This window comes from Phyllopteryx taeniolatus, chromosome 4 (assembly GCF_024500385.1).
Source record: "Phyllopteryx taeniolatus isolate TA_2022b chromosome 4, UOR_Ptae_1.2, whole genome shotgun sequence".
NCBI lineage: Eukaryota > Metazoa > Chordata > Actinopteri > Syngnathiformes > Syngnathidae > Phyllopteryx > Phyllopteryx taeniolatus.
Genome location: NC_084505.1, coordinates 2865460 through 3393182, shown reverse-complemented (window position 1 = coordinate 3393182; position 527723 = coordinate 2865460). Strand labels below are relative to the sequence as shown.

At 42.0% G+C, this 527723-nt stretch overlaps 3 protein-coding genes and 2 long non-coding RNA genes across 15 annotated transcripts in view; 4 read left to right on the top strand and 1 right to left on the bottom strand.

Moving 5' to 3' along the window:
* Positions 1-2148, top strand: part of cep44 (centrosomal protein 44) — a 35142-nt gene extending 32994 nt beyond the window's left edge. For 3 of the 5 annotated variants that reach the window (XM_061772058.1, XM_061772061.1, XM_061772057.1), the window contains exons 10-11: position 1; positions 136-585. The exon at position 1 is cut by the window's left edge and continues 37 nt beyond it. In XM_061772058.1, the coding sequence (XP_061628042.1) occupies position 1; positions 136-184 (50 nt within the window). In that variant the 3' untranslated portion in view covers positions 185-585. Of the gene's footprint in view, positions 2-135; positions 586-614 lie in introns of those variants that run through there. The other 2 variants (XM_061772060.1, XM_061772059.1) reach the window with 2 other exon arrangements.
* Positions 2149-8613: 6465 nt separating this feature from the next.
* Positions 8614-29619, top strand: dctd (dCMP deaminase). Its single transcript, XM_061772056.1, is given in 7 exon segments — positions 8614-8890; positions 9074-9173; positions 10454-10589; positions 16139-16255; positions 20057-20153; positions 28118-28172; positions 28174-29619. Coding segments are annotated over 7 exon segments (579 nt in total). The 5' UTR covers positions 8614-8849; the 3' UTR covers positions 28207-29619.
* Positions 29620-45213: 15594 nt separating this feature from the next.
* On the bottom strand, positions 45214-443810 carry tenm3 (teneurin transmembrane protein 3). Of its 6 annotated transcripts, XM_061772049.1 has the most exons (56): positions 443261-443810; positions 443116-443144; positions 350405-350600; positions 350077-350188; positions 337938-338008; positions 333805-334092; positions 221981-222248; positions 210625-210798; positions 206287-206351; positions 194470-194589; positions 193472-193552; positions 193237-193361; positions 191897-192152; positions 191351-191452; positions 186025-186219; positions 180924-181124; positions 179169-179354; positions 177420-177446; positions 158064-158210; positions 157131-157261; positions 156912-157000; positions 154731-154850; positions 152587-152719; positions 152044-152172; positions 144445-144576; positions 144241-144376; positions 142484-142627; positions 124615-124686; positions 120616-120793; positions 117474-117494; positions 113059-113183; positions 112848-112955; positions 112185-112339; positions 111302-111403; positions 111001-111174; positions 106158-106217; positions 105739-105901; positions 105416-105554; positions 105219-105324; positions 104942-105084; positions 104543-104721; positions 98776-98880; positions 95518-95648; positions 91473-91642; positions 83927-84053; positions 74380-74577; positions 72348-72407; positions 71659-72003; positions 70072-70316; positions 69806-69987; positions 58833-59035; positions 53425-53535; positions 52776-52918; positions 52545-52669; positions 50920-51050; positions 45214-47633 (listed from the first exon to the last, which is right to left on the bottom strand). In XM_061772049.1, the coding sequence occupies exons 3-56, from the start codon at positions 350505-350507 to the stop codon at positions 46878-46880; spliced, it is 8292 nt and encodes a 2763-aa protein (XP_061628033.1). In that variant the 5' UTR covers positions 350508-350600; positions 443116-443144; positions 443261-443810; the 3' UTR covers positions 45214-46877. The 6 variants fall into 6 exon arrangements, with proteins under 6 accessions (XP_061628033.1, XP_061628034.1, XP_061628035.1 ...); XM_061772050.1 differs by lacking the exon at positions 117474-117494; XM_061772051.1 differs by lacking the exon at positions 177420-177446.
* Positions 247609-252811, top strand: LOC133477389 (uncharacterized). The gene is made up of 3 exons (XR_009788339.1): positions 247609-247682; positions 248390-248450; positions 252679-252811. It is a non-coding gene; the product is annotated as an uncharacterized LOC133477389 (long non-coding RNA).
* On the top strand, positions 405540-416997 carry LOC133476231 (uncharacterized). 2 transcript variants are annotated; one of them, XR_009787991.1, is made up of 4 exons: positions 405540-405624; positions 406651-406880; positions 407025-407206; positions 416543-416997. It is a non-coding gene; the product is annotated as an uncharacterized LOC133476231 (long non-coding RNA). The 2 variants fall into 2 exon arrangements; XR_009787990.1 differs by lacking the exon at positions 416543-416997 and having other exon boundaries at positions 407025-407655.
* Positions 443811-527723: the final 83913 nt, after the last annotated feature.

The following is a 527723-nucleotide window of genomic DNA, read 5'->3' as shown; positions in this document are numbered from 1 at the left end:
TGTAAGTAATGTGTTCACTAAAGCATCTTCATATCATGATCTTTACAGTGGAACCTTGAGTCACCAACTCAATTCATTCCGATACTTTAGTCACGAACCGCAGGATTTTTTCCAAATAGAATTTATCCATTCCAGCCCAAGCACGAAGTCGACTTTGTGCGCAGCCGGTGCTGACACCTGGTAAGAAGTGGACAGTGGGGCCCCTGGCCAAAGCGCTGCCCAGGTGCAGATGATCGTGTCACGTTGAGATACTGAGCCAGGGACCCTTCCACCAAGCCGCTGGAGGCACAGTAGGGTGGCATATGCCCAGCCCCGCCAGCAAAATCTCACCGGACACTGCTGCAACCGCAACACTTTCCATGGGTAAAATACGACAAGATTCATTTCTGTTTGTGAAATAAGCGGCTCACGAAGTGAACAACGTTCTCGCTGTGTGAAAGAGTGCAACTGGGAGGGGATTCTGTGACTTCGCGTATCGAACCATATCGTAGTAGTTTGTGAACCGAAGCAATATTTGTTGAAAAATTTTGTTCATCAACTGCCGTGTTTGTGAACCAAGGTTCCACTGTATAAATATTTCACTGTTCTTGACTGTGTTTGTGTATTATTTATAGGTTGAGGAGTACTTCTACTCAAATGAAGAGTACAGAATGATCGACAGTACCCTATAAATGTCCAGCCATCCATCCATTTTCTCCACCGCTTATCCTCACTAGGGTCGCTCGCGGGTATGCTGGAGCCTATCTCAGCTAACTGTTGGCTAGAGGCGGGGTACACCCTGAACTGGTTGCCAGCCAATTGCAGGGCACATTTAAACAAACAACCTTTGACACTCACATTCACACCTACGGGCAATTTAGTCTTCTCACCCTACAAATAGACTGATTTGCTCTTTAAGTCAGAGTAACATTAAATTATTCACTTTAGCCCCTCCGTTCATCAAATCTAGCTTCTAGCTTTAGTGGTTTGCCTTTGGTAATAATGGAAGCATGTCTTTTTTTGAGGGCCAAAACTGAAGTTGGGTCATATTTTTGTTCAGCAGAATTCCAAAATTCCATAAACTATCAGCGGCATGGTAGCCGACTGGTGATTAAATCCGCCTCACAGTTCAGTGGATGTGGGTTCGTAGCCGGGTAGTAACCTTTCTGTGTGGAGTTTGCGTGGGTTTTCTCTGGGTACTCCGGTTTCCTCCCACATTCCAAAAAACATGCATGTTAGGTTAATAGAAGACTAAATTGTCCTAAGGTGTGAATGGTTGTTTGTTTTTGTGCTCTGCGATTGGCAGGCAACCAGTCCAGGCTGTACCCCGCCTCTCGCCCGAACTCAGCTGGGATAGGCTCCAGCACAACCCACAACCCTAATTGAGGATAAGCGGTATAGAAAATGGATGGATGGATGGATGATCGATGCTGTTCAGCTGTCACTACATTTACTGTTGTGCTCAATTAACTCACATCACAATATGTTTAACAAGCACAAATGGACCCTGAACACAGCTCAAAGCAGTAGAGTGCGAGTGGATGTCCTGCACCTGGAGAAAATGAGTTTGACATTATGAAATGGTACCACTTTAGTTTTTTTTTTTTTGGGGTTAGGGTTAGTTTTGATTTGTTAATAATTTTACATATTTATTATTTATATTTAAATGTGTGTGTATATTTCAGAAATTGTGTAAATTGTGTAATATAATATTGTGTCATTTGTTGTATGTTCAGTTCAGTTTCTTTGATTTCTTGATCAATTTTCTTTTTTTTTTTTGACAGTCTCCTTTTTTTTTTTTTCAATTATGCCACAACATCACCATGTCTTTTTTTTAAACTACCCATGACTCAGTCAGAATGTCTGTTGAACATAAAACAGGCCATGCAATTTAACATGAGAATATCTATTTATTTATTCATAAATATTAGTATGAATAATAAATGAAGGGTAGTTCATAGATTTTATTTACGTCTCAAACTCAATACTGTACATTGATAGCTTTTTTAAAATACCGAATAAAATGATCTACATTAAAAATAAATCTAGTGGTGATGCATTTAGAAGTCATATTTATTTTTACATACCACACTTGTTTTGTTTGTTAAAATAGAGAAAACCGGCGGCACGGTGGGCGACTGGTTAGAGCGTCAGCCTCACAGTTCTGAGGACCCGGGTTCAATCCCCGGCCCCGCCTGTGTGGAGTTTGCATGTTCTCCCCGTGCCTGCGTGGGTTTTCTCCGGACACTCCGGTTTCCTCCCACATCCCAAAAACATGCATTCATTGGAGACTAAAATTGCCCGTAGGTGTGACTGTGAGTGCAAATGGCTGTTTGTTTGTATGTGCCCTGCGATTGGCTGGCAACCAGTTCAGGGTGTACCCCGCCTCCTGCCCGATGACAGCTGGGATAGGCTCCAGCACGCCCGCGACCCTAGTGAGGAGAAGCGGCTCAGAAAATGGATGGGTGGAAAATGGAGAAAACCGTACATAAGAATTTAACTGGTTAGAGTGGTAATGTACCCTGCAGTTGTGTGCGTGTCTCTCTCTCTCTCTCTCCCGCAATCCTGACCTGCTCGCCCACGCACCTGTTCCCAATCAGTACTCATCACCGCGTGTATTTAAGCATGCCTTATCCAGCGCCAGAGTATTCCCACTCGTTCGTGGTACACAGGCTGAGTCTCCTCCTCCTGTTTGTACAACCCCAATTCCAATGAAGTTGGGACGTTGTGTTAAACATAAATAAAAACAGAATACCATGATTTGCAAATCATGTTCAACCTATATTTAATTGAATACACTACAAAGACAAAATATTTAATGTTCAAACTGAAACTATTGTTTTTAGCAAATAATCATTAACTTAGAATTTTATGGCTGTAACACGTTCCAAAAAAGCTGTACAATACTGTATAGATCCTTTTATCCTTCTTTTTGTCCAACCTGGCATACATGTCATCATATAGCTCTTGTTTGGCCTTTGCCACATCTACCTTTGGCCTATGTCGCATCTCAATGTATTCCTTTCGCCTCTCTTCGGTCCTCTCAGTGTCCCACTTCTTCTTAGCTAACCTTTTTCCTTGTATGATTTCCCGTACTGTGAGGTTCCACCATCAGGTCTCCTTCTCTCCATTCCTGCTAGAAGATACACCAAGTACTCTCCTGCCTGCCTCTCTGATCACCTTGGCTGCGGTGGTCCAGTCTTCCGGAAGCTCCTCCTGTCCACCGAGAGCCTGTGTCACCTTTTCCCGAAAAGCTGCACAACACTCGTCCTGTCTCAGCTTCCACCACATGGTTCTCTGCTCTGCCTTTGTCTTCCTAATCTTCCTCCCCACCACCAGAGTCATCTTACACACCACCATCCTATGCTGTCTAGCCACACTCTCCCCTACCACTACCTTACAGTCGGTAACTTCCTTCAGATTACATCGTCTGCACAAGGTGTAATCCACCTGCGTGCTTCTACCTCCGCTCTTGTAGGTCACCCTATGTTCCTGCCTCTTTTGGAAAAAAGTGTTCACTACAGCCATTTGCATCCTTTTTGCAAAGTCTACCACCATCTGTCCCTCCAAGTTCCTTTCCTGGATGCCGTACTTACCCATCACTTCTTCATCACCCCTATTTCCTTCACCAACGTAGTCCATTACAATCTGCACCAATCACGACTCTCTCTGTCTGTGATGCTCAGAACTTCTTCGTCTAGCTCCTTCCAGAATTTCTCTTTCACCTCTAGGTCACGTCCTACCTGTGGGGCATAGCCGCTAATCACATCATACATAACACCCTCAATTCCAAGTTTCAGCCTCATCACTCAATCTGATACTCTTCACCTCCAAGACATTCTTAGCCAACTCTTCTTTTAAAAATAACCCTGACTCCATTTCTCTTCCCATCTACACCATGGTAAAATAATTTAAACCCTGCCCCTAAACATCTAACCTTACTGCCTTTCCACCTGGTCTCCTGGACACACAATATATCAACCTTTCTCCTAATCATCATGTCAACCAACTCCCGAGATTTTCCTATGATAGTCCCAACATTCAAAGTCCCCACATTCAGTTCTAGGCTCTGTGCTTTCCTCTTCTCTTTCTGCCGAAGAACCCGCTTTCCAATATACTCACGCTCTCTCCTCTGGATGTGTCCAAACTATCGATGTCTGCTCTCTCTAACTTTGTCTCCAAAACATCTACCATTGGCTGTCCCTCTGATGAGCTCTTTTCAAATAAACGTATTCATTTCCACCACCTCCAGCTCTGCTTCCTGTTGTCTCTTCAGTTGCACTGTCTCTAATCCGTACATCATGGCTGGCCTCATCACTGTCATAAACTTTGCCTTTCATCCTAGCAGAGACCCTTCTGTCACATAACACACCTGACACCTTCCTCCACCCGTTGCAACCTCCTTGGACCAGTTTCTTCACTTCCTTACTGCACTCACCATTGCTCTGGACTGTTGACCCCCCTCAAGTATTGAAATTCCTCCACCCTCACCATCTCTTCTCCCTGTAGCCTCACTCTTCCCCCTCCACCTCTCTCTTTCATGCACATATATTCTGTGTTACTTTGACTAATCTTAGTTCCTCTCCTTTCCAGGGCATGCCTCTACCTTTCTAACTGTTCCTCCACCTGCTCCCTGCTTTCACTGCAGATCACAATGTCATCCGCGAACATCATAGTCCATGGGGATTCCAGTCTAACCTCACCTGTCAGCCTATCCATCACCACTGCAAAGAGGAAGAAGGGGCTCAAGGCTGATCCCTGATGCAGTCCCAACTCCACCTTAAATTCCTGTGTCACACCTACAGCACACCTCACCACTGTTCTGCTACCTTCATACATGTCCTGTACTATTCTAACACTTCTCTGCCCCTCCAGACTTCCGCATGCAGTACCATAGTTCCTCACTGGATATTATGTCATAGGCTTTCTCTCAATCTACAAAGACACAATGTAGCTCCTTCTGACCTTCTCTGCATGTCTCCATCAACACCCTCAAGGCAAATGCATCTGTGGTACTTTTTCTCGGCATGAAACGTATGGGGGGCACAAGCCAGTGCAAACTGTAGGCCGGTCCCAAGCCCAGATAAAGGCAGAGGGTTGCGCCAGGAAGGGAATCCAGCTTAAAACTTTGGTAAACAAATATGAGCGTTCACCTAGCCTAAACTAAACCGGTTAAACCATCCTTAATCACTAAAAGGAGGCAGAGGGCCACTTAACAAGATTTAAAATCTAGGTCAGTGCGACTGAGTGCACAGCCAGCAGAGAAGGCCTTGCTGGCCCTGACAGTTCACAGCTGTCCAGAGGAAACCTGTAGTAGCAAGGTGATTGCTCACACATTATGATGGGTCTACTATTTCAAACCCAAATCAATAAAGTCTTCACAACATAAAAATGCAAAGGCATGGAAGATTTGTTCAACTGGTCTGGCGGCAACCCCAGGCCCACTGCTCACTATTATAAAATAGGAAACGATGTACAGGGTTTGTGGCAATCGTTTTTCTAACATTGCAGTTGGGTTTAAGACTTCATGTAGTACTTGGTTTGCAATGTAAGGATCTTGGTATCCATCCGTGTTTAACATATCTATGCTAATATTTGTTTTTATGTTTGACTATTTCTTCCCTGTAAAATATCCATTTTAGATGTATATTTAGCATATTCCGTATTTGTTCATACTGTTAGTTGAAAAACTTTTAACAGTAAGCCATTATATTAGCCACTAGATGGCAATGTTAGAACGTATCATGGTGAAGAATGGCCAAGTATTTTATCCCCCTATTTAGACTGTCAGGTACTGTTGTATGGCGAAAAGGTGTTAGATGCAAATTCACATGTATTTTACACTTCTGACTGTCTTATATACTGTAGGTTTGGGGTTGTAGATTAAATCTTGGACACACAAAATAGGCTTAAAAATTTTAGCAGAAGGCTCCGATTAATTTTTTTTCCCTGTAAATAGGGATGAGGAAACCGAGGCTTTCTGAAGCAAGGAATCACTTTGAGACAATTGGCCTAAAATGATTCACTGCCCTCCAGTTTCCTCCCACATCCCAAAAACATGCATGATAGGTTAATTGAAGATTCTAAATTCCTCAAAAAAAGACATGCTTCCATTATTGCCAAAGGCAAACCAATAAAGCTAGAAGCTAGACTTGATGAACGGAGGGGCTAAAGTGAATAAATCATTTCATCAGTCTGCGGCACGGTGGCCGACTGGTTAGAGCGTCAGCCTCACAGTTCTGAGGACCCGGGTTCAATCCCCGGCCCCGCCTGTGTGGAGTTTGCATGTTCTCCCCGTGCCTGCATGGGTTTTCTCCGGGCACTCCGGTTTCCTCCCACATCCCAAAAACATGCATTAATTGGAGACTCTAAATTGCCCGTAGGCATGACTGTGAGCGCGAATGGTTGTTTGTTTCTGTGTGCCCTGCGATTGGCTGGCAACCAGTTCAGGGTGTACCCCGCCTCCTGCCCGATGACAGCTGGGATAGGCTCCAGCACCCCCGCGACCCTAGTGAGGAGAAGCGGCTCAGAAAATGGATGGATGGATTTCATCAGTCTATTGGTAGGGTGAGAAGACTAAATTGCCCCTCGGGGTGAATGTGAGTGTCAAAGGTTGTTTGTTTAAATGTGCCCTGCAATTGGTGTACCCCGCCTCCTGCCCTTAGTTAGCTGGGATAGGCTCATGCACGCCCCTGACCCTGTATAAGCGCTACAGAAAATGGATGAAATATTGATTGATGGATAATTCACTGCTTCAAAGTAGTGATGGGCATGGCAGTTCTTTTGAGTGTACTGAATCATTCGAATCAGTTCATTAAAAAGATTTGTTCAAAAGATTAATTCACCAAATCGTTCAGTTCTTTTTCACAAAGTCATTCATGTGCTTCCTCATTCAGTTAATGATCCCCCCGAGGTTCACGGTCACTCACCACGTTCACCGAAGGACTATGCGTTGTTGTTGTTATGTATTGTAAACTAGGAAAGGTGGGGATATTATTTAAAAATAAAACTTCGGCTAAATTATCACCTACCTATCTCTCTCTCTCTCTCTCTCTCAGCAAGGTCTTGAACACCCGACTTCGGTTGTGAGTCCCCTTCCGCGTGCCCTGATGTCCAGCTAGGCTCTCGCCGGCCGGCGTGACTTTTCTGCATCCCACTGCGGTGGAACATCACTGACACCAGCCCCCGACAGCTGGGCTTTCTGCTCACTCACCATACTGTTATTGTCATCTGATTAGTGGAAAGCGTCTTGAGGAGCGCTATATAAGTTTAATGTATTATTATCCATCCATCAATTTTCTGAGCCGCTTCTCCTCACGCAGGTCGCGGGCGTGCTGGAGCCTATCCCAGCTATCATCAGGCAGGAGGCGGGGTACACCCTGAACTGGTTGCCAGCCAATCGCAGGGCACAAACAAACAAACAACCATTCGCACTCACAGTCACACCTACAGGAAATTTAGAGTCTCCAATTAATGCATGTTTTTGGGATGTGGGAGGAAACCGGAGTCCCCGGAGAAAACTCCACACAGGCGGGGCCAGGGATTGAACCCGGGTCCTCAGAACTGTGAGGCTGCCGCTCTAACCAGTCACCCGCCGTGTATTATTATTATTATTAAATAAAAAGCTTTAATAATCACATTAGAGACAGAGGGAATGATATGGATGTGTACATATATACATTTATTATTAATTTACATTTATTTTAAGTATGTGTGCTTGACTGACTCAAAAATTAGACGTTAGCTTGAAGCTGCTAGAAAAAGCTATCCCCGTGAGGATGTCAGGACTTGCGGTTAAAATCACTCATGAGTACGTTCACTGCATAGCATGTCGTTCCTTGCGCAAACGAATTACTCATCGTACAAGTACATCGCTCCTTGGCGGATCACAAACGAAGAAGTTCAATGAACAAATCACTCGTGTATAACGCATCGCGAACGATAAGTTCAACGAACGAATTACTCTTCAGTTCGTCAGTACAACAGTTCACTGAACGAATCACTGAGTTCACTTAAGTCCCTCCCCTGAACGAATCACTCTTCAGTACACCAGTTCACTGAACGAATCACTCTTCAGTTCCTCAGTACACCAGTTCACTGAATGAATCACTGTTCACTTAAGTCCCTCCCCCGCCTGCACGGCGCTGCCTGATGCTGGATGCTCATTGGTCATTCGCCAAAGTGAGTGACAACGCTGGAGAATCACAAATCACATGGCAGTACGTTTAATGAAGTCCCGTCCCCGACTGCACGCTGGCTGCTCATTGGTCATTCGCCGAAGATTCAGCAGTGAGTGACAGAACGCTTCGACAGTTCAGTTTCCAGCCGACTCGCAAGAACGAATCAGCGTTCTTCGGCAGATAAATGCTAAGGTGACATCTCATAACACAGTAGGTGCCTACAGATTGGGAGGTAAATCTGCATTTAATTTTTTTAGAGTAAATTATATCAACATCAGATTTATTTATGTAGCACTTTTATGCATATACTTTTATTTAGCACTTGTTTCCACTTTTATGCCCTCCCTGGTTTGTTTGTTGAAAATGATAGTAATGTACTGTAACAATAACGTTATAAATCTATCCCAAAAGTTCCATTTGACGAGAGATTTTTGACCCATTTACAATCGTTTGAATGAGCCGAATTGTTCGAGACGCCCACACAGCTGGAGACTGCTGTGACGTTCGAGGCCAGTGATCATGTGATTTTGGTCGGCAAGTTTGAACCAAGTTCCTGGAAAACAAAACTCGGGGAAAAAAAATTAACACGCAGCGCGGGAAATGTCTTCCGGTTAATGTTCAATTGGCTGGGGATGTCAAAGAACTGGCAGAAAAAGCGAAATTCGGGGTTGCGCACCTGATTGAACAACTATGGACGGCGTTCAGCTGCAGAAGTCTGACATTTGCAATGGGTAAGATGTGTTTCTTCTGACGAGAGGCAACAATTTATTCATAGCAAAGGGGGTCGCTCCACAGCAGCCTGTTGACAAAATAGTTATTTCTGCATAAATGAACACCACCTGTTCGCCACGTTCTTTGTTGCAGTCAAAATTAAGACGCTCGCAAAGCTTGAAAGCCCGCTCTTATCTGTGCAGCTGCATAACCAAGAAGAGGGACGACTACCTGGAATGGCCGGAGTACTTTATGGCAGTGGCCTTTTTGTCAGCTCAGAGGAGTAAAGACCCGAGTTCACAGGTGTGTATTTGGATGTTCCCAAGGAGCTTGTCGTTGAAACTCGCCAAAAGCTCGATCCAGCAGATGCTTCGGAGCGTACTATTACTTTAGCCTCAGCAATTTAAAGTTGTTCAGAGGTTTTGAAGCAGAATATTATGATGCGCTGCAATTTGGAAGTTGCTACGGGTAAAGCCCTCTGTATATGCCGCACAGGGAGTCTTTTAACGTAAAGGTTTGCAGAGTCGCTGCGTATGCTTCCGGGTTTGGTCATGTGAGTTACGCAACAATCCCGGGGAAATTAGCGTCACGCCAATTCCCAAACCCGGAAGCATACACAGGGAGGCTAAAAGCCTGTTAGAAGCAGACTGCTGTGTATGATGCGGTTTCTGACATTATATTGTGATTCTGTTTGAGTCTTATTCCACAAATTAAATGTTAATGGAAATACTTTGTTTTGATTAGTTGTGGCACATGCAACTAAAAAAAAAAAAGTGCGTTTCCTTCCCCTTTGATGAAGAGAGTTGACTTCATGGATTGAGTAACTGTTCTAATTACATTAAAATAAAATAGTCAAAGCTACAAATTGTTGGGTTAAAATTTAAATGTGTCCACAATGTATCTAGAAATATATCATGACTTGTGCGGGATCGTCCATTACAGTCACTTAATGGTATTTTGTAGGTACTGCTGGACGTAATAAGACTTTGTATGTCTGTTGGCAAGTTGTTGTGGTTGCTCGTCAGTTGTAGGGATTTGTGGATCACCCATCGGGGCTCGTCACATAATGTGTTGTTAAAATCAATTTGATGCCGAACATTATTGTTGAAAGAAAATTCAACACAAAAAAATATGGCATTTGTGAGATTATCTGTTCCTTTTCACGAACCATTATGCTTTTGGCTACATACAATTCACATTAGCGTCTGCTTGAGTTTAAAAAAAAAAAGAAAAGAAACAATAACAATCCAGTAGATAATGAATTGTATTTGTCTTTTACTGAGTGGAGGGGGCAACGACTGCATTCCTTCATCACAGTAAGTTCTGTTTTCATGATATATTTCCTCTTTGCCATCAGTGGCATCACCAAAAAAACTGAAAATGTAAAACATGCTTGGGTTTTCTTTTTAGATGGTCACTAAACTCAAGTCTCAAGGGATTTGATGAAGTTACACATGATATTCTGACATCTCGTGATGTTGCAAGTGTTTTGAACCTTTTGGAGCATATTTTTTGTTTGAATTGTTGGTTGAAGTCTGACTTGATTGGTTTTAAACTAATTAAAGGTATTTTGCTGATTGCAGGTGGGGGCCTGTATAGTGAACCAGGAGAATAAGATTGTTGGTATTGGCTACAACGGAATGCCTAATGGTTGTGGTGATGACCAATTACCTTGGGCTCGGTCAGCAGATGACCCTCTGGAGACTAAATATCTTTACGGTGAGAATGTGTTTCTTGAAGAAAAAATATCTACCGTATTTTCACGACCATAAGGCGCACTTAAAAGTCTTACGTTTTCTCCGAAATGGACGGGGTGCCTTATAATGCGGCGCGCCTTATATGTGCACTGAGTTCCAAAATCTAAAAATGTTGTGTGTGATGAGCTTGACTGACTGGGAGCATTTCCATCCGACGCTGCTTGTACAGAGGAAAAGCGGACGTGGCTGAAGACAGCATGCGGCCGTTAAACGGGGAAAGGTGCGCGTGAAGGAGGACGCTAAAGGGACGCCCCCAGTAGGTATATATGTGCATTGTGCAAAACATCGGTTTGGCTAAGGACCCCCGAAAATGGCACCTACGAAGAGACATGCTTACGAAGCACAGTTTAAACTGCAAGCTCTCAGTTACGCGGAGGAATATGGGAATCGAGCAGCCGCGAGAGAATTCAAGATAAACGAATCCATGGTGCGCAAGTGGAGGAAGCAGGAAAACGAGCTTCGCCAAGTCAAGAAGACGAAGCTGAGTTTCCGCGGAAACAAGGCGAAGTGGACCGAGTTGGAAGACCAGCTCAAGCAATGGATTAATGAGCAAAGAACAGCCTGGAGAAGCATCACTGCAGTCACCATTCGACTGAGGGAAATAACTCCGAGCTTGCCATCATTCCAGGAGGTTTGATGAAGGAACTCCAACCGCTGGACATCGGTGTACACAGGGCGTTCAAAGTGAAGTTGTGAGCGGCGTGAGAGCGATGGATGACAGATGGCGAACACAGCTTTACTAAGACTAGGAGGCAGCGCCGGGCGAGTTACGCCACAATTTGTGAATGGGTTGTGGATGCTTGGGCTAACGTGTCTGCTTGCACTGTTGTTCGAGCTTTCGTAAAAGCTGTCATAATTTCTGAGGAGCTGCACTGCAACGAGACTGACTCCGACAATGACGAGAGGGAACCTGGCGTGTTTGATGGCGAACTTGCCCAGCTGTTCATTTCGGATACAGAACATGAGGACTTTGATGGATTTGTGGATGAGGATTGATCAAAAAATAGCGTGAGTACATTGTTAAATACTTCAATAAAGTACAACCGAATTCAGTTTTGCTCCTGTTGCCTTTTTAAAAACCTTGTTTTAGCGTGCATGCATGCTACCGTATGTTTTAAGCTTGCGTATGTTTTACCATGCCTGCGCCCAATAATACGGTGCGCCTTATGTATGTGTTAAATGCAGAAATAGACTGCACCTTTTAATACGGTGCGCCTTATGGTCGTGAAAATACGGTAAGTATATATATTAAAATATGTTATTACTTTGTTGTTAAAATAACAAAGGACTCAACCTTAAAGTGTAGGACTTGACTTGGGACTTGAGGGTGAAGATATGCCATTTACTTGGCATTCCTCAGGCACAAGGACCTGAACGTCAGATTTTACATCAGGTGTTTAAAGGTCCTTGAATCGACCAGTACATTTCCAAGGACGTCCACTTTTATGCCTTAGTTGTGGCGGGCGTTCGAGCACGTGGTGACGCCGGAGGACAAAGGAAAAGGAAGGCGGGGGGGCTTCCCGCCTTTTATGCTGTTCGGGCTTCAAATCAAGCCAAACAATTCTCAGTCTCGCAGGTGTACCTGTAAAGTTGACACACTGACACAGATATATACTTGCATTTCGTTGTCGATCTTGGTCTTCTCGAAGAGAGGATTCCCACCCCCGCCCCCCCCAACCTTTTGGCTGCTGTCAGTTCAATGATGAAAAATTAAACAGAAGCACACGTGCTAGGTAGGATGATCCCAGGGAGGCTGTAATGCTGTGGCACAAGGACTGTGTCAGGAAAAGGGAGGTCAGACTTTATGGATATTAAATAACTTTTTTTTTTCTTATTGCTGCTGTTTAATGTTGCTGTGGCTTCTTCTCTCAGTTTGCATCCAACATACCGTGTTATAGAAATGTTTAAAATTAGGGCTGTACACACATTGCACGTTGCCATTGGACTTTACACCGATGTTATCGGGCTGATCGGAATCGACGGATATTTAGCATTTTATGCTGATCGGCTTTGTCTTAATTCGCTGATCCGCTCCGCAAAAGACATTTACTCCGTGTAGCCGCGTGCACAGTATATTTGAATACAAAAGCTACTTTATTTTTAGCCTTGTCGTGTGTCTTTTGACGTAGTATTGGAAATATCTGACAGCCAATAAAGTTATTTAAAAAAAATAAACAACCAAAAACATGTCGGCGGTGTGGAACAGACAACACGTCTCAGACAGACAACAGGTAATGCCATCAAACCATAAGACAAATTTGCTCTTTCACGATTGCACTGTCAGACTACTGCAATAAAATCTTGTATTCCGATACCACCGCTTCCCGTTTTTTACGATCATCAGAATCATCTTTATTTGCCAAGTATGTCCAAAACACACAAGGTATTTGTCTCCGGTAGTTGGAGCCGCTCTAGTACAACAGACAGTCAATTTACAGAACACTTTGGAGACATAAAGACATTGACAAAAAACAATTGTGCAAAAAGATGCAGAGTCCTCTAGCACTTAGAGCAGTTCGAATGACTAATATTGCAATAGTCCGGTGCAATGACCATTGTGCAAAGGGCGCTGAGACTTCAAGGATTGTATGCGGTTTAAAGTGACGAGTAGTGCGATAATCTGGGACAATGTTGGTTGTGCAAATGTTACAGATACTCCTCAGTGTGCAAATGGAGCAGATACTACTCTGACATGAGTGGCCAGTATATGCAAATAGTGCAGCATGGCGAGACAACTACAGTGAGTGCACGAGTAATACATAATTGGCCCCACAGAAATGTGACAACGAACTCAAGTCAAAAAATTGCCAGCTTGTTGTAATGGAATTATAGGTTAGGTGTTTAAGAAGTTGATCGCAAGAGGGAAGAAGCTGTTGGAATGTCTACTAGTTCTAGTTTGCGTTGATCGGTAGCGCCTACCTGAGGGAAGGAGCTGGAAGAGCTGGTGACCGGGGTGCGGAGGGTCCGAGAGGATTTTGCACGCCCTTGTCTTAGTTCTGGCAGCGTGCAAGTCCTCAATGGTGGGTAGGGGGGTACAGACAATCCTATCAGCAGTTTTGATTGTCCGTTGCAGTCGGAGTTTGTCCTTTTTTGTAGCAGCACCAAACCAGACTGTGATGGAAGATCACAGGACTGATTCGATGACCGCTGTGTAGAACTGTCTCAGCAGCTCCGGTGGCTGGCCATGCTTTCTCAGAAGCTGCAGGAAGTACATCCTCTGCTGGGCCTTTTTGAGGACGGAGTTGATGTTGGTCGCCCACTTCAGGTCCTGAGAGATTGTAAACTTGAACTTGAAGGTCTCGACGGTTGACACAATGCAGCTGGACAACGTGAGGGGCAGCTGTGGCGAAGGATGCCTCCTGAAGTCCACGATCATCTCTACAGTCTTGAGCGTGTTCAGCTCCAGGTTGTCGGCCGCACCACATCTCCAGCCGCTCCGCTTCCTGTCGATATACAGACTGGTCACCGTCCTTTATGAGGCCGATGACAGTGGTGTCATCTGCAAACTTCAGGAGTTTGACAGTCTGGTTCGCTGAGGTGCAGTCGTTCGTGTAGAGAGAGAAGAGCAGCGGAGAGAGGACACAACCTTGGGGCGCCCCAGTGCTGATGCTGCGTGTGGATGAGGTGGCCTCCCCCAGCCTGACCTGCTGTGTCCTGCCTGTCAGAAAGCTGTAAATCCACTGGCAGATGGCAGGTGAGACGCTGAGCTGGAGAAGCTTGGATGAAAGGAGTTCAGGGATGATGGTGTTGAACGCTGAGCTGAAGTCCACGAACAGGATCCTCGTGTAGGTCCCTGCACTGTCGAGGTGTTCTAGGATGAAGTGCAGTCCCATGTTGACTGCATCATTCGCAGACCTGTTCGCTTGGTAGGCAAACTGCAGGGGGTCCAGCAGGGGACCTGTGATCATTGGGGTTTATCTTGTCAACTCAAATTTGACCGGATACACTTGTTACCGTGGCGACGAAAACAAGAGTGGAGCGCGCCGACTGTATTATTAAAAACAAAACGTGTGTTGATGGTCACTGGTGCTCAGGACAGGAGAGGACGTTCGTTTAAGGCTTGCTTGAGGTATGTTCACGTACTTTTAATACGATATGGCTCGCAAGCAGGCAATAAAACGTTATGTAGCCTAGCAAGCTACTGCTAGCACTGATGGTTGTACGTAAACATGCCGCCGTTCTGTCGAATCATGCTCTAAAGTTTCGGTGTGGGTGAAGTAATTTACTTAAAAATAAAGTAATTTAATTACAGTAAGTTAGCACCCATTATTTCTGTCATGTAATGTTGGTTTGACCTGACTGATTTGAATCCACGATCTGACGAGAGCAGTGATTTCCAACCTTTATGGAGCCAAGGAATATATTTTACAATTGAAAAATCTCACGGCACACCAACAAACAAAAATGTCACAAAAAGTGGATACATTAATTACTGTATTTACATCCTGTCATCTAATAGAAGACCATTCATTTGTGTCTGTCACTATGCCTCACTGACATAAATAGATGAACAAAGATATACATTATTTAATGTAAATATTTTTTTTTGAGCAATTAAGTACACAAGTATATACAGTAAATGAACAGGTCATTTAAATAGACAGATTCATGTGATCAGATCGTTGATCGGTTATCGTTTTTTTAAAAATTTTTTTAAACTTGCTGGTTGGTGATCGGCCCCAAAAATCCTGATCGTGTAAAGCTTAGTTGCCATTATCGCGCTTATATTGTTTTGATGTATTGTGCAACCCTATGTAAAATGATTTAATAATTTGGTTGGTAAAAAATATTCCTGGCCGGTTGATTTTATTTGTATTTTTTTTTCTTCAACTTGGCCGGTGAGTCAAAAAGTTAATTTTGGCCACTGCTTCCAGTCTCTCTGTATCTGTGTTGCAACGTGTTGATGACACTGTGACTCTCTAAGCTCAGTCGCTTCCATTTCGCTCTGAGAACATCCTGTTAAAAACGTTACAATGGAGAATTACTGTTGATCAGTTGTTAGGTGTCCACTTGGTCTCTTGATTCAAAATGTGAACACCATGATAAATACGATTGTTTAAATTCTAATTGAACCAGGAAATGTGTTGGTCGCTTCATGGATCTAATGCCTGCCTCAGCTCCTTGTGCAAGCTGTGCAAAAAGTACTTACGAAAATGTAAAAGTTGGACATGTGCATTCAAAAGTTTAGAGAAGGCCAAATTTAGTTCACCTGTAGAACTTATAGTCCATTTCGGGTTCATCCTGAAATTTCACCCGAAACCTGGATATCACTCACTTTTTTGTGAGTAGTGATTCTGATGTCTGAAACATCCATTTGACATTTTGTTGTCATTGTTTTATTAAGAGGTGATCCTTTTATTATATATTTTTAATGACCTTCAGATTCATTCAGCACACGTGCAACACTGACAAAAAACTTACAGTTAAAAATACTTCTTGACAATCAACTAGGAGTTCACATACGGTACACCCACAGGTGGAATGTATTAATCACCTGGTTCTGTCCCGCAGTGTGCCATGCAGAGCTGAACGCCATTATGAACAAGAACAGTGCTGATGTGAAGGGCTGCACCATGTATGTAGCACTGTTCCCCTGTAACGAGTGTGCTAAGCTCATCATCCAAGCAGGTTGGATTGGCGACACAATTGCACATACAGTACACACTCTCTGAATTCTATTGTAATTAGTATTGGTTGGCTGATGTACCTAGATCCTATTCATTTATGTTATAGATTGAAGTAATTACAAAGTTGAAATGCTGAAAACAAATCTGAATTTATTTTCTGGTTAAACTAACAATAATTAACATTTACTAGTTAGTGATTTTATGGAACTGCACTGAATACTATTTTTACTCTCATAGCTAAAGAAGTTAACCGCAGTATTTAGAACAGCTGTGTGTGATGTTTGTACGACAGATATATTTTCAAATTAATGTGCATCAGATCATATCAATTAGGGCTGGGCATTGTTAACCTCATGATTTGATTCAATATCGATTCTTTAGGTTGCAATTCGGTTTGCTGTTGATTTAAATGCTCTGACGGTTCTTTAAGAAGGAGTAATGCACAAATAAGAGTACATTTAAAAATATTTATCTTTGATGCTATGTAAAAATGTCACGTCACATTTCTTAGGGAATAAAACATCGGAAAATGCACATTTGCACGTAACTTATTTGTGCACATGGAGTCCCAAAGTTAAAAAAACAAAACAAAAATTATATATAAACACTGAAAAGGTTAAGTGCATGTAAACTTCAATGTTTATTTCCTCTTGGAAATTGTAATAAAAAATTGCACGATAACTTATTTGTGCACATGAGTACAAAAGTAAACACATTATGACAGCTCTGTATTGAAAAATTAAAGTGGGTACTCTAAGCAATATTTAACTTTATTATGGTTAGTGTTACTATTATTATTTGCAGGGTTTTTAAGTAATACCTACCTAATACCATGTACCGTAATTTCTTGTGTATAATGTGCACCCATGTATAATACGCACCCCCAAAGTTGACCTCATAATTCTGGAAAACCCTTCTACCTATGTAGAATGCATATTTACAATGCATGATTTTGCTTCTACCCATATGATCAAAACATGAAGTATTATCTGTATTTTATTTTTTTCAAATCATTATTCTGAAGTTAAGCACTTTATTTGAATGTGTAATACTTTCTATTTACTTGCTCTTATTTTGAAATTCACAGCCCTACTTTGATTTAGTAAATGAGAAAGCACACAATTGTTCTCGTTTGATTTACCCAGGCAGAATTTGTAAGATGTGTACAGTTCTTTAAAGAAAACATGGACCAGGCGAAACATATTTAATTTTAATGGGATTCAAATTAAACTATGAAGCATTTCACAAAAGCATTATCATTAAACAAAACATAACCATAAAGAAATTAATAATGGTTGTTGTTCAGTCATCAGTTGTATTTATAATTAAAAAAAATAATAATAATTGTTCACATTCTGCCTGCATATGTAAACTTATGAGCACAACTGTACATATATGCAGTCATATGTACCCGTCATATTGGAATGAAAGTGTAGGCTACGCCTTTTTCATAACCTCTTGGTGGCAGTGGTATATTGGAATTAAAGTGTACAGCTTTTTCATAACTTCTAGATGGTGGCATAAACTTATAAAATATGAATTTTTTTTCCATTTCCCCCTATACCTATGTATAATGCACACAAAAATGCGCATTATACATGAGAAATTACGGTAAGTGCCACTCTTTCCGCAGACTTAAACGACTGCAAAACGATTGTATTAACTCTGTGTACGGCTTCAGGACAGGGACTTCTAATGTGTTTGTTGGTATTGCGTATCGTTGATTGAGTGGTTTTTTTTGTTTTTTTTTTTGGTCCGTTACCTGTAGTCCGGGTAATGCAAAATAAGCCGAAATGTAAGATTTAAAAGTTAGTGACTTGCCTTACACTGCCACTACCATGATCACAGATATAAATGGGTAGATACGGCACACCCCTCTTGAAAGCAGACACATGGGTTTCATCATCATGGTCTCCAAATCAATCAGAGATACTGAAGAACGAGGACCCTCCTTCAGATTGTCTGTGTCGGTCTGCACGCATGCGTGTGTTTGAAATGCATTCGCTCGCGTACATGAAGCTACGTTTTCTGACGGCAAGCGGGGAGCTGCAGAACTCATGCGAGAACCTGCGAACTGCAAGTGACTCTTTGCGGACTCACTAATGGCAGATTACTGCTGGGCCGGGATTGTGGTACATACGCCGGCGAAGCCGATTCCGACGCCTCAGTTGCACACCATGCGGGTCCAGTATTTTCATCAGTCTCCTGATCGTCTCTTCAGTCACCACGTAGCCAGCCTGAATGCATTTTAAATGCATCATCTTGTATCCATGGAGCATACCATATCTGTCCAACTGATTCTGGACAAACATTGCTGTATCTAGCAGATCTGAATGGGCTTTCCTCCTGAACAAACACAAAGTCCGCAAGTGCCTGCGTAATGTCGACAAACTAATAACAATACCATCTATGTTACTCAAAGAAAGGAGTATCTCCCAGCGTCTTAAACCCATATCAAAATAAAACTTGATCAAACTAAATAAGCCGGTCATGTTGCTTAATACGGATTCCGCAGAGAGTCACTTGCAGTTCGCAGGTTCTCGCGTGAGTTTGATGCGTCCTGATAACTAAATAAAAAAATTAGTCAGAAAAACGGAAAAAAATTAGTCAGAAAAACAGGTGGGGAAAAAATTAGTCCAAAAAACTGAAAAAAAAAGTCAGAAAAACAGGTGGAAAAAACAAATTGCCAGAAAAACAGAAAAAAATTATCAGAAAAACAGAAAAAAAATTATTCAAAAAAACAAAGCCCTCAAAAAAATTACTCAGAAAAACTGTATTTTTTTTTAATCCAAGTGAATTTAATACGCCTCCGTAAAAATTATGATTATTTTAATGAATATTTGTAATATAAGAAACTTTATTAGTCCCACAATGGGTAAATTAGCATCGTTTCAGAAGCAATTGTGGATTTAGGAAACATATGTGACGATCTAATATAAACAACATGCAAGAGAAGGCATGTACAAGAAGTACATTGCACAAAATCGAAACCAAAACTATTGTCCATATCCATTTTCTGAGCCTCTTCTCCTCACTATGGTCGCGGGCGTGCTGGAGCCTATCCCAGCTGTCATCGGGCAGGAGGCGGGGTACACCCTGAACTGGTTGCCAGCCAATCGCAGAGCACATACAAACAAACAACCATTCACACTCGTAGTCACACCTACGGGCAATTTAGAGTCTCCAATTTATGCATGTTTTTGGGATGTGGGAGGAAACCGGAGTGCCCGGAGAAAACCCACGCAGGCACGGGGAGAACATGCAAACTCCACACAGTCGGGGCCGGGGATTGAACCCGGGTCCTCAGAACTGTGAGGCTGACGCTCTAACCAGTCAGCCCACTGTGCCGCCTTATCCATACATAAACTGTCCAATTCAATCTATCAGCAATGTTATTTGTTTGCAAAATAGTCCTGAGGTTTAATTTTGTTTGAGATCTGATTTAATAAACTTGCTTTTTTTGAAAATAGAAGGGGCAAAGGAAAGTTAATCCATAGACAGATATTTTTGATGAAAAATTTCATACACTGGTATTTTGATTCAGGCTGCAAATGTGTCTGCCGTTACAAGGTTTATGTTATAAAAATATTAAAATGACAAAAATTGAAGCCATAATTGTTGACGATGACTGTCACATGATAATGTTCTTGACAACATTTTGAAAATATGGAAATTCAGACAAATTGTTCTGGAAGTGAATTTTTATAGGTTGGCACCTCTGCTGTACTAAGAAGGTATGCAATTCATTAGTCTGAAATGTCTTTATTGTATTATTTCTTTATTGCGCTCGTCCTCTGTTCAGGAATTAAGGAGGTGGTCTATCTTTCTGATAAATACCATGACACACCAGAGATGACTGCCTCAAGAAGACTACTCAACATGGCAGGAATACAGTTCAAGTGAGTAACTTTTTTTGCGCGTATGACTTCATATTGCCTTTCCCAATTCGAGCTTTGGTGGTCCCAACTTTCTTCCTCTGAAGCGCTTTGTTTTTCCCCACATGTACGGTTGACCTGTTCAGCTGGTCTTTACAGTAATACATTAAATATACTCTGAAATGCGAGTGCGTTTTCTCTGCCCCACATGCCATCCAACCACGTTTATTTAGGGCACCTCTGCAAGTGGGTGTTTGTGCGGCAGTCAGCATAAGTCCAGTGAAGCAAGTTCAGGGTAAAGTAAAAAGAAGTGTTGGGAATTTTTTTTTTTAAATCTGTTTAGTTAAAGTATTTAAGCAAATGTATCTTATCAATTAAACATACTTCTGGATGTGCTGTACAAAAGCATTTTTTTATTTTTTTTTTTACTTGAACTGAGCATTATAAACTTACTTCATAAAATATAATTTATATCAATGTTGATTAAACGCCCGTCTGCTATGACAAAATATTTGACAGAATTATATTGCATGCCATACACGCATTATGATATTCTAGACCTTTGTTTTAAGACCTTTTCCAGGGATGGGCCCTTTTAGAATTATGGCATCTTCATAAAGGCTCTTCTAGGTTGGAGTCAGCACAATGGAGACAAAAAAAGAACATTCTAGCAAAATTACATTATTTTTAGTTTTCTCGTAATGAAATGCAAGGATTTTCATTTACTCGAGCTACATGCATCAGACTTAAGCTGAAAGCTGGAGGCAAGGTATTGATTACGGTTATCTATATGGCATCCTTTTGCCCGAGTAAGTATAACAAGTCTACCAACAATGCCAAGAAAATGTATTGTCCCTTCCTCGCTGCCTGCACATGGTGTGGAGCAATTGGACAATTCAAATAAAAAACAGATTTTAAAGACCTTTTCACACTGCATTTAACCGAGCGCAGTGCACCGTCGACCAACCCATGTATTGTGTATATGATGTGACACCAATACGTTGTGCTGCAGAGCACAAGGTGGCTGTCTGCTGTCGTGGCACGGCAGGTGGTGGTGGTGGAGTGATGATATGAATGATAACAGCAAGAAATTTTGGTGGTTGTACAGTAAACAACTTAGAGAAAATTGATGAAATGATAAATGTGCTGTCCCAGGCTTTAGGACACAAGACAAATGACCTACCATGACCTGGTCAACATGTGGTCAGTGGCCGGAGATGTCTACCACGTTGAATATACCAGCTTGGTTGAAAGTGGTAGAAATATGTGATTTTAGCATTATCCATCCATCCATTTTCTGAGCCGCTTCTCCTCACTAGGGTCGCGGGCGTGCTGGAGCCTATCCCAGCTGTCATCGGGCAGGAGGCGGGGTACACCCTGAACTGGTTACCAGCCAATCGCAGGGCAGATTTTAGCATTATTAGCAAAATAATTGTTAGCTTAAAATTAATGTTGCACTGAAGTCACCCAAAAAATGTCTTGTCAATTTGACATACCACAGAGAAAAGTATTGTTAACAAGCTGTAAGGGGTCCTATGCAAGTATGGAAAAGTATGTAATTTGATGCAATAAATTTCCAGGTCTGGAAAAGTATGGAATGGTTTCCAAGACTTTTACAACAGCTATTTTCTAAAACCAAAAATTATGAATATCTAAAAAAAATATATAGATCGATTCATGTTTTTTCAAGACTCTTAGGTCAGCTACAATGTTTGTGTGCGAGCACACAGTATTATACCATGGTCTTGGTGAATATTCAATTCTCATTGGCTCAGAAAATTACATCGGTGTACATTATAATGTACACCCTTTGAATCTCTCAAGTAGTTTTCTGATAAACGAGGTACTCCGAGGACAGAAATGAGCAAATTTAAAATAAACATCAGTGATATAATCATTTGCTTGATTTGGTGATTACAACCGCATCGATGACTGAGATGATGCTGAGGAATTGAGGGGGAAAATGAAGAGACGGAAGCTGCACAAATAGTTAACTCCAAGATTTCAGTCAATTTGGAGACAAGAAGGATTAAATCTACGTTTAAAAAAAAAAACAAAAACAAAAAACAACACAATTGGTGATTAAAATGCCGAGACACTTCCTGGCACAAAAACTGACAAATACGAACTGAACACTTCACCATTGATGTTTTTAATGTTACCCTGCGACAATTTTATGCCGCCGTCCAATCAATGAAGACCGAAAGAGAGTACAGTGTTACCAGCCTCAGAGCTTGCATCAACCGTTACATACAGCGGCTGAAAAGAGTATTTCACACGTCACCATTTTTCTCACTACATATATTTCCAAAGGTGCTATTGACAAAAATTTCACCAGATGTTGGGAACAACCCAAGTAATCCATACATACAAAGAAAGTAGAAAAATAAGCTCAGAAATTAAGTTGTGTGTAATAATGTGCAATGACACAGGGAAAAAGTATTGAAGACGCCAACTGGTATTTAATACTTTGTACAAAAGCCTTTGTTTGCAATGACAGCTTCAAGACGCCTCCTGTATGGAGAAACTAGTCGCATGCATTGCTCTGGTGTGATTTTGGCCCATTCCTCCACACAAGCAGTTTTCAAATCTTGAAGGTTCCGTGGCCTGCTTTTATGGACCTTGAGTTTCAGTTCCTTCCATAGATTTTTGATTAGATTCAAGTCAGGTGATTGGCTGGGCCATTCTAGCTGCTTAATTTTTTTCTATGAAACCAGTTGAGTTTCCTTGACAGTATGTTCTGGATCATTATTCTTCTCAAATGTCCACCCTCGATTCATTTTCATTATCCTCATAGATGGACTTATGTCAAGAACGTCTCTGTACATTTGCCCATTCATCCTTCCTCCCTTCAATAATGTGAAGTTTACCAGTACCATTTGCTGAAAATAACATAAATATAAGCAAACTTGCAACAGAGCGCAGTTGTCCCTGCAAAAGCCGAAAGTCTGGACACACTCTTTGAGTTCAATGCTTTGCATTGGTTAAATCACGTGGTTTACGGACGCCATGTTGTTTCTATTCCCAGCATTGCCTTGCGGTAGACTCAGACAGTTTTGAGCCTCTTTAAATGGAGTTTTAACTTTTTTTTTGGCGAAATGGTTGAGTGGCTGTTAGCTGTTCCACTCATCCCAAGTAGATGCATTGTTTCCCGAAAACCCCCAAAAGACGACGCCCGTGGGAGTTAAACCCTCTATTAATCAAATATTAAACAAAATCTAGCATCATCACATAAAAACAAGGAATAATTACTTTATTTTGTGTCAAAAATATTTTGTTTAAAACAGTGTTGGTCGCCAACGCACGCCCCTCTTATTTCTGATGGCCTTGGGAAAAATGTATGTCGTCTTAATAATGAGAGCCTACCGTAATTACTCATGTATAATGCACTCGATTATAACACGCACCTCCAAAGTTCACCCCAAAAATCAAATCAAATCTACCCATCTCCAATATGCCTCCATGATTTTCTATCCATTCATATGTTTATATGCTATAAAAGTTAGTGGTGATCCACGTTTAATTTGTATTTCTAGTCAATTCTAATCAGTTATTAATATTGAGATGTACTTGGTCTTTAATAATGCGATTAATACTGTGGCCAGCCTAGTGTTTAGTTTTGACGTTGCCGCTTTATTGCGGTATTTTCCCCTCCCACATGCACATTGTCACGTCAGCCGACTTGCAGAATGTAGTGAAAACTAGAAGGTTCATAGTAAAATAGTTTTGGATTTTCCATTATACAGTAGTTTTTATTTTGTTTTGACTTTTTCCCCCCAAATTCAGTTTACATTAGCTTTTAGAGCAGGTTTGTTTGTTTTTATTTTTTCAAAAATGCTTCGTTTTGGATTTGTTTTTGTTTCAGTATTATTTTTTTATACAATGCATTTTTATTTTGTCAAGTGTGAGATATATAAAAAAAATAAAATACCATTAAAAAAAAATAAAATAAATAAATAAATAAATAAATAAAATATTGACTTTTATACATAGATGAACAACCACTCACAACTCCAGAAAATTTGAAGTGCAATAAGTGCAGTGCATAATATTGCTTATAAGGTTAAGAGTAGATGCATCATAACATTGTTAAAACCATGCATTACACATGCTGTAGTATGTGTACTTTCAGGCTGTGTCCAAAATCGTTCCCTCACTCCCGACTCCCCATGTAGTGTTGCACTATATAGTGAGCTCATTCATAACAGCTTTCAGACACTACACGGTGCTCTGTTAATGATGTCACAGCTGTCACACATTAACAACGTAGGTTGTTGCGGTGGGTTAAAAAAAAAATTGCACATCATTAAAATGAGATTTTACTGTACATTGCTATAAAAATGCCAACAATTGAAGCTTTGTTGTAAAATTACTTTCATTTATAAGAAAAATTCACTCCCTCAAGTCCCGCCGTTCTTTTTCTGAAGACGCAATGCAGTATCTCACGACTCGATGCAATGCCATCCACTTTCCGTACCGTTTATCCTCACTAGGGTTGCAGGCGTGCTGGAGCCTATCCCAGCTAACTTCGGGGAAGAGGCAGGGTACACCCTGAAGTGGTCGCTTTCCAATCGCAGGACACACACAGTATAATAAAACCATCATTCACATTCACACCTACAGGCAATTTTAGAGTCTTCAATTAACCTACCGTGCATTTTTTTGGAATGTGGGAGGAAACGGGAGTACCCGGAGAAAACCCACACAGGCATGGGGAGAACATGCAAATTCCACACAGGCGAGGCTGGATTCCAACCCAGGTCCTCAGAACTATGAGATAGATGTGCTAACCCGTTGTCCACCGTGCTGCCTCGGTGCAATGCTTTGTGGGAAATTTTGAGTGCACTATATAGGGCACTAAATTTGATCACTAAGCATTCGGACACCACTACAAAAGGGCGTAACCACTATATCGTTGTTAGGGAGTGATTTCGGACACAGCCCTAGATTTGTGGCTGTTATTTTTTCCATTGAGAATATTCCACACATCGCCCCCTTCCACTACAAGCCTTTTGTTTGCATCTGTGACAGTCATAGTCAAAATATTACACAGATAGATTGATGAAAAATGCTTGTGGTTTATTTAGATAAAAACTTGAGCCCAGTGGTACTACGTACTATTTGTTCACATATGAACCAAAAAAGACGAGCACTTATATATTACCAAGTGTCGCATTCCGGGCTGATTTGAGTGACACATAAAGGGGAGGGAGCCATATAAAATCGGTCAACCGACCAGCGGCGAGCGCTGGACAATGTCAGCGCCATGTTTTAACGATGGCGTCATAGTCAAAACATGGCGGTTTTCTATCAGATGATGTCCTAGCATGCCCACCGTCATTGTCAATAGTCAGTTAGTCCCCTAATCCCTTAAATAGTTGTAATATGAATGTTAATAGACCTTTTAATAGACCTGTGTTTATCACCCCACTGCATCTTGTTGTTGTCGTCTTAACTTTATTTTTATGTTGCACCAGGAGTGAAAGTTGCCTCTAGACACATGACCTATCTAGTTTTCACTATGTTGTGCTACTATGTGTATTTTTGAAGATTTTTGGAAAGAATTGCACATTATAAACGAGAAATTATAGTATTTCTTTTATAGTTCACGAACTGGCCATCAGTGATGCTGGTAACGTGTTACTTTGTAAGTAGCTTTCAGACACTACTTTATAACGTGTTAAGGCCCCTCTATACTCACGCGGCCGACAATGCCTGCATTGCATCACGTGACCGACGAATTGGCCCGCGCGGCCCCGCTGCGTCGCTTGACGCGCACACGGCAAAAATTGTTGCTGCGCGTAGAATGCCGTGGAGGTCATCTCTCGCGATTGGTCCGTTTTAGTCTCATGCTGTGATGTAATCAGCGTTCCACATAGCACCTACGCCGCCGCCTTCTCGATCGATTTTGCAGCATAATGAAACGTATCACCTGGTTATCTAGGTCCATTTGTTCTAGCAGACTCTGTTCCACGGTCGCCATTGTTGTTGCTTTGTTCCTTGTTACGGAAAGGAAAGTAAAAACGGCTACCGGAAATGGCCAAAAAAATGCATAGGGAACTCCACCCAGTTGCGTCCTAGCCAATACCAGCCGTAGCGACACCCCTGACTTGGAGGAGAACTGCAGCACACTTTCAAAACAGCACGCGTGGGTTGCGCTCGAGTATAAAGGCAAACTGCGTGCGGGATAGCCGTAGCGACGTCAGCGCTGTCGCCGTCCGCGCAAGTTTAAAGAAGCCTTTACTCCAAAATGCTGCCATTTTGAGTAACGAGCAAAGTAACTCGTTACTTTTCCTGGGAAAGTCGTCAGACTTCAGTTAGTTCTTCAGAACAACAACAGTCACTTTGCGTCATCGATGTTTCTCGCCAAGGTCCAATTTATGGCTGGGTCTCGTGCAAAGAGCAGTCAATTATCATACCGATCACGCAGACCGCTCGTTACTCAGTTAATACAACAAAGCGATTGGGAGGTGATTGTTTATTATACAATGCACAGTGACTAGAGTTACCATAAAAGTGCAAAGAAATGCACGATTTCCCTGTCGCCACGCTTTTTATTTCCCTGAGTAAAAAGTGTATTTGATTTATTTTATTTACACATTAAGAATACAGTTTTACTGGCGTTTTAAGCGTGCAATGCCTTGTGGGTTAATTATTCATACCAAAGTGGTAGTGAAGGTCATAATTCGTCATACAATAAGGACTGATTCACTGAAAGACTTACAATACTTAGTTTAAATAATATTTACAATAACAAGTGAAAACTTTCTTCATTGTAGTCCGTCCGGACTGTGAGCTGGTTTAACGCGCTGCACGGCTGACGTCACGTAAGTAAGTGCTTCTTCCCCCGTCAATCACCCACAGCTTTGCTAGTTAAACAGTTGCGTAATCTCGTCACCTTTTCTCGCTTTTCGCATCAAAATGGCGATAGGAGAAATGGTGTGTGCGTGTGTGTGTGCGCGCGCGCCCAGTATACCAATATGCACAAACGCACGCACGCAGTTGTTGCCTTCATCGACCACAATTGGTATCTATCTATCTATCTATCTATCAGTTAAGAGTCTTTGGAGAAGTGTACTGAGAATGGTGTGCTTGTTTACATGTTTATGTACTGACTGTATTTGGCATGTCAAGTCTGCACTAAGTTGCTCATTTAATGTGGCTTCAACTCCACTAATATTAAATTATTGGTTCATGTTGATGACATCATTCTGTAGCTTGTGTGGCGTATATTACCAAGTAATGGGTTCAGTTAAGATCATGCTAGTTTGTACTGTGGATAAGTGATATTCCTGCTACTTGGCAGCTGCTGAAAGTACCTAAACGTTACTTTTTTCTAACCAAGTTACTTTTGAAATCAAGTAATCAATAAAGTAACAAAGTTACTTTTTCAAGGTAACTGTGGCACCACTGCTGGCCACGATGCTAATCTCAGATTAATGCCTATGTGACTGTCCAGACTTTGTTTTCTATGGCTTTGGTCCCCGCACTCTGCCTCGCGGTAGACAAGTGCAGTTGGAGAAGGCCTTAACCCAACGCTCTCAACCTTTTGTGCCAAAAGAAACTTCTTGAGATACTCACACTGTTCTTTACAATTTATTTTAGCAAACAATCTTTTCTGAGGATGGTAAACATAAAAACCAAGAAAATTAACAGACTTTCTTCCGAAAATGATGACAGTGGCACTTGACAAGGTGAATGGCAAATGCAAGTCACGTTCATGTGCAGTACATTTTCACTGAATTATGGATTTCACACCCAAAAAACATTTTGTTGGTTGTGTTCTTCGAACTGCAACTGAGGCACGGTTCATTTTGTTCACTAATAAAATATATACCAGTTTTGAATATTAAATTTTTCCAAAGAAGGGTTAGGTAAATGCAGGTATGAGTACTTCCAACAAGGTTAAGAACCACTGTATCTACTAGGCGTTTGTTTTGTGCGCATGGGTATGTATATTCTTTCATTTCCTTGTCTTCTTTTCTTAGGGAATTCAAGCCGAAAAGGACAGAGATTGTCATTGATTTTAATTCCATAAACCACCCACCCAACAGCGCTGGACAACTCGACAAAGTGACCATGTAAATTTCTGATCTTGGGCAGCCAAAAAGATGTAACATGAAAGAGAGACGGTGTGGCTTTTTTTTTTTTTTTAAATGTTTTTAATGATTATGATTATTTTTTTACATTTTGAGCCCCGCATCTTCACTGTTTTGTTTGACAAGGTATGAATTCCTTGCTATTTCACACTGGTTGGCCTGGAAGAAATAGCTGTTTTCTTCACATTTTTCCTTGAAAATGAAATTGACAGGGACCTACAAGTCCAGAGGTTTTAAGTTTAAAGATCCTTTAAATTGCACATGCTATTTTTTAAGATATTTGTCTTTCTTTTAGTTAAAAAAAAATTCCCAGGCAAAGGAAAAGTTTTGTTCCTTGACTTTTCCGTTTTTTGTCATGGAAGCTGACATCAAATTGTCTGATTTTATAGCCAGGAGCCACTCTCAATCAATTTTGAACTCTCATGCTGTCCTGTCAGTATTGTGAAGACCCTTTGTCCATAGTAAAAAAAAAAAAATTATGTCAGTATGTTTTTTTTCTTGACACTACAAGACACTCAAGGATTTGTTTTGCCAAATGAATCATTGACATTTTGATTCCACTGAAATTTTGACCCATACGGCTCCTTTACTACTGTTACAGCTTTAGGACCGGTTTCTAGAATGAGCTCTTGTATTTTCAGCTATCCCTTAGAAGCCTTTTTTCATGTTTAGTTCCTGCATTATTATTATTTACATAGATATTATTATAATGATGATGACATACTTAGATATAGTACTGAAAAACATGCTAGGCACCAAAAATAGTGAGTTGAATTACTTAGTGGCACTAAGCAGGCCCAAAAAATGGCATGTAAATTTGACACCGCACAGAGAAGAGTGACGTTAGCAAGCCTGCCAAATTTGAATGATTTTTTAAAATTAAATGTGTCCTTATATAGTGGTGGAGGGAACTTGCGCTAGAAAGTATACGTGTTTTTGCCCCGCCCACAAAATCAGGAAAATTAAAATGGTAAAAAACATGCTTAAGCTACTGTATATCTCAACAATTCAGCACCATATTATGTCTATATTTAATATATTTAGAAACCAAACATATCTCATTGGATCCCCTTTAAAGCTTGGTTTAAACTGTGCTGTCATGTTCTTAGTGTTTTCTTTTATGTGGTGCTCTGAGCGGTGGTTTTGCATGGTTAGTGCAAAATTTGTTTTATGGTGTCAAGTACAATATTTAAAAATGTTACCGGGTGATTTATTACTAGTACATTGTCTTGTACTAGTACTTGTTAAAGCTGTTTCTCCAACCTTACATGTTTTGACAATTGCCTAACAGCAGATGGTATTGTTTGAATGTCTCTCTGTGTGCATTAGTGCCTTTCTTTCTAAAGGTGTCTGCTGTTTTGTGCAGTTCAATAAAACTAAAAGTACTCGTCCCTCTTGTTGTCATTATTAAATTGAATTGGATGAATGTGCTTTGTTCAAAATGATAGGACCCCAAATTGTTGGTGTTAATATCCAACTTTATGGCCTTCAAGTGATTGTCATATATTCATGAGTCGGTGGCTTTCCCCATACTAAGGAATAATTTTGTTAATCATAAAAGTTGAACGTTTAATATTTAAGATTTAATAGGGTCGTTTCCAAATTTACTCAACACACCTCAGACCGCAGGACAATTTTAGAGATAATCTTCTAAAACGAGATAATCTGGCATGTGTCGTTTTAGATCGGGGAGGGGCAAAATAGAGACGAAAACAGCCAGATTATGTTTGTGTGTACCAGGTCGTAGTGTGGAAGACTAGATGTCATGAATAATGGATTATGCCTCCAGTTTTGGCCCCTTTTTTGGGCCAGCACCTTCACAGACTTTGAAAACAACAAAACAAATGACAAGTCTTGAGGTTTACATGAGAATGATGGGATTTCTTTGACTGTGGAAACAGCCATCAATGTGGGCAGAAGTTCAACGCACACACTTAAAAACTTTTGTCTATGCGGCAGGTAAGACATTTGATCATGCAGAAAATAACCTCGGCCCAGACAATTGTAATCAACAAATGGTAAATGGACTGCGCTTATATAGCGCTTTATCTACACCGTATGGTGCCCAAAGTGCTTTACGGAGTGTCACATTCACCCATTAATGCACACATTCATACAAGACACTGCCAGCCCCACCGGGAGCAAATTAAGGTTCATTGTCTTACCAAGGAAACTTGGACAACAGACAGTTGGAGCCAGATTCGATCAGGTGACCCTTCGGTCACTGGATGACCCCCTCTACCAAATGGCAACCAGCAGAGTGTACCCCACCTCGGGATAAGCTCCACCACACCCGGGACCTGCGTGAGGATAAACTGTACAGATAGAGAATGAATGATGAAGCTCATTCTCACTGTCAAAACACTTAAGGCACTCAGGTACACGGATGAAGACAATTGGGCTGTTTTTGTCCTGATTTTCTGATAAGCAGAGCATCGATAAACCTATCCACGACCACCATTTTGTCTTGTCATTGCGTTGATCCAGCGGTTTCAGGTCAGTACACACCGAAAGCCCTAGCCTACTACGATCCTTGGCCTACCTCTTTTTCTGACATAATGAGTAAAGAACCAGTCTTTGTGGGTTTTTATGACAAGAAAGGGAGAGATCTTTACAATGAGAGGAAAAGGTAGAAGTGATGACTTCTACCTTTTGGTGTTACTCATTACTGAAGCGCAAGTCAAGAATCACTTTCATTATACAGAAGTGAGAAAGATGGAGAAGAAAAGGAAAAAAGAAGAAATACACCCCTCTCATTCCCACAACATTCTCTCAAAATTACGTAGCTTTGTCCAGCTGCACTCAAACTTATCTTTATGGGACTGGGTGATTGAGAGGATGAGAAAGGAAGAGAAAAACGGAGTCGTCAAAACAGTCCTGAGCACATTTGCAACGACACACAGAAGTACTGTGCCAAGAGCTATAGAACAATAAAACATGCAAAGGTTATATAAAACTAAAATGTGATATACGGCTCATTCCACTGAGGCGGAACATCATTTGTGACGTAAAAAAATTTTAAGAAACTTGAATCATTTTGTTGAAAATATGTTATTAAAATTTCTTTGCAGTATACCAGTTACATTTAGGGATTCATGGGATAAAAACATACATAGTTTACTTAATATGACCATTATTTGACCAGTGGTCGCTTGTAACACTGACTCTAGATATGAACATGGAAAGCTGTTTATTGTATGAAAACCTTGGGAATTTTTCAAACAAATACTAGGGTTAGAGTAGGTTCACAAACCAATTTATGTTCAACTTGTTAATGCACCGCAAAGTATCAAGTAAAAAAATGTACTTTGGGCAAATATAGATGTGTGTAACATTGACTAAAAATACAACATGGAAAATGAAGGACCTGAATTCTAACGGGTATAAGTGAATGAATTCAGTGGATATCAGAACTTAGTAGGACTAGTGAATTTTTCAATATCAGTTTCCTTACTTGGTATGATACCCTTCACAGTTAGACCATCAACTTGAAGCTTGACAGGAGGCCTTTATAATCGGAACCGAATCCAAGTTTAATAATAAGGATTAACGTATGCGCGTAGTCATGGCCACATCCTCAACACTGCTGTGACTCGTCACAATTACCAGTGAGTCAGCAGTGCAGTCAGGAGAGAAAACCTAGTTAGAAAACGGTCGAAATTCACCAATCATTTCTCCTTCAACAAATCAAACAAGAAACCATCTAATTCTATACAAACTCGCTTTTCATCATTGCTAGTAACTTGACCTTTTGCGATTGAAGCTTGTAACATTTTGACATAATTTTCTTGAAAACACTTACCAGGTTCTACCGGCCCCTCCACGTTCCCATCAAGCTCAAATGCTGCCGTATACTGGTCGTATATAAGGCGAAAATGGTTCCGGGTGATCGATGTCGCAAAATAGTCGACCGTTTTTGTTATTTTGTCCAAGTCGCTCGAACGAAAATATGACCGACACTTAAAAATGTAAGTCAATATTGTCTCCTACTCCTTCTGAAGCAATTGATTGATCCTTCTATGATTTTTTGGGAGATTATTGCATCAATTCCAAATAGCTGTAGTAAAATGGTCGTTGTTTGTTCACAGTTATGAAATTGAGTGGCCGCTTGGTCGTAACACGTTTTGACCGACAAAGTTACGAGCTTCTCATAAGTGCCTCTAAGAAATCTCGCCGTGGAATGTCATTAGCTTCTGTTGAGTGGTAGGCGCACCCTTTTAGCAGACATTGGCGAAGTGGTTGCATGATTTTGTCGATATTTTCCACACTGTGCCTATTTCCGTTGATGACTGCTAAAATGTCACACTTCGGCACTGGTCAAAAACCACAAAAAATGCGTTTAACATGGTTTATTGCAAAATAATTGGAGGTGGAAAATTCTTGATACAATATTATTTTATATCTACATGTTGATACCTGATTACTGACGATACTGTTGTGTGTTAATGTCAGGTTCAAACAACCTAGAACACTTAATAAATAAGGAAGGAAGACAAGAGATGGTTTATATGCTCGCGAGGAGAACGCTAAGAGTTGTTCGCAGTTTACAAACTCCTACCGCTCTGAACACAGTCTGTCGATCCCTCTCTTTTTATTTTCTTAGGGCGGTTCCTAGTTACACAGCTGTTATAAAGTTGGGGGAGCACATAGCAGCAACATGTAAACAGACTCACAGACAACTTCAATACACATGATACAATCAGCATTATACTGCTAAATGCATGCTTTGAAATAGGATTAGAGTAAACATGAGATAATTTATATTCTGACATTTCCCTCCTGTTTATCACATATTTGCTCAAATTCTCACATCACCTTACATCAGTCACTTCAATTAGATTTTCGACTGTAGGATCACTTTTATGAAAACACATACTTTTACACTCAGAGGCAATGTTAATCTTTATTAATAGCCACCTGGATCTAGAAATAAATCAGACAGGTCATAATACACGTCATTATCTTCATTACTGTCATTATCTTCAGGATCAGGACCAAGTAAATGATACATTTGAGCCATCTGGTACTCCATGGGTGAGATTACTGTTGTTATCAATCGATTAATGAGAGAACGCAGACAAGGAATACAACATCATCCACACAAGGTCTAAATTGCTGTAAAAACAGCGATTGATACCAAAATTGAGGACACCACGGCTTTGTATTTTCCAAAGGCATTCATCCAGGAGTTCCACATGGAGGTGTCAACACCAGAGTGTTCCTTCATTTTACCATTAAGGGTTCGGAGTCCCTCTATGGCCTCGGTGAGACTGCCATCCGTAGCTGTGTTGTTGGGAATGAATGTGCAGCATTGTTCTCCTGAACATAGCACATACTCCTCCTCTCAGCCAACAACATGTCAACAGCTACCCTGTTTTGGAATGCCATAAGTGATGTGACTGATAGCTATTCATGTACAGATTCAAACCCACTCAGCGTCCAATTGCCCAATATTTTCACATTGTAATGGATGTAGTTGATTCTGTCTACATTTTTGTTGGTTGTACACCACCAACAGATCGAGGACTCAAATCCTGCAGCTATTTGATACTCGAATTTGTACTCACTTGAAACACCATGGGGAACACCAACGGCATCAATGTATGTTGGATCATTTTGGCCCTGCCAATCTGCTACTCTTTTCTCTGACGTCGCCAATGTTCTGGCATGACAGTGGATAAACTAGCTGTTAATTCTTGTACAGACATAGGATGTGCCGATACCGGTAACAACAAGGTCACTAGAGCACAGACCTGTTACATTCTTTTGCAATTTATCAAATAGTCTAGCATTTCCACACCACCAGCAGATGTCCCCTCTTGGCTACGGATTGAAGTTAATTTCTACCACTATTGATACTGTACGAACCTGAATTTTATAATCACCTATTAATCTCGAGGTTCCATGCGTGTTCGTTTTCGTGAAAGAGCTACAATTATTACGACGTGTTAAAAGTCAACCAATTTATACCTGACAGAGGAGTCTATACATTTTACAGAGCTCTGGGTCAGCAGCTACGCTTATCCTTGCCTCAGCAAAGACAGCGCAGACTGATCAAAGCTATATGTTCTTGCCCCAGACTTATACAATGTTTCAAAGAGGAAGTATAGAATCGTCGTCATCTGATTGGTCCAGGTCCCATCTGACGTCCTCATTGTCCTGTAGAATGATGACCATTTGCTGCTAGCTCCAGGCGCGGTCTTGCATCTTATGTCCACAGTGGCTCCTCGCAGCCACCTCCTCTCTGTTCTCCGTGGCCTCCACATGCACCCTGGTGGGATCTTTCCTGCAATAAACTCCTACACCCTTATCTGATTTACACTTTATACTATACTGCAATAAACACCCTTGTTTACTCCCAGACCTTTTGTGGAAAACATAGGTTTGTGCTTATCAACTCTAGTCACAGGAAACACGCTGTCCCAACTCATACATGTAATTCCAACTCAAATCTAATACATGTCCTGTAAGGTACCACCAAAACGTCTCATAACCTTTTCCAGTTATCTGTTTGGTGTTTGCAAATCCCTTTAAATTAGTAATTTGGAGCCTCAATTTAGTCGTTGTGTTTGGTGCTATAGTTACCCTAATTCAATTATTATATGCCCATGAGACTATCCAGGGAATGACAGGAATTGGTGTTCCTCACTGTCCGCTACTATGTCTAACCCCGTGTAAGAGTGGTTTAGTGGTTACTTTATGGTCCGTTTGTTTAACCTTGGGTGGTTCCCACAAATACCATACTAACATAAAAATCAAAATAACAGATAGCGTTGACATCCAACACCCAATAGCTGATTTTAAACACTTAGGGGTCATTCTGGTTAAAATATCCCCTCTACTTTAGTTTGGTGTCTTATAAAATCTTCACTGACTTTCAGGTCTTCCCAGATTCTAAACGTCTGAGACCACCCTATTATCAGACTTTTGCTCACCTCCCTTGTCAGACTTTTAAACCACAATGACCTTTTTACAATGTGTCAAATGAATCCAAGTTGACCTTTCTGCTATTTTTACAGCTGTGGGGGTTGTCAACAATACTTGAAATGGGCCTTGCCACTTAGCTGTGTACCACTGTTTCTTCTTCACACTTCTTACAAGAACCCAGTCTCCCGGCTCCACTAGTTTGGCATCCTGCTGGGAGACAAAAGGATCTTCACCACCTTGTTTTTGTGCTTGTTGTTTTTCTAACATTTTACGCATGTAGTCAGCTAAATTAGCTTCATCATTTGTTTCCCATTGGTTCTTAAATTGAGGTAGTTTATAAGGCCTTCCAAACAATGTTTCACAGTTGTCATTCTTACTCTGTATTCCTCAAAAGGCTCATCATCCTTTTGTTTTACTCTTGCTATTTCAGTGTAATTTGCTCTCTGTCTGAAATGCTGGGTTGCTCTGTTAATTAATCCTTGCACCCGTTGTCCCAATTTGCGACTATCATGGGCCAAAATCCCATTTGCATGTCTTGGATTCCATGGTCCTCTAATATTATGCCAATCTGGACCCATGGCCGTCATCCACACTTGTTGGACTTTTGCATCATTTAAGTTATATGATTGCCTTAAATTTTCCATTTCCTCAACAAACTGGTTTATGTCTGCTTTATGTGGTGTCAGTCCTTCTAATGTGGAGGCGGTGGTAATTTAGGATAAAGGGGGGCAGTTACACCTCCCCCGTTTTCACTTATTTCAACAATTCTTCATTCTTCTTTCTATGGAACATTAATTGTTCTTTTTCCTTCTCTACACATTCTCTGTCTTTCTTTTCACATTCTTTTCCTTTCTTATGTTGTCTACATTCTCTTTCCGTTCTCTCTCTCAAATTCTCATCCAGTATTCTGTTTCCTCAAAACCATTTTCCTTCATTTTTTTAAGGTTTTTCTTTTTTTCTTTTTTTTTTCTTTTTATGATTGATTCCTGCAACGCGGCTATCTTTTGTGTATTTAACTAACCATTAAAGCCGTGTTCAGTTATCCATGTGTCTAAATATTGAATTTTATCAGGATCGTTTTTTTCTTTTTTTTTTAAATGAACTTCCAATCTTTACACTGCAGTGTATCCCTGGGTTTTATTTTACTACTTTCATTCCCCATTTTAGAGAATTTGCTCCAGTTTGTCAACACCTACGATGTTCTAAAAACTGGTTTCTTATCAGTAGGACAGCAACTAAAATTTTTCTGTTGTGGTAATTCTCACTTCAACCAATTCAGGTGGCGAATTCTTGCCTTTGCATCCACCCCAGTCTGCTGTTTACAATCCCACTGTTTTATATGAGATAAATACCTAGTGTTATTTTATCTCCATTCATTCACTTCTCAGTCACACAAGCGCTTTATTATTTATTATATACTCGCGAGGAGAACGCTAAGAGTTGTTTGCAGTTTACAAACTCCTACCGCTCTGAACACACTCTGTCGATCCCTCTCTTTTTATTTTCTTAGGGCGGTTCCTAGTTACACAGCTGTTGCTGCTATAAAGTTGGGGGAGCGCATAGCAGCAACATGTAAACAGACTCACAGACAACTTCAATACACACGATACAATCAAAATTATACTCAATCAACATTATACTGCTAAATGCATGCTTTGAAATAGAATTAGAGTAAACATCCATCCATCCATTTTCTGAGCCGCTTCTCCTCACTAGGGTCGCAGGCATGCTGGAGCCTATCCCAGCTATCATCGGGCAGGAGGCGGGGTACACCCTGAACTGGTTGCCAGCCAATCGCAGGGCACATAGGAACAAACAACCATTCGCACTCACAGTCATGCCTACGGGCAATTTAGAGTCCCCAATTAATGCATGTTTTTGGGATGTGGGAGGAAACCGGAGTGCCCGGAGAAAACCCACGCAGGCACGGGGAGAACATGCAAACTCCACACAGGCGGGACCGGGGATTGAACCCCGCTCCTCAGAACTGTGAGGCTGACGCTCTAACCAGTCGGCCACCGTGCCTAGAGTAAACATGAGATAACTTATTAACTTTTATTCTGACATTTAATATGTGATGCCTTTTAATGTACAACCCCAATTCCAATGAAGTTGGGACGTTGTCCATCCATCCATCCATTTTCTGAGCCGCTTCTCCTCACTAGGGTCACGGGCGTGCTGGAGCTCATCCCAGCCATCATCGGACAGGAGGCGGGGTACACCCTGAACTGGTTGCCAGCCAATCGCAGGGCACATAGAAACAAACAACCATTCGCACTCACAGTCATGCCTGCGGGCAATTTAGAGTCTCCGATTAATGCATGTTTTTGGGATGTGGGAGGAAACCGGAGTGCCCGGAGAAAACCCACGCAGGCACGGGGAGAACATGCAAACATTTGAACTTTGCGTCCATAACAATCCGGATGGTTCTTTTCCTCTTTGGCCCGGAGGACACGACGTCCACAATTTCCAAAAACAATTTGTAATGTGGACTCGTCGGATCACAGAACACTTTCCACTTTGCATCAGTCCATCTTAGATGAGCTCCGGCCCAGAGAAGCCGGCGGTGTTTCTGGGTGTTGTTGATAAATCGCTTTTGCTTTGCATAGCAGAGTTTCAAGTTGCACTTACGGATGTAGCGCCGAACTGTATTTACTGACATTGGTTTTCTGAAGTGTTCCTGAGCCCATGTGGCATATCTTTTACACATTGATGTCGGTTTTTGACACAGTGCCGCCTGAGGGATCGAAGGTCACGGCCATTCAATGTTGGTTTTCGGCCTTGCCGCTTACATGCAGTGATTGCTCCAGATTCTCTGAAACTTATGATGATATTTGGGACCGTAGATGATGAAATCCCTAAATTCCTTGCAATTGTACGTTGAGGAACATTGTCCTTAAACTGTTCGACGATTTTCTCATGCACTTGTTCACAAAGAGGTGAACCTCGCCCCTTCTTTGCTTGTGAATGACTGAGCAACTTCCCAACTTCATTGGAATTGGGGCTGTATATCACCAGTTAAGCGTCGCTCTGTGTTTGGGGCTGCCAGGAGTCAGCCAGAGGTCGGACGAACTGGGTCCCCTACCATAAATTGCCACTATGAGTGCAAAAGCCCTTTTTTTTTTACTTCAGAAGGTCTCTGGTCCAATGTCTATCCAGTGTCCCTTCTTTCCACAATGGAACCATCTTCTACCCCTCTGCGTCCCTTCCTGTGTGCAGTATCCTCGGCCTCCTCAAATGCTTTGCTGTCATTGAGTGTCTTCCGCAAGGCCAAGGCGGTGTGGGAGGAAGGCGCCTGCTCTTGTGAGATACTGCAGCAGGCTGTGTGAGGAGGGGACCACAGAAGTGCTGTGTGTGAAGGGCCGTACTGTGGGTCACAGGAGACGGTTGTGTTATTGGTCTTCCAAATTGCATTCTCTATGGTCTTTGTCATAGGGTAGTTGATTTGATTGATTTGTGGAGGCCACTGAGGAACCCAGCTCACAACCACAACCTAACATCCTCCCCGAGGCCAACTTGGATAGATTAGACAATACTTATATATAATATAATTAGTTAATACACAGTTATCAGTAACTTGCCCAACAGGTAGTTCTTTTGAGAAAGCTTCTGTTACTATTCACATCTAAATCTAACATGTCAACCACATTTGACATTTTTCTCAATTTCTGCTAAATCCTTAACCCTTCATTTTTTTTGCTCTTACTCAAACAACCCAGGGGACGTATACATCGGTAATTCTTTTTTCCTCTTCCCACTTCCCATTTCCAGTACTTGTTAGAAGCGCTGTTTTACAATATTCAAACATCTTCGAAATTGTCGGGGACTCGAACCCCTCATTGACGGGGTCTCGAACCCCTGACCCCTGGCCTCGAACCAGGGGACTTTATAACCTGGCCTTTAATCCGGACTTTAAGGACCCGAACCTTACAGTGGAATGTGGGGAGAGTAATTACCTGTACCACTTAATACAAAGACAAGATTGTTTCAAATACAGTATGCCAATGAAATGGTCCAATTTTCAAGGAATTAAAATTTTCCTTTCTGTAATTCTTTGTTTGGAGGACAACAGGTCCGTTTGGGTCCTGAGGTGACAGCCGACATCCAGAGCCCTGCCAGCCCCCACTCCGTCTTTAATTCTTTGGGTGGAGGCAGGACTCGTGTGTTGATCCTGGATGATCAATCACTCCCAGGGTCCCCTGGAATTGCGATCAATCCTAGGATCCCACTTCTGACACCAACTGTTTTGGCAAATCTTTTTCTGAGAGAATGAGCAAGGAGGGAAACCTGTCTTTGTGGGGTTTTATTACAAGAAAGAAAGAAAAAGAAAGAATGAAAGAGAGAAAAAGGTACAAGTCATCATGAGTTGTTACCCCTTACTGAAGCACAAGCCAAGAATCACCTTCGTTATACAGATGTGAAAGAGACAGAGAAGAAAAGAAAAAAGAAAAGAAATACACCCCTCTCATTCCCACAACATTCTCACACAATTAGCTTTGTCCAGCTGCACTCAAACTTATCTTTATGGGAATGGGTGCATGGAGAGGGTGAATATATATGATCTATATCAAACGTAAACTTTCCAAATCACTACAAAGTGATGGCATTTCACACAAGCACAGGCTGCCACAGGAGCGTCTCCACCATCGCTCGAACTCTTGGACTTTGCTGTCCTGTCAAAGGTTTGTTTTACACCGCACTACAATGCGACATTAATTCTTCATCATCATCAGAATCGTTGACGTGGAAGTACAGGTAAGTTTATGTCAGACCAGACTTTGTCTGCTACTGGTAACACTGTAACCTAGTACTATCTGCCACATGGACAGGTGGGTGGTGTATAAACCGGCATTACACTGGTGAAGTGGGTGTCATGTCACCTTGCAGGACAAAACACAAGACCTGTCAAGGGCTGGCTCCTACACAGCCAATGGCCAACATGTACTCGATTGGTGGATGGAGCTCGTCAGCCTAGGTCGATCATTCATCAAGGGCAAGGACAAGTCTGATGTAACACCCATCGCTTCTTTGCAGGGGAAGAAAGCCTACGGCCTTGTGACAAGAGCACAACAACTTCATAGGAAGTGGTGGATGAAGTGACAGTCGAGAACTTCTCTTTACTGGAGAAAGAAAAAAAATACATTTCTCTGAATGTAGGTTTGTTAAAGAACCCGGTTACGTGCTTTGTCAAAGTATTACTGCCTCTGTACACTGTGTAAATTCCAATTCATGTCACAGCTTTTAAGATGAGACTGAAGACTTTCCCAGTTTTTATTAAATTGAGTGGTGTGCTGAGATACATTTAATCAATCATATTGTGTGGGTGGCATGTTGGGTGACTGGTTGGCACATCTGCCTCACAGTTCTGGGGTCACTGTGCCTGCGTGGGAGAGTTTTCACACAGGTACACATTCCAAAAAACACTCATGGATTTGAAGACCCTAAATCGGGGTTGTCAAATGTGTGGGCCAGAACCGGACTGTTTTTGGGGTCCAATCTGGCCCACGGGGATGGAGGGAACACGTTTGCTTCTGTTTTTCCAATCAAAAGGAACTGTTGTTGCTAATATTGTCCACTCGGGGGCGGCCTGACAACAACTAAATGACTGATATACTTGTGAAGGCTAAACGATGGCTTTTCAGGAGCACACCAATATAAAATGCTGTGCCACCGTTTCACTACCGTTCTGTAAAAATAAATACCTCCTGTGGGAAATATTTGAAGACATTGAATTTTGCAAAAAAAAAAATTTAAATTCACTCAAAAGCTTCACTTCAAAAGAGGTTGGTTTGATATTTATTTTGGGTATGTATTTTTATGTAGACATTTACAAAATATGGATAACTGAGGCTTACAAATTAATGATAATCTTGAAATAGCAACCGTATTTGTTAAAAATTTCAGATTGCTCATATAATTTGCAGCAAGATAATGATCAATAAATGTGAATATTTTCTGAATGTACTTGTAATTATTGAAACCAAAACAATGGCGAAAAGTTTTGCATTGTTGCAAAGCAACAAATGTACTACTCTGGCCCACTTGAGATCAAATTGGGGTGAATGTGGCCCGCAGACAAAGGAGTTTGACACCCCTGCTGAGTCTAAATTGACTGTAGCTGCGAATGTGAGTGTGAATTGCAAATGTTAAGTCAGAACTTAAACATACTTGTGTATAAATCAAAAGGATGATGATGAAGAATTACTTGGAAACATTGAGGAAAGAATGTTTACGATTTGATCAAACACATTCCAGGAAAATTTTAGTATACAATGGTTCACCGATTCAATGGTTCTCAGATGTGCTCTGTTGTGTAATGTCACGTTAACATTTTAAAATCAGCAACTATCCTGTCTTCTCCCTCCAGGCTACTACAGTCCTTGGTGCAGGCAGAACATTCGTGTGCGAGTTCAGTTTTTTCATTATCTAATGTGAATCAAATCCCAACTGAAAGAATATCCTGGTTGACGTAACCTAATTGACCAGTCAGTGTGAGGTAGCTCCGTTTAAGGCTACTGCTGCAAAAGAGAAAGAACTTAAGTTGCTTCTCTGCTAAAGGATGGGGAGAAGTTAGAATGAATTATATAATAAAGTTATCAGATAATCTATTTTATGTTGCAGGGTTCTTCAGAGTCAGTTAGCTATTAAAGCTTTTTAGAAGGTACTTGAAGGTCTTCTGATAATTTTTTCTGTCCATTGTTGTCTATTTTCATTGCAAACACAACAACATATATACTGTAGCGACAGATGACTGGATCTTGATAGGTACCCCCAAGAGTCATTTTCATTGTGAAAGATGATATGATATGATATAGCCTGGCATTTTGACTGGCCATTTTCTTTCTCACATCTGTGCAACTGTGATGCCATTTACTCATGATTCAACATTTGGAATCACAGCCAAACTACTTGCAGGCGGTCGGCAACTAATGAAAACTAGTTGAGTTGCGTTCGGTCATGTCGCTTGGTACGCGGCTGGTTTTATGTGCACACATTAATTGGATTATTGAGTTTTTTCTCTCCACTTTTTCACACTTCTCTTTCAAGTCACAGTTTCCATGCACTGCGTGCAATTCGATCTTTGGCTTAATGGCCGCCTCCACTACTTCGAAGTGGCCATGATGCTTCGTGGACGACTGGTTAGCACATCTGCCTCACAGTTCTGAGCACCGGGGTTCAAATCCTGGCCCCGCCTGTGTGGAGTTTGCATGTTTTCCCCGTGCCTGCGTGGATTTTCTTCGGGTACTCCGGTTTCCTCCCACATCCCAAAAACGTGTGGTAAGTTGATTGATGACTCTAAATTGCCTGTAGGTCTGAATGTGAGTGGAAATGGTTGTTTGTTTGTATGTGCCCTGCGATTGGCTGGCAACCAGTTCAGGGTGTACCCCGCCTCCTGCCCGATGACAGCTGGGATAGGCTCCAGCACGCCCGCGACCCTAGTGGGGAGAAGCGGCTCAGAAAATGGATGGATGGATGCTGTTCACAGTTTGACATCAGGGGACCAAGACAATACCAATTGATCAGCAGTCCCTTGCCATTGCAAGGCTTCAAACAAGATGTTCTCAAAGGGAAGTGCCCACTGAGCTTAGCGTGTCAGTGTCATCAGCAGGTTGCAAAAGAGAGTGACAGAGACCGAAGAATCACAGTAGAGCTTAGAAGTTGACGACGACCTTCGAAAGGTTGTTTGTTTGTTTGTGCCCTGCGATTGGCTGGCGACCGGTTCAGTGTGTACCCCGCCTCTCGCCCGAAGATAGCTGGGATAGGCTGCAGCACGCCCGCGACCCTACTGAGGATAAGCGGTACAGAAAATTGATGGTCAAATCATCAGTCAATAAAACTTTGTTCCAAAACGTTTGTGGCTCATCTCTATACTTCTTTGCAAAATCCAATCTGGCCTTCCGATTCTTTTTGCTGATGAGTGGTTTGTATTTTGTGGTATGGCCTGTATATTTCTTCTCTCAGTCTTCTTCAAAGAGTGGATTGTGATGCCTTCACCCCTGCCCTGTGGAGGTTGGAAGTGATGTCACTGACTGTTGTCTTTGGGTGTTTCTTCACAGCTCTCACAATGTTTCTGTCATCAACTGTTGTGTTTGATGTCTGTTGCTCAGTACACCAGTAGTTTCTTTCTTTTTCAGCACATTCCAAATTGTTGTATTGGCTTTGCCCAATGTTTGTACAAGAGCTCTGATCGATTTTCCCTCTTCTCTCAGCTTCACAATGGTTTGCTTCTCTCCCACAGAAAGCTTTCTGGTCTTCATGTTTGCTTAACAGCAAATGCAGTTTTCACAGGTGAAACCCAAAGCCAAAAACAAGCACTATCTAATGTTTAAGCAATCAATCTAAAAGGCAACACCTGAACAACTAGAAAGACTCATCAGTCACATGTTCCTATACTTTTGCTCACTTGAAAAGTGGGTGACTTCAAACAAAAGGTGCTTTGTCCTGAGTTGTTTAACTCATCTAGATGTAAATACCATGAAATAAAAGCCGGAATTCTCATCTTTTGTCTCATAGTCATCTTTTGAGCTGAAACCCAAAGGTCTTCAGTATACAACAAAAACAAAGGAATTGGCCTTGCTATTCCAATATTTTTAGAGGGGAATGTACATAGATAACAAAACAAAGTTGAATTAAACAGATATACTACAAAACTGTACTTGTGGATGGTCTTCATACTCACTTCCAATATTTATAATTGCTGAGGTGATTTATTGCATGTTTCAGCTGATTTTTTTTCTAGTCTGTCTCCATCACTTAATTTAGAATTAAAAAATTTGCCTGTGGATACGCACATTTGTAGAGTAACCATATCACAGATTAAACTGATGTTTAATAGATGTTCGACCACTGTTTATATTTTTCTTCCATCCTTTATAAATTTATTTCCTTCTATGTCCAAATGAGGCCGGCACGGTGGACGACTGGTTGGCACATCTGCCTCACAGTTCTGGGGACCGGGGTTCAAATCCCAGCCCCGCCTTTGTGGAATTTGCATGTTCTCCCCGTGCCTGGGTGGGTTTTCTCCCACATCCCAAAAACATGCGTGGTAGGTTGATTGAGGACTCTAAATTGCCCGTAGGTTTGAATGTGAGTGTGAATGGTTGTTTGTAGGCTCCAGCAGCCTGCGACCCTAGTGTGGATAAGCGGTAAAGTAAATAGATGGATGGATGTCCAAATGACCCCATGCGTCTTCGTCTTGGTTTGTAAATTACATTTTATGGGTAGCTATAGAGACTGAAGCAAATGCACAAGTCCTCCGACTCAATCAATGGAAGTTTATACCTGCAAGAGTAGCAGCGTGTCTCGTTTTTTTTTTTTTTACTATTTTCCAAACAGTCGAGAAGCTCAGGGTTCGTATATTGCCCTGTGTGGAGTTTGCATGTTCTACCTGTGCTTGCGTGGGTTTTCTCCAGGTAGTATGTGTTATGCCCACATTAAAAAAAAAAAAGGTTCACTGAAGACTATATTTTTCCATAAATTTGATTATTTTGCTATGTACCCTAGGATAGGCACTAGCTTAGCCACTACTCAATGAGGACAAGCGGTACAGAAAATAAATGGATGGCTATTGTATTTAATTCACAAAAAGGAACTGTTTTAATATGGGGGCAGGTCGAGAACCACACTCCAAAACCAACAGAATCCCACATGAGCGAGCACTTTGTTGACGTTGGTAAGAGAAAGTTCCTTCTTAGGACAAAACCTTTAGCAGAACAGAGTTTTAGAGGTAGTGGCATTAGACGGAACCACCCCATCAAATCAGATTGCTTTTAAGAGGATACAATATGCTTTAATTCTTGAAGTATTTTGAGCAAAGCTGGTCATGGACAATTTAGCAAAATACCTTTTAATTAATTAATTAACTTTTAAATTGTAAAAAAAAAAAAAAATCATACTAAAGTCAAATCTTCGTCATTGTAGTGACACTGGCAGCATTGGCAGCATGGTACTCCGGTGGATGGAAAAACCATGATGTTGGGTTGCAGCATTTTCATAAATGACAATCAGTATGACAAACAAAGACGAGCTGAAAATAAACAAAATCAACAACAAAGAAATGAGTTTCAAAGATTTTATTGTTTACTGTAGAAACACTGTACATAAATTATTTTCAGAGACTAGTATTGTTGTACAGATAAGTGGAATTTCTCAACCTTCAACAAAAAGATGAACCTGTTACACTTCAACTTGTCAATTGTTTGTGGAAAACAAAAACAATAGTGGCATATGTTCCCTGTAAATGCTCTAAGTTTATGCTCCTTAAAATGATTCAGATTCAGATCCTACCCTTAAAAACAAACACACAAGGAAAACTCCCTAAGAGAACAAAGACCGACACAGTCATGGAAAAACATACACACCAATTCTTGATTTATTACTATTAGTCAATGATGGCGATACACTCTCCTCTTAAAGAGACAAGCAAAAATGTTGAGAGAAGCAACAATAGTTCCTACTCACAGCAATACTCCCCCTGCCCCCAAAAGCCAAGACAACATATTTCTATTGCAAGCAATACTACAAACTTTGACCGATAAAAGCACAAGTTGTACGCATTATATGACTGAGTCACATTTTGCAGAATTGTAGGACTCTTGGACTTATAAGGGGATCAGTGTTGTACAGAACCACTGAACAAACTGGACTCACACATGGTCCATCCAAAGAGAACCATAAACTGCCATGGCACTATCCCATCTTCTGAAAGGATCTGTTGATTTAGAGGGGATGCGGAGGAGTTCATGTAAACTGACCAAACAGATCATAGATATCAATAACAAAGAAAAAAAAGAATTAAAAATGTCCCATTTTGTTGGGTTAAGATCATAGTCCGTTCCTGTGGTGTAAGTTGGAGTAATAGTCGTAGTGGTATCTGTAATAGTATGTAAACACTTTTCATTTTTATGTACCCCTTGTTTTCCAAAGCAAATGCAATACAATGTTTCAATATAATACAAACCAAAATATTCAGACTATCCTTTATTGTCCGTCGTACAAATCAGTCCTTTTATGTGCCATTCTCTCGGAGAAAGTCTACAACAGTTCCGTTCGATTGCTCCAGCCATGAAATAACAAAAGCTCCTTCTAGACCATGGGGGTCAAAAACCAACAGTGAAAGTTACATCTGGCTCCATGGTTAAATGATACTGGCAACATCTGCTAGGGATCCACAGACATTTATGTTTACTGCTCAGACAGTTCAGAACTGTTGAAATGCTTAGCGACTGATGTAGCCGTGATAGAAGTTGAAATGCTCAGTTGGCTATCCTAAACTAGTTTTTACTTCCCACTGTAATCACAGCTTTGACAGCATGACATAAAGCATTCAGGATAGCCCCACCCCGCCTTCCAGAGAGACCGAGTGAGAGGGTGGGCCAATGCATGCATATGCTGTTCAAAGGCAATTCAAAGAAAGAAAGAATGAATGAAAGAAAAAGGCATTGGTCAATATACTGAAGGTTTTCTTGGTTTTCTTGTTTCTTATAATTTAAATCAGATTTTTCTTTGTTTCATATCAGTTATATTGACCTGATTGTTTGATCATCTTCGTAACGCCTGAGTTGTCCTCAGAGAAAAATATATTTGCAAACATGGACCTCTTCAGATGTCAATCTTTGACTCTGAAGACAGTTCAGTCTGTGACATCCATTTTTGCTAAAATTGAATTTATTTTTCATCTTTTTGGAGTCTCCGACAGCCCTCGGTGTACAAATACACCCTGTTACCTCCTCCCTATCTCGCTCTGTCGTAAGAACTGGATGTTGTTAGCACTGTCAGCTAGCTCCGGGTACTGCTCTACGGACAATACGTAATAACCGTCGTAACCCAAAACCTTCCCACTGCTCAGTAGTTGCCTTTTCTCTCCCTCTGTCCACAGCCGAACTCCCTCCTCGCCATCTCTCACGCGCTGCTGTTCGCGGGTCCAGGCACTTGTCAACGCCCTCTGCCTCGCATGCTCCAGGACTCGTGCCTTCTCCTCATCCAGCGTTGTCCCATAACGCACGTGGAGTGCCAGAGCGCCATACTGCAGCTCCACATCAGCGAAGCGCCGTGTTCGGCCATTCATCACTGTTGTAGACTGTGACACCGTCACATTCACACCATTTTCCAATGATTTATGTCCCGAGGTGAGCCGCAGTGCACTGAGATCGTTCTCGGGCAGGCTAGTCTTGATGAAATAATGGGTGTCCCGTCCTTCCACTGTAAAATGCAGATCCTCTAGATAAAATGCATTGTTTAGGACTGCAGCCACTTTGATGCAGTCCTCATTGGCAATGTTGAGAGCACTGGTCACCACGCGGCCTTGGATAACAGCAAGCATCACTCCTTTCCCAATTAGAGACTTGACTGTCGCAAACCAGAGCCATGGTTTTGCATGGTCTGTATGTCGTCGGCTTAGCTGGATTTCTGGCATTCGCTCGAAAGACAGGAAGGCCCGAGACTGCCGAGTCACCTCCTGCTGGACACCTGAGATAGACTGTGATAGATAAAAAATAGGAAGTTAAGTTTGATTTTACTTGAAACACTTACATGCACATGAATAAAACACTGTAGCTTCATAGAATGGGTTAGGGGATGAGTTGTTGCATTGACAAAACATTAAACTGTATTGTACACTAACTTCACACACTAACACTAACAATTTAAAACTTTCGGTTGAAATTGAAGAATTAACGTGAAATGCACTATGCCCTTTCCAGGTGAACTTTATTTTGACTTTCTCTAAGCTTTCGAAAGAAAATGCCAACTGTTGAATGTTTCAGTACTTTTTGCACATCTTGCTGTTCTCAAACTAAGGGGGCAGACCTTGCAAAATTCACAGGTATTTGATTGATGAAAATTTCTAAGGCCGTCGTCGACTTCTAAGCTCTACTGTGATTATTCGCGTCTCTGTCACTCTCTTTTGCAACCTGCTGATGACACTGACACGCTAAGCTCAGTGGGCACTTCCCTTTGAGAACATCTTGTTTGAAGCCTCGCAATGGCAAGGGACTGCTGATCAATTGGTATTGTCTTGGTCCCCTGATGTCAAACTGTGAACAGCATCCATCCATCCAGCCATCCATTTTCTGAGCCGCTTCTCCTCACTAGGGTCGCGGGCGTGCTGGAGCCTATCCCAGCTATCATCGGGCAGGAGTTGGGGTACACCCTGAACTGGTAGCCAGCCAATCGCAGGGCACATACAAACAAACAACCATTCTCACTCACATTCACACTTACGGCCAATTTAGAGTTGTCAATTAACCTACCATGCATGTTTTTGGGATGTGGGAGGAAATCGGAGAGCCCGGAGAAAACCCACGCCTGTGAACAGCATGACTAACTAATTTAGTTCCTAACACGTATTAAACCAATCTATCGGGTGCCAAACACGTAATAATACGTAGTTTCTCTTTCTTCAGGGGAAGTGGTAGTGGACACTTTGAAGTACCTCGCCACAAAGTTTCAACAGCCAACTAATCGCAAAACCGCCAGCAGAGGGCAGTGATGCACTATCATTTGACACACATCCCGCTAGAGCACTGGTGTCAAAATCAAGGCCCGGGGGCCAGATCCGGCCCGGCACATCATTTTATGTGAAATGCGAAAGCAAATCATGTGTCAACTTCCATGATTCTTGCTAAAATCTGTTCCAAAGTTTTGTTTAATATTCATATGTAATAAATAGTAATGAACTATTGTAAGCATGTTTTGCCTCCAAACCCCTTTTACAGTTACTTGAACAATAGTTGAACAAACCATTATCCTTGACTTCTAATTTCTAAACTAGTTATCCATCAATTTGTTGTCTATGTGTAATAATATGATGAGGTGATTAAACATTGATATGGTTTTACAGTCATAATGGCCCGCAACAAAAATTAGTTTGACACCCCTGCTGTAGAGCCTGACATGCACTGTTGAGCGGCGTGGACAGGCTGGAAGTCAGACGAGCTGAAGCATTTTCACCCTCAGAGACAAAAGTATATGTAAAGCATTTGCAGAATATGTATTGTGGTAGTTAGCACAATTGTGTGTTTGTGTCAGAAATGTGTTATAACTGAGATGACGAGGATACCTTTCGCCATGTCAACAGCCAGGAAACAACATGAAGCGTCATGACTGACATGATATCCGGTGAGTTTGCGTCACCCACAGCGCATTATATAGTTAAATACATGATTATTTTGCAATCAAAAGCCATTCCTAAATGTTGTTTTAGCTGGATTATGCAATGAAAACACGGAGCAAAAACATATACAAGCATCGAAGTTACGGTTGCATAAATGCTGCTTTTCACAAAAAGGTAATATCTCCATAATCTGAGACGCGACCAAAAATTCGTAAAACTCACCTGTTTCACTGCACATAACTAAAGAATGGAAAATGGCAGGATCTAGCTTTATTTTATTTTTTTATTTTTTTGCTGCTGAAAGAAGAGAGTTCATCCTTTAATTTGGTATGAATATAATCATCGAACAAAATATTCTGTAAGCCTTTAAAAGTCGTTCAAAAGTCTCAAAAATCGCCGGCACCCGGGGGGTTTTATTTTTTGAAAATGGCTGGCACTAAATGAGTTAAGAGGTTGTTTTGAATACCAAATTGAATTGTACCAGGAAATGTATTGATTCATATAGATGTATGGAAATATTGTTAGTACATATAACAATATTGCTATATATTGTACAGTTAGACATATGCATTCAAAAGTTTAGAAAAAGTCAAATTAAGTTTACCTGTAAAGGTTATTGTGCATTTTAGATTGATCCTGAAATTTCATCCGAATGTCGTGAGTGTATTAAAAGTATAATTCCCTGTAGCACTGTAGAGCTGGGGGGAAAAAAAATCAACTGTAGAACATCATGGTAGTGTACCATATACTATCAGTGTTAAGCCTCAAATAACTTGAGATATGTAACATTTGTTACTCTCCAAGACAAGGTCTGTGAGAGTCTGGTAACCTTAAGAGAGTGTGTGAATTACTGTGGTCTTCAAAGCAGCACAAATGAATCCAGTGAATTTATCCTTGAAAAACCTTCCAATAAGTACACAGCTCCCTGTCATTCTTTCCTTAATAAAAATTTAATGTGTGCTGATCTTTTCTCCACCTTTGTTTTTTTTCTTCTAATTTGTAATTGATCTCGCGTTCAAAATGGAATTGAAATTGAGACCCTCTCATTAATTACTGTCGTTCAGGCTGTGTGTAAGTGAAATTTTCCATCTACAAACAGCCCCAGTGTAAGGAGGAGGACAAAACAAAAAATGTGAGGGGAAGAATGACTGGTCTTTCCGGGTGCCTCATCCCACCTCGTTTCCTCTCTCATTATGCCAACTCCACAGTCCACTTTAGCGCATTTCCCCACATTTCAATTGTCTCTTGATTTCATTGTGTATTTACATTCACTTGGTTTCAGACACTAGCTAATACCTCTGCTCTTGCCTGTTATTGTCTCTGTATTACAGTAAATATTCACCAAGCTGATATTATACATTAAGTATTGTCTTTGTCTGAATTGGATGCATTTTTTGAAATGAGAAACAATTTTTCCATCCCATCTGTTGACTGTTCAGATTGCAATTGAGTGTTCGAATTAAATTCAGCTGAATACTTGTCCATGAACAGTCATGATAATTCTAATTTTATAAAACGTCACAATTTGAATTAACAGTGAAACAATGTTCTAAACAGCTGTGAAATGTTGATTTCTGTGTATATGCTATGGGTATGATGTGTAGTTTGGATAAGACAATAATTGTTATGAAGGCATGTGAATGTGACTCACAGGCAGGTCATCCCACAGTTGACTTTTTTTCATCTCCAGCGATGGCTGTGTCAAATCAAATTTTGGAATTGGGAATCCTGGAATTGCGTTGTGTAGATGGAATCCAAACGTGACCAACCAGATGTTGACATCTCAAGAGACAGAGCAGATAAAAACACACACACACACACACACACACACACACAAGGTTAAAATCTTCCTGTATTATTTTTTACAGTACCACTGTGAAGCCCTAGCTGTACATACCAAATAGTTATCATCGTTAGTTCTGCTCCTCTTGTTATAATCTAAGACAATATTTTTTCTCACTTGTCCAACAACACTGCAATATCACAGCAATCATACAAGACACAACACAACCGCAGAATTATTTCATTCATACAGCTTGCTTTCTGTGGCTCGAATCAATTGATGGGTTTGTTAACTCTGATACGACATTTTATAATGGTTGGTTGGACGGTAAAATATAACTGCTTATTACGTCATATTCATTAGCTGCCTCAATGTTGGCATCGACATATTTTATTGTTTCACACTCTCCCACATGACAGAGTTGACTTCACTGAAGTTCAACGCGGTGTAGGCTGAAGCTCGGAGCGGGAGGGAGCGTGTCAGACTTCTATACATCGCGAAAACCTCCTTTGCACAATATAATCTTATTCCAAGTGTTGCACTGAGGCAACTGGTCATTTATTTTAACAAAGTTAAGGCACACTTGTTCGCCGTCCGTCATTGGACACATGCATGTCTTCGTAGGTTTTTGCCACCTGCTTCTTTCGGGTCAGAGGACTGGAGGCATCGCCCTGGGAACCGGAAATTTTAAATTTGAACGATTCCGGCAGAAGTCCCAATTCCAATCGGTTCTTGATTCTCGATGCCCAACCCTACCGGTTGTCATATAATAATTAAAATTAAATTAAAGGCATATTTGTTTTTTGGAAAAACATCGTTTTAATAACAGTTTTAGCATATATGACAACAGTTGTTTTTTGTTTGTCTGTTTTGTTTGTTTTTTTAACACCAAACAATCTTTCAAGGTCTGTTTACAATTTTCTGAAAAGGCTTGCTTCTACAGTATTTAAAGTTCCTGTTTAGTGCATAATCAATGGTTACAGATTAGATTATTGTTTAGTCATTTTTTAGAAGTTCATATCAAGAGTATCATTAAAGCTTTACCAACAATTTGCAAGCCATTACAAAAACGCTAAAATGAGTGTTTCGTCACTCTATATACAGTTCTGTAAATAAATATTGTCAAGAAATCGTTAGCATAAAATTCCAATATTAAAGTTCTTTCTACTAGTAGTGGGATTAGATTTTTTTTCCAAGGTTGTATGGTTGTTAAATATTTCTCAACACAAACACAAAAATGTGTCCTAAATCACTAAAACTCTAGCGTAATGCGTCTATGTAAGCCCTTGCAGCATATAACCCATTTTAAGTTACATAATCACGGTCTGGAAAACCCATGAAGCAATTATAGCAATAAACGTTTAGTGCGTTTCTGTAAAACTGACTGGCTGCAAAATGACTGAGAACATTTTTCATATCCTAGTTTCTATCCACTATATGTGCAAATCAAATTTCCATTTTAGGCTTAACTGTACTGTATATTTCAGTGTTACCTGTCACATATTCTTTGACTTGATGTATTTTGCTGATGGGGTTGTTGCCTTGGAACATGTACAGATTAAAAGGCTGAGGGTCTTTCCCAACCCTGGTCCATGTGCTGATGTCAGGGGTTGTCCACCTTCATGACAACACATCAGGGTTAGACAAATCACTGACAAAGTGGTTATGTAAAGTAGAATCACATCTCGTTCTCAGAACAAAGTGAAGAAGAGTGAACAACTTACCTCCCGGCGGGGATGTCATAGTCTCTATCTCCAAAATGTAGTAATCGTGTCAGACGATCATACAAGCCTCCATGGAAACCAATAACCAGCACAAAATCTGGGTTTGAATCAAAATAAATCTCGCCATACGCCGTGTACTGCACCTGCACATAGGCCTTGTGTCATTTTTAATATTAGCAGCGATATACTGCACACAAACATGTTTTTTAAAATTTATTCATTATGTCCCAAGCAAATACAAGCTGCTTTCACACTCAATTCTTTGCAAATTGGCGCATCAGAGGCATAAGAGGAGAGCCGGGATTTATTTGCCTGTCCCTTTCAGACAAGTCCCACCAAAGCGGCTTATTGCCAGGACGTGTGTGCTTTGGACATAGTTGACGTTTGTTGGCCCATTTACATAATTAGATGCCTTGCAAAGTCAGCGTGACACCAACAATTGCTTTCAACACAAAGGGCAGAGAGTCTCGGGTGTGAAACATCACATGGTGGTTGTGGCTGTGGTTACGCCTCTGATATTACGTTGGATGCTGACAAGTTCCTAGGTCGAATTCAACCCCCACTTATTTACTACACACAGGACAGGGAGCAGGGAAAAAGCTGGGGAAGTAGTGGCTCAGATGGCCAGTGTGTAAGAGACTGCGCATACCTGCTTAAGTAAGAGTCCATTGTTGCTGAAGACAGCCAACGGGGTCCCAGTGTTATCACATGCAATATAAAACTCTTCTCCACTGCTGATTTCCATCGCAAAAACGTGGCCCTGTGCAATAAACATTTTGTATGAACAATTTCAAATGTTTATAGCCAAGATGTGGCCTTGTGCAATAAATATTTTTATTATACGTACTGTTACAATGCATACAATTTAAAAAAAATGCTATGGTTAATCACAATTGAACGACTTAAAAGTGAAGTTTTGAGATGTAATGCCGACCTAATTGATTGTAGTTCTCCTGATGCTACAGCAATTACAGTACACTTAGACAGCATCTATTTTAACAATGTATTAATTTGATTCTCCCCCCAAAAAACATCTCCTACCTTGCTTTCTAATACATATTCTGTATGGTCATTATATCTATTTATTGTTACTGGAGGGGAGCTGGCTAAATCCAAAAACAATAAGCCAAGCAGTAAGCACTGACTAGAAAAAGTAACATTCTAATGAAACGTTATACATTTCTTTTCCGATTTTTTTCCCCTCTGAAAAGCACCCAAAACATGTTGCAATCATACGGTAACACATGAGCACATACTGTACATTTTATGGATGAAACTATGGAGTGAAAAAAAAAAGGTTCCCATTTTAAAGGAATAACTATAAAATAATAAGATTTTGTTATTTGTATGCAGTATGTGGGAGATTTTACACAATCCATCCAAGAACCTTTGTGAAGTCAGATGTCACTCTTGTTGGAGGAGAGGGCATTGGCTCACAACCTCCATTCTAGTTACAGGTCAACATGTTTGATGGGGCTGAGGAGAGTTCACACTGTAATGTTTTGGCGGACAAGTGATGCAACTGGTGATACAATAGTTTAAAATTGGTTAGCACGTCTGCCTCACAGTTCTGAGGACCGGGGTTCAAATCCCGGCCCCGCCTGTGTGGAGTTTGCATGTTCTCCCCGTGCCTGCGTGGGTTTTCTCCGGACACTCCGGTTTCCTCCCACGTCCCAATAACATGCATGGTAGGTTGATTGAAGACTCTAAATTGCACTTAGGTGTGAATGTGTGCGCGAATGGTTGTTTGTTTGTATGTGCCCTGCGATTGGCTGGTGACCAGTTCATGGTGTACCGCGCCTCTCGTCCGAAGATAGCTTGGATAGGCTCCAGCACGCCTGCGACCCTTGTGAGGATAAAGCGGTACAGAAAATGGATGGATGGATGTTTTAAGTGCTGAAAACGTGCAAAGACTGAGAGCAATTTAGTATTGAATAAACTCGATAGTACGGCGTTGGCTCGTCCAAGAAGTCGCCACCTCACTTGGTTTTGTGTTGTGTGCGCCTCCACAGAACAGTGACACATCAGGGAAAGTTAAATGTTTAATAGACACAGTGACAGTCAGCTTGTGGGAGGCTGGAGCCACACAGAGCACAGACGCATAGGTGATTGAAGGCTGAAGGTCCGCACTCTGCAGACACGCCCACACAGCCCTGCGGCTGGAGGGCGGGATTTATTTTTCATGATTTTGGAACCTTATTTTATATACTTGCAGTATATTATATTTTATATACTTTTATTCATTCAAATTTGGCATTCAAATTTGGCAGACTTGTTAAAACTTTTCTCTGTGGTGTGTCAAATTTACAATATTTTTTTTGGGTTAATTTACTGAGTCTTGAAACAAGTCTGTGTAGGTATTAAAAATTCAATGTTCCAAATAAGAGACTCCCACTGAAGCATCTATTTTGAAGGTGATACTTAAATTGTTTCTTTTTTAATATTCATGTACCTATCTGTGCAATACGGTGGCCTGGAAGTGTAAAACAATATCACAAGTTGTGAAAGACTTTCACATTTCAGAAAACAAATTAAAACCCAAAACACTTACATTTCAGAAAACAAATTAACAAAAGGCAAAACAATTTTACATATCAGAAAATACATTAACAAAAGACGAAACAAATTACAATTGAGACAACCCAGAAAGGGAACGTCCAACATTATTAGGAATCCAGCGCATTTTCCTGGAAGGACACGCCCTGCTCCAATTATACTGGCTGCAGGACATGTGCCGCTGCAATATGATTGGCTGCTGCATCCCTGTACAACAGGCGTCACCAACCTTTTTGAGGCTGAGGGCTACTTCGTGAGCACCGATAGTATGAAGGGCTACATGAGCTGTTCGCGGCAAACTTCCGACATGACATAAAACTGCACAGATCACTATTTAGTAGTAATCATAATAAAAAGAATAGGAGTAGTAGTAACACTATGTGAAGAGACTGCTCACATATCAATGGTAAATATTTTCTACAATAATGGTAAGAAAAACATGTTTAAACAAGAAACTTTTATTTATGTTTATGTTCGCAAATATTTGAAAGTCAGGGGGAACACCTGCTGTCCTTGTAGTGCAAATGATCATTTGTAACATTTTTAGGACAAAGACATCATCCATCTTCTTTTCACAAGCTATAAAGTCCATTCTGAACAGGTTTTAACATTTTGTGCAATATTTTTAATGCAATATTGATATGATGTTTTCAAAACAAATATTGTCTCTGTGATTTGTCTACTCATTTATGTTGGTGGGAGGGAGGCCTGGCACTGCATTCTGCTCACCAGTGTGTTGTAATCTGGTGTGTAATTTGACACTGCAACTCTGAGTGAGTCTTGTAAATGTGCATCAGTCAGGCGTGTTGTGTGTTTGTTCTTGATAAAGTTCATGTTGGAAAAGTCTGAAAAAAAGCAGGCAATTTTCATAGCTGCTGTGCATACAACCTGTACTTTTCTTTGTCCACAAGTCTTTGTCTTTAAATTCCTGTCCTAGTCTGTTTATGATTTGGGAGTACTTGTTTACTACTTTATCCAAAGCTGCAGGTGCAGAAGCATTGCCATCTAACACTGACCGCACAGAGGGAAAGTGCAGCATTTTTTTGCTCTGTAAATGCACCGAAAAAATGTTCATCTTTGCTTTAAATGCATTTACTGCACTTATCATGTGAGCAGGACAACTCCTCCAATAGCACACGAAACATCCTGTGCTGTTTGGGTTTGGAGCGGATGCCATTTATTATCTTCACGACAGGGGTCGTCAAATGATCAAAGCCGGTCACTTTTGCGCATATCGCCTGCTGCTGAATGATGCAGTGGTAGTGTAGAAATTTCGGGAAGTCTGGATCACCTTTGCATTGCGAAATAAAGCCGGCATGCCGGCCTGTCATGGCTGTTGTCACCGACACCAGCTTCTCTAATGGCACCTTTTTCTCCACGAAGAAGCTTTTCACCAAGCAATTCCCATTGTTGTTGTCTCCAGTGGCAGGAGTTCTTCTTTTGCAGAATAATCATCAAACACCATTCGGATAAATATCATTAGCTGAGCTGTGCTGGCGCTGTCCACCGACTCGTCACACTGAATGCTAAACCACCTGCACGTAGCGAGATCCTGGTCCAGTTGCTCTGTTAAGTTCTCCGACATAGATGACACTCGTCTAGCCATCGTACTTGCTCCAAGTTGGACATTGGTGAGAGCAGAGATGACATCGGGACCATGCTTCTCATCTTTGAACATTGTGTTAGCAACAATCATCATAGCTTCTTTGAAAACCTACCCATCCGAAAATACTTTCTTATTTTTTATCAAAAAATGTGAAGCTCTGAACGAGGCTTCGGTTGCATTCTGTGATTTTTTTTCACACCGTTGTTTGTCATAAGCTGCCTTTAACAAACGAGCCTTTTCTGTCCTTAATGCGCTGCCGGGTGGGTAGTTCGCATTGAAGTTTTCGTGACAAGTTATGAAGTGTCTCTCCACATTGTGCTGCTTTGGTATTGCAACAGTCGTCCCGCAAATAAGACACAAACATTTTTCTTTAAAAGACGTAAAGAAGAACTCTTCCTCCCAATCACTGTGAAAATTGTAAGTACTTTTTTGCTTTTCTGCCATGTTTTTTTGGGGGCTAAAGCACAAGTAAGATAACACCGCTGCACTGTATCAGGAAAGCGGTGAGGTGACCGCACGCACACATGAACTTTGACTTGAGGTCAGAGTTCGTTATATATAAAATATTTTTGTTTTAATGTTTTTATATTTGTCAACGTTATTTGAAAAATTACATTATTGTAATCAATTCTGATTCAAAATTTAAAGCACAAAAGAAAACCTAATAATTTGTGACCAGTGCTATTCTTAGAACATGTCTCGCGTGTGCCTTAAGTTGTCCTCGCGTTGGTGACCCCTGCTGTGGAACATGCTCTATTGCTTCCAGACGGTAAAAGAAGTATGTGACTTATTAAGTGTGGCGGCGTTAATATAAATGCCATTAACCCTAAAGCCTGTCGAACACCGTGCAACATGGTCGAACCAAACTGGACCGAACAATCGCATAAAAATAAGAGTTGCCGACCTACTCCCACACATTGAGCGATTGTATACGTGGACGCTCTGAACAGCGAGCCTGTATAGGCTTTTGATGCTGTTTATACAATATATTGTACTTGATCACATTTCTTAAACCATAAAAAGATTGATTCAGAGTTAAGGAAGATGTATGTTGTGAGAGAGAGGATGCTGGGAAAGTGTGGATATTCATTCATTTGAACGTACATTCTGGTCACAAACTTCGCTTTTTCATGCACAGGCACATTATACATTATGAATATAGGTTAGTATTGATTTAAAACACCATTTGATGCTTTAGATGCTATTTATATGGCTTGAGCCGAGGCAACGCAGCAGCACGGCTCGCAAACCCGCGAATGTATTTTCACCGTAGGGGAAAGCTTTTTTGCATTATGATTGAATGTAAACTGGGACGTTAAGATGCCTTGCAACGAAGATTAGAATTTTGAATTGCGTCAAAACCAGTGGCCGACCAATCGGCCACTCAAGGAAACAGTTTCCAAACCACACACACTGCGCCATAGTTCAGTCGGGTTCGGCGGCGGTGCTTGGTGTGCGCCAGCCTTAACCACCATAATCCTAACCTTAACTCATCCTAAACTGTCCTAACCCCTACCCTAGTCCTAAACCTAACCATAATAAACTTCTCTGTTTTTTTTTTTTTATTATATTTGGGATGGACATCTCTGCGTAGCCTACCCTTCCTGCGATGCAGGAGCCAATCATGTTAAAGCGAGGCAGGTCTTGCAAAATGGGACGTTCCCTCTCCGGGTTGTCTCAATTGTAATTTGTTTCGTGTTTTATAAAAGTGTTTCTAATTTTGTTTGTCATTTCTTAAATGTAAAAGTGTTACGGTTTTTATTCATTTGTTTTCTGAAATGTAAAAGTGTTTTGGCTTTTGTTAATTTGTTTTGCACTTCCAGGCCACCATAGTGCAAGCACATTTTAGAAAAAAGATTACAAAATAAATAAAATTAAAAATCAAAAGTTGTTACCTGCAAGTCATAGTAAAAGGAGGTGATTTCGGAGCTAGAGTGGTTGTAAACATGTGTAATCCTGGTGGGGTAGTTCAGGTCAGCAAAGAAGAACTGCAGATGTTGTCCTTGACTGTTCCTGGCTGCCACTCGTCTACCCAGACCGTCGTAACGGTACTGGATGGTCCAACTGGCAGCTTTACTGTAGACCCGAATGAGAAGACCTAGCGTAGTCACAGGCAAAATAAAATCATGAGGTCAAAAGTGAAAGATGCCATGTGTAAATTGAGCAGCATCACATTATGGCAGGCGGTCTAAAATGTAATATTCACTCACTGTGAACATCATGGTAAAATTGGATGATTGGTAGTTGGACTTCAAGTTATTTTTATGATGTAAAATAACTACACAATATGGATCATAGATTTAAAAAACAACAATATTTTTTTGCTAAAGTCTTAATGTTTCATTTCTTTAAAAACAAAGTTAAAAAAAAAAATTAAAAAAAAATTAACATTTTAATCCAAACAAGCATCTCAGTATTTATCTGAGAAATGCCTTTGTAGTCTAAACCTGCAGCACACTGAGTGACGCAGCCGAATGCGACTGAAACGGACAAATGCAAAAAAAGTCGAAGACACAGCTGCACACCAGGCCATTGACCCTCGCACATCCTGTATAACCAACTCCCTGCAATGGAAAACCTGTGACCCCTGGTGTTCTTATCGGAAAAGAACGGTTTGAGCCTCCACATATACTACTCTATATTATTTTTTTATTGAACCAAAAACAACATGGCCTAACTGTCTGTCAAGGATGAAGTGAATTACCCTGGCTGCTGTAACTATATTATGATAAAAAATGCGCGAGAAATACAGGACATAGTGTGGATATTTCAGGTTGTTGGCAACGATCGCCCCATTCATTCATTTTTTAGCCACAGGTACACTGTTACAAATTAGAATTTTAGTAAAATATTATTGTAATATATATATATATATGCACACACACACATAGGTGTGAAAAAGGATTCGCCCCTTCTCAAATTCTTATATATTTCCCCACTTTAATGTCTGAGGTCATTAAACAAATGTAAATAGACAAATATAACCCAAGTGAAGTTAAAATGCTGTTTTAAAATATTGTTTTCATTTATTAAAGGGGAAAAAATGCAGTTACCTGTCTCTGTGTGAAAAAGTAATTACCCCCCTTGTTAAATCATGAATTGTGGCTAATCACAATTTTTAGTTAATTTCACTGATCACAGCCAAGCTTTATTAACTCCAGACCTCTTAAATAAAGAATCTGTCCCCCTCAGTGACGGTGTGAATGTGAGTCTGAATAGTTGTCTGTCTCTGTATGTGCCCTGCGGCTAGCTGGCGACCAGTTCAAGGTGTAGTCTGCCTTTCACACAAAGTAAGCTGGGCTAGGCTCCAGCGCCCTGCGACCCTGAATAGGATAAGCGGTGTAGAGAATGGATGGATGGACAATATGCAAAGAGTTACAAAAGCCATTTCTAAAGCTTTAGGATTCAAGCGAACTATAGGGAGAGCCATTATCCTCAAATGGAGAAAACATGGAGTCTCAGTGCCCTTTGCACAATGGTCATTGCACCGGACTATTGCGATATTAGCCATTCGAACTGCTCTAAGTGCTAGAGGACTCTCCATCTTTTTGCACAATTGTTTTTTGTCAATGTCTTTATGTCTCCAAAGTGTTCTGTAAATTGACTGTCTGTTGTACTAGAGCGGCTCCAACTACCGGAGACAAATTCCTTGTGTGTTTTGGACATACTTGGCAAATAAAGATGATTCTGATTCTGATTCTGATTCTGAACCTTCCCAGGGGTGGCTGGCTGACAAAGATTACCCCAAGGGAACAGCAATGACTCATCCAGGAGACCACAAAGCAACTCAGGACAACTTCTAAAGAACTGCAGACCTCCCTTGGCTCAGTTAAGGTCAGTGTTCATGACACAACAATAAGGAAGAGACTGGGGAAAATTGGCATCCGAGCCAAAAAGCCCTGCTGACCAAAAATAACAAAGCCTCATCTTACTTTTCCAAAAAACAAAAACAACAAATGATTCCGAAGACATTTGGGATAATATTATGTGGACCTGGACAACTTGATGGAACACCCTGAACTGGTTGCCAGCCAATCGCAGGGCACATAGAAACAAACAACCATTCACACTCACATTCACACCTACGGGCAATTTAGAGTCTTCAATTAATGCATGTTTTTGGCATGTGGGAGGAAACCCACGCAGGCACGGGGGAGAACATGCAAACTCCACACAGGCGGATTGAACCCCAGACCTCATGTTAAATATATTCTAGAAGTTATCATTTATTTGCTTAGCTTGCATTAGTATTATGGACGATTTTAGATGTCTCGCCTTCGAAAAGATGACTCAGCATCATCCGATGGAAGGGCGCCTGGACCAAGGACGTGATCGGATGTGGTCGGGGACGTGACAGGTGTTGGTCCAATGTTTTGTGTTGTGTCTTATTGTTTAGAACATTATGTCTGGGAAAAACCCTCCTATTTTCAAATAAATGCAGGAGCGACGGGAGGGATTGTTTAGAGCGTGTTGAGAGGCTGTGATCTGAACAATCTCCCATACGCCCTCCTCATGAGAAAAAGAAACCAGCGTCTTCATTCCTTTTGTGTCTATTTTTTATAATGTTGGGTAAGATAAATCCAACATTAAATTGGTCCTTCGAGCCGGATGTCAACACACCCGAGGATTCCAGTTGTGGAGCCGACTTCCAGTTAAGAGACCGTGGCCACGGCAAGTAAGACCCTTTACGGGACTGGTCTTCGTTCTCCTCAACTGGGATCTGAAGGTTGACGACAATCCACAGGATTGAAGACGACTGGTGAGTTAAATTTAAATTTTTTTTTTAGGAAAAAGGACGCCGGAGTCCAGAAATTCCGCGAGGACGGCGGAGTCCTGTACGTACTTAAATTCCGTGTTTAATAAACCCTGTGATACTAGTCAATGGCGGGTAGAATAAAGAAACTAGGAAAGTTCGTGGCGTCGTAGTTAAATTCCGTATAGGATGGCGGAGTCCTCTAATGAGCTGTTGACAGACGTAGTTAAATTCCGTATGGGACGGCGGAGTCCTCTGACGAGCCAGTGTGAATGAAAACTGTTTGAATGAGAGTGTAAATGGGAAATGGGAAACCACTAGGTTTTTCATTCCATACCAAAACAGTGGGAAAGTAAACGGTGGACTTTTGTGGATGCAAAGGCAAGAATTCTCCACTCGAAAGAGTTGAAGTGAGAATTACCACAGAAAGTAAATTTGAATCACCGTCCTACTGAAAAGAAACAGTGTTCTAGACTACCCTAGGTAGTATTACACTGAACCAAATTCTTTCAAATGGGGAAAGGAAGTAGTAAAATAAAAAACAGGAATACACTGCAGTGTAACGGTTGGAGGTTCATTAAATTAAATTTAAAAGAAAAAAAGAAACAGGATCCTGATAAAATTTTATATTTAGAGACAGGGATAACCGAACACGGCTTTAATGGTTGGTTAAATACACAAAAAATAGCCGCGTTGCAGGAATCAAATTATATAAAAAATAAAAGACAAGCCACCGTTAAACGTGGGAAAGGCTGTTGTCTGCAGCCTTGGAGCTTATCACAAAAATAGAAGATAAAAAAGAATGTGATGAGCTGCAGTAATACAGAGCATGCGTACCAAACCCACGCACATTGTTAAATTCATTAAGACCAGACGCTACTGTGTTTACAGTAGTGGACATTAATGCATTAATGCATTAATGCATTCTTTTCAGTACCAATAGAAAATAACAGTCAATTTTGGTTTGCATTCACATTTGAGAAAAAAAAAATATATATATATACATTTACTAGATTACCGCAAGGTTACTGTGAAAGTCTAACTAATTATTCACAAGTTATGACAACACGCATGTCTTCTGGCATCTACAGATGAAGACACATGCAATAGCTTATTTTTCAACTAGAGAGCAGTTCACCCTAAAGGTCCCACATACAGTGTCTGCTCTCCTATTGCAAATCACCTGCAAGACATTTATCTTGCATTGCCATCTTGCTATCAGAACCACATTTGACTGTTGAGCGATGCACAACCTTAAATCCAGCCACACTAATACCCTTACTTGATGAAGGCACGCAGCATGATTGACAGGAATTGGCTGAACAAGCTGCTGAATTAGTAGCATTAATCGAGGCATGCAAACTAATGATAAATAAAGATGGTACAATCTATACTGATAGCCAATATGAGTATTCCACAACAAGAACGCAATTATTGGGAAAAACAAAGTGCAAAACTACAAAATGAAATTTACATTAGCACAGGAAAAAAAAAAAAAAAACCTATTCAAATGGGCTGCTATATTGAGACATGCTGTGTCACGTCTCAACCGGAGGGATGGTGGCACAGATAGATTGACACTTTACAGCCCTAAAAAATAGCAGAAAGAAACACGTGGGTTCATTTAACACACTGTAAGAGTCATTTCAGCTGAGTACTCAAATTGGGAAGGTGAGCAAAAGTCTGATAACAGAGCGGGAGCAGATGTGTAGATTCTGAAAACGCTTGCTGGTCAGTGAAGAAAAAAGACACCAACCCTTTTAGTGAGAACTCAGCAGAAAGGCACACCCACGTTGGTTATGAGATTCGATAAGTTGTTACGTAGCAACTTTGGCTACTATGATGTTGGTTTTGTTTTTGTGGTACATGGGACGTCCCACCCTCAATGATAAAACCCATTTTTTAGATAGAAAATCACCTACCAACTGGACCAATATGACAAACCCAATAATAATAATAAAAACAATTTTTTTGAATCATTAACTCGTATCAAAAGGAGTACAGCTGATGATCAAAATTGTGGGCATGGCCTCCAAATGCGGCAAAACGGTTTAATATTTTGTGCCCCCAAAATCAAGCTGCTTTAATCATAATTCCATATGCGGCTCTCACCAATGATGCTCAAGAGAATGGGCAGAATTGGGGATTTAGATATGACTGGTATGCAACTATAGGTTTTGAATGGAAACACCTTATTGGTGAAACAGGTTATGATTGGTCCAGTTGGTCAAAAAGAACAGCAAAAGAACAAAGAAAGAAGTTTAACATAAGCAAAACGGCCCATAGTTTAATATTGAAATACAAGTCACCCAATGTGTTTGATAGTGAGCTTGTGGGCCTATTCTGGTGGAAAAGATCCCCACTTCCAAGTAGTATTGTGTTATAGGAACCGTGTTAAACCAAAAATGCCATTGAAAACTTCAAAGAAAGGTAGACAAATTTTAATGGTTAACAACATAACTACTGATGATTGGTTCCTTGTTGTCACAGGAGTTTCAGGACAAAATAACAATTGGTTACTATTGATGGAACAAGCAGCAAATGTAGCGAGAAAAGATTGTGTTGTTTGCATGGGTCCCAGGCCTTTGTTGCGCATAGTTCCGGCATAATTATCACAAGATTGTATTATTCCATTTGCACACTGACTGAGGAGCATCTGCAACATTTGCACAACCATTGTCCCAGATTATCGCACTACTCGTCACTTTAAACCGCATCCACTCCTTGAAGTCTCAGCGCCCTTTGCACAATGATCTTTGCACCGGACTATTGCGATATTAGTCATTCAAACTGCTGCTAGAGGACTGCATCTTTTTGCACAATTATTTTTGTCAATGTCTTTATGTCTCCAAAGTGTTCTGTAAATTGACTGTCTGTTGTACTAGAGCGGCTCCAACTACCGGAGACAAATTCCTTGTGTGTTTTGGACATACTTGACAAAAAAGAGATTTATCCTGGCAGAGGCAAAATTATCCAACATAAAACATACATGGTGTTCCTCGTGGGGTTCCTAATCAATACAAATTAGCTGACCAAGTTGCAGGAGGATTTGAATACTTCATATGCTGTTGGTGTACGATTAATAAAAATGTTGATGGGATAAACTATATCCACTTCAATGTACAGAGATTAGGAAATTGGACTCAGAGTGGGTTGGAAGCTGTGCACGAGCAGCTCAAGGACGTTCCAAAGACCGCATAGCTGTCGACATGCTCCTCGCAAGAGAGGGAGGTGTTTGCGGTATGTTTGGAGAACAAACAATACTGCTTCAGATGGCAGCTTGACCAGAGCCATCGATGGTCTACGGACCCTCAATCAACACTCCTTGTGAAACAGCTGAATGGACGTTTTTGGTAAATATAAAACCCTAATTTCACCAATATTGATATCAATTGCTGTTTTTGCAGCCATTCTGACATTGTGTGGATGTTGTTGTATCCCATGCATTCGGGCATTAATCAGTAAATTAATCACCACAGCCATAACCCACATGGAACCGTATGGAGCAGATTTATCCTTTATTGGAGGTTGATAATAATGACGATGATGATGATGATGTTGTTTTACCTGATTTGTTTCCTGATCCAGGTGATTACGATGTTTAAACTACAACATTCATGTATGACAAGTTTACTCTGAGTGAAAATGTATTTGTTTCATAAAAATGATTCTACAATTAAAAATCGAAATGAAGTGACTGTAAGATGATATGAGAATTTGTGCAAATACATGATAAACAGGAGGGAAATGTTAAATATATTCTAGAAGTTATCATTTATTTGCTTAGCTTGCATTAGTATTATGGACGATTTTAGATGTCTCGCCTTCGAAAAGATGACTCAGCATCATCCGATGGAAGGGCGCCTGGACCAAGGACGTGATCGGATGTGGTCGGGGACGTGACAGGTGTTGGTCCAATGTTTTGTGTTGTGTCTTATTGTTTAGAACATTATGTCTGGGAAAAACCCTCCTATTTTCAAATAAATGCAGGAGCGACGGGAGGGATTGTTTAGAGCGTGTTGAGAGGCTGTGATCTGAACAATCTCCCATACGCCCTCCTCATGAGAAAAAGAAACCAGCGTCTTCATTCCTTTTGTGTCTATTTTTTATAATGTTGGGTAAGATAAATCCAACACCTCAGAACTGTGAGGCAGTCGCTCTAACTAGTCGGCCACCGTGCCTACACTTCTGGGTTATCGTAATTTTAAATTACAGCGTTAAAATCAAGATCTTTGATAGATATGGGGGGCACCACGTCATATTTTTACAAGTTTAACTTGAGGCGAAATGACGACAAACCTTTATAATCAGTCTCTTAACGGAAGGTGGCTACATTTCAGGAATTTTGAGTTCTAGACTTTCTAGAGGTTTAGTTCCGAACCCAACAACACATATAATCAATGCAAGTGGTGGATTTTATAGAAAATGTAATAATAAAAAGGGCTTTTGTACAGGATAAAACACAGACAAACACAAAACAAACAACATATCTACGCATATTGGCAAAGGAAGGGATTTGTGACGTGAGATGAGCAGAATGGGCGTGTAGTGAATGCATATAGTTGAGGACTCCTGGTCTCGTTAATATAAACCCAAATATGCACTAATCCGTACTTTTAGTAGACCGCAATGTTGGACTTACGTGTCTGGAACACGTTTGAAGAAGGCGAGTCAGGCTCCCAAGTGTTCGGCTGGCCCGGTCTGCACCGGTAACAGGTGGATTTGACGGGAGGGAGGAATGGAAAAACAGGAGCAGCAGGAGGCCAACGGGTTCTCAGGCAGGACGTCTCGGGTGACGTTCGTAGCGGGCGCGCTGCGTCCGCTCCGAACGTCTCAGATTGAGTTCGAGCCCCCAAGCAGGGTGGCTCGAAGCGCTTGCAGGAAGCGGCAGCCGGGGATCGTCCGATGTGTGCTTCCACCTCGGCTGAGGTGGGCGTCCTGCCTGGCGCGGTCGTCGGCGAGTTGTCGGAGTGACCAAAAAGACCTCTGCACTAAGACTCAAAAAAAGTTCTCTACTTCTCCCAGCTCCGGCCCCTTTTATGGCCAGAGTGGGTCCCCCCTCCTTTTCTACCACCTTTGCGAACACAGAGGGGCTGGACTGCCTTTTGGCGTTATTTTTCCATTCTAGGATAATTTTGTGGTTTCAAACCAGTGGAATAAAATATTAATTATTGGGTTTAAGATAACGAGACCATTTTCCTCACCTTGCATTGGTCCACGCTTATCCTCTTTCATACCTGTAATGAATGTTTCAAATGTTATGTGGTGTGGAGAACATCACTATTTTCATGTGACATTTGTGGCGTGGGGTGAGACATTTCATCTGGTTCAGTTAACAACAGATTTGACATTAGACATTCAAGTTTGCAGCAATACAGTCACTAGTGGCGTTCATGTAAAGTTCTTAAAATATTGACTCCTAGTCGAGTCACTGACTTTCTTATGAACCCTGTCTGTAGTGTCGTTCCCTCGCCCGTGGGGGTCGCTGTTGCCTGTTCCAACTCCCAAGTGGCAGCTCTCAGCAGGGTGGAGGCGTCGCTGCGGGTCCAATCCTTCGACTGGCGGGGAGTTAATTAATTTAGCGTTCGGGGGCGAACCCAGCATCCGTGGGTCTCCCCTTTGAAGTCTCAGGCAGACGTGATTCACTTAGCATCGGCATGGCAAAGCAAATGTCTGTGTCTTGTTGAAGTTTATTGTGTTAATCCATTTAGAGTCTGCGTGTGACTCTGGAGTTACAGTCTACCTTGGCGGGGAGCGGCGGTAGAGCGAGCCTGGGGTGCCGGGTGGCATCTTTTGCTTGGCATGTCCGCTACATACATACAAGTATTCGCTACTTACATTTTTTACTTTTTGTTATATTGCAGCCATTTGCTAAAATCATTTAAGTAAATTTGTTCCCTCAATGTACACACAGCACCCCATATTGACAGAAAAAAACAGTTGTTTAAATTTTTGCAGATTTATTAAAAAAGAAAAACTGAAATATCACACAGCCGTAAGTATTCAAACCCTTTGCTGTGACACTCATATTTAACTGCTGCTGCTGTGCTGTCCATATCTTCTGATCATCCTTGAGATGGTTCTACACCTTCATTGGAGTCCAGCTGTATTTGATTATACTGATTGGACTTGATGAGGAAAGCCACACACCTGTTTATATAAGACCTTACAGCTCACAGTGCATGTCAGAGCAAATGAGAATCACTTGGTCAAAGGAACTGCCTGAAGAGCTCAGAGACAGAATTGTGGCAAGGCACAGATCTGGCCAAGGTTACAAAAAAAAAAAATCTGCTGCACTTAAGGTTCCTAAGAGCATAGTGGCCTCCATAATCCTTAAATGGAAGATGTTTGGAACGACCAGAACCCTTCCTAGAGCTGGCCGTCCGGCCAAACTGAGCAATCGGGGGAGAAGAGCCTTGGTAAGCGAGATAAAGAAGAACCCAAACATCACTGTGGCTGAGCTCCAGAGATGCAGTTGGGAGATGGGAGAAAGTTCAAGAAAGTCAACTGTCACTGCAGCCCTCCACCAGTCGGGGCTTTATGGCAGAGTGGCCCGACGGAAGCCTCTCCTCAGTGCAAAACATGAAAGCCTGCATGGAGTTTGCTAAAAAAAAACATCTGAAGGACTCCCAAGATGGTGTGAAATCAGATTCTCTGGTCTGATGAGACCAAGATTGTTGTTGTTGTTGGCAGTTGTTGGCCTTAATTCTTAGTGGCATGTGTGGAGAAAACCAGGCACTGCTCATCACCTGTCCAATACAGTCCCAACAGTGAAGCATGGTGGTGGCAGCATCCTGCTGTGGGGGTGTTTTTCAGCTGCAGGGACAGGACGACTGGTTGCAATCGCAGGAAAGATGAATGCGGCCAAGTACAGGGATATTCTGGACGAAAACCTTTCTTCAGAGTGCTCAGGACCTCAGACTGGGCCAAAGGTTCACCTTCCAACATGACAATGACCCTAAGCACACACTAAAATAATGAAGGAGTGGCCTCAGAACAACTCTGTGACTGTTCTTGAATGGCACAGCCAGAGCCCTGACTTAAACCCAATGGAGCATCTCTAGAGAGACCTGAAAATGGCTGTCCACCAACGTTCATCATCCAACCTGACAGAAATGGAGAGGATCTGCAAGGAGGAATGGCAGAGGATCCCCAAATCCAAGTGTGAAAAACTTGTTCCATCATTCCCAAAAAGACTCATGGCTGTATTAGCTCAAAAGGGTGCTTCTACTAAATACTGAGCAAAGGGTCTGAATACTTATGGCTGTGTGATATTTAAGTTTTTCTTTTTTAACAAATCTGCAAAAATTTCAACAATTCCGTTTTTTTCTGTCAATATGGGGTGCTGTGTGTACATTAATGAGGAAAAAAAATAACTTAAATTATTTTAGCAAATGGCTCCAATATAACAAAGTGAAAAATTTAAGGGGGTCTGAATACTTTCCGTACCCACTGTGTGTGTGTGCGTGTGCATTTGTGCGCAGCTTGACGGCAGCCAGCTGGATCTCACGTCATGCCTGTTTTATTTTTTTGGTGAAAGCTCATTTGATACGGCACATTTTTGAATGGTTGGTATATCTGTGACATTGCAACACCGTTCACCTGTGATTCAAATTTCGATTTGTACCAAAATTGGTGGCCGTCAATCTGACAGCCATGAAAACTAATGGCAGAACCCCGCACACTGCCAGACAATTATGTGGCGTTAGGCCTCGCCGCTCGGTGTGCGGCAGGCCTAAGGCTGCTGGTAGAGCAACTAGTTCGTTGCACAAAACAGAATAATGAAGAAAGTGGATTACCTCAGAAGTAATCCATACCACTGAAACATCAGAACGCCGGTTGAAACTTGAAAGAATGGCTAACGGTAAGATTTTTAATCATCTTTTATTAGTCTGAACCTTCAAATCTAAGGTAAAGTAGTCAAACTCAACCCCACAAAAAGAATTTCAAAGAAACTGTCAAAGCCAATGTTGACGTGATAGTCATCTCCCCATGATGAATGTTTGTAAATCTCTGTACTGCATCATCAACAAAATCAGCATTACATAAGGGGTAAATGGCGCCAATTACATATATTTTTAAAATAAGCCATTATTCAAAAGTGTTTTTTCCTACCTTTGGAGTTGTATTCAAATATCTCAGCCCCTCTCTGTCTTAGAAAACCATCTTCATCCAATTTGTACTGAACATCTCCAAGACGAGTGATTCGGTCTCTGAGGTCGTAACGAAGTGGTGTCAATCGACCACTGTTTCCCGGATTCAGCAAATGTAAGTTTCCATTCAGGTCATAATTATATCTGCAAATCCAGTTTATGATACTATTAACACCAGTAATCATCAAAATAATATTTTTTTTAAAAATCCTTAAATGTTGACCTTACCTCCACATCATTTTTTCATTGAGGGAGACTGTCTGCAACTGTCCATCAACATCATATTCATAGCCATATTTCGTCGTGTTGGCAAATGGTCCTATCTTGATCTCACGCTTGGTGACTCTGCCCATGTTGTCATACTGAATGGTGATCCAGTACATCAGAGACCTGAAGATCTCATACTGGATCTCCTTGATGCGACCATGCTGGTCGAAATGCTTGGTGTAGGTCATAACTGCTGTGGAGATTATCTGCATGTGTGTAGACAAGTGAAGTGAATCAGTTGTTTGAAATCCTGATAGTGCTCATAAGACAATATTTCAACCTCTCTCTGCAGACACACATCATGTGCATAGCCTTAAAATACCAGATAATCTAACTTTTTTACTTTTTCTTAAAAGGTCTGATGCCATTAATTCTTTTTATTTTTTATAATCTATGATGTCCTTTTATCAGGTTTGTAAAATAACTTGGGTTGGAAATACCCAGGAGGCTCTTTTTCAAGCTATTCTAGTTGGTCTTCATCACCTGGAAGAAAAAAAACAATTGGATTTCTCAATATTCAATATGTAAATCTTTCCTCGATTGGATCACTGTTCTCTTTAATTTAAATATGGAAAACAGCTTTGCTCTGATTGGTCCCTAGCGATATCTCAGCGACCATCTTATGGTGGCAAAGCGTTCATAGCGACTTTACGTTTGGAACCTTCGATGTTGGGTTTTTCTATCATTTCTTAAGCAGAATTCATCAAGCGTTGGATTGCTCGCCCACTAATAGGGAACATGAATTGAAATGACAGTTGAGCGATTTGATTTTGGGCGACCTGAACGGCGATCCTGAATGTACAGTATAGGCTTTTAGTCTGCACATACAGTATATTGTTATCACGTTGATTAAACCATAGAGAAGAAATCAAGGAAGATGCCAGTTGCTATAGCGAGAGGACGTGGGTGAGAATAAAAAGTGTTGGGATATTTTGAGACGCTCAGTTCGCCCTCATTCACTTGAATGTACCCTTTGTATTGTATTGTTGTGCAACAATACAGTATATATGTATAATTTATATACTGTACTGGTATGGATTGGTGCCGACCAGCTGTGTCTTGCTCACTTAAAATCGGGAAATGTATTTGTAATGTGTGAAAGCTTAAAAAAACGTTAAAGTCATCCTGGGTGAAATGTGCCAGAACACTGCACAATTTTAGTACCCAAATGCTTAGGACAGTTTATTCCTCAACTCCTCTGAGGTTGACAGGAGATGTAAAGTTTAACCTTTGCACAAGACGCAGTTGAATTGTCCCTCAGCCATTTTTCCTGAGATGAGTGGGCGTGTACCAACGACGAAGTGGGCAGGTACTTGAATAATGAGTGGCGTATCAATGTCACAATGATGCCAAAATCTGATCCGGTAGTTTTAGAAACCTTATGCCTTTTATCAACTATTTCAGTCATTCATTCATTTGACAAACCGCATAGATATGAAAATTAAACCAGGTCACAGACTCATTTTGACCTATCTTATGCATAAAACAGTGGTAAAAAATTGGATTTTGATGGCATGTGATCCTTTAAATTAACTGGTGCTGTCTTACCTGGTTAATGTCATAATAGATGACTCCAAACTTCCCAAATTGCTCAACCTTTCCTGATATGTCATCAAATTGATAGAGATCGATTGGCAGTGGAGTCTCATTGATCACGGCCTGCATGCTGGTGACTCTGAAGCTGTTGTCATAGGTGTAGTCAAAACGTGCGTTCACCATCCCATCCTCACTGAAGCGAAATATCTGCCGGTCAACCAGTGGGCCAATTTGGCGGTACCGTATGGAACAGATAAATCCTTCAGTCTGCAAGTTGACAGTCTTCAGCACACCGGCCGTCTCATCATATGTGAAACTGACCCGAGTTGAATCATACAGAATCTCTGCCAGCTTGTTCTGAGGAGAAAGATAAAGTTCTGTATTGGTTTACCACACCAGATACTGTTCATGTTCTATCAGCTTCAGTGTAGTTCATACAAGCTGTCAAACATCCCCGTTCATTCACTACTGCAGTATCTACGAAGGAATATCAGACCTCCATCAGCCTGGGGACACCTGATATTGTTAGTGTGCTTCCTGATTTGATCTCAGTCTGCTGTCAAGAACCAAACAAAACATAACCTTGACACAAACATCCATCTTTGAATCCTCCATTCTCTATCCCATTGAGAATGTACTCAATCAGCACTCTAATACTGTATGTAAACACTCCTTTAAAATATGAAATGAAATGCACATACCTGTCTGCGATATTTGTACAATATATGGCGTCCAGTTCCAAGATGGGCAACTCTAAGGAGCTGAAAGGAGAGAGAAAAAGTAATTTTAAGATATTATAATATCTTAATGGACATGGACAATGTCCATCACTTAAAAGCACACACATATTTATTCACAATTTTTAAAAAAGTTCCTAGGTGTCTAAATAAAATTAAACAGTTGACTAATTTCTTAGTGACAGTTTCTCAATTTGCATATATCTGTAGTGCCATAATTATTTCTTCATTCATTCATTTATTTATTTATCAAAGGTGTCCATCAAGGGTCAAATTCAGCTCCCACACCGATGAATACTTTGTGTTGCACACCACACATAGGGCCAGATCACAGACATTCAAGCATGCAAGGAGCGGTTCAATGTAAAAGAGGTACGCAAAGAGTGCTGCACCACTTGAGCAGGCGTGGTGGGGACAATGCCTTGCTCACAGAGTGAGCCCCATTATTATTGCAATCATTATTATATAACATCATTGTTGCTCCATCACTCTGCATTTGCACATTTGTTGTTGATCAGTATTAGCACACTAATGGACACTTTATATTGCCTAAAAACTCTCTGTACTTTGTACATTTGTGTTTATGTCCTAATTGTATATTTGTGGCATTCTTGCTCTAGTTCTACAGTGGCTCCAACAACCCAAGAAAAATTCCTTGTGTAGTTTAACATACTTCTGACGGTAGCAGTTGCTAGCACAGCCATCACAATCATAAAACCCCATATGAACTTCCACAGATCTGCACAGTAATTGAGTGTGTGTCATTATGGTATGATGGATTTAAAATATTGACTGCTTAAAACAGAGATGATGAGCATAATGTAAATTCTTGACCCTTCGGATATTTTGACCAAATCATTTAACATACATTTATTAAGAATAGTGAAGCACCGAAATTAAAATTCTTGACCAAAACCGAAACTGAAGCCCAAGGCCGAAATACCGATCAACCAAACTTTATTTTTAAGTGCTTTTCATTCCCCCAAAAATGCAACACAAGACGCTTTACATTAATTAAAATATAAAAATAAATAAGTCAATTATTAATGATAAAACTATGCCAATTATTAGTAAAATTGCATTTATGGCTATGACTACACAGCTGCCAAACTATAAAAATTCACTTTCAGAACTATTTGTCTGAATTGCCATATTTTTTAAATTATGTCAAGAACCTTACCGCAGGACAGTTATTGCAGTATATTTCATTTCATTTTATTGGCTCTCCATTAGCTTTGGCTAATGCCATTGCTATTCCTTCCTGGAGCTTCCTTATTGCATCAACTTTATAATGCCAAAAGTATTTGGGGACAAATGTCTATCCTGAATCCAGTATTGCTGCTGAAATGATGCAAATTTCCCCAATGTGGGACTAATAAAGATTATACTGTGGAACCTCGATAAAACGCTGTGGGACAATGCATTCAATTCCAAAAGACGTGCCTTCCGTGCCTACGTGGCGGCCATGTTGAATGTTCCACATTGATGTGGGAGCCATGTCATGATGTTTTTTTTCTATTATCTATTGTACGTAGAGCACTGGCAGAGAGAGAGCGCTATGGCAGCAGTGTTAACTCTAAGGAATACAAAACAAGTCTCTGGAGTCTGGAACATGCTATTTTTAGGATAGCAGATTTTTTTGCTGTCAAGTCGTTTGCCTTTGGCAACGGATTTGGAACTAGGAACCACACTAATTCCTCGCGGCTCATGAAAGCGACACGTGACATGTTATGGATGTGACGTTATTTCGTTAGTTTTATTTTGGTGAAAAAGGTATTTTGGTCCAAAACCGAAAATTTACTTTTGGGGTATTTTTGGCCGAAATATTTTGACAGCCGAACTGTTGGTGTATCACTAATTAAGACATTGTTTTACTTTCAAGCACAATATTCTCTGGTGAGTAGCTGCTTTCAGGAGAAAAGGGAAAATCTTTTGTACTACTGTACAGTATCCAATCTAAAATTATAATAGCAAATTATGTAAAACTAATACACACCTGTCCATCTTCAGAATAGTCCACAGTAACTGAGGCGTTGCTCTCAGGTGGTATGTAGATATTTCTGTAGTAGCCGACGGATCTGATGGTCTGCATGGTGTGTCGAGCGACGCTTGGCATGGTAACAGCTGACAGCCGGTCCCCTGAGTCATAATCGAAAATGTACTGGTGCTGGCTGTGCAGCAGTAAGACCATGGACTGTTAAGAGAGGGGAAGAGACAGGAACAGAATGTAACACATATATATACACACACACACACATATATATATATATATATATATATATATATATATATATACACACATACATACATACATACATATACATACATACATACATACCGACATAATTCATTCTTAAAAATCATTTAAGTTCATGTAATTGTTGAAATTTTTGCTGATTTATTAAAAAAGAAAAACTGAAATACCACAGCCATTAGTATTCAGACCCTTTATTGTGACACTCATATATTTAACTCGGGTGCTGTCCATTTCTTCTGATCATCCTTAAGATGGTTCAACACCTTCATTGGAGTCCAGCTGTGTTTGATTATACTAATTGGACTTGATGAGGAAAGCCACACCCCTGTCTATATAAGACCTTACAGCTCACAGTGCATGTCAGCGCAAATGAGAATCATGAGGTCAAAGGAACTGCCAAGAGCTCAGAGAAAGAATTGTGGCAAGGCACAGATCTGGCCAAGGTTACAAAAAAAATTCTGCTGCACTTAAGGTTCCTAAGAGCACAGTGGCCTCCATAATCCTGAAATTGAAGACGTTTGGCACGATCAAAACCCTTCCAAAAGATGGCCGTCCAGCCAAACTGAGCAATTGTGGGAGAAGAGCCTTGGTGAGAGAGGTAAAGAAGAACCCAAAGATCACTGTGGCTGAGCTCCAGAGATGCAGTCTGGAGATGGGCGAAAGTTCTAGAAAGTCAACCATCACTGCAGCCGTCCATCAGCCGGGGCTTTATGACAGAGTAGCTCGATGGAAGCCTCTTCCAGACCATGAAATAAATTTTTGGCCTTAATTCTAAGTGGCATGTGTGGAGAAAACCAGGCACTGCTCATCGCCTGTCCAATACAGTCCCAACAGTGAAGCATAGTGGTGGCAGCATCATGCAGTGGATGTGTATTTCAGCTGCAAGGACAGGGAGACTGGTTCCAATTGAAGAAAAGATGAATGGGGCCAGGTACAGGGATATCCTGGACAAAAACCTTCTCCAGAGTGCTCAGAACCTCAGACTGGGCCAAAGGTTCACCTTCAAAAAAGACAATGACCCTAAACACACAGCTAAAATACCGAAGGAGTAGCTTCAGAACAACTCCGTGACTGTTTTTGAATGGCCCAGACAGAGCCCCGACTTATACCCAATTGAGCATCTCTGGAAAGACCTGAAAATGGCTGCCCACCAACGTTCCCCATCCAACGTGACAGAACTGGGGAGGAATGGAAGAGGATCCCCAAATCCAGGTGTGAAAAACTTGTTGCATCATTCCCAAAAAGGCTCATGGCTGTATTAGCTCAAAAGGGTGCTTGTACTAAATACTGAGCAAAGGGTCTGAATACTCATGGCTGTGATATTTCAGTTTTTCTTTTTTAATAAATCTGCAAAAATTTCAACAATTCTGTTTTTTTTCTGTCAATATGGGGTGCTGTGTCTACATTGAGGAAAAAATGAACTTAAATGATTTTAACAAATGGCTGCAATATAACAAAGAGTGAAAATTTAAGGGGGTCTGAAAACTTTCCGTACCCACTGTGTGTGTGCGTATGTATGTATATATATATATATATATATATATATATATATATATATATATATATACATACATCCACACATATACTGTATATATACACACACACATACACACAAATATATACACACACACACACACACACTATTATATAGTACTGCGCAGACTTTCATTAGATTAGTTTTTGCAATGCAACAGTTCTAGAAATCTACAATGCCACTATGTACTGTAGATCACACACCTCCACCAGGTCTGAACTGTTTAGAAAAGTTAAAAGAATAAATAAAATAAAATAAAAAAAATAAAAATAAAAATCATATTGCTCTGAGGTTTGCTTGTCCATCTCTTCTTTGGTTGCAGGCTACTTCCTGGTTCATTAAGGACGACAAACAAACAAGGTGCCATTATGAGTCTGAGGATTGGTCAATACTATTGATAGCCAAGTGACTCAATTGTGAAAAAATATACATTCTTGTATCCGCATCATTATCCAGAGTCTCACCAAACTTTCTTCATGGTACTGTCATGCACGACCCGTTTACAGTGCTTCTACAAGGTTTTGTGGAAATTGGTTTTGTCGTATTTGCTTCACCATGCAAAATGTACAGTATTTGTCCTATTACGTACTAGTTTACAATGACAAAATGTGAAAAAGATTATATAAAAAAAAAAAAAAAACAGTGGCGACTTGAGACTTTTGCACACTACTTTTTCCTATATCCATTACACACACACACAATATATATTCGCTATAAATGCTATGTACACACTATATACTGTATTTTAATATGTGTGTGTGTATATATTGTAAATGTGTGTGTTAGCTATATAGTAGTTTCTAATTAAAAGGATAAAAAATTAAACATCAATAATGGTGAACTTCAAGAACCCTATACCATCTGTAATTACATGTGGAATGTTAATATTACATTAGTCAACCAGCAGGTCTTCTATATCTTGCTATTTGTTGCCCTGTTGGAGCTGCCCCCCCTCACCATGCAAAAAACCTTGCTGCATTGTCTGTGCTTGCATCACTGTTGATTGTAACTCTTTGGGACATTACTAGGCAGCTGACATTAGTTATTTAGCTCAGGCAAATGCATGTTTGTACTTAATATCCATCAACTTGACAAATGTGCTATCCTTTGTTCATTTTACTGGTTGTTTTAAAATGGGAAAACTGGTGTAATGGACATTTAAGTAGATATTTTTACTAGTCAGTTTCCACGCAGATCTCGTTATGCGGAACATACAATAGTATAGTTCAAGCAGAGCACTGGCAGTATTTCATGCATCTTACCAACATTAGATTATATCTTGACCCATCTGTCTCAGATACTTTCAAAATTTGCTGAGGAATTGCCAGTCAAAGAGCCAAGCTTTTTATATTATAGCTTTTACATATTTGTTTCACACACATTTAATTTAATGAAAAATACATATGCGTAAAATTGCTTAAAAGAGCTATGGGGTCTTCATGGTCCATATTTCACCGACAAGTTACATATTTTTTTTGCTGCAGAAAATGAAACTGTCAGTCATTTCAAAGAATATCAAGCATTTTTAGACCAATTGTTTAATAACAAATTACATTTTGAACACCCCTTTTTCATCTCCAAAATCACAAGATGAATATACAATCTAGAAGAAGAGACAATTGCTACAGAGCGCCACAAAGTTCAACAAGACTAAAAAATACAAATGTCTGAATGGCTCATTACACAGGGACTCCTCACCCACACTTTAACAAGACTACAGTAATTCTACTACATTTAGTTATAACCACAAATGGTCTGGATTTGGGTCAGTAAGAAAAGACAGGACAGCATGATGGTGCATTTGGTTAGCATGTCTGCCTCACAGTCAACGGTTATGGGCTCACATTGTCTCCATTTGTCCTATGATTGACTGCCGACCAGTCAAGAATGTACCTGGCCTCTTGCCCAAAGTAAGCTGGGATAGGCTCCAACTTACCCATGGAATACCCCGTGGCACACCATGTCGGCACAATGACAATGGAGGCCCGGAGCAAGCATGTCCATTGCTAAGCGATGGAACAGGCAAGTAGCCTGGTGCCTTTAACCGCTCGTTTGGACGTAAAGTAGTTACAATGGAAAGCCCAGGCTTATCTTATAATGAGGAGGAGATGTGATATGAGCGAAGCATGTGTGGATATACTATATTTTATTTTAAAGACACTATAAAGCGAATTCAGACATTAAAAAAAATAAATACAACATACAAGTATGAAGATATTAATTGCTAAATATGTGCAGACCCCTATTTCCCTATAAAAGGACATCTAACTATATCAGCTAATGTGGAGGGTTAGCCCAACCCCCCCCCCCACACTAGAGATGGCTGATCCACAACTTTATTAACTTTCTTTATCTTTATCCTATATGGAAAACATTGGTATCATCAGAAAGCTTGCTAAACACAGAAATGGACAACATATTAGTCAACTGTTAATCATTTGTAATTGATTCGCAAGTTAAATTAGAGAATGTGGCACAAAACAACCTATACAAAAAAGATTTTAGAGCCGAGAATGAGCAAACACTGCATACATTAATATACAGCGCATAGTAAGGAATCAATATAGCAGAGCGAAGAGGCATTTGTAGTTAATAAATTCATAAAATTAGCAGAATCAAAAAGAAAAGATACGAGCTATATGCTGACCGTAGTCAATCACAATTCAACCACGCCAGCAGCAGTGCGTGCATACTGTAAATTAATCAATTCCCATCACATTTTAACATGCAGACTCACAGAAAAATATAAAAATCAGGTTATCATAGGGATTAGAAAGAATACTGAAACCTTGAAAAAACTAGGACATGCGAGCGGTTTGATTGAACTTCCTCGTTAAGTGTCAACGTTGGCCACGCACGCAGACGTCGGGCGAGCCGGACACATAAAATGCACATATCCTACTGTAAAAGGCAGCGCTTGAACGGTATGAGGGTAAAAGTGATGAAAAGTCTCTTTTTCACTGTTATTTAGGACCATCAACCCTTTAGCAAATTTCTGGTTTGAGTTACAGCCAAAGTTATTGTTTTTATGAATAACTGTTGTACCAATACGTTTGTGCATCTTGGATAAAAGGAAAAGCTGTGTGAAACTATGCAGAAATATAAGAATTTGAGGAAGGGGCCAATACTTTTTTGCTGCACTGTATATGAGATTTTGACATTCCATCAAAAATATCTAATGGATTAATTCACCTTTGCCAATTCTGTTTTCAACCCTGGTAACAAAGCAAAAGAAAACAAAAACCAAGTTTATTAAAGCAGATTTAATCAGATCTCAAATGTCAAAATTTAAACTCAGCATTGATTTTGCAAACAAACAAAACAGATTGATAGTTTTAGTTTCTATTTTGTGCAATGTACTTGTATTAAGTCTTATCCATCCATCCATTTTCTTTACCGCTTATCCTCACTAGGGTTGCGGGCTGCTGGAGCCTATCCCAGCTATCTTCGGGCGGGAGGCGGGGTATACCCTGAACTGGTCGCCAGCCAATCGCAGGGCACGTAGAAACAAACAACCATTCGCACTCACATTCACACCTACGGGCAATTTAGAGTCTTCAATCAAGCTACCACACGTTTTGGGGATGTGGGAAGAAACCAGAGTGCCCGGAGAAAACCCACCCAAGCACAGGAAGAACATGCAAACTCCACACGGGCGGGGCTGGGATTAGAACCCCGGTCCACAGAACTGTGAGGCAGATGTTCCTGTGTGTCGTCTTCTGTCATCTTATCTTGCCATTTATATTACATATTTATATTTCCTTTATCCACAATTGCTCATGAAACGGTGCGAATGTCCCCATTGAGGGACTCATAAAGATGATCTCTTATCTTACAAATATTTATTAATAATACCGTAATAATATACTTTCAACCTGCCCGCGTTCTGAAGTGACGTACAAATTCATTTACGGTTCTCTAAACATTAATTGGCTTTTTATTTTGTTGTTGAAAGTTGGTTACTCTCCGCGAAAACGCGGTTCCAGAAAGACCTACAGTATGTAAGTGTTTGTTTAATCAAATCACTTATTTTGATGTTTCACGACTGCTTGTAAAGATAGCTTAGCAATTAGCATGGCTTAGACATCAACTCCAGGCTAGAATTTACACACATAAAACAGTAGACAGAGACGCCTCAAACATTCTTAGACATGATTTTATTGACTGATGAGACAAAAATTAAGCAATACCAAAGTGATGAAAAGACTTTGGCCTGTGATCCAAAGAAATACTGCGCTAGCTCATCTCAGTGGAGGTCATGTGTTCCTTAGGCTTGCATGGAGTCTTCTGGGATGGTTTTATTAATCATTAAGGTAACACGGAGGCAGAAGCAAAATGAATGCTCAAAAATGTCTTCCAAGCTCAAATACTGTCATTCTGTAGAAGTCTAAAATCATTCCAACCCTTCGGTCTTGTTTCTGCTGAAGTGGCTGTCTTAGCAGTTTCCGTTAAATTCTACTTATCATTCTTTCTCAATACCCCTTGTCATTCTATTCTTTTGCCCACCACAGATAAGACCTATCCATGTTTTGTGTCAGGCTCTGCGAGCATGCCACTGTCTCCTTTTGATTTACATACACACTCACACACAAAACATCTGTTTCAGTCTCTCCTCGTCATTCTACAATTTTTTTCAGGAAAGGTCTTGAAGGACAGGGAATATCCTTTTTTGCACACCTCTCTTCCTTTCACCTCTTTCCATCAATGTTCTCTCTTCTTTGAATGAGACAAAAGGCTGTTGTTTTTATGAGTGCACTTTTATTATATGACTTCAGCAACTGAAGGCAGGGACCTTGGCAGTCCAATCTGTGACTAAAGATCTATCTCTAGGGACAAGGAATATCACCGCTCTCGCAGGGCGGAAGCCTGAGCCGGTGTGCGAGGTCGAGAGGTTCTTACTAGATATAGTTGGGCTCGCCTAAAAACAGTTTGGGCTCCAGTACCAGTTCTCTTGAAAGTGGTTCAACTTTTTTCCACTTTGGAGTTTCCCTCAGTGAGAGCGCCAAGTAGGTGTGGGCACACCTATTACCCGCCGGCTTGGTGCCTATATGTTGGGGTTCACCCTGGTTCATGAGGGTAGCCTCCCCCTGCCTTCAGGCGGGGGCACAGGTCCTGTTTTTTTGTGCCTCTGCAGTAAACAACAGCTCAGTGTACCCACCCATTTTGGAGTACTTAGTCATGTGGGCAATGACAGTAAGGCCTGGAAGGGCATGATTGGGAGGAATTCGTCCCTTTTAAAGGTTACATTATCAATCATAAGAGGATGTCTGTGGTGACGATTTCCTGAACAGTGAAGCAACGCAACACCCCACCCCCCCAAGAGCGGAATCTCGGGACTGACAAACCGTCGATGCAAAATTAAGCTCATGTTTTGGTGTGTTTTTCTTATATTGCAGATGATCAAATGTGATTTTATTATCGATGTCTGTTAAGTTGTGCTACTTGTACCCTGGTATTGCTTCTCTCATGAACAATATACAGAAGAATAGTAATAGGATGGCGATGAATATGACAAGTTTGAAATTACACAGCAAGTCATGTTTAGATTCAAATGAACGATAATTCACAAAGTTATAGTCCATACTTCAAGACTAGGTAAAAATGAGCCACACGTGAGCTACGAGAGAGTTTAGTCACCCCAAATTATTTTTCATGTAAATCAGCACAAAAAGAAACTTTCACACCCATCATAAACTCGGGTGGGTTCACACCTCCCCTTCTTGTTTGTCTCCTGGGAAGTTTAAAAGGAGAAGCTCTCGGCCAGCTTCTGGAGTAGAGAAAGAAAGAAGCTTTTGGTTCTGCTCTGGTTGCTAAACTCTCGGGGTGCTAGATTTTGACCTTGCCAGCTCCTCCTGGAGCTGGCGCAGCCTCAGGTTTTCTTTCCATTTTAGAAAAGAGATTTTTGGCAAAGCTGAACTTTCTTCTTTTAAATTGGCGCTCATGGCAAACTTCCTCCTCATGGCACGCAGCATCCTTGGCCGCCGCTTCAAACCGTGAGTCAAAGTTTGCTATTTACCGAATTAAGTACAAATTGGTGCATCACATATTGGGATTAAGATTACGAGTGGGGAAAGCCTCAAGAATCTCACCTTTGGCCCATGAAAGTACGGTTCAAGTTAAAAGGCAGGTACATTCACCCTGTGTAATATCTTGCTATCCGCCTCACCTTTTTTGAAGTAGAATACAGATTTTCCTCCCTTTTCTCTTTGATTGCATTTTACTCTGTACTTGTAGAATTAGCAATTAAACCTTACAAAATACGTGGACATCTTGAATCAAAGATTAGAACCTCCAATGTTGGAGAACTACCCAAATTACATTAGTGGAGAAACCCTTCAGAAGTAACTGATTTATCAAAGTTATCATTGCTAGGACCTTTTCATAAACAAAGCAACGCGATCCCCATTTTAACGATAAATATTGTATGCTAGGTAATGCCAACACTTAGTTTCACTTTATCTGACTTGTGGGCGTGGGAGGTACTGCTGGCAGTCCCTTTCCTGCTCTTACAACAAATTTAGTCCAGTTATTAAATAACCGATGCATGCTACAGGATCCTGGGCCTTTGGAGGCATACTACTACTACTAGATTGTTATACATTTAGATCAGCAAGATGTAAGTCGTTGGTTCACTGGCGAAGTGGAATGCTGCTTTAGGACTTTGTTATATGACTAACATTGGTCCTACATATGGTGCCATGTGGTGTAGCTGTGTTTCAAAAAATTAGTGGGACAAAACTAAAGGAACTGGTTCTCTCGCCATAGAACTGTTTCACGGTTAGATTTTACAAAAATGACAATCGGGTACAGTATTTCTGTTTGATGCCTCATGGTTCCAGAGTGACATTTGTAATGATCTATTTTGTGTTAAAGAGAACACTATGGTAGTACTGCTTTCTGTGAGAGTTCAAAGATTTTTCTTTCCTTGTATAGTACTACTCTTATTAGTTTCAAGTTAACTATGACACTGTTAGTAGTGAGAAGAGACTTTCACACAGTTTGTTTCCCTTGCTAACTTTGAGAAAGAACACTTTCCACATGGGGACAAGCTTCAGTTAATGTTGCTTCCTTTGTTTGGTCGCAAATTTACAGTGATAACCTTGCTTTGTGTATGGAATGAACAGAGGATAAACCTTTAGGTTAGTATGCTTTTTAGTGTGTATATGCCTTCGACTTATCTTTTTATCATGTCTATGGAGACACTTCTATCTCTGTTCATCAGTAAGAAAGATGAATATCGGCTTCTGTTTCCCTTTGAGAATGGAAGGCTTGATGTGCATGGATGGATATGCAGTCAGAGATCATTTTAATATAATACAATGGTGTCCATGCGGCATAGTGTCCGACTGGTTATCACATCTGCCTCACAGTTCTGAGGACCCGGATTCATATCCGGCCCTGCCAATGTGGCGTTTGCATGTTCTCCCGTTGCCTGCATAGGTTTTCTCCGGGTACTCCGGTTTCCTCCCCCATTTCCCAAAAATGCATGGTTGGTTAATTGAAAATTGTGTGCAAGTGCGAATGGTTGTTTGTTTATATGTGCCCTGCGATTGGCTGGTAACCAGTTCAGGGTGTACCCCGCTTCTTGTCCACAGTCTGCTGGGATAGGCTCCAGCTCATCTGTGACTCTAGTGAGGATAAGCGGAATGGAAAAATGGATGGACAATGCTGTCTAAGCAATCAGTCAAAGACAGGGATAAATGTGACAATCCTTTCGATAGTAACTATATACAATCTGTAGTATTCCTTTACCTTATCTAAATAAGTGTAGCTCCATGTCTTTCCATCAGCAAATACTCTGGAAATGATTCTTCCTTGACTGTCATACTCCCACTTCTCTGTGGTTGGACCCCTTTGCAGTCCAATTACCTGTCCTGTACTGGATGCACACAGAAAAACACACCAGTTAAATTATTATGAATGTTTGAAAATTGCACTTCAAAAACTCAACTCAAATGGACATTAGGTACTACATTTAGTCAGTGTTTCCCAACCTGTATTTTTTTATTAGAACAATTTCACTGTATACCACCAAACAAAATTTCACAGAAAATGTTACGTTTCAGGTCTAACGGAAGCCCAGTACATAACCTGATCTGATTCTTCCTGTCCTCACACTCCCAAGTAAGGCCAGGGCCACTAAGTCACACAGTTTACAATGTTTATTAAATCTTCAGAGGGCGGAAATACACCAACATAACAAACAAAACAGAACTAAACAACCCTCTGTCTGTTCTCAAAACAAAGATGAAAACTAAAAGACACTCTTACCTTACTCCTAACCCAAAACAGTTGAAAAAAGAATGAACAAAACAGGCTTCTCCCTCCTACCAATAGACAATGAAACCGACAGTTACAAAACCAATGGCTGGCCAAGTTGGAAGGGGAAGATCAGGAACACCGTACTGCAACCATCTGCTGGTTCAAAAACACTTCTGGTCCCTCCTCTGGCCAATCCCCTGGTGTCAATCAAGTCAACGCAGCCAATCAGCAGGTCCCACCTGTTCACAATCAGGACACACAACCCTGCCCCCACATTCACTCCACCAAATGGGAACAATCTCCCAAAAAAGAACAGTCATGAGCAATACAACATAAAACAACCAAACATGGTCATAACAACTCCCCACCTAAAAATCAAAACATATATCCCCCAATACATGTTTGATTCAATGAGAGAGGCATAGTGCATCAGCCATGACATTGTCTAATCCTTTTCAGTCAAGAACACATGCGGGTTGTGGTCAGAAAAAAACGGAACTAGAACAGGTGTACTTCGAAATGTTGCAACGCTACTACGAGATTTTTTATTTTATTTTATTTTTTATACAGAATGCTCTGTAATAACCAGCCATCCCTAAGAATCGAAGCAATGCACATCTTAAAGGGATCCTCAAAACTTGGGGCAGATAGCACAGGAGCGCTGCAGAAGAGCGCTTTGGCAGCTTCGAATGCCACTTGGCATACCTCGGACCACACAAACTGAATTTTAGGGTTTGCCATTCTTGTGAGTGGAGCAACCACATAAAAAAAAAAATAACTAAAAAAAATAAAAATAAGAGAATGCTCTGTAATATCCAGCCATCCCGAAGAATCAAAGCAATTCACGGATGGGTTGGGGAGCAGGGAAATCAATAATGGCTTGTGCTATTGCCATCACAGGACGAACTTGACCTTCCCCCACCTGTTTGCCCCGATAGGTAACCATAGCCTTCCCAAACACATATTTTGCAAGATTGAGGGTAAATGAGGCAGCACACAAACAGTCAAAAATTTCACAAATGGTTTTCAAATGTTCAGCCCAATTTAACGAATGAGCCACAATGTCATCTAAATAGACTTCACAATTGCCTATCCCATTCAAAGTCGTACTCAACAACTGCTAGAAAGTAGCCGGTGCGTTTCTTAGCCCGAATGGCATCACTGTATACTGTAATAAATAGGCTGGTGTGACAAAGGCATTGATTTCAGATGCCCGCTCTGTTAGCGGAACCTGCCAATACCCTTTAAGGTCTAATTTAATGACATTTGGCAGCCCCCATGCGATCAATCAAGTCCTCCATATGCGGGAATGGGAACAAGTCTGGTTTGGTCAAGGCAATCTTAAAATAATCATTACAAAAGCACGGGGTCTGACCAGACTTGGGAATGAGAAGTGATGAGAGCTCCAGGAACTACAAAACCATGGTTGAGAAGGTATCTTGCCGCATGCTGCATTTACAGCACGTTTTGACGGATGGACCCGATATGCACGTTGTTTTAACGGTTTGTGATTTCCCACATCAAAGTCATGTTTAAGCACAGGATCTTGGGTGGGAATATCACCAGAGTGAAAAATAGTCAATAATGCCACAAATGTCAGATCTAGCAGGAGAGAGAGATGTTCCAAATATACATTAAAATGTCAAAATCAGGATACAGAATTATCCCCGTCATTCAGCTCATCACCAACATGATTGTAAGGCTGGTATAACAGACAGACGCTACAGGTGCAACTACAGGAGAAATTTTTACATCATCATCCAGACTAACATTTTTTTAACATGTTGATGTGGCACACCCAAGTTTTCCTTTTTCTATCTGGAGTTTGGATTAAAATGCGTTTCACAGAATTTGCAAACAACTAGATATGGACCCGAAAACATCGCCGTAGAGCTGAACCAAGACGGGTAATAAATCCAGCACCTGGTCACCGGTTTGGAAAAACCGTGCAAAATATTTTTATTTATTTATTGAAATCAAATCTCATTTTCATTTCAATTTGGGCGACTGCGAGTGAGTAATGTGCCAAACTACACACATATTTCAGTCGCTCTCGGAATGCACTTACATTGTCCAGCAGGTTACTCACAGGACCGGACTCATTTGAAACCCATTTTTCACAAAGCAAACAATGGACCACGCACTGTATGACCAAAGACAAGATCTGCGGGACTGAACCTGAGTGACTCCTGCGTTGTTTCCCTCACTGTAAACAATAACGATAGTCCTTTGTCCCACTCCCAATTTGACTCAGTGCAGAATTTACAAAGCAAACTTTTCAAGGTTTGGTGAAATCTCTCAAGGGCACCTTGGCTCTCTGGGTGATAGGCACTTGAAGGTTAGCTCAGACATGACCTGGGCAAAGGTATTCGACATAAAATTGGAACCCTGGTCAGTTTAGACTCATTTCGAGTCTGAAAGTAGAATAATTTAATCAGTGCATTGACAATACCACGAGCCTTCAAGGAGCGCAAGGGAACTGCTTCCAGGTAACGTGTAGCAGCACACATCCTGTGTGCATGTATTTATTACCAGACTTTGTTTTTGGAAGTGGTCCCACACAGTCTATAATGATATTTTCAAATGGTTCTCCAATAACAGGGATTGGTCTCAATGGAGCTGCAGGAATCACCTGATTCGGTTTACCGGAGATCTAACCAATGTGGCATGAACGACAGAATTTCACTACATCTCATCTAAAGCCTGGCCAAAAGAAATGGGGAACACTATGTTTTTTTAATTCCTAGGTGGCCGTACATATGATGATCATGAGCTAAACTCAGGACCTGGGAACGAAAGGCCTGTGGCACCACTATTTGGTCCACAGACTCTGGTGTGACGCTACCACCAGGAGACCAGTGGCACATTAAAATAAGTTCAACAAGATACAATACAGACTTTCCCTTGGTAGTTTTGTCAACCAGAGAAAAGCAAGGAGAGAGTACCATTATTTTGTTGAGCTTCACTTAGCTGTTCTTTATCCACATACAACATACCCATCTCCCCATCAGGCTGGAGCCCTACCCCAATAGGCATAATTTCCGAACAGTCTGGGGGTGAACTTGTTGGAGGTACTGAGATCCACCAAATCTCCATTTCTACTTGCCTGTGCGCAAGTCAAAGCACACACAGGAAACGGTTCTGGCCCAGCCGTATCAGCATTACACGCACTCATGGTCGGGCGTACAATTACTTCGGTGCGGGAAACACTTTTCCACCTGCCAAATCATTTCCGAGAATAAGGTCAACCCCATCTATACTAGGTAACTGTGAACGCATGGCAATTAGAATTTTTCCTGACACCAATTTCGAAGCCAATTGAATGAAATGCAATGGGGTTATTACACTCAATTTAACGCCTCATGCAAACACATCTGAACCACAATATGATGGACCAGAGAAGGAGTACAACACCACGAATCAGAGATTTCCTAGCACCAGTATCTCGTAGGATAATTACGGGGACACACTGCTTGCCACTAACGAGAGACAGAACCCTGTGTTATATATGGCCTAGAGTCTTAGTCAATTTGTGTTTTGTCTTGTTCCATCACAGTCTCCTCAATCGAGGGTGTGCTAATTTGAATTAGGGTAATTGGCGATGGCTTGGCTTGCTCCTTAACCTGTAGTGTGGGGTGTAGCGTATATTGGCGTTTGGATAAAAAGTAATTAAAGAAATAAATTCGTCGAAGCAGCGACGCCTGTGTTGCTTCCGGTTTAGCGTGATTTGACGGTTAACGTTATAAATCAAGCTATTTTGTCTCGTAAAGGGCACCATGTCACTTTTTATATGTATAAGCGATGACAAACCTGTTATCAGTCTCATAATCTAAAGGTTGCTACATTTTATGAAATAAGAGGTCTCATTAAACTCAAAACACAAAGTGGAATTTTATAGAATATTTAATGACATCTACAAGGGATCTGTAGGGAAATACACAAAGTCTAACTACAGGAAGAAAATACCTAATACTGGTGAAAAAAAATAAAGATAGGCACAGAAAAAGGTAAAGAGAACACAGTGTTGCTGGAATAAAGTTGAAAACGTGAGGGTTTAATGCGTTCAGTCCGGACGAGAGAGAGAGAGAGAGGGCAAAGTTGGGATTTTGTGTGAAGCTAGTAATTTCCCCGAAATTATCAGGCACTAATATTGTACATTCTAGCAACGCTTGTCGTGTGGTACTCACGACCATAGATCAGCTGGTCAGTGGGGGTGGTCCGGACATCTCAGGGGGAGAACAGAGCAGGTTTGTTTGAAAAAGGAAAAAGATGCAGAAAAAACAAACAAAAGAGGCGGAAGAAGAAAAATTTTGCGTCACCTCGTTGGGAGAATATGACTGTCTCTCTCCCCGCCTCCTTGCAAGTTCAGATAACTCATGTTCGGCTGGGAGCGTATCTGGTAGCTCAGCAGCAACTGTTCTGGAGGTTTAGCAGGGATGATCCACAGAGGCTAGGGAGCCGGATCTCCATCCCCAAGCCGCGTGTTTGAACAAAAGAAAGGGGAGGGGTGCCGAAAGCCGTGCCGAAGTAAAAACAAGAGGACCAAACACGAAAGCGGTGAAGAGGCGGGAGTCAGGTTAAATACTCAGGAGGCGTGTCCCAGAGGACGGAGGACCGGACGAGACCACGGCTATCGACTCAAATTTAGTCTGTGAGGTTTGCCATAAAAGTGGTGTAAAAATCATATCTTAATATAAAATACTCCCAACTTTGTACTCTTTACTCAGAGCAAGCATATAGACTGATTGTTTAAACTTTAGTCTTGGCAAATCAACTGCTTATGGTTCAATCACATCTCATGCTGCTTGGATTAAAATCAAGACAAACAGCTCTCGAAAGCTCGCAGCTGCACCTGCAAAGTTGACACACTGACACAGACAAGGCATACATTTGGAATATTTCTGCAGAGATCGTGAAATATGAAAATGGACATTTTATCTTCAGTTAAAACCCTGAATGGAAGCCCACGGGTTGCAGTACTCTCAAACGCCAGTGGGTGGCACCTTGCATGCATGTTTGAATATTAAGCAAATGGCTAATTGCTGTATTTGCATTCCATTGTCGATCTGTCCCAGCTTGGTCTCCCTGGAGAGAGGGTCCTACCTTTTGGCTCCTGTCAGTTCAAACGAAGAAAATGATTCTTTGATGACTGTAAACCAAGATTTTGAGGGGACCTGCCAAATAATTTAGGGTCCACTTGACATATGCCAGGCGTCCTCCCAGTGACCCTCTCACAGCAGGGCCGCAGGGAAGAATGCAGCTTATCAAGTTGTGGGGGAGGTTTTGGAAACTGGATCAGTCATTACAGGGACATGCACTGATAAGATGTCCCTGCTCATGACAATAAAAACACTTGCGTGTTTCAGTAGTGGTCATGTCACCAGCAATATTTTGACTGGTAAATCTGTGGGACCTATTGGGGGATCTAACTATTGTCTGCAGGGACCACTTCACGACTACCCGGGTAATAGAAAACAACCTTGTGCGTCAAAGCAAACTCATCTGCTAGGACCACACCTTGAGACAGGGTTGTAAGCATCTGTTCATTCAAATAATGGACAATCTTCTCAGGAAGCTGTTTTTTTTTAATATTCTTATAGAAGAATGTCTTCCAAGAACAAAGCCATGAACACCTCCTGGTCTTTGCCCACCAGTTTACAGTGCAACAGTAGAGGCCACACATATTTAGGACATTTTAGGGTAACAGCAACGTGTTCAAATGCATTCCACTTCAGTCTCTCCAAACAGAGGAACCAGTGCAATGTGCCTGCTAACATCAAAGCTGTCCTGGGTTGCCTGGAAAAGGGAAGGTGAAGTTGAGGGGCTCTATTTTTACAACACAATTTTTCAGTCGACAGATTATCAATGAAGTCCTCCAAATTAAATTTCATGGTTTTTTTCATAGTTGTTCCCCCAAATAATGTTGTATTACCCCACCAAAGGGAAAACTGCCACACAAACAAAAGTAGAGTCCCAACAAACAGCTAACCAACAACCCCACACCAATTAAAGAAAGGACTGGATGAGCCCCCAAATCATGTTTTGTTCCGGGTCTAGGTGAAACCCAGAACATAACCTAATCTGATTCGTCCAATCTTCCCACTCCCAAGTATGGCCAGGGCCACCAAATCACATAGTTTACAATGTTTATTAAATCTACAGAGGGAGGAAAATACACCAACACAAACAAAACAGAACTAAACAACCCTATCTGTCTGTTCTCAAAATAAAGAAGAAAAATGAAAGGCACACTCTTACCTCACTCCTAACCCAAAACAGGAGAAAAGGAAATTAACAAAAACAGCTTCTTCCTCCTATCTATGAACATTGGAACCGACAGTTACAAAACCAGTGGCTAGCCAAGTTGGAAGGGGAAGATCTGCAACATTGTACTGCAACCCTCTGCTGGTTCAAAAAAACTTCTGGTCACTACTCTGGCAAATCCCCTGGTGGCAATCAAATCAATGCAGCCAATCACCAGGTCCCACCTGTTCACAATCAGGACACACATATCCCTGTACCCACCACCAAAGGCTAACAATCTCCCAAAAAAGAACAGTCATGAGCAACATAACAACATAAAACAACCAAACATAGTCATAACTATATTTTGGAATATTGTAAAATTATACAATAATTTCCCACGGTACACCTGATAATATCTCATGGCACACTAATGTGCTGTGACACAGTGGATGGGAAGCATTGTTTCAGGACTATCAAATTAAAGTTAGTAATTGTCAAATTCCATAATGTACTACAGAACTTTGTCAACTCTGCTCGTTTCCACTGAGCAGTAAGGTCTGGTCAAGTTTGGTAGTGTATGCATATTTTAACAAAAATAAATACCACTGATTCAAAATAAAACACCTCAATGGGGATCTGTTGGATCTCTTCAAAGTTTAATAACTGGGGTCCCTAATGTACTCCATATGTAAAGTGTCTAATGATATGTGATTTGACACTGAACAAATTGAATTAAATAACAATCCTGACCAAATTAGTGTGATAAATTCCTCAGTACACAGATGCTTACCTGGAGTATGTCAGGTTAACAGCGAGTAGCTTGCTGCTTGGAACCCACAGCGTCGGATGCCCCTGAGTGTCATAGATGATCTTCAGGAGGAACTTCCGATGATCATCATAAATCTTCTCTGTTCGTAGGGTGCGATCGTAATCTACAGACAACAAGTTCCTTCCATTCACCTTAGAGTGAAAATAACAGAGAAAGAAATTCAGTTCACAGCTGAAAAGGGGGGGAAAAAAAACAGGAAGTTACCCAGTGGTGGTGTTTGAAATTTGTCAGGGAATGTTACCTATCTCTTCTTATTTAGTCATAGTCCAATAACTTTTACACATACAGTATAGACATGAGACTGATTAATCTTAACCAAAAAGCAGCTCATCTTCAGGGGCCAAATCACAGGCCAAATTCTAAAATAAATGTCTTGTGAAATCAAATGGACCTAATCTCACTCTTTTGAAACAATTACAATAAAGCAATCTGCTCATTTGTATCAGAGAAAAATGGTGAATAAATAAAGAAAGAGGAATTCATTATGAAAAAAGAAGTACACTGTTAAAAGTCAGAAGCTACATTTACATGAGAAACTAGTAAAAACAAAAAAATGACATGCATAATATTGTCAAAACAATCCCCTTTCACACAGACCTGCAAAAATGTCTAAACACAGTTTGTGTGCCAAGCCATAACGTGATGCCACTTAAAACAATATGACGCATATGCGCAACAACTACATGTGAGGAATGTGACACTGTTGGACACCATTGTGATGCAGTAAACGTATCCTTTGCATGGAGAAGCGTAAGCAGAAATACTACTGTCGCTCAGCCTTCTAACATTACTTACTGTTGCGAACATCACAACATCTGGAACAACAGTAATTTTCCCTTTTTTTTTACTGCATTTTAAGGCAGCGCAAAAGAAAAAAATTGGTGACACCTATTAAAATTCCAGTAACACACGTTACAATGCATTTTAACCTTGTGGCGACTGTAGTTTTTTTTTTTTCTCTCTGGATGTCTACTTTTTGGTCCTCTAACAATTGCCCTGTTGGTTAAAAAATATACATTAGTTTATATAATATTACATATATTTTAATATGTGGGTATTAAAAACAAACCCTTACTTTTAGACCTGTTTAAGTTTGCATTTTTAGCCTTGTCTTGTCTATAAAGCAACGACACGTTTGTAAACAAATTTCTGCCTATGTTGATGGCCCATAAAATTAAACAACTCACATTTCTTAGCTCTGCTCCCTTTCAGATGTCATTTGTTCAAAAAATAAAAAGACTACATCTGGGCCTGGTCCCAAAACTCACATTAGGATTCAAAAATCAAGGGGAAGTAATTAAATTCGATGTTTTCCAGACCAGTTGGATTGGAGAGACTTGCTAAAAAGACTTCTTTTCATAACCCTCTTTTAAGCCAGTCGTTCATTTATAAATTACAAACAGTTAAACACAGTGAGGTAAGTATAGGGGGCCATGGAAGAGGATATTGGAGCTGCAGCCAGCAGCAAGATGGATGAAAAACAAGCCCAATGGGAATCCAGCCAAAAGTCATGCGTGTCTGTCCCACCACCCAAATATCACAGGGAAACTAAACTGTTCCAGATTGGCAGGACATTTATGTATGTCCCCCCCCTCAATTTCTTTTTATAATGGCCCTCAACCCAAAGTTGAAAGAACATACAATCAGTACATTCTGACTTATCCTGTTCTTGTCGTTTTACAACAGTTCACAAAAGCCTTATTTTTATGTTGAGGTTCACTTGAAGAGGCGGCACGGTGACCGACTGGTTAACACATCTGCCTCACAGTTCTGAGGACCTGGGTTCAAATCCGGCCTCGCGTGTGTGGAGTTTGCAAGTTCTCCCTGTGCCTGCATGGGTTTTCTCCGGGTACTCCGGTTTCCTCCCACATCCCAAAAACACGCATGGATGTTTTCATTGTTTTGCCCAACAAGCTGATGAAAAGTGCAGTTGGCTGTTAACTGGCATCTTTCTCTGTATGACTACTACAGCACATACAGATTGAATACTGAATATTTGCATTTAGTGCATATAAAAGTCAGTCAGCCCAACCTATTATGTTGATAGGGCAATAATAATCTCAATATAAAATACAATTTGTCATTCAGTACGTGCTCCCTAAGTCATTACTAGGATCAAACTCATCATTTTTAATGATTTAAATTGACATCTTGTTGCTGTTGCAAAACAACTGGAATGTAAATTTACTGATAAAGGCACATTTTCATATATTTTATTAATACAGTAGCTGACATTAACTGTTTTGAGTATGCACAGCAAGTGACACAACACATCTGTCTGTGAAGCATTTGTCCAGTTTTTATTGCAGCTCATCCCATTACCAGCATTGGATCATTCATTAAGGTTTATTATACCTCGCTGAGAGTTGCGCTGTTGCGTGAATCAAACCCTGCAGAGGTCAGTTTTCTTCTTATTAAACTGTGCTAGTGGACTATGTAATATTCAAACACAAGAAAAATATGTAGTTATTCCTGCCTCATCCCATTGTTAGTAGAGCTGACATGATACCATAATTGATCTGTATCTGAAAACAATTTGCTCACAGACAAAAACAAATAGAAACTGATTCATGGTTTTGTGAGAACTGCTGCCTGTTGAGGTTGGCAAGCCTAAAGCAAATGGTCAGCGAAAACTTGTGTGACTGCTCATTCAGCATCTCAAACCAAACCATGGATAACATCCATCCATCCATCCATTTTCTGAGCCGCTTCTCCTCACTAGGGTCGCGGGCGTGCTGGAGCCTATCCCAGCTGTCATCGGGCAGGGGGCGGGGTACACCCTGAACTGGTTGCCAGCCAATCACAGGACACATAGAAACAAACAACCATTCGCACTCACAGTCATGCCTATGGGCAATTTAGAGTCTCCAATTAATGCATGTTTTTGGGATGTGGGAGGAAACCGGAGTGCCCGGAGAAAACCCACACAGGCACAGGGAGAACATGCAAACTCCACACAGGCGGGGACGGGGATTGAACCCCGCACCTCAGAACTGTGAGGCTGACGCTCTAAACATGGATAACAGTAATAAATATTTAAATATTATAAATATAGTTCATTTGAGTTAAGTGTGTTTGAGTTGAACAGAGTTGGGGGACTTGAGTCACGTGACCCGTCACTCATTTTAGGACTTGGGACTTACTTTGCTAAAACTTAAAAAAGACTCAGCTTGACTTTGACTTGGTATTCTTGAGACTCGACTTTACTTGACTTAGTCTAGTTGAAACACACTGCGATTGGCTTGCGGCCAGTGCAGTATGTACCCTGCCTCTTCCCTGAAGTCAGCTGGGATAGATCCCGAATAAGGATAACCAGTATTGAAAATGGATGGATAGATAGATAGTCTTGCCAGTTGAAAATCTGCATTTTCAAAATAGTGTGCCATTTGTTTTGCTTTTGAAAGAAAGCTAAACCTACACTTGGCCCACACCTGTCAGTCACATATTCCAACACACACAAAATGGGTGGCTATTGAAAGTTGTGTCACTGATTGTGTAGTGGTTAACTTGACATCGGTGTAGGATGCGTGGGTTCAGTTCTCACTGAGTGATGGTGTGAATCTGAATCTGAATGGTTGTTTTTCTCTATGTGCCCCATTATTGACTGGCGACCAGTCCAGGGTGTAATCTGCCTTTTCCCCAAAGTCAGATGGGATAGACCCCAGCTAGCTGTGACCCTTAACAGGATACGCTGGTTAGAAAATGGATGACTGGACAAACCAAAAGGTGCTATCTTCTGAGTTTTGTATCAGATCCAGAGATAAATTACTCTAAATAAAAGGTGCAATGTTTATCTCTTTTCTCACGTAAACTCAAAGGTTTCAGTCTACAGCAAAAATAGAGGAAGTGTTTTCCCAGTCCTAATAGTTTTGGAGGTTCAATAAGATATTGCTAATTACTGGGTTAGGGTTACCTAACCCAGTAATTAGCAATATCTTAGCAGGGAAAACACAGTGTTCCTAACAATTTCTCTTTTGCGGCTAGCGTTATTTTGAATTCTACTCACTCTGAGCTTTCTTCCAAAGACAATGATTTTTCCACGTGTCTGTTCCTTCCTGAACCTCCACTCCACCAGATTTTGGCCATTCTCTCCTGGAAGCGTCATGTTCCGCCGCGCTACAGTTGGGTTGGCGGCACCTGGATTTTGACAGAAAAAGACAGGCATGCCCAACAGTGTTAGATTATGAATTAATATGCAGTATAAATGCATTAGGTACACCTGCACAATCTTTTTAAATTCGATATAAGTGCTGTATCAAAAATCCTTTATAAATATAATAGCGCTCAGTTTTGAAAGACTTTTGAAAGACTGTTGGAGAGGTATCAATTTAACAATATGTTCATTGTTGTGGTTGCAGTTTTGCAATGGTGTAAAGTGGTTTGTGTCATACAGAGAGGTGCCACCGTGCATGTGTGAGTAAATATTGACATAGATCTCAAAATTTTATGTTTTCCACATTTCGGGTTTAAAAAACAATCAACAAATATAATGTAATGTGGGGCAGAATTGTGAAGATTTTAATCATTAATAAAACAGCCAGAGCCAAGAATGTTTACCACTGGTCGGAAAACAAACATTAAAATTCTAAATGTACACTGGTTTGTATTGTTTCTTTAAAATGTCTCACTATTCGAAGTACACTTATTCTGACAGGGAAACAAAGTGTGAAATGAACATTGAAGACGCTGTATTATGACTGCTAGAACAATAACTCCCTGAGGGATACAGTTTCCGCGGAAACTCAGCTTCGTCTTCTTGACTTGGCGAAGCTCGTTTTCCTGCTTCCTCCACTTGCGAACCATGGATTCGTTGATCTTGAATTCTCTCGCGGCTGTTCGATTCCCATATTCCTCCACGTAACTGATAGCTTGCAGTTTAAACTGTGCTTCGTAAGCGTGTCTCTTCGTAGGTGCCATTTTCGACTGCGGTCAAGCCAGCCTCCACTCGTAAAGTAGCAGTCAAGCCAGCCGCCCCTAATTTTGTTTATACTAGGCATTACGGTAATAAGTCGCCAGCTTGCGGCGAAAGCCACCTTCAAAATAAAAGCTTCCCAATAATACGGAGGTCAGTGCTCTTCGGTTAAGGAATGCAACCAGCAAAGTTAATTTGATACATTAAAAAATGTAGTTTATTTGATATCTTCGGAAAAATAAATGGTAAAGGGACTGCACATATATGGTGCTTTATCTACATCATCACAGTGCCCAAAGCGCTTTACAAAGCCTCACATTCACACACAGATTCATAAACCAATGGGCGACTGCTGCCATGTGAGGCGCTGCCAGGCCCACTGGGAGCAAATTAGGGTTCAATGTCTTGCCCAAGGACACTTCGACACGCGGACAGTCGTAGCAGGGATTTGAACCTGTTCTACCTACTGAGCCAAAGCCACCCCAACATAATCCCATTGGTATCGCAAGACAAGTCCAGATCTGTGTGACAGACCACCAAGGACTCCACTAAAAGAGGTTTGATGAAGATCTGATATTGTATTTCAAAATAAAAGTCTCTGAAAACTGCATATTTTGCTGTGATTACCACTGACTGAAAAAATATGTTCAAAAAAATCTATGAGATACGTCCCTATTATTGGGAGGCTTTTATTTTGAAGGTGGCTTTCGCCGCGAGTTGGCGACTTATTACCGTAATGCCTAGTATGAACAAAATTAGGGGCGGCTGGCTTGACTGCTACTTTACGAGTGGAGGCTGGATTGACCGCAGTCATTTTCGGGGGTCCTTAGCCAAACCGATGCACATACCGGAACTATGTACCTAGTGGGGGCGTGTCTTTAGCGTCCTCTGTCATGCGCACCCTTCGTGCTTTACGTCCGCATGCTGTCCTAAGTCACGTCCACCTTCCTCTATATAAGCAGCGTGTCGGCAGGAAATGCTCCCAGTCAGTCAAGCGGAGCGCTCATCACACACCAACATTTATAGATTTTGGAACTCGGTGCACACATAAGGCACGCCGCATTATAAGGCGCTCCGTCCATTTTGGAGAAATTTTAAGTGCGCCTTATGGTCATGAAAATACGGTATATAAAAACTAAAAGCATTGTGTGCAGTGTTTGTTTATTTCCTTAGGTTGCATCCATTAATACCTTAGTGCTTAAGAGGTAGGGATAGAGAAAGTCACTCCTTCAGAAACTTAATCCATCCATCCATCCACTTTCCGTACCGCTTATCCTCACTAGGGTTGCGGGTGTGCTGGAGCCTGTCCAACTGTCCCATCTATCTTTGGGTGAGAAGCGGGGTACACTGGTCGCCAGCCAATTGCATTGCCATTCGCACTCACATTCACACCTATGGGCAATTTAGAGTCTTCAGTTGACTTTCCATGCATGTTTTTGGGATGTGGGAGGTAACCAGAGTACCTGGAGAAAATCCACACAGGCAAGGGGAGAACATGCAAACTCCACACAGGCGAGGCCGGATTTTGGCCTCCAGCACGCCCGTGACCCTAGTGAGCATAAGCGCTACGGGAAATGAATGAATTAATGAATATATATATATATATATATATATATATATATATATAAGTTCAGAGTTTCAGCTTTTATTTCATGGTATTTACATCTAGACGCGTTAAACAACTCAGGACAGGCTCACTTTCCACCTGAGCTTAAGTTTGAGTGCCACAGCAAAGGGTGTGAATACTTATGTACCTATTATGTTTGAATGTTTAAATTTTCTATAAATTTCCACAAATTTTATTTTTTTTTACTTTATCATTATGGGATATTTTATGTCGATTTTTTAAAGAAAACTATACTCAAATCAGATTTAGAATAAGTCTGTAACATAGCAAATTGAGGAAAACGTGAAGGGGTGTGAATACTTTCTGGTGACAATGTGTGTGTGTGTGTGTGTGTGTGTGTGTGTGTGTGTGTGTATATACATATATTATTTGTAGTAGTAGTAGCGACCCTAGTGAGGATAAGCGGTATGGAAAATGGATGGATAGGTATATGACAGGCTGGTATAGGATGTTGTAGGATCAGATAGCTTTTATAAGTCTGAGTATGCGTACATACATACAGTATTGGTATTAGCATGTCCCCAAAGAAAACTCCCAATACGTACTGGGCAGAAAACAATTTCAAAACTGGGATGAGGTTTACCAAGCAAATTTCATCAAAAAAGCATTCACTGTGTATTGCCTGTGCCCCACACTTGAACACATTTAATGTAAATTATGATGCAGTCATTGAACGGTAATAGCAGGACTTCTCATTTACAGTTTGTGGTGAAATGTGCACATACCTGCAAGAATATGAGGCTCTGTCTGATAATGTGTATCCATCCCATTGGCATAGATGACCCTGAGCGAATGGTCATTACCCACTTGGTAGCTGTTTCGAAGCTGGTCTATGAAGGCAACGGTAGAGGGACATGTGATTACCACAAAGAGGACATATATATCTTTAAAAAAACCATTTGATTGTTAAGGTGGTGGGAAAAAAGGGGACAGAAGAATTATAGGCAGATGAACAACGAGGAGAGAAAACAGTTCAATTAATTTCCACAGCCTTATTTGAACCTGCTAATAGAGCACAGAGCAGGTATTAACATCCCGCTGCCTCTTTTAATTAGGTTTCCCTTGACCTCACACCACTAATGACCACGTGTGTGTGTGTGTGTGTGTGTGTGTGCGCGCGTTTAAATGAGCAGAACCTTTGAATAAACAAGAGGCTATATTCCATCAACCTACAAACAATTTCTCGCTAACAACAACAACGACAACAAAAATCGAATGATGGCAGATTAAAGCAACATTTAAACTCTTACATTCAGAGAGCGTGGTGTGAGAAGCAAACCTCAATGGGAAGGGAATAGAGGTGATGGGCAGGTTTGGTAATAAGAAAGGGGATTTAGAAGGACAGATGGTGGGCTTTGCAAAGAGGAAGCAAATGGCTAAGGTGAACACTCATTTCCAAAAGAGAGAGGAACACGGGGTGACATACAAGAGGGCAGGCAGGTGCACACAGCTACACTGTTTTCTATGGAGACTATGAAACCTGAGAGATTGGAGACTGTTTGGTGGTGAAAAGAGAGACCATAGCCAGACAGCATCGGATGGTAGTGTTCAAGATGACTATGTTGGTGGGAAAAAGGAAGAGAGTGAATTAAGGAAGACCGGAGAATCAAATGGCGGAAGTTAACAAAGGAGAAATGTTGTGAGGACGGACTTAAAGGAGTTAAGAAAAGCACTGAGCTGCCTTGATGAACTAGCATTTGATTTGTCTGACACAGCAACACTGATTAGGGAGACTGGTAGGAAGGTGCTTGATGTATCTCTGGGCAGACAAAAGAAGATGAAGACACCGGACAAGGAAATTCAGGAAAGTGGGCAGAAGGAGATTGGTGAAGACAGGAGAGGCTACTAAGAGAACTGGAGTGCAGAAATGAGTACAAGAAGAGGACACGGAAGGTGAAGAGACAGGTGGCAAAGGCCCAACAGAAAATTATATGAGTTGTGTGAGAGCTTTGTGTCCACAAAAGAAGGAGAAAAGGAAGGAGTTGTACAGATTGGCGAGGCAGAGGGATCAAGCTGGGAAGGATTTGTACTGTCCAAGAAGTGAAGATTTGTCACCAACAGTCTTCTTCTTTTCCTTTCGGCTTGTCCCGTTAGGGGTTGCCACAGCGTGTCATCTATCTATTTTTTATCTAAGCCTATCTCCTGCATTTTCCTCTCTAACACCAACTGCCCTCATGTCTTCCCTCACGACATCAATCAACCTTCTCTTTGGTCTTCCTCTAGCTCTCTTGCCAGGCAGCTCCATCCTCATCACCCTTCTATCAATATACTCACTATCCTCTGGATGTGCCCAAACCATCAAAATCTGCTCTTTCTAACTTTGTCTCCAAAACATCTAACCTTGGCTGTCCCTCTGATGAGCTATTTTCTAATTTTATCCAACCTGGTCACTCCTCGAGCGAACCTCAACATCTTCATTTCCGCCACCTCCAGCTCTGCTTCCTGTCATCTCTTCAGTGCCACTGTTTCTAATCCGTACATCATGGCTGGCCTCACCACTTTTTTTAAAACTTTGCCCTTCATCCTAGCAGAGACTATTCTGTCACATAAAACAACTGACACCTTCCTCCACCCGTTCCAATCTGCTTGGCCCCGTTTCTTCACTCCCTTACCACATTCACCATTGCTCTGGACTGTTGACCCCAAGTATTTGAAGTCCTCCACCCTTGCTATCTCTTCTCCCTGTAGCCTCACTCTTCCCCCTCCACCCCTCTCATTCATGCACATATATTCTGTCTTACTTTGGCTAATATTCATTCCTCTCCTTTCCAGTGCATGCCTTCATCTTTCTAATTGTTCCGCCACCTGCTCCCTGCTTTCACTGCAGATCACAATGTCATATGCAAACATCATGGTCCACGGGGATTCCAGTCTAACCTCATTTGTCAGCCTATCCATCACCACTGCAAACAGGAAAGGGCTCAGGGCTGATCCCTGATGCAGTCCCACCTCCACCTTAAACTCCTCTGTCACACCTACAGCACACCTCACCACTGTTCTGCTGCCCTCATACATGTCCTGTATTACTCTAACATACTTCTCTGTCACTCCAGACTTACGCATGTAGTACCACAGTTCCTCTCTGGGTACTCTGTCATACGCTTTCTCTAGATCCACAAAGACACAATGAAGCTCCTTCTGACCTTCTCTGTACTTTTCCATCAACATCCTCAAGGCAAATAATGCATCTGTGGTACTCTTTCTGAAACCATACTGTTGCTCGCAAATACTCACTTCGGTCCTGAGTCTAGCCTCCATTACTCTTTCCCATAACTTCATCGTGTGGCTCATCAACTTTATTCCTCTATTGTTGCCACAGCTTTGCACATCAGCCTTGTTCTTAAAAATGGGCACCAGCAGACTTTTCGTCCATTCCTCAGGCATCTTCTCACCTGCTAGAATTCTGTTGAACAAGCTGGTCAAAAACTCCACAGCCACCTCTCCTAGATGCATCCATACCTCCACAGGAATGCCATCAGGACCAACTCTCTTTCCATTTTTCATCCTTCTACTCTTCCTTCTCTCTCATTATCCTCATTCATCAACTCCTCAAAGTATTCTTTCCATCTATCCAGCACACTACTGGCACCAGTCAACACATTTCCATCTCTATACTTAATCACCCTAACCTGCTGCACATTCTTCCCATCTCTAGGCCTCTGTCTGGACAACCTGTATAGATCATTTTCTCCTTCTTTAGTGTCCAACCTGTCATATATGTCATCACATGCCTCTTGTTTGGCCTTTGCCACCTCTATCTTTGCACTACGTCGCATCTCAATGTATACCTTTATCCTGTCCTCGGTCCTCTCAGTGTCCCACTTCTTAGCTAACCTCTTTCCTTGTATGATTTCCTGTACTTTGAGGTTCCACCACCAAGTCTCCTTCTCTCCTTTCCTGCCAGAAGATATACCAAGTACTCTCCTGTCTGTCTCTCTGATCAGCTTGGCTGTAGTGGTCCAGTCTTTTGGAAGCTCCTCCTGTCCAACAAGAGCCTGTATAAAGCTCTTCCCGAAAAGCCGCACAACACTCTTCCTTTCTCAGCTTCCACCACATGGTTCTCTGCTCTTCCTTGGTCACTTTAGATGAACGCTCATATTAATTTGGCAATGTTTTAAGCCGGATGCTCTTCCAGACACAACCCTCTACATTTATCCGGGCTTGGGACCGACCAACAGTTTGCACTGGCTTGTGCCCCCCATAGGGCTGCATTATTTGTGACCAACAGTCAGGTTGTTTAAATGATTTCAGGTCCACAAAGAGTACTATATGGGACAATGGAATATGGGTAGAAGGATGCTGGAAGGAGGCAGAAGGAAGACCTATGAGATTTAAAGCAAAGCAAAGAAAAGATTTATGTATGTGGTGAGGGAAGACATAGAGCTGAAAATGCAGAGGACAAGGAGAGATAGAAGAGGATGATTCCCTGTGGCGGAAAGGAAATATGAAACTCCTACATTCACTGCAATTTTTTTGTACCAAAAGATATTCTGATTTTTACAGATTATAAATGATAGTAAACACACACTGTTAATAAAATATTTTTTCCTAAAATCCTATTTTCACTTGATAATATTTTTCTAAAGCTCCTCTTTGTATTATAGTCCACGATTAATTAAACTCTATTGTCTTAAAGCCAAGGCAATCTAATCGGTTATTGTTTACAAAACTCATAGGACAGCTCATGAGACTTTGTAGATTAGCTGCATCATGACCCCGTGTGAGATGAAGTCATAAATAATGTATCTGTATCGATGCAGAAGAACGCTTCACTCGTCGATGGCGTTGAATAACTTATTACATTCCAATCAATACTGCTCTGCTGTGTTTGCCTCACACTCTGGACACGTAACTTGAACTAAAACAAATCACTTCTGGCCATTCATGACCTTGGTTCAACTGGCTCATTAGTTCATATTGAACTGGGGTATGCAACATGTATGATTTGCCTGCTTGTTCAAGCTCACATAACACTGTGTAATGATGTCAGATAAACTTTCCATCTTTTTTTAAGAGCTAAGAAGAATGTTTTCAAAGGAGAACTAACCTACTGTATAAGAGAATTTGGGGTTTTGTTGATGAAACCAAATCGTGTTTCAATCTTCATTACAATATACTGTATGTTGAAATTATATTTTAGTGCATCTTTTTTGGGGTATAGTACATATTGGTTTGGTGTATGTGCGTGCCATCGGAGTAAACAAATGTTCAGTGACTGAACAATCAGGGTAATGCGGAGCAAACTTCTGTATTCTGGTCTAGGCACTTCCTTCCTCCTCGGGTAAACGGTAGCCCAATAGCAGGAATTTTAAATGTCTACATATCTCCAATGTCTTTTGTTTTATACAAGATGTCTTCAAGAGCTACCAAAGACGATAATATGCAATGTTAAGGCTTTGTTTGTGTTTACATCCTGTGGATAATATCATTTGTATAACTACATGATGTACATGTATTTAACTTTTGTCTGAAGACACTAGTCCTAAAGAAAACCTAATTTTAGCAAGTTCAGCTTCAAACCATCATGTCATCAACCCATAGCTATGCTAGTGATCACAGCATACATACGAAGTCCGCAAACCTGTTTTCCAGCTTTAGTCATGTGACATTCCGCATATAGTGGATTACAATGAAAAATGCACTTTTGGTGGTCATCATACATCAATATATCATTGTGTGAATCCTTATGAATTTTGGAATTTGAGTTTTTGATACAAAACCATGGAGGCAAAATGGATTTCAATACATGACAGGTGCATGTTTACAGCAATTTTTTTTATTTTCAGAAGGTAGGAATGTTGTATGTGAAGCTCATATTTTTTAACAAGAATCAGTAATTAGTAAGTCAAATCAGGTGATGTGCTGTTGCTGTTTAGTTTTGCATTTTGCTTTTTCACCTTTTTTTTCAATGAATGTTAGAATATAATTTTAGAATAAAGTTCAATTGTGATTTTACCATTGTAAAAAAATAATAAATGAAAGAAAAATAACATGAAAATTGAGTACCGCTTTTTTTTAACGTAGATGTCTTGAGCAGCTAACCTCTTTTAAAAATGTTGCTCAAAATCACTGTCTTTCAAGGATGTAATATCTTTATGATTACACTTCAGTATTTAGTTTTGTAGTCGCCTGTATTTTGGAGTCTGTTAGAGTATGGTAGGCTTTTTGTAAATTTGGTCAAACCTCTAAGATCTTCCTTAAGTAACTTTTCCCATCATTTCCAGATGATTGTGAATAATGTATTATCTGTCATTGTCATCTGTAAATCCAAATATAAATAGTGCTCAATACAGAAGATGAAAGCAATGCTGACGAATCCTCGTATTGTGCCATTGACAAGAATGTCTCAACACTTGCTAAGTTCCCTCATTTGAATTCATCCAATTACCTGAGTTAAAGACATACAGTATTCATTTTAAAAATTAATGGAATAATAGAAACATGTTTTAAACCATAACTACTGAACCAAGTCCTCACATTTAAGATCCTTACCCTGCACCAGATTGTAGAACGAGTCTATTGATGAAAGGTTGGTCGTTATGGAAACATCCTCGTCCCTCCCTGACGTCTCTATATCCACAGCAACAGCCCCTGATGACATGTCGCCGTGGAGATTGGTAACCACGCCAGTAGGGAAGGTAACATTAGTCAAACGACCCTCGCTGTCATAGCTGTAGGTAAAGTGAAGAAGACCAAATGAGTTTCCATAATCTACAATACAAATATGCATAGCCACAACCATCTGTCTTAGGCAATCGTTAGTGTATCCAGCAGCATGCAGTCATTGAAAACAAAGTATTTAATGGGAATTTATGTATTTTTTCCATATGTTCACCATATGTGGTAAGTAATACATTTCAAGTAACATTTTGTCAAAATGATTCTACTCACTCATAGAAAGTAGTCCAGCCAATTTGGATGCTTTTGGTTGCTAGTAAGCCACTGTTGCCATGGTAACTAAACAAGACCAGCTCTTGACCCTGAGCTGTGAGAGACTTCAGACCCCCATTTGTTCCGATGGTCAGCCAGATGACCTACACATAGAAGCATGGGCAAATATGTTTTTTTTTTATAATCTGTTAGTAAAGCTAAATAGCCGAATACAGTATCCTACTGATATGTCTAAACACAGGTGAGTAGTTTATCTTTGCATTAGGTCTTAACTCACTTGATTGTCTGGGGCGACCACACGTACAGGCATCCTGTTTGTATCTCTACGTATACGTAGAGTGTTGCCGCTTCTGTCAGTCACTGCTGTTAAATCCTCCTCGTTGCTGTAAAAAAAAGTCAAATGTGGCAAATTGTGTGGCTGGCAGGGGGAAGGATGGGGAGTAAAAGCTTACAAATCTCATTATCCACACCAACCTGTAGCTAAAATTATATTTATAGTCTCCAGTGACCAGGGATATTGTGAATTGGTGAGTTCCATTTAAGTCAAACACATAGAGCTCCTGGGAGGCTGGAGAGGCTACTTCATAGGAGCTGGGACCAGATGCCAAAGATCCTGAGGACAAACGCAAATGCATTTTTTTTTAACACTTGACCTTAATTAAGGTTGAGACACAACACTATTTGGATCAAACTAATCCCTGTGTTCCACACTCAAGATATCAACACTAATGGCACCCACTGTGGTTCTAAAATGGATTATTAATGGCTAGTCAACAATTTAAACTCAAATTACATACCAGTAAGTGGTTGGTTGCGCCGAATTGCTCGAATGCGAATATTTCCTAGATCAGCCACATACAGTGTCCCATCCGGTGACACCACCAAAGAGGCAGGACAATTAAGTCTTGCATCTTTAGCATAACCGTCCCCTGTTTGGTAACAGTCACAGTTGGCATCATTCTGCAGGAGGACAGGACGTGAGACAGATTCATTAAACATACACACGACTACAACTAAGGCAGTTTGGAGGTTACATGTACAGTAGCCTATATATCAAACAAGAAATTGAGTGGCACTAGCAAGTGGATAGGCAAACACTATTATTTTTTAAGAAATGCAGACTTTAAAATAGTCAAAAAGATGGACAACCTTGCAGTTTAGTTTATCTCTATATGTGAACCAGAAACCAGTATATGAAGTAAATGTGTTTCAGTACCTTGCAGTCACAATCAGATGGCGCTCCGGCAAGGTAGGTAATTTCTCCATCAGTTGACACCTACGAACGAGCAGTTCAAATAGTTGGGGGGGGGGGGGGGGGGAATTGCGGTCTAAGTCAGGTAGAAAATAATATCAAGAAAATTTCAATATTAACTTTAAAATTTTCTATGATGTATCAATCAATCTATCAATCTAAGACCGACCGACTGACCGACAAACCGACCGACCTACTGATGGTCATCCGATCCCGCTCTCTCTCACTCTCTGGGAAAGTTTCCCACAAGGTTTAGGAGTGTGTTTACGGGAATTTCTGACCATTTTTCCAGAAACGCAATTGTGAGGTTACACAATGATATTGGATGAACAGGCCTGGTTCTCAATCTCCACTCTAATTCATCCAAAAGTGTTCTATAGGGTTGACGTCAGGATTGTGCAGGCCATTCAAGTTCATTCACATCAAACTCTCTTATCCATGTATTTATGAACCTTGATTGGTGCACTGATGCACAGTCTTGTTGGAACAGAGAGGGGCCGTCTCCAAACTTTTCCCACAAAGGTGGAAATGTCCAGAATATTAGCCTCTGATCACCAGTGAAAGGAAATCTGAATGCTTCAGCATACCAAGAGATTGCAGACAGTCATACAGTTTGGGGCTTACCCCTTCCTGTTCCAATGTCTGTGCACCAGTGCACAAAACAACATCCAGAAATGGATGAGAGAATTTGGTATGGATGAATGCTACCTTTGGGTTGATTTCGAGTGGACAGTGAGCGAGGGCTTCTCGTCCAACATCAGTGTGTGACCTCACTAATATGCTCCTGGAAGAATGCAAAGCAAAGCAAATATATTTATATAGCACATTTCATACACAAGGTAACTCAATGTGCTTTACATGATTAAAAGCATTTAAAAACAAAGAAACAAACAGGTTATAAACATTTAAAACAAAGAGAAGAAAAATAAAAAAATAAAAGTACAATTAAAACAGCATACAGTGCAAGAAATATCATTTAAAAGTGGAAATGCTCTAAAAAGCATGAGAAAAAAGAAGAGTTTTTAATCTGGATTTAAAAACATTCACACTTGGGGCTGATGTCACTTCTGTTGGCAACTTATTCAATTTGTGTGCAGCATAATAGCAAAGCTGCCTGACCGTGTTTGCTTTGGACTCTGTGCTCCTCATTTGACCTCGATCTCACAGCCCTACTCTGTTTATATTCCATTAGCATTTCTTTCCACAGGCAGCCGTTGCCCAATGGTTAGGATCATCAACTGCCACTGTGGGGGATGTAGGATCAAGACCCTGACCGGACCAACATCCCCCGGACTCACGGCTGTGGTGTCCTTGAGCAAGACACTGATACCCCGAACTGCTCCCCGGGCACTTCAGCTACCCCCAGCTCCAGCGTGTTCCACTAACAAGTGTGTGTGTTCACTGTGACAGGTAAAGTCCTGTCAGAAGGCCATTACAACAGTCTACTTGAGATAAAAGGATGGATGATCTTCTCCTGGTCTGCTTGACACATGCAAGCCTTCACTCTGGATATGTTCTTCAGATGGTAGAAGGCAGTTTTAGTAATTGATTTGATATGACTGTTGAAAGCTCAGGTCGGAATCTATTAGAACACCAAGATTTCGGACTTGGTCTCTGGTTTTTAAAGAAAGTGACTCCAGGTATTTACTAACAGCAATCCTCTTTTCTTTATTGCCAAAAACAATTATCTCAGTTTTGTTGTGGTTTCATTGAAGAAAATCTTGGCTCATCCACTGTTTTAGACAGTGACACAACACCTCAATTGAACTACAGTCATCTGAAGACACTGCTAGATATAACTGTGTGTCATCTGCATAGCTATGATTGTCAAAATTAAAGTTCTGAAGAATTTGACCCACGGGTAGCATGTACAGGCTGAAGAGGAGGGGTCGAAGGACTGAACCTTGAGGGACCCCATAGGTCATTGCCATTCAATGAGATTGAACACTTCCAATGGTTACAAAATAACTCCTTTCGTCCAGGTAGGACCTGAACCATTTAAGGACTGTTCCATTTAGTCCTACCCACCTTTCCAACATGTTCACCAGTATGTTATGATCTACCGTAGCAAAAGCAGCACTGAGGTCCAACAAGACCAGAATTTTCACCTTTCCCGAGTCAGTATTCAGCCTTATATCATTTATATCATATATTTAGCGCTTTGATAAACTTGTCAACCACAGCAAACAGAGTGTGAGTATTGCTGAAGTTCTTACTGATGATTTCAGAAAAGTTAAAGTTAAAATGACAAAGACTTTGTCTGTAGAGGTCATAGTCAATTTGGAGTTTATTTTTTTCTCCACTTACCTTCTGCTTTCCTACACTTTGATTTAGAGGTCTTTACCATCATAGTGCTCCTGCATGGTGTTCTAGGTCGCCTCAAGATTGTTTTAATATTAATAGGACCGACAGCATTCATGACATTTGAGCTTTTCCAGGTGAAATTATCCAAAAGTTCATCAACTATCTCAGCATTCAGTTTGTGGCACAGCTAATGTCTCCATAAACTTAGTGGTGGTACTCTCATTTATGCACCTTTTCTTAATAGACATAGAGGTTGTCTGAACGTTTGGAAGAATCTGTAATTCAAAGAATACACAAAAATGGTCAGAAATAGCCATATAATTGATGTCAACTGAAAGAATTTCAACATCCTTAGAGATGACCATGTGTAAGATGTGACCTTGACTGTGGGTTGGACTCTTAATATGTTGAGAGAGGTCAAATGTGTCCAGTATAGCAGATAGTTATTTTTCCATTTTTTATTGTCAAAATGAATGTTAAAGATTCCCATTATGACACAGTAGTTGTAGTCAGTACAAATAACTGACGGCAGTTCTGAAAAATCCTCCACACATTTTCTATTGTATCTTGGAGGTCTATAAATTATTACAACAATAACCTTTGGGTCACCTTCAACTAAAAAACAGCGATATTCAAAAGAGCTAAAATCACCCAGTATAATTTCTTTACACTGAAATAATGACTTAAAAATAACAACAATACCACCACCTTTTTTCCCTATTCGACACTTGTTCATAAAATTGAAGTTTGCTGGTGTTGGCTCATTTAAAATGGTATTCAGCTACTTTCTGTTAACCACGTTTCATTTAATAACAAAAAGTCCAGATCATAGGTTGTAATGATGTCATTAATCAACATTGATTTATTACCCATCCATCCATCCATCCATTATCTGAGCCGCTTATCGTCACAAGCGTCGCGGGAGCGCTGGAGCCTATCCCAGCTATCATCGGGCAGGAGGCGGTGTACACCCTGAACTGGTTGCCAGCCAATCGCAGGACACTTATAAACAAACAACCATTCACACTCACATTCACACCTACGGGCAATTTAGAGTCTTCAATTAACCTACCATGCATGTTTTTGGGATGTGGAAGGAAACCGGAGTGCCCGGAGAAAACCCACGCAGGCACGGGGAGAACATGCAAACTCCACACAGGCGGGGCCGGGGATTGAACCCCAGTCTTCAGAACTGTGAAGCAGACGCTCTAACCAGACGTGCACCGTGCCGCTTTTATTACCCAGTGACCTGATATTAAAACGAGCTAGTCTCGCAGAGATAGCTGGAGACAATGGTTTGACAGATTCACATTTTATCCTTACTAAGTTCGACTTTTTTGTGACATATTTCTTTCTTTCTTTTATTCTGGGAAACACCCCGCAGATATCAGTCAGATTTGCAGATAAGATTCTTCATGGGTGGAGGAGGGGCCCTGCGCATCTTAGTGGATGGTGGTTTCAGGCGAAGGGGGATGAGAGGAAGATTTTGGCGTGGTATGGGCTTGACTCCAATATTGACAATAGCCTTCACCCTGTCCGTCAGATCGTCTCTAGTAGAGAGTGAGTTTTGCTTGGGCTTTGCTCCAATGGGGCAGGGAGGGGTGTGGGAGATTGAAAGTGCTGCCTCATATCATTTCGTTCCTCCGATTGGTTCGACTGATTGATTCCTCTATAATCTGCTGGTGTGGTGCCCTCCCTTTTAGGTTTTGTCCCATATCTTTGGGCTTTGCTCCAAGTAAATTCCAGGGAGAACTGCTGGATGACCCATGACCGTTTCCACAACCGTCCTCTTTGTTGAGCTAAGTGGCTGTCTCTTAGCTCACCATATTGAGACATTGGTAGAGTGGTTTCATTCCCCGACTGTCCATTTACATCCACATACACTTCAAGACGGTGGATTTTCGTTTCCAGGATTGACAGCCTCTGCAGCAGTCCATGATCGTCCTCAGTGGAAAAGGGACCCATCTTGATTCCTGGTCTTGTTGCTAATAGCAGGGTTGTGCTAATTAGCAGCCCACACTCACGTAATGGTGAGAAGGTATCAGAAAATATTGGACTATGGCAACAACTGACTGTATCTACAAAGAAAGTACAGTCCCATAGGTTTAAAAATACCCAGGAGTTGCTGCTTCTAATTTATTAGGAAGAAAAACAAGCTTATCAGCAAGAACAAATGTAAACAGAGGCGAAGCAAGCAGAGCGAGCAAAAAAGCGTCTGCACTGTATGAGAGCGAGAGAGAAAACCAATGGGCAACAATTCCCATAAACTCACTCCTAAACTTTGTTGAAAGCCTTCCCACAAGAGTTGAAGCTGTTATAGCTGCAAAGGGTAACCCACCATCATATTAAACCATATGGATTTAGAATGGGATATTATTTAAAATCATACGTGAGTCAAGGCAGGTGAGTACATATTTTTGGCAATATAGTGTATATACAGTATATATTATGTAAGTGGATCCCCGCATACTCACAGTTGATTTTATTTTATTTTTGTGATTACCTGTCGAATGCGATGGATTTTCTTCTCATCTGTCTCTGTGATGTAGAGAATGCCATTGTAGGACAATGTAATGGCTGTTGCTCCCTCTAGCATGGTCTGAACCGCTCTCTTTCCCATTGTGTATTCAACACCAGGTACTTGGCAGTGCATGGGACGGCCTGCCACAATGCGAACCTGAACACACAAAAACAGTATTCCTCAAATGAATATATATATATATATATTTTTTAGCCAAGTAGCAAAAAAAGAAGACAGCACACAGTATGTCACAAAGTATTATGACTGACAATAAAGACAATACCTGTCTATTTTCAGTGATCTGCAGCACAACATTGTTGTCCAAAACATAGATGGAGTTGTCCATGGGACTGATTGCTAGATCAGTTGGCCATTCCAAACGAACCTGGATATATAGGTGTCAAGGTGGAGAATTTTATCTCAGACAAACTCCAATGCTTTTTAGACATGTTCTTTCTAGACACTGTATATGTATAGAGTAATTGTTCAGGCAGCACAGTGGAGGAGTGTTTACTAAGTCTCACCTCACAGCTTAAAGTTTGTGAGTACAAGAGAAGAGTTAGCAAGTTTTGCTGTGCTTGCATGGGTTCTCTCTTAGGTGCACTGAATGCTTTTCAAAGAGTAATGACCATAAAAAACATGATAGTAAAGCAAATTAAACACCACAGATGTGGACAGTTGTCCATGTATCAGCCATGCGATTGACAAAGAGTCCATCAACAACAAAAGGTTATGCCAAGAACCGTTTCTTTTTTTTACAGAAATGAAGAGCGAATGTCAACTGGACACTTAAATGTAACAAATGTCAAGATCAATGCACGGTCCATATCAGCACCTTTGACTTTATATCAGCTCTGGCCAAACAACACAGACTGTGGACAAAAAATAGTAAGTGACTGAATGTGACAAGCAATTGTGCATGTATTATACCACAAAAAATGCAAACAATTCACTGACATTCAAGAATAAGAGCGATAGGCAGTATTACAGTGTCATGGCCATTTTCTTTTTGGATGCAAGCCACCTTAGCAACAAGGAAAAGTCCGATGGATCTCACCTGCAACTAGTGCCAATTTTCACAACTTTTTCGGGCCACAGCAGAATTTAAACTTCAGAGTTTCCTGTAGCAAAGAACTATGTGTGGTAGTAAGGAAACTTCATGTCACCTGTCTTATGTGCATGCTGGTATCACAAGTCAGAGGTCGTGCAGATGTCAAGTCATTGCTTCCCAACACTGTGGAGATGATCCCATTGCGGTCCACTTTTCTGATCATTGTCCCATCCACAAAGTAGATCAAACCATTTTTGTCAACTGCAATCCCTATATAGGGTAGACAAAAAACTCATTACCAAAGCACTGCATATCATTTAACATTTCCACTGGCATCCCTCCATTTGTTGTCTTCATCTCAGAAATGTTCTTCTATGTGAACCAATTCACAATTTTCTCTTCTTATTTTATTCCCAAAATAGTAGTAATAATTTTTATTTGGATATTAATTCAAAACTACCTTCAGATGTGTAAAAACAAACACATGAAATCATAGTGTACTGTTGTTGGTCGTGAAACGTATGTAAATGTATGTATTGCTTTTACACTTTTATTTTCAACCAGCTACCCTGGATCACCCTTGAATTTCTGCCCCTACACATTAAGAGCCAACAGACAGTACAAATAGTGAATGTGGATAGGAAACAATGAAGACATAGGGTATGTGGTGCAAATACAATTTCTCCAAATTAAATGGAATGAACAGCAAAATAGCGGCAACTGATCTAATATTCATCGATTTAAGTTTTCATTTTTTTAAATAAGTATGTGTGTGTACCTTTAGGTCCCAGTAACTGGGCTTCTGTAGCTTTTCTTCCATCTCCACACCGTGCTTCATCAAATGGCGGACATTGTTCCCCAGTACCAGCCACAACCTCCCCATTACCTTAACACACCCACATTAAACATTGTAATGTCATCCGACTTTCCTGAATACCTCAAATCTTTTATGTCATTATGTTTCTTATTACCAAATTATAGAGACTTACTGATGAGGTCCCGGGCACCACTGAGGTTCTTTGGGCGGTAGATCCGTCGTGAGTTGGTGTCTGACACATAAAGCTGTCCTGTCACTGGATCGGTAGCCAGATAATACCGATGGGTAGGGTTGTTGCTAAAATGAAAGGTAGGGTGATTGGAAAGAAGATAAAAACAACAATGATTTGACGTAGGAATGCTGTTGCATAGGGTCAGCAGACTCATTCCCTCACCTTTTATAATAACATTTTAAGGGGAGAAAGTTCTGAACTGAGATATGAGATATGAACTGTAAAGTGAATTCATATATTAGTTTCTAAATACATTATACATGTTTGAAGATACACGAGGGGCTATATTTCCTTCCGTAAACACACACAATGCCTCGTGTCTGCGTTTAGGTGCAACCTGATGTTTTTTTTTTCTGTGCATGCGTGTCACTTAATGGACACATTGCGTTCACATTAGAAGTCACATTTGTTTTTGTAATCTGAACGACTTCATAAAAATATCAGTTACCAAAAAACCTGAATTTGGCATCATGCCCTGCAGTGTGAACCTTGCCTAAGTAACAGATGTTGAATGATTAGATGAAGTAAAACAGCAGCAGTGGATGACAGAGACATTGTGAGAGCTGTGAATTGTAAAATGTATTATTTATTGATTAAGATGTCAGATGATAGTTATTTACTTGAATTCCTGGGGAAAAAAAAAGTTTTCAATGGTTGAATGTTATAGTTGATTGATTTCCAACTTCCAAGGGAAACCCAGTGAGTCCGCATTAAAGCATTTCATGATGCTTGATGATCTTGAAGACAAATACTGTAGGTGGAGGTGGTCTGATAAATTTGTTAGCACTGTACATTTGATGAGGGATATACTGTATATATATATATACTTGCCGCTGGCCATACGGCTAAGTGGTTAGCAATGTTCTGCATATGCAGATTAAAGGCAACTAAAATTAGACTGATTTAAGAGAAAGAACTGTGTATTTATCTCCACCTGTGAAAGCCCAAATGTACTTCTGTTTTTTTCTTCAGCAATTGTTGGACTGGATTTGAACACTGGGTCAAAGGCAACATGGCACATGATGACACCTTAAAAGGTGATTGGTTTTCTGGATGCTCAGTTGTTGTGTTTCTGTTTATTTAAATCACGTCCAACACTTGCAGTACAGTGTTAGGAGCTTGCCTTTTTTTCATTTCTAATGAGAAGTGATAAAATGCTATCATACACAGTGTTTAAAATTGTAATGAGGTTGAGAGGCAGTTTGATGGCAAATAGTTGTAGACAAGCCTCAATGTGTGTGTGTTTGGTTGGACGCAGAAACATGCAGCCTGAGGATGTGTGTGGCATGTGGATGCCACTTGATCATCTCAATATGCCAAGATAGATAAAAAATAAAACAAAATGACCGAATCGAAAATAGAAACAAGGATAGTGGGACAGACAAAAAGACAAAGAATTACACAAGTAATGCAGAATGATGTGAGATGAAAGTAGAGAGTCATGAATGCATAGGATAAATAAAAGATTGGAATACATGAAAATGGAAACCTGGAATAAAAGTAGGTCTTTTAAAGAGAGCAAAACATGAAGGAAGAATTCCATAATGAATGGAGGGGAGATATCTGAGGTTAATTGTATTTTATACATCAATTTTAATTTAATTGAATAGTAATTAAAACTATATTCAGATGTACACTGAAAAACAAATAACTCTGTATTGCTATTGGTAGATAGATTGGTAGATAAATGCACCGGTATCAAATAACTCAACCATTGAAATTCCGACCACAAAGATCTTTGCCCTGGCACCACTTTTCTGTGAACAGACTCGTCTGATCCACCATGACCTTTGTCCATGCATTAAAAATATCATAAAGTCCAAAGCTGTATATACAGTGAATGTGGATAGGACAAAATCAAGACATACTGCATATGGCACAAATGCAATTTCCAAAAATGAAATGACTTTCACAGCAACTGATCTTTTCTTCTTTCATTCTTGTTATTACATAAAATTGTAAAAGATTATTTTAAAAATGACAAAATGTGGAAAGCAGATTTTTAAATTGTTTGTTTATGAATACGTTCTTGTCCAGAAGGGTTCATTAAGTTTTTTTTAAATACTTCAATTGGACCACAAAAAAGGATGTCTGATTTTAATTTGTTAATTTTTAGTACTTTTGTATGAATTTTTGCTTCACTCAATTATCATTGTGTGCATTAGTGTGCTTGTTATCACTGTGTGCTTTTCTGTTCATTTAAATGACAATACTCTGGGGCGCTAAAACAAACTTTCAAAAGTGTGTTTTAAAAATAGGAGGTTTTAAAAACATCAGCATTATCATTCCCATGTGACATTTATTCATGACTCGCAGAACACAGGGCAGTTGTGTGTGCTGCTCAAAATAATGAATTTGGTAATGCTTCTCCAGCAAAGTGCACAATTATTGTGACTGGCAAAAAAAAACATTACTCACATAATTAAAATCCGCTGAGCAACAAGAATGTTTTTTTCCTTTCCATATCAAATAGGTTTGGGTGAATCCATCCTTAAAGGTGTATTTCCAAGTCTGGCATAAAGAGTGCCACCTCAACTTTTGCAGTTACATCCATCCATCCATTTTCTCCACCGCTTATCCTTACTAGGGTCGCGGGTATGCTGGAGCCTATCCCAGCTAACTGCGGACGGGAGGCGAGGAACACCCTGAACTGGTTGGCCGCCAATCGGAGGGCACATACAGTATAAACAAACAACCATTCGCAATCACATTCATACCTACGGACAATTTAGAGTCTTCAATTAACCTATCGTGCATGTTTTTAGGATGGGGGAGGAAACCGGAGTACCCGGAGAAAACCCATGCCAGGATGGGGAGAACATGCAAATTCCACACAGGTGAGGCAGATGTGCTAACCAGTCATCCACCGTGCTGCTAACTTTTACAGTTAAACATGGAAAATGTTTACTACTTCCTGTACAAAATCATTAGGATTGCCTTGTTACAAGTGTGTATTCAGCATATCAAAATTATTTTGAAGATATCATAGCCAGATAAAATTTCCAAAGAAAATTGCTTTGAATTATGTTGGGATTTATTATTATTATTTTTTAAGGGCAGGCTGTCCAAGAATGCTTGTGCATGTTGTTTTGTTTAACTGTACAGGTATTAATTAATACAGAAGGAATAAAGCTGTTAGTGGACAATGAGATAAACAACAGAAAAGAAAGACCATTAACCACACCCAGCACTATCTATAGCCTGCTCCCTCTGCTTCCTTCATTCTGTCTCTTCTTAGCTCTCCTTGCTTTAGGCTGCTGTTAAAGTGATGACTGTGCCATTCATCTGAGCTTATAACACAAAAATAGGCTCTTTATCTACAACACTTGTCAAGATTAGAAATGGACAGAAAGACTGAAGAGGAAAATACCATTCCCGCTCACTGTCCATAAAACAGCAACATGCAGTGTTGTCATTTTCAGTTTACCCAAATTCAGATTACATGGGATTATCAAAATACACGTTCCCAAAATGTAGCATGATTCAATGGTAAAGAATCTGATGGATTGAAAATTACTGTATTTCTTATTATAGGGAGTCATATACAGTAGATGGGGGAGGCATCTGTAAGGGCACAAGGGCCTGTTTATTTGTATTTCGTATACTTCTATATGTATTTTATATTATTCAGTATGTTGATTTTATTATGTAGAGATTTTTTACCAGTAAAACTGAGAAACAGACACAACAGAGGCAGACAGAGCATAACTCCGTATTGACTAGAAGCAACATCATTGGGCAGCGCCTTTGTAAAGGCTGTCATCATTTGATGAGCACATCTGCTGACAGATGCACACATTTAATATAGGTCCTCTTTTTCTTTGTCATTCAACTCACCCCATCATGCTCGGTAATGTGGTCTCATTTATTTGGTTCATGAATGAACAAGTACTGTAGGTGCTGTATAACTGGGCTTCATAAGTTGCAGCTTGTATAAGGGACACACATTTTGTGGAATCTTCTGAATGTGGTTTTCTGCCTCTGGTCTTTTTCACTCCACAATACAAACCCAAAACATTGCACTCAGTAGGTTCTAGGATAGTTCATATGAGCTCAGCAGTTCACTTTTTAGTGTCCGTGTGTAAACCATAGCATCAATGGGATACGAGAATTATAGTTAATACCCTTTTTCCATGGAGAATCTATTTGGAGAGAGGAGTTTATTTGTTCAAATTGAGGACACACCCAGGGACCAATTGAAATATAGCGTCTATAAAAGAAGGGGCCACTAGTTGAGGAAGCACTGCATTGTGTTGAAGGCTTGCAGGGATGAGAACATGATTGTTTCCTTGATGGAAAAAAAATAGAAGGAGCCTGCTTTGTTAGTGGAATGAAAAGTGATTAACCATTCTTACCTATGTCTGAAATCTTTGTTTCTTTATATAGCGCAAGCAAAGGAAGAAAAGAGAGGAAACGGGAGTTAGAGAACAACTGGTCATTGCTATGTATCACTAAGTGAAAAGATAGGTATCAAAATTTTAATGACGAGCACAATGTCTCAAGAGTGAAGACTGAAATGTGTTATCCTGTGGTGGGACAATGGACAGAAGATTCATGAATTTGTACCTCGCTACATTGGAATACAAAATGTTAATAGTTTTACTCTAATCAAAGTCACAATCACAACAAAGAAGAAAAGCACAGATGAAATGATCTGAAATCATAACGAGGAATGGTAAGAATTAGTGATTATAATTAGTGAATATTAATTTGAAAATTTTAACTAATAACATACTAAAAAGATGATTTTTTTTTTTTTTTTTTTACTTTTTAACCCAGTTACAGTGAATATAAAAAGTATACACAGTACCCCTGTTCAAATGCCAGGTTTTTGTGATTGTAAAAAAAAAAAAAGAACTTGTATAAGTTCAAAACTTTTTCATCACTAATGGGACCCATAACTTGTATATCTCAATTGGTAAAAAAAAAAAAAAAAAAAAAAAAGATCCATATTTTTGAGAGGGGAAGTAAAAGTGAACAATTGTGATAATGTGGTTGCACAAGTGTGCATACTCTCTTTTATAACTGGGGATGCCGGTGTGTTCAGAATGAACCATTCCCATCCATCCATCCATTTTCTGAGCCGCTTCTCCTCACTAGGGTCGCGGGCGTGTTGGAGCCTATCCCAGCTGTCATCGGGCAGGAGGCGGGGCACACCCTGAACTGGTTGCCAGCCAATCGCAGGGCACATAGGGACAAACAACCAATCGCACTCACAGTCATGCCTACGGGCAATTTAGAGTCTCCAATTCATGCATGTTTTTGGGATGTGGGAGGAAACCAGAGTGCCCGGAGAAAACCCACGCAGGCACGGGGAGAACATGCAAACTCCACACAGGCGGGGCCAGGGATTGAACCCGGGTCATCAGAACTGTGAGGCTGACGCTCTAACCAGTCGGCCACCGTGCCGCCTGAACCATTCCCATTCAAACTCAAGTTAAATGGGAGTCAGCACACAATTGCCACAATTTAAAGTGCCTTTAATTAACCCCAAATAAATTCAGCTGTTCAAGTTGGCTTTTCCTGACATTATTTATTGATTTTCTTTGCTTTCTAGCAAAAGCCTGAGGGTTTTATGCTAACATTGCCTGGTATTTGGAACTGTTCATAATTCTCTTCACCTTGACTAAGGCCCCAGTTCCAGCTGACGAAAAACAGCTGCATGCAGTATGATGCTGCCACAACCATGCCTCACTGGTGTTCTTTGGTGATAAAGAGCATCGTGTTTGTTAAAAACATATTTTTTGAAATTATTGTCAGATGTTCAATCTTGGTTTCGCCGGACCATAACATCCTTTCATCCATCCATCCATTTTGTGTACCGCTTATCCTCACTAAGGTTGCGGGCGTGCTGGAGCCTATCCCAGCTATCTTCGGGCGAGAGGCGGGATACATTCTGAACTGGGGTGGCTGTGGCTCAGTAGGTAGAGCAGGTCGTCCAGTGACCAAAGGGTAACTGGTTCGAATCCCGGCTACGACTGTCTGCATATCGAAGTGTCCTTGGGCAAGACACTGCACCCTAATTTGCTCCCAGTGGCCCTGGCAGTGCCTTGCATGGCAGAAGTCACCCATTGATGTATGAATGTGTGTGTGAGTGGGTGAATATGAGGCTTTGTAAATCGCTTTGGGCACTGTGATGGTGTAGATAAAGTGCTATTTAAGTGCAGTCCATTTACCATTTACCATTTGAACTGGTCGCCAGCCAATCACAAGGCACATATAAACAAACAACCATTCATATTCACACCTATGGGCAATTTAGAGTCTTCAATGTCTGCCACGCATGTTTTTGGAATGTGGGAGGAAACTGGAGTAACGAGAGAAAACCCACGCAGGCACGGGGAGGACATGCAAACGGCACACAGGCGGGGCCGGGATTTCTACCCCGGTCCTCAGAACTGTGAGGCAGAAGTGCAAACCAGTCATAATTTCACAATTGCGTTTGGGAGGTTTCAGGTGTTTATATTTTTCTTTGCGGGATGAGGCTTACATCTTGCCTCCTGCCCCATAGCCCAGACATACTGTATTCAGTATCTGCGGACGATAAATTGTGCTGTACTATGTGACTAAAAACATCTCAGGAAAAGCCTTCTTCAAGGGGGCTTTTGATTTGAAGTTGATTCGGGGTTAGTCAGAGCACATTCTGCTGCTCCACAAGTGTTTGATTATATTAGTTTATAACTAATCAATTTCTTATACCAAAACATGCGATCTCATTGCCAGAAAATGACAGTGCTGGCTCACTCTCTCTCACACATACACACGTTCAAAATTACACATTAAAACAGGTTTTCCACAACAGACATTTTAAAGTAATTTAAACCCATCACTTAGCTTTAGAGGAGTTTTTAATGTTGAGTGTTGGCACTTTTCTATATGTAATGGTGCCTCTTCACACGGTTGTGCATTTCCGGGTCTCTGAAACGCCAGCTGAACCAAGTGGGCCTTTTGTTTTATGGATCATTATGTGCCTGTTGTCTTAAAACGTGTTTTTTAGAGTGGACAATAAATTCTCTCACATTGCCGTGGAAGCACCAAATTCTAGGTCAAGAATGAAAGCAGTCACCTTACTTGGCATCGCCATCGGTTGCTTGTCCCTGTGCTACTTTGACAAGATGCGATGTGACCAAATGCAAATAAGCAAAACTGAATTTTTTTATTCTTATTCTTTTTTATGTTTATTGTACTGTTAGTGACTTAAAAATACAAAGCTTGGGATGGAAAGTTAGACTGCAAGGATTAGGAGCACAGAAACTCATTTGGGAGGACTTTGTCCGCAAATGTCCCCATTGACATTTGAACAAGGGTGTGTAGACTTTTTATATCCGTTGTAAGTAGTTACCCTTGGATCAGATATCCTTTGTACCTAATATTCTTGCAACTAAAGATAACATATACAGATTTGATCTCTAATCTTAGGTAAAATCATCTCAGCTGTGACTTGTGAGCACTGACATGGAAATGGTTTGATTGACAGTTTTTTTTTTTTTTTTTTACCCCAACTCCATCACACTGGTAACATTCCAAGAGGGGAAGATCCTTCTGATGTAGTTGAAGTCTCCAACATACACACTGCCATCGGCTCCACATGCCAGGGCAAGAGGTGCCAACAGCTTATTACCCTCAGCTTGCCCATTGCAGCTGGGGCAAGAGATGCTACGACGACGTCCATTTCCTGCAAGAAGATGTTGGAATCTATTTTTACAGATTGCTAAATGAAATGTCAAAGAGGAATGAATGTTACAAGAACAGCAACACGGGCAACTGCACGGTCAACAAATGACCAATATCTAGAATCCAGTAATGTACAGTACATTCATCCATCCATCCATCCATCCATCCATCCATCCATCCATCCATTTTCTACCGCTTATCCGAGGTCGGGTCGTGGGTGCAGCAGCTTTAGCAAGGACGCCTAGACTTCCCTCTCCCCAGCCACTTCAACCAGTTCTTCCGGGGGGATCCCGAGGCGTTCCCAGTCCAGCCGAAAGACGTAGTCTCTCCAGCGTGTCCTGGGTCGTCCCCGGGGTCTCCTCCTGGTGGGACGTGCCCAGAACACCTCACCAGGGAGGCGTCCGGGAGGCATCCAAATCATATGCCCCAGCCACCTCATCTGGCTTCTCTCGATGTGGAGGAGCAGCGGCTCTACTCTGAGATCCTCCCGGATGAACGAGCTTCTCCCCCTACAGCTCGTGACCATAGGTGAGGGTAGGAACGTAGATCGACCGGTAAATCGAGAACTTCGCCTTTTGTCTTAGCTCCATCTTTACCACAACGGACCGATACAAAGTCTGCATCACTGCAGACGCTGCACCGATCCGCCTGTCGATCTCTCGTTCCATTCTTCCCTCACTCGTGAACAAGACCCCAAGATACTTGAACTCATCCACTTGGGGCAGGATCACATCTCCGACCTAGAGAGGGCACGCCACCCTTTTCCGACTGAGGACCATGGTCTCAGATTTGGAGGTGCTGATTCTCATCCCAGCCTCTTCACACTCGGCTGCGAACTGCTCCAGTGAGTGTTTCAGATCACGGCTTGATAAAGCCAACAGAACCACATCATCTGCAAAACGCAGAGATGCAATACTGAGGCCACCAAACCAGACCCCCTCTACGTCTCGGCTGTGCATTGAAATTCTGTCCATAAAAGTTATGAACAGAATCGGTGACAAAGGGCAGCCTTGGCGGAGTCCAACCCTCACTGGGAACGAGTCCGACTTACTGCCGGATATGCGGACCAAACTCTGACTCTGGTCGGACAGGGACCGAACAGCCCGTGGAAAATATTCAGACCCCTTAAATGTTTCACTCTTTTTTTTTATATTGCAGCCATTTGCTAAAATCATTTAAGTTCATTTTTTCCTCATTAATGTACACACAGCATCCCGTATTGACAGAAAAAATTTAAGTGTTGAAATTTTTGCAGATTTATTAAAAAAAGAAATACTGAACTATCACACAGCCATAGGTATTCATACCCTTTGCTCAGTATTTAGTAGAAGCACCCATTTGAGCTAATACAGCCATGAGTCTTTTTGGGAATGATGCAACAAGTTTTTCACACCTGGATTTGGGGATCCACTGCCATTCCTCCTTGCAGATCCTCTCCAGTTCTGTCAAGTTGGATGGCGAACATTGGTGGACAGCCATTTTCAGGTCTTTTCAGAGATGCTCAATTGGGTTAAAGTCCAAGCTCTGGCTGGGCCATTCAAAAACAGTCACGGAGTTGTTCTGAAGCCACTCCTTTAGTATTTTAGCTGTGCGCTTAGAGTCATTGTCTTTTTTTAAGGTGAACCTTCGGCCAAATCTGAGTTTCTGAGCCCTCTGGAGAAGGTTTTCGTCCAGGATATCCCTATACTTGGCCGCATTCATCTTTTCTTCGATTGCAACCAGTCTCCCTGTCACTGCAGCTGAAAAACACCCCCACAGCATGATGCTGCCACCACCATGCTTCACTGTTGGGACTGTATTGGACAGGTGATGAGCAGTTACTGGTTTTCTCCACACATGCTGCTTAGAATTAAGGCCAAAAAGTTCTATCTTGGTCTCATCTGACCAAATAATCTTATTTCCCACCATCTTGGAGTCCTTCAGGTGTTTTTTAGCAAACTCCAATGCGGGCTTTCATGTGTCTTGCACTGAGGATAGGCTTCCGTCGGGCCACTCTGCCATAAAGCCCCGACTGGTGGAGGGCTGCAGTGATGGTTGACTTTCTAGAACTTTCTCCCATCTCCCAACTGCATCTCTAGAGGTCTTTGGGTTCTTCTTTACCTCTCTCACCAAGGCTCTTCTCCCCCAAGTCCTCAGTTTGGCCGGACGGCCAGCTCTAGGGAGGGTTCTGATCGTGACCTCATGATTCTCATTTGCTCTGACATGCACTGTGAACTTGTAAAGTCTTATATAGACAGGTCTGTGGCTTTCCCAATCAAGTTGAATCAGTATAATCAAACACAGCTGAACTCCAATGAAGGTATAGAACCATTTTAAGGACGATCAGAAGAAATGGACAGCACCCGAGTTAAATATATGAGTGTCACAGCGAAGGGTCTGAATACTTATGGCTGTGTGATAGTTCAGTATTTCTTTTTTAATAAATGAGCAGAAATTTCAACAATTATTTTTTTCTCTCTCAATATGGGGTGCTGTGTGTACATTAATGAGGAAAAAATGAACTTAAATGATTTTAACAAATGGCTGCAATATAACAAAGGGTGAAAAATTTAAGGGGGTCTGAAAACTTTCCGTAACCACTGTAACTATTGGCTCGATATCATCAACTGCAAACTGACAAGATGTGTAAATAAGAAGTTTTGTAAGTGCCAAGGAAGGACTCAAAAGTGAGTTCAGAAACCTAAATAAGAGGGTTTGGTAAAGAACATTCATAAGCTGATCTGTACTAAAATATTTAGAATAAATAAATCAGAGTAAGAGGGGGAAACTGCATTTTCACTGATCAATCTTCTGTCTTCAGATTATCTTACCTGAATTCGATTGAAATAGTTAATAGTCTATTCAATTCTGCCAAGAAAAGGAAGTCTTGTTATTTTTTCTTTTACCTTCAGGCTCATGGTAAACTGGAAGGTGCAAAACTTCAAAGGCACACACAGGGCTCGAGACTGTGACCAAAATGGTGTGCGCTCGAGTTAATATTTCATGTGGTCGCACTTTCGCGAGTATATGTTTTAATGCTCCCTGAACACAGTCTTACTACATAAGAAAGTCGCCATCTTTTTCACTGCTTTAGCCAAGTGCACACTCTCCTTTCTGAAGATAGACCGCTGTCTCGTTATAATGAACGGCCACGGGTGTTGGGATTTATATAATATCCATCCATCCATTTTCTGTACCGCTTATCCTCACTAAGGTCGCAGGCATGCTGGAGCCTATCCCAGCTAGCGAGAGGCAGGGTACACCCTGAACTGGTCGTCAGCCAATTGCAGGGTACATAGAAACAAACAAACCATTCACACTCACATTAACACCTACGGGCAATTTAGAGTCTTCAATTATCCTAGGATGCATGTTTTGGGGATGTTGGAGGAAACCGGAGGACCCGGAGAAAATCCACGCAGGCATGGGGAGAACATGCAAACTCCACACAGGCGGGGCCGGGATTTGAACCCCGGTCCTCAGAACTGTGAGGCAGATGTGCTAACCAGTCGTTCACCGTGCCGGCTTTTATATAATATAATATATCATATTTAAATACATGCATGCATGATCATGCTGTTCCTCCAAAAAAGGGTGCACCAAAATCATGTGCTGGTGCGACCAGTGCAAAAGTTAATGAGAGGCCTGCACACACATGAACATGCACACACACACAAACAATCACAATTTGATCAAATTGATTGTATTTCATCCATCCGCCCACTATATATTGCCAAATTTTGGTAAAAAGCAATTGGAACTTTTTTTTTTTTTTTTTTTTTAAAACAAGAGACTCCAGAGTTTGTCATCGTAGTACAAGTAAACTCACAAGCACTTTCTTACCCATAATGCTGCTGATGACAGGAGGTTGCTGGGAAACAAATATGTTTTCACCGTTGCCTTTGTAGAGGATACCTACAGTTGACAAGATATTAAAAAATACACAGGGCATGAGAGGAGTTAAACATACTGAATACAGTTTGACAGTGCCAGGATTAAGATGTGATCTGTACAATCTAAATCAACAATTTTCAAAATGTGAGGTGACTGCTAAGGACTGTAATCGAATAAGAAAAAAGCAACAGTTAAGCAAAAGGTAGAAAAATGTGAGTGAAAAATGTGTTGCCAAAGTTTGGGAAAGTAAAATTAAATAAATGAAACATGAATTCATATTTCAATATTTAAATTTAATTTAGTCGTGTGTTCCACAAAAAAGCACACTGCACATGTAATGTCTGTATTTAAGTTTAAAAAGATTGCATATATGTGGAAATACAGTTTGATTAAAACGAAATCAAAGCAAGCAAGCAAATTGGCTCTGGGACCTGTCCCTTCACCCCTGATGTCCAAAGTCCCCTTTTGTAAATTTTTTGGTTTTTGCATGTGGTTTTGTGTGAAAGTCTCTTTGTGTCCTTTCAACACTAAAATGTTATTTTGCGCTGCCCAAAAAATTGGTTAACCTTATTTAACATGTCGTTAACGCATTTCTGAGCTGCTCTTGAACGCATCACCAATAGCGCACACGCACACACACAAGCAGGTGCTTCGATGTACTGTACACAATGACGCTGGTCGTGGTGGCTGAACCGCAGAGCTGATCTAATCAACAAGTCGTGTAAATTGAGCCGAACTGTTACATGTTGATAAGGTAGAAAATGTATCCATCCATTTTCTGAGCCGCTTATCCTCACTAGGGTCGCAGGAGTGCTGGAGCCTATCCCAGCTATCATCGGGCAGGAGGCGGGGTACACCTTGAACTGGTTGCCAGCCAATCGCAGGGCACATATAAACAAAAAACCATTCGCACTCACATTCACACCCACGGGCAATTTAGATTCTTCAATTAACCTAACATGCATGTTTTTGGGATGTGGGAAGAAACCAGAGTGCCCGGAGAAAACCCACGCAGGCACGGGGAGAACATGCAAACTCCACACAGGAGGGGCCGGGGATTGAATCCTGGTCCTCAGAACTGTGAGGCAGACGCTCTAACCATGCCGCCATAGACAATTTATGACAAATTAATTGGTAACCTAAACATTAAGGGCTCATGTGGATTGTGGAGTGAGTCGATCATTTGGGTAAATAGTCCAACTGGGGAGGCGTCCGTGGTCCAGCCCTTTCAGACCAAAGGTTTACAGCATTTGATACGTCATGTGTCATAAAGACAAAAAAGCCCTAAGCTGATGCTGAAATCTTTACCTAGCCTACAAACCCGACTTGATATAGTTTTTTTAATTAAGACGGGAAAAAATTAAAAAAATGTTCCTTAATTTGTGCTTACTGGTTTGCACAATAATGGAAAAAACATAGAAAACAGTTGTTTCTTATGCATCTTGTTCATTTTAAATATCTGGTACAACTCAAGGTACAATTATTTGGACAAATAATATGATGGCAACAAAAGTAGCTCATAAGAGTTTAATTTAAGAGCTTACAGCTGGCCTTGTTCCTTGGTTTCTTGATAATAAGTATGGAATACCAATAAGCTTCAGCATGTCATGCATGTATTGTGGAATCACCTATATTTTGTCATGTTCATTGTATTCTTCATGTAATATCGCTAAAATGGTACCAGACATTAAAAATGGACAAGAAATTGAGGAAACAACGGTGGTCACATATTTTCTTTCATGACTGTATTTCTGGAAAATGGTTATGAAAACTGTACAGTATTTGGGAATTACTGATCCTGGTCTCATGTGCTGATCAGTGTTGTGATTTAAGGTTTTGGTTGGCCTTAGAGTATTTCAAATTGGGCCCTAGATCTCTCAAATTTGGGAATTACTGCATGCTTAGTGTTTGATCTGAAACATGTCAGACTAGACAAAAATGTTGATCATTTTTCTGTAAGCTCTCCATGAATGTCTTGTTTTGCTTAAAAACACAAAGATAAATTGTTTGCTTTTACGGAGGATAAAGTAAATAAGAAAGTATTTACTTAACTACTTAAATGTTAGGTGTCTCACTTTACTCTGCAAAAAAAAAAAAAAAGATCAAGTAATTAAGGGCAGAGAATCAATGTGTGGATGTAAAAAGTGAGGTGGACTACCTCCTCACGTCAGGACTATGTGTTTTTTTGGAAAGAAAAGGAAAAAAAGCTCCAGAGAATAGATCCACTAACATCCAGACTTTTTTTTTACAGCCAAAATAGATATAATGTGTGCACAAAATACTAATTTTTGGGTTAAATTTTCATGAACAACTTTGACGTCGGGATAAGCAAATGATGTGTACCTTTACTGGAAACCTCAACTTAAAAGGCAAGTGTCATTTTGTCTGATTTTGTCAATAGCTTGCAATGCAAGGGTTTTCAGAATGTCATTGTAGTTTATTCCCAGCCTAAAAGAAATTTCAATCTTATGACTGTGTCCCTTCAGCCTGGCTTCTACGTTTACCTCAGGCCTACCGTTTCCGACTGTCCAGTGCTACAAATTTGTATTGCGCGGCCACAAATTAGTACACACATTATACAACAACAAAAATATGTTCCATGGGCCCCCCTTTTTACTTTGAGCCCCTCCAAAACTCTCTGCATGCCCCTGCTTGGCAAGTAGCCCAAATTATATTTCTGATTTCCGTCTTTCCTTCCTCATTCTGCTTGTTCCTTTATTTGTTTTTTATCTGAATTTATTCTTCTTTCATTTGCTATTTTTTACCCCTGCTCCCCATTTCCCTTTCTTCCTCAACGCTTAGTTTTTTCCCCCTGCTTCCTTCTGGTTTCCATTGCATCCTTTATTTATTTGCTCTCTCTCTTGCTCTCTAATCTACTCCCCTATCTTTATCTTATAACTTTCTTTCCTGTCTGCTTAACTTTTTTATTGAGTGACTTTGTGTTATGTTCTTGAGCATCTAACATTAGCCCTAAACCCATGGGGCTACCTCTGTATACTTCACTCTCCTCTCCTCTGCTTTCATCTCTCCTTCCATTAGTAAGTGTTGATTGATCACAGCTGACAAGGTTGGAACCATGCTGTGGTGTGGTCCACAATGACATCAACTACTTGACTTACTACCGTGTGTGCGTGTGTGTGTGTGTAAATGTGTTTGCGCACGCACAAGCATGTGTTTATGTGGGTGAGATAAACAGATGAAGAAGTACCGCAGTGGTCAAAGAGAAGAACTCTCCAGCTGTGTTAAGAGAGGGCAGTACAGTTTTTTACTGCACTCTGAGTAAATGTGTTTATAAATGATAAATATCTAAAACCCTGAATTCAGATACACTCACCCAGGGAACTGGGTGACAGGGTGTTGAAAGTCCCTGAGCACAAGTGGTGAGAGAGGGATGAATAGTAACATGATGGATGAAGTGACAAAAAGATAGGGCATAGATCAGGGGTACTGAAATAAGAATCCTAAAGGGCCTATCTCACTGGCCGAGATGTCGCTGAGATTGCAGAAGTTCATAAGTCGTGGCGACACCTGGACCCATCCAAGCATCCATTCTAGAGAGTGCTTATCCTGTTCAGGGTCACTGGGTGCTGGAGCCTATCCCAGTTGACTTTGGGCGAAAGGCGGACTACACCCTGAACTGGTCGCCAGTCAGTCGCCAGGGCCCATATAGACATGGAAACCACTCGCGCTCAAATTCACACCGTCACCGAACTGAACCGAGGTTGGCCTGCACCGAAGTCAAGCAAATGCACATCTCCGACTGCTGGACCCGAGACACGAAATATTGCTTGCGCTCTCACCAGGAAGTCTCCAGACAAGGTAAAAACCAATACACCCGGAAGTCACTGATATAGGCATATGGACAGTCGACAGTATACATTCTTTAACTAAATAGATAAGGTATATAATGTGTATGTGTGTAAATGTGTTCGTGTGTTTTAAAATACGGAGAAGAAAAGTTAATATTGATTGATTGCGAGACATTTCCATGTGTAATTTATTAATGCAGACGTATAGGCTTAAGAACAGCTCGCATTTCAGACAAAATCATTTACAATTTTAACGTAAGGGCTGGGAAATTAATAAAATTTTAATTGTGATTGGCTTCTCACAATTATAAAAATATAATGGTAGAAAAACAAGTAATGTATAGCAGTCGCAGTGCTTGTTGCGTACAGGTGCAGCTGCTGCCCGTGCCCATTTGAGAGTTTGATGGCAAAATAAATGGACACTTAGGTCGCTAATAGTGACTTATGTAGAAGGTCACTCAGTGACCTAAGTATTCTTTTATTTTGTCATCAAACTCTCAAATGGGCGACATGTCTCAAAGTTTTGTCAGCAGCCCTCCGCACTCAGCCGAGACGGTCTTTATGGTCCATAAAATCCAAAATATTAGGCCGATCATTTTTAAATTTTTATGAGGCTATAGTGGGCATAAGTAGACATCTCCACATACATTCTGGTGATAATTGGGCGCAGTTTGCTAACATTAAGCAACGTTAAGATTTTTTTGTATAGTGAGCGTCTATATGGAGAGGAAAACATTCATGAAATCCAAAATATTGGGGCAATAGTGCTGATATTTTCAGAGGTTGAAGTGGGCATGAGTAGAGATAGCCACATGAATCTGCCACATGACGATTTATTGCAGTTTTGTGGCATTAAGCTACTGTACGTTAAGCTTTTTCTCTATCATGTGCGTATAGAGGAGTCTCCAAAAGTTGTCCAATGAAATTGAAGTCTGGAGAACCAGGTAGTTTCTTCCTGGCCAACCAGGTAGTCTCAAGGGGACTCCAGGAGTCACGGTGATGTCTCCACAACCAGCTAAGACTCAAGTCATCATCGGGTCGCCAACTACTCTCCAGGCCAGTGAGATAGGGGCTACATTTATCAAGGTTGGTGAGATTACACACGATAACACTAAAGTATTCGAATTCAAAACAACAAAAATACAAACTGAAATAAAATGTCATTTGTATTAATATATGAATGTAAGTAATGAGTTGAATAAAACAAACCATGATCCCATCACAAATCTGAAACATACAGCAGGAGGGGGTTAAGAACATTGTTCTTGTTTGTAAATATAAACACAAAGAACCAGAAGAAAGAATAATGGGGGTTAACAGTGTGTACATGTGTGTGTGTTTCTAAGAGAGAAATTGAGATATTATCTCATATGAATTAATTAATTTTTATGCATGAGCTGCAAGTGGCACTTTCGTTTCAAACATGCTTCGTGGCGGTTTGTGAGTTTGTCTGCAAGTGCAGCACAAATGGAGTCGTGTTGATGGCACGATGGTGTGTTAGATTTAGGAGAGTCGCTTTCATGACCCACGAGGAATTAGTGTGCTTCCTAGTTCCAAATCTGTTGCCAAAGGTGGATGCCTTTGCAAAAAAAACCCACTGTACCAAAAATAGCATGTTCCAGACTCCAAAGACTTTTGTTTTGTACTCCTCAGAGTTAACGTCGCAGCCATGCCGCTCTGTCTCTCTGCTCTATGTATAATAGACAATAGATATAACCATCCACACATGGCTGCCACGTCAATGCCCCACATTCAACACGACCGCCACGTAGGCACAGGAGAATCTAGTATTATTGTATATCTATGACCCTGAAATATGTCAATCCTATTCTGTGCCTGCATTGCGCCACAGCGCCAGTAATCAACAGTGGCCAATTCTGGAACTAACAGACTTTTAAATGACAAATGGAAACTATTTTTGGACACATTGTTCAGTCCCGACAGTCCGTTTTATCTAATATCCGTTATATTGGGATCTGTTTTATCAAGTTTTCACTGTATAGCCTTTAATCACAAAATAGTCTCAAAGGGGTTAACGGGTCCACAATTCACAATGATCAAGAAACAAGGAGAAACTCAAAGGAGCATTGTAACGCCACGGTGCGTCACTTTGTTTAGTTCTGGTTCTGGAAACATTCAATAAGCCTGCACCCGACGCCCAGAGGGATCTGCAAGTCTCATAGGCAACTCAAAGGTCTTGATTATATATAGGTCCAAGACCATTCAGACCTTTATAGACCAACATAAGATTTGAAAATTGAATTTTTGACTCAGACGAAGCCAGAGTGGAGATTTTAGGACCAGTGCGATACAGTTTCTGGTACCAGTAAGAATTCAAGCAGCAGAATCCTGGTCAGTTGCAGGTATCTGATTTGTTTGTGTGTTTGTTTTATTTATTAAGTCCTGCAAAAAACTATCTTAGATAGTCTACTGAAAACAAATGTATGAACCACCTGTGCTATATCTTGTTCGGACTGAATCTCTTTGATTTGTTAACATGTTCTGGGTAATGGGCTGAGTCAGTAAGAGCTTTTAGGTGGCTTTCAAAATCCATGTCCAGTCAATAAAAACTCACTTAATTCTCACTTGATTTGTGGCTGTCAGTGAAATGGAGTCTAGTTGAGCACTGATCTTTGACCTTTCAGTTTTTTCAAAAACAATGAGCTGGACGAAGTTTTGTCTCATCTACTCACTGAAGTGATGGATACACTCAGTCAGAGAGAGTAAAGGACAGAGTTACACTGAGATATACAGTAGCTCTTCTTCCATCCATCCATTGTCCATACCGCTTATCCTCACAAGGGTCGTGGGCATGCTGGAGCCTATCCCAGCTGACTCTGGGCGAGAGGCGGGGTACACCCTGAACTCATCGCCAGCCAATCGCAGGGCTCATATAAACAACCATTCACAATCACATTCACACTTACGGGCAATTTATAGTCTTCAATTAACCTAGCATGCATGTTTTTGGGATGTGGGAGCAAACCGGAGTACCCGGAGAAAACACACGCAGGGACGGGGAGAAAATGCAAACTCCACACAGGGGATGCCGGATTTGAACCTGGGTCCTCAGAACCGTGAGACAGATGTGCTAACCAGTCTGTAACGTACCGGTAGCTTTTCATGATGTCTGGAAAAGTGTTATAAGACGTGGTCAGATGTTCTATAATCTGAGCTAGAGGGAGCATGTTGATGTTGAATAGAAGCATCCCAAGAATCGAATCTGTGTAGCTCACAGAGTGATTAACACCAACTGCAATAAATAACTCCTAGTCTTGTAAATAATATTTTAATGAGTGTTCCCCAGTGCTTGTGAGTCCCACCCAATTCTCCAGTCTGTCATTCATAATGTTGTGATCAACTGCGGTTAAATGTAGCACTAAGATCCAGTAGAACCAACACACTGGTTCTGGAGTGCAGTGTTAGTGCTGTGGTCAAAATCCATGATGATATTCATTATGAAGATCATTCTCCAGCAGATAGTATGCACTATGTCTCAATGGTCTTTCCCAGAAATGGAAGGTTAGATATAAGCCTGTATGTAATTAATGCTAAAGGATGCAGATTAGACTTTTTAAGAACAGGTTTAATTACTACCGTTTTTTTGAGTCTGTGGAAAATCCCCAGACTGAAGAGAATTGTCTACTATCCCCTAAACATCAGGACAAATGCAGTTAAAGAAGTTTGTGGGAAAATTATCCAGACAAAATGTAGGATTTTAGTCGTGAACTTTTGTTTAAGTATTTTTCAGTTTAACTTGCATACAGTTTGTCTTATTAGCATTTTCTCTGTGAAAATTTATTTAAAGTCATTGCATACTTTTTTAGACAGCAGTTAAGGTGGAATCGATGCTACAGTTTATTAGTCTGTTGCCCAGTTTTAAAAACGTGCAAGCGTTTTTACTATTTCTACTGTTGCGCTCTGAAAAATAGCATTGTCGAGCAATTGTCAGTTCTCGTTTGTAAATGTGGAGGCTGTTTGTAGAAAGATGCCTTGGTAAATCTGGAGGATAGTTCACCACCTGCATTCAGCCTGTCTGCACAATCTCTTTTCAGCTTTAACCTTTAGTACAGTAGTTCTCTAGGGTGACTTCTTCCTTCTCCTTCCTGATAATACTTTGGTCTAAACTGGAGTGATGGAATCAATGAGTCAAAACTTTTCAACTGAAACTGTCCACCTGGTCATCCACAGAATCTGAGGGCATGCTTGGTGTTGGTGGAAAAGCCTCATTAAAAATAAGTAATACGCATGTGTTTTTATTTGAATTCGCCTTTGAAGGCTCTCAAGCGCACTAGATGAATAAGCAATAAAACAGAATTTTACAATGAAGTAAAAGAAATACACAAAATACATGGCACTGCAATTAAAGTGAGTAGGCGATCTTGAACAGGTGTGTTTTAAGTTTGGATTTGGAAAATGGTGAGTCTGAATTGCGGAGGTCAGGTGACAGAGAGGTATAGAACTGGGGAACAGAGTGACTGAAAGCTCTGCTTTCAATGATGATGAGGCAGACATAGGGTACTGTAAGGTGGGTGGAGGAGGAGGATCTTAGGGTGCAGGCTGGAGTGGCAATGTGCAGGAGTTAAGAGAGATATGGAGATGTGAGGTTGTGGATGGCCTTGAAGGTATACAGGAGGGGTTTGAAATTGATTCTTAGTTTGACCGGGAGCAAGTGGAGCTGCTACCCCTATTATGGAGGAGACAAAAAAACTGGAATGGAAGCACTGGGTTAGGGGGTCTATATCTGTTTGCGATTAGCTAGTGACTAGTCCAGGGTACTTTGCCTTTAGTCCAAAAGTCAGATGCAGTCAAGCTCACCCTAATTAGTATGTAGTAAGCGGTATAGAAAATTGACAGATGGGTATTCAGATGGGCAAAAAAAATTGACAGATGGGTATTCAGATGGGCAACAAATTATATCCCGCCTATTATTTGACACAAATAAAAATAATTAATGTACACTGCACAATGTGACAAGCATAGTGTATTCCCACATGTTCACATGGTTTGCAGGCTGTGTGAAAGCAGCGTAAAGGTATAAACAGTATACGGTATGTAAGAAAAGTCTAAGAAATTAAGATGACCGATGTTAGAAAAATAATAAGAATAAAAACAAGCAAGCAAAGGAAGAAGACTAGAGGAAACAAGAAAGAAGGGCAGATAAAGGTCTGAAACATATGCGAAATACCACATCACAGAGGGAACTAATCCAAGATGGAACAAAGGACTCTCTCTCTCGCACTCTCTCTCTGTCTCTCTCTCTTTCTCGCATGCGTGCACACCGTGCACACACACTCATGCACGCAGATGCACGCACACACACATACACACACAGACACACACACACACACACTACGCACTCTTTATAATACCTTTCCTACGCTCTGTTGATTAAAGCCTGTGCGAAAACAATCAGTTTGACAACTGGTAGGAATCAAATTATTTTAAACTGCAATTCAATTCATCCTCTTATTCGTGCATGCTCGATTAAGCAGTTAATGATATTGAGTTTTTTATTTATTTTATTGTTTTTTTATTTTTTTTTTTACTGGTAAGTAATTTAAATGATTTTCACGGCAACTTGTTGCCACTGAAATACAAACTATCCATCCATTTTCCATACCACTTTTCCTCACTAGGGTTGCGCCTCCCTGGTGAGGTGTTCTGGGCATGTCCCACCGGGAGGAGACCCCGGGGATGACCCAGGACACGCTGGAGAGACTACGTCCTTCGGCTGGCCTGGGAAGAGCTGGAAGAAGTGGCTGGGGAGAGGGAAGTCTGGGCGTCCCTCCTAAAGCTACTGCCCCCGTGACCCGACCCGGATAAGCGTTAGAAAATGGATGGACGGATGGATGGGTTGCGGGCATGCTGGAGCCTATCTCAGCAGACTGGGCGAAAGGCGGGGTACACCCTGAACTCGTCGCCAGCCAATCACAGGGCACATAGAAACAAATAACCATTTGAGTCTTTAATCAACCTACCATGCATGCTTTTGGGATGTGGGAGGAAACCGGAGTACACGAATAAAACCCCGCAGTCACGGGGAGACCATGCAAACTCCACACAAGGGAGGCCAGATTTGAACCCAGGTGCTCTTTTTATATTTTATTTATTTTATTTTTTAAATAATCACACTGCTTGCTGAGTGCTGACTGACTTTTAAGAACTAAGTCGTGACTAGCTTAGCTAAAGTGGCAATTGTTGTGTTAGCTTTGAGACATACAGTACCGGGCTGTGTGTCCTGTCAATGGATGCCTTGGTTGTTCACAGGAGTTTCTTTTTGGGGTCACATAGTACCAACACTGGAACGTATACAGTTAGTGGACTGTGAGGACCCCAGTGTTGACGGCGGGCTTGAGAAAAGGTACGTAACGTGACATTGCATTTAATGTTTACCACTGCCGAGGGAACTGTAGCATCTGTGAACACTACACTACTTTGCTATCGCTGTGACCATGAAAGTAGCTTAACCACTATAAAGCTATTTGAAGTTGAAATAGTGTTGGTACTGTGAAATTTAGTTAAACTAGTACTGTCGCTACGCTCTCATTCTTGTTTTAAGAAATCAAAACATTAAAGAGGCTCTAAGCAGATGTTTCTAAATACATTAAATATGTTTGAAGACGACAGTGGACGACTGGTTAGCACATCTGCCTCACAGTTCTGAGGACCCGGGTTCAAATCCGGCCTCACCTGTGTGGTGTTTGTATATTCTCCCCGTGCCTGTGTGGGTTTTCTCAGGGTACTCCGGTTACCTCCCAGATCCCAAAAACATGCATGGTAGTTTGATTGAAGACTCTAAATTGCCCGTAGGTGTGTATGTGAGTGCGAATGGTTGTTTGTTTATAGAGAAAGAGCTGGCACATTTTGTGGCTCCCGGCATAAGGTCTTGGCTCCTTGCGGCATGAAACACATCACTATTGGCTCACGCTGGCTAACCGCTGGCTCACAGTTGGCTCACAGCCTGCTCATCTCGGCATATCGAGGCATATTCGACTTGCTGCTCATTCCAAGACATCGTATGTGCTTAGAAACATCTTGCTATTTTTTATAATGGTCAATAAACAATATATGTATAACTACAGTCATACAAAATACCTGCTATTGGCCCATATGATGATACTATTTTTTTACTCTATATGCTTGAATGTTAGAATTGATGTTTTTATTTTTACCTTGGAGTATTGATTGGGTATAAAGTCTCTTTGGCCATGAAGAGTTTAAGATCAATTTCATTTTAAAATACATTTTCTATGTGGCAATGTGATCATTTTCTCAACATAGCCTTTGAGATTATTGTTCATTTAGTGTGCAGAGGAATTCTTACTGATTAAGACGACATTATGTAAGAATTTGTTCATGAGACACGGTGTATTCCTTATTATGCCGATGGCTCGGAGCAGCTTGGGCATCCGATGTCTAATGGCTGTTTTTTTAAGTTGTTGTCAATGTATAGTGCTGTATATTAATATGTGTAAGTGCAATCATCGACATCTTAATAAATGATTCAGTCAAATAAGACATATTTTCTCATTTTCATGCCCCTTTAATTGCCGCCTCATCGTGGCAGAAAATACGGCATTTCTTCAGCTGTGGCTCACTTGCTGGCTCACATCGCCGGCTCACCCTGGCTCACCGCCGGCTCACCACCGGCTCACGGCCGGCTCACACTGGCTCATGGCCGGCTCACATCGCTGGCTCACACTGGCTCACCACCAGCTCATTTGCTCATATTGAGGCATATGCTGGGGAATTTCTTCTTGAACTCAAAAGACGTTGCGTCTCCATTCGACCTGTTGCTCAATCCAAGACATCGAATGTGATTAGAAACAGCTTGTTGTTTTTGATAGTTGTCTATCTACAGTATATGTACAACCCCAATTCCAATGAAGTTGGGACGTTGTGTTAAACATAAATAAAAACAGAAAACAATGATTTGCAAATCGTGTTCAACCTATATTTAATTGAATACACTACAAAGACAAGATATCTATTGTTCAAACTGATAAACTTTATTGTTTTTAGCAAATAATCATTAACTTAGAATTTTATGGCTGCAACACGTTCCATAAAAGCTGGGACAGGTGGCAAAAAAGACTGAGAAAGTTGAGCAATGCTCATCAAACACCTGTTTGGAACATCCCACAGGTGAACAGGCTAATTGGGAACAGGTGGGTGCCATGATTGGGTAGAAAAGGAGCTTCTCTGAATTGCTCAGTCATTCACAAGCAAAACGGGGCGAGGTTCACCTCTTTGTGAACAAGTGCGTGAGAAAATAGTTTAACAGTTTAAGGACAATGTTCCTCAATGAACAATTGCAAGGAATTTATGGATTTCATCATCTACGGTCCATAATATTATCAAAAGGTTCAGAGAATCTGGAGAAATCACTGCATATAAGCGGCAAGGCCGAAAACCAACATTGAATGCCCGTGACCTTCGATCCCTCAGGCGGCTCTGCATCAAAAACCGACATCAGTGTGTAAAGGATTTCACCATATGGGCTCAGGAACACTTCGGAAAACCAATGTCAGTAAATACAGTTCGGCGCTACATTGGTGAGTGCAACTTGAAACTCTACTATGCAAAGTAAAAGCCATTTATCAACAACACCCAGAAACGCCGCCGGCTTCTCTGGGCCCGAGCTCATCTAAGATGGACTGATGCAAAGTGGAAAAGTGCTCTGTGGTCCGACGAGTCCACATTTCTAATTGTTTTTGGAAATTGTGGACGTCGTGTCCTCCGGGCCAAAGAGGAAAAGAACCATCTGGACTGTTATGGACGCAAAGTTCAAAAGCCAGCATCTGTGATGGTATGGGGCTGTGTTAGTGCCAATGGCATGGGTAACTTACACATCTGTGAAGGCACCATTAATGCTGAAAGGTACATACAGGTTTTGGAGAAATATATGCTGCCATCCAAGCAACGTCTTTTTCATGGACGCCCCTGCTTATTTCAGCAAGAAAATGCCAAACCACATTCTTCACGTGTTACAACAGCGTGGCGTCGTAGTAAAAGAGTGCTGGTATTAGACTGGCCTGTCTGCAGTCCAGACCGTCTCCCATTGAAAATGTGTGGCGCATTATGAAGCATAAAATATGACAACGGAGACCCGGGACTGTTGAACAGCTGAAGCTGTACATCAAGCAAGAATGGGAAAGAATTCCACCTACAAAGCTTCAACAATTAGCGTCCTCAGTTCCCAAACGTTTATTGAATGTTGTTAAAAGAAAAGGTGATGTAACACAGTGGTAAACATTAGCCTTTACACGATCAGGATTTTTGGGTCCGATCACCGAGTTAAAAAAAAAGATAACCGATCACCAATCCCATCACAAGATGGAGGAATGTGTCTGTTTAAATGACCTGTTCATTTACTGTATATACCTGTGTACTGAATTGCTCCAAAAATTATATTTACAATAAATAATGTATCTTTGTTCCTCTCTTTATTCCAGTGTGGCATAGTGACAGACAGAACAAATTAATGGTCTTCTATTAGATGGCAGGAAGTACCATACATACAGTAATTAATATATCCACTTTGTGTGACATTTTTGTTTGTTGGTGTGCCGTGAGATTTTTCAATGGTAAAATATGTTCCTTGCCTCCATAAAGGTTGGAAATCACTGCTCTCGTCAGATCGAGTATTCTAATCAGTCAAGTCAAACCAACATTACAACATAAATAAAGGTGCTAACTTACTGTAATTAAATTACTTTAATTTTAATGAAATTACTTCACCAACTCCGAAACTTTAGAGCATGATTCGACAGAATGGCGGCATGTTTACCTCCAACTGCTCGTGCTACCGCGAGCTTGCTAGGCTACATAAGATTTTATTGCCTGCTTGTGAGCCGTATCGTATTAAAAGTATGTGACCATACCTCAAGCAAGCCTTAAACGAACGTCCTCTCCTGTCCTGAGCACCGGTGACCACCAACACACGTTTTTCCCCATTTTGTCCTTATAATACCGTCGGCTCGCTCCACTCTTGTTGTCGTCGCCACGGTAATGAGTGTATCCGGTCGCATTTGAGTTGACAAGATAAATGAGCGTAAAAAACGGGATGTGGAATACATGATTTTATTGCAGTAGTCTGACAGTGCAATCGTGAAAGAGCCAATTTGTCTTGTTGTCTGATCCGGGCATTACGTGTTGCCTGTCTCCGACCTGTTGTCTGTCCCACACCTCCGAGGTTATTTATTTATATATTTATTTATTTTTAAATAACTTCTTTGGCCATCAGATATTTCCAGTACTACGTCAAAAGACAGGCGACAAGGCTAAAAATAAACTAGCTTTTGGATTCAAATATACTGTGAATGTGGCGACGCGGAGTAAATGTCTTTTGCAGAGCCGATCAATGACGTCATAGATCGGAACGGCAAATTACGACATTAAAGCCGATCAGCCGATCAGCATAAAATGCTAAATATCGGCCGATACCGATCAGCCTGATCAAATTGGTGTGAAGTCTAGTAAATACGACCCTGTCCCAGCTTTTTTGGAACATGTTGCAGCCATAGAATTCTAAGTTAATGATTATTTGCTAAAAACAATAAAGTTTATCAGTTTGAACATTAAATATCTTGTCTTTGTAGTGTATTCAATTAAACATAGGTTGAACATGATTTGCAAATCATTGCATTCTGTTTTTATTTGTTTAACAAACGTCCCAACTTCATTGGAATTGGGGTTGTATAAGAGCAATCATCCAAAATACCTGCTGAAATCAAATAATTAAATCTTCTACTTCTTGAGTACAGTTAATGTGAAGGGCTACTAGTTTGATACAGACTTCTGAAATGTCCTCAAATTACCTAATTAATGAGCTCACAATAATTTGGAAACATAAGTATCAAATGCAACACTTTATTTGTCTAAAGCAGTGATTTCCAACCTTTATGGTGCCAAGGCACATATTTTATAATCGAAAAATCTCACGGCACACCAACAAACAAAAATGTCACAAAAAGTGGATACATTAATTACTGTATGTACGGTACCTCCTGCCATCTAACAGAAGAGCATTTATTTGTTGTTCTGTCTGTCACTATGCCTGAAAGTATAAATAGATGAACAAAGATACATTATTTCTTGTAAATCAAAAATGTTTTGAGCAATTACGTCAAATTTTATAATTTCCCACGGCACACACGAAGAGCGCTCATGCCACACTAATGTGCCCCGGCACACTGGTTGAAAATCACTGGTCTAAAGCTTTGCCAGTTGTTTCATTTTCAAATCATCAACATAACACAACATCGCTACCAATAACCGAAACAAAATACTCCAGAGTGAGGCGGTGAGCCGGCGAGTGAGTCACGGCTGAAGAAGTGGCATATTTTGTGCTGCGATGAGGCGGCAATTAAAGGAGCATGAAAATGAGAAAAAAATTCTTATTTGACTGAAGCATTTATTGAGATGTGGATGATTGCACTTATACATATTAATATACAGCACTGTATATTGACAACTACTTAAAAAAAAGCCATTATTGCCCAAGCTGCTCTGAGCCATTGATGGCTCTCGGCATAATAAGGAATACACCATGGCTAATAAACAAATACTTACATAATGTCGTCTTAATCAATAACAATTCCTCTGTACACTAAATGAACAATAATCTCAAAGGCTATGAAATTGATCTTAAACTCTTCATGCCCAAAGAGACTTTATACACAATCAATACTCGAAGGTAAAAATAAAAACATAAATTCTAACGTTCAAACATATAGAGTAAAAAATAGTATCATCATATGGGCCAACAGCAGGTATTTTGGATGATTGTAGTTATACATATACTGTTTATTGACCATTATCAAAAACAACGAGCCGTTTCTAAGCACATACGAAGTCGTGGAATGAGCAGCAACTCGAATATGCCTCGATATGCCGAGATGAGCCGGCGGTAAACCACAAGTGACGTCATTATGCCGCGAAGAGCCAAGATTTCACAATGTTTTATTTGACTGACGCATGTATTACGATGTGGATGGCACTTACACGTATTAATGTACAATACTGTATATTCACCATTATCAAAAACAACAAGCTGTTTCTAAGCACATATGATGTCGTGGAATTAGCAACAAGTCGAATATGCCTTGATATGCCGAGACGAGCAGGCTGTGAGCCAACTGTGAGCCAGCGGTGAACCAGCGTGAGCCAGAAGTGACGTGTTTCATGACGCGAGGAGCCAAGACCTTATGCCGGAGCCACAAAATGCGCTAGCCCATGCTGTGTTTATATGTGCCCTGCGATTGGCTGGCGACCAGTTCAAGGTGTACCTCGCCTCTCGCCCGAAGATAGCTGGGATGGGCTCCAGCACGCCCGCGACCCTAGTGAGAATAAGCGGTACAGAAAATGGATTGATGGGTTGTTTGTTTATATGTGCCCTGCGACTGGCTGGCAACCAGTTCAGGATGTACCCCGCCTCTCGCCCGAAGATAGCCAAGATAGGCTCCAGCACACCCGCGACCCTAGTGAGATAAGCGGTATGGAAAATGGATGGATGGATGTTTGAAGATACAGTAAGTGCTGAAAACATATGCAAAGACATAATAATATACTGCTGAATTGTTGAGATATAGCTTAAGCATCAATTTCACCCTTTGAATTTTTCTGATTTTGTGGGCGGCGCTGGGGCGTATACTTTCCAGCGCGACTTCCCTCCCCCACTACATAAGTACAAAGTGACGTCATGTTGTTTGGCTGGGTTCAGTTGTGAGTTAGCTGTGCTTAGCTTCCATAATAAGGCCCATTTACCACTCCAGCTTGCAGTTAGCAAGCTAACGATGGCTACACCCTGAAAATACGTCTTCACTGAATGCCTTAATTTACAGAACAGCTTGGTGACGTTTTTTTTAAGCTCCCAAAAAATGAGGAAATAAAAAAGCAATCGTTGGACTTTTTAAAGACACGCAGATGGCAAGCTGAACATCAAACACCACCAGCCAACTCTGCAGTGCGCATTTTAAGACGGATAGTTTTCTAAACTTTCACCAGAGACAATATGGCTTCGTGGGTAACTTGATACTACTGATTGGGGGCAGTGCCGACTGTCTAACTACCTGGTCGTCAGGTGCCGTGTTCGGCTGTGACATTATGTCACCAACAACTTAGGGTAAGTTGACTTGTGTGCTTATTTTTATGATTATAGTCCACAATAACCATTCGATTTTGAAGTTGAGCCTCTTAACGTGATTTTACATGGTATAAGCTATCACCCACTCAGTATGTTTGATTCCTTTTGGCACATCCATTTGACATGCCCATAGCGTCTGAGAACTGAGAAGTGGCCCTTATTATTCAAGTTTTGAAACCTAATTTTATATACTTAGGGATTTTTTTCATTTATTCAAACATGGCAGGCTTGTTAACATTACTCTTTGTGGTGTGTCAAATTTACATGACATTTCTTGGACCTGCTTAGTGCTATTTTAAAGCCTCAGGCAACCAAGCGTTGAGACAGCATTTCTACCATTTTATAATGATTTACCAGTTCAATTCAAAAGGCTTAAGTTTTCAATATCAATCTGTTTTGCAATGAGTATCAACAAGTCACAAGGTCAGTGTCTGAATCCTGGATTGAATTTGCGTTCGCCATGTTTTTCTCATGGTCAGTTGTATGTTGGTTGCTCAAGGGTTGGCAGATCTAATGATTTGTGTATACTGGCAGATAATAAGATGACAAAAAATATTGTGTATCATGAAGCGTTCCAATAAAACCTTGAACTCTTTGATGTTTACAATATTATTGCATGTGAACTATTCATGAGGTTTGGAGTATTGGGCTTTCTGCAGGAACTTAACCCGTTAGTTTCCAAATATATTTTCATCCACAGCAGGATTTGTAACCCTGGCCCTCCAATCCAAAATCAAGTCCCAACAGTTTTAACCACTGCTGCCCTAAATGAATGTACAGTAAATGTATTTATGTACTGTATACAAATGTTTGTATGTGACAATTTATATCCTTTGTTGATTCCCCTCAAGTCACCTACCATTTTGTACATCCAGAATGTGATGTTTATCGAGAGTCCATCCTCCAATGTTGGAAGCATCCATCTCGTAGCCTTGTAAAACGGCTGTTCTCTTCTCCCACAGGATCAGGTCCAAGCAGGACTCATATTCAAACCCCACCGACACTAAGGGACAAATCGTGGTCAGGCTCAGTTATTCAGCTGTTTCATGGCCTGTGGTCTCACCAAATAAATATTTGAGTTTGATTTCAGTGAGTCAGAGCAAAGCAAACACCACTGGTTTAAAAACATGGAGAAGACCAGTGTTATCCTCCATCTGTCTGCTTTTATAGCATGTATTGACTCCTGCTGTTGGTTTTCCATGGGAGTTCGTGGTATGCACACCCGCTTCACACACACACACACACACACACACACAGTAGTAGTAGTCAAAATGTATTTAATTTTGGATTTTTTTACTCATTTATTCATAATAGTAATTGAAATGCATTTGGTATTCTAAAAAGGAAAAAAACAAAAGCAATTAGCCTCTGTTTTTGTGAATTGCATGTAAATGCAACTAGTCAGTAAATATAGTCAGAAAAACGCCCCATCAACAGAAAGGGAACTTAATGTATGAGAAATGCACTACAAACACTTGCTTAAACTGGCAGTGTAATCTTCATGCGTTAATAGATAACTAAACAGACAGACAGAGAGACAGACAGAGTGACAGATGGATGGGCAGATAGATATACCGTACTTATTAATCACTGGTGGGACAGTACTGTATGATTGATAAGTAAAGTATTAGCAGTAAGTAGATTTCCTATTGTAATGTGTTTTTAACCTGTGAGCATTAATTTGAGTAGCATTACAAAACAGTCATAAATATTGTTTATGTCAAATCCAATAACCCAGGCAATTGAATGCAATAACTCACTGGACGGGATGTCAGCAGAATATTTTTTCCTAGACTCATAAAGGTGTCAGAAGGTTAAAAGCCCCATAATGTGAGAGCCATTTCCCTGTTCGTGTCTTGACTTGGCTGTGTGCAGGGGTATGTTCCACTACATTATTGTCACTATATATCCTCATCTTTGTGTGTAGAAGAAAACAAAACAAAACAAAAACAAAAACTGTACAAGTGGAAACAATTATCGACCATAATGTTTGCCGTTATGGTAAAGGTGATGGTTGCACAGGTAGTCGACAATTTCTATTGCAATGATATAGGTGCATATTGTCCTCCATATTTTAAGCCATTTTACCATCAAATTGATTTTTAAGTTCCTTACTGTGAAATTAAAGAAAATAATTTAAAGTTCTGGATGTGTTGACTACACCACCACTCAATGCTTAGTTGGATTTCAGAGAATTAAACAGTGTTGCTCACATGGAGATCTTTAAATTGCATAGTCCTTCATAAGTTAACAATGTACATTGGTTCTCATTTTGGAGAGTTTCCCAGGATGCAGCTATAAATCCTTAAGAGCCTAGAATCAACAATAACGCTATCTGCATGAACAATTACACAATGTGGTGAAACACAAAATGAAAGCAAAACAGTACAACCGTTTCAAGCAGCAGCCCTGTTTTAATACATTTAAAAAAATTAATTAATGGTGGCACTAAGAGATGCAATATAATTGGACTTTGAGTAACCCGAGCGTCTAAACATCAAAACAGCATGCTGCTTATTATTGTCCAAATGCCAGCAATGTAATAGGGTAGGAATAGAAAAATCCGCCTACTCTCAGGATGAAGCAAGAAACTGAAACTATAAGCAAGAAACTCACCAACTGCCTCTGATAGTCCATAAACGCGTTGGCCATAAGCGTCTGTCTTGTCCCAAATGAAAGTGTAAGAAAGATTTGGCTGAGCCGGGAACCATTTTTGGAAGAGACGTCCCACCACGGCCACCATCAGATGAACCTGGAGAAGAGAATGGATGGTTTGTGTTTGCGTTAACATATCTTCACAAATATATTCCATTATCTCACCTTCATCAGGTTAAAAGGTATTGATGACTGTGTCATGGTGACTTTGAGGACTGGTTTGTATCCTGCAGCTCTTGAACTCAGGTAGTTCAGGTTGAGATAACTGCCAGGTATTGCGGTTTCTTCTTGTAAAACCTGTAGATTCAAATTAAATAATAGTAATATTCACACTATGAATTCATACGAGGGGTAATTATCTTTCTAATAAGATTTTTATTGACATCCTCTGCTGGTAGTTAATTTAATTGTACAGTTCAACTATAACCTTTTTATGAGGGAAATTTTGACAGCTTTGTGTAAGAAGTTAAAAAATAAACCTTCACTGATCATTATGCACCCTGGCAACCAGCCCAGGGTCTACCCAACCTCTAGCCCAAAGTGAGCTCAAAGCTCACCTGTAACCCGAATGAGGATAAGGGTCATTTTCATATAATTTGATCAATAACGGAAAAGACACGGCTCACTGAATTTCCTTTTGAAAATAAAAATTTTACTGGTATGATCATTTTAATTATTGGCAGTTGTTATCCATCAAAAGGTCAGAATCTTTTCTCAGAAAAAAAGACCTTTTAATGCAAAAAATGTGTTTACCGTTAGGTGTCCAATATTAAGTTTCATGATTTGCAACATGGCGGCACGGTGGTCGACTGGCTAGAGCGTCAGCCTTACAGTTCTGAGGACCGGGGTTCAATCCCGCCTGTGTGGAGTTTGCATGTTCTCCCCGTGCCTGCGTGTGTTTTCTCCGGCTACTCCGGTTTCCTCCCACATCCCAAAAACATGCATGAATTGGAGACTCTAAATTGCCCGTAGGTGTGAATGTGAGTGTGAATGGTTGTTTGATTGTATGTGCCCTGCAATTGGCTGGCAACCAGTTCAGGGTGTACTCCTGCCTGATGATAGCTGGGATAGGCTCCAGCATGCCCGCGACCCTAGTGAGGAGAAGTGGCTCAGAAAATGGATTGATGAATGGATGGATGGATTTGCAACATGTTTTCTGAAGATGCTAATTCCATTTTTAGATACATAGGGTTTTTCTCCTATTGCTTAATATGCCTTTTCCATGAAAACTAGCACAAATGCTCCTTAGCAGCAATGGCCCAATGGTTAAGATCATTGCCTGCCACCGTGGGGGACCTAGGTTCAAGACCCCAACTGGACCATCCACCAACATACCCCGGACTCATGGCTGTGGTGTCCTTGAGCAAGACACTGATACCCTGAAATGCTCCTCGGGCGCTTCAGCTGCCCCCTGCTCCAGTGTGTTCCACTAACATGTGTATGTGTTCTCTGTGATGGGTTAAATGCAGAGAACAAATTTCATGTGCATGCATGCATGTTCATGACAATAAAACATGATTCTTCTTCTTAGTGTCTTCAGAGTTCCTTTTTCTGTTTTTTTGACACATTTTCCATCTTTGTCACTTAAGCTGTCTTTACCGTTAATGTCACTGGAGGGAGTCTCATTCTGTTGTTGCAATACACCAAAGGCATCTGTGAGTTTAAGTGCCAGGATGAGGCAGCCATTTTGCATTTATACAAAAGCAGACAGCAGATATTCAGAGAGATGAATGAATGAACAAGAATGTCTTTTCCGTTATTACAAGTGTATGAAGACAAGAGTGTAATGGGTTTAATGACTAGTTTATGCATGGATCATTTATGCACTTGTATTCACAGAAATTGAGGGGCAACAAATGTAAATTGTGCGACTCAGACAATTTTTATGAAGCTGTTTATGTCTTTACCGTTATTTAAAAAGCAAATTTCAATGGACCACCACCATTTTCTCTGTCAATAAAGAATTGGCTTTAATATGAATGCCTAAAACCTTATATCATCAATAACGTTTTGAAAATAGGACTTAAAGTGTGGATATTTCAGCATGATAGACATTTATACTTATAAAACCAAGGTGGCAGAAAAAGAACTCCTGAATTAAGATTTTTTTAAACAAGTGTATTTACCGTTATTATTCAAATTATATGAAAATGACCCATAAATGGTATAGAAAATAGATGGATGGATGATCATAATGTAAAGCAGGAAGTCAGTGCACATGACTCAAAATTGGAAGAATATTTTTTTATTATCTGCCATGCATTTAAATGAATAAAATTATATAAACAGTCAGAGGTAGCCATGTTTTGTTAATTTTTAGTTGAAAACATGGTCAAGTCTGTTGGTAATGAAATCTAGCTGCACTTGAAACATCCTTTCACGTAATGTCTCCTACAGCAGGGGAGAGTCCTCGCATCTGCTACATCTTTGAAGGCATGTTCAAGTACATATTTTATCAGGTGAACCTGCAGGTGAAGGACAAGCAGAAGGGCTGCTTTGATTTAGATGACACACACAGCATACCAGTTTCTCCTTGATCTGTTGATGTTGTAGCGTATATTGGTTTGGATAAAAATTTTATTAATTTAGGAGAAAAGAATAAGCCGGAAGCGATGCCTGTGTTACTTCCGGTATAGCGTGATTTTAAGTTTCAGCGTTAAAATCAAATTATTTTATCTCGAAAAGGGGTACCACGTCTCTTTTTAGATGTATAAAACGTCAGGACAGAGTGACGAAAACCTCTATGTCTCCTAATATGAAGGTTGCTACAGGAATTAGATAAGAGTTCTCAATAACCAGAGGTCTTTTGTTAAATCCAAACACACAAAAGATGATACAGGTAGTGGATTTTTATAGAAAATGTAATGAAATCGAACAGGGGAATCTACAGGGGAACAATGCTGGGAAAAGCAAAGCAAAGGACAGACAAACATTGGTAGAAGGAGGCTGAAGGCGGAATGAGCATGCAATGACATTGCATGCAGCTGGGGGTTTGATGATTAGATTATTCAGAATGCCTGGTGATGAATTTAGCGTCCATGTGAGAAGCTAAGTCTCCCGTGCATCTCCTTTGATAAGTGGAACAGGCTTCTTGTGTACGCAGACGGGCTCAGCGGGGCAGCCGAGGCAGGTATGCGGAAAAGCACGAGATTGGGGGTTAATGGTGTGTCCGTTACAATGTTCACCATGAATTTCGTATCAATTAGTTATAAATGTGCGACATTTTCATTTTCACTTCTATCATTTTAACTCGATGCGCTTAAAGACAGTGGGAATGGTAAATGTGTTAACCTGAATGGGGTGAGCAGTTGCCAGTCTTATAAAACAGAGTAAAAACAACATATTGTGATATCAATAGCGCCGAGCTGTTGGAATGTGAGGGCAAGCATCTAACAAAGCCACTGAGAAAGTGAGGCACAGTAAAAAAAATGCATGCATTTAGCAGCAGTAATTCAACCAAAAGGAATTTGGAATGGAGGGTCACTGTTTGAATCTCGCTGTACATATAAACAAAAACAAAAAATTGCAGTTCTAAACTGCATCCTGACCCCTAACAACTGTTGAGTTGCCCTTGAGCAAGGGGAGACAAGGAAATTAGTCTGATGTCACAAATAGCCTACTGTACCCAACATTAATACATTAAAAAACATTCGCCAGAATGAGATATGCTAACAGCAATGCAGTAGGATTTGGGTGTTTTTCATAATTTGAACTCTATGGTAAAATGTATACTGTATTCTTGCTATTTAAAAGTTGAAGGGACATAGTATCACAATTGCCCCCCAAAAATGCAACCTTGCAGATTTTGACAAGTCACTCACTGCAGCAGTGAGCAAACAGCAACACTACGCAGATAAAATATTACTATAAAAATTGAAACTATTAGAAGACAACACAAGAACACATTTTATTTTCTCAAGAATTTTTTTTTTCTTTGACAGAAGAACATGCTGCTTTATGATAAAATACAAAAACTACGACTACAACTACTACCACAACTAATAATAATCTTAATCTTCTCAGGAATGATAAAATAAGGCTCTATCAGGAATAATCCATTGCATGGGTGAACGTGACCTGAACTTAATTCATTTCTGCCTGATGAACGTTATTGAGAACGCGCTCATTCTGGCAACAAAGAACAGTTTTCGAATGAAAGTTCATTTTCATTCAAGTGTGCCAGGTTTCGCTAGGGACTTCCAGGACAAAACCTGTCTGGACACACTATATACGAGCCTTCATATGTCACGGATAAACGCCGTATTTGGCAAACACCATTCATGTTTACATACAGCAGGCACGTCGCAGCAGCCTGGGTGAGCGAGGTGCATTCAGGGACACTGCGTAAATGTTTTTGGGTTGTTTTGTAATGCAGTTCATCATTGAAAAAAAATTATTACTCGGAAAATTATTATTTCGTATGAGAATGCTTTAGTTAAAACACTGTGCGATCACACTGTCATAATATGGAATTTATATTGTTTTGTAATATAAGAATTGATGAGATAAAATATAAGGTCAATACAGTCAGCCAGACCTGCAAGGAATGCAAAGTTATCAATGTTTATATATAAAAAAAAATTAAAAAAATAACCTTTGTTCCTGTCATACTGTTGTGTGTTGTGTGTTTTTGCTTGAACATTAAGGACACAAGTCCTATTTTTTTGTTTTAATTCCTGATTTTAAAAAAGATTATTCAAGCAGCAAGTTTTTTCTGAGGTTTTTTCGATTGTAGGGTGAAAGCTGCAACAGCGTGGACTGAATTGGTGGCGACAATGAGGAAATGAAATGCACGTGCACGTCTGTATGGAAATGTGTGTGTGTGTGTATGCGTGTTTGTGGGGGTATTATTAGAAATTTGTCACCGTCACATCGGAAAGGTGGTTGACTGGTTAGCACATTCGCCTCGCAGTTCTGAGGACCGGAGTTCAAATCCAGTCTCACCTATGTGGAGTTTGCATGTTCTCCCCGTGCCTGCGTGGGTTTTCTCCGGGGACTCCAGTTTCCTCCCGCATCCCAAAAACATGCATGGTAGGTTAATTGAAGTCTAAATTGCCCATAGGTGTGAATGTGAGTGTAAATGGTTGTTTGTTTATGTGTGCCCTGCGATTGGCTGGTTCAGGTTTGTAACGGACACGCCATGAAAAGATGACACCAAGCACCACTGCCATACACTGCCACCAGTCTCCGGCGACCGCCACTCTCCCCGCCGAGGTAGACGACCACGGAGTGGCGAGATTCAACTTTGCATACAGACGCTAAGTGAATCACAAGCCAGGATCATCAAAAGCAAGAAACAGACATTTGCTTTTGCACGCCGACGCTAAGTGAATTACCAGAACCCGGAGCATCAAAGCGGAGACAAAAGATACTTAGTTTTGCACCAGAATGCTAAATTAATGAACTTCCACCACCAGCCAGCCCACAGACTCTCACCAACGAAGGCGTCTCCTGCCTGCTGCGCCGGTGCGAGACTTGGCAAGTCCAGCCGGGACAATGGAGGGGTTGCTCGCAACACCCACAGGCGATGGAACGCCACTGCAGATGCGGCTTCATTAACCACAGTCTTTACCGGACTTGACTGGGATTTACTATTTTAAGAACTTTACATGAACGCCACTAGTGTCTGTTTTTCTGCAAACTTGAATGTCTGATGTCGAATCTCTTGTCAACTGAACCAGATGAAATGTTTCACTCCACACCAAACAAATGCCACATTGCAAATATTAGTGTTCTCAACAATCACATAACATTTGAAACATTCATGACAGGTATTAAAGAGGATGGGCGTGTCACAATAGAACTCTGAATAATGGTCTCGTTATTTTAAATCCAATAATTCATATTTTATTCCACTGGTTTTAAACCATGAAATAATCTTAAAATGGAAAAGTAACACTCAGAGGCAGTCCAGCTTCCCTTTTGGTCCCGAAGGTGGTGGGAAAGGAAAGAAAGTGTGTGTGGGGGGGGGGGGGGACCACCCCCTTTTGTCTCGCTCCGGCCATAAAAAGGCCGGAGCTATGCTCTCTCAGAGTCTGCTCTTGTCTCATCTGACCAGCTTGCCGAAGACTGGCCCAGGCAGGACGTCCACCTCACCACTAGGTGGCAAGGACACATCGGACCATCCCCGACGGCAGAGCATCCTGCAAGCGCTCCGAGCTACCCTTTTTTGGGGCCTGAGCCCGCCCCCGGGGGGACGGAAGCGAGCACAACGCGGCCGCTCCGGCCATCCTCCCTGGGAACTTTTTGGGCTCCTTTTTTTTTTTTTCTTCTTCCTTTCCGCCAGCTCCAGCTGTTCCCCGTGCGGACCGGGCCAGCCGAACAACTGGAAGCTTGACCTGCATGCCTCAGTCGTGTTCAAGACACATAAATCCGACATTGCGGCCTACTAAAAGTACAGATTAGTGCATATTTGGGTTGAAATTAACGAGAACAGGAATCCCGAGCTATATGCATTCACGACACGCTCATTCTACCAGTCTCACATCACAAGTCAGTTTCCTTTGCCAATGTTCGTCTACTTTGTTTGTTTTGTGTTTTTCTGTATTGTATCCCTGTAGTTCCACATGTTAGATCATTACATTTTCTATAAAATTCACTACCTGCATTGTTGTGTGTTTGGGTTCAAGGAAAGAAACCTCTGGCCGTCTAGAACTCTTACCAAAATTTCATAAAGTGTAGCAACCTTCAGATTACGAGACTGATAAAAGGTTTCTCGTCACTTTTCCTAAATTTTATCCACATAAAAAGTGACGTGGTGCCCCTTCATAGAAAAAATAGCTTGACTTGTAACTCTGTTATTAAAATTACACTCAACCAGAAGTAACGCAGGCGTCGCTTCCACATAAACATACAACGATTTGCACTCACATTCACACCTATGGGCAATTTAGATTCTTCAATTAACCTACCATGCATGTTTTGGGGATGTGGGAGGAAACCGGAGTGCCCGGAGAAAACCCACGCAGGCACGGGGAGAACATGCAAACTCCACACAGGCGGGACCTGTGAACCCAAGTCTTCTGAACTGTGAGGCAGACGCTCTAACCAGTCGCCCACCGTGCTGCCACTCCGGACCCAAGCTTTTTAAATTTAGCAGCTCAATTAAGGAAAGTTTTTCCACCAATTTAAACTCGACAGGAAAACCATAACTCCCTTCCTGTTGAATGCAGTATTGTTAAGATACAAGAATGTATATTTATGTCTTCATATAATTGATAGGAATTATGTAGCTTTCATCTAGCCAAATATTAAGGCCACAAAAAAGAAAAAAAGAAAAAAACATCTTATTATTATTTCAATATGTTTATTTGTATATGTTAATTACTGATCATTTTTCGGAAATAAAATTTTTCAATCTGTTTTGAATAGTTTTTCGTGAATGTGTGTGAAAAACAGCATAGCTCCCGTAAAGAGAATGAAATCAGTTAAAATTTGCAACCTCTACTGCGCTTACAAAACAGCAACACAGACAGATGTCTGCAGTGAGTCTTTTTCAGAATAAGAATATAAACATGAGCTGCTCTGAACCTGATTTTTCTTTTTGAATATTCATTGAAAAGTCAACACGATATGCTGAAAAAGATAAATGTCATCATGTTTATGCAAGTTGGGCATGCAAGCTTGATAGATGCAGTTATTTTGTTGCTCTTCATTAACATTTAAATTTGATCACGTTAAAATGTCAGATCTGTTCACAGAGGGAAACCAAGACCAAATCCTTGCCACATATGTTCATCTAGCCTCCTATTCAATTATTCTGACCTGTGTTTCTGGTATGATGGGGCCATCCTCAGGTGAACTTCTGTAGAATATAGACAGGGGGGGTGCGACAATGACAGGACTGGGCCTGACAAAACCACCCAGGTCACAACTGGGAATGTCATTCTCTTCCTGAAACAGACATTTGGGAGTCAGATTTTTCCTTTACTTCACTGATTATGCAACGCTTTTCTATTAGGCATATACTGTCTTTGTTCATTTTCGTAGGTAGTCAATGCAATTTACAGATATAATAATAATAATAATAAATAATAATCTGGATTTTATTGAACAAAGCAACACAATGACAAAACGTTTTTCTATTTTTTTTCCAGTTACACAAAAGGCAGTGTTCCAAATTCCATGTATTCTGCATAACAGTTTAAAAAAACAAACAAATAGGTTTTAACTCATTTTTTTAAAAATCAGTTGGATTTGTTGGATTACATAGCTCATTCAAAAAACTGTGTAAATAGAAAGAATTGTTATAAAGCTCATTTTGTACTTTGTAAGCCCGAGGCCATAATAAACATTGACAAAGCTAACCTTCTTCATGGCCAGAGTGTCCATCATATAAAATACATTCCAAGGCACCCACACAGTTCGGTATTGGGTCAGGAACGGAGCACGTTCAAAACTTAATGTCAGGGATGCTCCACCATTGGCCAGTAAATCAAACCTGTAGAACATTGAATTGGAATACACAGTAATTCAAATGAAAAACATTTGGTAATTAGACCAATTTCAGCTGAGCTGTTTTAAATATTAAAACTTGGAGCATTCAAGTGACGAAATATGAAGAATAGCTGAGTGATACTTCAGCCAAACCTATATTAGGCCACGAAAGGTCCGAAGGAGGTGTCTGAATTTACCGCAATTCCAAAGAATTTACCCCAATTCCAATGAAGTTGGGACGTTGTGTTAAACATAAATAAAAACAGAATACAATGATTTGCAAATCGTGTTCAACCTATATTTAATTGAATACACTACAAAGACAAGATATCTAATGTTCAAACTGATAAACATGATTGTTTTTAGCAAATAATAATTAACTTAGAATTTTATGGCTGCAACACGTTCCAAAAAAGCTGGGACAGGTGGGAAAAAAGACTGTTGAAGAATGCTCATCAAACATCTGTTTGGAACATACCAAAGATGGGGGAAGGTTCACCTCTTTGTGAACAAGTGCGTGAGTAAATAGTCGAACAGTTTAAGGACCATGTTCCTCAACGTACAATTACAAGGTATTTAGGGATTTCATCATCTACGGTCCATAATATCATCAAAAGGTTCAGAGAATCTGGAGCAATCGCTGCATGTAAGCGGAAAGGCCGAAAACCAACATTGAATGCCTGTGACCTTCAATCCCTCAGGTGGCACTGCATCAAAAACCGACATCAATGTGTAAAGGATATCACCACATGGGTTCAGGAACACTTCAGAAAACCAATCTCAGTAAATATAGTTCAACGCTACATCTATAAGTGCAACTTAAAACTCTACTATGCAAAGAAAAAGCCATTTATCAACAACAACCAGAAACGCCGCCGACTTCTCTGGGCTCATCTAAAATGGACTGATCCAAAGTGGAAAAGTGTTCTATGGTCCGACGAGTCCACATTTCAAATATTTGGGGGAAATTGTCGAGGTTGTGTCCTCCGGGCCAAAGAGGAAAAGAACCATTCGGACTGTTATGGACGCAAAGTTCAAAAGCCAGCATCTGTGATGGGATGGGGCTGTGTTAATGCCAATGGCATGAGTAACTTACACATCTGTGAAGGTACCATTAATGCTGAAAGGTACATACAGGTTTTGGAGAAACATATGCTGCCATCCCAGTAACGTCTTTTTCATGGACACCCCTGCTTATTTCAGCAAGACAATGCCAAACCACATTCTGCACGTGTTACAATAGCGTGGCTTCGTAGTAAAAGAGTACGGGTACTAGACTGGCCTGTCTGCAGTCCAGACCTGTCTCCCATTGAAAATGTGTGGCGCATTATGAAGCGTAAAATACGACAACGGAGACCCGGGACTGTTGAACAGCTGAAGCTGTACATCAAGCAAGAATGGAAAAGAATTCCACCTACAAAGCTTCAACAAGTAGTGTCCTCAGTTCTCAAACGTTTATTGAATGTTATTAAAAGAAAAGGTGATGTAACACAGTGGTAAACATGACCCTGTCCCAGCTTTTTTGGAATGTGTTGCAGCCATGAAATTCTAAGTTAATGATAATTTGCAAAAAACAATAAAGTTTATACGTTTGAACATTAAATATCTTCGTAGTGTATTCAATTAAGTATAGGTTGAACATGATTTGCAAATCATTGTATTCTGTTTTGATTTATGTTTAACACTACGTCCCAACTTCATTGGAATTGGGGTTGTATTTTACCCTAAGTGTTTACAGTTTGCATGGATTTCATTATGAAGCCATATATTTTTTTGTGCATGTGAGTATGTATTGTGCAATGATTGATTATATCATTGTGAATCTAATGCATTTCAAAAAAGTTACGCAAATCACTAATAACCTTTTGAAAATAGGACTTTAAATGTGGCTGTTTCAGCATGGGAGACATTTACTTATATAAAAACAAGGCAGCCCCCCAGAAATTTAAAAATTAGAATTTTTTAATTTTTTTTTTATTAAAAAAAAAAAGACTCATATGCTTATATATACGCACATGCCGTCTTTCCGTGTAACAGTGTATCCATGTTCAGGGTAGTGGACAAATGACACATTGACTCCAATCAGGGGTGTCCCATCTGCTGTCAAAACCTGACCACGGATTATTGACACCAAGCTGGAAAAAAAGATATCACGAGTGTTATTTGCTAAACCTGAATTTGGAATCCTTTTAACAACTTCACTTAGTTGAATCATGTGCAATCACAACTGCATACAGTATATTACATGACAGCAATGACTGTGATGCCTTTGTCATAATCTCTAACACAGATTGAAAAATTCATCTGGCACTGGTGAGACTACAGACCCTTTCCAAAAAATTGGAATATCATGGCAACGTTTTTTTATTTCCATAATTGCATTCAAAAAGTTAAACTTTCATAGATTATAGATTCAGGGCCCACAATTTAAACAATTACAAGTATTTATTTGTTTATTTTTAGATTATTGGTGTTTCCAGCTCATAAAACCCACAAAATCAGAAATTCATAACATTAGAATACTGTGAAGAAATCAGCCCAAATTTTGCAGGCCATCAATGTTTTAAACTGAGTATCACACACTAATCATCTATTCAATTGTTCAATTGTCTCAGTTGGGTTCAATATGGGGAAGACTGCAGACTTGACAACTGGCCAGAAGACCATCATTGATAGCCTCCATAGGATGGGTAAGCCACAAAAGTTCATAGCTAAGTAGGCTGGCTGTTCACAGAGTGGAGTGTCCAAACATATCAATGGTAAGTCTAGTGGAAGGACAAAGTATGGCAGGAGAAGATGCACCAGCAAAAGAGATGACCGTGGGCTTCAGCGGATTATCAAACAGAGAAGATTCAAGAATCTAGCAGAGATCCAGAAAGAATGGAATGAGGCGGGAGTCACAGCTTCAAAAACCACCACATTCAGATGCATCCGGGAGATGGGCTACAACTGTCGGGTTCTTTGCATCAAACCACTTCTGAGCCTGAGCCAACGTAGAAAGGGTCTCAACTGGGCCAAGGAGAAGAAAGACTGGACTGTTGCCCAGTGATCCAAGGTCCTATTTTCTGATGAAAGTAATCAAGAATTCAGGAATCAAGATCCAAGGTTTTGGAGGAAGAAGGGTGAAGAACAGAAGCCAAGCTGCTTGAGGTCCAGTGTGAACTATCCATAGTCATGATTTGGGGTGCAATGTCCAGTGCAGGTGTGGTAAACTCTGCTTTGTTTCATCCAATGTCACCGCAACAGTCTACCACAATGTTTTAGAGGGATTCAATGATTTCTTCTGCTGAGGACCTGTATGGAGATGCAGATATCATCTTCCAGCAGGACCTGGCCCCTGCCCATACTGCCAGAAGCACCAGCACCTGCTTTGATGCCCATGCCATCACAGTGCTTGACTGGCCAACCAACTCGCCGAATCTAAACCCCATTGAGAATCTATGGGGTATTATCAAGAGGAAAATGAGGGCCAACAGACCCTCAAACAAAGAAGAAGTGACAGCGAGCAACAAGGAACTCTGGGCTTCCATAACTGCCAGGCAATGCCACAGGCTGATTGCCTCAATGCCACAGTGCATCGAGGCAGTGATTAAAGCAAAGGGATTCCCAACCAAGTATTGAAGATCAACATATCGTTTTGAAAGTACCATATTTTGATTGATTTAATGTGACCCTAATTTCTTGTTTTTCCCTACAAAAACTGAGAAGTAAATGGTGATTTCTTCACAGTACTCTAATCTTTTGAATTCCTGATTTTGTGTGTTTTATGAGCTGGAAGCCCAAATTATGTAAAATTAAACAAATAAATACTTGAAATTATAATCTATGAAAGTTAAACCTTTCTAATGGAATTAAGGAAATTAAATACATTTTATATATTTTTTTTTTGGAAAGGGTCTGTACATTTATGAATTACATTTATGCTACTGCTACTATACTATGCATCTTCAAATATTCTATAAATGAACCATCTCAATGTATCTTTCATGGACTAGACACAGCTAAAATGCAGTTTTATTGCTACAGTGTAACCATTCAAAGAAAACAAGACAATGTAAAATGTGTCCCTGATTTTTCCAACAGTGTCACAGTGCCATGTGCTCAATGGAATCGAGCTGCATTTCTGAATGAATACAATTTACTGAGATAATGATTTGCTTTCAAGGCTTACAGTGTACCGTGAGACAGATTCTTACCTTTTATTGAATGGACTGTCACCAGATATGACATGAGTGGATTCGGGACCTAGGAGGAAGTGGATGCGCTGGTAGAAAGACCTGGCAGCCTAACCACAGGAAGAAAATCAATCAAAATCCACGACCAATAATCAACAAATTCTGCTTCCTGTCTTTAATGTGAATAGAACGTCCAATTATCTTAGATTAGAAATAAACCTTCTGGGTGGCTGTCCAAACCTGCTGAGGAGCCAGTGAAGAGGGGGACTGGCTCAGTAATTCCACTGGGTCAGGTGATCCTTTGCAATACAACTGGTTCTGACAGGAGGGCTGCAGACAACAGTCTGGATCCATACAATCAGTCAAGCCATCTGAAACACAAAAACAAGTTATTTTCTGAACCCTGAGGAGAGTTTTGGACTTGGGAGTTTTCATATGAAGTATGGGCAAATGTCAGAAGTGATAGAAAGAGTTACGTCAGGTAATTAAATCTGGACCGTTATTTTGTCCCTGTGAGTTTATAAAAGTCAAGCGTATATCTGGTCAGCAGGCACCTGAGCCTACGAGTAAGCTTACATACACGCACTCACAAAAAATAACCAACCTCTCTTTAGCTCATATTTCTTTTCACTCTTCTGTTAACTTCATCTTGTCTGTCCAGATCTTAATATATCCCTCACATTCCCATCCGATGTAGTCATGGCTTTTGGTTTTAATGCTGTGATTTAGTGCAGCACATGCTGATGTTTATTTTCGTTTAGTTCAGTAGAAATACCTGACTACTCTTAATTTATGACAAAAAGAGTTTCTTGAGATAACTTTGTGTTTTCACAGGTCCGTATGCCTTGCAAGGTTACTACAGGCACAAAACAATACTGTTTCACAGGCTAGTCCCATCAAGAACAAGTGATCTTCTGAACATGACGTTTCATCACCTTAGGGGTTTGTCAGTAGAACATTTTGGATTTGTGCTATATGCTAAAATGTGCCCAGTTTAAAGTTCCATTTTCAAGTTCAGCTGTTATTTATCACTTTACTATTGGGAGCAACCAAGTTCAAATATATTGTTGACCTGTGTTTTGCCTTGTGTAACATGGCTCCAATTCAGTTTGTCCATATATTTGTGCAGTACACAATTATTATTTACCCATTTAACTCTGTATGTGAACATACCTCCTTCATTGTCCTTGCCATCAGTACAGAGGGTTTCCATGGCTACATGACATCCTGCTCCTCTCCATCCTGACTGGCAGATACAGTGCCAGCCACTGGCCTCTAGGGTGCATCTTCCATTGTTGTTGCAGAGACCTGGGCAACCCTCTGGACAGGGCAAAAAAAATAAATTTCCAGAGTTAGACCAGTGTGAGTGGGATAGGATTACCAGTGGTCACTTGGGTGTGAAACAGGCTTCAACCAATATACATTTTGGAAAGTTGGTGGAAATAGTAAACCAGCTGTGAAAGATGAGTGTTTCCCTCACCTCAGTAAAGCCCGAGAAAGTGCACTAAGGCCATCATCAGAAAGAGCCCAAGGTTGAATTGGCAGCTACTTAACGTATGATGTGGGCGCACTGAAGATTTTACACACACTGTTGGGTCAAATCCTCCTACAACACGCTAAGGGCACCTCCAGGGTCTGGCTGATGTAACAGAGCCAATTTTTTATGATCTAAAAATACACCATGAAGTTATCTATACTCGCCACAGTAATGGTTTGTAAAGAGATAAAGAAAATGGTTTGGGCTTTCAAATTAATCAAAAGATATATGTATAGCAATGTGTAGAACATGACAAATGTTTAAGTTTATTCGTTCTCTTAAGATATAATTATGTAACAATTATCAAATGCAGGAATGTACAACGCCTTGTGTAAACAGATTAGTCAAATAAATATGGTAAAGGAAAGTATAAATATAAACAAACAATGTGTATAACATTAAAATCACAGTTCAACCTCCCAAGTCGACCACAATTCAATCCATGATGTAGGTTGATTTGAGTTGTTTTAATTTCAAATCTGTTTTGATTTAAACAGGATATAGGGAGGCTTGAATTAATCTGTTCCAGGCACACACTCTCGTCACCATAACCCTTATTATATTTTTACATATCATATAACTATTCAGAAAATGTCATACTTCATACAGTTTAGTTGTGAAATAGAAACAATACAAGTTTTACGCGATGAAAAATGTGTAATTTTTCTGAGCTTTTATTGTGACCTATAAGTCTGACAGGGTCTGTTGACATCTCGTTTGATGGCACACCGAATGATGTTTCAACCGCCAAGATTTCATTTCACTCTTGGGGCATATTTTAACAGACAATTTTGGTTTAGCTCCAAATTGTGCCACTTTTGGGTGTACAAATTGACTTGGTTCGCTGGAGGTTTAATTGTAAATGTTTGTCAAAGCTTAACTAAGAATTGCCACTGTAGGCTCTATGGAATCTATTGTGATAGCGCCAATTCCTTCCAGTTACTTTGATAATGTGATTATTGATTGTTATAAGTGTTATGAATTAGTAATTACAGAATAATACAGTTGAAAACATCCATCCATCAATTTTCTGAGCCGCTCATCCTCACAAGGGTCGCGGGAGTGCTCGAGCCTATCCCAGCTATCATCGGGCAGGAGGCGGGGTACACCCTGAACTGCTTGCCAGCCAATCGCAGCAGTTGAAAACATGTATTTTGTATTATGATTTAAGTTCAGCTGAAAAATAAAATAGTAGGAAAACATCTAACGCCTTGATATGACTTGTCTTTGTGCAAAAAAGGGCCCTATACTGTGATTTGGCAACAGTGTCATGTATTTAAAAAACACCTGTCTTCAAAAACCCATATTGGTTCAAGCCCAATGTGTGAAAATATGTGTTCCTTTGTAAACAAATGAACTGTGAGTCTAATAGACAATTTAACGACAAAGAAGACAAATCAATAGATTAAACCATATCAGAAAACAACTGAAATGTTGTAGTTTCACATGAACTACTTGGATAGCCTGCAGCCAAACATAACATGCTATAAAATCAATCTCAATGTCCCGTGAAAATTTATTGGCCCCCTTCTCGAGTTCTTATATTTCTGCATAGTTTCCCGACTTTGTTTAAGCTCATCAGACAAATGTACAGTAAATATCAGACAAATATAACCCAAGTGAACTTAAAATGCTGTTTTTAAATGAAAAAAAAGAACAATTGAAAGTTACCTGTGTGAAAAAGTAATTACCCCCACCTTATTAAATCATTAGTTAATTGTGGCTCATCACAATTTCTGCTTAATTTTCGCTGATCACACCGAAGTCTGATTACCTCCTGACCTGTTGAATCAAAAAATCACTTCTGTCCCAACAAAATCAAGACAGACAAAAGACCTAAAAAAGCTGCAATAAAATGACACGATCCAAAGAAAATCCAGAACAGTCGAGAAATAAAGTAACTGACATCTATCAGTCTGGAAAGGGTTACAAAAGCCATTTCTAAAGCTTTAAGTTTCCAGCAAACCATAGGGAGAGCCATTATCCTTACATGGAGAAAACAAGGAACAGTGGTGAACCTTTCCAGGAGTGGCCGGCCTACAGAGATTACCCCAAGAGAACAGCGATGACTCATCCAGGAGGCCACAAAGGAAGTCAGGACAACTTCTAAAGAACTACTGGCCTCCATTGCCTCATTTAAGGTCAGTGACACAATAATGAAGAGACTGGGCAAAAAAGGTACCCATGGTAGAGTTCCAGGGTGAAAACCACTGCTGACCAAAAAGAACATAAAGGCTCCTCTTACTTTTGAAAAAAAATAATAATAATAATAATAAATAAATAAATAAAAACATCTGAATGATTGCCAACACTTTTGGGAGAATATTATATGGACTGGCAAGATGAAAGTTGAGCTTTTTGGAAGGTGCGTGCCTCGTTACATCTGGTGTAAACGTAGCACAGCATTTCAGAAAAAGAACATCATACCAACAGTCTTAACGTGGTGGTAGTGTGATGGTGTTGGGCTGCTTTTACTCCTTCAGGAATCTGGACAACTTGCTGTGATTGATGGAACCATGAATTTTGCTCTTTACCAGAAAATCCTGAGCGAGAATTCTCAGCCATCAGTTTGTGACCTCTAGCTGAAGTGCACTTGGGTTCTGCAGCAGTATAACAATCCAAAACACACCAGCAAGTCAAATTCTGAATGGCTTAAAAACAATCTAAGGTTTTGGATTGACATGCAATGGTAATGACCTTTAAAGGGCCTTTCATGCTTGAAAACCCTCCATTTTTGCTGAATTCGAACAATTATGCAAGGAAGAGTGGGCCAAAATATCTCCACAGAAATGTGAAAGACTCATGGTCAGTTATAGAAAATGCTTGATTTCAGTTGTTGCTGCTGAGGATGGCCCAAACTGTCAATAGGTTTAGGGGGCCATTACTTTTTCAGACAGGTCCAGGTAACTTTGAAAAGTTGTTTTTCCTTAATGAAATAAATCACCATTTAAAGACAGCATTTTAAGTTCACTTGAGTTATATTTCTCTGATATTTAAATTTTTTTGATGATCTCAAACATTAATGTGGGGAAACTACACAAAAATATAAGAATTTGAGAAGGGGCTCGATACTTTTTCACGGCACTCTCCATCCATCCATCCATCCATTTTCTACCGCTTATCCGAGGTCGGGTCGCGGAGGCAGTAGCTTTAGCAGGGACGCCCAGACTTCCCTCTCCCCAGCCACTTCATCCAGCTCTTCCAGGGGGATCCCGAGGCGTTCACAGGCCAGCTGAGAGACATAGTCTCTCCAGCGTGTTTGGGTCACCCCCGGGGTCTCCTCCCGGTGGGACGTGCCCGGTACACCTCACCAGGAAGGTGTCCGGGAGGCAACCGAATCAGAAGCCCCAGCCACCTCATATGGCTCCTCTCAATGTGGAGGAGCAGCGGCTCTACTCTGAGATCCTCCCGGATCACCCTATCTCTAAGGGAGAGCCACAGCACGTGACCTTAGGTGAGGGTAGGAACGTAGATCGACCGGTAAATTGAGAGCTTCGCCTTTCGGCTTAGCTCCTTCTTTACCACAACGGACCGATACAAAGTCCACATCACTGCAGACGCTGCACCGAACCGCCTGTCGATCTCTCGTTCCATTCTTCCCTCACTCGTGAACAAGACCCCAAGATACCCGAACTCCTCCACTTGGGGCAGGATTGGTGGGCACGCCACCCTTTTCCGACTGAGGACCATGGTCTCAGATTTGGTGATTCTCATCCCAGCCACTTCACACTGCAAAAAGCAGAGATGCAATACCGAGGCCACCATACCGGACCACCTCTACGCCTCGGCTGTGCCGAGAAATTCTGTCCATAAAAGTTATGAACAGAATCGGTGACAAAGGGCAGCCTTGGCGTAGTCCAACCCTCCCTGGAAACGAGTCCGACGCACTGCCGGCAATGCGGACCAAACTCTGACACCGGTCGTACAGGGACCGAACAGCCCGTATCAGGGGGTTCGGTACCCCATACTCCCGAAGCACCCCCCACAGGACTCCACGAGGGACACGGTCGAACGCCTTCTCCAAGTCCACAAAACATATGTTGGGCAAAATCCCATGCACCCTCGAGGACACTGCTGAGGCTGTAGAGCTGGTCCACTGTTCCACGGCCAGGACGAAAACCACACTGCTCCTCCTGAATATGAGATTCGACTTCCCGATGTACCCTCCTCTCCAGCACCCCTGAATAAACCTTACCAGGGAGGCTGAGGAGTGTGATCCCCCTGTAGTTGGAACACACCCACGGTCCCCTTCTTAAAAAGGGGGATCACCACCCCAGACTGCCAATCCAGAGGCACTGTCTCCGATGTTGCAGAGGAGTGTCAACCAGGACAGCCCCACAACATCCAGAGCCTTTAGGAACTTCGGGCGAATCTCCTCCACCCCCGGGGCCTTGCCACCGAGGATCTTTTTAACTACCACGGTGACCTCAACCCCAGAGATGGGAGAACCCGCCCCGGAGACCCCAGACTCTGCTTCCTTATGGGAAGGTGTCTCAGTGGAATTGAAGACCTCTTCGAAGTATTCTCCCCACTGACTCTCAACGTCCCGAGTCAAGGTCAGCAGCACCCCATCCCCACTATACACAGTGTTGATGGTGCACTGCTTTCACCTCCTGGGATGCCGGATGGTGGACCAGAATTTCCTCAAAGCCGTCCGTAAGTCTTTTTCCATGGCCTCATCGAACTCCTCCCATGATTTTGCTTAAGCAACCACCAAAGCTGCATTCCGCTTGACCAGCCGGTACCCATCAGCTGCCTCAGGAGTCCCACAGGCCAAAAAAGCCCCATAGGACTCCTTCAGTTTGACAGCATCCGACCGTTGCCGCCACGACAGGTGCCGATCACCTTACGGCCACAGCTCCGGTCGGCCGCCTCAGCAATGGAGGCGCGGAACCTGGTCCGCTCGGATTCGATGTCCCCCGTCTCCCCCGGAATGTGAGCAAAGATCTGTCAGAGGTGGGAGTTGAAACTCCTTCTGACAGGGGATTCCACCAGACGTTCCCAGCAGACCCTCACAATACGTTTGGGCCTGCCAGGTCGAACCGGCATCTTCCCCCAATATTGGAGCCAACTCACCACCAAGTGGTGATCAGTTGACAGCTCCGCCCCTCTCTTCCCCCGAGTGTCGAAGACATGCGGCCGCAAGTCCGATGACACGACCACAAAGTCGATCATCGAACTGCGACCTCAGGTGTCCTGGTGCCAAGTGCACGTGTGGACACCGTTATGCTTGAACAAGGTGTTCGTTATGGACAATCCGTGGTGAGCACAGAATTCAAATAACAGAACACCACTCGGGTTCTGATCGTGGGGGCCGTTCCTCCCAATCACGCCCTTCCAGGTCTCACTGTCATTGCTCACGTGAGCATTGAAGTCCCCCAGCAGAACGCGCTCTCCAGCAGCCCCTCGAAGGACTCCAAAAAGGGTGGGCACAAACAACAGTCAGGACCCGTCCCCCGACCCGAAGGCAGAGGGAGGCTACCCTCTCGTCCACCGGGGTGAAACCCAATGTACAGGCACCAAGCCTTGGCGCCTCTCACCGTGGGCAACTCCAGAGTGGAAGAGAGTCCAACTCCTCTCAAGAGGACTGGTACCAGAGACCAAGGTGTGTGTGGAGGCGAGCCCGACTAGATCTAGTCGGAACTTCTTGACCTCGCACACCAGCTCGGGCTCCTTCCCTGCCAGAAAGGTGACATTCCACGTCCCTAAAGCCAGCTTCTGTAGCCGGAGATCGGATCGCCAAGGTCCCTGCCTTCGACCACCGCCCAGCTCACACTGCACCTGACCTCTATGGCCACTCCCATAGGTGGTGAGCCCATTGGAAGAGGGACTCACGTTACCCTTGCGGGCTGTGCCCGGCCAGGCCCCGCTCGCCTTCGAGCCCCACCTGCAGGCCTGGCTCCAGAGGGCGGCCCCAGTGACCCGCGTCCAGGCAAGGGAAAACTTCCTGAACTTTTCATCTTCATAAAAGTTTTTGGAGTTGTACTTTGTCTGGTCCCTCACCTAGGACCTGTTTGCCATGGATGACCCTGCCAGGGGCGTAAAGCCCCAGACAACTTAGCTCCGAGGTTCATTGGGACACACAAACCCCTCCACCAAGATAAGGTAACAGCTCAAGGAGGAGTTCACGGCACTGTACAATATTTATATGCATAGAACCATTTTTTAAACCAAAGATATTTAATTGAATATGGCGATAGAGAATGAGGTACTGAGAAATACACAAATTTACAAAAAAAAAAAATTAAGGATGTTATAGAGCAAAACAAATTTCCCAAATCAAAACAAAATTATATACCTAGCAACCAGATGAGCAATTAACCTTTCTTCAAATGGAAGTTCATTTTTTTCATCAGCACTGTTTCCTAGACCTACAATTTTAGCCAGTGGGGGTACAAATCACAGGCTCGAATCCATGTGAAAACACAAATGGCAGAGATAGCCACATAAAATCTAAGGATGGTCAGGTGGTTGGGACTGCATGCCTATAAAGACTCTATTTGATGCCCTTGTGACGCATTCCATTACCACAGACAAGAAAGAAAGACTCATTTTGAAAACAACAACTTTAAAAACCAAGCAAAGCCTTGCTGAAGACACAAAATGAGGGGTGGAGGCACAGGACAGGTCAGCGTGAAGATAATCAGAAGACAGAGGGACAGCAAGTGGCTAAATCAACAAAAACAATTATACATCAGGTTCCTGAATGCAAGACAACAACGGGTCACATTTTCGACTGTGTTGTGTGTGTGAATATCGACAATAGAAAGCCCTATTCTGAACCATGAAAATAACCATAAGCATTCGACAACTAAAATTTTAAGAAAATAACAAAAATAAAGAAATGCATATAACATGTAGAATACTAATCACAGTGAAAATTTTTTTGAAACAAATACAATTACATGGAAGAGAAAAATTAGACAGAGACATACAAACAAAACATAATGTTTGAAATGTTTGTGTTTTGGGACAGTGAAGCTTTGTAAATAAACCTTTGACATTAATAGATTACCTTTATATCCTGAGAAAAGGAGAGGGCACGAGGAAGAGAGGGAGGAAAATTAGGGAAAAACATAAATTGAACAAAAGCAGTGAAATACACTCTGCAATAAACAGATAAATAGTCAAAACAAGACAGAAGGGAAGAGCTCGGACCATGGGAGTGCAATGAAAGAAAAACTCACAGAGAAAGAAGAAAACTTCCCACTGTGCCTGATAAAGGCATTCATACACCCCAAAAATATAACAGCATAACACTTTTGTTTTTGCTCCCATTTTCATGAGCTCAACTCAAAGACAAAATTGTTTCTACAGTATTGACATAAAAGGCCTATGGGCACCGCTACTTTGTGAAAATAATCCATCCACTTCACAGGTGTAGATGCTGATTTGACAGCGTGATTGTTGCACAAGTGTGCCATAGACTGCCCACAATTAAAGGGCACTCTAAAATGTGCAGTTTTACTGCATTGGGGCTGCAGGGGGCAGAAAACTAGTCGGTATGTGGTGTGACAACCATTTTCCTTACGCAGGGCAGGACTTCTCCTTTGTCAATCAAGGGTGTTGATTGGGAGAATGTTGCTTCACTCCTCTTTAATGGCTGTGCCAAATTGTTGGCATTATCCATAACTAGAACACGCTATTGTATACGGTGATCCAAAGCCTCCCATACATGCTCAATGGGTGCCGTGTCCGATGAGTATCCTGGCCATGCAAGAACTGGGATGTGTTCAACTTCCAGGAATTGTGTACAGATTCTTCTAATGTGGGGCCACGCATTATCATGCTGCAACACAAGGTGATGGTCTTGCATAAATGACACAAGCAGCCTCAGGATGTCATCAAATGGCATCAATAAAATTCACCTGTGTTCGTTGTCCATAACATACCTGCCCATACCATAACCCCACTGCCACGAACGGCAACATTAGCTAATGTCCACAATGTTGACATTAGCAAAGCGCTAACCCACATGATGCAATACATGTCATCTGCCATCTGCCCTACACAGTGAACACCAGGATTTAATTGTGAAGCGAACACCTCTCCAGAGTGCGAGACACCATAATATGTGGGCATTTGCCCACTCAAATCAGTTACAACCCCGAACTGCAAGCAGGCCAAAACTAGCGCTGCACAATATGTCGTTTGAGCTTCAAAATCGCAATGTATGTGTGCACAATAGTCACATCACAGGGTCCTGCTCAATTTTGGTGTATTGAAATGCAGTCAATCAATTGTAATAGTAATAAGTGACCAACAGAGTCAAGAGAGCTAACCAGAGAATTTAGTTGCTGAGAAAACTCAACTCCTTTGGCATAGACAAAAATATTTTATGTACCTTTTATCAAAGTTGTATTGAGAGTCTCTTAACCTATTCTTTTATCTGCTGGTTTGGCTGTCTTTCTATGAAAGACAAAGAAATGTCTGAATGGCATCATTAAAATGTGCTCCAAAATTATTGGACTCCATCTTAAGGACCTCTGCTCCCTTTGGACAACACAGGTGGTCCAGAAAGCAAAGACAATTCTAACCCAACCCAATCATGTGCTTGGCGGTGATTATTATTATTATTGTTATTTTCCATAATGCCCCCAGGTCGGCAGTATTATGTGCCGTTGCGGAACACAAACCGCTACGCTAAGGCTTTTATCCATTCTGCAATAAGGTTGCTAAACGCACAAAATAGGAAATAAATTGATAGCAGTCATTCAGTCTGCATGTCGTTCGGCTGTACGGTCACTGGTTGTGGTTGTTGTAATGCCATGAGGTAATACTGTGTTTGTGTGTATGTATATGTACGTATAGGGATGTATACAGACCAGGGATGTATACATACCAGTATGAGTATGTTTATGTACATATATCTCTTTCCTGTTGTTGTTACTGTTGTACAATGGACATGTTGATTGTTAAACTGAATTGCCCTTCTTGGGACTAACAAAGTAATCTGAATCAGAGGTACCTGGTTGGACATGGCAATAAGCACTGATGTTACGGTAAAATATAACTCATCAAACAACACACATGGAGCAGCCCAGGGTGTTTTATACTTATTCTTTTGTATGATAACTATTATTGAGGACACTGAAAAGAATAACAAACCTGCATTTACTGTATCTCTCTTCAAAATGTGACACAACACATTACACTTGGGTGAGGGGGAAGAGCCACGGCATTATTGAAGGGACAAACGCCAGGTGTACACATGTTTTGCTTAAACTAATGCACTCAAATATAGAAATACTAATACATATGTTAAAACATAGGTGTAAAATCATACATTCATTAAAAACAAATGAATAGCGTTAGGAATGTGCTAATGACTACAATATAACGGCATGAAAATATTTTTTTTTAACTTCATGCCTGGCTGGACTATTGCTCAATACGACATTACATTTAAATACAGATAGACTTCATACGTTTGTGCTTTACTGAGCATAGTTGTTCTAGAGAAGGAAAAAGATACATATGTGCTGGTTTTCACATATTACGTGTATGTTATCCTGTATTTTTTTTTTAACATCGCATTATATATCGCAGGGTGAAAGAAAATCGCAATGTAATTTTATTTAATATCGTGCAGACCTAGTGAAGACCTCGAAGAGGACAAGGAGCATCCAGATGAGCTTCCCTGAGACGGTTTCTGACAGTTTACGCAGGAATTATTTGGTTAAGCAAGCCAAATTTTGCTGTCTGGGTGGCTAGTCTCAGATGATCTTGAAGGTAAATATGCTGGAGGTCCTGGGCTGGTTTGAACATATGTGGTCTGCGGTTGTAAGGCTGGTTGAATGTAATGCCAATTTCTCTGAAACTTCTTTCGAGACGGCAAATGCTAGAGAACAGAACATTCAGTTCACGGGTAACAACCCTGGTGGACATTCCTAACAGTCAGCATGCCAATTGTCCGCTTAAAACCTGCTACATCTGTGGCTGTGTGATAAAATTGCACATTTTAGGCTTGCTGCACATGGTGCGACCTGACCAAACCTGACTGGAATGGATCATCGGAAAAAAATGACAGTTGTCGAGGCTCCAAATATTGTACATACTATACTGTATGACTTTTATTAAACCATAAAATCATAGCGTGACGGTTAAGGAAGAAGCGGGTTGCTACAAAGAGGGGACCTCCAATAAAGATAAAATATGGATATTTTGAGAGGCTGCTTCGCCCCCATTCACTAATTGTACACATTGCACTATTTACATGGCTCGCATGCAATTTCGTGACAGATTGCACGCTTCAGTATTTCATTCATGGGTAGTTATGAAATTATAAATATAGTTAAGTATTATTGTAAAACACAATGTATGTTTATAGTGGATAGGGACTGGGCCGGACCGCAAAAAGCGAACATCTGCAGATAATTGACGCCCATAATTGTTGCATTGAAAAAAATTAAAATTAAAAAAATATATATCTATATTTTTAAACCACAAAAGATTATTGAATAGGTAAGGATACACTTCCATTAAGTGTTTTCAGGGTTGGCGCCCCCATAAAAAAACTGAAAATAAAAAGGAAAACAAACAAACAAAAAGTTTTAGATTGAAAAAAAAAATGGGGAAAAAGATTCTGGGAATTGGTGAATTTGCGGGTATCGAACAGCGAGTATCCAGGGGTTCACTGTACTGTATACACCAGGTGTCAAACTCAGTTTACTTCGTGGGCCACATTCACCTCAATTTGATCTCAAGTGGGCCGGACCAGTACATCTGTAGCTTATTATCTCGTTGCACATTTTGTTTGAAATCATATGACCAAACTCAAAAGTCATAAAAATGTGTGCAGTTTCAACAATATTATGAATGAATAATTTACAATTTATAAATCGTATTAGATTTATAAACTGTATGTACCTTATATAAAACAACTAATTTAGAAATAATTTTAAATATATATATATATATATATATATATATATATATATATAAACATAGATTTCCGCATTCATCTGCAAACCCTGAAAGGCTCAAATGACTCATCACACCATACAAACTAAAGTGGAAACTTTTCATAATGAAAATGCAGTTATCCCCCTGCCTTGTAAATGTATTCAGGTAGATTGATGGAGTGAAACTAAAAAAATTAAGACAAAATAAATGTATTAGCCACATCTATTAAGGACATAGATATCCACAGTAAGTGCAAAATAGAAACTTAAATCAGCTGCTTATTTAATAGTCACCCAGTAGCTTGCCATAAAAAGCTGAAAACACAAGCAATGAATCTATATGAGATTAGCATTAGTCTGCACAAACAATTCGTAACATCTCTAAAAATTACTCATCTCACTCAAGAAGTGACTTTCATCTTTTCCCTGTCAGGGGTCGCCGCCACAGCAAGTCATTCGCATGATTTCTTTGTCTGACGTAACCCAGACATTTTTATCCGGGCTTTAACAAACTCATGCCCCAATAAACTTTGCAAACTAATTTTGAACTGCACACATAAAATTACTGAACAAACAATACATGATATGATACATATACAAGCTTTGCTTCACACAAAGTCTCACTCTCTTACTGCATATGGATTGGTGGCTTCGTGAATGTCACGTCATGCGACTCACAGCACTTCTGGTTCTATAGTGATTGTGTCAAAACAAAAGCATAAGTTTCAAAATAATAGTCTGTATGTATACAGTAAATGAACTAAAATGTGCAAATATAATATGACTAAAACTTCCCTGATGGACCCCCTGATGGGCCCCTGGTATATACTGTATTTGTATGGTTTGGCACAGCAGAAATGTATTTTTTGCGTGTGTGAACGCTTATGTGCATTTTGATTGGCTATTGTATCTGCAATGTTGCAACATCCATCCATTTTCCGTACCGCTTATCCTCACTAGGGTCATGGGCGTGCTGGAGCCTATCCCTATCTTTGGGCGAGAAGCAGGAACACCCTGAACCGGTCGCCAGGCAATCGCAGGGCACATATAAACAAACAACCATTCACACTCACATTCACAACTACGGCCAATTCAGAGTCTTCATTTAATCTACCATGCATGTTTTTGGGATGTGGGAGAAAACCGGAGTACCCGGAGAAAACCACACAGGCACGGGGAGAACATGCAAACTCCACACAGGCAAGGCCGGATTTGAACCCTGGTCCTCAGACCTGTGAGGCAGATGTGCTAACCAGTCGTCCACCGTGCCCAATTTGGCAAATTCCTGATTCAAAATTTGAATCACCGCAACACCAGTCGGCCAATCATGAAAACTAGTTTGCTCACATTGTGCATCACTCGATGTGTGGCGGGCTTTAGAGTGGCCTTTTATTGTGGGCAGTCTAAGGCAAACCTGCACAATAACAGTCTTATCAGCATCTTGATAGGCCACACCTGTGAGGTGGATGGATTATCACGGTAAAGGAGAAGTTGTCACAAACAGATTTAGACAGATTTGTAAACAATATTTGAGGAAAATAGGCCTCGTGTGTACATGAAAAATCAAAAACAAACGTGTTGTTCAGTATAGTTTGCACAAACAATGATTGATGAAAACATTTTAAAGAAAATACTAAGAAGTAACTTAAAAACTATTAATCGACACGTCAAATTAAAAGTTTATAAAGTGAAATAACCTAATTAAGATTCGGATATCAAGACAAGTAGCTGAGACAAAGAGCAGGTTGCTGGATAATAATCAAACAGGTAGGACCCCTATCAAGTCCTAAAAACTGTTACTAGTACTAATGTAAAGAACAATGTATTCCGAAAAACATATTTTTCCCCTTAATTTTATGATCAGCTACCTAAAGCTACTTAAGTCAAATTCATGTTTATAGACTTAAAATCAGCTAACATGATTGAATACTGCCACAGCATGGTGAGCCAAAAGTCATAAAAAGAGAACATCCCAAAATACAACAACACAGTCCGACAAATGCTTTGTTAAAAACATGTGACTGACAGCTTGAGCAGCAAATCCAACTGTTAGTGCGATTACGGTAGTTTAAACTCATTCACACAGGCGTAGGCGAAGAGCAGAACATAACGGCATAAGAGGGACAGAAGGGTAAAGCTTAGAGCAAAAACGAACACAACAGCAGGGCCAGGATTTCATCAACTAGATCAGAAAGTTAACAGTTGTTTGTGCAATAGCGAGCTTATCTGAGGAAGGAAAACATTTACCATGACTACCCCAGGCTACTGAGAATAAATATTAGAATGTCCAATTGATTACATCTAGAAATTCTTCCTTTTCAGTTGTGGGATTTCAAGTTGAACAAGAACAAGAACACATACATAGTCGCTAACAAGGTGCTAGTGTTTGGACAGAGAAACAAATTAAAAGCCAATTGTACAAAACACTATTTTATACAGCATGGGTTGCATTGAATTTGGAAAATGTGTGCCTAGCACAAAAAATGAAATGCAAATGCACTACAGGTATACATTTGATATTAAGACCATAATAAAATCCTGAAATGCTGTAGGTAAAAAAACAAGCATCGTTCTTTAGCCTACTCCTATTTTCGGTCAATGATTTTTGTCGAGTTCTGGTTTGGATATGTTGTATGATGCATTTTTTTTCTCTCCCTTTTTCTGAATGTTCAAACAACTGTGATTTATTGCAAGAACCATCTATTCATTCAAATGCATTTATGGGGTTGTGGGAACGGAAAGCTGTCCCCCTCTACTGCAAAGCATCGTCTTTACAGCACTTCAGAAGAAACAGTTTAATAAAACCAATACATTGTGGCACATGCGCAGCCCTGCTAGCGAGAGCTCACCAGACGCCACCGAAACTTGCTACACTTTCCACGGCTTCCTAATACCTCAGTCACTTCCACTTTTCACTTTCTTGGAAGAGACAATATACTAAGAGCTACATTGGAGAAAAAAAATACATAAATAGATTAATTAATTAATTAATTTGAAGAAAAAAAAGAACACGTATCTGTATGTGTTTAATAATGTAATAGTATGAGATGCACGAGCGAATGGCACCTTGTAAGAGAAAGCGCAAACTGAAGCGGAGTTTGTGAACTGAAGCAATGTTTGTCTGAAAATGTTGTTTATAAAACCTTTTGTTCGTGAACGGGGCATTTGTGAACCGAGATGCCGACTGTATCTCTGTACCACTGAGTCATAATTTAATAAAACAGCTATTGGGAAAGTAGTAATTGGTATTTCAACCAGTTGCAAACCGACAAAATACACATCAGAATCCTTGCACTGCCGGTCCATTTTCTTCAAAATCTAAATAATCTGTAAGGCATTTATATTTTTAAGGGTAATGTTGTAAATTGAGTTTGAAATTATATTCGTGTTAGGATCACAGTTTGGTATACAATTTTATACAGTGCTGCTTGAAAGTTTGTGAACCCTCCTTACATGGCCACTCTTTTTGTAAAAAAACAAAACATTAAACTAACCTTGTTAAACATAGATCCAAATCCCTATTTGTAAACCATGCCTTCCAAATAGTAGACACACACACACACAAATAGTTATAGTTTCATTATTTAATCCAACAAACGTTTTTTTTTTCCTACAAAAACTGATAATTGTATGTGCAAAAGTATGTGATCGTTTCTATTAGTAGCTTGTGTCACCTCCTTTTGTAACCATTACTTCAACGAGAAGAACTCTCACATATGTTTATGGGGATTTCTACCCACTAGTTCTTGCAAAGCTCAGCCAGCTGAAGTTGGTGTGACATCTGGTATGTACCAATTTATTCAGGTCTCGCCACAACATTTCAATTGGATTATGGTCCAGACTATGACTGTGCCAATTTACAATAGGAATCCTCTTTCTCTCATGCAATTCCTTTGTACTTTTGGTGGAATGCTTTGGTTCATTTTCTTGTTGTTTAATCCATTTCCATCCCAGCTTAAACTCCCTGAATGACGGCAGGAAATTCTGGGCAAGAATTTCTTCATACACCTGGAAATTCATGGCTCTTGAGATATAATGGAGTCATCCAGGTCCAGAGGTGGGAGGAGGTTCTTTACTTCTTATGCAGTGCTGGCTTTTCTCCAAACATGGTGGTTTTGATTGTGATCAAATAATTATTGATCTATTTTTGACCCGTCTGTCCCGAGAAAGAATAGTAGACGCATACACATTCATTCGAGATGCTACCAGAGAGATCTGCAACTCCCTAGAAGTGATGTCTGGGTCAGCCTTTTAACAATTTTTTCCGCCCTTGGTGTTTCTGGGTGATAGTTTTGATGGCAATCCAATTTTGGCAGAGTGTCTGTCATGTTGAAGACTGTCCATTTGTAAAATTATTTGTCATACAATGGATGGATGGAGCTGGAATCTTTCGAGAATGGTCTGACAACCCTCCCCAGATGGATGGGCTGTCAATACTCTCTTTCTTCATGTCCTCGGCTATCTCCTCTGATCTTGGTTTTGCTGATTTACTGTATATGGGACCACAGTTGATTTGCTTGCTTTCATCTCTCTATTCATTAGTGCAGTCCAAACCCTTTCTCCGATGTCTTATTTCACCGGTCTGCTTAAATGATTTAATAAGCACCCAAATGTGTAGACTGTGTCTTTTACCTGCTGGATTTAATCAATGCAGCTGGGGGTTCACGTATACTTTTGCACATGTAGAATGATCAGTTTTTGTGAAAAAAAACAAAAACATGTTTTTTGGATTAAATATTCTCTTTTTGTGTGTGTGTCTGTAAAGGTATGCTTTACAAATTGGGATTTCAATGGATGTTTAATAAGGTTAGTTTAAAAGGTCCCGTATTTTGGCTATTTAGACCTCCATAGAGTGATTCTCTAACATAAACTTAGTATAAAAGTGTCAATTTCATTTAAAAAACACCTTGGTTTTTGTCATATGAGTGTCCAGAAAAGGCCCCTCTGACAGCTACTGTACTTCTGTTTGACCCAGTTCAGGGTTTCCCACATATTCATTTATTTGCGGTGGGCCGCCACAAGAGAGGTTCAAGATGAAACGGGCTGCCAGCTGCCAGCGCGACTCATGAGGGACACGAACAAACAAAGGTAAGAATTAAGGTTAACAAGTAACACTATCACACATAAGAAACTCAAAGTAAGTCCAGAAGTTTGAATAGGTCGGATTAACGTTATATTACGCTGTCTCTCTGTTAACGTAGCTAGAAGCTAAACACGTGCATAGACAGTAGTAACTCTCACTATGTTCGTATTGCACAGAGCGATTCTGCTCGTTAGTTGACATGAATGACATCTCATTCACACAGATGACTATTAAAAAATATTTCAAGCAAATCACGAAAAAGCCTCATCCTGCCAACATGCAGTCTGCTAGTTCAGAAGCCACAGGTGAGACACGAAACAAAAGGCTGGTCCTAATTCATTTTCTCCTTTGTCTTTATGACTGCATTAGTGAACAATTAACTACAACCTCTGAATTTGACACAGAGTGGTTCAAAATGCAGGAAGTCATTGCTGTATGTGACGCAGCACAGTAAATTTAGTAGCTGCATAATATCTTCAGTTATTGTGTGAATGCTGAAAGCACACAAAATTCTTTATTATTATTATTATTTTTTTATTGTGTGAGTGCTGAAAGCACACATTCTTCTTATTATTATTATTCCGCCGTTTTTTGTCCGTTAACCACATTATTTATCCGATTCACGCCATTCGAACTTACAACATATTGCAAAAATTCACACGATGGGTGCTTGTATTTTTCTCACTCAAATATTAGTCACATTTCCACATTTTACACCCCAAAATTTCCCATTCATTCCCATTGAGACATTCAACAAAATGGTTCCAGAGGATTGCAGGAATCAAGATATGCAGTTTATAGAAAAGGCTACTTGGAACGGCCCAAATATCACCACAGAGCACCACAACAACCAAGCATCTCTCACACTCACTTTTCAAAAATGAATAAGGAAAGAGCAACAGTTTAATGAGCAAAACAATATTTCAAACCTGCTTTTATGTGTGCAGTTTTGTTAATTATCTTTTCAATTAATCCTTAGGTGGAAACAGACCTGCACAATCGCTTACAAGGCGACCTGCTTCAACATATTTGTTAATGGACACCATCCTGTGGACTTACATTTTGAAAAGGCTTTGCAATATCTTTTCAGAAAGCCATGTAAAATTCAATGCTCTAGTGAAGAGTGCAATCTCTGCAAGAAAATGTAACACTTGTTACTGCTTTAGATTTTTTACCTAGCATATTTCTTGTTTAAGTAAGCCATTATATTTTTAGCGAAATTATTTGGTAAGTGTTTGACATTACAGTTTACATTAATTGCTTTGTAGTTACGTTCCATCCATCCATTTTCCATACCACTTATCCTCACTAGGGTTGCTAGAGTCGCAGGCATGCTGGAGCCTATCGCAGCTATCTTTGGGCGAGAGGTGGGGTACACCCTGAACTGGTTGAACTGGTCGCCAGCCAATCGCAGGGCACGTAAAAACGATTTTGCAGTCACAGTCACACCGACGGGCAGTCTTCAGTTAACCTAACATGCATGTTTTTGGGATGTGGGAGTACCTGGAGAAAACCCACACAGGCAAGAGGAGAACATGCAAACTCTACACGGGGAAGCCAGATTTGAACCCGGGCCCTTAGAACCGGATGTGCTAACCAGTCGTCCACCGTGCCACCCTCTAGTTAGTTTAACGATTGTAATATTTTTTTATAATTGAATTTCTTATGTTATTCGGTGTTTGTTAAAACTCAACATGAATTAATTCATTCATTTATTCATCTTCCATACCGCTTATCCTCACTCGGGTCGCGGGCGTGTTGAAGCCTATCCCAGCTACAGTATCTCCGGGCGAGAGGCGAGGTACACCCTGAACTGGTCGCCAGCCAATCGGAGGGCACATGTGAACAAACAACCATTCGCACTCACATTCACACCTACGGGCAATTTAGAGTTTTCAATTAACCTACCATGCATGTTTTTGGGATGTGGGAGGAAACCGGAGTACCTGGAGAAAACCTACGCAGGCACGGGGAGAACATACAAACTCCACACAGGCGAGTCCAGATTTGAACCCGGTTCCTCAGAACTGTGGGGCAGACGTGCTAACCAGTCGTTCACCGTGCCGCCTCAACATGAATTATTGTTGTTAAATGTATTTTATCATGAGCAGCATTAAAAGAAAATTACAGTATTCTATTAAAATCCAAATCAATCTCCTTTTTTGGGTCGTAAACATTAACGGCCAAAAAGAGATCCACCTGACCCCCTTAACCGGGCCAGCCGGTGAGTGCCCACCACCACAAATAGATTCTAGTCCTGTGGGAAACACTGCAGTTTTTGTATCCGCTTTGTCCATATTTGGCTAAGACTGCTCCCCTTTCTTCTGATTGGTTACCTCCGTGTAGAAGATCCACTTGTAAGAGCACATGTGTTTGTTATGTTGGTGATGATCTTCGCTAGTGACATAGATAAGCTCGAGAAATTCGAATGACAAGATTTCAGGCCTCCCGGGAGAAAAACGTCTGGAACTCAGGAATGCGTGGACGAGTTAATTCATATTTCACGTTTACTGAGGCACCATAGAGACAATATTACATCACAGATACTATAAGAAGTTGGTTTGGGTAAATATGTCCCTTTAATGTTTTTTACAAAAAGAGTGACAGTGTCAGGGGGATTCACAAACTTTCAAGCAGCACTGTATTTAGGGTTTAATATAGGGAATCAATAAATATTTGGGGGGCGAGGCATCAATTACGTATGGGTTTTCGCTATTCAATTCGGGGCTTGGTCACTGTATTCCTCAACCAGAAACTATCCCCTTCAAAAAAAAAAAAAACAGCAAAAAAAACAGTCGAACACATTTAAAAAAAAAAAAGGAAATGGCAGTGCAATGATAAGGTGATGGTTGCATTATATTATACTGTATTCATTTAGCTAATTAGGAAATTAAAAGATGCATGTTGAAAAAAAGAAGATCATTTAGAGCAGTATGGTGGGAAAAGCAAAAAATGAGGACGAAACCAGCGAATGACAGGTGGGAGAAGGAAAAAGAGTACAGTACCTTTTACTCTAATATCCGGATTGTGAGCTTTTAAAGGGAAAGAAAGAAAGAAAGAAAGAAAGAAAGAAAGAAAGAAAGAAAGAAAGAAAGAAAGAAAGAAAGAAAGAAAGAAAGAAAGAAAGAAAGAAAGAAAGAAAGAAAGAAAGAAAGAAAGAAAGAAAGAAAGAAAATCTTTAGTGCAGCATATTAGCTGGTTGGGGGAAATAAAATCGTATATGATAATTTAGTTACTCAGCACATGACAGAAGCAGAAAATATCAAATTAGACAAAGAAGTTTTGAGAATACAAATAAAGGTATGCTATTGAGAGAACATTTATACTATCATACAATACATCCCATTCCAACACATCCTGAGTTTCGAACTAAGACAGTTAATTCTGGTTAAAATAAAGCATACAATATATGTGCAGTATTTGCAGCATAAGTACTATATCCTGTCATTTTTAATACATGAGCAAATTGATTTTAGGAAAATAGATTGGCCATGATGCTGGCCGTGTCAGAAAATATAAGGTCCAAGAACTGAATGAAGAAACACTTCCACAGTAAGGTCACAAATTTCTGAAGTTTTGTGTGATGTGAGTGTGATTTTTAGAGGTGGAAGGATTGATGAAGAACAACTCGTCAGTTTTTGTGAAGCTGCTTGTCAGCTTCAGTGTACAATCCCTTTCAACAAACAGGGGGCTTGTTGGTTAAGCACTAAATGGATTTCTCCTCATCTTGCTGTTGTGCTCTCGCAGCATCCTCCACCCTGTAATTCAGTTTGAATGTGTGTGTCGAAGTGTTAATAACTGAAGCCAATTTGCAGCTATTTGACAGCGAAACTGTTGCTGTCAGTTTGTTTGACAACAGATAGCATTTTAAGTGATTGGTAGCTTGTTAACTGGTGTAACAGCAATTATTTTTTTTTTTATATTTTTTTGTCCAACCCTTGATTGTTGCTGTATGTATTTCTTTTATTTATTTATTTATTTTATTTTTTTCTTAGTGGTACCATGTCACTCTTTAGTGCCCTTCTGCTGCAGTAACAACTGTAGTGTGGTATTTAAAAGTTGAAGTTTACACTGCAGTCCATTGTATGGTTGACAGAAATGGGAAGCACATTCAATGTGCTTTTTCTCAAACAAAGGTAGCTTCTTACCACAAAAACAAAAAACAAAAACTGCTTCATGGCTACAATCTGGCATATGTACATCCAAATGTTCATTAATATGCACTGTCCCTTTTTAAAGACATACAATAAATAAGCAAATAATATCACGCAGTGTTGCCATTTACAAGGACAGATTCCTCTTTGCTAAAATCAACAGTGGGATACGCTGTGCTGGACTAGTATGTACTGTATGTCGTATGTCATGCCTGACCATGGTAAGAGGCGAGATCTGTGCTTACTGTTATCTCTGCAAACCATCAGATTTCATCTGAAATAAGGCTGTTCATAAAGATCTGCTGTCTGTACCTGTGCCTCAGGCCCCCAACAATTACAAAAGAGATCATGTGGAACTTACAGTATTGTATGTGTTAAATGTATGTTTAAATCTGTTTCTCTGTGCAGAATGCAACACACAATACACAGCAGAGTGCAAGATAAATTTCCCTTGAGGTATTACAATATAATGAGTATAATAAATTAAGAATTAAATTAAATTAAATAAATAATAATGCACTGGACTTTTTGTTTTTCTTCTGTACTCTGTTTGTCTTCATGCAAGTACTGAATGTGTGTGTGCATACTAAATCCACTTACCGATATTGCAATGCTCCCCAGTCCAGCCCTGGTTACACTCACACTTCCCCTCCTTACATACACCGTTCTTGCTACACAATGGGTGGCAGGCTTTCTGATCACACACCGTTCCAGTCCATCCCTCCTCGCAGCGACACAAACCACCATAACAAATGCCGTGACTTCCACATTCCACTTCACACACCTCTGTTGGGAGAATGAAAATATAGGTATATTGCATGAATTATAAATTACAGTATATATGCATTAAAATACAACACAACATCATCTGTATCTTTGACAGGGATGTGCTGCAGTAAGGTCTAATTTAGGAATGAGTTAAAGATGGCCACTATTACTGTTTAAAAATGTGTGCATACAGTGGGTACAGAAAGTATTCATACTGTCATATGCTGCCTGTCTTTGAGCTCTTCAGGCAGTTCCTTTGACAATCAAACACAGCTGGACTCCAGTGAAGGTGTAGAACTAACTCAAGGATGATCAGAAAAAATGGACAGCACCCGAGTTAAATATGAGTGTCACAGTAAAGGGTCTGAACACTTATGGCTGTGTGACATTTCAGTTTTTCTTTTTTAATAAATCTGCAAAGATTTCAACAATTCTTTTTTTTTCTGTCAATATGGGGTGCTGTGTGTACATTGATGAGGAAAAAAAATGAACTTAAATGATTTTAGCAAATGGCTGCAATATAACAAAAAGTGAAAAAATTTAAGGGGGTCTGAATACTTTCCGTACCCACTGTGTGTGTAATATATATATATATTTCATTCATTTTCCGTACCGCTTATCCTCATTCGGGTCGCGGGATATATATACACTGTACAGGAGAAAACCTGTGCTGTATAGGTTACATAAATGCTGAAAAAGTCATTAAATGATTAATATTGGTTTAATTTTTTATTATGCGTAGGTGCATGCATGCGCACACACATACATGACACACACACACAGACTTGGCGAAAATATATAGTAGATATAAAAGATCTTCACACCCCTGTTGAAATGCCATTTTTTGTTATATAAAAAAATTAGACTAATATTAATCATTTCATAACTTTTTTGAAGCATTTATGTCACGCGTGTGTATGCAATATTTACTAGAAAAAAAATATATAGGTCTTTTATGTCTGGAGAAACGTCATTTGTGGAGAAACGCCCACAAATGAGTTAAAAAATTTTTTTTTTTAAATCCATTAGATTTTAGGTTGGGTATGTGATTGTGCCCTAAACTATAATATTTTACTAACCTTATAAGTCAGGTTTAAATGCATGGCTAATGTTGTCACATCATAGCATACCTGAATGTGAGAATACGTGCTAAACTAGCATAAAATTATAAATTTAGCATATGCATTTTCTCGTTTTTATTCACCCATACAAATATAATTTTTCCTTATTTTTGTGTACTTTTATGTATACTGTGTTCTTTTATGTATACATTGTATTGTTATGACATGAATTTTGCTCAGCCTTCTCGGCCAGGTCACCCTTGAAAAAAAGACCTTGGTCTCAATGGATTTATATTTTATGGTTTTAACCAGAATATAAAGTACTTAAATAAAGTATTTGACTGATTATTTTCATCTTTGGGTAAACATTTTCTGACAAGCGATCTGCTGTGTAATTGCTATTTGGTTTTCTGATATTACTCATATGTGCAAATGAATTCTGAGAAATATGTTACCATGTTTGTAACCATATAAGCCACTTTGTCACATAATTAAACTTATAGTTATTGTATGACATGAGACACACCTAAGGAGCAATCTGATCCAGTCCAATTCTGGTCACAGGTACAGGTACTGGTTTCTGTGTTATGTGTGCCATGACCTGAACACTGGTCCGGACACATAGCCTTGGCAATTTCACAGCTGGCTCCACCCCAGCCAGGCTGACAGTGACACTCGCCATGAATACACACCCCATGGGCTGAACAACTGGGATCTAAACAATCCACTGGAGGCACAGAGATAAATAGACACAGTTAAAAAGAAGCTTACGCTTGATGCTAACTGTTCCGTAACGCTGTCATAGTATTAGGAAAGGTACATTATACACACTATACATAACATACAAAAGATGAGCTAAAATATCATTTGCATATTCCTGCTAAATATTAAATGTTAGCAAGCAATCAGTCTCTCAATAAATCAATCTTCAATTTCCACAGATGTGGAAATCCTATACAGTACAGTATGTATCTCTCCTCAGTAATGTTCATAGATATCCATGTTTTTTTATGTAATTTGTCAGTTTTTTTCATGGAAATCCATCCATCCATCCATTCATTTTCTTTACCACTTATCCTCACGAGGGTCGCGGGCTGCTGGAGCCTATAGCCCAGCTATCTCCGGCGGGAGGAGGGGTGCACCCTGAACCGGTCGCCAGCCAATCGCAGGGCACATAGAAGCAAACAACCATTCACACTCACATTCACACCTATGGGCAATTTAGAGTCTTCAATCAACCTACCACGCATGTTTTTGGGATGTGGGAGGAAACCGGAGTGCCCGGAGAAAACCCACCCAGGCACGGGGAGAACATGCAAACACCACACAGGCGGGGCCGGGGATTGAACCCCAGTCCTCAGAACTGTGAGGCAGACGCTCTAACCGTTCCGCCCTACATGCCATATTTAACATCATTTGCAGACACTGCAGCAGTATACACACATCCACACAAAGTCACAATTTCAGTTTTTCCGGAGCGATTCACATCTCTCACTTCTGTCTCATCAACTCACAGTCACAAAGGATTAGCAAAACAGAGGATTTAACTCATCTGAAACTAATCTAGTTAATGTCTCTGGTGACTGTATAGGAACATTGTGAACAGTGAACATGTGTGCATTCACAAAACAAATAGTACCCAACTCTTAGTTGACCACTGTACAAAAACTACCTCTGATTAGATGAAGGTTATTATTGTTAACGAAAACAAACAAAATGATGAAAACTAAAATAAAATAAAAACCAGTGTTTTCGTTAACAAAATAAAATAAAAACCAGTGTTTAAAAAAAAAAGATAACTGGAACAACATTTTGTTTACAAAACTAATTGAAATGAACTATAATTGTAGAGCAATTTACGTCATTTACGTCTTTAAATTAATTTCATACATGAGATGTTTTTAGTTAATTTTAAATGTATTTACTTCAGCTTGGCCACCAAGAAGCGACATCATCAGTAACCCTGCAGCCTGCCAGTTGATAAGACGCATTTGATAATGCTCCTATTTTCGTTTGCCAGTTGTTACTCAACTCACTCACCCCATAAGCTTGGTAACGTATTTTTGGTTCCTGTATGAACAAATAGGTGCTTTGCAACCAGGCTTAATAAATTATAGCGAAAATAAATGTCAAGCATTTTTTTTTTTTAATCCCACAACTTGTGTGGATGTGGGAGAAAGCGAAAGAGGATAAAGTATTTATCGCTCTATCGATCTGACTATAACTCACAGATAAGAGCAAATGCCTTACGGCCTTTTCACACTGCACATGCCGCCCTCGACTTTCCCATTTATTGTGTATGTGCTGAAGGGGCGGGAGCACGTTTTGCCGTGTCGCGGCAATGCAGAGGGCGGCTGACGGTCCACCGCACACCCTTGAATAGAAAAATGTTCTATTCTGGGGCCGCGTCACAGCGTTGTGGCGACAGCAGAAAGCTCCTCCCATCGGGGAGGGGCTGGCAGATTGATTTCTGAGTGCTATTTTGGCGGACTTGTACTGTAAACGGCAAGGGGGAAATGGAGGAAGCCGTAATAATTGCGGTGTCCCACGAGCTCGACCTTTGGGACAATAGAAAAATTATATACTGAGATGTCTCTGCAGGAAGCGTTCAAAGCTCCTGACTCAGCCTGAAATACAGCGGGTACGGAAAGTATTCAGACCCCCTAAAAATGTTCACTCTTTGTTATAGTGCAGCCATTTACTAAAATCATTTAAGTTCATTTTTTTCCTCATTAATGGACACACAGCACCCCATATTGACAGAAAAAATGGAATTGTTGACATTTTTGAAGAAACTGAAATATCACACAGCCATAAGTATTCAGACCCTTTGCTGTGACACTCATATATTTAACTCAGGTGCTGTCCATTTCTTCTGATCAGCCTTGAGATGGTTCTACACCTTCATTGGAGTCCAGCTCTGTTTGATTATACTGATAGGACTTGATTGGAAAAGCCACACACCTGTCTATATAAGACCTTCCAGCTCACAGTGCATGCAAGAGAAAATGAGCATCATGAGGTCAAAGGAACTACCTGAAGAGCTCAGAGACAGAATTTTGGCATGGCACAGATCTGCCCAAGGTTACAAAAACATTTCTCCTGCACTTAATGTTCCTAAGAGCACAGTAATAATAAATCCTTAAATGGAAGTTTTGGGATGTCCAGAACCCTTCCTAAAGCTGGCCATCCAGGCAAACTGAGCAATCGGGGGACAAAAGCCTTGATGAGAGAGGTAACACTGTGGCTAAGCTCCAGAAATGCAGTCGGGAGATGGGAGAAAATTCTAGAAAGTCAACCATCACTGCAGCCTTCCACCAGTCAGTGTTTTATGGCAGAGTGGCCCGACGGAAGCCTCTCCTCAGTGCAAGACACATAAAAGCCCGCATTGAGTTTGCTAAAAGAACAAGATGGTGAGAAATACGATTCTGTGGTCCGATGAGACCAAAATAGAACTTTTTGGCCTTAATTCTAAGCGGTATATATGGAGGAAACCAGGCACTGCTCATCCCAATAGTGAAGCATGGTGGTGGCAGCATCATGCTGTGGGGGTGTTTTTCAGCTGCAGGGACAGGAGGACTGGTTCCTTCCATCCATCCATCCAGTTTCTGAGCCGCTTATCCTCACAAGGGTCGCGGGAGTGCTGGCGCCAGCTATCATCGGGCAGGAGGCGGGGTACACCCTGAACTGGTTGCCAGCCAATCGCAGGGCACACAGAAACAAACACAAACACAACTCACATTCACCCCTAGGGGCAATTTAGAGACTTTAATTAACCTGCCATGCATGTTTTTGGGATGTGGGAGGAAACCGGAGTGCCCAGAGAAAACCCACGCAGGGACGGGGAGAACATGCATACTCCACACAGGCGGGGCTGGGGATTGAACCCCGGTCCTCAGAACTGTGAGGCAGACGCTCTAACCAGTCGGCCTCCGTGCCGCCGGACTGGTTCCAATTGAAGGAAAGATGAATGCGGCTGAGTACAGGGATATCCTGGACAAAAACCTTCTCCAGAGCGCTTAGGACCTCAGACTGGGCAAAAGGGTTACCTTCCAACAATACAATAACCCGAAGCACACAGCTAAAATAATGAAGGAGTGGCTTCAGAACACCTTCGCGACTGTTTTTGAATGGCCCAGCCAGAGCCCTGACTTAAACCCAATTGAGCATCTCTGGGAGGCCTGAAAATGGCTGCCCACTAACATTCACCATCCAACCTGACAGAACTGGAGAGGATCTGCAAGGAGGAATGGCAGATGATCCCCAAATACAGGTGCGAAAAACTTGTTGCATCATTCCCAAAAAGAATCATGGCTGTATTAGCTCAAAAGGGTGCTTCTAGTAAATACTGAGCAAGGGGTCTGAATACTTATGGCTGTGATATTTCAGTTTTTCTTTTTTAATAAATCTGCAAAAATTCCAACAATTCCGTTGTCACTATGGGGTGCTGTGTGTATATTAATGAGGAAAAAATGAACTTTAATGATTTTGGCTAATAGCTGCAATATAAAAACGAGTGAAACTTTTAAGGGGGTCTGAATACTTTCCGTACCCACTGTACACCTTGAAGCGCTCTTCATGGAACAATATCGCTCACGAACGAGCTTAAACTCCGAAATCCTGCAGTGAATTTAGAATGGGATATACCCATTCCCTTTTTTTACTGCTGTCTCACAAATGGTTTTATTATACATTGTGATGCATCTAACCTGAGAAGCACTATTATGCACTGCACTTATTGCAGTCCAAACTCTGTGGACTGTTATATAGTATCTGTATTTGATTTGTGGATGGATTTGTTAGTTGTTAGTATGTGAATACATTTTTAAAGTTTTTTATCTTTTGTTGAGTTTTTATTTCGCAATACTTATTGTGACCACCTGACAAATATCCCATATTAAAAAATTATAAAAACTAACAAACCTGCTCTAAAAACTAATTCAAACTAACAGGATTTGAAAAACAAAAGTTAAAAAGAAATAAAATCTTATCATAATAAAACAAATCCAATTCTACGGAATCCCTGGAGTAGATTAATTTATTATTATTTTATTTTGATACATAATTGCTTTTTAGATTACATGTTACACACATGTAAATGTGCGATAACGTTGTATAGAAATTTGGACAACATTTTGGCAAAAGAAAATGCCTTTAAATTCATCATCGATGATGTCAGCATATCAACAAGATCTCAGCATAGATCACCAGAGGTCTGTTGAGCACATCAGTCGGTTAACTCTGTGTGTGCTTTGCTTTTTATTTGTCTTTCTGTAGCTTTTGAGCGGCACTTTTTCCAAAAGAAGGACCAGCCTTTGGGAACAAACAATAAAAGAAAAACCAAAGGAGTAAGACCCTGTTGTCCACATAAATGCAATTCTTTTTTGTCAAAATTAAAGCAAGTAACATTTACTCATTGAGAGTGGTTAATATATTTTTATACTAGTGAAACAATTAAGAGTGGATAATGATCAAGTTGGAATCATTGTATTTAAGAGTTGCCTGTACAGATACTACAGGTTTTATGACATGGACAGTTAGATCTTGGAATAGATCATTTTTATTTCCATTATTTATGGGAACATTGATCTAAAGTCAGTCTTTGGATTGCTGTATGTTATATTTACCTTCTTCACAGTTGTCTCCCTGATAACCAGTATTGCAGATGCAAGCACCCATAATGCAGATGCCATGTCCTCCACAATGGATGTCAATACACTGGTTGACGGGCACATCACACTCTGTGCCTTTCCAACCGCTGTAGCACTGGCAGCGTCCACGGGAATACTGGCCATTCCCACTGCACAGCACAGGACAGGAAGCTGTACAGGACAGAAACATTAAATTACTTTGACCGACTCTACTTTTCTCAATATTGTGGTGAACAGAAGTTATTCAATTGCTGGTCATGTTCCTACTTCAGCAGTAGGTCCCACCCCAATGTAGCCATCCTTACTGTTCTGTTTGTTAAAAATGAGTAAAACACCATGACAAAGATTCATTCATTCATCTTCCGTTCTGCTTATCCTCACTAGGGTCCCAGGCGTGCTGGAGCCTATCCAAGCTATCTTCGGCGGAAGGCGAAAGGCGGAACTGAACTGGTCACCAGCCAATCGGAGGGCACATAGAAACAAACAACCATCCGCACTCACATTCAAACCTACGGGAAATTTTGACTCTTCAATTAATGCATATTTTTGGGATGTGGGAGGAAACCGGAGTGCCCGGAGAAAACCCACGCAGGCACGGGGAGAACATGCAAACTCCACACAGGCAGGGCCGGGAATTGAACCCTGGTCCTCAGAACTGTGAGGCAGATGTGCTAACCGTGCCGCCGCCATAACAAACAGAAACTGAAAATAATCTCCATTTGATTTGTATGCAAAAAAACATCCCTACACTGGCCACAAACATATGAGCCACCTACCATGAACACAATCTAATAAAATGCAGCAGCAGCTGTTTCAATTTTCCATTGCAATAATAATTCTCAGTTTGTTTTAAACTCTCCAAGAGGTAATATTTGAACAATATGACTGTTATTGTACTGAGAAGTGTTTGCAGTATATGAGCAGTTCAGTGATCCACAGTTCTTTAATCTTATACAAATTAAAACTGTAATCGTAATATTGTTAAGTTAAGGAAGCTACTAAACTGGATCTCTTTGAAGTGTAGTTATGTAAAGGGCCTATCTCGCTGGCTGAGACGTCGCCGCAACTGCCGAGACTGATCAGTCTTGGCACAGCGGGATACAAAGAGAGGTGTACCAAGTTCCCACATTGAATATATTAGGTACAGGAAGTGTAGCCACCTCACGCTAGAAGTTAGTAAAAATAAAGAAAATGTTTTGTTTAAAAATAGCCACTGACAACATAACAAAGCAAATTTATTTCTATAGCACATTTCATACACATGGTACCTCAAAGTGCTTTACATGATTAAAAGCATTTAAAAATAAAGAGAAAAACAGATTTTCAAAAGCTTTTTCTTCTGTAATTATGTAACAAAAATGGGTCGACATTGTCGCCGTGACGTAGCGGATAGGTCTCTCTGATGTCTCCTCAGTCTTGTTGGTTTCCAACAGGTCTTGGAGATGTCCCAGAGACCTTGCGGCGACATCTCCCCTGTCGCAGATAGAATTAGTTTCCGCAATGTCTCCGAAATGTGTCAGAGATCTTTTGGAGACTTGAAAAAGTCACCAAAAGGTCTCCAATGAAATTTAACATATTTGATTTCAGCACCACTCCTTGGCGACACGGCTAGTCTCCAGGAAATGTCACAGAGACAACCGGCGGAGACTCGAGTCACTTTTAGGTCGCCAATTAGTCTCTAAGCCAGTGAGATAGTGGTCTCACAGAGAGGCCTGTGAGTGTATATATTTTATTATAAAACATATTAGGCTGCAGTAAATAAATATGTGTGTGTGTGTGTGTGTGTGTGTGTGTGTGTGTGTGTGTGTGTGTGTATATATATATATATATATATATATATATATATATATATATATATATATATATATATATATATATATATATATATATATATATATATATATATATATATATATATATATATATATATATATATATATATATATATATATATATATGGCGGCACGGTGGCCGACTGGTTAGAGCGCCAGCCTCACAGTTCTGAGGACCCGGGTTCAATCCCCGGCCCCGCCTGTGTGGAGTTTGCATGTTCTCCCCGTGCCTGCGTGGGTTTTCTCCGGGTACTCCGGTTTCCTCCCACATACCAAAAACATGCATGAATTGGAGACTCTAAATTGCCCGTAGGCATGACTGTGAGTGCGAATGGTTATTTGTTCCTATGTGCCCTGCGATTGGCTGGCAACCAGTTCAGGGTGTACCCCGCCTCCTGCCCGATGACAGCTGGGATAGGCTCCAGCACGCCCGCGACCCTAGTGAGGAGAAGCGGCTCAGAAAATGGATGGATGGATATATATATATACACATACATCCATCCATCCATTATCTACACCGCTTATCCTCACTAGGGTCACGGGTACGCTGAAGCCTATCCCAGCTAACTGCGGGCAGGAGGCGGCGTACACCCTGAACTGGTTGCCAGCCAATCGCAGGGCACATAGAAACAAACGAGCATTCACACTCACATTCATACCTACAGACAATTTAGGGTCTTCAATTAACCTACCGTGCATGTTTTTGGGATGTGAGAGGAAACCGGAGTACCCGGAGAAATCCCCCGCAGACACGGGGGAGAACATGCAAACTCCACACAGGCGGGGCCGGGATATGAAAAAGCAAAAAATAAGGGTGCATACAGGAGCCCCGTCATTTGAGGAAGAAAAAGAACACCCGAAAGCAGACACCCGACAGTTTCATCATCATGGTCTCTAAACCAATCAGAGATAGTGAAAAGCGGGGACCCTACGTCTGATTGGGCGTTTAATGTCTGTGTGCGTGTGTGCGGGCGCGTGTGTGTGCGTGCGTTTGAAATGTGGGCGCTCGCGTACACAAAGCTAAGTTTTCTGACGGAGAGCCGGTAGCTGCAGTCACAGAAAATTGAGCGGCACAAATGGAATTAGTTCCAAAGCCTAACGGCAACCGCGACGATGTGGGAACATTTTGATGAACGTGGCCATCCCGCTAACACCAACGACCTGGTATGTCGAATTTGTATGAAGTCGCAACAAAGACAACACAACTTAAAACCTCATGGCGACTAAATCCATTTTAAACACAACCATCCCACCCAATTTCTTCAGCTGGGAACAAAAGACACGGTAGGACATTTTCCGTTTCCCATCCACTTGCAATTATGGAACCCTTTGCCCAACAATGCAACTATAAATGTGAATATGGCGCACGTATGCTCACATTATATACAGTATAGCGTTACTATTGTAAGAGGGTTAGGGACAGGGTTGAACATGTTGACAAAGCAGCGTTTAAAGAAAGGCTGCAGACTTTGAACAGTACTACAAATCTTGAATCAAAACCAGTTGCTTTGATCTACTTGTTCTGATGTTATTAATGTTGCTACTAGGCACTTTTTCTTAACCAACTGGAAACTTGATTGGCAGTATATTGCCTGTTAAGGCATTAATGACTGTTTATACCGCTGTGCCAAATTTTAATATTTGTTGAAGTGCAATTTTTGTGAACAGAGCCTGAGTCTGTTTTATTTATATTAGTTTTCCAAGATATTTATTGTTCCACATTACAAGCCATCCATCCATTTTCTGAGCCGCTTCTCCTCACTAGGGTCGCGGGCGTGCTGGAGCCTATCCCAGCTGTCATCAGGCAGGAGGCGGGGTACACCCTGAACTGGTTGCCAGCCAATCGCAGGGCACATAGAAACAAACAACCATTCGCACTCACAGTCATGCCTACGGGCAATTTAGAGTCTCCAATTAATGCATGTTTTTTTTTGGTATGTGGGAGTAAACCGGAGTGCCCGGAGAAAACCCACGCAGGCACGGGGAGAACATGCAAACTCCACACAGGCGGGGCCGGGGATTGAACCCGGGTCCTCAGAACTGTGAGGCTGACGCTCTAACCAGTCGGTCACCGTGCCGCCTCCACATTACAATGTCAATGTTAATTATTCTTAGAATTAGAATTAAAAGTGAATTGGTTTTAAAAATGATGTACTTGATTTATTATGCTCTACTATCATTATATCAGTGGCATAAAAAACATCAACGAAACTGTCGTTTGTCCTGATTGTTTTTGGGGAAATTTATCGTTCTAAAAATATTACTATCATAACAGGCCTAACACAAACATATTTTAAAAACTGTATAAAAAAAAATTGAGTAACAACTGTAATAAAAAACTGGAATATAGCAGGACTGCAAAGCAAGAACCATGAGAAAGCGTAGGATTAGTGTATCTGTATTCCATGATGATAAATGGCAGGCACTCATTGTTCCCGAGTTGGGACTCATTGTTTCCATGACATGTGCATCCCGGGACTCACATAATCTCAAGTGTACAATGATATATGCATTTGTGGATATATATTATTTTTTTTGTCCTATTGCTTAATATGCCTTTTCCATGAAAACTAATACAAATGCATCTTAGTGTCTTCAGAGTTCCTTGTTTGGTTCTTTTACGAGGTACAAACGGTCCTTCTTTGTCACTCAAGCTGTCTTTACTGTTAATGCCACTGCAGAGCGCCTCATTATGTTGTAGCAATACACCAGAGGGCTTGTGAACTGAAATCCCAGGCATGCATTTTGCATTCACACAATAGCAGACAGCAAAATAAATGATGTTATTTCTGAGATAGGAATACATATGTATGAATTTGTGTCTGAACTATCAGATGTCTTTAACATTATTATGACTCTATATGTAATGGTTTAATGAGTAGTTAGGATCCTTCATGCACTTGTATCTACAGAGTTTGAAGAGCAACATGGAAATTGTGCAACTCACAAGATTTTCATCAAGCTGTTTATGTCTTTCCCGTTATAAAAAGAAGTGCATTTCACCACCATTTGGTCTGTCAATAAGGATTGCCTTTAATTTTGAATGCCTAAAAATTTAAATTATCAATAACGTTTTGAAAAAAGGCCTTTGTGTGGCTGTTTCAGCATGGGAGACATTTTCCCATATAAAACCAAGGGCGCGTAAAAAAATTTGCTAAATTACATGTTTTTTTTGTTTTGTTTTTTACAAGTGTCTTTACCATTATTGATCAAATTATATGAAAATGACCCATATACGGCATGGATATGAAGACAACACTGTGGTGTTGAGTTGGTAGAGAGTTGGTAGGGTGTGGGGGGTGTTGAGGTAGTGGCACGACAGTGTTGTGGCAGTGGCCCAGCAGACATTAAAACGTGTCAAGAAATATGGCTTTGAATCCTCCTTCCACGGTAATCAATCACGCTCACTACTCAGATAACACCCTCACAGCAATTACCTTCCCTAAGGGAGGCAGACTGTGTGTGCGTACCTCGAGAGCAGTCAGGCCCCAGAAATCCAGGAAAACAATGGCATATTCCTGAGAGACAATCTCCGTTTCCATGACAGTTCTGCGGACACTCCATAATCGAATCTGATGGAGACAGAAGCAAATAGGTGGTGCAAGTTAATTGCGTGGGCAGGATATAGAACTATATATTGTGTGAACTAAAACACATTGAAAGACTTGTCTGCTATGGTTGCTATAGTTACACCCAGTCAGGCCAATCAACAGATTCTAACATCCAATTATGCTGCTTCCTTGCTCATTCTCGCCATGACACACCAATTTTGTCTCTCTGCTGAGCGTCATACTAAGAGTATAACGCTGTAGGGTGTGTGTGTGAATGTATATATATATCTAATTGTTTCATACACAATGCATACTGACCTCGGTAGTTGCCTTGGCATGCACTTGACAGCAAAAGTATTTTCATGTGGACATATCTTTTTAAAATAACCTTTACCCTGACTTACTGTTTTCTAAATACCCTTTATGTGTAGCTCTAACATGAAATTACCTCCAGCAAAGACTTACCGATGCTGAAAGTATTGTAAGACACTTGTTCTGTATTGCGGCCATCGTTGTAAAATGCCAGGTGCCAAATGCCTGTGTCCAGGTAATGGATGAAACCAGCGTCGTTTATGTTCACTGATCGTCTGTGACGGACCTCTCCGCCGGGGTCCTTTTCAAAACCACCAAGTGAGTGTACATTTGTCATGTCCGTGTCACTCAGGGATCGCTTGTCTTTGGAAATTAGTCGACTTCCATCAAGTAGCTCCACAAAGTCATACTGGAAGTTAAGCGTGCATCATCAATGTCAAATATCAATAAAAAAAAAAAAATCATTACACACTTCTCACAAGAGTCACCATTACTAACATTTATCTCACTTTTTACAACAAAACATTAGGAACTGATGATTAGGATGGGTTGGTTTAGTTTTTGCAGTTGTTTCCTAACAGCAGGGGCCTAATGACACAAATGTATTGCATATAGCAGATGGTCAGTCAAGTTTTTTTTATTTGCTATTAGCCAAATGTCTAATGAATTTTATTGCATTTGACATGTACATCCAAACAACTAATTGCACACACTGTGCTGTGAACTGTCACGGGCCACATCTACCACATGACATTTACATCGATCATGCGGATTTGTGTGGCCTTTCACCTTTGAAGTGATAAAGCATTTATTTCTGAAGATTAGAGTGGGTGTAATAAGCAGTCCTTAGTTGGGCCGGACAACTTTACAAATTTGACCAGAGCTGTGTTGAAACATATCTCAATGACATTATTGATCCATTTATTTGTTACTGATGCTTTATGCCCTACATCAATGACATTTGAATCTTACACAAAGTTATTAACATAGCTTTAGCATTATAGACAGTAGATATTGGGTTGTACAGTACATATACACAAATTTATTTTTTCCTCACTAAGGGTAGGTAAAAAATCATATTAAAATAATAGCTTGATTATGGTTATGACAAGGACAGTCATCTGTGTCTATTATCTTAAGAGCTAACATTGAGCTGTGACAGGGATAGCATTGCAAGAATGTGTCTTTTACAGATAAGTGGATTAGTCTCTTTATAGAAGATTTGATTTGCCACAGAGAGATGTAAGTGTAGTGATTAACTAAATGTCTTATGTTTGTAAGAGGCTTATCTCCTTATTAAGAACAAAGAATCCATAAAGCACTTGACCAAGATCAGCTCCCAAAATTACCAAAGGGCATCTGGGTTCGGTAAATGGGAATCCGAAATTAGTCAAGACGTTTTGTTTGCTAAAAAGGATCAAATTCTCAGATAAGAGTCATAACCTTTTTTTTTTTGCTTTGATTTTATGAAGAGAAAATCTTGAACTGTGTACCTGTGTGTGTGAGGGTGGTAAGCCTTTGCGTCCATATACTCCAACAAGAGCATTTTTCTGCACTGAGATGTTAAATTTCAGGAACTGTGGTTGGTCAATGTAAAGCTGCGACCTCCAAAACACACCTACAAAGACAGCAAAAGAATAAAGCACCTAAGTCAGTATCAGTGGCTTACAGTAGTGTGGTTACATGACATTGACTGGCTGTGTGAGGGTATACGAGTGAGTAATTAACCTGGTGGGACATCTTGACTTGCTCGTCTACCTACATCCACTTCTCCTGTGTCTATAGTGTTGTTTTCTAGGAGAATTTTACCTGCAGAGAAGCAAACAAACACTATTATCCCTGCAACACAATCAATTTGGACTGACACTAACCACAAGATAAGATTCAGATTGAGCAGTATATTGTATCATTAATATCTTGATCTTGATATCCTATCTCTCAATAAGAACTCATGAGAAATGAAATCACACATTAGTGGGTGATTCCTGCACTTAGTTGTGGTGACCGTGTGACTTTGAAAAGATTCCACTCAACAAATAAGACATACGGTATCTTGATGCAATGGCTTTGGTAAAGAAAGTCCATTTGGTTACAGTTGACTCAACGGGGAACCAAACAGTTCCTACAGTTATTCAATCATGTACTGTAGATAATGGTAATCTTGGGTCTTATGTACAATGTCCAATGGGCATAGGACAATAATAAACAAGAAGCATTCATGTCAGTTTTAAGGGTACCACTTAGCAATTAACTTTAACAGTTACGACATCTAGGTAGAAAACCAACAATGAGTGAAATATTTGCAGAATCTTAGCTGTTACATTAATTTCACCTGTAACATGTCTTATTACTCTGTTCCATTACTTGGTTTAAATACGGTAATGAATGGTCTTCTCAGAAAAAATCCTGAAACAACAAACCAACAGGCATTTTAAATACACCAATAAATATGGCAGCCAGGGTTGCTTTCGCTTTTACAACATCCAATAAATATCTTGTTTCTTCCATATTTATAGTCTCAGCATTGCCGAGCACTATGTATCAGGTATTTAGGTAGTATTTTCTTTAAACTAACTACATGTGAGTATATAGTCAAAAGGACTTATTGTTGTGACAATTACAAAAACTACAGTATATGCTGAACCATTTGTTTCATTTCTGTTTGAATTTCATAAAGTAGCGAAACAAACCATTTTGCATTGTTTTTTTTTAAAGACGGGATTCACCGTTGTCTGTGGACACCATAAACGTGTTAGGAGTCGTATCTCTTCCCACACCTCCATTTTCAAATGCTCCATATCCCTCACTCTCCTGCAGCTGCCAGTTCAGACCAAACAGGTGCATTGCTGCAGCAAGAGAATGAAAGGGAGAAAGTGACAGCAAAGAGCAGGAGTGAGTGAACCGCAAAACAAATAGCAAACAATGGTGGAAATATTGAAAATGTGGGAGACTTAAGGCAAAGAATTAAAAAAAAAATCATGAATCAGGAAATCTAGACAAAGTCTATTCATTTTGGTCACAAGAAGAAAGAACATCATTTGTAAAAGGGCTGTATTCATATACTGTACGTACACCTTTATAATGTCAAAGTACTAGGGATCGGGCATAATAATTGATTATTGGTTACTTGATAATAATTCTCTCAAAAGTGTGGATTAGCTTTTTTAAATTAATTATGTCACAAGGTAAATCAGGCAACATAGAAAAGCAAGAGGTGCTGTTAATTCATAATCAATTAATTTGCAGTCTATAGAGAACAAAACATGACATCAGTTATGGGAACTTGAGCTAAATCCACGCCGAGCTTCGCAATAGAAATTCCTCACTGCAGCATTATCCTTCTCATCTCTGGCATTGAAACATGAGATCAGAACATTCATTCCAATTAAAACGGCCATTTAAAAAATAACAGTTAATCAATTTATTGTTCGTTTTTCTTATTCTCAATGGAATGTTTTCCACATTTTTTTTTAGCCAGATAGCCTGTCTATAACCTTTCTATATTTCATGATGGATAAACAATTTTCCTTGAGATGGTACTCCTCATGAGTATTTTCTTAAAAGAAATTATGAATTATATATTAAAAAATGTAGCATGTTTAGAATGAAGACAGTATTTCAAACACCTATTCATTTTATAATATAACCACCTGTCAGTCTTGTTAAAAATAGAATGTGCGTAAACCTTAAAGGCCCTGTAAAGTAAACCAAATATGTCTTGTAAATTTGACGCACCACAGAGAAGCGTGTTAACAACCTTGTCAAATTTGCCAAAGGATATGAAATGAGGCTTCAAAATTGTGAATCGTTAGAAATCAAGCCATTATCTCCGCTCAAACGCTGTGGGCGTGCCCACTGAAAGTGCTAAAACCAGTCCTCGCTCAACTGTTAACTCTCAATCAAATACCACTACAATACAGAGCATTGCATTCATGCACAATGAAAACGATGGTGGCTTACACGATGTAAAATCACGTTAAGACGCTCACATTCAAAATTGAATAGTTACTGTGGACTACAATCGTAAAATAATCACACAAGCAAACTGCAGTCAATGGTGGTGACATATCGTGACTGCCAACCATGGCACTGGAACGTCAGGGATGGGAGGATGAAGCCCTGGGAGGGAAACAGTTGGCTCTGACCCATTCACTTGCAGAGGTGGGTAGAGTAGCCAATATTGTACTCAAGTAAGAGTACTGTTACTTGAAAATAATATGACTCAAGTAAAAGTAAAAAGTAGTCTTCCCAAAAATTACTTAAGTAAATTACTTAAGTACTGAGTCCATGGTAACTTCTGATTTATCTTTAAATCAGAACATGAACCAGCCGACAATCAATCCATTTTATTCCGCTTATCCAAGGTCGGGTCGCAGGGTCAGTAGCTTTAGCAGGAAAACCCAGACTTCCTTCTACCCAGAAACTTCATCCAGCTCTTCCGGGGCAATCCCGAGGCTTTCCCAGACCAGCCGGGAGACAAAGTCTCTCCAGCGTATCCTAGGTCGTCCCCGGGGTCTCCTCCCGGTGGGACATGCCTGGAACACCTCACCAGGGAGGGGTCCAGGAGCCATCCTAATCAGATGCCCGAGCCACCTCATTTGGCTCCTCTCAATGCCTATGGTCACGATCCACAGCTCGTGACCATTGGTGAGAGTAGGAACGTAGATCGACCGGTAAATTGAGCGCTTAGCCTTTCAGCTTAGCTCCTTCTTCATCACTGCGGACACTGCACCGATCCGCTTGTCGTTCTCCTCAAATGTGCGGTCTGTTTCTGGCAGGGCTGATTTTAGCGTAACACCTGGTAAATTTTCTGCTGTAGTTAAAATTACTGTATCACGTTTCAACTGCGTTAAAATGCATCCATGTTATTTTGTACAGACAGGGTTTAATAGTTAAAAGTGGTGTCGTTTTTAGTCGAGTATAGTTAAATTGTTGTTTGTTGTTTTTCGTCGTTAAATTACTGCTGCTTTTGCTGACAATCTGGAACCCTTACTCAGAATAGTTAGATTGATGTAGCTAGCCTCTTCATACCACTTACAGGCCTAGAATTTTACGATTGTCAGCTGGTTCACATATTGCATGCGCTGCGTAATGTGTGCAATGATGTCATGTTATACTAAATAGGATCAATAAGTGAATTGCTTGAAAATTCGGCAAACGATTCCTTGGAATCATTAACTTAGGAACCGGTTCTCACCGGTTCGTGGTTTTCGATTCCCCTCCCGAAATGGGAGAGGGGAGACTCATGCCAGTCACCAAAGTCCACCACTGGGCAGCTCAAGTTCTTATAGTGGAGGAGATGCACTCATGCCGGACGCCCAGTGCATCACTGGGTGCCGTTTTAGCTACGACCAAAAATATCAGGAAGAAGGACATTGGCAAAAGAGAATCGAACACTATGGGCTCTGTTTTCATGACTCGCACAAATCCAGTGCCACGCTTGGCACAACTCTGCAAGTAAGCGGGCTATACCCAGTTTTGGTAATTTCGTAGACCGGTGTATCCCCAACGTATTTAAAAGTGGCACATATGAGGTATGTTGACAGCTGACTTCAATCCTGTCTAATCGAAGCGGGTCCCTTCTATCCATTTAAAAATAGTGCAATAGTCTCGCTTGGAGACGTTCACTATACACGGCAGAGGACACAGTGATCCCTGTATGACTGAAGCATTGAACATTAGCGGGTACCCTTACTATATACAGAATGAGCTGGTGAAAACCGCTGGCGACTTACTTGTCCTTGGACCTCATGTCCTCATATATCTATTCCCACCGACGATCGTTCGTTTGGTTCCACCACATGCACCCCCATCCCCGTAGATGCGTGACAGCCAGTATGTGGGATGATTTAAAACATATAATAATGATGATAATAATAATGTGTTCAATTAATTGATTAATACAATAAGTAAGAGGATTGGATGCCTCCTTTTGAAATAAGTCTGTCATCCACCATATGTCTGAGGCGCTCACGTGTCTGCCTGCCTGTATGTGCCCCTGTCAAATTCACCCAAATTGCATTAGCTCACCTGCGCCAAAAGTTAGACGTGGTCCCAGTAGAGGAAAGTTTAGACGTACTTTCTGACACCAAAATCTCATTTTGTCAATAACACACCCTTGCCCATGTCCAGCTTCGCAAATGGGTATGGCGAATTGGCAAACACATGCAGCATAAAAATCTAAATGTGCTAGTTTTTACGCTGAAGCGCAACTGCGCCATCACCGAAAATAGAGCCCAATGGTCTATCCTGTTGTAGAGGCAGTAGAACACAGAATACACATTTAATCATAAAAAAAGGTCAGTTATCATATCACACAATAAGTGATCAAGACAAATGATTTATTTTATTAATTAACTGAATCTAAAACAGATGCAGAGCACAGTGGGACAGAGGTAAAAACACACAAAGAACCAATTACTTTCTTTTTAAGAGGGGTTTCAGGAAGACTATGTGATGAGGCTTATGTCCCATGGCAATACTATACAGAGGGATACGACAAAGATGAGACAAAGTAACCTGTTTGTGTTGATTCAAAATGGAAGATTTGAGAGTTCTTCGACTGGACTCACATGACATATGAAAATGAGAGTTATGTCAAGGACCAATTACTGATGCAACATGGGAATATGTTGTGAGAGGAAACGCTGTTGGCCCCCACATCACACGCACGCACGCGCACACACACATGCACAGATTCTGCTTACAAATCACTCTGCCTCATTAAATTAGAGCCATGCTGTGCCAGTCTGTTACCCACAACACCTCCTGGTCAGGACAGGAGCAAAGGGTCATGGGAGAATGCTGTCTCATCGACAGGAACTCTGCATATGTATGTGTATATTTCTGTGTGTTTTTTGTGACCAGATAAGATTATTCCTAGCGGTGGTAACAATCACATGATGTTGGAACTCTTTACTACAGAGCCTTTTTTAGGAATTTTGGAAAGGCACGCAAAACATTGCACAGAAAGTCCAGTCCAAAGTCAATTTGAAAACTTCACCTAAACATGCAAATGGATCCAACAAAGAAACAAATGCCTATTACCCAAAAAGCATTTCATCTGTACATTTGCAAGAAGCTGTATTGAGTGTCATGTGCCCGTTCTCTGCCTCTGCTGTTTTTTCTTTTTCTGTCTCCAGTTTCCTGGCTGACTGCTCGTGGGCGGAGTCTCCTGTTGCACACCTGACGGCAATGATGATCAGTTGGTTATTTAGGTGCAACAGAAACAGAAGGAGGGCGCTGGATTATTGTATTGCATTGCTTTCTTCCATTGGTCCTCGTTGTTCCACACCTGTGCGTATTATGCTATTGCTTCTCATACCTTAGTAGTAGTTTTGGTACTTTTCGTGTCTGACCCAAACCCTGAGTCACTTCTAATCTGGTGTGGATTAGATTCCATTTAGATTTTTTTTTTCTTTTCTTGGTGTCATCCTTCTGCTGTGGCTCCGTCCAACTAGTTAATTTAGAACAGGATAGTTGGTATAGTCTCCTATGGTTTGTACTTTTACTACTTCTACTCGCATGTTACATGCACTTTTAGTTCCCCTTTCTCCACGTATGTTATATACAGGTTTTGTTATTAAATCGAATGTACGCAACCTAACCACGTGTCTGCTTTTGGGGTCCTAATTCTTTTGACTTTGTGTAACATTGAGAGACTTGTGGTAGTACTGTACGGCATTCTTTGGTGATTGGCATGAGTCTCCCCTCTCTCACTTAAGGATGGGAATCGAAAAGCAAAAACCGGTTCTTAAATTAACGATTCCATGGAATCATACACTAAATTTTCAAGCAATTCTCTTATTGATCCTATTTGGTATAACATGACAGCATTGCACTCATTGCGATAAAAAAACTCAACTATGCGAACATCCTGGGTATCCTCTGGCACTCTATTTCTAAAAAGATGTTTAGAATTAACATAGCCACTCCCACCATACTTCAGTTGTACAGCTGCCTCGTTCCTGCATGCTTCCCCTCCTGTCCTTGTCCTGTCCAGTCCTGTCCTACATTGTCCTGTCCTTCCTTCACAGGGTGTAGCACGACTGCCCGATACAACACTTGAATCTAATGTGTCATTGTACTTGGCATATAATGATTTACTTTCCTCATCTTTCTTACAGCTAATGTCATGTCTTTTGTTGTCTTCTCTTCCTGTATTATTTAGTTATCTTTTCACTGTCTCTCCCCTTTGTTTTTTCTGTCACTCCCCTTTAAAACGTTCTATCCGACTGAAATTTTCAATAAAAATCCATCAGAATACAAAGAACCACAGTGATAAAAATGTATGGCATTATTATTTTTAATTGTACTGTATTGCAGGATGGGATCGTCAAGTTTAATGAGCAGTGTCTGCCTTGACTGTGTCCCTTAAGAAGATTGTAAACACATTGAAACATCCTGCAAAGTCCTGCATTGCCTTAACTATTTGAAAATCGGAGACTGTATGAATGTTTTATCCTCTCAAATTCAGTGACTCTACCAACTCATTTAGATAGCAGTCCAAGCCTTCCAATCCTATTATGTCCTTGATACCAAAATGGGTGCTCAGTGACCATAACATGGTTGTCAGCAAGGTTCTTCCACTAAAAGAAGTAGATTTGCAAGCCTTTAATGGGCAATTTCAACCCCAGAAAGTACATTACAGTGCATTTTATTTTGTCAGTAATTATCATACTATTTACATTATATTTATGACAGTTATCTACCAGTAAATTGCAATTATATTCATCAAACATTTTCATTATGTTATCGTCGCTTCTCTTTGGCTATGAGAAATTCTAGACTGTCTTCTTCTAGTCTGTTACAGTGAGCAGCGAGTGAGTGGCATTCATGCCGACTTAAGTTTAAGATACAATGCATGGATCCTTGCCTAACTAACAGAATTTTCAGGAGACGTTATGCATTTTTTCCACAAGTTTAAACAGTTCCCAGGCATCTTAACATTTCTGTAGTATTCTTTGAATTATAGACATGCTTTACAGCATATTTCTTGCTGTTGCTAATTGACTCATTTTAGGGGCGGATCTGTCTCATGCAGTGAGCCAGCCCTCATCCCGCTCACATACCGCTGGGCCAATAGCAAGCCCGGCTTTCATGACATTGACAACTAGTGGCCTGGATCTGGCTTATGTGTACCCGCCAGCATCTGGCCGTCTCCTCCTCCGCCTCACTCGATAGCGAGTGTCTGCCCAGCTGCTTGCTTCTACTAGCCCAGAGTGTGGAACGCAAGCGATTGTCGAAGACAATGAAAGCATTTTTGTGGCACATGGTCACATCACCAAAAACAAAAATCCACCGCTCCCTGCTGCGTCAACAACTTTATGGAGCAATTAAGTAAGTTCCACATTCCAGGAGATAACACTGTTATCTAATGCTGTGTAACCCCCCACTTCCTTCAGCCACTCGCATACACACAGACACACACACACACACACACACATCCACACACACAAACACAACTTAGCCAAACAATATTTTAACATTATTATCAGAAGGCGGCACGGTGATCGACTGGTTTGCACATCTGCCTCACAGTTCTGAGGACCGGGGTTCAAATCCAGGTCCCACCTGTGTGGAGATTGCATGTTCTCACCGTGCCAGCGTGGGTTTTCTCCGGGCACTCCGACTTCTACGCGGCTCACCCGGGGAAGCCTGTGCAGGACGCCGGGAGGCGTCCGTTGAGAGGGGGTTACTGTCATATACTGCCCTGCAGTGCCATTATTGTAGCCGGGAGGGTGCTTTTTGTCCTCCCTCTCCGCCCTTCCCTCTCTGTTTTCAGCACCTGTCTTCAATCTGCCTCATCACCACCAGTGTATAGAAGCCTGCCTGTTCCCGTAAATCCTCGCCAAAGTATTGCAGCCTCTCCTAGCGGTACCATGGCCCACCTTATGCCAAGTAAGCTATCCTGTTCCTCGCTTCCCTTGTTAACTATTGTGTCTCCTCGTTCCCAGTGCTCCCCTGTGTTCCTGACCCACGTCATTCCTGCCACCAAACCAGTTCTGTCCACTGCCTGCCACCTGTCCACGCCGCCGCCTACCAACGCATCCAGGACCACCTCCATAACCTTTCCTCAAAAAACTGTTCAACATTTTACATCTGCCTCCGCCTGCTCTTAGTTCCAGCTACTCCCCACATGTGACACCTAGATACTGTTATAATTATTGACCTTGCCTTTTGCCTCACGTTTTTAGCTACTGTTGCCTTTGCGGATTGCCTGTCTGTGTACCGACCCCTGCCTGTTTATCAAACCACTCTTTTTGCAATTGACCATTGAATTGGAGTCGTGCATTTTGTGTCCTGTCCTTTGTTCCGCCCATGACAGAACGAACGGGCCAAAACATGGACCCAGCAGACTCAGACCCGGTGCGTAAAGCCCTTCAAGCACAGGGTCAACACAGCTCGAAGCAGGATGAGCAGCTTGCTGCCCTCCACCTACATCTAAGGGAACTGTTGGAGCATCAGGACGCTATGATGAGACAGGTGGCCTCAAAGTTTGAAGTTCTAATGAATGTGGTTCAGAAGAAGGAATCAGCTGGCACAGCACCCGATGCCGCCACAGTACCACTATGAACCAGTCACCATGCCGCCGCCTGTCGCCTCCGCTGCAGTCGGCCCACAGCTGTCTCGCCCGGAGAGGTTCTCTGGAGATTTCGGGAACATTAAACCCACTTTGAGCTGCAGGCAGCTGCCTTCCCCACCGAGCGGGCTAAGATCGCTTTTGTCATTTCCCACCTGACTGGTCGTGTGGAGGCGTGAGGTACTGCTGAATTCTGCCGCGTGTCATTCCTGGGCATCTTTTGTAAAGACTATGGGGCAAATTTTTCAGTATTCCACACCAGATCGTGAGGCAGCTCGCTCCCTTGTCACCCTACAACAAGGCAAGCGCAGGGTGTCAGATTACGCGACTGAGTTTCGTATTCTATCAGATGAGAGTCGGTGGAATAACAGGGGACTACTCAATTCTTTCAGGGACTATCCCCCGCCGTCAAAGATGATTTGGTCCCATTAGACCTGCCGATTGACTTGCACACTCTCATCGCTCTCGCCATAAAGATCGATAAAAGGCTTTTGGATTGCGAGCTGGACAGAGATTGGTGGAAGGATGCGTCGCCGTGCACTTGGAGGACGAGCCTCGGTGACCAGCCAAACCAAGGCAAATCCCCTGTTGCCAGTCTCAGTCCATTGGCTAGCGCCACCACGGATGAACCCATGCAACTGGGCAGGTTCCGTCTCGCCCCTGAGGAACGTCAACGCCGGCTGAGGGAAGGGCCTAGCTTCTACTGCGGGCAGTTGGGTCATTCCGTGAGCAACTGTCACGTCAAAGTTGCTGGTGCCAGTAACAAAGGCATGGGAGCGGTGAGTCTGAATCTCATTAAGGAAAACCCTACCCATGTTCTTCTTAAACTTGCACTATCCTCCAGATCAAGAGATTCATACGTCTGTATTTATTGACTCTGGTTCTGACGCAAATTTACTAAACTCTCGCCTCATTTGGCGAATGCACCTTAAAACCTTTCAAGTAAAACGCCACCACAACACTTATGCTGCAAACGGCAGTTTTATGGGCAAGATCACTCACCGCACCCAAACGCTCACATTAACATTTCCTGACTCTCACTCAGAACGCATTAGTTTTCATGTTTTTGACGCTATGAATTGTGACCTTATTTTAGGGGATCTGGGGATCCTGACTTGTCTCAAGTGCCCACCTGTTACCATGACATTAAAGAAGTTTTATCCAAGACCAAAGCCAAATCCCTTCCACCCCACAGACCTTATGACTGTGCAATTGACTTGCTGCCTGGGACCACGCCTCCACAGGGGAGGTTGTTCTCTCTTTCAGGGCCACAACACAAGGCTATGAAGGAGTATGTGGAGGAGTCACTGGCAGCCGGGGTCATTCACCCAGCTTCATCCCCTGCGGGAGCGGGATTTTTCTTTGTGGACAAGAATGACAAGACCTTGCGACCTTGTCTCAACGAAATATCTGTGAAAAACAGGTACCCTCGTCCTCTCATTTCCGCTGCCTTTGAGTTCCTGGATGGAGCCAAGGTTTTCACCAAAATGGATTTAAGAAATGCATATCATCTCATCAGGATAAGGGAGGGGGACGAATGGAAAACAGCATTCAAAACATCAATGGGACATTATGAGTATTTGGTAATGCCTTTTGGACTAACTAACGCTCCAGCTGTTTTCCAAAACTTTGTTAATGATGTCTTGCGTGACATGTTGAATGTTTATGTTTTTGTATATTTGGATGATATTTTTATATTTTACCCGGATGAGGAGACTCACATTATTCATGTCCACTGTGTGTTGCAGTGGTTACTGCAGAATGAACTATATGTCAAGGCTGAGAAATGTGAGTTCCACAAGATGTCCGTTTCTTTTCTGGGTTTTGTGCTGGATCAAGGTGAAATCAAAATGGATCCTTGCAAAATTGATGTCGTGACGAATTGGCCCACCCCCACGTCGCGCAATGACGTTCAAAGGTTCTTAGGGTTTGCAAATTTCTACAGAAAACTCAGTTGCTCTATCACGTATTTTCTGTGAAGAAAGATCTGTGTCTGACCCGAAAACTATTTTTCCCAAGTCATGTTTTATTTCTGCTTTTGTTTGGGAAATAGAAACTGTGGTCTAAGAGGCTCTGAATAATGATCTTAGCCATGAAGATTGCCCTGAAAACAGGCTTTATGTGATCCATTCCTTAAGGGAAACGGTTATCCACTGTGGTCACACTAACAGGACTGTATGTCACCCAAGCATTGCCAAAATGCAATCTGTCGTCGAACAGTGCTTTTGGTGGCCCAATGTTAGAAGGGATGTTATCAATTATGTCAATGCTTGCCAGGTATGCGCTGCTAACAAGCCCTCTTGTCAACGTCCTTCTGGGGAGTTGCGACCCCTGCCAATACCACAACGTCCTTGGTCAGACATGTCGATAGACTTTGTGATTGGATTACCGCCCTCTAAAGTGATTACCACTGTTCTCACTGTTGTTGACAGATGGCACATTTCATTGCATTGTCTAAACTCCCCTCGGCAAAAGAAACTGCAGAGGTGATGATAAACCATGTGTTCAAGCTTCATGGTTTTCCCAAGAATTTGGTATCAGATAGGGGCCCCCAATTTGTTTCACAATTTTGGAAGGAGTTTTGCAGCTTAATAGGTGCTACCGTCAGTCTGTCATCTGGGTTTCATCCCGAAACCAACGGACAAACGGAGAGGTTGAACCAGGACCTGGAGACGGAGCTCTGATATCTTGCGCCACAAGAGCCACAATCCTGGACTAAGAAGCTGGTTTAGGTCGAGTTCTCTGACAATTCTCTGCCCTCTGTATCCACTGGTCTATCACCTTTTCACATTGTGCATGGTTACCAACCATTTCTGTTTCCTGCCATAGCTCCCCCCCCCCCCCCCCGAGTCCATGATTCCATCTGCTTTGGCCTTGGTGAGACGCTCCAGGAGGACATGGGAGCAAGGCCGAAATGCTGCAGTCCTACAAGACTGCAGCTGACCATAAGAGGACACCGGCCCGATCGACAAGGTGGGTCAGCGGGTTTGGCTCTCCACCAAGCATCTTCCACTCCGGGTGGAGTCCCGTAAGCTCGCTCCCAGGTTCATTGGGCCCTTCCCCATCACAAAGGTCATCAACCCAGTCACCATGAAGCTTAGGCTCCCGAGGTCGATGCGGGTCCACCCCGCATTTCACGTCAGCCTGCACAAGCCTGCCTCGGAGTCCCCTCTGACCATTGAATTGGAGTCGTGCATTTTGGGTCCTGTCCTTGGTTCCGCCCATGACAATAGTAAAGCAGTTTTTAAAACCATCCATTGACATTTTCAAGGCTATGACTAATTTGTTCGAACTTTTTTTTCCCAGCATAACCCACCAAGAGCCTCCATCAATTTATTGGACCACTTCTCACATTTCAGATCTGATTAATATGGCCAAAGTAAATTTGCTTGTACACTGGTACTTGAAGGTTGTAAGTCATGAATCAGTCATCCGATCATAGTAAATGTACTGGATTACAAAGAATACAAAGGCAGTCATTTTACTGTAGTATCAAGTGTCCAATCGCTGATTAATATATATATTTTTTAGTTTACAGTTAGTGCAATGCAACTCCATTACATTGAGTACAGACAGTACAAAGACGTTGAATGGTAAGACTCCATTCAGTACTGTAACAGGACTATTTGCTATGACCATGTAAAATTACTAACCCACACATCCAAAACATTGAAAATTCAGTAATGAAGATTAAGGCCCGAAGAAATGAAAACACTGTCATCAAGGTTATCTGATGGGCTTACACCAGAGTGAAAACCAAGTACAAACTACAGCTAAACAACGAGAAAAAGGAAACATATCAATACATAACTTCAAGGAGACATAATAGACGACAAGGCAATTTAGAGCGAGGAAAAGTATAATAAATAATAATATATAATAATAAAATATAATATAATAAAGTTAAATTTTTCATTCTGTGATCAACCCACCGTTGCTGTGAGAGCAAATGAGGTCTTACCTATGCAGTAACAGAGCAGGATAGAGAGGAGTACTGACAGTCCGACTGCACTGAGGGCTGTACACCTAAAAGGGAAACACATCATATTGTGTGTGAGCTTTGTAAATGTTTTGGTTTGACTTTTGATTTTGTTTTTTTAGACTTTACACCGATCTGTTCGGCTTGATCGGTATCGGCCGATAAAGAGCATTTTATGCTGATCTGCTTTAATGTCATAATTCGCCAATCCAATCAATGACGTCATTGATCGGCTCCGCAAAAGACATTTCCTCTGCGTTGCCATTTGAATCCAAAAGCAAGTTTATTTTTATCCTTGTCGCGTGTCTTTTGACGTACTACTGTCAATATCTGCCAGCCAAGAAAGTAATTTTTTTTTAAAACATGTCTGCAGTGTGGGACAGACAACACGTCTGAAACAGACGTGAAACGTAATGCCTGGATCAGACTAGAAGCAAATTTGGTCTTTCACGATTGCACTGTGTCGGACTACAGCAATAAAATCTTCGCATCCCATCTTTTACGATCACGGGGCTTTATCTTGTCAACTCAAACACGACCGGATAAACTCGTTACCATGGCGACGACATCGAGACGTGTGTCTTATAAGAACAAAATGGGGGAAAACGTGTGGTGGCGGTCACCGGTGCTCGGGAGATTACGTTCATTTAAGGATTGCTTGAGGTATGTTCACATACTTTTAATACGATACGGCTCGCAAGCAGGCAACAAAATATCATGTAGCCTAGCAAGCTGGTGCCAGCACTAACGGTTGGACGTAAACATGGCGGTGTTATGTCGAATCATGCTCTAAGGTTTTGGTCTGTGTGAAGTAATTTAATTACAATAAAGTAATTCAATTACAATTCTGTCCCTATGCATCACTGGCATGAATAGAGGAACAAAGATACATTATTTCTTGTAGATGAATAATTTTTTGAGCATTTAAGTAAAATTTGACAATTTCCCACGGCACACCTGAAGATCACTCATGGCACACTAATGTGCCACGGCACACTGGTTGGGAATCACTGGACTAGAGAATACTTTTGATTATACTCAATATACAGTACACAAGTATATACAGTAAAGGAACAAGTCATTTAAATAGACATTGTTCCATCTTGTGATCGGATCGGTGATTGGTTATCGTTTTTTTTAACTCGCTGATCGGTGATTGGCCCCAAAAATCCTGATCATGTAAAGCCTAGTTTTTTAAAAGTCATTTCAGACATGGTTGTCATTTTTTGTTGGGTTTTGTGCTATTTACTGAGAAGTTTGTTTACATGCAGTCAGGGGGAAAAAATTCCTGCCTGAAATAATGCATATAAATATGTAACTCACCATGATGTTCAAACACAGAGAATTTATTTTTAGAAACTATTTGATTAGAAAAAAAAAAATCCTCTTTCATGTCTACACTTCAATCGGTCACTAACTGGAACTAGTTTTCTGCACATGCTCCAGTATCTGCAGTGCACTTCTCTGGGACCCTAACATTTAATTCACTAGAGAATAATACAAAGCCGTAGAGAGCCTGGGAGAATGTTTGGAACAATGAGGTAATACATTTATGCTATATCATCTTCAAGAAGCCAATATTATAACGCAAGTCGATACGCAAGTGTCATGTTTCGATATTTTTTCGATTAAAAAAATTAATAAATTTTTTTTTATTGAAATTACCAATGTGAAAATAATAAGAAAAAAAATTCTGTATCATCTGTGGTGCAAATCTTAGCAATAAGAGTATATTTTCAAAAAAAAATAGCTTCTTAGAAAATAAAAGTTATACCATAACTAACCCAGCAACTGTGATAACATTAGCTATATTCCTGACATTGTCAGTTATCACTGGTATAGTTAAAGGTAAATCTCAATAAAAATAGAAAAGTGTCAAAAGCTTAATTTAGTTAGCTGAAAGAGGGAAATATTTCATGATTTTTCTTCTATATGTACAGAGCGGCACGGTGGACGACTGGTTAGCACATCTCCCTTACAGTTCTGGCCTCGCCTGTGTGGATTCTGCATGTTCTCCCCGTGCCTGTGTGGATTTTCTCCGGTTTCCTCCCACATCCCAAAAACATGCATGGTAGGTTAATTGAAGACTCTAAATTGCACGTAGGTATGAACGTGAGTGTAAATGATTGTTTGCTTATTTGTGCCTTGCGATTGGCTGACGACCAGTTCAGAGTGTACCCCGTTCTCGCCCAGAGTTAGTTGTGATAGGCTCCAGCACGCCTGTGACCCGTGTGAGGATAAGTAGTAAGGAAAATGAATGGATGGATATATGTACAGTATCATTTTGATGATTGTAGCTTACAGCAAACGAAAACCACAAATTCAACATCTATAGAAACTAGAATATTTCGTAACTATTAATCAAGAAACAATGATTTTTAATGTAGAAATTTAGGTAGGAATTTGCACTCTGAAAAGTATTTTCCCTAATGTTTAATGAATCTATACAATCTATGAGTACTGAAATAAATTAACTTCCCTACCATACTCTAATTTATTGAGATGTACCTTTACATTTGGTTGCACTAAATTCCAATCCTCCATAGCTTCTGTCAGATCTTTGTTTAAATTGTCAGAAGTGTGTCTCTCAAGGAGGCATGTCTGAAGAACGTTGCTTTTCATCTTACATTCCACAGTAATATAGGGCAGTAATTAAGTCGAGTAACTTTGCGTAGCTCTTGACATCCAGCCGTCTGAGGTTAGAGCAACAAGGGTCACAAAGTTCTCATAACGGGGCTCAAGTGTCCATGCAGCATGTTATAAAACCCGGTGTTATCCACAAGTTAGAAAAGGGTCGCACGTCGACAACAATAAAAGTAGCAAGTGCACAGTCAATTTTTTTTGCCCTCTTTGACTCATGCTGTCCAAATAAGTCGGATAATGTTTGTAGGACGCCTGCTCCTTATTTTTTTCTAGGACTTATTTTCTCATTGGGGTGATGTCGGCGTAAATGTGATGTCATGTTTGCTGTATTTCCACTAACGTACTTATGCAATGACACTTGCGACATACCGTTGTACATTTGTCTACGTCATGCTTGCCATCTAGGACATATTTAACACTAAAACCAACGTAGTTGCAAACACCAGATTTTAAGGATGGTGGAGGATTTTCAATTTCTGGACAGTCTATGGCACTAACCATGTTGCAACAGTGCGTTAGCTTCTGTCTCAGCAGCTTGGGGTACGCTCGGAAATAACCTCCGGCACTGCTCTGCTACACTCGGGACCGCGCTCTCTGAAAGTAAGGTTAGGGCGTCAGGGTGAATTTCCGAACGCACGCTTCCTTGGTCGGAATGAACATGTGAGAGGAGCAACATATGAATCTGCGCTCAACAATAAGGCATCAGCCCGAGTAGATTAGCACAGCTCCTCATCGTCAGAGGTTGACATTTGGAGGGGACTATGTATAGATTCATTCATTGATGATATCGATGTACCGATTTATATTCCTGTGATCCAACTGGATCGATCTGTGCTTGGCAAGTTAGCCTTCCGGACGTAAATATACTGATTTAAATAGTTTTAAAAGGTAATCAATCAGTTGTATCTATAGTGGGAAATAACGCACTGGATTTAAGCATGGTAGGCTTTATATGGAGTTGTGTATGTGTTGCATTTCCAAGAAAAATGCTTGTAATTCCTTTTACTTTGCTTGATTTTTCAGTTAGCTTTGTCTCTTTTTTTCTTCGTTTCTTTTTCGACGCCTCAAATCTAGTCACTCCTTTCCGCATTGCCTCATAATTCTAACATCAATTAAACATTTATTTTCTCGGAAAAAAACTGCCCCATCATTTTTATCCATCCATTTTCTGTACCACTTATCCTCACTAGGCTCGCGGGCGTGCTGGAGCCTATCCCAGCTATCTTCGGGCGAGAGGCGGGGTACACCCTGAACTTGTCGCCAGCCAATCGCAGGACACATAGAAATAAACAACCATTCGCACTCACATTCACACCTACGGGCAATTTACAGTCTTCAATCAACCAACCACACATGTTTTTGGGATGTGGGAGTAAATCGGAATACCCGGAGAAAACCCACGCAGGCACGGGGAGAACATGCAAATTCAGACAAATCATACAGAAACAGATTCTTTCCTGCCAGGTTATTGGTTGTAGTTTTTGTTGCGCTTGACTCTTTTCTCTATATTTATCCAGTCTACCCTACTCATATCTGTTAATCAGGTCAATGTTGGTATAAAAATATATTTTATATAGAATATTTGAAGAAAGAACAATGCAGCATGTTATATTGTTATGTTTCACTGTAAACCACAGAAGACTGTGCATTAATTTCTATCGCTTGATGTGAACTTACCTCCATGAGCAATATTTGGAGGATTTCTTAAACTTGAACGCAGAGCGGGACAAGGTGTTTCTTGGCAAAGGTCTGGTGGGAGGGGAGTACACTGAGCCTGTCGCCATACTGTAGCCTGGTGTGGCTGTGGAGAAGAGGGGGGTGGTACCTGTACCTGTCTTAAAAAGGAAGTGCCTGGAGAATAAGAGAGGAAAAAAAGAGGGAAAAAAATGTTACATTTCCACACCTTAGCAAAATTGTTACTACCCTTTTATTGAAGACTCACGGTCACAGAAATATCTTGAAACTGACGAGACGTGAATTTTCCAAAATGCATATTGACAAGTCGCAAAGCTTCTTGGAGAATGTCCTTTGGACAGATGAGACAAACTGTAGTTTCTTGTCAAAAAACCCATCAGCTTTTTGTTTACAGTTGCAAAAATGAAGCATACCAATAAATGAACACTGTGAATGTGTCCCATTATGTTAAGTAAATGAGGACCTTAAATAATTCAGTATAAAACTGTCAACAATCCAGAAATGTATTTTAATCGACATCATATAGTAACAATTTATAGTTGTTTACTTCCATACCCCAAAAACATAGGAATTATGCTTATTATATTTGTATACATTGTATATTGTTAATAATAAACATTCATTAGAAGGTAAATGCTGCTTTCCTCCCACCCAAACATTTTTCTAAAACAACATTGGTCTAGATGGGATTTTAATTTTTATTTTTTTTAATAAAGAATGGGGAAACACTAAATAACATTTAAAAAGTACCCATGGACTTCACCTTCAATTTAATTGATGTGTTCATCAGTTTCCATCAATACAAAACAATTCCTTTTAAGGTAACAGTTGACAGGACCCACAGTGATGAAAATCACTTAAAAAAGCATGTACAGTCATTATCAAGGTCACAATGTCTAATTAATGACAGCGCTTTCGCTAATGAGCATCTGCAATTACAATTACGACTACTCTCTAACAAGGCAGTGTGATTACAAATTATAGCCGATTGTAACAAGAGCCATGTAATTAATACCTGCCTCTAGGCAAGATGTGAAGACAGATAAAAAGGGAAGTAAGTTGGGAAATCATAGTGAGTGGTCTGAAACAGAATGAAGAGGACACATAACAGAGGAAATACACTGAAAAATGCATTGAGCATTTTGATTCTGTTGTGTGCATTCTAGTAGTTTAATTTAAGGATGACTTAGCAGCCTCATTTGTCATGAGCCTAAAGACTGCACCCAATCTCATGCATTCATGATTTAAACACAAAGGATTATCTATGGTGATCTTAGGTGACCTTCATCCATTTCTCCAATAAGTTTTTTCACAGTGAGATTTTCCACTTCTGTTTTTGCTCCAGTTACTCCTGCTATGTTCTTGCATAAGTGGTCCCACGTCAAAGTCAGTAGTAAGCAGATTTTTACATGATAAGACTCAAAAGTCAAAACCCCCAGGAAATATATATGATGGCTTTTTTTATCTCTAAACTGATGACAAGATGGTCAGAAGTAGAATGGCATTGCAGTCACAGTGAATGGAATTCAACTCCTTCACATGAAACTTTCTCTGTGTTGTTATGTAACACATCAAGAGAAGCCACCTGTGTATAGTATACTGTAGTATATCTTATGCCTGGATCACACTACGAGATTTTAGCCTAGTTACTGTCTCGATTTCCCAGATCAGAGCTGACATATTTTGTCGGGAACGACAAAACTACTTGTAGTGTGACATAATCCACAATCAGCCATTTGGCTTCGGAAAAGCCCTATGATGCCAAGGCGAAAAGACTAGCATATTTGATATTTTGGGGGGGATATCTTCCGTGTAGTGTGACATACAGTATAAAAAGAACCCTGCGACACAGCACCTTGACTTCAACCAATAGGATTGTGTCTTGCAATGGCGCCTCATCTCCTTTAGTTGCTGTCAACATTTATTCACGCATCATATGGTGAAGAGAAAGAGGGATGAGTAGAACAACGAAATTGAAGAAAAGCTGGTCGAGTTATGGCAGCAGCAGCCCTGCACTTTTGATGTTGGATGTGATGATTATCATGACCGCATTAAAAAAAGAAAAAGTTGTAGTGAAACAGCTAGCTACCATATTTAAGGTGACCATAAGGCGCACTTAAAAGTCTTAAATTTTCTCCAAAATGGACGGGGCGCCTTATAATGCGGCGCGCCTTTTGTGTGAACCGAGTTCCAAAATCTATAAATGTTGTTGTGTGATGAGCGCTCTGCTTGACTGACTGGGAGCATTTCCTGCCGACATGCTGCTTATACAGAGGAAAAGCTGACGTGGCTTAGGACAGCACGCGGCCGTTAAAGGGGGAAAAAGGTGCGAGTGAAGGAGGACGCTATAGGCACGCACCCAGTAGGTATATAGCGCCGGTATGTGCATTGTGCAAAACAACATCGATTTGGCTAAGGACCCCTGAAAATGGCACATTCGAAGAAACACACTTACGAAGCACAGTTTAAACTGCATGCTATCAGTTACGCAGAGGAACATGGAAATCGAGCACCCGCGATAATTCAAGATCAATGAATCCAGGGTTCGCAAGTGGAGGAAGCAGGAAAACGAGCTTCGCCAAGACAAGAAGACGAAGCTGAGTTTACGCAGAAACAAGGCGAGGTGGCCCGAGTTGGAAGACCAACTCGAGAAATGGATTAATGAGCAAACAGCCGGGAGAAGCGTCTCTACAGACAACATTCGACTGAGTGCAATAACTCAGAGCTTGCCATCATTCCATGAGGCTTGACGAAGGAACTCCAACCGCTGGACATCGGTGTAAACAGGGCGTTCAAAGTGAAATTGTGAGCGGCGTGGGAGCGATGGATGACAGATGGCGAACACAGCTTTACTAAGACAAGGAGGCAGCGCTGGGCGAGTTACGCCAGAATTTGTGATGCTTAGGCTAACGTGTCTGCTTGCACTGTTGTTCGAGCTTTCGTAAAAGCCGGCATCATTTCTGAGGAACCGCATGGCAACGAGACTGACTCTGACAATGACGAGAGGCAACCTGGTGTGTTTGATGGAGAACTTGCCCAGCTGTTTATTTCGGATACAGAACATGAGGACTTTGATGGATTTGTGGATGAGGATTGATCAAAAAATAACGTGAGTACATTGTTAAATACTTCAATAAAGTACAACCGAACTCACTGTTTACATTGTTAAATACGTCAATAAAGTACAACCGAACTCAGTTTTGCTCCCGCTGCCTTTTTAAAAACATTGTTTTAGCCTGCATGTATTCTACCGTATGTTTTAAGCTAGCGTATGATTTACCATGCCTCCGCCCAATAATACGGTGCGCCTTATGTATGTGTTAAATACATAAATAGACCCCGTAACTGAGAGTGCGCCTTTTAATATGGTGCGCCTTATGGTCGTGAAAATACAGTACATAACTTTATGTTGTCTGCTTGCTAGTGGTATTAAAAGTACATGATCATTACATCAAGCTCTCCTTGAAGAACTGCCCAAACCGTCCTCTCTACAGCACCCAGGGATGACACAACACACGTTTTTTTCTTATTTTTCTTTTTTTTTTCAGCACAAAACATTGCCGCAATCAAAACTACCGCCTCCTCCTGCATGATTGTTGTTGTTTCTGCCGTTATGGAAACGGATATACAGTATCTGGTAGTGTTGACATGTTTTCCGGTCCCGCCTCCCCTGACAGCTTGATTTGACAAGATTAGCCCAATGTTTGTAAAAGACAGGATATGGTGATATCTTAATATATGCTGTGGCGTGTTTCCAGTGTTCTGACCGAGACACAGCAGGATCTGACAGAGTGCCATTATAAAACTAAAGACCGATGTGACTCAAAAGTTACAAAAGATAAGTACCAATTAGGGAATGACAAAGATGATGGTATGACCATGACCTTACAATGGTTCTTGCTTTTATATTAGATAACGATCGTTAATGCCACTCATTACAGAACTGAAAAAGAATATTCACTGAAATGCCCTCAGCTACCCTGACCATTTGGTGACAGAAATCGGTAAAATCAATTGCGGTCCTGTTGACATTTCTATAAATGTGCCTGAATTTTTCATATAGTTTTGATTGGTAGTGTTCCTACAAGGTCTCGTATCTCTGGTTATTTAAACTCACTACCATCTAGTTAACTTAACAAGCCCAGAAAACTATGATACCAGAATGTCAATACTTGACCATAACAAGTCAATGCCAGGGTGGTTTCAGATACATACTTCGATTACTATTGCACTTCTTCAACATGTCAAACTTTGCTTCCCCATGCTTTTCTTTTACATTTGTAATGGGAAAGCGTTGCTGGGATGAGGCAGCTTACTTGGACTTTTTACTTATTTTTACTTATTGTTATTTCAACGGCGGCACGGTGGCCGACTGGTTAGAGCGTCAGCCTCACAGTTCTGAGGTGCGGGGTTCAATCCCCGTCCCCGCCTGTGTGGAGTTTGCATGTTCTCCCCGTGCCTGCGTGGGTTTTCTCCGGGCACTCCGGTTTCCTCCCACATCCCAAAAACATGCATTAATTGGGGACTCTAAATTGCCCGTAGGCATGACTGTGAGTGCGAATGGTTGTTTGTTTCGATGTGCCCTGCGATTGGCTGGCAACCAGTTCGGGGTGTACCCCGCCTCCTGCCCGATGACAGCTGGGATAGGCTCCAGCACGCCCGCGACCCTAGTGAGGAGAAGCGGCTCAGAAAATGGATGGATGGATGTTATTTCAACGGCGGCACGGTGGGCGACTGGTTAGAGCGTCAGCCTCATAGTTCTGAGGACCTGGGTTCAATCCCTGGCCCCGACTGTGTGGAGTTTGCATGTTCTCCCCGTGCCTGCGTGGGTTTTCTCCGGGCACTCCGGTTTCCTCCCACATCCCAAAAACATGCATTAATTGGAGACTCTAAATTGCCCGTAGGTGTGACTGTGAGTGCAAATGGTTGTTTGTTTGTATGTGCCCTGCGATTGGCTGGCAACCAGTTCAGGGTGTACCCCGCCTCCTGCCCGATGACAGCTGGGATAGGCTCCAGCACGCCCGCGACCCTAGTGAGGAGAAGCGGCTCAGAAAATGGATGGATGGATGTTATTTCAACTTATTGCTTGTCCTATCACGGGTCGCCACAGAGAGTCACTCGCATGACTTGTTATCACATCTGCCTCACAGTTCTGAGGACCGGGGTTCAAATCCCGGGCCCGCCTGTGTGGAGTTTGCATGTTGTCCCCGTGCCTGTGTGGGTTTTCTCCGGGTACTCCAGTTCCCTCCCACATCCCAAAAACATGCGTGATAGGTTGATTGAAGACTCTAAATTGGCTGTAGGTGTGAATGTGAGTGCGAATGATTGTTTGTTTATATGTGCCCTGCGATTGGCTGGCGACCAGTTCAGGGTGTACCCCACATCTCGCCCGAAGATAGCTGGGATAGGCTTCAGCACGCCCACAACCCTAGTGAGGATAAGCAGTACAGAAGATGGATGGATGGATGGAGTTTTTACATCGGATGCCCTCCCTGACACAACCTGCCTATTTTTTTTATCTGGGCTTGGGACCGTGGCAGAATATGGAAGCACTGGCCGGGAATGGAACCCGATGGCAGCAGCATGTACCACTACACCACTTACTTTGACTTACTACTGAATTTAATTATGCATGGTTCCCTGTACTGTTTTCTTGTAATTTTATATATGTGAGACAATATGGATGAAAATTAGCTCACCGAGGTACACTTAAAAACAAGCTAAGCATATGCAAGGATCTATGCAAGATGCACTTGAATCAATCCAGCCATGTTTAGCAGTATAGTGTGCGCTTCAGACAGTAGTTGTTGTGGGGTTTGAGGCATGAAAGTTCTTTTCAGTGCAGCAATAGGACACATAAAAGGATTTCAAATTGACAATTGTACGCTGTATGCTAGGATCGAGTCATGTAGCAGACTACCCATTCAATGTGTTAGTGCAAACTAATGTCAGGAGACGACCAGAGATTGCAGGGATAATAGAGTGTAAAATGACTGTGACCGCAGTGAACAGCAACCAGAACTAATATGGTAGCCTCTTAAAGATAATGATGCTTCAAATTGTCTTTTCTCTAACCTGCATTTTAGGAATTATTCACACTGGATATCTTTATTAATCGGGGCAACACAAGAATGTTGAAGCTGTCACCGTTGAAGTAGTAACAGCTATGTTCACAGTGATTATCACTCAACAAAGCAAAAGACCTGTAGCAAATAAGTGGAATGTACTTACATTCCACCCATTTTAATTTGCAGTTTATGTGAGGCAAGATCTATAGGATAACCAAAAAACAAAATACTCTGTAAACACAAGAGCATTACGATACATTATTTACTTTTATTTTTTTCTTCAATTAAAAATGCGAAACTTAAACACAAAAATAGTGATACATTTTAAAGCAGTAAGTAACACTTTCATGACTGCTTTTTTTTTTAATTATTTTTGCAACTTTTATTTATTTATTTTTTTGTCAACATGGGCACATGGGGCGGCATGGTGGGCGACTGGTTAGCACATCTGCCTCACAGTTCTGAGGCCTGGGGTTCAAATCCCGGCTCCGCCTGTGTGGAGTTTGCATGTTCTCCCCGTGGGTTTTCTCCAGGCACACCGGTTTCCTCCCACATCCCAGAAACATGTGTGGTAGGTTGATTGAATACTCTAAATTGCCCTGAGGTCTGAATGTGTGCGCGAATGGTTGTTTGTTTGTATGTGACCTGCGATTGGCTGGCGACCAGTTCAGTGTGTACCCTGCCTCTCGCCCGAAGATAGCTGGGATAGGCTCCAATACGCCCGTGATCCTTGTGAGGATAAAGCGGTACAGAAAATGGATGGATGGATGGCCACATGGTATTTGTCCAAGGATGTTACAGACCAGTTTTATTCCTGGGTTAGAGTTAGATGATCTTGAAAATGCTGAAAAATAACTATTTCAACTTGTGGAACTATCATTCATTCTATTTCCATTTAGTTTTTATTAACCCTAACCCCACAGCACAATTTTAAGGACCGTAATTTCTCGTGTATAATGCGCACCCATGTATAATACGCACCCCCAAAGTTGACCTTAAAATTATTGAAAACCCTTATACCTATGTATAATGCATTTTTACAATGCATGATTTTGCTTCTACCCATATGATCAAAACATAAAGTATTAGCTGTAGTTTGCTAGTTTTTTAAAAATAATTATTCTTAAATTAAGCACTTTATTTGAACACCTAATAATTTCTTTTTTATTTACTTGCTCTTATTTTCAAATTCACAGCCCTACTTTTATTTGGTAAATGACAAAGCATACAATTGTGCTCATATGTTTGATTACCCAGGCAGAATTTGTAAGATGGTTACAATTCCTTAAAGAAAAAATTAAGGGGCAGGCAAAACACATTTAATTTTATTTTAATGGGATTCAAATTAAGCGGTCAAGCATTTCAGAAAAGCATTATCATTAAACAAAACATAATCAAAAAGAAATGAATGATGGTTGTTCATCAGTCATATTTTAAAAAACAGTATTTCACAAATTCTGCCACGGTATGTAAACTTATGAGCACAACTGTGCCCTGTCATTTGGAATGAAAGTGTAGGCCAAATGTTTTTCATAACCACTAGGTGGCAATGGCATATTAGAATGAAAGTGTACACGTTTCTCATAACCTCTAAGATCTAAGGGGCGGTGGCACATTGGAATGAAAGTGTACAGCTTTTTCATAACCTCGAGATTGCCGCATACATTTATAAAATGTGAGTTTTTTCCATTTTCCCCCATACCCATGTATAATGCGCACCATTGATTTTGACCATTTTTTTGGAGGAAAAAATGTGCATGATACACGAGAAATTACAGTATTTTGGTGTTGCGTATGTTGGTTTTGGATAAAATGCAATTAATTTTGGAAAAGAATACACCCCGAAGCAAATGCCTGCGTTGACTCCCGGTTTAGTTCGATTTACGTTTAAGGTTATAATCAAACTATCGTTGTCTCGTAAAGGGACACCATTTCTTTTTTTATATTCATAAACTGTAGGAAAAGTGACGAAAACATTTAATCAAACTTGCTCTTCTGAAGGTTTTCTACTTGGACAAAATTAGAGTTCTAAATACAGCGGTTTCACTATTAAACTCAAACACACACAAAACACAAAATGAAGTGGAATTTTATAGAAAATTTAATTAAATCTAAAAGGGAAAACTACAGGGAAACAGTGCAGAGGGGCTTGACTACAAAGGATACAGATAAACATTCGTAAAGCAGGTCGAACTTGTGATGTACTATAGGTGTGAAGTGAGAATGTGCGGGGAGCAATGCGAGGTTGGGAATTTCTGTGACTATTATTATAATCCAATTATGCACCAATTTTTACCTAGGAAAACAGCACGCTGTACTCACGTTGCGTAGAACAGAATTTAGACAGGGTGGTCGGTCTTCCAGATGGATGGGCCGGGGCGCCAAACAGGTGTATTTGAAGAAAAAGGAGGGGGGAAAAAAGGAAAAACTGAGAAAAAGCAAGGGTAGGGTTGCCGAAGCGCCTTGGTGATAGTGTTAGTCACGGGCTCAGAGAAAACTTGCGCCGCAATTCCTTCCTGACAGATCTTTTCTCTGTAAGCTGCCCCACACACACACGTAGTTTCGGGGCGCGGGCAGAGCGCTTCTCCCGCCGCCTCGTGGTGAGAGGCGGGGCTCCCTGACTGTGTGGCAGCGTCTTTGACAAGCTGGAGAAACGAGGCCCAGAACAAAGGGAGCTCCGGCCTTTTATGCACAGGAGAAAGGGGGACCCAGGGACCAAGAAGAAGACAGACCGCGCCTCTTAGTATTAATTTTCATCCTAGGATTATTTGTGGTTTTAAAACCAGTGGAAATAAGAGATTAATTAGTTCATTCCCATCTTCTGCATTGTCACACACACACACACACTGGTTAATCTATGCAATGAGTGTTTAAATTTTATGTGGTGGCTAAGAACACTTAATATTTGTGGTGTAACATTTGTGTTGTGTGAGGTAAAACATCATGTGATTCAGTTGACAAACAGATTTGAAATCAGACCTGTGGAAAAACAATCATTAGTGACATTGGTGTCATGATATATACTGGGAGCATTCATGCAAAGTTCGTAAAATGACAACAGACATTTAAAGTCAGTGAAAATTGTCGGTAACTGTCCTCGGCTTGCATTAACTCTCAAACGGCAGCGGGTGTCACCCGTGTCACATCAATGTTCCCAGAGAGCCTGGCAGCGCCTTGAGTGCATGTTTTAATATTAAAACAAATAGTTTATTGCTGTATTTGAGTTGCTAAAAAAAATTTATTAAACCTAACTCAAGGTCCGGGAGTAATAGTTCAATCTTTGATCTGTCTAACTAATAAATAAATAATAAATAATAAATTGTTGTCAATCTGACTCCAACAGTCGCATTTGGAAAGAGGTTCTCTCAACCTTTTGGTCAGCATCTCAGTTCTGCACAACAAGGGGTCTGTGATGAACGGAAACACAGATTTCTTGGGCAGCTGTTCATTAGTTTAAGGTCCGGGTGACATAAACCGGACTTCCTGTGACCGTCTGGCTCAGCGGGGCAGTAGACAGGAATGCAGAACTATATCAGAGGTTGGGGGTTGCTGGTGCCATCTTGTTGATAGCGTGTCCGCTACATAGGTTTAAACTTAAAATAATTTCAATTAAAATATCATGATTACATCCTGCATACCTGTGTAATCCATTGTGTTGTGTTGACAATAAGATTTCCATGATGCATAATTAGGACTAATGATTGCAATTACAAAAGAAAAAAGATTAGCTCCAAAAGAAGAAAATGATTTTGAATTTCTTGTTATTTTTGATAAAACACTGTATGTACGATGTGTATTTTTTTAAATTATAAAAATATTGTTTACCCGTTGAGAAGAACAGGCCTTTGTTTGTCTTGTCACAGTGCCAGCTAGAAAGCCTGACGCACACTGGAGCTATCTGCTTAGCAAAAAGTCATTCAAGATCATTTACATCCACATAGCTCGCTGTGTGCATGTAATTTTTGGTGAGTTTTCTGACTCATGAGGCCTTGAAACGAATATCTAACACGCTGAATATTTTTCACCTCGTCAGGTGAAAAAATCCTTTCTTTCTCCTTTCGAGGCAGCGGTTGTATTCCTAAAATGTTTATTTAATATTATTGTCAGCCAATGTAACATTATCCACAGTTTGAACATTAACACTGCACTGCTTAAATACAGGAAAATAAAAACAATTCTTAAATAATGATTCAACTAAAATGGATTACACGCCAAAGTTAGATTAAAATGATCACAAAATGTTTGAAAACATACAGTTCAACATCCATCCATCCATCCATCCATTTTCTGAGCCGCTTCTACTCACTAGGGTTGCGGGCGTGCTGGAGCCTATCCCAGCTGTCATCGGGCAGGAGGCGGGGTACACCCTGAACTGGTTGCCAGCCAATCGCAGGGCACATAGGAACAAACAACCATTCGCACTCACAGTCATGCCTACGGGCAATTTAGAGTCTCCAATTCATGCATGTTTTTGGGATGTGGGAGGAAACCGGAGTACCCAGAGAAAACCCACGCAGGCACGGGGAGAACATGCAAACTCCACACAGGCGGGGCCGGGGATTGAACCCGGGTCCTCAGAACTGTGAGGCTGACGCTCTAACCAGTCGCCCACCGTGCCGCCACAGTTCAACATATTGAATGCAAATGTATTGAACTTAAAATGTATTGAACTTAAAAGTTAAATATACTTACAGTATTAAAATAAGTTTAAACTACTGTAACATTTTATACAATTTGAGCATTCAATTCAGTGATTCTTTCGCCTCTCACTAGAAAGAGCCCATGTACCACTAGTGGTACTCGTAGCACACTTCCATTCATCCATCCATTATCCAAGCCGCTTATCCTCACAAGGGTCGCAGGAGTGCTGGAGCCTATCCCAGCTATCTTCGGGCAGGAGGGGGGGTACTGGTTGCCAGCCAATCGCAGGGCACATTTAAACAAACAACCATTCGCACTCACATTCACACCTACGGGCAATTTAGAGTCTTCAATCAACCAACCATGCATGTTTTTGGGATGTGGGAGGAAAACGGAGTACCCGGAGAAAACCAACGCAGGCATGGGGAGAATATGCAAACTCCACACAAGCGGGGCAAGGATTTGAACCCCGGTGTTCTGAAACAAATGTGTTTCATAAAAAAGGAAGAAAAGAAAAAACTGCCACCTTTTGTAATGTTATATAAAAATACCTACAGTATATTGGGATATACATTTTTTTTCATATCACAGCAATAATTGCATCTGTGCTTAAACCAAATAGCATTTACCTTGTTTCCAGAGGCACATTTCTACCCAGCACCCAGCTGTCTTGCAGCGGGACGCTCTCTGGGGGTGTGGTCTGCAGCTCGGCAGGTAATTGGCCGGCCACCGGGGCCGGGCTTCCAGTGGGAGGAGTTAGTTGCCGTGTGGAATTCAACGATTGACCAGAGTGATGTGCACAGCCCAGTGATTGGTTGAGTGCTGTTACTGAAGGCTGCTGACGATATGGGGGTGCCACCGGTGGCAGAGTTGAGTTGTGGTGATAGGATGGTTGCTCTGTAAACATTAGAAAGAAACGTATCACAAGTTGTATGCCTGACTTTTATCGTACAGTCAAATTTTGCCATAAATCACCAATTTATTTAAAACAAAGTAGAAACTTGATTTGAAAAATAACTAGTCACCGGAAAGAAATTTATCAAATGTTTTTATTTTTTTATTTTACTTAAATTACAATTATTTGAAACATTTTTACATAGGACTTGAAAATATGCAGTAAATATGTTACCTTTAGCGATTCAGAGTTTGTGTCCCATGAAAAAAAGATGGCGCTAAAGTGGAATAAATTAATTATAAAATTCGAATACAAATATAATTGTATCAGGACCATTACTAGAGATGTATTGTGGGGAGATTATGATTTTTTTAAATTACCAATAAAAGATGGTAAAGAAAAAAAAGTGTGCTTTGTACGTTAAAAGTCTCAGTTCATTTTGTGCCACATACATTAAAAACTACACCATGGGGAAGGATTATCAAAATATAAACAAACAAACAAACAAATAAATGCATTAGAAAAACAAATAGAAAGATTATGTGTGTGTTTCCTGTTATATGTTCGCTTTACAGGCCGACTGGTTAGAGCGTCAGCCTCACAGTTCTGAGGACCCGGGTTCAATCCCCGCCCCCACCTGTGTGGAGTTTGCATGTTCTCCCTGTGCCTGCGTGGGTTTTCTCCGGGCACTCCGGTTTCCTCCCACATCCCAAAAACATGCATTAATTGGAGATTCTAAAATTGCCCGTACGTGTGACTGTGAGTGCGAATGGTTGTTTGTTTGTATGTGCCCTGCAATTGGCTGGCAACCAGTTCAGGGTGTACCCCGCCTCCTGCCCGATGACAGCTGGGATAGGCTCCAGCACGCCCGCGACCCGAGTGAGGAGAAGCGGCTCAGAAAATGGATGGATGGATGTATTACCGCTTAATATTTTTATACGGGTGCAAAATATCTTATATCCCAGATAAAGCAGGGTTTGAAACATAAACATGTAAGTCTATTATTGTTGTCGTGTCTTTTGTTGTAGTGTTTTAAATATCAGCCTACAAGACTGATGTTGTTTCTTTTACTGTGCAGCACTTTGAGCTGCAATCTTTGTAGAAAATGTGCAATACAAATTAACATTATCACTATTAATATTATGTACAATTATTTTATTTTTATTCTTTTGTGTGCATATACACTATACTGTAAACTCACTGTATACTGTACACTCACTCAAAATACACACGCACACACACACGGAAACATTGAACTGGAAAATTCTGAAACAAAATCTTACTATTCACTATGATTGCAATGGTCACTTGTGCAATGCAGTATTTGATATGCGTTCAAAAACCATATATACTCATACGGCATCAAAAGAGCCTCCAAATCAAAAAGCAAGGCAGACAGAATTATGAGTTTTTATGATAGTCATAAAATAAAGGCGTTTATAAGTATGATTGCACACACCCTTAAATTGTTAAACTTTCTGCAAAATTTAAAGTGTATCCTGGTAATTGTCCAGACCCACAGTGAAGAGGGAAATGATAAGGAGTGAAAACACGGTGTACAGTACAGAGAGAATGTAAGCTAATTCCAAATCAGTCAGATTCTCAGAGTAAAAAGGGAATTTGAAAAGGGAATAGTGAAAATGAATGCTAATGGGGAATTTGTTCTCAATGCTGCTGTAAACAGAAATAATAAACCCTTCTCAGTCAAAAATTTGAACTGTGAATTATATTTTTAAATAAAATATGTCTATATTTCTTGAACGTTCTAATTCAAACTGGTCCATGACTGACAGCTCCGGCTCTAGTAAATACTATTTTTAATTAGCATCATTGACATGGAGGGGCCCAAAATGTCTCCTCCTTATGTGGAGAACATCCAAATTCCACACAGAAACCCATTTAGGGGGGGGGGGGGGAATCCATTACCATAGGGCATTTGGTCAAATTCGATTTTAAATGTATCCCTTTCTTAGTTAAATAAAAAAAAAAAAAGGAATTCTGTTTGGATTGTATAATGGCGGCACGGTGGCCGACTGGTTAGATCGTCTGCCTCACGGTGCTGAGGACAGGGGTTCAATCCCCGGCCCCGACTGTGTGGAGTTTGCATGTTCTCCCCGTGCTTGCGTGAGTTTTCTCCGGGCACTCCGGTTTCCTCCCACATCCCAAAAACATGCATGCTAGGTTAATTGAAGACTCTAAATTGCCCGTAGGTGTGAATGTGAGTGCGAATGGTTGTTTGTTTCTATGTGCCCTGCGATTGGCTGGCAACCAGTTCAGGGTGTACCCCGACTCCTGCCCAATGATAGCTGGGATAGGCTCCAGCACGCCCGCGACTCTAGTGAGGAGAAGCGGCTCAGAAAATGGATGGATGGATGGATGGATTGTATAATGCTTTTGTGGTTACAGGTTAACACCAACAGTCTCTTTCACAGAAGACATAATATGCAAACCATAGGTTTAGGCCATCAAGCTAGTGTTTGTGGGGCAGATGATTGAGAACTGTCCTGTGGCTTTGTAACTGAATTCCATGGAAAAATTGCTAATTAAAGAAGTGCAGTCACGTTTATGGCAGAATTGTACAATCTTTGTTTAAAAGAGGTGCTTGACTCATGTGACACAACAGCTTAAGAGATGTTTCAGTGGGTCAATGAGTCAAAGTAAAGGTACATGTTACCACAAAGGGTTTCTACATATTTACAAGACACCCACATTTGGATGACAGGTGAAATGTGTGAGCATTTTCTATTCGGTTGCCTTTGCATCACTGATTCCTGGGCGACTAAAAACTTCCCATAAAGGACTTTGCTTTGCACTTGAAGAATTAATTTAAACATGCAATATTTTAAATTGTAAAACCTCAGAGAATATACAAATTATGAGAATTGTATTCATACATCCATCAATTTCCTACACTGCTTATCGTGTTTAGTGTTGAGATTCAGCTTGGGTTTATCATAGCTGACTTTGGGAAAAATTATATGAAGTACGATGAAAATCTCGGGACTATCAAGACAATGTTTTGCCCAGTGTCAGAAAGCGTAGCCTCAGCAGCAGGTCATGGGTCCTCTAACAAGATAATGACCCAAAACACACAGCTAAAATTATTCTATAATTTCTAAGAACAAAAGATCACACTTCTGAAGAGCCGAGAGATATACTGCACATCATGTTGAAAATCAGTGGAAGCAGCTGTAATGTTCAACAATTTGGAGAAGGCAACCTTCAAACCTGATACATCTGCAGCAGTTTAATTTTAAATATTGAATTAGTAAGTAATTTGAGCAAAATGATCTGTAAAAAAGGAGAACCAGTACAACAAAAGATCACAATAGACTAGACAAAGACACACTTTTTACTGTGGCAAACTGGCATGTGTTCTGATGTCACTCAATGGGGAGACATTACGCCAGCCTCATTTGACCGAGTGTAAACATGTAAAGTAGTGTCATGATGTAATTTTAACAGCACCTTTGTGGAATCTACATTGACAGTGTCTTTCTTCTTCCCACGGAAAAAGAGCTTTTTCAATGGGTTTATCTGAATTGCTCCATATTTTATCTCAATATACCAAATCTGAGTGCATGTTACAGAACAACAGTCACAGTCAAGAGTGAGATGAGGAATAAAGAATATAAAATGAACTATCCATCCATCCATCCATCCATTTTCTGAGCCGCTTCTCCTCACTAGGGTCGTGGGCATGCTGGAGCCTATCCCAGCTATCATTGGGCAGGAGGTGGGGTACACCCTGAACTGGTTGCCAGCCAATCGCAGGGCACGTACAAACAAACAACCATTCACACTCACATTCACACCCACAGGCAATTTAGAGTCTTTAATACACCTAGTATGCATGTTTTTGGGATGTGGGAGGAAACCGGAGTCCCCGGAGAAAACCCACGCAGGCACGGGGAGAACATGCAAACTCCACACAGGCGGGGCCGGGGATTGAACCCCTGTCCTCAGCACTGTTAGGCAGACGGAGAATGTAATTTCTGTAAAATTATTTGTAGATGCTGAAGAGCTAAAGCTGAACTGAGATACTGTGGAATTGAGTATATTGTTGAAATGTAGAATATCCATCCATCCATTTTCTTTACCACTTGTTCTCACTAGTGTCGCGGGCTGCTGGAGCCTATCCCAGCTATCTTCGGGCGGGAGGCCACCCTGAACGGGACGCCAGCCAATCGCAGGGCACATAGAAACAAACAACCATTCGCATCTCACATTCACACCTACGGGCAATTTCAGAACTGTTGAGGTAGATGTGCTAACCAGTCGTCCACCATGCCGCCAAATGTTGAATATGAGACTTCAAATTAGAATGGTTTGACCCCTATGATGAGAAAAATTATTTTATCGCGTTTTCCCTTGACGGGATGCGGGTCACCGGGGCCCCCCTCTGGAACATGGCCTTGAGGTGGGGCTCAAAGGCGAGCCCCTGGTGGCCGGGCCTGCACCCATGGGGCCCAGCCGGGCACAGCCCGAAAGGGTAACGTGGGTCCCCCTTCCCATGGGTCCACCACCTGTGTGAGGGGCCATAGGGGTCGGGTGCATTGTGAGCTGGGCAGTGACCGAAGGCAGGGACCTTGGCGATCCGATCCTTGGCTACAGAAGCTGGCTCTAGGGATGTGGAATGTCACCTATCTGGCAGAGAAGCAGCCCGAGCTGGTGTGCAAGGTCGAGAAGTTCCGAATAAATACCGTCGGGCTCACCTCCACACACAGCTTGGGCTCTGGTACCAGTCCTCTCGGGAGGGGCTGGACTCTCTTCCACTCTGGAGTTGCCCACGGTGAGAGGCGCCGAGCAAGTGTGGGTATACTTATTGCCCCCTGGCTTGGTGCCTGTACATTGGGGTTCACCCCGGTGGATGAAAGGGTAGCCTCCCCCCCCCGCCTTCGGGTGGGGGGACGGGTCCTGACTATTGTTTGTGCCTATGCACCAAACAGTAGTTCAGAGTACCCACCCTTTTTGGAGGGGGTGCTGGTGAGTGCTCCCGCTGGGGACTCCATCATTCTGCTGGGGGACTTCAATGCTCACGTGGGCAATGACAGTGAGACCTGGAGGGGCGTGATTGGGAGGAACAGCCCCCCCGATCAGAACCCGAGTGGTGTTCTGTTATTCAAATTCTGTTCTCACCACGGATTGTCCATAACCAACACCATGTTCCAGCATAAGGGTGTCCACACGTGCACTTGGCACCAGGACACCCTAGGTCGCAGTTCGATGATCGACTTGGTGGGCGTGTCATCGCACTTGTGGCCGCATGTCTTGGACACTCGGGTGACGAGAGGGGCGGAGCTGTCAACTGATCACCACCTGGTGGTGAGTTAGCGCCGATGGTGGGGGAAGATGCCAGTCCGACCTGGCAGGCCAAAACGTATTGTGAGGGTCTTCTGGGAACCTCTGGCAGAATCACCTGTCAGAAGGAGTTTCAACTCCCACCTCTGACAGATCTGACCTGGTTGACACGCCTCTGCAACATCGCGTGGACATCGGGGATGGTGACTATGGATTGGCAAACTGGGGTGGTGGTCCCCCTTTTTAAGAAGGAGGGTGTGTTCCAACTACAGGGGGCTCACACTCCTCAGCCTTCCTGGTAAGGTCTATTCAGGGGTGCTGGAGAGGAGGGTCCATCGGGAAGTCGAATCTCAGATTCATCAGGAGCAGTGTGATTTTCATCCTGGCCGTGGAAGAATGGACCAGCTCTACACCCTCGGCAGGGTCCTCGAGGATGTATGGGAGTTCGCCCAACCAGTACATGTGTTTTGTGGACTTGTAGAAGGCGTTCGACCGTGTCCCTCGGAGAGTCCTGTGGGAGGTGCTTCGGGAGTACGGGGTGCCGAACCCCCTGATACGGGCTTTTCGGTCCCTGTACGACCAGTGTCAGAGTTTGGTCCGCATTGCCGGCAGTAAGTCGGACTCGTTTCCGGTGAGGGTTGGACTCCCCCAAGGCTGCCCTTTGATTCTGTTCATAACCTTAATGGACAGAATTTATAGGCACAGCCAAGCCGTGGAGGGGGTCCTGTTTGGTGCACTCGGTATTGCATGTCTGCTTTTTGCAGATGGTGTGGTTCTGTTGGCTTCATCAAGCCGTGATCTCCAACTCTCACAAGGAGCCGAGTGTGAAGCGGCTGGGATGAGAATCAGCACCTCCAAATCTGAGACCATGGTTCTCAGTCGGAAAAGGGTCTGGGATGAGATCCTGCCCCAAGTGGAGGAGTTAAAATACTTAGGGGTCTTGTTCACGAGTGAGGGAAGAATGGAACGGAAGATCGACAGGCAGATCGGTGCAGCATCTGCAGTGATGGGGACTTTACGGTCCGTTGTGGTGAAGAAGGAGCTAAGCCGAAAGGCGAAGCTCTCGATTTACCGGTCGATCTACGTTCCTTCCCTCACCTATGGTCACAAGCTGTGGGTCGTGACCAAAAGAACAAGATCCCAGATACAAGCGGCCGAAATGAGTTTCCTACGCAGGGTTGCCGGGCTCTCCCTTAGAGATAGGGTGAGAAGCTCGTTCATCCATGAGGGGCTCCGAGTAGAGCCGCTGCTCCTCCACATTGAGAGGAGCCAGATGAGGTGGCTTAGGCATCTGTTTAGGATGCCTCCTGGACGCCTCCCTGGTGAGGTGTTCCGGGCACGTCCCACCGGGAGGAGACCCCGGGGACGATCCAGGACACGCTGGAGAGACTATGTCTCTCGGCTGGCCTGGGATCCCCTCGGAAGAGCTGGAGGAAGTGGCTGGGGCGAAGGAAGTCTGGGCTTCCCTGCTGAGTCTGCTGCCCCCCCGACTCGACCTCGGATAGGCGGAGGAAAATGGATGGATGGATGGTCAAGAAATGTGGAAAGAGGAGGTAAATACATTACATTTAATATTATGTTTTTGTGGGATTTTATTGTTGGAACATGATAAATTGATCCCAAGATAGCCTGAATGAGCTGAACATTTTGAAGTTGAAATGGTTTGATTGAGTGGAGAAATGTAGATAGAAAATGTAAAAAATATCTTAATTTAGGAATTTGGAGTTTTAGAAGTGAACTGAACAGTTTGAAGTAAGAATAGCTTAAATCTGTCAAGAAATGTGGAAGGAGGGCATAAAAATTTGAAATACCTCTTAAATTTGGAAATTTAACTTTGAAAAAGGAATGTGATAAATATTTCTGTACATGTCCTGAATGAGCTTAACAGTTTGAAGTTTGAATTGTTTGAATTGGTGGAGATATGTGGAAAGAGTAGAATGCCGCAAAAAAATGTTTGGTTGCAGAATAACGTGTGAATGTTGATAATCATTCACATGATTAACTATCACATACAAAATAAATATTGAAAAAGAAATTAAACTGAGATGATAATTAATATGCACATTCATAGAAATAGGCATAATTATGATAACATGTCAAGACAAAAAAAGTTAACGGCTGATTTTAAAAAAAAAAAGTTGAAAGTAGGAATTGGAAAGTACTTTAAGGTTCACCACAGTTGGTGGATAATCGGACAAGGAGAAAAAAAGACTACAAAAAGAACTGTACATGTCACAAGAAGTCAATCAAAATTCCCAAGAGCAACAAAAACGGTCAGCTGAATTTAAAGATGATAAAAAGAGAGCAAAACCAACAAAGCAAGAGGTGTAAGGCAGAGAGAAATTGAATGATTAAAAGGAGGAGTGAGACACTGAGAAAGAATGAAGACAAGACGAGCAGGAGAGGAGATCCAGGAAAAAGGTAACAACACTTGTAGAGAGTAGAAGAGAGGTCAATACAAGAGTTAAGACGTGGGTTGTGAAGCGTGAAAACTCCTTCCACCTCTGGTCTCCAGCATGGAGAAAGAAGCAAGCATGGGTTCTTTCCACAGCCAGAGGCTCTCTTTACTAGTGGGCATGTAGGTGGAGTGCGCCGCTCTTGGATTGATGACCGTAAAGGATAGAAAAAAAACAGCAGTAAAGAGGGAAAGAGGGCATGAGAGATCAGTGGGTTTTAATGTAGGGCATCTATATCAAGGAGTACTTTGCAGGGATACAAAGAGGTAAACAGCATATTTATTGTTTTAGAATGGTTGCAATTTCTCAAAAATGCAGAAAACATGGTGGCCGAGGCGTTAGCACATGTAGTTGGAAGTTTGAATCCGGGATTTGGATTTCCCGTGTAGTATTTGCGAGGGTCTTCTCTGGCTACTCAGAGTTCCTTCCCACATTCCGAAAACCTTGCATGTTGAAGACTCTAAATTGTCCTTATGTTTGAATGTGAGTTTGAATGGCTGGTTGTCTATATGTTCTCTGCAATTGGCTAGCGACCAGTCCAGGGTTTACCCCACCTCTCGCCCTAAATCAGCTGGACTACTTACCCGCGAATCTAGATAGGATAAGCTGTATATAAAATGGATGGATGCTGAATACAAAAGTGCAGGGAGGTAGTAGGAGAATATCTCATGGTGATTTATACATTGTTGAATCTGGATGAACGCGGGTCCTCAGAACTGCGAGGCAGACGTGCTAACCAGTCATTCACCGTGCCGGCACTCCCGGCCTCGTCTGTGTGGAGTTTGCATATTCTCCTCGTGCCTGGGTTTTCTCTGGGTACTCCAGTGTCCTCCCACATACCCAAAACCATGCATGGGTTAATTGAAGACTCTAAGTTGTCCGTAGGTGTGAATGTGAGTATGAATGGTTGTTTGTTTATATCTGCCCTGCAATTGACTGGCGACCAGTTCAGGGTGTACCCCGCTTCTCACCCAGAAGATGGGATAGGTTCCAGCACGCCCGCAACCCTAGTGAGGATAAGTGGTATGGAAGATGAATGAATGAATGAATGAATAACTGAAGGAATCTGGATGTTCAAACACTCAATAAAAAGGAGATCTCACGGTACAAAAGTGTCAGGTTCTTTTCCTCTCTGTCAATGAAAATCATCTTTTCACTGAACATAGGCTGACATCATTTCCGATTAAGGGTGCTTTCACACACGCACCCTTCAGTTTGTTTTAATGAAACTGTAGTTCCTTTCTCCTGTAGTGTGGTACGACTGGAAAGGTGCCAACATAGCAAAAGAACTCTGGTGCAAACCAAAGTCGCAGGTCTGAGACCTTCTAGAAGCGGTGGTCTTGGTACGGTTCCTGATGCACTCTACCATGGTTTGCATCTGATGTAAAAGCCACCTGACCTGGGTCTGCTACCTAAGCAGCTTAGTAGCTGGCTCCTCTTTTGTATTCTGTGATGCAGTGTGTGCTCAGTACTACAACAACATTAGCATTGGCAGCTAACAGGATAAAGCCAGATGTTCCCACCAAACTTCATTCATTAGGATGGTTTCATTGTGTGTCACGTAAATAGATTCAACCATTATCTTAACAGACATACAGTATCTTGGGTTTAGCACGTTTGGAGTTAGCGCTCAAAGATAAGCTCAGTATTACTGCCTTATTTCGTTTAGATGTCCTTCTTTTGCTCAAGTAAATCTATTTGTTCAGTCAGTACAACTATTGCATCCTACAAATAACATCCTAATTCTGCCTTAAAAATTACGTTTACACACGCACACACAGGCACAGACAGTAACACACACACACACACAACACACACAAAACCCCTCTACTAACGTATAAATATGTTTGGGGGCTTTTCATAATATCGATCCATTATCCGTACTGCTTATCCTCATTAGGGCCGCGGGCTTGCTGGAGCCTATCCCAGCTATCTAAAATATAATTTGTCAAGGTTTTGCTCAGGGATTATGAATTCTCACACTATACTTTGGAGTTCAGCTATCAATAACAGTTCATTGTGTCAAAAACTATTTTATTTGATTAAATTAGGTTAATAACAAAGCCTATATTTAGTTAGATTGTTTTAATAGAGTCCCACCACTATTGAACCTTCTTAGTTATAAATTACAGGCGGTCTTGCATGCATGAAAAGTCACTTTGTTTGATGTCGTTTACAGTACATAGTAAAAAGTAAAAAGTACATAGGATTGCTGACTTTTTGTACTAGGACGTGTTCAGCATGTTTTCGGTGCCTGCATCTGTGATTTTTTTTAGATTGATGTACATTGCTTTTACTAATAAAACCAATATTCGTGATAGTTTTGTTCATAATAATCAGGATTTGAAAATTTCATACCGTTTCATCTCTAGTATCCACATAGCGTTGGTCCTTTCTCTTCAGAGCAAAACAACTGTCGTCCTCCACTCATCTGGAACGCTAACTTTGACATGAATGGACTTTCATCTTTCTTGACTGTCTTCATACCTCTATTTTCCCATTCTCTAATCAGTGTTCCACATTTTTCTCTGCTTACTGAAGCACCAGTGCACTGACCTCGCATACACCCTCCCTTCTCACCCTGTCTCTCACTCTCTCACCCTTGTTCTCTCTTTCATTTTCTCCTGCCAAGTCAGCTTTCGGTGCCCCATCTTGTACCACCCCGACCCCCACCATTTTCTCTCACTCTGGCCAAGTGGTTAATATGGAAGACCATGTTCCTCTAAGTCAGAGGGTCTTCTGACTCAGCTAGTTTAATCTTTTAGCTGTTGTTTAGCAATTTGGTATTCACAGTCAACAGGTACTCTTTCTCCTCAAATCTTTTGTGCCTTATTGAGTTGAACAAATGAATTACAATTCATCACATTGCTTTTTAATTTGCTTTTCAAATCATTAATGCTATGTGCTAATCAAGTTAATGAACTTGATAACACTTCTCCAGCAAAGTGTACTTTTACTGCGACCAGAGACTCCCAGAACAAAAATTCTCACGCCAAATATATGCCCTTTATGTACGGTATAAAATTGACAGCATGGCCGTACATGAAGTGTGTCTGCCTCATACCAAAATGTTCTGGATTTGAATCAATTCTCTCTGTGGTGAGTTTGCGTGTTCTGTCTGTGCTGGTTCAAGTTTTCTCCAGATACTGCAGCTTCCTCTCACATTCCAAAAACAGGCATGTAATGTAAATTAAAGACTAAATTGCCAATAAGTGTGAATATGAGTGTGAATGGTAGTTTGTCTACTGTATGTGTACCCTGTGATTGACTGGCAACCAGTTCAGCGTCCCTGCCACTTGTCCGAAGTCAGCTGGGTCAGCTCACCCGTGAGCCTCACCAAGATGAGCGCTACAAAAGTTGATGGATGTTTGCATGGATGATTTGAATGGATAAGTAGAGGATTATACTGTATGCTTTTAAGATATAGGGAAAAAGCAGCATGCGGTACTAGCCATGCATGTGTATTAGTGTTTTTCAGTAATTTTTGCAGTTTTGTGTGGACAGGAATTGTTTTGACACACGAAAGTTTAAAAAAACAACATTTTAACTCAATCATGTAAACACATACCCTTACTGAGGGTTGGATACTTCCTGTATGTATTGTACAGAGCAACTTTATTAAAAATATGTGAAAGAAGCAAAAATGTAACCGAGTAGAGGCTTTATTTATTCTGGCTTTGCAAGGGCTGTTCAAACTCAAACATGCAGTGTGAAGACAATTTTGGTTACCGCTAAATCCTGTTCCATAGTCCTCCAAAGGTACATATAATTTAATAAAAGTGCATACATACCTAAGCTGGCTGTTTATTTAGCAGATATGGGGAGCCTGTGGTTGAAACCCACTTATCCACAAAGCCAAAGAAAAGGCAATCTTACCCTGGGGTGAGGCATTTGAAAAGGCTCACAGCAGAAGAACTCATGGGAAAAAACTACTTAAAGAAAATTGTTAAGGAAGCAGTATCTTTAAAATTTCTCAAAATGGATAAGAATATTGCTAACTGTTATAATTATTGTACTGCTTGGTACTATTAGATATCTTAAAACATCATGTAACAGCATCTTTAGAAATTAGCAACTTTGTATAAATGTGCGTCATTGTGTATAGATCACATAATACTGTTCTCCACAATGCCTGTGTGGCATTAAAAAGAAGTGTTTTTTTCCCTCTCACGCTGAATCGTTCCATCCTCTCCTTCATTCAATTGCTCATTGATTAGTTCTGGTGTTGAAGAGAATTGTCTACCCGGTCTTGTATTAAAAAGCACTAAGTGTTATGTGTTGTGTCTCTCTGCTTTGGTTTGAACTCCATTTTACTTTTAGTATAGACAATATCAATAAGCTTTGGCGTCATCCTGCCATTTGCAAAGAAATGTCTTTTTTTCTGTTGCTTATTCTGCACTGAGCTGATGGCCTTGGCGTCGCTGAGGCTTCAAAAGGCAGGGCTATGGAAGTTTGCATGCTTTAAATAAAGGGTGTCCAAATTATGAACATCCATTTTCTTAGGAGCCCACAGCATAGACTAAAATGAACATTTGACTCTTCTTCATAACCAGTATCACTATCAAACTTATGACCTAAAAGGCAATGTGTAGAACTAACCCAATTGACTTAATATTCATTAATTAATGTTTCAGCTAAAAGTTACAGCATTGTTAAAATCGTTATTTGAGACTGTTTTAACTCGTCAAATGGTTTATATGTGCAAGTTTGAACTTGACGTCCTGTTTTAAGCTTGTAGCCTTTTATTTTTAAGGGTACGCACCGGAACTGAGCATTTTGGGACGAAAAACAACTTTACAAGGAACCGGTGATTTCTTTCTTTTTTTTTTTTTTTTTTAATTGCATGCAACCAAATGCTATAAAATGTTGATTCCTTCCCTGACCCACCGATGAGGCACAAGGTTAGTGTTTGTGATACTGTGAGACAATGTTTATGTGAATTTTGTCCCTATTCATTGTGATGTAAAGTTGCTACGGTGAAGTTTTCGCTCAATGTTAAGCTTTGTTTTTCTGTCATCGGATCTTACGTTGGTTTGAAGACTAAAATAAATGCTAAAAGCCATCAGTGCAAAAGTGCAACCAACCGTTTACCTTGTTAGCTGTCTCAATGTTGGCATAGACGTATTTTATTTTTTCACTCACCCAATTGATTGAGAGTTGACTGAAGCTCAGCGCTGCAGGCTGAGGCTCGGAGCGCATCAGACGCTACACATCGTGAAAGCCTCCTTTGCACAATATAATCTAATTCCAAGTGTTGCACTGAGGCAACTGGTCATTAATTTTAACAAAGTTAAGACACACTTTTGTTCGCCGCCGCCGTTGGGCACAAGCACGTCTTCGTCTTTGTTGGTTTTCGCCACTTCTTATTCAGGGACGGAGGACTCAGCATCGAAACTGGGAACCGAAATTGTTAAATTTGAACGATTCCGGGAGAACTGGAATGTTAGTCCCGGTTCCAATCGGTTCTCAATTCTCGATCCCCAACCCTATTAAACAGTGATATAAAGTGAATGTAATTTTCACAACTGCTTAACATTTTGTTTAAAAAATGTATTTCCTAGTTATAACAACATATACCAAGTAGCAATGCAAAGTCTTAGATAAAAATACATTAAATTACTATGGAACATAATTGAGGTTAGCCTTTCCAGTTTCTCACATGGCCCCTTGAAAAACAATAATTGCCTACCCCTGGTATACATCATAGATGGCCACAAGGTATCCCATTAGACATCCTCCATTGGTTTATGAAATAAAAAAAAATAAAAAGTTCAGCAAAGCAATGAGGTTCAGATAATAAAGATAATAACAGTATTACAGTTTCAATGCGTATTGACGAATGCTTCCTTCTTACATATGACTCTGAGCACCGCTTATAATTGTAGAGGCCAAACGTAATTTGCATTAATCTCGTGATGTCTGAATAAATTTTGTATTCAAATATTTATGCAAGTGTTCCGTTTCCTGATGTGTGTATACATTTGTTGGGCTCTGTATGTATGTGTGTGTGTATATATATATATCTATATATCTATCTATCTATCTATATATATATATATATATATATATATATATATATATATATATATATATATATATATATATATATATATATATACACACACACACACAGAGACACACACACAGCGGCTGAAATATGTATTTAACACGTCACCATTTTTCTCACTACATGTACTTCCAAAGGTGCTATTGACCTGAAAATTTCACCAGATGTTGGGAACAACCCAAATAAGCTCAGAAATTAAGTTGTGTGTAAAACTGTGAAATGACACAGGGAAAAAGTATTGAACACATGAAGAAAGGGAAGTGTAAAAAGGCATGGAAAGCCAAGACACCTAAAATCTATCAATAATCAAACAGCAATCCAGCCCCTTGTCAGTGCAAATAAATATCAGCTGTTTCAGTCCTACTTGATGACCTACAAACGTTCTCATTGCCAAGGTGTGAGTCAAGACACATCTCATGATGGGTAAGAGTAGAGAGCTGTATCAAGACCACTGCAAACTAATTGTTGCAAAACATAAAGATGACATTGGTTACAGGCAGATATGTAAGCTTCTGAACGTTCCCGTGAGCACGGTTGGGCCACAATACGTAAGTGGAAAGCCAATCATACCACCACAAATTTGCCTCGATCAGGTGCACCTCACAGGATTTCTGACAGAGGAGTGCAAAGAATAATCAGAAGAGTTGTCCAAGAGCCAAGGACCGCCAATGGAGAGTTTCAAAAAGACCTGGAATTAGTAGTTACTTTTGTCACAAGAAAAACAGTGAGTAATGTACTCCGCCACCATGGCCTTTATGCATGCTCATCACGCAAGACCCCATTGCTGAAAAAAGAAAACATATCAAAGATCGTTTAAAGTTTGCTGAACAACATTTGGATAAGCCAGTTAAATACTTCGAGAATATAGCCTGGTCGTATGAGAGCAAAATTGAACTGTTTGGATACCATAATGCACACCACGTTTGGAGGAGAAATGGCACTGCACATCACCCAAAAAACACCATACCAACAGTGAAGTTTGGAGGTGCGAACATGATGGTGTGGGGCCGCTTTTGCTGCCAAGGAAACTCTCAATTGGTTTCAAAGAAAAAAAAATTAAGATGCTAGAATGGCCCAGCTAATCACCTGACTTGAATCCAATCAAAAATCTATGGAATGAACTGAAACTCAAGGTCCCTAAAAGAAGCCCACGGAACCTTAAAGATTTTAAGACTACTTGTGTGGAAGAATGGGCCAAAATCACACCAGAGCAATGCATGCAGCTAGTTTCTCCATACAGGAGGCGTCTTGAACTTGTCATTGCAAACAAAGTATTAAATAAATACCAGTTGGCATGTTCAATACTTTTTCCCTGTGTCATTTCACATTATTTCATGCAACTTAATTTCTGATCTTATTTGTTCTGTTTTCTTTCTATGTATGGATTACTTGGGTTGTTCCAAAAATCTGGTGTTATTTTCATGTCAACAGCACCTTTGAAAATTTAATGAGAAAAATTGTGACGTGTTAAATACGTATTTCAGCCACTGTCTATATAATCTACATATTTAATAATTTATTTTACCATGTCATATGCTTCCTACTTTGTGGGAGCATTTTAAGGAAGGTTGTTTTCTGTTATAGCAGGACTGTTTCTCTAGTTGACAGGATAACAATTGAAGTGCCTCTTTAACAGTAGATTGACAAAATGTGCAATGCAACTGAGAACTGAAGGAAGGCAAAAAGAAGAATATGAGTGAAAAAGAAAAATGAGAACTTTTCAAAAGTGGAAGAAGTGGTGAGAGCGATATTTTAGATGTTTGGCTGAGCAGTGGAGGGTGAAGTAGTGAAGTAAAGAAGGGAAAGTTTTGTGGATAAAAGACCACACACATCTGCAAATACACAACACACACACACGTTCATAATTTAGACCTATTTCAGAGCTGTTTCTGATTATGTTTAGATGCAATGTAAACATGTGCAGACGTCGTTCTGTCTGTTTCCATCATTCCATGCAGCTGTCAGCAGCACTTTTCTCACTCCGCTTCAACCCAAATCTGCTCCCCCTTTCTTTTTTCCTTTCATACAGGCCCCATTCGTGCTTTACTCTGGCTCCACTTGCGGTTGTCTTCGTTCCTTTCTTCAAACCATCATGGTCTGTTTCTCATCTAGATATGTAATGATGGATGCAGGGTCATTGGCTAACCAACATGACCTGATGGGAACCAGAACGGATCTTGAGAATACCAAATTGAATTCTTAGACTTTGATTCAAAAACGTACTGTATGTCTATTTGTAATAAAGAGTATGTCATGAATTTGTTTACATTAATTTGAAGTGTATGCTTTTTAAAGTTACGAATAAAAACAAAGTTAGTTGTCAACTGTCGAAAACACATTTGAGAGTCTAAATTCCGAAAAATTCAACTTATTCAAAGTATTTCCAAGATCTAAGTATGTGTTCACAATGGGGGACACATTAGTCAGACTCAAACATACTGTCAGTCCCTCTTTTCCAAACCAGGAGATTTTCTTTCTTATTTTTGTTTTTTATTCTTTAAGCAAATCCTATCAAGGCAGCACTTTGAAACTGTAGGCCATGCCTTTTGTCACCACCCAGCTGGACTATTGCAACGGGCTCTTACATGGGTGTCAGTGTGTCTGCCATTAGTCATCTGTCGATGGTACAGAACGGATGACTCTGCTGCATGATTTTTAACTGGTACACATACATTTGTGTGCATTTACCCCATCTTGGCCTCGCTGCACTGGCTGCCAGTGGACTTCAGGATTCATTTTAAAATTATCTTATTTGCTTTTAAATCATTAAAGATTATCTTGCCCTGCCCTACCTCTCCGAGTTCCAACCTTACGAAACCACTCACTGTCTCATGTCAGCTATAGCCAGCTGCTCCTGACTGTCCCTAAAGCCAGGCTGAATCTCAGAGGGGAGAGAGCCTTTTCTGTTGCCGTTCCAAAACTATGGAACAAACTGCCTCAGCACGAGACAGACTGGATTCTTTCGAAATACGTTGAAATTAGATGATATATATATATATATATATATATATATATATATATTACACTATATATATATATATATATATATATATATATATATAAATTACATGTGACTCTCATGTTTTCTTTTTGTTTATTGTTTTGTTGTTGTTTTTGTTATCATTTGTGTTTCAGTTTATTATCTGATGCTTTCTGTTCCCGTGTCTCCTGTTTGTGCCTGTCTGTTCATCTTTGTTTCCACCTGATCTCATCAGTTCTGTTCCCCTTGTTTCCACCAATCATCTCTCTTCAGCCACTTGTCTCTGTCTGTTTGCATTTAGTGTCTGTTGACTCTTTTTCTGATCATTGTCCCTTGTTGTGTGTACTCTTGCCTGTCATCTTTGATAGTGAGTCTATCCCCTACTGCATGTCTCGACTATTACATTTTTGGACTTGCTACCAAGTACCTTTCTTTTCCATTTTTCCAAAATAAATCCCTTTTTTTAGACCACCCCTGCATTTATGCCTTAACTAATTAGCTGCTGTTTTTGCCTACACTCCACAACAAAACCTCAACATGACAGTGACAGTAAATAATTAAAGTAAACTGTGGAGAGGCTAACAGCATTGGAATAATGCTGAGATGTTTCATTTCAGACCATGAAGCAAGACAGAGGAAGGCGCTTAAATGTTTGTGAACGAAAACATCATAGTTAATTACCATGGTTTACAGGTAAGTACAATCGCGCAGTATAATCCACTCGCTCCGCCTCCTCTTCTTCTGGCTCAGCCATGTCACATAACACTGGGTTGTCATGTAGACTGGCTGAATGTGTTTGGTCAATGACAGATGATGGACAGGAGGGAGAGGGCATGGGGAAACCTATGAAAAAGAAAAGGCCCAAATGAAAATGAAAATGAGGAGTTCAATGAATAAAGATATGAGCTTCAATAACAATAAAAAAGATTGTTTATGGGATTCGTGATGATGATGATTCACTCACTCTTTGTTATATTGCAGCCACTAAGTTCATTTTTTTCCCTCAATGTACACACAGCACCCCATATTTACAGAAAAAAACAGAATTGTTGAAATTGTTGCAGATTTATTAAAAAAGAAAAACTGAAATATCACTTAGCCAAAAGTATTCAGACCCTTTGCTGTGACACTCATATTTAACTAGGGTGCTGTCCATTTCTTCTGATCATCCTTAAGATGGTTCTACACCTTCATTGGAGTCCAGCTGTGTTTGATTATACTGATTGGACTTGATTAGGAAAGCCACACACCTGTCTATATAAGACCTTACAGCTCACAGTGCACGTCAGAGCAAATGAGAATCATGAGGTCAAAGGAACTGCCTGAAGAGCTCAGAGACAGAATTGTGGGAAGGCACAGATCTAGCCAAGGTTACAAAAAAAATTCTGCTGCACTTAAGGTTCCTAAGAGCACAGTGGCCTTCATAATCCTTAAATGAGGACCAGAACCCTTCCTAGAGCTGGCCGTCCGGTCAAACTGAGCAATCAGGGGAGAAGAGCCTTGGTGATAACAAAGAACCCAAAGATCACTGTGGCTGAACTCCAGAGATGCAGTCGGGAGATGGGAGAAAGTTCTACAAAGTCAACCATCACTGCAGTCCTCTACCAGTCGGGGCTTTTTGGCAGAGTGGCCCCACGGAAGCCTCGCCTCAGTGCAAGACACATGAAAGCCCGCATGGAGTTTGCTAAAACTCCAAGATGGTGAGAAATAAGATTCTCTGGTCTGATGAGACCAAAATCAAACTTTTTGGGCTTAATTCTAAGCAGTATGTGTGGAAGAAACCAGGCACTGCTCATCACCTGTCCAATACAGTCCCAACAGTGAAGCATGGTGGTGGCAGCATCATGCTATGGGGCAGCATCATGCTATGGGGGTGTTTTTCAGCTGCAGGGACAGGGAGACTGGTTGCAATCGAAGAAAAGATGAATGCGGCCAAGTACAGGGATATCCTGGACAAAAACATTCTCCAGAGAGCTCAGGACCTCAGACTGGCCGAAGGTTTTCCTTCCAACAAGACAATGAACCTAAGCACACTGTTTCAGTTCAGTTCAGTTTATTTTTGAAAGGGGACAATGCAATTTCATAAAACACATGAAGTACACATGGTTAAAAAAGCCAGAATTAGCCAGAAGGCTAGTTTTCATCTGTAGTCCCCTGGCCATGATGTAAAAAAGCAGTAAAATACATCTACAAGACATTATAATACAGGATACATAATCAAACTATACTATTAAGAGAGAATAAAACCATAATTTTTTTGATCATAACAAAAAGACAACATAACATACTTGTCTTTTAGTGTTGGCAGCTATAGGTGTTAACTAGCCACATTTTCAGTTTTTTTGTGAAGGCCTTGTATGTTGTAAGCAGTTTAACCTCCTTAGGTACTGAGTTCCACTCACCAGCGCTCCTCACTGACCAGGCTGACTTACTGAAAGTGCTCCTGCGCAGAGGAATGAGACAGTCACCTCTGACAGAGCCTCGAGTGACACGCTCAGAGCTGTTTCTTTGGCTGATGAACTCAGCCAGAGGAGCTGGGGCCAGATCATGCAGTACTTTATAAATCAAATTTAAATCTGCAAATATGTGAAGACGGTCCCAGTTTAAAAGACTGTATTTTTTTAAAATTGCACAGTGATGATAGTGCCTTGGTTTTTTATCCATCACTTTAATTACTTGTTTGTACAAAACTTCCAATGGTTTTTTTGCATTCTGACCAGCCTGGGACCAACTGGTTATGCAATAGTTAAAGTGACTAAGAATCATCGAATGCAGGTAAATTTTTGCAGCTTCAGTTGACATTTCATTCCGAATTGCACGAAAATTTGCGAGGTTTAATTTGATATTTTTACACAATTTGTCAATATGGGCTTTAAAGGAAAGCTGTGAATCAATTATTAACCCAAGATATTTGTATTGGCTGACAATTTGCATTTTTTCTCCATTAACAAGTATGTCGGGGTCAGGTGATACTCTATTTGTTTTAGTGAGATACATGCCTACAGTTTTAGAAACGTTTAGCTGTAGACAGCACTCCTGCAACCAAGTTGTGACACAGGACATTGTATTAGTGAGTTTAGCAGCAACAGTATCTTTGGAGCGACCATGAACAAAGAAAACTGTGTCGTCTGCATACATTACGCACTCTGCTTCAGAGCAAACAGTGGGCAAATCGTTGATATAAAGACTAAATAAAAGGGGGCCCAATATTGATCCCTGAGGGACTCCAGAGGTTAGCCTAAGAGACTCTGATCTGCAGTTGTTAACTGATACAGATTGTGTTCGGTCATGCAGATATGATTCAATCCAGCTCACAGCTTTGCGAGAGAAGTTAAATTTTGAGAGCTTGGTAAGAAGAACAGAGTGATTTACTGTATCAAAAGCTTTCCTGAGGTCCAAGAACACCGCCCCTACAACTCCACCCTTGTCGAGAGAAGATTTTATTTTCTCAATGAAGAGGCATGTAGCCATTTCAGTGGAATGCTTGGATCTGAAACCAAACTGCATGGCGTGGAGAGAGGGGGAGCTGCTGATTAAATAATGGACAATCTGCTCTGACACCCATTTTTCTGCAACTTTGGAAATGGCCGGAAGAATGCTTATAGGTCGGTAGTTATTCAGAGAAGTTGAGTCACCGGATTTAAAGACAGGGGTAACAATAGCAGATTTCCAGGCCTTTGGAAAGTGACCAGATGAAATTGAAAGATTAATGATTGAGGCAATAGGAGGAGCAAGAGTTGAACCTAGATCTTTGAGCATGCTCGTGTCCATTCCAAAAACATCCTTTGCCTTAGATGGTTTGAGTGAATGAATTAAATCGATAACTTTGGTCTCAGTAATATTTGTAATAGTAAAGAACTGCGTTGTAGACAATGCAGGGTATTCCTTCATTTGTTTTACTGCAAACTTAGAAGAGATTTCTGACACAGATTCAATGAAGTAGTTGTTAAAAGCATCAGCCATCACTTGAGATTCCATCAGGATGTTTCCATTTAATTGAATTTGCATTAGTTTTGTTTTGTTATTTTGTGTGACACCCAATAGTTTTTTAATATAATTCCAGGTTATTTTTGAATGGCTGTTCTTGAATGGCTGTTCTTGAATGGCTCAGGCAGAGCCCTGACTTAAACACAATTGAGCATCTCTGGAGAGACCTGAAAAAGGCTGTCCACCAACGTTCACCATCCAACCTGAGAGAACTGGAGAGGATCTGCAAGGAGGAATGGCAGAGGATACCCAAATCCAGGTGTGTAAAACATTTTGCATCATTCCCAAACCAACCAGTGAACTTCCATTCAGCTGTTTGTTAACGAAAGATAAATGTCTGTTTTGATATTTTACGAACTCTGCCGAATTATTCCAAATGTATGCCTTAATGTCTGTGTCAGTGTTTCATCTTTACAAGCGCAGCTGCGAGATTTTGAGGACTGTTTGTCTTGATTTGACTCCAAGCAGCATGAAATGTGTTTTGAACCATAAGCAGTTGATTTGCCAAGACTAAAGTTTAAACAGTCACTCTATATCCTTGACCTGTGAGTAAAGAGTACCAAGTCGGGCGTATTTTATATTCATATATATGATTTTAAAATGAGTTGTATTATTCAAGGACATTCATTCGTATACATGCATTCGATGTGGACCGATAGCCTCAAAGCTTATGTTAGTTCATGCTCATTCTTTGGTAAAAACAGCAAGACTGCACAAACATGTCGGCGGTGTGGGACAGACAACACGTCTGTGACAGACAACATGTAATGCCCGAATCAGACGACAAGACAAATTTGCTCTTTCACGATTCCACTATGTCAGAATACTGCGATAAAATCTTGTATTCCGATACCACCGCATCCTGTTTTTTACAATTGGGCTTTATCTTGTCAACTCAAATACGACCGGATCCACACGTTACCGTGGCGACGACAACAAGAGTGGATCGCGCCGACTGTATTATAAGCAAAGCAAAGCAAATTTATTTATATAGCGCATTTCATACACAAGGTAACTCAATGTGCTTTACATGATTAAAAGCATTGAAACCAAAGACAAAAACAGCTTATAAACCTTTAAAACAAAGAGAAAAAAAATACAAAGAAAAAATACAATTAAAACAGCGTACATTGCAAGAAATATCATTTAAAAGTGGAAATGCTCTAAAAAGCATGGGAAAAAAGAAGAGTTTTTAACCCTGACTTAAAACATGCACACTTGGGGCTGACGTCACTTCTGTTAGCAACTTGTTCCATTTGTGTGCAGCATAATAGCTAAATGCTGCTTCACCATGTTTGCTTTGGACTCTGTGCTCCACTATCTGACCTGAGTCTGTCGATCTCAGAGCCCTACTGGGTTTATATTCCATTCGCATTTCATTCATGTATTCAAGCCCTAAACAGTTTAGCGATTTATAGACCAGTAGCAGAACTTTAAAATCTATTCTAAAGCTGACTGGAAGCCAGTGTAAAGACTTCAGAATTGAAGTAATATGCTCTGACCTCTTTGTTCTGGTCAGAACCCGAGATGCAGCATTCTGAATGAGCTGCAACTGTTTAATGCTCTTTTTAGGGAGTCTAGTCAGAAGACCATTATAATAGTCAAGTCTACTTGAGATAAAAACATGGATGAGCTTCTCCTGGTCTACTTGACACATGCAAGCCTTCACTCTGGATATGTTCTTCAGATGGTAGAAGGTAGTTTTAGTAATTGATTTGATATGACTGTTGAAAGTCAGGTCAGAACACCAAGGTTTCGGACTTGGTCTTTGTTTTTTAAAAAGAGTGATTCCAGGTATTTATTAACAGCAATCCTCTTTTCTTTATTGCCAAAAACAATTATCTCAGTTTTGTTGTGGTTTAATTTAAGAAGATTTTGGCTCATCCAGATATTTATCTGTTTTAGACACTGACACAACACCTCAATTGAACAGTAGTCATCTGGAGACACTGCTAGATATAACTGTGTGTCATTTGCATAGCTATGACAGTCAAAATTAAAGTTCTGAAGAATTTTACCCAAGGGTAGCATATACAGGCAGAACAGGAGGGGTCCAAGAACTGACCCTTGAGGGACCCCGTTGGTCATTGCCATTCAATGAGATTGAACACTTCCAAAATAACTCCTTTCCTCCAGGTAGGAAACCATTTAAGGACTGTTCCATTTAGTCCTACCCACGTTTCCAACCTGTTCAGCAGTATATTATGATCTACCGTATCAAAAGCCCCACTGAGGTCCAAGAAGACCAGAATTGACACCTTTCCCAAGTCAGTATTCAACCTTATATCATTTAGCACTTTGATAAGAGCAGATTCTGCACTGTGATGAGTTCGGAACCCTGATTGAAATTTGTCAAAAAGTCCATTTAAGTTCAAGAAACTGCTGAGTTGATTAAAAATAACTTTCTCAACAATCTTGGCTATGCAAGGGAGATTTGAGATGGGTCTCTAGCTTGCTAACATGGAAGCATCCAGCGTTCTATTTTTTAGGAGAGGCTTAATGGTAGTTACTTTAGGAGCTTTAGGAAACTCGCCTGACTGAAGTGAGCAATTGATTATTTGCTGCAAATCAGCTCGCACAGACTTCGCAATAGCTTTGAAAAAGTCAGATGGTATTGAGTCAGGCGGCACGGTGGATGACTGGTTAGAGCGTCAGCCTCACAGTTCTGAGGACCCGGGTTCAATCCCTGGCCCCGCCTGTGTGGAGTTTGCATGTTCTCCCCGTGCCTGCGTGGGTTTTCTCCGGGCACTCCGGTTTCCTCCCACATCCCAAAAACATGCATTAATTGGAGACTCTAAATTGCCCGTAGGCATGACTGTGAGCACGAATGGTTGTTTGTTTCTGTGCCCTGCGATTGGCTGGCAACCAGTTCAGGGTGTACCCCGCCTCCTGCCCGATGACAGCTGGGATAGGCTCCAGCACGCCCGCGACCCTAGTGAGGAGAAGCGGCTCAGAAAATGGATGGATGGATGGATGGTATTGAGTCAAGACAGTTCGTTGATGGTTTCAGCTGCTGAACCGTTTTCTCTACAGTTTTCTGGTCAACTGTATCAAATTCTGACATGGTAATAGTTTTTCCTGGGTAGCTTCAGATGTAGTATCATTTTATCATTTTGCAGATTTGTGCTAATATTTAACCTGATGGATTGTATTCTTTCACTAAAATAGCAAGCTAATTCATTGCATTTATCTGCTGTTAGGAGTTCTGGAGCTATCTGATTCGGTGTGAGCTGGTTAACCACAGCAAACAGAGTGTGAGTATTAAGAACAATATGGGGGAAACGTGTGTTGGTGGTCACCGGTGCTCAGGAGAGAACATTCATTTAAGGCTTGCTTGAGGTATGTTTTCGTACTTTTAATAAGAGACGGCTCGCAAGGCTAGGCAACAAAATGTTATGTAGCCTAGCAAGCTAGTGCTAGCACTAACGGTTGTGCGTAAACCTGCTGCCGTTCTGTCGATTTAATTAGAATAAAGTAATTTAATTACAGTAAGTTAGTAAGTTAGCACCCATTATTTCTGTCATGTTGTAATGTTTGTTTGACCTCACTGATTAGAATACATGACCTGACTAGAACAGTGATTTCCATTCATTTGTTCTGTCTGTCACTATGCCTCACTGGCATAAATAGATGAAGAAAGATAAATTATTTGTGGTAAATATAATTTTTTCAGCAATTAAGTACACAAGTATATACAATAAATGAACAAGTCATTTAAATAAACACATTGCTCCATCTTGTGATCGGTTATCGTTTTTTTAAACTCGCTGATCGGTGATCTGTCCCAAAAATCCTGATCGTGTGAAGCCTAACGTTAGTAACGATAATTGAAATTTGAAATGGTAATACAAATCGGTTGAAATTTATCACCGTTAATTGGTTAAACAAACTTTCATCCCTAGTGACTCAAGGCAATACACATTTTAGGCTCTGATCAATGTACTAAAATAACCTTCCAATGAAATATTGACTGTTAAATGGCTCGGTACCCTCTACCTACTCTACATCAGTCGTCCCCAACCACCGGCATTTGTTACTGGGCCGCAGAGAAAGAATGACCAATTTATATAATTTCTGTTGTATTGCAATTCACGTGTCAATGTGTTTTATTTTGAAAATTGACCGGATCTTCTCCGCCGCACCAGCTGCGCGTCTCAATTGACATGTCAAGACTGCACAGAACGCTTCTATTTACGGTCCGAGTGGGCTGGCTAACGGCGGGAGAGCTCAAAGAACAAAATCATTTAATAAATTAATTAAGTTCATTACGTTTACTGAAAAGATTTGTTTTTTTGAATGAAACATTTGCGAACGAAACAACACTATATCAGGAGTCCTACTTAAAATACGGGTTTATCGCAACAGTTAACTCTCACGCACCAAGTCCGCTCTGATACAGATACAGTCGTAGGTTGCGACTTTTACGGAGTTCAAAGTCTACTCTCATTGAGGAGCTCCGACCCCCAAGGCAAGGCAAGCGTTTGTGTGCGCGTGCGTGCATATATATATATATATATATATATATATATATATATATACACACACACACACACACACACCACAGCCGGTCCGTGAGAAAAATGCCGACTCCTAACCGGTCCGCGGTGTAAAGAAGGTTGGGGAACATGATGCCCGAGGAAATAAGGTAATGAATGCTGCATTCACATGGAGAGACTCATGTCACCCACACACAACAAGAAATACTGTACACTGTTATATAGAGAATGTAAATAGTTCAGTTAAATGGAAAGTAAGGCAGAGGACTGTACTGGAGTGTGGAATAAAGAAATACCTTTGTATACTTTTCATATAAAAAAAAAAAAAAAAAAACAATGCCTGCACACATATTTCCCACTTTCTCTGTGTTACACCAAGTCCTCAACACATTGTGCCTGGAGGGTTGGAGATGAAGAAGAGAAAGCAGAGCCAACAGGAGCCAGGAAACCATAATGATATGAGAGATAAAGGAAGAGGGCAGGATAACGGGCAGGGAAAAGCAAACCCAAAGGAGAGTAGTGGAGAGCAGAGGTTACAGGACTTCTTCACAACAAACCACACTCTGGAGAGACTCCCAGAAAAATGAGAGAAGCCATCTTTCAGTCGTGTTAAATTATAAGGAAATCTGTCAGAAATACTAAAACCTATAGTTCAATAAAGGTGGGAGAAAAAAAACAACAAAAACCAATCCTTCAGTTCAACTCAAACTATTAACTCAATTACTCAATCATCAATCTGTGTAGCATTGTGTAACACGTTTACTCTTTAAATAACTAATTGTGGTTTTAATTGTATGTGAAGTAGTTAGTAAAGTTTTTTGTTGTTGTTCAGTCACTTGTTTGTGTTTACTGACAGTTGACAGGACTCCACCTATAACCCCTGTACGACAATGAGTGAAGGAGCCTTGTTATGCAAAGTAAGTACAACCTTACAACCTCCATAGCTGTGAGAGGATGTTGAGTGAGTGAGTGAGTGAGTGAGTGAGTGTGAGAGAGATGAAATGGGGGACTACGGTTAAACTTCTAACATCTGATTTCAAAACACACCTTATTTAAGCATTCAGACAGAGTTAGGCCCGCCGCAAACCGAGTTACGTGGCAGAAACCGACTAAACTGTCTCGCAGTGTGCAGGTTTCTGCGACTACTTTTCATGAGTCAATTCCATGTTTGTTACTGGTGTGATGTTTTAATAGGGTTGCAAATCTCAGTGTGGCCTTCTTTAGACAGCAGGTAAATTATTTTTTTTGTTAAAATGAGATCTTGAAGCTCTACTGTTCGCAGAAATCAAATCTCTATCAAATTTCAAACTATATCCCCATGGGATCCATCTTACTCAAATTGCATTTCATGTGTTGCTATTCAGACTGTGGATATGACAATAATCGGATTTGGGGCAACCAGTGTGAGCAAGACGTATGTGCGCTGTGATTGACTAGCGAACAGTCCAGGGTGTCATCTGACTTTTGCCCGAAGTCAACTGGGATAGGTTCCAGCTCCCCCGTTACCCCTTAACAAGATAAGCAGTATAGTAAATGGATGGATGGGTGTTTTCATTTTCATGGAATAACAAAATACATATTTTTAGTCTATTGTTATTAAAATGTGGGTGTCACAACCCTCCCAGCTCCCACTTTTTCAACATCTATACCCAGAAACATTGCGGTCCATGTGAAATGTAATTTCATGGATATGCCGTGGGCCGCTAAAATAAGGATGGCGAGCCGCAAGTAGCCCCTGGCCATTGTTTGGACACCCCTGGCAAGGCTAGGTTATGAAACAATTGCCAAGACCCCAAAACTGAGCTGCATCAAAGTGGGATCATGTGAAGCTCTGGTCAACCCCAAGAGGGTTAAGGAAGTGTTGGAAAATAATGGTGGCCACACAAAATATTGACACTTTGGGCACAATTTGGACATTTTCACTGAGGGGTGTACTCACCAAGGGTGTTGCCAGCAGTTTAGAAATTAATGGCTATGTGTTGAATTATTTTGACGGGACATTACATTTACAGTTGTACAAACTGTACACTTTATATTGTAGCAAAGTGTCATTCCTTCAGTGTTGTTCCATCAAAAGTTATAATAAATATTTTTATAAAAATTCGAGTGTACTCATGTTTGTGAGCTACCATGCCATGTTGCTCATCTTCTTCAGGAGCTTAGGGAGGAGCTGTATTTTTTGACAGGGTTTCTTGTACAATGCTCATGACTTCTATAGAGAACTGCTGGTACCATTTCTTTGTCTTCTCCCCGTTGATGTTGCTGTCCAAGGGGATGTTTTTTTTTTTATCTAGCAGTCCATGAAGCAGACTTCATCTTTACAATGTGCTTATCTTGCACAATTGTAACCGTATTAGCAAAATCTTGCTTTCACAGTCTTCCTTATTGCTGTTTTTTTCTTTTTTGTGTACCCTACGGTCGGTGATGGTAGCAACAGAGTTATAAGTAACTGTAAAATAAGTAATAGAGAAGCTTGAGCTTGGACTCGCCCTCTAAATCCCCAATCGATATTCCCATTGACAATAATGAATGACTTGCGAACCACAATCGTGAGTGACTCCTTGTATTATTGCGAAATAAATACATGTCATTGTCCAACAAATGACAAATCCAATTTGATTATTTTAAAACAATCTATAGCCCTCTGGTTGCATTTTGGCAGCTTTTTTTGCAGGGTCGCAGATTTTGTCACAACACCAGATAAAAGGTACGCTGACGCATTTTGGCAACCGCCAAAAAGAGGCTGCTAAAATGCTTCAAATGGCTTACTTTAACCAGGATCCCACGCCATATCGTGGCCGTGGTCTGTTTTGCCTGGTCTTGGTGCAGTAAAATGCGTCAATCAGCTTGAGGCGAGTACATTTTGGCTCTCATTTGGAGAATTGTTTACCATCTGTCAAACTGCACACAGTCTCTCTTAAAAAAAAAAAAAAAAAAAGGTACTAAAAAGACAATTTGAAGGACCTGCGATGTGACTATTGAGCACATGTGCATTGTGATAATGATACTCCAACGATATACAGTGTAACCTCGATAGAATGGACTAATAGGGGTCGGGGTGGAGAGGGAGAGTTTGGCCAAAAACACCCAAGTACAGTACAAAGTTATTATAAATAAATCTGAAAAAATAAGCTTCAAAATGTATGAAAGTTTCCCATTTTATCACAACTTAACGTATCGGTGTGCTTGGTCATGGTGACATTGTTGACGTACAGTACTCATTATAGGCAAGTCACTTTCATGAGCCGCGAGGAATTAGCGATCTTGGTGGCAGTTGAAGTGCCTGTGTTTTTGGGTTCGCTCCCTGAATGGGGCAAGAAGATAGAAGAAGAAGAAGATAGTAGTTTGATCACGGACGAGATAGAAAGTGTTAACTGTTTGTTTACGTTACCATTAGCAACTAGCTTCGTTGCGTGACCCATCACAAAATAGTTTCACGGTGGGCCAGTCGTCGTTGTCTGAACTACCTTTTCAAGACAGTTGGGTTTAGTTACTGTGGCATTCTCAAGAATCAGTCTTGCATTTATTTTTTTATTCACTTTATTTACAGATCATCACACAGTATTCATTCAACGTGCTGTCACGTTTCTTCTTCGGCGGTTCTTCTTCTTTTTATTGATTTCCAGCAGACTGGGCATGTTTAAGTGCATTGCTGCCATTTAATGGTTAAGTGATGAACACTTATATCTGAGCCAAACTATAGAGTGGTGCCACAGGTTGTGTTCTATGATATACAGCTCCAAGTCCCAATATTGTCTTTAAAGAAAACCCACAAGCACTGCTACTTTTAAAATAGCATCCAATAGAAGACATTTGGCTGCAAATGCATCCACCATTAAAAGGTTGATGCTTTAAATACATTCAAATAACAAATATTGAAGCCATAATTTATTAACAATTACAATTGTAGAGTAATGATTATGTTGTGCAATGGAACAGGATGCAGAATTATTTTTATCCTAAAATTTTGTCTGAAAGTGTATTTCTATAGGTTTACAGCAATTTTACTGATACTTGGCATAATAATTTCTTTCAGTTTTTGGCTTTCGGTTTGTCATTTTCAATTTCGGTCAATAATTTAAATTTCAGTGCATCACTAATTTTGAGATCATTATATTTTAAAATACCTGCTGGGAAAAGTAATTTATTTCTTTGTGATGTTTACAAATGTTTAAAAAAAATAATAATTTAAAATTTAAATTAATTTGGTCTGGTCAACTTGTATACATTTATAAACTTCAATACAATAAATACTGAGTCATATCAAATATCGACATTAGGGAATTAAAAGAAAAAAAATTTGGCCATATCGCCAGCACTAGCTCACATGCTAAAAAGTGTGGGCACCCCTTCTTTAAGCAGATATGCTTTCACGGCTCAAACACAGGAAGGTGTAGGCACATGATAGACCAGGGGGCACTAATGTGGTGCCCGCAGGCACCAGGTAGCCCCCAAGGACCACATGAGTAGCCTGCGGGCCTTTTCTATAAATTACTGCCCAGTAATGGAACATAGTGATTTTCTAGGATTGTTGGAAGTGATCATTGGAAAATGTAAGCACCGGGAGATTTACAGAAATAAAGTGTTGCATATTAATATTTTGCTTTTTTCCTAATGATTGTGAAAAATCATTAACATGATCAATGTCATCACAAAATATAATGATTAAAGGTAATTTGCGCAAATTTGCAAATTTCAGAAGTATGCGTCAAACTAGTAGCCCATCGCCTTAATCAGTACCCAAGAAATAGCACACAGTTTTAAAAAGGTTGGTAACCGTTGTGTCAGATGTATTTGATTGACAGTTGTAAGTTGAGCAGAGCGTGTTTTTAGCGCATTCATCGTTCATTTATCCACAGCATCTGGGAGCTGATAATGTCTCGGTTTTTCACGATTTCAAAGCCTCATATACTGGGCGATTTCTTTTTTATTATTTCAAATTTGTCATGTTAAGTACACTCTTCTGTGTTCAATAAAATTCGTAAGACATTTTTTCTTATTTTTACTTTGCTGGGACTATAATAATTTTATTTTATTTGTCTATGCCAGTCTGTCAAAAATATATCTATGTGAAATTGCACTGTAGCCCATACAAAGTTTGGTGAAAGACCTTTTCAAATTTAAGTGTGATTTATCTTTTTCAAGGGTTTCAACGACACTTACGAAAATTCCATGTGCCATGACTTCCAGACAGCCTCCGCAAATGAATCACGCCTGGCATGACTGCGATCATTCACAGCCTACGTGTGGTGGGTGTGTCAGAAGTCTGTTCTGGAAAATCTGCATAAATGAAAAACGTGTAAATCCAGGCGCTTAAAGAAGGATTTACGCGCAAACAGGAGAATATGGCCCAGTATGAGAAGTCAGCCAGGCCGAAGGCAACAGATATTACAGAGTAGTTCAAGATGCTAGAGATTTTGATAACTGTCTGGTAATGGCAAGGTTGATGTTTTATTCTCTTGTGCCAAGAGCAAGGCACCGAACTGAACAAAATTCCACCTGATAAGCAGGCTGGCACCTGAGCAGCCACCAATTTTGAAGTTTGACTTGAGTACAAACGAGTTTATTTTTTGAGGCAGGTTTTCGTATATACTGTCATTATTTTCTAAACACAATTAAAAACCTAGTTCATATGCTACAATTACATACTTAGCATGCTTCTATACATGTTTGTGTGACCTGGAAGTGACAGTTCCTATGATACAAATGTCCCTACTGAAAATACCGTCACATTGATAAAACAGGTCAGACATGCCAGTAAGTGTGCCTGCATGTGCGCACGTGTGATTACAAACACACACACAGACACACACACACACACATTCTCTCTCTCTCTCTCTCTCTAAGATACTTGCTCGTTGTGTTCTGAGTGACTGCTCAACTTTTGCCAGAGGGCTGACAGTGACCTCCAAGTTGCATGCCTCTCACTGTACAGTATATGTGTGTGTATCTCATTTGCTGACCTGACAAGAGTTCCACATATGCCCCTGGACATTGTCTACCTTTCTTGTCATACCATTGCCAATGAGAGTAGAATACAAAATGTTACTGTGTGCAGCTGGCACTATTAACTGAGCAATGGAGAAACATTGACAAGGCAGTAAAAATCCAGTAATCATATCAAGTCATTAGTGGTACAGTGTTTAAGAAAGCCTGTATGGCCCCACCACCCGCACTCATGTTGAAGCTGCTCACTGTCAATATCTGTGGACGGTAATTGCAGATAGACTGTAACTCCATTGCCTCTGTCACTGTGTTGCTCCCTGTACTTTCGTAAAGGGCTCTGATCTGCAGAACATTTGACACTAATTCCCACTCGTTAGAAATGAAATGAGAAGTAATCGTTATGTAGGGGTCAGTTGCTCTGGAATTCTGACCATCACATGTACTGTAAGAGCCAGTCTCTTTGCCGACTCCAAAACCGCTGTCTTCACCTCTGTGCACCACTTCTGGATGGCAACTTCTGACTTTTCGTGTTGGCATTCCCTATCGTTGGTTAGTGTGTCTGTAGCACCTTCTTCTACAGCCGCGGTCAAGTGGTTAAGCTCGCTACCAGCTGCCACTGTAGGGGACCCAGGTTCAAACCATCGACCATGGACCATCCACATACAACATCCTGCGGACTCACGGCTGTGGAGTCCTTGAGCGAGACACCGATACTCTGAATTGTTCCTCGGGCCGGCTCTTATATAAAAATATATAACAGTCAATTGTACAATTTCTTTTAATTCTATTTTTATTTTTGTCTGTTTGTTTTCTTTGTTTTTAAATGCTTTTAATCACATAAAGCACATTGAGTTACCCTGTGTATGAAATGTGCCATATAAATAAATTTGCTTTGCTTTGCTCTGCAATAGTGTGTGCCACTAACTGCGTATGTTTGCTGTGTTCACTATTGTGATGGTTAAAAGCAGGGGACAAACGTGAATATGTACAGTATGTATGCATGTGTCATGACAATAAAGATGATTCTTCCTCTTCTTCTTCTTCATCTTCTTCTTTTTATTTAACCCCTGCAATCTAACGAATTGCTGTTAAATTACCATGAATTTACAACTGTTTGTTACTATGTTTCATAATAATTGTAAAATACTGTTAAATAGTCATCCCTTGCAGGTAATTAACAGTTAAATTAGTCCTTTATCAATAACAGTAAATAACTATATTTTAACAACAATAAAACAACATTTTTAATGAACAGGTGCTAATTAATGGCAAATTATAACAATATCTTGCTGTATTTTATAATGATTATAATAATTATAAAATACTGTTAAATAGTAAATTAATGTCAATTAACAGTTAAACAGTCATTTAACAATAACAGTTAAATAACTAATTTAACAGCATTAAATAGCACTTTGTAATTAATAGCTGTAAATTAACGGTGGATTAGAACAGTATCTTATGGTATTTTTTTAATAATTGTAAAACACTTAAATAGTCATCACTCAAAGGTAAATTAAAAGTCAGTGCTCGGTTAACGTAAACAAACTGTAATTAAACAGTAATAATTAACAATAATTTCCTTTGTTTAACTTGGTAAGGCAATTGAGAACAGTTTCTCATTTACAATTGGAGCCGAGATTCAAACCGCTGACTTTTGGTCCGTGGATGACTGGCTCTACCAACTGAGCCACAGTGTTTTCTCTCAATTTAGGGAAGCCGACACCATCATCCCTTCACATGCCCAGACCAGTACCTTACTGATGATTGAGGGCTTATGTTTAAATTTTGGTGGCAATACTTTCTAATTAGTCAAACTTCTCACGCTACTCATTTTTGAGTGAGAAGACATGACTATCTTGACTTTGGACAGCAAAGCCGTCTCATCATTCCAACCTGAAGAGGAACAGGACTTTTCAATATTAACTGGCTGTCATGATGAACATGGCATTCAGTCTCGAAAAAGAAGCCCTGTAACGTTTTATAATTTGTGGGATTTATAGGAGTTTAAAGCAAGAACAACAACTTTTCTGGATGGGTAGCCACGGGTAAGCGGTTAAGGTCATCGCCTGCCAGTGTGGGGACCCCAGTTCAAGTCACCGACCATCAGGATAATGTAGGTAACAAGTAAACAAACAAAATACACGGTCAGCTTGACAATACTTCAGAGCATACAGCAACGGACTGTCCACCCCCAACATTCCCTGGACCCACGGCTGTGGTGATCTTGAGGTAGACACTGATACCCTGAGCGCTGAAGCGCCTCCCTGCTCCAGTGTGTGCCACCACTAAAAGTGTGTGTTTGCTGTGTCCACAAATATGATGGGTTAAATGCAGGAGAAGAATTTCATGTGCATGTGTTCGTTTCAAAAAAATATGATTCTTCTTTTATTCCTCTGTGAAGAAACAGTAACATACTGGAATAAACTGTGAAATTACCATCACCCACAGTTATCCTACTATTGTGTACTACAATCCAGAATGAAGTAATGTACTTTTATATGACCAACACTCACCGTTAAATTAGGGTAACATACTGTAATCCATAATATGGTACTATTGGTTAGAGCGTCAGCCTCACAGTTCTGAGGATCCGGGTTCAATCCCCGGCCCCGCCTGTGTGGAGTTTGCATGTTCTCCCCGTGCCTGCATGGGTTTTCTCCGGGCACTCCGGTTTCCTCCCACATCCCAAAAACATGCATTAATTGGAGACTCTAAATTGCCCGTAGGCATGACTGTGAGTGCGAATGGTTGTTTGTTTCTATGTACCCTGCGATTGGCTGGCAACCAGTTCAGGGTGTACCCCGCCTCCTGCCCGATGACAGCTGGGATAGGCTCCAGCACGCTCGCGACCCTAGTGAGGAGAAGCGGCTCAGAAAATGGATGGATGGATACTGTTAAAATAAATTACGGTAGAAGTACTGTTAAATTATGGCGACATACTGCAATCCATAATACAGTGGTATACTGTTAAATTACATTATGGTAGAGGCACTGTTAAATTACGGTGATAGTGCTGTAATCCAAAGTACCGTACAATACTATAAAAATATAATTAAAATAACTGCAAATTACTGGCATCACTGCTGCCAGTCATTTATAGTTGTTTTTTTATGGTAGAATTGTATTGTATTGTATTCCACAACACTGTACGGTCAAAGGGCCTTGCTTATGAACATGACCAGAGATTCTGTTGTCTTAATTATTATGTTAATGTTTGTCTATTTCCAGTGTTCCGAATTCTGGCGCTTGGCTTCACACTCCTGCTGCTTGCTTTGGTCACCATTTTGTTGTTATTTGGTTGAGTACTGCCTCCGTCCATTCAACGCAAATCACACGCAAAGCACCCCCCACTGGGTAGGAGGTGAATCGATTCAGAGGACTTGCTGAAGTGATATTGAATCTGGGGAGAATATTGCATCAATTAATCAAAATTTGTACCTATCCCTAGTGCATACAATGTAAAGATCAGTGTTTGCATATTGGCTCTCTATGGTGCAGATGTGTAATGTCATAAAATAGTGTGTGTGTGTGTGTGTGTGTGTGTGTGTGTGTGTGTGTGTGTGTGTGTGTGATTAGAAAGAGGGAGAAAAAGGGAAACAGGAAAGAGCAAGCATATGTGTGTGTGCTACAGAGCTGAACAGATGGTCTGATATAGATCACCCTTTGCAATTACCATCCATATTTCACTAACTTACAATTATCCTGATAGCTGCATGCTGCCTGGGACATGTGACACATGTCATTCAGTCTGTTGTCATTATCATGGTGAATATGTACTATGTCCACATCAAATGTTCTGCGTGCTCTCTCTATGATCACCCACTTAACGCTCTAACTATTACAGTTATATAAATAGATAAAGGCTCAATTGTGTTGTATAAAGCAAAGAGTTAAGTTTATTTCATGCAGAATATTTCAATAACTAAATTATTGTATTCATCCTGAGATGGGCTAATTTCAAATAAATTTAGTAAAGCAAGGTGAGGAATTTAACTTGTCACACTAATTAGAGACAATAAAGCGATTGTGAGGGGAGAAGGAAACTGCCACGGCTTCAAATCACTGCTGCAAGACATTAACACGACAAATGTTTTAAGATTGGAGATGCCAGCTGTTCCCCATGCTTATGCGCTCAATAATCAATGTCCTACAACGGCACACAACACTTAAGTAACTGCCGGGAAGTGATTTATTCAAGTCACTCACACACACCTGCATACATGCACGGGGTGATTTATTGCAGGCATTCAAGGGTAAGAGGTTAGTCTAACACCCACTGCACACCAAATTACTATACCACTTTAGACCAACATTAGACCTTATAAGTACACAAACTGCACTTTGATTGTTTTGGGACTCTGGTGAACTCTGCTTTTTCACAAAATGTTTTTACCAGAAAATACAGTCAGAACATTAAACCAGTACAATCTACCTGAAAGTCTGCTACCCAATCCAAAGAAGTACATTCTTGCCTGCAGCTACAATCACTCAGCTCTGCTCAATAGAGATGCATGTGCATGCTGTAACACAAAAAGACATCTCTATTGTTTTCATTTGTTACCAACTAATTCCACTGCTGTCAAGACCAATTGCATGGAATGAGTATGAAGTGAAACACCCGAAGGTCATGACTGCAACTTTGCATCTAAGTGCAACCCTTTGCATCTAAGTGATCTCTATTTGTGTTTATGCAAAAGCTATATACTTTTTTTTCTGATACAAATAACTGATTTAAGATAAGACATCAAAGCATCACATGCATTTTAAGTGATAGTGATATAAAGTACACACAGTATAAGTATACAGTGATATAGCTGTGAATATCGGTCAGAATTCCATATATACTGCATGTTGGTTAGATGATATTGCCTCACAGCCAACTAATGGGTCAAAAGTGAGAATGGCATTGCAGACCCTGCTGTTGATTCACATGGAAGTCCACTGCCTGACAAGGGTGTGTGTTTTGTGACTGAAAGGACAAAGTTGTTGACAGGGGAGTTAATTTCATTGTATGAGGGGGAGTTAATTTCATTGTTTAAGCATTTTATTAGAATGATGAGCAAACCCTTACCTAACCCCACCAACACACGTAATGAGGGGAATGCTTGTTCTTTTTTTCTCTACTCTACATTCAGATCCCCCGTGTCATCCCTTTTTCTGTTTTCGTTCAAAACGACACCTGCAAACAAAGCACGACTCTCATCTTAAAATATCTTTTTTGAACAGCTTTGCATATAACCACTAAAACGTTCACAAAATTAGCTCAAGCTTTCCTTTTTGTCTATTTTCAAACTTTGTAGTTTAAGTTCTACCGTGGAATCAGAGATTCTACGTAAAACAAATCTTTTCCATGCTAACGTGCTAGGAGCAACTGCCCCCAAAAATATCCAAGCAAAACTCTTATCACTATGAACAACTAAGTCCAAAACTACATACGGTGGAAGTGCAGAGTTTAGTTATTTACTAAAAGTCAGTGTCCACAATTACCTAATGTAGATAAGATGAGCTAATTAGTAGGGGTGATACATCTATCACTATATTAAAAACAATACCATGTTGTGTTGCAATTGGGGTTGGGCATCGAGAACCGATTGGAAACGGGACTAACGTTCCGGTTCTCCCGGAATCGTTCAAATTTAAAAATGTTGGTTCCCAGTTTCGATGCCCAGTCTGCCGGCCCAGAAGAAGAAGTGGCGAAAACCAATGACGAAGAACACGCAAGAAGACGTACTTGTGCCCAATGGCAGTGGCGGCGAACAGAAGTGTGTCTTAACATTGTTAAAACTAATGAAAAATAAAATATTCCTGCATGTGCACCGTTATCTAAATCCACACCGCAATGTAATGGGTTCCCCTCCACCAAAATTTGTGGTAGTTCATTAATCATTTAGTAACCGTGTTTTGACGTGCACCCACACACACAGAACAAAGAAACACACAGAACAAAGAAACACACTTGACATGAAACATTATTCAAGGAAAATATCAATCAATTAGGACTGCTGTTGCAGGAAACACCCACAAGGTAAGATACTCGTGTCAAAGATAAGTGCAGAGGCTTCAAGAAGCCTATCGATTTAACACTTATCTTAATTGACAGATTCTAATTTGATCCTGATCTGTGTTTGAGCTTCCCTCTCACCCTCTACTTCTCTGAATGTTTGCATAGCCATTAGGCCTACCTATTGGGTAACAGCTTGACAGGCTTGTTTCAAATGATAAAGAGGAGGAAAATCAAACAACAAATATGCTGTCCATGTTCCTCTCAGACCCATCTTGCAACACACTCCGACTCTAGATTGCAATGATTTTGTTATATACTCAGTTGACACATGATCCATATTCAGGGTGGGAATTTGGAAGTAACCTGCCATTATCACATAATTGCTGTATTACTGTATTGCTGAATTACCAGCCAGTCCCAAGTCGCATCAAAGCTGAGAGACAGACACTGGTTTCTCATCCAGATGCTAAATTAATTAACTTCCACAACCAGCCAGCCTGAAGAGTCTCACCAACAAAGACTTCTCTTTCCCACTGTTTTCAGTGACATTTGTTCCACCTGTCTGGGAGAATGGATGGAGCACTGGTGACACCCACAGGTAGTGGAAAGCTACTGCAACCCCAGATTAACTAATCACAATCTTCACTGGATTTGAATGTTATATAATATTTTAAGAACTTTGCATGAACGCCACCAGTGTTACCATCGCAGTAGCGCCACTAGTGATTGTATTTCTGCAAATTTGAATGTCTGATGTTAAATCTGTTTGGCAACTGAACCGGATGAAATGTTTTACCCCACACAACACAAATGCCACATTGCAAATATTACAGTGTTCTCAACAACCACATAAAATTGAAGCATTCGTTACAGGGATTAAAGAGGATGTGCGCGCGACAATGCAAGGCTGGAAAATGGTCTCGTTATCTTAAATCCAATAATTAATATTTTATCCCACTGGTTTTAAACTACAATATAATCCTAAAATGGAAAAGTAACATTCAGAGACGGTCCATCTTCCCTTTTGGTCCTGGAGGCGGGGGGAAAAGGAATAAAGGCCATAGCCCATTTTGCAGCGGGCTCTCATTCGACCAACTTGTCGAAGACTGGCTCAGCCAGGATGACCCACCTCGCACCGCGAGGTGGCGAGGACACATCGGACCCTTCCGCACCACAGGGCATGGTGCCAGCGCTCCCAGCTACCCTTTTGGGTGCTTGGGAAAACTCCGTGGGGAAGGAAGCGGCCAGCACACGTCGACTCCGAACCTCTTGCGAAGAGCGACATACGGGCTCCGGCCGTCCTGCCAGGGAAAATTTTTTTTCCCGCTCTCTTTTTTTTTCCTTCCTCCTTTCCCGCCAATTCCACCTGTCACCCGTGGGGACCAGACCGGCCAAACATTTGGGAGATCGACCAGCCTGCCTAAATTGTGGTCCACGCACGTAAATCCAATTTCTGGTCAACTAAAAGTACAGATTAGTGCATATTTGGCTTTAAATTAATGAGAACGGGAACCCCAGCTCTCTCCATTGTCAATACACGCTCCTTCCACCCAGATATCACAAGTTAGTCTCCTTTGCCAATGTTTGTCTGTCCTTTGTGTTTTCTTTCCTGCATTGTTCCCTTGTAGATTCCCATGTTAGATTTCATTAAATGTTCTATAAAAATTCACTACCTGTATCATTTGTGTGTGTTTGGGTTCGACAAAAGACCTCTGGTTATCGAGAACTCTTAACTAATTCATGCAACTTTCAGATTACGAGACTGATAAAAGGTTTGCGTCACTTTGTCCTGAAGTTTAATACATCTAAAAAGTGACGTGGTGCCCCTTTACGAGACGAATTAGTTTGATTTTCACGTTAAAGCGTACATTTGACTAACCCGTAAACACAGGTGTTTACCTTCCTTCAGATCTTTTTCCAATTTAATTACATTTTATTTAACCCCCATATACGCTACACATTATTTGGGACAAGTTTGTCACATCAAATGGTTTATATGTGCAAGTGTTAACTTGACTTTCTGTTTTAAGCATGTAGCCTTTTATTGTGAAGGGTACGCACCAGAACTCAGCATTTTGGCACGAAAAGTAACTTCACACGGTACCGGTGTTTTTGTTGTTGTTGGGTTTTTTTTTATGGGCGGAACAAAATGCTAGAAAGCGTTGATTCCTTTCCTCACCCACCGATGAGGCACAAGGTTAGTGTTTGTGATACTGTGAGACATTTATGTGAATTTTGTCCCAATTCATTGTGATGTAAAGTTGCTACCGTGAAGTATTTGCTGAATGTTAAGCTTTTTTTTCTGTCAACGGCTCTTACGTTGGTTTGAAGACTAAAATAAACACTAAAAACCATCAGTGCAAAAGTCCAACCAACCATTTACCTTGTTAGCTGTCTCAATGTTGGCATAGAAAGTATTTTATTGTTTTACTCACCCAAGTGAGTGAGAGTTGACTTCACTGAAGCTCCGTGTGGTGTAGGCTGAGGCTCGAAACGCGTCAGACACTACACATCATGAAAGCCTCCTTTACACAATATAATCTTATTCCAAGTGTTGCACTGAGGTGACTGGTCATTAGTTTTAACAAAGTTAAGATACACTTTTGTTCGCCGCCACTGCCGTTGGGCACAAGCACGTCTTCGTGCGCGTTCTTCTTTGTTGGTTTTCGCCGCTTCTTCGTTGGTTTTCGCCACTTCTTCTTCTGGACCAGCAGACTAGGCATCGAAACTGGGAACCGAAATGTTTAAATTTGAACGATTCCGGGAGAACCGGAACGTTAGTCCCGGTTTCAAGCGGTTCTCGATTCTCGATGCCCAACCCTAATTGCAACACAACATGGTATTGTTTTTAATATAGAGATACATAGTGATGATAAAGTTTTGCTTGGATATTTTTGGGGGCAGTTGCTCCGAGCACGTTAGCATGGACAAGATTTGTTTTACAACCCCAATTCCAATGAAGTTGGGACGCTGTGTTAAACATAAATAAAAACAGAATACAATGATTTGCAAATCATGTTCAACCTATACTTAAATGAATACACCACAAAGACAATATATTTAATGTTCAAACTGATAAACTTTATTGTTTTTAGCAAATAATCATTAACTTAGAATTTTATGGCTGTGTTGCAGCCATAAAATTCTAAGTTAAGGGTTATTTGCTCAAAACAACACAGTTTATCAGTTTGAACATTTAATATCTTGTCTTTGTAGTGTGTTCAATTAAATATTGGTTGTTGAACATGATTTCCAAATTATTGTATTCTGTTTTTATTTATGTTTAACACAACGTCCCAACTTGCTTGAAATTGGGGTTGGATAAATGCGGGTACCAAAAGCAACTTTTGCTGCCATTTGTTCATAAGACCATTTTGATTCGGTCAGACCAACACAATAACACAAAGTGAAATAAGCTACACAATAATAGGTGTATTATTGAAGACTATTTTTTTCCCCATAGCATTTTTTTTCCATTTGAGTTGATTGTCTTGTATTGATTTTGTTTTTCATTATAGAGGTGAATAGTGGCAAGCTTCCTGATACCTCGGCTGACATCTTTAAAGCATCACTGGCAGACACATTGACAAGTGTCCAACTGACAAAGAAATCACCTGTAACATTTGAAAAACACATGCAAACACCAAATTAATTTAAGAACAATAGAACACCACCATCTCCCACAGAGGAGTATTCTTGCAAGGCATGTTGAAACAGTCTTGACAATATCAAGGGATCCGATGAAACAAAATGTGAGAAATATAGTTGAAAACATACTAAATGCTGTACAATGTTTTGTTATAGAAAATTTTGGATAGCCCACTGAGTGGTTCTAACGATTGAGGAACTAAAACTTTTAATACCCTTTTTAGCTCTGTATTGTATGTTCCCTGGTCATTGTTCAGTTTTTCATCCAGAATTCACAGTTGTATGAAAATCTCAAGTGCTGGCAAAGAAACATTTAAATTAATGCAATGTTTTCCAGCAGTGGCTGCATTAGCTCACCTGTCAGAAAATGGCCTTTGTCCCGCTGCAAACAAAAAATTTAAAATGTGAACTAGTCTTTGGAGAGACGATAGTCTGCTTCCTGATTACTATCAAAAACGAAGTAGTCTGCATCTTAGATCGAGATGAGGACTTTTAATTATATATATATATAGGCGGCACGGTGGACGACTGGTTAGAGCGTCTGCCTCACAGTTCTGAGGACCCGGGTTCAATGCCCGGCCCCGTCTGTGTGGAGTTTGCATGTTCTCCCCGTGCCTGCGTGGGTTTTCTCCGGGCACTCCGGTTTCCTCCCACATCCCAAAAACATGCATTAATTGCAGACTCTAAATTGCCCGTAGGTGTGAATGTGAGTGCGGATGGTTGTTTGTTTCTATGTGCCCTGCGATTGGCTGGCAACCAGTTCAGGGTGTACCCCGCCTCCTGCCCGATGACAGCTGGAATAGGCTCCAGCACGCCCGCGACCCTAGTGAGGAGAAGCGGCTCAGAAAATGGATGGATGGATGGATGGTCATGGCATGACAAGAAGAGCCAATCAGAGACTGTAGATACAGGAGGTGTGACCGAATAGTGTGTCAATCATTTGTATAAACCCACGGCCCAGACGGAGCCTCCCAGTGATATAACGCAGCTTCTCACAAAGAACACTATTACAGTTTCTTGGCTAGATTTTTTTAACTGTGATTAGCAGCAAAAGTTAAAAAGAGGGAATTGGACAGCTCTCGAGACAAATCAAGTGTAAACATATATAACAGTGGTGTCCTATACGCGGACGGCTGCATGGTTGAGCTTGAAAAAGCATCGCGTACGTGATGTCACCATTTTCACCAGGTCATCAGGTAAGTTGATCACCTCTCTTTTGTTTTTAATTGGTTTCACTTTCCAAAAACTACAACATCAAACCAATAACATTTAATGTTTGGAAATTCTCCATTATGAATAAGTTATGTTAGCCTTGGCGTGCTGTACATGGTAACGCTGCACGGTCGCGGCCGACCACGGTGCGCTCTGAGGTGATCAGGCGAGCGCGACACACCGGCCCCTTCCTGGATAATTTTTCCCGTGTTTAGTGAACTGGGAGAGTTTCTTTGGGCAGAGACGTAAGGTGGTGGGGGCAGGGGTGGGGAGTTTGAAAACTGCATACTCTTAAGTTAACAACATTCATCATAACAACCTCTCAACGACTGGTAGAGTCAAAGCCATAAGGGAATGCTGGAGCCAATTTGAGATCAGCGCATGGCAATCACAGGGCACATATTGAAAAAAATACAATTAACACTTACATGCACACCTACAGTATGGACTCAAAGAGTCTTCAATTAACCTTATATGCATGTTTATGGAATGAGCACATGGACATGCAGCGATTGAATGATGAACCCAGAAGCTTCTAACGTGGTAACCACTACCCCACTCTGATGCCCATTTCCCCTTGATTAATTATTATTTAACAATAATAAATCATAATGTACATCCACAAATGTACTCACAGCTCCATACCATGCACAACCAAAAAGCCTCATAATGTGTAGACATACTCACTCTCACACATACCTGAGTGGGACCTTATTATTTAGGTCACTAATCCGTTTCCACAGTGATGGCCTGCGTATAAATCTGAGCACAGGCGTCATTGTCCATTGGAAAATCCACATGCACATCTCTGCATCTCTGAGTGGGATTGAGTTATGGCTCCCACTCTCTGTGACACCATTTTCGCATTCTCCCTCATCCGGCAATCACTTCAGCTTCCTATTATTCTTTCTCTCTGTTCACTTGCAATTCTTGCAATTTTTCTCACACTGTGTCTTCATCGCTTCCTCACAAGAAAATAATTACATCTAATTATGTCCTGTTTGACTCTGCGACTGAACAACAACCTTATCCATGACACAACACATACTGTAATTGATTGCCTTTCAGACCTTTGCTCTTCTTTTCCTTTCGGCTTGTCCCTTTAGGGGTCGCCACAGTGCGTCATCCTTTTCCATGTAAGCCTTTCTCCCGCATCCTCCTCTCGAACACCAACTGCCCTCATGTCTTCCCTCACGACATCCATCAACCTTCTCTTTGGTCTTCCTCTAGCTCTCTTGCCTGGCAGCTCCATCCTCATCATCCTTCTACCAATATACTCACTATTTCTCCTCTGGACGTGTCCAAACCATCAAAGTCTGCTCTCTCTAACTTTGTCTGCAAAACATCGAACCTTGGCTGTCCCTCTGATGAGCTCATTTCTAATTTTATCCAACCTGGTCACTCCAAGAGCGAACCTCAACATCTTCATTTCCGCCACCTCCAGCTCTGCTTCTTGTTGTCTCTTCAGTGCCACTGTCTCTAATCTGTACATCATGGCTGGCCTCACCACTGTCTTATAAACTTTGCCCTTCATCCTTCATCAGAGACTCTTCTGTCACATAACACACCTGACACCTTCCTTCACCCGTTCCAACCAGCTTGGACCTGTTTCATCACTTCCTTACCACACTCACCATTGCTCTGGACTGTTGACCCGAAGTATTAGAAGTCCTCCACCCTTGCTATCTCTTCTCCCTGTAGCCTCACTCTTCCCCCACCACCCCTCTCATTCATGCACAGATATTCTGTTTTACTTCGGCTAATCTTCATTCCTCTGCTTTCCAGTGCCTGCATCCATCTTTCTAACTGTTCCTCCACCTGCTCCCTGCGTTCACTGCAGATCACAATGTCATCTGCAAACCTCATGGTCCACAGAGATTCCAGTCTAACCTCATCTGTCAGCCTATCCATTACCACTGCAAACAGGAAGGGGCTCAGGGCTGATCCCTGATGCAGTCCCACCTCCACCTTAAATTCATCTGTCATACCTACAGCACACCACTGTTCTGCTGCCCACATACTTATCCTGTATTATTCTAACATACTTCTCTGCCACTCCAGACTTCCGCATGCAGTACCACAGTTCCTCTCTGGGTACTCTGTCATAGGCTTTCTCTATTTCTACAAAGACACAATGTAGCTCCTTCTGACCTTCTCTGTACTTTTCCATCAACATCCTCAAGGCAAATAATGCATCTGTGGTACGCTTTCTAGGCATGAAACCATACTGTTGCCCGCAAATACTCACTTCTGTCCTGAGTCTAGCCTCCAATACTCTTTCCCATAACTTCATTGTGTGGCTCATCAACTTTATTCCTCTATAGTTCCCACAGCTCTGCACATCACCCTTGTTTTAAAAATGGGCACCAGCACACTTTTCCTCCACTCCTCAGGCATCTAGAACGTGCTAGAATTCTATTGAACAAGCTGGCCAAAAACTCCACAGCCACCTCTCCTAGATGCTTCCATACCTCCATAGGAATGTCATCAGGACCAACTGCATTTCTATTTTTCATCCTCTTTAATGCCTTTCTAACTTCCCCCTTACTAATCATTGCCACTTCCTGGTTCACCACACTTGCCTCTTGTACTCTCCCTTCTTTCTCATTTTCCTTATTCATCAACTCTTCGAAGTATTCTTTCCATCTATCTAGCACACTACTGACACCAGTCAACATATTTCCACCTCTATCCTTAATCACCCGAACCTACTGCACATCCATCCCATCTCTATCCCTCTCTCTGGCCAACCTGTATAGATCCTTTTCTCCTTCTTTAGTGTCCAACCTGGCATACATGTCATCATATGCCTCTTGTTTGCCTCTACCTTTGCCCTATGTCGCATCTCAATGTATTTCTTTCGCCTCTCCTCGGTCCTCTCAGTGTCCCACTTCTTCTGAGCTAACCTTTTTCCTGGGTGATTTCCTGTACTGTGAGGTTCCACCACCAAGTCTCTTTCTCTCCTTTCCTGCCAGAAGATACACCAAGTACTCTCCTGCCTGCCTCTCTGATCACCACGGCTGCAGTGGTCCAGTCTTCTGGAAGCTCCTCCTGTCCACCGAAAGCCTGTCTCACCTATTCCCAAAAAGCTGCAGAACACTTGTCCTGTCTCAGCTTCCAGCTGTTCTCTGCTCTGCCTTTGTCTTCCTAATCTTCCTCCCCACCACCAGAGTCATCTTACACACCACCATCCTATACTGTCTAGCCACACTCTCCCCTACCACTACCTTACAGTCGGTAACCACCTCCAGATTATATCGTCTGCACAAGATGTAATTCACCTGCGTGCTTCAACCTCCGCTCTTGTAGGTCACTCTATGTTCCTGCCTCTTCTGGAAAAAAAAAGTTCACTACAGCCTTTTGCATCCTTTTAAACTTCTAGCCTTACTGCCTTTCCACCTGGTCTCCTGGACACACAATATATCAACCTTTCTCCTAATCATCATGTCAACCAACTCTCGAGATTTTCCTGTCATTGTCACAACATTCAAAGTCCCCACATTCAGTTCTAGGCTCTGTGCTTTGCTCTTCTCTTTCTGCCAAAGAACCCGCTTACCACCTCTTCTTCTTCTTAGACTTCGACCCACAGTAGCAGAATTTCCACCGGCGCCCTGTAGGTTGACGGCGCTGGTGGCGGACGTTGTTAACCCAGGCAACGACGATCCGGTATGGAATTCTTTTGATGAACGCTCATATTCGTTTGGCAAAGTTTTAAGTCGGCTGCCCTTCCTGACGCAACCCTCTGCATTTATCCGGGCTTGGGACCAGCCTATAGTTTGCACGGGCTTGTGCCCCTCTTAGGGCTCCATTTCTTTCAGACCTTTGCTCAATAGAAGAAATTTTAGTACACAGCATTCACATGCATATTGCAATGCAGATCAAGTTTTCGAATCAAGGTTAAGACTAGACTTTACACCGATTTTATCGGGCTGATCGGTATCGGCCGATATTTAGCATTTTATGCTGATCGGCTTTAATCTCATAATTCTCCGATCCGATCAAAGACGTCATTGATCGCCTCCGCAAAAGACATTTAGTCCGCATCGCCGCGTGCACAGTATATTTGAATCGAAAAGCTAGTTATTTTTAACCTTGTCGCGTGTCTTTTTACATAGTATTGGAAATATCTGACGGCCAATAAAGTTATTAAAAAAAAAAAAACATGTCGGTGGTGTGGAACAGACAACACGTCTGAGACAGACAAGACAAATTTGCTCTTTCACGATTGCACTGTCAGCCTACTGCAACAAAATCTTGTATTCCGATCCCACCGCATCCCGTTTTTTACGATCATTGGGCTTCATCTTGTCAACTCAAATGCGACCGGATACACCCGTTACCGTGGCGATGACAACAAGAGTGGATTGCACCGACTGTATTATAAGGACAAAATCGTGTGCTGGTGGTCACCGGTGCTCGGGACAGGAGAGGACGTTTAAGGCTTGCTTGAGGTATGTTCACGTACTTTTAATACGATACGGCTCGCAAGCAGGCAATAAAATGTTATTTAGCCTAGCAAGCTAGTGGTAGCACAAACGGTTGGACGTAAACATGCCGCCGTTCTGTCGAATCATGCTCTAAAGTTTAGGTGTGGGTGAAGTAATTTAATTAAAAATAAAGTAATTTAATTACAGTAAGTTAGCACCCATTATTTCTGTCATGTAATGTTGGTTTGACCTGACTAATTAGAATACACGATCTGACGAGAGCAGTGATTTCCAACCTTTATGGAGCCAAGGAACATGTTTTACAATTGAAAAATCTCACAGCACACCAACAAACAAAAATGTCACAAAAAGTGGATACATGAATTACTGTATTTACTTCCTGCCATCTAATAGAAGACCATTCATTTGTTCTGTCTGCCAATATGCCTCACTGGCATAAATAGAGGAACAAAGATACATTATTTATTGTATTGTATTTATTTATATAATTTTTTGAGCAATTAAGTACACAAGTACATACAGTAAATGAACAGGTCATTTAAATAGACACATTCTTCCATCTTGTGATCGGATCGGTGATCGGTTATCGTTTTTTTAAACTCGCTGATCGGTGTTCGGCCCCAAAAATCCTGATCATGTAAAGCCTAGTTAAGACTCTTAAATGTTTTTTCTTCGTTGAATTTAATCTTTTCAGACCACTGAATGTTTGATTCCAGACCAAAGGACAGAATTGAAAGACGTTGATGGAACAAGCATTTGTAAACATAAAACAAACACAAACACAGAAATGTACCTGCCCAACCCTATGCCATATTACATCAGAGTAGCAGGCCTGTCTTCATGTAAGAGTTGATCAAGATTTTAAAATGGAGCAAACGATTAACTCGATAGCAAAAGCCGGTTTCTTTCAGTTGCACCTTTTAATTAAGGTCAAACCTTTTCTTTCGCTTTACTACTTTGAGACGATTTTACGTACTTTTATCTCTTCCAGGTTAGACTGCCCTTTATGCTGGTGTTAGCCAACCTGCCCTCTCACGGCTGAAGTTAAACCAAATTGCTGCTGCATGTCTGCTCATTGGCACCCATAGGAGAGAGCACATTACGCCTGTGCTAACTTATTTGCAGTGGCTCTGAATTTATTTTAGAACTACAGTGGACACTCACATACTTGTGGTTCAACACCCACAGATTCACCTATTTGCTGATTTTTTTTTCCAATTTCTTTAAAATTCTTTCCCTATGGTTTTGCAATTTTTATTTTTTTTCTTCAACTCTAAATTATTATTGGTGGTTTATCCACGCTTTTTCAAGAAAAAAATAAATAAAAATCAGTGCAATTACAATGGGCTTCAATTATCCCGTTATTCGAGGTCCGGCCGGTTCCCATCCATCGCGAATAGCAGGGGTCCACAGTACATTTTAAAATTTTGGTTTTTACCTATAAAGCTCTTAACGATATACAGTATATACAGGCCTGCCATTCAGAGCATCCATTGATCAAATCACTTAATGTGCGGGTGTGAGTCGCCAACTGTAATTTCTTTGCAATTATGCGGTTTAAGCATCGTGTGGTGGGTGCAGGGCCTCAGACATCCGGTTAAAAGTCATCATGTGTCAAGAAAGTTTCCTTTTTCTCCTTTTTAAGGAATTGCATCAGATATAAGGCAAATCAGCGTCCATAAAACATCTGTCAAGTATATAGAATCATACCATCGATCATCAGACAACACGGCCTCAAGAAATATAAACAACATGGTGGGAAGGTAACTCAACTACCACTAGGGGTGTAACGATTCATTTTAGCAATGATTCGATTCGTATCACAATTCGTTGTTACCAATTTGATTGAAGGACGATATTGGTTCATTGAGAAAAATACAATCCTAAACGATTCAGTGGCTGGAAATCGATTCAGTAACGTTTTTGCCAAATATTCATCCAGTGTGACTTTGAAATAAAAACCTGCATATTGCATGTCTTATTGTGTACCGTACTGTATGTGTTTTCTAATGGACTATGTATGAGTCTGCTTAATAAAAGTTGATTGATTGATCGATTGATTGAATGGTTGATTGATTGATTGATTTAATTGCTTCACAATAAAACAAAGGGGAAAACAGCAACTTATTGTTATTAATATTATTTCAGCTAGGATTTTACTTGTTGGGTCCGTATTTTCCTAGAAAAGAGATGTTTAATTGGTGTTGGAATTATGAGTGGGTCCTTGGAAAAATGTCTTCACTGTAAGGAGTCCCTAGCTGGACCAAAAGTTTGAGAATCCCTGCTGTAAACCGTTAAATACTAATGGCTAGAAACGAAACACTCGAGGGTTTCCATAAGGAAAATCTTTTAAGGAATAGCGTTAATAATACACAAATGCAGCCCCATGCGGGGCACAAGCCAGTGCAATCTGTAGGCCGGTCCCAAGCCCGGGTAAATGCAGAGGGTTGTGTAAGGAAGGGCATCCGGTTTAAAACTTTGCCAAACAAATATGAGCGTTCATCCAAAAAATTCAATACCGGGCGCCGGTGGTGATTCAGCTACTGTGGGTCGAAGATGAAGGAGAGGTGGAAAGCGGGTTCTTTTGCAGAAAGAGAAGAGGAAAACACAGAGCCTAGAACTGAATGGGGTAGAGTTAAAATTATTTTATCATGGTGTAGCTGGGAAGAGAAATGGAATAGGCATTATTTTAAAGGAAGAGTTAGCTAAGAATATCTTGGAGGTGAAAAGACTATCAGATCGAGTGATGACGGTGAAACTTGAAATTGAGGGTGTTATGTGTAATGTGATTAGTGGCTATGGCCCACAGTTAGGATGTGACCAAGAGGTGAAAGAGAAATTATGGAAGGAGCTAGACGAAGTAGTTCTGAGCATCCCAGACAGAGAGAGAGTCGTGATTGGTGCAGATTGTAATGGACATGTTGGTGAAGGAAACAGGGGTGATGAAGAAGTGATGGGTAAATTTGGCATCCAGGAAAGGAACCTAGAGGGAGAGATGGTGGTAGACTTTGTAAAAAGTATAGAAATAGCTGTAGAGAACACTTTCTTTCAGAAGAGGCAGGAACATAGGTTGACCTACAAGAGTGGAGGTAGAAGCACGCAGGTGGATTACATCTTGTGCAGACGATGTAATCTGAAGGAGGTTACTGACTCTAGAATAGTGGTCGGGGAAAGTGTGGCTAGACAGCATAGGATGGTGGTGTGTAAAATGACTCTGGTGGTGGGGGGGGGGAGATTAAGAAGACAAAGGCAGAGCAGAGATCCATGTAGTGGAAGCTGAGAAAGGAAGAGTGATGTGCGGAAGAGGTGAGACAGGCTCTCGGTGCACAGGAGGAGCGTCCAGAAGACTGAATCACTACAGCCAAGGTGATCAGAGAGACAGGCAGGAGAGTACTTGGTGTATCTTCTGGTTGGAAAGGGGAGAAGGAGACTTGGTGGTGGAAACTCAAAGTACTGGAACTCAAACAAGGAAAGAGGTTAGCTAAGAAGAAGTGGGACACTGAAAGGAAGAGGATAAAGGAATACATGGAGATGCGACAGAGGGCGAAGGTAAAGGTGGCAAAGGCCAAACAAGAGGCATATGATGACATGTATGCCATGTTGGACATGGAAGAAGGAGAAAAGGATCTCTTCAGGTTTGCAGACAGACAGATAGAGATGGGAAGATATCAGTAGAGGGATGTGCAGTAGGTTCGGGTGATTAAGGATAGAGGTGGAAATGTGTTAACTGGTGCCAGTAGTGTGCTGGATAGATGGAAAGAATACTTTGAGTAGTTGATGAATGAGGAAAATGAGAGAGAAGGAAGAGTAGAAGATGCAAGTGTGGTGGACCGGGAAGTGGCAATGATTAGTAAGGGGGAAGTTAGAAAGGATAGGTTAGGATGAAGGGCAAAGTTTATAAAGACTGGTGAGGCCAGCCATGATGTACGGATTAGAGACAGTGGCACTGAAGAGACAACAGGAAGCAAAGCTGGAGGTGGGGGAAATGAAGATGCTGAGGTTTTTTCTAGGAGTGACCAGGTTGGATAGGATTAGAAATGAGCTCATCAGAGGGACAGCCAAGGTTAGATGTTTTGGAGACAAAGTTAGAGAGCGCAGACTTCGATGGTTTGGACACGTCCAGAAGAGAGATAGTTAGTATATTGGTAGAAGGATGATGAAGATGGAGCTGCCAGTCAAGAAAGCTAGAGGAAGACCAAAGAGAAGGTTGATGGATATAGTGAGGGAAGACATGAGGGCAGTTGGTGTTCGAGAGGAGGAGATAGGCTTACATGGAAAAGGATGACACGCTGTGGCAAACCCTAAATGGGACAAGCCGGAAGGAAAAGAAGAAGTGTTAATAATACACAGAGGGTTAAATAATTGAACAAACCTGGTCTTTGTAGCACAAACATGAGCCTGAAACATTCTGGCTCGCCTCCTCCATATCTGCAATCCACCAGACAGACCGAATTCTTAAACATCAAAAGTGCTAAAAAAAAAAACATTACACACACATACTGTGGTGTCTCATCCAATCACTCGGGGCACTACGGAAAGGAGTGACTAGATGTGGACCGTAGAAAAGGAAACACAAAAGAAAAGAGATGATGATGATGATGATGATGATGAAGAAAGTAGCCTTGACAGTGCTAACTGCTGTAAAATAAACAAATAAAGAAACAACCATAAACAAATAAACAAACAACCATTCACACTCACATTCACACCTACGGGCAATTTAGAGTCTTCAACCTACAATGCATGTAATGCAATCATAAAAGTAATTAACAGAAGCTTTGAATGTCAAAATGAAAATGTTAAAATTAATTAAAAGAGTCATTAATTCTAAAACTGCAGGATAAAGGTTTTTTTTGTTTTGTTTTTTGTCCTGTTCGGCTGTTAGGTCAAGCAGAAAGGAGGATCTGTATCCCTTTTATGCCGGATTGTATTTTACTGTGTCACAGTGGAGTTTTTAAGCTGCCGCTGTGGTTTCTTGGTATTACAATGGACATTTATTGAGATCAGTCGAATCAAGTTTCTACAGGGGAGTGAGAAAAGAAGACAAAAGACAAGCACTAACTATAAACAAGATGAGAGAAGTAAATCCTTATATATCTAGAACAATGACACATTAGATATGAGTGTTGTATGGGTGCTACACCCTGTGAGGGAAGGACAAGGACAGGAGAAGAAGCATGCAGGACAAGGGTCGTGAACTCAGCTGTACAACTGAAGTGTGGTGGGAATAGCTATATAAATTATAAACGTCTATAGGACGAGAGTGTGAGTGAGGGGATACCCAAACAATTTGCATATTTATGAATTAGTGGTTGCAATAAGTGAGTGGCCCCACACCCAGCGAAAAAGTCCCAGGGGTGTGTGCCTGTGGACACATGCAAGTGAATTGACACCGTTTTGCATACACAATGACTGACAGAAGTGTCCTGTAATTGCTGTGCCTGCACCGCGGTGGCCGAGGACCTCACCAAAATCAATCAATCGAGAGTCGGGATCGGGCCCAGGAGTCTACCCGAGAGCAGAACGTCCCACACCGAGGGACCCAGGGTTGCCAGGCAAATCCCCCCCATCCAAGACCCACTGCCCCCCAGAGTTGCGCACATGTGGTGAATTAAAAGCAATGGGGAGGAGTGTGTGTGATGCATTAAAATTCTAGGGGGGGGCATGGCGGGGGGGCAAGGCGCCCGGACCAGAAAACAGCACTGACGTACTGAAACCCAATCCGACACCCGCACCCTCCCGACCCCATACCAGTCCCCCAGGAACCCCTGGATATGTATGTGTGCCCACAAGTGATTAGTTAGAAAAATATTTACAGTGAGTGGTGTAAGTGTGTGCTAGGTGAGCGATTAAGAGGCATGGCTCCTGCAGCTCAGGCCCATCATGCAGGACAAACATAGACAAAGAGGGCTGCACCACCCAGCACTGATCCCAGGACTCCCCCCACATTCCAGCCAGCACCCACTACCCGCCCTCGAGTGTGGGAGGTGGAAACCCGAGCACCCCCCCCCCCCCCCCCCCCCCAATCCAGGCAGGGACAAAAACCCCAAAGCAGGCCCCACAGCCCGCAGGGGACCACCCGGCCTCCCCACGAGAAGAGGAGGAGGCGACCGCAGCGGAATGCAAGGAACGGATAGAAGAGGAGGAAGCAGGCCCGAGAAGCGACAGGGTTGGCCCTCCACCGCCCCCAACCAGTCGCCAGAGCGGGGTACCAAGGTGGACGCCAGCTGGCACCGCCACAGCACCCACGGAACACGGGCAAGTCCACCATAACACCATCATTGCTCTCCGGTAGGTCAATCTAGTGGTTGACGCCCCAAGATTGAGAAGGAGTAAAGAAAGTCCCGCCCCCACAGACGCCGGAACCACAAACACAGGGTCAAGAAGAGAAGATCCCCACTCCGTAAATGTGTCCTTTCACCATGCAAATCAGTCTAAAGTGTGAGTGGGGGGAAAAAATACACAAGTACAGAAATGGATAAGAAGAAATAAAGCAAATGACAAATAGAATAATAATAAAACAACAACAGAAACCTCGACAACAAAGAATACAGAAGTCAAAAGTTTACTTTTAGACTTACAAAATAGTCTTGTTATTGTCAGATGGCACACTACCCAGACAAAAGAATCAATAATCTAGATTTAGCAAGTTGAGCAAGGGTGACCAGCTATCTACGTATATGTCATAATCTTTTTCGTTCCGCTGATATTTGTTTCTCACACAATATATTATATGATGAGATTTATCCCGTGATTGATGTTAATAGCTTGTTTATTTTTTCCAGTTTATTAGAATTGTTTTCTTAGGGGTAGCTAACGTGACGAGTAATGATTGTGAATATTTATTCAGGAGGTCGATTGTGCCACAGAATGCCTCCTCACTAGGGTCGCAGCGCACATACATACAAACAAACAACCATTCACACTCACATTCACACCTACGGGCAATTTAGAGTTGTCAATTAACCTCCTGCTCCTCTGCCCTGCCCATCCTCCAGTTTTAATGAATTACACACATTCATCAAAGGAGGCGGGGTTAAGAGGATACATGGCCAGTTGGGCAGTTTTTTCTGTCTCCTCTCTCAAACTTGGTTCTGTCCGACTACATTGCCAATAACTATCCATTACAATACAAATAACCACAGAAGGAGTATATCAAGTCACTCCTCTGTTGCACAGCAAAACTGTTCCAGCACAAAAACGCCAACAGATCCACCATATTGCATGACCAAGCAGTGGATCAGGACAGGTAAGGAAAAAGAAGAAAAAAATACAATCACAGAAAATGCACTAAACAACTATTTTTGGTCAATTGTGACATACGTAAATTGTGTACAAACATTCTGTGGGGTGTTCTTTTAGGGTAAGTGGGACTTAAGAACAAATTTGTTCTCAGGAACGGTTTGTGAATGACACTCATTGTTACTAGTCTTTATTTGTTGTTTTGGATGTGTAGTCATTTAATTTCAAGCTGTAACTTTTAGTGTAGTAAAAAGCTCAAAGGCAGTCAGCCAGGTGCTATTTGGGAAATGTGGGGGGTTTAGTATGGTGAATATAGATAGCTTTAAAAAAATAATAATAATAAATACGACAATATAACAGTCACTTTGGTGCAGGCAGCGTGGGTTCAGTTCCCACTCAGTGACGGTGTGAATGTGAGTGCGAATGGTTGTCCGTGTCTATATGTGCCCTGCGACTGACTGGCGACCAGTTCAGGGTGTAGTCCGCCTTTCGCCCGAAGTCAACTGGGATAGGCTCCAGCGTCCCGCGACCCTAACCAGGATAAGTGGTGTTGAAAATGGATGGATGGATGGACAATATAACAATGTAGGGATGCAGCTAACAAATATTTTAGTACTCGTGTATCCTGCTGAAAATTCTATCGAACAATCGAGTATTTGGATAAACAAAATTTTTGCCTGGTTAAAGAGCAATTATGAAAACAAAAGAGAAAATAAGCCATTTCACCTTAAGTGCAACCAAACAGGAGAAAAAATTGTAAATTTGACACATCACAGAGAAGAGTCTTTGTTAACAAGTCTGACAATGAATGAATGAATTAAAAAAATATAAAAGTATGTGAAATCTGGCTTCAAAATGGTCAAGAATTTAGACATTCTTTCAGCTTGCAGACGGTGTGGATGTGCCGCTAAGAGCTTTTAAAATCCTGCCACTCCTGTCAATCAAATACACGTACCACCTTCCTTCTCTTACAGCTCCTTTTCAGTGACCGAGATATCAGACGCTTTCACGTACAGCAGAGAAGCAGGCACTGATCCGGCATAATGACCATGAACCATGCCACCAGGACAATTTTCCCTCCTTTGAAATTCAGTGGGCAACGCGCTTCTGTGGCCACCGAAAGGTGCTTCATAAGCAGCCAAAGTGTTTAGCGTTATGTTAGTAAGATAGACACGTTAATCTCACTGATTTGCGCTATATTAATTTCACCTTCGTCATTCAAGTTCCACGACGCAGCGTCTTTGGTGGAGTCGCCGAGAAAAGGGTCTGTGGTACAATGAACAGATGCTCACCTTGCATTTCAGTATGAAATGCTTCCACACTTTTGCCATGTCTTTTTTTTCTCCTCTCAATTCGGTGTCGCGTCACATCTTGCAACTGCTGTGTGCCCACTCCTCAACCAAATATCTTCACTTCCTCATCCTACTTCACACGGATCGGTGACATAAGCGCATTGTAACCTGCATGCTTCCATCTTCGCGAACGCCTCCGCGGTAAAACTGTGATTCACAGTTTTGCTTCTCAATGTGTTTTTTTAAGGCAAAAATGCTAATTTTGACTCGCAAACTGCGATGCAAGACTGCTTAATTCAAGCCTTGCGCATGCACACTCATAACTGCTGAACCGCACACGCTCGCACCCAAGATGTCAACATTGTTTTAGGCGCTTTTCTGGAACTACTTTGGAATATCCACCTCTGAAAAAAAAATGTCCATCATTCATTTGCTCACAAATGAACAAAAAAATAAATAAATATTAGCGAACAGAAGCAGAGCGAGGGGACCTCAGGCAATTGAGACGATTCACATGATAAATGGAATTAGCAACATTTTTGCTCGACAGGTACTGTATCACCTTGAATATTTATAATTCATATGTAAAAAAACAAAACTTCAAACTGATAAATTCAGTGTTATAGTAACACTCTAAGAAGAATAAGTCATGCTACCAATCTAGCAGACATGGCCAGCTAATGTTGGTTTTTGACTGGGCTAATGCTAGCGTGATGGTGCTAGTGCTGCTATTTTGTGGAAGCTGGAGAGCTGTGACCATTTATCACAACTACATGCTTTCATAATGGCGATGTTTAAGAATCGTACTCGTGTATGTCAGTAAGGGACGCAGCTTTGGTCAGACTCGAAGTGGTGTGGGGGGATGTTGAGTCATGAAAACAAGTTAAATTTGACATTAATACAAAATCTTCTTTTCCTTTCGGCTTGTCTCATTAGGGGTCGCCAGAGCGTGTCATCCTTTTGCAAGTAAGCCAATCTCCTTCATCCTCCTCTCTAACACCAACTGCCGTCATGTCTTTCCTCACTTCATCTATCAACATTCTCTTTGGTCTTCCTCAAGCTCTCTTGCCTGGCAGCTCCATCCTCAATCATCCTTCTAGCCATCCACTCACGATCTCTCCTCTGGATGTGTCCAAACCATTTAAGTCTACTCTCTCTAACTTTGTCTCCAAAACATCTAACCTTGGCCATCCGTCTGATGAGCTCATTTCTAAACCTCGTCACTCCTAGAGAGAACCTCAACATCTCCATTTCCACCACCTCCAGCTCTGCTTCATGTTGTCTCTTCAGTGCCACTGGCTCTAATCTATACATCATGGCTGGCCTCACCACTATTATACATTTTGCCCTTCATCCAAGCAGGGACTATTCTGTCATATACAGTAACACACCTGACATCTTCCTCCACCCGTTCCAACCTGCTTGGAGCTGTTTCTTCATTTCCTTACTACACTCACCATTGCTCTGGACTGTTGACCCCAAGTATATTAAGTCCTCCACCCTCGCTATCTCTTCTCCTTGTAGCTTTGCTCTCCCCCCCTACACCTCTCTCATTTATGCACATATATTCTGTATTATTTCAGCTAATCTTCATTCCTCTCCTTTCCAGTGCATGTCTCCACCTTTCTAACTGTTCCTGCACCTGCTCCCTGCTTTCACTGCAGATAACAATGTCATCTGCGAACATCATGGTCCATGGGGATTCCAGTCTAACCTCATCTTTCAGCCTATCCATCACCAAACAGGAAGGGACTCAGAGCTGATCCCTGATGCACTCCCACCGCCACCAAAAACTCCTCTGCCACACCTACAGCACACCTCACGGCCCTCATACATGTCCTGTAGTATTCTTACTTCAACATACTTCTCTGGCACTCCAGACATCTGCATGCAGTACCACAGTGCCTTTTTGGGTACTTTGTCATAGGCTTTCCCTGATCTACACAGACACTACAGACCCTTTTCAAAAAATCAAGATCAAGCGAAACGTTTATTTATTTCCATAACTCCATTCAAAAAGTTAAAATTTCATAGATTATAGATTCAGGGCCCACAATCTAAACAATTTCAAGTATTTATTTGTTTATTTTTACATAATTTGGGCTTCAGCTCATAAAACCCACAAAATCAGGAATTCAAAAAAATTTGAATACTGTGACGAAATCATCATTTACTTCTCAGTTTTTGTAGAAAAAAAGAAAGAAATTAGGGTCACATTAAATGAATCAAAATATGGTACTTTCAAAACGATATGTCAATCTTCAATACTTGGTTGGAATCCCTTAGCGTTAATCGCTGCCTCGATGCACCGTGGCATTGAGGCAATCAGCCTGTGGCATTGCCTGGGAGTTATGGAAGCCCAGATTTCGTTGATGCTTGCTGTCTGTTCTTTGTTTGTGGGTCTGGTGCCCCTCATTTTCCTCTTGATAATACCCCATATATTCTCAATGGGGATTAGATCCCACAAGTTGGCTGGCCAGTCAAGCACTGTGATGACATGGGCATCAAAGCAAGGAAAATGAAATCTGCATCTCCAGCAGAAGGAACCATGACGTCCTCTAAAACATTCTGGAAGACTGTTGCAGTGACCTTGGATATAAGAAAGCAGAGTTTACCAACTCCTGCACAGGACATTGCACCCCAAATAATGACTGAGACTGTGGATATTTCACACTGGACCTCAAGCAGCTTGGGTTCTGTTCTTCACGCATCTTCCTCGAAACCCTTGGACCTTGATTCCTTAATGAAAGGCACACTTTACTTTCATCGGAAAAGAGGACCTAAGACCACTGGGCAACAGTCCTTCTTCTCCTTGGCCTAGTTGAGACGCTTCCTACATTGGCTCAGGCTCAGAAGCAGCTTGACCCGAGGAACCCCTCAGTTGTAGCCCATCTCCCGGATGCATCTGAATGCGGTGGTTTTTGAAGCTGTCACACCCGCCTCATTCCACCCTTTCTGGATTTCTGCTGGATTCTTTAATCTTCTCTGTTGGATAATCCGCTGAAGCCCACGGTCATCTCTTTTGATGGTGCATCTTCTCCTGCCACATTTTGTCCTTCTACTAGTCTTACCATTGATATGCTTGGACACAGCACTTTGTGAACAGCCAGCCTCCTTAGCTATGAACATTTGTGGCTTACCCATCCTATGGAAGGTATCAGTGATGGTCTTCTGGCCAGTTGTCAAGTCTGCAGTCTTCCCCATATTGAACCCAACTGAGACACTTGAACAAAACTGAAGCAATTTAATGACACCTGGGGAAACCTGTGCATGTGGTTTGAGTTTAGTAGATGATTAGTGTGTGACACTCAGTTTAAAACATTTATGGCCTGCAAAATTCGCCCTGATTTCTTCACACATTCAAAAATTTTTAATTCTTGATTTTGTGGGTTTTATGAGCTCGAAGCCCAAATTATGTAAAAATGAACAAATAAATGCTTGAAATTGTTTAAATTGTGGGCCCTGAATCTATAATCTTTGACAGTTTAACTTTTTGAATGGAATTATGGAAATAAACGTTTCCATGATATTCAGATTTTTGGGAAAGTGTCTGTATGTAGCTCCTTCTGACCTCTTTACCTCTCCATCAACAGCCTAAGGCAAATAATGCATCTGTGGTACTCTTTCTGGACATGAAAACCAGACTGTTGCTCGCAAATACTCATTTATAACTGATCCAAAAAAAAGGTGGCTTAGCAAAATATCACATTTACAGTATTATGCAAGAGCCAAAAACAGTGAGTCCCCCCCACAGCTACTGTATTTAAGAAAATAAATGATGAGCACATACATTGTCACCTGGATATACTTTACAGTGCATACGAATTGGTGTGCACAAGACAGTTTGCAAAAGCATTCAAGCTGCTGAAATGATTGAAGCACTTCCAAAACACAAACATCTACATTGTGATTTTTGGTGTAAGATGATTTATACGTCTAGTAGCTGTTGTGAGCATTCATGATTTCATATTTATTTAGTATGATCTTCTCACAAAGGGCAGTTACCAGAAACTGCTGTTCTACTGCACTCTGAAGTCAGGTAGATATGAAGGCGGAGGTGTTCAGTACACTCTTTTAACTACTTACACATCAAGATGTTTTTGAATGAAAAACATTCTGTCTCAGAATATATTTTTGATATTACAGTGTGCTTCCAAATGTGGTTTAGATGGTAAATACCACAATTTCGCGTGTATAATGCGCACCCATGTATAAAACACACACCCAAAGTTGACCTCAAAATTCTGGAAAACCCTTCTACCTTTGTACAATGCATTTTTACAGTGGTTGATTTTGCTTCTACCCATATGATCAAAACATTAAGTATTATCTGCATTTTATTTGTTTTTCCACAGAATTATTCTGAAGTTAAGCACTTTATGAACACGTAATACTTCCTTTTTATTTACTTCCTCTTATTTTGAAATTCACAGAACTACTTTTATTTAGTAAATGAGAAACACACACAGTTGTGCTCATATGTTAGATTACCCAGGCAGAATTTGCAAGGTGGGTACAATTCTTTAAAGAAAACATGAAGGGCCAGGCGAAACACATTTAATGTTATTTTAATGGGATTGAAATTAAAATGTTAAGCATTTCAGAAATGAATTATCATGAAGCAAAACATAACCATAAAAAAATAATGATTGTTGTTCAGTCATCAGTCGTATTTAGAAAAACAATATTTCACAAAATCTGCCAGGGTATGTAAATTTATGAGCACAACTGTACATGTATGCAGTCATACGTACTCCTGTCATATTGGAATGAAAGTGTAGGCTACACCTTTCTCATAACCTCTAGGTGGTGGTGGCATATTGGAATGAATGTGTACAGCTTTTTCAAAACCTCTAGATGGCGTCATATATTTATAACATTTTAAAGTTTTTTTCATTTTTCCCTGTACCTATGTATAATGCTCACTATTGAGTTTTGACAAAAAAAAATTGGGGGGGGGGGGGAATGCACATTATACATGAGAGATTACGGTACTGTAAGAATTTTGACTGGTATGAATACGACAGTCCAAACGCTGTCCTCAGAGGCATTGGATTTATCTAAAAAAATAAATTGTAAAAATACATCCAGAAATCTGCTTCAAGCAAGGACTAATTAGGCATATGAACACCTTAACCCTCCAGAATCATTATGCAACAATTTTATGCCTCCAACTTTACGAGAACAGTTTGATGAAGTACCTTTTCTGTTCCAGCTTAATTATGCTACAGCACACAGAGCAAGGTCCATAATGCAAGGTTGGATGAGTTTGGTGAGAAAGAGCTTGACTGGTGAGTTACAACATATCCAAACTACACACATTGCAGTAGAAACAAAAGTCACATTTAAGTTTACGGTTCTCAACTGTACCACTTTGTGACAGCATGACTTAAGTGGCCACATTTCAAGTGCCTAGCAATAGATTAGACTATGTTTGCAAGCTCCCAAGAAATAAATTACATATTTAGGATCAGTGTTTGCAATTTCAATTGATTTTAAAGTATTGTTAGTCTTTGCACAATTGTTTAATGCTAATTCTGTTGTACATAATTGTAAACTGCACAGAGGCAAAAGGACATACATTATGTTAAGCCAATTAGCTGACTACCAAGACACTGACATCACTACATCAATGTCTTTGCAAAGTGGCCTGACGGAGGAGCAGATCACTCAAGACGCTGGAATTGTTCACCCACCTCCATTACGGAACAGGAGACGTCTATATACATTTCAGTTTATACACTTGGGCTGTATTTCACCTGCATCCATAATAATTTCAACGATGGTGCACATACTTCCACAGCATCAGAATCAGAATCATCTTTATTTGCCAAGTATGTCAAAAACACACAAGGAATTTGTCTCTCGTAGTTGGAGCCACTCTCGTAGGACAACAGACATTTGACAGAAAATACTTTTTAGATATTAAAACATAAAAGACAGCATGGAGAGTCACTGAGCAATAAAAGGTTACCAGTAATGTGTTACTGCTGATACTTTTTTTTTTTTTTGACAAATGTGCAAATGATGCAGAGTCCTCTCGCAATTTAGAGCAGTTTGAAATGACTAATAGTGATAGTCTGGTAAAATGACAATTGTGCAAATGGTACAGAGACTTGAAGAATTTTAAGCAGTTTAATGTGATGAGTAGTGCGATAATCTGGAACAGTGATAAGTGTTAAATTTAAAATTCTCCAATTTTCTGAAGGCACTTGGGTGTCATAGAGATTTTAGAATACAAAAAATGTCACTGTAATTAATTGCCATTGGCACTAACACAGCCCCATACCATCACAGATGCTGGCTTTGAACTTTGCATCCATAAAAGTCTGGATGGTTCTTTTCCTCTGGCCCGGAGGACACAATGTCCACAATTTCCAAAAACAATTTGAAATGTGGACTCGTCGGACAAAAGAACAATTTTCCACTTTGCATCAGTCCATCTTATATGAGCTCGGGCCCAGAGAAGCTGGTGGCGTTTCTGGGTGTTGTTGATAAATGGCTTTTGCTTTGCATAGTAGAGTTTCAAGTTGCACTTACGGATGTAGCGCCGAACTGTATTTACTGAGATTAGTTTTCTGAAGTGTTCCTGAGCCCATGTGGTGATATTCTGAGGGATCAAAGTTCACGGGCATTCAATGTTGGTTTTCGGCCTTCCCGCTTACATGCAGTGTCCAGGTTCTCTGAACCTTTTGATGATATTATGGACCGTAGATGATGAAATCCCTAAATTCCTTGCAATTGTACGTTGAGGAACATTCTCCTTAAGCTGTTTGACTATTTTCTCACGCACTTGTTCACAAAGAGGTGAACCTCGCCCCATCTTTGCTTGTGAATGACTGAGCAATTCAGGGAAGCTCCTTTTATACCCAATCATGGCACCCACCTGTTCCCAATTAGCCTGTTCACCTGTGGGATGTTCCAAACAGGTGTTTGATCAGCATTCCTCAACTTTATCAGTCTTTTTGGCCACCTGTCCCAGCTTTTTTGGAATGTGTTGCAGCCATAAAATTCTAAGTAAAGAATTATTTGCTCAAAACAATACAGTTTATCAGTTTGAACATTAAATATCTTATCTTTGTAGTGTATTCAATTAAATATAGGTTGAACGTGATTTGCAAATCATTGTATTCTGTTTTTATTTATGTTTAACACAGCGTCCAAACTTCATTGGAATTGGGGTTGTACATAGGTTATGAAAAAGCTGTACACTGTCATTCTAGTATGCCACCTAGAGGTTATGAAAAAGGTGCAGCCTACACTTTCATTTCAATAAGACTGCATATATATACAGTTGTACTCATAAGTTTACATACCCTGGCAAAATTTGTGAAATATATATATATATTGGCTGGCGACCAGTTCAGGGTGTACCCCGCCTCTCACCCGAAGATAGCTGGGATAGGCTCCAGCACGCCCGCGACCTCAGTGAGGATAAAGCGGAATGGAAAATGAATGAATGAATGAATGAATATACATATTTTTTTTTTTTTAATATGACTGATGACTGAACAACAACCATCAATAATTTATTTATGGTTATGTTTCGTTTAATGATAATGCTTTTCTGAAATGCTTCACAGTTTAATTTCAATCCCATTAAAATAAAATTAAATATGTTTTGCCTGGTCCTTCATGTTTTCTTAAAAGAATTGTACACATCTTACAAATTCTGCCTGGGTAATCAAACATGAGCACAACTGTGTTTTCTCATTTACTAAATAAAAGTAGGGCGGTGAATTTCAAAATAAGAGCAAGTAAATAAAAACAAAGTATTACGTGTTCAAATAAAGTGCTTAACTTCAGAATAATTCTGTGAAAAAAATGAATAAAATACAGATTATATTTCATGTTTTAATCATAGGCGGCACGGTGGCCGACTGGTTAGAGCGTCAGCCTCACAGTTCTGAGGTGCGGGGTTCAATCCCCGTCCCCGCCTGTGTGGAGTTTGCATGTTCTCCCCGTGCCTGCGTGGGTTTTCTCCGGGCACTCCGGTTTCCTCCCACATCCCAAAAACATGCATTAATTGGAGACTCTAAATTGCCCGTAGGCATGACTGTGAGTGCGGATGGTTGTTTGCTTGTATGTGCCCTGCGATTGGCTGGCAACCAGTTCAGGGTGTACCCCGCCCCCTGCCCGATGACAGCTGGGATAGGCTCCAGCACGCCCGCGACCCTAGTGAGGAGAAGCGGCTCAGAAAATGGATGGATGGATGGATGTTTTAATCATATGGGTAGAAGCAAAATCAAGCATTGTAAAAATGCATTATACAAAGGCAGAAGGGTTTTCCAGAATTTTGAGGTCAACTTTGGGTGTGTGTTTTATACATGGGTGCGCATTATACACGCGAAATTGAGGTATTTACCATCTTGACCACATTTGGAAGCATATCGTAATATCAAAAATATATTCGGAGGCAGAATGTTTTTCATTCAAAAACATCTCGATGTGTAAGTAGTTCAAAGAGTGTACTGAACACCTCCGCCTTCATATCTATCTGACTTCAGAGTACAGTAGAACAGTAGTTTAATTGGTAATTGCCCTTTGTGAGAAGATCATACGAAATAAATGTGAAATCATGAATGTTGACAACAGCTACTAGACTATAAATCATTTTACACCAAAAATCACATTGTAGATGTTTGTGTTTTGGAAGTGCTTAAATCATTTCAGCAGCTTGAATGCTTTTGCAAACTGTCTTGTGCACACCAATTTGTATGCACTGTGAAGTATATCCAGGTGATAATGTATGTCCTCATCATTTCTTTTCTTAAATACAGTAGCTGTGGGGGGAACTCATTGTTTTTGGCTCTTGCATAATATTGTAAATGTGATGTTTTGCTAAGCCACCTTTTTTTTGGCTCAGTTATGATGTAGTACATATTATGTGTTAAAATAAAGTGCTTAACTTCAGGTCAACCTTGCCAACCCTAGTTAAGAATGCCTCGTAAAGGGTCCAAAGCATCAGTCTCTCTCCGCTCCAGAGTGCCTCGCCTGAATCGCCCAAAAGTGAACTAACCCCTTCTGAATCTATGACGATACTGAAGCAACCTATGCATGCACAACGAAGCCTTGGTTCAGAGTCTCAATGGTGCTATCGGTGTGGGGAGGTGGGAGATATCACAAGGCAGTATGAAAATTTGGATGAGCCTATCCCCACAGCAGAGTCTACTAGTAGCACCCAGACCCACTTCGCCGCCCTCCTGGGGGAAAGTGGAAGCCCCTGACCCATGTGCCCAGTAACAGTAAATCAGTGTGATGTAGAAGCCCTGCTTAATTCTGGAAGTGCCAGGAACCTGGTCTGTGAGTCAGTGGTCCAGGACTCCTCCCCTTTCCCAAGAAGAACAGGTACCGGTGGTCTGTGTTCATGGAGATAGTCGTGAATATCTCACCCCTGCGGTAAAACTCACCACAACTAAAGGTACTTTCAATGTAGAAGTGGGAGTTGTCAAGACCCTTCTCGTTCCAGTCCTAATTGGCCGGGACTGTCCCGCTTTCCACATGTTGTGGCTCAGACGGAGGCAGCGGAAATGAGCAGGCCAGAAGTTTCTCCACAGGAATTGCTGGGCTCAGGACCACAGTCGGCATCTCATGAAGACAACATGGTAGACCCAAAAACAGAGGCACCCCTTAAAGGTGATTATGGAACAGCCCAATTCCAGGATCCCATCCTTTGCAATGTTTTAACAAATCTTCAGATGATATAGGGAAATTTGGTGGGAACCAGGACAACTCTGGCCTATCCAAACTTTGCAGTAAAAAAAATGGCCTCTTGTATCAAGTGGTAAAAAGTAATGATAAATTATGATAAATGATAAAGTATTTGTTCCCAAAATACACCACTCTACATTTACAGTTCTAGAGTTAGCCCGCACACACTTAATGGGGGCCCACTTGGGGGTTGAGAAAACAAAGGAAAGAGTACTTCAGAGGTTCTTTTGGCCGGGTGTGCACAAGGAAATAGAAAACTACTGCTGGAGTTGCCCAGATATCCAGCTCCAAAACGTCATACAAGAACCCGCTTATCCCACTGCCTATTATAGAAAGACCTTTTGAGAGGGTGGGGATGGATATTGTGGGTCCATTCCCTGAGAGTGCTCGAGGACACAATACATACTAGTGATTGGAGACTATGCCACCGTACGTACCCGAACGCCATCCCCTGAAGAGAGGCAAGTGCTGAACAAATAGCGAAATAACCTTTTCTCTTCAGCAGCAGGGTGGGGATTCCTAAAGGAATTCTTACAGACCAAGGTAGCCTCTTTATGTCACGAGTTACCAGGGAGCTGTGTGTTCTTTTGCAAGTAAAGCAGCTGTGAACCTCGGGTTCCCACCCTCAAACAGATGGGTTGGTGGAGAGGTCTAACAAGACTTTGAAAGCGATGCTGAGAAAGGCCAACGACAAGGACGGAAGAAATTGGGACCAGCTAATCCCATATCTCCTATTTTCGGTAAGAGAAGTTCCTCAGTCTTCCACTGGCTTTTCACCCTTTGATCTGCTATATTCCCATTAACCCACGGGCCTGTTAGACATAGCAAAAAAGATGTGGGAGGAGCAATCCTGTCCCCACTGTACCATGATTGAACATGTGGGAGCAATGAGAGAGAGGATGGACCGCTCTGATACCCATTGTAACACATGGAGAAAGCCCAGAGGGAACAGAGCGGTATGTATAATAGGACAGCCCAACCGAGAGAATTTGAACCAGGAGATAAGAGTTCAAGTACTGGTCCCCACAGTAGAATACAAGTTATTGGCTACCTGGCAAGGCCCCTTTGAAATTATTGAAAAAGTTGGGGAAATCAACTACAAGGTGCTGCAACCAGGGAAGAGGAAAGGTGAGCAAATATATCATGTTCATCTTTAAGAAATGGCATGAGCGAGAGGTGTTGTTCCCTTGTCTTCCTCCCAGAGAGTGGTCCATTCCTGCTCGGGACCAAGACCAGTTTGGCCCAGACCTTAATCCTCACCAACTCCAGGAGGCAAAGATGTTGCTGGATGGTAACCAGGATTTCTTTTCATCTGTTCCAGGTTGCACACATGAAGGAACAGGAACAACCTGGAAAAACAGTGAACCAAAAGCCTTATTGAAGTCCTGCAAGAAAACAGTTGAGAAGGAGGTAAGGAAGATGCTGTACTTGAAGGTAATAGAACTCTAAATATGCCTGGTCAAGCCCCATAGTACTGACTGACAAGCCTGAAAACAGGCAGGTTCCCTTCAGAGGAAAAGACGGCTTTTGCCACCCCGGGGGGTTTGTGCCAGTACCGAATGATGCCCTTTGGTCTGTTTGGAGCCCCAGCCACATTCAAGCACCTGATGGATCAGGTCCTCCAACCCCATTGTGCCTATGCAGCACCCTTCATAGATGATGTGGTGATTCAGAACACAGACTGGGAAAGCCTCTTACCACAGGTACAGAGGGTCCTGGAGTCCCTCTAACAAGCAGGTTTGAGAGAAAATCCCAAGAAATGTAAGCTGGCATTCAGCGAAACAAACTATCCAGGGTATACTATTGGGTAAGGGCTTGTGAAGCCCCAGGAGGCAAAACTTGAGGCCATTCAGACCTGGTCAAGACCAGTAACCAAAAAAAAAATAGTCCGATCGTTCTTGGGAATAATTACCATAGGCGATTCATACCTAACTTTGCTATGGTCGCTGCCCTTCACAGAATTGACATACGCGGATGTGAAGTGGAATCCAAGGGCTGAAGTGGCGTTTGATGACCTGTAGAGGGCCCTGTGTTTAACACCAGGGCTGACTACCCTGGACTTCAGCAGGGAATTTGTATACCAGGCATATACCTCTGAGGGGGGTCTGGGTGCTCTGCTCACCCAGGTCAATGGAGGTGAGGAACACCCAATCCTTTATTTGAGTCGGAAGTTGCTGCAGAGAGAGGAAAACTACGCTATTGTCAAAAAGGAATGCCTGGTGATAAAATGGGCCCTGGAAACCCTCAAATACTACCTACTGGGAAGGAGGTTCACACTGGTGACAGATCATTCGCCGTTACAATGAATGGCGAAGAACAAGGAAACCAATTGAGGGACAACGAGATGGTTCTTGCAGCCTTTTAACTTTTCTGTTGTGTACAGACCAGGAAGCCAACATGGAAACGCAGATGCACTGTCCTGCCGGGATGCCTTTTTGGTCTTCTGTCAACCTTCCGAGGACGTCAGGCCGGGGAGAGGGTTATGTGGAATCACTCGGAGCTGCGTAGTAGAAGGATGCTACATTCCCCTGCAGGAGCCACACTACAAAATGGCCACCAATCCAGGCACGACATCTCCCAGCATGCGTCACGACCCAGACAGGTGTGGCTGCTTAAGCCACTTGATTAAAGCAGGACTGGAAGAGTGGAGGAAAGAGAACCAAAGAGGTGAGACACAGTGAGGAGGTGGATGAAGAGTTGGAAAAAGAAAACCGAAAGCGGCCACACAATGTGGCAGAAAGTAGGTTTTGATTTTTGAGAAAAAGACTTGTTCTGACATTTTGTATTTTGTTGACCCTTGTGTCTCTGTGCTGGAATTTTGTGTTAAGTCAGCAACTGTAATAAAACCAAGTTTTAATATATGTGGAACATGTCAGATTTTTTCTATTTTCTCCCGCACTTGTTCACAAAGAGGTGAACCTCACCCCATCTTTGCTTGTCAATGACTGAGCAACTCAGGGAAACTTCTTTTATACCCAATCATGGCACCCAGCTGTTCCTAATTAGCCTGTTCACTTGTGGGATGTTCCAAACAGGTGTTTGATGACCATTCCTCAACTTTCTCAGTCTTTTTTGCCACCTGTCCCAGCTTTTTTGGAACATGTTGCAGCCATAAAATTCTAAGTTAATGATTATTTGCTAAAAACAATAAAGTTTATCAGTTTGAACAATAAATAGCTTGTCTTTGTGATGGATTTAATTAAATATAGGTTGAACATGATTTACAAATCATTGTATTCTGTTTTTATTTGTTTAACACAACGTCCCATCTTCATTGGAATTGGGGTCGTAGATCCTAGATACCACCCTCTCACACACTTTTTTTTTTAAACAAAGGTTTTGACATCCGCATGTCAAACACCAGTTCTTAAGAGTGACAAATCTTTGAAAAAAAGAAAGCAATACTGAAATTAAGGGAAACTGCATGAAAAAAGAAGCATGGACTGTTTATATTCACACAATACAACACTCTACAGTGCCAAGAAAATGTGTTTGCCCCCCTCAAATTCTTAGTTTTTTCCATACGGTAGTTTCGCCACTTTAAGATAATCAAACTAATGTAAAAATCAGATAACCCAAGTAAACATAAAGTGTAGTTTTTAAATGGTGATTGTATTTTTTAAGGAAAATAAAAATCAAAGATACCAGCACCTGTGTGTAAAAGTAATTGTCCCCTAAACCTAATAACTGGTTGGACCACCCTCAGTAGCAACAACTAAAATCAAGCATTTTTTGTATTATAACTGGCCACGAGTCTTTCAAAATATCTACCCAAATACCCACTCTTCCTTGCAGAATTGTTTTAATTCAACACCGGAAGGTTTTCAAGCATGAACAGCCTTTTTAAGGTCATGCCACAGCATTTCAATCAGATTCAAGTCCGGACTTTAACTATTCCACTCTAAAACCTTCATTTTGTTTGTTTTTAAGCCATTCAGAACTTGACTTGGTGGCGTGATTTGGATCATTGCCGAAACCAAGTCCGCTTTCTGGTAAACAGCAGAATTCAGGGTTCCATCAATTACAGCAAGACGTCCAAATCCTAAATGGGACAAGCAGCCACAGACCATCACACTACCACCACCATGTTTGACTGTTGGTATGATGTTCTTTTTCTGAAATGCTGTGTTACATTTATGCCAGATGTAACAAGACACACATCTTCGAAAAAAAATTCACCTTTCACCTCGTGAGTCCATAGAACATCCTCCCAAAATCATTCAGATGTTTTTTTTTTCAGAGTAAGATGACGAGCGGCTGCACGGTGGCCGACTTGGTTAGAGCGTCAGCCTCACAGTTCTGAGGACCCGGGTTCAATCCCTGGCCCCGCCTGTGTGGAGTTTGCATGTTCTCCCCGTGCCTGCGTGGGTTTTTTCCGGGGACTCCGGTTTCCTCCCACATCCCAAAAACATGCATTAATTGGAGACTCTAAATTGTCCGTAGCCATGACTGTGAGTGCGAATGGTTGTTTGTTTCTATGTGCCCTTCTGTTGGCTGGCAACCAGTTCAGGGTGTACCCCGCCTCCTGTCCGATGACAGCTGGGATATGCTCCAGCACGACCCTAGTGAGGAGAAGCGGCTCAGAAAATGGATGGATGGAAGATGATGAGCCTTTTTAGCCTTCTTTTTAGTCAACAGTGGCTTTTGTCTTGGAACTCTGGCATGGATGCCATTTTTGTCCTGTCTCTTCTTTATGGTTGAGTCTTAAACACTGACCTTAACTGAGGCCAGGGAGACCTAGAGTTCTGGGTTCATTTATGACCTCGTGGATGTCGTCGCTGTGCTCTTGGAGTAATTTTTATACGCCGGCAACACCATCACTGTTCCATGTTTTCTCCATTTGTGGATACTGGTTCTCACAGTGGTTCACTGGACTCCTAAAGCTTTATAAATGGCTTTGTAACCCTTTCCAGACTGATAGATGCCAATTACTTTGTTTCTTATCTGTTCTTTAATTTCTTTGAACCGTGGCATTTTGATGCAGCTTTTTGAGATATTTTGCTGACTTAAATTTTGGCAGACAGGTTCTGTTTAAGTGATTTCTTGATTAAATAGGACTGGAGGTAATCAGGCTTGGGTGTGTTCAGTGAAAATGAAATCCACTTTCCAAAAAAAATGTGATTAGCCACAGTTAATTTATCATTTTACAAGGGGGGGCATTACTTTATCCACACACGGCCAGGTAGCTTTGAATAGTTTTTTCCATCCATCCATCCAACTATCCATCCATTGTCTGAGCCGCTTCTCCTCACTAGGGTCGCGGGCGTGCTGGAGCTTATCCCAGCTATCATCAGGCAGGAGGCGGGGTACACCCTGAACTGGTTGCCAGCCAATCGCAGGGCACATACAAACAAACAACCATTCGCACACACATTCACACCTACGGGCAATTTAGAGTTGTCAATTCACCTACCACGCATGTTTTTGGGATGTGGGAGGAAACCGGAGTGCCCGGAGAAAACCCACGCAGGCACGGGGAGAACATGCAAACTCCACACAGGCGGGGCCGGGGATTGAACCCCGATCCTCATAACTGTGAGGCAGACGCTCTAACCAGTCGTTCACCGTGCCGCCAATAGTTTTTTCCCTTAAATAAAATTGCTATTTAAAAACTGTATTTTATGTTTACTTAGGTTATCGTTGTCTAATATTTGCATTTGTTTGATGATCTTAAACATCAAAAGTGGACATATTTTTTCAAGGCACTGTATAGACTAAGATTAGAGGCTAAGAGAAGATGGATTTTATTTATTGTTTTATATCACTCAAACATTTAGCCAGTACCGTAGTTTGCTTGATTGTAGCATGTATGCAGGTAAAATGTGCTGCCAGTCAGGTTGCACATGTGTTTGGCAATCACTAACATTTTAAGGTGAAAGCACAAACATGCATTAACCAAATCCAAACACATGCTTCCTGTAACTTGACCCCACGTCCTCTTGGGATGGCGACCTTGCCTTGCCCCTGACACCACCACTCAAGAGATTGCAAGTGAGGAGGGGTACAAGAGCAGGAGGAGCTGCAGGGGGAGCGGAGTGCGTTACCATTACCACAAAGAGGACACAGGGTTAAGTGTGGGTGCCAGAAGGTCTTTGAAAGAGGTTGTTTTTGTCTATCCATCCATTTTCTGACCCCCTATTCTCACTTGGGTTATGGGAGAACTGGAGCCTATCTCATCTGACTTTGGGCGAGACACGAGATGGTTGTTTTTGTTTGTTTCAGTGAATAAATTACTGTGTGTAGCTACAGCTACTGTACTGTAGTGGAGGATGCTTTAAAAGGAAAATTAAGCTACGATAAGCTTTCATTTCAGAATAAAATGAGGCACTAAACTCCATAGATTTCTATTGAAAAAAACTTCTGAAAAATTGGGGTGTTCTAAAACTTATGAGCGCTAGTACATAATAATGCAAATAAATGTAATCCATTCATTTCCACCTTTGCTCTTAATTTACAGTATATTTATTTAAATGTACAAATTGATTAGATGGTTGCAAGCATTCACAAAATAAAGAGAAGCATACATATTCTCAAACAACCACAGCACTGCCCCAGGTGCGTGTGGTTCATTTTGTTGTCACCTCGTCTGTCTTAATTTCCCAGAGTAGCTAGATAAAACTAAAAACACTTTACTCGTGATACGGGGATTCTTTACATGCTTGTTTACATGAATGCATGTGTTGTACAGGTTACTCGGTTTCTCAGTAATGTTCCCAATGGTTATATTTTATATAAATCAAAACTAATTACTGTAGCAGTGAGCTCAAAATCTCAAAGCAACACACTTTGATAAAATTTTCAACTGGGAAATTCAAATATTTTTTTTTTGCTTTTGTGAAAGAAAGACTGTTATCCCTTGCATTGAATTGCAACCTAATGATATAAGTAAAAACAACTCAGCAAATTGTTTAGGAACAAACAGCTTGCTTGGTTTTTTGTGCTAACTAACATTGTTTCCATAAATAAGATTTTTTTTATTTTGAAGTTTTTCCAACATAAATTATTGTTTTAGGCTGATAAAGACAAGTTGTTTTTTTAACAGTCTACCAAGTGTTACTGATAATTACATAATTACCACTTGTAGAAATAATGGTTTAGGGCTTTGGTGTTACTTTCTAGAAGGTTATTTTTACCTTGACATTTAGATTATTTCCTGTATTGTGACATATTCTTTGAAGTTGCTGATGGAATAGGCCTATATGGACAGACATTAATTCAAATAATTCAGGGGGGAAGGGAAACAACATTTATTCCCATGTTATTTTTCACTCCTTATTTTCCAGGACACCCCTCACTAGTATCTGCGTGCTGCTAGCTTCTCTGGTTCAGCAGCCCATTTTACTGTGGCGCCTTGTAATGGCTATAACACTGCTCTCATGATGTAATGCAGCTCTTGCCGTTTCGGTTGACAGTGTTTCAGGAAGATGAGCCATTTGGAGGAAATCTTTATTGTCACTAACATGGTCAAATGTGGTGGAAATATGTAACATGGAGGTAATGCTAAAAATGTGCAAGCAGGGGGAGTCTGGCTATAGTGGATGTAAATATGTGGCTGTATATTGACAAAAGTAGTTCAATGAGGGATGATGAAGGAAAGACAAAGAGGGAGGAAGAGAATGCAGAGTAGGTGTGTTTGTGAACCATCTGGACTCGGTCTCTGATAAGATACACTTTTGTCAGCAAACATCTCATCTCTCAGCTTCTTCCCTCCTTTTTTCTCCTCTGTCAACTTCTCCGAATCTAAAAGTCCTCCTCTGTATAATTATTTTTACTGTCACTATTTTTTAACGATGTCTTCTTCGCTAGGAAGGACAAAAGTAAAATAATAGGAGGGGTTGGAAGGGTCTGCTTGTGGGAAAGTAAGGAGGCTCTAATTCTTTATGTATGAACCACAACAAAATGTAGCTTTTAATAGACAGGACCAAGACGTATCATATTCAGGCGAAAAAGAATTCAAATGACACCAATTTAGAACATTGTTTTAAATGAACAGAAGACCATGATGGATTCAAAAATATTTGACTTGCACAGCAGTGGTTCCCCAGTGCTCTTTTTGCATACCAGTGGTGATTATAATAACTGTACTTAAATCTAGGGATGTCCGATCACGTGATTTTCAGCTGATCGAGATCAGGTAAAAAAGATCAGTTTTATTCACTATCTAACATTTTAAACGTCACAAACTGACAAAATAATCCAAACGTACAAAGATCATGCCAAATGGAACAGTAATAGCTTTGTTTTGTATTAAACAACGTAACTTTTTGGGGTATTTTTAGTACCAGTATCTTTAAGTGACACGCAGACTGTTTTGTGAACGCGTGCGTGACACACACACAAAGCACAGTCTCTGCCCTCCCTGAGTGTGCTTTAAACTGTTTAATGACACCCCAGGGGTAGTTTACTCTTAAACTAAACGCGCAACAAAAATAATTACACACATTGTACATTTAAATACAAGACACACACGTTCATTTTAGAAATCGCAAGCTTTTTGCTAACAGTCAATGGAAAGGCTGGCTAGAATTAGCATTACATCATGGGTGGGATTTACCTTCAAATAACTTATTTTTATACACAAACTCCATACTAACAGATTCAGAACAGACGGTAATATAACAATACTCACAGGCATATATTCTTCTAATCTGTGAAAAACGAGTTAATGTTTTATCGCGACATTCTTCTTCTATTCTTTTTTTACTGCAAACGTATACCTCCATGCATGCACCGCACCACACTTCCCCAAAGAGGCCAAGACGCACCCAGCAGGAACACCAGATACAGTCATTTCCCCCCCTGACTGTCTGACATGAAATCAGATTTCCTGTTTCTGGTCAATTAAGATTACCAAAATTATTTATATTTGTTAAATATATATTGATTATTTTTTTTTTTTCGATTTTATAATGTTATTGTTTTACTTTTTACTAATTAATTTTGGTTGTTCTTTTAGACAAAAGTTGAGTTTTGAAAGTTATATGTATCGGATCGGAAGTCAGTATCGGGAGATACTTAAAATCAAAGACTCAGACTCGAACTCTTGTGCAAAAAAAATGTGATCGGGAAATCCCTACTTAAATCATAGAATTATCTAAAAATCAAAACTCTAATGCTTGACTGTAGGTTGAATGAATCAAATGTAATAAATTAATAGTTAAAACAGTAACTGTCAATGTCAACTAATTGCATATATAACAGAAGTCAGACTGAATTAAATTGTACATGTTAATATTAATATTGCGAAAACTGTAACTATAGTGTTTACAAATTCTAAACCTTTACTTGTAATTAACAATACACACATTATGCTTGAAATTTTTAGCTTGGACGTAATTTAGTACAATTCTTAGGAAAGATCCACATAATAAAACTTAATTTTGAAGTCAAACATAATCCATAGTAGATCTAGAGATTCTTCTTTGAGACAGCACAATGCTTCTGTCAAGTAAGTGACTTCACCATCATGCTGCTTTGCTTATTTACACAGAACGTAGCAGGGTATGGGTGATACTGCCCCAGTGTATCATTTAAAAATGTGTTCCAGCTTTCCATAATAGAAGTATGACAACACCATTAGTATTTCGAATAAGATGGACTGCTGATCGGCCTGTCTAATTTAAACAGATATTCACTGGGACCTGTTCACATTCTGTTACACCATTCCTTCTGTGTAGAGTTTATATTCAACAGTCAGGCACTAACAGTGCCAAAATACTCAAGGACTGAAAAGTCTGTAAACCTACTTACTGACAAGCTGATCTTCAGTCCATACAATATGAATGGATGATGACGCTAACTTCGTCCACTTTGCAAAATATGAGTCACAGCAATGTTTTGACCACATTTTGATTAGTCATTAACAAGTCTGTCTTCCTTTTGAATTAGTGATGAGAAAGGATAGCGCTGCACTTTCACCTGAAGAGCTTTCCTGTGAACACACTGCTCAGATCCACATATCCTATAGTACTTTAGAGAAGAGCGTTGCGATATACTGTGCACTTATACAAATACAAAAGCAAAATTCCACGCATACTCCGCAATGCATTCACATTGCAATAAAAGAATGAACAATACATCTTGTATGTGATGAAAATAATGAAACATGAAAATAATATTTAACTGTCATGGACAGAAACAATGCCTATGCTGTGCCATGTGTACTTGTGAACTTGTCTAAATCCGTATGTGTTGTTCATGCAAGTATAGCTGAGAATAATTTTTACTTGTTGCTACGGCCCGACCGATTAATTGGCCAGCAAAGTTAATCGATTGATAATAGCCCTTTTTATTCAAAATTGAAAAGAATTGGCCGATGTTTTTTTTAACACATTACAACATAACACAAAGATAATGGCATTCAAGCAAACAAACAAAAAACAGCCACAATGCTAAAAATGATAAACGGTCACCATAACTAATGCACACATCTGAGAAAGGCATCTCTGTTTTTTATTTTGAAGTCATCATTTCATGGCAAAGAAAATAATGGAGTCAAAGAAATGAGATTTAATGTTAAAGGGCATCATGTATAATATTTTGCCAGTAACTTCAGTCATTATGTTGCTTGTATGCCACATACATCTATGGCCTAAATCTAAAGATAAATTCATCAGTTAATGCTTTTTTGCATGTTTTTGTACTTGTTCTCTTGTAAAATTAAACAAATACTAAAGGACAAAGTAGTTTAAATATTCTGCCTGTAATTATTTGTTGTTGTGAGCGTTAAGGGAAAAATAAGTTATTTTACTGATTATATATTTTTTAAATTAATCGGTCGAATAATCGTTTTTTTTTATTTTTTTCTGCCAAATATCAGAATTGGCATTGGCCTCAAAACAGTATATACTGTATATATCGATCGGCCCCGAATTATTGCATTAAAAAAATAAGCGAAACACCCACGTTTTTTATTTAGGTGCAAGCCTCTAAGTCGCCTTATTTCATCAACCTTTGCCTTTCTACCTTTTATCTTTTTCAAGATTTAAAACACAAATAGATACACACTATTACTGTACATTTCTCTGTTAGTGTCTCCACACAAACACACTTATCTCCTAGCAACAAGGCCTGCGAAAGTATGAGATTAGGTGTTCGTATAACGTGTAAGGATATGAGTGTATTTGTGTGTGTGTGCGTGCGTGCGTCCTTCCGTATTGGGGGATGGGTCAAGACAAAGCCTGAAGAGTAAGAGATAAGAAAAAATGCAGGAATGATAAATTGATACAACAGGGTAGTCAAGTTTCTGTAAAGCTTGGTGATTTTTTTCAATGTGTAACAATTACAGGCTGCAAACCGGGATGGATGAGAAATGTAACACTGGTAACCAAAGTGCATGTACAATGGTGTGGGGTTTCATGTGTTGATGAATCGGTGTGTTCCTCCAGCTAAGGTATGATCGCTTGGGAACGTGTACACACCCGTGCAACAGCGTACATGTATGTGAGTGTGCAAGCAGCGGTGGTGGGATCCAGCAGGTCATATAATGGTTGGCTGATCACATTGTCTGCCCCAGCAGTCAGTCTTTCACACAACCTGTCCCCTTAAGGCCCCTTTATACTCGCGCGGCCGACAACACCCGCATTGCATCACGTGACCGACGAATTGGCCCGCGCGGCCCCTCTTGCGTCACTTGATGCGTACACGACAAAAATTGTTGCTGCACGTAGAATGCCGCGGAGATCATCTCTCGTGATTGGTCCGTTTTAGTCACATGCTGTGATGACTTACTCAGCGTGCCCCTTGGTTCTACATAGAACTACGCCGCCGCCTTCTTGATCGATTTTGCAGCATAATTTAACATATCATCTGGTCATCTAGGGCCATTTGTTCTAGCAGACACTGTTCCATGGTCGTTATTGTTGTTGCTTTGTTCCTTGTTACGGGAAGGAAAGTAAAAACGGCAAAAATAAAATACAGAGGAAACTCCACCCTGTGGCGTCCTAGGCAATACCAGCCGTAGCGACACCCCCGACTTGGAGGAGAACTGCAGTACATTTTCAAAACTGCGCGCGTGGGTTGCGCTCGAGTATAAAGGCAAACTACGCGCGGGATAGCCGCAGTGATGTCAGCGCGGTCATCGCGAGCATAAAGAAGCCTTTAACCTGCAAATACATCAGGTATAATCTGCAAATTCCTGCAGATGGAGGGGGTGGGGGGGATCCTCATTTGAAACACAGTGACTAAAACAGTGGATGGATGGATGGATTCGCCTTCCCTCGACATTGTTGTCTAACTTAAAAATATGAAAAGCCACATTTCCTGCTCATAATAAGTTTTATGTTGGAGATAATGCGAATAGCTTGTAATTACAGTAGATGAAATAGCAGTTGCTCCCAACTCAAAGTTTAATGGCAATTGTAAAATGTTTGTTTTAATTTGTGGACAGTGGATCATTGAACTTTAACTTAAACAGAGCACAGAACATTGTGAATGCAATAAACCTGCTCTTTTTTTCCATAAAAATAATTATACAAATTTACTCATGCGCAGACAGTAAGACTGATCACTTGAACTAAGCAGTAATTTTACAGGAAGTATGTTAAATTTAATGGTGTATTATTGATTGTGCATAATAAACTTAAAAAAGAACACTCAACTCATCGCAGCAATTATATACGTATTTCTGTTCATGGTTCATTTCCACTGTTACTCGTTTATTTCAAGAAAGGCTACTAAAAATGATATCATTTTCAAGCAGCTCATTATTAAATACTATAGACATAATTCCTGCTCTTTTATGTTGCTTCTTCTATCACACAATGACTACGATATCTTAATTACAGTAAAAACATTTTTTGTAAATGACTGTGTGTCATCATCTGGTTTCAATGACATTAATGTGTTGTTGTATTCAAAATGTAGCAAATGACTACTTTTTTTCTTGTTACTTTCTTTTCTTATTTATAATTGTATCTGGCAGTGGAATGCGGCCGTTTTCTGTGCCTGACTGGTTCTATTGTCTCTCCCAGTGGTTGGTCTGACTATCTTAATCCACTAAAACATTCCAGACATGACAAAAAAAAGATAAATATAAATCGCCTTGATAGACATTTATCTTGTAAAACACAATCAGTCACATGAACAAGATTTTCTCTGTTGACATACTGACGAATTAGAGGTGTTGTTGTTTTGAATTTCCTTCTAAAATTGCACACAGCATCTATCAACTACTTTGGCTGTAGTATTAAAGCTGTGAAAAACAATTAATATATCAACTTCTGGTCCAAAATTTGATAGAAATTTGAATACAAATTTATTTTTCCTCATGACATCTTATCCTTCTTAATAGGCCTCTTGAAATCTTAATCAGTTGCACATGTTCATGTTCCAAGCGCTATCTCTGCCTTCCTCTCTTTACAATCTGTCTATGTGTCTTCTCTGCAAAGCATGTTTCCTCTCACGGTGACAGTTTAATTCCTTTAATCCATCACGTACTTCCTCCCTTGACTTTGTTATTCATGTACACATTTTTTGGGAGCGTCTCAAAATGTATGTTTCTAATTGAAAAGGTAAGTGTTGGTGGGTGGAGAGGGAGAAGCCTCACATACACCCACACACGGCAATGGAATGCAAAACTGTGTCTGGAAGTCATTAGGCAAACAGAAAAGGCCGTCTACTCCCTCCGTCTGATCAGCAGTGCACAGTCCACCCTTACCCTCACCTCACCACATACATCAGTGCGCCTCACAAAACAGAATGCGCTAAAAGAAGCAGTGAAGGCAGATCTGCTGTAGGTTTTCCCAAAACCTTTACTCCGTTAAATACAGTTTCCACACAGCTACCATGGTGATAGACAACAAAGCATGCATATACCAAGTGGACGGATTTCCATTTTTAGTTCATGCATGTATTTAGTCTTTGTAAAGTGTTATCAGTTTATCAGCTAGGATCTGTTTTTCACAAATACAGACTGGAAAAACATAGAGCCCTGCATAATGCCGAGCTTAGTGTGCATTTAATGTCACTAGTTAAGTTAGACTGAAGGGAATACAAACATTCCAGCTTTGAAAACTACAGAAAATAATGTAAGGCTTTCTATCCTTTAGAGCATGGTGCCAAACATTCAGCCCGTGGGCCTGAACCGGACCATCAGGAGGTCCAATCTGGCCCAAGGAGGTAGAGAAGAACACATTAACTGCAATTTTTCTATAAACGTAACTGTTGTTGCTAATTTGGTCCAGTGGAGGTCACAATTAAATGACCACTTCCGACTTAAATGACATTCTGAAATTGGCTGTTACTGAGGATTTGATGCCTGATATTGATACACTTGTGAAGGGTAAAAGATGCCAAGTTTCAGTAGCAAAGTAAGCCTACTTCGTATATAATGCTGTGCCACCTTTGCACTGTGAAGAACACAGTTCTGAGTCAGGTGATGTGGAAATATATATGAATTTAAAATTATTTCTAGATCATAACAAATTGTTTTATAAACACTACATACAGTATATAGATCTACTTTTATCCGTAAATTGCACCTGTTTAAATGGAAAAAAACAACTAATTCATAATATTGAATACTGAAATTGCAGTCATTTTTAAGAACTTTCAGTTTGCTCATATGATTTGCAACAAGATTTACAACTAGACAAAAATCAATAAATGTGAATATTTTCCAAATGCACTCGTAATTATTTGCACCAAAAAATGGGAAAATTGTGAAATTGTTGTTATTTATAGGTTATTAGGCTATGAATATACTGCTCTGGCCCACTTGACATCAAATTCGGGTGAATGTGGCCCCTGAACTAAAATATATTTTTTTATAAAAAGAAAATATATTTGACACCCCTGCTTTATGAATATTGGGTTGGGAATAGTCCTGAATTACTATTACTGCATTACATCCTGCAGCCGTGGCCCAATGGTTAAGATAATCGCCTGCCACCGTGGGGGACCTAGGTTCAAGACCCCAACGGGACCATCCACCAACATCCCCCGAACTCACGGCTGTGGTGTCCTTGAGCAAGACACTGATACCCCGGGCGCTTCAGCTGCCCCCTGCTCCAGTGTGTTCAACTAACATGTGTTCACTGTGATGGCTTAAATGCAGAGAACAAATTTTGTGTGCATGCATGCATGTTCATGACAATAAAAGGCGATTCTAATATCAATGTAATAATGAAATAATGATTTCGTATAGGTTGAAGAACAGAAGCGCAAGAATACATTCGGAGTTTGCACCTGGCAAAGGTGACTCATCAGTTGTTGCATGGCGTTACAATGGGATCCAAACCAATGTAGTGCATACAGTTCATATTTTTTTTAATCTTTGCCAGGTAGTGTATGTTGACGTGATACTTAACCTCCCACTTCATTTAGCACCACATCATGAGGTGTGGGTGGAAGACTAAGAGCATTAATTTACTTTGGTCCTTCCTGCTCCTCTAGATCCTAATATGCATCCTAGGTTATCTGAGATATATATATATATAAACCAGAAAATATAAACTCCAACCAAATATATAGGAATTGAAATGCATCTTTTTCACTTTGACATCAAGAATGTCTGAAAACAATTTGCCAATAATTATCCCAATTTTGTCCTCATTCATTGATTGGTACCGTAATTTGGTTAATACTGCCCATCCATTTTGATTGTTGCTCGCATGAAATGACCACAAATCAAAAATCAGACCTTGACGCTTGTGTTTTTTTAAGTGTCCCAAATATGTTGTAAATGTGATTCAGTGTGTCCTAAGAGTTTTGTTGAGAGTTAATACATTGGCCTCTGATGCACTGTGCTGACTTCTTGTTTGGCTTTTGGAAAAGAAGAATTTAGATCAATGTAGGCTGAAAAAGTGAGAGGCTATTTGACATGGGGGCAACTACAGGCTGGCTGATCCTTGAACTGGTTTTGTCAGCTCACGAACTTGTTGCTTGAGTCAGCGTCCTCTCAGCTTTTAAAACCATGATCACAGCCAAAAAAAATACATTGGTGAGACTTAATCAAAAAGGAGAATGTCGAGAACAAATGAAAGAAACCAAAATAACAAAGAGAACATGTTGGGAAACAAGATTATATATAAGAAGATGGAATACGGAAATCTTATCTGGGATGAAAACAGCTTTTCTCTAAGCCGCTGTTTTATGACACCAAATCAAGACATGAGATCCTAGTCCGCTACTGTTTTAAAACACGCACGCACGCATACACACTGTGAACACACATTGTTTCGCGTTGTTAGAGTTTAAATTCAGTGAATTCACACAATGAGAGGCAATTTACAAGAGAAAACCTTCCCACGGCACGCGGGAACACACACACACACGGTGCTACAATGCATAGATTGAAGAAAACTGCCTTTACCTCCTCTGTGTGAATACTCCAGTTTCGGCTGGTTTCAAGGGTTCGAGCTGCCCAAACCACATAGGATCCTTTCACGAACACATGACCATGAGAGCGAAAAACAAACACCTCCGTCTTTTCCTTTTGTATGTTTTTCTTTCTGCCAGGACAGAAACAGACGAAAAGCCTGCGTGGATTCTTGTTCACCTTTCTCCTTATTTATGTCTTTCGGTCTGCCCAGGTCTCTCCTCTCACTTCTTGCCAGAGAGGGTGATTGAAAATTCACTGGAGAAAACGGAAAATATTGTAATGTATCTCGTCCCCCCCCCCCCCTTCCAGACCTTTCTTTTTTTTTAATTTGCAAAAAAAAAAAAAAAAAAAAAAAGCTGCGTGCTCTTATTCTTTACTCGGCGTTGTCGCAACCTTTCGTGGGGAGCATGTCGGTGTGTGCGTGCGTGCGTGTGTATGTGTGTGCACGCGTGCGTGTGTGTGCGCGCGCGCCTGCTGCGCTCCCTCGCTGGCTCCCTTGTTGCCTTGGTAAATTGTGGAGCCCTCCTGCTCGTCCAACCAGGCAGGGGGTGGAGCCACGAGGACAGAAGGGAGCTGAGGGAGTACAGTGATTGGTTGCTGGATGACTGGGTCGGAATCTGCTTTTTGCATTTACAGGCAAGAGGTGGATGAAGTATCTCTTCCTTTCTTTTCTCCCCTTTTTACTTTCTCTCTTTGTCATTCTCACACAATCACCCGTGCACATGTACAGTTTCTCTCTACATTGGCATCCTTTTTGGTGTGTTATCCACAACTGTGCACACAAGCATTACGTGCTCAGCAACTACATTGCACAAGGAGTGTATGCGCCCCAAATATGTATACGTGTGTCTGTGTGTGTGCGCGTGTGCGTGAGTCTAATGGGGGTTGTGCACGGTCAGCGTGCGGACACGCGTATGTGGTTAGAGGTTTGGAAGCAGCTGCATCAACCAAAAGAGGGTAGGCGTAAGTATTACATTTTAGTCCTGGAAGATACCTAACGGCTACATGTCGTAATTACTTAAATTTGTTCCTGCTTGTATTATCAGTGTGTCGGGTAAAGTTAGCAAGCTGTATGTGCATTTCATTTCATAAAAAAACGTGTCTGTGGATTGCATGGAAAACAATGATTTCTCGGCCATGATCACTAAAATATAAAGGGATAATGCAGAAGTTGTGGTAAAAAGTTTTGTATTTTATAGCTATTGAATTAAGGTATTCTTCACCAAAAATATGTGGTTGAAATGTACCCAATTAAAGTGGCTGTAAATTGTTACACTAAATTTATTGGGTATATAGGTTCTTTTTAACAGTGTATAGACAAACATGGGCTAGTGAATTTGCGTGCGTGAGTGAAGAGAGGGCCAATTAACCAGGGAGTACAGTTCACAGTGGTGAGTGTTAAAGGAAGCAGGTTTCTAGCTTGTGGAGGACAGTTTTTTTAAGCTAACATCTCCGTAATCTAGGATTGGGAGGACAGTCGTTTTCATACTTTCGTATTTAGAAGACCATATTAATGAGAATTTATTTTGGTAGCGAGAGCCTAATCTGCTTTTGACTTTCAAGAGAACTGTATTGACGTGAATTTCAAGTGAACTTTCAAGGTAGATTCCTTGGTATTTGTACCAAGGGACAAATTGAACAGCAAAACCATTAAGTGACACAGAATATTGCCGGGGTGCGTGATTTGTATGTGGTTTCTGCCGAAGATCTTACATTCAGTAGAGCTACGAACGAGTGGGTGGCCAGTCGAATCAACTCACTAGTGAACCAAAAAAAAGGAACCAGGAGTCAGAATTTTCATGTTTGAATCACAACGACTCAAATAACAAAATGGATGGATGGATGGATAATCACACAATTATACTCCAGAAAACATCCATGAATACAGTATATCAGAAGAGAAGAAGAAGAAGAATCCCCTTTTATTGTCATGAACATGCATGCATGTACACGAAATTTGTTCTCGGCATTTAACCCATCACAGTGAACACATACACATGTTAGTGGAACATACTGGAGCAGGGGGCAGCTGAAGCCCCCAGGGACAACACAAACATTATACAGAGTTATTTGTACCTGCCATTGAGGACGTTATTTTCTAGAAGAAAACAAATGCAGCCCTATGGGGGCACCAGCCAGTGCAAACTTTAGGCCAGTCCCAAGCCCGGATAAATGCAGAGGGGTGCGTCAGGAAGGACATCCGCCTTAAAACTATATATGAGCCAAACAAATATGAGCGTTCATCTAAAGAATTCCATACCGTATCGGTCGTGGCCCGGGTTAACAACGTCCGCCCCCGGCACCATTAACCTGCAGGGTGCCGGTGGAAATTCAGCTACTGTGGGTCGAAGACAAAGGAGAGGTGGAAAGCGGGTTCTTAGACAGAAAGAGAAGAAGAAAGCACAGAGGGTAGAATTGAATGTGGGGATTTTGAATGTTGGGACTATGACAGGATAATCTCGGGAGTTGGTTGACATGATGATTAGGAGAAAGGTTGATATATTGTGTGTCCAGGAGACTAGGTGGAAAGGCAGTAAGGCTAGAAGTTTAGGGGCAGGGTTTAAATTATTTTACCATGGTGTAGATGGGAAGAGAAATGGAGTAGGGGTTATTTTAAAGGAAGAGTTAGCTAAGAATGTCTTGGAGTTGAAAAGAGTATCAGATCAAGTGATGAGGCTGAAACTTGAAATTGAGGGTGTTATGTATAATGTGATTAGCGGCGATGCCCAACAGTTAAGATGAGACCTAGAGGTGAAAGAGAAATTCTGGAAGGAGCTAGAGGAAGTAGTTCTGAGCATCCCAGACAGAGAGAGACTCGTGATTGGTGCAGATTGTAATGGACATGTTGGTGAAGGAAACAGGGGTGATGAAGAAGTGATGGGTAAGTACGGCATCCAGGAAAGGAACTTGGAGGAACAGATGGTGGTAGACTTTGCAAAAAGAATGGAAATGGCTGTAGTGCAGACTTTTTTCCAGAAGAAGCAGGAACATAGGGTGACCTACAAGAGCGGAGGTAGAAGCACGCAGGTGTATTACATCTTGTGCAGACGATGTAATCTGAAGGAGGTTACTGACTGTAAGGTAGTGGTAGGGGAGAGTGTGGCTAGACAGCATAGGAGGGTGGTGTGTAAGATGACTGGTGGTGGGGAGGAAGATTAAAGCTGTACAGGTTGGCCAGACAGACAGATGGAGATGGGAAGGATGTGCAACAGGTTAGGTTGATTAAGGATAGAGATGGAAATGTGTTGACTGGTTCCAGTAGTGTGCTGGGCAGATGGAAAAAATACTTTGAGGATTTGATGAATGAGGAAAATGAGAGAGAAGAAAGAGTAGAAGAGGCAAGTGTGGTGGACACAGAAGTGGCAATGATTAGTAAGGGGGAAGTTAGAAAAGCATTAAAGAGGATGAAAAATAGAAAGGCAGTTGGTCCTGATGAGAGTCCTGTGGAGGTATGGAAGCACCTCAGGAGAGGTGGCTGTGGGGTTTTTGACCAGCTTGTTGAACAGAATTCTAGTGTGAGGATCTCAGTATTGCATCGCTGCTTTTTGCAGATGATGTGGTTCGGTTGGCTTCATCAAGCTGTGATCTCCAACTCTCACTGGAGCAGTTCGCAGCCGAGTGTGAAGCGGCTGGGATGAAAATCTGAACCTCCAAATCTGAAACCATGGTCCTTAGTCGGAAAAGGGTGGCGTGCCCTCTCCAGGTCGAGGATGAGATCCTACCCCAAGTGGAGGAGTTCAAGTATCTTGGTGTCTTGTTCACGAGTGAGGGAAGAATGGAACGAGAGATCGACAGGTGGATCGGTGCAGCGATGCGGACGTTGTATCGGTCCGTCTCAACACCGGCTTAAGCATGCTCCCGTCGCCGGTTATGGTTCACTGTGTAATACAGAGGAACAACAGGGAGCTTTAACCCTTTAAACGGTGAGCCAGTCAGGACTCCCTTAGTTCTAAGGAGCAGGGGAGCCTTGGGTAAGCGAGGTCTGACAAAACAACCCTGGGTTCCTCGGTGTGGGATGTGTCCTGTCCACTGGGCTGCTCTCGGGTGGAATCCTGGGCCCGACCTGCCTCTCGATTGATCGGGTGGGGTCCTCAGCCTCCGCGGTGCAGGCACAGCAATTACAGCTGGACACTTCTGTCAGTCATTGTGGGTGTGGGGCCACTCACTTATTGCAACAAATAACTCATGAAAATGCAAATTGCTTGGGTATCCCTCACTCACACTCCAGTCTGATAGACGTTTATAATTTATTTAGTCACTCCCACCACCAGAGGTGGGTAGTAACGCGCTACATTTACTCAAGTAAGATTTTCGATAAACTGTACTTGTCAGAGTACTTTAAATGCCCTGTACTTTTTACTTTTACTTGAGTATTTATGTGAAGAAGGATCAATACTTTTATTCCGTTACAATGATCGACATGCCGTTCGCTATTTTATTCATGCGTGTGGACGTCTATTTTTAGACTACATCTTCGACTTCCGCATAGGGCGGCCGTTGCGCCAATCAAACGGAATCACTAGTGTCATTTGACTCCAATTCAACAATCAGATGACACAAGGCAGTCACATGACCGCGCACGTAGCCTTTGCGAGCCAATCAAAATGACTCATTTTGGGGGGGGGAACAACCGCACGAGTGTGTTTACAGACCAAAACACAACAGCTTTGTCATGCTGCTCTTCAATTGTGACTGCGCAAACTTCGATATTTCAGCCCACTTCTAACTTGAGAAAACACCTTGCAGTAAGTTGCAGATGTTTCTATTGTTGTTTTGGAGTGGATATGGCAAAATTAGCACTATCCCTATGGTGTCGCCGACGCACACACAATCACGAAGTCTAGTCAGCAAACAGCTTCTTCATGAAATCATTTAAGTGAATAAAGCAAATCATGTTTCTGGAGGGCCCAATGCATGTGTTGTTGGTTTTTGGGCACTTAAAATTTTAAATGGTGGCAGGTGTGTGTCGACTCCCATATATTTTGTTTATTATTTTATGTTCATGCTCTGATTTAAAAAATATATATATAATAAAATCAGAAGTTACTCTTTACTTGAGTATTTTTTTCAATGAGTATTTTCTTACTCTTACTCTTAAATATTTGGATGACTAGTTTTTACTTTTACTTGGGTCATATTATGCTAAAGTAACAGTACTCTTACTTCAGTGCAATATTTGGCTACTCTACCTACCTCTGCCCACTACACTTCAGTTGTACAGCCGGGTTCACGATCCTTGTCCTGCACGCTTTTTCTACTGTCCTTGTCCTGGCCTTCCCTCACGGGGTGTAGCACTACTGCCCCATACAACACTCATATCTAATGTGTCATTGTTCTAGATATATAATGATTTACTTTTCTCATCTTTATTTACAGTTAGTGCTTTGTCTTTTGTTGTCTTATTTTCTCACTCCTCTCTAGAAACTTTGTTCTGCTCGACTGATTCTCAATAAATATCCATTATAATAATAGGAGAAACTTAAAAACTCCAGCATAAAAGGGATACAGATCCTCCTTTCTGCTTGACCAAACAGCCGAACAGAACAAAACAAAAAATATGAAAATGTTCCTTGATTTCGGTGTCGAAAATCATACGGTGACAATAGAAAACTATATGTTTGCGAAGTTTGAAGTAAATCAGATAATGCGGGTTAAGCTCATCACCTGCCACTGTGGAGACCTCAGTTCAAGCCCCCAACCGGACCATCCACCAACATCTCCTGGACTCAAGGCTGTGGTGTGCTTGAGTAAGGCACCGACCCTGAACTGTGCTCCGGATGCTTAAGTTGCCCCCTGCTCCAGTGTGTTCCACCAATAAGTGTGTGTGTTCACTGTGATGGGTAAAATGCAGAGAAAAAATTTCATATGCATGCATGCATGTTCATGACAATAAAAGATGATTCTTCTTCTTATTCTCTCAGTTTGACCAGCGAAATGCGATGGCTCGAGTGGACATCGCCATTGAAAAATAGGAAAATTTACTTTTTAAACATAACGTTTTCGTCTCAACTAATAAGACACCTCCGTGCATTTTTCTACCAAAGAGTCAAGGTTTCAGTCACACATTTCCTAATGATTTACATTGATTTCTGGGCAAGAAAATGTGGTTCGATTTTCGACATAAAAAATGGCATAAAATCTTTAATCCTTATCCAATTTTTGCAATCTAGGGCTCATTTTATTTGTGTATCACTCAGCTATCCAATAGTATTTTGATTTTTTTTTAAAGTATTTTGAACATTTTTGTAAAATACCTACATTGGATTTGCATTGGGCAGTTTGAATAGTGTGGCACAGATTTAGAAAGTAACAAACTTCAAGTCTGTTAGTTTTTCTAAAGAGGGATATATTCCCAGAGTGTGAATCCTTGTGAGGTGAGTTGTGTTTGCCATTCCATGTTTATAATATCTGTTTTTTGGCAAAATTTTGATCTTATGATACTGTAGGGTCTTCAATGACCACGGAAGCATACGCTATATACGTTACCGTTACCATTAACTGTGCTATGTTAGCTTAGCTCGTGACTAGATTTTTGCCTGCATTTTAGACCTTTTCCTGTTCCCCACATAAAAAAACAACATGAAAAAACTGTAAAAATACATTGTAATATTGGCCATTGCCCAGAAATAATTATCATGAAGCTTAACTATGGGGTGGTATTTCTGTTTTTGGTTGTTTTATAGTTAAGGACATTCTTTTTTCTTAACATGGTAGTATTTTGTCAAAATTATTAAATTAAAATGTTGCTATTATCACACTATTGGCACGCCATTTGATTCTTGGCTTGAGAAAATTATGTACACATTCTGTGGTTCTGAAAATAAATTTTATAATATGTGGAAACCCCTGGGGTGCCAATGTTTTTAGCCATGACTGTATGCAAATAAACATAATCATTATTTTTCTTGATTGTCTGACATAAAAGCAGACTAAACGTTTCCTGTTTTAAGTCAACTAGGATTACCAAAATGATTTCTATTTGCTAAATGCCAAAATAACGAGAATTTTTTTTTTTAGACAAATATATATATATATAATAGACAAAACAGTCATGGCTAAAAGCATTGGCACCCCGGGTGCCAGTGTTTTTTTAGCCATAACTGTATGTGTTAGGGGTGATTTAACTCTGTTAACGAGTGATTTTAGTCACAGAAGACGTCCGGCTGGACAATCACAATTAGACTATGGCCTTGTGGAGCGCGAAATAGACATTTTAGAGTGAAATGGGGAGAGAGGAATGGGGGGGGAAGATGTTCAGTCATGGCTCATGTACAAATTGCAAAATCAATAAAAAGAACTTTGGAAGAAAGACATTTATTAATTATAAATTATTATAGAATAGAAATTATTTTTATTACTCATAACAAAATATGTGAGTAAAAATAGACTTTTTCGTCAGCCAAAACTGGACTAAAGTATCACATATTGAAATGACTAAAATGTGACTATGACTAATAAGCATTTTCTTCCAAAAGACTAAAACTGAGACTAAAATGAAGATGGCTGGCAAAAACAACACTGTCCCTCATAAAACATGAGTTTTTGCTTTTTCTTTGGCTTTTTGTGGCTTTTTTTTTTTTTTTGTAACAGCTACACACTGGAGGTTACATGAAGCGTACCCTCATTCAAAGCACCAGACTTCAGCGTAACTACAAATTGTTTATGAATATTAAAGATTATGGATAGTATTTAGTATTTATTGACAGTGGTAAACTTCAATTTTACACTCGTAAGACTGTTAAGAATGAAAATCTTTACATTTGGTTCCAAAGTTATTAAAAGTTTTATGATGTTAACAATTTTACCATATAACAGATGTATTTCCCATGGGAAAAATTGCTTCCAAATCCAAACAAATCAAAAGTAGACCAGCATCCTGGAACAAATTGTATGACCCTTGGAGGTGCCCCTATACTTCAAATCTACTGTATACACTATCAGCAATCATCATCTTCACACAAACACATGCAAGCTACTGTTGTAAGCATTACATCCCATACAGGTTAATTGATTGATTCCCATGGGTGTTAGACTGATGTTATTAAGCATAAAAAAAAGATGAATACCGCAGTGTACACAAAAATGAAGATAGCAATGCCTAATGGCGTAACTTTAAAAATTTAGTCTTCATGTCCTTAGTTAGTATCACAATTTGAAAGCAAAGGTAAATTTTTGAGTCAGGTGTTCTGTGTCCTTTCAGCTCTTTACGAACACAAAATCAAAGCCAAATCATTCTTGCGAAACATTAATTTCTAGGGTTCTTGCTCAATATGTTTAAATCTCCTAATTTACAAAAATACAAAAGCATAATTACATACATTATGAAATTATTATTAAAGGTTTGTTGGCAGCACATCTGCCTCACAGTTCTGAGGTTTGTGTTTGAATTTCGCCTCCAGCCTTCATGTGCGGCGTTTGCATGTTTTCTCGTGCTTGCGTGGGTTTTCTCAGTGTACACCAACTTCCTCCCACATTCGAAAAATTAGGTGAGGTTCATTGGAGACTAAATTGTACTCATTAAACCCATGACACTCTTGTCTTTATACAAATCATAATAACAGTAAAGACATGCAACTGTTCTGACACTTTCACAAATTGATACATATTCATTCATATCTCAGAAATAACACCATTTATTTTGCTGTCTGCAAAATGCCTGCCTCATCCTGAAAAATCAACTCACAAATCCTTCTGGTGTATTGCAAAGATATAATGAGTAATGTTTCTCCAATGACATTAACGGTAAAGATAGCCTGGGTGACAAAGAAGGACCGTTTGTAAAAGAACCAGAAAAAGGAACTCTGAAGACCCTAAGGTGCATTTGTGTTAGTTTTCATGGAAAAGGCATATATGTAACGGACACGCCATCAAAGAGATGTCCCCAGCAACCTCACCAACAACTTGATATACTGCATTCTTCCAAGACGTCCCGCTGTGCAAGACGGCCACAAGGATGCCTAATTTATCTACCCGGACCTTAAAATAATTAACAGTTCCCTGAGAAACCTGGGTTTCCAGTCATCAAAGACTCCCCCTGGTCCGCAGCACCAAGATACAGACCAAAACTTTGGAAAATCCGCTGGTCAAAGCATGCCGAGGTAAAGGTAAAAAAAATCATTTGCTCCTTTGAAATGCATGCAAGACCCTCTGGGACAATTGATGGCACACGAGCGCCACCCACCGGCGGTTACTGCAAACCGCGAAATCACCAGTCACAGTCTTCACCGAAATTCACCAAGTCTGTTTTGATATTTTAAGAACTGAATGAATGCGCCCAGTGTTTACCACAACACCAATGTCACGAGTGATTGTTTTTCACCAAATTCAAGTGTATGCTGGTTAAATCTGTTTGTCGACCAAATATGCTTGTGTTTATCTCAGAACAAACACAGAAATGTTACACAAACAGACAGTAAGTGTTATTAGCCACTAAATAACTATGAAACCCCATTGCATAGATGAACCATAATGTGCATGACAGCTGGGAATGAATGTTACTTTTTCCCACTGATTTTAAACCACAAAATAACCCTAAGATGAAAATCAATACGAAGAGGCGCAGTCTACGTTTGGTTTTTGCCCCCAAAAGCCTATCCCAGCTATCGGGCAGGAGGCGGGGTACACCCTGAACTGGTTACCAGCGAATCGCAGGGCACATATAAACAAACAACCATTCGCACTTACATTCATACCTACGGGCAATTTAGTGTCGTCAATCAACCTACCATGCATGTCTTTGGGATGTGGGAGGAAACCGGAGTGCCCGGAGAAAACCCACGCAGGCACGGGGAGAACATGCAAACTCCACACGGGGGCCGGGGATTGAACCACAGACATCAGAACTGTGAGGCAGATGCTCTAACCAGTCGTTCACTGTGCCGCGTGAAAAATATCACTTTTGAGTATTATTTTCTTAGCAACAATTATAGATAACAACTGCCAATAATTCAAATAATCATATCAATAAAATTAAATGATTTTAAAAAGGAAACTCAGTGGGCTATGTCTTTACCATTATTGATCGAATTATATTAAAATGACCCATATGTGCTCTGTGATTGACTGGCAACCAGTCCAGGTTGTACCCTGCCTCTTGCCCAAAGTGAGCTGGGAAAGGCACCAGCACTCCAGCGACCCCAATGATGACATACGCTATAGAAAATGGATAACTGGATGGATGGATGAATTGTTTGTCTGCATTTTTTTTTTAATAGCGATTTAATATGCATACTTGAGTTGAAATATAGATAACAGATTCAAATCTAGTTTTCATCAATAAATATATTTTCATAAAATATTACCAGTACTGGCAAACTACTTTGAATTTTTTTTTTTACTTCAGTGCTCAAAGGCAACTATTTATCAAGGAGAAGCAGGGACATTTTCCCACACTAAACACAGACTGAGAAAGAGAGCCTTGGAATTACTTATTTTACATTCTGTGCGCCCTGATTGTGTGAGAGCATTTGGGAGAGTGGTTTGGACCCACTGGACAGCCTCCATCTTCTTTTCTTTATCCCCATCTCAATCATCCCAGCAGTGAAGCTTTTCTTACGCCATTGTATTTGTTGGTACCCTCCTACTAACTCATATAATATAGACCCTCAGAGGGTGTGTGCATGATCGATGAGGAGAGGGGAGGTTTGCGCGACTGTGTTTTATGTTGAGCTATTCCTGCCAGTTAAACATCCCATGTTCGACACCCCCACTGTGTGTGTGTGTGTATGTAGGTGTGCATGTGTGAGAGAGAGAGAAAATCCCAAAGCTCTTTCATGTCCATGTATGGGACCCCTACAAGGCAAGTTCACAACCTTTGAGATAGAAAGCAATGGAAGAGGTAGAAATGAAAAAGTATGAGGAAAAAAAGGGATATGAAAACAAGAAAAGAGCACAGAGAGAAAGACAGAGGGGAAACACTGAGGCTGGCTTAAACAAGCCAACTGATGAATTAGGGAAAGGAGAAAAGCAATAAGGCAAGAATTCACAAGAAGAGAATAGGAATTTAAAGAGACCTTTCTATTTTTTAATCCCTCTTTCAGCATGTAGAGATTTGAGTTGATGGTGAGATAATGCATTATAACTCCCACCCCCAACAACGAGCATGTGTGCGTGTCTGTCCATGTGGATGTGTGCGAGTCCACGAAATCCACTGTGAATTTGGACATTTCCACCACCTGGCTAGACTACAAAATAACAGTAATCATCGTGACCACTGCTCCCTGTAACTCTCTGTGTAAGAAAAACCTAAAAAGTGTATGTGTGTACCCTATCAACCTTTGTGTAGACCACTGTTATAACAGTAATTACAAACTTCATATAGGGGTATACTAAACCATTTAGGATAAATGATGGCAACCTGCCACTTTGCACACTTGGGATTTAACTTCAACATTCTATTACACACAAACCCCACACTGTGGATGTTTGGGATTTTTTCTCATTCTGAATTTATGAATGTTATAGGTAAATATGCTCCATGAAAAACAACGAGGGTCAAATTACCATTATTTACGTGTAGATAAACAACATGCTGTTGGTCTTTTATTGTTCAGTTCACGTTTCTCCTTAGGTAACATTGGGCCTCATTTACTAATAAATGCGTCCAAATGTTCTCATTTGACGCACAAGTTGAGCGTATATGCAAAGTCACCGTCAGATTCATGATACGTACCGGCCTATTTTATTCACACCTCCGTGCGTCTGTTAATGAATCAGAATTCATTTTACGTATATCACACACGTGCACGTGACTTTCAATTTGCATTAACCGCGCCTCTTTTTCCAGACAAAAGGATGTCCAGCTGACTCATCTCAGCCAATGTGCGGAGTTTTTTTTCTTAATCTTTCTCCTATACACAAAATGTTGTAACAACATATATTAGTCATGGTAATAATTTGTAATTGATTCCCAAGTTGAATTAGACGATGTGGCGCAAAACAACCTATACAAAACAATCTAGGAGTCGAGAATAAGCAAACACTGCATACGTTGTTAATATACATAGTAAGGAGTAAATATAACACAGCAAAGAGGCATTTGTAGGTGATAAAATTCATCAAATTAGTGTTGGAATTGAAACAAAATATACAAGGCATATGCCGAACGGAATATGTCACAATTCAACCACAACAGCGATGGTGTGCTTGTAGTGTGTACTGATCAATTTACATCACATTTTAACATGCAGAATCACAGAAAAATATATAAATCAGATTATCGTAGGGGTTAGAGAGAATACTAAAGGTAGGACGGTTTGATTGCACTCCCTCGCTGACTGTCAACATCGGCTGCGCACGCAGACATGTCAGGTGAGCTGGGACACATAAAAAGCACGTATCCTCCTGTACAAGGGACATGTGATGATGACATTTTGAAACCATTTGAAAATGTTTAGTGGTGGTTCCCATTCCAAAGCAAGAAATTCAAGCACAGCTCTCTGCTTGTGACGGGCATTCAACAATAACCTAATTTCCTAAATGGCTGACAGGAAGCGGGCAGGCTTGAACAAAATAAATAAAAAACAAAAAAAAACCTTCAAACAAATATTTAAACTACAAACTGAACATTTCATAAAATAATTATGTCATGAATGGTGTGTGTTGTGTTCACGACTGTTCACTGCGCACACACACACACACACACACACACACACGCACACACACACACACACATTATGAGAGAGAAGGGTTCAAAATAAATTAAGGATTTCAATTAAAGACCTGATATTTGAGGATCATCTCTTACAATCAAGACTGCTGAAAAGATTGTCGGTACCCCCCTACCCACCCTTGAGGACTTGCACGCTGTCAGAACTCAGACAAGAGTGTGCAAAATCCTGTCGGACCCTCCACATCCTGGTCACCAGCTCTTCCAGCTCCTTCCCTCAGGTAGGCGCTACTGATCAATGCAAACTAGAACTAGCAGACATTCCAGCAGCTTCTTCCCTTTTGCCATCAACTTCTTAAACGGCTAATTTACAATTCCATTGCAACATGCTGCCAATTTATTTTTGTCTTGAGTTTGTTGTCTGTGAGTTTCTGTCATGCCAATTATACATTACTCGTGCACCCACTGTGGTAGTCTCGCCACGCTGCACTATTTGCATATCTGTTGTTGACCAATACTGGCCAATCATCTGCCTGAGGAGCATCTGCAACATTTGCACAACCAACATTGTCCCAGATTATCGTGCTACTGGTCACTTTAAACTGCATACATTGAAGTCTTGGCGCCCTTTGCACAATGGTCATTGCACCGGACTATTGCTATATTAGTCATTCAAACTGCTCTAAGTGCTAGAGGACTCTGCATCTTTTTGCACAATTGTAATAAATAAATAAATAAATAAAACATTTTACCGGGATTACCAGATAACTAGCAACCTTTTATTGCTCAGTGACTGTTTTTCTCAATGTCTCAAAAGTGTTCTCTGTCAATTGACTGTCTGTTGTCTTACTACAGTGGCTCAAATTCCTTGTGTGTTTTTTGGACATACTTGGCAAAATAAAGATGATTCTGATGTGAGCGTCACTATGAGAACCTACCATAATTGAATCCAGCTGGTATTTGCCTTTTCGTTTGTGCACACACACAGACATACAATTAGTGATGCTATACCAAGTTACATAAGGTCACTGTTTCTCCAGTACGTTTGCCAAAGTTTGTTGCTGCTTGCAGGTGGTGAGAGGAGCGACAGAATAATGCAAACATATTTATTTTCATCAGGCAGGAGCATCAGAGATGACAGGAAAAGGCTTCCAGGGATGTGGCTTATACCACTAGTTTTAAGTGTATGAGTGACCAATCGACTGAAAATATAAATATACTACACAATATTTCATAGTAACCACATTTATGTAAACGATAAAAGGAGGGTTAGTCAAAATGTCTGATGTCTAGCACAAATGTATGGGTTTCCATATCAAATGATATCATGATAGTTTTTCTGATTGTTCAAAACTGTATCAAGATGTTACTTACAGAGTGTTGGCCAGACATTGTGGCAGTTTTACATCTCACATTCTCAACCTTTTTTGTGTCATCTACACTTGACCTGTTGCTCCTCCACTACTTATCGTCAATCTCTTTCTAAGTGTGTGTGTGTGTGCGCGCCCGTGTGTGTGAGTGTGTGTGTATTGGGGGTCATGGCGACACAGAGGAAGAATGAGATTCACATGGTCAGATGGTAAATACAGTGATAGTCACCTTATATAGAATCCACTCACATATAGGAGCAAAGCCCTACATTGAGTTACAATGTAGAAGGAGCCTGAACACGTATAAGAGGATTACAAAAAGCTTGAGTGTACAATATGAAAGAGATAATACCTTAAGGCTGCAAGATGGGGAGAATGGGTAGAGAGATAGAGAAGGAAGGAAGATTTATTTTAGGAATTCACCTTGTTTTCACACAAATGGTTTTTCTCCTTTTCTGTTTTTAAAAATGTCACTCGCGTTTAAGATGATGTGATTAGTTAAAAGCCTACATCCACTCATCACACTGATGGAAATGAAAGTAGATCAGGTTATCCACGCATACCCTTACGAGGGTGTGCATGTGAGTGTGTGTGCATGTGTGTCTCACAGTCGAGGTGTCATTCAAAATCCACCTACCCACCTTCTGGTGCACAAACTGATAACCTGTCCTCTTTCACAGATGAATACACAAGATTTTGTGGAGTCAGTCTTGTGAGGCCAACATTAAACCACACATTTAAATGCCTAATCTACAATCATATACATGTACTAGTGAGAGAACTTCACATACAGATATGCTTATATTAATGGTTTAAAAGGTCCCATGCCAACAAAATCCAATTTCTTCTACTGTTTTATCCAAAATACCTGGATCAGACAACAGGATTTCCGCCCTGTTTTAGAAGGATACGTCGTGTAGGTCAAACTGAGTCACTGAGTCTGTGACATAGTTTAAGTTTGTCTATGCAGTTAGTCAATCGAATGCAAAAGTTAATGAACACCATAAGGCCTGCAAAATGACTGGATCGACTTTCCGTGTGTTTGTGACACAGATAGTTACTAAATTCCGTGTGTTTGTGACATAGATAGTTACTAATTATTCAAGGACCCGCCCACTTCTTGGTTGGTACCCACCCACTCAACTCAGCTGAACGGCAACACAGCTTTTCTGAGTTTAAAGCAACCTGCCGCCAAGCCAGACAAAAACAGTCTATAAAGTATGCATAAATTGTGTTTTACAACAATAGCAGACATAGCAGAATCAGAATCATCTTTATTTTCCAAGTATGTGAAAACACACAAGGAAATTGTCTCCGGTAGTTGGAGCTGCTCTAGTACGACAATAGACAGTCAATTGACAAAGAGACATAAAGACATAAAAAACACTGAGCAATAAAAGGTTACCAGTAATGTGGTAATGCCGGTACAATTTTTTATTTTTTAAAAAAAATGTCCTTTAGCAATTAGAGCAGTTTGAAATGACTAAAAGAACAATAGTCTAGTGTAATGACCATTGTGCAAAGGGCCCAGAGTCTTCAGGAAATGTATGCAATTTAAAGTGACTAATCTGGGACAATGTCGATTGTGCAAATGTTGCAGATGCTACTCTGGCACATGAGTGGCACATTGTATTATGGACCTACTACGGAGCCAAGCAGTACCACTAACAGGCCATATTATTATCCTCCATACTTATTATATCGAGTTCTTCCCAAAAATCTACCAAAAAAGTCCAATTGAAATGAATTGTGTGCCAAATAATCTTTAATGTATCCGCACAAACGAGATATCAAAAGATTCGCCTCAGCCGGACTCGGATTGGAATTACTTTTAAAAATTGTTTTATTTTTTTAAATGCCCTGTTACCATGATGACACAATTCCCAGAAAAGTACTCCAAAAAATCCAAAAGTCCCAGTGAATTGAATGGGGCGCATTGTGTCAAGTTTAACGTATCCGCACAAGTGAGGCATCAAAAGACTCATCTCGACTGGACTCGGATTATAATTATTTATTTTTTTATTCCATGTTACCATGATGACACGATTACAATAAACTACCCAAAAAGTCCCATTGAAATGAAGGGGGCGTTGTGTAAAGTATTCACACAAATGAGGTATCAAAAGATTAATCTTGGCCGGACTCGGATTGGAATTTTTTACTTTGACAATGCAATTCCCCAAAAACCGCCAAGAAACATGGGCGCCACCTCAAAAAGTTTAACTTTGCTCCGATTTGACTTTCGAAACAGGCCCAAATTTCTTTCAAAATTTCTAACGCTGTCCACCTTGCAAAAGTGAGCAAAACTATTTATATATTCTATATTTATAGTTTATAATGTAACTGTGGATGAAATAGTGAAGCTTGTGGTCATTTCGCCAAAATGTGCGCGAGCGATGAACATTGGTTATGTTCTAGTGAATGGGAGTGGAAGACAACCACAACCTAAAAATATCCACCTCTCTTTTTCACCCACGACCCTTTTCAGTCTGGCTCTCATTTGCTGGAACCTGGGTTAGAAGTCCATTATTTCTAATGAATAATGTTAGCTTTTTTATCTTACTAATTCAGGTCTGTTTACCCTCATTTTTGTTTCTTGTTGGCTATTTGTAATGTTGAGAAACATTTGTAGGTCTTGCTGCAAAACTCGGAAAAATAAACAAACAAAAAAACTGCTAACTGAAAAAATTTAAAAACTGCACCAAATGTAGAGCACCATGGAATTTTCCCACAGTGCACTACATTTCAAGCACATTGGGCTGTCCTGGCCACGGAGAACATAATGTAAATGTAGAGTTAGGCTCCTATAAGATATTTCTAAGCTGCAAATGGTAAAAAAGACACAGACAGCTGAGCTTGGTGTCCTGCTAACATTTAACAACAGTTAACGTGCGCACTTTGGATGGAGTAACCCTAAAATGTGGGCATTCCCTCTCATACCTGGCCTTGGCCGTATACTGCATTCCCTCTTGCATGCTCCAGAGGCTGTAGTAAATCTAGCGGACCGGGAAGGTGAAACATCATATTGCACGTTTTGATTCACTTGCATGCTCCGAGCCTCCGACGGCTGCTGCTGGCGGCCCAGCTGCTGACTCGGCACGCTGACGGACACCTGGCCCGACTGCTCAACAGCCACAATGTATACTGACTATATTACGCCAATCAACGGCGGAACGTCAACATATCATGCCATATTAAATACATTTTCATGCGCGTGCTGCTAGTGGCATTTTTGTTTCAAACATCCTGCATGGCAGCTGGGGAGTTTGGCTAAAAGCCCCGCTCACAACAACTGCAGTCATCTTGATCGCGCGATGGTGTGTTAGATATTGAATAATTCTGTTTATATTTGATCTATCGTCATTTAAGTGACACGCCCCTGTGTGTGGCACTAGTATAGTTGCTGGGCAATGCTGATCAACAGCTGGCTCAGTCGCGTTGTTATTGATGGCCTTCCAAACTCATAAACACAGTATTATGATTCAATTACATATGTTGTACAATATGTAATATAGAGATTAAAGAACTCAGAAACACATGCCCCGTAGCCTGTTAGACGAGCAGTGCTGAAGTCTCACAGGCGACCATTAACTTCTGTTTCCTCTACGAGGGTTAATTTCACATTTAAAGTGTGACATAGTCTTCGAATAGATTTCAAAGGCTTTCACATGTCTCAGGAAAAATACACATTCTACCCACCTGCAGACTTCAATGAGTCACGCCTCTCAAGCTGTAACACGCAAACTGGCCGGGTATGCGTGAGGGCTGTATCAGAAGTCATTATGGCAGAATCGTCGTAACTTGAAAACGAGCAACCCAGGCGCGTAAAATACTGACACGCAGCAGTGGGAGAATATGGCCCATGAAGCATAAAGTGGGCATACTGTATGTTGCAGCAGTTGTAAAAGCTCAGATGCAGAGACTATTAATCTGTGACACACTACATATTTGATTAACGTTTCCATGTAATGAAAACACATGAAAGAACATTTCATTTCTCCAAAAATTCCTCTTTGGACCTCTGTCGTTCAACTCCTCAATGGAATCTCTTGTGGGAGGAGCTAACATGTATAGTCAATTGAAGACGAAGATCAGAAAGATTTGTAAATAATAAATTAAGATTCACCATTTGATTTATTGCTCAACAGACTTAGGCCAGAACCGTTTTGAACACAGGTCGTAAATGGAGGTCTTTGAAAATGTTATTCTTCCAATGGCGACCAGACCCGGGTGTACCCCACCTCTTTCCCAAAGTCAGTTGGGATATGCTCCACAGTCAACATGCACATTCATTTATGAATCTCTGTTGTCAGTTATGTCACTGAGTTAAAATTATTGTGTTGTTTTGTTGAATGACCGATCTGATGTTCAGGATATAAGGAAAGAGATGTGTGCACTTTTCTTGTCGTAATTTGATGCTCTCAATCTCAATGCTGCTCTGCAACAGTTAAGGATAATTATTCATAGGTTTTTTCCCACACAACTGTATTCTTCTGTTACAGTACAGTAAAAAACTACATTGAGTAGCATTCAACAATTGAGATGTTTTGTCACTTGATGAATTTTTACGCAAAAGCACAAATGCCAATTGTAAATCCTCTCAGAGTAGTTTGGTGAATGTGTTGCTCACCTGTTGTACAATTTACAGTGTTTTCAATCTTTTCACAGATTTGGATGAATGGGGATCTTTTTGACAATGTTGTTGTCTGCATATAAAATTTATAACGAAATAAAAACTCGCTAGAATTGAATAGATCTAAACTAGACATCCATCCATCCATTATCTGAGCCGCTTCTCCTCACTAGGGTCGCGGGCATGCTGGAGCCTATCCCAGCTGTCATCGGGCAGGAGGCGGGGTACACCCTGAACTGGTTGCCAGCCAATCGCAGGGAACATCCAAACAAACAACCATTCGCACTCACAGTCATGCCTACGGGCAATTTAGAGTCTCCAATTAATGCATGTTTTTGGGATGTGGGAGGAAACCAGAGTGCCCGGAGAAAACACACGCAGGCACGGGGAGAACATGCAAACTCCACACAGGCGGGGACGGGGATTGAACCCCGCACCTCAGAACTGTGAGGCTGACGCTCTAACCAGTCGGCCACCGTGCCGCTAAACTAGACATAATAATAATAATAATAATAATAATAATAATAATAATAATAATAATAATAATAATAATAATAATAATAATAATAATAATAATAATAATAATAATAATAATAATAATAATAATAATAATAATACCCCTCCTGGAGCCATCAACTTATCGTGGTGGAGGGGTTTGTGTGTCCCAATGATCCTCGGAGCTAAGTTCTCTGAGGCTTCACGCCCGTGGTTGGGGTCACCCATGGGAACAGGTCCTAAGTGAGGGACCAGACAAAGAATGCTCAAAGACCCCTTATGACGAGTAAAAATATTGGACCTAGTTTTCCCTCGCCCGGATGTGAGTCACCGGTGCCCCCTCTGTAGCCAGGCCTGTAAGTGGGGCTCGCAGGCGGGCGCCTGGTGCACCCATGGGCACAGCCCGAAAGGGTAACGTGGGTGCCCCTTTCCATGGGCTCACCACATGTGGGAGGGGCCATAGGGGTCAGGTGCAGTGTGAGCTGGGCGGTGGGCGATCCCCGGCTCCAGAAGCTGGCTCTAGGGACGTGGGATGTCACCTCTCTGGCAGGGAAAGAGCCCGAGCTTGTGTGTGACGTCAAGACGTTCCAACTAGATATAGTCTGGCTCACCTCCACCTCCCAAGCAGTGTGTGGAGGTGAGCCTGACTATATCTAGTTGGAACTTCTTGACGTCACACACAAGCTCGGGCTCTGGTACCAGTCATCTTGAGAGGGGTTGGACTCTACCACTCTGGAGTTGCACACGCTGAGAGGCACCAAGGAGGTGTGGGTATACTTATTGCCCCCTGACTTGGCGCCTGTACAATGGGGTTCATCCCGGTGGACGAGAGGATGACAGTGAGACCTGCAGGGGCGTGATTGGGAGTAAAGGACCCCCCATCAGAACCCGAGTGGTGTTCTGTTATTGGACTTCTGTGCTCATCGCGGATTGTCCAACACCAAGTTCAAGCGTAAGGGTGTCGACATGTGCACTTGGCACCAGTAAACCCTAGTTCGCAGTTCGATGATTGACTTTGTGGTTGTGTCATCGGACTTGCGGCCGCATGTCCTAGACACTCAGGTGAAGAGAGGGGCGGAGCTGTGAACTGATCACCAGCTGGTGGTGAGTTGGTTACGATGGTGGAGGAAGATCCTGGTTCAACCTGGCAGGCCCAAACGTATTGTGAAGGTCTACTGGGAGCGTCTGGCAGAATCCCCTCTCAGAAGGAGTTTCAACTCCCACCTCCGGCAGAACTTCACCCACGTCCCGGGGGACGGCAGGGGACATTGACTCCAAGTGGACCATGTTCTGCGCCTCAATTGTTGAGGCGGCCGAGCGGAGCTGTGGCCGTAAGGTGGTCAGTGCCTGTCATGGCGGCAATCTCCGAACCCGTTGGTGGACACCATCGGTGAGGGATGCCATCAAGCTGAAGAAGGAGTCCTGTTGGGCCTTTTTGGCCTGTGGCACTCCTGAGGCAGCTGATGGGTACCGACTGGCTAAGCGGAATGCAGTTTTGGTGGTCGCTGAGGCAAAAACTCGGGGATGTTAGGAGTTCGAGGCCAAGGAGAAAGACTTCTGGACGGCTTCGAGGAAATTCTGGTCCGCCATCCGGCGGAAAGCAGTGCGCCATCAACACTGTATAGTGGGGATGGGGCGCTGGTGACCTCGACTTGTGACGTTGTGAGTCGGTGGGCCAAATACTTCGAAGACCTCCTCAATTCCACCGACACGCCTTCCCATGATGAAGCAGAGTCTGGGGTCTCTGAGGCGGGCTCTACTATCTCTCGGGTTGAGGTCACTGAGGTGGTTAAAAAACTCCTCGGTTGCAAGGCCCCGAGGGTGGTTGAGATTCACCCGGGGTTCCTAACGGCTCTGGATGTTGTAGGGGTGTCCTGGTTGACACGCCTCTGCAACATCGTGTGGACATCGGGGACAGTGCCTCTGGATTGGCAGACTGGGGTGGTGGTTCCCCTTTTTAAGAAGGGGGACCGGAGGGTTTGTTCCAACTACAGGGGGATCACACTACTCAGCCTCCCTGGTAAGGTCTATGCAGGGGTTCTAGAGAGGAGGGTCCGTCGGGATGTTGGATCTCAGATTCAGGAGGAGCAGTGTGGGTTTCATCCTGGCCGTGGAACAGTGGACCAGCTCTACTACACCCTCGGCAGGGTCCTCGAGGGTGCATGGGAGTTCGCCCAACCAGTCTACATGTGTTTTGTGGACTTGGAGAAGGCGTTCGACTGTGTCCCTCGGGGAGTACTGTGGGGGGAGTTTTGGGAGTATGGGGTACCGAACCCTCTGATATGGGCTGCTCGGTCCCTGTACGACCAGTGTCAGAGTTTGGTCTGACATTGCTATAAGTAAGTCTGACTCATTTCCGGTGAGGGTTGGACTACGCCAAGGCTGCCCTTTGTCACCGATTCTGTTCATAACATTTATGGACAGAATCGGTTCTAGGCACAGCAGAGGCGTAGAGGGGATCCGGTTTAGGGGCCTCAGTATGGCATGTCTGCTCTTGGCAGATGATGTGGTTCTGTTGGCTTCATCAAGCCGTGATCTCCAACTCTCACTGGAGTGGTTCGCAGCCGAGTGTGAAGTGGCTGGGATCACAATCAGCACCTCCAAATCTGAGACCATGGTCCTCAGTCGGAAAAGGGTGCAGTGCTCTCTCCAGGTCCGGGATGAGATCCTGCCCCAAGTGGAGGGGTTCAAGTATCTTGGCATCTTGTTCGCGAGTGAGGGAAGAATGGAACGGGAGATCGACAGGCGGATCGTTGCAGCGTCTGCAGTGGCTGGCAACCAGTTCAGGGTGTACCCCGCCTCCTTCCCGAAGATAGCTGGGATAGGCTCCAGCACTCCCGCGATCCTTGTGAGGATAAGCGGCTCAGAAAATGCATGGATGGATGGATGTAAGATAAGTTTTAAATTGTATTGAAGTGTTTTGGGATCATTCTTTATGGTATATTTACAGTTTTAACTAATATTTTAGGCAATAATAAAAATTATTCAAGGAGCCGTCAATTACTCATGGCTTTTCGCTATTCATAGCAGGGCTCGGTCCCAACCCCCTGCAAATTGTCTGGGTTTCTGTACATGCTATTCAAAGCCAGCAAATCTGCCAAAGATAGCTGGGATAGGCTCCAGCACTCCCGCCACCCTAGTGAGGATAAGCGGCTCAGAAAATGGATGGATGGATGGATGTAAGATAAGCTTTAAATTGTATTGAAGTGTTTTGGGATCATTCTTTATGGTATATTTAAAGTTTTAACTATTATTTTAGGCAATAATACAAATTATTCAAGGAGCCGTCAATTACTCATGGCTTTTCGCTATTCATAGCAATCCCCTGCAAATTGTCTGGGTTTGTGTACATGCTATTCAAAGCCAGCAAATCTACTGAATTCCTGGACAACATTTATATTGTCAACAAAAGATTTTAAAGATTTGAGGGACAAACACGTCAACCCACTCAACAGGCGCACACAAAGGGCTAACTAGCTTGGGCGGTAGAATTGCCATTTGGCAAGGTTGGTGGTTTGACTTCTGGTTACCTCTCAAGTTCTGGTAAAGTATCATTGAGCAATGTACAGGCCACACAATGCTTTGAGTAACCTGCAGTCAGGATGTTACAATGTAAATGTTGTCCAGCTACCAATTTGACGCATGCATGCGTACACAGACACACACACACGCGCGCACACAAACACACACACGCACACACAAACACACACACACGCACACACACAGACGCAGAGCTAAAGCGCTTTCGTGGGTGTTAAAATCACATTTAGTGGAGGCAATATGACACTAGAAAGAGCTGCCAAGGATGGGCAAAGCAATGTGAGAATGTGCAGATTTGTATTCAAGCAAGAAAAGAAAAGATGTGAAATTAGCCATATGCTGAGGTCAGCCGCAATATCACTAGCTTTCCAACGCTTTTGGGAAGATGTGTGTGTGTGTGTGTGTGTGTGTGTGTGCGTGTTTGTATGTGTGTTTGTCTGTGAGAAAGGAAGAAAGAGAGAGAGGTACAAAAATTCGAACACCTGTAAGCAGGGTGGTGAAACCACACCAAATAAAGCATTTGACTAATCACACCAGAGCCTTTAACACGTATGCATGCAGACACGCACACATGCATACGCGCGCAGGCAGACACACACACAAACACACACACACGCACACACACAGACACACACACACACAACTGTTCCCCCTTTACTGTATATCAACAACAATAACCACAACCTTTTCGGCTCTCTCAGCATCGTATTTAATTATCTCTGTTGGATAAGCACAGTTGATATACCCTGATACCACTATAATTGCTGATGAATTAAGTTGCTGCAGAAATCCCTCAGGCTGATGGTGAGTCCATCCATCCATTTTCTGAGCCGCTTCTCCTCACTAGGGCACTAGGGTCGCGGGCGTGCTGGAGCCTATCCCAGCTATCATCGGGCAGGAGGCGGGGTACACCCTGAACTAGTTGCCATCCAATCGCAGGGCACATAGAAACAAACAACCATTCGCACTCACATTCACACCTACGGGCAATTTAGAGTCTCCAATTCATGCATGTTTTTGTGGGAGGAAACCGGAGTGCCCGGAGAAAACCCACGCAGGCACAGTGAGAACATGCAAACTCCACGCAGGCGGGGCCGGGGATTGAACCCTGCTCCTCAGAACTGTGAGGCTGACGCTCTAACCAGTCGTTCACCGTGCCGCCCTGATGGTGAGTGATTAAGTGCTATTATTAGTCATGAGAGAAGCAACTACTGTAAAGTCCTATCAGCAACAGCGATGCTCCAAAATGGCCGCCATTATGATTAATGAGCAATGTAATGCGTTACTGTATCCATAATGTAATCAGATTACAGTTGCTTTGTCAAACCAATAATAGTTAGTATTGAATCAACAATGATTCTTAGCAAGCATTCATTTACAGCTGATGACTTGAAGAAGCAGCAACCCATCGTCCAGTTGCATTTTAACAAATAGGCAGACCTGTTTCTAACGTATTGAGGAAAATGAGAGGTCATTTTTTTATCATACAATCCACTGTGAAGGTGCAGTAAATATAACGGTGCAAAGAAATGCACAGCTTCACTGTCGCCACACTATTTTTGTTATTTTCCTTAGTAAAAAGTGTATTTGATTGCTGTTATTTTTTTATTTACACATTAAGAATAGAGTTTTACTGGCTTTTTAAGTGTGTAATGCATTGTGGGTTAATTATTCATACCGACGTTTGCGGTCAGAAATCGTCATGGAGGTAAGGACTGACTCACTGAAGGATTTAGAATACTTAGCTTCAATAATATTTACAATGACAAGTGACAGCTTTCAACTTCGTCTGGACTCCGGACTGCTCGGGAGCTGGTTTAACGCATTGCACCACATAAGTAAGTGCTTCTCCCAAGGTCATTCACCAAAAGCTTTGCTAGTTAAACAGCTGCGTCACCGGTAAAAAAAAAAGGTTTTCTCGCTCTTTGCATAAAAATTGCAATGGTGGGAGAAAGTGTGTGTGTGTCTGTGTGTGTGTGTGCGTGCGTGCGTGCACTCGTGTGTGTGTTGTTAGGGGACGGAATTTGAAAAACCAACCAACTCTATAATGCAAATAAAATGAGTACTGTTAGCCACAATCATGCTTTTAAAACAACATTAAGTGCAGTCCCGTCTGTTTTCCTCAAGCCCAACATCTAACCGCGACTCTCTCACATTTACGTACATGCACGCACACATTAATTTTACTGCTATAAGTATTTGAATAATTGGCCGTTGTTATCCATCGAGAGGTCATCATTTTTTTTCCAGAAAAAAATAATTGAAAGTAATATTTTTCAAACTTTTAATCCCAAAATGTCTTTACCATAAGAAGTCCGAAATGAAGTTTTCTGAAGATGCTAATTTACATATTTTTATATACTGTATAGGATTTTTCTCCTATTGCTTGATATGCCTTTTCCATGAAAACTAACATAAATGCATCTTAGTGTCTTCAGAGTTCCTTTTTTTGGTTCTTTTACAAAGGGTCCTTCTTTGTCACTCTAACTATGTTTACCGTTAATGCCGCTGGAGAGAGCTTATGTTGTTGCAATACACCAGAGGGATCTGTGAGCTGAAGTGCCAGGATGAGGCAGCCATTTTACATTCACACAACAAAAACAACAGAGAGGAAAATAAATGGTGTTATTTCTGAGATATCAATGAATATGTATGAATTTGTGAAAGTGTTGGAACTATTGCATGTCTTTACCATTATTAATATTGCATAAAGACAAGACATTTATGCAGTTGTATCTGTAGATTTTGAGGGAAAATACACGTAAATTGTGCAACTCACACTATTTTTATGAAGCTGTTTATATCTTTACTGTGATGCATTTTGTCTTTAACATTATGCAAGAAGTGTATTTCAGTTGGCCACCAAAATGTGCTCTGTCAGTAAGGATTGTCTTTACTCTAAATGCAAAAAAATTTAAATCATCAATAACTTTTTAAAAATAGGACTTTAAGCATGGCGATTTCAGCATTGGAGACATTAACCTGTATAAAACCAAGGCAGCATTAAGCCTATCCCAGCTATCATCGGGCAGGAGGCGGGGTACACCCTAAACTGGTCGCCAGCCAATCGCAGGGCACATATAAACAAACAAACATTCGCACTCACATTCACACCTATGGGGAATTTAGAGTCCTCAATCAACCTACCACGCATGTTTTTGGGATCTAGGAGGAAACCGGAGTACCCGGAAAAAACCCACGCAGGCACGAGGAGAACATGCAAACTCCACACAGGCGGGCCGGGATTTGAACCTCGGTCCTCAGAACTGTGAGGCAGATGTGCTAACCAGTCAAAATGTATTCATTTATTTATCCATCCATACATTTTCAACACCGCTTATCCTGGTTAGGGTCGTGGGGCGCTGGAGCCTATCCCAGCTGACTTCGGGCGAAAGGCAGACTACACCCTGAACTGGTCGCCAGTCAGTCGCAGGTCATTTATTTATTTATTTTTACACACGTCTTTACCATTATTGATCAAATTAGATGAAAATGACCCATATACAAAAAATAAGTAAATGAAGGGAGGAGGTGAAAGGGGAGGTAGGGGATCGGGTAGCGGAGTACCGTAAAGGAGGGGGAAAGTGGGGTGAGTGGTAATGTCCTAATGATATACTGATTGTCAGACTTGGCTTCAGAGGCCAAATGATCCTGTAAGAACAGCGGAGCTATTGATCCAGCCATAACACCACACCACACAATAATGATTATGTGTTTCTGTGTGCATGCATGTGAGTGCGAGAGCAAGAGCCCCTGTACACCAATACAGATTCACAGTGTGTATTTACAAGGAGGAGTACTCGGTTGAAATAAATGTTATAGTGTTAGTGTGTGTGAGGACAGTTCTGAAAGGACAGTTCCTCAATACTCCCATTACCATGTGACATGAAACCAGATCTAAAGTTGATACGCTTGATATCTGATATAAATTCTCACCTTGAATGTTTCAATATCCCTAACTCACACACGAGAACATCTCATTAGAAAAATAGAAAAAAATGAAATAATTTGTATGTCGTGAATAAAAAACTTGAAACTTGACCGAGCTTTCTGTGAAAAGTGTTCACTTATTGCTCAGGGGATATGCTTTCATTACACTAGTTTAAAGTGTCAATCAGCTGGTGTAGAGACCATCATATCACTATTTTAGTGGGTCTCGGGACACTTAATATTTCTCATTTGCCAAGGCACATCTGATCGATTTCTACACAAAACTATGCAAGAAATCAACATTACGATGATTAGTTAAAGTCATTAAACAATGTTTCAATGGGTTGCAGTATAATATTTATTAATGGAAAGACTTGATTGTCACTACATGGGTCTGCTGTGGAATTTGTTATGGTTTTCTCTCCCATTCTCTGTCGAGCTAGCTGGTTTGTTTGTTCTTTCGCTGCACTTCTGGTTATGGATTTTTCTAAATGGGTTCTGAGAAATGAGAGAACTAGATGATAGAAGGACTGAAGTAGAAGATGGATGTAAAGGAAGGAGAGGGGATAACTTGTTGCTCCTGTTCATGAAGCATATGGATGATCTCTTTTGGTAATTGAATATAATGTTTGTTGACAGATATTAAAAATAGAAAAAGGACTGGCTATTTTATTTTCATTTTAAAATAGAAATCCCAAAATTCAAATACAGGTTGATTTTATTTTTTGTTGTTGTCTGGAACGAGTAAAGAAAAGTTGAATAATGGTTTGATTTTCAATTTTCATTTCTAAAACGAAAATAGAATATAGCACAGGACACAAATATAAAAATGGCCTGCACATTTGTTTTGGATTGGCCGAAGTTGTCACCGACAAGAACAGTGCTCATGCTGGCCAGTAGACGGCGACAGCGTGGTGCCTACACATGCCAACCATTGGAAACACTGAAGAAGAACAAGGGGACGCAATTAATAGCCAACAGTTGTGGGAGAAATCAAATTAGTGGTACGCAGTAACCACTTTTGAGATGGAGATGGAGATGGAGATGGAACATTATATTGTCTTCATTTGACTGCACTCCCTCCCACACCTACAGCCTACCAATCTCATTATTTCTGTTTATCCTCTCAAAAAGATGCAAAACTATAGCAAATGAGTTGTACAAATTCTAGGTCACATTAAAGTTGGAAAATGATTTATTTTGGCATAAATTCTTCTTTGAACAGATGTGTGCAGACTTTTTATATCCAATGCATGGTCCCGTTTTTGTACTCTCTGCCTTGTGAGCCTATTTTTTAAAATGTTTAACAAGTGAAAATTATTTTAAATTTTCATTTTTTAAAATGATTATTATTATCCATCCATCCATTTTCCGTACTGCTTATCCTTACTAAGGTTGCGGGCGTGCTGGAGCCTATTCCAGCTATCTTCGGGTGAGAGGCGGGGTACACCCGGAACTGGTCGCCAGCCAATCGCAGGGCACATAGAAATAAACAACCATTCGCACTGACATTCACACCTATGGACAATTTAGAGTCTTCAATTAACCTACCATGCATGTTTTTGGGATGTAGGAGGAAACCGGAGTACCCTGAGAAAACTCACGTGGGCACGGGGAGAACATGCAAACTCCACACAGGCGAGGCTGGATTTGAACACGCAACCTCAGAACTGTGAAGCAGATGTGGTAACCAGTCGCCCGCGAGGCTGGATTTGAAGACGTAAGCTCAGAACTGGGAAGCAGATGTGGTAACCAGTCGCCCACCGTGCCACCTATTATTATTATTATTATTATTATAACAAACCGATTGTTGCTGTCACTGAATACACACTTAAATAATTTAATGTAATTATTGCTATTATGCGGCACGGGCCAGGTACTATTATGCAGAACTCTGTACATCTGTGAATAATTAAAGTAAATGTGATAAATTCCAAATGAAGTTACCTGACATTCACTTGTTTATCTCTTGCAGCAAAGGCTCGGGTCAATGAGAGAGATTGAGAAGGAGAGAGAGTGAGCGAGAGAGAGCCTGTGTGTTTAATATTTTCCTGAAGCTTTACTGCATTTTTTGTGTTATTCAAAATATATATGATATCAATCAGTTTGTCCATCAATTTGCTTGTTATAAAAATCTCCATGTTGTCAGTACAGCGGGTACTCGGTTTATGAACGTGTTGTTCTGTTGCGATTGCTGCCAAATCTGTATGTGAATTTGAACACGCCATTGTCGATCACTTACAAATGCAGTAAGAAAGTCATAATTACAGTAAATATTTGTATGAAAAACATTTCTGGGCCAGGGATAGAATATATGTATATCTATATCTATATATATATATATATATATAATAAAATAAAACAAATAAAAAACAATAAATACGGATGTAACTGACCGTGCCTTCTTGTGCCGCATGACAACATTTTCTTCTGTCATGCCACAAGTTAATTTTGTCATATTTTAGGGTTAGGGTTACTTCTTACCCACTTTTCACCCATATTTCAGGTGAAAAGTGTCATGTCTCAAAAGGACAACACTTCTGCCTATGTCCATTAATGACTAACAAATACTTAAAATGTATTCCTGAGAGAACATAGGTTCTTTAGCAATACCAAGTCATTAAACTACAGTTACCATAGGTTGTCAGCAGAGTTCACCACCCAGAGAGTGATGCAGCAAACACTACATCATGAGAAGCAAACAGTGTATCCTCCCGGATCGAAGCGGCCCCACAAGTGTTGGCATTTCAGCTACTTAATCAAACATGGAAATGAGAGATCGTACAAGGCTTAATAAAGTGAGCTGCACACCAAACACCCACTGAAAGCTAAACAGCTGCATCTTTAAGTGTCAATTAGCTATTGAAAACTTGACGACTACTCACTTTTAGAGGGGAAGTGTATTCTCCAGAGCACTGACTTACACAATATAATGTCATCTAATAAAAACATTATCAAACTTAATATAGGAAATGTAGCGACTCAGCACTTAATCCCAGTGTTAATTACCACATTGTCTCAAGACTCACTCAGGAGTGTGTTAGTATAGCTTCATGAAAATACAGTGTACACTCTGTGTGTGAATGTGTATGCATTAATGTTATTGTAAAAAAAAGTATTTCTTGTATTAATTATGAAAATCACACCTGTTTGGCAAATCTGCCTTGAGGATAATGAACTGGCATCCACAAAACCACAGGCACACAGAGGAAACCACATACCTGTAAATCCAAGCAGTATACAGAACATACACATTCTCTCTTTTGTTACCGTCAGTTATTTTACCACATTGACATTAACATCAGTATCTGGGCTCATAAAATGTATTTTACATGGGGTTATGTACACCAATTCCTAGTTTGGTGCCAACTTTTATAACTTCAGTGAGAGACATTATGTATGTGTGTTATCAAAATATTAAATGGGTGTCACTTCTTTGCTTCTCTACCTCCTCCAATGTACTAAAAAGTCTTACACATCTCACGTTACCTCGTTCATCCAGTCAGACATTGGTTAACGGAACATATTTTAAAAAAACAACAACAGTTCATTCACACACTGATGACACAGCACCACAAGCATGGGGCTACAGGTAGGTTACACAGAAGGCTCAGTATCAAACACGAAACCTTAGGTTGAAGGATGATTATTCTACCACATTAGCCACTATATACTGTATCTACAGTATATATTTTTCAAGAACTGTAAATAGACCTTTAAAGGACTGGATGCCTCACACTTTTGGATGACGTTTTGAGATTTCTTTTGTGTTTCAGCACCATGGAAAGTCACAGAAAAATCGAATTTATAGAACAAGCCAAGATAATGGTCAAGAGACATAAAAAAGAGAAACAAAAGTCCTGTCCTACCGTTGTCACTGTCAGACTTGTTCTCATGTTCTGTATCGGTAAGAGTCAGCGCTGAGTTGGAGCGGCTAGACAGACAGGAACTCCTCCGAGATGACTTTCCCAAACCCCCACGGTCCCACAGATGCATAGCTCTCTCTGGTGACAAAACAGCGTGACTGTCTACATCTAGGTCCTGGGCTGTAGCAACAGAGAAACCACGGTGGGGGAGGCCCATCTCGGAGCACAATACTAGGCCATGGCGTGATGGTGGCTCACAGATGCCCAGTGGACGAAGACTTAAATGGTGACCTGAAATATAGTTAGGAAGTTTGAATATTACTAGAACTAATAGAGGAAATTTAGATACAAACATAAACTTTACGGCAGCACAGTGAAAGAGTGGTTAGCACTGCTTGTCGCCTAAAGACAGCTGCGATAGGCTGTAGTTTACCTGTGACGCTAATGACGACAAGCGGAAAAGAAAATGGATGGATGGCTATTCAGGCAAAATTAATCAAGACAAAAAAAATTGTGTGACCAGAAAATACACCATAAAGGTATATTGCACAATTAGATTAAATCTGTACCATATACATCGATGAAATAAAATATGCCAAGTTTCATCTGCTGCTGTTACATGTATAATTAAAAAGGTATACGTAAATACGATATTGAAGGCATAAACCTTTGTAATTTGCTCTTTGAAGTCAGGCATTGAATTAAATAAGACCTTTATAATAATCATTATGCCTATGTTATTTTTTGCCGTTGTACATAATCTTTATGAGAAGACATCAGCTTAATGACAAAAAGTGTGTAATTTTTAAGTATTTGCATTGAGTCGTTAATGTCAGCACTATTGTGATCAATTTCAAATGGAGACTGTTGAAACAATTGTTTTGTAAAATATATTATCACAAATTGAAGAACAATACAGTGCTCAACATGACCACACACCAAACAGATTTGTTTGAAAACTTTGTTTCCTTTCATAATAATTATTTTCTGGCATACTATATTGCAAAATACTCCCACAAATGTGGGTCACTGATTACAAATGTCAAATGTGTACACACAAAAGCTTAGTTTTCAAAGTGGGGGTATTCATTTGCAGTATGTTGTGCAATTTACATATACACATTGTGAATATTAGCTCCACATTGTTTATTTTTTTAAATCAAGTGTATAACTGAATGTACATTCTAAGATACAGTAAATATAAGCAAAGCAAAGCAAATGTATTTATATAGCACATATCATACACAAGGTAACTCAATATGCTTTACATGATTAAAAGCATTTAAAAACAAAGAAAAAAACAGCTTATAATGGAGTAATAAAACAAATAAAAAACAATAAATACGGATGTAACTGACCATCCCTTCTTGTGCCGCATGACAACATTTTCTTCTGTCATGCCGCAAATTAATTTTGTCATATTTTAGGGTTAGGGTTACTTCTTACCCACTTTTCACCCATATTTCAGGTGAAAACTGTCATGTCTCAAAAGGACAACACTTCTGCCTATGTCCATTAATGACTAACAAATACTTAAAATGTATTCCTGAGAGAACATATGCTCTGACTTCTTTGTTCTGGTCAGAACCCGAGCTGCAGCATTCTGAATGAGCTGCAGCTGTTTAATGCTCTTTTTGGGGAGTCCAGTCAGAAGACCAATGCAATAGTCAAGTCTATTTGCTATAAAAGCATGGATGAGCTTCTCCTGGTCTGCTTGACACATGCAACCCTTCACTCTGGACATGTTCTTCAGATGGTAGAAGGCAGTTTTAGTAATTGATTTGATATGACTGTTGAAGGTCAGGTCAGAATCTATCAGTACACCAAGGTTTCAGACTTTGCCTTTGTTTTTTTAAAGAAAGTGACCCCAGGTATTTACTAACAGCAATCCTCTTTTCGTTATTGCCCAAAACATTTATCTAGGTTTTGTTGTGGTTTAATCCATCTATCCATCCATTTCCTGAGCCGCTGCTCCTCACTAGGGTCGCGGGCGTGCTGGAGCCTATCCCAGCTATCATCGGGCAGGAGGCGGGGTACACCCTGAACTGGTTGCCAGCCAATCGCAGGGCACATACAAACAAACAACCATTTGCACTCACAGTCACACCTACGGGCAATTTAGAGTTGCCAATTAACCTACCATGCATGTTTTTGTGATGTGGGAGGAAACCGGAGTGCCCGGAGAAAACCCACGCAGGCATGGGGAGAACATGCAAACTCCACACAGGTGATGCTGGGGATTGAACCCGGGTCCTCAGAACTGTGAGGCTGACGCTCTAACCAATCGTCCACCGTGCCACCCTTGTTGTGGTTTAATTGAAGAAAATTTATCTGTTTTAGACAGTGACACAACAGCTCAATTGGACAATAGTCATCTGGAGACACTGCTAGATGTAACTGTGTGTCATTTGCATAGCTATGATAGTCAAAATTAAAGTTCTGAAGAATTTGACCCAATGGTAGCATACACAGGCTGAACAGGAGGGGTCCAATAACTGACCCATAAAGGACCCCATAGGTAATTGCCATTTGATGAGATTGAACACATGCAATGGTTACAAAATAATTCCTTTCCCCCAGGTAGGACCTGAACCATTTAAGGACTGTTCCATTTAGTCATACCCATGTTTCCAGCATGTTCAACAGTATATTATGAGCTACCGCATCAAAAGCCACACTGAGATCCAACAAGACCAGTATTTATGCAGAATTTTAAAATATATGCTTCTATAAGTAACTATAATGAGCCCATTAAGCAAGTAAAAAAACAAGGAGGGAAAGTTCAGATTGGGAAGTGCCGAGGTAAACAGGAATGAGTCACAATAAGATGACTTGGTGGCTTATAGATTTGAACATAGTGGTGGTGTTTACTGGCAGAGGGTGTAGTTTGTCAGATGGCTGCACACTGAGCTGAAAACCACACAGTCGGCAGCAAATGGAACAAACAACACAGTCCAACTTAAGTGTAGGTGCACGTTGCCATTTCCTGTCACGTTCCTTCACTTATGTAGAGGATATTGGCTTCAGTTTACAGGGAGAAGCTGAATTTCAAGCCTTTTTGCAACCACAAAAAGTAGCACTTTGAAATGCCGTTAATTTGGATGATACTAATCAGCATTTCGTTCCTTTACACTTTCTTTATATGACCAAAGATACTTCCACAAAGCACAAGGAACCCTCATGAAACATTGAAAATGTGTATTTAAGTATGGAGGTGAAATATGCCCTCTTACTATTTGAACATAAAATCAGGTTTAGATGACATGCGTATCAGTCCTTTGAAATATAAATGAAAACGGGGCAAACAAATTATCTGAAAAATCGCAAAATGTCCCTTTTCATCTTTAATCAGAAAATGAAATGGGAATTACAAAAGCTTTCTGTAATTAATGTCACAACTGAAGATGAAGAGTGCTGTGCTCCAATTAAAAGTTATATTAATTTTAAATGAGCTCCAATTAAGACAAACTGTGAAAAAGAAGCAGATAAGTACTCTCCAAATTGATACTGTGTTAATTGGCAGACTACTGGAGAACAACTCTGTTTGGCATATTTTCTTATAATATGTTATGGCCTTCTTTTCCCTTTTACGTCCACTGACTTGAAAATGACATTTAGCCTACTATAGCATAATGTGTAAAATACTGTCATACCTCTGTAGCCAGTGGCGGTTTCTGATAAAGGTGATAAGGGCACCGCCCAGGGTGCCACTTTGTGCCAACCTCCCCCCCCCCCAGAGGTATGGTAATGACGGTCTCCCCCACCCTCTGTTGTCGATCGGCCAGAGGTACTGTATGCTAATGATGATCAGCGCACATAGCACATATACTCCGAAGACGTTTTATGAAAATAAACTAACATAAAATCTTCGACAGCACCCATACCCCTATCCCACCCCGCTCCCCCCACACCATCAATGACCGTACAGGGAGGCACACTCGAGGGGTGTTGGATAGGGGCAAAGATTATGGACTATTTCCTTTGGAGGAAATCGCCAAAGGGGCGCAAAAGCAAACTGAATATTCATATAAGGAGGTGGTGATTTGGCTTCAAATTCACTATGATGATCCGAGCTTCTTCTGGTGGAAAAAAACAAATAATAAAAAATCTGAGTATGCAACTGGATTAATACTCACCGTCTATGTTATAGTTGTCCTGTTCATGATGAACCATGTCCTTGTGTCTTTTTGATGTCCCGTAAAACAACCTGTCAAAACATAATGGTTTACGTTGTCAACTAGAAAACCAACTGTTGCACAAGACTTTTCATGACGGTTAGGCATTCCTCCAATTAGGGTCCTATGAAATTGGTGTGAGACTCCACTTCTTAAAATTTATCAAAATCGTGTTTTTTTTTTAAATGTACATATCTGTCATATAGGTATTTTAGATAATGATTTTAGATATTATTTAGAGTTTAGATCTGATCTTTCCAGATTAGATGATTACCATAAACCAGAAATGGAATTTACTCCAAAGTGGAATGCGGAATGCAATTTTCTATCCCTGCCACTCAATATTATCTGATTAAAGTAACAATATCTCACTAATACAAGAAGATGAAGAACGGAACAAAGACAAGAAATTCAGCTGCATACATGCAAGACTTTGGCCTCTTAAAGTTGTACAGCACAGCATGCGACGGAGTGTATATGGCGCGCGTCTTGATTTTCGTGCCAGCGCAAGGCTTGCTGTGGATGTTTGCCTATTTGGCAGACCAGTTTCCATGTTGATGAATATGATCAGTGTACATGCAGGCAGGCAGACAGACACGCGAGCTCCTCGGACGTATGTGGTGGATAACGGATCAACTCCGTCCTCAAAAAGGCCCAGCAGAGGATGTACTTCCTGTGGCTTCTGAGAAAGCACAGCCTGCTACAGGAGCTGCTGAGGCAGTTCTACACAGTGGTCATCGAATCAGTCCTGTGTTCTTCCATCACAGTCTGGTTTGGTGCTGCTACAAAAAAGGACAAACTCTGACTGCAACGGACAATCAAAACTGCTGAAAGGATTGTCGGTACCCCACTACCCACCCTTGAGGACTTGCACGCTGCCAGAACTAAGACAAGAGCGTGCAAAATCCTCTCAGACCCTCCACTTCCCGGTCACCAGCTCTTCCAGCTCCTTCCCTCAGGTAGGCGCGACCGATCAATGCAAACTAGAACTAGCAGACATTCCAACAGCTTCTTCCCTCTCACTTCTTAAACACCTAACCTACAATTCCATTGCAACATGCTGGCAATTATTTTATTTTTTTTTGTCTTGAGTTTGTTGTCACATTTCTGTCTGGCCAATTATATATTACTCGTGCACTCACTGTAGTAGTCTCACCACGCTGCACTATTTGCATATCTGTTGTTGACCAATACTGGCCACTCACGCCAGAGTAGCATCTGCTCCATTTGCACACTGACTGAGGAGTATCTGCAACATTTGCACAATCAACATTGTCCCAGACTATCGTACTACTCGCTTGAAGTCTCGGCGCCCTTTGCACAATGGTCGTTGCACCGGACTATTGCAATATTCGTCATTCGAACTGCTCTAAGTGCTAGAGGACTCTGCATCGTTTTGCACAATTGTCAAAAAAAAAAAATAATGTACCGGCATTTTCCAGATAACTATCAACCCTTTATTGCTCAGTGACTGTTTTTCTCAATGTCTTTATGTCTCAAAAGTGTTCTCTGTCAATTGACTGTCTGTTGTTGTACTAGAGCGGCTCGAATTACCGGAGACAAATTCCTTGTGTGTTTTTTGGACATACTTGACAAATAAAGATGATTCTTATTCTGATTCTGATGAGAGATTTATTGTAACAGTCCATCCAACCCTCTTCATGATTGTAGAAATCAATTAAATAATTGTCTTCTGTCCTCGTCTGTATATATGATGTCATCATGCAAGACTAATTGCGATTGCAGCCCTATAGGGGGCACAAGCCAGTGCAAACTGTAGGCTGGTCCCAAGCCAGATAAATGCAGAGGGTTGCGTCAGGAAGGGCATCCGGCTTAAAACCTTGCCAAACCAATAAGAGCGTTCATATAAAGAATTCTACAGCGGATAGGTCGTCAGGTTAACAACGTCCAAATTTAGGGGCAGGGTTTGAATAATTTTACCATGGTGTAGATGGGAAGAGAAATGGAGTAGGGGTGATTTTAAAGGAAGAGTTAGCCAACAATGTCTTGCAGGTGAAAAGAGTATCAGATCGAGTGATGAGGCTGAAACTTGAAATTGAGGGTGTTATGTACAATGTGATTAGTGGCTATCCCCCACAGGTAGGTTGTGACCTATAGGTGAAAGATAAATTCTGGAAGGAGCTTGATGAAGTAGTTCCGACAGAGAGAGAGAGTCGTGATTGGTGCAGATTGTAATAGACATGTTGGTGAAGGAAACAGGGGTGATGAAGAAGTAATGGGTAAGTACGGCATCCAGGAAAGGAACTTGGAGGGACAGATGGTGGTAGACTTTGCAAAAAGGATGGAAATGGCTGTAGTGAACACTTTTTTCCAGAAGAGGCAGGAACATAGGGTGACCTACAAGAGCGAAGGTAGAAGCACGCAGTTGGATTACATCTTGTGCAGACGATGTAATCTGAAGGAGGTTACTGACTGTAAGGTAGTGGTAGGGGAGAGTGTGGCTAGACAGCATAGGATGGTGGTGTGTAAGATTACGCTGGTGGTGGGGAGGAAGATTAAGAAGACAAAGGCAGAGCAGAGAACCATGTGGTGGAAACTGAGAAAGGAAGAGTGCTGTGTGTCTTTTGGGAAGAGCCTAGACAGGCTCTCGGTGGACAGGAGGACCTTCCAGAAGACTGGACCACTACAGCCAAGGTGATCAGAGAGACTGGCAGGAGAGTACTTGGTGTGTTTTCTGGCAGGAAAGGAGAGGAGACTTGGTGGTGGAACCTCAAAGTACAGGAAATCAAACAAGGAAAGAGATTAGCTAAGAAGAAGTGGGACACTGAGAGGACAGAGGAAAGGAGAAAGGAATACATTGAGATACGACGTAGGACAAAGGTAAACCAAAGCAAAGCAAAGCAAATTTATATAATATATATATATAATATATATTAAGTATATAGCGCATTTCATACACAAGGTAACTAAATGTGCTTTACATGATTAAAAGCATTTAAAAACATAGAAAAAAATTGCTTATAAATATTTAAAACAAAAAGGGAAAAAAAAAATACAATTAAAACAGGCGGCATGGTGGGCGGGTTAGAGCGTCTGCCTCACAGTTCTGAGGACCGGGGTTCAATCTCCGGCCCCGCCTGTGTGGAGTTTGCATGTTCTCCCCGTGCCTGCGTGGGTTTTCTCCGGGCACTCCGGTTTCCTCCCACATCACAAAAACATGCATGGTAGGTTAATTGGCAACTCTAAATTGCCCGTAGGTGTGAATGTGAGTGCGAATGGTTGTTTGTTTGTATGTGCCCTGCGATTGGCTGGCAACCAGTTCAGGGTGTACCCCGCCTCCTGCCCGATGATAGCTGGGATAAGCTCCAGCACGCCCGCGACCCTAGTGAGGAGAAGCGGCTCAGAGAACGGATGGATGGATGAATTAAAACAGCGTACAGTGAAAGAAATATCATTTAAAAGTGGAAATGCTCTATAAAGCATGGGGAAAAAGAAGACTTTTTAACCTAGACTTAAAAACATTCACACTTGGGGCTGACATCACTTCTGTTGGCAACTTATTCCATTTGTGTGCAGCATAATTGCTAAATGCTGCTTCACCATGTTTGCTTTGGACTATTTGCTCCACTATTTGACCTGAGTCTGTCGATCTCAGAGCCCTACTGGGTTTAGATGCCATTAGCATTTCATTCATGTATTCTGGACCTAAACCGTGGAGTGATTTATAGACCAGTAGCAGAACTTTAAAATCTATTCTGAAGCTGACTGGAAGCCAGTGTAAAGACTTTAGAATTGGTGTAATATGCTCTGACCTCTTTGTTCTGGTCAAAACCCGAGCTGCAGCATTCTGAATGTGCTGCAGCTGTTTAATGCTCTTTCTAGTCAGAAGACAATTACGATAGTCCAGTCTACTTGAGATAATAGCATGGATGAGTTTCTCCTGGTCTGCTTGACACATGCAAGCCTTCGCTCTGGATATGTTCTTCAGATGGTAGAAGGCAGTTTTTGTAATTGATTTGATATGACTGTTGAAAGTCAGGTCGGAATTTATCAGAACACCAAGGTTTCGGACTTGGTCTTTGGTTTTTAAAGAGAGTGACTCCAGGTATTTACTAACAGCAATCCTTTTTTTTTTAATTGCCAAAAACAATTATCTCAGTTTTGTTGTGGTTTAATTGAAGAAAATTTTGGCTCATCCAAATATTTATCTGTTTTAGACAGTGACACAACACCTCAATTGAACTGTAGTCACCTGGAGACACTGTTCGATATAACTTTGTGTCATCTGCATAGCTGTGATAGTCAAGATTAAAGTTCTGAAGAATTGGACCCAAGGGTAGCATTTACAGGCTGAACAGGAGCGGTCCAAGAACTGACCCTTGAGGGACCCCATAGGTCATTGCCATTCGATGAGATTGAACACTTCCAATGGTTACAAAATAACTCCTTTCCTCCAGGTAGGACCTGAACCATTTAAGAACTGTTCCATTTAGTCCTAGGCACGTTTCCAACCTGTTCAGCAGTATATTATGATATTCCGTATCAAAAGCCGCACTGAGGTCCAACGAGACCAGAATTGACACCTTTCCCGAGTCAGTATTCAACCTTATATTATTTCGCACTGTTATAAGAGCAGACTCTGTACTGTGATGAGTTCGGAACCCTGATTGAAATTTGTCGAAAAGTCAATTTAAGTTCAAGAAATTGCTGAGTTGGTTAAAAATAACTTTCTCAACAATCTTGGCTATGAAAGGGAGATTTGAGATAGGTCTATAGCTTGTTAACATGCAAGCGTCCAGCATTAAATTTTTCTAGCAGAGGCTTAATGGCAGCTACTTGAAGAGCTTTAGGAAACTCGCCTGACTGAAAGGAGCAATTTATTATTCGCTGCAAATCAGCTAGCACAGACTTCGCAATATCTTTGAAAAAGTCAGATGGAATTGAGTCAAGACAGCTCGTTGAATCGTTTTCTCTACAGTTTTTTGGTCAACTGTATCAAATTCTGACAAGGTTATAGGGTTTTTCTGGGTGGCTTCAGATGTAGTATCATTTTATCATTTTGCTGATTTGTGCTTATATTTAACCTGATGGATTGTATTTTTTTCACTAAAATAACAAGCAAATTCATTGCATTTATCTGCTGTTAGGAGTTCTGGAGCTATCTGATTCGGGGGGTTGTGAGTTTGTAAACCACAGCAAACAGAGTGCAAGTATTGTTGAAGTTCTTATTGATGATTTCAGAAAAGTGTTGCTGTATAACCCTGACTAACTCTTGGTTAAAATGACAAAGACTTTGTCTGTTAGAGGTCATAGTCTTTTTTTAAATGTTTTTTTTTTTCGTCCTCTTCGACTGTTTGGTCAAGCAGAATAGAAAATCTGTATCCATTTCATGCTGGAACAGTTTTACTGTGTCACAGTGGAGTTTTTAAGCTTCCGCTGTGGTACTATTATTGAGCTTTATTGAGAATCAGACTTGATCAGTCGAACAGAACAAAGTTTCTAGAAGGGAGAGAGAAACAAAAACAAAAGACAAAGCACTAATTGTAAACAGGATGAGAGAAGTAAATCATTACATTATCTACAACAATGAAACATTAAATATGAGTGTTGCATGGGGCTGTAGTGCTAGACCCTGTGAGGGAAGGACAGGACAAGGACAGGAGAAGAAGCATGCCGGACAAGGGTCGTGAACCCGACTGTACAACTGAAGTGTGATCGCATTAATTATGTGAATTATAAAAGTCTACAGGACGAGAGTAAAAGTGAGGGGATACACAAGCGATTTGCATATTCATGAGTTATTTGTCGCAGTAAGTGCGTGACCCCACACCCAGTGAAAGAGTCTGAGGGGTGTGTGTCTGCGGGTACATGCAAGTGAATTGGTACCGTTTTACATGCACAAAGACTGACATAAGTGTCCTGTAATTGCTGTGGCCGCACCGCGGTGGCTGAGGACCCCACCCAAATCAATCGAGGGGTGGGATCAGGGTCCACCCGAGAGCAGCCCAGCGGACGGGACACGTCCCACACCGAGGGACCCAGGGCGGTCCGCCGGCCCCACCGAGGCTTCCCGATAACCGGCCACCCAGTGGGGGCCGCAGGGACACAATGACACCCCCACCCTCCACTGCCCCACACGCCCCGCGACTCCACCCCCCTCCACCTGGGAAACAGCACAAAATATATACAGTGAATGGTGTAAGTGTGTGCTAAATGAGTGATGAAGAGGCATGGCTCCTGCAGGTCTGGCCCATTAGTCCGGGCAACCACCGAGGAAGACGGCCATCCCTCCTAGACCTGCAGCACCAACCGCAGAGCGCTAATTGAGATAATGTCGATTCTCGAGGTCATAGTCAATTTGGAGTTTAGTTTTTCTCCACTTACGTTCTGCTTTCCTACACTTTGATTTAGAGGTCTTTACCATCATTGTGCTCCTCCACGGTGTTCTAGGTCGCTTCAAGATTGTCTTGGTTTTAATAGGAGCGACAGCATTCATAACATTTGAGATTTTACAGGTGAAATTATCCAAAAGTTCATCAACTGTCTCAGCATTCAGATTTGTGGCACAGCGCACAGCAATGGTCTCCATAAACTTAATCTCATTTATGTACCTTTTTTTAATAGACATAGAGGTTGTCTGAACTTTTGGAAGAATCTGTAATTCAAACAATACACAAAAATGGTCAGAAATAGCCATGTCCTTAATGTCAATTGATAGAATTTCAACATACTTAGAGATGAACATGTCTAAGATGTGACCTTGAGTGTGGGTTTGACTCTTAAAATGTTGAGAGAGGTCAAATGTGGTTAGTACAGCAGAGAGATCTTTAGATAGGTAGAGGTGGCAAAGGCCAAACAAGAGGCATACGATGACATGTATGCCAGGTTGGACACTAAAGAAGGTGAAAAGGATCTATACAGGTTGGCCAGACAGAGGGATAAAGATGGAAAGGATGTGCAGCAGGTTAGGGTGATTAAGGATAGAGATGGAAATGTGTTGACTGGTGCTAGTAGTGTGCTGGATAGATGGAAATAATGCTTTGAGGAGTTGATGAATGAGGAAAATGAGAGAGAGAGGGATGAGTAGAGGAGCCAAGTGTGGTGGACCAGGAAGTGGCAATGATTAGTAAGGGGGAAGTTAGAAAGGCATTAAAGAGGATGACAAATGGAAAGGCAGTTGGTCCTGATGACATTCCTGTGGAGGTATGGAAACATCTAGGAGAGGTGGCTGTGGTGTTTTTGACCAGCTACATTATTTGCCTTGAGGATGTTGATGGAAAAGTACAGAGAAGGTCAGAAGGAGCTTCATTGTGTCTTTGTGGATCTAGAGAAAGCGTATGACAGAGTACCCAGAGAGGAACTAAGGTACTGCATGCGAAAGTCTGGAGTGGCAGAGAAGTATGTTAGAATAATACAGGACATGTATGAGGGCAGCAGAACAGTGGTGAGGTGTGCTGTAGGTGTGACAGAGGAGTTTAAGGTGGAGGTGGTACTGCATCAGGGATCAGCCCTGAGCTCTTTCCTGTTTGCAGTGGTGATGGAAAGGCTGATAGATGAGGTTAGACTGGAATCCCCGTGGACCATGAGGTTTGCAGATGACATTGTGATCTGCAGTGAAAGCAGGGAGCAGCTGGAGAAACAGTTAGAAAGATGGAGGCATGCACTGGAAAGAAGAGGAATGAAGATTAGCCCAAGTAAGACAGAATATATGTGCATGAATGAGAGGGGTGGTGGGGGAAGAGTGAGGCTACAGGGAGAAGAGATAGCAAGGGTGGAGGACTTTAAATACTTGGGGTCAACCGTCCAGAGCAATGGTGAGTGTGGTCAGGAAGTGAAGAAACGGGTCCAAGTAGGTTGGAACGGGTGGAGGAAGGTGTCAGGTGTGTTATGTGACGGAAGAGTCTCTGCTAGGATGAAGGGCAAAGTTTATAAAACAGTGGTGAGGTCAGCCATGATGTACGGATTAGAGACAGTGGTACTGAAGAGACAACAGGAAGCAGATCTGGAGGTGGTGGAAATGAAGATGTTGAGGTTTGCTCTTGGAGTGACCAGGTTGGATTAAATTAGAAAATAGCTCATCAGTGGAACAGCCAAGGTTAGATGTTTTGGAGACAACGTTAGAGAGAGCAGACTTCGAGATAGTGAGTATATTGGTAGAAGGGTGATGAGGATGGAGCTGCCAGGCAAGAGAGCTAGAGGAAGACCAAAGAGAAGGTTGATGGATGTAGTGAGGGAAGACGTGGGCAATTGGTGTTAGAGAGGATGATGCAGGAGATAGGCTTACATGGAAAAGGATGACACGCTGTAGCGACCCCTAACGGGACAAGCCGAAAGGAAAAGAAGAAGAAGATGTAAGACTAATTGTCCCGCTTTTAAAGAGTATGCAATTACCTACTTCGATTGGATGAGATTGAAGTGGGCTGTGGTGGTGTGCCCACACCAGTGCAGACATCCCATTGTAAATGTCCTGGTGGTACACTGGTCCACGAAAGTACCAAAACCGGGTCTAGCCCAAAAGCACTAAAGATTAGAAACTGCTGTCCTAGAGAACTGCACCAAATCAGCTGGTCGAGCAGTCCCATATTGTAAGTCTTTAATTATCTATCCCCCCCTGTTTGTTAACAGTGGTCACTTAACAAGCTTACAGTACATCCTTTTTCGCGTAACCTGAATAGTGGTCGGACCGCTGCATTCCATGTTTCACTGCGTTTTTTTAAATTTTACTTTGTTTCACTGCATTTGTTTTATTTTCTTTATCCCTATACACCAAAACTGAGAACACATTTCCTAGTTTAACCATGACTTCAAAACTTTCGTATCGACCAAGTACACTTGCTACATATCTTGGACCTTTACGGAAATTTATGGTGACAAATGACAGTCAAAAACATTAAAGATGAGCAAGATAACTCCTATAATAATCTGAATTTTATATTTTCTGTGATTCTGCCAAATGTAATGTAATTGATTGATTTCCACACACATTTTATGGACCGTCGTTGCTGACCTGATATTACTCCGACCGATATGATGGCTCAAATTTTGTATCCCTTCCAATGCTAATGCATTTTATTAACTACAAATGCTTCTTTACTTTGCTATATTTATTTTTTGCTATGTATTTTAATTTATGGATGGTTTGTTCATTCTTGGCTCTTAATTAGTTTTTCTCTCAGTATGTTTTGAGTGCCAAATTTTCAAATTTACTTTTGGAGCTCATCCATCCATCCATCCATCCATCCATTTTCTTAACCGCTTATCATCATTAGGGTTGCGGGCTGCCGTACTGCTTATCCTTACTAAGGTTGCGGGCGTGCTGGAGCCTATCCCAGCTATCTTCGGGCGGGAGGCGGGGTACACCTTGAATCGGTCACCAGCCAATAGCAGGGCACATAGAAACAAACAACCATTTGCACTCACATTCACACCTATGGGCAATTTAGAGTCTTCAATAAACCTACCACGCATGTTTTTGGGATGTGGGAGGAAACCGGAGTGCCCGGAGAAAACCCAAACATGCACGGGGAGAACATGCAAACTCCACAAAGGTGGGGCCGGGATTTGAACACTGGTCCCCAGAACTGTGAGGCAGATGTGCTAACCAGTCGGTGATGTGGTTTTGGAGCTCAATGAAATTGAATTTGAAAGTCTGGTTAAACAAAAAGGTCACACCAAAAATCAGAAACAGAAATTTGTGCATTTTCACTCTGTTTTAAAGATTTGTAACGTTCTTAATATTTATCAAAGGAAAAAAAAAACTATTTGCCCCATTCTCAAATTCTTATTTTTTGCATAGTTTGCCTGTAAATATCTGACAAAGATAACTCAAGTAAACATAAAATGCAGGTTTTTAGAAAAAAAACAACTATTCAAGGTACCTGGCCAAAGTAATAGCCCCCTAAATCTGATAAGTGTTTGGGCACTCAGCAGCAACCAATGAAATCAAGCATTTTCTATAACTGATTCAAGATGCCCCTCCTTGAGCCGTCACCTTATCGTGGTGGAGGGGTTTGTGTGTCCCAAAGATCCTAGGAGCTAAGTTGTCTGGGGCTTTATGCCCCTGGCAGGGTCATCCATGGCCTGACTGTTGTTTGTGCCTATGCACCAAACAGCAGTTCAGAGTACCCACCCTTTTTGGAGTCCTTGGAGGGGGTGATGGAGAGTGCTCCTGCTGGGGACTCCATCGTTCTGCTGGGGGACGCTCACATGGACAATGACAGTGAGACCTGGAAGGGCGTGATTGGGAGGAACGGCCCCCGCGATCAGAACCCGAGCGGTGTTCTGTTATTGGACTTCTGTGCTCATCACGGATTGTCCATAACGAACACCATGTTCAAGCATAAGGGTGTCCACACCTGCACTTGGCACCAGGACACCCTAGGTCGAATGAAAAAAAAATCCACAGTGTGGTTCACTGATTGTGATGTAATTTGTTCAAGATCTGATGGCATGTGGGTAGAAGTTGTCTTTTAGTCTCAATATTCTTGCTGCGACGCTCCTGTAGCATCTGCAAGATGGAAGAATTTTTAAAGAGTGTGTTGTGGATGTGTGCTGTCTGATAATGTTCTGTGCTCTCTTTGTGGCAATGAGTCGTTCACATCTCTGTGGAGATATTTTCTCTCACGCTTTCTTATAGAATTGTTTATAAATTGTTAATACATGGTAAATTATAAATCTTTTTTTAAACATGAATGGACGTTTTGCGGTCAGATGACAGCATTTCAATCGGACTTGAGTCACGATTTTGACGAGACCTTCCAAAAAAGTTCCAAAAAACTAATCAGTCGGATTATTTTTGTGTTTGCAAAAGACGAGCCTTTGTTCTTTTTGGTCAACAATGGTTTACGCCTCGGAACTCTGTCATGGATGCCATTTTTGCCCAGTCTCTCCTTTATTGTTGAGTCATGAAGACTGACCTTAACAGAGCCAAGGGAATCATGAGGTTCTGTCATGTTGTTGTCATGTTTTTTTTGTGACCTACTGCATGAGTTGTCGCTGTGCTCTTGAGGTAAATTTTGTAGGCCTGTCACTCCTGGGAAGGCTCACCACTGTTCTATCTTTTCTCCATTTTTGCATAACAACTCTCACTGTGCTTCACTGGAGTCCTAAAACTTTAGACATGGCTTTGTAACCCTTTCCAGCCTGATAGATGTCACTTACTTTGTCTCTCATCTGTTCTTGAATTTCTTTAGATCGGGACATTTTTTTTGCCGATTTTTGAGACTTCATGGTCGTATTTAAGTGATTTCTTGATTGAACAGGTCTGGAGGTAATCAGGCTTGGGTGTGGTCAGTGAAAATGAACTCAGCTTTCTAAATAATGAAATTAGCCACAGTTAATTCATGTTTTAATCAGGGTATCATTACTTTTTCACAAAGGCCCAGGTAGCTTTGAATGCTTTTTATTCATTTAAATAAAACCACCATTTAAAAACAGCAATTTATGTTGATTTGAGCTGTGTTTGTCCAATAGTTACATCAGTTTGAGGATCTTAAACATTAATGTGGGGAATCTATGCAAAAAAAAAAAAGAAAAACAACTGAGAAGCTGGCAAATAATTTTTCATGTCACTGTATACGCTGGAATCATCTTTCAAAGATCAGTCTGATAATTCTGGTCTCATGTAAATCAATTAATTTAACACAGATACCTACTTTTAGTTCATTCAGTGAGGTTGGTGGGTCGGGGAAATAAATGAGCACCAAGCACAACCCTCTGGTGCTCCTTCGAGAACCAGATGAAAATTGTTATTTTGCAACCCTGCTTATGTTGCTGACAGCAGCAACAAAAGAGGTCGCTGTTTGCAAAGTGAAGATTTACATTATAACAAAGTAGTGTTCGATTGGGTAGTTTAACATCAGAATGTGTGTTTGTTTTGGTATTTCTAGTCATCTATCCTCAAATTCTAACTCCATGTGTGGAAACTCGACTCAAATATATTCTCCCAATGGGCGACCACGAATGTTCTATGTCACCCATAGCGTATTGGAACCACAACGGAGTAGCTACTATAAATTGTATATTAATATCTTGAAGTACCTGATTTTGACAGTGGTAATGAGTCAATAAGCGAGTAGAACCATGACAAAGCAAATAATTACTATGTACTGGAAAGGGGTACTGTAGTTTGATTTCTAACCTGGTCTGGTCTTGGTGTTGATCAAAGGCCTTGAGTCTCTCACTGGAGGAGTAAGACTTTTGAGTTGGGACATGCACTTCTCGGTGGCCAATAGCACAGTCTTCACTTTCCCCTGAAGAATACAAATGACCAGACTTCACATCAATGGAAGATACTGTAGATTTGTAACACAAAAGATGACATTACCATGCTGTAGTTGAAGTTTACTTTCAAACAAGAAAAAGTAACATAGCAACAACTGAGTTAGTTTTTTAATGATAGTTTACACGCTCGAAGGAGTCCATTAGGGAAAGGGAAACAAATTAATTAACAAATCTATCTATCTCACCAGGATATGCCCCCTCCTTGTCCTTGTGGGCATCTGTGAGTGAGCAATATGGACGTCGCTCTTTCACTTCCATAATGCTTCCGGTGGTGTTGCTGGCAAACATTGAGGCATGCCGTGTAACAGCTAAATTGACAGGAAGTCAGGGAGGCAGAGTGAAAGAAGAAAGAGGGATATGAAGGAAGAAGAAGAACTCGTCCTGCGAACACAGTACACAAAGAAAGGCTTCATCACTATAATGTCTTGCACAATACTCATGGTTATGTCATAATCAACTATACTCAAACAACAAAACACACACACTATGATTCATAATGTTGTTGAAATTGCACTTATTTATGTTGACATTTTAGAAAAAAATCTAATTCTCGTCATTTATTGTATATAAGGCCACAAATATATTGGTCCGGCCCACTTGAGATCAAAGTGGAGTGAATGTGGCCCGTGAACTAAAATGAGTTTGACACCTTTGATGTAGTTTTCAGTCAACCCACCGTACATGTTTTTGGGATGTGGGAGGAAACCGGAGCACCCGGGAGAACATGCAAACTCCACAAAGTCGAAGGCCTCAGAACTAGGGTGAGGCCCTCAGAACTGTGAGGCGGATGTGCTAACCAGTCGGCCACCGTGGTGAGTTTGAGTTAACAAAAACAAGAACAAACTACCAAGCTGACAACAAAGCAACAAATGTTTTCTTGAAGGTTGTTAGTGTTATATGTTTCATAAATTGGACCTTATCAAAGAGCCAAAAGTTTAGCAATGTGTGATATACAGTACCGGATGAAAAATCACTACAAATGCTTGTAACCCAGTGTTATATATCAAATTTGATAACTGATTGTTTTCAGTCTAATTTGCACGTACCGTCCATCACAAAATTCACTTGTCAATCCATCCATTCATTTTCTTCTGCTTAGCCAAGGTTGGGTCACGGCAGTAGCTTTAGCAGGGACGCCCAGACTTCGTCTCCCCAGCCACTTCATCCAGCTCTTCCGGGGGCATCAATTCAGATGTGAACCGCTCCATTGAGAGTTGGAGATCACAGCTTGAAGAAGCCAACAGAACAACATCATCTGCAAAAAGCACCAAACCGGACCTTCTCTACGCCTCGGCTGCACCTAGAAATTCTGTCCATAAAAGTTATGAACAGAAGCGGTGACAGATGGCAGCCTTGGCGGAGTCCAACCCTCACCGCAAACGAGTCTGACTTACTGGTGGCAATGCGGACCAAAGTCTGACACTGGTCATACAGAGACAGAACAGCCCATATCCGGGTGTTTGGTACCCCATACTCCCGAAACACCCCACCACAGGACTCCCCGAGGGACACGGTCGTTCTCCAAGTCCACAAAACACATGTAGACTGGTTGGGCGAACTCCCATGCACCCTTGAGGACCCTACTGAGTTTGTCCACTTTTCCACGGCCAGGACAAGAAACCACACTGCTTTTCCTGAATCTGAGATTTGACTTCCCGATGGACCCTCCTCTCCAGCACTCCTGAATAGACCTTAGCAGGCAGGCTGAGGAGTGTGATCCCCCTGTAGTTGGAACCCATCCTCTGGTCCGCCTTCTTAAAAAGGGGGACCACCACCCAAGTCTGCCAATCCAGAGGCACTGTCCCAGATGTCCACAAGATGTTGCAGAGGTTTGTCAACTAGGACAGCCCCACAACATCCAGAGCCTTGCAGAATGCCAGGCAAATCTCATCCACCCCTGGGTCCTTGCACAGAGGAGCTTGTTAACCATCTCAGTGACCTCAACCCCAAAGATAGGAGAGCTCGCTTCAGAGACCCCAGACTCTGCTTTCTCATGGGAAGGCGTGTCAGTGGAATTGAGGAGTTCATGGAAGTATTCTCCCCACCGACTCACAACATCCCAAGTCAAGGTCAGCAGTGCCCCATCCCCACTATAAACAGTGTTGATGGTGCACTGCTTCCCCCTCCTGAGATGGCGTATGGTGGACCAGAATTTCCTCAAAGCTGTCCTGAAGTCCTTCTCCATGACCTTACCAAATTCCTCCCATGCCCGAGTTTTTGCCTAAGCGACCACCAAAGTTGGATTCCACTTGGCCAGCCGGTACCCATCAGCTACCTCAGGAGTCCCACAGGCCAAAAAGGCCCGATAGGACTCCTTCTTGATCTTGACGGCAACGGTTTCGGGGATTTCCGCCACGTCAGGCACCAACCACCTTAGGGCCACAGCTACTGTCGGCCGCCTCAGCAATGGAGGCGCGGAACATGGTCCACTCGGACTTAATGTCCCCCGCCTCCCCCAGGACGTGGGTAGGAGGTAGGAGTTGAAAATCCTTCTGACAGGGGATTCTGCCAGACGTTCCCAGCAGACCCTCACAATAGGTTTCGGCCTTCTTCTTCCCCCACCATCAAAGCCAACTCATCACCAGGTGGTGATCAGTTGACCACAGCGCCTCTCACCGTGGGCAACTCCAGAGTGGAAAAGAGTCCAACCCCTCTCGAGAGGACTGGTACCAGAGACCAAGCCGTGTGTGGAGGTGAGCCCGACTATCTAGTCGGAACTTCTCAACCTCACACACCAGCTCGGGCTCCTTCCCTGCCAGAGAGGTGGCATTCCACGTCCCTAGAGCCAGCTTCTGTAGCCGGGGATCGGATTGCCAAAGTCCCTGCCTTTGGTCACGGCCCAGCTCACACTGCATCCGACCCCTATGGCCCCTCCCATCGGTGGTGAGTCCATGGAAAGGGGAACCCACATTACTCTTTCGGGCTGTGCCATGGGTGCGAGCCCGGGCACCGAGCCCCACCTCCAGGCCTGGCTCCAGGGGGTGCCCCGGTGACCAGCGTCCAGGCGAGGCAAATCGAGGTCCAATATTTGTACTCATCATTCGGGGTCTTTGAGCGTGTTTTGTCTGGTCCCTCACCTAGGACCTGTTTGTCATGGGTGACAACTTAGCTCCTAGGATCACTGAGACACACAAACCCCTCCCACACGATAAGGTGACAGCTTCAGGAGGGAACTCACTTTTCGATGGTTATTAATTTATCATTGACTTTTTCAGATCAAACAACTTCTCCATAATGATAGTGTAATGGGTTAGATTATTTTAGGAGTAACAGTTTTGGGTTGGTGAATGTTGGTGAGTTCAGAAGATAATGTCTGTGTCATGGTCTGTGTGTTAGCTTAGATTATATTTAGCTATGTTTCATGTTTTCCTGTGTACCATGTTGTCTTGCTCATTAGGGTTTCATTTCCATTTGTTCTCGTCAGCCTAGTTCCTTGAGTCCACCAATCAGCTCCCTCCAGCCACTCGCGTCGTGTCTCGGCGGTCCTCATTGTCTTGCCAGTTCGCTTGTATTTTCTTCCCTGCTTTCTTTCAGTCCTTGTTGGTTCATTGTCGTAGGTCTATTGTTATTTGTCGTATGTCATCTGTTGTCATATCATGTCTCCTTGGCCCTGTCACGTTTTTATAGTGGTTAGTTTTTTTTTATTCCCCGGTGTTTCTTTGTTACTTTGTATTTGGATTTTGGACTTTGTTATTTTAGCTTTTTGCCTTCATGATCTTTGTCTCATTTTTTATTTTTTTTTGTGCTTGTAAAAATTCCAATTCCTTTTTTGAGATTGCTGCACTCCTGCCTTGTCTCCCTGCTTCCTTGCGCTTGGGTCCTCCATTTGTCTTACCTCTAACACCTCGAAAACCCTGGCTTGACAGATTACTTGAAATACTAGTTGTGTTGAGCTAAATAAATTGCTCTTAAACTTACAATAATTTGTAATACATTTAGGGAATCATTTTAATTCGGAATTCAGGTTGAATCATTTTGAGCGCAGCTAGAAAGTAATATACAACTTCTCACAATATATGACGATGGAAAAATGTAACATTAAATAACTTTTCAAATAAAAGATGAATGGACATTGAAAACACTTATCTTAATGTAATGTTGTTAATTAATTTCCCCATTTTGTAGTCCATATTATTGTCCAATTTGCTTCACTAGTTACAGCTGAGCCCTAGGAACCCATATTAACATCAGATGAGTGCTCATCATGCTAAGTTGAGTCACAATAATCTTGTGTCACTTCATGCTAGCAACAGCCTCGAGTGTGTGTCACTAGGAAGTAATGCTGTCTCTCAAGGCCCCTGAGTCAGGGGTCACCCTGAATATAGCTGTAGGGTATTCGAACACACTTGTTCATACATACACATATACTTGCTCTCACTCTGACATCATCCTGCAAGGAGACCTTGCCAATACTTGTCCGCTATTGCTTGTCGGGATCATCTGTACATATTCACGTAAGAAATGAGAACAGAAGATCAATTGTTCCAGTCCAATTGCTAATGAAAACCAACACCGAAATGCTAGCAGAAGATAGATATGAGTGACAGCTTGATGTGGAGAAAAATCATCTCCAGGAAGATGAAGAGTTCACTGACAGAGGAGGAAGAAGGTACAGAGGAGTCAGAGGAGGACATTTAGACAAAGCAGTGCAGCACAGTGTTTCCTCTGTAAAAATACATTAATTCAGATATTTAAATTAACATCTACAGTGATGTGAAAAAGTAATCCTCCAGTTCTCAAATTCTCACATTTTTGCATAGTTTCCCCACTTTAATGTTTAAGATCATCAAACAAATGTAAATATCAGACAAAATATAACCCAAGTGAACTTAAAATGCTGTTTTGAAATGGTGATTTCATTTATTAAAGAAAAAAAAAATCAGTTATCTGAAAAGGTAATCACCTCCTTTGTTACATCATGAATTAATTGTGGCTAATCACAATTTTTGGTTAATTTTCACTGATCACACCCAAGCCTCATTACCTTCAGACATGTTCAATCAAGAAATCATTTAAACAGAATCTGTCCTGACAAAATCAAGTCGGACAAAAGCTAAAAAAGCTGCAACAAAATGACAGGATCCAAAGAAATTCCATAACAGTCAATCAATAAAGTAATTGACATTTATCAGTCTGGAAAGGGTTACAAAAGCCATTTCTAAAGCTTTAAGATTCCAGCGAACCATTGGGAGAGCCATTATCCTCACATGGAGAAAACATGGAACAATGGTGAACCTTCCTAGGATTGCCCGGCCTAGAAAGATTACCCCAAGAGAACAGCAATAACTCATCCAGGCCACAAAGGAGCTCAAGACAACTTGTAAAGAACTGCAGGCCTCACTTTCCTCACTTAAGGTAAGTGTTCATGACACAATAATAACAAAGAAACTGGACAAAAATGGTATCAGAACCAGAATCAGAATCGTCTTTATTTGCCAAGTATGTCAAAACACACAAGAAATTTGTCTCCGGTACTTGGAGTCGCTCTAGTATAACAATAGACAGCCATTTTGAAAAAATAAAATAAATAAAAAAATTAGAGACATAAAAACATAAAAATACACTACGGAGAGACAAAGCCTCTAACAATTTATAATAGCATAGATGCATCTATGCAGCATCCATGGCAGAGTTCCAAGGCGAAAACCATTGCTGACCAAAAAGAACATTAAAGCTTGTCTTACTTTTGCAAAAAACAACAAAGCAAAAAAAACCATCTGAATGACTGCAAAGACTTTTTGGGGAGAATGTATTATACGGGGCGGCACGGTGACCGAATGGTTAGAGCGTCAGCCTCACAGTTCTGAGGACCCGGGTTCAATCCCCGGCCCCGCCTGTGTGGAGTTTGCATGTTCTCCCCGTGCCTGCGTGGGTTTTCTCCAGGCACTCCGGTTTCCTCCCACATCCCAAAAACATGCATTAATTGGAGACTCTAAATTGCCCGTAGGCATGACTGTGAGTGCGAATGGTTGTTTGTTTCTATGTGCCCTGCGATTGGCTGGCAACCAGTTCAGGGTGTACCCCGCCTCCTGCCCGATGATAGCTGAGATAGGCTCCAGCACGCCCGCGACCCTAGTGAGGAGAAGCGGCTCAGAAAATGGATGGATGGATGGATGTATTATACGGACTGACAAGATGAAGGTTGAGCTTTTTGGAACGTGTGTGTCTCGTTACATCTGGCGTAAATGTAGCACAGCATTTCGGAAAAACAACATCATACCAACGGTCAAACATGTTGGTGGTAGTTTGATGGTCATGAGATGCTTTTCTCCTTCAGGACCTGGACAACTTGCTGTGATTGATGGAACCATGAATGCTGCTCTTTAACAGAAAATCCTGAAGGAGAATGTTGAGCCGTCAGTTCGTGACCTCAAGCTGAAGCGAACTTGGGTTCTGTAGCAGGATAACGGTCCAAAACACACCATCAAGTCCAGTTCTAATTGGCTTACAAAAATACAATGAGGGTTTTGGAGTGGTCTAGTCAAAGTCCATACTTGAATGCAATTGAAATGCAGTGGCATGACCTGAACAAGGCCGATCATGCTTGAAATCCCTCAATTTTTGCTGAATTCAAACAATTCTGCAAGGAAGAGTGTGCTAAAATATATCTACAGAGATGTGAAGGACTCATTACCAGTTATATAAAATGCTTGATTTCAGTTGTTGCTGCTGAGGATGGCCCAACCAGTTATTAGGTTTAGGGGGTCATTACTTTGTCACAAAGCGCCACGTAACATTGAATATTTTCTTTTCCTTTATAAATGAAATCACCACTTAAAAAAACATTTTAAATTCACTTAGGTTACATTTGTCTGATATTTACATATTTTTGATGATCTTAAACAAAGTGGGGAAACTATGCAAAAATCTAAGAATTTGAGAAGGGGGCCAATACTTTTTCACAGCTCTGTATCAAATGTAATCAGTGTGTTTTGATTATTCTAGTATGGTTTCAGATGGTTTCTTTCTCCAGATAACGGCAACTGTATGCAATAATAATTGTTGCAGCTAAAGTTGTAAGTATTTGCAGCACCTTTATGAGAGACAGGAGAAAAATCTTCAATGTGACACCTGACTTGAGTGCAGTGAGGAGAATGCTCTTATGTAATTTATCGCTGAACTATACTTCTAGTAGCACGAATCGAATCTGAACTTGCGTGTATTCTACTGTTGACTCAACCACCTTTCTTTTTCTGCACTCTGGAGGCTATAGTAAGTACAGCGCCACATAGAGGTGAAACATCATATGGCACTTGAACTTTGGCGGCAGTCACCAGATAGCCGAAAGACTCACGGAAAGCTATTAAACATATTGAAACTGCCACTGTCAATCTTTTATCATGTTTTTTTTTTTTACCATCAACATTCACTTAAATGTTATTTATTAGATCAGAGGTGTCAAACTCATTTTTCTCACGGGCCACATTGTAGTTATGGCTTCCCTTGGAGGGCCGTTATGATTGTGAACCCATATAAAATATGGTCTCATATAATGACATATACACAACAAATTGATGGATAACTAGTTTTAAAATTAGAAGCCAATAAAATTTTTTCTCTATTATTACATTTATTCCAAAAAGGTGATTGTAACATAAAATGCTTGCAATATCTCAACATTATACAAGGCACCACTTTTGATATTTTCACAAGAAACATGAACTCGAAGTACATGATTTGCTTTTGTGGGCCACATAAAATGATGTTGCGGGCCGGGATCTTATTCTTTCGGTCATGACCTACAGCTTTGACCATAGGTGAGGGGAGGAACGTCGATCGACCGGTAAATTGAGAGCTTCACCTTTCGGCGTAGCTCCTTCTTCACCACAACGGACAGATACAAATTCCGCATCACTGCAGACGCTGCACCAATCCGCCTGTCGATCTCCAGTTCATTTCTTCCCTCACTCGTGAACAAGACCACAACACACTTGAACTCCTCCACTTGGGGTAGGATCTCATCCCCGACATGGAGAGGGCACTCCACCCTTTTCCGACTGAGGACCATGGCCTCAGATTTGGAGGTGCTGATTTTCATCCCAGCTGCTTCACACTTGGCTCCAAACCGCTCCAGTGAGTGTTGGAGATCATGGCTTGATGAAGCCAACAGAACCACATCATCTGCAAAAAGCAGAGATGCGATACTGAGGTCACCAAACCGGACCCCCTCTATGCCTCGGCTGCGCCTAGAAATTCTGTCCATAAAAGTTATGAACAGAATCGGTGACAAATGTCAGCCTTGTCGGAGTCCAACCCTCACCGGAAACGAGTCCGACTTACTGGCGGCAATGTGGACCAAACTCTGACACTGGGCATATCGGGATCGAACAGCCCGGATCATGGGGTTCGGTACCCCATACTCCCGAAGCACCCCCACACAGGACTCCCTGAGGTACACGGTCAAACGCCTTCTCCAAGTTCACAAAACACATGTAGACTGGTTGGGCGAACTCCCATGCACCCTTGAAGACCCTACTGAGCTGGTCCACTTTCCCACGGCCAGGACAAAAACCACACTGCTCCTCCTGAATCTGAGATTCGACTTCCCGATGGACCCTCCTCTCCAGGACTCCTGAATAGACGTCACCTGGCAGGCTGTGGAGTGTGATCCCCCTGTAGTTGAAACACACCCTCCGGTGTCCTTCTTAAAAAGGGGGACCACCACCCCAGTCTGCCAATCCAGAGGCACTGTCCCCTATGTGCACGCAATGTTGCAGAGACGTGTCAACCAGGACAGCCCCACAAAATCTAGAGCCTTTAGGAACTCCAGGCAAATCTGATCCACCTCTGGGGCCTTGCCACCCAGGAGCTTTTTAACCACCTTGGTGACCTCAACGCCAGAGATAGGAGAGCCCGCCTCAGAGACCCCAGACTCTGCTTCCTCATGGGAAAGCGTGTCGGTGGAATTGAGGAGGTCTTCGAAGTATACTCCCCACCGACACACAACGTCCCAAGTCGAGGTCAGCAGTGCCCCATCCCCACTATACACAGTGTTGATGGTGTCCTGCTTCCCCCTCCTGAGACGCCAGATGGTGGACCAGAATTTCCTCGAAGCTGTTCGGAAATCGTTCTCCATGGCCTCACCAAACTCCTCCCATGTCCGAGTTTTTGCCTCAATAACCACCAAATCTGCATTCCGCTGGGCCAGCCGGTACCCATCAGATGCCTCAGGAGTCCCACAGGCCAAAAAGGCCCGATAGGAGTCCTTCTTCAGCTTGACGGCATCCCTCACCCCTGATGTCCACCAACGGGTTCGGGGATGGCCCCCACGATGGGCACCGACCACCTTATGGCCACAGCTCCGGTCGGCCGCCTCAGCAATGGCGGCGCGTAACATGGTCCACTCCGACTCGATGTCCAGCGCCTGCTCCGGAACATGAGCAAAGTTCTGTCGGACGTGGGAGTTGAAACTCGTTCTGACAGGGGATTCTGCCAGACGTTCTCAGCAGACCCTCACAATACATTTGGGTCTGCCACGTCGGACCGGCATCTTCCCCCACCATGGGAGCCAACTCACCACCAGGTGGTGATCAGTTGACAGCTCCGCCCCTCTCTTCATCTTAGTGTCCAAGACATGCGGCCGCAGGTCCGATGACACGACCACAAAGTCTATCATCGAACTGCAACCTAGGACACCCTTATGCTTGAACATGGTGTTCGTTATGGACAATCCGTAGTGAGCACAGAAGTCCAATGACAGGGCACCACTCGGGTTCTGATTGGGGGGGCTGTTCCAATTATGCTCCTCCAGGTTTCACTGTCATTGCCCACATGAGCATTGAAGTCCCCCAGCAGAACGATGGAGTCACCAGCGGGAGAGCTCTCCAGCATTCCCTCCAAGGACTCCAAAAAGGGTGGGTTCTCTGAATTGCTGTTTGGTGCATAGATGATCATTATATTTTAAAACATCCTATACAATCTATCAAATGACAATGGTCTGCTAAAATAAGCTGTTTCCACACACTGCCGTCTTGTGGCTAAAGGACAATCAGATACGAATCGGAATCAATCATAACATTAATGTGTCATACTGTCTCAGGAGATGATTGCATAAAGAAAAACTTTGACACCGAGGCCTGCGATTGGCTGGCAACCAGTTCAGGGTGTACACCACCTCTCGCCCAAAGATAGCTGGGACAGGCTCCAGCACGCCCGCGACCCTAGTGAGGATAAGTGTTCTTACATGTCTCCAATGTTGCTCTCTGGATGAATGCTGTCTGATGACAATCGACAATTGAACTTTTATGCCCCCGAAAACGGGATTGTGGAGGCAGGGTTGGGGGGCAGTGCGGGTGCTGATCCCATTCTTGTGCCCACGAAAACTGATCGTCAAAGGGGGACGGCAATCGATGCCCACCAAATGCCCATTTTGATGCCCCCTCCATGTGTATGCCCGGGGCCGCCGTCCTGTCCGCCCCTCACACCGCTTTGCACTTCACTGGGTGCATTGGACATTTTTAAAAACCCCATGTGTGTGCTGTGTGACATGTCTCCACTCTCTAGGCATACAGACGAGAGCGTAGCGGGAGTCCTGCATATCTCGCCATGACAATGTTGCTGCCCTGAGTATTTCCTGTTTTTTTATTTTGCTCATTATTGTCAGATTAGTGTGTGACGGACATTTGTATTGGACATGAATCAAAATACGGAACAAATCAGGTCACGTATTGAACCAATAGGGGACGTGACATTTCATGGCCAAATAAGGGACGATTCGGTATTTTACAAGTCGGGTGGCAACCCTACATGCAAGTGTTTCGGAAAGGTTGCTGTGGGGTTTTTGACCAGGTTGTTCAATAGGAATAATGCCTGAGGAATAAAGTATTTGTGAAGGAGGTGAAGAAATGGATCCATGTTGGAACATGAGGAGGAAAGTGTCAGGTGTGTTATGTGACAGAAGAGTCTCTGTTTGGGTGAAGGGATAAATCAGAATCAGAATCATCTTTATTTGCCAAGTTTGTCCAAAAAACACATGATGTAGTAAGGGAAGACATGAGGGAACTTGGTGTTTGAGAGGAGGATGCAGAAGATAGGCTTAGATGTAAAAAGATGATGCGCTGTGGTGACCCCACAGAGGACAAGCCAAAAGGAAAAGATTTTCACTCATACTTTGTCAAATGGGTCATTTTTTTATGTTAACGTCTTTGTGTGTAAACTTGATTTCGAAATACAAATGCTTTTGTGCAATTGAAGGCCTGTGCATATCGTATGCTGTTTCAGTATTTACTGCATGTCAGATGGCATCCAATCTGTGTGTAATTTATAGAATTTATTTAAGAAGTTGAAAAGCGGTTTTAATTCTTGCTTTGAACCAAAAGGCCTTTATCAAAAAATGACTCGTGTTAGTTACAAACCTTTCTTGCTTAAATTACGGGTTAACAGTTTATGGCAAAGACTGATTTCTCGTCCATGTAGAACATCATATACTGTATGCCACCTTCATTTCATTTATCAGTGGATGTTGAAGAAGAAGCAAGAAACAAGGCTATCACAGAGCATCATTAGCAAACCTTCAAATGAGGTTACCAGTAAGGGACTTGCACAATCAAAAGCTAACTTTTTCATTGATAAAGACGTATCAGTTTTGAATCTGATGCTTACCTCGTTTTTGTTAATCTCTTGGCTATTCCAAAATTGCCAGAGAAATTAAGATAAATAGATCTGAAATTTAACCGCATTATTCTATTCTCTTTATTGACATGGCAATCATATGTCCTCTTCCCTTTGTTCGTCCTTCATTTGCACTGCTGCTCTATCCTATGTAATCTGACCTGAGTTTCAGAGTTCACAAGTGCAATCTACTTAATCTCTAACTCTCTTTCCCATCATCTAACTTCCCCTAACACTCACCTAATCCCCCATCTCTTCTCTCAGATTAAAATAGAGATGGGGAGGTGGAAAACAAGTTACGCTTGGAGGGAGGATATTCTCTGATAATGTAAAAACAGCTTGCACTTTACCTCGGTTGAATGAAAGGGGTGGGACAAAATATTGATATCGCTATACTGTCTGTTGGAATGTCATCATTTGCGGTCCCGTATTGATACACCAATATCCAATAACAATACAGTTTGTGTCAGGTGGCCACATACTTATTTTCACAATGACTGTATATGACAAATCAGTAAGCCTCTCAATGTGCTATCAACACAGCTCACCAAAATGTACTGTACTATGAAACAATTAAAATATTTTAATTACAGTCCGCAGTGTTTTTAACACGTCGCGCTGGCTTTATTTTTTTAACATCATACATGATTGACTGATTGATTAGTTAATGTTAAAAAAGCTGACACCTGGTGAAGTGGATGCATTACTTATTCTCAGTTTTTTTCAGTATGTTAATTACTGACTCATTAACTTCTTAGACAGTCCTTGTATGACAATTATTTAAACACTACAGAAATAATTGCCTGAACAGTTAATAAAGGTTTTATCATGGTGACTGTTTGAACTCTGGAACAAATAACTGCAAATATAATTACTCTCAATTGGAAAATCTTGTTTTTAAAGTCAACCAAATTGATGTCCCTCCAACTTGGATGATTCATGGTTAGGATAAGGTGCTAAACCCAAAGCTCTGGGCTGCTCCACTCCATCTGCACCGGGATCCTGTTCACTTGTTTCTATCAGGAGAGAAAGCTGTGATCTTAACACACAAAATCACCACATACTATTCTAAAACAAATTTGCTGCAGGACTTTTCCCCGCTGCCCAAGGAGGCCCTGCTCTTCCCTTTGCCTCCATCTTCATTCCAGGGGTCCAACGGCTCTCCTGTACCCCTCAAACGCTGTCCAATCAACCCTCTTATCTTAGGGCGCACTGCTGCTCCATGCCGCTGTTCACACCAGTGCCAAAGTGTGTTGCTTCTCCACCGCCATCCCAGGTGTGCACATTTGATGTGCTCAGTGCATGAGAGACCCCTCCACTCCATGAACGACAACAGTTGCTCGTTGCAACAGTTTAGAGGGAATTCTCTTCTGCCAAACCCACTGAGACAACTAATAATGCGGAGAGGCGTAAAGCCTCGTTCCACTAGCAAATGGCCAAAAAGCCTCTGCTTGACTTTCCTCCTCTGCTTACCCAAAGTCACCCTCACAGGAAAGGGTCCACAATAAACCCAGTCGCAACCCACTCTCAACATCCCCTACCACACCCACCATAACAATATTTGGGGACTCCAACACTATTCTACTATCGTACCTTCAGTACCACACACTGCATGTTGGGATAATGTAGGATCCAAGTATTAGCTACTGGTGCAGAGCAAGGTGGAGCCACATAAATCGTCGACTGTGACACAATAATAATGACTATAATAGTTTGATCACACAGAACAATGTTTTATTATTATTTTGGTGTGTAAAGTTAACTTTTTGCATTCCGATTGCGGTCAAGTGTCACCCAAACTTCAGTGTCTGCTGCCTCGGCAGCTGCGCTGAGCAAGAAGCGCCGTGCACTTAGCTATTGTGAGCCGGCTGGCTGAGGAGGGCTGACAGTTCCCTATGGTGTGGAAGAGGACTTGTGGAGTACTGGTGGCCGGAGTTCCGTGCTGCTGGTAGGCAGGGTTCAGTCCACTGATTGAGCTCGATTGGTTGGATCGGATTGTTAGGTGGCGGTGCACCCATCTGGAGCCCTCCACCGGTGGCATTGAATTGGCTGCAAGGCTCAAATACATCCATTACGACTGATGCAGAATTACCACTTGTACAACATGTTGCTAGGCAGGAAGTCTGCATCCACTTCTTCCAGCGCTACAGTACATACTGTGAATATCAAAATTGTGATGTTGCACCGACGCAAAACTCATGCATGTTGCTCAGGTTCAATATTCTAGTGGGATCCTTGAGTGCAGTTTGTTGAAAACCTCAGCAAAAACTCACCATTTACTTGGCAAGAGGCAATCAGAACCAATAAACAAATACTATGAACTACTATGAAGGAAATACTTCTAGCCAAATTCATGAATTATACAATAATTGCAGCCTGTCAGACCAGGCATTATTGTCAGCTTGAGTTGGTTGCATGTCTCTAACTAACAATAGTTACCTTTACCACAACACAAAACCTAGCAGGCCCACAACAGTGGCCTATTACAGTATAATAAATTTTATTTATATAGGCCTACTTTGTTGCTCAAATGTTGTGTATTCCCCTCCACTTCTCCTTGTTGCCTTTAAAAATGGGAATATGAGATGCATAGAAGATGTCTAGCTTCACCTAATTTTCAGTCTTAATTTCTGGTCAGGCTTAAATTTCAATGGAATAATTTAAGAAATACAATTAACTAATACAATTAATGAATACCATAAATAACTCAATTGGGACTGTGTGTGTGCGTCTGTGTGAGTGTGCGTGTGTGTGTGTGTGTTTAAAACTGTGCCATTGGACACTGGGAGGAGAGGAAAACCAAACTGCACCACTTCTCTGCTGGCCCCAGATGCCACATCTCCAGCCTTACTGGGCCTTTCTGAAGCTTCAACGTTATAGAAGCCTTTGGCCCCAATCTAAAGTTACCGTCCTTATTCATATTTCCCAGCCAGACCAGAAAATTTTGCAGTAATGTGCTAACCTGCAGTATGCCACCCAGACCACTGCTCTGGACGACAACGATTAGTCAGCCCTAGTATTTTTATTACCACAGCAGAGAATGAACTGCCCCCATCTCCACAACTCCCCCATGCACTGCTCCATCTCCTAGTACAGCCCATCCTCTGCTGAATGTGTGCTCCCTTCAAAACAAAATGTTCATTATCTTTGACCTGGTTATTGGTAATAAACTAGACATTTTACTAACAGAGACATGGCTCGACATCACTTGTTGTTACGGAGGCCTGACCACCACATTTGAATTTTTTATTTTCTACAAGGGGGGCTAAGAAGGGATGCAGTACTGCATCACTTTTTAAAGAAAGATTGAACTCAAATGAGTTTTTTTTTAAAACTGGTGATCATAAAATACACACAATAGTGGTCAGACACAGCCAGGACACGACAACAGAGGACACACCAACTGACAATCTGTACGTTATGACGAGATCCAGGGTGTGTCCTCTGTTGTTGGTCGGCTGTGTGACGTACTGTTCAAAGTCCATGCAGCTTTAAAGGTTAAAAAACTATCTGGATATTTTATCCAAATTGTTGTCAACATGCAAATTTAAATGCCCAGTTATTACGATCCTATTGTAGGTGGCATCTATTACTGACAGTTATTCTGAAAATTCACTGACAAAAAAGCTGGAATGTTGGAGTGGCCTATAAATTGTGAGACAAAGGATTGGCAGGCTGCTAAAAACAAAGGCATGATATTGAAAGGATTTACAACTGTTATCCCTCAGGAGGCCCCGGTAAGAACAGTTAGAAAACACTACTTGACTTCTGAAATGGCTGCACATTTTATCAAGATTTTACAGAGCAACCCTGCTGACATGCTAGCTGCATGTGATTTTATTGACAATTTTAACAGCAAACTAAAGTCAATATTGAAATCTGTGTCCCCACTTTTAACTAAAACAATAAAAACATAAAAACCTATACCACCGTGGAGAAAAAGTAAATTTAAAACATTACAACGAAATTGCAGGAGTGCAGAGAGGTAGAGAAAAATCAAATTGATAGTTCACCAATAAATATTCCGTAAACAACTCAAAACCTACAATAACAAAGTCAAACAGGCAAGAATCTCCCTTTTCTCAAAACTCATCACAGACAACAAAAATAATCCCAAAGTTTTAACCAACACCAATTTAAAAACAGATCCCATGACTCCATCAGGGGCCATCAGTTTCAACTCCCACCTCCGGCAGAACTTCACCCACATCTCGGGGTAGGTGGGGAACATTGAGTTCGAATGGACTATGTTCCTCTATTGCCGAGGTGGCCGACCGGAGCTGTGGCCGTAAACTAGTCGTGGCGGCAATCCCCGAACCCGTTGGTGGACACCAGCGGTGAGGGATGCCGTCAAGCTGAAGAAGGAATCCTATCAGGCCTTTTTGGACTGTGGGACTCCTGAGGCAGCTGATGGGTACCGGCTGGCCAAGCGGAATGCGGCTTTGGTGGTCGCTGAGGCAAAAACTGGAGCATGGAGGGAGTTCGGTGAGGCCATGGAGAAAGACTTCTGGATGGCTTTCAGGAAATTTTGGTCCACCATCCGGCATCTCAGGAGGAGGAAGCAGTGCACCATCAACACTGTGTATCGTGGAGCTGGGGCGCTGCTGACCTCGACTCGGGACGTTGTGAGTCGGTGGGGAGAATATTTCGAAGACCTCCTCAATTCCACCGACACGCTTTCCCATGAGGAAGCAGAGTCTAGGTTCTCTGAGGCGGGCTCTCCTATCTCTGGGGTTGTGGTCACCGAGGTGGTTAGAAAGCTCCTCGGTGGCAAGGCCCCGGGGGTGGATGAGATTCGCCCGGAGTTCCTAAAGGCTCTCGATGTTCTAGGGCTGTCCTGGTTGACACACCTCTGCAACATCGCGTGGACATCAGGGACAGTGCCTCTGGGTTGGCAGACTGGGGTGTTGGTCCCCTTTTTTAAGAAGGAGGGTGTGTTCCAACTACAGGGGGATCACACTCCTCAGCATCCCTGGTAAGGTCTATTCAGGGGTGTTGGAGAGGAGGGTCCGCCGGGAAATTAAATCTCAGATTCAGGAGGAGCAGTGTGGTTTTTGTCCTGGCCGTGGAACAGTGGACCAGCTCTTTACCCACGGCAGGGTCCTTGAGGGTGCATGGGAGTTCGCCAAACCAGTCAACATGTGTTTTGTGGACTTGGAGAAGGCGTTCGACCGTGTCCCTTGTGGAGTCCTGTGGGGGATGCTTCAGGAGTATGGGGTACCGAACCACCTGTTCGGTCCCTGTACGACCGGAGTCAGAGTTTGGTCCGCATTGCCGGCAGTTAGTCAGACCCGTTTCCGGTGATGGTTGGACTCTGCCAAGGCTGCCCTTTGTCACCGATTCTGTTCATAACTTTTATGGACAGAATTTCTCGGCGCAGCCGAGGCGTAGAGGGGGTCCGGTTTGGTGGCCTCAGTATTGCATCTCTGCTTTTTGCAGCGGTTCGCAGCCGAGTGTGGCTGGGATGAGAATCGGCACCTCTAAACCTGAGACCGTGGTCCTCAGTCGGAAAAGGGTGGATTGCCCTCTCCAGGTCGGGGATGAGATCCTTCCCCAAGTGGAGGAGTTAAAAAATCTTGGGGTCTTGTTCATGAGTGAGGGAGGAATGGAACGAGAGATCAACAGGCGGATCGGTGCAGTGTCTGCAGTGATGCAAACTTTGTATCGGTGAGTTGTGGTGAAGAAGGTGCTAAGCCGAAAGGCGAAGCTCTCAATTTACCGGTCGATCTACGTTCCTACCCTCACCTATGGTCCCGAGCTGTGGGTCGTAACCGAAAGAACAAGACCTCGGATACAAGCGGCCGAAATGAGTTTCCTCCGCAAGGTGTCCGGGCTCTCCCTTAGAGATAGGGTGAGAAGCTCAGTTATCCAGGAGGGGCTCAGAGAAGAGCTGCTGCTCCTCCGCATTGAGAGGAGCCAGATGAGGTGGTTTGAGCATCTGTTTAGAATGCCTCCTGGACGCCTCCCCGGTGAGGTGTTACGGGCACGTCCTACCGGGTGGAGACCCCGGGGATGACGCTGGAGAGAAGTAGTCTCTTCTCTCAGCTTGCCTGGGAATGCCTCTGGATCCCCTCGGAAGAGCTGGAGGAAGTGGCTGGGGAGAGGGAAGTCTGGGCTTCCCTGCTGAGCCTGGTGCCCCCGCGACCTGACCTCGGATAAGCGGAAGACAAAGAATGGATGGCTGGATAGATGGATTAATCATGCAAAGCATATTGAGTTACAGTGACTGTTTTTTTGTCAGTGTCTTTATGTCTCAAAAGTGTTCTCTGTCAATTGACTGTCTGTTGTCGTACTAGAGCGGCTCCAACTACCGGAGACAAATACCTTGTGTGTTTTTTGGACATACTTGGCAAATAAAGATGATTCTGATTCTGATTTGATTATGATATAAATATTAGCTTTGTGATTGGTTTGTGCGCGTGAATAAATGTTAACAATGGCGAGCAAGGGAAGTGATGCACCATTGCCATATGAAATCCTATTGGTCGAAGTCAACGTGCGCTGTCGGAGAGCAGTCATTCAAATGTCACAATACACGAAGATTTCCCCCCAAAATCTAACATCTTTTTTATTTCGGCGTCATAAGGCTATATCGTAGGGCCATATCGTTGGTCGTGGATTATGTCACACTCCAAGAAATGTTGTCGTGCCCGACACATTTTGTCGGGAGATCTGAGAAATCGGCCACGATAGTAAATTGGGCTAATAAGTGGGCTAAAATCCTGTAGTCTGATCTAGGCATAACACGGAGGTGCTGATGCATGCTTTTATCTCCTGTCCTTTAGACTACTGCAATGTCTTGCTCTCCGGTCGTCCCAAAAAGAACATCTACACTCTACAACCACTCCAGAACTCAGCTGTTCATGTGCTTACGAAGACCACATTACATTAGTTTTAAGATCGGGGAGCCGGTTTTAGGATCGATTTTAAAGTTATTTTATTCATTTTTAAATGTCTCAATGGTCTAGGGCTGTCATATCTAGCCAATATGTTTTATCTTATCAAACCTCCTGGGTCATGAAGTCCACTGGCAGTGGGCTTTTAATCGTTCCAAAATCTAAAACAAAAACCCACGGAGAGGGTGCCTCGTTTTTATTTGATTAATTTCACATATTTATTCATTCAGGCTACCTATTTATAAATTACTTATTTTACTCATCTATCTATTTTATTTATTTTCATCATTTGTTTTGTATCTCTTATTTTTCTTTATAGTATCTCTTATTGTTCTTTAGCTTTTATCCTGTTTTTTAGTCTTTTAAAAAAAAAAAAATTTTATTCCACCGCCTCCTCATGGGAGACGGTGGAATAATAATAATCCACGCCAAGAGGTGTGTTCGGTTTGGCCTTGGGGATGTCATCCTGCACCCTTTTGGGGCTGGGAGAGGTGGGGGTCCCCGCACAATGTGGGGAGTCCCACCCAGCCTACCCCGGTCGTGGTGGTTTCTGTGGTGGTATCCTCTGTGGTTACGAGCTGTGGCACCTCTCGGTGTGGGTGGATCCCACAGTATCATGAGCTGCCCTGCAGTTGCTACTGTTGGAGCCTGGGTGGCGCTTTGCGCCCTCTCGCTATCTCTCTCTCCCATCCCCTCTCTCTTTCCAGCACCTTCCTCAGCCACGCACCTGTCACCAACCAACCCTCGTTACCACCTGCATTTAAGCCTGCCTGATCCCGGAAAACCTTGCCAGAGTATTACAGCTGCTCCAACGGTACAACGGCTCCCCAGTCTCCACATTAGCTACACTATTCCTTGTCTCCTTTCTGACCTCCATGTCCCTCCTTGTCCTCAGTGTCTCCTCCGTGTTCATCACCAAGTGAATTCCTACAGCCACGCCATCAAGCCAACTGCCTGGCCTCGTCACCACCTGCCACGCATTCCCTGCCACCACTACCCGCCTCATACTGCCTGCTTTCTGGTATACCGCCCTCTGGTAAACCACCACCATCTGCCATGCCGGTTGACCTCTCCCGTGTCACCGAAGAATATCATGATCTCGCCCCTGTTTTCAGTAAAGACCTGGCCATTTCTCTACCCTCCACCGCCCATATGACTGTGCAATTAATCTGATGCCGGGGGGCCCTCAACCTTTCCCGACTTCAGAAAAAGACAATGGAGGACTATATCCATGACTCTCTGGCTTCCGGACTCATTCGTCCTTCCTCGTCTCCAGTAGGGACTGGCTTCTTTTTTGTTGAGAAGAAAGACAACACCCTCCGCCCCTGTCTCGACTACCATGGACTCAATGACATCAACATTAAAAACAAAGCAACACTACCCCTCATTGACCCATCATTTGAACCCCTCTGGAATGCCCAAATATTTACCAAATTGGACCTACGAAACGCCTACCACCTCAACCATATCCGAGAGCGGGATGAATGGCTTTCAATACCCCTCTCAGACACTTTGAATATTTAGTCATGTCATTTGGATTAACCAACACCCCCACAGTCTTCCAAGCATTCATCAATGACGTTCTCCGTGACATTTTAAACCGGTTTGTTTTTGTTTACCTGGACAACATCCTCATTTTCCCTCCTCCCCCGAAGAACACCGTACTCATGTACGCCAAGTCCTCCAACGGCTCCTCCTGCCGAGAGGAATTACGACGTTGACAACTGAGAGCTGCTAGCCATTATTTGGGCATTGGAGGAATTGTGGCATTGGCTGGAGGGGACTGAAGTACCCTTTATCATCTGGACTGATCACAAGAACCTTGCCTACCTCCGTTCTGCCAAACACCTTAACCCCGACAAGCTCACTGGGCCCTCTTTCTGAGCCGATTTAATTTCAGCCTCTCCTTCCGACCTGGATCCCGCAACAGCAAACCCGACACCCTATCCCACATATACTCATCCCCCTCCAGCCCTGCCAAACACGAACCTATCCTCCCTCCCTCCTGCTTCGTTGGTGCTGCCACATGGAAGATTGAACGGATTGACAAACGCACTCAAAAGACTCACCCTGAACCCAAGACCGGACCGCCGAACCGTCTATTCGTACCTGATTCCGCACGCTCTGACGTCCTTCAGTGGACCCACTACTCCAAGCTCACGTGTCCTCCCAGCATCACCTGCACTTCATCCAGCAACATTTCTGGTGGCCCAGCCTGGTCAAGGACACCCGGAAATTTGTCCAAGCCTGCTCCGTCTGTGCCCGAGGGAAGGCTTCACACCTGCCTCCAGCTGGACAAACAAAATACTGCAATGCCTTAAAATAGTAAATAAAGTTTAATTTGATCCTTGACCACGCTTGTAACTCAAAACATATCGTACATATCTCAAAATCTCAAATCATCTTTCATTATTGAAATGAATAAAAATGCCATGAATCAATTCTTGCCTCCCAAAAACAAAAACAAAAATATTTATAAAGTATTTTTTAATGAGAAAAATAGCCCTCTATAATATTATGCTTCAACATTAATCAATGGCATACTTAAATAAAATTAAAAAGAGACAAAGTTTTTGTCACACCTCCGAGCAATGTACATTGCGGTGTTCATTCTGGTGTGAGCCTTGGCCACCTAGGGGCAGTTTTTGCCTTCAGAATCCATCCATCCATCCATTTTCTGAGCCGCTTCTCCTCACTAGGGTCGCGGGCGTGCTGGAGCCTATCCCAGCTGTCATCGGGCAGGAGGCGGGGTACACCCTGAACTGGTTGCCAGGCAACCGCAGGGCACATACAAACAAACAACCATTCGCACTCACAGTCACACCTACGGGCAATTTTAGAGTCTTCAATTAATGCATGTTTTTGGGATGTGGGAGGAAACCGGAGTGCCCGGAGAAAACCCACGCAGGCACGGGGAGAACATGCAAACTCCACACAGGCGGGGCCGGGGATTGAACCCGGGTCCTCAGAACTGTGAGGCTGACGCTCTAACCAGTCGTTCACCGTGCCACCGCCATCAAAATCTATTTTTATTTTTATTTTTTATAACATAGGTCAAAATGAGTCTGTGACATTGTTTAAGTTTGAAATCCTTGCGGTTTGTCGATTGAATGCAAAAAAACCAGAACTTGCAAAATGACCGGATCAGATATTCATGAACTTGTGACGTAGATTGTTAGTAACTATTCAAGTACCTTCCCACTTCATTTTTGTTACCCACCCACTCAAATCAGCTGAACGGCAACAAGAAATTTTCAGGTTTTAAGTGAACGAGTCTCAACGGCGGCTAAGCCATACAAATACTCTATAAAGTATACATATGTTGTGTTTTACAACAATAGTTAATTATATTTATAACTGAAATGTAACTGCAGATGAAGTAGTGAAGCTTACATTCATTGTAGCCAAAATGTGCCAAAATGCCACTCTTGAATGAAGAGGAAATATCTAATATACAACCCCAATTCCAATGAAGTTGGGAAGTTGTGTTAAACATAAATAAAAACAGAATACAATGATTTGCAAATCATGTTCAACCTATATTTAATTGAATACACTACAAAGACAAGCTATGTAATGTTCATACTGATAAACTTGATTGTTTTAGCAAATAATCATGAACTTGGAATTTTATTGCTGCAACACATTCCAAAAAACCTGCGACAGGTGGCAAAAAGACTGAGAAAGTTGAGGAATGCTCATCAAACACCTGAGAAAATAGTCGAACAGTTTCAGGACAATGTTCCTCAACGTACAATTGCAAGGAATTTAAGGATTTCATCATCTACGGTCCATAATATCATCAAAAGGTTCAGAGAATCTGGAGAAATCACTGCATGACTTTCTAATCAGAATCAGAATTAGAAGGCCAAAAACCAACATTGAGTGGCCGTGACCTTCAATCCCTCCCCCACTGCATCAAAAACCGACATCAATGTGTAAAAGATATCACCACATGGGCTTAGGAACACTTCAGAAAACCAATGTCAGTAAATACAGTTCGGCACAACATCCATAAGTGCAACTTGAAACTCTATTATGCAAAGAAAAAGCCATTTATCAAGAACACCCAGAAACGCCGCCAGCTTCTCTGGGCCCGAGCTCATCTAAGATGGACTGATGCAAAGCGGAAAAGTGTCCTGTGGTCCGACGAGTCCACATTTCAAATTGCTTTTGGAAATTGTGGACGTCGTATCCTCCAGGCCAAAGAGGAAAATAACCATCTGGACTGTTATGGACGCAAAGTTCAAAAGCCAGCATCTGTGATGGTATGGGGCTGTGTTATTGCCAATGGCATGGGTAACTTACACATCTGTGAAGGCACCATTAATGCTGAAAGGTACATACAGGTTTTGGAGAAACATATGCTGCCGTCTTTTTCATGGACGCCCCTGCTTAGACAATGCTAAACCACATTCTGCATGTGTTACAACAGCGTGGCTTCATAGTAAAAGAGAGCGGGTACTAGACTGGCCTGCCTGCAGTCACGACCTGTCTCCCATTGAAAATGTGTGGCGCATTATGAAGCGTAAAATACGACAACGGAGACCCCGGACGTTTGAACAGCTGAAGCTGTACATCAAACAAGAATGGGAAAGAATTCCACCTACAACACTTCAATCATTAATGTCCTCAGTTCCCAAACGTTTATTGAATGTTGTTAAAAGCAAAGGTGATGTAACACAGTGGTAAACATGACCCTGTCCCAGCATTTTTGGAAAGTGTTGCAGCCATAAAAGTGAATGATTATTTGCTAAAAACAATAAAGGTTATCAGTTTGAACATTAAATATCTTGTCTTTGTCCATCCATCCATCCATTTTCTGAGCCGCTTCTCCTCACTAGGGTCGTGGGCTTGCTGGAGCCTATCCCAGCTATCTTCGGGCAGGAGCCGAGGTACACCCTGAACCGGTCGCCAGCCAATTGCAGGGCACATATAAACAAACAACCACTCGCACACACATTCACACCTACGGGCAATTTAGAGTCTTAAATCAACCAACCACGCATGTTTTTGGGATGTGGGAGGAAACTGGAGTGCCCGGATAAAACCTACGCAGGCAAAGGGAGAACATGCAAACTCCACACAGGCGGGGCCGGGGATTTAACCCCGGTCCTCAGAACTGTGAGGCAGACCCTCCAACCAGTCGTCCCACTGTGTTGCTAATTAATAATTTTTGAAGATATTTTATTATTTTTCTCATTTCAAGCAATCTTATAAAGTGTAGTTCTCTGACTGCAATGGCAGATAATTTCAATTGTTTCTGTTCTGAAGCCTGTCAAACCAATTACATATTATGTATATTTAGATTATTGCAGTGTAGCAAAGTACAGCCAACCCTGGATTTAAACTCACTTTCCAAAATTGGCAGACAAAGTCACTAACTAATGTTCTCAACACACTCAGGCATAGCTATTAATGTCCACCTGCATGCTGGCATTCATCTTTTTCATACCAAACAGTCCCACAGAAGCAATATGTTTTAGTCAAACTCAAAATGTTTTATTTCTTAAACAAGAGCAGTAGTGATGGAAGAATGCTCAAGATACACATGCACACTCATCTATGAGTGAGCACCACACAAAGTCAGCATGATAGCAAGCTATTAATGTACGGAAGTGTATTGCTGCCACACAACAGAAAAAAATAAAAAAGGTTCAGTTTTACATTATAAGGTAATAAGTTATAATGTGTACGACTGGTTAGAGAAACCCCACGCAGGCACGGGGAGACCAACTTTTTCACATTATAACATGAAACTTATCACATTATAATGTGAAACCTATTACGTTGTAACGTGATACTGAACTTTTTTATTTTTTTATTTCTTCTGCTGTGGCAGCAATACTTTATTAAGGCACCTGACTTGAATTGCTCCTTGTGGACTGTAAGTAACCAATGTAAGCAAACTTGCAGAGGTACAATGCAAAATTACAATTTTACAATGAAAGGTACAATGAGATGTAAAAGTAAATAGCAATTTCACCAGACAGCGAGTGAATTTAGAATTTCACCGGAAAGTCTATATGTCAACACGGAACGCGGAAGTGTGTGCATAGAGACAGAGCATAGACATACAGTATATAGACATCCAAATACATCAATGTCTATGCATAGACATCTATGGAGACTGAACTGCGACAGATGTAACGTCTGTCACTTCAGGGCAATGGCATGTTCTGCCCCACATTGGACCCTATCTCTTGCAGTAAAGAAGAGCTGCCATTACTACACATGCCAAACTTTTAATGAGAGTAAATGGGGAAGGATTTCTGCATCCCGACCCGAAAATTTGTCATTTCAGACAACAGAGATGAACGAAACAACTTTACCAATCATGAACTATAAAAAATGTTCATGCTCATCTAAAAATCGGTGTACTTATATTTAAAAATATCTTTTTTTACAACGTATATTTTTATCTAAGTTTTGGTCTTCAAGGAAAGTAATACGCTGACGACCATGCCTTTGTTTTAGTAATGACTAATGAAACAGATGAAACACACTATATTCTTAACTATCCATAACTAAAATGCACACAATGACTAACTACAATATTGAAAAAAGGCAAAATATTTATAAACGGAGCCGTCTGGGGCAATGATGTCACGTGACGCTTTGCACTTTTTCCGCACATAGTCAGTCAACTCACGTGTACCCCAGCAACCAGCGACGCAAACACAATGGACGATGACGAGGGATTGGCATACTTAAACTGGAAATACAGTCACTACCTCGAGTTTCTTTAAAAAGGACAATACTAAGGTTCGTTGTACACTATGCGCACGCATGCACACACAAACACACACACACACACACATACACACACACACACACACACACACATATAGTTGCCTTCATAGACCCCCACACAATCGGCAGGGTTGCTACAGTCTGTGTCTATCTATCTATCTATCTATCTCTCTATCTCTCTATCTATCTATCCATTTTCTGAGCCGCTTCTCCTCACTAGGGTCGCGGGCGTGCTGGAGCCTATCCCAGCTGTCATCGGGCAGGAGGCGGGGTACACCCTGAACTGGTTGCCAGCCAATCGCAGGGCACATACAAACAAACAACCATTCACACTCACATTCACACCTATGGGCAATTAAGAGTCTCCAATTAATGCATGTTTTTGGGATGTGGGAGGAAAGTGCCCGGAGAAAACCCATGCAGGCACGGGGAGAACATGCAAACTCCACACAGGCGGGGCCAGGGATTGAACCCGGGTCCTCAGAACTGTGAGGCTGACGCTCTAACCAGTCATCCGCCGTGCCACCCTATCTATCTATCTATCTATCTATCTATCTATCTATCTATCTATCTATCTATCTATCTATCTATCTATCTATCTATCTATCTATCTATCTATCTATCTATCTGTAGTGTACTGACTAAAATGTGTTGAACTGTATTTGTTTGAATTGCTGTTGTGAAAACTAGTTAAAAGTTTGTTTGGTTCTTTGTGTGGATGGATACTGGGGTGTCCTGCGTTCTGAGGGGTCTGTGAACATTTCAGGGTTTTTTTTTGTTTTAATGATTGATTGAAGGGGTGGTGCGTCCAATGGGATTGGAGGAAGGAGGTGGGTCGTGGGGAGGAAGAGCGGGAGATGCGGCGGGGAAAGAAGAGTTTTTTTGAGGGGTCTGGATCTGGTTTTTCAACGCGAACGGATTTTTGACTGTTTTCAACGCGAACGGATTTCTGACTCTTTTCAACGCGAACGGATTTACTCTTTCAAAGCCACGGGTCCTGCCTGCTCAACGCCACGGGTCCTGCCTGCTCAAGGCCACCGGGCTGCCGCTTCGACGCTACGGGATCCAGTCGCTGTGCCTACTGAAGCGTTTTGAGGGCGCGTTCCTACGACAATCGGTTTGGGTTTCTTTTCCCCAGTGAACTGAGGGTTCAACGGTTTTGTGAGTACATGTCATGAGGGCTACATATCTATCTATCTATCTATCTATCTATCTATCTAGCTAGATATCTAGCTATCTCTCTATCAGTTAAGATTCTTTAAATGTGGCATTTAACTACACTCATATTTAAGTTATTGGTTCATGTTGATGACATCATTCTGTAATTTGTGTGGCGTACATTACCAAGTAATGGGTACGGTTAAGCTAATGCTTTTTTACACTTTGTGTACCGTTTTATTTATAGAGTATGGACTGTATGTGAGAGATATTCAATTTGTATTCCATCCATCCATTTTCAACACCGCTTATCCTGGTTAGGGTCGCGGGACGCTGGAGCCTATCCCAGCTGACTTCGGGCGAAAGGCGGACTACACCCTGAACTGGTCGCCAGTCAGTCGCAGGGCACATATAGACACGGACAACCATTCGCACTCACATTCACACCGTCACTGAGTGGGAACTGAACCCACGCTGCCTCCACCAAAGTCAGGCGAGTGTACCACTACACCATCAGTGACTTCAATTTGTATTAGTTACAGTATATTTAGGTAGCCTTGTATGAAGTCATCTTAAATTAGAATTCCGGCATCACACCGATAAGATTATTCAGTACACCTGCAAGTACAACGTCAATGATTAATAGAGGCAGTGGTATTAATATCAAACATTGTGTAAGAGTTAATAAAATATAATAATACTAGAAACCTTATATAGACCCATATACAACCATTTTTTGCAACTGGGATACTAGAGTGTGATAGTCACAGAGAATATGATCCAGTTTAAACAAAATAGCAGCGATAGAAATATTAAGCTAGCATTAACACTGCTACGCTGGTAGCATGATATAACACTAAATGTATCGGTTTGTTTTATTTTTTGGAATATGCAATTAATAAAAAATGCAAAACAGATGAAAAACGTACCTGTCGAGCAGAAATGTTGCTAATTCCGCATCGCTTCTGAATCCTCTCAGTTGCCTGAGGTCCCCTCAATCTCCTTCTGTTTGCTACTCTTGCGCATTTGTTAGTTAATGAGGGATAGGGATTTTTTTTCCCCAGAGGTGGATACTCCCAAATAGCAAAGATCCTGAAGCCCAAGCTAACAGGTCAGCGCAAGGCTGCGGGCATGTGCTGGTTACCAGCTATGAGTGTGCCTGTGGTGCACGGCAAAAGATTGACATTGATGAATGATGATTGTTCTTCCCCAGGTGCATTGGTTTCTAAATGGCGCAGTGTTTTCATTTATTTATTTATTTATTTTTTAACTCCTTTAATCTATATAATCTTATTCTGAAAATTCATCCATCCATCCATCCATTTTCTGAGCCACTTCTCCTCACTAGGGTCGCGGGCGTGCTGGAGCCTATCCCAGCTATCATCGGGCAGGAGGCGGTGTACACCCTGAACTGGTTGCCAGCCAATCGCACAGCACATACAAACAAACAACCATTCGCACTCACATTCACACCTACAGGCAATTTAGAGTTGTCAATTAACCTACTACGCATGTTTTGGGGATGTGGGAGGAAACTGGAGTGCCCGGAGAAAACCCACGCAGGCACGGGGAGAACATGCAAACTCCACACAGGCGGGGACGGGAATTGAACCCCGCACCTCAGCTTCGAAGCCACTGAGGTAAATGAAAAGCAACAGTTGTAAATGTGCATTTGTTAACAAGCTGTAGTTGTGGTTACTTTGCTATTGAATGTTCAGGTTGCTTACAGATTATGATAAATCAGTTTTGTTTTGGTTTTTTTGGGGGGGGAGGGAAATTAATGCTTTCCAGAGGACATAGGACAATAAGTAAATCAAATGCAAATTTGTAATAGTGATATGTTTTCTATGGTTATGGCAATGACATCATAATGACACAAAAAAAACAAGTACCAGTCACTGTGGAGAGATCAAGGTATTATCTCACTGATTAGGCTGCCATTTGTGCTATTTTCATGAACGGAATTAACCTCCCATAATCCGCATCTGACATTTTCACCAGCTGGACTTGAATAAGGATGAAATTACATTTGCATACAAGACCACTCAATCCCCTGATTCCTCACATTTAAATTTTAGAAGTGTTTTTTTTTTTTCTTTTCTAAGACAAGGTAAACGTAATAACATATCTAAAGGCCTAAGAGGCCCTTTCAACAGGGCCCACACTGTCCTCATCTAAGGCAGAATAATTTCTAAAAACATACATACAAACAAACAAACTCATCAAACAACGTCCATTCTGTAATTATGCATCGATTTGCTGTAGTGCTTATTCTGTGCAGCATCAAAAGGATCACAAGTCTCTCCCAGCTGCCACTGGGTTCAAGGTCATATGCAACCTAGACAAATCATCATTCGGTGACATTCAACAGTGAGGAGCATATATTCTGCATGACCAGATTTCCTGTCTATAATCCCAACATACTTTCTTAATCTATTCACACAAAAACACACTTACCAGTATTAATTTCACAATATAATGATTAAATTAAGTAAGGTGTCTGGCTCAGTTAGTAGAGCGGGTCCTCCAGTGACCTAAGGGTCGCCGGTTTGAATCCTGTATGTCAAAGTGTCCTAGGGCAAGACACTAAACCGTAATTTGCTCCCATATAACTGGTAGTTTACATGGTAGAAGTTAACCTTTCACAAATTTCCTGCTGCAACTTGTGAGTTATTCTTCCCTTTTGATGTACAATTATTAACTCATCTCATACTGCTTTAACAGTAAACATAAGCCAGCCAATATCATCACCATGCACTATAATGAGAGCTGTGTCTAATAATTTGACAACCTCAATTAGTTATAGTGAGACACTTCTACACAGCGGTCATCGAATCAGTCCTGTGTTCTTCCATCACAGTCTGGTTTGGTGCTGCTACAAAAAAGGACAAACTCCGACTGCAACGGACAATCAAAACTGCTGAAAGGATTGTCGGTACCCCCCTACCCACCCTTGAGGACTTGCACGCTCCCAGAACTAAGACAAGGGCGTGCAAAATCCTCTCGGACCCTCCGCAGCCTGGTCACCAGCTCTCCCAGCTCCTTCCCTCAGGTAGGCGCTACCGATCAATGCAAACTAGAACTAGTAGACATTCCAACAGCTTCTTCCCTCTTGCAATCAACTTCTTAAACAGCTAACCTATAATTCCATTACAACAAGCTGGCAATTTTTTGACTTGAGTTCGTTGTCACATTTCTGTGGGGCCAATTATGTATTATTCGTGCACTCACTGTAGTTGTCTCGCCATGCTGCACTATTTGCATATACTGGCCACTCATGCCAGAGTAGCATCTGCTCCATTTGCACACTGATTGAGGAGTATCTGTAACATTTGCACAACCAACATTGTCCCAGATTATCGCACTACTCGTCACTTTAAACCGCATACACTCCTTGAAGTCTCAGCGCCCTTTGCACAATGGTCATTGCACCGGACTATTGCAATATTAGTCATTCAAACTGCTCTAAGTGCTAGAGGACTCTGCATCTTTTTGCACAATTGTTTTTTGTCAATGTGCTGTGATGGATAGGCTGACAGTTGAGGTTAGACTGGAATCCCCGTGGACCATGATGTTTGCAGATGACATTGTGATCTGCAGTGAAAGCAGGGAGCAGCTGGAGGAACAGTTAGAAAGATGGAGGCATGCACTGGAAAGCAGAGGAATGAAGATTAGCCGAAGTAAAACAGAATATATGTGCATGAATGAGAGGGGTGGTGGGGGAAGAATGAGGCTACAGGGAGAAGAGATGGCAAGGGTAGAGGACTTTAAATACTTGGGGTCAACCGTCCAGAGCAATGGTGAGTGTGGTCAGGAAGTGAAGAAACGGGTCCAAGCAGGTTGGAACGGGTGGAGGAAGGTGTCAGGTGTGTTATGTGACAGAAGAGTCTCTGCTAGGATGAAGGGCAAAGTTTATAAAACAGTGGTGAGGCCAGCCATGATGTATGGATTAGAGACAGTGGCACTGAAGAGAAAACAGGAAGCAGAGCTGGAGGTGGCGGAAATGAAGATGTTGAGGTTCGCTCTCGGAGTGACCAGGTTGGATAAAATTAGAAATGAGCTCATCAGAGGGACAGCCAAGGTTCGATGTTTTGGAGACAAAGTTAGAGAGAGCAGACTTCAATGGTTTGGACACGTCCAGAGGAGAGAGAGTGAGTATATTGGTAGAAGGATGATGAGGATGGAGCTCCCAGGCAAGAGAGCTAGAGGAAGACCAAAGAGAAGGTTGATGGATGTCGTGAGGGAAGACATGATGGCAGTTGGTGTTCGAGAGGAGGATGCAGGAGATAGGCTCTCATGGAAAAGGATGACGCGCTGTGGCGACCCCTAACGGGACAAGCCGAAAGGAAAAGAAGAAGAAGTTTTTTGTCAATGTCTTTATGTCTCCAAAGTGTTCTGTAAATTGACTGTCTGTTGTACTAGAGCGGCTCCAACTACCGGAGACAAATTCCTTGTGTGTTTTGGACATACTTGGCAAATAAAGATGATTCTGATTCTGATTAGAAAGTCAAGAATATTACAAACAGGTCTTAGTCAAAGGGCATACAATTCTACACCTCTAAAAATGAGAAACACATTAATGAACATATAGCTCTCTCAATATCTCACTGTCAGTGTCACTCAAAACTGTACATTATCTTCAGTTGCTATTATCTTGTTGGTACCCCCCAACCCACCCATGCAAAATCCAATTGGACCCTCCACATCCTGATCACCATCTCTTCCAGCTCCTTCCCTCAGGTTGGCGCTACCGAACAATGCAAACCAAAACAAGCAGACATTCCAACAGGTTCTTCCCGCTTGCCATTAACTTCTTAAACATTTAACTTACAATTCCATTGCAACATGCTGCCAATTTTTGTCTTGAGTTTGTTGTCACATTTCAGTCGGGCCAATTATACATTACCCGTGCTCTCACTGTAGTAGTCTCGCCACACTGCACTATTTGCATATCTGTTGTTGACCAATACTGGCCACTTATCTGCCTGAGGAGCATCTGCAACATTTGCACATCGACATTCTCCCAGATTATCGCACTACTAGTCACTTTAAACTGCATACATTTCTTGAAGTCTCGGCGCCCTTTGCACAATGGTCATTGCACCGGACTATTGTTCTATTAGTCATTTCAAACTGCTCTAATTGCTAGAGGACTCGGTATATTTTTGCACAATTGTCAAAAAAAATAATAATAATGTACCGGCATTACCACATTACTTGCAACCTTTTATTGCTCAGTGACTGTTTTTTTTTTTTTAAATGTCTTTGTGTTTCAAAAGTTGTCGTACTAGAGCGGCTCCAACTACCGGAGACAAATTCGTTGTATGTTTTTGACATATTTGGCAAATAAAGATGATTCTGATTCTGATTCTTTGTCAGGCCAAAATATTTGAGCTCTTATTATGCTCTGCAAGTGGTCATAATGTGTATCTTGCACATATAAAATGTACCACACTAAAATGCAGGCAATATTTCTGAAACCACATGGACATTGTCACAAAACTAGTAATGAAATCAAAGACATCCATTCATTGTGTATTTTTGGTTTCCAAGACCACAAAACTGATGTGTGTTGCTTCTTTCAGTAAATATCAATACCATACAGGTAGCCGTCAAGTTGACGGACAGCTATATTACAATGCAAGAACAGTAAACCAGTTTGTAGTGAGAACCCTGAAGGTACAGAAAAGACTAGCAATCAACAGTTTGATATTGTTTTATTTGTCAAATTCCACTGTACCACGTGTAAGTAAAGAGAAAACTGATCCGTCATGCTCTGTTCAACGCTCAGCAACCACCCTCATTAATTCAAGCCATATGCATGATACACTACAATAAGCAGAAGCAGCTCTCAGAATGCTTCAGCGGAAACAGATTTTCGTCAAGAGTTGACTTCCACATTTGACAAAAACAGAAATTAGCAATTCATTTGTATGTTGATTTTCCTTTTCTTTCATTGTTTTCTGCCCTTCTTTATCACAATCTCTTGTTCCCTGCACTGGCTCAAATTGCAGAGTACATAGATTTTTTTGTGATGAGATTGAGAATGCGACCCCCCCACCCCTCCCCAAATTTGAGAAGAATAGCCTAATCAAGACAAATTAGTTCTAAACTTCTCTATTTTTAATGGCACATTTAGCGAGAAAAGATATAAAAATAGACAGCACAATGCATTGCATAGTGAATAACTGAGACATTGAGAAGTATTTGAGTTAGAAGAGACAGAAGTACATAGATGAAAGCTCTTGGAGGTTCGTTTAACTTATCAAGTTTAACATGGTCTCACAGTTAAAGAGCAGTGCACCACCAAGCGCTTCCGAAACTGCAAAACTAAGCAGTGAAAAAGACGGACATATAAAGGATAAGGCACTTTTGCTGACAGGTGATCATTAGTGAGAGAGGACCTGTGTCTAAATTTTAATATCAACAAAGTTTGAGCATAGTGAATGCTAGTATATGCAATGTTTGGAAGATTACTTTGGAGGTCTAGTTGGTGTTATGACAAAATATAGTCTATATACTTTTATTATATGTTTCCTTAGTTTCTGTGTGATTTTTATTACTTCAATAGTTCTTTGTTCTTGTGTGACTTTTTCAAATGTATCTGGTAGCTTAATTGTTTTTTCCTCCCTTACCAGTGGCTCTCCCAGCCTCCCTTTTCTCTCAAGGACAAGATAACTGTGTGAATAGGGCTTTCTTCCTTGACTCCCTCCGATTTCCTTTAATTGTGCATTGGTCTTCCATGTTCATCAGAGTCAGAAAGAGGAGCAAAGCAACTGTAAGCTCTCTGACTGTCTCTCTCAAATATTTCATTAAAATTACAAAAGACAAGATTGTTTCCTGATTTAATTCCAAAACAAACTTGGTGTCAGAAGTGGGATCTCAGGATTGACTGTCAAACCAGGGATTGGACAGAGACCGATCATCCAAGACAAGTAACTGTCTTGCCCCTTACCCAAGGCATTTGGACCGGGGGACTGACCGGCCCCTGGACAACTGACTGTCGCCTTGAGATCCATACGGACCTGCGTTGTCCTCCAGATAAAGAACTATGGTAAAATAATTCAACCATTTCTGATTTCACACAGTGGAAAGCGATGTACTATGTTTGAAACAATCATGCCTTTGTTCAACTCGGTATTTGCTCGCTCCAGCTTCCATTGAGAGTAAGGCCAGGTTTAAAGTCCAAGGGAATGCTACCTCTCATGTTATGTTTGGGTGATAGTCTCTCTAAAAGCAACACACCTTGTCTCGTCTCTATTGTCTCTAACAGCACCGCAGGTTTAAAGTCCAGATGGGCTATATTCTCCCCCGAAAACACCAAAAACAGGTTTAAAGTCCTAAGAGACGACCATTTCCAAGATGTTCGAACACTGTAGAAGGAGAACCGCTTCCGGTAAGAGGTGAAATGGGCAGTTGGGAAAGCAAAAAAGAGTAACACCGAATCACCAGTATACACATCACCTTGAGAACAAAAAATTAAAGTCAAGGATTTTGAACATTTAGAGAAGAATTTCTAATGTCTGGAAATGTGGTTGACAGTTAGATTTAGATGCGAACGGGGACAGAAGTTTTCTGAGAAAAACTACATGTAGGGAAAGTTACTGATAACTGTGTATCGCCTGTGGTCAAATCTGTCCGAGTTGGTCTAGGGGAGGATGTCAGGTGTCAGTTGCGAGCCGGGTTCCACAGTGGCCTCCACAAATCAATCACCCTATGACAACGATCAAGGAGAGTGCAATCTGGAAGAAGACCAACAACACAACGCCTCCTGCGACCCACAGCACGGCCTTTTCACACACAGCATTTCTGCGGTCATCTACCTTCCAAACAGAGCCTGCTGCAGTACCTCACAAGACCAGCCACCTCCCTCCCACACTGCCTGGCCTTGTAGAATGCACTCGACAATATTGTCATGGACAGCAAAGCATCGCTGAACCAGATTTGAGGAGGTTGGGGCCGGATACTGGACAAGGGAGGGAATCCGCAGTGGGAAGAATATTCTTCACTTACGTTAGATAGACATTGGATCAGAGACTGACCGAAGAAGAAAAAAAAAAAAAAAGTGGCAAGACTTTAGTAAGATCGATGGTGGGGGACCCAGGTCGTCCAACCTCTGGCTGACTCCCGGCGGCCCCATAGACAGAGCGACGCTTAACTGGTGATATGCAAACACACACTGCATCAACATTTGCTGTTTCTTTTTGTTATTTTTTTGCAATGAAGACACGCTTGGCACTGTTAACATTGCTGCGCTTAGGCTAGTTATTTAATTTAGTCACCACCAGACATTCATTTACACACTTATGGAGTTAATGTATGCAACTATGAAGTATAATTGATATTTAATTTATTTTTTCTTCCTCCTTCCTCTCCAGTTATGACTTTGCGTAATTTTTTGTTTTTGTGTTGTGTGGTCTGTTCTCCTAACCAAAATACTGCACATATCTCAGGCGGAGCAAACTTCAGCATGATTAGCTAATATCTGAAGTGTGCCCTGCTTCCTGATTCATCCAAACCCTTTGTTCAATTTGTGGCCGAGCATCATGGCGACCTCCTTCGCCTAGTGGAGTACTTCTTTCGTCAACTTGATCCAATGGCATGGGGCCTTCTTGCGTGCCTTCGCGTGATGGCCGCCTGTGAACAGGCTGTTCTCGCCACACGTGACAACGTGGGGTATTCTCCGCTAACGTGCGTTCCTCACTGTGTAAATTCAATCTTACAGTAGCAAGGCTCCTCTCACCTGACTGCTTCGCATTGGCTCCGCTGCAACACACTGCTGTTGGGCCTCCCCTATGTGACAGTTACTCTTAACCCTGCCACTCTTATGCCTCTTCCTGATGAGGGGGAGCCACACTCTTGCATCTCGGAGTTACAACATGTATGCACATCTTGTGTCTCTCTTTCTGACACACCTTTGAAAACTCAGACTTAATTTTTTATGTTGATGGCCCCTGCTGCAGTGGCTTTGCTGTTGTTTATGACTTCCACGTTGTGACTTCCTCACCGCTCCCTTCTCATTACTGTCGTTATGCCTTAAGAATTGTTCATGACTTTGCCACCCTCTGGCGCCATCGCAACTTTTTGAAATCTGACGGCAAACCTATTCTTCACCAGGACAAGGTTGCTGCTCTGCTCGACGCCATCCTTCTCCCTTCTGTAATCATTGTCTGCTTCATTCCTACCTCTTCCCTCCTTCCATCTCGCCTCTCCTCATTCACCCCCTCCCTCGCATGCCCCTCTTCTTCTCACTGACCTTCACTCACTGTCTACTCCCCCTGAACGCACTTTGTGGCGACAGAGCGGGGCATCTTTTGTGGAGGGTTTTTTGATTGAGCCCAAATAGTAAGCTATGTCTCTCTCATCATCTGTTTTTTTGTTATGCAAAATTGAAACAGGGGTTAGACCATGTGTCTAAAGGGGGGATGATTGCTGCAGTTAAGAGTCAGCAGTTTACGAAGGACTTTTGCACTTTTGCAGCTTTTGCTCGACACAACCCCAGCAGACCACATCCACTCACACAACAGGCAGCACATCCGCCACCTTCATGACCATTTCAACACGAAATGAAGGATTTTGAAAGCCAAATTGAGTAAATGTTGTGAAGACACTAAATTAAATTGGATTACGTGCCTACCAATTGTGTTGATGTATATGAGAATGCATGTCCGACCTAGGCACAATTTATCTCCCTTTGAGATCCTCTTTGCATGGCGTCCAAATGTTGGATTGAACCCTCCAGGCTTGCCGATGAACACGCATCTTTGCGAAGGCAACATGATCAGGTATTGCATGTCTTTGACTAATTTGCTCCACAAGTCTTCTCAGCACTGCCCAGAGAGGCTGACAACATCAAACCTGGCGACTTTGTGTTGACCAAGAACTTCTGGCGAAAGACGTGGAGACGTCAGCGCTTGCTTGGGCTCTTTCAAGTCCTCTTGCCCCTCCTATGGTCTCAACTCCCCCTCCTCCTCCTTCACCTTCTGCAACGGATGGTCGGAAAAACCTGGCCTGATCGCTTGAATAATCACCGTGACCAGAAAGGAGCAGCTTGCTGGATAAGTTCGACGAGGCTGAATAGTATCTAAACACGGTTCACTTTTAGTATACACTTTTAGCTACAATCAGTGCTGGTAACTGATTGCAAGGGGACACGCAAGGGGACATGCAAAGGGTTGCATGTCAATAGGTCATAAGATTAGCAGAAGATCGGTCATGACCTTCAAGCCGGGCAACGATCCATCACCTCAACTGTTGCACGCACACTACATGCACTTGCGCACTTTCGTCCTGCAATCTGGAGAAAGAAGAAGTGACTTCTCCCAGGGGTTTCAAACCCCTCCTCTGTGGTTTAGCATTAATTGTCATAATTATTGTGATCAATATGTGTATTGATAGCGGCACGGTGTACGAATGGTTAGCACATCTGCCTCACAGTTCTGAGGACTGGGGTTCATATCCCGACCCCGCCTGTGTGGAGTTTTCATGTTCTCCCCATGTCTGCGTGGCTTTTCTCCGGGCACTCCGGTTTCCTCCCACATCCCAAAAACATGCATGGTAGGTTGATTGAAGACTCTAAATTGCCCTTAGTTGCCCAATAGTTCTTCGTTTATATGTGCCCTGCGAATGGCTGGCGACCAGTTCAGGCCTCTCCCCCGAAGAAAGCTGGGATAAGCTCCAGCACGCCCGTGACCCTTGTGAGGATAAAGCGGTATAGAAAATGGATGGATGGATGTGTATTGATGCTCCTACTTTGACAGTTGACGCAATTTTGTACCTTACGAGACATGACAACGATGACAAGCTTCTTTGGTTACACACAATCACCATTACCTAATTTCGCTTCCTTACAGTATGAGTGTTTCGTTTCTTTATGCCTTTCATGTGGCACGCTCTCAAAATCATTCTAACTGCTGTGTTTGTTCTTTCATGCCGCATGCTGCTGCAAACTCACGTCGTTCCTTCCCCACATCCCAATTCGTTAGCACTCTTTCCTTGCACCTTCACTTCTTTTATCAGTCCACAATACCTTAACCAAACCGTCCTTGAGGTTCTTGATTCTAGCTGGTTCACTGGACTCGGTTGGCAGGCTTGTCTATATCGTATTGCACTTGTTTTCTGTGTCGGTCTTTTTGTGTCTTTTTTTTCTAGTCCCTTTGGTCAAGTCTTTAGTTTCCTGCACGATTGGCTCTGCGTTTATCCAGTATATGCATGTGCCCCTCATTTACCCTCTAACACTGTCCTCTCCTACTTGTGATCAAAGTTTTTCTGAACCTTTTCCTCATGCTGACTGTTTGGATGACATGACTGACCCAGACTCGGATTCTTCGGTCTAGCCTTTTTGTGAGATTGCATTACAACCTGCTTATGAAGGATTTTCTTAAACTTACATTATGGTGTAAAACTCTGGATGTTTTTTTTCAGGTTGTTTGTTAAATACGCGTTGTCAATATCATATCGTTATTTGCTAATTTTACTTTTCATTTGATTGATTAATTGATTATCAAAAGGAGGGATTTGTTATGACAAAATATTATCTATATTCTGCTATTATATTATCCCATAGTTTCTGTGTGATCTTTATTACTTCAACAGTTATTTGTTCTTTTGTTACTTTTTCAAATGTACCTAGTAGCTTAATTGTTTTTTCCTCCCTTCTTGGTGGCTCTACCAGCCTCACTTTTCTCTCAAGGACACGATAAAATAACTGTGAATAGGCCTTTCCTTGACTCACTCCCATTTCCTTTAACTGTGTGTTACTCTTCCGTGTTCCTCAGAGTCAGAAAAAGGAGCGAAGCAACTGTAAGCTCTGACTGTCTCTGTCTTTGCAAAGATTTCATTAAAATGACAAAAGACAAGATTATTTCCTGATTTAATTCCAAAACATTGGCTACAATTACAAGTTACCCTGTTGAAAATGTAATAGTAGTGTAACCATTTCAATTCGTTTCTAAAAGTAATATAACTAATCACATTTGATTACATTTTGATTATTTTTGTTAATTTTGAATGAATGCATCAACAGGACACTTGGATGTTTCCTAAAAAAAATAAAAAGTGGATTAAAACCATAGATCATTATTTTGAAATTAACCACATATCCACATATTTGTTCTTTACATGAATAATAAACTAATACATAAAACATTATGGATTGTGAATACATGATAAAAATGTTTGTTGGATTATTGTGTGAGTGTATGTTTGTGTGTGTGCGTGCGCATGTGTGCGTGTGTGTGCACAGCAAGTGGAAAACATGATACTATGTTGACCTAATTGCAGATGTGTATAATTTAGATAATATCGTTTCATAGATAAGTGAATGTTCCATAAAAAAGTGAGCGTTCAATAAAAAAAGTCAAAAATTATAAAGATGGGACTGTTCAAAAGTCAATGTTATTTTGTGTTCAAAAGTGTAACTGAGTCTAACTAACCTTTTCAAAATCTCAGAAAAGCTCAAATATATTTTAGGTGTGAAAAGCTAAAAGGTGGCGCTTTGGGAAAGTTTGTCATGTTTGAGACTACATAAAAATGCATACATGCAAATCAGTCGCCTTTCGGGGAAATTCGCCATTTTGAACTCAAAATATGCAATTTCTGTGTGTTTTTTGGAGTGGGGGGGTCGCCCTCGCCGTCGCAGACGTCATAGGCTGTTTCATGCTCCTTGAACGCAGGCAGCTAGATCCATTCCACACATCCACCATCCACACACACGTGTAATTGTGAAAATTACTCAGACTAATATGAGGCCTGAGGTTCCTCCTGTGCGCTCGGGACCTGCTTTGGACAAGTCACAGGAGTTGACGAGACCAGAAATAAACTTCCGCCGCTTCTGCTGTTAAGTAACGGTACTTTTACTCTGTTACATTCATTCATTCATTCATCTTCCGTTCTGGTTATCCTCACAAGGGTCATTGTGTACTTTTTACTCTTACTCAAGTAATTTTTTGGAGGACTACTCTTTACTTTTACTTGAGTCATTCCGGTTTCCTTCCACATTTCAAAAACATGCATGGTAGGTTGATTGAAGACTCTAAATTGTCCTTAGGTGTGAATGTGTGCGCGAATGTTTGTTTGTTTATATGTGCCCTGCGATTGGCAGGTGACCAGTTCAGGGTGTGCCCCGCCTCTCGCCTGGGATGGGTTCCAGCACACCCTAGTGAGGATTAGCGAAACAGAAGATGAATGAATAAATTAATTATGTAATCTTCCATCCATCCATTTTCCATACAGTTTATCCTCACTTGGGTCGCGGGCGTGCTGGAGCCTATTCCAGCTCACTCTGGGCGAGAGGCAGGGGACACCCTGAACTGGTCACCAGCCAATTCCAGTTATGTAATCTTGTTACATGTAATTAGTTACTCCCCAAAACTGCACATATGTAGGTATATCCAAAGAAAACCAGCATTTGAGCATAACATCTCACGTTTAGAAAATTCTTCTGTTTGAGAAAAGACTTAACATCTACAGTAATACTGATTTAAAGTGCGAATGCCAGTCGATTATTATTCTGCAGGACAATTTTTTTCCTAATGAGCATGTATAAAAGGAAATTATTAGAAATTGCTGAACATGCATTTCACTGATCACTGTTTTGAAGTCCTTGATTCTTCTTGAAAACTCCTCATGTAGAGTTCCTAACATGGATGAATACCTGCTAAGGTACCCATCCATGATCAGTCAATAGTGAGGCATTTTCCAGTTTTGGCATGTGAGTATGTTACGTTCCAGCTGCTTTGGAAGAAACCACAACTTTCTCCTCCCTTGACTAGTCTATATTTACCCTGTGCAAAAATCCCTTTGCCTTGTTGTTCATTTAGCAAATCAGGCTTTATTTGGGAGCTCTGGGATGTTTGGACTTGTCTTTCTTTTTGCAGAACTGTCTAATTTTTGCTCTCAAGTCCTGAACTTTTCCTGGTTGTGCCATCTGATAGCTGTGTGGTAGCCTGTGTCACTATGTTGAGTCTCATGCTCCTCCAAAGTACAACAGGCTGTCTCTGCTCCAGTGCTCTTACCCTGTTAACTGTTTTAGTTTGCAGCATCAACAGCACAGTTATTTTTTTAGTGCAAACTTACACAGCACCTCCTTATGTATAATTCAGTGTAAAAATATCCACTTCAATTCTGGTTTAATGATAGTCATTCACAATAACTTTGCATCTGTTAACAGTTTCTAATAATATTACAACAACCATTAGTTCAGTTTTTCCTAGTTTAGTCCACGCTTGTTCAATCTTTGTGAACATTCCTCATAACTGTTCCCTGTCTGCTGCTTTGTAAAAGTATTTTCTTATTGCTATACCAATATAAGTAACTGGGCGGTGATTCTCATCAAGCCAAAGCAGGAAGTTAAAAAATATCTGCTTTGGTTTTGCACTGTCCTTCATCACCCTCTTAGTCTGGAGAGGGGCACAGTCTAAAAAGCTACTCTATATTTATGAGCAAACACTCTTTAATATACTCCCCATCAGAAAATGGCTTGCTGTTTTATGCAGATATAATAAAGCATTTCCTGAATTCTCCATCCCTGATAGGCAAAACTAAACAAAAAACAAAAAAACTGCTTACTTTTGGGCGACACGGTGCACGACTGGTTAGACTGTCTTCCTCACAGTTCTGAGGACCGGGGTTCAATCCCCTGCCCCGCCTGTGTGGAGTTGGCATGTTCTCCCCATCCCTGTGTGGGTTTTCTCCGGGCACTCCGGTTTCCTCCCACATCCCAAAAACATGCATGGGAAGTTAATTGAAAACTCTAAATTGCCCCTAGGTGTGAATGTGAGTGCGAATGGTTGTTTATTTGTATGTGCCCTGCGATTGGCTGGCAACTAGTTCAGGGTGTACCCCGCCTCCTGCCCGATGATGGCACTCCCTCGTGAGGAGAAGCGGCTCAGAAAATGGATGGATGGATGCTTACTTTTGCAGCATATATACCACAAATGAATGTAAATATGTAAAAATAGAAAATCACTTTCAAAATGAAAGCAATGCTCTTGTAGTATGTACCTTATGTGCACACTAATTCCCAATCTGTCAATTGGTCTCATAAGCAGTTGACCAAATTTAAATGACCACTGGACTAGGATGAATTTCATGTTTTCAAATGCAATGGGCAAAATTGTACGCATGCCCAGATTGCTGTCCACAAAGTATATCAGATACTTACACTACGAATTAATACTCAAATACTTCAACGGAGTTAAAACAATAACTTTGATAGAAAGTGTTTGATGTGCTTTCATGTGTCCAACAAACATGAGGAAAAAAAGAAAATTTTACTCATACACTACACACATATACAAGGTGTATGTACAACATTTTTGGTTTTACTAATACAAACAGTGACTAAAAGAAATCACTAAATATAATCTTTTTGTGGTTTAGGTTTTTTTGGTTGGAGGAACATTTAAGTTTATCTTATATGCGAACCATATTAAAATGGATATGATATCCACCTCCTGGTCCTGTCTAACACAATAGAGCGATAATTGTCTTTTGTTAGCATTAGCGTCAGCTGTCCAATTAGTTAAATGCATAGCGCTGTACATAATTCAGGATTACCTGTTTCACTCACAACTGAAACACTCTCATACAATGAAAGGATTTCATTTGTGTGTAGGAGCATTTCACTTGTGTGTATCAGAGGATTTAAGTAGTCAAATTAGTCACTTATTTCACTTGGGAATTTTCTGTTCTATGCTGAGGGACTTCCTGTTTGAGACCACTGAACAGTGCTTGTGTTTTAAATATTAAACTGTTGTTGGTTGTTGTGTTATTTGAAAAACATCTTGCACCTCAAACATGTTTTCTCTATACTGTCACTTCTGTGGAACTGTTCTTGTGACATGCACTGCTGACCTCTTGGCCAGGTCACCCTTGTGAAATAGATTCTGATATCAATTGTTTTTTATCTGGTTGAATAAATGTTAAATAAATAAAAAAGCTTTTCAGTTTAAATTGAAGCACGCTTCATTCCGACGCCTCTTCAGCACCAGTAGTTCACCTTACTGTCTGCCTAAAAGCCTCTGAAGCAACAGCGTTACTTCATTTCACAATATACTAGCATCAGTGGAGACCATCAGAACCTTGTTAAATGCTTCAATGATCAGACAGCAGCTGACCGTTTCAACGACTAAGTGCAGACATGCTGGATATTCACGTCATATCAGTCTTTTCCTCCAGACACGGACTACGCAGCAGCACACTGTCGGCGGTAAGCTCCGGTCAAGAAAGCATGTGCATCAAATGTATGCTTTAAACTCTTACTGAATACCTTGTCACGCCTGCTTCCTTGCACTAAGGTCCACCACACACTCCTTCCCCCTTTTGTTTTTAATTTTGTGCCTTAAAGAATCAAATGCTATTACTCTTGAAATGATTTAATGATTACCTTCTGAATGTAAATCTGTTGTTGTACAAGATGTGTCACAAAAGTAGCAGTACTTGTGTGACAAAAGATATATTTAAAATCCAAAGTCGAAACTACAAGTCCAATTCACTTTTTCACTTGGGAAAGAGGAAAATTGCTCCAGCACGACAATGTTCTTCTGGACCAGAAATTTTCATATGCTCAGCGCATTGGGCATCATTCACAACCAGAGCAAAAGCACAAATGTGTGCTTAAAGCTGGAATCCACAACTTTTTTTTGTTAAAACTTTTTTTTCACCCAAGCCAATACTAGAGGAGATGACAACATGCTGATTAAGCCTGTCAGCTCCTCTAACATCTTGCTGATTTCTTCAATAGTTAATTTTTTTATATCTAGTGAATGCCCGATTCATTTCCAGCGCTGGCCCAGTTGGTGGCGCACCGAATATGACGTAGAAGGAAATGAAGGCACAGAAACAAATAATTACCTGTAAGTGAAGGATTACAACATCACTTTCGCCATCGTTCTGTTCACACATACCAGAGATGGTTGAGTGTCCTATTATAGCAGCCAATCGTTCATCCCGTGAAGTGAGATCAGGTGGTTCCTGTTTGCTTCCAGTTTTCGTTCCTTTTTCTCTCGTTCGCTATCCTTTTCTTTGCATCCACCTTAATATCAAATGACTTTGCTCTTCCTGAGCTACAGTGTGGATCTCAGGTGACACTGCATTGACAGCCTCTGTGATAGAGGCCCAGGTTTTCTGTATATTTTTTGGTCATCGACTCTGTGGTTGAAACACAACAACAAAGTGTAATTTTCCTTGCCTCCACCTGAAATGATAACCTCAATTTCTGCCATTGCTAAATTTCTTCTTATAATTTTTGGGGCCATCTGTCATAAGTTAAAACCTCCTTGCCAATATCGTTTGTTGCATCAAACGGATTTCCTTTTATAGGGAAATAGGGGCATGGTTTATGCAGATTGCAGATCGCAGGCACGGCCCATCAATTAGAATGAATTCTGATCCACTAACATACACACGGTGATGAGAAGAAAATGGTCGGTGCGCACGTGTTATGAATCCAACGGTGATTTTGTGTATACTGTAGCGTATATTGGCGTTAGGATAAAATGTTAATTTATTCAAGAAATAAATTTGTCGAAGGTGAATGCCTGCGATCTCTTCCTTTGATTTACGTGCACGTGGTGGCACAAAAAGGACAAAGGAAAAGGAAGGGAGAGGGGGTTGGCCGAAGTCACCACGCAGTTGGAGAGATGTTAGCCAGCAAAAACAGCAGAGAAGCAGGACACAAGAGAGCGAGAAGAGGTGGGAGTCAAAGCTTAAATACCTAGGAGGTGTGTCGAAGAGACTGAAGAAGACCATGCCCATCGACTTGAATTGAACTACAATTGAACTACAATTTAGCCATCACAATGGTGGAAAAATCATATATTAATGTAAAATACTCCCAACTTTGTACTCTTGCTCATAGATCAAGCACATGTAATCAGTGTGTAATCAGTTTATTTTTGATCACATAGAGTGATTGTTTAAACTTTAGTCTTGGCAGATCAATTGCTTATTGTTCAAGCTAACATTTTGTACTGTTTGGCTTCAAATAAAGACGAACAGTTCTCAAAATCTCGCAGCTGGACCTGTAAAGCTGACACAATGACACAGACATCAAGGCATACCTTTGGAATATTTCTGCAGAGTTTGTGAAATACCAAAACAGACATTCATCTTCAGTTAAAGAAACTTCGAATGAAAGTCCACACAATGCAGTAACTCTCAAATGCCACCAGGCGTAGTCTGCGCTCCAGAAATGTTCCCAGTGGTTGCGAGGGTCCAACCCTCTGGTATCAGTTCTGCACATCACAAGGGTCTTTGATGTCTGGAATCCAGATTTGACGGGAAGCTGCTAATTAGTTTAGGGTCCAGCTGACATACGCCAGGCGTCCCCCGGGGGCCGTCTCGCACAGCGGGGCGGCTTGGGAGAATACAGTTTATCAAGTGTGTGTGTGTGTGTGGGGGGGGGGGGGGGGGGGGGGTTGCTATGACAACCGGGTCAGAGTCACTACAATACATTGAACGTGTGCGAAGAGTAAAAACATTTCTAAACATGTATTAGCGAATGAGGCCTATTGTGAGCAGGCCGTTGTCATGGTGATGCAGCCACAAGTTGTCCACACACAACTGAAGGGGAAAACTTGTTTGTAGTTTGGGTTTAAATATATCTTTTGTGACACCAGTTTTGGAACTTTTCTGTCACACCTCGTACATAACGTCATGGCACCCTCTGTGGCAGATGTGTTTGCTCGCTCTGCACACAAAGGTCATTTTTCACTTCTGTTTCATTTTCTACAGTGCATAAATGCAATACTGCGCAAACCTATAACAGACAGGCATTGCAATATACCATCAATGAACACCGTTTGATGGAATTCACAAGTTGTATTCCACCGCAGCTTCTACACATTGTTCGCTCCTGCAACCACCACTGCCACCCTATAGTAGAGAAGCTTTAAGGCACCAAGCTCGAGTGAAGGAGTTGAACCCGGAGAGGGCAATGCAAGCAGGAGAAGAGGGGAGGGCTCCATGCCAGGCTCAAAGCTAGGGCTAGCCACCCACCAATACAAAGCCTCCTTAGAACCCATGTACGATCGCTGGAGAGCAACCTGGACAATCTGGCAACCAGGATTACAACACAGTAGAAGATTAGATAGTGTTGCTCTCTTATTTTAACAGAAACCTGTCTTTCAAAGTCTCAGCGTGCGCCGTTCAGCTAGAGACTCACTCTGTAAACCGAGAAAACCGGATTGCTGCCTCCGTTAAGGAAAAAGGGGAAGGTGCAAGGCTTAAATTAAGCGGTGGACTGCATGGACTGCACTTATATAGTGCTTTATCCAAAAAAGAAAAAAAAATCACAAAGCGCTTTACAAAGCCTCACATTTACCCACTCACACACACTTTCATAGACCAATGGGCGAATGTTGCCATGCAAGGCGCTGCCAGGCCCACTGGGAGCAAATTAGGGTTCAGTGTCTTGCCCAAGGACACTTCAACATGCGGACAGTCATAGCCAGTTAAACTTTAATTACTGGACGACCTGCTCTACCTACTGAGCCACAGCCGCCCAAGCGGTCTTGCATCGCTGTTTGCGAGTAAAAATTTTCATTTCATTATCCGAGGTCGGGTCAACAGGGGCAGTAGCTTTAATAGGGAAGCCCAGACTCCCCTCACCCCAGCCACTTCAACCTCTTCCGGGGGGATCCCGAGGCGTTCCTAGGACAGCCACGAGACATAGTCTTTCTAGCATTTCCTGGGTCATTCCCGGGGTCTCCTCCTAGTGTGACGTGCCCGGAACACATCAGGCGTCCAGGTGGCATCCTAATCAGATGCCCGAGCCACCTCATCTGGCTCCACTCAATGCGTAGGCGTAGTGGCGCTACTCTGAGGCCCTCCTGGATCACCGAGCTTCGCACCTTATCTCTAAGGGAGAGCCCAGAAACCCTGCGGAGGAAACTCATGTCGGCCGCTTGTATCTGGGATTTTGTACTTTCGGTCATGACCCACAGCTTGTGACCATAGGTGAGGGTAGGAACGTAGATCGACCGGTAAAGAGCTTTGCCTTTCGGCTTAGCTCCTTTTTCACCACAACGGACCGATACAAAGTCCGCATCACTGCAGGTGCTGCACTGATCTGCCTGTCAATCTCCCGTTCCATTCTTCCCTCACTCGTGAACAAGACCCCAAGATATTTGAATTCCTCCACTTGGGGCAGGATATCATACCCGACCCAGAGAGGGCACTCCACTCTTTTCCAACTGAGGACTGTGGGCTCAGATTTAGAGGGGCTGATTTTCATCCCAACCGCTTCACACTCGGCTGCGAATCGCTCCACTGAGAGTCAGAGATCATGGATTGATGAAGCCAACAGAACCACATCATCTGCAAAAAGCAGAGATGCAATACTGAGGCCACCAAAACCAGACCCCCTCTACACCTCAGATTCTAAAAAAGTTATAAACAGAATCGGTGACAAAGGGCAGCCTTGGTGGGGTCCAACCCTCCCTGGAAATGAATCTGACTTACTGCCGGCAATGCAAACCAAACTCTGACACCGGTCGTACAAGGACCGAACAGCCCGTATCAGTGGGTTCGGTATCCCATTATCCCGAAGCACCCCCCACAGGACTCCCCGAGTGACACAGTCAAATGCCTTCTCCAAGTCCACAAAACCCATGTAGACTGGTTGGGCGAACTCCCATGCATCCTCGAGGATCCTTCTGAGGGTGTAGAGGTGGTCTACTGTTTCACGGCCAGGAAAAAAACCACACTGCTCCTCCTGAATGTGAGATTCGACTTACCAATGGACACTCCTTTCCAGCACCCCTAAATAGACCTTACCAGGGAGGCTGAGGAATGTGATCCCCTGTAATTGGAACACACCCTCCGGTCCCCCTTCTTAAAAAGGGGTACCACCACCCCAGTCTGCCAATCCAGAGGCACTGTCCCCGATGTCCACGCGATGTTGCAGAGGCGTGTCAACCATGACAAGCATCCAGAGCCTTTGGGAACTCCGGACGGATCTCATCCTTGCCACCGAGGAGCTTTTTAAACACCTCGGTGACCTCAACCCCAGTGATTGGAGAGCCCACCTCAGAAATCCCAAATTCTGCTTCCTCATGGGAAGGCGTGTCTATGGAATTGAGAAGGTCTTCGAAGTATTCTCCCCACCTACCCACAATGTCACTCTCTTCACCAGAGTGTCCAAGACATGCGGCCGCAAGTCCGATGACACGACCACAAAGTCGATCTTCGAACTGGCCTAGGGTGTCCTGGTGCCAAGTGCACATATGGACACCCTTATGCTTGAACATGGTGTTCGTAATGGACAATCCGTGATGAGCACAAAAGTCCAATAACAGAACATCGCTCAGGCTCTGATCAGGGGGTCGTCGGCTGAATTTAGTTTTGGTTTACTTTCAAAACAACTGTTTGTTCAAAGTGTATGCGCCATGTGCACAAATTGTCAGTTGCACACCTCTGGCCAACTGTCAACGGGTGGCGGCGCACCCACCACAGAATACTACCCTGGGCGGCTGCCCATATTGCCCAGATCAAAAACCGCCACTGCTTTATCCATATACTCGATTGTTCAATAGAATTTTGAGTAGGACACTCAAATACTCAAATATTTGATTGCTGCAGCCCTACATTATATTACGTTATATTGTCATATTTGTGTTGTTTATAAAACCCTTTCTTTGGGTCCCTGTGCGCTTCACCTGCAAAAAAATGCTACTCAAAATTAGAACATTGCTCCGCAAATGAAGAAATTATTAGCAAACCTGCTCTTCAAAGAAAAGAAAAAAAATCTCCAGCCTTGAAGGTGTGGGCGTGTTTATCAACAATGCATGGTGCCGGGACATATAGACTGTTCATAAGCACTGAACACCTTATATGGAGTTTTTAGTTCTTTGCGCTTTTGTTCTCCTTGTACCTATCGAGGGAATTTAATGCTATGCTATACTAATACTAATATACTAATGCAAATGACTAACGCTGTTTATATCCCTCTGTGCTCCGCAATCTCCATAACCTTATCAGTGGGTTAGAGACGGATTATCCCGACACAGGTGTCATCGGTGTTGGTAGCGTTAATTTGTGCAATTTATGGACTGTAGTCCCAAAATATTATCAACATGTGTGCATTCCCACCCACAATAAGAACATGCTGGACCATGTGTACAGTAGGGGTGGAACCAATTCGTCGATTATTTGGTGTGTCAACTTTACTACCCTGCAATGATGGTTGGAGTGTGACTTTGATTAATGGCCATCCATCCATCCATTTTCTGAGCCGCTTCTCCTCACTAGGGTCGCGGGCCTGCTGGAGCCTATCCCAGCTATCATCAGGCAGGAGGCGGGGTACACCCTGGACTGGTTGCCAGCCAATCGCAGGGTACATACAAACAAACAACCGTTCGCACTCACATTCATACCTACGGGCAATTTAGAGTTGTCAATTAACCTACCAGGCATGTTTTTGGGATGTGGGAGGAAACCGGAGTGCCCGGAGAAAACCCACGCAGGCACGGGGAGAACATGCAAACTCCACACAAGCGGGGCCGGGGATTGAACCCCGGTCCTCAGAAATGTGAGGCAGATGCTCTAACTAGTCGCCCACCGTGCCGCCGATTAATGGCCAATCACGTGGTTTTGTAGTTTGTATTAACAACATGGATGCCTGAAAGGCAGCTGGTGAGGAGGGGGAAGGGTCTTCTAAGCAAACGAACCGCAGTGCCTCAATGTTATGTTCATATTTTCAAAAAGATTAGACTGGTAGATACAATCACCCTAAAATATTACAATAGCACAAGCTCAATGCACAGCCCTGCAAAGAGGCACCCGCTAATGCTAGCTGATGAAGCTGCAAAAACCTTCTTTCAAATAGTGGAAAAGAGAGTGCTGCAGAGTTTCCAAGAGCATGTGGTTGGCACCTAGCAGTGATAATGAGACACATCTCACCCTGTCACCTCTCTACCACTATGACACCTGCAGCAGCTTTCAGCTCGCCCACGCTGCAGTCCAAATATAAGTCCATCTGCCTGTTTTTTTTTTTTTTTTGATAAGGTTAAGTTTTCAAGTTAGTGTGACCTCTTCCCAATGATATATTATACTATGCTATGCTATGCTACGCTATAAATATAATATACAAAGCATGACCAGTTTATCCCACAATGGATGTCTGTTGCCTAGTTGCCTTTTTTTCTCTGTCGCTCTCAGTTCCCCAAAGCTTATGTCTACATAGAAATTGGTACATTTTTATTTATCATAATATATCTCGTTGAGCTGCTCCATCCCTACGTCCTTTCCCGGTGCCTCAGGTCAGCAGACCAGCTGCTCCTGGAGTTACCAAAATTTAAGCGGGAGCTGTGAGGGGATAGAGCCTTTTTCGTTGCTGGTCCTGAACTGTTGAATGCACACTCACTACCTATTCTGAATACCCACCTGGCTACAGAGTACTGTTCAAGTTTAACAGTCTAACTTACAGGGGTGTCAATGTCCTTGTTGTTGTAGGCCATATTGTAGTTATGGTTTCTCTTGGAGGGCCGTTATGACTGAACCCATATAAATATATGGTTGCCTCATATTACATATACACAAACAAATTGGATAACGTTTTAAACTCATAAGCCAGTAAAATAGCTGTTTGTGTAATAATTTTTCATGTTATTTTAAAAGGGGGATTGTTAACAAAAAATGCAATATCACAATGTTATTGAAAGTTTCATTTTAAAGTAGTATAAGTTAAATTTTAGTAATCAAGTTAGAAACATGAAGTTGACACACATGATGTGCTTTCGCGGGCCACATAAACTGATGTAGCAGGCCATATGTGGCCCCGGGCCTTGAGTTTGACACCTGTGGTCTAACAGCTTCAGGAAAGAAGCTGTTCCACGGCCTGCTTTTCCTACATCGGATGCTCCGTAGCCTCCTGCCTGAGGTAGGCGGATGGAAGAGTGGGTGTGTGGGATGTGTTGAGTCCTTGATGATGCAGAGAGCCCTCTTTCTATACCTGCTGGTGACGACTGTAGTGGTGGGGAGTCTAACCCCCACAATCTTCTTAGCAGCCTTTAACGTCTTTTGTAGTGCCTTCCTCTCTGGAGCCAAGCAGTTGCTGTGCCACACCATGATGCTGGTGATGAAGACGCTCCTCACCACATATTTGTAGAGGCTCCTAAAGACACCGCTCCCCAGTCAGGCACCTCACAGCTTCCGGGGAAGTAGAGACGTCGGTGTGCCTTCTTGAGCAGACAGGAAGAGTTTCGGCTCCAGGTGAGGTCCTCGGAAAGATGGACTCCAAGGTACTGGAGACCAGTTCCACTGCTGCTCCTCCGATGTGCGTCTATTTCTCCTGAACTCCACCACCATCTCCTTGGTCTTCTTCACATTGATCAAAATATTGTCATCTTTGCACCAGTCCAAGTCTCGGCGCCCTTTGCACAATGGTCATTGCACCGGACTATTGCAATATTAGTCATTCGAACTGCTCTAAGTGCTAGAGGACATCTTTTTGCACAATTGTCAAAAAAATAAATAAAAAATGTACCGGCATTACCAGATAACTATCAACCCTTTATTGCTCAGTGACTGTTTTTCTCAATGTCTTTATGTCTCAAAAGTGTTCTCTGTCAATTGACTGTCTGTTGTCGTACTAGAGCGGCTCCAATTACCGGAGACAAAGTCCTTGCGTGTTCTTTGGACATACTTGGCAAATAAAGATGATTCTGATTCTGATTCGATTTGTATTTATGTACAGCATTTTGCTTCAGCTGCAGTATTTCTTAAAGTGCCATAGGAAAAAAAAGTTCATTTATGTACTGTATTTTATTTACATTTAGCCCTTTATTAAAAATACTAAATTAATTTAGGCATACTGAAACACAATTCATTAGATTACCTGTATGTGCTGGACAATCAGTAACTGCATTTTCATGAAGAATGATTTTCTCCGAAAATCTTTTTTAATTATACTTTTGTTTTTAATTCGAACTGAACTGTGGTTGTTTACCTGTGCTACCTAGCACCAGCCCATAAATCTTTATCAAAGAATTTCAGTTAGTCATTCAATGCTAGCCCTTATATTTAGCTGGTAGTTACAATTTGTCTGTTGTATGAGGTAGTCTGTAAAACGCTTGGTTCAAAGTTTTTTCTTCTAACGGTCTTTTTCAGCTTGGCTTTGGTTGGTGGAAGTAAAAATAAGATTTAAAATTAAATCCTGGCAGTGTACATATTCCTCCTCTTGGGTTCACTTGTCTGCCCTCCTCATAACATCTTTGTCTGAGTTCTGTGTCCCTTAGCTGGATGGTTTTCCACCCGGCCAAGAAGGCAGAGTAACATACTGCATGTAGGAGGGCTGGCTGAGCTGCACCGTTCCTTTCCATATTTATGACTGAGAGGTGTGCAAGGAATTACTCCCACACCTCCTCCTAAATTATGTTTTCCTCCCTCTGCCTCCATTCATGTTCTCTGTTTCCATGTCAGAGATTCCATAGTTCTTATTAATTGCTGAGGGATTCCACTATGCCTTAAGTTCAGTGGCTTGATTTTCAAAGCAAACTTGCCACTTTTATTCTCCATGCAACTGTAGCTTTTTATAATATCTGTGTAAATACATTAAATAATTATTTTCATTTGGCAAATCTTTTTGGGCCTGATTTAAGGTTTGTACATGCAAAACAGGTACAAAATTGATTTCTCACACAAAAAGAATAAGCTGACCTCCTAACTTGGCGCACCCAGGATTGCCAAACGTGCAAAATTGCAGCACAAATCTCATCAAACCAGAGACGAATTTGCAATTGCTGATTTTGCACCTTTTTTATTACTGCGTCTGAAAGGCAGGTGGAAATGGCAGCACTGTGCATAACCATGATGAGGTGATGGGGAGAACGAAGCATTTGTGCACTAGAATAATGTTTGAAATGCCATAAACAAAAATTATTGCCAAACATCTATTCAGCAATGCAGTTTTGGAGCTTCTGAATGATCACAAGAAGGAGTCATGCCATATAACCGATGACAAAACTACTTTCAACCCTGCATTTCCTTGGGTGTGTGTCATTTCCGTGCACTGTATCAAATGGTGCTGGCCTGCCCCAGAGCAGTTTTTGGGTTGTGCTGTCCCAAGTTCTAAACGCAATGTTATGCAGTATGTGATTCAATTGCCACATTGCCTCAAGACAAGTTAAATCAAAACATGGCTTTTATGCAGTTGCTGGCTTCCCCAAAATTATCAGAGCGATATATTGTATTTTTTTTCTGTAATTCAGTAATAAGCTTGTTAGCCTGTTTCACTAACACTTCCATTACATCAAACTATCTTGAACGTTTAGTGCTCTCCCAAACTTTCTATTGTGAAAACCATCAGCTACCGAAAAGGCAACAAACTCTTTTAAATGGCAGCCTCCACCAATTTTACACTTGGTGCCAACAGCGCGCGTAATCGGTCAGCGAGACTGAACACGCAACTTTGCACCCGCTATTTGGGATCTTAGTAAATAAGGCCCTTTATTTTAAATGTAGGCGGCACAGTGGATGACTGGTTAGCACATCTGCCTCACAGTTCTGAGGATTGGGGTTCAAATACCAGCCTCGCCTGTGTGGAGTTTGCATGTTCTTCCCCTCCCTGCATGGGTTTTCTCCGGGTACTCCGGTTTCCTCACACATCCCAAAAACATACATGTAGGTTAATTGAAGACTCTAAATTGCCAGTAGGTGTGAATGTGAGTATGAATGGTTGTTTGTTTCTATGTGCCCTGCGATTGGCTGGCGACCAGTTCAGGGTGTACCCCGCCTCTCACCCGAAGATAGCCGGGAGGGTTTGAGGCACACCATAATGAGGAGACACAAGAGCAGGAAGTTAAGCTTCTGAAATGAGAATAAACAATTACTACAAAATAAAGCAGACAGGATTAAAAACTGAGAATTTAACATCAACGACGAAACATCACACTAAAATATTGTTCACAAATATGTCTAAATCTGTTTTAGTGAGCACTTCTCTTTTGAGAGAAAATCTATCCGTCTCACAGGTGTGGTGTATCATCATTGTTGCGAAGATTACTTTGGAAATGTAGTTGGTTAGATTTACAAGTTACCGACTTGAAAATGTAATAGTAGTATAACTATCCATCCATCCATTTTCTGAACCGCTTATCCTCACTAGGGTGGCGGGTGTGCTGGCGCCTATCTCAGCTGACTTCGGGTGAGCGGCGGGGTAAACCCTGAACTGGTCGCCAACCAATCACACGGCACATATAGACCATCAACCATTCGCAGTCACATTCACACCTACGGACAATTTTGTCTTTAATCAACCTACCATGCATGTTTTTGGAATGTGGGACGAGGAGAACATGCAAACTCCACACAGGGAGGTTGGATTTGAACCCAGGACCTCAGAACTGTGAGGCAGATGTGCTAACCAGTCGCTCACCGTGCCGCCAAGTAGTGTATCTATTTCAATTATTTTCTCAAAGTAATACAGCTAATACATTTGATTACATTTTGATTACTTTTCTTAATTTTGAATGAATGCATCAACAGGACCCTTGGATGTATCCACTAAAAAGGGGAGTCAAGCCATAGATCCTTATATTGGAATTAACCACATTGCTGTTTTTTTTGTAAATTTAAAAAATGTGTTTGTTGCATTATATGTGTACAGGATGGGGAAAACATGACACCATGTTGACCTAATGGCGAATGTGAACAATTTAGACAATAGCGCTTCATATGACCACCTAGATAAGTGACGCCATTAATGTTTTAAAAAAAAAGGTAAAAATGTATAAAGCTGAAACTCCCGAATAAATTTACTATCTGCGCACATGTTGAGCGTATACGCAAAATCACCGTCAGATTCATGACGCATGCGCACCGTCCAATTTTATTCACACCACCATCCGTATGTTAATGAATCAGAATTCATTCTATATGACAGGCTCGTGCCCACGACCTGCCAACTGCATAAACCGCACCCCTATTCCCCGATAAAAGAAGGTCCGCCTGATGCATCTCAGCCAATGCAGGAGGTTTTTGTCACAAGAGATGGCTGATCCACAACTTTAATAACTTTTTTAATCCCGATCGTGTATTCAAAAAGTTGATATCACCGGAAAGGTTGCTAAACAAGGAAACCGACAACATATAGCTTAATAATCATGTGAATAATTTTTTATTAATTCCTGAGTTAAATTAGGGGTGGCACGGTGGGCGACTGGTTAGAGCGTCAGCCTCACAGTTCTGGGGACCCGGGTTCAATCCCCGCCCACGCCTGTATGGAGTTTGCATGTTCTCCCCGTGCCTGTGTGGGTTTTCTCCGGGCACTCCGGTTTCCTCCCACATCCCAAAAACATGCATTAATTGGAGACTCTAAATTGCCCATAGGTGTGACTGTGAGTGCGACTGGTTGTTTGTTTGTATGTGCCCTGCGATTGGCTGGCAACCAGTTCAGGGTGTACCCCGCCTCCTGCCCGATGACAGCTGGAATAGGCTCCAGCACGCCCGTGACCCTAGTGAGGAGAAGCGGCTCAGAAAATGGATGGATAGTTAAATTAGGGAATGTGGCACAAAACATACATATATTGTATCTATACAAAAGCCGAGCCGAGAGCTGAGAATGATCAAACACAGCATATGTTGTTAAAATACATAGTAAGAAATAAATATAGCACAGCAAAGAGGCAAAGACCCTGCAAAATAATAAAAATTTTAAATAATCAAGTTAATATAATACAGGGGGCCTCACTAACATAAAAGAGAGCAGCTCATTGAATGCAAGTTTCACAACGTTCTATTTGTCATTTTGGAATGCCGTTGGGCTGCAAACCGAAAGAGCATATACTGTATCGCCTTGAGCCACAACATGCAAGGATAGCGTTGCTAAGTAGAAGACAGCGGATAAGCTATGACGTACAACAAACATTCATTCATTCATGTTCTGTACTGCTTATCCTCACTAGGGTCGCGGGCGTGCTGGAGCCTAGCCCAGCTATCTTCGGGTGAGAGACAGGATACACCCTGAACTGGTCGCCAGCCAATCGCAGGTACAACAAACACTATCGTTATAAACAATGAGATATTGAGTTGTTAGGTCGGATTGAGGAAGAGTCGTACTCACAGCACAAATACACCACAAAGAAACAGCAGTCCGTTTGGGAAGCGGACTGAGATCACCTGAAAAAGGAGGTCTCGAAGCGTTTGTTTGGTAAGCACTAGGATTTGTTTGTGCGTAAAGTGGTTCGTTTAAAGTGGACCAAATGTGGCAGATGTAAATCCACTCTTGAACCTTACTAACACAATGATAGCCCTGTGGAGCTCAAGGTATCTGTTAATTATGATGACTGTAGAATTTGTTGCTAGTTTATTACAATGATGAGTCGTGACAACTATGCCCGTGGGCTGTGACTATAACGTGACTTCTTCATACAAGGTTTAAGGAAAGCGCTGTGGAGTGAAAATGATGAAAATGAAAACATGATAAAGTTAAGTGAGCAATCAGTGGCTGGCCACTTGTAGCAAGTCAAGTCAAGTTTATTTGTATAGCCCTTAATCACAAAAAAGAGTCTCAAAGGGCTGTACAGGCAAACAGTTGGCAATAATTGATGACATCTCCTAATCTCTAATCTAACCCCCCACCCAATTGGGCAAGGAAAAACTCAAAACCACATTTGGTGGTGGGGAAGAAACCTCGAGAAGGGACAGCAGCTGGGGGATCCACCTTCCGGGATGACCAAGCTGCAATGGATGTCGAGTGGGCGACATTTATCAGATACTCTAGTGCTGTACAATGTTCATTATGATGGCAAGATGCTGCACAATGTTCATTCAGATGGTATAAGAGTCCATTTAAAGAGAGAAGGTAGACACTTTCGGGAAAGTGGTTCTGGTAGCATACAGTACAATACTGCGTGGTGGAACAAGGATGTATGTGACAACTTTTTCCAACTAAGCATCGCTGTCTTTTTCAACAGTACATTGCTTCAAAACTGAACAAGTTTGGTATCAAGTTTTGGGTTGCATGTGACTTGAACTCAAAATACATGTCCAATGCTATCCTTTATCTTGGCAAGGTACCTCAGTCGTCCCAAGGAGGAGAGACTATCCGAGAATGTGGTCATGAAGCTGATGGAACCGTTCATGGACAAGGGCAGAACTGTTACCACCGACAACTACTTCACGTCATTATCACTTGTTCGACGACTGCTCAACTGGGAAACTTCTTGGCACCATAAACAACATTCGCCAGGAGCTTCCACTATCAGCCAAACAATCTTTGGACCGCAATGAATTCACTACCCAGGTATGTTGCTGATGCTTTATCTTATAGATAATTCTTTTTCTTTTCTTTTTTGCACCAAGAGCAATAGCTCAAATTTTGTTGTTCTATTATTCTGTGTATAAGCATGCAAAGACAATAACCTTTAATATTTTCTTAACTTATCAGATGTTTTCAACAACTGGCGCTACACTCACAGCTTATGCTCCCACGCGAAACAAGGCCATCTTCATCCTTAGCACCACGCACTGCATACTGTCGTTGGGTTTGGGAACAAGCGAAAGAGGAACCCCAACACAATCACTGACTACAACACCATGAAGTGTGGCGTGGACATCATGGATCAGAAGGTGCGACAGTACACTATAAGCACAGGAACACGGCGATGGCCAGTTGCTGTGTTTTACAACATGATCGACATGGCAGCAATGAATGCTCATGTGCTTTACCAGTCATGCACCCGAGTGAAAGAGAGAACGGTGGACTTCCTGGCACATCTTGCAACTGAGCTTGCTAAAAAGTTTTTGCATGGAAAGAGGATGGTAAAGTAGCAGCTGCTTTGGCAAAAACATGCCACACCAACCCCAAGGAAAAAGACTATGTCAGGTGACCTTTTGCGGGAAATGCAGGAGACCAAGTGGCAGTGTAAGATATGTGCCAACAAATCAGACTGCTGACACACACACACACGAGCACACTACCCTCTCTGCACATACCAAATGTTGCAAATGTCTTAGTAATAGTAGTTGGTATTTTTACATTTTGTGTGCTTGTGTTACTTTGCGCCGGCACGGTGATAGACTGGTTAGCACATCTGCCTCACAGTTCTGGGGACCGGGGTTCAAATCCCGGCCCCCCCTGTGTGGAGTTTACATGTTCTCCCCGTGCCTGGGTGGGTTTTCTCCGGGCACTCCGGTTTCCTCCCACGTACCAAAATCATGCGTGGTATGTTGGTTGAAGACTCTAAATTGCCCGTAGGTGTGAATGTGAGTGCGAATGGTTGTTTGTTTCTATGTGTCCTGCGATTGGCTGCCGACCGGTTCAGGGTGTACCCCGCCTCCCGCCCGAAGAGAGCTGGGATAGGCTCCAGCAGCCCGCGACCCTAGTGAGGAGAAGCGGTAAAGAAAATGGATCGATTGATGGATGGACGGACGGATGGATAGATAGTTTCCTTGCATTATAATGACAATAAACACTTAGAATCTTTCAATCCATTGTTATTACACCCATGTCATCTGATTACAAATAGCTAATTATGGAGGGGCAGAAAAAAAAGCTCTTGGGGCTGAAAATAGAAAATAAAAATGGAGGAAGGAGAAAGATCTCATAGGAATGAAAATAAGCTTTACAAAGTCATGGAAAGACAATAGATAAATTATGTCAGTGTATTAAGAGGACGCTTGTAAATATTAAGATCAGCTGAAACAAGAAACAAAACTCATTAGACCTATAATAATGTTGTTGTTGTTTTTTTTTTTAATCATTTAAATATATAGGTGTAAACCTGAAGTCCACTTCGGCATAGAAGACCAAATACATTTGACATCAATTACCACTGTTTCATTATTATCGTCTACTCTAAATATAGATTTTCTTTGCATACATTTTTTGTCTGCTTTGCTGTCGAAAGAACAGACAGGAGGCAATTGAAAGGGACCAGGACAGGGATCAAGAAGTACAATATTCTTATTACCCGTTATGCCCCTCCCTGACCAGACCGCTGCCTTGCTACATTTACAGAACAAAAGCGACCATTCACAGGTGATTAAGGATGTTAGGTAAAAACTAACCAGCCAAGTGGCTGTCCTGTGGACCTTATAGGAAGTAAAATAGCTGCTCTCTGGAGCTTGTAAAGTTAAGAGAGCGAAAGGGAGAATGTTGATCCAACACACCTTAAAGCTAGCGTAGCTAGGTAGCCAGTAGGCTAGCTGGAAAAACGGTAGTTTGGTTGGTTGGTGAGGATCAATGGACCAACGACGAGCGCAAAACAGGACTGGCCGAGATTCTATCTGTGGCAACAAAAACATTTCAGTATGGAGACACAGCTAATCAGAATCATCAGAATCATCAGAATCATCTTTATTTGCAAAGTATGTCCAAAAAAAACACAAGGAATTTGTCTCCGGTAGTTGGAGCCGCTCTAGTACGACAACAGACAGTCAATTGACAGAGAACACTTTTGAGACATAGAGATATTGACAAAAAACAGTCACAGAGCAATAAATGGTTGCTAGTTATCTGGTAATGCCGGTACATTTTTTTGTTTTTTTGTTTTGACAATTGTGCAAAATAATGCAGAGTCCTCTAGCACTTGGAGCAGTTCAAAAGACTAATATTGCAATAGTCCAGTGCAATGACCATTGTGCAAAGGGCGGCGAGACTTCAAGCGAGTCGTGCGATAATCTGTCAATTACAGTACAAGTCAAAACTTGCCAGCATACTCTCTTACCGGTTCAATAGATAGTTTTCAAACAGTCAAATTGGACTTTTTATTTGTTGGACGATTATTTTTTAATAGTACAATAAGTAACAAATCAAATTGATTCCTTATTCGCTCGTTTACATCCTCACGAATAGTGAGTGGGGGTATAGACCCCGAGTCCAAGCCTTACTGCCTACCCATCCAGTGTGATACTGTATTAAATCCAGTGTGATACTGTATTAAATAACCAGTTAAAAGCTTTTGTGAGCTGCCCATATCTACAAATATGCCTGTGAGCGAGCTATTCATCACTTCCGCCGGGTGGGCGTGTGGGGGGCAGGACATGTTGTTATAGCCTTGAGTGGCTTCATGTAAGGTAAGCAGAGTTGCATTGATTTTGTTTAATACACAGATAGAGTTATCTGATTATGTTAGCTTCTGATAAGTGACACTTGGTTGCTCGATAAAGCTGTCCAAGTGGTAGCCATGTGGTGGATTGCGGGTGTTTGTGCTTGTCGGTATGGTGGATTGCGGGTGTTTGTGCTTGCCGATGTAACCATGCATCAGATATACGCGAAACTGCAGCCTCCTCAAGTTAAAATTATTTTCTTTCACACTCCAGGCTCTGTTCCTTCAAGTGGAAACAAGCAGCTGGTCGCAGCACATACTCGGCCTGCATTTAACGCAGAATAGGAGAGAGCCAAATGTAAATTGGAAGGTGCACACCCACCTGGTGAGATGCCGCCCACTGATTGTCAACAACTCGCCATTGACCGTGTATGGGGCGGGATGAGGGCTGGCTCAAACTATGAGACAGAGCCGTCGCTAAAACAAGCTAATTTCACCATTGCAATATACTTTTAAAAAAGTCTATCATTTTTTATTCTTGGGCTATTTGACGAAAGCATGTCACAGACATTTATTAAGACGTGGTAATTGGTTTAAAAATAAAAAAAAGTATAACATGTCAACTTGAAGTCTTGTTCATTTCAAAATAAGTCTGTCCATTGAAATATTTCTGCTCACCTAAAAATATGCTCTTTTGCTACAAATACAGTATATCTTCAAATTCTGTATGAGTTGCAGATTAAAGCATCTGTTAAAAAAAAAAGAACGGTTGATTGCATGTTTGATATTCATATGTTGATGACACTGATGTCTGTCTACAGCAAAAATTATTTAATTGGACTCACTGTTCCAGAATGTCTGGCGTGGCGTGTACTCTACATGAGAAGTAGTGCTAACAACAGAGGCGGCGGAACCAGGGAAGGGCGGGGAGGAACCCCACTCTTTACTCTATGTGTGTGGTGTGCCCCTTTGCTCTGCCACAATACCCTTTTTCAGGAATGGAAAAATTCGATCGGCACACACCCCCACCCCCCAACACACACACACACACACACACACGGGCACACACACGCACACACACACACACACGCACACACACAGACACACGTCAAGGATTGATTTTCGAGGTGAAAATGTTCGATCAGCTGTCCCCCTTCGTCGACGATTGGGTTTAGGGATGAAAATGTGCCCCCCACTTTTAAAGTCCATCCATTCATCCATTTTCCGTACCGGTTATCCTCACTAGGGTCGCAGCCGTGCTGAAGCCTATCCCAGCTGACTCTGAGCGAGAGGCGGGGTACACCCTGAGCTGGTCGCAAGACTTTTAAAGTCGTTCTGCCTTACTAACAGTAAATCTATAATATTTGACTAGTTCACCATTAAATGCATTTTCATAGCATGCCAACTGATATGTTTGGTTTTGATGTTCTTGAAATTAGATGCTCGACACCACTGTACACTAACCTTCACACTGGTAGCACTGGTGTGACCAACTTTTTCAGTTTTCAGCACCAGCCCATGATTTGGTCAAAAAAAACATTGGAGAATATGGCTAAACAATAATGAATTGTTAGCAAAATGCTAATGATGAAACTTGTCTGGAATGCTTATCGCCTGCCAAGATTTGTGTATAAGCACTAGTTTAAACAACAACTCATTTACATACAGTAGATAATTATGTAAACTTATATGAAATTCACATTTTAAATAACAGCAGTAGTATTTTTAGGATTTCATTCAGCATAAAAATGGTTTTCTGCATGAAAAAACTAGTTATTTTTGTTTCTTATTTTTTTTCAAAACAATACAACAGATACCACATAGCTACATGGTTTTAAAGCCTTTTTACAGCCCACTTGGCGATGTGATTGACGGCCGCAAATTTCCCATTCATTGTGTCTGTGCTGAGGGGGTGACATCACTTTTTGTGCTGTCTCGCAGAGCAGGGTGACAATATAAAGGGCGGTTGACGCTCTGCGGACCGACCTCGAATAGATAGAATTTACTATTTCGAGAGCGATATTGTGGTGACGTCAGAATGGTCCTCCAATAGAAGAGAGGCTGGTGGAATGATTTCTGTGTGCTTTTTTTGGCGGACTTGTACTAGGGAAATGAACAAGCCTAAACTCTCCGAGGTCCCGACGAGCCATTATTTTGGGGTGCACCCATTTCCTTTTTTTTCTGCAGCTCGTTTTTTTCCTCCTCCTCCTTATAATGAGCAACGTTAGGGTTTTCTTTGCAAAAAAGACAGATACCTCTTGCTGAAGTTGCAGTCTACTTCTTCAGCGAGAAAACTTTCCAGTTACTTCCTGGTAGGCGTCTACATCAGCACTTCCAAATTTGGGCACGCTGCATCGGGGCATTGTGGTCGTTATCGCTGTGACGCGCAGTCCTTTCACATTGAGCAAGAGCCGTGTGAAAAGACCTTTAAGGACCTGAGCCTCTGGGCACACGATGTAAAAAAAAGGTGTTGGCTCAAAGTTGAAAAAGAAAAGATGTAACTATTTGAATTTCCACAGCTCTTTTGAAGGTATTTCAATTGATCTAGTGTGGGGTACATGCCACAAGACTTACCTAGATAAGTAGAGTTAAAGTTACAAATATCTCAGTACAGTGTAAATTGTTACTGCGTACACACCTCATGTTTTACAGTGTGGGTAGTAAGATTCATAACGCAATGAAGTTACAGTGTGTCCAATTTCCACTGAGAGTCAGAATTTAAAAAGCTCGTGACACAAAAGGCCAGAGTTGTGTGCTCCCAGGGCTTCTCAGACTTTCAAAAGTATAACAAAACATGTAACTGTACTTTTAAATGAGAAGAATATCATATGTATCATAATATCATATGACATATACTGTACATATCTTTTTCTTTTCCTTTTGGCTTGTCCTGTTAGGGGTCGCCACATCGCTTCATCCTTTTCCATGTAAGCATATCTACTGCATCCTCCTCTCTAACACCAAATGTCCTCATGTCTTCCCTCACTATATCCATCAACCTTCTTTTTGGTCTTCCTCCAGCTCTCTTGCCTGGCAGCTCCATCCTCATCACCCTTCTACCAATATACTCACTAATAATAATTCCAAGATGGCGCCTACAAGGGTGGAAGCCTCGGTAGCGTGCTCTCGAGGATTGACTATGTTTTTGTCATTTTCATACGTTTTTGGAAAAAGTACTTACACGAGGGAAGACTTGCTAAGCAATGGGGAGTATCCTCCGGACGTTTTTCTGCCAACTTTCACAAATCAACGAAGTTTTTCCTCTGAGTTACTCACAAGTGGCGCGACTGCATTTTGTGGTGCATGGAGGAGGGGGACAAGACGACGCCACAGAAAGCATGCCGGAGCGCAGGTTAAGCTCCGACAGCGTGGATTCCGTCGATTCACCTCACAAATCTAACCAACAAAAAGGACAAGATTAATCTCCTCACAAAGACCAGCAAAGACTTTGCACATTCTGCCACCCTCTGCTTCATAAGTACAGAGGATGTACTTCCAGCGGCTTCTGAGGAAAACTGGTCACTCATGTGCTTGAGAAGTATCAGCACCATTTGCACATTTGCCATTGTTCTAGTCACTTTAAGCTGCTTGAATCTCTGAGCCATTTGCGCAATGGTCACTGTACCAGACTATTGCTCTATTCGTCATTTCAAACTGCTCTAAATTGCTACAGGACTCTGCATCATTTGCACAATTGTCCAAAAAAATAAAAGTAAAAAATAAAAATAAAATGATTTCGGCATTACCACATTACCAGTAACCATTCATTGCTCAGTGATTCTCCGTACTGTGTTTTTATGTTTTTACGTCTGTAAAGTATTTTCTGGAAAGGAATTCAAGAACAGATGAGAAATAAAATAATTGACAACTCTCAGTATGGAAAGGGTTTCAAAGCCATGTCTAAATCTTTTTGGGACTCCAGCGAACCCCAGTGAGAGAACCATTATCCACAAATGGAGAAAACATGGATCAGTGGTGAACCTTCCCAGGAGTGACAAGCCTACAAAAATTATCCCAGGAGGTCACAAAGGAACACAGGAGAACTGCAGGCCTAACTTGCCATCCACAGTATGTAATGTGGGAAAGGGCGCTGCTGACCTCGACTCGGGACGTTGTGAGTTGGTGGGGAGAATACTTTGAAGATTCCTCAATTTCACCGACACTCCTTGCCACAAGGAAGCAGAGTCTGGGATCTCTGAGGCGGGCTCTCCTATCTTTGGGGTTGAGGTCGCCGAGGTGGTGAAAAAAGCTCCTCGGTGGCAAGGCCCTGGGGTGGATGAGATTCCTAAAGTCTCTGGATGTTGTGGGGCTGTCCTGGTTGACACCTCTGCAACATATCGTGGACATCAGGGACAGTGCCTCTGGATTGGTAGATGGAGTGGTGGTCCCCCTTTTCAAGAAGGGGGACCGGAGGATGTGTTCCAAATACAGGGGGATCACACTCCTCAGCCTAAGGTCTATTTAGGGGTGCTGGAGAGGAGGGTCCGTTAGATCCATCTCAGGAGGAACAGTGTGGTTTTCGTTCTGGCCGTTGAACAGTGGACTTGCTCTATACCCTCAGCAGGGTCCCCGAGGGTGCATGGGAGTGTGTCCAACCAGTCTACAAGTGTTTGGTGGACTTGGAGAAGGCGTTCGATCATGTCCCTCGGGGAGTCCTGTGGGGGATACTTCGGGAGTATGGGTAACCGAACCCCCTGATACGGGCTGTTCAGTATCTGTACGACCAGTGTCAGAGTTTGGTCCGCATTGCCGGTAGTAAGTCAGATTAACTTCCGGAAAGGCTTGTACTCCACCAAGGCTGCCCTTTGTCACCAATTCTGTTCATAATGATTACGGACATAATTTTGTAATTACTATATATATATATATATATATATGCAGTGGGTAGTAATACGCTACATTTACTCTGTTACATTTACTCAAGTAACAGTAGTTTTAATGAAGCATACATTTTACTTTCACTCGAGTATTTATGTTAAGAAGAAACAGTACTTTTACTCTGATACAAACATCTACATTCCACTCACTACTTTCATTTATCAATAATTGAATATAATAATAATCATCCATTTTAGACTTTCTTTTTCAACTTCCGCATCAGGAGCCGTTGCTCCAATCCACCATGATTACCACAGTGATGTTGGACTCAAGTTCACCAATTAAACGACAAAGTCATATGTCCACACACGTCTTCTATTGGGCTTTGCGGACCAATCAAAGTGATTTGTGACCACTGTGTGCGACTCGTGTTTATATGACAGACTATGAAAAACAAAAGCTTTAATATGCAGCGTAGTTTTATCACAGCCCAAACTTGGATATTTCAGCCCACTTCTAACTTAAGAAAACACCTTGCAGTAAATTGCAGATGTTTTTGCTGTTGTCTTGGTTGTGCAAATGGTAACAACACTATTTCATGCTCACAAGTTGCTCTTAAACATGCATCTTTTGGGGTATGTTATGTTCTCTCTCTCTCTCTCTCCCTCTCTCTCTCTCTCTCTCTCTCTCTCGCACTCTCTCTGTTACACACACACACACAGACACACGCGTACACACACACACACTTTATCAATAAGTCTGGCCAGCAAACAGCTTCTTTTAGTGGATAACGCAAATAATTTTGCTGTAATGCCCGATGCATGTGTTGTTGTTTTTTTTCCACTTAAAAATTGAAATGGTGGCAGGTGTGTGTGAACTCCAATTGAACAGTGTTTGAATGTGATCTGTTACTTCTAAAAACAGCCACATGCCAGTTATAAGAGGGAGTACATCCTTGTGCAACCAGATTTTTTGTTACTTTACTTGGATTGTGTTTAACCAGGTAAAAGACCCGTTAAGACAGAACATCTCTTTTGCAATGCTGACCTGGCTAAGAAGGAAGCAAGTTTAACGTCAAGTCCACATTCAACATCACATTAAATTTTATTTCAGTTGTTTATTTTCACCACCCCTCTCAAAAAGAAACAAAAATAAATCAGTTGAGTTGTACAAATTCTACGTCACATTAATGGTGGATTAATTTTTTTAAATGATTTATCTTGGCGGCACGGTGGCCGATTGGTTAGAGCGTCAGCCTCACAGTTCTGAGGAGCGGCGTTCAATCCCCGGTCCCGCCTGTGTGGAGTTTGCATGTTCTCCCCGAGCCTGCGTGGGTTTTCTCCGGGCACTCCAGTTTCCCCACACATCCCAAAAACATGCATGGTAGGTTAATTGAAAACTTTAAATTGCCCATAGGTGTGAATGTGAGTGTGAATGGTTGTTTGTTTGTATGTGCCCTGCGATTGGCTGGCAACCAGTTATCGTTAATCAGTTTATTTGAAATTTCATAAAACACATGAAGTACACATAGTTAAAAAAGCCAGAATTAGCCAGAAGGCTAGTTTTCATCTGTAGTCCCCTGGCCATGATGTAAAAAAGCAGTAAAATACATCTACAAGACAATATAATATAGGATACATAATCAAAGACTTACTATACTATTAAGAGAGAATAAAACCACAAATGATTTGATCATAACATGAAAACATCATAACATACATGTTAGTGTATGTTAGTGTTGGCAGCTGTAGGTTGTTAACTAGCCACATTTTCAGTTTTTTTGTGAATGCTTTGTATGTTGTAAGCAGTTTAACCTCCTCAGGTACTGAGTTTCACTATCCAGAGCTCCTCACTGACCAGGCTGACTTACTGAAAATGCTCCTGCGCAGAGGAATGAGACAGTCACCTCTGGCAGAGCCTCGAGTGACACGCTCAGAGCTGTTTCTTTGGCTGATGAACTCAGCCAGAGGAGCTGGAGCCAAATCATGCAGTACTTTATAAATAAAATTTAAATCTGCAAATATGTGAAGACTATCCCAGTTTAAAAGACTGTATTTTTTTAAAATTGCACAGTGATGATAGTGCCTTGGTTTTTCAGGATGTACCCCGCCTCCTGCCAGATGATAGCTGGGATAGGCTCCAGCACGCCGGCGACCCTAGTGAGGAGAAGCGGCTCAGAAAATGGATGGATTTATCTTGGGCGGCACAGTGAGCAACTGGTTAGCTCATCTGCCTCACAGTTCTGAGAACCTGGGTTCAAATCCCGGCCTCGCCTGTGTGGAGTTGGTATGTTCTCCCTGTGCCTGTGTGGGCTTTCTCCGGGTACTCCAGTTTCCTACCACATCTCAAAAACATGCAGAGTAGGTTGATTGAAGACTCTAAATTGCCCGTAGGTGTGAATGCGATTGCGAGTGGTTGTTTGTTTATATGTGCCCTGCGATTGGCTAGCGATCAGTTCAGGGTGTACACCGCCTTTCGCCCGAAGATAGCTGGGATAGGCTCCAGCATGCCTGCGCCCGTAGTGAGGATAAGTGGTACAGAAAAATGGATGAATGGATGGATTTACAGTATCATAGTCAAAAAAAGAAGAAACCAAGAAACCAAGAAAAACCTGGTATTTGAACAGGTGTGTGTAGACTTTTTATATCGACTGCAGCCTTGTTCCTGTTTTTGTAATCTGCCTGGTGAGCCTACAGTATTGTGCTGTTTAACAAGTAGAAACAATATAGTATAAGACCATTTATTGGAGCTTAATTTGCCTTAATTTGTTATTTTACAAAGGTTTTATTTGATACAATTTTAATTATTATGTTTTAGATAAAGTGATATTATTCAGCAATATCTGAATTTGCACATTCATATTTTATGTAGTTATTTTAATTTTATTTGATGTCCATACTCTAATTTAAGGCTAAGGTTAAGAATTCTTTCTACTCGGACGACGACTGCGCTGAGGTCACTGCGGCTGTCCCTCGCGTAGTTTGCCTTTATACTCGAGGGCAACTGTTAAATAAATTGTAGAGGTTATCATTTATTTGCTAAACTTGCATTAGTATTATGGACGATTTTGAGAAAGGAAGATATCTCGCCTTCAAGAAGATGACTCAGCAGGAATCATCCGATGGAAGGGCGCCTTGACCAAGGACGTGGTCGGGGACGTGGCAGGTGTTGGTCTCATGTCTTCACCTTGAAACCCTCCTCTTAGTGTGTTGTGTCTTGTAAGCTTAGTATGTTATGTCTTGTAAACTCAGAAACCTCCCTATTTCAAATAAATACAGGAGCGACGGGAGAGATTGTTTAGAGCGTGATGAGAGGCTGTAATCTGAACAATCTCCCATACGCCCTCCTCATGAGAAAAAGAAACCAGCGTCTTCATTCCTTTTGTGCATTTTTACAGGTGTTGGGTGAGATAAATCCAACATTAAATTGGTCCTTCGAGCCGGATGTCAACACACCCGAGGATTCCAGTTGTGGAGCCGACTTCCAGTTAAGAGACCGTGGCCACGGCAAGTAAGACCCTTTACGGGACTGGTCTTCGTACTCCTCAACTGGGATCTAAAGGTTGACGACAATCCACAGGATTGAAGACGACTTTGGTGAATTAAATTTAAAAACATTTTTAGGAAAAAGGATTAAAGAGTGAGTGAATTGCGCGACAAAGAAGTCTGCGGCAGAATAAACCTTGTGTAATACTAGTCACTGGCAAGTAAAAGAGGGACGGCGGAGTCCGAGAAATTCCGCGAGGACGGCGGAGTCCTGTACGTACTTAAATTCCGTGTTTCCGTGTTTTCGTGTGTTTGTAAAAACGTTACTAGTATCGTGTGAATGTGTAAAAGTATGAATCTATAAAGACAGGATTGTAAGTGACAACTGGGTTTGGAAGCAGATGCAAGAATCCTCCGCCCCGTGTGGGTAGAAGCTTGAGGATTACCAAAACCCAGACATTCATTGTCACCCTGTCATTTTGAATAAAGTCAGTATTTAGGTCACTCAAGGTGCAAATAAACTGACTTCCAAATTCACAAAATGGGAAAAAATAACAGTAAAACGGATCCAAAAGAACGCTTAACGTGTAAAGACTGGAAATATGTTCAACTCCAAAACCCTTCCAAAATAAAACATTTACACACGTGGATAACCAAATACGGTTTCGCTGGTCAGCTAAATTCGCAAAAATTGGTTCAACTTCGAGACGAAATAAAATGTCGACACAAAAATAATCTATCAAAAATAGAAAAAGAGGGATATGACGACTTATTCTTCTGGCTAAACATGGTGTCTAAAAGAGAAAAAAGGAAGTAAGAAAAAGAAGGACTTAGCAAGTGAACAGAAATTGCAGGCAGGTAGGGATAAAGAAATGTTGTTTCAAAGACAGAAAGATGACGAGAGAGGACCAGTGGTAAGATTAAGTGAGGAAAAAGATGGTTGAGAAAAAAGTGTGAAAAGAATGATTGAGCTGGCAAATTCAAACATCCAAGAGGACAAAAAAGAAACTATTTTGGTCTATAGGACCTGGACTAATGAGGATGTGAAAAAGGCCGTAGCCGGCATCACACCCTACAAAGTAGACATTGATATGAGAAAACGTTACGACATGCGACACCTGCTAAAATTACTATAGATTATCTGTACTCAGACAATGAAGCAAAAGTCGCGGCAGAAATTATTTTACCAGTACAAACTAGACTCAAAACAGAATATAGACAATGCATTCATCAATATCCATTAAAAGCAGATGCATGTGAAGGAATCAAACCGGTAATTGAAGCACTAATTAAGGCAGGAGTTATAGTGGAGTGTCCAGAATCACCATGTAACGCACCCATTTTCCCCATAAAAAAGGCCCCACCTTCAGTGGGTTGGAGAATGGTACAAGACTTACAGGCAGTAAATTGTACAGTAATACAGAGAGCAGCATGCGTACCAGATCCACACACATTGTTAAATTCATTAAGACCAGACGCTACTGTGTTTACAGTGGTGGACATAAGTAATGCATTCTTTTCTGTACCAGTAGAAAAGAACAGTCAATTTTGGTTTGCATTTACATTTGAGGGCAAAGAAAATATACATTTACTAGATTACCACAAGGTTACTGAGAGAGTCCAACCATTTATTCACAAGTAATGACAACACGCATGTCTAAATTCACTCCCCGAGGAGGGAGCCAAATTTTACTATATGTAGATGATGTTCTCCTGGCATCTCCAGATGGAGAGACATGCATCAAAGATTAATTGGCCTTACTGCATCTTCTAGCAGAAGAGGGACATAAAGTTAACAAAAATAAATTACAATTGTGTAAAAGGCAAGTCAAATATCTAGGCCATAATTTAAGTGTAGGAGGAAGGACTATATAAGAAGACAGGAAAGCTATAGACTTAAAAAATCATAAACCACAGACGAAGAAACATATAATAATCATTTTTAGGTCTGACAAATTATTGTAGAGCATGGATTCCAAACTATGCAGAAATTGTTGCACCATTGTCAAAATTAATTTATGAAGACAACCTTAAAATGACATCACCTGTTTAATGGAATACAGAGGCAGAAAAGGCCTTCTGTGACATTAAACAACATTTGGTGTCCAGTACTGCACTGGCCCTTCCAAATTTAATGATAAAACATTTATTCAAATGGTAGATTGTAAAAGCTATTCCATGACCTCCGTACTTACACAACAATACGGTGATAAGCTAAGACCAATAGCTTATTTTTCAACTAAATTGGATAGCGTGACGTGTGCATTACCGCATTGTGTCAGAGCAGTTGTGGCAGCCTTGATGAAAGTAGAGCAGTTCCACAATTGTGTTATTTCATCCATTAACTCTTAAGGTCCCACATACAGTGTCTGCTCTCCTATTGCAAACGAATATGCCGTTTTTATCACCTGCAAGACATTTATCTTGCATGGCCATCTTGCTGTCACAACCACATTTGACTGTTGAGCGATGCACAACCTTAAATCCAGCCACACTAATACCCTTACTTGATGAAGGCACGCAGCATGATTGTCAGGAATTGGCTGAACAAGCTGCTGAATTAGTCGCATTAACCAAGGCATGCAAACTAATGATAAACAAAGATGGTACAATCTATACTGATAGCCAATATGAGTATTCCACAACAAGAACGCAATTATTGGGAAAAACAACGTGCAAAACTACAAAATGAAATTTACATTAGCACAGAAGGAAAAAAAAATAAACCTATTCAAATGGGCTACTATATTGAGCCATGGTGTGTCACATGTCTCAAGCGGAGGGATGGTGGCACAGATACATCGACACTTTACAGCCCTAAAAAATAGCAGAAAGAAACACGTGGGTTCATTTAACACACTGTGAAGGAGTCATTTCAGCTGAGTACTCAAATAGGGAAGGTGAGCAAAAGTCTGATAACGGAGCGGGAGCAGATGTGTAGATTCTGAAAATGCTTGCTGGTCAGTGAGGAAAAAAGACACCAACCCTTTTTGTGAGAACTCAACAGAAAGGCACACCCACGTTGGTTATGAGATTCGATAGGTTGTTACATAGCAACTTTGGCTACTGTGGTGTTTGGTTTTGTTTATGTGGTATATGGGACGTCCCACCCTGAATGATACCAACTGAGAGGTGTAAATCATGGGATCCTATATATCCCGTAACAAAAGCAGACAAACACAAACCAATGTTTTCTACTTTAGTAGCACCGAGTAATTTTACTTGTATAAACATGATTAGTAAAGGTAAGAAATTAGGACCACTGTATACCCTATGCCTGTTCAAGATTTAATGGAAAAAGCACCAATGTTGTCAAATCTAGAACATAGACAAAAAAGAGATTTATCCTGGCAGAGGCAAAATTGTCCAACATAAAACATCGACGCCATAGGTGTTCCTCGTGGGGTTCCTAATCAATACAAATTAGCTGACCAAGTTGCAGGAGGATTTGAGTACCTCATATGCTGGTGGTGTACGATTAATAAAAATGTTGATGGGATAAACTATATCCACTTCAATGTACAGAGATTAGGAAATTGGACTCAGAGTGGGTTGGAAGCTGTGCATGAGCAGCTCAAGGACGTTCCAAAACCGCATAGCTGTCGACATGCTCCTCGCAAGAGAGGGAGGTGTTTGCGGTATGTTTTGGAGAACAAACAATACTGCTTCAGATGGCAGCTTGCAGAGCCATCGATGGTCTACGGACCCTCAATCAACACTCCTTGTGGGACAGCTGGATGGACGTTTTTGGTAAATACAAAACCCTAATTTCACCAATATTGATATTAATTGCTGTTTTTGCAGCCATTCTGACATTGTGTGGATGTTGTTGTATCCCATGCATTCGGGCTTTAATCAGTAGATTAATCGCCACAGCAATTACCCACATGGAACCGTATGGAGCAGATGTATCCTTTATTGGATGTTGATAATGATGACGATGATGATGATGATGATGTTGTTTTACCTGATTTGTTTCCTGATCAATGTGATTACGATGTTTAAACTACAACATTCATGTATGCCAAGTTTCCTCTGAGTGTAAATGTATTTGTTTCATAAAAATTATTCTACAGTTAAAAATCGAAATGAAGTGACTGTAAAATACATGATAAACAGGTGGGAAATGTTAAATAAATTGTAGAAGTTATCATTTATTTGCTAAGCTTGCATTAGTATTATGGACGATTTTGAGAAAGGAAGATATCTCGCCTTCAAGAAGATGACTCAGCAGGAATCATCCGATGGAAGGGCGCCTTGACCAAGGACGTGGTCGGGGACGTGGCAGGTGTTGGTCTCATGTCTTCACCTTGAAACCCTCCTCTTAGTGTGTTGTGTCTTGTAAGCTTAGTATGTTATGTCTTGTAAACTCAGAAACCTCCCTATTTCAAATAAATACAGGAGCGACAGGAGAGATTGTTTAGAGCGTGATGAGAGGCTGTAATCTGAACAATCTCCCATACGCCCTCCTCATGAGAAAAAGAAACCAGCGTCTTCATTCCTTTTGTGCATTTTTATAGGTGTTGAGTGAGATAAATCCAACAGCAACCCACGCGCGCAGTTTTGAAAATGTACTGCAGTTCACCTCCAAGTCGGGGGTGTTGCTACGGCTGGTATTGACTAGGACACAACAGGGTGGAGTTTCCTCTGCATTTTTTTGTCCATTTCCGGTAGCTGTTTTTCCTTTCCTTTCCTTAACAAGGAACAAAGCAACAACAATGGCGACCGTGGAACAGTGTCTGCTAGAACAAATGGACCTAGATGACCAGATGATACATTATTTATGCTATAAAATCGATCGAGAAGGTGGCGGCATAGATGGTATGGAGAACCAAGGGGCACGCTGAGTACGTCATCACAGCTTGTGACTAAAACGGACCAATCATGAGAGATGATTTCCGCGGCATTCGACGCGCAGCAACTATTTTTGCCCTGCGTGCGGCAAGCTGTGGGCCCGTGTGGTGCAATTCGTCGGTCACGTGATGCAATGCGGGCGTTGTCGGCCGCGCGACCGCGGGAGTATAAGTAGTATTACTCACTAGTTTCTCTATACCTGCGTATTTTTTTCACTGAGTACTTTCTTGCTCTTACTCAAGTGGAGTACTACTTTTACTTGAGTCATATTATTCTAAAGTAACAGTACTCTTACTTGAACACAATATTTGCCTTTTCGACCCACTTCTGGTAGAAGTAGTACTAAAGTAGATGACCAACCAATATACTGTACTTAAAAATATATATTAATTATTATTAATTAATTATTAATTATATTATTAATTATTATATATTAATTATATTATTATATATATTAATTATATTATTATATATATTAATTATATTATTATACATATATTAATTATATGGTTAATTATATGATTAATTATACGATTAATTATATGATTAATTATATATATATATATATATATATATATATATATATATATATATATATATTTTTTTTTTTAAATATATATATATATATATATATATATATATATATATATACCATCCATCCATTTTCTACCGCTTATCCGGGTCAGGTCGCGGGGGCAGTAGCTTTAGCAGGGATGCCCAGACTTCCCTCTCCCCAGCCACTTCATCCAGCTCTTCCGGGGGGATCCCGAGGCGTTCCCCGGCCAGCCGAAGGACATAGTCTCTCCAGCGTTTCCTGGGTCGTCCCCGGGAGACGTGCCCGGAACACCTCACCAGGGAGGCGTCCGGGAGGCATCTGAATCAGATTCCCCAGCCACCTCATCTGGCTCCTCTCGATGTGGAGGAGCAGCGACTCTACTCTGAGATCCTCCCGGATGACCGAGCTTCACACCCTATCTCTAAGGGAGAAACTAATTTCGGCCGCTTGTATCCGGGATCTTATTCTTTCGACACCTATGGTCACGACCCACAGCTCGTGACCATAGGTGAGGGTAGGAACGTAGATCGACCGGTAAATTGAGAGCTTCGCCTTTTGGCTTAGCTCCTTCTTTACCACAACGGACCGATACAAAGTCCGCATCACTGCAGACGCTGCACTGATCCGCCTGTTGATCTCCCGTTCCATTCTTCCCTCACTCGTGAACAAGACCCCAAGATACTTGAACTCCTCGATGTTGCAAAAGCGTGTCAACCAGGACAGCCCCACAACATCCAGAGCCTTTAGGAACTCCCGGCGAATCTCATCCACCCCCGGGGCCCTGCCACCGAGGAGCTTTTAAAATACCTCGGTGACCTCAAACCTAGCTCGAGGTCAGCAGCGGCCCATCCCCTCTATACACAGTGTTGGTGGTGCACTGCTTTCCTCTCCTGAGACGCCGGATGGTGGACCAGAATTTCCTCGAAGCCGTCCGGAAGTCTTTTTTCCATGGCCTCACCGAACTCCTCCCATACCCGAGTTTTTGCTTCAGCGACCACCAGAGCTGCATTCCGCTTGGCCAGCCGGTACCCATCAGCTGCCTCAGGAGTCCCCCAGGCCAAAAAGGCCCGATAGGACTCCTTCTTCAGCTTGACGGCATCCCTCACCGTTAGTGTCCACGGTTCGGGTTCGGCCACAGCTCCGTTCGGTCGCCTCAGCAATGGAGGCGCGGAACATGGTCCACTCGGTCTCGATGTCCCCCGCCTCCCCCGAACATGAGCAATGTTCTGGGAGTTGAAATTACTTCCGACAGGGGATTCTGCCAGACGTTCCCAGCAGACTGTCACAATACGTTTGGGCCTGCCACGTCGGACCGGCATCTTCCCCCACCATCAGTTGACAGCTCCGCCCCTCTCTTCACCCGAGTTTCCAAGACATGCGTCCGCAAGTCCGATGACACGACCACAAAGTCGATCATCGAACTGCGGCCTAGGGGGTCCTGGTGCCAAGTGCACGTGTGGACACCCTTATGCTTGAACATGGTGTTCGTTATGGACAATCTGTGACGAGCACAGAAGTCCAATAACAGAACACCGCTCGGGTTCTGATCGGGTGGGGCCGATCCTCCCAATCACGCCCTTCCAGGTCTCACTGTCATTGCCCACGTGAGCATTGAAGTCCCCCAGCAGAACGATGGAGTCCCCAGCGGGAGCGCTCTCCAGCACCCCTTCCAAGGACTCCAAAAAGGGTGGGTACTCTGAACTGCTGTTTGTTGCATAGGCACAAACAACAGTCAGGACCCGTCCCCACCCGAAGGCGGAGGGAGGCTACCCTCTCGTCCACCGGGGTGAACCCCAACGTATAGGCGCCAAGCCGGGGGGCAATAAGTATACCCACACCTGCTCGGCGACTCTCACCGTGGGCAACTCCAGAGTGGAAGAGAGTCCAACCCCTCTCGAAAGCACTGGTACCAGAGCCCAAGTTGTGTGTGGAGGCGAGTCCGATTATATCTAGTCGGAACTTCTCGACCTCACACACCAGCTTGGGCTCCTTCCCTGCCAGAGAGGTGACATTCCACGTCCCTAGAGCCAGCTTCTGTAGTCGGGGATCGGATCGCCAAGGTCCCCGCCTTCAGCCATCGCCCAGCTCACACTGCACCCGACCCCAATGGCCCCTCCCATAGGTGGTGAGCCCATGGGAAGTATATATATATATTTATTATTTTATATATGTATATATATATATACACCAATATATATATATATATATATATATATATATATATATATATATATATATATATATATATATATATACCACTGTCTTTCTCCCAAACACGATGCCTGTTCAGCTCACTGAGCCACGCATTTCTACAAAAAAAAAATAAAAAATGAAAATGCCCTTTCATCCATCCATCCATCTTCTTCGTCGGGGCAGCAGCTGAAGCAGGGAACACCAAACTACCCTCTCCCCTGCCACTTCGTCCAGCTCTTCCGAGGGGGATCCTGAGGCGTTCCCAGGCCAGCCGGGAGACGTAGTCTCTCCAACGTGTCATGGGTCGTCCCCAGGGCCTCCTCCCGGTTGGACATGCTCGGAACACCTCGCCTGAGAAGCGTCAGGGGGGCATCATAACCAGATGTCCGAGCCACCTCATCTGGCTCCTCTCTATGCAGAGGAGCAGCAGCTCGACTCTGAGCCCCTCCCAGATGACCGAGCTTCTCACCCTATCTCTAAGAGAGAGCCTGGACATCCTGCACAGGAATTTCATCTCGGCTGCTTGTATCCATGATCTTGTTCTTTCAGTTACAACCCACAGCTCGTGACCATAGGTGAGGGTAGGAATGTAGATTGTAAATTGAAAGCTTTACGTTTTGGCTCAGCTCCTTCTTTACAACGATACAGAGTCTGCATCACTACAGATGCTGCACCGATCCACCAGTCGAACTCCCGCTCCTTTCTTATCTCACTTGTGAACATAACCGCTTGGGGCAGGATCTCTTCCTCGACCCGGAGAGGGAACTCCCCCCTTTTTCTAGACTGAGGACCATGGTCTCAGATTTAGAGGTTCTGATTTTCATCCCAACCGCTTCACACTCGGCTGCGAACCACTCCAGTGAGAGCTGAAGGTCGCGGCCATCAGAACAACATCATCTACAAGAAGCAGAGACACAATACTGACGTCACCAAACCAGACCCCCTCAACGCTTCGGTTGCACTTAGAAATTCTGTTTATGAAGCTAATGAACAGAATCGGTGACAAAGGGCAACCTTGGAAGAGTCCAACCCTCACTGGAAACTCACTGTTCGACTTACCGCCCGCAATGGGGACCAAACTCTGACACCGGTCGTACAGGGACCGAAAAGCCCCCCACAGGACTCTCAGAGGGACACAGTCGAGCGCCATCTCCAAGTCCACAAAACACATGTAGACTGGTTGGCAAACTCCCATGCACCCTCGAGGATGCTGGCAAGGGTGTAGAGCTGGTCCACTGTTCCATGAACAGGACGAAAACCACACTGCTCCTCCTGAATCTGAGATTTGACTTCCTGATGAACCCTCCTCTTCAGAACCCCTGAATAGACCTTACTAGGGAGGCTGAGGAGTGTGATCCCAGTATTGTTGGAACGCACCCTCCAGTCCACCTTGGTAAAAAGGGGGACCACCATCCCGGTCTGCTAATCCTGAGGCACTGTCCCCTGGAGAGGCGTGTCAACCAGGATAGCCCTACAACATCCAGAGCCTACAGGAAGTCAGAGCGGATCTCATCCACCCCTGGGGCCTTGCCATCAAGGAGCTTTTTAACCACCTCGGTGTCTTCAACCCCAGAGATAGGGGACCCTGTCTCAGACTCTCCAAACTCTGCTTCCTCCTGGGAAGGCATGTCAGTAGAATTGAGGAGGTCTTCGAAGTATTCGGCCCACCAACTCACAACGTCCCAAGTTGAGGTCAGCAGCACCCCATCCCCACTATACAGAGTGTTGGTGGTGCACTGCTTCCTTCTCCTGAGATGTTGGATGGTGGACCAGAATTTCCTCAAAATTTTCCATGGCCTTCTACGAACTCCTCCCACGCCCGGGTTTTGGCCTCAGTGACCACCAAAGCTGTGTTCCACTTGATCAGCCAGTACCCATCAGCTGCCTCTGGAGTGCCACAGGCCAAACAGGCCCGATAGGACTCCTTCAGCGGGATGGCATCCCTTCCTGCTGGTGTCCACCAACGGGTTCGGGGATTGCCACCACGTCAGGCACCAACCACCTTACGGCCACAGCTGTGGTCGGCCACGTCAACAATCGAGGCATGTAAAATGGTAAAATGCCTCCCCTGGGAGATGGGCAAAGTGCTGCCGGAGGTGAGAGTTGAACCTCCATCTGACACAGGACTCTGCCAGATATTCCCATCAAACCAGTGGGTGGTGGGGGCTGGGAGGTGGGTGGGTGGGGGTCAATCATATGCCCACACCTGCTAGACGCCTCTCACCGTGGGCAAATACAGAGTGGAACAGAGTCCAACCCCTCTCAAGAGGACTGGTACCAGATCCCAAGCTGTGTGTTGAGGTCAGCCCAACTATGTCCAGTCGGAATTTCTCTACCTGGTACACCACCTCAGGCTCTTTCGCTGCCAGAGAGGTGAGATTCCATGTCCCTAAAGCCAGCTTCTGTAGCCGGGGATCGAACCGCCAGGGTCCCCGCCTTTGACTGGCGCCCAGCTCACACACAAACCAACAACCTTGGTCCCTCCCACAGGTGGTCAGCCAATGGGAAGGGGAACCCTCGCGCCTTTTCGAGATGTGCCTGGCCTGATCTATAGGTGCAGGCCCGGCCACCAGGTCCTAGGACTTGTTTGCCATGGGTGACCCTGCCAGGGGCATAAAGACCCAAACAACTTAGCTCCTAGGATTATTGGGAAACATAAATATGATATCATCTACCCCCGGGGCCCTGCCACCCAGGAGCTTTTTAACCACTTCGGTGACTTTAAACCCAGAGATGGGAGAACCCGCCTCAGAGCACCAAGACTCTCCTTCCTCTTGGGAAGATGTGTCAGGAGAATTAAGGAGGTCTTCGAAGTATTCAGCCCACCGATTCACAACATTCCGAGTTGAGGTCAGCAGCGCGCCATCCCCACTATAAAAAGTGTTGATGGTACACTGCGTCCCCCTCCTGAGATGCCGGATCGGGGACCAGAATATGCTTGAAGCCATCTAGAATTCATTCTCCATGGCCTCACCACACTCCTCCCACGCCCAAGTTTTTGCCTCAGCGACCACAAAACCCGTATTCCGCTTGGCTAGCCAGTACCCATTAGCTGCTTCCATTTCTGTAGCTGGGGAATAAGAGGTGGAAAGTGGGTTCTTAGGCAGAAACAGAAAAGGAAAGCACAGAGCCTAGAACTGAATGTGGGGACTTTGAATATTGGGACTATGAAAGGAAACGCAAGGGAGTTCGTTGACATGATGATAAGCAGAAAGACAGATATAATATAGTGTGTGTCCAGGAGAGCTGCTGGAAAGGCAGTCAGGCTAGAAGTTTAGGGGCAGTGTTCAAATTATTTTACCGTGTGTAGATGACAAGATAAATTTAGTATGGAGTTAGCTAAGAATGTCTTGGAGGTGCAAAGAAAGTCAGATCAAGTTTGGAGTGGCAGAGAAGTACGTCAGAATAGTAGAGGACATGTATGAGGGCAGCGGAACAGTGGTGAGATGTGCTGTAGGCGTGACAGAGGAGTTTATGGTGGAGGTGCGACTGCATCAGGGCTGAGCCCTGAGCCCCTTCCTCTTTGCAGTGATGATGGATAAGATGACAGATGAGGTAAGACTGGAATCCCCATGGACCATGATATTTGCAGATGACACTGTGATCTGGATTGAAAGCAGGGAGCAGGTGGACGAAGATTTACAAAGGTGGAAGCATGCACTGGAAAGGAGAGGAATGAAGATTAGCTAAAGTAAGACAATATATGTGCATGAATGAGAGGGGTGGAGGGGGAAGAGTGAGGCTCCAGGGAGAAGAGATGGAGGACTTTAAATATTTACGGTCAACAGTCCAGCGCAATGGGGAGTGTGTTAAGGAAGTGAAGAAACGGGTCCAATGAGGTTGAAATGGGTGGAGTAAGCTGTCAGGTGTGTTATGTGACAGTGGAGTTTCTGCTAGGATGGAGGACAAAATTTATAAGACAGTGGCGAGGCCAGACATAATGTACGGATTAGAGACAGTGGCACTCAAGAGACAACAGGACAACAGCAAGCAGAACTGGAGGTGGCGGGAATAAAGATGTTGAGCTTCTCTCTTGGAGTGACTAGGTTGGATAGAATTTGAAATGAGCTCATCAGAGGGACAGCAGAGGTTAGATGTTTTGGAGACAAAGTTAGCGAGAGCAGACTTCAATGGTTTCGACACGTCTCTAGGAGAGAGAGTGAGTATACTGGTAGAAGGATGATGAGGATGGAGCTGCTTGGCAAGCGTGCTAGAGGAAGACCCAAGAGGATGTTTATATGTAGGAAGGGAAGATGTGAGGGCAGTTGTTGTTAGAGTGGAGGATTCAGGAGATAGGCTTACATGAGAAGGATGACGCGCTGTGATGACCCCTCACGGGACAAGCCAAATTGTTATTATTATTGTCGATCCATCCATTTTCTGTACAGCTTATCCTCACTAGGGTCGCGGGCATGCTGGAGCCTATCCCTGCTATCTTCGGGCGAGATTTCTCAGCATTTCAGTCACATAAGCCAGTCACCCAATCAGTGTATTTCTTGTGACATTGTGACATGTTCACATGGGTTACGCGGCCAAACATGTGCTTATATACTGTAACAAGGAAGTGATGTGAGTGCTGTCGCTGCCCGGCTCAGCGATGTGCCTAAGTATACCCAAAACTAAATTATAAGCACCTGTGACTTATATTTTTGTGCCTTAAAGTACAATCACTGTGACCAGTTATTATGCAGACATGTAGATGATAAACTGAAGCAAAATTATGTATTTGAAGTATCCTATACTATCAAATTAAGACATGATTTTTCACATTTTTGCAAGATATAGAAATGTCCAACAAATCAATAAAATTTGATAATTTAGATGCAATGTCTGTGTCATGCTCATGCAGATAATTGACATGGTATGAGAACAGTGATATCAACACTTTCAATATACAGTATATCATGCTGAACTAACTCGAGGTGCAATGATTGATCAATCTGCATGTTATGCATCATTTCCTATTGTTGTTCAATAATGCAAAATCATTTTTTTAATCCGATAAATTGATATGGTAATGGGTAGAAATATAGATTCTAAAATTAATCAATAGTTGCAGTCCTAAAACTAACACATTTTAACTTTGAAAAAGACAAATTTATCCATGTACAGCATTGGGTAGACTCAGGTGTTGATAGATGCTGGAGCAGGAAAAATCATATGTAAACTTGCAAAAAAAGAGAACCTCTGCAAACTGTTGTAGACTTTACTCTTTATCTGGAGTGAACAAGATGTTTCACATGTAGGGTCATCAGGTTCTCTCAGATATGGTCTGAGCATTATCTATTAGAAACTTAGCTGTAAACTTAAATGTCTGACGTTTATAAGCGCACTAACATTATTGCCAGCTTCAAAATCTGTTTTTATTGTCTAACACTGTCCATTGTGTTATCATCTGCATTAGGCATTTGTAATTTGTTGTCCTAGAATTGAACACAGAAGTAAATAGTCTTGGAGATAATACACTGTAAGTTCTCGTGTATAATGCGCACCCATGTATAATACGCACCCCCAAAGGTGGCCTCTAAATTCTGGAAAACCCTTCTACCTATGTATAATGCATTTTTATAATGCATGATTTTTCTTCTACCCATATGATCAAAACATGAAGTATAATCTGTATTTTGTTAGTTTTTTTTTTTCAAAGAATTATTCTGAAGTGAAGTACTTTATTTGAACACGTAATTTTTTTCTCCCTTGCTCTTATTTTGAAATTAACACCCCTACTTTGATTTAGAAATGTATAAAACACACAGTTGTGCTCATATGTTTTATTACCCAGGGAGAATTTGTAAGATGGGTACAATTATTTAAAGAAAACATGAAGGACAAGGCAAAACACATTTAATTTTATTTTAATGGGATTCAAATTGAACGGGCAAGCATTACAGAAAAGCATTATCATTAAACAAAACATAACCATAAATAAATTAATTAGGGTTGTTGTTGAATCATCAGTCATATTTAAAAAATATATATATTTCACAAATTCTGACAGGATATGTAAATTTATGAGCACAACTGTACATATATGCAGTCATACGTACCCGTCATATTGGAATGAAAGTGTAGGCTACACTTTTTTTATAACCGCTCGGTGGCGGTGGCATTTTGGAATGAAAATTCAGCTGGCAGCCTGGATGAATATACGGACACTGTTACATCCTATATCAGTTTCTGTGAAGACGTGTGTGTACCAACAAAATAATTTCGCACATTTAACAACAACAAGCCGTGGTTCACTGCTAAACTTAAGCAGCTTCGCCAAGCTAAGGAGGACGCATATCAGAGCGGGGACAGAGCCCTGTATAATCGAGCTAGAAACCAGCTGACTAAAGAAATTAACATTGCAAAGAGGAACTATGCAGCAAAGTTGGAAAAACAGTTTAGCGCAAACGACTCTAAATCAGTCTGGCATGCATTCCAATCGCTGACTAATTACAAGCGACGATCCCCCAAAGCTGAGAACAATAGCACACTAGCCAACGACTTGAATACCTTCTACTGCAGATTTGAAAAGGACAGTTTCACACCACACACCCACCCGGGCGCACCCCCGACCACAATCACACCTCTGACTTCTGCGTTAACATCCACGAACAGGATGTGAGACGCATCTTCAAACAACAAAAGATTAACAAAGAGGCAGGCCCGGACCATGTGTCCCCATCCTGCCTCAAAGTCTGCGCTCCAGTCTTCACTCAGATCTTCAATAGATCTCTGGAACTGTGCAAAGTTCCATCCTGTTTCAAACGCTCCACCATCATTCCAGTCCCCAAGAAACCTGCAATCTCGGGTCTGAATGACTACAGGCCTGTCGGTTTGACATCTGTGGTCATGAAGTCCTTTGAATGTCTCATGCTGGACCACCTCAAGAGTGTCACAGGTCCCCTGCTGGACCCCCTGAAGTTTGCCTACCAAGCGAACAGGTCTGCGGATGCAGTCAACATGGGACTGCACTTCATCCTAGAACACCTCGACAGCGCGGGAACCTATGCGAGGATCCTGTTCGTGGACTTCAGCTCTGCGTTCAACACCATCATCCCTGAACTCCTTTCCTCTAAGCTTCTCCAGCTCAGCGTCTCGCCTGCCATCTGCCAGTGGATTTACAGCTTTCTGACGGGCAGGACACAGCAGGTGAGGCTGGGGGAGGCCACTTCATCCACACGCAGCATCAGCACTGGGGCGCCCCAAGCTTGTGTCCTCTCTCCGCTGCTCTTCTCTCTCTACACGAACGACTGCACCTCAGCACACCCGACTGTCAAACTCCTGAAGTTTGCAGATGACACCACTGTCATCGGCCTCATAAAGGACGGTGACCAGTCTGCATATCGGCAGGAAGCGGAGCGGCTGGAGATGTGGTGCGGCCGACAACCTGGAGCTGAACACGCTCAAGACTGTAGAGATGATCGTGGACTTCAGGAGGCATCCTTCGCCACAGCTGCCCCTCACGTTGTCCAGCTGCCTTGTGTCAACCGTCGAGACCTTCAAGTTCCTGGAAATTACAATCTCTCAGGACCTGAAGTGGGCGACCAACATCAACTCCGTCCTCAAAAAGGCCCAGCAGAGGATGTACTTCCTGCGGCTTCTGAGAGAGCACGGCCTGCCACCGGAGCTGCTGAGACAGTTCTACACAGCGGTCATCGAATCAGTCCTGTGTTCTTCCATCACAGTCTGGTTTGGTGCTGGTACAAAAAAGGACAAAGTCCGACTGCAACGGACAATCAAAACTGCTGAAAGGATTGTTGGTACCCCCCTTTCCCACCATTGAGGACTTGCACGCTGCCAGAACTAAGACAAGGGCGTGCAAAATCCTCTCGGACCCTCCGCACCCCGGTCACCAGCTCTTCCAGCTCCTTCCCTCAGGTAGGCGCTACCGATCAATGCAAACTAGAACTAGTAGACATTCCAACAGCTTCTTCCCTCTTGCGATCAACTTCTTAAACACCTGACCTACAATTCCATTACAACATGCTGGCAATTTTTTGACTTGAGTTCGTTGTCCCATTTCTGTGGGGCAAATTATTTATTACTCGTGCACTCACTGTAGTTGTCTCACCATGCTGCACTATTTGCATATACTGGCCACTCATGCCAGTGTAGCATCTGCTCCATTTGCACACTGATTGAGGAGTATCTGTAACATTTGCACAACCAACATTGTCCCAGATTATCGCACTACTCGTCACTTTCAACCGCATACACTCCTTGAAGTCCCAGCGCCCTTTGCACAATGGTCATTGCACCGGACTATTGCAATATTAGTCATTCGAACTGCTCTAAGTGCTAGAGGACTCTGCATCTTTTTGCACAATTGTCAAAAAACAAAAACAAAAAAAAACAAAAAAAGTACCGGCATTACCAGATAACTAGCAACCCTTTACTGCTCAGTGACTGTTTTTTTTTTTTTTTTTGTCAATGTCTTTATGTCTCCAAAGTGTTCTGTAAATTGACTGTCTGTTGTCGTACTAGAGGGGCTCCAACTACCGGAGACAAATTCCTTGTGTGTTTTGGACATACTTGGCAAATAAAGATGATTCTGATTCTGAAGTGTACAGATTTTTTCATAACCACTAGATGGCGGCATACATTTATAAAATGTGAACGTTTTTTTTTTTGCATTTGCCCCTATACCCATGTATAATGCGCACTATATAATATATAATATATCTAGTATAATTAACTTTTGAAAATTTTCTGGGGGGGTGGGGGGAATGCACATTATACACGAGAAATTACGGTAGTTTTTTTCATCATGTCTAATGTTGTCTAACTTTTTTATTTTTTTTTATTTAGATTGACAGCCCGATAGCTGGAGAAATAGATGATGCTGCTTTGTCCTCTTACATTCCAGCCTATGGTGACAGGATTGCTACAAGGCGTTTCTCAATGGAAAAACAGAGAAGAGGTGGAGATGATACAAAAAGACTCCTTATTTAAAAAATTGGCACCATGGGCAACATAGACTGTGATCATGGTTTCGAGGGAGAGAGAGAGAGAGAATGCAGTGAAACCAACAAATATGTGTCTAAAAAATAATAAGCGAGCCTGGAAGACAACCAGAAAAAATAGAATTAGGGTGGATACATGACAACAAACACGTCAGAAAATGCAGCGGTGGAGGAACCAGAGTTATGGATATTAACAAGAATGCCACTAAAACTGAGATCCTGTCACAAGCAAAACAACAGTTTTTCCGAATGAGAAGTCAACAATGGGAAAGTGGGAAGAGTTCAGTAATGACATCGTTAACTTTCAGGAAGCACAAGTTGATGAGGATGTTGTCAGGTACTGCCCTGCAGTACTGTTTTGTACTGTCTCGTCCTCTCTCTCCCCTCCCCTCTCTGTTTCAGCTTCTCCAATCAAACCTCATCACCACCTACATTTAAGCCTGCCTGTTCCCGGAAATCCTCGCCAAAGTATTGCAGCCTCTCCTAGCGGTACCACGGCCCACCGTACTCACGTAAGCTACTCAACTCCTCGTTCCCTTGTTAACTCTTGTGTCTCCTCGTTCCCAATGTTCCTGACCCATGTCATTCCTGCCAGCCCACTGTTCTGTCCACTGCCTGCCATCTGTCCACCCCGCCGCCTGTCAACACATCCAGGACCACTTCCATAACCTTTGATCAATAAACTGTTCATCATTTTTCATCAGCCTCCGCCTGCTCTTGGGTTCAGCTACTTCCCACACATGACAGAATACTTTGGCCACTATGGACCCAGCAACTCCGGAGGCTCTGAAGAACGCACTAACCCTCCAAGGCGCCCACATTGGACGACAGGACAAAAACCTGCAAGAAATCACCGAAACGCTTCACTCCCTTTCGCAACATGTCTCCCTCCTTTCCCAACAGATGCAATACATGCAACCCCCTGTAAGTACTCCCCCCGAGCCACCCTGCTTCCCTTACAAAGAACCTCATGTCCTTCCGCCCGATCCCGACTCCGGGGACCTAGGTGCATGTAGCCAGTTTATTCTTAATCATATTCAATCTCCAACCGTACAGTTATCCCACCGAACGTTCCAAAGTAGCATATGTCACTAACCTCCTCCGCAGCAAAGCAGCAAAATGGTTCACTTCATTATGGCACAACTCCTCCACAACTCCTCCACCTTTCGTTCGATTCCTTTTCCGCCGAACTCTGTAAGGTTTTCAATCACCCCGTTCAGGCCAAAGAAGCCACCCGCCGTCTCCTCACACTCACTCAGGGTGGTAAGTCCGTCGCGGAATATTCCATCGACTTCCGTATCCTTGCTGGTGAATGCGGGTGGGATGATGCAGTACTTGGGGGAATCTTTTCCGGGACGAGCCCTCCTCTCTCTCCAGGCTCTTATCGCCCTCTCCATCCGGCTGGAAAACAGACTGCAAGAGAGAGCCCGTGAGAAAGCTCTCTGCTCGCGTAAACACTCTCCCACTCTGAGCACCACGCAGTCGTCTTCCGCACTTTCGTCACTCCCCGTTGCATCCGATGAATCCATTCATATTGGTCAAACACGTTTAGATCCACAAGAACGTCAGCGTCGTGTCACCCAGCGGCTGTGTCTCTACTGCGGTCAATCCGGTCACTTTATTTCCTCATGCCCCCTCCGACCAGAAAGACCCGGCTCACCGCGTCCCGAGAGCGTCGCGGTGAGCTAAACCTCCGTTCCCGCAAACTCTCCCTCCCGCATGACCGTACCCGCTTGCATTATCATTTCTGGTCATAACACCCCCGTCGCTGCCCTTATTGATTCCGGTGCCGATGATAATGTTATTCATTAAGAAATAATTCACCAACTCCAAATCCCTCTCCGTCCGGAAGTCTTTCTCCATGGCCTCACCGAACTCCTCCCATACCCGAGTTTTTGCTTCAGCAACCACCAGAGCTGCATTCCGCTTGGCCAGCCGGTGCCCATCAGCTCCCTCAGGAGTCCCACAGGCCAAAAAGGCCCGATAGGACTCCTTCTTCAGCTTGACGGCATCCCTCACCCTTGGCCAACCACCTTACGGCCACAGCTCCGGTCAGCCACCTCAGCAATGGAGGCGCGGAACACGGTCCACTCGGACTCGATCTCCCCTGCCTCTCCCGGAACATGAGCAAAGTTCTGTCGGAGGTGGGAGTTGAAACTCCTTCTGACAGGGAGGTTAGCGAGATCCCACGACCCATAAACTTCACCCCTGTGCCTTTTTTTCCCGTCGCCTATCTTCAGCCGAAAGAAATTTTGACGTCGGTAACCGCGAGCTGCTGGCCATTATATGGGCCCTGGAAGAATGGAGGCACTGGCTGGAGGGATCTAAACAACCATTTCTCATTTTGACTGACCGCAAAAACCTCGCTTACCTCCGTACCGCTAAACGTCTCCACCCCCGACAAGCACGCTGGGCACTATTCCTCAGCAGATTAAATTTCAGTCTCTCCTTCCGTCCCGGTTCCCGTAACACCAAGGCAGATGCCCTCTCCTGTATTCACTCACCTCCTTCGAGCACAGCAGAACCCGAATCCATCCTTCCGACCTCCAGCTGGTTTACTGCGCCCACTGCCAATTCCCAGCCACCCTTGGTCTCACATTGCTGTGGATTTCGTTACCGGCCTGCCCCCCTGTACTGCTGTACAAAGTAACACTGTTATTCTCAAAATCGTCGATCGTTTTTCCAAGTATGTCCATTATGTGCCCCTCCCTAAACTCCTGTCCGCGCAGGAAACTGCTAACCTCCTTTTCTGCAAGGCAGTGGGCGCAGCAGCCAGCTTATCCTTGGGGTATCACCCGCAGACCAACGGCCAGACGGAGCGGGCCAACCAAACCCTGGAATCGGCACTCTGCTGTGTGGCCGCCCGCAACCCCTCCTCATGGAGTTCCTTCCTCCCATGGATTGAATACGCTCAGAATTCCCTCACCAGCTCCGCTACCGGTATGACCCAATTCATGGCTTGCTACGGTGTCCAACCTCCACTGTTCGACCTACAGGAGCAGGCGGTGGCAGTCCCCTCCGTACAAGATCACCTCCAGAGAGCCCAGGCGGTTTGGAAGTCACGCAACAACCAGCTCGCTGACCGTCATCGCTCCCCGACGCCCCGAATACAAGGTGGGTCAATCCGTCTTGCTCTCTTCCTATGACCTTCCCCTTCAAACAGAGTCCAGTAAACTCGATCCACACTTCATTGGTCCTTTTCCCATCACCAAAATCATTAATCCCACTTCAAAAAAACAAAAAAACAGAAAATAAATTAGTCAGGAAAACAGGAGAAGAAATCATCAGAAAAATGGGGGGAAAAATTGGAAACACAGAAAAACAAATTGTCAGAAAACCAGGAAATAAATTTTAAAAAACTAAAAAAAAAACAGAAAATGAAAATAAATATTCAAAAAAACAAACCCAAAAAATAAATGGCTCAGAAAAACTGGAGTTGTTGTTTTTGTTTTTTTTTCAAGTGAATGCAATACGGCAGCATGGTGGACAACTGGTTAGAGCGTCTGCCTCACAGTTCTGAGGTCCGGGGTTCAATCCCCGGCCCCGCTTGTGTGGAGTTTGCATGTTCTCCCCGTGCTTGCGTGGGAGGAAACTGGAGTGCCCGGAGAAAACCCACGCAGGCACAGGGAGAACATGCAAACTCCACACAGGCGAGGCCTGAGTTGTGTGGCCAAAACTGTGAGGCAGACATGCTAACCAGTCGTGCACCGTGCCACCATAAACTACATAATGTGTAAATTAGTTGATTATTCATTTTGTGACATTGAGGAGAGCCTTTCCTTACTGAGAAGTTGTCACTGGCTGGCTCACACTTCTGCAGTATTCAACTGCATGCATTTGCATGTATCGATACCCCCCTCTCCTCCACCCCGGTAGCGTACAATTTAACTGATCCATTCATGTCACTGTGACCACAGAGCGTGGCGACTGCATACTCGAATCAACTAGCAAAACAACACCACATTTTAACATGAATTGAACGAGGCCGAGCGAAAATAAAGTGAGGTGTGGACAAAACAACGGCAATATGCAACCTTTGCGACAAAAGCGTTCAGCACAGCAACAACACGAGCAACTTGTTTAAACAGCTCAAGACTGCGCATCCAGATGCTCACGACACAAAATACTAGGAAATGGAGAAGGCAGCATCAGCTGCAACATCTGCACTCAGACAGAAGTCTCTTCTGGAAAGTTTTTATAAAGGCAAAGTGTATGAAGATATGAGCAATGTGTGTGTGTGTGTGTGTGTGTGCGTGTGTGTGTGTGTAAATACAGAGAAGCATCATGCTCAGTGCCATGTTAGCAAAATGATAGACTCTTTAACCTTTACATGGATGATGCAGATAATGTAATATTAGTTTTTGTCATAAAAGAAATGGCTAAAGCTGAGATTTCAGTCTCACAGTAAAACAACCCATTTTGCAAAATTGATTCTGGTATCTAATTCTGGTATTACAACAATGGTAAATTATTACATTTTAAAACATAGTTACAATGATATCATTGGGTTAAATGTTTTACTTGTTAGAGCAGGAGAACATGATTTACATTACAATAAAAACATTTTTTTTTAAATCACACAAAGTATCGGTATCAGTAATGGTATTGAAAAAATTGCCCGGTGTCGTATCAAATCAAAATTGTCTGGAATCGCCCATCACGACTATGATGCAGGTACTTTGCACACTAGAAGCATATACTTGTATTATTTTACCATGGAATTTTGTTTTGGGCTTTTTGAAAATGGTTGCATTGGTTTGTCCTTTGCTAAAATAACCTGGAGTGATTGGGAGTTTTCAAAGTAACAACATTCAGAAGTAAATAGGAACATTTATTGCAGTCTGGCAGCAATTAAATTTCCAAGAAAAAAAAAAAAAAACATTAAAAAAAAAAACAACTTTTCACTAAACCAAACCGTCCCATGCGATTGGCTGGCGACCAGTTCAGGGTGTACCCTGCCTCTCAACCGAAGTACGTAGGTTTTTATCTGATTAGCTTTCAATCAGTCATTTTGAAAACAGAACAAAGGATAAAGCCCACCGAAAAGGCGTAAGGTGAAGTTTCAGCTTAACCTGCCTACGACCGTCTTCTTTACAGAGCAAAAACATCAGCAAGAAACCCTTCAATCCTCCAACACAAACAAATTTCAATATCTTAAGGAACTAAATGAAATTAGGAAAAAAAAAAAAAAATAAATAAATAAACTCAATGCACAAATTTATCAGAGCAGTGAACCAAAAGATCCTTTTTTTTCACATTTTCACTTTGTTCATGCCTGATTCATATTTTTTTGTACTTAAGTTTTCAACATATTTTTAAAAGATTTAAGTGAGCCACACTGAAAGTGAGTCACCCTCGTTGTCGAAGTCATGTGGGATAGGGTGTGCCAATGAGAATAAATAACCGGTGTACAAAAATACTGATCAATCCCAGTACAGCAAGAAGTGAGGTCTGACCCTTTCATGGCTGAATGCTGTTGAATTCAATGAAACATTTTATGATTTTTAAGTTATAAGATTTGGGGTTGTGGGGTGGGAGAGGCAATAACTCCATCAAGGCAGCCTTTGCAACTATGAAATTGCTTTTTGTTGTTGTTGCTTTAAGGTTATGACCACTGCTAATTCAAATGCTACTACGTTTTTCCTCATTTGAAATTTTGACCCTGGAGAAAATGAGACCCCCCCCCCCCCCCCACCCACATGGTACACCGTTGCACTCCAGCCTCCTCTTGTGAAGTATGTGAGGTTGCCTAAAACTGGACGATTAAGCCAGTTCCTATCCCCCTTGCCTTTCTAGCCAATCAACATTTATAGAGTTAAATTTGGCCCTGAATTTGAAGTACTTCTTCTGGGTTATTAGCACAACTTTCTGTTTCACCATTTAAAATCTTGACAGTTTATACAACATAATAAGTAAATCCAACTGCTGTAACGTAATACGACGACGACGATGATGACAAAATACCGGAAAGTAGCGCCATTAGCAAGTGCTTTGAACATTATTATTTGTTAAGTTTTTTTGTTTGTTTTTTAAATATTTTGGCCCTCTACTGTTGTAGTGTTTAATTGATTTAACAAATAATAACTTTTGCTCCATGTAACTAATTTTAAATCAGTCAAAATACATCTGCTAGCCAGTCAAAAATACACATGGGATGTGGTAAATATATATTTATTGACAATATAAATGTGGAAACGTTTGGTGACAACTATTCACAACTATAAATACCTTTTAAAGAATGATGCTTGGTTCATACGATTAGATTAACAAGAATTCATTGATCCCTATCTGAGGAAAATTACAGCGTGTATTGTTTTTTTCTCTGGCATGAATCTACTTTCCAACGCTAACAGCTTTTTATTTTGTATGTTAATTTTTTTCCCAACTTTACTATTATTATTGACATTATTATTATCAAATGTCAACTATACAAAAGAGTCGTCAGCCAAAGTAACTAAGAAAGTTAAAGTTGTAATGAGTTTACAAACAAAGCATTTTAACACTGTTGAAGTAAACTGCCTTATCATTTTATAGTTGCCACAGTTTGTGAAGCGAACAACTTTGAGCACAGCATGAGCAGTAAACAAGAATCGGCATATAGGTCACCACGGCAACCCAATTTACGCTATTATTATAAGTTATTTCTTGCTTTGACTTGTAGGGTCACCACCATTTCCAAGAAAAGTTGACTCCAAAAGGACAACTGCTCTCATACTATTTTAATGTTGACAACCTAAATGCAGAACGCATTAGATAATGATGCTACATATGTTGAGTAATGATTTTCAACACAGCAGTTTACTTTTCTTCTTGGAATTTTGGGCTGCAAAAATGTTTAGTTGGTTTGACTGCACAACAACACCCCTTGCCCTATTTTTCTTTAAATAATTTCCATCATATTCTATACATTATTTGTTATTTCCGATCTCACTAACTAAAACTATTAAACTCACTATCGCCATCTGAATCAACAATTACAAAAAAAAAATACAAATCCACCTACCGCTAACTACCCGCGCTGTACAACAGAAATGATCATTTGAACATAATGTGTGATGCATTAATCTCATGGTAATACTTCTCATACAGTTTGAATGTACAACTTCCACTTCATCATATGGATTAAAGCGCCAATTGCTGTCGCAGATTTGAAACACATCTCAGTATCATCTTAATGGAAGTGAAATTAATGCTCTCAGTTACAAAATCAATGCTTTTTTGTTGCAAGCTAAGGATATAAAATTAAAATAAACAGATCTTATTAAATGTTGTTTGGTTATTATTATGATTATTATTATTACATCTAATAATCTCTATAAGTAAACCACCTTGCTCTATGTCCTAAAGTTAAATTTCTGTAATTTTAAGGCACAATTTATGGCACAAAAATATAATTATGTAACAATAATTAAAAGCGGGACTAGATGCACAAAAATATTAACTGCACGTTACCATGCAGTGTGTGTGTGTGTGTGTGTGTGTGTGTCAAAAGATGAATCTATATGTAAATTGAACGTCTGAAATTATTTTGAAGGCTCTAGACAGGTAGCTGTCTACGTATGCCAGCAATTTAACTGAAAATATTTTTTCAGTACCAAGAGAATTGACCGAGGTCACATATTGTTTTTTCTTTCTTTTCTTTTGTAATGTACGTCTAAGACAGGCTGTATCAAGAATCCCCCCACAATGTCAGGTCAAACCACTTTGTAAATTCACTATTCCGCACAGTGGACATATAAAGCTATTGCGCATTATATGACGATACGAACTGATTTTACAAGGGGACTAGATCATCTTTCATAAGTTTCTTGAAAAAGCATCTGATATGAAGAATCTAAAATTTCAAATGAAATCCCAAAACTGTCAAATACGAGGACAGTGAACTGCTTCCTTGTGTTGCTTTTTAGACATCACCTTTCCCTGTAGCGCTCTCATACGCACGCACCCACGCACGTCCGTGCACACACAAACGCCAGCACGGCTTCAGCCCTCACCACAATCTTCCTTAAAATACAGAGGCAACCCTGTGTCTCTTATTTATTCATCAGTACTATCTGTGGGTTGATGTAATTTATACAAAGCATATATTCGTGTTTCTATTACCTAAGATAGATAGATAGATAGATAGATAGATAGATAGATAGATAGATAGATAGATAGATAGATAGATAGATAGATAGATAGATAGATAGATAGATAGATAGATAGATAGATAGATAGATAGATAGATAGATAGATACATTCTCCTACATAACGAAAACTCCCTCAACTCTGGGCAGTCTGGACCTGTACTTAAAGTAAATTGCCATGGGATTTTTTTTTTTTTTTTTTTTACAATGTATACATTTTAAATAACAGACAGCAGCGGAGTGACTTGATCTATTTGAGTGTAATTTGAAGGAACACTGTACATCCAAGGAGAGATTTTGACAATAGGCTAAAAAAAATTAAAAAATGATAAAGGATAACAACCGCAGATGGTATACAGAAGACGTAGGAGGGAAAACAAACAATCAAATTAAGTTGAATGTATTTTAAAATGGATCATATGAATGAGCTGTCTTAATATTTGGCACATATTCAGCTAATTATTATCATTATAAATGAATGACATGAATCGAAAAAAACTCACCTTGTCAGAGGCTTGACATCTCATCTACCCTAGATACAAACAGACCGCGGAATTTCAGGAAAGTATTTGAGCCACAGCACAATATAAAAAAAGATCATGTGGTAATTATGATATCTCATGCTTACGTCATTAAGTGTTGACCTACCTGTCCGTCCCGGCATTTTCCTGGTTTGTGTCGCGAGGCCGGTTCCTCAACACAAGACGAAAGAAAGAAAAGAAAAAGCAAGCAACTTCTTCCATTCGCTATTTAATCATCAAAACGGCAAGTAAACAAGAAAGCGAAACCCCGTAAACGGCCGCGGTGTGAGCGCACTTTGGTCACTGTCCAAATAATTCTTCGCCGCTGTCTAAATGGGACAGAAGAAATGGAGTAGTGTTAATATCGTTAAATGCCGTTTTTAAAATGCATGCTTTGTCGAAATCAAAGCTCCGTCCGTGTGAGCACGTAGAATGGATTATTCATGTCCAATGCAACGCGATGTGCGCGGCTGTCAAGATCATCAAATCAACAATAGAGACTGAGTCTGCTGTCCCAACGGCTGGTAAACGGAAAGCAAAGTCATAAAGAGTCAACGGGGGCTTCATGTTTTTTCAGGGCACAGAAGGTGAAACAAGCGTTCCCCTTTGCTCTTGACGAGGAGCGCATTCATAAAGTCGGAGCGAGGGGACGGTTGCGCGTCAGTCGAAGTCAGGACGCTCTGCAAGTGGGAGACGGCACAATCTCATCTCCTCCCGGTAAAAAAAAAAAAAAAAAGATGATGATATGCCAAGCGAGGCAGAAACGGACTGCTGAGGGATCCCCTGCTGCGTCCAATCCTGACGTCTCTAGCCACGGTGGCGTGTGCGTGCGTGCGTGCGGGTGACAACAGCAAGAGCGTGCGTGTTTGTGTCTATGAATCCATCCAGCCATCCATTTTCTGTACCGCTTCTCCTCACTAGGGTCACGGGCGTGCTGGAGTCTATCCCAGCTATCATCGGGCAGTAGACCCTGAACTGGTCGCCAGTCAATCGGAGGGCACATAGAAACAAACAACCATTCGCACTCACATTCCCACCTATGGGAATTTTTGAGTCTTCAATTAACCTACCACCGTGCCGCCGGCTCTATGAATGTTGGTGCGAAAAGAGAGTAGTGGGGGTGGGGACAGCTGTGGTCGTGGACTCCCATGCCCTCAGCAGTGACAGGTGCAAGCAGAGGTGCGACAGCAACGCCAAGATTGTGAGACACTCACTTAATGAGGTGTTTTCAGCCTCCTTTATGACAACCTGCACACAAACAAAGGTTGTGGAGAAAGTGTAAAGCTGACCACTCTGGGGAGGAAAAAATAAATAAAACAAACGACTAAATTTGATCATGCACATTGGTTGCACATGATTAAAATGCGGTAAATTGACATAATTTTCACCTCTTATATAATCAAACAACAATGTCAGTTTACCACATTTTAATCATGTGCAACCGATGTACATCTTTGAATTAACTAAATTCAAAGGACTTTTTTTCATTGTACTTTTATAATTTCAAAAAAGTGTAATTTGCTTTTAAAGAACTGTTAAAGTATTGGCTTGGGAGTGACAATGAAGAATTTGATCTATTAATGATTTGATCTATTTTTTTATATTGGAAAACAGCAGCCTGTTGGACCTACTACATCCACAGCATTAGTTACACCAATGAATGAAGTCATCAACTACAAGAGATGTATCAAATTGTGTACCTCCATTGCTCAGTTTTGACGGAAAGGGTGAGTGCTTTTATTGCAGATTTTGTAGTGTTGAACTGCACAAAAGAATATCTCATTCAATCATGCAAATGTACTCATGTAAATTACGGAGTGTGTACAGTATGTACAAGTTACCATGTGTCACCATTTGTGTTAGTATTATTTGTATATTATGGTGGATTCATAAAACACAATAAACAGCTTCTAAATGTATTCAATTGAATCACATGTTAATTTTAAAACTATATATTTCAAATACCCCCCTTTAAAAAATCATTTTGAATAATACTTTGTTGTCAAACAAATCTACAATTCCCCAAGATGGTAATCTATATGTGTACTGCCTGTATCAGAAAGAAAAGTTGAAAATGCACAGATAAACATGGACTTGAATTAAAATGTGCCACTGGAAAGCTTACTTGAGAATAGCAACAATCACAACATTAAGATAAATCAAGCTGTCAGTATTGTAATAGCTTATTTCACTCCTTGTAATTACTGCTTTCTTTTTATTTAATATAAAGATTTGCAACAATAACAATCACTTATATTTGCTGGTTGTTGAAGGGTACACTGGAAAACATTGTTGCGTAAAAACATTAAAAAGCATTGGAATATCAATCCATCCATCCATTTTCTGAGCCGCTTCTCCTCACTAGGGTCACGGGCATGCTGGAGCCTATCCCAGCTATCATCGGGCAGGAGGCAGGGTACACCCTGAACTGGTTGCCAGCCAATCGCAGGGAACATACAAACAAACAATCATTCACACCTACGGGCAATTTAGAGTCTTCAATTCATGCATGTTTTTGGGATGTGGGAGGAAACCGGAGCCCGGAGAAAACCCACGCAGGCACGGGGAGAACATGCAAACGGCACACAGGCTGGGCCGGGGATTGAACCCCGGTCCTCAGAACTGTGAGGCTGACGCTCTAACCAGTCGCCCACTGTGCCGTCGGAATATCAATTCATAATTCCTATTTAAAAAAACAAAATGTGTTTGTGGCAATAAATTGTAATTACTTTGAAGGGCTGTGACAGCATTTCTAAGAATATAAAATAAAATCAGACGGTACCAATATTGATTAATTATGCAAATTAAAAATGTCATATATTCATATATATATACATACACATATATATATACACTGTATGTATAATATTTACAAGTGAATGTATGCAATTGTTGTACTTGCACTGTTTGATAGATATGACTCAAAGTGTTAGATTTTCATTTTGCAGTTCATGGGAATCTCTGGATCACTCTTACTGATTTCGGAGTTCTGATTAATATAGCCACAATGGGAAAAAAAAGTACTTCATTTTTGGCTACACATATAATGTGGTAAACTGATGTAATTTTTAGGAAAAGTGGGGCTCTTTTCCTAAAAATAATCAAACAATATGTTCGTTTAGCACATTTTAATCATGTGCTACTGGTGTACATGTTGGAATTGAGTAAATTCAAAGGACTATTTTTTTTCTCAGTGTAATACTTACAAACGTATTAAACCATATCACTCTTAGTGGGGTGTAATACATGTTAGATTCTTGAAATAAAATATAGAACTCAAACATTACATGATGAGATGTACAAAAATAAAAACAAATTGCTCCATTTATTATTTCCTGTATTGCCTGGTTCCACAGTTGTTGTCTTGAATGCAAATGAGCTCACAAAGCAAGTGGGGGGCATCTTAATATCCCCAATTGTCATCTCTTGGTCAGCCAATGCATGAAAACACACTGGGTTGCCACCTGTGTCAATGTGGGTGAAAGCAAATGTATACCAATCTGAGCTGATGCTCCAAGACCATAAAATAAACCGAGCCAGCAAAAGAAAATTGAATAAGCACAAGACTTCGAATGTAATAGTAAGCACTGCAAAGCACAAAGGACAAGCATCTCCTTCTTAAACCCAGGTGAACCGCTTTCTACCAAAACACTAGTACCTCACCTGTGCAGGACCTCTGAGGTCCTCTTAGCTTGTTAACCAGAGTGTATTTTCCCACTTCAAATACTGAACAACCGGCGCAGCAAAATCAGCATCTGGAATCCTCATTTTAAATAGCTACACATTGCCTTCATGGAGGTGCATGTAACAGCTATTGGAATCCACTTTTATTAAAAGCATCATCACAGTTGCAGTTTGATGGTATGTCAAATCAGTATATTGGTCATTTTCATATAATTTGATGAATAACAGTAAAGGCATGTTCCACTGAATTTACTTTTGAAATTCAATTAATTTTACAGATATCATTATTTGAATTATTTGTAGTTACTATCCATCAAAAGTTCAATGTTTTTAAGGGGAAAAAATATTTAAACTAATATTTTAAAAACTTTCAATGCCAAAATGTTTTCACTGTTAGACATTTTTGGATAAATAGGATTTTTCTCCTGGTGCTTAACAAGCCTTTTTCCATGAAAACTAAGATAAGTGCATCTTAGTGCCTTGACAGTTCCTGTTTTTTTTTTATCATCCATCCATCCATCCATTTTTTTACCGCTTATCCGAGGTCGGGTCGCGGGGGCAGTAGCTTTAGCAGGGACGCCCAGACTTCCCTCTCCCCAGCCACTTCATTCAACTCCCGTGGCGTTCCCAGGCCAGCCGAAAGACGTAGTCTCTGCAGCGTGTCCTGGGCCGTCCCCGGGGTCTCCTCCCGGTGGGACGTGCCCGGAACACCTCACCAGGGAGGCGTCTGGGAGGCATCCAAATCAGATGCCCCAGCCACCTCATCTGGCTCCTCTCGATGTGGAGGAGCAGCGGCTCTACTTTGAGATTCTCCCGGATGACCGAGCTTCTCACCCTATCTCTAAGGGAGAGCCCGGACACCCTGCGGAGGAAACTCATTTCGGCTGGTTGTATCAGGGATCTTGTTCTTTCAGTCACAACCCGCAGCTCGTGACCATAGGTGATGGTAGGAACGTAGATCGACCGGTAAAGCGAGAGCTTCGCCTTTCGGCTTAGCTCCTCCTTTACCACAACGGTCCTGTGGGGGTTGCTTCGGGAATATGGGATACCGAACCCCGATACGGGCTGTCAGAGTTAGAGTTACAGTCAGAGTTTGGTCCGCATGTCCGGCAGTAAGTCGGACTCATTTCCGATGAAGGTTGGACTCCGCCAAGGCTGCCCTTTGTCACTGATTCTGTTCATAACTTTTATGGACAGAATTTCAAGGCACAGCATAGAGGGGGTCCCTGTTTGGTGGCCTCAGTATTGCATCTCTGCTTTTTGCAGATGATGTGGTTCTGTTGGCTTCATCAAGCCGTGATCTCCAACTCTCACTGGAGCAGCGTCTGCAGTGATGCGGACTTTGTATGGGTCCGTTGTGGTAAAGAAAGAGCTAAGCCGAAAGGTGAAGCTCTCAATTTACCGGTCGATCTACGTTCCTACTCTCACCTAATCACAAGCGGCCGAAATTAGTTTCCTCCACAGGGTGTCCGGGTTCCCCCTTAGAGATAGGGTGAGAAGCTCGGGCATGTCCCTGGGAACGCCTCGGGATCCCCCCGGAGGAGCTGGATGAAGTGGCTGGGGAGAGGGAAGTCTGGGCGTGGATGGACAATAGCAGACAGCAAAATAAATGGTGTTATTTCTGAGATATGAATCAATATGTATGACTTTGTATAAGTGTCTGCACTATTGCATGTCTTTACCGTTATTACAGTTGTATAAATACAACAATGGAATTGGTTTAATGGGTACCTAGGGCCATTTCTGCACTTGTAGCGGCAGAGTTTGAAGGTTAACACAGGTAATTTTTATGAAGTTTTTTGTCTTTACCATAATGCACATTTTTCGTTACCGTTATAAAAAGCAGTGTAATTTAAATGGGCCACCACCATTTGCTCTGTTAATGAGGATTGCCTTTACGATGAATGCCTACAATTTTAAATCATCAATAACTTTTTGAAAATAGGACTTAAAACTGGCGCTGTTTCAGCATGGGAGAAAATTATTACCTCTATAAAACGAAGATGGAATAAAAAAAATTGGTATTTTAGAATTGTATTGATTTATTTTACAAATGTCTTGTAGCGTTTATGGATGAAATAAGAATTGTGCTTAATTTAGAAGGAAATGATGAGTTGGAAGCGGCGCCTGCGTCACTTCCCGGTTAGCGTAATTTTAAATTACAGCGTTATAAAGAAAGATATTTGATATGTATGAGGGGCACCACCCTTCCTTGAGCCGTTACCTTATCGTGGTGGAGGGGTTTGTGTGTCCCAATGATCCTAAGAGCTAAGTTGTCTGGGGCTTTATGCCCCTGGCAGGGTCACCCATGGCAAACAGGTCCTAGGTGAGGGACCAGACAAAGTACGGCTCCAAAAACCCCTACAATTAATGGATTCAGGTTTCCCTTGCCCGGACGCGAGTCACCACGGCCCCCCTCTGGAGCCAGGCCTGGAGGTGGGGCTCGAAGACGAGCGCCTGGTGGCCGGGCCTGCACCCATGGGGCCCGGCCGGGCACAGTCCGAAAGGGTAACGTGGGTCCCCCTTCCCATGGCCTCACCACCTGTGGGAGGGGCCATAGGGGTCGGGTGCAGTGCGAGCTGGGCGGTGGCCGAAGGCAGGGACCTTGGCGATCCGATCCCCGGCTACAGAAGCTGGCTCTAGGGACGTGGAATGTCACCAATCTGGCAGGGAAGGAGCCCAAGCTGGTGTGTGAGGTCGAGAAGTTCCGACTAGATATAGTCGGACTCGCCTCCACGCACAGCTTGGGCTCTGGTACCAGTCCTCTCGAGAGGGGTTGGACTCTCTTCCACTCTGGAGTTGCCCACAGTGAGAGGCGCCGAGTGTGGGTATACTTATTGCTCCCCGGCTCGGCGCCTGTACGTTAGGGTCCACCCCGGTGGACGGGAGGGTAGCCTCCCTCCGCCTTCAGGTGGGGGGACGGGTCCTGACTGTTGTTTGTGCCTATGCACCAAACAGCAGTTCAGAGTACCCACCCTTTTTGGAGTTCTTGGAGGGGGTGCTGGAAAGCACTCCCGCTGGGGAACTTCAATGCTCACGTGGGCAATGACACGTGAGCATTGAACTCACGTGTCATTGCCCACTTCAATGCTGACGTGGGCTGGGGTACTTCAATGCTCACGTGGGCAATGACAGTGAGACCTGGAAGGGCGTGATTGGGAGGAACGCCCCCCCGATCAGAACCCAAGCTGTGTTCTGTTATTGGACTTCTGTGCTCATCACGGATTGTCCATAACGAACACCATGTTCAAGCATAAGGGTGTCCACATGTGCACTTGGCACCAGGACACCCTAGGTCGCAGTTCGATGATCGACTTTGTGGTCGTGTAATCGGACTTGCGGCCGTATGTCTTGGACACTCGGGTAAAGAGAGGGGCGGAGCTGTCAACTGATCACTACCTGGTGGTGAGTTGGCTCCGATGGTGGGGGAGGATGCCAGTCCGACGTGGCAGGCCCAAATGTATTGTGAGGATCTGCTGGGAACGTCTGGCGGAATCCCCTGTCAGAAGGATTTTCAACTCACACCTCCGACAGAACTTTGCTCATGTTCCGAGGGAGGCGGGAGACAGTGGACCATTGCTGAGGCGGTAAGGGATGCCGTCAAGCTGAAGAAGGAATCCTATCAGGCCTTTTTGGCCTGTGGGACTCCTGAGGCAGCTGATGAGTACCGGCTGGCCAAGCGGAATGCAGCTTTGGTGATCACTGAAGCAAAAACGCGGGCATGGGAAGAGTTCGGTGAGGCCATGGAGAAAGACTTCCGGACGGCTTCGAGGAAATTCTGGTTCCCCATCCGGCGTCTCACGAGGAGTAAGCAGTGCACCAACAACACTGTGTATAGTGGGGATGGGGCTCCTCCTCAATTCCACCGACACGCCTTCCCATGAGGGAGCAGAGTCTGGGTTCTCTGAGGCGGGCTCTCCTATCTCTGGGGTTGAGGTCACCAAGGTGGTTAAAAAGCTCCTCGGTGGCAAGGTCCCGGGGGTGGAGGAGATTCGCCCGGAGTTCCTCAAGGATCTGGATGTTGTAGGACTATCCTGGTTGACACGCCTCTGCAACATCGCGTGGACATCGGGGACAGTGCCTCTGGATTGGCAGACTGGGGTGGTGGTCCCCCTTTTTAAGAAAGAGGACCGGAGGGTGTGTTCCAACTACAGGGGGATCACACTCCTCAGCCTCCCTGGTAAGGTCTATTCAGGGTGCTGGAGAGGAGGGTCCGTCGGGAAATCGAATCTCAGATTCAGGAGGAGCAGTGTGGTTTTCGTCCTGGCCGTGGAACAGTGTACCAGCTCTACACCCTTGGCAGGGTCCTCGAGGGTGCATGGGAGTTCACCCAACCAGTCTACATGTGTTTTGTGCACTTGGAGAAGGCGTTCGACGGGCTGTTCGGTCCCTGTACGATCGGAGTCAGAGTTTGGTCCGCATATCCGGCAGTAAGTCGGACTCGTTTCCAGTGAGGGTTGGACTCCGCCAAGGCTGCCCTTTGTCACCGATTCTGTTCATAACTTTAATGGACAGAATTTCTAGGCACAGCCGAGGCGTAGAGGGGGTCCGGTTTGGTGGCCTCAGTATTGCATCTCTGCTTTTTGCAGATGATGTGGTTCTGTTGGCTTCATCAAGCCGTGACCTCCAACTCTCACTGGAGCAGTTCGCAGCCGAGTGTGAAGCGGCTGGGATGAGAATCAGCACCACCAAATCTGAGACCATGGTCCTCAGTCGGAAAAGGGTGGCGTGCCCTCTTCAGGTCGGGGATGAGATCCTGCCCCAAGTGGAGGAGTTCAAGTATCTTGGGGTCTTGTTCATGAGTGAGGGAAGAATGGAATGGGAGATCGACAGGCGGATCGCTGCAGCGTCTGCAGTGATGCGGACTTTGTATCGATCCGTTGTGGTGAAGAAGGAGGTAAGCCGAAAGGCGAAGCTCTCGATTTACCCGTCGATCTACGTTCCTACCCTCACCTATGGTCACGAGCTGTGGGTCGTGACCGAAAGAACAAGATCCAGGATACAAGCGGTCGAAATGAGTTTCCTCCGCAGGGTGTCCGGGCTCTACCTTAGAGATAGTGTAAGAAGCTCGGTCATCTCAGAGTAGAGCCGCTGCTCCTTCACATCGAGAGGAGCCAGATGAGGTGGCTGGGGCATCTGATTCGGATGCCTCCCGGACGCCTCCTTGGTGAGGTGGTCCGGGCACGTCCCACCGGGAGGAGACCACGGGGACGACCCAGGACACGCTGGATAGACTACATCCTTCGGGTGGCCTGGGAACGCCTCGGGATCCCCCCGGAAGAGCTGGATGAAGTGGCTGGGGAGAGGGAAGTCAGGGTGTCCCTGCAAAAGCTACTGCCCCCGCGACCCGACCTCGGAAAAGCGGTACAAAATGATTGGATGGATGGATGGATGAGGGGCACCACATCATATTAACTTGAGGCGAAATGACGACAAACCTTTTTAATCAGTCTCTTATCGGAAGGTGGCTACACTTTTGAAACTTTGAGTTCCAGACTTTCCAGAGGTTTCGTTCCGAACCCAGTTACACAAAAAAATGATGCAAGTGGTGAATTTTATAGAAAATGTAATCATAAAAAGGGGTTTCTACAGGAAAAAAACACAGACAAACACAAAACAAACAAGGTACAGACGAATATTGGCAAAGGAAGGGATTTGTGACGTGAGATGAGCAGAATGGGCGTGTAGTGAATGAATATAGCTGAGGATTCCTGTTCTCATTAATATAAACTCAAATATGCACTAATCCGTACTTTTAGTAGACTGCAATATTGGACTTACGTGTCTGGAACACGTTTGAGGCAGGCGAGTCAGGCTCCTGAGTGTTCGGCCGGCCTGGTCCGCATCGGGAACAGGTGGATTCGACGGAAGGGAGGAAGGAAAAAAAGAGGAGAAGGAGGAGGCCAACGAGTTCCCAGGCAGGACGTCTCTCGGGTGTCTCTGTTTGCAAGACGTTCGGAGCGGGTGCGTTGCGTCCGCCTCCGTTCCCTCGGACTGAACTCGGCCCCCAAGCAGGGTGGCTCGGAGCGCTTGCAGGAGGCTCTTCAGCCGGGGATGGTCCGATGCGTCCTTGCCACCTCGGATGAGGGGGGCGTCCTGACTGAACCGGGTGGTCGGCGAGTTGGTCGACGTGAGACCAAAGTGAGACCAAAACTCCCAAAAGCTTCTCCACTGGTCCCAGCTCCGGCCCCTTTTGTAGCCGGAGCGGGTCAAAAAGGGGGGGTTTCCCATCCTTTACTTTTCTACCACCTTCGCGAAGACCGATGGCTGGACTGCCTTTTTGCGTTATTTTTCCATTGTAGGATTATTTTATGGTTTAAAACCAGTGGAATAAAATATTAATTATTGGATTTAAGATAACGAGACCATTTCGTCACCTTGCATTGTTCCACGCTCATCCTCTTTCATACCTGTAATGAATTTTTAAAATGTTGTGTGGTGTGGAGAACATTACTATTTTCCATGTGCCATTTGTGGTGTGGGGTGAAACACTTCATCTGGTTCAGTTAACAACATATTCGACGTGAGACATTCAAGTTTGCAGCAATACAGTCACTTGTGGCGTTCATGTAAATTTTTTAAAATATTTACTCCCAGTCGAGTCACAGACTGTCTTATGAACCCATGTCTGTAGTGTCGTTCCGTCGTCCATGGGTGTCGCGGTTTCCTGTTCCAACTCCCAAGAGGCAGTACTCAACAGGGTGGAGGCACCTTTGTTGGTGCAATCCTTCGACTGGCGGGGAGTTAATTAATGTAGCGTCCGGGGGCGAACTCGGCATCCTTGGGTCTCCCCTTTGAAGCGCCAGGCAGCCGTGATTCACTTAGCGTCGGCATGACAAAGCAAATATCTGTGTCTTGTTGAAGATAGTTTATGGCGTTGATTCGTCTGCGTGTGACGCTGCGACTCGCTAGCAGTGAGCTTCCTCGGCGGGGAGCGGCGGTAGTGCAAGGCTGGGGTGCCGGGTGGCATCTTTTGCGTGACATGTCCGCTACACCATTATTGATCAAATTATATGGAAATGTCCCAGATGCTTGGATAGAAGAGCCGAAAATTATTATTTTGAATAAAGTGGGATTGATACCCGAAACTCAATCTGTATTTTCTCCACATGATCATCTACATGTTTATTTCTAAATTAGGCCACATTTTGAGATGTTATTTTACCAGGAAATAATAGATAAAATAAAATGTAATGTATTATTAATATATTTACTATTATTATTATTATTATTATTATCCATCCATCCATTTTCTGTACCGCTTTATCCTAACTAGGGTCGCGGGCGTGCTGGAGCCTGTCCCAGCTATCTTCGGGCGAGAGGCGGGGTACACCCTGAACTGGTCGCCAGCCAATCGCAGGGCACATACATTATTATTATTGGTAGGGCCTGAGCAGCGAATGCTGCAAGGGACCTATTGTAATCGTTTTTATTCTCCGTAATGAATCACATTTTTGACGGCCTAAACATACCCCAAAATGAACGAAACTTTAATGCAATCACACAGCACAATGCAGCCACGGACTACACTGTATACGTATATTTTGGAGAAAGAATGTCGACACACCCCTATTCAAATCCAGGTTTTTGTGAGTTAAAAATAAAATGAGACCAGGTTAAATAATTTCAAAACAATTTGTACCATAAACTCATTCACTGCCAAACATTTTCAAAGCACCGTTCCCCATATTGACAGCCCTTTTAGAGCATTTTGACTGATCTTTCAAGACCCACAGAATATTGTGATGTGTGTCAATAAGCAACAACCATATCAAAACAAAGAGTCAACTCTCTTCTTTCACCAGGAAAAAAAAAAACAGTTTCAAACTTTTTTCATTCTTTAGTAATCACTAGTATAACAGTAGAACTTGGGTTGGTTTCTCCAAGAACACTGGTTTCTGACCAAAAAGCATACAAGAAACATGTCAAGCAGAGTAGTGACTTTGACACTAATATTTGTATGCTTTTGTGATGCCTTATACCAGGGGTCGGCAACCTTTGGCCAGCGTGCCACGGGTGACAGTTCGTGGCCTACACACTGGCGTTAAGCCGCCGCCGACTTTTCCATTCATTGTGTAATGGGGAAGGTTTTCGGACATTGGGGTATGGTGTACGTGCCGAGGGTGGCGGCAACGCGGAATACCGGGTCGCGCATGGCGTTATAAGTTCAGAGAGACTGACGCGACACAGCGCGCCCTCAAAATGTTCTATTCTATTCTATTCTGCGTCGTTGTGGTGATGCGTTAACCATCCATGAACAGGATGTGAGACGCATCTTCAAACAACAAAAGATTAACAAAGCGGCAGGCCCGGACCACGTGTCCCCATCCTGCCTCAAAGTCTGCGCGGACCAGCTCGCGCCAGTCTTCACTCAGATCTTCAACAGATCACTGGAAATGTGCGAAGTTCCATCCTGTTTCAAACGCTCCACCATCATCCCAGTCCCCAAGAAACTTGCAATCTCGGGTCTGAATGACTACAGGCCTGTCGCTTTGACATCTGTGGTCATGAAGTCCTTTGAACGTCTTGTGCTGGACCACCTCAAGAGTGTCACAGGTCCCCTGCTGGGAGATCGACAGGCAGATCGGTGCAGCGTCTGCAGTGATGCTGAGTTTGTATCGGTCCGTTGTGGTGAAGAAGGAGCTAAGCTGATAGGCGAAGCTCTCAATTTACCGGTTGATGTACATTCCTATCCTCACCTATGGTCACGAGCTGTGGGTCGTGACCGAAAGAACAAGAGCCCGGATACAAGCGGCCGAAATGAGTTTCCTCCGCAGGGTGTCCGGGCTCTCCATTAGAGATAGGGTGAGAAGCTCGGTCATCCGGGAGGGGCTCAGAGTAGAGCCGCTGCTCCTCCACATTGAGAGGAGTCAGATGAGGTGGTTGGGACATCTGATTAGGATGCCTCCTGGACGGCTCCCTGGTGAGTTGTTCCAGGCACGTCCCACCGGGAGGAGAGCGCGGAGACAACCCAGGACACGCTGGAGAGACTATGTCTCCAGCCTCGTGATCCCCCGGAAGAGATGGAGGAAGTGGCTGGCTGGTGAGATGGAATTCTGGGCTTCCCTGCTAAAGCTACTGCCCCCGCGACCTGACCATGGATTAGGGGAAGAAAATGGATGGATGGATGGATGGATGGATGGACTTTCAACCTGGGCTTCTTTCAAACATAACACATTTTTTGTATTTTTGCAAAATGTAGCCAGGCTTTGATTTTTTTCTTTTAGAAAATAAGACTTCCCTCTTGCCATCCTATAAAGAAGACGAGAGATTGTCTTCACGCACTACACAGCCAGAAATTTCTGCAGCTCCTGCTGCTATCGCCCTCTTTTGTAAGCATCCCTGGCCAGATTTCCTCTCATCTTTTCATTAATTTTGGAGGAATGTCCAGTTCTTGGTCATGTCACAGTTGTGCCATATTTTCTTCACTTGTTGATGACTGTCTTCAGTATGTTCCATGGCATATTTAATGCCTTGACATTATTTTCTTCTTCTTCTACTGACTGATCCCTTACAACAATGAGATGCTTCTCATGTTGTGGAAGCTCTCTGTGGACCATGGTTTGTGCGGTAAGAAGTCACTACAAAAATGTTAGGTACTCGAACGTCTGAACTCTACAAACAACCATTCACATTCACATTCAAACCTATGGGCAATTTAGAGTCTTCAGTTAATCTACCATGCATGCTTTTGGGATGTGGGAGGAAACAGGAGTACCCGGAGAAAACCCACGCAGGCACGGGTAGAACATGCAAACTCCACACAGGCGAGGCCGGATTTTAATCCGGGTCCTCAGAAGTGTGCGGCAGACGTGCTAACCAGTCGGTCACCGTGTCACAGCAATATATACATCAAAGTAATTTTATTTATTTATTTATTTATTTATTTATTTATTAACCTTTATTTATCCAAGTAAGGCCATTGAGGACAGATTCTCATTCGTTATGTTGACCTGTCTGCTGACAGCAGAGTACAAGACAAAATAAAAGCAAGTAAATACATCGGATGTTCAAACAACAGCAATCTTGGGATCTAGAAAATTGAAACGTTGAAGTGTCAGATGCTATGGGAATTAATCAAAAGAATAAAACCTTGTACTTAGAGCGATACGTGTACCCTGGGCCCGGCGTACTCTGAGCAACGCGACCAAACGTGATGGATGGTCAGTCACGAACCAATTATCGTCGGCAACTCATTTGACGATTGGTCAACTCTCTACAGCAGAAAAAAAGTGACCACTGGTGTTCTTATCAGGAAACAATGTTGTGAGGAGCAACGTGATAATTTGACTGAACCACAAATATGCCATGATTGTTGAAGAATAAACAGTTCCCTGGTCGCTGAAGCTGTTATTTTACAAAGGAAACAGTCGAGAAGTTTAGTGTGGATATAGGCTATTGGCAATGATATACCTATTAAATGACCGCATTCGTACATTTCAGCAATAGAGACTATCCACGCTTCATTTTTTAGCCAGATTATATAGTTATCATTGTAAAACACTATATATATATATATATATATATATATATATATATATATATATATATATATATATATATATATATATATACACACACACAGTGGGTACGGAAAGTTTTCAGACCCCTTTAAATATTTCACTCTTTGTTATATTGCAGCCATTTGTTAAAATCATTTAAGTTCATTTTTTTCCTCATTAATGTACACACAGTACCTCATATTGACAGAAAAAAACTTAATTGTTTAAAGTTTTGCTCATTTATTAAAAAAGAAAAACTGAAATATCACACAGCCATAGGTATTCAGACCCTTTGCTGTGACACTCATATATTTAACTCGGGTGCTGTTCATTTCTTCTGATCATCCTTGAAATGGTTCTCCACCTTCAGTGGAGTCCAGCTGTGTTTGATTATACTGATTGGACTTGATTAGGAAAGCCACAAACCTGTCTATATAAGTTCACAATGCATGTCAGAGCAAATGAAAATCATGAGGTCAAAGGAACTACCTGAAGAGCTCAGAGACAGAATTGTGGCAAGGCAAAGATCTGGCCAAGGTTACAAAAAAATTTCTGCTGCACTTAAGGTTCCTAAGAGCACAGTGGCCTCTATAATCCTGAAATGGAAGACGTTTGGGACAATCAGAACCCTTCCGAGAGCTAGCTGTCAAACTGAGCAATCGGGGGGGAAGAGCCTTGGTGAGGTAAAGAAGAACCCAAAGATCACTGTGGCTGAACTCCAGAGATACAATCTGGAGATTTGAGAAAATTCTAGAAAGTCAAGCATCACTGCAGGCCTCCACCAGTCGGGCTTTATGGTAGAGTGGCCCGACGGAAGCCTCTCCTCAGTGCAAAACACATGAAAGCCCACATGGCGTTTGCTAAAAAAAACACCTAAAGGACTCCAAGATGGTGAGAAAACAGATTCTCTGGTCTGATGAGACCAAGATAGAATTTGTTAACCTTAAATCTAAACGGTATGTGTGGAGAAAACTTGGCACTACTCGTCACCTGTACAATACAGTCCCAACAGTGAAGCATGGTGGTGACAGCTTCGTGCTCTGGGTGTGTTTTTCAGCTGCAGGGACAGGGAGACTGGTTGAAATTGAAGAAAATATGAATGCGGCCAAGTACAGGGATATCCTGGACGAAAACCTTCTCCAGACTGCTCAGGACCTCAGACTGGGTCGAAGGTTCACCTTCAAAAAAGACAATGACCCTAAGCACACAGCTAAAACACAGAAGAAGTGGCTGCAGAATAACACTGTGACTGTTTTTGAATGGCCCAGCTAGAGCCCTGACTTAAACTAAATTGAGCATCTCTGGACACACCTGAAAATGGCAGCCCACCAACGTGCACCATCCAACCTGACAGAACTGGAGAGGATCTGCAAGGAGGAATGGCAGATGATCCCCAAATCCAGGTGTGAAAAACTTGGCTGTATTAGCTCAAAAGGGTGCTTCTGCTAAATACTGAGCAAAGGGTCTGAATACTTATGGCTGTGTGATATTTCAGTTTTTCTTTTTTAATAAATCTAAAATTTCAACAATTCCATTTTTTTCTGTCAATATGGGGTGCTGTGTGTACATTAATGTGGAAAATTTTACTTAAATGATTTTAGCAAATGGCTGCAATATAAAAAAAGAGTGAAAAATTTAGGGGGATCTAAATACTTTCCGTACCCACTGTATATATATATATATATATATATATATATATATATATATATATATATATATATATATATATATATATATATATATATATATATATACACACACACACACACACACACACGTATTTTAGCATGTTGGTTTTGGGTAAAACGTAATTAATTCTGGAAAAGAACGCCTGCGTTTACTTAAAGTTTAGTTGGTTTTACGTTTAACGTTATAATCAAACTACCTTTGTCTCGTAAAAGGGCACCCCGTCTCTTTTTGCAGTCATAAACTTTAAGAAAAATGACGAAAAACCTCTAATCTATCGCTCTATTTTGGAAGGTTTGCTACATGGATGAAATAAGAGTTCTAGAGTACAGCGGTTTATTGTTGCACTCAAACACACAAAGCACACACGGAGAGGAATTTTCTAGAAATTTTCATTAAATCTAAAAGGGAAAACTACAGGGAAACAATGTAGAGGGGGTTGACTACAAAGGCCACAGATTAACATTTGTAAAGCAGGTCGAACTTGTGATGTAGTTGTGAAATGAGAATGTGCAGGGAGCAATGTGAGGCTGCCAATTTCTGTGACCGTTATTCTAATCCAATTATGCACCAATTTGTACAGAGGAAACAGTACGCTGTACTCACATTGCGTAGAACAGAATTTAGACAGGCTGGTCGGTCTGCCAGATGGATGGGCCGGGGCACTAAATAGGTATATTTGAAGAAAAAGGAAGAAAGAGTAAAAAAAAAAAAAAAAAAGGAAAAATAGAGCAAAAGGAAGGGTAGGGTTGTCGAAGCGCCTTGGTGGCGTGGCGAGGAAGGTTGAGTGCGTCTCCACCACCTCGTGGTGAGAGGCAGGGCTCCCTGGCTGTGTGACAGTGTCTTCGCCGAGCTGGAGAAACAAGAGCCCCAGAACAAAGGGGTCTGCGAGCTTTCATGCACGGGAGAAAGGGGCTGGCCCAGGGACCAAGACGGAGACAGACTGTGCATTTTAGTATTAATTTTCATCCTTGGATTATTTTTGGTTTTAAAACCAGTAAAATAAGAGATTAATTAATTCGTTCCCAGTTTCTGCATTGTCACACACACACACCCTGGTTAATCTATGCAATGAGTGTTTCAATTTTATGTGGTGGCTAACAACATTTAACGCACTCACTACCATTGGCGGCTTTCGAAGTAAAATATCCATGTTAATTGGGAAGGCTGGCAGTGAATTAATATTTGTGGTGTAACATTTGTGTTGTGTGAGGTAAAACGTCTCATCTGATTCAGTTGACAAACAGATTTGACCTGTGGAAAAACAAATGAAATATGATATATACTGGGAGCATTCATGCAAAGTTCATAAAATCACAACGGACATATAAAGTCAGTGAAAATTGTTGGTAACTGTCCTCGGCTTGCAGTAACTCTCAAACGCCAGTGGGTGTCGCCCGTGTTCCATCAATGTTCCCAGAGCGCCTGGCAGCGCATTGCGTGCATGTTTTATTATTAAAACAAATGGTTTATTGCTGTATTTGAGTTCCTAAAAAAATAGACTGTGATTAAACCTAACTCAAGGTCCGGGAGTAATAGTTCAATCTTTGGCTTGTCTAACTAATAAATCTATTTTTGTCGATTTGGCTACAACAGTCACATTTGGAAAGAGGTTCTCCCAACCTTTTGGTCGGCATCTCAATTCTGCACAACAAGGGGTCTTTGATGAATGGAAACCCAGATTTGTAGGGCAGCTGTTAATTAGTAGTCCAGATGACATCAACCAGGCTTCTTGTGACCGTCTGGCTCAGCAGGGCAGTAGGCAGGAATCCAGAACTATGCCGATTGGGGGTTGCTGGTGCCATTTGTTGATTGCGTGTCCGCTATATATATTGCTATATATATATATGTATATATATATATATATATATATATATATATATATATGTACAGTATATATATATATATATATATATTTTTTTTTTTTTTTTTGAGGGGGAGGGCGTCATCTGCAACGCTGTGACACTGTGACATACAATTCAGATTTTGAAAATCACAGCAAAAATAGTTGCTGTAGGCCACTCATGAAAAATAGTTGCAGAGGACCGCAAACTGCATGAGAGTTCAGTTCCCTGTGGTCACGTCACTCAGTGTGCAGCGGGCCTGAGACTTCTTAAGTGAAAGTGTCTCTTGAGTTGGGTTGAGCATTGGATTAGGATACCAAATAAATAGCTCTCATTGGAGGTGGTTAAATCATGTCCAACCGAATGGCAAACTCTTGCTGCAAGATCATATAGCACTTCTGTTCTGGGATAGCCTGGATGCTGGCCCAACAGGGGCTAAAGTTTTTGGCCAAGGATGTGAGAGACATGACTCATTGTGTTTTCCATCCATCCATCCATTTTCTGCGCCGCTTCTCCTCACTAGGGTCACGGGCGTGCTGGAGCCTATCCCAGCTGTCATCGGGCAGGAGACGGGATACACCCTGAACTGGTTGCCAGCCAATCGCAGGGCACATAGAAACAAACAACCATTCACACTCACAGTCATGCCTACGGGCAATTTAGAGTCTCCACTTAATGCATGTTTTTGGGATGTGGGAGGAAACCGGAGTCCCCGGAGAAAACCCACGCAGGCACGGGGAGAACATGCAAACTCCACACAGGCGGGGACGGGGATTGAACCCGGGTCCTCAGAACTGTGAGGCTGACGCTCTAACCAGTCGGCAACCGTGCCGCCATTGTGTTTTCATTAGAACCAAATTCTAAAATATTTATCTGCAGATTACCCCCAGTGTTCATATTATCACATAGAATTCAGACAGTTCATTTACATGCACTCAAACCAGACTATTGCATTAGAATGATTGAAACCCAACTTTCAAAATGAATATTAACCACTTAATCTGATCATGTTGGACTTTTTAAAAGTTGGATTAACACAGCCAGACTCGTCGACTGCTGTCAATGGTATACACTTCCATCAATTGAATGTCGGTGCCACCTTTTTGCGCATGCTCCTGTTTCCGTGGCTGATTGTAATAGGGGGTATTAGAACCAACAAGGAAATTCATACTATATCTTCTTAAATACTGTAAATCAACAATTTAAAGCATATGGACAGAACAAGATCTGATGAAACATTGTGTTTTTATATGTGACAATAACTGGGGAAATCATCATTAAGTCCTGCTCACCAGTATTGGCACCCATGAAGTTTAAGTACTGAATGTGAAATATCTCCTGAAGAAAATTAATCGAGTGAAACATTTTTATATAGAGGAATTGTGTTTGTTACCCAAGTGCAAATGATAAACTTCATTTTATGGACAGATGGAACAAAAATAGAGCTTTTTGCACAACAACAGTATGCTTACAGATGGCACAATGAAGCCTTTAAGGAGAAGAACAACCTGCCAACAGTCAAGCATGGTGGAGGATCCATCATACTGTGGGGCTGGATTGTTACATCTGGTACGGGAGTCCTTGACTACATCATACAGGTAACATGAAATCAGAAAATTATCAAGAGATTTTAGAGAGTAATTTCTTACCCATTGTGAGAAAACTTAATTTGAGGCAAAGATCATGGGTCCTCCAGCAAGACAAAGAGCCAAAGCACACATCGAAAAGCACACAGGAATGGTTAAAAAGGAAAAAAATTGACTGTTTTCAAATGGCTAGCAATAAGTCCTGATCTCAGTCCAATTGAAAATCTTTTGGGGGAGCTGAAATCTGCCATTGGGCAAAGGAACCCTGCAAATGTTCAAAAGCTTGAACAAATTGCAAAGGAAGACTGGGAGAAAATACCACCTGAGAAGTGCAAAAAGCTTATAATTGGATACAAATGTTTGGAGGCTCTCATTGCTGCCAAAGGGTGTGCAACCAAATATTAAGGAGGGGTGCCAATATTGCTGCACATGGTGTTTTCTGTTTTTTTTCCCCTTTCTTTTCCATTTATTTCTAAAGCTGTTATACGGGTTATGTAAACATTGAAGGGGTGCCAATAATGGTGAGCAGGGCTGTATGCATCCTCACTAAGGCTTATTTAAACAGATGTGAATGTGAATATAAACAAATGTGAATGTGAGTATGAATGGTTGCTTGTCTTTGTCTGCCATGCGATTGACTGGCGACCAGTCCAGGGTGTAGCCTCCCTCTCGCTCACAGTCATCTTAGATAGGCTCCATATCACCTATGACCCTAATGAAGATAAGCAGTAAAGAAAATGATCGGATTTTAAGTACAGTTAAATGTGTGCAAAGACCATCCAAAACAAGTACACTTGTGTATCCTTTGAATCCAACTTTATTTAGTCAATGGCTTTCGCAATGATGTCCTGAGCAGTGAAGAGTTGGTTTTCAAACACTAACTCATAATTACAAGATACAACGTAGGGCGGCAGTAGCTTACCTGTATAGACTTGGGCCTTGGAACTGAACAGTAACAGCTGGAGTCCCGCTGCAGACAAATGAAAATGGCAACAAGTTGTTGGAGGGATGCTTCCTGACTACTGTCGACGTGACCCACCCCTTCAGCTCAAGAGATGAAGCAGTGCTTGCGTGCCCCTTTCACTCTGACGTCTTTCCTTACATGCCTCTGTGTGTGATCTGATTCTCTTTGTGGTGTGAAACACATTTATACAGAGTGTGGGTTGAATTTGTGTGTGGACGGCAAGAAAACACAAAGTGATCCATACCGTTGTCCACAACGCCATATACTGTAATTACGGCAGGGGAATTGGGAATAAACTTTCATAAGAAAAAAATACGTTGGTCATTGACCAAAAAAAAAACAAAAAACTCACTTTGCCAACATGGCCGGCATGTAGGCACGTCAGTGAGCCGGGCTGGTGCAGCACACTAGCATATCTAATTTTCTCTTCATAGCTACCAGTTAGCAAGTACCAAGTAGCAATGAGCCAAGGGCAACACCTTGTGTAGCGGAGACAGACATACTTTGGCTAATTATCGAATTGCACTAAGTGCACATGAAAAAAGTGTTAGAAAGTTGTATACATAGTTTTATGGATTGTGGTAAATGAACTTTGCCTATGTAGCACTTTTATACCAAAACAGTTAATTACAAAGTCACCGTGTTCACCCATAAGCACAGTTAATGACGGCGTCATATTATGGCGTATTCACATACTGATAACACAGCATCAACTGAGGGTTTAGTAACTTGCTCATCACGGTACACCACGGTACACCACCACGGTAAAAAACGCATACCGTGCTATACCTCGTGCAGCCTTGGGCTCGTCTGATCACTGCTTAATTCACTTAATACCGACGTACAGGCAAGAACTTAAATGTGCGAAGCCTACAGTGAAAACAGCCAAAAAGTGGACAAATGAAGCCAAGATGGAACTTCAAAGCTGCTTAGACTGCACAGACTGGAGTGTCTTTGAAAATTCAGCTGGCAGCCTGGATGAATATACGGACACTGTTACATCCTATATCAGTTTCTGTGAAGAGGTCTGTGTTCCAACAAAATCATTTCGCACATTCAACAACAATAAGCCGTGGTTCACTGCTAAACTTAAGCAGCTTCGCCAAGCTAAGGAGGACGCATATCAGAGCGGGGACAGGGCCCTGTATAATCGAGCTAGAAACCAGCTGACCAAAGAAATTAACATTGCAAAGAGGATCTATACAGCAAAGTTGGAAAAACAGTTTAGCGCAAACGACTCTAAATCAGTCTGGCATGCATTCCAGTCGCTGACTAATTACAAGCGACGATCCCCCCAAGCTGAGAACAATAGCACACTAGCCAACGACTTGAATACCTTCTACTGCAGATTTGAAAAGGACAGTTTCACACCACACACCAACCCGGCCGCACCCGCGACCACAATCACACCACTGACCTCTGCGTTAACCATCCATGAACAGGATGTGAGACGTATCTTCAAACAACAAAAGATTAACAAAGCGGCAGGCCCGGACCACGTGTCCCCATCCTGCCTCAAAGTCTGCGCGGACCAGCTCGCGCCAGTCTTCACTCAGATCTTCAACAGATCACTGGAAATGTGCGAAGTTCCATCCTGCTTCAAACGCTCCACCATCATCCCAGTCCCCAAGAAACCTGCAATCTCGGGTCTGAATGACTACAGGCCTGTCGCTTTGACATCTGTGGTCATGAAGTCCTTTGAACGTCTTGTGTTGGACCACCTCAAGAGTGTCACAGGTCCCCTGCTGGACCCCCTGCAGTTTGCCTACCAAGCGAACAGATCTGCGGATGATGCAGTCAACATGGGACTGCACTTCATCCTAGAACACCTCGACAGTGCAGCGACCTACGCGAGGATCCTGTTCGTGGACTTCAGCTCAGCGTTCAACACCATCATCCCTGAACTCCTTTCATCCAAGCTTCTCCAGCTCAGCGTCTCACCTGCCATCTGCCAGTGGATTTACAGCTTTCTGACGGGCAGGACACAGCAGGTCAGGCTGGGGGAGGCCACCTCATCCACACGCAGCATCAGCACTGGGGCGCCCCAAGGTTGTGTCCTCTCTCCGCTGCTCTTCTCTCTCTACACGAACGACTGCACCTCAGCGAACCCGACTGTCAAACTCCTGAAGTTTGCAGATGACACCACTGTCATCGGCCTCATCAAGGACGGTGACGAGTCTGCATATCGACAGGAAGCGGAGCGGCTGGAGCTGTGGTGCGGCCGACACAACCTGGAGCTGAACACGCTCAAGACTGTAGAGATGATCGTGGACTTCAGGAGGCATCCTTCGCCACAGCTGCCCCTCACGCTGTCCAGCTGCCTTGTGTCAACCGTCGAGACCTTCAAGTTCCTGGGAATTACAATCTCCCAGGACCTGAAGTGGGCGACCAACATCAACTCCGTCCTCAAAAAGGCCCAGCAGAGGATGTACTTCCTGCGGCTTCTGAGAAAGCATGGCCTGCCACCGGAGCTGCTGAGACAGTTCTACACAGCGGTCATCGAATCAGTCCTGTGTTCTTCCATCACAGTCTGGTTTGGTGCTGCTACAAAAAAGGACAAACTCCCACTGCAACGGACAATCAAAACTGCTGAAAGGATTGTCGGTACCCCCCTACCCACCCTTGAGGACTTGCACACTGCCAGAACTAAGACAAGGGCGTGCAAAATCCTCTCGGACCCTCCCCACCCTGGTCACCAGCTCTTCCAGCTCCTTCCCTCAGGTAGGCGCTACCGATCAATGCAAACTAGAACTAGTAGACATTCCAACAGCTTCTTCCCTCTTGCAATCAACTTCTTGAACAGCTAACTTACAATTCCATTACAACAAGCTGGCAATTTTTTGACTTGAGTTCGTTGTCACATTTCTGTATTATGTATTACTCGTGCACTCACTGTAGTTGTCTCGCCGTGCTGCACTATTTGCATATAGTGGCCACTCATGCCAGAGTAGTATCTGCTCCATTTGCACACTGATTGAGGAGTATCTGTAACATTTGCACAACCATTGTCCCAGATTATCGCAGTACTCGTCACTTTAAACCGCATACACTCCTTGAAGTCTCAGTGCCCTTTGCACAATGGTCATTGCACCGGACTATTGCGATATTAGCCATTCGAACTGAGGACTCTGCATCTTTTTGCACAATTGTTGTTTGTTGTTGTTTTTTGTTAATGTCTTTATGTCTCCAAAGTGTTCTGTAAATTGACTGTCTGTTGTACTAGAGCGGCTCCAACTACCGGAGACAAATTCCTTGTGTGTTTTGGACATACTTGGCAAATAAAGATGATTCTGATTCTGATTCTGATCAATACTTTGACAAAGTCAAAGGAACTGGAAAAGAAACACAGAACAATCATTGAGAGTCAACCACACTATTGCTGCATCTAAGCTACTCTTTCGTGGAATTTAGTTGCCATGAAAACTACATTTTTGAAGAGTTCACTGTAGTGACACAAAATGGATCAATACAAAAATTATTACCCTTTACACGATGAACTCTGTTAAACACATGGACTTACATATACACTCAAGTGAATCCAATCCAAACACTAACACTGACACACCCTTTGACAGTCCCTCATCTCATGCAGTGACATGCTGACACATCACATCTGGGGACATTTCCAAAGTAAAATCATGCAGAGTTATTCCTCTTCTGGGTCAAAGTGGGGAAAACCCTGAGGAAAAGCAGAAATACAAGAGAAACTAAAAAAGTAAGAATGAGAAACTGAGTTGGTGAAAAACAATGAATTAAATTTGGAAAACTACATGAAAAAGGCATAGGGGGACAGAAAGAGAGGACGGCTGTCATACAGGACTTTTAACCTGTAAGGAATAGTCTGTATACATGAAAACCCTGGAGCCCTCTGAAATCCACATATGCACACAGAGGCATGGCCTGTGGTGTGCTGTGTTCCATGCAGCATAAGGACAGGTGTGTATTCAAGCGAAACCTTTCTCTGTGTCACTGTCAGTGTGTGTATGTGTGGGCGTGCGTGAGTGTTTTTTGTACATTTACTGGCAATGTGCACATAACAGTGTGAATGAATCTCCTTCTTCCATAAACAAAAGCTATTATCATTGTGTAGGTAATCACAGTTACATCATGACTCTGTGACACACAAATAATTTCACAGTGCTGTGAGGGAAACACAATGTCATTTTATGAAGTAGAACAAAATTAGTTCCATGACACTGGTCGGCTAAAAACGGGTGTTCTGTCACAGACGCACAAACACGCACGCACGCACACACACACACACACACACACACAGACACACACACACAGAGACACACAAAAGAGTCCACACAAGTACAGTAGTGACTTGTGAGGACTAAAGAAACGGTAAACGACAGGAATGTCGAGCCCGATTAAATTTACAGCTAAAGCAGCCTCGTTTACCTGGAAGTCTAAACATTACTCTTTTCCATAAATGAAATAAAGGGAAAGAATGCAAATGACAAATGCACATTATGCCATGGACAAAAGTGCTTCCCCACGTCAAATTCGTCAAAATTTCACTGGGCAATGCTTCTAAAAAATTAGTGGCCATTAACGCCCAAGCAGACAAAAACAGTGCCAGACAACAAATGCGGCTTGATTTTCACCACGCAAACTGGCAGCCACCTATGATGTGGAGAACATGCTGCCGTTGACCACCGGTGAGTGACACTCATTCAGAGAACTAGTTTCCAAGTAGGGATGCACATGACATGTAAATAGACGTTTTCAAAATTTATAGCTGCTCAATAAGGTGTACTAAAGAACTGATTCATATATATAAACACTTTATAACCATAGTAATTACTTTAGCTACCATAATACATGACGTTCGATTGGTGGCTAAACGTACTTCATCCTACAGCAATATTAAAATAATATATATTTTGGCACACTGTTTCTGTTAGAAATGTATTGAATTAAGTTCATTTCAATACGATAATGGGCACACTTTCTGCGGAAGTGGAATTTAATGAAACATCTCACAACGACTCACGTCGGCTTGATTTACTGAATTCCCAGTGCAAAGAGTTTAAAGTACTTCATTGTTTAACTGTTGTGTAGAATATTTTGTTGAAAACACAGTATTTGGAAATATATTGTCTACAATTTGTCTGTAAGCTGTGTGACAGTTTTTTTCATCTTTTATTTTACACTACATTGAGTTAAAAGCAATTACTGTTGAAAATTTCATTAGTGAAGCAAATACTGCTTGCAGTATGTCTACCAGTTGTGGTTTAAAGTCCAATAAATCATAAGTTAAATAAAGCACCCGCAGTTGTTCTCTATGAACAGGGGCACAAATAAATGTATTGGTCTGGTTCTCAAAGGAGCGCCAGAGGTTGTTGCTTGGTGCACATTTTTTTTCCCGACCCACCGACCTCACCGCCTGGCCTGTGTGAAGTTTGCATGTTCTCCCTGTGCCTGCCTGGGTTTTCCTCGGGTACGGCGGTTTCCTCCCACATCTCAAAAACATCCGCACTAGGGTCATGGGCGTGCTGGAGCCTATCCCAGCTGACTCATGGCGAGAGGCGGGGAAATCGGAGGACCCGGAGAAAACTCACGCAGGCACTGGGAGAACATGCAAACACCACATAGGGAGGCCGGATTTGAACCTCAGAACTGTGAGGCAGATATGCTAACCAGACATATACCGCGCCGCAGAAATATATACATCAAAGTAACTTTATTTATTTATTTATTTTTAACCTTTATTTATCCAAGTAAGGCCATTGAGGACAGATTCTCATTTGTCATGCTGACCTGTCTGCTGACAGCAGAGTACAAGACAAAATAAAAACAAGTAAATAAATACCTAACAAATTGTACAATGTGATGTAAACGAAACATAAAACATACAGTACATACATACACATGTACAAACCCAATTTCAATGAAGTTAGGACATTGTGTTTTTTTTGGTCCTGTTCGGCTATTAGGTCAAGCAGAATGGAAAATCTGTATCCCTTTTATGCCGCAAGAGTATTGAGAATTAGAGCGGCACGGTGAACGACTGGTGAGAGCGTCAGCCTCATAGTTCTGAGGACCCGAGTTCAATCCCCGGCCCCGCCTGTATGGAGTTTGCATGTTTTCCCTGTGCCTGCGTGGGTTTTCTCCGGGCACTCCGGTTTCCTCCCACATCCCAAAAACATGCATTAATTGGAGACTCTAAATTGCCCGTAGGTGTGAATGTGAGTGCGGATGGTTGTTTGTTTGTATGTGCCCTGCGATTGGCTGGCAACCAGTTCAGGGTGTACCCCGCCTCCTGCCCGATGACAGCTGGGATAGGCTCCAGCACGCCCGTGACCCTAGTGAGGAGAAGCGGCTCAGAAAATTGATGGATGGATGAGAATTAGACTTGATCAGTCGGACAGAACAAAGTTTCTAGAAGGGAGAGAGAAACAAAGACAAAAGACAAAGCACTAATTGTAAACAGGATGAGAGAAGTAAATCATTACATTATCTACAACAATGAAACATTAAATGAGTGTTGCATGGGGCTGTATGTAGTGCTATACCCTGTGAGGGAAGGACACGACAAGATAGAACAGGAAAAGGACAGGAGAAGAAACATGCAGAACAAGGGTCGTGAACCCGGCTGTACAACTGAAGTGTGGTGGCATTAATTATGTAAATTATAAAAGTCTACAGGACGAGAGTATAAGTGAGGGGATAAACAAGCGATTTGCATATGCATGAGTTATTTGTTGCAGTAAGTGTGTGAGCTCACACCCAGTAAAAGAGTCCTAGGGTTGTGTGCCTGCGGATACATGCAAGTAAATTGATACCATTTTACATGCACAAAGACTGACAGAAGTGTCCTTTAATTGCTGTGGCCACACCACGGCGGCTGAGGACCCCACCCAATCAATCGAGGGGCGGGATCAGGCCCAGGGGTCTACCCGATAGCAGCCCGGCGGACAGGACACGTCCCACACCGAGGGACCCAGAGCGGTCCGCCGGCCCCACCGAGGTGCCCCGACAACCGGCCACCCAGAGGGAGTCGCAGGGACCCAATGCCACCCCCCAGCCAACCACCCCACCCCACCCACCGCCACACATGCCCCGCCACCTCACCCAACCCCCCTCCTCCCCCAGGAGAGCCAGGCGACCCCCCCTATACATTGTGTTAAACATAAATAAGAACAGAATACAATGATTTGCAAATCATGTTCGACCTATATTTAATTGAATACACAAAAAGACAAGATATTTAATGTTCAAACTGAGAAACTTTATTGTTTTTAGCAAATAATCATGGATTTAGAATTTTATGGCTGCAGCACATTCCCAAAAAGCTGGTACAGGGTCATATTTACCACTGTGTTACATCACCTTTTCTTTTAACAACATTCAATAAACGTTTGGGAACTGAGGACACTAATTGTTGGAGCTTTATCGGTGGAATTCTTTCCCATTCTTGCTTGATGTACAGCTTCAGCTATTTAAAGTCCTCCACCCTTGCTATCTCGTCTCCCTGTAGCCTCACTCTTCCCCCACCACCCCTCTCATTCATGCACGTATATTCTGTCTTATTTCAGCTAATCTTCATTCCTCTGCTTCCCAGGGCATGCCTCAATATTTCTAACTGTTCCTCCACCTGCTCCCTGCTTTCACTGCAGATCACAATGTCATCTGCAAACATCATGGTCCACAGGGATTCCAGTCTAACCTCATCTGTCAACCTATCCATCACCACTGCAAACAGGAAGGGGCTCAGGGCTGATCGAAGTCGAAGAAGAAGAAGCGGTGGAAAGCGGGTTCTTCGGCAGAAAGAGAAGAGCAAAGCACAGAGCCTAGAACTGAATGTGGGGACTTTGAATGTTGGGACTATGACAGAAAATCTCGGGAGTTGGTTGACATGATGATTTGGAGAAAGGTTGATATATTGTGTGTCCAAGAGACCAGGTGGAAAGGCAGTAAGGCTAGAAGTTTAGGGGCAGGGTTTAAATTATTTTACCATGGTGTAGATGGGAAGAGAAATGGAGTCTGTGTTATTTTAAAAGAAGACTTGGCTAAGAATGTCTTTGAGGTGAAAAGAGTATCAGATCGAGTGATGAGGCTGAAACTTGAAATTGAGGGTGTTATGTATAATGTGATTAGTGGCTATGCCCCACTGGTAGGATGTGACCTAGAGGTGAAAGAGAAATTCTGGAAGGAGCTTGACAAAGTAGTTCTGAGCATGCCAGACAGAGAGAGAGTTGTGATTGGTGCAGATTGTAATGGACATGTCGGTGATGAAGAAGTGATGGGTAAGTACGGCCTCCAAGAAAGGAACTTGGAGAAACAGATGGTGGTAGACTTTGGAAAAAGGATGCAAATGGCTGTAGTGAACACTTTTTTCCAGAAGAGGCAGGAACATAGGGTGACCTACAAGAGCGGAGGTAGAAGCACGCAGGTGGATTACATCTTGTGCAGACGATGTAATCGGAAGGAGGTTACCGACTGTAAGGTAGTGGTAGGGGAGATTGTGGCTAGACAGCATAGGATGGTGGTGTGTAAAATGACTCTGGTGGTGGGTAGGAAGATTAGGAAGACAAAGGCAGAGAAGAGAACCATGTGGTGGAAGCTGAGACAGGACGAGTGTTGTGCAGCTTTTCGGGAAGAGGTGAGACAGGCTCTCGGTGGAAAGGAGGAGCTTCCAGAAGACTGGACCACTGCAGCCAAGGTGATCAGAGAGGCAGGCAGGAGAGTACTTGGTGTATCTTCTGGCAGGAAAGGAGAGAAGGAGTCTTGGTGGTGGAACCTCACAGTACAGGAAATCATACAAGGAAAAAGGTTAGTTAAGAAGAAGTTGGACACTGAGAAGACCGAGGAGAGGCAAAAGGAATACATTGAGATGCGACACAGGGCAAAGGTAGAAGTGGCAAAGGCCAAACAAGAGGCATATGATGAAATGTATCGCAGGTTGGACACTAAAGAAGGAGAGAAGGATCTATACAGGCTTGCCAGACAGAGGGATAGAGATGGGAAGGATGTGCAGCAGGTTAGGGTGATTAAGGATAGAGATGGAAATATGTTGACTGGTGCCAGCAGTGCGCTAGCTAGATGGAAAGAATACTTTGAGGAGTTGATGAATGAGGAAAATGAGAGCGAAGTAGAAGAGGCAAGTGTGGTGGACCAGGAAGTGGCAATGATTAGAAAGGGGGAAGTTAGAAAGGCATTAAAGAGGATGAAAAATGGAAAGGCAGTTGGTCCTGATGACCTTCCTGTGGAGGTATGGAAGCATCTAGGAGAGGTGGCTGTGGAGTTTTTGACCAGCTTGTTCAATAGAATTCTAGCGCCTGAGAAGATGCCTGAGGAATGGAGGAAAAGTGTGCTCGTGCCCATTTTTAAGAACAGGGGTGATGTGCAGAGCTGTGGGAACTATAGAGGAATAACGTTGATGAGCCACACAATGAAGTTATGGGAAAGAGTAGTGGAGGCTAGACTCAGGACAGAAGTGAGTATTTGCGAACAACAGTATGGTTTCATGCCTAGAAAGAGTACCACAGATGCATTATTTGCCTGGAGGATGTTGATGGAAAAGTGCAGAGGTCTGAAGGAGCTACATTGTGTCTTTGTAGATCAAGAGAAAGTCTATGACAAAGTACCCAGAGAGGAACTGTGGTACTGCATGCGGAAGTCTGGAGTGGCAGAGAAGTATGTTAGAATAATACAGGACATGTAAAAGGGCAGCAGAACAGCCGTGAGGTGTGCTGTCGGTGTGACAGACGAATTTAAGGTGGAGGTGGGACTCCATCAGGGATCAGCCCTGAGCCCCTTCCTGTTTTCAGTGGTGATGGATAGGCTGACAGATGAGGTTAGACTGGAATCTCCATGGACCATGATGTTTGCAGATGACATTGTGATCTGCAGTGAAAGCAGGGAGCAGGTGGAGGAACAGTTAGAAAGATGGTGGCATGCATTGGAAAGCAGAGGAATGAAGATTAGCCTAAATAAGAGAATATACGTGCATGAATGAGACGGGTGGTGGGGGAAGAGTGAGGCTACAGGGAGAAGAGATAGCAAGTGTGGAGGACTTTAAATACCTGGGGTCAACCGTCCAGAGCAATGGTGAGTGTGGTCAGGAAGTGAAGAAACGGGTCCAAGCTGGTTGGAACGGGTGGAGGAAGGTGTCAGGTCTGTTATGTGAAGCATACTTTTTTCCATTTCGTCAAGTATTTGTAACGGTATTTTTACTCCGTTACAATAATCTACACGTCGCTTGCAACTTTCATTTATCAATAACTTCCGCATCGAGCGACATTGCTCCAATCTACCGTGATTACCGCAGTAATGTTTGACGCATGTTCACCAATCAAATGACACAAGAAAAACAATTATCGCAGTTTTCAGTCATTCATTCATCTACCGTTCCGCTTATCCTCACTATGGTCGCCGGCGAACGGTTGTTTGTTTCTATGTGCCCTGCGATTGGCTGGCAACCAATTCAGGGTGGACTCCGCCTCCTGCCCGATGATAGCTCGGATAGGCTCCAGCATGCCCGCAACCCTAGTGAGGAGAAGCGGCTCAGAAAATGGATGGATGTATGGAATTTATCCAAATGTTCATCAACTGTCTCAGAATGCACAGTTTGTGACATAGCTATGGTCTCCATAAACTTTGTGGTGGTACTCTCAGTTACAATATATACAGTACCTTTTCTTAATAGACATAGAGGTTGTCTGAAAATCTGTCATTCAAAGAATACACAAAAATGGTCAGAAATAGCCATATCCTTAATGTCAACTGATATAATTTCAATATCCTTTGAGATCACCACGTCGAAGATGTGAACTTGAGTGTGGGATGGACACTTTATATGTTGCGGGAGGTATATGTTTCCAATATAGCAGAGAGTTCTTTAGTTTTTTTCCCCCATCTTATTGTCAACATGAATGTTAAAGTCTGTTGTTATGACAAAATAGTTGTAGTCAGTACAAATAACTAACTGCAGTTCTGAAAAATTTCCTTTGTATCTTGGAGTCTATAAATTATTAAAGCAAAGCAATGCAAAATTATTTATATAGCGCATTTCATACACAAGGTAACTCAATGTGCTTTACATGATTAAAAGCATTTAAAAACAAAGAAAAAACAGCTTATAAACATTTAAAACAAAGAGGAAAAAATAAAAATACAATCAAAACAGCATACAGTGCAAGAAATATCATTTAAAAGTGAAAATGCTCTAAAAAGCATGGGGGAAAAGGGTTAAGTTTTTTTTAAGATGGACTTAAAAACATGCAGACTTGGGGCTGACGTCACTTCTGTTGGCAACTTGTTCCATTTGTGTGCAGCATAATAGCTAAATGCTGCTTCACCATGTTTGCTTTGGACTCTGTGCTCCACTATTTGACCTGAGTCTGTCGATCTCAGAGCCCTAGGGGGCTTCTATACCATTAGCATTTCTTTCATGTATTCAGGACCTAAACCATTTAGTGATTTATAGACCTGTAGCAGAATTTTAAAATCTATTCAAAAGCTGACTGGGAGCTAGTGTAAAGACTTTAGAATTGGAGTAATATGCTCTGACCTCTTTGCTCTGGTCAGAACCCGAGCTGCAGCATTCTGAATGAGCTGCAGCTGGTTCATGCTCTTTTTGGGGAGTCCAGTCAGAAGACCATTACAATAGTCAAGTCTACTTGAGATAAACGCATGGATGATTTTCACCTGGTCTGCTTGACACATGCAAGCCTTCACTCTGGATATGTTCTTCAGATGGTAGAAGGCAGTTTTAGTAATTGATTTTATATGACTGTTGAAAGTCAGGTCAGAATCTATCAGAACACCAAGGTTTCACTTGGTCTTTGGTTTTTAAAGAGAGTGACTCCAGATATTTACGAAAAGCAATGCTCTTTTCTTATTGCCAGAAACAATTATCTCAGTTTTGTTGTGGTTTAATTTAATTACATTTTGGCTCATCCAATCAATAAAACAACACCCTTTGGATCATCTTTTACTAAAAAACAGCGATATTAAAAAAAGCTCAAATCACCCAGTATAATTTCTTTACACTGAAATAATGATATAAAACTAGCAGCAATAACTCCGCCTTTTTTCCCTTTTCAACACTTGATCATAAAGTAAAAATTAGACTTATATGCCACTAAGGAAAAGAGACAGGGGGGGTGGGACTGATACACCGGGTAGAGCCAATGACTTGGCAGTCATAGTAACGGGGGAAGTGGTTCACCACCTTCATGGCGGTGCTCCTGAGGCCAGGGCCCCCGGCCAGGAGGACTGCTTGGCATTGGGGCTCCCCTCTCATGCCCTGCGGCGGCTCCCTGGGTCCCCCCCCCCCCTTATTGTTCCCTTGTCGGGCGCCCCTATCTACCCTCCTTTCCAAGAAACAAGGGACACCGTCCCACCCTTGGGCTGGTTGGGGACTGGCTGCATTGTGGGCACTGCGGTTTTGGGGGGGGGGGGGGGGCGTCTTGCTCTCCTGGGGGTGAAGGGTGGGGTGGTGGGGTCGTTGGGGGGAAGTGGAGGTTGGCTGGGGAGGTGACATTTGTTCCCTGCCGCCTCCTCCGGGTGGCCGGTTCTCGGGGTGCCTCGGTGGGTGCTGACAGAACGCCCTAGGTCCCTCTGTGTAGGATGTGTCCCGACCGCCGGGCTGCTCTTAGGTGGAATCCTGGACCCGATCCCGCCTCTCGATTGAATGGGTGGTGTCCTCAGCCTCCGCGGTGCGGGCACCGCAATTACAGGACACTTCTGTCAGTCATTGTGCATGCGAAACTGTATCAATTCACTTGCATGTGTCCGCATGCACACACCCTTGGGACTTTTTCGCTGGTGTGGAGCCACTCACTTATTGCGACAAATAACTCATGAATATGCAAATTGCTTGGGTATCCCCTCAATCACACTCTCCTCCTATAGATGTTTATAATTTACATAGTCACTCCCACCACACAGCCGGGTTCACGTCCCTTGTCCTGCATGCTTCTTCTCCTGTCCTTGTCCTGTCCTATCTTGTCCTGTCCTTCCTTCACAGGGTGTAGCACTACTGCCCTTTACAACACTCATATCTAATGTCATTGTTAGCATTGTTATAAGGATTTACTTTTCTCATCTTGTTTACAGTGCTTTGTCTTTTGTTGTCTTCTTTTCTCACTCCCCTCTAGAAACCTTGTTCTGTTCGACTGATCGACTTTGATTCTCAATAAATATCCATTATAATACTAAGAAACCACTGCGGCAGCTTAAAAACTCCACTGTGACACAGTAAAACTGTTCAGGCATAAAAGGGATAAAGATCCTCTATTCTGCTTGACCTAACAGCCGAACAGGGCAAAAAAAAGGAAAAAAAAGAAACAGGGTCCGCCCATCTGGGCTAATCTGGTGGATGTCTGGGACACCAGACATGAGGTGTTTGGCTGGGTCAGTCAGGAGGTCAGCCAGGACGACAAGCTCAAGGGTTTTTACTGGGGCATTCAGGCGGACGGCCATGATGCCGAAGCCTACGGTGTTGCAGGGGCCAAACAATAAAGTTTCCATGGCGGCCACAGACCGTGCACCGCCTGAATTGACTGGCATGGCGGTCCATGCCACCCAGTCGAGACATGGATCAGTGATTGCTGCGGCGGTCCATGCTGCCCAGTCAGGATGTGGACAGGGTCTGATTGCGACCAAACAGCGTGCACTGCTGGAGCAAGAAATGACTGTCGTGGCACACAAAAGGGGGGGCTTGAGTTGCTGCGGCACAGGAAGGGGGGCCTTGAGCTGTCACAATGCAGGAACGGGCACCTTGGACTGTCACTGCACAAGAACAGAGCACTTTGGACGGATCTTTTTTCCGTAAGCTACCCCACACACACAAAAGTGCTGTGCCCTCCACGCTCATCGGCGCGGCGAGGAAGGTTGAGTACGTCTCCACCGCCTCGTGGTAAGAGGTGGGGCTCCCTGGCTGTGCCAGAGTCTTCAGCAGGCTGGAAAAAACAACAGGCCCAGAACAAAGGGGCTCTGGCCTTTAATGCACAAGAGAGAGGGACTGACCCAGGGACCAAAAGGAAGACTGACCACACCTCTTAGTATTAATTTTCATCCTAGTATTATTTGTGGTTTTAAAACCAGTGGAATAGGAAATTAATTATTCGATCTAAGATAAAGAATTCGGTTACCAGCTTTTGCATTGTCACTCACACACCCTGGTTAATCTATGCAGTGAGTGTTTCGATTTTATGTGGTGGCTAAGAGCAGTTAATATTTGTGATGTGACACTTGTGTTGTTTGAGGTGAAACATATCATGTGATTCAGTAGACAACCAGATTTGATATCAGACCTGTGGCAAACAATCATTAGTGACATTGGTGTCATGATTTATACTGGGAGCATTCATGCAAAGTACGTAAAATATCAAACAGACATTTAAATTCTGTGAAATCTGTGGCACAGCTCACGGCTTGCAGTAACTCTCCACCGCCAGCGGGTGTTGCTTATGTTCCATCAATTGTCCCAGATCGAGCGCTTGGCAACGCCTTGCATGCATTGCAAAGGAGCAAATGGTTCATTGAACTTCATTTTGAGTTGCTTTGAACAACAGGTTTTCCAAATCTTTGGTCAGCATATTAGTTCCAAAAGGGGCTTTGATGAGTGGAAACTCAGATGTCTTGGCGAACTGTTAATTAGTTGAAGGTCCAGGTGACATAAACCAGGGTCCCTGTGACCGTCTGGCTCAGCGGGGCAGCAGGGAGGGATGCCGAATTTATCAATTGTGGGGGTTAATGCTGGCACCTTGTTCCGTCAGGGCATATTCGCTACAGTGTGGTCAGCGATGGGAGGCAGACTGGCGGCGCACAGGGTGACGCTGTGTGCTTCCCATTGGGTCTTTCTTTGGTTGGTGCATTCTGTCAAAAATTGGGTTTTTGCGGTGTTGAGGCAGAAGGTAGACCCAAGCACAGGGAAGCAGAGAGGCAGGCAGGAGTTCAGGATTTATGAAAAAAAACATTTATTTTTGAAAGACAAAAACTAAATAATTAAAAATCTCTGCGATTGGCTGGCAACCAGTTCAGGGTGTATCCCGCCTCCTGCCCGTTGATAGCTGGGATAGGCTCCAGCGGCTCAGAAAATGGATGGATGGATGGATAATTAAAAATCTAAATTCAAAGAAACATAAACCTCACCACTACAAAAAACACAACGACGAGCGCCTCCAGAGCGGGGTCGGGTGGCGGCCGCTGGACGAGCGCCGCCGGAGCAAGGACGGCTGGCGGCCGCTGGACGAGCGCCGCCGGAGCAAGGATGGGTGGCGGCCGCTGGACGAGCGCCGCCGGAGCAAGGACGGCTGGCGGCCGCTGGACGAGCGCCGCCGGAGCAAGGACGGGTGGCGGCCGCTGGACGAGCGCCGCCGGAGCAAGGACAGGTGGTGGCCGCTGGACGAGCGCCACCGGAGCGGGAACGGGTGGCGGCCGCTGGACGAGCGCCGCCGGAGCGGGAGCCTGGCGCAGCTGCAGAGGAGCCGGAACGGGAGCCTGGCGCAGATGCCGAGGAGCCGGAACGGGAGCCTGGCGCAGCTGCCGAGGAGCCGGAACGGGAGCCTGGCGGAGCTGCCGAGGAGCTGGAACGGGCGGCTGGCGCAGCTGCCGAGGAGCAGGAACGGGAGCCTGCCGCAGCTGCCGAGGAGCAGGAACGGGAGCCTGCCACAGCTGCCGAGGAGCAGGAACGGGGTCTGCAGTCGCTTCCTCAGCCTGCCGCCATTGAGGTTTGGGAGTAGTGGGTACGGGAGTGGAAGAGTGCACAAGGTCTCGGGAAGGTGAACTCGGAAAAATGGCTGGTAGTGAAGGAGGGTAGGTATGGATGGCAGGCTGAGGACGGTGGGAGGCAGTTTGGTGGTGTCCAGGGTGACGCCATGTTCTTCCCGCTGGGTCCTGTTCTGGTCGGTTCATTCTGTCACGTGCGTGGTTAGGGCGAAGGCGAGGAACGCAAGGCAAGAACATGGTGGACCCTATTGCAGGGAAGCAGCGAGGCAAGGCAGGAGTGCGGGAATCTCAAAATAATAATATTTAATCACAATGATAAAAACAACTGCCGACTATGACAGGGCAAGACATGTGACAACGACAATGAACCGACAAGAACTGAAAGAAACCAGGGAACTAAATACAAACAAATTGACGAGACAACGAGGAACACCTGGACAAGACACGAGTGGCTGGAGAGAGCTGATTGGTCGACAAAGTAGACGAGAACAGGTGGACACAACAACCTAATGAGCACACGACAAACATGGAACACAGGAAAACATGGAACAAAACTAAACAACCCAAACCAAAACACAGACCATGACAGAACCCTTGTTTGTTAGACACTCCTTTTCGCTGCAGCTCCATCCACCAGCATCTTCATACTCGGCTGCGAATCGCTCCATTGAGAGTTGGAGATCACGGCTAGACTGGTTGGTGAACTCCCATGCACCCTCGAGGACCCTCCCAAGGGTGTAGAGCTGGTCCAGTTTTCCACAGCCAGGACCAAAACTACACTGCTATTCCTGAATCTGTGATTTGACTTCCCGACGGATCCTCCTCAACCAGCATCCCTGAATAGACATTACCAGGGAGGCTGAGGAATGTGATCCCCTGTAGTTGGAACAAGAGGGACCACTACCCCAGTCTGCCAATCCAGATGCACTATCCCCAATGTCCAAGCGAAGGTGTGTCAAACAGGACACCCCCACAATATCCAGAGCCTTTAGGAACTCCGGGCGAATCTCATCCACCCCCGGGGCCCTGCCACCGAGGACCTTTTTCACCACCTCGGTGACATCAACCCCAGAGAAAAGAGAGCGCCCCTCAGAGACCCCAGACTTTGCTTTTTCATGGGAAGGTGTGTTGGTGGAATAGATGAGGTCTTCAAAGTAGTCTCCCCACCGACTCACGATGTCCCGAGTCGTGGTCAGCAGTACCTCATCCCTACTATACACAGTGTTGATGGTGCACTGCTTCCCCCTGCTGAGTCGCCGGATGTGGACCAGAATTTCCTCAAAGCCGTCCGGAAGTCCCACGCCGGAGTTTTTGCTTCAGCGACTTTCATTCCTGTGCTGTTGCTCCAATCCACCGTGATTACCACAGAGAGGTTTGACTCAAGTTTAGCAATGAAACGACACAAGAAAGTCACATGTCCGCACACAAAGTCTTCTATTGGGCTTTGCGGGGCAATCAAAGTGGGTCGTGACAGCTGCGCGCAGCTTTTGTTTATGTTACAATTAAAAATAAGAGCTTTAACATGCAGCGTAGTTTTGTCCCTGCCCAAACTTGGAAATTTTAGCCCACTTCTAACTTGAGAAAACACCTTGCAGTAAGTTGCAGATATTTTTGCTGCTTCTTCATTCAGTCATTTTCGTGGATAAAGCAAATAATGTTTCTGGAAGGCCATATGCATGTGTTGTTGTCGTTTGTTTATTTTTTTTTACTTCACAATTGAAATGTGGCAATCAAGAATAGCACTACTTTAATCAACATTAGCATTTTATGGTCACAAGTAACTGTAAAACATGCATCTTGTGTCATGAGCTATGCCCTGCAGTTCCTTTGTTGGAGCTTGGATGGCGCTTTGCGCCCCTCTCGCCCTCTCTCTCTCTCTCTCTCTCTCTCTCTCCCTCTCTCTCTCTCTCTCTCTCTCTTCCCATGAATCAGCACCATGAGCACCTGTTGTCAATAAGCCTTCATCATCACCTGTAACTAAACCTGGCAGATCAAGGACTCCTCTGCCAGTGTATTAACGTCCACCCATGGTACACCGGTTCTCAACTCGCACATAATTATTCTGACCTCCATGTTCTTCCTCGTACTCAGTACTCCTTCCGTGCTCCCCGCCTTGCTGATCCCTCCAACGACGACGTCAAGCCCTTCCACCTGCTCACGCCACAGCCTCCTGCACGTCCCCTGTCTCGACGGTCCACCTTTACGGCTCAGAAGTCCAACTCCGAATCCCTTCTCAATAAACCATTCTCCACAAAGTTCTCCAGCCACTGCCTGCTTCTGGATTCAGTCAAAAATTGATACAATTACATCGTAACATCTTGTTCTCTCTCTCTCTCTCTCTCTCTCTCTCTCTCTCACACACACACACACAGGCGCGCGCGCACACACACTTGAGTCTGGTCAGCAAACAGCTTGTTCATTCAGTCATTTTAGTGGATAAAGCAAATAATGTTTCTGTAAGGCCCAATGCATGTGTTGTTTTTTTTCGCTTAAAAATTTAAATGGTGGCAGGAGTCTGTGGACTCCCATTGAACATGAGTTTGAATGTCATCTGTTACTTCTGCACAAGAAGGAGTCCATCCTTGGGCAGCTAGATTTTATTTTATTTTATTTAAGTTTTACTTAACCATTACTTACAAATAATAATAAAGTTCAGTTAAAACAGAACATCTCTTTTGCAATGGTGACCTGGCCAAGAAGGCAGCAAGTTAAACATCAAGTCCAAGTCAATCACATTCAAATTTATTTCAGTTGTTTTCACCTCTCCTCTCAAAAAGATACAAAAATAAATCAGTTGAGTTGTACAAATTGTAGGTCACGTTAATGGTGGCAAAAGTTTTAAAATGATTTATCTTGGTAAAAAGCGGCACGGTGGACGACTGGTTAGAGCGTCAGCCTCACAGTTCTGAGGACCCGGGTTCAATCCCCGGCCCCGCCTGTGTGGAGTTTGCATGTTCTCCCCGTGCCTGCGTGGGTTTTCTCCGGGCACTCCGGTTTCCTCCCACATCCCAAAAACATGCATGAATTGGAGACTCTAAATTGCCCGTAGGCATGACTGTGAGTGCGAATGGTTGTTTGTTCCTATGTGCCCTGCGATTGGCTGGCAACCAGTTCAGGGTGTACCCCGCCTCCTGCCCAATGACAGCTGGGATAGGCTCCAGCACGCCCGCGACCCTAGTGAGGAGAAGCGGCTCAGAAAATGGATGGATGGATGGATCTTGGTAAAAATTCTTTTACAACACAAAAACCTGCCATTTGAACAGGGGGGTGTATACTAATTATATCCACTGCAGCCTTGTTCCTGTTTTTGTAATCTGCCTGGTGAGCGTACAGTATTGTACTGCTTAACAAGTAGAAACAATATAGTAGAAGACCATTTCTTGGAGCTGAATTTGCATTAATTTGTTATTTAACAGAGATTTTATTTAATAAAGATTTTATTTATTATGTTTTAGATTCAGTGATATTGTTCAGCAATATCTGAATTTGCTAATTCATATTATATTATTTTTATTTTATTATTTTATTTATGTTCATACACGGATTTAAAAAAATAAATCAGAAGTTACTCACTAGTTACTCAGTACTGGAGTTGATTTTCACAGTACTTTTTCTCAAGTAATTATTTGTAGGATTACTTTTTACTTTGACTTGATTTATATTGTTCAAAAGTAACAGTACTCTTACTTGAGTACAGTATTTAGCGATTCTTACCACCTCTGATTATTGTGTTGCAATAACGCATCTTCTCATTGAGTAATATGTATGCTGTTTTTGTAGGTACTGTAGGATATGATGTATTGGTCAGCCAGTAAGAAGGTGAACCTGAATGTGGTAGCGTTATTTTTTCCTGAGTTGCTGAATAAATATGCCTTTGCTATTCTTGGCAATTAAATATGCCAGTCGCCCACCGTGCCACAGAATCCATCCATCCATTGTTTGTACCGCTTTATCCTCACAAGGGTCGCGGGCGTGCTGGAGCCTATCCCAGCTATCTTCAGGTGAGAGGCGGGGTACACCCTGCACTGGTCGCCAGGCAATTGCAGGGCACATATAAACAAACAACCATTCGCTCACACATTCACACCTAAGGGGAATTTGAGTCTTCAATGAACCAACCATGCATGTTTTTGGGATGTGGGAGGAAACCAGAGTGCCTGGAGAAAAGGCCACAGAATGTGATTAAAAAAATAATAATAATAATTCACATTGATTCAACATGGGGTGACACAGTGGACGACTGGTTAGCACATCTGCCTCACAGTTCTGAGGACTCGGGTTCAAATCTGGCCTCGCCTCTGTGGAGTTTGCATGTTCTCCCCGTGCCTGTATAGGTTTTCTCAAGGTACTCCAGTTTCCTCCCACATTCCAAAAGCATGCATGGTAGGTCAATTGAAGACTCTAAATTGTCCGTAGGTGTGAATGTGAGTCCAAATGACTGTTTGTGTATGTGTGCCCTGCGGTTGGCTGGCGACCAGTTCAGGATGTACCCTGCATCTTGCCTGAAGTCAAACTGAGATAGGCGCTAGCATGCCTGTGATCCTTGTAAGGATAAGCAGTACGAAAAATGGATGGATAGATGGATGATTCGACATGTTGAAAACACAATTAATTAAAAGAGAATTGTGCTTTGGAGTTACCTAATTCAATTACATATAAAAACGTCTTTGGCGTGATTTTTTTTTTCAGTCTAAGAATGTTTCAAGGGCCCTGATTGAAGTCTAAATTATTTGTTTTAAGTATAGTTTTTGAAGAAACTGTCTTATTCAAAGCTGTTTTTGCTAATTATTTTAGAATTAAAGTAAAACTTATTAGAAACAGCTCAAATGAGACCAATATGTTCTGTTTAAAGAGAATATGTCCGATCATAATCACATAATTTCTTTCTTGTATTAACCAAACTTTAATTCATAAGTGAGATGTAAATTCTTAAGTGAAAAAATCTTTAATCATGAAAATATACCACTTATTTCTTACATAACTGATTTTTTGCTCGTAATAAGCAAACTTTACTGAATTTTTAGCACATTTTTCTAGCTTTATAACCAGTTACTCTCCTAAAGGTACTAGATTTATAAGCTAGCTTTAAAGAATTCAAGCCAAGCAAATTTTGCTGACCCCAGTGGCAGATTTCCACACACTGCATGACATGACTGAATTGTTCAGTTGCGTTAGCCTGTTTCGCTCAGTGCGCAGCGGACTTTAGTGTGAATGGGGGGGTGCATACATTTTTGTTTACATATTCATCTTGATTTAGCCAGATTTCTGTTTAATAAAATATATCTATATCAACACAAGGAATCAAATTGTTCACAAGGACTGATTTTCTTAAAAGCTCTCCGATGTTTAGGAGTCCACATTTAATTGTCAAACTTTGATGCACTGGTTTTGGGAGGGTCACCGCAACAATACTAACAGATTTACTGTTGAGTGGACAGAACTACTGTTTTAGGTACAATTACGGTGATACCACAGTGTTCCTAACGTTGACTGTCATTTAGGGAGGATGGTGAGGAGCGTGCAAACTCTCAGGTGGAGAGCAACCCCATCCAGCATCGAAGAAGCCAGTGACATTCACAGGGTACCATGTTGACAAACAGTGACAGAAGGTGACTAAACATGTCATCACTGGTCAGGTTGGGAAGGGCTCCCAAGGAAACAACAGAGTCTGGCAATAGAGTATTTGCAAAAGCACACACAGACTGCTCGGGATCTACCGAGGGGAAGTGAAGTGCTCCATACTAGCTACAGCGGGCTGACAAGCTACCATGACATAAGTCTTCCCTCCACAGTGTTCTTCTGAGCCCATCCATCAATTTTTTTATAGCGCTTGTCCTCATTAGGGTCAGGGGTGAGCTGGAGCCTATCCCAGCTGAGTTTGGACGAAAGGCGGGGTACACCTTGGACTTGGCCAGCCAATTGGAGGACACATGCAAAAAAACATACACACTCACATTCACACCTATGGAAAATGTAGAAACTTTCATGAACCTGAATGTACCCAGAGAAAACCCAGACAAGCATGAGGAGAAGATGCAAACTCCCTGTTGTGTGGCAAAGCCACTTCATGCAAATAGACTGAACATATTACGAATATGCTGACAGTGAAGGAGGTCGAGGAATAACTAAACACGAGATACACAGAGAAAGGGAGAGCAGTGCAAGCAGGCAGTTGACATAGTAAATAATTACCCTCAGCGCCAGTGTACTGTACTTGTTTACTGTAGCACACAGACCTACAGTAGTAATCTGTGCTTTCAGTTGCCAATTCGTACATGTTATTTCAAGGATAGATCCTTAAAATAAATTCTTTTGGTTTTGGTGTAATCTCTCAGTGCATGGCATGCAAAGCTGAAATAGACGTGTCAATGGCAGAGTCTGGTCCGTGACAAAACAACAAAATAGCTACAGATCAATGGACTGCACATCTGTCTTGTTAAAAAAGGCTTTCCCTAAATCTGTGATGGCTTAAAAACTTTTTAACTGTCCATACTATGTACCACTGGCGCAATTGTTAACACCAGCTGGCATTCTGTTGCCATGCTGAAAGTGTTTGAAGAAATACCCCACTAGTGTGTTTCTACTGATGGCAAAGGAATTACAGACCTCCATCCATCCATTTTCTGAGCCGCTTCTCCTCACTAGGGTCGCGGGCGTGCTGGAGCCTATCCCAGCTGTCATCGGGCAGGAGGCGGAGTACACCCTGACCTGGTTGTAGATACAATTATATAGTGTAAAATACAGTTGCCCTTGAAAATGGGCCAAGCAGGCACCTCACTATAAGGAAGTAGCCATACAATTTCACCCAATCAGCTCAAACAATAATAATAATAATGATGTTATGAAAACTAAACAAAAATCAATCGAAAATATCAACAAATTGATAAAACTGTGTTCACAAAATGTCAACTTCAAAATGTATCAGTGCGTTTACATTTACACAGTGTGCATGTACTTCACATTTGCTGATGGTGAAAACTGAAGTCCCCTTTCTCGGAGCAAGGGCAAAATGTTGAATAGAGCCAATTAGGATTATTTGAATAGTCACAAATAGTGGCCCACAATGTTCCTCTCCACTCCTATAAAGATAACAGGACATTTGGGTTATATTATCATGATAAGGTTCTTAGTAAACAAAAACATAAATATTGACACAGTTTATTCATGTAATATATTAACTGAGTGGGATGAGTAAATTTAATTCGAGACTTACTCATTTGTTTTAAGTGATTACCGTAATGTCCGGCCTGTAAGCCATTACATTTTTCCCACACTTTGAGCCCTGTGTCTTATATGATGCGGCTAATTTTTTTTGTTTGTTTTCAGGTTCACGGGCTTCATGCAGCCAATGAATTTAACTTTGTCGCATCAGACCACCTCTCCTTATCGTGGTGGAGGGCTTTGTATGTCCCAATGATCCTAGAAGCTAAGTTGTCTGGGGCTTCACGCCCCTGGTAGGGTCACCCATGGCAAACAGGTCCTAGGTAAGGGACCAGACAAAGCACAGCTCCAAAAAACCCTATGACGAACAAAATATATGGATCTAGGTTTCCCTTGCCTGGACGCGGGCCACCGGGGCCTCCCTCTGGACCCAGGCCTGGAGGTGGTGCTTGAAGGCAAGTGCCTGGTGGACGGGCACAGCCCGAAAGGGTACTGTGGGTCTTCCTTCCCATGGGCTCACCAACTGTGGGAGGGGCCATAGGGGTTGGGTGCAGTGTGAGCTGGGCGGTGGCCGAAGGCGGGGACCTTGGCGATCCGATCCCCGGCTACAGAAGCTAGCTCTAGGGACATGGAATGTCACCTCTCTGGCCCGAGCTGCTGTGTGAGGTAGAGAAGTTCAGACTAGATATAGTTGGCCTCGCCTCCACACATGGCTTGGGCTTTGGTACCAGTCCTCTTGGGTATACTTACTTCACCCCGGCTCGGCGCCTGTACATTGGGGTTCACCCCGGTCGACGAGAGGCTAGCCTCCCTCCGCCTTCGGGTGGGGGGGACAGGTCCTGACTGTTATTTGTGCCTATGCACCAAACAGCAGTACAGAATACCCACCCTTTTTGGAGTCCTTGGAGGGGGTGCTGGAGAGCGCTCCCGCTGGGGACTCCATCGTTCTTCTGGGGGACTTCAATGCTCACGTGGGCAATGACAGTGAGACCTGGAAGGGTATGATTGGGAGGAACGCCCCCTCCAATCAGAACCCGAGTGGTGTTCTGTTATTGGACTTCTGTGCTCACCACAGATTGTCCATAACGAACACCATGTTCAAGCATAAGGGTGTCCACACGTGCATTTGGGCACCCTAGGTCGCCGTTCGATGAGCGACTTTGTGGTCGTGTCATCGGACTTGCGGCCGCATGTCTTGGACACTCAGGTGAAGAGAGGGGCGGAGCTGTCAACTGATCACCACCTGGTGGTGAGTTGGCTCCGATGGTGGGGGAAGATGCCGGTCTGACGTGGCAGGCCCAAACGTATTGTGAAGGTCTGCAGGGAACATCTGGCAGAATCCCCTGTCAGAAGGAGTTTCAACTCCCACCTCCGGCAGAACTTCACCCACATCCTGGGGGATGCGGGTAATATTGAGTCCGAGTGGACCATGTTCCGCGCCTCTATTGCCGAGAAGGCCAACCGGAGCTGTGGCCGTAAGGTCGTCGGTTCCCTGTGGTGGCGGCAATCCCCGAACCCGTTGGTGGACACCAGCGGTTGAGGGATGCCGTCAAGCTGAAGAAGGAGTCCTATCAGGCGTTTTTGAACTATGGGACTCCTGAGACAGCTGATGGCTACTGGCTGTCCAAGCGGAATGCGGCTTTGGTGGTCGCTGAGGCAAAAACCCGGGCGTGGGAGGAGTTTGGTGAGGCCACGGAGAACGACTTCCGGATGGCTTCGAGGAAATTCTGGTCCACCATCCGGCGTCTCAGGAGGGGGAAGCAATGCACCATCAACACTGTGTATACTGGGGATGGGGCAGTGCTGACCGTGACTCAGGACGTTGTGAATCGGTGGGGAGAATATTTCAAAGACCTCCTCAATTCCACTGACATGTCTTCCCATGAGGAAGCCAAGTTCCTCAAGGCTCTGGATGTTGTAGGGCTGTCCTGGTTGACACATCTCTTCAACATTGCGTGGACATCGGGGACAGTGCCTCTGGATTGGCAGACTGGGGTGGTGGTCCCCCTTTTTAAGAAGGACGGTGTGTTCCAACTACAGGGGGATCACATTCCTCAGCCTCCCTGGTAAGGTCTATTCAGGGGTGTTGGAGAGGAGGGTCCATCGGGAAGTCAAATCTCAGATTCAGGAGGATCAGTGTGGTTTTCGTCCTGGCCGTGGAACAGCTCTACACCTTCGGCAGGGACCTCAAGGGTGCATGGGAGTTCGCCCAACCAGTCTACATGTGTTTTGTGGACTTGGAGAAGGCGTTCGACCGTGTCCCTCGTGGAGTCCCTTGAGGGGTGCTTCAGGAGTATGGTGTACCAAACCACCTAATATGGGCTGCTCGATCCCTGTACGAGACGGTGTCAGAGTTTGGTCCGCATTGCCGGCAGTCAGTCAGACTCGTTTCCAGTGAGGGTTGGACTCTGCCAAGGCTGCCCTTTGTCACCGATTCTGTTCATAACTTTTATGGACAGAATTTCTAGGCGCAGCCGAGCCGTAGACAGGGTCCGGTTTGGTGGCCTCAGTATTGCATCTCTTTTTTCAGATGATGTGTTCTGTTGGCTTCATCAGGCTGTGATCCCCAACTCTCACTGGAGTGGTTCGCAGACGAGTATGAAGCGGCTGGGCTGAAAATTAGCACCTCTAAATCTGAGACAATTGTCCTTAGTCGGAAAAGAGTGGATTGTCCTCTCCAGGTCAGGAAGGAGATCCTTCCCCAAGTGGAGGAGTTCAAATATCTTCGGGTCTCTTTCACGAGTGAGGGAAGAATGGAACGGGAGATCAACAAGTGGATCGGTGCAGCGTCTGCAGTGATGCGGACTTTGTATTGGTCTGTTGTGGTGAAGAAGGAGCTAAACTGAAAGGTGAAGCTCTCAATTTACCGGTCGATCTACATTCCTACCCTCACCTATGGTCACGAGCTGTGGGCTGTGACCAAAAGAACATGATCCCGGATACAAGCGGCCGAAATGAGTTTCCTCCGCAGGGTGTCCGGGCTCTCCCTTAGAAATTAGGTGAAAAGCAGGGTCATCCCGGAGGTGCTCAGAGTAGAGCCGCTGCTGCTCCGCATTGAGAGGAGCCAGATGAGGTGTCTTGGGCATCTGTTTAGGATGCCCCCTGTACGCCTCCCTGGTGAGGTGTTCCGGGCACGTCCCACCGGGAGGAGACCCCGGGGATGACCCGGGATACGCTGGAGAGACTACGTCTTTCGGCTTGCCTGGGAACGCCTCAGGATCCCCTCGGAATTGGCTGGATCCAAGAGCAGTCGGAGGCAGATGTGAAAGGATGAATAGTTTATTGATGCAAAGTAATGGCGATGGTCCTACGTGGGTTGGCAGGCGCCGGTGTGGACATGTGGCAGGCAGTGGTGAGGACAGGCGGCTGGCTTGGCGGCAGGAATTACGTGGATCAGGAACACGGGGGGGAAAACACCCTGGAACAAGGAGACACAAGAGTCAAAAAGGGAACGAGGAATCGGTTGATTTACGGGAGGTAAATGGGCCGTGGTACCACTGAAAGTAACTGCAATACTTCAGCGAGGATTTCCTGGAACAGGCAGCTTTATATACTGGTGGTGATAAGGCTGATTGGAGACAGGTTCTGAAAACAGAGAAGGGAGGGGAGAGAGAGAGAGAGAACGCAAAGCTCCGTCCCGGCTACAATAATGGAACTGCAGGCAGTATATGACACATTTGTCAAAAAAAAAAAAAAGTATTGGCATTATCACATTACTGGTAACCTTTTATTGCTCAGTCACTGTGTTTTTATGTTTTTGTGTCTCAAAAGTATTATCTGTCAATTGGCTGTCTGTTGTAGTACTAGATAGAGCATCTCCAACTACCAGAGACAAATTCCTTGCTTCTAGCAAATTTTGTCTAAACCAGAAGAAAAAACCTTCCACCTACATACTAATCATTTCGGCCTCATGACTGGATAAAAACATAACACAATATCTAGCAATGTCTATTGCTACCCTTGTAATTAGGATGGGCAAAACAACATTCTCTAAACATCCCCCTCAAAAAAAGCAATGACCTATTTTTTGGAACTTGACCCATAATTAAAATCATATGGCAATAAAGACAGTGAGAGCAGGGAAGAATTGCATTGCATATTTTCGTAGAATAGTGAGCTAATAGTTTGAATCCCAAGCCAAGCCTTTTGACAGATGCAGTATTTGAAAATCCCCTACTGAGACAACTCTTTAAACTTTCTCCATCTGGGACGAAAAATTTATAAATTTAGCTTCTCTCATGGACTGAAGCTCATTACGACGCTCCCTTGCTAAGGAGGGACACAACAAAAACAGGACCTACGACCTATTTTCGTGCCTTCACTCATAACATCAAAAGTATATCAATGTGATCAAATGTGAGTCAAAGTATTAAGATTAAATATTGTCAACCCATGTCACAGTGTTTGATATTTTTTCTGCGAATTTTGTACTAACAACATGGCTGTTTTTCTTCTGGAATACTGCAACATAAAAGGTTGGTCATAAAAAATTATTATAAATAATTTGATGAATTATTTGATTTTAGGCGGCACGGTGAAAGAGTGGTTAGAGCGTCTGCCTCACAGTTCTGAGGACCCGGGTTCAATCCCTAGCCCCGCCTGTGTGGAGTTTGCATGTTCTCCCCGTGCCTGCGTGGGTTTTCTCCGGGCACTCCCGTTTCCTCCCACATCCCAAAAACATGCATGAATTGGAGACTCTAAATTGCCTGTAGGTGTGACTGTGAGTGCGAATGGTTTTTTGTTTATGTGTGCCCTGCGATTATAATAATGCCTGCCAGAAAACCAATTTTCTTTTATTGAAATGTATATTGAAGATGTACAGTAATTTTTCTCTTTAAGATATAGGAAATAAGTGAATGTCCTTCAATTGATGTTTGAGTGAGTCCATGATTGTATTTTTAACTACTGCTTCTGGCTTCATTGTAGCTGTAAACATATTTTCAATTTATGGGACCAAATGTTTAATTAAAACAGTTTTAATAGCAGGGGCAACTTAGTTGTACTGTACCCACGATATTTGAACGATTGTCACGGTAGGCATATACTAAACATCTTTCACTACTGCAGTTATAGATATCTATTTCTATAAATAGTCAATAGTTTGGACACCCTTGTGCATTCTATTTAATGTCTAGGCGTATCCATCCTTCCTGCGAAAGGAAGTAACGTCACAATTATGTAGCTACGAGCTTGTTGCCTTACATTTGACAAAGCCTAGTTTGTTAAAAATGGATCAGTAGGAACTGCAACTGTGTCAGGCTGTCAGCATCAAATGTAAATGTCCAAATGCATTTTCCCCTATAAAACTGCCTCTGAAAAGTAGTCTGCTGGCTGTCTCAAGCCTACCAGGCACTTGCCTAGCAGCTAGCTACCATTTAACCCATGACAGTGTAATAAGTAAGCAATTTTCTTTCACTTATTTAATGAGTTATTAAACATGTTTTCGGGCTGGTGTTGTGTTGATGTTGGTGGCAACAGTATCTTCTTCTTCTTCTTTTCCTTTCGGCTTGTCCCGTTAGGGGTCGCCACAGCGCGTCATCCTTTTCCATGAGAGCCTATCTCCTGCATCCTCCTCTCGAACACCAACTGCCATCATGTCTTCCCTCACGACATCCATCAACCTTCTCTTTGGTCTTCCTCTAGCTCTCTTGCCTGGCAGCTCCATCCTCATCATCCTTCTACCAATATACTCACTCGCTCTCCTCTGGACGTGTCCAAACCATTGAAGTCTGCTCTCTCTAACTTTGTCTCCAAAACATCGAACCTTGGCTGTCCCTCTGATGAGCTCATTTCTAATTTTATCCAACCTGGTCACTCCGAGAGCGAACCTCAACATCTTCATTTCCGCCACCTCCAGCTCTGCTTCCTGTTTTCTCTTCAGTGCCACTGTCTCTAATCCATACATCATGGCTGGCCTCACCACTGTTTTATAAACTTTGCCCTTCATCCTAGCAGAGACTCTTCTGTCACATAACACACCTGACACCTTCCTCCACCCGTTCCAACCTGCTTGGACCCGTTTCTTCACTTCCTGACCACACTCACCATTGCTCTGGACGGTTGACCCCAAGTATTTAAAGTCCTCTACCCTTGCCATCTCTTCTCCCTGTAGCCTCATTTTTCCCCCACCACCCCTCTCATTCATGCACATATATTCTGTTTTACTTCGGCTAATCTTCATTCCTCTTCTTTCCAGTGCATGCCTCCATCTTTCTAACTGTTCCTCCAGCTGCTCCCTGCTTTCACTGCAGATCACAATGTCATCTGCAAACATCATGGTCCACGGGGATTCCAGTCTAACCTCATCTGTCAGCCTATCCATCACCACTGCAAAAAGGTATATGATGGTAATATAAAAGTCGGTAAGGACAGCCACTAGTCAAGAAGTCAAGCCAGTTTCCACAACAATTATTAATACTAAGCAGTATGGTAACACGCCACCAATGCACTACGCGGGCCAACTTAAAAATAAAAACTGAACAAGGCATTGATGTCCAATTTATTATCGATGAGGTCTGCTATCTCTGCTTTCAGCGAGGGATTGAGCAATCCGAGATGAGGCTGGGCAAATCACAGCCACACGTCCTGTCTCGCACATGTATTTGAGCAGGAAATATACAAATTATTCAGTTTTGACAATTAAATCATCATTGGATTATTCATTCATTCATTCATCTTCTGGACCACTTATCCTCACTAGGGTCGCGGGTGTACTGGAGCCTATCCCAGCTGACTCTGGGCAAGAGACGAGGTACACCTTGAACTGGTCGCCAGGCAATCGCAGGGCACATACAGTACAAACAAACAACCATTCGCAATCACAGTCACACCTACGGGGAATTTAGATTCTTCAATTAACCTACCATACATGTTTTTGGGATGTGGGAGGAAACCGTCGTACGCGGAGAAAACCCACGCAAGGCACGTGGAGAACATGCAAACTCCACACAGGCGAGGCTGGATTTGAACCCGGGGTCCTCAGAACTGTGAGGCAGACGTGTAAACCAGTCAGTCACCGTGCCGCCAATCATTGGATTAAAAACAGAACATCAATTCAAAGCACTGAAGTTATTTTTAATGTACTTTTTATTGTTGTTTTCAAAAGACACTGTAATTTCTCATGTATAATGTGCATCCCCCCCCCCCCCCCCTAAAATTGTCAAAAGCCATTAGTGCGCATTATACATGGGTCTAGGGGCAAATGAGGAAAAAAAAAAAAACTTTCACAATTTATAAATGTATGCCACCATCTAGTGGTTATGAAAAAGCTGTACACTTTCATTCCAAAATGCCACCGCCAGCTAGTGGTTATAAAAAAAGTGTAGCCTACACTTTCATTCCAATATGATGGGTATGTATGACTGCATATACGTACAGTTGTGCTCATAAATTTATATATCCTGGCAGAATTTGTGAACATTTTATTTTTGTTTTAAATATGACTGATGAGGCGGCACGGTGGCCGACTGGTTAGAGCGTCAGCCTCACAGTTCTGAGGACCCGGGTTCAATCCCTGGTCCCGCCTGTGTGGAGTTTGCATGTTCTCCCCGTGCCTGCGTGGGCTTTCTCCGGGCACTCTGGTTTCCTCCCAGATCCCAAAAACATGCATTAATTGGAGACTCTAAATTGCCCGTAGGTGTGAATGTGAGTGCGAATGGTTGTTTGTTTGTATGTGCCCTGCGATTGGCTGGCAACCAGTTAAGGGTGTACCCCGCCTCCTGCCCGATGACGGCTGGGATAGGCTCCAGCACGCCCGCGACCCTAGTGAGGAGAAGCGGCTCAGAAAATGGATGGATGGATGGATGGATGGATATGACTGATGACTCAACAACAACCATCATTAATTTCTCTTATGGTTATGTTTTGTTTAATGATAATGCTTTTCTGAAATACTTGACCGAATAATTTGAAAACCATTAAAATAAAATTAAATGTGTTTTGCCTGGTCCTTCATGTTTTCTTGAAATAATTGTACCCATCTTACAAATTCTGCCTGGGTAATCAAACATATGAACACAACTGTATGTTTTCTAATTTACTAAATAAAAGTAGGGCTGTGAATTTCAAAATAAGAGCAAGTAAATTAAAAAAAGAATTACATGTTCAAATAAAGTGCTTCACTTCAGAATAATTATTTGAAAAAAAACTAACAAAATACAGATAATACTTCATGTTTTGATCATATGGGTAGAAACAAAATCATGCATTGTAAAAATGCATTACACCTCGGCAGAAGGGTTTTCCAGAATTTTGAGGCCACCTTTGGGGTTGCGTATTATACATGGGTGCGCATTATAAACGAGAAACTACGGTACCACAAATACAAACAATAATTAAACAAGCAGCGTGGGAGGGCCCTTTACTCAACCAACATTGAATTTACATATACAGTACATATAAGTACCTGGGAACCGATACCTGTACTCAACGGTACCACTTTTCGGTAATTTTGTGTTTTTATGTGGTAAAATCTAAAAGTTTTTCAATTTAACATTTTCATTTAAGTATATAATCTTTGACAAATATAACAAATCAACATACCAAGTTTAAAAAAAACAAAACAAATGATCAAAAGAAGATGGAGTAATAATAAAGGTATAATATTGTAGGGAGTGACAAGCAAAGTTTATTACAATATTTTACAAATAATAAAGTATAAATAATACAAACAATAAATAAATAAAGTATTACCAAATACAAAGTGCAAAACAAATTTATTTGCAATGAACTACACGAGGAACGAAGATAAACAGTTATTCTAAAAACTATCATATGAATGCTGGACTTTAAACCCATTTGTTTGTTTTGCTCAATCTAATACTCAGCGACTCAGAAACATTAGTTAAGCAGCCTTTAGCTGTCTGCTCCTCCTGCCTTACCACTCATTAGCCAAAAGCTAGCTTCGCTGGTAGGGCTCATCTGCATGGGAATACACTAGCTCCCCTCCATACTCTGTGGGTGGATAGCCTTCTGGTCTACCCCAAGAAGCACTCGTGCTTGGACGAGTCTGCTACCATCCTGCCAGCTCTCCTGGACATGGATCTGCGCCCATGGATTGCTGTCTCCGACACAACCGACCGATAACTTGCTGCTAATTACGAAGCGTCAAACTTTTCCTCGTCTCCAGTGAAGCTATACAATCAGTACGCTCCACTCCTCTTCCTCCACCATGGTTTAACGTCACTGCCGATCCCCCATATGGAACTCCCATGTGGATTATTAATCAGCTCTATATGGATTGTACTGTGTCTGACTCTCACAAGCGGAAGTCCACTGCTTGGTGAAGATGTTATGTCTACGGACCTTTTCATGGCGTCCTAGCACATTTTCTAATCAAGGCCTTCTTACTACTGTAGTGTATATTGGTTTTGGATAAAAGTGTAATTAATTCTGGAAAAGAATACAGTGGAAAGCGAACGGCTGTGTTCACTTCCAGTCTAGTTCGACGTACACGTTACAATCCAAGTATCTTTGTCTCGTATAGGTCAGCACGGCTCTTTTTATATTCGTAAAATTTAGGAAAAGGGACGAAAGTAATCGATCAATCTCAGTACTTAGATGGCTCGCTACATTAACAAAAATGAATAGTTCTTGATTACAGCAGTTTTTACTATTACACACAAACACACAACGGACAAAAAGGAAGTGAAATTTTATAGAAAATGTAATTAAATCTACAAGGGAAAACTACAGGGCAATGCAACAGGGCTTGACGACAAAGGGTACAGATAAATATTTGTAAAGCAGGCTGAACTTGTGATGTAAGTGGGAAATGAGAATGGGCAGGAAGCAATGCAAGAGCTGGGAATTTCTGTGACCGTTAGTATAAGCCAATTATGCACCAATTTGTACTCAGGAAATAGCACGCTGTTCTCACATTGCGAAGAACACAATTTAGGCAGGCTCGTCGATCTTCCCGATGGATGAAAAAGGAAAAACAGAGAAAAAGCAAGGATAGGGTGGCTGAAGTGCTTGGGTGTCGTTGTTTGTCATGTGCTCAGAGAAAACTTGTGCCGCAAACCCTTACTGCTGGTTTGTCCTTCAGTGGTGCTTAACCCACACACAAAAGTGTAGTCTTGGGGAGCAGGCAGAGTAACTCTGGTCAGGCAGTCGTCGGTGTGGCAAGGAAGGTTCGGCCAGCCTAGCCCGTTGTGGAGTGCCTTCCCCACCTCGTGGCGGGAGGTGGGGCTCCCTGACTGGTAGCCAGCGTCTTCGGAAAGCAGGAGAACAAGAAGCAAGTGAGGACAAAAGGCTTTTATGCCCAGGAGAACGGGGCTGGCCCAGAGACAAAGAGCAAGAAGACAGACTGCGCCTCTTGTATTGAATTTCATCCTACAATTATTTGTGGTTTTAAAACCAGTGGAAAAAGTGATTAATTGATTCCCAGCTTTTGCATTGTCACACACACCATGGTTAATCTATGCAATGAGTGTTTCAACCTTATGTGGTGGATAAGATCACTTAATGTCCATTCTGTAGCATTTCTGTGTTATCTGGGATAAACAATTATATTCAGCTGACAAACGGATTTAACCAGCAGACCTGTGGGAAAACAATTATTAGTGACATTGGTGTTATGATATACACTGAGAGCATTCGTGTAAAGTTCGTAACATATTAAAACAGACATTTAAATTCAGTGACAACTGTGGGCACTAGTTTTCGGCTTTCAGTGACTCTCAAACGCCAGCGTGTTTCGCTAATGTTCCACCAATGATCCCAGAGCGTCCGGTGGGCCATTAAATAAAAAAGAAAAATGGTTCATTTTGCTTTATTTGAGTTGCTGAAAAATATGGTGAATAGTAATTCCATTGTTGTCAATCTGTCTTGAACACTCCCAGTTGAAAAGAGGGTTTCCAAATTTTAGGTCATTAAATCAGTTTGCAGAAAAAGGTCTGTTGGTGAGACCCTTCAGAATGGCTGGGGGGAGGTTTGATGACTAGTTTGTGGCCCAGCTGATAAGAAACCAGGTCTCCTGTGTCTTGTGCAAACAGACTGGCTCAGCGGGTCAGAAGACAGTAATGCAAAGGTTACCAGTTGTTGGGGGTTTACATTGCCAACGTTTCTATAAAACGCATCCGCTATATACCCCCTTCATTGGCTTGATCCAGCTCAATGGTGGTCTAGGCGACGTTTCCATGGAGGATGGCACAGGTTGGCAGGTACACACGACAATGCAGTTACCAAAGTGCAACATTAGTGCTTATCAAACCCCTTACGGCCATAACAATTGTCCCTGACAACGTCTTACTCAAGGTGTGTCTATATGTGAATATAGAGGTCAATGTAGGTGTAGATGTGTGTGGATATGCATATATATGTGTTGGGGTGGCAGTCAGACCAGCAATTCAGGGCAGGAGAAAATGTAATACTAAGAGTAAACATTAACTATGTGTAGAGTTTTCAGCAAAAATCTAACAAACAAAACCACAAAAAGGAGAAACTCAACAAGGTTCTAAAGAATAAAGAGAGAAGAGAAAACTAGCTTCGACTTAGCACACAGGGGGAATGACAGTCAGGTGTAGAAACTAATTCATCAATCAAGGAGAGGGAAGGTGCCAAGTAGAGGTTCTAATCTTGACAAAGAACAAAATCTTAATCTATCTTTAAAAGGGTGTGGAGAGGTCTGGGTGCAATTTAGGTCAAGGAGGACCTCCTCCAATGTCTGTATGGGATCAGGTTTGGGTTTAGCTGTTCTTTCCACGGAAGACCTTGGGCAAGTATTGGAGTGCTGTTCTAAGCAGTTCCGGTAGGCCAGGTAGGCTATGCTGAAAATCATGCGGTGACCGAGTATGGTTAGGGCCACTAAGTTAAGGTCTGTAGCAGAACAGGAATGCGCAAACAGGGGTTTTGGCATCTTAGGGTTGGTAATGTCAATTGCCTGATTTCCTTCAGATTTAATTTGTTCAAGCATTTCAGGGTCAAATTCGAATTTGTGTTAAATTTAGAAATCACAAATTGGCTGTCGTAGCTGCCGGACGGTAGGTGGTACCGGGTGACACCTTCAATTTGCAAAGTAGCCTCTTTGAGGGCGTTGCTGGTTGGGCGATCGAGAAGAAAGGCTTTTCCTCGGACCTCAGGTTTGAAAAACTGAAAGACGGGCCGGATTAGTGGGGCCTGTCAGGGCCATAGACCGAACAATATTTATTACGCGGAGGGGTCCCAAATGTGGGAGAATTCTATTTATTGCTAAGTTGTCTAGAAAGTGAGCAATTTCACGTAGCCTGTCGTTCATCAACATGTTAGCAATCTGTGTGTCAGCGTAACCCATCAGGAGCAGAGACAACAGCATGGTTATTATCTGCTTATTTTGGTTTAGGGCTAAACTGCAAGCGTCGAGACCTAAAATGGCTACTCTTAGCATGTTGCTTAGTGACCAGGAATTGGTTAATTCGTTCGCCATGCATTGTCGTGTGGTAAGGATCTCGGAATGGATTTCCCAAAGTTTTGTCTCGATGCTAGTAAGGCTACAAACGTCGCCAGTGGGTGCATTTTATTTTGGTCGTTATGTTATCAGTTTGCAGTGAAGCAGCACGTTCGGATTCGTCAGTGCCTTGGTCGGGCATCTGAGTTGGCGGACTTGGTGTAGTCCTTGGTGTAGCGAGGATAATGTCACGAGGTTGGACCTGCTTGACCGGTCCGGTCTCACTGTGTTGACCATCCTTCATTTCGTTTGTGGTGCATCGTGGGCTGGTTTCACGGAGACGCAATAACAAAAGCCCACGACAATCCAAATGAGCTGGTACAACAACAAGAAGAAATTAATGTTAAGCTTGCACGGTGCGCAGAATTGAAAAATTGCAAGAGTAGCGATAAAGGTGAGAAACAGAAAGATTAAACGAAAAACAGGGAACGTGGACATCACAAACAACGCAGAAAAGAAAAGAAAGGGTGGGAACCAGCACAGAAGGAAGTGTACATCACAAGTGGATACTGCAGGTGCAGTAGAAGAGTTGGGTCCAAGGAGTTGCCAGAGGGACATAAGGGTGGGCAGGGTGGGCAAAATGGCCCAGAGACAATGCCCACGTCCTGTGCTGTTGAAGCAATAAATGTGTAAATGTCACAAAAGAAGCAAAATGACTGAGCGGCCGCCGAAGAAGTGGGCCACCTAAGTTGAAAAGATACAATGAAGGTTACCGCAATAGCTGAATTGGGGGTCAATTGATTAGGGACAGAGTCCACAACATGCGTTTCGAAAGGCGCAACCCAGCTATTTACTAGGGGTCGAGTGGACTCAAAAGATTGAGGGAAGGTCCAATGTCACAAGAGCAACCCCTGGTAGACATGTCCAGCATCACCGGTGCAGTCCCCCCTTTTGTAAGATTGTCAACTGGTTGCGGTTGTAGTAGAGGCGGCGCGGTATTAAAGGGGAATCGAAAGGTTTTTGTCGTCAAGTGGAGGTCAGGATGCTTAAGTCGTGGGGTGTCAAGCATCCATCCATCCATCCATTTTCTGAGCCGCTTCTCCTCACTAGGGTCGCGGGCGTGCTGGAGCCTAACCCAGCTATCATCGGGCAGGAGGCGGTGTACACCCTGAACTGGTTGCCAGCCAATCGCAGGGCACATACAAACAAACAACCATTTGCACTCACAGTCACACCTACGGGCAATTTAGAGTCTCCAATTAATGCATGTTTTTGGGATGTGGGAGGAAACCGGAGTGCCCGGAGAAAACCCACGCAGGCACGGGGAGAACATGCAAACTCCACACAGGTGGGGCCGGGGATTGAACCCCGGTCCTCAGAACTGTGAGGCTGACGCTCTAACCAGTCGTTCACCGTGCCGCCAGTCTCAAGCATTGACAGAGAAAATGCAAATTTTGTCCACCCACAACATCGTCCACCAGCAACATTAGGGCAGTAGCACTCTTCGTGTGGTGGCTGGACGAGATGGCCGGGGAACATGTCGAGTTCTCTAAGTCAGTTCAGCGGGGGTGAGGTGGCTACAGGGGACTCGGCGGTGTCATCATTTGGGGTGTCGTCACTTGAAAGAGTGTGGTCTGACAGGTCGCAGTCACTCAAGTGGTCCAACACCAGGCACCGGTCTGAGGACAGTTATCGAGTTGGTGGTGGTAAAGCCTGTTCCGTCTGCGGCCACAGCTGAAGATTTTTATTGTTAATTACTGGGTCAAAGCGGCAAAGCAGGTCTTGGCCGATGAGCAGGGGGGCGGCCTAAATAGGCGACACATAGACCGAATGGACTAACGTCATGGGGCCAATTGTCCAGTGGAGCATAGTCAAGGTGTTTAGTTCAGTGTTAGTCACTGAGAACGCATGGATAGTTAGTGCGTAGTGTTGCAGTTGGAGGTCCCGGCCACTGGCTTTTAATAGTGTCAGAAGCTGGTTGAACACCGCATGGGACATAACAGTGATGTCTGCCAGAGGGTCAATCAGAAATTCGCGGATAAGTTTATGTTCAAATGTAATGGTCAAATAGAACTTCCGGGAGGTACATTTAGCAGTTAGCTCGCCAAAAAGCTGGCGGAATGACAGAACATTATTCAGTCGCGTAATGTCACGTGAGTCAGGGGCCTCGCCTGGATCTAGTCGGACGATTAAGATGGCAAGCGAGGAACCTAGAGATTGGTCATTACAAAGTGGTCTGCTAAGGTTATTGCGAGGCGAATTTGTTGGGCGGAAGTCCGGGGTCACAGAGGGACTGGGCAGGTCATTAAGGGAACAACAGAGGTTTCTCGGTTGACCTGCTGCATCCTCTGTGGCTCCGTCCGACCCAGTCAGGCCTAGTAATAATGATGGGTCCCGCTTTTTGTCTTTGGACAGGCTGCGGAGCCCCTCAAGCAGTTCTTCTGCCACGGCACTAAGTTCCCTTTGGGAGCTATTAGCTCGGGGGCCATTTTCTCGGTTGTCACTAGTTGTTTTAGGGTCTTGGTTAGAGAAGTCAGATTTAGGCTGGTCGTTGCGTGTACCCTGTTTTGACATGTAGTTATGACGCAAATTAGAGTTACGGTTATCCCACGATTTTGATTTATCATTGGATTGGCGTTGTTGGTTACAAGGATCATTGTTGTACGAGGGCTGAGATTGGTTGTTCAGATTAAACGATTTCTTTTGATTGTTGGGTTTAACATCGCCAGAATGTTAGTCGCACTCGTGTTGCACGTAGCTCCTTCAAATTCCATCTGCGGCGGAATTAAAAATTAAAATCAAATCAAGCTTAAACATAAACCCAAAGTGCTTAAAAATAAACAAGCAATTAATCAATACTCCACTCGTAAGGGAATCCGTGAAGTAATTGTGTTTACTATTAACGTATTGTGGGGCTAAATCAAGTTATGTGGTGTAGGGAGCGTTTGCGAACGGGAGGTGGCGGTGTTGCTTTAGCAATGCAGCGCCTTTCGCGGTGAGTTGCTAATTCTGAATCTCAAAACTGGTTGAAAATAGCAGGCACAAAGCTTTAAAATCACGATCGCAGCAGCGGCGTTTCGAAAAACGAGCGAAAACGGGAAATTTTAAATCAATCAATTGCAGTCGTGTGCGGATGCAATAACTTAACAGCAATGCTAGCTAACCATGGCTAACGAGAGGGGTCGGTTGCTAGGTGAGGCTTGGTTGCACGGCGCTCACGTTGGAGCGACGGTAGGGAATCAGCGCACACAGGAAGCTTAAACCAGCAGAAAAAGCACAGATTCTGTTTTAGTGAGTGCTTGATAGAACAGGTCTGGAGGTAATCAGGCTTGGGTGTGATCAGTTAAAATTAACCAAAAATTGTGATTAGCCACAATTAATTCATGATTTAACAAAGGGGGTAATTACTTTTTCATTCAGAGCCAGGTGACTGAATAGTTTTTTTCCCTTAATAAATGAAATCAATACTTAAAAAAAGCATTTTAAGCTCACTTGGGTTATATTTGTCTGATATTCACATTTTTTGATGCTCTTAAACATTAAAGTGGGAAAACTATGCAAAAATCTAAGAATTTGAGAAGGGGGGCAAGACTTTTTCACGGCACTGTATATCTAGGCACACACACGTGAGGCTGACAGAGAGCACTTCAGAGAGAGATCAACACAGCCCAGAAGATCACTGGTTGCTCTCTGCCCAGCCGGGAGGACAGCGCCAGCTCTTGCTAACTCAGCACAGCTGTCCACGTCAGCAAGGACTCCTCTCACCCCAGGAACCACCTGTTCGAACAGTTACCCTCATGCCAGCAGGTCACACAGAGCTTGAACAAACAGACTGAGCTTCTTTCCCAGAGTTATCATCGCGATCAACAAAAATGGGAACAATGAGAACTGTTCTAAGAACCGTCTTAACATAAACCAGATGTGCAATAATGCAGATTTTTCTGTGCAACTTCAAATACGTAACATGCGCAATAACTGTTTACACTCTCTCAAAATTTATTTTCCTGTTCTTATGGTAAATAGATTTGCACTTATAAATACTGTACAGGGCATTAGCTATACCATCACACAAAGCACTTTACAAATCCCCACACATTCCCCCATTCATACACCAATGGGCGACCACTGCCATGCAAGGCCCACTGGGAGCAATTTGGGGTTCAGTGTCTTGCCCACGGACACTTTGGCAGCAGATAGTCGGAGCCGGGATTCAAACTGTAAACTCTTTGGTTACTGGACGACCGGCTCTACCAACTGATCCACAGCTCAACCTGAGTACATTGCACTGTTCCCATTTTATATTTGTACTCTTCCTATCTTATTTTGTACTTTCATTATTATTTTTGTTGTTGTTGTACTATCTGTAAATACAGCCCCAAGTCCAATGAAGTTGGGACGTTGTGTTAAACATAAATAAAAACAGAATGATTCGCAAATTATGTTCGACCTATATTTAATTGAATACACTACAAAGACAAGATATTTAATGTTCAAACTGATAAACTTTATTGTTTTTAGCAAATAATCATTAACTTAGATTGCTGCAACACGTTCCAAAAAAGCTGGGACAGGGTCATGTTTACCACTGTGTTACATCACCTTTTCTTTTGACAACATTCAATAACAGTTTGGGAACTGAAGACACTAATTGTTGAAGCTTTGTTGGTGGAATTCTTTCCCATTCTTGCTTGATGTACAGCTTCAGCTGTTCAACAGTCCGACGTCTCTGTTGTCGTATTTTACGCTTAATAATGCGCCACACAATGGGAGACAGGTCTGGACTGCAGGCAGGCCAGCCCAGTACCCGTGCTCTTTTACTACGAACCGCACTGTTGTAACACGTGCAGAATGTGGTTTGGCATTGTCTTGCTGAAATAAGCGGGGCGTGCATGAAAAAGACGTTGCTTGGATGGCAGCATATGTTTCTCCAAAACCTGTATGTACCTTTCAACATTAATGGTGCCTTCACAGATGTGTAAGTTACCCATGCCATTGGCACTAACACAGCCCCATACCATCACAGATGCTAGCTTTTGAACTTTGCGTCCATAACAGGCAGGTTATTTTCTTCTTTGGCCCGGAGGACACGACGTCCACAATTTCCAAAAACTATTTCAAATGTGGACTTGTCGGACCACAGAACACTTTTTCACTTTGCATCAGTCCATCTTAGATGAACTCGGGTCCAGAGAAGCAGGCGGCCTTTCTGGGTGTTGTTGATAAATGGCTTTTGCTTTGCATAGTAGAGTTTCAAGTTGCACTTACGGATGTAGCACCAAACTGTATTTACTGACATTGGTTTTCTGAAGTGTTCCTGAGCCCATGTGGTGAACCTCGCCCCATATTTGCTTGTGAATGACTGAGCAATTCAGGGAAGCTCCTTTTATACCCAATCATGGCACCCACCTGTTCCCAATTAGCCTGTTCACCTGTGGGATGTTCCAAACAGGTGTTTGATGACCATTCTTTAACTTTCTAAGTTTTTTTTGCCACCTGTCCCACCTTTTTTGGAATGTGTTGCAGCCATAAAATTCTAAGTTAATGATTATTTGCTAAAAACAATAAAGTTTATCAGTTTGAACATTAAATATCTTGTCTTTTTAGTGTATTAAATTAAATACAGGTTGAACATGATTTGTAAATCATTGTATTCTGTTTTTAGTTATGTTTAACACAATGTCCCAACTTCATTGGAATTGGGATTGTACAATCAAAACAGTTTCACCTATGCCTTTAGGAGTTGACATCCATCCATCCGTTTTCTGAGCCGCTTCTCCTCACTACTTCTCCTCACTACTTCATTGGAATTGGGGTTGTATATTAATAGGCACCAAGGAGTATAGCAACCTCAAATTTCGTTGTAATGCATATGATGACAAAAAAGGTGATTCTTATTCTGAAATCATGGAAATATACAGAGAGTGAGGCATTCATAACATCATTTATGTGATTGTGTAAATATCTGCCTCAGTATGAGTCCAGCGTCCTCAGTGTGAGGTCATAATTATGTTCTCTGTCGGCGCTTCACTCTCTTGCTACTTGCTCCTATGCTGAGTTGAAGTTCCTGCTAGGCACACCACCCTCCCCAGTTCACAAATATGTGCTCAATGTAGGTGCCTTATTTGTGGTATATGTATGAAGCATCTGCATTTGGACATTTATGACTGCATATTAAGGAAATTAACTGTGGAAAACATGTTAGATGCTAAAAGCATTATGGAAGGATAATGTAGAGATGTTTGTTGTATACACAACCCACCACTGTTTCTTGCCACAATTGGTTGAGGGAAGGGTTTTCCAAATTTTTTCAGCTCAAGACTCAAATTACAAATTTGTTGCCTCCACGGCAGGGGTTCTGCAGCCCACTGGCAGACAGAAAGTGTGGCAGAGCAAGTCTGCGTAAACATGATGCTTACCATGCTACCATGTAAATATATATTAATTTCAAAATAAAGACTTTTCTAAACAAAAGTATTATAATAGAAATATAATGTACTATAGAATGATTTTTCGGTGTGTCGTCACCCCAGGGTCAAAGTCTATGGTCAAAACTAGACGATGAAAAAGCTAATGCTTGCTGAAAGGCTTTGGAAAAGGGGGAATATGTAAGGCCTCAGATAAATACGTTTGGTAAACAAAGCAGGACAACCGTGTCGCTGGCTATGGTGCGGTGAGGCTTCATCACTTGAAATATGAACACAAACATGCAGCATGTTTCACACACAGTTCACTAAATTACCAACGCAATGAGGGATTTGTTCTTTTAAGATATTTATTAGATTTATTAGTAAATTTATTTGATATCTGGCAACAATATGCAATATGTAGATGATAGCTGTGAGCAAAGGTATTTGAAAAGGCAGTCAGCAACTATTGTAGCATCATCAATACCTTTTCGTTTCCCATCAATTCTATATCAATATTGATTTCATACATGAAAAATGTAACATCAGACATACTGAATATAATTTCAAGAAACTTAGATAAAAGTTAAAAGGTCACTGCATTTCTAAGTAGTCCAAGTCTTCCAAAGGCTATGAGCAAAATACAAAACAAGTAAGTCATCGAAATGGAAATAGGTCTATCTGAGGGAATGGAAATACCTGAGGAAACAATAAGAGGGGAATTTTTGAAAGGAACTCTGGAGATTTGCGTTAAATGCCAAATGTCATCCCTTTTTCTCAAATGATTCAGTTTGTCCTAGTTTGGTTTGAGATGCAAAACACTTAAAAGCTCCATCATGCTAATGACACCCTTTACTACAAATGATAACCCAAAAGGTAGGTCTGATACTAATCATTTGATCAGTTCAAACTAATAGTTATGGTGAAACCGGTTATCATTTGTTAAAGACAAATGACATTTTAGGTCATTGCAGTACAGACAGTACTACCGGTCTAATTTTTGGTGAAATATTTCCACATGCTTGTAGCATAGTACAACTGTATGCCGTACTGCGACAAGTATTACGACACAATGTCGTAATATGATGTGTCATGATGTTGGTGCGTTCTTCTCGGCCTGCCACTGAAAGTGAGACTGAGACACTACAGCTTCTCACCGAGCCGTCCTTTCATGGAGCCCCACGCCTTGTCGGCAGCCTCTCTACGCTCTGCCACCATGACACATCCTTGGTCTTCAACAGAGGGGGCCGCCACACGAGTTGCGGCGCTGGCCGTCCAGCAACCACCAAGTTTTTTGTGTGGCGCCTACTCGTGGCTGAGCTAAACTGAACTGAGAAAGGAACAAATCAGTTCATGAATAGAATCCATTCACTCAAAATATTTGTTCGTGTGAACAAGAAATCGCAAACGACTACTCAAGCCCTATCACCCACACTGCTCCTAAAAAAAAAAAGCAAAGCATTTTCTATTGTGCAGTCTCTCTGTGCAGCCCATTAGACTGGGACCACAATTCGAAACAGCAGTTAATGCTTGCTCAATTCAAAGACAGTTAAATACAACAAAATCAACATAATTATTTATTGCATTTCTTCCTGATGTTAAAGGTGTATATTATACTGTCGATTTGTAAAATGTCAGTGGGCCTCATTTACTGACCGTGCGTATGCACAGTTTTGTATGCTTAAAAATCGTGTGTGCACACGTTTGACGCACAAATCTGTGATTTATCAATATGTTCGTACTTGCTTTGGTTCGTATTCTGCAAACAAATTTAGAACATCCTCAGACCATGCATATGCACAAATAATGAAGAATCAGCTTTTGAAAAAAATATCAAACAGATATCTTTTACCCAAGACTACTGTCTTTCATAAAAACAATAATACAATTTGTATTGATAATAACTTAAATCAGGAATTAGAATTTTATCAACTACAAATGCCTCTTTGTAGTGCTATTTTTATCCCTTACTATCTATTTTAACAACTTGTGCAGGGTTTGTTCATTCTCTGCTTTCAATTTATTTTTTCAATGCATGCTTTGTGTGCAGCAGTCGAGAATTTAACTTTATAATTAATGGAACATGATTATAATCATCATTATTATATGTTGTCAGTTTCTGTGTTTAGCAAGCTTTCCGATGATTTAAACCTTTTGAAAATAGAATAAAATTAAGAAAGTCATGAATGTTTTGGAGCGGCACGGTGCTCAACTTGTTAGCACATCTGACTCACAGTTCTGAGGACCGGGATTCAAATCCCGGTCCTCAGAACTGATCATCTAAAATCTTAGAAAACGCATCGCAGATTTTTAACATACTCTACAATATTGTCAGTTGAACCATGCATGACAATAGCATGAAACATACAATCAATAACTGAGGAAGAAAATATAATCTAAAATCTAAAATAATGAGAAAATACAAAGGATGCCCATTAAGGTGGTCATTTGCTGATACAGTATGCGTGCAACTTTGTTTTGTTTATTTTGGATTTTTTTTTTTCAAACCTTTGTGCCTTTACAGAGTCAGTATTTTCAGACATTTCAGTATCAGCTTTAACTCCCAGTTATTGATTTCACAATCAACCTGACTCTTAGTACCTTAGGTAAAAGCTAAGGCATATAGACTCAATTTGGACTTGTAAAGCTAACTATTCACACCAGAGAGTTTCTAATATGACAGTCTTGAGAGGTTTCTATAGAAGGTGCCGAATGTCAGTACAGCAGTTCCATCTCTAGAGCTGCTGTTGGCCTAGTTTGTCTTGAGATACAGCACTATCCTGTCATAGAGATGGCAAATAAGCACCAGAGGGGTTTCTGAAATACACACACACACACACACACACACACACACGCACACAAACACAATTAACAGTCATCCAATACTGCCCAAAATAAGTCGTAGTAAACAGAAAAGTGGATTGCTGTGGTGAGGACAGTCAAACCTATTTATTCCTCCTCCACTCACCTATTGTTTAATGTAGGTTTTAAACATATCATACATTAGTATTGTTCTTTTTCCCTTGTTTGAGTTCACATCACATCTAATGCATTTGGTTATAACATGAATTTGAGTGAAATAACATTATTTGATATCAATATTAGGAATAAAAAACATACAAATACTGATTATGTAGCTGTTATCATACCTATATAAAGAGGACTAAGCCAGTGAAACCCCTCTGGAAGAGAGTTAAAATGGTGTCATTTACATTGTGTTCTCTTAAATCTTTTGTGGTCTGAGAAGAAGGGAGATGTTGGAATTGTAGGGATAGTTCCAAGTTCATTATTAATTTCTAAATAGTCAATGCAATTTACAGTCAATACAGTTTTGAGATCATCAACAATATTAGCTTCTAGCTATTAATGGGGTTTTTATTGACCAAAACAACCATTAGAATGGCAGTTTTTTTTAAATATAATTATTCAAAATGCATCGTTCCAAATTATTAAGCACAATAGCGCGAAAAAAAAACCAAGAAGAAAAATGTTTGTTTCTGTCATTTACACAGAGATAATAATAATAATAAAACAAACTGTAGTTATTTTGCCCCCCCCCCCCCGCCCCCCCCGCCCAAAAAAAATCATTACATGACCAAAGAATCACTTTTGATATGTAGCACAAAGACTGTAAGTCTGTTGATCGTTTCTGCATGTACTCATTTGAGGATACAAGAATTGCCTTCCAGAGTTGCTTTTCGGAAGTATACTGCCATCCTCCCTTTTAAGGATGCACCTCAGGTTGTTAATAGAGTGAGCTCAGGGGATAATGGTGGCCACACCATACATTTTTCTCACATTACACCCATAGCAGCTAAAGCTTCAATGATATCTTTTGCTACGTAGAATAGTGTGTTGTCTTGCATGATAATTATTTTATTACGGAAGGCACAATTAATCTATCATGACAGCAAATGGTCAGTTGCCATCTTCAGGCACCTCGTCCAGCTCACTCCCCATTACTCCAGCTCGGAACATACAATAGCTCCACTTCCCCCTTGCCGATGTCACAGCCTTGTTGGGACATGGCTATTTACTACGCAGAACTCCATCTGTCTGGACCATCCAAAATAGCATGGAATTCTTCAGTGAATAAAACAGAAATTTAGTCTTAGTGTATTTCAAAGAACACTGCAAATGTTTGTGAGCTTGGTTAGAGGTGGAAGGAATACAGCTTGACTGCTTGTCTGCAATTGTTTAGAGCAGTGATGTCAAACACACGGCCCTCAGGCCAAAACCGGCCCGTTTGGGGGCGTAACAATCACCCTTCCGGATGAATTTGAAAGTGAAAAAATACATAAGACATTGGGGAGATTGGGGACTAAGAATAACTTTGAGAATTATTATGCACATGTAGAAAATGTCGTGGTAATAATTCGTAGTTCTTCATAAATTGATTTCATTTTAAAGCGCAAAGTACTATATTTTCAGTTCCAAATACCTGTGACTTAAAGTTTTGTGCCTTAAAATAAAATCATTGTAATCAGTTATTATGCACACATAAACAGTAAATGACAAACTGAAGCAACATTTTCTCAAGAAATCTGAGTTTTTTTTGTAAAATTATATATTGGAAAAATTTAATTAAATCTGAAGCTTTTTCTAATGTTCTTGTTTTGCTTTAAAAGAAAGGGAGACACTTCATCCATCCATTATCTGAGCCGCTTCTCCTCACTAGGGTCGCGGGCGTGCTGGAGCCTATCCCAGCTGTCATCGGGCAGGAGGCGGGGTACACCCTGAACTGGTTGCCAGCCAATCGCAGGGCACATAGAAACAAACAACCATTCGCACTCACAGTCATGCCTACGGGCAATTTAGAGTCTCCAATTAATGCATGTTTTTGGGATGTGGGAGGAAACCAGAGTGCCCGGAGAAAACCCACGCAGGCACGGGGAGAACATGCAAACTCCACACAGGCGGGGACGGGGATTGAACCCCGCACCTCAGAACTGTGAGGCTGACGCTCTAACCAGTCTTCCACCGTCCCGCCCGAAAGGGAGACACTTATTGTTATTTATTATCATATTAGGTATGGAATGATTTTAGTGATCTGGCCCTTTTGACATCAAATTAGGCTGTATGTAGCCCCTGAACTACAATTAGTGTAACACCCCTGGTTTAGAGTATCTTACGCTGAGCGGTTCTTGGGACTCCAGAGACGGCCACAGACAGGATCTCTCCAAACCTCTCCAGACCACTCCAAACCTGAATGTTAAACTTAGGGCCTAAATGCCATATAATTTGTAGCACAGTTTATTTACACATTTTCGAACAGATATATCACTTCTCAATTATATATTTTGTCACTATATGGGAAAAAAAACTCACAAATCAAAAGATTTGTATGCAGTTTTTCATGCCATCCTTTGTTTGCTCTTTATATTTTATTAAAACAGTAGCACAGCTACATTAAAATGTACATCAACCCCACAATCACACATTGCATCCAGATCTGTGGCATCCCTGAATATGCTCTGTAGTTTGTCTTTACAGTACATATAAAAAAATACTGAACATTGAAATTATTCTATCTGATCTTCAATATGCGTTTTTTTGGATAAGTTTTACCGAAATACATCGCGGTACTATAATTTAAATGTGTATGTATGAGTTACAATATGAAATTACACAATTTTGAAAGGCACCTGCATTTAAGAAAGTGAATTCAATACATAGCCAGCAATGAACAATACAAAAGATATGTTTAAATGTTTTTAAAACAATCCATATTTTCTAAAACACTGGCAAATTGACAAAGTAACTGTTATTAATGTAATATAATAATGGGGAAAACACCAAATCTTATCCATATGAAAAATTAGAGGTCCATCAATCAATTACAAGCAAATGTTATGTTAAATGTGAACCTCTATGATACTTAGTCTTATTTACTTTCCCATTTAAATTTTAAATACTTTTGGTGTAACTCTTAACGTGTCAGCTTTTATGCTTGACATTTTTTTTTTTTCCCAAAATAATAAAATTACAGAGATGATCACAATATCAGGGCTGTGTTTTGTGGTTTCCTTTGTAAAATCTAATCTGAAAAAAAATATATATTGACAGCACAGTCAACATCAATACATGAGGACCACAATCACCCATCCTTTCATAGAATATATACAGCAAGCACATGTAGCATCCTGTAAAACCAAGTACTGTACTCTGATTGGGTCTGGTAACCAAACTGTTGCAAAGATGATTGGTAATTTCCTTTTTGCTAGTTACATTTTAATTGGTTGCTGGGTTTGTGCCTACATCTAGTAGTGTACCTCAAAGGCAAGGCAAGGCAATGTTCAACATTTTCAGTGTTGAGCAATTGTAAAGGCTGTCCAATGGCAAACATAAATTAGATGAACTATACAGACTGCATCTCTCGCTGTAGACGTCATGACCATGATGCAACTTTGAAAAAATATTTCAAAGGATGACAGCTGCATATAATTGCAACATCCATCCATCCATCCATTTTCTACACCGCTTATCCTCACTAGGGTCGCGGGTATGCTGGAGTCTATCCCAGCTAACTGCGGGCAGGAGGCGGGGTACACCCTGAACTGGTTGCCAGTCAATTGCAGGGCACATATAAACAAACTACTATTGGCACTCCCATTCATACCTATAGACAATTTAGAGTCTTCAATAAAACTGGCATACATGTTTTTGGGATGTGGGAGGATTTTAACCCGGGTCCTCAGAACTGTGAGGCAGATGTCCACCGTGCCGACACAATTGCAACATGTATTTTCAAATTACAAAGGGTTTCAAAGAGAAACATCAATTCCTGAGTTGTTTTGTTTTGTTTTAAATAGTTAAAGAAGTCACTCAATCCCTTAAAGCTTAAAGGAGCAATGTATTCTCAATAATTTCTTTTTGCTCTTTAATGCTGTGGTGTAGCCAAATCCAAACAAGAATACTTGCACCTGGCAGAGCGATAAAACAATAGAAAGGTTTGTAAATTTTGAATCACATTAAGTATACCTAAAACAAATGGAGGCACAGTGGTTAGCAATATGTTAGTTAGTCTGTCTTTATTAAAAAACACATGCTACCTACATTAATCTGTAATTTGCGTTCTACAGCCATACATTCTAACTGTGTTACACCAATGAAGTATTTACCAATAATTCCTGTAAAATTACACCTGGATTTTAACAAAATGGAAAATGTTTTCCTTCTACAAGCTGTTCACTAAAGACAAGTACATGAGGAAAACCAAGTTGTAAACTCTGCTGCACTGTACCATCTCTGTGTCTGTTTTGTCATGTGTGTTAGGTCCTGGCCTTCAAAAACCTTTCTGACCTTTTACTAAATGAATGGTCATGGGAAACTCAGTAGGCAGTGCCCAGAATCCACAGGGAATCCCACCTCAGCTAGACCCCCCTTGGATGACTGGTTTATCACTGTCTGGTTCTGTTCCATGCCAGTGTGTCGTCCCTGGGGTATAGAAAATAAGACAGTAGGAACTGCTACTTTTTGTATGTATCTCAATATTTTTGTGTATTTTATATTGAGAAATGTTGTGCCACTGGTAACACCACCAAAATTGTCAATATGTCTTATTCTAAAAGACCTTTTTTTGGGGGTATTATTAGTAAAGCTTACACTTTAGTGAAAATCCTAGCATCTACAACATTGCATTAGACAAGAAGTAGTATTACTGTTTGAAGACTTGATTATTTAAAAAAAAAAAATACTTACATTTTTTATTTTTTTTTGCAGGACACTTTTCAAAGAGCAGGTCAACCTGCTTTTTAAAAAGACCCAACAAACCTGATATCAATAAAAACGTAATCAAGTCTGTAAATAAGTCTTGTAGCAGTCTTTACATATGACACAGTCCTTCTACATGTAACAGTAAAGAAACATTCACACTTTTTAATGTAATCTATCCAGTTTAAGCATTCTATAGCTTTGCCCCCGTACAACACAGCCTGTGTCTTTCTGCCAAATATTATTTCATGCCAGAGCCTCTCTGCAGTCAGCCATTTTGTGTGACAAAGGTAGTTCTGCGGCGCTTCTCTGGTCTGGTATTATTTCACGGCCTATGATCACACGGCAGGGGGTACATTGTGCTTTGGTCACTGAATGAAGTTTGAGGCATTGGCCGCCTGTGGCCTTTAAATGTCCTACTGTCCAACCTTGTTCCACGGCATCCCTTCACCCACCAGGCAGCCATTTTGTGCCAAATGGAAAAGATGTGCAGCTGAAGGTGCTCGGATGATTGTCATCAAAGAGTACTTTTATTCTACAAGATTCCAAAGGTGTTCATAGGGAATGCAACTTACATTTTATTACACAACTATAGAACCTAATTTAAATCATTATAGACTTCCATGCTAAGTAGCGAAGTAACCTATTGTGCAATGAAAAAATATGTTCATGACAATACCAAGCATCTTAGTAAAAGTTAAATATCGCCTCCATCGATCCATCCATGTTCTTGACCGTTTATCCTCTCTAGGGTCGGGGGCTGAGCTTGAACCAATCTCAGCTGACTGGGGGGCGAGAGAAAAGGTACATAGGGACGAGTCGACAGCCAGTTGAAGAGCACATTTAGAGAAAGAATCATTCATACTAAAAACATACCTTTGGAGAATTTAGAGACTTCAATGAAACTCACATGCACGTTTTTGAAATGTTGGAAGAAGGTGGAGCCCCCAGAGAAATCCAATGCAAGCAAGGGGAGAATAGAACCGAACTTCAAACCCCGAACCTCAGAATAGTGAGGCAAACATGCTGACGACCCAGTCACCGTGCTGCCATAAGCATTACTGTAACTATCCATCCATCCATTTTCTGTACTGCTTATCCGAGATTTGATTTGAACCCCGGTCCTCAGAACAGAAGTAGATGTGCTACCCATTCGTCCACCATGGCGTCTGTGTAGGTACGTGTATATATATATATATATATATATATATATATATATATATATATATATATATATATATATATATATATATATATATATATATATATATATATATATATATATATATATATATCCATATCATCCATCCATCCATTTTCTGAGCCGCGTCTCCTCACTAGGGTCGCGGGCGTGCTGGAGCCTATCCCAGCTATCTTCAGGTGAGAGGGGTACACCGCGAACTGGTTGCCATCCAATCGAATGGCACATATAAACAAACAACCATGTGCACTCACATTCATACCAACGGACAATTTAGAGTCTTCAATTAACCTACCATGCATGTTTCTGGGATGTGGGAGGAAACCGGAGTACCCCGAGAAAACCCACGCAGGCACAGGGAGAACATGCAAACTCCACACAGGCGGGGCCGGGATATTTATTTATTTATTTATTTATTTATCACAACTTTCTATGTGTTTTAGACTATGTTGTAACATTTATTTGAGCTTTTCAACAAAGGATGTCACATGTGAATTACAGTACATCAGGGGTGTCCAACTCATTTTTGTCCTGGGCCACATTATAGTTTTGGCTTACCTCGGAGGGCCATTATGACTGTGAACCCATATAAATGAATTATCGCCTCATATAATGTACTCAAATTGATGGATAACTACCGTAATTTCTCATGTATAATGCACACCCATGTGTAATAAGCACCCCCAAAGTTGACCTCAACATTTTGGAAAACTCTTCTACCTATGTATAACGCATTTTTACAATGCATGATTTTTCTTCTACCCATATGATTAAAACATGAAGTATTATCTGTATTTTGTTAGTTTTTTCAAAGAATTATTCTGAAGTTAAGCACTTTATTTGAACACGTAATTATTTTTATTTACTTAATCTTATTCTGAAATTCACAGCCCTACTTATATTTAGTAATTGAGAAAACGCACAGTTCTGCTCATATATTTGATTACCCAGGCAGAATTTATAAGATGGGTACAATTCTTTAAAGAAAACATGAAGGGCCAGGCAAAACACATTAACTTTTATTTTAATTGTATTCAAATTAAATTGTCAAGCATTTCAGAAAAGCATTATCATCAAACAAAACATAACCATAAAGATATTAATGATGGTTGTTGTTGTTCAGTCATCAGTAGTATTTAAAAAAACAATATATCACAAATTCTGCCAGGGTCTGTAAACTTATGAGAACTTCTTCTTCTTTTCCTTTCGACTAGTCCCGTTAGGGGTCGCCGCAGCGCGTCATCCTTTTCCATGTAAGCCTATCTCCTGCATCCTCCTCTCGAACATCAACTGCCATCATGTCTTCCCTCACGACATCCATCAACCTTCTCTTTGGTCTTCCTCTAGCTCTCTTGCCTGGCAACTCCATCCTCATCATCCTTCTACCAATATACTCATTATTTCTCCTCTGGATGTGTCCAAACCATCGAAGTCTGCTCTCTCTAACTTTGTCTCCAAAACATCGAACCTTGGCTGTCTCTGATGAGCTCATTTCTAATTTTATCCAACCTGTTTACTCCGAGAGCGAACCTCAAGATCTTCATTTCTGCCACCTCCAGCTCTGCTTCCTGTGATCTCTTCAGTGCCACTGTCTCTAATCCGTACATCATGGCTGGCCTCACCACTGTTTTATAAACTTTGCCCTTCATCCTAGCAGAAACTCTTCTGTCACATAACACACCTGACACCTTCCTCCACCCGTTCCAACCTGCTTGGACCCGTTTTTTCACTTCCTGACCACACTCCCCATTGCTCTGAATGGTTGACCCCAAGTATTTAAAGTCCTCCACCCTTGCTATCTCTTCTCCCTGTAGCCTCACTCTTCCCCCACCACCCCTGTCATTCATGCACATATATTCTGTCTTACTTCGGCTAATCTTCATTCCTCTTCTTTCCAGTGCATGCCTCCATCTTTCTAACTGTTCCTACAGCTGCTCCCTGCTTTCACTGCAGATCACAATGTCATCTGCAAACATCAAGGTCCACGGGGATTCCAGTCTAACCTCATCTGTCATCCTATCCATCACCACTGCAAAAAGGAAGGGGCTCAGGGCTGATCCCTGATGCAGTCCCACCTCCACCATAAATTCGTCTGTCACACCTACAGCACAACTCACCGCTGTTCTGCTGCCCTCGTACATGTCCTGTATTATTCTAACATACTTCTCTGCCACGCCAGACTTCCGCATGCAGTACCACAGTTCCTCTCTGGGTACTCTGTCATAGGCTTTCTCTAGATCTATAAAGACACAATGTAGCTCCTTCTGACCTTCTCTGTACTTTTCCATCAACATCCTCAAGGCAAATAATGCATCTGTGGTACTCTTTCTAGGCATAAAACCATACTGTTGCTCGCAAATACTCACTTCTGTCCTGATTCTAGCCTCCACTACTCTTTCCCATAACTTCATTGTGTGGCTCATTAACTTTATTCCTCTATAGTTCCCACAGCTCTGCACATCACCTTTGTTCTTAAAAATGGGCACCAGTACACTTTTCCTCCATTCCTCAGGCATCCTCTCACGCACTAGAATTCTATTGAACAAGCTGGTCAAAAACTCCACGGCCACCTCTCCTAGATGCTTCCATACCTCCACAGGAATGTCATCAGGACCAACTGCCTTTCCATTTTTCATCCTCTTTAATGCCTTTCTAACTTCCCCCTTACTAATCATTGCCACTTCCTGGTCCACCACACTTGCCTCTTCTACTCTCCCTTCTCTCTCATTTTCCTCATTCATCAACTCCTCAAAGTATTCTTTCCATCTAGCTAGCACAATGCTGGCACCAGTCAACATATTTCCATCTCTATCCTTAATCACCCTAACCTGCTGCACATCCTTCCCATCTTTATCCCTCTGTCTGGCCAGCCTGTATAGATCCTTTACTCCTTCTTTAGTGTCCAACCTGGCATACATGTCATCATATGCCTCTTGTTTGGCCTTTGCCACCTCTACCTATCTAAAGATCTCTCTGCTGTACTAGACACATTTGACCTCTCTCAAAATTTTAAGAGTCAAACCCACACTCAAGGTCACATCTTAGACATGTTCATCTCTAAGTATGTTGAAAAAAGGTAGGCCCTATGTCGCATCTCAATGTATTCCTTTCGCCTCTCCTCGGTCCTCTCAGTGTCCCACTTCTTCTTAGCTAACCTTTTTCCTTGTATGATTTCCTGTACTGTGTGGTTCCACCACCAAGTCTCCTTCTCTACTTTCCTGCCAGAAGATACACCAAGTACTCTCCTGCCTGCCTCTCTGATCACCTTGGCTGCAGTGGTCCAGTCTTCTGGAAGCTCCTCCCGTCCACCGAGAGCTTGTCTCACCTCTTCCTGAAAAGCTACACAACACTCGTCCTGTCTCAGCTTCCACCACATGGTTCTCTTCTCTGCCTTTGTCTTCCTAATCTTCCTCCCCACCACCAGAGTCATCTTACACACCAGCATCCTATGCTGTCTAGCCACACTCTCCCCTACCACTACCTTACAGTTGGTAACCTCCTTCAGATTACATCGTCTGCACAAGATGTAATCCACCTGCATGCTTCTACCTCCGCTCTTGTAGGTCACCCTATGTTCGTGCCTCTTCTGGAAAAAAGTGTTCACTCCAGCCGTTTGCATCCTTTTTCCAAAGTCTACCACCATCTGTCCCTCCAAGTTCCTTTCCTGGATGCCGTACTTACCCATCACTTCTTCATCACCCCTATTACCCTCACCAACATGTCCATTACAATCTGCACCAATTACGACTCTCTCTCTGTCTGGGATGCTCAGAACTACTTCGTCTAGCTCCTTCCAGAATTTCTCTTTCACCTCTAGGTCACATCCTACCTGTGGGGCATAGCCACTAATCACATTACACACAACACCCACTATTTCAAGTTTCAGCCTCATCACTCGATCTGATACTCTTTTCACCTCCAAGACATTCTTAGCCAACTCTTCTTTTAAAACAACCCCGACTCCATTTCTCTTCCCATCTACACCATGGTAAAATAATTTAAACCCTGCCCCTAAACTTCTAGCCTTACTGCCTTTCCACCTGGTCTCCTGGACACACAATATATCAACCTTTCTCCTAATCATCATGTCAACCAACTCCCGAGATTTTCCTGTCAGAGTCCCAACATTCAAAGTCCCCACATTCAGTTCTAGGTTCTGTGCTTTCCTCTTCTCTTTCTTCCAAAGAACCCACTTTCCAGCTCTTCTTCTTCGTTTGACTTCGACCCACAGTAGCTGAATTTCCGACGGTGCCCTGCAGGTTGACGGCACCGGTGGCGGACGTTGTTAACCCGGGCCACGACCGATCCGGTATGGAATTCTTTGGATGAACGCTCATATTTGTTTGGCAAAGTTTTAAGCCGGATGCCCCTCCTGACGCAACCCTCTGCATTTATCCGGGCTTGGGACCGGCCTACAGTTTGCACTGACTTGTGCCCCGCATAGGGCTGCATAAACTTATGAGCACAACTGTACATAGTATGCAGTGATACATACCCCTGTCATATTGGAATGAAACTGTAGGCTACACCTTTCTCATAACATCTAGGTGGTGGTGGCATATTAGAATGAAAGTGTACACCTTTCTCATAACCTCTAGGTTGTGGCATAACATTTACAGTATAAAATGGGAAAGTTTAGTTTATTTTCCCATTTTCCCCTATACCTATGTATAATGCACACCATGGACTTTTGAGATTTCTTTTTGGGGCGGGGGAGGGGGGAATGTGCATTATACATGAGAAATTACGGTAGTTCTGAAATCAGAAGCCAAGAAAAAAACTAATTTCAACTATTTCAAATTTCTTTTAAAAGGGGAATTGGTATTAGAAAATGCTTGCAATATCCATCCATCCATTGTCCTCACCGCTTATCGTCACTAGGGTCGCGGGCTGCTGCAGCCTATCCCATCTATCTTCGGGCGGGAGGCAGGGTACACCCTGAACTGGCCAGCCAATCGCAGGGCACATAGAAACAAACAACCATTTGCACTCACATTCACAGCTACGGGCAATTTATAGTCTTCAATCAATCTACCACGCATGTTTTTGGGATGTGGGAGAAAACCCACCCAGGCACGGGGAGAACATGCAAACTCCACACAGGCGGGGCCGGGATTTGAACACCCGTCCCAAGAACTGTGAGGCAAATGTGCTAACCAGTCGTTCACCATGCCTGCTTGCAATATCTCAAAGTTATTACAAGTGAAGACAATTAGATTTTTTTTTATTTTCACAACAAACATGAAGTCGGTCAACATGATTTGCTTTTGTCGCCAACGAAAAATGATGTGGCGGGCCGCATCTGGCTCCCAGGCCATGAGTTTGACACCTGTGATGTACATGGACTGTTATAAGTCCTACACCATTTACCAGATTTGGATTTAAATACCCTCAAATTAAAGGATCTACTTAATAGTGAGAACATTGGCACTTATTCTATATTTCTGGACTTAAAAATTATGTCTGCAGAAAAAAATCCCCTCAAAATTGACTAAATCATAATTTTAGGCTCATTTTCTGAAGACATACCATATTTCCACGACCATAACGCACACTTAAAAGTCTTAAATTTTCTCCAAAATGAACGGGGCGCCTTATAGTGTGGCGCGCCTTATGTGTGCACCGAGTTCCAAAATCTGTAAATGTTGTTGTGTGACTTTAATGAGCGCTCCGCTTGACTGACTGGGAGCATTTCCTGTCGACACGCTGCTTATATAGAGGAAAGGTGGACGTGACTGAGGACACCATGCGGACGTAAAGGGGGAAGGGTGCACGTGACAGATGAGGCTAAAGACACGCCCCCAGTAGGTATATAGTTTCAGAATGTGCATCAGTTTGGCTAAGGACCCTCGAAAATGTCACCTACGAAGAGACACGCTTACGAAGCACAGTTTAAACTGCAAGCTATTAGTTACGCGGAGGAACATGGGAATCGAGCAGCCGCGAGATAATTCAAGATCAACGAATCCATGGTTCGCAAGTGGAGGAAGCAGGAAAACGAGCTTCGCCAAGTCAAGAAGACGAAGCTGAGTTTCCGCGGGAACAAGACGAGGTGGTCCGAATTGGAAGACCAACTCGAGCAATGGATTAATGAGCAAAGAACAGCCGGGAGAAACATCTCTACAGTCACCATTCGACTGAGTGCAATAACTCTGTTCTTCAAGCTTTCGTAAAAGCCGGCAATCATTTCTGAGGAGCCGCACGGTAACGAGACTGACTCCGACAATGACGAGAGGGAACCTGGCGTGTTTAATTGAGCACTTGCCCAGCTGTTCATTTCGGATACAGAAGATGAGGACTTTGATGGATTTGTGGATGAGGATTGATCAAAAAATAACGTGAGTACATTGTTAAATACTTCAATAAAGTACAACCGAACTCTGTTTTGTTCCCACTGCCTTTTTAAAAACATTGTTTTAGCGTGCATGCATGCTACCGTATGTTTTAAGCTAGCGTTTGTTTTACCATGCCTACGCCCAATAATACGGTGCACCTTATGTATGTGTTAAATATAGAAATAGACCCCATAACTGAGACTGCGCCTTTTAATACGGTGTGCCTTATGGTCGTGAAAATACGGTATTTGATTTTCAGACAGATTTTGGGCCACCCACATTTTGGACACATCACCCTGTCACAGCCTGACACATAAATGGCAGAAGGCGAGGACATTTCCTCATTGAACTTCTATGTAATCTGCAGTGTAATTGTTGTAATTGTTCATTGTTATATGGAAAGTCTAGATGTTTTTTTGTTGTTGTTATACAATAATGAGTGAAAATAGTTACTGTGAAACTTAGACTGTGTAAATTTACAAGTCCATTCCTATCTATGTCCACATACAGCTCTGAAAATATCTGAACAATCGATTTATGATTTCATCGATGCATTTCCACGTCAGCAAGGTAGAGCCTCCCATAGAGGAAGGGCTTTGGAGATTCTTTTCCACATTTACACACGGCTTTCGTCAGCTCAATTTTGTATTCATTACATTAAAAATGCCTCTAAGACGTCTCAATAGAGTTCCTACAGATAGTTTCCGTAGGTCACTATGTGACTTTGGCTGGCTGTGTCATAATGTCGGATGATGAGGGCATCAATCTCCCAGCCAAAAGTGGTACATCGCTTTATGTCCAAAAACGCTGGCTGATCTTCACCAAAAATGTACGACTACATTCCTATTTAATCGTATTCCTATTTTAATATTTCAGAGTTCCAAGGCGAAAACCACTGCTGACCAAAAAGAACATAAAGGCTTGTCTTACTTTTGCAAAAAAAAAAAAAATCTGAATGATTCCCAAGACTTTTGGGAGAATATTATATGGACTGATGAGATGAAAGTTTAGTTTTTTGGAAGGTGCGTGTCTTGTTACATCTGGCGTAAATGTAGCACAGCATTTCAGAAATAGAATATCCTACCAACAGTCAAACAAGGTGGTGGTTGTGTGATGGTCTTGAGCTGGTTTGCTCTTTCGGGACCTGGACAACTTGCTGTGAGTTGATGGAACCGTGAATTCTGCTCTTTAACAGAAAATCCTGAAGGAGAATGTTCAACCATCAGTTTGTGACCTCAAGCTGAAACACACTTGAGTTCTTGAGCAGGATAACGATCCAAGACACACCAGGAAGTCAACTTCTTAATGGCTTAAAAAAACATGAAGGTTTTGGAGTGGCCTAGTCAAAGTCCAGACTTGAATCCGATTTAAATTGCAGAGGCATGACCTTAAAAAGGCTGTTACATTTTTTCTGAATTCAAACAATTCTCCAAGGAAGTTATTAGGTTTAGGGGGCCATTACTTTTACATACAAGGCCAGGTCAATTTGAATATCCATCCATCCATTTCCTGGACCGCAATTTAGAGTCTTCAATTAACATATCCATGCATGTTTTTGGGATGTGGGAGAAAACCGGATTTCCCGGAGAAAAACCACGTAGGCACGGGGAGAACATGGAAACTCCACACAGGCGCTGCTGGGATTTGAACACCGGTCCTCAGAACTGTGAGGCAAATGTGCTAACCAGTCGCCCACTGTGCCACCTCAATTTTTCTTTTTCTTTTTCCTTAATAAATGAAGTGGGGAAACTATGCAAAAATCTAAGAATTTGAGAAAGGGACCAATAATTTTTCATGACACTGTACATATTTCTGATTAATAATAAAAAAAAAAAAAAACGATAATAATACATTAATTCATTTTCCGTACTGGGTATACTCGGTGGTAATCATTGCATTGGACAATTGGGCCAAATACGGTGGTTCACCCTGTCTTCGTGTCCCCTATCGAGTCAGTACCTCTTCTCATTGGGCAGGACCTACTAGGTCATTTCATGCCATTCATTTGCGATACTCAGCGTGAAATTTGGGCGCAAGTGCGACGGCCCTTGCCATTGTCACCACAGACTAAAGAAACCGCCTAATGCTACGCCCTAAGGCACCTTTAAGCATTGCCTCTCCTACAACCGCAACCAGATGACGATCTTACGAAAGGGGGGACTGCACCGGTGTTGCCGGACATGTCCACCAGGGGTTGCTTTTGTGACACTGGACCTTCCCACAACCTTTTGAGTCCACTTGACCCCCGAGTAAATAGCAAGGTTGCGCCTTTCAAAATGTGCATGTTTTGGACTGTCTCTAATCAATTGACCGCCAATTCAGCTATCGCGCTAACCTTCATTGTGACTTTTCAACATAGCTGGCCCACTCCTTCATTTGCCACTAAGTCATTTTGCTTCTTTTGTGACGTTTACACATTCATTGCCGCAACAGCAAAAAAACGTGTCGGGTTTATCTCTCTGACCTCTGACTTTACTCACCCATCTTCTTTGGCAACCCAACCTGGCCCTGCAAGGCGCACCTAGGTGCCATTTTACCCCCTCTGCCCACCCTTTAATCTCTCAAGCAATGCCTTGGACCCCACTCTTCTATTGCACCTACAGTACCCGTTTGTAATGGAACCTTCCTTCCGTGGTGGTTTCCAGCCTTTTTCTCTTCTGCATTGTTCGTGATCTCAATGCTCCCTTCTTTACGTTTGATCTTTCTGTGGCTCGCCTTGGCCGCCACGCTTACAATTCTTCCTTCTTGCACACCTCGCAAGCTTATCTTTGGTTTCTCCTTGGTTTTGTGCCAGCTCATTCACATTCTACACAGCGGTAGTCGAATCAGTCCTGTGTTCTTCCATCACAGTCTGGTTTGGTGCTGCTACAAAAAAGGACAAACTCCGACTGCAACGGACAATCAAAACTGCTGAAAGGATTGTCGGTACCCCCCCTACCCACCATTGAGGACTTGCACGCTGCCAGAACTAAGACAAGGGCGTGCAAAATCCTCTCGGACCCTCTGCACCCCGGTCACCAGCTCTTCCAGCTCCTTCCCTCAGGTAGGCGCTACCGATCAATGCAAACTAGAACTAGTAGACATTCCAACAGCTTCTTCCCTCTTGCGATCAACTTCTTAAACACCTAACCTACAATTCCATTACAACATGCTGATAATTTTTTGACTTGAGTTCGTTGTCACATTTCTGTGGGGCCAATTATGTACTACTCGTGCACTCACTGTCGTTGTCTCGCCATGCTGCACTATTTGCATATACTTGCCACTCATGCCAGAGTAGCATCTGCCCCATTTGCAAACTGATTGAGGAGTATCTGTAACATTTGCACAACCAACATTGTCCCAGATTATCGCACTACTTGTCACTTTAAAACGCATACACTCCTTGAAGTCTCAGCGCCCCTTGCACAATGGTCATTGCACCGGTCTATTGCAATATTAGTTATTCGAACTGCTCTAAGTGCTAGAGGACTCTGCATCTTTTTGCACAATTGTTTTTTGTCAATGTCTCTGTCTCCAAAGTGTTCTGTAAATTGACTGTCTGTTGTACTAGAGCGGCTCCAACTACCGGAGACAAATTCCTTGTGTTTTGGACATACTTGGCAAATAAAGATGATTCTGATTCTGATTCTGATTCTGATTCAAGGGCTGTTGTGTGTGCATCGTGGTCCCATGCAGCCGAATGGTATCACACAATCATAAGCCCACTATGCTCCATACACAAAATGAAGGATGGTCAACACAATGAGACCAGACCGTTCAAGCAGGGCCAACCTCCGTGACCTCATCCTCACTACAACAAGGACTAAACCCAGTCCGCCAACTCAGATGTCCAACCAAAAAACCGAACGCGCTGCTAACATAATGACCGAAATAAAACATATCCGCAGCGCCCCCTCCATTGACACTGGTAGGCTTAGTACTATCAAGACACAACTTCGGGAATTCCAGTCCGAGATCCCTACCACAAGACAATGCACAGCTAAATAAGTAACCAATTCCTGGTCGCTAAGCAACACGCTAATAGTAGCCATCTTAGTTCTCAACGCTTACAGTGTAGCCCTAAACCAAAATAGGCAGACCACAAACAAGCTGTTGTCTCTGCTCCTAACGGTTTCCGCTCACACACAGATTGCTATCAGGTTGATAAACGACAGGCTGTGTGCTCCCTCTCAAGACAACTTAACAATGGATAGGATTCTCCCACATTTGAAATCTCTCGGCTTAATCAAAAATATTCGGTCAACGGCCCTGACAGGACCCATTAATCCGGCCCATATCAGGTTTTTCCTTACAAGCTCCACAGGTCTGCATGTCAATCCTGAGTTACGAGAAATAACGTTTCTTGTTGCTCGCCCAATCAGTGAGTCCCTCAAAGATACTCCTTTTGCATATTGAGGATGTTGCCCTTTACCCCCTGCCAGCCAACAATTATGAGAGCGAACTCGAGATTTCTAACTTTTTCGGACAATACAACTCATGAGACGCTTAAGCAAATACGATTTGAAGGAACTCAGGCATAAGACATCACCCATACAGACAACACTCTACACGGCATTAGTACTGATGCTAAAACACCATAGCCCCCGTTCATGCACTGCTGGTCCGCGGCATCTTATTAGCCTTGGTCAGCCTCGGTTACTGCATGACTTTCAACATCGCCTAACTGCTCTATCGAAAGACTCAAAACTTGCCGAGTCTTCTAAATCAGTGCTCAAATGTGCGGACCAAAATCTTCCAAAGGAAAAGAACGGCTGAACCCGGGTCTGACCCCATACGGACAGTGGAGGAGGTCCTCCTTGACCAAAATGGCCCCTCGGACCTCTCCACCTTCTCTTAAACCTAGATTGAGGTTTCGTTCTTTCGTCAAGATTAGAACCTCGACTTCATCCTCCTTGATTGATGAATTGGGTTCTACACCTGACTGTTATTCCCCCTGTGTGCTAACTTGAAGCTAGTTTTCTCTTCTCCCTTTCTTCTTTAGAACCTTGTTGAGTTTCTCCTTTTTGATTTTTTTGTTTTTTGTTTTGTTTGCTTTGCCGTGTGTGGAGGCGAGCCCGACTATATCTACTCGGAACTTCTCGACTTCACACACCAGCTCGGGCACCTTCCCTGCCAGAAAGGTGACATTCCACATCCCTAGAGCAAGCTTCTGTAGCTGGGGATCGGTTCGTCAAGGTCCCTGCCTTCGGCCACCGCCCAGCTCACACTGCACCCGACTCCTATGGCCCCTCCCACAGGTGGTGAGCCCATGGGTAGGGGGACCTACGTTACCCTTTCGGGCTGTGCCCGGCCAGGCCCCATGGGTGCAGGCCCGGTCACCAGGCGCTCGCCTTCAAGGCACACCTCCTGGCCTGGCTCCAGAGGGGGGCCCCAGTGACCCATGTCCGGGCAAGGGAAACCTCAATCCATTAATATTTTTCATCATAGGGGTCTTTTAGCTTTGCTTTGTTTGCCATGGGTGACCCTACCAGGGGCGTGAAGCCCCAGACAACTTAGCTCGTAGGATCATTGGGACACACAAACCCCTTCACCACGATAAGGTGACGGCTTCCAGGAGGGAGGATTATATTATATTATATTATATTATATTATATTATATTATATTATATTATATTATATTATATTATCCCCCCTCCTTGAGCTGTCACCTTGTCGTGGTGGAGGGGTTTGTGTGTCCCAGTGATCCTTGGAGCTAAGTTGTCTGGGGCTTTATGCCCCTGGCAGCGTCACCCATGACAAACAGGTCCTAGGTGAGGGACCAGACAAAGCAAGGCTCAAAGACCCTAATGATGACGACAAACAATGGACTTCGTTTTCCCTTGCCCGGAAGCGGGTAACCGGGGCCCCCCACTGGAGCCAGGCCTGGTGGTGGGGCTCGAAGGCGAGCGCCTGGTGGCCGGGCCTGCACCCATGGCACAGCCCGAAAGGGTAACGTGGGTCCCCCTTCCTATGGGCTCACCACCCGTGGGAGGGGCCATATGGGTCGGGTGCAGTGTGAAATGGGCGGTGGCCGAAGGTCCCTTGGCGATCCGAACCCCGGCTACAGAAGCTGGCTCTAGGGACGTAGAATGTCACCTCTCTGGTAGGGAAGGAGCCCGAGCTGGTGTGTGAGGTCGAGAAGTTCCGACTAGATATAGTCCGACTCGCCTCCACACACAGCTTGGGCTCTGGTACCAGTCCTCTCGAGAGGGGTTGGACTCTCTTCCACTCTGGAGTTGCCCACGGTGAGAGGCGCCGAGCAGGTGTGGGTATACTTATTGCCCCCCGGCTCGGCGCCTGTACATTGGGGTTTACATTGGGGTTTACCCCAGTGGACGAGAGGGTACCCTCCCTCCGCCTTCGGGTGGGGGGACGGGTCCTGACCATTGTTTGTGCCTATGCACCAAACACCAGTTCAGAGTACCCACCCTTTTTGGAGTCCTTGGAGGGGGTGCTGGAGAGCGCTCCCACTGGGGACTCCATTGTTCTGTTGGGGGACTTCAATGCTCACGTGGGCAATGACAGTGAGACCTGGAAGGGCGTGATTGGGAGGAACGGCCCCCCCGATCAGAACCCGAGCGGTGTTCTGTTATTGGACTTCTGTGCTCGTCACGGATTGTCCATAACGGACACCATGTTCAAGCATAAGGGTGTCCACATGTGCACTTGGCACCAGGACACCCTAGGTCGCAGTTCGATGATCGACTTTGTGGTCGTGTCATCGGACTTGCGGCCGCATGTCTTGGACACTCGGGTGAAGAGAGGGGCGGAGCTGTCAACTGATCACCACCAGGTGGTGATTTGGCTCCGATGGTGGGGGAAGATGCCGGTCCGACGTGGCAGGCCCAAACGTATTGTGAGGGTCTGCTGGGAACGTCTGGCAGAATCCCCTGTCAGAAGGAGTTTCAACTCCCACCTCCGCCAGAACTTTGCTCATGTTCCGGGGGAGGCGGGGGACATCGAGGCCGAGTGGACCATGTTCCGCGCCTCCATTGCTGAGGTGGCCGACTGGAGCTGTGGCCGTAAGGTGGTCGGTGCCTGTCGTGGCGGCAATCACCGAAGCCGTTGGTGGACACCAACGGTGAGGGATGCCGTCAAGCTGAAGAAGGGGTCCTATCGGGCCTTTTTGGCATGTGGGACTCCTGAGGCAGGTGATGGGTACCGGCTGGCCAAGTGGAATGCAGCTTTGGTGGTCGCTGAAGCAAAACCTCGGGCATAGGAGGAGTTCGGTGAGGCCATGGAGAAAGACTTAAGGACGGCTTCGAGGAAATTCTGGTCCACCATCCGACGTCTCAGGAGAGGAAAGCAGTGCACCACCAACACTGTGTATAGTGGGGATGGGGCGCTGCTGACCTCGACTCGGGACGTTGTGAGTCGGTGGGGAGAATACTTCGAAGACCTCCTCAATTCCACCGACACGCCTTCCCATGAGGAAGCAGAGTGTGGGTTCTCTGAGGCGGGCTCTCCTATCTCTGAA

Excerpts from the sequence above, each read along its gene's own strand:
- tenm3 (XM_061772049.1), bottom strand. The coding sequence starts at position 350,507 with ATGTTTGCCAGCAACACCACCGGAAGCATTATGGAAGTGAAAGAGCGA. Across the intron at positions 158,211-177,419 it reads TCCGGATATTAGAGTAAAAG|AGGGTTGCCCAGGTCTCTGC; the intron begins GTACTGTACTCT and ends TGCCCTGTCCAG. Across the intron at positions 70,317-71,658 it reads TCTATTATGACATTAACCAG|ATAATCTCCACAGCAGTTAT; the intron begins GTAAGACAGCAC and ends ACACACATGCAG.